Source organism: Camelus dromedarius, chromosome 9, assembly GCF_036321535.1.
Source record: "Camelus dromedarius isolate mCamDro1 chromosome 9, mCamDro1.pat, whole genome shotgun sequence".
NCBI lineage: Eukaryota > Metazoa > Chordata > Mammalia > Artiodactyla > Camelidae > Camelus > Camelus dromedarius.
The window spans coordinates 67314337-67728498 of record NC_087444.1 but is presented as its reverse complement, the minus strand read 5'-3'; the positions used below and the strand labels follow the sequence as shown (position 1 = coordinate 67728498).

Below are 414162 nucleotides of genomic sequence, written 5' to 3'. Positions count from 1 at the left end.
GATGTACATGCTGTATTTTTAATCTGCAGGGGTTCTTAAGCTGGAGTCCTGGGACCTCCAAGGGGCCCAGAGTTCTTGGAGTCTATCACCTTTGGTGGGGAAAAAAATGGCATCTTTGTTTTCACTAACTGCTAACTGACATTAAATATTTCTGTAAATTACGAATGTTGGCAACAAATCACGGTACTGTTGGCAGAACCTAGGACTCTGTCACCAAAATAAATCACAGATGTTTCATAGCACATCACAGTGGTTGCAGATATCTTGAAACACTGGTTTTACTCAGCACTGCTCAGAAATTATGGTAGTTATTGGGTTTGCAGCCAGGTCTTTTTCTTTAAAAAGCACATATATTACTATATCACTTTTTTTTTTTTAACTAGCTTTGGATTAACACAATGAGTTTCCTTTGCAATCCTGTGCATTTTACACCTTTATAAACTTGATTCCGAACAGGGGCCCATGGACTCTGCTGGATGCTTAGGCTCACACTGGTGCCCGGCACACAAAAGCAAACAGCACCCTCTCCCTCTTTGTCTTTAAAACCAATTATTTGTTGAAAAACCTGGGTCATGAGACCCCATGTTGGTCTACTCCAAGGTAACAAAGATTTTTTTTCCTCTATTTCCTTCTAGAAGGTTTATAGTTTTAGGTGTTACATTCAAGTCCAGGATTCATTTTGGGTTAATTTTTATGTTTGATTTGAGTAAGGGTTGATGTTCCTTTTTTTTTTTAAATTCTCATTTTCATATCCAGTTGATCTAGCCCCCTTGGGTAAAAAGACCTTTCCCCTCCACACTTCAGACTTGGCCAAAGAAATTCTTGACTTCTAGGGGAGCAAATGAATCGATTATTTTTTACTTTATTGTTTTTCTTTTGAAAGATTAAAAAAAATTTTTTTTCTCCTGCTCCTAAGTGGCAAGAGTAGGTCACATTTTTTTTTTTCCTATTCACTTTATCAATTTACCTTTCACATGTGGGTCTTTGATGGAGCCGAAGCAGCAAATCTATTTCCCAAAACTGACCGCCCATCCAGTAGAACCCAAGCCCGCTTTTCTGGTTAGAGATACCTCCCAAGGGTTGGACGGGGTGGGCACTGGAGTCAGAGGCTGCTGTTGTGGGGATCATAGACTCTTACATTTTCCACCTGGCTCACCGCTCACTTCTTTTTTGGGGTCAGGGAGAGGAGGTAATTAGGGGTTTTTTTTATTTATTCTTAGGGGAGGTGCTGGGGATTGAACCCCAAACCTCATGCATGCTAAGCACACTCTACCACTTGAGCGATACCCTCCCCCCATCACCACTCACTTCTGACACAATCATCATGTCCAGGTAGATGCTCCTTGGACCACTCGGCCTCTCTTCCAGTGAGCTGGTCCTCCACCGGACTGCAGCCCTCCCTCCACCCCTGATAACTGCAGCCCTTCCAATTTCAGTTTCAAGCTTCTCAGTCTCTATCCACCTTCTCCCTCTCCGCACCCCTCCTTCCAGCATCCCAACTCTGCCGGGACCTACAGTCCCATTAATGAGACTCCCTTTTCACCGTCCTTCAGCCCCACAAGTCTGTGGTTACCCATCAAAATGGCTCCCTCTAGCGGGGAGGGCATAGCCCAAGTGGTAGAGTGCATGCTTAGCATGCATGAGGTCCTGGGTTCAATCCTCAGCACCTTCTCTAACAATAAATAAATAAATAAATAAACCTAATTATCCAGTCATCTGTTGATGGACATTTAGGCTGTTTCCATGTCTTGGCTATTGTAAATAGTGCTGCTATGAACATTGGGGTACAGGTGTCATCCTGAAGTAGGGTTCCTTCTGTATATAAGCCCAGGAGATAAATAAACCTAATTATCTCTCTTCACCAAAAAAACAAAACAAAGCAAAACGGCTCCCTTGGATCCACCTCTAACTCCCTCCCTTGTTATTCTCACTTGGGAAACTCTCAACCTGGTTAAACCAACCTCGGCGTTTACTCCATGCCTGAGCCCTGGTCTGGGAGTGTAGCTGGAGGAAACTCAAATTCTCACTCTGAGCTTCTGACTGGCCCCTCAAGGGGTCCTCGGTGCTGCCAGGCCGCCCTGCCATGTCCCCGCTGTCTGGTCACCCTCTCACGCTCCATCGACTGTTACAGAGTGTCCTCTTTCTTTTCTCCCATCCCCGCTCCCAGCTTATTTTACTGAAGCCATAGAAGAGAACGTTCTCGGTCTCCTGTCTCCTGGCGGCAGCTCTGCCCACGCCTCCTGCTCCTCCTGTCGCCATGATCAGCCCTCCCTGAGGCCCAACCTCCACTGGAGGACTTCCTGCATGTTCTCTTGTCTCCGTCATGGCTCCAGCAATGCTCCTCTGTCCCCTTTCCTTCTCATACCTGATCATTGCCGCTGGCTTACAAACCTATGGTAACTTCTTCCTTCTTCAAACAAAGGACAAAACAAATCTGTCTTGACCTTCTCCAGCTACAGCCGTTTCTCACTAGAGAGGTCTCCAGTTCTCTTTCCCGCCCTTCCCAATCAAATGTTCCCATTCTACCCCCCCTCCATCTCCTGCTCCTCGGATGTGCTCTTGTCAGGGTCTCCCTGGTGCTTATCTAAGTCACATCCCAGGCCTCCTCTGACTTCACCTGTCAGCTGCATTGGGCTGGCAAACATCTCCTGTCCCTGGAAATGCTTTCTTCACTTTGCTCCTGAGACACTGGTCACCTTCTCTGGTCTCCTCCAGGCTCCCTGCTGACTTCCTCCGAGTACCCCTGCAGGTTCCTCCTCATCTTCTGCATCTGTCACTGATGGCCAGTCCCAGGTCTCCACCTTGGTCTGCTTCACTCCCTGGAGCTCATCCAGCCTCACTTTATGCACCCAAATCTCTCTCTCTCTTTTTGGTGTGGGGGGAGGAGGTAATTAGGTTTATTTGTTTATTTTAATGGAGGTACTGGGTATTGAACCCAGGACCTCATGCGTGCTAAGCACACACTACTACTGAGCTATACCCTCCCCCCTCAAATTTCTCTCTTTAACTGAACCTCCAGGCTTACCCAGCAGCCCCACTTGGATGCCTGATGTCCATCTCAAACCCAGCGCTTCCACTTTTGAAGCCAGTCTCCAGGGGTCTCCCCAACCTGCCTCTCCCACTCCAGCCCCTTCTCAGCAATGGTGACTCCATCCCTGCAGTGGCTTGGACCATAGAGGTTGGAATCCTTCTTGACACTCCACACTCTTACCCTGATGCTCCATAAATCATCCAGCCACAAATGCTGCCTGCTCTGCTGTGGTAGGCAGAATCATGGCACCCCAAAGCTACCAGGTCCTCATCCCTTATAAGGAAAAAGAGTCTTTGCAGATGTGATGACGTCAAGGATCTTGAGATGGAGAGAGTATCCTGGACTTCCTAGTGGCCTTAAATACCATCACTTATAAGTCTCCTTCTAAGAGAGAAGCAGAGGAACAGATGCACACACACAGAGGAGGAGGTGACATGAAGAAGGAGCCTTGAAGATTTGAGGGACTCGGCCACAAGCCAAGGAACAGACACTGGAAGAGGCAAGGAACACAGTATCCCCCAGAGCCTCCGGAGGGAGTAGGGCCCAGCCGACACCTCGATTTCAACCCAGTGATACTGATGTCCGACTTCTGGCTTCTAGAGCTCTGAGTGTAGACTTCTGTTAGCTAAGCTGCCAAGTTTGTGGTCCTCAGTTACAGCGGCCACCTTCTGCTGCCTCTCATCATCATCTCAGCCCCACCCTGACCCATCCTCCCACCTGAGCCATCACAGCCTCCTCTCAGGCCTCCCTCCTCCTCCCTTGTCCCCACCATCTGGACCACACTTGCAGCCATGGAGATCTTTCTAGAACAGAATGAGATCATGCTTAAAACCCTCCACTGGCTTCCCTCCACCCTCAGAATTAAACCCAGACTCCTTACCCTAGGTTTTATACCTCATGTGGTCTCACTGGATCCCCCCTCTCAGGATAGCTGTGAGGGTCACACAGGTGTACACGGTTAGTGCGGTGCCTGGCAGAGGTAAGAGGATTCCGTGACCACGACTCCTCCCATAACCACCCCATCCGGGCAGCCGAGAGGTTGCTTGGGTTCAGCACACCTGAGTCCAAGTCCAGACGTCGTGATTTCTTAGTGATCTCCAACCAGAGATTGCCCCTCTCTGGGCTGTTGAGATTATATATACACAACCCTCAGCCTGGGCACAGCACACAGTAGGTTTTCAGCCACAGGAATTTATGATGTGAGGGTCACTGGTGATATTTATTGTGTGCTGAAATGTGCCAAGCACTAAGGGCTTGACGTGAACCCAGAACATCCTTACCACGAACCTGTGTGGCTAGATCCAGTACTCCCATTTTACAGATGAGAAAACTGAAGTGCCAAAGAGTTCCAGCAGAGCCACACAGGACACAGGAAGCCGGCCTGTGGACCCCACGCTCCGCCACTGGCTCCATGGCCTCTGGAGCAAGCCCCTCCCCATCGCCCCTCCCCACCCCAGAGCTTGAGAACCATCCCTGCAACTGCATTTTGTTTTTCCTTCCTGCCTTTGTCCCCAAACACAAACTTTGATTCTCAGGCTTTGGCAGTCATTAGGAAGACTTGGGGGTTGCCTTCTGAGACCTGGGATTCTGGGATCTGCCTTCAGAGACCCTGGATCCCTAGGCCTGGGGGGAGGCATGGGTGGGCCGGGATGGCATTTTCATGGAGGGCCTGAGCAGATTCCCCTCAGAGAATCACAGGGAGATGGCGTAAGGTTTCACTTCTGAGTGAGACCCAGGTTCAAATCCCAGCTCTCCCCACCCCAATGGGTGGGGTTTCTTGGCGAGGGTATTGTCTGTACGAGCCCAAGTCACCTAGTCTGATGCTGAGCTTAGGAGTCCTGCTTGGTCTATGTGATAGTGACGTCAAACCTGTGCAAAGCTCAGTACAGGTCATGACACACAGCAGGAGACAAGTCAATGGGACCTTTATGTATTATTGTTATTATTATTAATTGCTATTGTTATTGTCCTGGTATTGTGTGACCCCCTAGCCTCACCTCCTCTGTACCTCAGTACATTTTGGCAGGAGGCTTCTGAGGGTCATGTCTGAACATCCCAAGGGAAGCTTGGGGAGGGCTGCATCCTCTAAAAATTAGTGAGGAAGAGAGGGATGAGGGGGTTGCAGTATAGTCTCCCTCAGGGGCCCAAGTTGGGCCCCCTGGGTTCTGGGACAGAGGGTCTCTTATTGATTCCACAGGAGCCTTTGCAGGGAGGGGTTCAGGTCCTGGTGACCAGGTCCCAAGTAGGCTGTGAAGCTCAGAGTGGGGGAACCAGTGTCTCCACTGGCTGGCCCCACGGCCCCCAGGATGTCCCTCTCGGATCTGAGGATTTGGGGGCAAACTGTGTGGACAAAGACTGGGGCCACAGTGCCCTCTGGTGGCCAAATCTTTGGGTTCCAAGTTAGGAGAAGTGACCAGAGGTTGAGACTTACAGGAACATTGTTTATTCCCAAGACTTGGTGACAGGAAGATCAGGCATCAGGGTCCTAAGAGGTCAGAACAGGGACTTTCCCTGTGTCTAGAGAGGTCAGAGGGTCAGGAAAAGGCTCCTCTGGGCTCCCACAGCCCCATGCACCTCTTCTATCCTGGCCCTGACCCTCTGCCTGGGCTTCCCCCATCCTTGGCTGTCACTGGATGGTAATAGATCTATTACCCTACTGAACTATGAGCTTCAGGCAGAGCCTAGGGCAGAGCCGTCAGACGCATTGCTGTGTCCTCAGAACGCCGCACAGTGCTGGGAACCAAGATACTCCAGAAATGAGTGAATATGTCTGCTAACCTCTCCCTTTCCTTTGCCTCAGAGCTTTAGCTCCAGGCCCTCTGTTGGGAAGGTTTCCTTAATACAAAACAACAGCCCCCTCCCACCCCCACCCCCAGCCCACTTCAGATTGTCCAGGTGTCCGTGTGTGGGAGGGCACAGCCTGGAGCCCCCCATGACTCTCTCTCCCTCCTGGTCGTGCTCTGCAGAGGTAGGTAGTGGGGAGAAACACGGAGCAGAATGACGAATTGATTCATTGATTTATCCAACAAATAATTGTTGAGCTCCTGCTATTATTCAGGCCGTGTTCTAGGCACTGGGGAGACAGCAGTGGATGGAACAACAATCCCCACCTCACAGAGCTGATATTCGAATGAGTGGAGGCAGACAATAAATCAAATAACTAAATAGGTCTACAACATGATGACAAACTATGGTAAGTATTGGGAGAAAAGAAAGCTCTTAAGAGGACAGATAGTTTACAGAGGTGCTATTTGAGCTGAGATTGTCTCCGAGGAGGTGACATTTATTCAGAAACCTGAATAAAGTGAGGGATGGAGCCAAGCAGGTGTCTGGGGGCGGAGCATTCTAGGCATTGAGAACAAAGGTCCTATGGCTGAAATGGGAACTGGAATGTTCCAGGAACAGGGAGGGAGGAGGCCACTGTGGCTGAAGCAAAGTTAGCCAAGGGAAAGAAAGAAGATAAGGTCAGAAATGGGATGGGGATTGGAGATGGGTTTGAGTAGGGCCTTGAGGGCACAGTGAGAACTTCAAATTTTATTCTAAGTGTGAAAAAAGCCATTGGAGGTTTTAAGCCAGAAAGCGTTGTGATGTTTTAGATAGCTCACTCTAGCTGCCTTGGAGAGAACAGATATAGCTGTCCAGGGGGCAGATGATGGTGGGCAGTACCAGGATGGAGGCCGTGAAGGGAGAAGGGTGAGTGAATTCTGGATCTATTCTGTGAATATAGAGATAACAGGGTTTGCTGATGGACTTGGGGTGCGTGTGAAAAAGGACCGTCAAGGATGATTGATTGCACTTAGAACAAAATTCATTTTGTTTATAATGCCCTACAAGGCCCAACATGATCTGGATCCCTGCTCTCCCTCAGCCTTGTATCCCCCTCACTCACTCACTCTGCTTCAACTACGCTAGCTTTCTTACTGATTTTTGACCTTGCCAAGCTCTTCTCCCCCTCCCCTCCTATCACATGCTTGGCAATTCCTCAGGCCTCAGTTCAAATGTCACCTCAGAGAATCCACTTTCTCTATGGCACTTATCACTCTCTAAAAGGATCTTGTCTATTTGCTTGTTTATCATCTGTTTTTCTCCACCAAAATGTTAGCTCCTTGAGGGCAACGACTTTGTCTGTTGGTCACGCTGAATCCCCAGTGCCTAGAAGAATGCCTGGCAGGCACTTAAGTAAGTGAACAAAGGCTTGATTAACCCCTGTGCTTGTTTACAGGCTGGCTTACACAGAAGAGACACCCAGACAAGGAGGCATGGACAAGAATACCCGACAGATCTTGGGGTCATACACATACCCTGGGGAGACCCAGAAGCCAGAGATAATCTGCTCCTCCGCCCACGGTGCCTGGAGGATGAAGAGCCCCAGCTGGGAATGGAGCACCCCCAGGGAGGAGGAAAGGATGCTCTGGAGCGAGCCCAGCCCCGCCCTGTATCCTCAGTAGCCAATGGGCGCGCGATCCTCCCGACGCCCCCTGGGACGTGTAGTCCGGACAGGGGCACCCTCGGGCGCCGCCGCGCGCCCCTAGACTCCACGTCCCGTCGTGCGCCGGGAGGTGCAGGGATTGGCCGAGCCCCGCCCCCGGCCCGCCCCGCTCTGCTCGCGCCGCAGCCCCAAGAATGAATGAAATCGTAGCGCGCTGGGCGGCAGAGCGGGCGGCGCAGGCCGGGCTGGGCCCGCGCGCGGCGGCAGCGGCGCCCCGGGCCGGAGGCGGCCCAGTCGAGCGGGCCATGGCCACCGCCATTCAGAACCCGCTCAAGTCGTGAGTGTCCCCGCCGTCCACGTCCCTCCATCCCGCCCCTTACCCGAGCCCTTCCCCCGCCCTCGCTGGGGAGGGGGACGCAGGGGACCGATGGTAGTTGAATGGGGGCCCCCAGTGAGGGCCCCCGCCCCTGGGGGCCCGCCACCCCCTGTCACCCCCTGGGGTTGGGGGCGGGAGCCCCTCCAGGGTCGCGGGGGCGCCTCTTCTTTGTCGCTGTCAGTGAAGGAATGTGGCGCGGGCTGGGGGGTGGCGGAGGCCGTTTCCCCACCCAGAGTGGGGGTAGGGGCTTCCCTCTCCTCCTCCTCCCTCTCTCTTCCTCCGAGTCTCTGGGGGCGCTGGGCCTGCCCCTGCATGGGGTTGCGAGCACAAACGCCTAAGTCCAGACCTCAGTTTCCAGGGTCTCCACCATCCTTTCCTCTCACATCAAAGCACCTTCCTCTCTTTCCTCCTCTTTCTCTGGGGACCTCGGTCGCGGGGTGGGAGCTGAGACGTCGGGGGTCCCGGGTTCGATCCCTGCTGTCTCCCCGTTTTCCTTTCTGGGTCTTCAGGACCTTAAGTCCAGACGCCCGGGTCAGCATAGATCGTGGGATCCCTCCCGCTCCCCTGCTCATACACATCTAAGGAAAGCATCTCCCATCCCCTTGGGGACCATATGCCTCGGGAGATGGTGCTGGGAGCGCCCTCAGTCTCCGGGGATTCCCTCCCTTTCTCCCAGTCTGCTTGCCTCCTCTGAGCGTTAGCTTCCTCCTGGGCCCAGTGGCTGGGATTCTGGTCACCTGGGTTCAAACCTAGCTCTCTCCTAGTCCTCCCATCGCCTAACAATCCCTTGCTCTCTCCACTTCTCTTCTTCCCTCTCTTTCTATCTCTCTCGCTCCTTCTTCGGGATCCCGAACTCCTGGGTCCCAGCACTCCCCACCCCCTTCCTCAGGCGGTGACAGCGGGCTGGGAGTGACAGGCGTGCGACCGCTCCCGCCCTCCTTCCCTGGCTGGCGTGCGCGGCACTCCCCTCCCCCTCCTCCCCGGCCTGGGTTGGGATTTGGGGGGAGAAGGAGGGGGGCGAACGCCGGCGGCGCCTCACAAAGGGGCCGGGGCGACCTACCCCACCCTTCCCCCAACCCCTTGCATTCGCCGCCTTGACCTTGAGCAACGTGTGCTGGGGTAGGGGGTGGGATGGGGAGAGGGGCCCGGGAGCGCCCCTCCCCTCGCCGACCCTGCCTTCCAGAAGGCCTGTGCCAGGCAGCTGGACCTAAGGCCCCTAGCTTCTTCTGGTTTCTGGTGAGAAGTTGGGGGAGGAGGGGGGCGGGGGTTATAGGCACACGCCTACACGTGTGGCTTTGCGTGAGCGAAGAGGGCTTGGAGGGCGTGTATGGGGCTGGGGTCTGTATGAGACAGTGAGTAACGGTGACACCTTCTGCTCTCCTCTCCCTCTAAGTGTCCCACACAGACGTGTCTCGCCTAGGAGAGACACCCCCAAAGTGCCTGGGACAGGCTTCCAGTGCAGATTGGTGGATCTATAGGCATCCAGGCCTCCTCACTCTGACCCGGGCCCAGACCTTTTGGCGGAGGTGTGGGGCAGCCATTGCAGGGCCTTGGAGGCATGGGTGTGGGCAAGCCAGCACCCTTCTTTGCTCCTACCTTAAGCGGGGTCTGCAGGGGCAAGAGCAGGGACGCGCTCCTGAGACAATGTGAGAGTCAAATCCTCTGGGGAGTGGGAGGCAGAGGGTGCAGCCCTGAGGACTGCCTGCCTTCAAACCCCAACTTGTGCCTCTAATCCGTGCCCCTCTCTCACCTCAGTGTTACCACCTGTGAGTGGGGGAATCCTATTACCTCATGGGGCTGTTGTGCTGTTTGTAAAGCGCTTAGTACAGAGCCTGACCTGACTAAATGCAGTGATTATTAGTAGTAGCAATATATTGGTTTCACGTTGTGGCCCAGTTTCCACGCTGGGCTCTGCGCTGGGGGATAGGAGGATTATTTGGGTGGGAGGCTCCAGTGTGGGAGAGGTGTCTGTGAAGGGGTAAGGAAAGGAAGAGAGGCCCCTCTCCAAGTGTCAGCTTGTGTCTGTGGGTCAAATCTTGCTGGTGGACCAGGGCCTCCAGGGAGGTGATGGGTCTACTTCAGGCTCCAACCTGATCAAACTGATGCAAGGGTTCTGGGGTGGGGCAGGGGTGAGCTGGGGTGTCTGAGGCTAGGAGTGTGGGGAGCAGGTGTCAGGGTGGATTGGGGTATCTGTGAGGGTGGTGAGAGAGGAAAGTGGTAAGGACATTCTGTGAGATGAGCTGGCAGGTCAGGTGGAGGAGGGCAGAGCTAACTCTGGAGGAGACACGGGGTGGCCACTACAGGGACTTGGAGGCCAGAGTGAGCATGAGGATGGCAGCATCCCCGACTTACTCCCCTTGCCACCTGCTCTAGGTTGGATGTGAAGTAGAGACCCACTCCCTCTTGTTGACGTTGGGGGAGAGGGTGATTGTGGAAGGGATATAGACTAGAGGTGTGTGTGTGTGTGTTTAGAAGTGACCATGGGTGTGGAAAATCTTGAGGGGGGTCTCTCTCACCAGGGGGTAGGGAGGGGGCATCCAGTGACAGAAGTGAAGGCTCCAATTCCTCTTCTGTCTGCTGGAGAGCCCCCTGGTGGACAAGGACACTTATGGGGTGTTTTCATCCACTTGGGGGCTCAAACCTGAACATGAACTTTGGACGGGGGTGGGTGGGGTGGGGGTTGTTCCAGGTGTGTGTGTAGGCCTGGGCATGTGTTGTGACTCAGTAGGTCAGCTCACTCTCTGGGGATCCCTTTGGTAGAGTCAATGTGGGTGACAATGGGAGAAAGAAGGAGGTGACCCATTTGAGTACAGACATCTGGATGAGTGAGTCCGCTTAGTCCTACCTTCAAACAGCCACCAGCGGCTGAGGGCGTGTAAATTCCCCTCTAATCTGGAAAAGACCCCAGAGGGTCTTTATGAGGATCAAATGAGTTAACCCCCGTTAAAGAACTGTGCCTGGCACATGGTGACTCAGTATTTTCATTAGTCAATAAGTATTTATTGAGCATCTATTATGTGCCCAGCACTATTCTTTCTAATAACAGTTAGCTGTCACCATTTTGCATCTCAGTACACATCAGGTCCTCTTTGTGGAAAGAATGAGTTTATTGAACACCTACTATCTGCCAAGTAACTTTTAAAACACTTTATGCATACTTCCTCATTTAATCCTCCCAATACTCGAATGAAGTATCATCCTAATTTTACAGATGAGGAAACTGAGGCCCAGAAAGTTTAAGTCATTTGCCCAAGGTCACATGGCCACCAAGGAGCAGAGCCAGGATTTGAACCCAGGAGGCGTGGCTATAGCTCCTAACTGGCACGGATGCTGTCAGGCCTGGAAGGGGTGGAGCAGGGCAGGCTCACTGTGAGAGCGACAGCCCCAAGGGGGACCCGAGAAGGTTCTCTGAAGCTAGAAGGCACTGGGGGGAGGGGGCGGTGTCAGTGAGTCACGCGTTGGTGGGACTTTTGTGTGGGCACCTGTAAGGTGTCTCTAAGTCTCTTAGCACTGAAGTGAGTGTAAATGTATGTGAGTCTGTGCGAAGGTGTGGGACAGGGAGTGTGCGTGCGTCTGCGTGGGAGCTGTGAGGATACATGTGAATGTGTGTGTAAGCTGCCGTGGGTGGGTGTGTGCGAGTCCAGGTGTACATGTGTGAGTGTAGGCCCAAGTGTGAGACTCAGAGGTGTGCATGAGTGAGCGTGCGTGAGTGGCTGTGCGTGCCCCAGGCCCTACCTCTGACCCCTTTCCCCGAGGGGTCCGGCCAGCCCCAGGCCTGGAACTACCACTCCCAGCATGGCTCGCGCGGGCCCGCCCCGCCGTCCTGATTGGCGGTGGCCCCGGCGCTCCCGCCCCCCGGGAATGAATGGATGGGCGGCCTCAGCGCCCGCCCGAGCGCTGGGAGGACCAGCCCGGCGGGGACCTGCTGGGGGCAGGACCCGGGGAGCAAGATGGCCACGGTCATCCCCGGCCCCCTGAGGTGCTGCGGGCCGGCGGGAGGCGGGGGAGGGCGCTCAGGCGGGTCCTTGCGGGCGTGTGTGTGTGGCGGCTGGGGGTGGGGCCGATGGGGTGTCTGGGGGGCTGTCACCGTGGGCCGGGCTGCACGGGGTTGCGAGTGTGTGTGACTATGGGTATCTGGCAAGAACTGTGTTCGACGCGCTGCTCCAGGGAGGAGTGGAGAGTATGGGGAACTCGGAGTCCTCTTCGGGTCCTCTTCGGAAAAGGGGGTCATGTCCCGCCCTGCGACCCCCGGAGTTGGGGAGAAGGTGAAATGGCCTGGGGGCGCAGGGGCCTCGGTAAACTTGAGTGAAGCCTGTATTACCTTTGTCTTGGGATGTGGAGTCTGTGTCACTTGTTTGGGTCCTGGTTTTGGGTTTTTTGCTTTTTTTTTTTTTTTTTTTTTGGATATGTGTGGATATGTGTTTAATTTCTTTTATTCCACACTAGGTATCTTTGGATATTTGGGTCTTTGAGTGTGTGTGCATGTCCTTTGAAACTGTACATCATTTGTGTTCTGTGTCTTTGGATATGTAGGTATGCATGTATTTTTGTGCAAATTTTTGTGTGAATATGAGTGGATTTGCCTGTTTCTATGTTGTGTATGTGTGTATCTTTGTGTGTTTGAATATGTGGTATTTTAGATGTTGGCTTCTATATTGTGTATCTTTGTGTGTGTCTCCTGTGTTAATCTATGATTTCTTTGTATACTGTATCTGGATAGTGTGTGTGTGTGAGATTTGTGTTCTGCCTTTGGATATATGTGTAAGTGTTTATGTGGGTAGTTTATTTTAACATTTTTTCTCTTTTAACATTTGTGTATCTGTGTGTATCTTTGGACGCGTAAGTGTGTGTAGTGTGTGATCTGTTTGCACGTTGTGTGTCTTTGTTGGGTGATTGTATATTTACGCATGGAAATGTGTGTGATCTGTCTGTTTCTACATTATGGGACTTGAGATATTTGTGTTTTTCAGTAGATATTTGTGTGTGCACATATGTGAGATGTGTCAGTTTCTCCTTTGTGAGTCTTGGGATATGTCTCTCTTTGTGTGTGAATCCAGTGCAACTATGTGCCATTCGTTTGAGTTGTGGATTTGGATATGAGCCTGTACGGATGGGTCTCGGTGTATTTTTGTCTGTTTCTATATTGTGTGTATCCACTCGTTGTTGGCTCGAGGCCTGCTTAAGCCCCAGGTTGGGGGTTCCTGGGTCCAGGGGCGACTGGAGGGGAGAAGCGAGGTTGGAGGAGTCGGCCCACCCATTCCCGACGGGCGGGCTGGGGGAGGGGTGCTGGGCGACCGGGTGCGCCTGCCCTTGCTGACAGCTGCCCGCCCGCTCACCCGCCCCTCGCAGCCTAGGCGAGGACTTCTACCGCGAGGCCATCGAGCACTGCCGCAGCTACAACGCGCGCCTGTGCGCCGAGCGCAGCCTGCGCCTGCCCTTCCTTGACTCGCAGACCGGCGTGGCCCAGAACAACTGCTACATCTGGATGGAGAAGACCCACCGCGGGCCGGGTACCTGCAGGGAGGGCGGGGGTGGGGCGGCGCGGCGGCTTCGCGGCCGCATTCTTACCCGACTTCTCACTCCAGGTTTGGCCCCGGGACAGATCTATACGTACCCCGCCCGCTGCTGGAGAAAGAAACGGAGACTCAACATCCTGGAGGACCCCAGACTCCGGCCCTGCGAGTACAAGATCGGTGGGTGGAGCTTCGTCCTCCATCGGTGCCCCCAGCACAGGCCGTGGAGTGTGTGGTGCTGCTGGTGTGCGTCTGAGCATCTGCCTTTATGTCCCTCCTAGCCAGTGTCTGAGTGGCTGGCTGTGTGTCTGCCCCCGTGTGTCTGGGTGTAGTCCAAAGATTCTCCAAGGTTTCCTTGAGTGACCGAACTTTGGGCTGTATCTTCTCCTCCTTGGGCCCAGGTGAATTCCAGGAGAGTGGTATCTGTCATGTGTCTAGGTTTACCCAGTCTTTGTATCCCTTTCCTTTGAGCTGGGATGTATCAGAGTGTCTGCCTATATTTCTTCCTGTGGGTGCCTGAGTGTCTCTGGGTGTGTCAGAGTGTCCGGTTGTAACTCCTTCCGTTTGTCATAGAGTGGATTTCAGTGTCTGTGTCTCTTGTCAGGTGTTTCTAAGTATATTAGAAGGTTTACTTCCTCTTGGGTGTGTCTGGTCTATCAGAGTGTGCAGCTGTTCCTGAGTGTGGGTGGATCAGGGTGTCCGGCTGTCTCTTTCTTTGAGGGCCAGATGCTTCAGAATGTCGGGGAGAATCTCTTCCTCGAGTGTCTGGTATATGAGGTGTGTTTCGACCCATGTGTGCTGCTCTAACCAAGAGTCTGGCCTTATCACTTCTTGAGTGTGTCCAGTACTATCAGAGTCACTGGCTGTTTCCCTTCCCTTGTCTGGGTATATCCAAGAATCTGTGTGGGTCCACCTGGCTGTGTCTGCTGGGGTGTGTCTGCTTCAGAGGGACTGTCTGTATCCCCTGTGTATATGTGTATCCATCTGAGTGGTTCTCTCTAGGTGTGTCTGTATCTTCTCTAAGTGTGTTCAGGTGTATGGTGGGGTCTGGCTGTGTCTTTCCCATGTGGATCTGGGTGTTTCTGATGGTCTAATAGTCTCTTTCTGAGTGTCTCTGGGTGTATCCAAGGGTCTGGCTGTGTCTCCTCCATGTGTCTGGGTCTGTCTCTTTGTCTAGCTGTCTCAGATGATCTGCCTGTATCTTCCCTGCCTATGTCCGTGTGTATCCTGTTTGAGTGTCTGTTCTCTCCAGATGTAAGTAAGGATCTGGAGGGGGCGGGGCGCGGGTCTCCTACATGTATCTAGGTATATATGAAGGTCTGGCCTTGTCTCCCCCTGAGTGTGTCCAAGTGGCTCTGAGGGTCTGGCTCTGCCTTCCCCAAGGTCTGGGCATCTTTTCCAGGATGTGTGGTTGAATCTTTGAGTTTGTTGCTGGTTGAGGTTGGGAAATCCTCTTCCCTCCAGCACAGAGCATGGTTCCCCAATCTGGGCAGTTTGAAGAGTCCTCCAGGGATGACTTCTCTGCCTGACCCCTTCCCCCATCACGGCCTTGTCCCCAGACTGTGAAGTGCCCTTGAAGAAGGAGGGCGGCCTTCCGGAAGGGCCAGTCCTTGAGGCTCTACTGTGCGCAGAGACAGGGGAGAAGAAGATTGAACTAAAGGAGGAGGAGACCATTATGGACTGTCAGGTAGGACCACCCCCGGGGGCTGCAGCTGCCCTCTCCCTGCAGCCTCCTGCCCTGGTCCACCCTGTTCCCATCCTGAAATCTCCCCTGGCACCCTAGGGCCTTTGGGCAGCCTAAGGCTCCATCCTTCTGCACCTCATCTCTTTTTGGAAGACCTCCTGATTTGCCCTGCCACCCCTAATCTCCACTCTGCCCCCAAACCCCCTACAAAGCAGAAAAGTGCCCCTATTTTCTTGACCTCAGTCTGCCTTCTCTTGATGCCCAGAAACAGCAGCTGCTGGAGTTTCCACATGATCTCGAAGTGGAAGACTTGGAGGATGACATTCCCAGGAGGAAGAACAGGGCCAAAGGAAAGGTATCACTCCTGAGTTTCTCCTCATCACTCCTCTCGTCAGTGCAGACCCACTGATTGGGTATGCACCACGTTCAGTCCCTGCCCCAGTGTGACCTCATTTAATCCCAGGGCAGCCTGAAGGGGTAGGGGATTTTTATGCCCATTTTACAGATGAGGCAGTTGAGGCTCAGGTATATTAAACCATTTGCAAAACAGAGATTGTACAGTGGGTTACGACAGTCTTCACACCTGGGCCATGGATGAGGAAAGTGAATCTCGGAGAGGTCAAGGGAGTTTCTCTAGGCCCACAGCTAGAAAGTGGCAGAGCTGCAATTTGACTTACAGGCCCAAGTGATAAAAATTCTTTTAGTTCCTTCCCTTTCTTAGCCCCTCACTCCTGACTCTTCCCCCAGGCATATGGCATCGGAGGTCTCCGGAAACGCCAGGACACCGCTTCCCTGGAGGACCGAGACAAGCCGTATGTCTGTGATAGTGAGTCCTTCTGAAGAGGGGGGAAGAGAGAGAGAAGGGGGCCCATAGACCTCTCCCCTCCTGGCCCCCTCCCTCCTGTGCTGGATCCTGGTGGGGGGATGCTTAGGCCTCTGGCAGAGTGGGGAGGTGTGATCCTGGAGGCCAGGGTGGAGGCAGCATGGGCTGGGAGGGCTGACTGGCCCTCCCTGCTCACTCTCCAGTCTGTGGGAAACGGTATAAGAACCGGCCAGGGCTCAGCTACCACTACACCCACACCCACCTGGCTGAGGAGGAGGGGGAGGAGAACGCCGAACGCCACGCCCTACCCTTCCACCGGAAAAACAACCATAAACGTGAGCAGGCGGGCAGGGAGTGGGGTGGTGAGGGGCCCTAGGAGTGGGGGCTAAGGAGCCTGGGAGGGAGGGGGGCACGTTAGACATTTCTGGAAAATCTCCAGCTCAGCGGTCCCCTCCCCCCACCAACCAAGGGGATGCTGGCTCTGGGGTTGCCATGGCAACCAACCATCTCTCTCTCTCTCTCTCTCTCTCTCTCTCTCTCTCTCTCTCTCTCTCTCTCCCTCGCTCCCGGCCGGGCGTAATATTTCTGGGTCTGATTTATTGTTTCAATTAGAGCTTGGGGAGGGGGGTGATAGATGACTCCCCTCTCTCCCTGCCTCCCTTTCTCCCTTCTCTAAGCTTTGGCTGAGGGGCAGGGTCCATGGCCTGGGAACCCTTGGCTTCTACCCATGCCAATCCCATGCCAACCCAGACAGCTGAGGGATTGGGGGAGGCTGTGGGGAGCCTCTGCCAGTGGAGAAACCATCTCCCTACCCACCCCTTGGTGGAAGAGGGCAGTCTCTTTATCCCATTCCCACTACACACCCAGGCACCTCTGTGTTCAGAATTTTCCTTCTGAGTGTCTGTTTCCATACCCGATCTTGGCCAGTGGTATCTACCTAATTTTTATTTAGACAGGGCTTCATTGGGGGTGGCAGTGTGGTAGAAGTGTGTATGAGTGGGGAAGCTGGGGGCTCTTCCTAAAGCTGTATCTGCCAAGTTTTCACCTAATAAAGAGGACATATCAGTTGTGCTCAAAGAGTTGGTGGGTTCCTGATGAGAATTATTTGGGTTCCTCCTACTCTCTTTTGCTACTGCCCACATTTTGGGGTAGCTACTCCCTCTCCCCACCCCCTCCACACCTGGACAAGGGGTCCACCCCTGGGGCTGAGACTGGGGGCAGGGTGGAGACCTGCCTATGGTGAGAGCCTTGCCTATGGTGAGAGCCCCTCTCTCTGTCCCCCACTCCCAGAATTTTACAAAGAATTGGCCTGGGTCCCTGAGGCACAGAGGAAACACACAGGTAGGGACGCCTCCCTCCGCCCCTACCTCCACAGCAGCCTTTGACTGAGTACCCTGCCTGCCCACGCCAACCCCCGCCTACTGTCTTGCAGCCAAGAAGGCTCCTGATGGTACTGTCATCCCCAATGGCTACTGTGACTTCTGTCTGGGTGGCTCCAAGAAGACGGGGTGTCCCGAGGACCTCATCTCCTGTGCCGACTGTGGGCGATCAGGTGATGCCTCCACCTGAAGTTTCTGGGGGCCACGGTGGAGAGGATTCCTGGAACCCAGATGTGGAGGATAGGAAGCAGAGGAGTGAGGACTGATGGGGATGCAGAGCATCCCAGGGGACTGAGGATAACCAGACTCAACCGCTGAGTATTGTGGGAAACTGAGTGGGGTCAGGGAGGCTCTGGGAATAATGGGATGTGGTTGGCATGGCATTTCGGGTACTGACATGTGCTTATCACATAGTGGGGACCAGTGAGAGATGGTTGCTAAGACATTGTGCGTAGTGGGTTGTGATAGTGAGTAATAGATTGCCGCTGCCTGGGTGCTGTGGATAACGGTGCTGGCCATGGAGTTGTGGTTAATAGAATGTGGTTTCCCAACGTAGACTTGTGGGCAGTAGACTGTGGTCACCTCAGCATGATGGCTAATGAATTGTGGTTGTCACGGTATTATGTGTAGTGAAACACCGTTGTCATGGAGATTGGGTGTAGCGGAAGGGAGCCCTACTGGCCTGGGGTAATGGCTGGGCGTCTGCACTGGGTGGTGGGCTGACCAGTAGGGTTGGCGCATTGTGCAAACCTGTTGGTAACTGTGGTTGCTGGGGCAGCATGTGTAATAGGCTTGGGTTGCAGGGGGGTGCGGGGACCCCTCGGTGGAAAGTGGCCACCATGGCATCATGGCTGGGAGTCTGTGGTTGCCACGTTACTGCGGTTAACAGAACCGGTTGGCCATTCTGCTGTGGGTAATGGAATGTGGCTGCCTCAGCAAAGCGGTTAACAGAATGTGGCTGCCCGGTGTTGTGGGTGGTAGAAAGTGGTTGCCACAGCACTGTGGGTAATGGAATGCGGTTGCCATGGTGTTCTGGGGAGCAGAGTGCGGTTGCCATGGTGGCTGGGCAGGAGACTGGTGGCCACGGCAGCGCTGCCTGCGGGACGGGTGCTGGGCACTGTGGGCTGGGCAGGGTCAGGCCATGGGCCACAGCAGCTCAGAGGCCTTGTGAGCCAGGGATGGGGGGCTGCGCAGTTTCTTCCCCAGGGGTCAGTAGCCACCAGGGGCACGAAGACCCCTAACCGCATCCCTGCCCCTCGGCCCCCAGGACACCCCTCGTGTTTACAGTTCACGGTGAACATGACGGCGGCCGTGCGGACCTACCGCTGGCAGTGCATCGAGTGCAAGTCCTGCAGCCTGTGTGGCACCTCGGAGAACGACGTGAGTGCCCTCCCCCTCCCTGGGACACGCCCCTAGGTGGATGCCCCACCTGGCACCTCCGCCTTTGCCAGTTGGGCCTAAAGTCTTTCCCTGGAGCCCCTCCCCCCCCGCCCCGTGAACACTAGTCCCTTGTACAGTTAGTATTGCTCGTGTCCATTAACTGAGCCCGGCACTTAATGCTCTTCACTCTCTGGCTCCTCCTGACTGCTCTGAGGTAGGCGCTCTTGTTCCCACTTCACAGAGTAGAAACTGAACTCAGAGAGGGGGATAGACTTGCCTGAGGCCACCCAACTAGGAAAATGGCACAGCTGGGACCCAGACCCATGTTCACTGCTACCAGGCCATCACAGTGTCATTTTAAGGGTCCCACAGAATCTTATTAAACCCAAACTACAAACTGCAAACTGACAGTCTCTCAGGGGGGTTTTGCTCAGCCCAGCAGAGTTTTGCAAAGATGACCTTCTCCGAGCCCTTTGTCTTTGGAAGGGACCACCGCCCCTAGCCCCTTTGACCTGGCCCCTGCCCCCGCCCCCCACCCCGGTTTCTGGTGCCCATGCCCCCAGGGTGCCAGCTGGGCGGGTCTCACCCCCCAGGACCAGCTGCTGTTTTGTGACGACTGCGATCGGGGTTACCACATGTACTGCCTGAGTCCCCCCATGGCCGAGCCCCCGGAAGGTGAGAGGAGAGGAGGGTATGACACAGGGGTGGGGGGTGTTGGAAACTGGTCTTCCTGCTGCAGAAGATTGTGGCCACGGGTGGGAGGGGGTTGAAGCAGCCCTCCCCAGACCTGGGCCTAACTCTCTGTCCCCCGGCCGCCCCACAGGGAGCTGGAGTTGTCACCTCTGTCTTCGGCACCTGAAGGAGAAGGCCTCTGCCTACATCACCCTCACCTAGGCCTGGCTCTGGCTCACCTGGACCTCTGGGGTGGTGCTTGCCTACCTGCCTCTTGGAGCTCCTCCACTCTCTCCTCATCCTTAATGCCCCACAGTGGGAGGGGCGAGGGGGAGCCCAAGAGGGGGCTGGGCCACCCCCTGCCCTCTGTGCAAGTGGAATGTTCGCCCTGTGGGTTGAGGGGCCCGGCAGGGCCCTCTCCCTTCCTCCCTCCTTCCCCACCCCTTGGCAAATGAGCACCAGGGGCTTCTGCTCCCCTCAAAGCCATACCCCGCCTCTGGGCGGGCACGAGGGGTGGTGGATGCCAGCTGGGGGCATAGACACAGCCTTTTTCTAAAGAAAAAATCAAAAAGCTAAAAAAAAAAAGAAATTAATATATACAGAGTCCTATAAGGCCTGGCTGGGTGCGGGGTTGGGGGCACTGCTGAGCGCATCTACTGGGCACCAGTCTGCCAGCTTCCCGCCTGGCGGCCCCTCCCCACCAGTCCCACCTCCCCACCCAAGGTGGGCGCCATGCCCCCGGTGCCCGGGGCAGGTGGGTGTGGTGTCCACCCCTTGACCCCTCTTGGCGCCCACCGTGGATACTGCATGATGTGAACCATGGTTCTGAACTCCGTTCCTGCTCCTTCCCTGAGAGCCCTGCCCGTGCCCACCGTGCCTGCCATGGCCGTCGCCGTCGCCGGTGGGGCAAGGCGGGCCCCTGCCCAGCGCCTGCTGGAATGAGAAGCACAGACTCTGCAAAGGACTAGATTTTCCTCCTCCTCCTGCCCCGATTCCCTACCGGCCAGGCCGGGCTGCCCCCTGCCACCCTTGCTGGCCATTTTCGGGGCAGCGAGGGGGTGTGGTTGTTTCTTGTGGTTGTGTGTGTTTGTTGTTCGGGTTTTAAAAAAAAGGGAAATTGAGACTGCAAGTGGGGGAGGTGGTGGGTTTGGGGGGGTCTCCTCCAATCCAGGCGTGCCCCTCCTTGCAAATGAGTCTCCTTTATTGCCTGCCTCTGCTGTGAATTAACTTGTTCTGTGTATTAAACTGGGCCTGACCCCTCTGCCCACGTCTGCCTCATTCTCTAGGCTGGTTTAGGGTGTCACCAAGAAGGAGAGACAGGGCCTCATTGGGGGAAAAGCAACTGAGGTTAACAGCTGGAGCTGTCCCCTACCTCCATCTCCCTCCAGCTCCCCCTGCACCCCGCCTTTCTCTGGCTTTGTCCCAGCTCCTCCCTGCCTCGCTGGAAAGGAGAAGGGGGGGATGGGGTGGAGGGGGCTCCCACCCAGCCAGCTGTGGTTGCCCTGGCAACGGACTGCTGCAGCTGCAGCGGGAAGCAGTGAGAAGGGAGGCGGGAAGCTGGGGACTGGGGGAAGGGAGGGGATGGAAAGATGAAGACTGAGCTGGCCCCTCCCCTCCTGGGGCTACGGTAGGGAGCAGGGGTGCCAGGAGCTTCATCCTCAGCCCAGACATCTCCTGGAGCTCCCTATACAGGATGTGGGGCCGAGGGCAGAGGGGGGGGGGGTAAAAAGGAGAGAAAGAGATGGGTCCAGGGCGTTAGGAGAAAGCCAGATTGGGGTGAAGTGGGGTGAGGAGTGAAAAACAGGACACAGGAGAGAGACAGATATGAGAGTCCCACATTTACAGAGAATCAGAAAAAGAGAAGCAAGCAGAAGAGGGAAAAGAAATAGATCTGGAGAGAGATGTAGATGAAGAGAGTCAGGAAATATGGGGGAAGAGGGCAGAAGAGATGGAGATTTAGTGGGAGAGGAAATCATAGTAAGAAAAAATAGCAGACACATAGGGGGAGACGGAAGAGGAAGAAACTGACAGCGATTTGGAGATAGAAGCAGAAGAGATTCCATGAGGGGAGGCAGAGAACCAGGGCAAACAACATAGGAGAGAGGAAGAGAGAATTAGAGGGGGGCACATTTGGGGAGAGGGATACAGTTAGGATCCAGGACAGGCAAAGTCCCAGGATAATGACACAGAGCTGAGACTTCAGGGGAGAGGACACAAAGAATTTAGGGAGACAATAGAAAAATCTGGTGAGAGCCAAAGGTATGAAGGGATTCAGAGCCCGGGTGAGGGGCGAGCCAGTGTTGGGGTGGGGGGACAGAGAGAGACATAGGGGAGGAAGGGGACAAGGCAGAGGACGTGGAAAACTGGGGCAAGATGGGGAAGGGACGAGCAGGGCACAGTTCGGGCAAGAGCACAGGCTGGCGTGCGCGGGTTGTAGGGTGTTGGAAGTTGGTGTGTGTCACAGGCGCCAGGAGAGGATGTGAGAACAGCTTGTTCTGCCGTTTCTGTGCTGGTGGGGGGAGGGCAGCAAGGGTTGAAGATGGGGCCTCAAGGAGGGTGGAGACAGGGAGAATGTCTGGAACACTCTAGAATTTTTAGGAGACGTGGAAATAGCTGGTCCACCTCCTCTGGAAAAAGGATATATACCCCTTTTGGAAAAAGCTTTTTTTTTTTGACAGGAGGGGAGGGTCTGGGTCAGAGAAGCATGAGGTTTGAGCTCAGAAACGGTAAACTCAGTCACAGGTAAAATGAGTTGGTGGGTTTGAAAGGCCCAGCCACGGGGTCCTGCTTCCAGGTGGAGCTGGACCTAGACTTCCCACAAGAGGCCAGACCTTGGGATTTTCACATGGAGTTCCACGTGGAATTTTGAGATTTGGAAAGTAAGTTTGACCCTGATCCTCAGGTCAAATGGCAAGTGTTTGCCAGGGCAGCTGCAGACCTGGGGCCAGGAGTTTTAAGACCCTTCCCCAGCGAGGAGAGCCCCAAGAGGAAGGCCTGGCCCAGGGCTGAGGTCCGGATGCGTCAGTATCTTTCCGAGACACCTCCACCTCCCCAGCCCCAGTCTGGAAGCAGGGGCTGCTCTCCACTCCAAACCACCAGTTAGATGACTGGCAGAGGGACGCCTACTCCCATCGAGGAGGAGGGTGTCAATGTGCCAGCGCTGGGGAGGGCGTGGCCTGGGGCACGGCCCACTGGAGGAGGCAGGGGCCCTCAGTTCTGAGTCTTGCTGCAGAGGACAGAGTCACCAAGCTCCCAATCCAGATTTCTTTCTGTACCATCTCCAGATTTTAAAAAGTTGACCATTAATTCTAAAAGTAACACAACTCTGTGGGCCAGGGCCGGCTTTCAGTCCTCCAATGTATGACTTCTGAAGTACAGCTTTCTCTTTCCAACTTAACAAATTCTTCCACTGAGTGCTGGATTTCTGTCATTTGGGTTTCGAGAAAAAGAAGTTTGTGAGGCTGATGTTCCCCGGTTCTTAGGGAAATGTGTGTGTGTGTGTGTGTGTGTGTGTGTGTGTGTGTGTGTGTGTGTGTGTGTTGGCCACGACAGTGTCTGGGACCAGGGGGACAGGAGGAGGGGCTAACGCTGGACCACACCCTCTCGTCAGGGACTCCAGGCAGCTGCTCAGCTAGTGAACACACAAGCCACTTCTATGAAACATTTATTTCCTTTGAAACCTCCAGAAACATGCCAGACAATCTCAAGACAGGGATGAGGGGCGGGGGAGACAATAAAGAATAAAAAAAATCCAAATGAAACAAATCAACATATGAAGAAAAAAAAACCCCTGCTATCTTCAGCCATCAGATAGAACACCAAACTCAAATTAAATAGATTTGCTTTGCTGAGGTCCTTAAAAAAATAACAGAAAACAAAACCAAAAATCATAATTTACACTGGTCCATGTACATGATTAGGTCCCCAAAATGATTTGAATGATCTGAAAAGATGAGGAGACAACTTAAAAAAAAGGGTGGGGGAGGGTGGGCTCCAGGTTAGGGTCTGAGGGAAGGGGGCAGGTTGGTGGTCCTGGAGAACCTTCCAAAAAGGGATCCGGGAAGAGGGGCAGAGACATCACAGTAGTTGGCCAGGGCTGAGGACACGGCAGGCCCCCTCACAGCCACCGCATCACACCACAGTGAGGAAGAGGAGATGGCGGTGGGGAGAGGGGCCAGAGGCTGATGCAGGGAGGCGCGATGAAGGTCCTTTTCTTTTGCTCCCCAAACACCTGGGTTCTGTGAGGTCCCCAGAGTCTCCCTCCCTGAGGTTTCTGGCCGCAGAGAGAAGGCGGAGAAGGTGGCAGGGTCTCTGGACAGAGCTGGCCCCAGCCGAGTGTGCTGCTCTGAGGCCCTCCCTCCCCCAGCCAACTTTGTCCCTCCAAGTCCCCCCACTGAGCTCCGGCCCACAGGGGACGCGCCTCGGTCCTCAGCTTGAGGTCGGGGGAATCCACAGATTGTGGCCACACAGGCTTGTTCTGGCGCAACTCTACATGAAAAAATAAATATATATATATATATACTTTTGTTTGTTTTTAAAGGAAAAAAAGAAACTATTTCCTGGGTGAACAGCATAGTACCACACCGGCTTGGCTGCCTGGAGAGCCGCCCCCTTATTGCCTTTAGAGAACCAGCGTCTTGTGGGGGTTCGCACAGCCAAGTGCTCCCCGGGGAGCACAGTGAGGGTGTCCGATGTCACCGCTGCGGTGGGGCCTGCGGGATGGGCCGAGAGGCTCTTGCAAAGGGAAAAAAGCAGAGAAGTGATGAAGGCTGTTTCTCTCCAGCCCCGGCCTGAGGGCTCCGTGGAGCCCCTCCTGGTGCCTGGAAGAGGCCGGGGCTGTGTGGTCGTGGTCAGGGCTGGCGGAGCCGGGGAGGAGGGGACGGCCTGGCTGGGTCAGTAGCTCGAAGGTGGAGGGGCCCAGGCCCTGAAGCCTCTGGCAGCCAAGGAACTGATAGAAAAGGCGTAGAAATGGTCCCAAGTGTGCAAATAGCTTCCCCTCAAAGAATTTGACTCTGGATGCTGGGGTTTCCTCTCTCCAGACTGGGACCCCCCCCAAGAAAATAACTGAAACTCTAAGAAAGTGCTCCTGGTTGCTTTTTGGAGGATAGGGTTGGGAGGGGACAACGTCCATGCTTTTTGGAGCCAGTGCACCAGGGACCGAGAGCCCTGGCCCGCATCCACACCGGCCCTCAGCTCTCTGGGGTGCGAGGCAATAATGGGCCATCTCCCACTGTGATTTTTCATGCAGGGGTCTTGGCCCCACAAGCCCAGATGCTGTTGTACGTGGTGAAGAAACCTGGTTTGTGAACTCCTGGAGCCATGAGGTTTGGAGACTCACTCCTGCCCTCCACCCCCTTCCTACAGCTTCCTGTAGGACCATGGCTTGGTCCTAGGAAGAGGCTAGACGGGATGGCAGGGTGGCCCCCCTGGGGGGGCGGTGTGGGCATGGCCCAGCCTCCAGGGACCACAGGTGGGCAGCTCAGAGGGAGGCCTGAGAGACTGTGTCGCCTCCTGGGGCTCAAGGACCACGAGCAGACCCCAGCTCGCAGCCCCAGGGAGGCTCCCTCAGGTCCCACTGCCACCCTGGTTTCCGTGTCCTTGGGAGGGCGGTGGGGCCCTGGCTGGATGATCTCAGTCACGCCTGCAACCAGAGGCTGGGCTGAGGGACAGGAGAGCAGGAGCCCACGGCCCGCCCAGGCGGAGGGGTGGGGCAGCGGCCTCTCCCGTCAGAGCTCCTTCTTCTCCCTGCAGAAGATCTCGGCGAACTTGCGCAGCTGCTCGCTGGCAGCCTGTGACTCCTCCTGCAGCCGCTGGTTGTTCTGCCTCAGGCTGGCCACCTCCGACTGCAGCACTGCCTTGTCCTGCTTCTCCTGTGGGGCAGGGGCTGGGCGTCAGCGGGGTGCCCTGCGAATGGCTCCCCGGGGCCTGTGTGCCCTGGCTGGGCCGTGGTGCTGTGTGCCCTGGCTGGGCCGTGGTCCAGAGCCAGGCTGCCAGCGATCAAATCCCAGCTCTGCTTCTCAACAGCTGGGTAACCTCAGGCAAGCCACTTCTACTCTGGGGCCCCAGTTTCCTCTGCTCTAAGGGGGGTGGTAGAGAGGTTTCCCTGAGGTCACACAGGTTGAGCTCTTAGAACGCAGCCTGACGCAGAGTAACCGTGTGACCAACATCACCGTATAACTGGGATCACCTCATTGCTCCCTCACAGCCACCCAGGGCCCTGGGGGCTGCTGTTACCCCCGCTTTCCCAGAAGAGGAGGCCAAGCCTCCCACAGCAAGTCGGGGGCTGGGATGTGGACACAGGGCTGCCTGTCCAGGCACCACTGCCTCCTCCGAGAAGACGCCCTCCCAGGAGAACGCAACACGCCAAGGCAGTGATCTGTGCAAGGCCACAGGGCACTAAGTTGGGGGTGGGATTTGAACCCGGGCCCCTGTGAGTCCTGGGCTTGAGACTCCCACGTTACACTCTGCCACCTTTTGGCCTTTTGCCCTAAAGTATATAAAATAACAAGTGCAACTCTCTTCCAGTCTGACTTTTCCTCACTCTTCCACACCCTGGAGGTAAGTACAAGGGACGATGTGGAATGTTGCCGTCTAGAGATCCCTCTGACCCATGGATGTTAAACATTTCTGAAGCATGACGATGCTCCAGCAAACAGTTCTGCAGTTCTTAGTTTTTCTTCAGTGGGAGTTAGCCTTTATTTATTTATTTTTTATTGAGCTTGCTTAGTTCTTCACTGGAGTTATCAGACTTCTTTTGTATGTTGTAAATACATAGATTTCTGTTCTGACTTTAACCAGCAGCAGAATATTCTGCTGCATGGGTGTCCTGTCATGTACATAACCCTTCTCTTGTGGACGGACAGCTGCACTGGCTCCAGTTTTTTATCGCCAGCAGTAGACATCCTTGCCCACAGACCTCTCAGTATCTGTGCTTGAAATTCTGCTGGACGAGTTCCCACGGTGCAACTGCTGGGTCGTATAGTTTTGATAAATATTGTCTGATTGTTTTCCAAAAAGGTTGGGCCAATTTATTCTCCCTCCAAGAATGTAAGAGAGGTTCTCTGTGTGCTTACCAGCCTTTGCTGCTGTCACCTTTTAATTAATTAATATATTTAGCATTTATTTATTTGTGTTTATGTATTTATGTATGTATTTATTATTTATTTTAGTGGAGGTACTGGGGATTGAACCTAGGACCTTGTGTATGCTAAGCATGCACTCTGCCACTGAGCTCTACCCTCCCCTCTACTGTCACTTTTTACTTTTCACTCATGACTACATTCAAAGCTGGGTGGCCTCCCCTAGACCACACGAGGTGGGGGCGGGGGCAGGTACCGCAGTTTCCCTGGCCCGAGAGGCCAGGAAGTGAAACAGGGAGGCGAGTGCCCTGAGGCAGCTGCCCGGCAGCCCTACCTTCTGCAGGTCCGTGTGCAGCTGTTTCAGCATCACTTCCAGCTGGTACACTTTGCCGGTCAGATCCAGGGGCGGCTCCTCGCTGGGAAGACAGGAGACAGGGTCAGATCAGAGGCCCACCAGACTCCAGGGAGGGCTCTTGGCCCACAGCTGGGAGGAAATTGGGGTACAGGCCCCTCTTGTCCCTGAGGGTCTGGGAAGTCCTCTCCTTGCTGGAGTCCTGAGGGAGGCTTGGAGGGGAAGCTCTGAGGGAAGCCAGCCCTCTTGCTGGCCACGCTCTACCTGGTGAGGGCACACCTGTGGATCTGGATGGGGGTTGTGGGAGCACCAGGCCCATTGAAAGCTGTGTGTGTACCTGCCCTAAAGTGTGCATTCCTCCCGAGGATGGACCACATGTGTGCCAGAAGGAGAAGCCCCTCTCAAGTGTGAGCCCACACTGAGTACCGGCAGACCCAGCTGCTGTTCTAGCTCTTGGGGCACCTAAGTGTGCAGATGAACATGGCCTGACTTGTGGACAGGAATAATGATGACACTGACTGTGATAATAGCCTGCCTGTTACCCACCCTGTACCGTGTGAGGTCTCAGCTTGACGGATCTTCCGGCTCGCTGTGGCCTGTTACCCGCTGGACAGAGGCGAAACCCAGGCTCAGGCAGAGACGCTGCACCCAGGCCCCCAGCCTGTGGCTCCTGCTCTGTGCAGATTCCCCAGCCTGGGGCCCGTCTGGCCCCTGCTGAGGAGAGCGGGCAGCACCTTCCAGCAGAAGGCTCCACTGGGTGCTGTGGGACACATACATCCGGTGGGGGTGCTGGGGAGGGAGGTGGGGGTCTCAGCCCATGGAGGAGAGAGGACTGGGCCCTCCTGCCTTTCCCATCACTTTCCTCCCTGCCTGGTCCTGCATCTTGGGGAGCTGCAGCTGCAGGGTGAGGTAGGAGGGGGTCACCAGTTCAGGGGTGAAAGGAATCCAGGAGTGTCCCTGGAGGTCACGGGTCCCGCCATTTCCACACCCACCCTGTTCCTGCCCTTGCTGTGGCACCCCATCAGTAACTGCCTCATTCTGCTAAGTAAATGGGACCACATCTTTGGTGAAGGTTGAGCTCTAAAGCCAGTGTGTGAAGCAAAAAACAAGAAGAGTCAAAATCACCATTGGAAATCACCTGAACTGCCCACAAAGTACACTGCACGACTGTTGTATGTACACCCCTACATGGTGAAGTGTGTAGATGAGTGTGAAATGCACTATTTAAATCCACAGACATGCAAACATGCCATTTCCATCCTCTCTCCCTCTCAGTCATTCTGCTTTCTGCCAAGCTAGCTCAGTCAAACATGTGGCACTAAATGTGAGATGACAAATGGGAAGTGTCTGCCTCCCTGTCTGCCTCCGCCCCAGAAGCCTTGTGAGGGCAGGGCTTCTGTCACCTCTGGGTCCCCCGACAGCCCAGCGCGGGGCCTGCCAGGGAAGAGGTGAGAGGCAGCTGTCAGGGGAACATGTGCATAATTGAGGAATCTGCAGGGGAGGAGACCCAGGAGCAGACAGCAGGGAGGCTGAAGGCTGGGAGCGGGGACTCAGAGGGGACAGATGTGAGGCAGAGAGCGGGGAATGCGGGGGACTGGCGGGGGGCAGTAGTTAGTGTTTTCCACAGTTGACAGTGAAGTGACTGTGGAAGTACTGATCACAGTGTCCAGGAGGATGGTGCCAACCCTGACTTGGTCCCTGCTGGGCCCCAGCACGTGGATTGGTCCAAAGTCTGTTAGGTGAGAGAGGTGGTCACTCCTCCAGCTACCACTGCGGGGGCAGTGGGGGTGCCCTGCACAGTGGCCTCTTGCCTGGTGACCCTCTTTCACTGCCTGCAGGGACTTGGGTTGCCAGGCCCCTGGGTGCTCCCGGGGAAGCCTCACCTCATGGTAGGGGTGGTCCTGGGGGTCGGGGGCCCCCTCTCCAGGCTCAGGTGGCTGTGGACAGGGCTGTGTGCAGGCGGGATGTCTGGGCTCAGAGCTGGGTCGTTCAGAGAGAAGAGCGAGACGGCTCTTTGCACTGCGGGAGAAAGAGGAAGGGGGTCAGCAGGGCTCCTGGCTCCTCCTCACGCCACCCCCTCTCCCCAAGTGACTAACCCCGCCCCGCAAACCTCCAGGACATTCCCAACCACACTTGGGTGAGATCACACAGGCATTTAGGATGGATTCTTGCCAGAAAACCAAGCCAATTCAGGACACAAATAACAATAACCTGTCCTGATTCCAAGCAAGCCTCCAGACCCAACGACCAGTTTACACAAAATACAAGAGAGAGAGAAAGAACTTAAATGCAGCGTGGGGAAGCAACCACCCGAACTGGGCAGAAATGACCCGGTTTCGTCCATAAATAAATGGTATGGGAAAGATGGCCAGAAGTGGATGGGGCTGACGCCGGGTGATGGGGACGTGGGGGTTCATCACACTCTAGTTCTGAGAATGTCTGTGAAATTTCAAGAGCAAAAAGAAAAGTGAAACAGAGAATATCATGTATCCTGAAGAGAGAAAAGAATCTGTGGGGTGGGGGTGGGGGGTTCCGGGGTCCCTCTCCAGACACGTGACTGGCTCTGCGGGAGGGGCCAAGTGCCTGCACTTTCAAATGGGACTGTGAGGGGATCTTTCTGAAAGGGCAAGAAGTGGGAAGAGCCTGTTGTGCCCCCAAAGCAGCTGGAGCATTGAGCCCTAGGACCGCCAGACAATGGAACATGTAGGGTGTGAACAGCCAGGAGGAGGGGCTGCGTGTGGCCCCTGTAGGGAGAGGGCCCGACCACCTGGCAAAGGCAGGCTCCCGCTCGACTCTCTATCTCTGTGCTGGATGAAGAGCACGGTGAAAGCTCAACGCCCGCCCGGAGACCCACCCACTGTTAACGTCTTGCCACACTTTCCCTCCCCCATCACGTGCGTGGGCACCTGTCCGACTACCCGGCCACTGCAGAGGAAATGGCCGGCATCCTGGTTCACCTCTGCGTACTTCACTATGAACCTCCACAAAGTAAAGGCGCGTTCCTATAGTACACAACCTCGTACTCAGGAAATTTAACATCTATAGGGTATTACTGCCTAATAGATGCTCACCTCGAAATTTCCCCAGTTCTCTGAATAACATCCTTTGTAGCTGTTATTTTCCATCTTGGATTTAGTGTTTATTCTCTTTGAAAATACTTTTATCTAAACTGTTTCAAACAGGCCCCAAAAAAGAGAAAAGAGCACCATGGGTCCTCGTGAACCCATCACCAGGTTCAACAACTTTCGGCAGACCCCAGTTCCCTCTCCTGTGCTCTCGGCTTTTTTTATTCCCCTGATCACTCCTCTCCTTTACTTTTTAAAAACAGCTTACTGTGGTTTCACTGACATACACGTGACCAACTGCACACGCTGAAAGGCATGCAGCCTGGCCAGGTGGCTCTGCGGCAGCCGAGCCTCAGTTGCCTCAACTGTAAATGGGATCCTACTACCTCCCTCAGACCAGAGACTAGAAGAGGTGATGTTTGTAAAGCAACAACCTGCTGGCTCAGAGCAGATGCTCCGTAATGTCATCGTGGCTGCAGAGTCACCTCCTTCAGGAAGTGCCACTGGGCAACCCCCTCCCCCACGGAGCTTGCCGGGCCTCAGTAGCGCTGGACCACTGCCTGGCAGCCTCCCCCCTACAGCTCTGGAGTGTGAAGCTGGGGTAGCCTTGAGGCTGGGCCTCGTATTCTCTGTCGCTCTCCCTCCCACCCTATACACCCTCACCCTGCTGGAGGCTTGACAGCCTTCACCTCGTGGCCAGAGGCCACTGCAGGATGGGATGGAAGCAACCAATGGAAGCCAACGAGGAAGGACGCTTCCTCCGGGGCCACTTGCCAGATGTGGACTGGCTCAGACGTGAAAACAAGAAAGAAGGATGTGTTCTGTATGAGTCTGGGTGAATACATTGTGCTCTGTGCCAGAGCTGTGCTGGGCACCCAGTGGTGACAGGGACAGCCCCAGGTCCTGCCAGGAGACATAACCATCATCAGAGAGCAAAGGCACAGGCAGAGGAGTCAGGGCTACGGGAACCCAGAGGAGGTGCCTGATCTGGACTAAGGGATATCAAGGAGAGCTTCCTGGAGGAGAAACAGTAAAGCTGTGGCTTATAAGATGAAAAATGAGCCAGAAGAGTATATTCGTGTCTGTCAGGGTTTGACGGGTGAGGAAACTGAGATTTAAAAGGTAAAGCCGCTTGCCAAGGTCACATGGGATGGAAATGGCAAAGACTGCCAGCTATCTCTCACAATCTGGGCAACCCCCTCAGTTGGGCAACGTGCTATTTCATGGACTCCTCCCTGTGGCCCCAGGCAGTGGGTCTAGTCACAGAGTAACTGGGGGAACCAGAGAGATGAAGACACCGGCCCAGGACTACACAGTGAGCAAGGCACAGGGCAGGATGTGAACCCTGCTCCCCCTGATTCTGGAACTGGAGCATGCTTCCCCTTCAAAGCTCCAAGGCCCTCTGTGGATCCTTCCAGAACAGAGCAGGGGGTAGGGATCTGGCGGGGTTGAGTGGGCAGCACCTACCTTCGTACGCCTTGGCTGCGTTCACCAGGCTGGACCACTCCAGGCCGGCAGCCGTGTCGGGCAGTGGCATCATCCCTGGGTCGAGGCGTCGCAGTGGCCGGTCCCGCCCATCGGCCAGTGAGAGCTCTGAGGCTGAGATGGTGGCTGGTGGGAAGAGCAGAGCCGGGAGTTCGGTGAGTGACAACGTGAGAGACAGAAAAATCAACACATTGTGTCACACTCTGAATACGATTATATAACACATACACACATTTCTACTTAAATAAATACATTATACTTATTAGATGATACTCGCCCGGGGAAAACATCCAGCAGGGTAAGGGGCTGGGGTGCCGGATACTGAAGTGGGTACACCTTGCAGGATGCTGGGGGGCCTCGCTGAGAAGACGGCTTTTGCACAAAGCTCTGAAGGAAGGGAGGGAGTGAGCAAGGCACCTGAGGGAAGAGCATTCTGGGCAGATGAGACAGTCAGTGAAAAATCCCTGAGGCGGGAAAGTGGTTTAAGCAACACCGAAGAGGCCCTTGTGGCTGTGACAGAGGGAGAGACAGAGAGCAGTGGGAGGGAAAGTCACAGAAACGAGAGGGCTGGATTGTGCGGGGCTCTGCGGGCTGTGATGAGATCTCTGCCTCCTGCCCTGACTGAGATGGAGACACCGCAGGGCTCTGAGCAGGGAGGGACATGACCTGTCGCGGGTGTGCACAGGGTCCCTCTGGCTTCGTGTGGGGCACGATCGTGTGTCTGTGTGGGCGGGGGGAGCAGGGAGCAGGGAGGCAGTGAGGAGGCTGCTGCAATGGTCCAGGAGGGAGATAATGGTGGACAGGGCCAGGTGGGGTCAACAGTATTTCCTGAGAGTGGACATGGGTGTGAGATGGAGAGAAGGGTCCAGGGTGACTTCACGATCGGGGAGCTGGCACTGAGATGGGGTGGGTGGTAGGGAAGACTGGGGGGTGGGATCAGAAAGTAGTTTCTGGAGGTGTGGAGTGTGAGATGCCTCAGACACCTGCAAGGAGACAGCGGTGCGGCACTGGCCACATGAGTCTGGAGTGGAGGGGAGGGGAGGGTGCCAGGCTGAAGCCACAACATGGGTCTTCCGTGTAAGGACGGTGTTGAGAAGGGGCAGGGTCCCTGTGGGGAGACCCGGTCGAGTCAGGCCTGACACGCTGGGCAGAGAAAGAGGCCCCTGAAGTCGCAGGTGCTGATAGTGACAGACATGAGAGTGGCGCCAGCAGTGGCATCTGCTGCACAGACAGGGTGAGTTCGCCGTGCCAGCTCACTCGGCTCACTGAGGGTGACAGGGAAGCACAGAGGTCAGGCGGTGACTCAGGCTGCTCCATGTCCCCTGGTTGCACCCCCTCGCTGGGCACCACGCTGGGTGCTACGGGGGTCATCTCGGCCACACGTCCAATCAGCCAGGAAGGAGATGCTGTCATGACCCCGTGTTATGGGGTGGGGGTGGGGCAGCAACTGAGGCTCAGAGTGGGACGCTGTCCTGCCCACATTGCTGTCACCCGTGGTGGCCCTTGGATGTGACATGCAGGGTCCTATGCTGACCTGCTCTAAGCCCGACCCCACATGGCTTTGGTGTCCAGAAGGTCCCTGCTGACATTCTATTTCAACCCTGCTCTCTAGTCCAGAGGCACAAAGCTGACTTATGACAGATTAAAGTGCCCACTCCTGGTGACGGGGTACTAACAAAAAACTGCGTAAATAGCCAGTGTTCCCTCAGGGCTTACTGCACGGCAAGCACTGAGCTAGTGTTTCCACCTGTTAACTAGTTTGATTCTTGGATGAACCCATTAAGGTAGGTGCTATTTTTGCCCACATTTTACAGGCACGGAGAGGTTATGACTGAGTTCAGGACCTGGGCCGCCCAGCTCTCAGGACGTGTGGTGCTCGTAAGCATTTGCAGAGTGAATGAGCGCTCAGAAGAATAAACAAGGCAGGAAGGATGCCAAGCCCTTGACCTCCGTCCTCTCCAGCCTCCTAGTGCGTCCCCGCTGAGCGGGTGGGGGCCGCGGGAGCAGCTGCCACTGCTGAGCAAGTGCTCAGCAGGCGCTGCTGTGAGAGGCTCCTTGGCAGGAGGGCCCTTCATCAGCGAGGCCCAGGCCCAGCCGAGGGCATCTCTTCACCCCCGATGTGGCTTGGGAAGGGCTCTTGAGCAGGCGTGGAGGGGTGGAGAGGCCTGAGGGCCCCGGCCATACAGAGGCCAGATGGGATTCTCTCTGGTTTAGGGGGACAGGAGTCAGATGGGCAAAGAGATGTGTGTGCTCCGTGAGACAGGAACCCTGGGCTGCTGTCACCCTAGTGACCCAGACCCATTCCCAGAGTGACAGCCCAGGCTGAGTGGGGCCATGATGGAGAAACAGAAGGCAGAGTGAGCAGGATAGGATGCAGCAAGCCAGAAGGCTGCGGGGGCCCAGAGGAGGTGCCTAACTCAGTCTAGTCAGGGAGGACTTCCTGGACGCAGCAGCATCTTAGTTGAGACTGAAAGGATGAGGCAGAGCTAGTCCAGGGCATTCTATCTGCCTTGTCTGGGTCTGTGATCTCCGTGCACACCATCTCTGCCCTGGCCCCTCTCTCGCTTTCTCCTCACAATGTGTCAAACACCTACAATGGGCCAGGCCCTGCCTTTGGCACAGACCGGGCAGCAAAGATGAGAGGCAAAGGAAGGAGACACAGAGAGAACTTAGGGAAGCTAGAGGAACTGCCGTGGAATTTAGCCCTGCCAGGGCAGGGATGCTCTGACATTCTCGCTGCCGTGTGCCCAGTGCCCAGAGCAGAGCCGGCCCCGGAGCAAGTGCTCAGGAAACAGTTGTGGAATGAAGGGGCAAACAGAGGGGCAAACCAGGTGCTCTAGAGTTTAAGATGGGAGAGGTGACCCAGCCCAGAGCTTAAGGGAGACCTCCCGGCAAGAGCAATAACTGAGTAAAGCTCTGAAGAAGCAGCAGGAGTGAATTACCAGGAATAGGGTCAGGGGAAGAGCATGGCGGGAAGAGGGAACAGCCATGTAGAATGCCCTGAGGAGGGAGAGTGGGGGATCGGAGGATGTAAGGGAGGGTACTATGAAGTAGAGGGACTAAGGTGGGGCCCAAGGGTGGAAGCCCCAAAACACCAGGGCAGGGAGTATGGACTCAGACACTAGGGTAATGGGGAGCCATGAAAGAATTTTAAAAGGGGAGATAGAACCCGTCAAAATAGTCCCAGAGCCTCCTCCACCCCATCCCCTGAAGTGTACAAGAGGCTCTGACTAGACGACACAGGGGCACAGCCCCTCGGCTGAAACCCTTGGGGTAGACACATCTCTGAAGTCAAGATGTGTTTGGATTTGAGAAAGCATGATGGGCCGTACTCACAGAACACATGCGGAAAGGTCGGCAGCACCCCCTAATCCCACACGAGCATCCCTCAACGAAGCAACTGATCATCCACACCAAGTGGGGTAAAGAAGGACCACAAACAGCTTCATATCCATGCAGGTGGGGCACTGCTGCCCAGTGAGCTTGGCCCAAACCTCACTGACTTTGGGGTTGTGGATAACGGAGTACAGGGTGGACTGAAGGCACAGCCAACCCCAGCCAAAACATGGCTTTCTGATGGGGACCATGTGCACAGCACCCTCTGCAGTAAATATTTGCTGGATGAATAAAGGGGCACATGGGCCACACCCCCTCCCTTCAAGAGTTGGCCGACCTGGGAGAAGTCAGGTAGGTAAATAAATAATTACGAGGCAGTCTGCTTGGTGCCAGAACAGGGAGCTGAGGCTGGAGGATAGCTAACACAAACCCCTGATCCTCAGGGCCCTGGCGCTGAGCCCTCTAGCCTGCACTTGGAAAGACTAACATTCTCTCTGGTCTCAGGTGGCCCCCATCCTTGGGTGCTCTGGACTCTGAGGTGACCCCGGGGAGACCCCTTCCTCTGTGGGTAACATCCAGTGCACTTCAGTTCCTGCTCTCAGTTGGCTCTGACCCAGATGACCTCCAGCCTTTGACCTCCAGGTGATCCACAAGCTCGCCCACTCTGCTTCCCACCCCCTTGGTGCCTGGGCTCACATTTCTTCTCCGGGAAGCCGTTGCCTGTGGCAGGGATGGCACCGGGGCCGCCGGGCGGGAGGGGGTGCTGGTGCTGGCGGCGGGCGGGCAGCGTGCTGGAGGGGAAGGCGCAGGTGCTGGTGAAGAGCACGTCGCTGGGCAGGCCGGGCTCTAGGCTGGCGGGGCTGGCAAAGCTGGGCTCCCGACGCCCGCTGCACAGACTCTCATCCGATAGCGTCCGCTGAAGACTCTTCTGTGGTGACTGCTGCCAAGACAGGGGACACTGGATGTGGTCACGGCCAGTCCCATGGCTGCTGTCCTCAGTAGTGGCTTCTTCCCGTCTGGGATGTCTGTGGCCCTTACCCACCCAACATCCATTTCTACCCTTTTCTGGTCAACATACCCCAGTTTCCCCCTGGGGGTTCCTCCTCCCCCACAAGCGGCCCACATGGTTCTGTTGGGCTGATCCCAGCCTCCAGCTCCGGGCAAGGTCAGGGAAGGTGGTGTGACCCCAGCTGGAGCACTGGAAGTCAGTCCATGTGGGCACACTAGGGACTGAGTGCTGGCTTCCCCCAGTGCTCATGCTGCTGGGAGAGAACCCCAGACAGACTGCGGCCCCCCAGGTCCCCATGAGAGAGTGCCTGCCTGAGCATGTAGCTGGGGGTAGGCAGGGACAAGAGGGAGGAGGAGCAGTGGAGTGAGGGACTAAGGATGTCTGCTGTTTTGGCCTCCCCCACCCTTGCGTGACAAGGGCCTGGAGGCCCCCGGGGCAGCTCTCCTCCCCTCTTGGTCCCTGCGGTTCGGACTGCTTCCCCTGTGGGCTTCAGGAGGACGACATGAAAGCCAGTAAGAGCTTCCCTTTCCAGTCCCGTGAGGTACTGGTGTGGAATAAGTTCCCCTGTGCCTGCCAAGGCCAGGTTACACTGTACTCTTCTCCCTGACCAACGTGACATCCTGGCCACATACACCCAAAGAGGCTGGCAGGTGCTATGGGCAGAGGCCATGGGCAGGGAGGGCGGGAGTGAACGCAGGGACCAGTCCTCCTCCCGCCTCGCCCTCCCACGGCTCCCTGGCCTGCCTGATTCAGTGAGTGGCGGGGCGGGGGCAGCCTCTACGTACCGCGGCGTCTCTCTCCTGCTCGGGCGCCAGGTTGTCCATGATGATGAGTTTCTTCAGGTCATCTTCGATGGTGGACTTGTAGTTCTTCCGGGGGGAGCGGAGGTCTCGGAGGGACGCCCTCAACCTCGGCTGCCCGAAGACGTTTTTCGTGTTGCCGTCCACCTGCCTGGAATGAGAGGGTCAGGGTCGGAGGGGCCTTGGGAGGCTTGCGCCGCTGCCCAAAGCGGTCCTGACGCAAGAAGGCCGTGCTGCCGCCACTGGGTGAGTGACCACAGGCAGCTTCTCCGCTTCACCGGGAGAAAGTGGGACAGAGAGACCAGGTTTATTCTCTCCACTCACTCATCCTACGGAGACCTCCTGGCACCGACTCTGTGCCATGCGTGTTCTTGGTGGAGGCACAGCCCTGCACGTGGAGCTGACTCCAGTCAGGAAGCCTGGCAACGAATAAGTGAACATAATGGGAGGAGGGGAGGTTTTGAAGAAAAATAAAGCCAGGTAAATGGAGAGGGGCTGACAGGGACGGAGGATGGCTTTTCTGAGGGGATGGAGTCTGAGCTGAACCTTGGAGGAAGGCAGGAATCCACCAGGTAGAAGCGGGCTCTGGGCAGAGGGAACAGCAAGTGTTGGGCTGTGAGGGGGGAACAAGCCGGGTGAGTTTATGGAGTGGGGGGAGGGGCGAGTAGGCGAGGGGGGTGAGGGGTGGGAGGTGAGGCCTGGGAGGGGCTGGGGCAGATGTTTGGGAACCTATGAGCCACAGAGGGGACTTGCATATGGGGAGCCTCTGATCTGGGGAGCTCCACGCCCTGATTTGCATTTTAGAAGGGTCCCGGATGGAAAAGTGACCCTCATGGAAGCAGGGACACAGTGAGCAAGCTCCCACAGTTGTTCAGGTGAGAGATGCGGGTGGCCCAGACCAGGGATTCCAGCCACACAAGAGGGATGGGGTCCCACAGAGGGAGCACCCCCGGGGACCGGTCTCTATGGCAAGTGCTTGGCCACAGGCAGCAGACCTCTGGCCTGAGCGCTCCAGGGCCCGGCACCAGATATCCCTAACTTTGGTTTCCTCATCCCTCACGCTGGGTAAGAGGGCTCACGCATGATGGGGTAACTGGGGGGATCCAGAGATGAGGTCACTGTACAAGGCAGAGCCCCCCGACTGCTGCCATCTTGCTTTTCTACTGATCGTCCAGTTTCAGAAGTCGGTTTGTGAGCCAGCGTCACTCTGACCACCACTCTCTTCTTTGGCATTCCCCAAGCTGACCCAGAGCTGCCTTCCAGAACATTCTGTGGTCTGAAAGTCTTTGAGGCACAGCCTGGGGTTAAGAGCTGGAGCCCTGGAGGCAAACAGGCCTGGGTCTGAGTCCAGGCTCTGCCTGTTCCTGCTGTGGGAACCTGGGCAAGTCACACCACTTCTCTGATCCTTGGTTTGCTCATGTGGGAAACAGGCTGACCTCACAGCATTTTGGGGTTTGCTGCAAAGCGCCTGGCTGGCACCTGACAGAGCAGACACTGGGCAAATGAGTTTCCCTGAGGCAGCCCAGGCCCCTGAGCTGCACACAGCCCTCTTCTGCTGCTCCTAACTCTCTCTGCTGGCTCCACAGACCATCATCCCACCGCCCTTTGGCCCTCTCCTGGCCCAGGCTGACTCCCCTGGGGCTCCAAGTCCTCCACTCCTGGGACTTCCCCTGAGGTTCCCCCTCATCCTCTGATTTTGGCCCAGCCTTTGGAGTCAGGTCTTCTACCATGAAAACTGGGTCCCTCACCTGAGCTGTTGCCACCCCCCAGAAAAGAGGTAAGGACAGCTATCAGGGTGCCCTCAGGGCGCACCAGGCCCTCTCCACCACCTTGTGAAATCTGCAGAGCAGCCCTCCCCCACAGCCACTATTACTAGCACCTCCATGTTGCAGATGGAAAGCCGAGGCACAGAGAGAGAAAGTAACTGTCCAAAGCCCCCCAGCCTGTGAGCAGGGGAGTCAGGGTTCCCGCCAAGGCCACCAGGCTGCAGAGCCCTCAGCTGTCACCACTGTGCTTGACTGTCATGTTTCTATCACAGAGACGGCATATAAAAGATGTATGGTATGTGGAACGTAATCACATTTGGTTAAATAACATGCTTTTATAGGCAGAAAAAAATTCTGGAAGAAATTATGAACAATGATTACCTCTGGGAAGTGAAAATCTTATCAGAAGGTGGAAAAATGACTTTTACTTTTCATCTGATACCCACATCCTTCTGAACTGTCTGAATTTATTTTTACTATAATCATGTGTTATAACAATAATAATAATAAAAACTAGTTTAAAAAGAGCTGATACCTAGACTTCATCATTTTGTAACTCAGGAAAGAAAAAAAGAGTCTTTGAATCCAGGAAGAAATGAGATACCCTGGGCTCCTGAGGGTATTGAAGTCTACATTTTTTCTCATTTTCTCAGCTGCCAGGCTTGGGATTTTAACAAAGGAAGGAAGAGAGGGTGGTGAGCTTTTTCTTGTTAGGTCATATTCCTCCCCAAATGAGAATTCCAGGTCTAGGGTAATTCTGGCTCCATCATTATTAGGGAAGAGTGTTCTCTGCACAAATGAAAAGCTTTCTATCCAAACAAGGGAAACAGAAAGAGGCAGAAAGAGAGAAAGAGACAGACACACCCTAGAGTACATATTGCTCCTGCGGGAGCTGGAAGGGGACTTACCCCACCTTCCCTTTTCAGTTTGCCATTTCCCAGAATCCCCTGCAAGGGGGGGGGGATGCAGTGACTCAGCGTTGGGCCCGCTGTGCGCCCAACAACCCTGGAGCAGGCTGGGCCCTCAGCTCATCTACTGCAATAAAGGGGCACTGTCCACAGGCACCCCTCTGGGAGGGGTGTAAAATGACCTGCTGCAAACTTGAAAACGTGCACTCTCTTGGCCCTAAGAGTTCTACATCTGGGAGTGTTGCCTTCTGAAAGGCCCGCATGAACCCACGTGTGCCAGGGTGCATGGGGAAGCTTCGTGGGGTCCTGTCTGTGGAGCACACAGAACTGGGCAGTGGCGGGCAGGGGAAGGGCGAGGTTCTCCAGGGACCATCTAGCTGCTGAAGAGAAGTGGGGCTGATCCACGGGACACAGAAAGAGGTTCTCCCAGATATGTCATGGGAATAAAGAAGCAGAATGTGCAGTGTGAAATCATTTTTAGAAAATGAAACTCACACACAGCTTAGCTTGCTATACTGAAGTTTACCTAACTCTCAGCTCCAGAGGTGGCTAGGTGGGGAATTCACTTTTTAAAAACGTTCCTCACCACAGCCCATGAAGTCCAAAATGAGCTGTCCTGTTCCGCCTCAGCCCTCATCCCCTCCCACAGGGCTTCTCAGGGTTCCTTAGCACAGCAGGCATGTTCCTGCCTCAGGGCCTTTACACTGGCTATTCTGGCTACCTTCCCCAGCATTCCCTGCAAGTGGCAGCTTCTCATCTGTCCAGGTTGGCTCACTTCCTCATAGAGGCCTCCCCTGACTGCTCGGCCTCCTGGTGCTTGCTCCCTGCCCCGGTGAGCTCCATCACACAGTCCAGTGTTACCTCCTCACTGTATTCATTTCACGATGATCTGTCCTGTGTACTTGTGTTTGCAGCCCCACTCCTCCCACCTGCAGCCTTCTGTGTTCCATGTCTAGTGTCGGGAACAAGGCCTGCCGCATTGCGGGCCCTCAAAATTCGTTGTCAAATGTGTATCACACGGAGCCAACCTTCCTGCCAACCAAGCAGCCAACCTCCCTACCCATCTCCTTCCTTCCCACCTTCCTTATTCTCTTCCTTCCTTTTACAACAAGCTTGACTGACTTTTACAAGACAGAAAAAACTAGAGAGATCCTTTAAACAGTCAAGCCAAAAGAACACAAGCATTCCTTCCCTGCTCTGTTTGTGTTCATTTGCTACAACCACCTTCCCAGCTCCCAGGACCTGCAGGACTCTCGGGGGACACTCCTAATTCTACAGTGCAAGGCTGGCTCACTGGAAGAAATCATGCTAGAACCTTCTCCCCCGGCCCTCAATTCTGCACTTATCCATCCACTGCGGGCTCCACGTGGCCTGACAGTGTTAGTGGGCTGCTGCGACACATCTAACGGGAGGAAGTACGATGAAATTCAGTTTGGAGCATCAAATCGATCACTCTTGCCCTTATTCTCTTTCTTCTGGAAGAATTTTCCAATGTATTTTCTAAACTGAAATTCTAAGCAATCATTTAAGATGCTATTAAATTCCAGGTTGAGAGAAAAACAAAAACAAAACCCCAACTAAACCAAACTGGGCTTGTACTTCTCCGATCTTTTCCCTTTTTCTCAAGATCTCTGGTCTCCATAATTGTTTAAACCTAATGACCTCTGAGGATAGAATGGACTATCCTCTGACCGTTAAGAAGAATGAGATCACTGTGTATGTACTAACAGGGAACTGTCGCTGAACTGAGAAAAGAGCGCGTGAGAAAGGCTGGAGGTGCAGGGACAGGGGGTGACTGCATCGATAAACAAAAAGAGGCCTGAGGGACACACACACACTCACGCGTGCTCCGTCATGTTTGGAACATTTTTGGAAGGATGCAGAAGGAATGAAACAATGTTTTGCTTCTGGGGAGGGGAGCTGGATGGCTGGGGGCCAGGGAAGGGAGAGAGGCCTGGTTTTCAATGCAAAACCCTTTTGTATCAGTTTGGTTTTTATCCTGTGCGTGTTTTATCTTTAAAAACACAAATGAAGAAAACACCCAGAAGGAGGTGTCCTGTCTCAAGGTTCTGACCGACAGCACAAGACAGTCTCTAATTTGCCCAGGTTGTCTGAACTCGCATTTGCCATATTGTAGAATTAAACTGCTTACATTGGAAAAGAAAAAGAAAAAAAAATTACAAAGAAGTCTCTGCGGTCAGGACCCAGACAACAGCAACTTCTTTTTCCTGTGATAACAGGGCCAGAAGTGGACGGCAACCAGGGGCTCCCACTTGGCTGGGCCGATCCTGCTGACTTGGAACTCTGGCCTCCAACTGGGGCAGCTCCCTCGGGGCCGGGTTAATGAAGCTAATTAGCAGGCTGTCGGCCTGCCTGAGCTCGGGGGTTCTGCCATCCTCGCTGGCGAGGACACTCACCAGGTCTGCACCTTAGGCAGCAGGCAGATTTTCCTGGAAGGATGGCTGGGAGAGGCCTGTGGGAGTTGGGGGCAACCGTGCCGTGGGGTGGGGATGTCTGCGAGAGGCTTTCCCCTGCTCCTTCCATGGCTGGGCTGAGCTGGACCCAGGACCCCTAAACTCAAGGAAGGAGCCCAAAGGCCAGATGTTAACCACTAGACACCAGAGCCCATGATGACCGGGCATTTCCCTACGACTCACTGAATCCTCACGCCAACTCTGGGGGGTAGGCACTCCCGTCTTTCCCTTTTGAGGCTGGGGGACGGAGGCACAGTGAGTTGAGGACACTCAGAAAGCAGCGCTCAGTGTGCATGGCACATGGTGATGTGGGCCCTCACCTGGGGCCGGTGCACCTTGTGTGGCTAAGTTCCCTCCTCATGGCCATCATCGCCATTACCTACCATCATCCTGCTCTCCCGGCAAGGGCCCTGATGCTCCAAGGGCTTCCAACAGTGATGGCAGAGCCGCTAGCCTCCAGGGACAGCCTTTCGGTTGGGCTGAGACGAGCCCGCGGGGGAGGACGAGCCCAGGACGGATGGGGAGGCAGGGCTGAGGGCCACTGGTTCTGCCTCCTGCTCCACAGGGATCCAGCCTGACAACCCACTGGCCTAGTCACACCCTCACCTGGTAAGCCCTGGGCAACTCACCCTCGGTGCTGGGGTCCTCACGTGGATTAACTCCATAAATCCTCACGACTGGGAGGTAGGGACAACTGTCAGGCCAGTTTAAAGAGAGGGAAGCTGAGGGGTTAAAGAGCTGATGAGGGAGTCCCGCCCTGACCCCATGCTGTTCTGCCCCTCTGCTGGCTGGGAGAAGGCAGGCCAGTGAGTCCAGTGTCTTGGGACAAAGGAGTCAAAACAGGGCCGTCCGGCCATCTCTGGAGGCAGAGCTGCTGGCCTGCCCTGTAGGATCGACTGGAGCCTGAGACAGAAGGGCTGAGGGCGAGGAACCTGCAGGTGCTCTCGGTCCCCTCCGCATGCAGATTCTCTGTCCTTCACCAGCTCACTCTGTCTTTTCTTCAACAGAGTGTTCGCCTGAGACTATTTCCGCCAAGAAGCTAGTCCTCAGAACACACGAGCCACTGCCCTGGATGCCTGTCCTCCCTGCTCTCTCACGTGATGAGATGCTCTGTTAGTTACCTTGCTGGGAGGAGTCCTGGGCTATGCACTTCTACCTGTGCCTCAGTTTCCCCAACTGGAAAGGAGGTCTCTGGGAGGATCAGTGGGGCCAGGTCTGCACAGCCCTAGCCATGCAGCCTGGCTGAGAGGCAGCGCCCCCATGTCAGCCACAGCCATTCTCATTCCTCTGGGGATGTGTTAGACCAGAACCAAAGACAAAGGAGGCAGACCTGGTAATTACTCCTTTGGGGAAAAGTTGATAATATGTGGTGACAAATTACAAAACCAACAATCGTAATATTTGCAGTGATTAACCTTAACTAACCAAGTGAATCTGGGCAAGGGACTCAACTATTATGTGACCTCAATTTTTCTTACCTGGAAAATGGGATACAAAGTACCTACACCTCATTGTTCTATAGTGCAGATTAAATGAGTTAAAGTAGGTAAAAGGCTTATGACAGTACTTGGCAGGGTAGGTATCAATAAACGTAGGTAAATAAGTTATGCAAATGAGTTTTTGTGCCTTGGGATAAAACATTCAGCAGCAGAATTATACACAGATTTAAAACAAACGTGTTTAGTCTCAAATAATTTAGCTGGAAGTAAAGACAATGTTTTCTGGAAAACTAGGTTAAGTGACTCAGAAGTGTCTCTAACAATGACAAAGACATTATCTCCAAACTGCACAGGGAGAGTCTGAATAAACCAGCTTCCTGAAATGGGAGGGTGTGGACAAAAGGATTAATCCTGTATTAACATATAATCTTATGCATGTGATTTTAAAAATGTATCTATAACTAAATTAATAAATGTAAGAAACTATGAAACTATTTGTGTCCCCCAATATTTTATATATGTAGTTTACGTACGTGTACACACACACACGTATGTAAAAAGACTTCCTTGGATCTTATCACTGAGAACAAGGGGCTGCTGTTTGTTGATGGCTGTCACGTATCCAGGGGTATTTTATTTTCTGAGTGCCTGCTATGTACTGAGCCCTGAGGGGGGCTCAGGTGCTCTGCTCTCCCAGACCCCTCAGTCCAGTGGGGCAACAGGAAGGAAGCAAGTCTCTAGGACGTGACCATCTGATGTGCCCTGGACAGATGCTGAGGGAGGGAAGAAGTGTGGGGTCGGCGGGAGCGGTGAGCCTGGTGTGGGGGCTCGGGGAGCATCTTTGAGGATGGCATGGCTGTGCTGAGACCATAACCCTAATCTTATGACTGGTGTCCTTATAAAAAGGGGAAATGTGGACCCAGAGACCTGCATGCGTGGAGAACGCCACATGACGATACAGGCAGAGACTGGGGCCATGCATCTATAGGCCAAGAAGTCCTGCAGATTGCCAGCAAGTCAACCAGGAGTGGGAGAGTGGCATGGAACAGGTCCCTCCCTCCCTCCCAGCCCTCAGGAGGAACCAACCCTGCCGGCACCCTGACTCGACACCCCGACTCGGCCTTCCAGCCTACAGGACCCCGAGACAATGCATTTCTGCTGCTGAGCCACTTGGTGTAGGGGCTTTGCTGCCACGGCCTAGCCAGCTGCGGGTGGGTGGAAAGGAGTGAGCCAGGTGGGGAGGGGCCCGGGTTGGGAGAGGGAACAGCAGGCACGTTGGGGAGGCAGGGCAGCTGCCCTCATGGAACAACACAGTGGGGTGAGCAGGGCCTGACCCTCTGGCCATCCTGAAAAGTGGGGGCCTTACAGGATCCTATGGGGGTGCAGTTCCATTCACTGACGGGGCACCCACTGATGTCTGGCAGCTATAAGAATCTCGTGACCAAGACAGTGATCCCTGCTTTCCTGTGGGGCAACCAGGCAGTGGAACAGAGAACAGCGACAGAATAATGGCTGGGAAGGCTGAGGAGGGGGCATTGGATGAAGCCCCCCTGGAGCCAGACACAAGATGCAGGGCAAGAGAACTCCAGGGCCGAGAGAGCCACCGCAAAGGCCCTGAGGTCGGCCGTGTGTGGCAGGGCTTAGGCGCGGGAAGAGGCCAGGTGGCTGGAGTGGGATGAATGAGGGGAGCATGGGAGGAGATGAGCGCAGAGGAGTGCGGAGGTGGGTCACGCCGGGTCCGCGTGGGAGTCTGGGCAAAGCATGCAGTGTACTAGTGCCTGGTACAGTGTATGTGCTCAGTAGATATGAGCCTTCATCATTAATCCTGGGAGCAGGGGAAGTCCCTGGAGGTTTTAATCAGGGGAGTGAAGGATCAAAATCTAGTTATCCAGATGCCCCCAGCTGTTAGTGAGGTGCGTGGACAGGATGCTCAGCCTGAGAGCGGCTTGCTCACCCGTGACGTCTCCAGGGATCCCATTTCTCTCTCCTGATGCCTCCTGTCATCCACATGGCCTCACCCAGGTCATGAAAGACAACGTCACAGGATGGAGGAGGGCAGATCCCTGACACCCAGCTGAAGAGGAGCCTGGACCAGGGTTCCTAGGCTCTGATCCAAGCTCCATCCCCTACCGGCTGTGAGATGCTGGGCCTCAGGTGCCTCATTGGGAAAAGTGGGCAAATAATAGGTTCACCTCATGGAGCTATTGTTGAGGATTCAGTGAATTCCTGTACGAGAGCTCAGAACGGAGACTGGCACACAGCGAGTACTCAATACATGTTTGAAATCATCACATTCTCCTCACTTGAAAAAAAAACAAAACCCTTTCTTAACTGACCACTCCTCTCCTTTCTCTTCTGCTTCACAGCAAAATGCCTCAAATCAGCTGCTTCCGACTCTGCCCTACTTTTCTCTCCCGCACCCTTGAGTCCCCTCTGTGAGGCTCAATTGGTCGCTCAGTACCTGGGCTCACCCCACCCTGACCTCTCAGTCATCACCCCTGGGCGCCTCCTTTGCTGGTTCCTCCTTGTATTCTCTGAACACAGAGGGGTCTCAGGCTGAGTTCCACACCTCCCCTCCTCTCCTCTCCTGTGGCCTTTATGCTGACTGACCTCTCCCTGAGCTCCAGACTCCTTACCCGACTGCCTGCTCCATGTCTTCTGCGCGTTGTAATCACAACCCGTCGGGGACTGAGCTCCGGAGCCTGCTCCCCACTCAGCCTCACCTCAGCCCAAGGGGAGTCCACCCTTCAGGCTGCAAGACCTGCTTTCATCTTCAACCTTGCTCTTTCTCTCACGCTACATCCAATCTGCCAGCAAGGCCTGCCTGCTTCCATTTCAGAGAATCTGACCTGGAGCTGCCGCCTTCTCCCCGCTCCCCGCCCCGGCCTCCATTCTGCTCCAGCCCTCTCGTCTCCTGCCTGGACCATTGTGGTAGCGCCTCCCTGGTCCCCTGTCCCCACAGGCTGTGCTCCACACGTAGCTGCAGGGACCCTGTGAGCACCCCGTTTAGATCATGTCCATCCCCTCCCATGGGGGCCCCTGACAGCAGAGGCCACGGCCCTTAGAGGGGCCCACAAGACCCTGTACGATCTGTCCCAGCATCCCTCTGACCTCACGTGCTCACATGGTCCCTCCCGCAGACCAGGCGCACTCCTGCCTCAGGTCTTTGCTGTTGCCGCTCCCTCTGCCTGGAATGCTTTTCATCCAGACACCACAGTGCTCGCTGCCCTCTGACCTACTGCGCTTTCTTCCTAGTTATCCTACTTGTTGTCCACCTTCTCTGCCAGAAAGTCAGCTCCCCAAGGGTGGGGATCACCGTCCGCCTGATCACAGCTGTATCCCAAGGTGTGGACCCGCATGGCGTCCTGCACGAGGGACTGAGCTGTCACCGTCCTCGGTGGTGCCTCACCAGGCATCCAGGCACTTACTTCTTTGGGTCAGTGAAGGGGAGCGGCCGTGGCGGGGGCTCGTCCGTCCTCTTCCATCCCGCCGGGTGCTTGTTGCGCACAGGCTGCTTGGAGAAGAATGACTTGGGGACAGAGGCGGAGAGCTGGAAGACGCTGGACTGGGCCAGCTGGGAGGGTCGTGGGCTCTCTGCGCTGGCCGGCTTGTGAACCTGAGCGGGGTAGCCGGCCCTTGAGCTCATGTCACTGCGGAGTGAAAATGAGAGCAATAAACCACCACTTCCATACCACATTTTGAAAAACTGATCTGTTGAAATTTACTCTTGGGAATCAGTTCCCCGTATGTCCATTAAAAAAATGAATAACCTAATTACTTCCCCCCAAAAAGATGAAAAAATAATAAATAAAAAATAAATTTAAGAAATTTTTTAAAAAAAGAAGAAATTTACTCTTAGCAGACAAAAAAGTTCATTCACACAGGAGAGACACAAGTACATTAGTGCTGTGGAAAATTCCAATACGTAGCCGTCTACGTGGAGAAAAGGTAACTCTCCCTTCACAGCCCAGACAGCCCGGGTCCCACCCCAGGGATGCCCTTTGAGCACAGTCAGTCCCACCGTGGGAATCTAAAAAAGTCACCCCTGCGGGTGGACTCCCCCTTCTCTCCCCAGAGATTCCCTGTCTCTGTGCACAACCCACACAGCAGCTGGAGGAGGGGGTCCTGCCTGCCCATCTCTGGAGGTAACCATGGTTTACAGTTTGCTCTGCTTCCTTCTTAACCTTTTCCTATGATTTAAAAACATCCATGTGTAAACACTCAGAAAACAGGAGCTTTTATTGAGGAGTGGGTAGGAGAATTATGTTTTTATATAACTGGAATCATGCTAATAAATTGTTCTGTAACTTACCATTTTTTTTAACTTAAAATACATCTTGCCATGTAGCCTCTTCATTCAAATATTTTTTGAGCACTACTACACGTCAGACACCAGTCTAGCTCGATATCTCAAATGCTGGGTTCCTGTGGAACTAATGCTACAATGAACCTCATGCTGTTAACTAGGAACCAACTTCTCAGCCCAGTAAGGCGAATCAACCAGTAAAACTTTTTAATAAAATTCCAACGCCATTTCAAGTAAGAGCTCTTTCATGGGAAAATTAATGGTCTTGAAGTGTAAGTCAATACATCCTTATCTAAGGTTGAATTAGCAGTATTAAGGGGTAGGACTTTTGACCACAGCTGAATGAGGAGACTGGCAAACTCTCACCCCCTCAAAGCACAACACTAACAAAAACAACCATTTTAGTACTCTGGAAATTGACCAAAAGCATGCAACAAATCAAGTATCACTTATGCTTGAAAAACTGCCAAACTTCAGGGAAGAGACATTTTGACCTGGGGCTCTTCTTATCCCCTTGCCCAGCTCAATGAACAAGGAAGTTCTGCTGCAGTGGATCCTCTGGGGCGGCATCAGCATTTCAATACATGTTCACTGAGAGTTTCAGAAGGAGAGGGAAAGGGGCAGGAGAAAGGTTTGAAGAAATAATGGCTGAAAACCCCCCAAACTGGACCAAAAAAACACATTCATCTGCACATCTAAGAAGCTCAATAAATCGCCACTTGGATAAATACAGACATTCACACCCAGAAAAATAGGTGAAAGTCAAACCATTAAGATAAAAACCCTGAAAGCACCAAGAGAAAAAGGATTCATCACATACAGAGGTGTCAATACAATTGACTGCTGACTGGTCATTTGAAATGATGGAATGGAATATTTCCAAAGCGCTGAGAGAGAGAGAGGAAAAAAAATTGTCAACCAAGAATTCTATATCCAGCAAAAACTATCCTTCACAAACGAGGGCGAAATAAAGACGTTTCCAGGTAAACAGAGACTGAGAGAATTTGGTGCTAGCATATCTGCCTAATATATAATAAAGTAAGTCCTCAGGCTGAAAGGAAATCACTACAGATAGTGACCTGAATCCATATGGAGAAATGAAGGGTCTGAGATGGTAAATTTGTGGCTTAGAATAAAAGACTCTACGGATCTATGTTTTCTTATTTCTCCTCTAACTTTCTTAAAGTTAAACATAAGTCCGTATAAGGCAATAATACCAACACTACATTGTTGGGTTTATAATGTATATGGATGGAATACATATGACAAAAATAGCACAATGGAGGGGAAAGGGTATGGGGCTATATTAGACAAAAGTTTCTGTATTCTATTGGAATTAAGTTTGTATTAGTCTGAAATACACTGATAGATGCATGCTATAAAAACTAAAAAAAAAAAAAAAATACAGAGGGATCCAGATGGTACACCAAAATACATTTAACACAAAAGGCCGCAGTAAGGAAAGAACAAGGGAGCAAGAAAGACAGTAAACATACAGAAAACAAAGAACAAAACGGCAACTGAAAATCCAATCATTATCAAGAACTTCATTAAACATGAATGTTGAAACACCACAACTGCAAACTGTCAGAAGGGATTAGAAAAAGTAAGCTCTGACTGACTTATATATTATACTTTTTGATAATTTAGCAACATTTATCAATGGGGCCATGGTTGTGCACTGGCGGTGGCATGTCCAGGGAGTCAGGGAGCATGTAATACTGGGATTGGACTCTGCCTGGGGTGGTCAGGAGGGCTTCCCCAAGGAGGCAATGGCGTCTGAGCTGAGAACTGGAGGGTGAGGAGCCTCAATCTAACATGTGACCTCCCAGAAATCCAAGCCAAGGAAAAGCCTGCACACGTACATGCAGGTACATGGAGGGGGTCACTGCAACACTGTGTGTAATCAAGAAAAGTTGGGCATGGCCTGAATGTCTTTTAAAAGGGGATTAACAGATTGTTCGAAGCACATCCACAATATGGAAAACTACACAGCCAGTACAAAGGATGAAGTTGATTCCTGTTTATGGATGAGAAAGGATGTATGAGTTACAGTAAGTGGAAACAAGGCCTTGTGAAGAGCACACACTTTTTTTTGTAAACCTTCATAATTGTGTGACTACTGGACTTTTTTTGGGGGTGGGGGGGTCTTTTCTACAGAAAGGAAATGTACAGTTTTTTTTTTTTTCCAACTGTGGCTTATGAAATCAATTTAATGGATCTTGACCACTATTAAAAGGAAAAAAAAAAAAGAAATAGACTAGAATTAAAAAACCTCAGTGTACCCCACGTAAGGTAAGAGTAAGTGGTTTGTGAAACTATATTCCGGATGTCCATGCTGGGTCGTAATGTAAAAGGCTTTTCCTGTTTTGGGTAATGGTCAAAATGTTTGAAAGACCTGGGCTGGTCGCAGACTGAGAGCAGTCTCTGGGGGAGTGTACACTGACTACCTCTGCAGGTAGTAACGGTGCGGAAATGAGACCATGTAAATGTCACGGGGTAGAAAGGAAGTGCCACCTGACACTTCAGTCTCCTTTCCCAAGGCAACCTTGAACTCCACCCCTTTTTCTTCAACAGACAGTTTGCTGTACACAAGCACGTGTGCACATCCTCCCAACCTTCCTTTATAACATACACGGCAGCCTCCCCCGAGCTTGTTCTGCACCTGGCTTTGACAGTCACAAGACACTCTGTCCATATCTCCATGTCAGCCCACATGGCCCCTCTCCCTTCAATGGCTGCAGGGGGCCCACTCTCTGAATATGTTCTAACTGATTTTAACCCTAACTTTTACTTTCTGCAGTACATATTTCTCTACCTCGTCATCTGGTATGTTCAACTTTTGTGAGCTGAAAAAAACAAGAGATGATTAAAAAAAAAAAAAGTTAAAGGATGAACAACTTCCGTCTCTGCATCTGCTAGCTGACCCAGTCCCCTGCTTCTCCTGGGACAGGTTCACCCCCTCCTCAGGCCTGTGCAGGCACTGGGTGCCATCCTATCCCCTCACCCTATATATGAAGGCTGATTTGACTCACCCGTTGCTTGAGGAAGGTAACCTAGAACCCAGCCCTGGGGGCATATCCTGACTGGCTGATGCCACTTGTCTGGGATGGGTCTGCAGTAGGTCTGAGATCTCCTTCTGGCCAGTGAGACGCTGGGTGTGTGAGTGTGGATTATCTGCTTTGTGACTCGGGGGAAGATTCTGTCACTAGAAAACTAACAAAGACCACTTGCAGAAAGCACCACCGCTTCTTCCACTGGACGCCGCGACTTCCTGCCCTGCTGGAAACCTTGAGGCCTGGGCTCCAGCTCTTCCCCCGTCGTGGCCTTTACCTTCTCTGTGACTGAACCAGGACTCCAGGCCCCTGGATTCACAAACTGCTACCCTGCTGCTATTTCTCCAATATTCTGATGCCAACCTGCCTTCGGGAAATTGTGGAAACGGGCAAATCATGGCCTGTTGTTATTTCCTCTCTGCTTGGGGTCAAGGTACGTGCACTTACGGGCGGCCCCGAGCGCCTGGGTTCTGTGTTTGTGGCAGGGACTTGGGGCTGTGGGGCTGCTTGTGAGGGGTCCCTTGGTCTGCAGTAAAGCTCTGGTGATATTTCTCACTTGTGATCAAAAAACCCCCAAAAACAAAAAAGAAAAAACCAAAACAACAACAACAAACCCCAGCGACGATCTGGTTGAATGACAGCCACTTGGAGACTGAGGGGAGCCAGTCTTTAGGCCGATGGAGGCAGAACAAAGAAAAGGAAAGAACCTGGGTCCTCGAGTCAATAAATTACCCAGTCGTGGGGCCCTCCCTAACTTGGGACTTCTCCTTCTGAGAGATAACAGACTTCCTCCAATTGAGCTGGGATTTCCTGCTACTTGTAGTCAAAGGCGTTCCCACGACTGTGCCGTCATTAGCCTCTCCAAGCCTCAGGAATGGATGGTGTCTGCACACAGTAGGACAACAAAGAACTCTTCCCCTGAATGTGCTGTGCATCTCAACCCACCCCAGCTGAGGCGGGCGCCCGTCCCACATGCCCCAGGGACCACAGGCTGTGCCAGGTGCTGTATACAGGATGTTCTTACCCCACCTACCAGTCAACACACACACTTCCCTTCTGCAGCACCGGTGTGGCCAGGTGCCCTCCCTGGGCCTCAGCTTCGACTTGAAAAGCGAGGCAGCACCACGCAGTGGATGAGAACGTGGGCCGTGCTGCTCATCTGACCCAGGTTCCAACCCAGCTCGACTGATGCCCTGTGATCTTCGCTTGAGTCCCTTCCCCTTAAGGAGCCTCAGTTTCTTCCTCTGAGAAACGAGGCAATGACAGCACCTGCCTCACGAGATCACACACGCGAAGTGCTCAGCACAGGCCCAGGCACCAGGGATGTGCTCCCAGAGCTACAGGTGTAAAGAGACATGGTGTGTCCAGGGGCTAAAAGCCCAGGCCAGGCCCAGCCAGGACTCGGATGCAGCATTCTTCTCTGCACCGCACCGCACCTGCACCCCGAGAGGCTGTGCACTCATTGTACTGTATCTAGGAGAGCGTTTAAGATTTTGCTGGAGGAAAAGGTTCTGTGGCTTATAAAAAAAGCTGAAAAACCCCAGGTGGGATGGAGAAATCATACAGAAGCAGAGGCATGTGTGACGCCCTGGGTTTGTCCAGCCCTGGGACTCTGAAGGGAGGCCAATGGTGGCCCAGAGTCGGCAACAGGCACAAAGGGAGCTGTGCCCCTGCCTTCAGAAGGAAGGGCAGTGGCACAGCAGGTGACGTTGGTGACCACACCGAGCCTGTGAACATGGCCAGGCCCTGCTCTAAGCATCTCACAGGCAGCACTGCATTTAGATGTCCCAGCGACCCTACGAGGCAGGAACTACCACCATCCCCAAGTTTCAGGTGGGGAAGCTGAGGCCCAGAGAAATTAAATAACTTGCTCCAAATGATGCAGCTGGTAGGGGATGGAGCCAGGATACAAACACGGGCAATCTGGCTCAGGAGACACTGCATTTAACCACTGACCTGTGCTCTCATGACAACGGTAGTCACGGTAAACACACAGCACGTGAGAATAGAGCCTAGCAGCAGCTGATGGGTCTGGGCCAGCCGTGCCACGGGCCTCGTGCTAATCACTTCAACACCGGTGTGGGTTCGGCCTTACAGAGAACACAGAGCCTGTCATCACCCCCATTTTCTGGATGAGGAAATCGAGCCTCGGAGGAAGCGAGGAGCCTGATGGAGATCACAGTTGACTAGTGGTTGAGATCGGAAACAGCACTGCTCACCCAGACCACCCCAGGGGCGCCCTGTGGGGCCTTAACCGCTGGACTAATCCTGCCCTCTCTCCCGGGGCACTGGCATGGGCTCGAGAGTCGAGTCAGTCCCTGCACATGGCTGGAATGACCAGGCTCCGGTGCCTGAACGTTCCAGCCTGCGGCCCGGGAGGGAAAACGGCAGGTCTTCAGAAAGTGGAAGCAGAGGATGTGAGGCAAAAACTCCTGGCTCCAAACTGATGCAGAATCCAACCACCGCTTGCTGCCTCCACCAACCACTGTCTACCTGTATCCCCACAGCGGCTGCCTCCTGCCCTCAGCCCCAAATACAGTCAGACGGGGGCCTCCGATCACAGCCCTCTTCTGCTCAGGACTCTCTGGGGCTCCGCCTGATTCCAGGTAAGAGTCAGAGTCCTCCCCTGGGTCCTCCCCAAGGCCCCACACCCCCTGCTCCCCGGCTCTGCCCTCAGCTCCTCCTGCTTTCCCTCCTCTTCCAGCCACGAGGGAGGGGTTCCTCAAACACCAGAACATTTCCACCTCAGGGTCTTTGCACTACTCTCCCCGCTCCTCAGATCCCTGAATGGTCCCCTCCCTCCCGTGAGTTCCTGGAGACGCCTGCCTGGGTTCCTGTTCTGAAGCTGACTGTGACTCTCTGAGTAGGCCTTGGTTGTGTGACCCCAGCTTCCCAGCTGACACAGGCAGGGTGGGCCCCTCACATTACATCTCAGGGCTGTGCCCCCAGAAGGGAGTCCTGGAGACCAGAGCAGTCTGGGGAAGCACCCTACCTGCTCGGGAACGCCCGGTGGTGTCGGCTCCACGTACAGCCGAGAGTCTCTCACTGCCCCTAACCTGCTCTGACAAATTGCCCTGGAAGCCCAGGATGCTCCGGAGCGCGTGCTGCCCTGAGAGAGGGCGGGGGGCAGGAGGCGGCCCGCCTGGGGTCATCGGGCCTGCCACAGGGCCCAGAGCAGGCGCTGGCGCCAGGCACTGTGCCTGGAAGCCGGGCTCCCATGACGCACGTCTGCGGGGAGTCTGTGAAGTCACTGAAATCACTGCTGGGCACAAGCTGCTGCAGGCTGCGGGGCTTCCCCGGCGAGGCCGCAACGTGAGGAGGGAGCAGGCGGGGCTCCCTGGTCGGGCCCAGCAGGGCCCATCCCTTTCCTGGCAGGCCTCGAATTTTGCTGGGAAACTCAATCCCCCCCGAAACAGTCCACTTTCCCTCTAGTCGCCCACAGTGGTCTTCTTAAAACCTAAGTCAGATTATGTGCTCCCATGGCTCCCATGTCCCTCAGAATCAAATCCCAGCATTTGACCATGGTCTGTAAGGCCCCAAGAGCCACGCCCATGTCTACTTTGCAAATCAGAACTCCTGCCACCCTCTCCTTTTCTCCATCTGCCCATGGGAGCATTTCCAGAGCACTGCAAATGAGTTTACCTTCAGGGCCTTGGCATTTGCTATTTCCTCTGCCTGGATCACTCCCATGCTTCCTGCAAAATATCACCTCCTCCGAAAAGCCTTCCTTCTATCTCTTTGGGTTTTGTCCCCAGACCTTATTTCCGCCTGGCATACTAATAGTACATGGTTGCTCAATTGTCTTTCTGCCTTGCTGTCTCTTCAGGAGACTGTCAGCACCACAAGGGAGGGACTTGACTTTGTTCCCTGCTGTACTGCCATGCTTGGAACAGTGCCTGGCACATAGTGGGTGCTTTAGTGTCAGTGAACATACAAACAACATTCCTCTGAGGCCTGCCCAGCTCTGCTCTCATCTTCTCTCTCAAGAATCTCCATGCTCCTTGTCTGCAGCAATCTCCTGACACCAAGTAGTTGGCCCGACGAGCAGAAGGCATGCCGTCTGAGACTGTGTCTCCCTCCCTGCTTCTGTCCTGTCGGTGCCACCTGCTGACATGTCTGCAGTTGCTCTGTCTTCTGGTCCAGGCCCCCTTCCCTCTCACTCACATTTCGGCCTCAGACTCATCACTGAGACGCTTCCAATCCTGCCTCCAGCACCATCTTTCAAAACACACACCTGCCTGCATTATCCTCTCTGCTGAAACCTTTCCTTGCTGCCTATAGCTCTTAGGATCAAATCCAAACTCTAATGTGGCTGGCAGGGCCTTGCGTGGTCTGGCCCCGGCCAACCTCCCCAATCACCTCAATTTCTACACTTAAGCCAAGGAGCCTGTATTCAGTGACCTGATAGCACCCACCCTCCTCCCCATCTCAGGGCCTTTGCATATGCTATTCCCACTCATGAGGACACCCTCCCCACATGTCATCTTTCCTTTCTCCCTTAAAAAAAAACAACTGTAACATAGCCCACATAGAGCAAAGTACACAAAACATATGTATAATTTAACAAATAGTTACAAAGCAAATACCCACATAACTGCATCCTAGGTCAAGAATATATCATTAGTCTCCTGAAACCACTTCACCTGCTCCCTCCTCCTTATCCCTCTCATCCTTGGCAGAAATGACTCCTCCTTAGGGGAAAACTCTCCCACAGGCTAGATTAGATACCCCCTCCAGATCCCTACCACATCCACTCTCAGATCCCAGTGGGTCTTCCTGCAGGCTTTCCCCAAGCATAATTCATTACTTTTGTAATTATTTGCTTGCTGTCTCCCCTGGTGCCCTATCCGAGCCAGGATAGCCGGAGCCCAGTCTGCAGCAGAGGGCTGAGCACACAGCAGGGGTAGGCGCTTGCTGCCGGGATGAACACAAAGTGCTGCGCTACAGAGTGCAGGAGGGAGACGCAGAGCAGCTGGGGAGCCCTTGTGCCTGCCCTGGGCAGCAGGTCATCATTCCAGCTTGGTCCCAGGGAAGGGACTGATGACAGCAGATGCAGAAGGTGGCTGGGCTGCCAGGAACAAGAGGCAGTGAAGCCAGTGGCAGGCAGAGGCACATGTGGGGCCCTTGGGTGCAGGTGCTCAGTGACCACCTGGAAATTTGCACCTATTGGGATGGGAAGGTTGTGGGAGGACCCGCAGGTGAGGTGGGACTTACACATCTTCCCTGTCTGGAACACTCTGTCTTCCTAGTTCCCAGGAGCTTGGCCTCTTTTCTTCAGGACAGCCTCTCCTACACTGGGTCAGGCCCCTCCTTTGGGCTCCCACATCCGGAGTGCATCCCTCACCCTGGCCCTGGCCGCTGTGAGCTATCACTGTCTGGGGACAGGCTGGTCTCCTCCACTGACGCTGAGTCCTGAGAGGGGAGGCCTGGTGCTATCTCAGGCACCATAGTGTCCCCATCACTGCTTGTAAGGTCTGGTCCAGGAGAGATACTCTGACTTACTTAGTCTGAGGCAAGACTTCATCTTTTCTATAATGCCCACCCAACCCTACCCCCTGCCCAAGATTCTAATACAGCCAGGCTTGAGATTCACTGTCAGGTACTGTTCTAAGGCCCCTGCAAACATGAGCTCATTTAACCCTCACCAAACCCATGAGGTAGGTATGTGATTTAGCTCCCATTCCACAGATGAGGAAACTGAGGCCCAAAGAGGTTCAGTCATTTGCCCGAGGCCACAGAGCCAAGACAAGACAGAGAGAGGGCTTAAACCCCGGTGGGCTGACTCTGGAGTACACACTCTCTCGTTTGCCATGAATCAGATTCTTTAAATCAACTTACTTAATTTTCCTTGACTTGTCCAAGGCAATATCTGTAAAATCAGGGGAAGGGCTGATAACACTCTTCTTAATATCCATTTAAGATAAAACATTTTCCTCCGTGTACCACCCAAATCACCTCGAGCACCCCATTTTGGGAAATGCTGTTCCACACTAAAGCCTGGTTGCCTAGGAGAAAACTTCAGGAAGCAGCTTTAATGAGTAGATAAGAATGATTTGCAATTAGCATCAATTGTCTGTATGCAAATTAAAGCTCCCAACCGCAGGGCCCTCTTTTGTAGCGGTTCCTCTCCCATTTTATTTCCTTCATTTCTGGGTTCAGCAAATCCTTCTCTCAGACACAGGGTGATTTTATTCCACCCCTCTCTGCCCCAGACACAGTCTACACCCCAGTACCGCTGCCTTTATATCCAGATTTCAAAACCCTCTAGCTACTCATATCCTCATTACTATCACGGGCCTGTGCCCAGCACAGGGGCTACCACAGCAGAGACCTGGGACGCCGTGGCCCCGAGGACTCTCTCAGCACCAAGTCCCTCTCAGTGGGTGTACTTTGACATTTGTCTCAGTGATGACCTGATTCTAGTCTGTCACACTCAGTTGATGGTGAGTGAGGTGAGGGCTGGGGGCTTCATCTGAATTTGCTCACTCTTTCTCCTCAGCTCCCAGCACAGTGCCCAGGACCTAACAAGTCTCCAAGAAATAGCAGCAAGTGAAATGAATGGATAAATAAATGAATGAAGAAGCTGTTCAAAAGAGTCCATGAGTTCAAATGATTAAGAATGATCTGAGAGGGGAGGGAATAGCTCATACTCAGCATACACAAGGTCCTGGGTTCAATCCCCAGTACCTCCTCTAAAAATAAACAGATTAGTAAACCTAACTACCCTCCCCCCTCCAAAACAAAAACAAAAACAAAAACAAAAAAACCCAAAACGATCTGTCTAGGGAGGCGGGCAGAGACAGAAACTCAACTCACTGGGATGCTCTCTCTCTACCCTCACCTTCCCCAGGCTCCCTGACTCCAGGACAGGGCCAGGGTGGGTCTCATTTATGGTGGTTTCCAAGTCTGTCATCGCATAGGCAGCCCCTTGGTCTCAGAATCTAGTTATACTTTAAACTCTCTAACTCTTACAGTAGCTAAACTCCAGGACCCTTAGGCTTCTGCATATTTTTCCTTTCCAACCAACACTTGTCTCCTGATCAGATACTGGCTTTTGAGCGGCAAGCGGCCGAACTGGACTTTGGTAATGAGGGGACCACTGCCAGATCTTGAGATTGTTGAAGGAGGTAGCGAGCAGCATCCAAACATTCTCAACAGACTGGACTAGATCAAAGTGCTTCCCACACAGTCAGGCTAAGAATCACTAGGGAATTCTTCCTTCACCTTTTTTTTTAAAACCGTTATTTCTGTACAAAGACCCAGGACTCAGGTCCACCGTGTGTGGTAGTCAAGGAGGTCTGAGACCACTGCCCAGGTGCACGTGTCTTGTGCAGGTATGGGGGCTGGTCAAGGTGTCAGGAAGTTGAAGGAGATAAAGACCCTAACGGGGGGTCCTGGACACGGGCTGGCCCCTGCTCAGCTATGGTCAGGGAAGGGAAGGGAAAGAACAGGAAGGGAAGGGAAGGGATGCGGCGGCCCTTGGACCAGGCTGAGCCCTGTGACGGCAGAATGACTTTTCCAGGAGGCAGTTCATGGCTTTCATTAGATTCTCAAAGTGCATGTGGTCCAGACTCCAGGTTGTTGGCTAGACCATGCCTGCTCATTCTCACTTTTTTCCCCGTCTGCCTCTCTACCAGTGGTTCTCAGAGTGTGGTCCCAGGACCAGCAGCATCAGCATCCACGGGGAACTTTGTAAAAATGCATATTCTCAGGCCCCACTCAGGAGGTCAGGGAATCTGTGTTGAAGAGCCCTCCAGGGGACTGTCCGGGGACCACGCTGCCCTTCACTGTGGGGGCTGGAAGGCTAAACCGTGCTCTCCCAGACTTCCCTGTAGCTGAGATGGCCCTGTGACATTGCCTGCTGAGGGGGATCTGGGAAAGCTTTTGCTTTCTCCATAGATGGGGAGCTACACAGATGTTACAATCCTTCCCCTGTTCTCTGCCCCTATGCCTCCCGGGGACACCACAGCCACCTGGAGACCAGGAAGTCACAGTCAGTATGAGGAGGATGATGGAGCTGGAAGACAGAGGGTGCTAGGCCTTGAGGCCCTCCCTGAGCTGCTGCTGCACAAGCCCGGCTCTGCCCTCTCTGGACGTCTCCTCTGGGGACTGTTAAACCTCCATTTGTTTAAGCCACTGTGGGTCGGGTTTCCTATTACTGCCAGCCAAATGTTCTCCTAACAAAAATAGTCTATGACTCCCAGAAAGCATAAAAACTACTGGTCTCAGCAGGGAGGAAAGGAAAGAGAGACTGAGGGTCAGAGTGAACCAGAGAGAGGTCCATGAGCCCCCCAGTTCTGTAAGCAAACTAATATGTAAGCATGTTCCTGGGGAGGGGAACTCCACAGTCAGGACTGTGGGGATGTGGAAGGTGGTCAGAACCCCCTGAAGGACCTGGATTAGATGCAGTGCCTTACCTGGGCTGCCTTGGTGGGTCACGGCTGCCCCCAGCCAGGCCTGTAGGGGTGCTGGAGCCTGAAGAGTACAGCTTCGGTCGGTAGCCCTTGTTCTGGCCAGTGACTGCAGGGGCAGGTGAGACCTCCCGTCGCCGGTCTGCATGGTGGGACCTCCCGGTAGCCTCGTGCCCGCCCCCACAGAGGCCTATACTTCCAGGGGGCTTGTGTGGCTTGGCCGGCCGAGGTGTCTTGGCCAAGGACATGCAGCTGGGGCTGGAGGTGTAGAGGGTGGTGTCAATGCCACTGTCACTGGAGCCACCCTTGGAGAGAGGGTCTTGCTCTGGCTCCAGGGGGTCTAGGGGGTCGAACCATCGATCGTCGCTGTGGCTGCTGGATGCATTGCTGGAGAGGGTATTGCTGCTGGAATGACTGGAGTACTGAGGCTCTCCCTGGAAGGCAAGAGAGGTGTGTCATTCCTAGACTCCAAGGTGGGGCTGGTAAACCTTCCCCTCTGGGACCTCCCCACACTGTGAACCTTGGCTCCCCCACTCACTGGCCTTGTTACCTTGGGCAAGTGAATCAACTTCCCTGTACCTCAGTTTCTACACTTGTAAAATGGGTTGAGAATAACCCTGCCCCATGGGGTTGCTCAGAGGGATAAATGACACTACGTATGTGACGTGCTGCCCACAGCTTAAGCTCAACACGTCTGAAACTGAGCTCCTGGCCTTCCTTCCTGAATCCGCCTCCTCCACCTCATAATGGCACCTCTGTCCTTTCAGCTGCCCCACCTGAAAGCCGTGGAGCCACTCTCGACCCTGCTTTGGTTCTCACACCCATGTCTAGTCCAACAGTAAATCTTGTTGCATCTTCAAAACAGATCCAAACCTGCCACTTTCCCTCCCTCCACGGCTCCACGCTGTCCTGTCCACCACTGCTTCCGGCTGGACCATGGAGAGGCCTCCTCCCTGGTCTCCCAGCTCCTATTCCTGTCCCCCTAACCCCCACCCTCAGTTTGTTCCCTACATGCAGCCAGAGACAGGCTGTGAACATCTGCTTCAGTTCCTATCCCTTCCTGCTCAGAATCCTCCTCACTCAAGGGAAGAGCAAGAGTCCTCACCACGGTCCCTGAGGCCCCATATGATCTGGTCCCAGGTTCCGGTCTCTAACTTCATCTCCCCTCTCCATTTTGATGGCTCTGCTCCAGCCACACTGGCCTCCTGCTGCTCCTTGAGCCTGCCAGGCACTGCCCCCTCGGGGCCTTTGCACCTGCTGTTCTCTCTGCCTGCAGTGCTCTTCCCTCAGGTATTTTCATGGATTGCCCCTTTCTTCCAAGGTTTTGCTGAAAGGTCACCTCCTCAAAGGCCTTCTCTGACCACCTCATCCTAAAGCAGCCGTGCTGGACACTCTTTTCCCTTAACTGTACTTTGTTCTCCTTTCACGGCAAGAATCGGTTCTCGGCATTACATTACGAATCTGTTGCGCTGCTTACTGCTTGTTGCCCCCATCGGGATGTCAGCGTTCTGCCCTCTTCATCACTGTGGTCAGGGCCTGGCACGTTGCAAGTGCTCATCAAACACTCACTGAATGAATGGATGTGAAGAGACTGCCAAGTGCTCACCCAAACTGTCTCCTTCTCCTGGGCACATGGGACTACATTTCCCAGCTCCCTTTGCAGGGAGACGTGGCCAATGCAATAGAAGGGGAAGTGAATTACGCCATTTCCAGGTCTGGGCTACAAAAACGTCCTCTGTTCCTCCAATCCACACCTCATCCACTGGAAAGTGGCAGGGACCCAGCAGAGGGCTCGGGCCCTGAGGGACAGTGGAGCAACAAGAGGGAGGGAGCCTGGGTTCCTGAATCACCATGTGGAAAGCTGCTCACAGAATACCCACAGTGAATTGTTACATGAGAGGAAAAGAAAATTCTGATGTGTGAGGTCACTGAGATCTGGGGACTGTCTGTTATAGCAGTTAACCTATTGCCATAAACTGAATAGTCCGTGTTCCCCCAAATTCATACGCTGAATCCCAATGTGATGGTATTAGGAGGTGGGGCCTCTGGGAGGTGGTTAGGTTATGAGGTAGAGCCCTCATGAATGTGATTATAAAACCCCTATTTATAGTTACCTATTTATCTTATATATGTTTATATATTCCTCTTGAATGGGGTTATAAAATCCATGTTATTTATTTCCTTGTAAAAGACCGCAGAGAGCTCCCTTCACGCATAAGGTGAGGGGAAAGCTATCAACCAGGAAGTGGGTCCTCACCAGACAATGAAGTCTGCCTGAGCCCTGATCTTGGACTCCCCAGCCTCCAGAATCATGAGAAATAAATTTCTGTGGTTTATAAGCCACACAGTCTATGGCATTTTTGTTCTGGCAGCCAGAGCTGGTGAAGACACCTACCATGACTGACGCAATAATGAGGAGACCGGCTAGAAGGGGTGGCTGGCGGGGCTGCAGCCAGGCTGAGCGCCTGGCTGGGTCTAACTGCTGGAGTGGGGGTGCCAGAGGTGGAGAAGGGGCTCACGTGTGGTGTTCCGAGGCCCCACCCAGGGGGAGCAGCCCAGCTCCTGCAGCCCTGGCTCCCGGGGTTGGGAGGCGGGGCCCACACTCACTTTGGAATGCCTGTTGGGGGAATCTTTGCCTGCTGCGTCCTGCCTGGAGGCGTGCTTGCTTCCGCTGCTTCCTGCTATGGCCGAGAGCCGGGCCTGGGCGGGCACGTGCCACAAAGGCTCTGTAGGAAGACGGGAGACACACCAGGTGGTTAGAGGTGACTCAGGCCCTGGCCCAAGTCCACCCAAAGACTCTGGCCCTAAATGTGGTTCCTCGGTCTCACCCTTCTTCCAGCTTCTCTGCTCAGCTCACACAGCCCGTGACCCCACCAGCTCACGTCCTGGGGTATAACAACACTCAGAATGTTTACTGAGCACTTACTGCGTGCCAGGTACCACTCTAGTGCTTTCCGTGGGTTAACTTAGCGAAGCCTTACAACAGTCCTCCATCCTCAAAGGAGGCTGAGCACATTTTCATCCTTGCTGGCCATCTCGATTTTCTATTTGTAAACTACTTGTTCGTATTTTTTACACACTTTTTATGGGATTGACTGTCTTTTATTTTATTGGTGGACAGGATCCTTTATATATACCAGGTAGCACTCCTTTGTTGGTTAAACGTGCACAACTTTTTTTGTTAAATGAAAATAGAATCATAACAGACATCATCTGACAACTTGATTTCTCACTTTACAAATAAATATACTTACACTTGCTTTTTGCTCCATATCTCCATAATGCATCATCACACAACTGAACATGAGGTTATCTTATCTTCAATAGCTGTACAGTATTCCATCATATGAATGGACATTGATTATCTAACCAGGTTCCTATTGAGGGACATTCAGGTTATTTTCAATTTTTCTAAATATTCTGGTGGTCTGCCCTCTACACCCAACTTGGAGCAAGTGTGGACTTGCGTTTGGGACAGAATTCTACATGTGAAATTGCTGGTTCAAAGGTGAAATTGGAGGGGGGAGGGTATAGCTCAAGTGGTAGAGTGCATGCTTAGCATGCATGAGGTCCCGGGTTCAATGCCCAGTACCTCCTCTAAAATAAATAAATAGACTTAATTACTTCCTCCCTCTCCCCCACCAAAAAAAGTTAGAAAAAAAATTTTTTTTTGATAAGGTGAAATGGGTTTAAAATCATGATGGCTGGTATGGGTGTAAATTAGTTTGAACTCCCAAGGCTAGTCAACGTGTCTGAACTGAGCATCGGATCTCAGAAGAACACACAACCCCAGTGGAGGGCTAGTTAACATCTATCAAACTTACAAACATGCTAACAGAGGACCCAAGCCCATGTGGTCTAATCCCAGAGCCCACACTTTTGATCAGTGCTGTATTTAAAATAATCATAATAATGATTATTATTAAGCACATGTTCTGTGTCAGGAACTATTGTAAAGGCTTTGCACGCATCACTGTGCTATGTCCTCCCAGTGATGCTGTGAGGTGGATACTAGTACTAGTTTAATAGATGAAGGAGGACATCAAGACTCAGAGAGGTTAAGTAACTGGTCCAAGGTCACACAGTCAGAAAGGGCTTCAGACCTGTGCTTTCAACCCCTGCAGACTCTCTGTGCTTCCCTAACAATGACAACTCCAGCAACCAGTGAGAGTAAGTGCTTGAGAAGCAGGAGTCATCATTCTCTTAATGATGCGCTGGGTCCTGTGCTGAGGGCTGGGTAGGTGTGATCTCATTGGATCCTGAAACCACCCTGAGAGAGACACTGAGGGCGTCTACCACAGTGGAGGGACCTGAGCCTGGGGGAGATGAGGTCACTGCCAAGGTCATACAGCTGACTCAGAACTTCCAGGCCCATTGGAGCCTGAGCTCACAACCACACACCCTACTGCCCCCAGAGCAGCCCGAGGACACTCTGGGCTCGTGTTCCTGCTGGGGAAGCTGGGCCTGGACGGCCAGGCAGGGCACTCAGGGCCACAGCAGAGTGGCCTGGCTGGACTCAGTTGCAAGAGTCACTGCCTATGTGGCTTTCACTCGGGAACCATGGACACAAGAGCTGGCAGGCTGGCCACTTTGTCCACATACTCTACGTCCGAGGATGCTTTTCCTCCTTGGAAGCATCCCACGTGCCCAGGAGGTTCTGGTCCCCTGGGAGGCGGCCAGACCACACAAGGAGACCACACTTCTACAGAGAGCCAAACTCACTGCATTCCCACCCAGCCTTCACTACCACCTATCACCCCAACGGCTCCCACGTTTCTGTCTCTGGCCTGGATCGCTCCCCATGACTTCAGACTTGTACCTGTGGCTGCCTCACAGCACCTCCACTTGGGTGTCTACTGGGCACCTCCCACCCAACACAGCCGAAGCCAACTCCTCATCTTCCCCTAAACCTGCATCCCTCACCACATTTCTTGCTCAGTCTATGAGGTTCCATCCTTCCAGCTGCTCAGGCCAAAACCTGGTTATCATTTTTGAGCATCAGGAAATTCTAACTTTATCTTCAAAAGACTATACACAGAACCTGTCCATCTCTCTCCCTCCATGGGTCCCACCCCACAAGCATCTGTAGCCAGAGGGACCCTGTGAACACTTGAGTCAGATGTCAACCCTCCTGTGCTCAGGAGAACTGTGGCCCGTGGTTCTGAGTCCCCATCACACTGTCCTTGTCACCTCCCTGGCCTCATCTCCCACCGCTTCTCCAGCCACTCAGCTTTTTCCCTATTCCTCCAAGACTGGACCCCCTGACACCTCAGGGTCTTCAACCAGTGGGTCTCCCTGGAATGTTCTTCTCCCATTTGGCTCCTCTGCATTCTTCCAGCCTTTCCTGAAATGTGATTTGCTCAGAGATTCCCCCAAACCCCATCAGTCTCTCCCTAGACACCCAGTTCATTTCAATTCAAAACTCAGCATTATTGGTGAGTATTTATCACCGGGTATTCCTTTTTACTGTCCGTCTCTCCCACCGACTGTCAGTTCCAAGAAGGCCAGGGACACAACTGTCTGGCTCACACTATGTCCCTGGTGCCCAGTCTGGCCTGTATCATTAGTGATGTGTTGAATGAACGGGGATGAAGGGCTAGGTTCCTGCCCCTCCCGGGCTGCTTTGCCCCTGGCCCTGCCCTTCAGGCCCTGATCCTGGGCCTTTCACCAGCCCCAGTGACCTCTGGCTCTCCTGTTCACCCCTGACATATGGATGGGTCATGTGGCTCTGAGAGTGTGTTGACACCACGGCCAGGCACAGACCTGGGGGAGCTGGTGGCTCTGGGGCCACCTTCGTAACCTGGGTGCCCTGAGGCCCGAGAAACACTCACTCCGTGAACGAGGGATTGCGGTGGTGTCTGTGGGCAGCGGTCCTAGAACCCGACAGGTCTTGCGTCAAATCTCGATCATGCTACTCAGCAGCAGGGACCTCAGACAAATGACAAGCTCTCTGTGCCTCATCTTCCTCATTTCTAAAATGGGGCTGCGGCAGCACGCAGGCTGGTGTCCCTGAGATGGCTGAATGGGAGGGAGCGGAGCACCTGGGACCGTGCTGCTGCCACTGAGCTGGTCATCATCTGATCGGGGCCGGGCCGGTCCCCGCGGCATCTGATCCCCCTGCCCTGGGTCCCGGATACATCCTAGACTTGAGGAAGACTTCTAAGCACACATTGCCCTGGTGTGTGTGTACACGTGCAGGGAGGCGTCAGTCAACTTACAACGATGGCAGTGAGAGGGGAGCCAAGCTCCTGGGGATGGAACAGGGAAGAAAAGGAAGGACAATGGTGAGCTTCTGTGACACCTTACTTGGGGCCCCTGGTGTGAACGCTGGAAAATTTTCCTTCCCTAGGTGATGACATCACCAAGCAACATGCTTCCCTTTTTCTCAACTGGGTGGGAAAAGAAAAGGATTCGAACCTGTCTGAGCTGGAGCAAAGCTCACAGAACTGCAGGCAGGATCCCGTGTGCTGCGGAGAGAAGCCAGCGGTGTCTGCAGGGCCCGGAGGCAGCAGGAGCAGGAAGAGCAGGGTCGGGAGGGCGACCTGCTTGCCTGCAGTCCAACCGCTGTACCTGGTTTAAAAGAACCATGGGGCAGGGGCCGCAGGGCTGAGGAATTCTAGAGGCCACTAATCCTGGAGCACACACCCTCTTCCAGGCCCTGGGGAGCTGGCAATGTGCCGACCTGGTCATCCCTGGGAGCTGGGGATATTCTCAAACATCCCCCGAGTGAGCACCTCCATCTCCTCCCCCTCCAAGGTCAATGCTCCCTCACACTTCATTGATTTTATTTCTTTTGAACCCACTCATCATCTGACAGTTCTCCCACTTCAAAGGGGCTACAAGTTTGTTATGAGAAATTAGGTTTAAAATATTTATCTCAGTAGTATGTGCCTCACAATGAATAATTACACACAAGAGAGTAAACAGACCAGAAGATGTTCAACCTCAGCAGGCATCAGGAAAATGCAAATTAAAAACACAATGTGATACCACGACGTGCCTGCTGGAAAGGCTGAAAAGGTTGGTAAGGATACGGAGCAACTGGAACTCCATCACCGGTTTGTCACTTTGGGAAATGGTCTGGCAGTCTCTCATGAAGTTAGATATATGACCCAGCAATTCCACTCTCAGGGACAGTCCCTAAGAAATGTGAGCAGGTGTTCATCAAAAGACAGGGACGAGAATATTCCTAGCAGCAATATTCTAAGCAGCCCCAAACTGGAAACAACCCAAACGTCCATCAACACTAGAACGGAGTAAGAAATTGTGAGTCACTCATACAATGGAAAGTGCTCAGAAAGTGTGTTGCTAGTCACGTGGCTGTCTCTCACCAACACAGTATTGAGCTACAGAAGGCCCCGACCCCCACACCACACACACAATGCATCCAGTGGGAGCCTATATTCCATCTATGTGAAACTTAAAACCAGGCAAGACCAAGCTTGGCTGCGAGAGCCAGGACAGGGGTGGCTTTGGGGGTACTGACTGGGAGGGGCTGGGGCCTTTCTGGGAGGCTGCCCACGTTCTTGTCTCTTGCCCTGGGCGTGGAACATGGGCATGTTCACTTTGTGATGTGTAATCACACTAGACGCTCAAGATCTGTGCTCGTTTCTCAGCAGAGGCTGTACGCCCCTAATAGTCAGAAACAATACTGGAGAGATTGTGTAATGAATGGCCTCAGCATGCTGCCGCTTCTGCTCCCGAGAACAGCCCTTTTAGTCCTTTTCCACCACTCCCCCTGGTGTCACCACCCTCATGTCACGCAGCTGAGCTCCTGATCGATGGTGCTGGAAGACACTGTCTGCTGATGCCCTGTCTGGATGGAGACGGATCTGGCTTGCCGGTCCTGCCGCTCTCCTGGGTGACCCTCTGTCTTATGCGTGGCACTCTCAGCTTTCTCCTGTTTTACCCCTCACTGACAGCAGGAGAGCTGTCACCTGCCAAACTGTAAGAGGCCCTGCAGGGCGAGGCCGGGGACGCAGCTGGCCTGGGGGCGCCTACCTGGCTTCTGGCGCTCCATGGTGCTCTCCTGGCTGGTCAAGCCACCTGAAGAGGAGTCGCCGCTGGACATCCCATCGTGGCTGAAGTGGGGATCAAAGGACAGCAGTTGGTGCGGGGGGGCGGCGGCGTACCTGTCGGGGAGCGGGAGGAGGCAAGCACAGGGTAAGGGGCTGGTGTGTCAAAAACCACCTGAGCCTGAGCCTCACTCGCTGAGGGGTTTTAAATATACTGGCGGCTCTGCGGAGGGGAGGCTAGATGAGTAAGCCTGGAAATGTGTTATTAACTGGGGGTCAGGAATGAGCTCTGCCCGGGAAGCACGCCAGGGAGCCGGGGTGGCGGGGATGCAGGGCCAGGTGGGGTCCTCAAGGAAGGAGGGGGCAGAAGCCACTTGGGCCAACAGCCCTACCCATCGGCTCCTCAGGGGTCCTGTTTCTTGGCTGTGAAACAGGGGCTGAGGCGTCCTCAGCAGCCCCCGCCCCCAGGCCTGTCTTGGGCTCCCTTTCTCTCTGGCGAAGAGCGCAGGGTAAGGCAGCATCTGTGGGAACAGCAGGCCTGGAACTGGGCAGCTTGGGGATCCAGCCTCACCTCCGCCTCTTGCCCAGCCAGGTACACTCACTTCCTTGCCCTGAGCCTCAGTTTCCCTGGTTGTCAAGAGGCAATCGCAGCAGGTCCTCCCTTGTAGGACTGAGTGCCATCCTGTGTGCCCAGAGCTTAGACTGAGGCTGACACATGACACAGAACTATGCGTGTCTCTCTGCAGGAGGAAGGGCTGCAGGGGAGAAGCTGTGGACCCAGGCTTCAGAATGAGGCAGGGCTGGCCTCAACCCCAGCCCCACGCCCCCTTACTAGCTGCATGACCCTGGTTGGGCAAGTGTTCACCAGTCCGAGCTGTAGAAAATGGGAGACATTTTCTACTTCTCAGGGCGGTGGTGGAATGAAATAACAAAGGTGTCTGCTAGAGATTCTCCTGCAGGCTGGCCCTGCACACCTACAGGCAAGGGCTGAGACCTAACAGGGGAAGCGGCAGCAGGTGCCTTCCGCGGCCTCGGGTCCCGGCAGCATTCCCCACGCCCTGGAGTGAATCCTGTGGGCGCCTCTCACCATCCACTCCACTTCAGATGGGAGCTGTCATTGTAGAAATCCTCTCCCTGTCTGAGGCTGGTCAGGGACAGCGCGTGAGAGGTGAGAGGATGGGAGTTACTAAGCCCCCCATGAACACCCTGGCTCTTCACTTGGCAGGCGCGGCAGGACCGCGCTTCCCAGTCCCTCGAGATTGGCTGGTTGGGCTTGTGTGACTAGTTCTTGCCAGAGAGCTGTGAGGCAGCCTAGGTCCTGAGAAGTCCCCTGGCAACCAGTGGTGGACCTGCAGTGTGAGTGCAAAGTAAACCTTTGCTGATGGAAGTCACTGCCATTTTCAGGTGTTTGTTACCCGGCATAATCTGACTGAGAAGGGTAAGTCGGCTGAGGGGCTTGGGGAAGTCTTCCTGCTCCGAAGGGAGATGATAAGGAAAGATGAAGTCTTCTTCACCAGGTGCTGCCCGGTGACATCAGCAGAGGTAACACTGGGAACTGCCGCTGCCCTCCCTCACCAGCCTGAGGATGAGGCCAAGGCTGAGGGCGGAAGAGGGAAGGCAGAAGGAACCGCGAGGCCCTTGATGGTGTTGTCAAGATGCTGGATTAACCCTCCCTGGAGTCCACTCTGCCTCTGACCCTTCTCTTCTGTGAGATAACAAACTCCTACAGCGTTTGAGCCAGCCAAGTCTTGGTTACCTGCAGTCAGGAACGTCCCACTGACACAAGCCCTGATTGGCTCCTGTGACTATATTTGCAGCTTGATGGGGTGATACACTGGGAATCCCCCCAAAATCCAAAAGAGGAATGAATTGACTTCTCCGGGGTCACCCTGCCAGCCCAGAGCCAGGCTGTCTCTGCAAAGACCAACTCTACAGCTCCGGGCTTCAGCGCCTCCAGGGCAGCAGAGCGGTGCTTCAGAGAGCACTGGACTCCCTGGAAACTCATCTCTGCTCACCTGCCAAGGAAATACATGTTATCACTGCTCCTCCAGACCTTGACCTCTAATGCCTCCAGGAAAGAAAGAGAGTCAAAACAATAAAAAGCATAAGCAGTCTTCACCTTACTGGCTGACTTAGCAGACAGCTAACCTCCTGGTAAAATGTGGCTCCACTATGGCTAGAAATTGAAGTGCTCATGTGCTTATTCCATTTTCTCAAAACGTCCACATCAAGCCCTGAGAACTAAAGGAAAACGTTGGCAGTGGCGGGGGCAGCCAGGGGAGAGCGGAAGGTACGAGTGGCAGACACTGCAGGCGGTTCCCTCATGTCTATTCTCTGCTTCCACCTTGGTAACAGAATCCCAACTGTTTTGGGGGCAGCAATGTGATCAGTTAACAGACTCCATTTCCCAGGCTCCCTTGCAGTTCTGGCCAATGAGATAAAAGTGCTGCACGTGACTTCCAGGCACTCTCTGGAAGTATGTTGTAGGCACCTTTGCCTCGTCAGCTCCTTAAGGCAGAAGCTCCAGCAGGCACCTGAAGACCAGAAAGCCACAGGCCAAGGAAGGCAGAGCATTGGCGAGGAAGAGCCCAAGTCCCAGACAACGTGGGGGGAAGAAACTATCTCATCTGAATCACCATTTTCTACATTATGCAGCTAAGCCGAATCCTAACTGGTGGACTATCTTTAGCTGGACATGTTTTACCACCTTCATCTCTCAGCTGTCCTCAATCAAGACAACCTGTACTTTGTCCAATTGTGTAAGTTTCTTACTAATAAGCTTTATTATCCCAATGCAAACTGACTGACCTATGCTGGCCATTCTTCAGGTGCTGAATATGTCCCATTTGGGGCCATTTCTACTACTGCCACATCCTGGTCAGCCTGGAAATTGGAACATTCCAGCATCTCACCATGCACAGCTCTAGGCAAAACTCCCCAGAAGCAGGTTTATGGGCTGCCAGAATCTTGGCTTTGAACTTCCCACTCTGACACATAGGAAAGTACCAAGACAGATGTGAACTCCTGAGGGCAGGGCCCCAGCCTGCTCTGTCAATCTCCTATACTGCCGGCCGGCACAGTGTGGGGTGAACTAGAGGATGCCTGGGTAAAGATGGACACTATGCAGCCACTGCTGGCAGCCACCCCAATCATCATCTTTTTTGTCCCTGCTGGTGGGGTCCAGACTCCGCTCTGGCAACCATCCATCTGCTACATGACTTGAGTAAATCCTGACAGTTTAAGACAGTCATGGGGGTCCAATGTGACCTTGCCAGAGGTTGGTTCAGGGGTGGGCAAGTGACCTAGTTCTTTTACTCTTAAAAACAAAGAGAAGCCCTCCCCTCTTTTTCCATAGGGTGCTGATTTTGCTTGGGGCCACTGTAGCCCTCGTGGGTCACGAGTGGAGCCAGGTACCTGAGGATGTCCCTGCAGAATTAACCAGCCTTAGAGCCACCCCTCCTCAGGACTTGCTATGTGACCATAAATCCCCATAATGCTTCATGCCTTCTTGAGTTAGATTTTCTGTCACTTCAAGTCAAATGCCTCCTAACTGATATACCACTCTTTATGGAACTGGCAGGGAAATACAAAGGAAAAACGAAAGCTAGCCAGGTAGCCTGATGAGCCAGTGTCTAGGGTCTGGGCCAGCCCTGCAGGCTGCTGAGCCGGGCACGTGATTCTGACCTAAGGCTCAGCACTGAGTTTGGAAGTTTGTTCATCTTGCATGCAATATGGCAAACTCCTGAGGACGGGGTGGCATCCACCAGCCCCTGCACCCCAGCTGCCAGCCCAGGCCCTGCATGCAGCAGTGACAGGCATAACCCTCTCGGAGCACAGACTCTGCACCAGGCACAGTTAAGCATTCTTGAGGGCTTCCCTCCGTGAATGTTCTCAACGCTGCTCAGAGACAGATGTTTCACAAGTGAGCAAACTGAGGTGCTGAGGAGTGAAGTCTTTGCCCACACTCATATGGCAGACAGGGGACAGGCCATCTGGCCCTCTTGTGTTTACTCAGTATGTCTGAGATGGGCCACGGGGCAGGTTTTGTCCATGAAGGCCTCTGCACTGCTAAAAGCTTGATGAACGCAGCAAGTTGCAGGCCCTCTGGAGAAGACGGCAGGAGATGGGAGTGCTGAGGGCGGAAATGTCCGTGGCTAGGCTGGGATATCTAGGTTGGGTCACATAGGCTCCGGGATGTCAAGGGACAACTATGAGTAGGAAAAAGGGCAAGGAGCCGAGGCCACAGGCCACTGGGGCGGCTCCACCTGCTCCTGGGCCTCTTACTGTAGGCTGGTGACCTGTTATGAAAGACATTTCGGGCGGTTTGGGGGCTGAGGTGTGCCAGGAATGTTTGGCAAAACTTGGAACCCAGTTGGTGACAGAGGTAAAAAATGCTGAAACCTGGGCCACAGAGAGTGGAATCAGACTCCACTGCAGCCCTGGGAAGAGAGGGTCAGGCTGGGAAGAACCAGAATGCAAGGAAAAAGTGAGAGTTGTTCATTTGTCAACGCCAGAGAGCCTGAAACACGAAATCACAGCCATCAAGTGTCACTGTGGGGCAGGGACTCCAGCAGGGACCATGCATGTTGACCCTGATTTGGGGATGAGCTTGGAGGCCTGTGGGCAGGCAGGACAGCTCTGGGTCATGGTCAGTCCCCTGGAATCACATAGCCCTGGGTTCCTGGAAGAGCGACCCAAGACAAGTGGATTCACCAGGTTGAGCCTCAGTTTTCTTCTCTCTCTTTGTAAAATGGGACACATTACCCACACCTCATGGAGTTGCTGGGAACACTCACTGAGCGCATGCATACAGCTCCATGGAACAGTCTAGAGAACACAGAAAGAAATAGACCCACACGGATGTGTCCAATTAATTTCCCCTTCCAATGAATTTCTGTTTTAAGCAGCAAAAGCAATCCAGTGGAGAAGGGAGAGCCTTTTCAATAAATGGTGCTGGACATTGGGAGGCAAAAAAAGGGAACCTCAATCTAAACCCTTTCACCTTATGCAAAAATTAGCTGTAAAAAAATACCTCAAAATGGATCAGGGACTTAAATGTAAAACAAAAATAATGAAAACTTCGGGAGAGGGTGTAGCTCAAGTGGTAGAGCGTATGCTTAGCATGCACAAGGTCCTGGGTTCAATCTGTGGCACCTCCTCTGAAAATAAATAAGTAAACTTAATAACCTCCCAGGCCAAAAAAATTAGATAAATAAACAAAACAAAACAAAGTTAAATACGGTGCTTAGTGTGCTTTAAAAAAAAAGAAAACTTCTAGAAAAAAAAAAATCTTTTAGGATCCAAGAATAGGCAAAGAGTTCTCAGATTTTAACATCAAAAGCATGATCCATAAAAGGAAAAAAACCCCAATAATTTGGATCTCATCAAAGTTAAAAACTTTTGTTTTGTGAAAAACCCTGTTAAGAATATGAAAAGACAAACTAATGACTGGGAGAAAATATGTGCAAATCACAAGGCTGACAAAGATCTTGTACCTGGAATGTATGAACACTGAAAAAAAAGATGTTCAACAGCATCACAATCCATCAGACAAAGACAAGTGAACCACAACGAGACAGCATCACACACACCTATGAAAGCGGCTGAAATGAAAAACGGTGAAGACAGCAGAGCGGTGAGGGTGTGGAGACACTGGAGCCCTCAGACCTGGCCAGTGGGGATCACAACAGTACAACCACTCTGGAAAATAGTTTGGTAGTTCTTTTTAAAACTAAAAGTGGACTTACCACACAATAAGCAACTGTATTCTTTTTTTTTTTAAAACACTTTTCTACAGCACTACAGAATGGTCAGCACACTCCTCTGAGATAACGCTCTCAGCTTGCTGAATAAGTGGCACTCTTAGAAACGTCTCCCTCCCACACCCCCAGCTTTACTGAGGTGTAACTGACAAATAAAACTGGAATATATTTAACGTGTACAAGGCAATGATTTGATATACGTGTACATTGTGTAATGATCACCCCAAGCAAGTGAGCACATCTAATATCTCACATTGTTATTGTTTTTTTTTAAGGTGAGAATGCTTAAGATCTACTCTCTTAGCAGATTTTAAGGGTATAATACAGAAGTATTAACTACAGCTACCATGCTGTACATTAAATCCTCAGAACATGTTCATCTTGTAAGCCAAAGTTGGTGCCCTTTGACCAACATCTCTCCCCATCCCCCACCCCCAGGCAACCACTCTCTCTGTTTCTTTGAATTTGACTTTTTCCCCCATTCTGCATATAACTGATACTATGCAGTATTTGTCTTCCTCTGTCTGATGTATTTCACTTAGCATAATGCCTGTGAGGTTCATCCACGTTGTCCCAATGGCAGGATTTCCTCTTTTTATGGCTGAATAATATTCCATTGTGTATGTACACCACATTTCCTTTATCCATTCATCTGTCAACAGACATTTAGGCTGTTCCATATCTTGACCAGCAACTGTGTTCTTGGGCACTTATCCCAGAGAAATGAAAACTTTTGATGAATGTTCAGAGCATGAAAATCTGTAATAGTCCACACTCAGAAACTACCCAAATATCCTTCAATGGATGAATGGTTCTATGAACTATGGTACTGCCACACCATGGAATATGACTCAGCAACAGAAGATATACTGTATGATTCCTTTTATAAAACATTCATGAAGTAAGAGATGCAGAACAAAAAAATGGTTGCCAGAAGTCAGGGATGGGGGATGGGGTGGGTATGGCTATGGAGAAGCAGGAGGAAGGAGTTTGGTGGTGATGGTACAGCTGAGTGACTTAACTGTGGACAAAACTGCATAGAGCTACACACACAGACACAGACACAGACAGACAGACAGACACACACACACACACACACGTAACTGGTGCATTCTGAATAAGCACTATGGATTGTACCAATGTCAATGTCGCGCTTTGACGCTGTATCAGTTACACAAGATGCTGACATTTGGAGAGGGCTGGGTGAAGGGCTCACTGGAGCTGCCTTTACATTTCTTCTTTAACTTCCTGTGAGTCTATAATTATTTCAAATAAAGAGTTTAAAAATAATAATAAAAGGATGGGGACATCAGAATTTGGAAAAAAAAAAAGAGCTCCCTGGAGTACTATCATCCCCTCCACCTCTGTTCCTGGCTAATTGCTCCCTGCCAACTGCCACTTTCAGCCTCAGCCATTATTGCCACCCAGGTACCCCCACACCGCAGACTCATCTCCATTCCTCCTATGTCCCACTCCATTCTGCTTACTCATGTCTGTGGCCTCCATTCTGAAATTACTTTCTCCCCTTTCTATGTGGCAAACTCCTACTAATCTCTCAAAGATCTGTTCAACTGTCACCTCCTCCAGGCAGCCAGCCCAGACTTGGGGCTGGGCTGAGCTCTCTCCTCCAAGGCCTGAGTCTATCAGAGCTCTCACATCAGTGTGCACATCGTTTCTATCCTCTCTCCATCACAGCAGCACTGACAACAGGAGCCCCTGGAGTGAGTGAGTATCTCAAATATTTCTCCTGGCAGCCAGCACACAGAAAGCACTTAGAATCCTCTGCTGATGAAAGCTGAGTAGTGGTTACTAGAAAATGGAAGAGCGTGTGCGTTTCCCCCACTTTTACAACAGAGGCTTGGAATCAAACACTGGTTTAGTGCAGCGGCTCTCGAAGTGTGTTCCCTGGACCAGCAGCCTTGGTATCGCACACTCTACCCAACACCTACCAAGCTGGAAACTTGAGGGTGAGGCCCAGGAATCTATATTTTAACAAGCCCTCCCTCCAGGTGATTCTGAGGCGCACTATTTAAACACACTCACTCACTTGCTCGCTCCATCCTTTCATCAAATATGTACCAAGGATCTACCGTGTGCCAGACCTTGAGCTGTGTGATGGTCACACAAAGACGACCTGGGAAGGTGGTGTATCTCGGAGAGCAGGCTCGTTCATGCACGCATGCATCAGTGTACATGCACACATGTGTACACACACATACACACTTAGCGGGGCTAACAGAATGGAGAGCATGATCAGGAAACACAAAGGGAAGTGAAAGGTAGAGGGGCAGCACGTCATCTAGCATGGGGTGAGGTACAGGGAAGGCTTCCTGGAGGAGGAGCATCCGTGCTCGAGTTGGCAGAATGGTGAGGGGCAGTGAGGAGTGTGAAGAATTTCCAGGCAGAGGGAAGAACATGAGGAGGATTCTGAAATGCACAGACAGCCTACCTAGGAAATCAGAAGTGGCCAGGGCGGCTGATGTGTGGCCTTGCACAAGGCTGGGGAAGTGAGTGGGTCCCTGGTGACCACAGTGAGACATGGATGTTGTGTCCTGAGGACTATGGGACATGTGGGAGAGTTTGGAGCATGGGAAAGACGTGTGCAGATATACAAAGATCCCCCTGGCTACTGAGTGGAAAGTGGACCAGAGGAGGTGGGCCAGAGGATGGGGGCTCAAGGACGTGGCAGGGGCAGGGCACTGGGTTAAGGAGGAGGGGGTGGGGGCAGAGATGCTCAGGGGGTTGAAGGGATGGACTGCAGGGGGGCTGTGGGCAGACATCCAGGATGAAGCCCACGGCAGGGAACCCAGAGGAGGAAGGCTATAGGGCACGGGGGCTGCAAGCAACTGGAGAGCAAGCTAGAGAGTGTGCGTTTATCCTGAGGGCACTGGGGAGCCATGGAGGAGTTGGGAAGGTCCCTCATGCTGCCAGACTGACGAAGGATCCAAGGGGACAGGACTGAAGACTAAAAGGCCATGAAAACTGGGCAAGGCTGGTGGCCTGCTCTTGGGGAGCACCATAGGAGTTAGGTGAATCGCTGAGCCGGAAGGTACATGCTCTTGCTCAGACAAGTCAATCAGGTGTTGAGAAAACCACAACAGAAATACTGTGGCAAAGAAAGGCAACAGCAAGTCCTGCCCAGGCCAGCTTGGCCCTAAATCTTAGACACAGCCCATCCTCCTGGAGGTCCTGTGATGACCTTCAGGGATCCAGAAGCCCCACACAAAAGCAAATACACTTGCAGGGTAAGTGTATTTGCTGAAGAAGAAAGATTCCACCTTTTACCAGATTCCTTAACTGAAAAGAGTGAAGAGACCCTAACCTTTCCGGGGATGGCTTGTATCTTGCGTAGGTGGCCGAGCCGGGGGTGGAGAAGCTCCCAGAAGGCTGTCGGTAGGGAGGGACTTTGTCGGCCCCTGCTGGTGATGCTGTGTAAGGGGTTTCTGGGAAGCTGACAGGCCTGGAAGAGAGACAAGAAGGAAGAAGGAGGTGGGGATGGGCGAGGAGGACACCCCTGCCCCACAGAGCAGGGACAGCCAGACCCTTCCCTTGGGCCAACCACACCACCTCTGCTTCATCTGACATCCTTCCATGGGGATGGAGAGAGAGCAGTGGGCCGGGAGCGGGGGTGGGGGTGGGCAGGATACCCTTTGCTTCCCTCCCACTGTGGCCACACCTGCCCCTCGGGTTCTGTGGCCTGATAGGGCCCGATTGGGCCACCGACCATTCTCGGCCATGCCTGGGACAAGACGCCCCTCTGCAAGCTGGATTCCTTCACTTCTTAGAAATTTTTCTTTACCTTCTAATATACAATATAATCAAAAGCATTTATCTGTAAAGTATACATCATTATAATAAAACAATCCTCCCGAAGCTACCACCAACCCACAAGCTAGAACAGTAGAAATATGTATCCGCTGGTGTGTTCCTCTCCTTCCCCTCTACATTCTCTCAAAAGTAATCACTGTTGTAAATTTTGCACTTATTGGTCCCTTGACCTCTTAAAAAAAATATAGTTTTAATCATATGTGGTATGGTGGATTTCCAGCCTCAGACACTGAGCTCCCCAGCACCATGCCCTCACTCAGGAGGGATATTAAAGGGAGGGAGGGAGGGAAGGAGGGAGGCATAAGGACAAGAAGGGAAGGAGAAAGACTAAGGAGAGGAAGACACTGGACAGAAGGGGGAGAGAGAAAAGGGGAAAGGGCGGCTGCAGACAGGAAGGAGGTGGGGGCCGGGTGGTGCCCCTCGGAGGGGCCTTACCTCTTGCTGTGCAGCGGCTGGGACTCCCGGAAGGGGACCATGGGGGTCTGCTTCGGGGGCCGGCTCAGGGACTGGGCGTGGCCGGGGGTGGTGGGAGCAGCCCACTTGGAGGCTGGCAGGGAGTTGTGGGATGAGGGCCCGCTCCACTGCCACGGAGCATTGCTGCGGTAGGGGGGCCGGCCCCCCGGGGCCATGCTCTCCGGCTCCGTCTTGGGCTCCGAGGTATTCATGTCATAGGTCTCCAGCCACCCCCTGGGAAGGAAAAACTTGGTTACTCAGAGAGGCCCCGGCCACCAGTGCACAGGCCAGCTGCCTGGGGGAGACGTGGGGCTGGTCTTTCCGGGCCCAACCTGAGCTGAGACGGCCTCTTTTAAAGGCCAAGTAGGTACCCTTCAACTTGGTCTGAAACTTAGCACCTCAGCCCGGACAAGGCCCAACACAGGGGCTCTGACTGCTTCGCGCTCTCTACCTCCCCTCCCCCCAGCACCCCTCCCCCCCCACCCCTCCTCTCCCTTCTCCCTGACCCAGGCCTCAAGTCGGCCAGTGTCCTCCATGGACTGGCTCAGCCCCTCTTGGCTGTACTTGGGGCCAGAAAGGCGGATGCCCTCAGAATCAGAGGATAGTATCTGCCTTGTTCCAAAGAAGCTCAAAGGCAGCTGGAAGAGGAGCAGGTGACCTACTTTGCAGTGTGGTTAAAAAAAAAAAAAAAGCCATGAAATCCAGAACCTTGAAATAGATGCAGAATTGCCCGCGACTCCCCCCAGACCAGGCTGGCACACGTACCGCGGCGTTCCCGGCTCAAGGCGGGGAGGCCTGTAGGCTGGGCTGGCATCTCCACCGCGGCTGCAGCGAGCACGGGAGGGGGCCGTGCTCACAGAACCCACCTCCCAGCAGCTGTGGGAGCTGAGACTGGAGGAGCCCACGGCCTGGAAGCTCGCGTGCCTACAATGAGCCGATCCTCTCCGGTTCTCCTGAGTCCCCTGAGGCACTTTCAGGGCCACCCGGTAAAAGACTCGGCAGCTGGGAGGCTGTGGGCCCAGGTCATGCTGCTTAAGGAGTCATCATAAGGTGACCTGAGGATGTGCTCTGGCACCTGGGCCCCTCAGCTGCACTAGGTCAGAGCTGACATTCCAGCAGTCTATCTGGATTAGCAGGTGCCCATGCCTCACCAGGTACCAGGTGAGGAATGACAATGTACAAACGTCTAAAAGAACCCACGGCTATGCCAAGCCCAGTGGAGGTGGAGGGGATACCACTGTGGCCCCAGGCAGCACACGCCTGCTGCTCCTGCCTGCCCAGCTTCTACCCCCCACTTCTTCTGGGAACAGGTCTGTGTGCTCTGGGTGGGGCTGGCTCCATTTCTTGGCTCCAGGTATGAGCATGTGACCCAGGTCTGCCAATCAGAAACTCCTCTCCCTCTGGACACAATGACTGACACAGGGCTGTCATGTGCCCCAAGCTGGGCCAATCAGAGACAGTGAGTATTAACTTTGGAGCCACCAGGGGAAAGATCTATTTTACTTGGGCTGCTGGGCTGGGGAGACCTAAGCCGGAGCTGTAAGGAGGGACAGGTCATTTTTGTTCCCACAAAGTGGGAGATGGTTTGAGAATGACAGCCACGCAGAAAAGGAGACAGGGGAAAGAGATTCCTGATGCAGATGCCCGAGTCCCTGCATACAGTCACACTCGAGCCTTGCCCTATCTCCTGGTCTTATCAGATGCATATGAAAATAAAGTCCCCCTTTTGCTTCACCTCTGTTGCTGGTAACCAGAGTTCTGATCAGTACATCACACTGAAGACAGAAGTAAACTGAGGCACAGAGAAGTTAAGCAACCTGTCCAAGGTCACAGCCAGTAAGAGGCAGAAACTGCATTCAGAGATAGTAAGCTGACTCAAAAGCCCACAGCTTTAACCACTGGCCCAGTGAACAATGGTTTGGGAGGTGGTGGTAGATTTCTTGGGTCCCTGACTTCTATTCCAGTTACTCACAGCTTCACCTTTGGCCAGTAGCCCCTGGGCATGATCTCAAAGAAGGAAATGTTACGCAATCACCCTGAAGGCAGCATAGAGTGATGGAGAGCCAGGGCTCCTGGGCCAGAGGGCCAGTTCAGAGCCCAGCTCTGCCACGAATGGCCTGTGTGGTCTTGGGAGGAATTTCCTTCTCAGGGCCTCTGTTTCCAAACCTGTAAGCTGGAGTGGTGGTGAGCATCCTCTGAGCATTAATAGAAAGGCTGGTGCAGGCCAAGCGCCTCATGAATAAGGGCTGCTGCCGTAACCTGCTCCACCAGGTCCGTGGACAGTCCACCTGCCATTCCCACTTCCGCTTTCTGAAGTCCAATCACACCCACCTAGGGGCTTGGGAACAAATTCCTTCCCGGCCGTCTGAGAACTACCAGCATCAAAATCACCCTGGGCACTCAGGAAAGAACACGGATTCCTGTGCCCCATCTTGGCTCATCTGACTCAGAGTCCTCCTGGAGGTGGGACCTAGGAAGTGGCATTTTACTGAGCTGCCAGGGACGATTCTGACACAAGAAGCTTAAGAAGCCCATTGCACTGATTTCATTTCTGAATTGTTTTTATACACTGACATGGTATAAAAGGGCATCCCTGTCCCCTATCTCTGCTCCCCGGTTACACTCACCAGAAGCACCCACAGCTTCCAAGCTTTCATATATTCTTACAAAAATATCTCATGTAGATAAGTAAATATGACTTAAAATAGAAATAAAAAGACTACTACACTTAATCCCAGATCCCATCTTGAGTTTTTTTTTTTTTCCTTCCCAATTAACAATATTTCTTATCAGGCCCTCTCAGCACAGACCCACTGCATTTTCTTTAAACAATCAATGACTATTCCATCACATGGATGACCTGGGGTCTACTCAGCTGGTCCCCTACAGTTGGATATTTAGGTTTCTTCTAGTCTTTTGCTTGGCCAATAAGGCTTTACTAAATACTCCCTTTGCAACCTCTCAGCCGCATGCGGGAGCGGTCTGAGGGTGGACGCCCCTGGTTCGCAGACCACTTTTCCTCCTGCCTCCGTGTCCTTGAGCCCTGACAGCCTAGTTTCTGGGGGCCGTGGGGACTCCTTTCTTATCTCTCCTACTCACTCACTTGTGGGGTTTTGATTTCCCTCCTCAGGAAGGAATTTCCAGCACCCTGCTTCCATCAGATGTCTTGAGTCCAACTGAAGGGGACAAAGGCATCCAGGATCAGGCAGTGACAGGGGCAGTGAGATTGAGAACATTCCTCCTGGGCCTGTGCAAGCACGCGAGGGCATGACGACACACCTCCTCAGGGGCTCTGGGGTGCCCTCCTGGCTACCTGGCCTGGCCCAGCAGGGCAGCGCTCACTTGAGAACCCCAGCCTCGTGGCCTGGGGGTACAGAGATGATCCTCTGTACTCTACTCAGTGCCCAAAGGGCACGGAGTTGAGACACGCTGTGCAGAGCCTGGCTGGCGGCAGGCGGAACACCTCTGCTCATCCCAGCATGCTTCCCCTCAGGGCTTATTGTGACACTTAGGCCAGGAGACCAGGGCTGCAGCGAGAGGCTGCGGGGAGCCCAGGGCCGGGGCTATCAGATCTGCAAGTGAGGCCAGCCAGACACCACTGCGCCTGGAGAGCAACAAAGCCCACGCAAGTCCCAACCCACACCCGCTCCTGCAAACAGGAGATCCTGTTTCGGTGGCCACCTTGTAAAGGCAGCAGGGTGATAGTTTTTCTTCTAAATAGGGCAGGGCTCGGAGCCCGTCCGTCTGGTCACACCCTGCCTGGCCTCGTCTCCCCAAAGCCAGAGAAGGGAGCCCGCAGACGTTTCCTTTCTCTTCAGCTGGTCCCTACCTGCAGATATGAGGAAACCTTTGTGGTCTCTGGCACTCCCAAGTTTTCGAGTCACTCAACAGGTGGCCTGGCTTATGGTGTGCGGGCCTGTTGAGTGTGGAGCGGGGCGGCGGGCTCTGCCGGGAGCTCGCCTGGGGGTTACCTCAGCTTGACTTGCCCCTGCAGAGCTCAGAGCGGGTGTGGCTGCGCCTTGGCTCCGTGCAGGGGTGGAGGAAGCCTCAAGAGAGGGCTGGGAGAAGGGGACGCCTGGGGCCTGACTGGAGACCTGAGGCTGAAAGACCTGGGTGGGGGTGGCCAAGCCTTTGGCTGCAGCAGGGTTAAGCCTGCCCAGAACTGTTCCCCACCAAGTTCAGAGCAAACAGGACTCAGGAAAGTGGGGATGGCTCAACCAGAACTCCCAAGCCCACAGCTCGCAACAGCTTTTAGAGGCAGCAGGGTATATGGAGTTGGGAAACCTGGACTGAGCTTTGCTCTGCTCTCAGTAGCTCCACGACTGTGCACAGGTGACTGGTCCACTCTGGGCATCAGTTTTCTCCTCTGTAAAGTGGGGACCATACCAGCCCAGCGAGGTCATGTGTAGAAGCACTCAGTGTTTCATCTCGTGCCCCCTTCTTGGCTCACTCTGCTCCAGCCACACTACCCTCTTTCTAGTCTGTCAACCAACTGAGGGCCTCTGTCCTCACATTTGTGATGGCTCCTCCCTCCCTACAAAGCCCTTCTTCTGGTTCTTTCTCACCTTCAGGCCTTTCCTGACCACCCGGTCCAACGTCAGGTCACATGCTTTATTTTCCTCACACCCGTACCTCAGAGCTGGGGTCTTCAGAGGGCTGGTGCCTCCTACAGGCCAGTGCTGTGCTATGTGCTCCACAAGCCTCATCTCCTCGGACCTCCCAACCTCCTCCGGGGAAAGGATCTATTATCATCCCTATTTTACAAATGAGGAAACTGCAGCACAGGGCGGTGAGGCCACTTGCCCAGGGTCACAGTAGGAGGAGCAGCTTGGATTCAAACACAGGTAACCTCACTCTGCAGCCCGCCTTCCCACTATGCTCGGCTGCTTCCCCTTTTGCCGTATGAACCATCTTATCTGCTTACTCCTTTACTGTTTGTCTCTCCCGATTTATTCATCAGCTCCGTGAGGGCCCAGGCCTTGACCTTCCTCTGTGCAGCTGAGTTTCCAGTGCTTGGAATGTAGTGATTCTAGAATCACTGTCTCTGGGCACCTGTGGAGGCTGCCAGGGTACCAACCCATTATTCTAAAAACTGCATCTAGCCTGCCTTCCCTGTATAAATCACACCTCAGAAGAACCCAATAGTTGCTGAAGGAAAGTTCTTTTTAGAAGACCTCCAGCCAACAAATGAAGGAATGACAGAACTGAGACCGTCACTTCAAGGTGACCCGTAATGACACAGGGGATCTAGGCAATGATCAGAAATGGCTGCTGAGAGTTGAGGGCAAATGTATGGTGACAGGTCACGCTGCCACCATCCGAACCCTCTGACTGCCCTCAGTTTCACTCGCACAGAACGATCAGACACGAGATGTCTCCTGGTGGGTGCACACCTGGGAAGAGTTGTTACCAAAAGAATTTAACCAGAATCCCAGAGTCTGATCAAGCTTCTATGCCAAACCTCGGTTTATGGGAAATTCGCGCGCTGGAAGAACAGGTTAAAGGACACCAGGGGGATGTGAGCAGCTAAATCCAGGAAGTGGGAGGCTCTAAAGGACCAGTGACCTGGTTTCCTCCCAAAATCAACTGTAAGAAAAAAATAAGCTGGTGGAGAAACTTACAGAAGAACCTGAAGTGATACATCAACCAAATGCCACAGGAGGAGCTTGATAAACAAAACAACTGTCTTTTAAAAATATCTCTCTGATACAACAGAAAGCTAAAGACAGAATAGATAGTTGATACCGACTTACTATTAAATTTTTTAAGTGTAATAATAACTTTTTAAAGGTCCTGACTGGGTAGGGGTACATTCCAAGGAGTGGGATTGTTCCAAATAATCCAAGGTGGGGAAGTATGGATTTAAAAACAGAAACAAAACACCATATGATAAATGCTGAAACAGGGGCTTGGCTCAGTATACTTTTAATGTGTTTGAAATATTCCATTAAAAAAAGTAAACTAAACAAAATGAAAAGAAACAAACCCTGCACTGCCTTCCCAGTGAACAAAACCCAAGCTCGTTACCATGTCCAGAAAGGCACCCCCGTCTGCCCTGTCCCCTCTGTCCCTTTCTTCCACCTCTCATCCCGCTCACTCTGCTCCAGCCACACTGGCCTCACTGTGCTGCGGGAAAGCGCCACACACACTGGCACTTTGGAGACTCTGCCCTGGCTTGTTCTCTGCTTGCCCAGAAACCCACATGGTGGCCTCCGCCCTGGAGCCTTCCCTGACCACCCATAAGCCACGCCCTCGCCACGCTGCAGACCTTGTCACTGGCTGATCCTGTATCATGCAAGTATTTAATTACTGCCTGTCCTTCCCTCAGGACACAAACTCCAGGAGAACAGGCACTTTTGTTTGCTGTCAAGTCCTGAGCACTCTGCACAGTAAGCATGTGCTGAATGAATGAACAAGGTGCAGTGTGCCCTAGGACGGGTGTGCTGGCTAGGAGCCTGGGCTAAGGAGGGTGCCGGCCTCACAGGGCTGCTTGGAGACTGGGGCCCACAACTGGCCCACAGTGAAGACCCCGTCATCACTGTCACTCTTTCTGCCAAGGAAGGGCCTCAAGTGCCAGCCCTCGGGAAGCTGCCAACCCCCACCCAGCCCCAGCCAGGGCAGATGGCCTTACCTCCTGGGCGTGCCGTCCTCAAAAGGCGGGATGATGACCACCTTGACGGTGACGGAGGTTCGCAGCAGGTCGATCATCTGGTCGTGGGTCAGCGTGACCACGGCCACCTTGCAGATCTCCACCAGCCGGCTGCCCTGCCGGAGGCCAGCCTGCCAGGCAAACCCGTAGTCCTCCACCTCGGCCACGGTGCCGTCGTACTTCACGTGGAAGCCCAGCTGGCCGAGCCCGTTCCGCCGCAGGGTCATGTCCACCGTCTCCCAGCCGTTGGTCATCACCTGCAGGCAACACGCGGGGTCTAGCCTCAGGAGCTCTCGTGGAAGGGTCTTGGTCGGATTCTACCCTTTGGGGCCAAAGAGCCCACTGACCCCATCTACCCTCCCAGGCGAGGCCAGGGTCCAGGAGAGCGACGTCCACCTAGTCTCAGCTCTGGCTCCTGACCTCTGGAGCAACGCGGATGCCTCCCACAGAGGCAAGGTGGTGTTCTCCGAGTGCCCTGCCTCCCCTCACGCTTCCTGGCCCCCCGGGGTCGCCCTTCTCTTCCCCCCACTTACAGCGGGATCGCCCTCCTTAGCCCCACTGTGGTTGGTGGGCTCTGGGATTTGTTTTGGCCAATGAGTTGTGAACGGAACCAGTATATCATCTGGGCTGGGGCATTTAATTGCCAACCCGAGACTCTCTGCAGGCCTTTCCCCTATGCCACGGCCACTGGGAGTATTCCAGATAGAGGCTGCTGGGTGGGCAAGGGTCCCAAAATCAGAAGAATGTGGAGCATAGACTCCGGCTGAACCTAAGACGCACATGTGGTGTGAGTGAGATAAATCTGTGTTGTTTTTAGCCACTAATGCTGTATTCTGACTGATACAGTGACTACAACCAGAGTAAGCTGGAGAAACAAGAGACCAGACGCCCTGGGATCTTTTCTAGGCTGGGGGCTTGGGCCATATTCTCTACTTCATGACTTCATTCTTAGAGGCACAAACCTCTTCCCAGTCTCCTCCTCAGACTGTCCCCCAACCTGGAACCTACCAGGCAGCACAGGGCCTTGCCTCCCTCTCTCCAATTTACTCCGTTTCATTTGTGTGAGATTTCTGCCATGATAACATACTACGATAGATATAAGGACCCCCTGAACAGAACCCTTAGTTCTTCAGCACTTCCTTAGGGATTCCCTCCTCTTCTCGGGGTGAGAAGATTAACTTAAGGAGCCATGGCTGTTAAGCAAGTTACATCAAGATTTGTCTGCCATTGCCTGAAACTGCATTAAGAGATCATGTAATGGTCCACGTTTCCCATGGAAGGTCACTCCCTGGCTAGAAATGATGCTTTGTGATATACCTATGAGAGCAGCAGCTTCCAGACTTTTCTGACCACTATGCACAGTAAAAAGGAGTTTTAGGTCACAAGCCACGTTATTCATTTACACATTTACACGTGCATCCATACACATAAAAATACTCCCTGCAACCCACACGGATCACATTCCCGAGTGTGGGTAGCAAAAAAGGACACTTTGAATGGCAGAGGACTTACCTGAAAATGTAAACACATCTGTTCCTGGTCTGCATAGTGAGAAACTGTGAAGTGGGGAACCATGTAAAACCGGAACAAAGCTCCATGAAACAAAGTCCTTCCTTGCTGGGACACATTCTGATATGGCTCATTCTTTTCTACTCTGTTCTTGAAAAGTTGATTGAGATGCACTAACTGATTTCATAGCCCGACTTGTTTATATGACAATAAGGAGTTATTGTCAATTACTTAATGTATGATAGTGGCAAAATACTTAATTTTTAAATCTATATATTTTAGAGATAAATACTGAAATGATAGGATGTCTAGGATTTGTTTCAAAATAATCAGGGGAAGGTAAGGGAGAGAAGAGAGAAGCAAGATTGGCCCATGGGGCTGATAACTGTGGAAGCCGGGCTAGGAATTTACTATGCAAGTCCCTCTACTTTTGCATATGTTTGAAATTTTCCATGATTAAAACATTTAAAAAGAGTTGGTTTGAAAGGAAAGCCTACTGTTTAGTGCCTCAAAAGAGAAAGTTGTGAGTGGCTTCATCCTAGACCATTATATCTGCTTTGGGAATCAAAATTCTTCTTCCCTTTGAAGCCGCCACCCTTGTGTCCAAAGGACTTGGCTGTGGGTTACGGAGGAAGGTCCTGTGAGCCTGTGCAATTAGACACACCAGCCCCAGGAGTCCCACAGAGCTCCTGCCACCCTCCACCCTCCTCTTCTTCCTTTGAGTAGGAAGAACCCCCTGCCCACTGCAAATCAGAATTTTGATGTGTGTGTGGCCACCTGGGTGGGGACCACACTTCTCTGCTTCCCTGGCAGCTGGCTGTGGACATGACTTGGTTTTGGCCAACGGGATAGGAGTACAAGTGCTGGAGCTGCTACCTCGTGTTCTTAAAAATAGAACTGCTTGCCCTCCACGCATACGATGTCTCCCTTCCTGAAGATGGGAACGTGGATATGGAGTGACTCCATGCTGACCATGCAGGTAAGTACAATATCGAAGGGAAAGAAGGAGCCACAAGACAAAAGGGACCTGAGTCTCTGAGCCATCTCACCAGCCTTGAGCAGCCTGAGCGCTACCTACAGAAGAAAGAAACTCCCATCTTATTTCAGCAGCTGGATTTCTCAGTCTCTCTCCCTTTCTCTCTCTCCTGTCCCCCTCTCTCTATTTCTCTCTCCCTCCTTCCTTCTCCCTCCCTCTCTCTGTCTGGACAGGGGGAGAGACAGTCTGCAGAGGAAGCTTGAAACATCAGCAGGGGTGCTCTTCTTCAGGCGAGGCTTCCTTTGGGTTGTTACAAAACCCAAGGTGACAGAAGATTTGGGACACTAGGCCAGAGCAGCCCGAGGCCCTGATGGCACAGGGAACACCTTATGAGATCAAACACACAATCAGTTCAGAGGAACCCCTGCTGCGTCACGTGGCCACCCAGCCCCCCTTTAAAGCTCATTTTCCTGGGGGGCTGATCTTTGTGTGCCAGGCACTGGTTAAGCCCTTTAAATGCCCAAGTTCCCTAGTATCTCACTTATGAGGCACATATACTAATCTGCTTAACATTAGTTAAATTTATTGTGAAATAAAGAGATGGCGAAACTGAAGTGTGTCAGTCGCCCAAGGTCACAGAGAACGTCTTCCTCGACTCCTGCTTTTAGCCACTGTGCCATTTTCCCTGTTGCTATGTTGCTCCCGCTGTTGTTTTTCTTACTTATTCCCCCTACCCTCACCCCTCACCAAGATGACTCCTACTTACTGCTCTAGTCTCAGTTTAAGTCATTCCCTCAGGGAAGTCCCCCCAACCCGGGGCCCAGCCCACAAGGCTGGGGTGCTTGGTGGGTAACGTAAATGAGATGTAGGCGGGTGAGACCTACGGCCAAATTGTACACTCCTGTCCCATCTAAAGGGCGTATCCATCACCTTGCTCAGCTGACCCCTATCCTGTGCAAACGTAGGTCTCGGATAGCCAGATACCCCCGTTTTTCAAAAGAAGCCAGAAAGCGAGGTTTGTATGAAATCCTATGAATGTTAAGCTTTGGTAAGCAGCTCAGTTATGTCTGGCGGCTGCATCCCATCTGCAGGTTTGAGACCGCCCCCCATGATAGGGTCCCCTGGCATCCTCAGCACTGCTCCTTTTACCCTATTGGCATTTGTAATTCTTGTTCAGTATCTGCCTTGGATGGGAGCCCCAGGAGGGCAGGCTTGGGCCCACTGTGGTCACTGTTGTGTCCTGGAACTGCCTGGCCCAGGGCTGGCACACCAGAAAACTTTTTGACTTAATGAAGGATGTCTGAATCCCAGCTGTGTTGGGGAGGGTGCGGACTCCTGACCCTGAAGGGCTTCACAAAGACAGACTGGCCTCGTAAGCCGTTTAAAATGGGCCTGCTCCTTCACAGAAGATGGCTTCTGTCAACGCTTCCTTGTGCCTGGTTTCTCAGCGGGCTTCGGGGCACTGAGATTGGGAAGAAGGCTGTAGAAACGTGCTGTAAAAGCACTGCACCAACAGTAGGCACGGGGGTGGGTGTGGGATGGCTGCACAGAGAGGATGCAGGGATGAGGGTACCACGTGGCACAGTGCGTGGCATGGTCACTGCTCAAGAAACGCGATTTTTGGGGAGGAAGAACTCCCTCATGTTTAACTCATTCTGGGCCCTAGGCAAGTTGCTTTACCTCTCTGAGCCTCAGTTTCCTCATCTGTGAATTGGGGATGATAATGGTATCTCCCTCACTGGGCTTTTGGGAAGAAATGCAAGGTCATGCAAGGCTCCAAGCAGTCTGACAGCCAGCCCTCCAAGGACGGTCTGTGCTATTACAGGGCAGCACGCACGTGTGCATTTAGTCCATGTTCATGGAGTGCCTGCTGCACACCAGACGCTGACCTAGGTGCTGAGGACACAGCGGGAAACATCAAATATGTAAAAATACATGTCAGAGGGTGGTAGGTGCTATGGAGAAAATTAAGGCAGGGAAAGTGGGTGGAATAAGCTCAGGGCCAAATTGGAGAGGGGGGTTGGCAATTTTGGATAATGAGACCTCAGTGACAGCTGACATCTGACTAAAGGCATGTAGAAGGGGACTGAGCTACGTGGGGATCAGGGACAGTGCTCTAGCGCAAGGGCACAGGCAGTGCAAAGGGCCTGAGGCTGGATGCCTGACTAGCACACTCTGGAAACAGCAGAGGTATGTGTGCCTGGAGCAGAGAGTGTAAGGGGGAGAGGAGGTCAGAGAGGCTGACAGAGTCAGACCACTCAGGGCCTCACGGACCACCACGAGGACTTGAGCTTTTATCCAAGAGAGCTGAGAAGTCTGAGCAGAGCAGTGATGTCATCAGATCCCTCTAGTGACCATACTGAGAACAGGCCACAGGGAAGCAAGTGTGGAAGCAAGGGATACCAGCAAGGAGGCTGCTGGAGAGTCCTGGAGGGGCTGTGGAAGGGGGAGGAGTAGAGAGTCGGCCTCTTGGAGGCGGAGCTGACAGATTGGATGTGGGTGTGAGAGAAAGAGGAGTGAGGCTGATGCCAAGGCTTCTGACTCCACAAATGAGAGATGGACTTGTCCTGTACTGCGACAGGAAAACTCTCTCTGAGAGGCAGTTGGGGGGAAACCAGGAGCTTGTTCTTAGACATGCTAAGTTTCAGGGGTTGAATGGAGATGCCGAGTAAGCAGTTAGCTATCAAGCCTCGAGTTTGGGCACAAACAGGTTTTGGAGTCAGAAAAAAAAAAATCTAGATTCAGACCCCAGTCTGCCACCTACTGGCTGTGTGACTTTATGTGAGTATCTATACCTCTCTGAGCTTCACTTTCCTCATCTGTCAAGTGGGGATAAAAACACTGCCTACACCCCTCCAGGGTGGGTGGAGGACTGTGAGATCATGCATGTAAACTGCTTATTAGCACAGAGTCAGGGTTCAAGAATCTCATTCAACTAACCAAATGTGCCAGCTCTGAACTACGCATATGTGACAAGTAAGTGAGCAAAACAGTCAGAAGCCCTTGTTCAAGGATCTCACATCCTAATGGGAAGCCTACACACTAGCTATTGCTACTGCCTAAAATGGGACATGAATTTTGGAGTCAGGGAGGCTGGGAGCAGGGCTTTACCAATCCAACCTAAACTTAATGAGCAAGTTTAAGGGTCAGAAAGCTGAGGACAGCCGGCTGTCACAGTGGCCTCTGGAGGTCACAGCCTACCAAGTCAAGCCAGCATGCCTGGACAATGTAACTCATCCAATCCTTAAAACTTGCACATGATACAGGGTGATTATTGTTCCTATGTTTCAGATGGGGAAACAGAGTCACCCAGCAGTTAAGTAACTGGCTCAAGGTCTCAGCTGGTAAGTGGCAGTGCTGGGACTCGAAACCAGGCCTTCCAACTTGAGAACCTGTGTTGTTAATTCCCGTGCTAAACTGCCTTCTCTATTTCAGGCATGACACGCCATTCTGCTAAACCCACTGACAGCCCATCACTGACCATCGCATTCCTTTGCACAGGGCTCAGATGTGGCCTGAGTACTCTGAGCACAACGTTTCAAACAGCCACTACCAACTAGGATGTCATCTGACTTGAAACCACTCCACCACCCTTGGTTTGGCCAACAGTCTGAGCCTGAGCTGTCCATCAAGAGCTGAGGGTGAGATTTTTATCTAGACTGTAAGTCTTTGACTTTAACATAAATGTTAAACCATTCATAATTATCGTGATTACTGATGTGGAATTATTCCTGCCATATAATTTTTCTTTCTTTTATCATGGTTTCTTATACTTCCTCCCCACTACCTCCCCTCATCCCCAAACACCCTGCTTCTGCACTATCCTTTAATGATCTGAAAGCTTTTCAATCTATTTTATTTCTTCTAGAAAGTATCCTTACATTTTTAACATAAGCTTAAACTTATCTTTTCTATCAACATCTAGAGTGAGTAAAGCTGCCTTTTGTCTTCCCAAGGTGATGGCATGGGAGCCTCAGATCCCTGGCCCAAGCCTTCCCCAGAAGGAACCCAGGCTGCAGGACCCACTAGACCTGTGGTGTGTAAGTCACAATTCTGATTCTTTTGGGGCCGATGAGTGTCCTGGCCCAACTGACTGGGCTCAGGGAGGCATCTCAGTGGTTCCTAAGGCCTCTGCCAGACCACAGAGCTGAGCCCTCTCCCTTACCTTCAGCCTCTGGACGATTTCCCTTATGTCCTCCACAGAGCCCTCGGAGGCCTGAAGGAAGATGTGGTCCCCTCGCCCATAGAAGATTTTAAGTGTCGAGGAGTCTGGGGTCCAGCCAATGACATCCCCGCAGTAGCAGTTAAATACCACCTCCTTGGTGCGTAGGTCCAGGAGCACCACAAACTCATTGGAAATCCCCAAAATGCAGTCAATTTCTACTCCCTGGGCGTAGTCCTGAGCCGCCACCCTCCAGGCGATGGCCCCTGCGCTGTGCTGCTCAGCGCCTGCCCGGGCTTTGGTCTTCTCCTTTTTCTTGGAGGTCAGGGAGATGAGGTTAAACTTGCCCGTGGAGTCAATGGGTGTGTTGGAGACACAGTTCTCAGCCAGGTCCTTGAGGTACTCCTGGCGGGTCCTGGTGGCCATGGTGTGGAACTTGTCGGACTTGTGCGCGGCGTTCTCAGCGTTAATCACCTTGGCCAGCAAGAAGTCTCTGAAGACGTCAGATTTGCGGAATGTGGTTCCACTGGGGATAGGGGGGCCGAAAGGAGGAGCGTCTTTGGATCGGGTCACAGCCATACTGAGGAGGGAGAAATCGTTTAGATGGTAGAAAGAAACACACCTGAGAGTCCTTTCAGAAAGAAAATACACACTCAGAAAGAGGAGTTTCCTTTATAAGAATGGAGGTGTACGTCTAATTAGTCAGTTGCTGGCTAACTAGATTGGAAACTTGATAAAGTCTCAGAGTACATACAGGTATTTTTACTTCCTACAGAGCAGAACGTTACAACATCCACTGATGTTATTCAAAGGATAACTGTCCCAGCACTGCTCAACTCTAGCTGTTCTTGTTTGACACACATATGGTGTGGTACATTACAGTTTGGCAAAATTTACCCCTTCCCGTCTACCTTCACGGGCAGGTACATCCTCACTCCACTGAGCCTGGTCATGTGACTTGATCTGGCCAATGCAGAGTAAAAGCATGAAATGTGTGTAGGGGTCAGGCCTGCCTCCTGTGTGCCTGCGTCACCATGAGACTCACATGCTCTGGGGTCTACTGGTCCCAGGATGATGAGGGACACCTGGAGCAGACCTGGGCCCGACGTGGCCTGGAGCCAAGGCCGGCCAGACCTCAGCTGACCTGCAGATATGTGAGCCAAGACAATGATGTTTGTGAGCCACTGAGTTTTGGGGTAGTTTGGAAAGTGGGATTATTGTAGGAACACCTGATGGATATGGAACAATTATGTGATTTCTTTCAAACACTTGTAGAGTACTAATACACTTTGTAAATCATTTCAACAAAGGTTATTTTGAAGTCATGGTAAGGAGAAGTTAGAATAGGACTTTTTCCACTTCAGTTTTTTAAAAAATTTTATTAAAAAAATATTTTTTGAATTTTTTTTGAGGGGTAGGTAATTAGGTTTACTTATTTATTTTTTGGAGGAGGTACCAGGGATTGAACCCAGGGCCTCATACATGCTAAGCATGCACTCTACCACTTGAACTATACCCTGCCCCCCACTTCAGTTTTGACTAGGTGCCATTATGACAGAAATCAGATAGCAACTGAGTGAGAAGGTAAAAAGGAAATGATCTAAAACCCGTTCCCCCAAACTCCTGAACCTCCTCACCCACTGTGCAAATCAGAGAGAGGGAGGATCTTATTAGGAGGGAAATCTTTGGAGAGAGTGGGCAGTGAGGTGTCCCCCTCCCTGAACAGGGGCCTCCTAGGTCACCCTCCTCGTTGGGAGGAGGCTGAGGTCTATTCCTGACTGGGAGACCTAGAGGGTGGGCAGGGAGCCCCCGAGAGCCCAGAGAGCCTGCAGTCAGCTGTGACCAGAGCCCCAGCGACACTTTCCTGCCTCCAGTTTCCTCCTTGTGCTCTACTCCTTGACAGGTCAGAAACTGGCAGTCACCAGGCCAGGGGCCGGGGGAGGGGGGGTGCATGGAGGACAAATGGAGGAGGGGTAAGCAGGCTCCCCATTTACCCACCAAGGCTTCAGGCGGAAGCAGCCTGAGCTGGGAAGTGGGAGGTTTGCTGGTAAGTCAAGTTTAGAGAGTGGATAAATCTCGGATGTGATGATCTAATGACCCAATCAAGACTCAGTGGCTACAGGGCAGACAATTTCTAAAATCAGGCAGAAAGGCCACGGCACCCGCCCAAGTGAACACCCCAGGGGCAGGGAAAGACATTTAAGGGGGCTGCAGGGACACCGTGAGTTTTGCTGTTTATATGATGATGATTAAAAAAAGGGTATGAGTTGCTATGAGAGAGGTTTTTCTCAAAGAATACTGTATTCACCTTCCAGAAAAACCTCAGCTTGTGAGTATGGTGTTGGGAGAGCCTTCCAGTATACTGTAGGACAATTTTTTAAATAACAGGATTCTTGGGTAAAACGTATTTCACGAAACCCAACCACAATGTAAGGCTCAGGTTCTGACTCCCGACCCCACCATTCAACTTGACAAGGGGACAAGGTGACATTCATGCATTTGTTTGACCAGTGCTTACAGGACACCCTCTCTCTTGGGCCTTGGGGATTTGGTGTTCTGGGAGTGCCTCTATGAGGAAGAGAAATTAAGTGGGACCGGAGGCTGAGTAGGAGCCAGAGGAAGAGCTGAGGGGAGGGCGCCGCAGGCAGTGGGCACAGCCCAGTGAGGAAAGAGTGTGTGCAGGGTGAGACGAGGCCAGGGTCCCCAGAGCTCTCGGAGGGGAGGGCGGAAGGCTGATGAGGTCAGCAGGGCCCTGGCCATGCAGGGCCTTGATGGTGAGTTAGCACCTTCCATCCTGGTCATGAGAGCAAGCAACCAGGCAACCACCTGGGCTGGCTCTTCACCGTCTGCGCCCCTGGCCCCAGTCTCTGCCGTTTTCTGCCCCGTTCAGTGCCTTGGAAAGTGAGTTTCTATGTGCTGTCGCCTTCACCTGGGTTCCGCCGCACCCGCAGGCTACGGGAAGGGGAGAGGAGAGAGGGTGGAGGGTTTATTTCTCTTCACTGCCTCCCTGCTGGGATGGGGCCTGGGCTGTTGCTGTAGTCCTCGGTCCTTTGCTCAACACCACACCTCCTGCCAGGTTGCCGCTCTCCTAGAGCCATAGTTCTCCATTTCCAGAAACTTCTCCCATCCCCCTCTGACCTCATCCAGCTGAGGGCGTGGGGTAATGGCTCCCTGCTGTTGCTGGTCCCTGGATGCCTCACCGGTCTGTACTGGTCCCCTTAGCTTACCCACACCTACTAGTAGTCTGTTCATTAATCCTTCAGTTAAAATCCTGAAGGAGGGGGTACCTGCTTCTTGCAGGTGCCTGTCAAATGCAGGTGCCAGACTGACAATCTGCAAAGACCACTATGGCTGCCCCATGAAGAAAGGGATGGAAGGGACCAGAGGATGTGCAGGAAGCCATCGAGGGAGCTGCTGCAGACCCCAGGGTCAGGCCGGACTCTTGCTCTCCATCTGCAGGTTCACTGTCCAGGGAAGCCTTCTCCACAGGCTGGGAGTGTGTAGGGGCAGGCGCCACCCTGGGTTGAGCTGACGCCTCAGTGCCAGCACAGGTGTTTGATACTGACTAAAGGAATGATCTAAACGTGAATAGACAGACCGAGAAGAAATGGTTTTCTGACAAAGTGTGGGTTTGACAGAAAAGGGCATTTCCCTCTGGAGAGGCCCTTCAAAGCCACACAAATCAGGCAGGTTTCTTCTGCGGGAAACCCTGTGGGCGCGGTGCTGCCCTGGGGCAGGGGGATGGACAAGATGACCTCACCAGTCTCTCTATTCTAATTAACTGTGTGTTCAGACTGCGCTTTATAGACCGAAGAACTTTGCAACTTCTTCATTCAGGACTTGGTTGCATATAGTGACAGGTTTTGGCTTTTCCCATAGTCCTGATTCATGGTTTTAAGAATCATGAAACTACAAGCTGCTGAGGTTTCTGGACAATCAGCACAGCTGGTCCCTCACTTCCCCAGCAGGAGGGATGGGGTTTTCACAGCCCACAGGCGGCAGGGATGCTGGTGTGCCGTTCAGAAAGTGCACACTTGAAGCGGGGAAGGATGGCACCTTGTTACACGACCAGGAGGTGGTGCGACCACCAGGTCACCTGGTCAGGAAGCATTCCTGGAACACTCACAATTATTTATTCAACAACTATTTTCTCAGGGCCTACACCCTGGGCCAGACACCGGTCTAGTCAGCAAAAGGGTCTTGAGGGCTGTGTACACAGCAAGTGCCACCCCAGGACAGATGTCTGAAGGGAGTACGACCTGGGGTGACCTTCAAGGGAGGCAAGAGTCACATCAACAGCTTGTTCCTACAGTGTGACGAATTCTGTAACAAAGGTGTCTGGGGACACGGGAAGACAGGGGTAGGTCTGTCCAGAGAGCAGCTGCCGGTGGGGAAAGAGAGAAGGGGAGGAGAGGGGTTGCGAGAGGGGGCAGCTTGGGTTGTCTCTCTAACATTTTCTTTCTTCAAAAATAAAGAGAGAGCTGAAGCAAGTATGGCAAAATGTTAACATCTGTTAGATCTGGTGGTAGGCACATGGCTGTCTGTTATATTATTCTCTGTACTTTTCAGAATGTTTAAAATGTTGCATAATAAAAATCTTTCAAATTAAATTGCAAAAAACAAGAAAGCTCTGTGTGTCGGGAGAAAAATCCTTCTGGAAGCCATGAAAGGGCTGGCCTGGGAAGGTGGGAGGTGGGCCGCAGGCTCCTGTGACAACCCCGGGAGGAGAGGGGAGCTCACAGTTAGGAGAAAGGGGAGAAGAGCCCAGCCAGCAGCTCCCTACCTCTGATGTGCTATGAGAGGGCGGCCTCCTGTGTGTGTGTGTATGTGCGCACGTGCTTCGGAACAACTCCACCTCTGTTCACCAGGGCGACCTTTGAGCGGTTGAGGAACACTGGACATCATCAAAGTAACCTCAGGCCCACAGAGAGCCTGGAGGTGCAGCCCCTTGCAGCTGCTGCCATGTCTCAGGAACAAATGGGTGTGCGGAGGGGACCTCAGGCCGGGGCCTGTGCTGCAGTGTGCTGGCTCCCAGGGGCCCCTGGGCAGCACATCCAGCCTGGTGGTCAACAGCAAGGGCTGCACATTGGAATCCCCCTCCCTTCTCTCACAGTCCTGGCTGAGAGAATAAACTGGCAGACTCTGGCAAAGCCATCAAGACCACCCAGTACACCTAGGCACATACCCTTTGACCCAGTAACTCCATGTCTGGGAATTTACTTTTCCCAGCTGTATAGTTGGACAAGTGTATAAACTAGTCACTCACTGCTGGGGGGACTGGAAGAGCAAGAGACAGGAAACCACCTAAACACACCTGGATAGGGGATGGGGGTAGATTCTCATGCAGCCACATGATGGAATAGTACGCAGTCATAAAGAGGGAAAAAGCACTTTACGGACTGGTATGCAAAGTTCTCAAAGGCTGCTGAGTGAAAAAATACAGGATGCAGGAGAGTGTGTGGGATATGCCAACATGTGTACTAAAAAGGTGAAGAAGGAATACTTGTAAGTAATTGCCTAAGGTCTCAGGATACATAAGAAACTGCTAAGAGTAGTTGCCTCTGTGAGGCACCTGGGTAGTTGGGGGTCACAGGTGAGAGAGGGATTTTGATTTTTAATAATTTTACCTTTTGTATCTCTTAAATTTGAAACTATTTTTTTTAATGGAAAATAACCCTCCGGAGCCCATTCCCCAGTCTGTGGTGCTGCTCCAGGGACGAGTGCTGACTTGGACCTGGGCCTGGGTTACTGATGGGCTGGTTCTCAACGACCACAGAGCTGTGCTCACCCCACACCCAGAGAGCCTCCCATTTGTTCTCTGGGGTGGGCCATGCCCTGGGTGAGAACTGGTCCTTGGGGAGGATGCTGAACGAGTCTGAGGCTTATGTCACTTACTGATCTGTGAACTGAGAACCCTCAGCTCTGCCTCTGAAGGTGGGGGTCCCTGCCCGCCCTGCCTCCATCTTTTCATCTTCCTGTAGCCTCTCAACCCTCGCACCCCGGGCCCAGGCACACCTGGTGGTCTTGTTCTAGGATGGGTGTATCATCCCAACCAGGTCAATGAGCCCCAATTCTGGGGCTGCTTTTTCTGGGAAAGGAAAGCTCTCTTTTTGCTAGATTTGCAGCGGGAAGATGTTAAGCTCAGAGCTGCTAGCAAACGAGGCAACATACAGGAAAGCGGGGCACATCCAGCTGCGTTTGCCCTGGTCATTTATGAGAGAACAGAGACAACTGCCTTTTCATATGGGTTTTCTGTTGCTTGCAACCAAAAGATTCCAGGCAAATACAAATCCCTGATGGTTCCCTTATCAAAACTGGGGTGACATGCCCCTTTCTGGTTAAGAATCACCCTCTTAGACAGTGTGGGAATGTGTGAACAGAGCTCCCCTACTGAAGCACAAACAAGAAATGCAGGAGGCAGCCCACCTGGGCCAGCTGTCCCCCTTCCCTCTGCCCCAACGCTGCCTGGATGCTGGCAACCAGCTTTTGTGATTTCCTGTGCACGCAGGAGTGGGCTGGGGCGGGGGGGGGGGGGGGCAGTGCCCCGGGGCGCTCCCCGCAGCTGCGGTGGAGGCGCCTACCTGTAGCAGACGCTCTCAGTGCAGGGGCTGTGCGCTCGGACAATGATGAAGACGTGCTGAAAGTGGGAGCGGATGTTCTTGGGGGTGAAAGGCAGCGCCCCGGGCTCCTGGAAGATGATCGTCACGATATCGTTTCCTATGTGCCTCTTTCTTAGGAGCTGGTGAACGGGAAACCGAGGGGGAGAGGGAAGCGTCATGGGTCAGCTCGAGGCTCACGACCTGCCCCTTCGGCTCTCTGACATCTCCTTCCGCGCAGCCCCCCGCCTCGCCCACTCTGCTCCAGCCACGCTGGCCTCCTGCTGCTCCTCAAACCCACCTGAAACATCTCCTCCTCAAGGCCCCTGCATAGACTGTTCCCTCTGCCTAAAACTTTCTTCCCCCAGATCTCACAAGGCTTCCCCCTTCCCTCCCTCCTTCAGGTCTTGGCTGAAATGTCACCACTGTCTTACCCATGACATCACCCCCTCAACCTCCCCCCTCTGCTCCTCTGCCCCCATTACTTAACACTTGTCAACACCTAGCACACAGCAACCTTTCCCCCTTCCTTTGGTTTCCTATCTGTCTTTTCCTACTGAAGTGTCAGCTCCAGGAGAACACGGGTTTTGTCTGTTTTGTTCGCTGCCCACTGCTGTGCCCTCAGTGCCGAAAGCAGTGCCCGGCACACAGCAGGCACTCAACAAATGTCTGTTGGAGAAGAGCACGGGCTGGCAGCCTGCTACCTGCTCAAGGCCATGCTTGTGGACAACAGCGGAGTTGGACCCAAGACCGTGGGCAGGGCCCCTTCCCCGGACATCTGTGTTGAGAACGTTGGGGCAGTGGCTTCAGATGAGCTCATGGGAGCCCTGTCCCTTCTCCCCTGCTTGTCACAGTTCTTGAGAAAGACTCTGTCATCTTTGCAGGCGATGATGCATTCATGGCGCTTTATTTACTTGCTGAAATTACACTGCTCTTATTTACATAAGTTTAGTTTTCAAGTAACTATTAGGAATCTCTGTTGGTGACATAAGGTCCACAGACACGAGTCACATGGAGTCCATGTGAGGTGGCCCACAGTGTGAAATCCAGCCACGCTCAGTTAGCTCTTTCTGTGTGTTTTACACTGGATTAAGTTAAACTGCAGGATAAAGTACCCATTTACTGTGGCCGGCCCTGGACGAGGCATTTTACATCCACATCTGAAAGCTGCAACCACATTTTAGCTTCACAACAAGCCTGAGGCATTAACTCATCCCACCCACTGTGATGAGAAACCTCAGGCTCTCAGGGTCCTAAGTTACTCCGCCATGGAGGGAAAGAGCCAGGATCTGAACCCACTTCTGCTTGACTCTACAACCCAAGCTTTTCCCACCACGCCGCCCAAATACCCAGGGGCAGGTTCTACTCGCTTCCTGTGTGCCTCCTGTGTCGGGCCCTGCCTCGTGCTCGGGTTCATGAGTGCAGGGTCCTCTCCCAGTGACCCTGAGACATGGGTGCCAGCATCCCATCCGTTTTATAGAGGAGGGCCCTGAGGCTCAGAAAGGTAAGACCACACAGCTAGGAAGTGGCAGAGAAAAGAACTCCAACTCAGGCCTAACGAGACCACGGCTCCTACAGCAGGTTATTAAGTGAACCTTCTGAAATCACTGATATTTGATCATTTTTGGCCTATAAAATCTACAATGTCACCTGTACCAATGGAAAAAGATATATACTCCCTAAACCATCAAACGTCTGTAGGGTTTCTGTTCATTAGAAACCACTCTCAGACAGAGTAGGCATGGTGTGTCCAGAGGAGCTCCCGGCAGTGAGCAGCAGCTGTTGTGGCCCACCCAGCACCCTCTCCTCCTGGAAGCCGTGCCCATGCCCTTTGGGAAAGCATCTCCCTGATATCTGTCAACATTTCCCGTTGAGCTGACCCCACTCACCCTCTCTAGGGGTGAGCATGGGCTTCCAGCTTGACCAGTCAGCCCATTCTATCCCCACCTTAGTTCTGGCAAGTGAGTGGTCTAATGAGATTCAGCCCCAAAACACTTCTGGGACACCTGGAAGGCACAGCTCTCTTTCCCCTTGGGTAGTTACGGTGGTGGGATGTAAGGTGAGGGTTGCTAGCGGGCATCTTTGCCACTACTTGGGAAGACCTGTGAATAAGGCCACAATGAAGAAAAGCAGAGGTGAGAAATGGGAAGAATTCCTAATGCTGTTTGAGCCCCTGGATCCAGCCATACCTAAAGCTACCCCTCTCCTAGTACTTGTAAGTTACATAATCCAGTAGATCCCATTTTTCACTTCTGCTAATTTAATTTATGCTTCTGTCACTTGCAGTCGAACTAATGTTGACTGATTTACCTTTTTTACCCCCACAGGACCCCTGATGACTCAAGAGACCCTTGAGGGGAGCTGGGGTAGCAGGGTGGCCAAGAAACAGCTAGAAAAAAGCTAACATCAAATGACACTTGATCTAGTCTCCAACCCCCAGGTGATTGGCTGTGGTGCAGAGGGTCTCCAGGGCCAAAGGCCCCCACCTGCTGCACAGGATGGTCCCAGGAGAGCCAATGCTGGGCAGGCAGCCAGCTAACTGCAGTGCGGAAGGAGAATGTCTCAGGGCTCAGCCATGCATCAGCTGGAAATCATTTGGGGCCCCCCACCCTGGGCCCCACTGACCTGTTGCCTGTTGTTGGGGGTGTAAGGGAGCAGGGTGGAGACGTGGAACATGATCTCGTAGTCCTGATATGTCGTGTAGAGGGAGTGGGTTCCCGTGGAGTCGGCTGAAACAGATACACCAGTTAGCACCACGTTTCCAAAACCTCTGAGCTTTTGCCATATCCCACATGCCATCTGTGTTAGTTTTTAACTTGACGTTTTCACTTAACTCCACCCTTTAAAATTAAATAAATTTAGATAAAAAAGGAAACCTTACGTTAAGCACTCACCAGACTGGTCAACATTTAAAACTCTGACAGTGTCCAGGGCTGGTAAGGATGTGGAGCGGTTGGAATCCTTTATGTGGCTGGTTAGGTGTGTAAATTGGTACAACCACTTTGGAAAACTTTTTAGTACTATCTACTGAACCTAAAGGTAGGCTTAAGTGATGGACCAACAAACACTTCATCTCCTAGGATCACAGCCCAGAGAAATCGTACACAGGTGCCCCGAGATACGAGTGCCAGTATTTTCAAATGTCAGTCCAAGGAGAGAATAAACAGGTATATTCACACCGTGGAGAAATGCACCACCATGAAAAGGAATGAGTCACGGCCACAACACAGGCGAATCCCACAGATACAATGCTGAATGAAATTCGCCAGACACAAAGGAGCACAGACTGTATGATTCCATTCACATTATGTTCCCAGACAGGCAAATTCTATTATTTAGAAACGCATATACAGGTAGCAAAACTATGAAGAAAAGAAGGAAACAATAATCATGACAGTCAGGACACTGTTCATCTCTAATGGGAGGCACATCTCAGGGAGAAGCATACCTGCTCGTGGGCACCATGTTTCAGAGGGGGAAACTGAGGCACAGGGAGTGGGCAACCTGCCCAAGGTTACACATACTGCAGTGAGCAGTGGAGTCTGGACTGAAACTCAGGCTGTCTGACTCCAGAGTGTTTTCTTAACTGTATTCGATGCTGCCTCTTGTGGGTTTCGAACTTCTCATAGGAAACAGATCGGAATCTCTAATCTTCAGCCCTAAAGGCCCTGCAGAGAACCCCGCCTGCCTCCGTCACTTCATGCTTCATGTTAATTCCCTGAACAACAGCCTTTAGACCTCAAGGCTTTTTGCCCGGGCTGTTTTTTGTTTTGCCTGGAATGCTTTTCCCTCGTTGCCTATTTTATTCCCACTCACCCTTCTCAGGTCACATGCCATGTTCTCAAGGCCTAGCCCCAACATGGGGTCAGGTGCCTGCATCATTGTGAACAGCCCCTTCCTGCCCAGGGAAGGCAGCCAGGAGGCTGTCTCTGCTGGATGCACGAGCCAACCCATAAACTCGGCCGTAAACAACTCCAGAATGTCACACGCACCCCTGGAAATCACTTCTTGGCCCTTTGGGGCACTGACGTCCACCCGCTTCATTTAATTGTACGTGCTGGGGAAACAGTGAAATAGACAGAGGAGTCCCTGGTCTTGGGGGCTTATGTGCTAGTGGAGAAGCTGTGATGGGTGAGGTCACTGCAGCCATGGTTGGCCAGTGCCAGAGCCCGGTGTGCTCCAGGTGGCCGTGAAGCCGGGGCACCCCTGCCTGTTAGCTGGGGAGACTGGCCGGGAGCACAGTTCCCTGGGGCCCTTGGAGAAAATCTGCTTCCCATACGGGCCACACAGCAGTGGCTGATGTTCATGTGAGCACTAGTTCTCTGTGAGGTGCTACACTGGGCGCCTGACCCTCACAGCAACCCAGTGAAGGGGCAAGATTTTGTGGGGAGCAGACGCCTGTCTGAGAAGGGGGATAACAGGTCTCCCACTCCTGTGCTGAGTGTACTGCCCACCCGAGCGCAGGAAGGAACACCACCTACAGTGTTAGTGCTCATACTCGCTGTGGCTCCTGTGCACTGGGCGTGGAGCGAGCAGCCCCCTACCCTGTCGGCACCCTGCCCACAGCACCCACCCTCAGAGCTCTGGGGGGCTGCACAGACCCGGCTGGGCTCCACACCGTGCTCCCAGGGGAAACATTACAGAGGAGGAAACCAGGGCGGGGAGAGGCGGAGGCTCTCCTACCCAAGACCACAAAGCCAGCAATGGGCAAAACAACATGCTTATTCCTCCTACTGCCTCCTTCAGCCATGGAGGTGAAGATGATGAGGACGACAGCCACTGGCACGTGCTCAGCATGTCACCCATCTCTCTAGGCCGGTCTCTCACCTGCGCCTCCACTTTCCGGATAAGGACACTGAGGCTTGGCCAGGCAACATAAAGAGCGAGCGATCGTGAGCAAGCCAGGACGACTGATCAGGGCTTTCCAACTCAGCCTGAGCAACTAACCCAACGGGAGTCCACCCCCCAGGACAATGGGCAGTCCTCTCCCCAGGGGGGCTGTGCCACCAGTTCACAGGGTCACCCATCCATCTCCCCAAAACCTCTCATCACAAAACATTTCAATGCCATATATCACACACAAACAACATACATGTATGCATACAAAGAACATGCTGTACCTGCCACCTGCCTTAAGAAACAGCCCGCCACCAATACTGTAACCTGAGTATCATTTTCTAGTTACATCTGCCTTCTCCCTGGAGAGGTAACCGCTACCCTGAACACTGTGTCTGTCACTGCCTGGTTTTCCTTTAGTTTCACTGTATGAGAACAAATCTCCATACAATATGTTGTTGAGTGTGCTTTTAAAATAATTGCTGTGTGAAAGGCGTGATTCATTCAGCACCCGCTCCTTGGAGACCCACTGTCCATGCTCAGCATCCAGCCCGTGGCGCTCCTCCAGGCTGCCCGCCACAGGGCACTGTGCCGTGGGACCTGCCATGGCTCTGCCCACGTGCTGGGCCCCATGCCGGACACTCAGGACGTTTCCCGGTGAGCACGGGCAGGTGACCTCGGAGGATATGTCTGGGAGGGCGGGTGCTGAGACCCAGAGTGGGTGAATCTCCAGCTTTACTAGCATATGCTGCTCCGTTCTCCAAAGTGGCTACACTCCCTGTACTCCCACCAGCGGAGTCCTCGAGCTCCCGCTGTCCCATGTCCTGGCCCGGGTGTGACCAGGCCTCTTGACCTCTGCCCACAAGATGAGAGCGCAGTTGGGGCTCCCGTGACCTGACCGGCTGCACCGCGAGGCCACTTACTCTTGACATCCAGCTGCGCTGCGTACTTGGTGAAGCCCTTTAGGCAGACCTTCTCCCCGATCAGGGAGAGGAACTCCTCGAAGGCCGGGCCGGCCTCCTCGTTGTTGTACATCTCCTCCTCCGAGCTCTGGCCGGCCTTGCAGTACAGGATGCCCACTTTGTGTTTCCGGCAGAGCTGCAGGGGCGAGAGCGGCTTTGTGGAGCAGGCCAGGCAGAGACGGCGGAGGGAATGGAACAAAGGGGGCTTTCTCGGGCGCAGGGCCCGGGGAGCTGCTGGGGTCCCTCAGGAATTCAGTACCACAGCCAGAGGGAGGAAACAGGTGTAGGGGCAACTGTCCGTCTGTCCCAACTGTCCCTCTCCCTCCCTGCCATTCCAGAGGTACCACAAGGTGCCCATGCCACTGTTCTCGCGCTTTCCACACAAAGCGGAGGGCGGCCGGCCATCCACTCTCTCGAGTGAAAGAGACTGTCACCTTGGCCAGCTTCCTGCAAGAGGTGGACTGGAACTGGCTAAGGTCCCGCAAGAGGAAATTCTGGAGAGCTCTGTATAGTCCATGTTGTCTTTTACAGGATGGGCCCCTGGTAAGTGTTTATTTTGTGTATCCCTGATTCCTGTGGTCATTGGTGATTAGACCACGGACAGTCATTTGATCTAAGCGCGGGCCAGTCAGAGGGGCTCCGGGACCGAGAGTCAGCTAGCTGGGGTCTGCGTGTGGCTGTAACCCTAACACCAAGTCGAGCTGTGGGAGGGCGAGAGAAGCGGAGGGAGGCAGTATGCAGAGAGGGAGAGGTAACACACACTCACACACACACGAACCTGGGGGCTGTCTCATGCCTAGACTATCTCCCTGCTGGGACCCAGTCCCATTCCTGCTCTTGGCACCCCAGAATTTGATAGTAGATCCTTGCTTTTACTGAAACTAGCTTGCGTGGGTTTCTGTTCTCTGGAGAAAAAAAAAAAGTGCCCAAGACAGAAGGAGCTGCTGGAAGGGGGCTGTAGGCGGCTGGCCCAGTGCCCCTTGCCCCCACCTGGCCCCCAGCTCACCCCTTGTTCGTCGAGCTTCAGCAGCTGCTCCGTCACCTTGGGCGTGCTGAGAGCCAGCCGAAGGCAGTGAATGTTAAGCTCGGGGATGACGTACTCCAGGGCGTCCTTCAGGGGCAGGCCCCGCCCGGTCCCGTGCTTCGTGGCCGTGGGTGTGGCGTCCTCCAGGATGGAGCCCCGCAGGGTGATGAGCTGTTCGAGGGAGAGAAGGAAGGTGAAGAGGCTCCCAGGACCCAGGAAGGGATCAGAACACAAGAGGCTGTCCTGCTCTCAAAGTGACATGTGTGATGGTCAGTAGCTGGGGGTTCTCGGGCTGGAAAGCACCGGGTCTGGATCAGGACTTGAACTTGCTGCCTCCTGGTTGTGTGAGCTCGACCACGTGACTTGCTATCCCCAGCCTCAGCTTCGTCTTTTGTGAAATGGGTACAGTGACATTATCACAGCCCCCAAGGAGTGATGGGAGGACTAAACGAGACAGGGGATGGAACAGCCTTCTTTGTTCAACAAGTACTGACTGAGTGCCTCCTAAGTGCAGTGAGTAAAACAAAGACCCCCGTCCTCCTGAAGCTGACACGCAGGTGGGGAGATGAGTCTGTCAGGTAATAAGAGGTAGAATGAATAAAACAGGCCCCACGAGGTGGGCACTCAAACACACATGCTTACTGTCATATCATAATAATATTACATGTATACTAATTACCATAAGTTCTTATGTAGAATACGGGCCTGTCTCGGACATCGGGTACCATCATGGATCTTGATTTGTGGCACTGGTTTTCAACCTGGTTTTCTGACAAAATCACCACTGGTGATTCTGATTTGGTTGGTCTGTGGTGAGGCCCTGGCATGTATGTCTGTATACGTACACTTACATATTTGTATACGTATATATTTACACACACACCCCCATTATACACTCTCCTTCTCTCCCCACTCCCCACCTCGTCGCCCTTTTAATACTACGCAGATGATCCTGATGTGCAGCCAGGGATGGAAACCTTTAGTCAAGCCAGTCACAGCCATCTCATTCCCTTTTCCCAGATGTTGCTTTCCAAGTTTACCCACAGCAGCCACATGACTAATTCCAGGCAACGAGATGTGAGGGGAATCCAGCTTGGGAGGACATCTAGGGGCAGATTTTCTTCCCTGGTCAAAGGAAAGCCCCTTTCCACCTGCCCGTTTTTTTCTAAGGACATTGGTGTGAGGGTGAGATGTTTGGAGCTGTGGCAGCCATCTCGTGATCATAAGGAGAGACAACAAGAGCAACAAATCTCACAGAAGTCAATCCTCACAGCTGCCTACCTCCAGACTTCTTGTTAGATAAATAAAATAACCTCGTATTTGTTTTAGCTATAATTAGTCAGGTTTTCTGTTACTTTGCAGACAAAGCAATTTCTGACTGATCCATGTTAATAACAAAGTCACATTTACGAAGACATAGTTCACTGTGCTGTATTTCAGACAGTAAGTTCTCAAACTATATGTACAGGTCTGCTCAGGGGAGATTTTACTATCTCCATTTTACAGACAAGAAAACTGAAGCTCCGAGAGGTCATGTGCCTTATGCGAGATCACCACAGCTAAGTGGCTGAACCAGGATTCCAACCCAGGTCTGACTTCTCCAAAGCTATGATTTTTCTCTTTGACATTTTTTTTAAAACTGTGAAATATAATCCACATACAGAAAAGTACATGACACATAAGGACAGTTCAAGGAATTATCAGAGTGACCACCTAGGTAATCACCACCCAGCTGAAGAAATACAGTTATTTCCAGCCTCCAGAAACACTTTTGTGCCCCTTGCCACCTCCACCAAAGGCAATGCTGTCCTGACTTTTAACACCATAATTTATTTCCGCCTGTTTCTGAGCTTCGTGCCTTTTGTGTTCTTTTATATCTGGCTTCTTTCTCGTAACACTATGGATATGAGATTCGACCATGCTGCTGCAGGAGGCTGACGTTTTTACCATGATGGATCAAATCCATTCTACTGTGGATAAGCACGGAAACTGTTTCCAGTGTTTGACAACTGTGAACAGTGCTGTTAGGAACATTCATGGAAGCACCTCTCGGAGCACACCAACACATTTCCTTCTGGGTTTATACCTAGGAGAGAAACTGCTGAATCGCCAGGCATGTTCATCTTCCGTTTTACTGAACTGCCAAATAGTTTTCCAAGCGGCTGTACCAATTAACACCCTGCTAGCCCTGTCTGAGAGCCCCACTGCTTTCCGTCCTCAGTCCCACTGGCTCACTCTTTCATCCACGAGGTGCTGCAGGCACCAGGCTCTGCCACGCTCCGGGCAAGGCCCTGTGGCTCCAGCATCACAGGGAGATGGCACAGCAGGGTGTCTGGGCAGGACCAGGGAAAAGACTCCCTCCACGGGATTGTTGGAAGTACCCAAAATGCACTCGGGGCTACGGTTTAAAGACGAAGCAGGATCAGTGTTAACTGGAAAAACATGCTCACCCTAAGTCAAAACACAGGAGACGGCAAAAGTAACGCGTCATGACACTGCCTCTAAGCACACAGCCCACCCTTGCCAAACAGGACCTGGGCAAGAGGCACGGGTGGAAGGAATGAAATGATCTCATGGTTGGGTGTTCCCAGTTCTGGCCTTGGTAACTAATAAACTCTTTTATCACATCTTTTTTATCACAAGTAGGGTAGTCTTGAAACATCATGAAAAGCAAGGATATCGGATATTGTTTTGCCCTGCCAATTTGGGTGGCCGTGGGATTATGGATTTTGATTAATGCACCGACAGGATCGGCGTCTTTGTATCCCGCTGACACTGCCCCACAGCGCCCTCTGCTGGGGCAAAGGGACAGCGTGGACCAGAAATCCTCATTCTCTTCCACACTGGGGACAGGTGGCCTACCATCACTTTTTTGGCTTGACTTGACCAAAGACTTGACCAAAAGCCATTACTTGAAAAGCTCCCAGCTTTCCCTTCCCTGCTGGGGATAATAAGTAGGGCACCGCTACCCTCCACCTGGTCCCGTCCACTGTCATGTCCTACGTGGACTGGGACAGCAGCCTTCTCCTGGTCTCCCCGCACCTACCCCAACCCTACCCTACTCCAGTCCATTCTTTTCCTAGCAGCATGGGTCAGATCATATCTCTCTTCTGCACAGAACTGGCTGACAGCTTTCCATCTCTCTCCCAATAAAATCTAGACTCACTGCTCAGCCTGCAAGACCCTGTGTGCTCTGACCTTTGATGACCCGCATCATGTCACTGAGCCGAGAAAGGGCCTCCAGGCCAATGTCAGCAGGGAGGTTCCCATTTACACAGGTTGCTCTCCACCGGCTCCTGACTCAGATGCACCCCTGTCTTTCCCTGCGCTGGGTGTGGGGTGCACTCCCCCCAAAGAGCTCTTCCTGGGAGGTCACTTAGGAGTCAGTGTGTCTTGGTTCGAATCCCAGCTCTATTTCATCTCTAGCTGTGTGACCCTGGGCAAGTTGCTTAACTTCTCTGTGCTTGATCCTCGTTTATGACATGGTGGGGGGTAACAGTGCCTGCTGCGAACGGTTGCAAAGACTCGGTAAAATAATCCACGTAGTGTCTATTACCACTGTGCCTGGTACACAGGGAGAGCCCAATGTGTGTGAGCCACTGTTACAGGCACACATGTGTCAAATGTATTTATACACAGCCATATATGTAGTTAAGAATTTTAAAAAATCTTAACCTTGACTAAGAAGCTACTTTTTTTCCCACTTAACAGTATGCTTTAGAGATTATATGACACAATCAGAGGTACCTATTGAACATAAATGAAGTTCCAAATGAGATTCACTATTACACTTGCTTTTTTCACTTAACACAAGATTCTCCCTTTTCTACTTTGTACACTTACATACTGTTTAAATTCTTAAGTGACTTAGTTTTTCAATTAAAAAAAATTCGAACCTCTAATCCTAACAAAACTAAGGCTGTCAGAAAGTCACGTTTGGGACCAAAGGGAACCCACTGTCCCTGGCTAGATGGCGTCCCCTATGTCCTGGAAGAGACAGTCTCAGCAAGGGGCTGAGGACAGAGCAGCCCTGGTCTGGGGCTCATTTAGGCATGTGGTGCTGAAGCCCAGCTCCAAGTCTGTTCCCGCCCCGGCGGGAAGCTCAGCGCTGCCAACGCTCACATCCCATCTGCTGGGAGATGTGGGCCCATGACTGTCTGCTTGGCGGCTGGGGGCGGCCATCTGGGGTGGGCCAGCCGGCTGGCTTGGAAAACAGCCTGGGGCCTCGTTCTAGCCCCCATGCTATGGTTTATGGGGGCTTGAGAAATGTGCATGTGGCCAGAAGGACAGAACTCTGTCCGTGAACTCAACCCTCGCTTGCCAGCACGGCTCTCTGACCTCTCAGGAGAGAGTGACGGCCACAACATCAGTGTCATCACAGTATCTGCCACTCCGAGCACTCACCACCCTGCACTTATCACCTCATGTGTGCCAGTTCGGGAGAACCTTCCCACTTTCCCAGTAGATAGGGGACAAACAGCACAAGCCTATTTTACAAAGAAACTGAGGTGCCTAGTGGTAAAGCCACTTGCCAAATGTCATATGGCTATTGAGCAGCAGAGCCAGACCGAACCCCAGGCTGTCTGTTCCCAGAGCCAGAATTCCAACTCAACCCAACAGGTGAGTGCTTAAGAGCATGGGCTGGGGACCCAGGAAGTCCGGGTCCACATCCTGGCCCTGCCCCTGGAGGACCCTGACAAGTGATGATCTCCCTAGGCCTCAAAGTCCTCATCTGTAGAATGGGGATGATAATGGGACCCACATCATGGGACAACTGAGAGGATTCAAAGGGTCCGTGCATGTAAAACTTAGAACAGGGCCTGGCACGAATGCGTGCTAGAAGTGTCAGCTCTTCTTACTACTGTCATTACTGCTTGTGAGCCATGGGACCTCTGCTCTGCCTCCACGGCAGGAAGGGCCTTAGGAAGGCCCTCCCTCCAGCCAGATGATGAGGCCTCAGGCCTGAGTGCCCCACAGGCAGCACTGCAAGGGGTTGGGCCCAGGACTGAGTATGTGTGTGGCCTGCATGTGTGTGAGGGTAGAGAAAGACCTGCTTGTGGCTGTGAACCTCACAGTGGGCCACAATTCACAGGGCTGACTGGAGTGTGACAAGGGGAGAGTAGACTGAGACCCCTCTCAAAGGCTAACCTCACTGGGCTGGCCCCAAGCGCCAGGCCCAGCAAGGCTTACTTTTTATGGGCAACCTCCCCACGGCCACACCACGGTCCTGGGAGACTGGGATTCCCGTGGGGAAAACTGAGCCTCTGAGGGAAGCCACATGCCCAAGGTTTCATAGCTGTTGAGTGGCTGTGCCAGGCATGGTCCTGCCTCGGGACCTTTGCGCTGGCTATTCCCACACCCTGGGACATCCTTCCAGATGTTCACATGGCTCCTTCTCTCATCTCCTTCAGGTCTTTTACTCCAATGTTCTCTTCCCAGTGACACCTCCCTTGACCATCCTGTCTGAAAATCTTACCACCCCCACACTTACCTCTCTTCTTTGCTTTACTTTCCACTTGGCCATCATGTACCGTGTTGTACAATTTACTAAGGTATCTGCGTACTGTCTGCCTCCCCCATGAGAATGCAGTCCCAGGAGCATCTTTCCTGCCTTATTCACTACTGTTCTCTCAGTGCCCAGCACAGGGCTGGCCGGTGGTGGTGCTGAGTGAATCTCTGTGGCATGGATGAATGCCAGAACTGTGCCCTTGGGCTGCGAGGGCCCCATGCCCAGCCTGGGGTGGGTCAGAGCTAGTTTTGTGGGTGCTGGGGGTGCGAAGTGGACGGAAGCAGTCACAAGCCAGGAATGGCACCAAGTCAGTCTCAAACCTACTGAATAGGAATCACAGCAAAAATGTTACCCCCTGACCCAGCATCTCCACACCAGTCTCACAATGCTCAGTATGTACAACGTAGTCTGGTATTAAAAGAAAAATTCATTCTAAATATTCTGTTTCTGTTAAAAAAAGGAAAAACCCAGTAACATAAAACACTGGCACTAAGTTGAGTTCGTAACTCATGAATGGGTCTGATGGACAGTCCGAGCTGAGTCAGTGGAACCCCAGAGGCGGCCAGGCAGTGGCTGGAGTGGAGGCCAACACCTTGCACTTACTCGGGGTGCTCTAGGCAGGTCCTTTACCCTCTCTGTGCCTGCTTCATCATCTGTGAATGAGGAGAGCAGTGCCATCATCGTAGAACTGTCATGACATTTAAGTGAGCGAATATACAGAACAGGCACAGGAAACGCCTGACACACAGCATTAAGCAAACCAGCTGCAACATCACTTGTTAGTATATGACTGCCATTGTCATTTCACCTGGCAGCTGTCACCTCACAGCCTGCCCTGGTGCTCATCTGGCCAGAGCGGCGAGGAGAGGGAGGAGGGCGCTGGGGAGACAAGGGGCCAGTGACCACCTGTGGTCTGGGGCACCAAGTTTCGGGGGCTGCCTCCCTGAGGCAGCCACAGAGCCTCTGTGTCATCCCGCTCCCTCTCAGCGGGAAGGCCTGCATGAGGGGATGGGGCTGCGGCCCTTGGTGCAGCATCTGCCGGTCTGGATGAGGTCCAGGCTTGGCTGGCCCCATATCCAAAATCCCTGGCAACAGCTGCCTGCCCTGCTGGGTTCCTGTGTCTGCGCAAAGGCCAGGCCCAAGGGGGATGGGGCAACGCAGGGCTGAGGGAGATGTATCTTGGGGGCCTGTCCAGCTGATGACTGCCCCATTCTGGAAGGGTCTTCCTTTTGGGTCTTTGGAAGTCTCCATCATTGCTGCTGGCTGAGCTCCCCTCCTTTTGCTAGGAACTGCCTCACCACCACCTCCAGGTGGCTCTGACAGAACTGTCAATCACAGTGCCCTGCCCAGCTGCCGGACCCAGGGTAGAGCACATGACCTAGATCTAGCCAGTTTCCTCTGTCATCCCTGATGACTAGCCCAGGGTGTGGGCTTGTGATCCAAGCAGAGCCAATCAGAGTCCTTCCCAGAGATTGAGGAGGTAAGAGTCTAGTGGAGAAAGTATAAAGACGGAGAAGATCTGAGCAGCCAGTCTCTATTTTCCCATGACATAGAGAGAGCATATTGGTGGCAGAATAGTGTGACATTAACAATGCAAAAAAAAGCAGCAGAGCCAGCTGATCAAGAGCGATAAGGCGGCAGAGTTCTGGTGACGTCATTTCAGTGCCTGGGTCCAGCTATGCCTGAAGCTATCCCTACCCCTGGATTTGCAGTTACGTGAACCAAGGAATTCTATTTCTGGCTTAAACCAGACAGAAGTAGATTTCCGCCACTTACAAGTTAGAGTCATTTTCGAGCAGGGTGCCCCCAACAGGCCTTGTTCCCTAGCCACACTGACATTCATTCCAGGGGAAGACGTCTCCCCAAGCCAGAAGGAAAGAATTAGTGCAGGGAGTGTTCTGAGCTGATCAATATCAACAGCAGTGCCTGCTGCTGAGATTCCCCAATTCCTGCCCTGCCAGAGACTTGTTGCCTTAATTCTCCTTACTGTTCTGCAGGACCCCTCAGGATCCTGAAAGAAGCCCCTACATCTCTCCCTTTATTTCTTATGCTAACCCTACTTAATCTTTTGCAAATGAAAGACTCTTGGGCTCTGCAGTCAGGCACACTGGATTCCAATCCTGGCCTGGCCACTTACTCACTGATGTCTTTGAGTCTTAGTATTCTCTTCTGCAAAATGGGGGGACTCACAGGATTGCTCTCTTGAGGTTGTTGGAAGGCTTATAAGAGGTGAAGCAGGGGAAGCACTTGTCCACAGAACCTGGCAAGTATAAGGGCTTACAGATGCAAGTGGCTCTTATTTACATAATAATAATGGAAGTGATGGGGACCTACCTCACGGGTCCGAAAGATGATCCTGTACTGGTACTGAGGCCCATGGTCCTTGTGGTCCTCCAGCTTCTCCCGCTTGATGCTCACGGCCACGGGCCCCAGCTTCTCGTCCACACCAAAGTAATTGGCATGCTCTGAGAGGGAAGAGCAGGGAAGTTCAGAGTCAGCTCTCCAGGAAGGAGGGGTGATGTCCCATGGCTGGCCTGCTGAGGGGACAGCTGGGGAAGGCTCTGGTGCAACTCGTGGGGTCCTGGTCACACAAACCTCATGCCTGGTCATGGCCACACTCAGTGGAGAGGTCAGAAGAGGTAAAGCCCACCTCACTACACCACCTCTGCCAGTCACAGACGAAGTTTCCTGAGTCTCAGTGCTCTCATCTGGGACATGGGAAGCCCACATGCAACCCACAATTCACAGAGCTGATGTGAGGGTGAAATGAAGGGAAAAATAAAAAATGCTTAATGCAGCGCATACCATGTAATAAAAGTAGCCTTATTGTGGTTATCCCACATTTGCAGGTGTTCATCAGCTTAGTTGCCAATTAGCCTGTGAAGTGGCTAGATTCTAGTCTAGAGAGCCTCCTGCCTGGCTGAAGTCCAGACTCTCGACTCATTAGGTGTATGGCCCAAGTCACTTGGTAACATTCTCATCAGTACAATGGGATCAGGAAGGAGGGACCCAGCTCTCAGCCCTGTTGTGAGGATTAAATAGGTTAATTCGCATGGAGCACTTAGCACAGAGCCGGGCACACAGTAAGGACATGGCTATTACTACCCCCAGGGCATGATGTTTGTCACAGAAAAGGACCATAACTCAAGTCCCTAAGCATCACCCTTGTCTAACCATGTTTCTAGAGCCATAGGAAACTTAAACACTGTTTTTTCCCTTTGGTGACAGAGTCTTTAACAAGTCACAGAGGAAGTCTCTTCTCTCCCCAAAATGACAGCTGTCTCTCCTTCAAAAAAAAAAAATACTGCTGTCTTATAATTGTTCCAGGCAAACAATTCTTCCTGATGGATAACCCAAGTTATCTCCTGCTTGTGGTGGATGCCCACCAGCAGTCTGTCTCGACTTCAGTTCCTGAAGTCACCATCTACCCACTGCCAGAAATTCCTTCCCATCCCAGTGCTCTGAATAGTTAAATGATGCTTCCTATTCTCAGGAGATGCTGTTGGGACTCAAAGGCTTATCTAAGACTCAAATAATGTGTGTTAATTACTGGCCCCAATCAGAACAGCACCTGCAGTGGGGTAAACAATCTCCCCAGCTTGTCAGGGAACAGATACCAGTTCATTCCTGAAACAGGTGCAGGGGCTGTTTATTTTGTTTTGTTTTGTTTTCCACCACTGCGTACCCGGTACTTGCTGCCGGGGCAGGGCCTGGCACAGAGGGAATGAATGAGCAGTGAGTCTCAGAGACACGCTGGGGCCCGCCCGCGCCCCACATCACCTTTGCCCACGAAGTAATCCTGGTAGTAGCGGGCGCCCAGGTCCACGTGCTCGATGCTGTACTGCCGCGGGCGACTCTGCGTTCTCTGCTGCTCCTTGGGCACCTCCAGCACCGAGATGCTGGCGTTGGTGCGGTAGGCGCTCAGGGCTGGCTCCGGCGGGCGGCCCTCGCCCGGGGAGCCCGTGGCCGCCCGGGAGAAGCTCACGTTGCGCTCGCACTCGCCGCCGATCTCGTTGCGGAAGTGCGGGCAGCTGAGCAGCAGGTCGTTGCTGTTGTCGTCGCCGAGGTCCTGCTCCAGGTTCTCCTTGCAGTTCAAGTCCTCCGTGCTGGTGAAGGCGGGGTCCAGGCCGCCGAGGCCGTGCGCCCGCGACGCCGTGAGGGAGGCCATGGCAGAGGCGGCCGAGGCCCCTGTGGTCGTGTTCCGCCGCTGGGCCGTGGACGCCCGGTTGGCGGCCGCCTCATTGAGGTCGAACAGCATGCTCTGCACGTCGAAGTGGGCGAAGCTCTTCTGGCAGACCCACGGCCTGCTGGCCTCCGGGGGGCTCCGGCCGTCCTCAGCCTCCCCTGGGCACCGAGCCGCTTCGCCCTCCGCTTTGCTGCTCCGCAGCTTCCGGAAGATGGACGAGTCCACCGTGTCCCCGCCGCCCAGGCCCCGCACCGGCTTCTTCCGGGCCTTCTCCTTCTCCTTCACCGGCTGCAGTGGCAGAAGGCCGTCCTTGGCGGGCTGCCCGTTGCGGGCGTCCCCCTTGGCTCCGCTGCCGCCCCCAGCGAGGTGTGGGCCAGGATCAGGCCGCAGGAGCTCGGAGAGGTTTTGGGCGCCCCGGGCCTCGGGCTGCTCGTTGCGGAACTCATTGAGGATGTCGAAGAAGCTCTGCTCGGGCACGCCCTGCACGTCGATGGAGGACGTGCTCCCGTACTCGCGGAACAGGGGCAGTGCCCCGGTGTGCCGGGCCCCGCGGGGCTCTGCTGCGTCCTCCATATCGCACTCGCTGAGGGTGATCTCGCTGCTGCTGCGGTGCCGCAGCGGGAGGAAAGCCCTTCCGGGGGACCGGGGCCACCCGTCTTGGAATTCCACATCTTTCGACCTCCTCCTGGAGAGTCGGTGGAAGGCTTTGGACCCTGAGGAAGTGGGTGTGCCGGTGGGGGGCTGTCCGTTCTGAATGTTCCTCACTGAATGGGCCACTTTTGTGGCTTTTGGGCCGTCTGTGTCCTGTGAGGGGCTGGGGTTGCTCTGCTCTCTCAGGGCCTCCCGCTTGGGCGGCCAGTCGGCCACTCTTGCGCGCACACCCATCTTGGGCACCGCGGGGGTGGTGGGACTGGGGCGGGTTGTGGCATTGGCGGGGCTCTCGCCCACAGGTTGGGGCATGCTGCCGTTCTGGACCCAGAATCCCATGGGAGTGAAGTCCCCTGTGTGCGGCCCAGGGAGGACATCGGCGGCCCTGGCCCCACAGCTGGCTGCCAGGTCCACACCATCGCTGGGAATGGGCCGATAGGTGGTCATAGTCCACGGGTTCTGGAGTGCTACTGGCCCCTGTTAAGCCGAAGACTAACTTTATGGGGTCCCCTGTCCCTCAGCCATTGTTCAGGGCCACCAGTCCCAGGATGAAGGATGCTGGTCCCTGAAGCCTGACGGGAAGGTTGTGAGACTGTGAAGTCCAGTTCTCCACCATCGCTGTGGAAAACTGAGCCAGGACAACCTCGCGAGGCAGGCGCTGTCCCGCGGGCTCCAGACTGAGTGGCTCAGCAGGACAGAGCAAGCAGCAGATGTGCGCCAAGGCCAGCAGGCTGCAGGGGTGCCTTCCCCGCCATGCTGAAAAGGGAGAAAAGGCAAAGGTGAGATGTGACGTTACTGCTCCCAGAGAATGACCTTTTTTGGGTATTTTTTTGGACAGTTTTACTCATTGAAAAAAAAACAAACCTTTTTATTATGGAAATTTGCAAACATACCCAAAAGCAGAAATTTTCAAACATACCCAAAACCCATCAGTTTCAACACCACCGACTATTTGCCATTCTTGTTTCATCTGTCTCCCCACTCCTCTGCTTTGTTTCTGACAGAATATTTTAGAATAAATCCAAGACATCAGGCCATTTCACCTATAAATACTTTAGCCTGTATCTTGAGCAGATAAGGCCTTCAAAAAAAAAAAAAAAAACAAACCCACAATACTTTTCTCATACCCACATAGTTAAATAAGAATTCTTTAATGTCATGTGTTACCTCGTCTGAATACATTTCCCCCCTGTTGTCTCAAAGGTGTCTTTTTAAGAGTTGTTTTGTTCAAATCAGGATCCAAGTTAAGACCTGTATTCTGCTTAAGTCTTCTCTACTCTACAGCCCCTCCTCCTCCCATTTTGACGCTATTTACTTGTGGAAGGAAAGGGTCACTTGTCCTGTGGAGCTTCCCACTTTTGAGGACCTGGCTGACTTTTCCCTGTGGTGTCAATGAACATGTTCCTCTGCCCCTATGAGTCCTGTCTACTGGTGGCTGTACGCAGAGGCTGCACTGTTGTCTACCTGACCAGCCACCCTGCCAGAAAGGAAGCAAAAACATTGGAGGAATCACCATGAGCACTGGTGGACTTGGGGGAGGGAATGTCTCCAGAAATCTACGTGATTAATAGATACTATGAGGGCTGAGAGATCAGCTCCTGTCACTACTTTGCTGAGATGTCCCCAGTGGCTTCTTATTGCAGTAGAATAAAATCTTAATTCCCTCTGCTGGCCTACGAGCCGCACAGGACTGGCCAGTCTCCCTGATGCCTCTCCCCAGCCCAGACTAAGATCCTATCACACTGGCCTTCTTCTCTGTTCGTCTGACATATGAAGCCCCATCTGGGATATGTGGGTGTCCCTCCTCGGTTCTTCACCAGGCTGGTTCCCTCGCCTGATGCCCACTCTTCAGGGAAACCTTCCCGAACCACTCTAAGTCCTATCTCCTCAAAGCCTTTCTCTGACACACACTCTGCTTTCTTCTTTTTCCTTAGCAGTTAACCACTAACTGAAATTAGTTTCTTCATCATCTATTTACTATCTCCATCACTAAACAATATTCCAGAATGGCAGGGGGGTCTGTGTTGTTCAATGACGTAGCCCCCAGCCCCAGGAATAGTGTCCAGGATACTTGCTCACTATTTAGTGTACGAATGAGTGAACAGACAGCCCATTCCTAACCTGATGTGTAAGCAATCCTGACGTGCAGACCTCTGGGGAGGGGAGGTCATTCTGCCCAGCAACGTACTCTGCAAGGTCCTTTCCCTTTGTCTCTACCTTGAGCTTCTGGAAGATGAAACCCTTGGCGGGGAAGGAAGAGGAAAGTGGATCATGGCCTGTGGCAGAACCTGTCCCACCAGCTGTGCCCCTTTCTCCTGCCAACAGAGCAGATTCTGTTCAGGGCAGTGGAGTGCTGGGCTGGGCTAGGCTGGGCTGGGCGTCTGACTCAAGATGACCAACAACTTTTCTTCCCCTTGGATGGTGGAGCTGGACATGGTCATTGTGGTCAGTGACTGTTGGTACTTTCTGAGTGAGGAGTGGACACGTCCTGTGTGTGAGTGTGTGTGTACGTGTATGCACATTTCATATCTCGTGCCCACAGGTATGAAGTTAGCTGGCAGAGAGGGACCGAGGTGAAGCATGAAGAAGATTCATGGAGCCAAACAGAGAGGGGGGCCTACAGCCTCAGAGAAAATGAGAACCAGGTGAGGGGAGAAGTGGGGGTGGGGAGCAATAGCACACCCTCTTCCTGGTTCCCCATCAGCACAGGAGCACAGAAATATTCCTGAAGACACTGCGGGGAAGGGGTGGAGAAGGGGCAGAAAGTTGCAAGTCCCCAGGGCTGGGGTGGTTAAGGGAGACAGGCCTGGGGCCAGGTGAGGCTGCTTCTGAAAAGCGCACTGGGCCTCAGCTCCTGCAACCGAGCCCTGCAGGAATGGGGACGCCTAGTGATGGGATCTTTCAAGAGGAACCAGAAATCCAGAGTTATATGCAACATCTCCCAATTTGAGAAACAAAACAGCTAAAACAACAGCAAACTAACATGCAGAGATGATTTCTAAGAGGATTTTCAAGAAACTGCTCAGAGCGGTTGCCTCTGGGGAGAGAAACTGGGTGTCTTTCCCCTCCACTCCCAGCCCCCCTCCCCTGCTTCATTTTTCCCCCTTGGTACTTATGTATAAACTCACTTATTTCTCTGATTTTTTTCCTGGCTTCCCACCCAATAAGAACGTGAGCTACTGTATATTCCCAGAATGTATGTTTCTGAAGAGGAAGGAGCTTTATCTGGTATTGCATACCACTGGCTCCTGTTTGCGTTACTTGCCCGTATTTCTAGTCAACAGATAAATACCTCTTAACAACATTACCAACAAACACCACAATGAGGGTCAACAAAGGATGTGGGCCAGACTGCGGCCAGGGCTGCTGGTCTGCGACCTTTGGTGACCAGCGTACAGCTTCAGCTTCACCAGAGATGAGGGCCTGAGGGGCCCTGGATCTGAGGCCAGGCTGGGGTATCCAGGCTGGCTGAGGGCGCTTGACAGCCCAGCTGTATCCTTGGGTCAGCCTGGCAGAGTTCGGAGGATTAGACCTTTCAGGCCACGTTTGGGCTGGTTGGGAAAAGTGCTGGCCCTGACGTGACCCTGACTTATGCAAACACCTTGGACAGATGGACTTCGCTGATGGCATTTTGTTTCTAGCTCAGTCAGAAACCCCCAATTCGTTTTGCTGCCTTCTGTGAAAACACACAGATGTTCGGGAGGCCCCGGTCTCTTTGCACAAATCCCTTCCCTGAGCAGGTGCAGCCAAGTCTACCCGTGACGCTCACAGACTGAGGGTGTGACACCCACAGCCTCTCTGGGATTCAGGGACTGGCACACACTGGTCCCTTTCCAGCTGTCTCTGTAGAGCTCTGATCTTCCTGATGGGGAACCCCTGTTAGGAGAGCCAGCCTGCCTGGGTTCAGACACTGGTGTGCCACGGACTGGTTTCTGAAACTGTGACTCAATTTCAATCTGTAAAATGGGGATAATACCATCTCCCTCACGGTCAGTGCTGTTATCACCATTCCTTCGTGTATCTTTGGCAGGAGTTCTCCCTACTCGCCCCAGTTACAGAAGCACAGCAGGGGACCTCAGCTGAGAGCATGAAAGACTGGAGGGTGTCCTGCAGTGGTTGGGGATGTCGACCTGTCTTTTCCTGCAGTGTGACTTGCTAGGCATGCTTGGGTTCCTTCCTTCCAGTGTTCTTGACTCCTGCCTGCTTGCTACAATTGCTCCTCTGGCCTCCTGTTGATTCTGTAAGCCACTGATGAATCTGCTTCCATCCAAGGCTGTCAAGCATGGCTCTGCTGCTGGCATTTGAGGACCCTGACTAATACTCGGTGCTGTGTGCAAGGAAGGCAGCTGGGGATGGTGGATGGGAACAAGTAGGGCCCAGGCAGCAGCACCATGAGAAAGAAGCAAGTGGCAGTGGGAGGGGAAGGTGGGATGCATTCCTGGCTGCAAGGAACAATACCATCCAGTGGTGTCTCGGGCAATGAAGACCTTTCATTCTCTCATGTGACAAGGAGGCCAGATACCAAGCCCCACGATTGGTACCGTGGAATGACATCAAGCATTTTCTCTTTCTCCCCCACCTGCCTTCCCTCACTGTGCTGCTGGCTTACATCTTTGGCGTGTGGCCTCACGGTCACAGCTGGCAGCCACAGCCGTGCATCTCACTGAACCATCGGCAAGGGTTAAAGAAAGGGATGATGTAAGAGTGTTCTTCTTAGAGATCTGACCCTAATCAGGAAGGAGGGTATTTGCCAGAACATTTACCCTACATACACAGACTTTCTTTTATGTCTCACTGGCCAGGTGTTGTCACTTATGGCCACTCCATTTGCCAGAGAAGATGGTTAAGCCAGAAGCTGTGGCCATCCTGATTGCCCTTGGGCCACTGAGGACTTATCCCCGGGGCTGGCCACACTGGTTCCCTGAAAACATCAGGGTCTGTTATAAGAGCAGGCAACTAATGGTGTATCTGTGTAAATGCTCCAAGACTGTCATTTGTGAAGCTGCGGGACTCTGAGCTGAGAGGATGCTCTCTTATCAGCTTCCAAAGCCTGGAAGCTAGACTAGCGGACAAATAGGTAAGCACCATGGCCCAGTGTCCTGGCTCTAAAGAGCCCTGCTGTCTGGGGCCACAATGTCTGCCGGAACCTCACAGGGCAGAGAAGGAGGGAAAAGCACGGGCCTTCCATCGGGAGACACTTCTAGTTTGCTTCCCCAGCCGCCATGACTGCTTCTTCCAACAACAGCCCAGATTTCCCTCTGAGAACCTGCCCTCTCTGACTCCCATCCAATGGGCTAGTCAGGAGCAAATCACATGACCCAACCAGAACCAGGGACCCAGTGATGTCTTCGCTAGGAGTGCTGGAGCTGAAGACTGCTTTTCCCTCTTACCCCGAGTTGGAGAGGATGTGAAGGATGGAATCATCGTAGGCATTCTGTGACCATGAGGGGAGAACTGTCTGTAAAAGGGGCTGAGAGTTAGAGACAGTCTGGGGGCTGTTGTCATCATTTGAGTCTCTGCATTAAGCCTGGACCTGAAGCCAACCTGATTCCACTGCCTACCACTGGACATTTTTGTTACATGACAAAACAACATCTGTAACAACAGCTACCATGCATATGACACTTCTGTGGCCCAGGCCCTTGTCTACAGCAGCTGACATTTATTATCTCTCTTAACGCTCACAGCAATTCCATGAGGTAGGTATCATCATTATCTCCACTTTACACATAAAGAAACTGAGGAATGAAGTAATGTGTCCAAGACCATATGATTATGAGGTCATAGAGTTGGGACTGACCCCAGCTGCTTCATTCCTGAAGTCAGGCAGTCCTGAGTTCAAGCACCAGCCCTCCCAGTGATCATGGACAGAGTCTTCATGTTCTCATTTTCCTCATGGTGACACACAGTAAAATATCTCTAGATCCAACTGCTCTTCTGAGTTTCAAACTTAGGTATTCCCCTGCTTACGTGACATCACCATGTATATATCTCACAGGCATTGCACACTGAACATTCCCAGCCTGAACTCTTGATCTCTCCCTATCCACAAAACTTGCTCCTTCTCGGGATAGTCAGGATGGGCTGAGCTATGCTGCACTAACAAAGATTCCAAGTGCTCAGAGGCTTACACAACAGAAGTTTGCTTCTTGTTCATACTGCATGTCCATCATGGATTGGCCAAGGGCCCCAGTCGTGCCAGCTTCGCTGCCAGTTGAGGAAGCAGCCTTTCACCTGAGACCCCACACATCTCAGGGGAGAGACATGGTTGAACCATGCGATGGCCCTGAAAGTTCCTGCTCAGGTATGACATGTGTCACTTCTGCTCACATTTCATTCACCAAATCAGGTCATACATCCAAGAGATGTCAACAGGATGGTACACCAGAATATTTGTCAGAGCAGGAATGCAACTGGTCATCTGCTTCTTCTCACTGAAAGGCACTTACTTCCATGCAAGGGCTCAAACTGGAAACATCAATGTCATGTTTCATGCTTCCTCTCCCTCACTCTACATGTCCAATCCACCACTCCACGTCCTGTTGACTCTCCCCATAGCAGATCTGAGTCCATCCTTCTCTCCCACCAGCCCTCTGGTCTAAGCCACCATGCTTCACAGATTCACTACACCACAGCCTCACTGGTGCCTCTGCTTCTGTTCCCCTCTCTCGTAAAGGCCCTTTACCACACAGCAAGCAGACTGATCTTAGGATAAAATTCAAAACCATCCTCTCAGTCCTCCAGGCTCACTCCCCTTCCCTCTGCTCTTGGAGCGCAGGCCACAAGGTCCCTCTTTCAGTTTCCCTCACACCCATCCTCCCTGCTGCCTCAGGACCTTTGCATATGCCATTCCTGCTCCCCTTCTGTTACCCAGGTAATTCTTTCTCAAGACTCGAGATAAATGCCACTTTCTCCACATGAATTTCCCTTCTCAACAACCTAGTCAATCCCCTACCCTGAGCTCTCTGCATTTCTCTTTGGTGGTACCTGCATCAATATGTGCAAGCAATTTACCATGGAATTGATGGTCTGCTGTTTGTGAGGCAATGAGTGATGCCTCACTGCCTGTATCCCTAGCACAGGCCTGACACACTGGAGGCCATTAATAAAATGTCTGCTAAATAAATGAATGGATGGATCACAACCTCATTCTGGACCAGGGAGCACTGTCTCCGCTGGGGTCTGTGACCTGAGGGTAGGAAGGACGTGTGTGGTGCCCAAGTGTGTCTGCCACTGGGAAGAAGCTGAAAGCAATGTGCAGAGTAGGTGTGTGTGTGTGTGTGTGTGTGTGTGTGTGTGTGTGTGTGTGTGTGTGTACACTGCCCTGTCACAGGCCTTTGGATGAGAGGGGGCAGGCAGGTATCTAGGGTCTCCTTAGAGACACAGCCTTCTGTGTCCAGGGCCGCCCTGAGCTACTCCAGGTGTTTCTCCTTCATGGAAACATGATCTACTCATTGCGATGGGGGCTCAGTGGGACCCCAGAGCTCTGGGTAGCTCAGGGTTGTGGCACCAAGTCTAAGGGCTCCTCTCAGAGGCCCACGGTGGGGGTGACGGCTCCCCAGAAACGCACTGGCAATTCAGCAGTTTCCAGGCACATATGTGTCATTCATCTGTCCAGTAAAAGCTAGTTAGTCCTTAAAACTCATTCATTCACTCACTCACCCATACAACAGACACCCACCACATTCTTAGAAATCGTTCAGTCCAAAAAACTCATTCAGTCCCAAAAGTACTAAAAGCTTATTCACTTACTCAACATTAACCAGGCATGTAGAACTCATTCATTCATTCCACCAACACTAAGCACTCACAATCCATTCAATTATTCAATAAATTTCTTAACGCATCTACTATGCACTCCTGTTGCAGGTGCTGAAGATACAGCCCTGAGCGGGACAGACCACGCCCAGGCTCTTAAGAACTTACTTCCGGTAGAAGGAAGCCAGAGAAATAAGTAAACAGAGACAGAAAACAAGGGCACTTCAAAGGGTAGTCAGCCAGAGGAAGAAAATGCAGTGCTGTGACAGGGTGGGGCTGAGGCTACCTGAGATGGGAGGAGGTGGGGAGGGCTCAGAGAAGGGGTGCCCCTGACTGGGGTCTGCATTGAAGAGGGGGTGCCTGCCAAGCCCAGGTGCGCTGATGAGCGCGGCTGACGTGCTCGGGCAGGAAAGCTGGGCGTGGCCAGCGGACGGGGCCTCTGGGGTTGTCCGGGGTTCTCCCCCCGCTGCCCAGGAGAGGCACCAGGGGAGCTCGGGAAAAATACAGGTGTTCACACCCCACCCCCAGAGAGTCTGAATCAGCTGGCCTGGGCCTGAGTGTCTTTTAAAAGCTCTGCAGCTGATTCTAATATGCAGCTGGGGCTGAGGACAGAAAACAGAGAGCAAAGGGAGGAGGCCCCGACACTGAGCCTTGAGAGGCTGGAAATGCCAGAGGAAGTGAGCATGCCCACCAGAGGCAGGAGAATGGCTGTGACAGAGGCCCTGGAGGGGAGTCTGGGGAGGGCCACGTGGTCCCCAGGGTTGGATGCGGCTGAGAGGGTCACCTTTGGTGACAATGATTGGTCCGAAGGGCACTGGTGACCACTGCAGGGGGATTTCAGGGGACTGCTGCTCCAGGGAGCCTTGTCCACGCCTCTCAGCCCCTAGTGCTGCTGTCCTACCATGACTTCTCCGCCACCCACTCTGCACCCCGGGCTCCCAGGGGTCTGGTTTGCATACTCTTGACTACAAGAGTTATTAGTCCACTGGACTTTAAAGCCTCTGAGTATCTTTTGTGCTCCTTAGACCTTGAACAGCTCCAAGTCTGTGGTGGACTGGGGTCCAACATATGTGTTCTTGCTGCGTGGGTCATGGAGAGCGGAGGGTGGTGATGTTTAAAACAGTAAGGCTAACTCCTTATGAGTTCTCTCCATGTGCCAGGGGCAGGGCCGCACATGTTGGGTGTATTAATGTGTGTGTTATAAGAGCTTTATAAAGCCGGGATTTCTAGCACGTCCATTCCACAGATCAGGCAAAGGTAACATGGCCAAGTCACAAGGCTGGTAGGTGGAGCGGCTGTGACTCCAACCCCGACAGTCTGGCTCCCACACCTTCACCACTACGCTCTAAGTAAGAGACGAGGCAGGTCTAATGAATGTGTTGTGTGAATACACAAATGATGCAAGTTATCTTCAAAGTCAATTCATGAGGACAAAACTCTAGAAAGTCAGCAACAGCTCAGCAGATTTTAGGTAAAGAATTTGTTTTCTGTCCCACTTCCTTGTATCTTTCCCCACTTTATTGGAAATTTGAGCATACACAGGACCACTTTAGAGCTCCCCCAGGAAGCAAGATGGATGGAAATCTCAGAAATCTCATTAGAAAGTATCATCGCTGAGTCTCTGCTCCATCAGCCTAAAAAACAGTGAGCAGGGCCTTGACCATGGCCATAAACTACTATGATCTGTTCTGAACTCTCAACAATTCTGACACCAAATGTGTGGGTTATCTATACCAAGCAATTCTTCAATTGGGTGTCCTACAGTTTAATTCAATCATGATACCAACTACCCCACAGACTCCACAGGTAAAGGCTCAGTCCCAAAAGACTGTCCCCACTTCAGACCTCAATTGCAAGTGGTGAGTCCCCAGGTTACCCACACTTCTGCCTGACTTGGCTATAAATCAGAAGTTCCCACGACCCACTCCTCAAGTTCAACAGTTTGCTATAACAGCTCACAGAATTCAAGGAAACACGTGACTTACTATTACTGGTTTATTATGAAGGATACGAATGAACAGCCAGAAGAGATATACAGGACCAGGTCCAGAAGGGTCCCAAGTACGGAAGCTTCTGTTCCTGTGGAGGTGCAGTGCGTCACCCTCCCAGCACATGGATGTGCTCACCAACCTAGAAGCTCTCCAAACCCTGCTGTTTATGGTATCATGAAGGTCCCTTTATGAAGGCACGGTTGATCAAATCACTGGTTATTGGTGATTAACTCAACCTGCAGCCCCTCTTCCCTTCCCAGAGGTCGGAGGGGTGGGGCTCAAAAGTTCCAACCCTCTGATCATGTGGTTGGTTCCTCTGGCAACCAGCGCCCCTCCAGAAGCTATTTAGGGGTCCACCAAGAGTCATCTCTTTAGCATAAACTCAGGTACAGTTGAAAGGAGCTTATTTTGAATAACAAAAGACAGTATCAACCATATCTCTCAGGAAATTCCAAGGGTTTTAGGAAGCTCTTGCGCTGGGAACCTGGATGAAAACCAAAATATTTTTCTTATTATACCACAACATCGTGCTGTGAGAACCTGCACTTTCATATTTAATGTCAAAGAACACAACGGATGGGTGTTTCTAACTTAAACCTTCCCGGGCATCCAGGAGGGGTCCACATTCCTACCCAGGAGTCGAGGGCAGCTGTGTACAGCTTCCACACTCAAACTGGCCAGGCTCCCACACAGGCCAGAACTCTGGAGCAGTCTGTCCTGTTTCTAAGAATGTAAATCGGTATAATTTTTTTTCCCTTGGGGGAACTGGAAGAATGAATTGGAATTAACACACTGAAATTTGAGGTGTGCATATTGTTTTAGTTGAATCCAGCAATTTCCCTTCTAGGAATCTGTGCCTCAGATACTCACCCCAGTGCACACTGAGAGACGGACGGCGCCCACGCTTGCCGCACTGCTGTGACCGGAAGAGCTGGGGACAGCATAGATGCCCGATCTGGGAGCCTCGATTCCAGGGCAGGTACGGCCACCGTAATAAAGCGTGAGGCAGCTGTGTCACCATGCAGATTGCCCAGCTGGCACCCAGGGAACGTGCAGAGCTCACACCGACTGAGTGCTTATGTGTAGCAGGCACAATGCTTTCCACACACTCACCCACTGCATCCTCATGACAAGCCCGTGAGGGAGGGCTGACTGAGGGACCGTACTCAGTTCAAAGCCCATGCAACCGAGTCCAGAGAGGCTGAGTAACTTGCCTTGGGTTGCTCAGCTACAGAGCAGGGCACTGGGATTTGAAGCCGGGCGATCTGGCTTCCTAGCTCATACTCTCATTCCATGCTGCCACTTGAGAAGGGAAAGCGGCCAGCTGTGGGATACTTTGTATTGCATGACCCCATTTGGTTTAAATAAAGGGGGGCAGATTTTGTTAGTGTGAGTGTGTACATAAATTCTATAAAATGTACAAGAAATGGTCTAGGAAGACATCCATCAAACTGCTAACAGTGGTTACTTCTAAGGAGTAAAGTGGGATGCAGACAAAGGAAAACTTAAAAAAACAAAAACAAAAACACAACTCCTCCATGTCTGTGTATGAATTTTCACAAGCATGTAAGTTCCAGGTCCTCTTCCGGACCCCTGTGAGGCCCTGCCTGGGATCTAAACCCTGGAGAGAAGCCCTGTCAACAGGTTTTCCGTGTCTTCTTCCAGACCTTTCTCTGTAAATCTACAAGGAAATGCTCACAACTGCAGAGGGGAGGGGCGCCTCAGGCTAGGGGAAGTGGGGTGTGGGGGAAGGCTGGGGACCGAGCGAAAGACCTGCCGCACCGCCCCCTGGGTTGAGCACCAGTCCCCACACCAACCTTGCCCCTAGGGCCATGGAGGCCGAAAAATACGCGTCTTTCCAAGCGGAGATTCCTCTGCGGCCTGGCAAGATGCTCACACCCAGACCCACGGATGGAAGGGGCATCCCACCTCATGCTCACGTGCTCCTCAGCAAAACGGAAGCCGTACTTTTATCCCAAATGCCTAAACTGCAGTAAATGCTTATATAGAAAGATAATTTTTTTAAAAAATAAAAGGGTTAATATCTTCATAGTTGCTTTTCTTACTTATTACCAGATCTTGGAGATGTTTCCTGATAGGATAGCTATAGCACAGTGGTTAAAAGCAAAGACCACTTGGTTTAATTCCCACCTCTGCCACTTAGTTAGACCTTGGGCAGGTGACTTAGCCTCCTTACACCTCAGTTTTCCCATCTGTAAAATGGAGATAATGAGGCTTAACTCTTAGGGATATTATGAGTGAACGAACGTAGAGACTTAGAATATCCCTGGCACAAAGTGACATGTAAGTATTAGCTATAATCATTTTCACTTATGCTATAGTAGTAGCAGTAGTAGCAGTAATAGCAGCAGCAGCAGTAGTAGTAGTAGTAATAATAATAATGATGATAATAATAATAATAATAAAACCTTAAGCAAACAAAAAGGACGAAACATGGCCTGGGAATGAACCCTGGTTCCTCTGGGCTCAGGAGCCAGGCAGCCTGTGGTGGGCCACCTTGAACAAGAGGAGGGGTCAGCCCCTCCTTCCTGGTGGCCCCAGAGCCAGGGCCAGGGGAAGTACCCACTTTCGAGTCCCTGTGGGGTCGGGTGGGTTAGGCAAGGGTGTCACTACCTCCTGTGAAGCACATGTGGAGTGAGCATCTTGTTCCAATTCTGGGCAGTCCCACTCAGTTCAAATGAGACTTTGAACTTCAAAATTAAAAAAGGATACTTCCTGGAGCATGGCACAGGCGCCAGGCCCACCCAGGAGCTGCAGCCATGCTTGGGGAGTAAGGATAAAGTGGCAGAGTGGGGCTGGGGGCCTCTGTGGTCAGGGGACCCCCTTCTAGGGAGACCTAATCAGGGGCACAACCACGGCTCCAGGCAGCCAGGCAGCCAGGCAGCCAGGCAGCCAGGCAGCCAGACAGCCCTTGAGGATCTCCTGGCTCTAGCCAGGCCCAGAGTCAAGCCACATGTGCTGGCGTGGCCGTGCCATTTATTTCGATACTGAAGGTTTTCAGTAAACGGCTGCAGCCTTGAACCCAGAGTGTTCCCACCATCACTGTGTGGGGCAGCACTGGGCCCCACCAGGGCTTCAAAGATCCAGCTTCTGAGTCTACTGTCACAGCTGCTGCTGTCCAGGTCAGACGGGTGGTTAAACATTTAGTACGTCCCCCTATAGGGCTCACTCCCGTGGCTGGGCCAAGCTGCCTTTAGAAGATGGTGTCCTGTCAGCATGGAGCCTGACTTGCTAACTAATCCCAGCTAATTGCCACTGAAACCTGCTAAGATCACATCTGTTGGGCCTGGAGATTAAATCAATATTTGACAGTCTTGATTAAACAGAGCCAGGGAATCCTTGTCAAAGAACATCTGCTAAAGCCCTGTTCTTTCCATCCTGCTCTTGGGGGTCCAGGCCGGAGGCGTCTCGGGTGCTGCTTGTCCTCACCTGAGGACAGCCCCGGGGTGGGGTGAGGGGGGCAGTGGAGCCCGTGAGGAAAACCGTGGCCAAGAAGGCTCCCGTGGTGGAGGGGAGGTGGGGAGCGGGACACACAGAGCTGGGCCTTGTTACCCTGGATGGTGCCCAGCTGCCAGCAGGAATCACCCTAACAGAGCGCCAGGCCCCCTGCAAAGCTCTTAGGACAAAACACTGAACTTAAGCTTCCTAATGATATTCAGAGACAGTGTTCTCATCACCTCCATTTCAAAATGGGGAAACCAAGGCTCCGATACAATACTTGCCCAAAGTTGGAGGAGTAGGGGTCTGAACCTGGCTGTCCTGTGACCACTCACGGGGTCACTGCATATAAGAGGACAAGCTGTCAAGCTTATGGAGCCTGTAGCCCAGGCTGGAGGCTCCAATGGTCCAGTTCCCTAAGCTACACGTTAACAACGGCAGCCCCGCTAAGAAGCGCTGGCCTCCCACCTGGCCCTACTCCACCAGTGCAGCACCCCGGGGGAGGGCCCCGCTCTTCTCTCCACTTTACAGAAAGGAACACTGAGGCTCAGAGCGGCAAGTTACGTGCTTAAGATCACCTGGTCAGGTAAAAGGCAGAGCTTGGGCTTGAACCCAGGTGGGTGACCCTATGGCCACTGTCACTATTGTCACCTCTAAAAAAGGAGGGATAGAGCTGTGAACACGGTGGGTGCTTGATAAATGTAGGCCCTCTGTCCTGGGATGACTTTAAGGCAGAAATTAGGCTCATGCCCTGGAGTCAGATTGCCTGGGATCAAATCCTGGCCCCGGCATGGACCAGAGAGGAGAGCAGCCCCCCCCCCACTGTGGGACTGTAGGAGGAGCCTGAGATGAGCCCCACGAGGACCTCCCCCCACAGCAATGACACGTAATCAGCACTCCAACATCCTCATCCAGGGCTTAAAAACAGTACTAATAATGAAGACAAAGCAGCTGCACTCTTAGTGCCTTCATGGCAAGAGGGGTGGTCAGACACCTAAATGCCTGCAGCCACTACTGAGAGCTCTGTCCCCAGACACACGGCGAATTGGGAGAGTCCTCCAGAAGTATTTCCTGAGTCCATAAAAACACCCCAAAAAACAAAACCAACCAGGCAACCAGTCAGCTACCCAGCCAGAAAACCAATGAGCCAGCCAACCACGTAACCAACTAACCAAGCAGCAAGTTAACCAGACAACTGGTCTCATGTTTCTGTGTCCCTGTCCCTATCTGTTACATTTCTGTCCCCTGTTTCTGTGTCTCTGCTCTACCTCTCTGTGTCCCTGTTTCCACTGCTCCATGTCATCCCTTGTCCTCATCCCTGTCTCTCACACATGTGCACATGCAGATGGCCACGCCACAACTCTGCACATTTCAGGACCCTGAGTCACAATTCCATGTTAACCTACTACTAAGGATGCATCCCAGGCCGGCAGCCTCTGCTTGGTCTCTGTCAATTCCCTTCCAGATTCCAAGTTCCCACCATCTACAGGCCAAGACCATATATATATCCAGTCTTACCCTGCCCTTGAAGTGCAATCTTATAAGGAAACTGGCTGCTTTAATTAGAGAACAAACTCAGAAACCAGGAAGAAGTAATTTAGGAGAATGGCATACTCTCTTAACAACAAAAAGTACTAAAAAAAAAAAAAAATCCCAGCTACCTACTTTATATCTATATTATAGCCACCTAGGTCAACAGAGCTAAGATCTGGAAGGCTGACCTCCAGCTGTAAGCAGTCACCCCAGGGAGGGGAGTGGCGGTATGTGTATACTTGTCATCATCTTGTCCTAGACCTTGAAGTTCCCAAACTTCTCAAAGTCATGCACCCCCACTGACACACCGGCAGAGCACCTGTACTATTATTTACTTAGCAGACCACCTGTACTATTATTTACTTAAGATGATCCTTTCAACTCACTTATTAAAGCCTTAAAAACATCAGTGTTAAAGTCATTTTTTTCCCTAATGCTCATCAAACAAAAGGCACAAATAAGAAAATTTGTAAAACTTGTCGGTACATCAGTGAAAACGAGCTTTAATAGCAGAAATGCGCTAACATCAAAGCCAGGACTATCTCGCAGACATGATCCTGAGCAAAAAAAAACCAGACACAGAACAACATATATGGGTTATGATTCCCTTTATATGAAGTTCAAAAACAGGCAAAATGGAACCATGTTATGCAGAGCTGCTCACATAGATGACCCAGCTTCCAAAGCAAGAAATGGTGACCATGGAAGTCCCGAGAGGAATGGCTTCTGGGAGAGGGAGAGGGTTCTGACAGGGAAGGGACACAGAGGCTCCTCGGAGGCTGGCAAAATTCTTTCTTGATCTGGGGGTTAGAGGAGTGCTTGCTTTATAATTGTTCACCGAACCGTACATTTACATCTTACGTACTTCTCAGTGTGTATGTTTTCCAACATCAAAGTTTTTAAGATCTTTTGCATTGTATGAATTTTTTCTAAACAATGAGATGCTACTGTTGGATTACATATGTAAGTTTTAAAAATAGGTAAATATATTTCAAAGTCTTAGCTATTTGACTTTTGCAGACCCTCTTTGAAGACTTGAGGATCAGTTTCATGCCTTTGTGTGTTGTGCGTACAAACACACACAGTTACCCCAGTCACTCTCACTCTCCTGGCTCACTTTCTCTCCTATAAAAGGCTTCCACTTCCCAGAACCGGCAGGGCCACTTCACCTGCAGAACACAAACATCCTGGGGGAATGTGCACTTCCTCACAGCCCCGCCCCAGGGAGGCAGGAGGCAGAGAGAGCAAGGCTACCTCACAGCAGTTTTGGGACAACTCATCAAGTGACAGATGGGGACAGAGTGGGAGCGTCTAGTGCCCACCTGAGAAATACAGGAGGGCTTCCAGGGGGTGGGGGCTCTGGGGCCAGGCTACTGTTGGGAGTGAGCATCCCAGCCCCGTCCCTGTGGTGATATCACAGTGAGCTCTAGAAGGGCTCTTGACCCCAGACTGGGTGCAAAGCCTCCTCTTGGGCCCACGGACCAGCTGACAGGTGGCGAAGGCCTGCAGCTCTGTTTGAACAACACTGTAATCAAACATCCTTCCCCAGGACTGCACTCAGGCCAAGGCCAAGGCCAAGGCAGAGGAAAACAGGCTGGAAGGGGACACTGGGCCCTCAGGCAACTAGGGCAGGGGCTCTCCAGGAGATCAAATGAACCCAGGATGCTAGGAAATCAGCCACTCACCTCCAGGACAACAAACTTTTTTTTTTTTAAATGATCCTAGTTGATGGAATCTTCCTAGAGGCAATCTGGCAACAGCTTTTAAAAATGTTCTTACCCTCTGAACCAGTGATGCTACTTCAAAGAATTAGAGATGAAGAAAAAAAAAAAATTCACGGCATTGGTTGTAAAGCAAAAAAAAAAAAGGACCAACCTCAATATCCAACAACAGGAGAATGGTTAAATGAATTAGTGCATATCCTTATGACTTCTGACATTTATATACATATAAACGTCATAGAAACAAGATTGGAAAAAATATTCTGAAAAGTTAATTGGGGTTAGGTTTTGGTGCTGGGCCTACCAGTGATTTCTGAAAACGTGCTGTTTATGCCTTCCTATATTTTCCCAAATTACCTTCCTTTAATGAACCTGTTTTCAAAATCAGGGGAACAAAGCAGTAAGTTTTCACTCATTTAACTGATTTCCATTCACTAGATGAATGCTTCCTGAGATCTCACTCTGTAATAAAAGCACTGAAGGAGGGAGACCTCTCTCTGCCTTTGGCTGGAGGGGGACACGCACATGGATTTAGTGCATTTACCAAATATCCATGTCAGTATAAGCGAGACGAAAGAAAGGCTAAACTGGTGGAGAACAGGAAAAGGGTGCTGCAGAGTGGGTGGTCCAGGAGGGCTTCGTGGAAAAGGTGGTGGTTAAGCCCTGAAGAAAGTGAAGTTAACCAGGAAAGGGGTAGAAGTAGATGAAGGACCAAATGGACAGCAGGTGCAAAGACCCCGGAGTGTTCAGGAGTAGGGAGATGACCTCCACTGGAGTTTTAGGAGGCAGTGACCCAGTCTGGCTGCCATGTAGGCAATGAGCCCGATAAGCCGCAGAGTCAGTCCCATTAGGAGTCAGGGCAGCTGTCCCCGCCGGGGGCAGGAGTGGCCTGGCCCGGAACAGGGGTGGTGCTGACGTAGAGAGGGGGACGGACTGCTTCCTCACAGGAAGATGAGGTCAGGGCATTCAATCCTAAACTGAGTACCAGGTGGGTCCAGGCCAGATCTGGTCACAGAGAGGTGGGTCACTACTCCTGCTCCCGCCCCCACACTGTTCAGAAAAGAAGGGGACAGAAATGAACAGATGAGTCATTTCAGAGAAGATGTCTGGGCTGACAGTCAGCTGGGAGGGCTGGGTTCAGCTTTAAGAAATCTGACAGTTCTCGGAACAGAAGCCAGCTAGCCCCAGCCCTCTTGTGGGGTGGGATGCATTTAAAAAATCCTTCCCAGCCACGTTTTCACAGTGCTGCTCAGGACACTCTAAGGCGAGGAGCGTCGCTCCCAAAGGGCAGGTAAGGAAACAGCACAAAGTGGTGGTGCTTCCTGATCACAAGAACAAGAACTCAGGCCCTCGGGTGTGAGAACACTGTGACCCTTCACCAGGGCCTGCTTCCAGGCTGGGCACCAGGCTGAATGCTTCGGATTCGTGGCTGCACAGACTCCACTGAGGGCTGCCGAACCCAAACCTGCTCTCCTTCTCTTCCTTGAGAGGCCCGAATTTGTTTGGAGCAGCAGGATGCCCATCCAAGAAGCTTGCTTTCTCAGGTTCCCTTGCAGCTACGGCTAAATGTTTGTCCCATTCTGGTCAACGAGAGTTAAGAGGAAGTCTGCTGGGGGTGGGGGAAGGGGCCTTCTGGCAAAGCTATTGCTTTCCAATAAAAGGAGCACACCCCTCCCATCCTTCTCCTTCCTGGAATGTGGATACCTATCTGGAGGAGTGGCAGCCATCTTGCGACTGTGAGGCTGAAAGCCACATGCTGAGGATGGCAGCACAAGGAGTCAGGAGCCCTCTCTCCCAGTCAACGGCCTTCCCCAGTCTACCTACACTCTCTTTCCTTCCCATGTGCAAGAAAGAATATGTTGCCTTATTTAAGCTGCTGCCCACTGGTTTTCTGTTACTTGTAGCGGAGCGCAATGTTGACTGACAGAGGTCCTACCCAGATCCTCATTTTACAGATAAGGAAATCAAAGCTAGAGGAGGTCACTAGCCCAAGGTCACATGGAGTCAGGAAGAGATAAGGCTGGAATGTGAGCCTGTATTCCTAACAACTTTATAGTAGCATCTTGATTCTTAGTGATGAGTACTGGCTTTGGAGAAAATGTAGCTTCAACTCGCTTCTCCATTCAGTGGTTTGCCTGTCCATCCCTAGACCAGAAGCATGAGCTCCCTCTGCTCTGCTCACTCCCAAACCTAGAATAGCACTGGGCTGGTAGCAGGTGCTCAACCACCCCCTGCCCCCCACCCCACCAAAGGAGCAATGACCAAATACATGGGAAGGTGAAGTGACTCTTCTGGACAATGGGAACGTCACCACTGGCTTCACAGGAGGCTGCAAGGGTTCAGTGACGGATGAACAGAAAGCCCTGGGCATGGTGTCCAGTAAGTGCCCATCATTGGTTCCATTATTATCATCCCGGAGGCTGTGGATCTCCTCTTCTAAAGACCTCTCCTTGTGACCAAAAAGGTTTACCATCTCTAGACAATTCTTTTTTAAAACTTGGTTTCAAAGATGATTTCTCTATACAAACCAACTGTAATTCACAGACCGAACAATCCCAGGATTCCCAACTAATTCCCAACCGCCCTGTGATCAGAGAAGCTTCATCTCCCTCTTGGCCTTGGCCTCGCGTTCTGCCTGCAGTAACTGCCATGCTCTTTGTGCACCAGTCTTTCCTTTTCCTTAGGCCTACTTCCCAAGCCACCTCCTGGGTGAGGCCTTCCCTGATTTCCCCAGCCCTTCTGGCTCTCCAAGGAGCCACTGGGGCCCTCCCTGTCCGGCCTACCCGCTGCCTGATGTGGTGTCTGGAAAGGCCGTCTACCTGGCGTCCCTGTTGGGTGCTGCATGTACATGCTTCAGCCCCCTCACAGGACCGGCTCCCGTGGCCAGGGGCCACCCCAACTCTCCTGTCTCCCTGGAAGTGCTGGCACCTGGAAGAGATGCTCAGATGTCCATCTGATGAACGGGAGAGTAAATAATCACATTGCCTAACATTTCTACAGGGCCTATTATGTACCTGTCATTGTTCTAAGCACTTTATGTGTATTTAGTATTAGTTCATTTGATCCACACAACAATTATGAACCCCATTTCACACACAAGGAAACTGAGGCACAGAATGAAGTAACTTGAACCAGTGCACTGCTGGTAAATGATAAAGCTGGGTTCAAGCCTGCAGACTGACTCCAGATTGCATGCTCTTAACCTCTAGGTTCTCTTCCCTTGTTCCATGAATAAATGTACAAATGTCCATGGCATGAAGAGAGCCACCTGGGGCCAGGCTTGAGTGGAAGACAAAGCTCCCTTTTTTTCCCCTAAGGCAGAACAAACATTCTCAACTGGCCTCCCCACATTCCAACCCCTTTCTCCTTTGCTAACCTGCCAATATGAAGACAGAAAAAGCCAGACTCACTTTTCCAGCTGAAAAACCTGCTGAAAGGCAGGGGAGCTTCCTGATAAAAGAGCAGTACACCATGGTCCTAGCTGCTCCCTGCTTCCTGCCTCATGGCTGTGAGAGAATATGTTACCTGGAGCCACAGCAACCATCTTGCAACCAAGAGGAAAAGCCGAGATGATTTCAGGAGCACACACTTGGGGCCCTGATGTGTGGAGCTGTTGAATCAACCCCAGAACTGCATTTTTTTCCTGGACTTCTAGCTAAATAAGCCACTGTAAGTTGAGCTTCGGTTACTTATATTTCAGGTTGAGATATAAAATATTTAGAAACCAGTACAGTGCAGGCAACAGGCAATCAGAATGGATGGCAGCTGGTGAACATCAGCCTTGCTCGTATCCAATTACTTGAATGTGACCCCCTGAGGGCTAGGAGCAACGCCAGTGCTGTTCACTGCTGTCTCTCCACACCAGCACGGGGCCTGGCACCGCAGGCACACGGGCAACACTTGCTGAACGATCCTCTTGGTGACTGATGTCCTCAGAGACAGCATACAGGCAATACAGCCTGAGTGCCAGCTATACCAGCTCCCAGCTCCGAACCAGGTCGCTTCACCTCTCCGAGCTTCCGTTTTCTTATCTGGGAGAGTCCACCTCGCAAAGTTCTGGAGGATACAGCAGTAACCACATGTGCAGGGCATGTAGCACAGGACCTGGTGTAATGCCAGGGATGTGTGTTAGCTGCCATCGCCATCAGCCTCTTTCACCCTGTTTTCCTTGCCTATCAAATGGCTACCATGATCTGCCTCTACTTTAATGAGATAAAATCAGACACAGTACAATATAAAGCATCTTGCAAGCAAATGTTAAGTCTTCTCATTGATTTAGTGCAGTGGAGCAGTTAAGAGCATGGATCTGAATCCCTGCTCTGCTGTGTGACCTTGGGCAAGTCACTTAACCTCTCTGTGCCTCAGCTACCTCATCTATAAAATGGAAATAACAAAGGGACCTCCCTCACAGGGTTGATGTGAAGATTAAGGGAGTTAACATATAAAGCTCTTACAGCAGGGCCTGGCCAGGTAACCACCAGGAAGTGTTAGCTGCTGGAGTCCTAACCCCCAGTACCTCAGGGTGTGACTGTATTTGGAGATAAGGCCAAAGGGGTCACTACACACAGAGACACCAAGGCACACGTGCACCCAGGGATGACCACGTGCAGCAGCAGCAACAGGACGGCCACCTGCAAGCCAAGGAGAGAGGCCCTGGAGGAAACCAACTCTGCTAGCACCTTGATCTTGGACTTCCAGCCCCTAGAGCTGGAAAAAAACTTCTGTTTAAACCACCCAGTCTGTGGTTTTATGTTATAGCAGCAAGAGCAACTAATACAACTTGGTCACAGAGCCAGCTGGTGTTGGAAACAGGATTTGAGCCTTGACTGGGGGTTCCAGAGTCCACACCCTTAACAACACAGTCAACACAGCAAATGGTTTATGATAGGTGTTTTAACCCCAGAAAGTGAGACTGGGGATGGGGTGAGGGAAAGGAGGAGTGAGACTTCAAATTTTTACTTTCTATGCTCTCGTGATGTTTTACAAAATTTTTCAATTAATATATCACATTTTTAAAAATTAAAAATAAAACCACATACGTGGAAATGAACATATACCACCCAACCCAAACACAGGGGAAAGGAGTTGAGCTAGACCTGATTTGTCTTTTACAAGTTTCACTATATTGTCTCTCTGCTTTCTAAGGAGCCATCAGAAAGAATCCAGAAATGCCTGCACCAGCACATATTCTGATGTGAATGCAAAGAAGAGACAATAAAAATATTTGCGTTTTTAGAAACTTTAAAACACCCAATAAATGATGATGTTAGTGATAATATTTGCTGATATTTTCCTATCATATATATGCTAGATACTGTCCTAAGCATGTTATTATTTATGTATTTATTTATATCATCTCATTAATTCCTCAAAATATTTTAGGATATAGATCTGATTACCACTCCCATTTTCTGTTTAAGGAAATTCTGAGGCTGAGAGAGGTTAAGTAACTTGCCAGGTTAAAGGGGAGGGCAAAGATTCGAACCCAGGCCACCAGGCTCCGGAATTTGCCTCTCATGACTGTGCCCCCGCTGCCTCACTTCATCTCTGAACAGGCCACTCACAGAAACGGAAGCCTGACTCAAGGTAACAGGTGCAGGAAGAGGTATGAAGAGGCATCTAGACAGACTAGTAATCAGAGTGTTAGAGCCAGTGACCCCACTTTGTTGATGTGATGCAAATCAGGAAGCAGGGTAGTAACAGCCAGCAGTGATGAGCCAGTGGGAAAGCTGGACCCTCCCACACTCTGAGGGAGCGTCGGCCAGAGCAGCCTCCCAGAGAGCACGCTCATCATCCCCAAAGCAAGAGACAACGCTGGTCTCCAGCCACAGTGTGATCCCGGATGTAAACCCCAGGGGTTCAGAACGACACAGGTATGTGGATGCTCGCTGAAGCGTCGTCTTTGCTGGTGTGGAGCTAGGGGTGACCTGAATACCAGGGGACTAGAAATGTGAGGAGTGGCGGGTGCACATCATATACAACTGTTCGGCAGGCAGACATTCATGCATTGGAGTGCACACAGCAACATATGCGGTTAGGGCTCAAAAATAGTGTTCAGTGAAAATTGGAAGAAAAAGGAAGATGAGATAGGGAGCCCAAAACCATTTCTGGAAGCGGACTCTCTCCTCAAACCTCAGTACAGATACTGTAATACATATGTACCTAGCTACAGACACACCACAAACGCCTCAGAATTGGAGAGAGGGTAGAAGGAGGGCTAGGGATGAAGAAGGAAAAACTAACGGCAAAACCTACTCAGCACTGCGGGAGGCAACACATACACTGTTTCCACCAACAGGCAAGTGATCTACGGGAGCCAGACTCCACCTGTCCCCCATGTGTGGGGTTCTGGGGAGGCAGAAGAAGAGGCAGAAGGCAGAAACGACACAAACCACCACACTTCTTAAAAGAAAACCACGCTTCTTATTCTCAAATGCCACAATCCGCTGGGCCTGACACAATTTGTTAACTTAGTGAGCCTCGGTCAGGGACCCAGGCTGGAGGTCTTTCTCAGCTGTGGCAGGCATCTGACTGTCTACTCAAAACCTGCTCCTCTTCCCCTGGAAGATGGACCCCAAATGGTCAAAGGCAATCTGGGTGTGGCATTCCTCTGCTGATGTGACTGGCCTGCTGAGGGGGAACATGATCAAGGCTAGACCAATCGCAGACTAAAGGGAAGTATTTATAACCCATGAGGGAGTGCGCTGGTTTTTCCTCTCTCTCCTGATGTCTGTGGACAAGAAAGCAAGCGGCCCTGACTGTCACTGGCAGCCATCTTGGGACCAAGAGGCACTATGTATCTACAGAGAGAAAGACTGTAGGGTGAAGTGCACACTGAGAACCTGAGTCCTTGACGGCAGACATTTGAGTGGCTGATCCCACCCTGCCTGACGCCCACCCACTTCTAGACTTCTGAGACATATTAAATGTCTTTACCGTTTTGCCAGATGATGTCGGGGGTCTTGTTACTTGCAGCTAAAAGCATCCTAACTGAGAGCCACAAACCAGGCAGCCATTTTTTGGTTGTTAAACAAAGGGAAATCCCTGCAAGAGGGAAAAGTGGCATCTGAGACACCAAGAGGAAAGACGATGAATCCCAACGTGCGAAGAGTGTTTACAAATCTGAAGTTGCAGGTCCCCTGCCTGTCCAGACAACACCACAAACGTGATGCTGCAGGAACAGGCAATTGCACTGTCCGGCGTGCGCAAGGGCTGCGGAAACCTTCCGCAGTGGGTAACTTCGTCTCCTCCTTCTTCACAAGAGCTGAGCTGTAGACAGTTTCCTATGTTCTCTTTCTCCTGATAACGGTAGGGGGTTAATCCCCAGCTAGCTGGAGGTGAGCATGAGAGACAGGACAAGAAAGCCCAGCCCGGATCTCCTGCAGCGCCTCTGTTCCCCAATCAAAGGTTGGACTTCCAGATCTGGGGACCCGGAGATCTGACTACAGCTCAGCTCTATGAAATGGCACATGGCCCGAAGACCTCAGTGAGGAGACCCCACCGGCAGTGATGTACCATCACTCCATCAGAATCAAGGGAAAGGCCCGAGTACGACGAAGGGGAAGTCAAAGAGACCTGCACTCTGGAGCCAGCCTGCCCTGGTGCCAATTCCTGCTCTGCCACGAGGCAGCCCTGTGACCCCGGACCAGTGATTTCAACCTGAGCTGCCTTGCCTATAAACTAAGAACAGAAGCACCCATCTTGCACAGTTGTTGTGTGGTAAAATGAATTAACACACGTAAAGTGCTTAGCATAGAGCCTGGCACAGAGAAAAGCTCAATAAATGTGACCTATTATTATCATTATGATTTGATGTATCTATCGATCTAATTATTGAAGTGTAATTACATACAGTAAAATATACCTGTTTGAGTGTCCAGTTTGATGAATTTTGACACGTGTCTACACCTGTATAACCTACACCCCAAAGAAGACACAGAGGCCAGCTGATAACACATATTAACCGAGTGCCTCGTTCCAGGAGTATTCCCTGACCCTCTCCTTCAGAGGCTGGTCTGCTACAGAACCTAACTGGTTCTCCAGCCAGTTCGCTTTTCTCCATATTCAGGTCCCCTCACCGTAGCCCTCCTCTGTCTCTGACCCCAATCTCAGTGCGGCAGCCAGAGTTATCACTTAAAAGTGTAGATCTGGTCAGGTCCCTCTCCTGCCTGAAACCCCTCTGACGCTGACCTCAGGGTAAACTCTAAACTCCTACGGTGGCCTGTGAGGCCGTGTGCTCTGCCTGCCCACCTGCCCCGCCTCTCCACGCAGCACCACCCTCTACTTCCCCCTTCTCTCCTCCAGTCTCACTGCCAATTTTCATTAATAGCCATTTTTATTGAGATAATTGGAGGCTCACATACACTTGTAAGATACTACATACAGAGAGACACTATATACATTTTACCCAGTCTGGCAAATGGTAACATTTTACAAAAATGAGGAACAATACTATAATCAAGATACGGATATTGACACAATCTACGGATTTTATTCAGATTTCCTATACCCGGGTGCGTGTGTGTATTCAGTTCTACACAGTTTCATTGCATGTGTATGTTTGTGTGTCCACCATTACAATCAAGATATAGGGGGAAGGGTATAGCTCAAGTGGTAGAGTGCATACTCAGCACCCAAGAGGTCAGGGGTTCAACCCCCAGTACCTCCTCCAAGCGGAAATCAATGAAGAAACCTAATTACCTCCCCCTCATAAAACAAACAATACAAGCCAAAAACAGTGCTTTAATTTGGTCCACAACCAAGATACGAACACTTCTATTACCACAAAGATCCCTAATGTCACCTTTTATAACCACACCCACTCCCCCATAAGCCCCTGTCCCCTGACAACCACCAACACGTTCTCCATTTGTATGATTTTGCCATAAATGAAACCATCCTGTATGTAACCATTCGGGACCGGCCTTTTTCACTCAGCACAATTTCCTTAAGTTCATCCAAGTTGGCGCGTGTATCAGTAGTTTGTTCCCTTTGATTGCTGATGAGTATATCATGGCATGGATGTACCACAATTTAACCATTCACCTGCTGAAGGACAGACATCTCGGCTATTTTCCAGCTTGGGACTATAATGAATAAGCTGCTGTGAACAACTGTGTATAGGTTGTTGTGTGCACACTGGTCTTACTTCTCCGGGATAAGTGTCCAAGAGCGCAAGACTGGGGTCATACGAGAGTTGCACACTTAGTTTTTAAGAAATCACTGATTTGTTTTCCAGAGTGGCTGTACCACTTGACACCCCCACCAGCAAAGTATGAGAGATCCAGTTTCTCCACATACTTGTCACTGGCAACTTGGGATCATTCACTCAACAGATACTCACTGAGCAGCTCCTGTGTGCCAGGTACTGTTCCAGAGGTTGGGTTTACACTAACAAACAAGACACATAATTCGTATTATCAAACAGGAGCTTGCCTACTAAAGGATGTACATAGGCAACATACACGTCAACAAACTGAGTATGAGTAAGCACTAAGAAGAAAATAAACAGGGTGATGTGATAAGGAGAGTGGGCAGGCAGGAGGCACAGCACAGTGATTAAGAAGCCAAACAGCCTGGGTTCAAATCCTGACTCCGCCACTTCCCAGCTGTGGGGCTTAGGCAAGTGACCTGACTTCTCTGTGCCCTGGTTCCCTCATCTGCTCCCTATGAGAGTTGTTGGGAAGACTGAGCAAGATCCTAGCAGCAAGGACCAGGCCTGGATGGGGAACCCAACTGTTTAAAAGGCTCTGTAAGACCCTCTCTATTACGCAGGCAGCACTGTTGAGAAGTCACAGTTAGAAGTTCTGTGGGTTTCCTGAGACAGGATGCACCCAAGTGATCAGAAGAGAGGCCTCCCTGTTCCCCATGGGGTCAGAGCCCCCCTCTGGGAGCTCTGGGGATGAGTGGCCATGGGCACGATGGAAGAAGGGCCAGCAAGGCCCTCCACTTACCCAGCAACCGACAGAGGCCACCCCAGAAGGGGAGACACCAGGGCAGGAATGCAGGTGCTGCTCAGGGAACCTGGGCCTCTCCACACCCTGGGAATCTGATACCATCCGGTCTGGAGGACTCATCTGGGCCCTCGCTGAGGGGCTGGGGCACAGGGCTGCCCAGAACTCTTGGCCCACGAAACAGCCATTTCCTGTGCAGAGCTGAGGAGACAAAGGTAATTGGGAAATTCCCCTCCCTACCCAGTCCCACCTCTCTCCAGGGCTGGCCACAACGGGGAACTGAGAGAAGCATATTGGTTGGCATCTTACAAAAAAAATATAGGGAAACGGGTGGGGGTGGGGCCACTGGCAGCTCTGGTCCCGGGAGGAAACGAGGCCACCTTTGTTGGGAGCCAGCTGGGGTCCCTTCTCTGAGAAGAAGGGATCGTGAGTCAGCGAGGCCCTGAGCCTTTCAGAGAAGGAGGCGGTGCTGCGGTGACCTGTTTTGCAGGCCTCCCAGTGGCCTGGGATGCATTAGCCAGGTGCTTCTTTCCTAAGGACTGATGAGTCTGGAACCAGGGCAGCTTCTCCTTACGTAAAGCTCCTTTCAGCCCTGCAGACTGAGTGGACAGAGGACAGCAGAGCACTTCAAGGTGCCACATTGTGGGGGTGGGCTGGAGTCTCCGACCTTGACCCTGGCTTGCACCCAATGGCACAAACTGTCCTGGGGGAGGAAGGGAGTCAGGACACCAAGTCTTGAAAGTGCACAGAGGAGTTAAAAAAAACAAACCAAACCAACAGTGTCACTGCTCTCCTTAAAACCCTTCCATGGCTCTTGGGGGCCATGGGAAGAAAGTCCAGGTCTTTACAGACAGCTCCCCTAGTCCAGTGTGACCTGGGGTGTGACCTTTCCCCCCATCACTCTGCTCAGGGCACCCCAGCCTCTGTTCCTTCAACACATCTCAGGGCCTTTGCATAGGTGATTCTTTCTGCCCCAAACACCCAGCCGCCCCTGAGCAAGTTTCTACTCATCTTTCAAGCCTAGTTTTATAGGTCACTTCCTCAGAAAAGCCTTCTTAGACTCGACTCCAGCCTCAAATAAGACCCCACCTCCAGCCCTGTTACCTGCTCTCAAGGCATTCTGGATTTTTCTCTAGAGTCTAATTATCAATTAAATTACGTGGTTGGAGACATTATCTGATATCTATCTCCCCCACTAGATGGTGAGTGCCATGAAGTCAGAATAATGGCAATGGTATTATTACTTTTAACAGCTCACGCTTATTAAACACCTACAGTGTTTTACAGCATTATCTCACTGCCTCCTTACAACAGCTCTATGAGGTCAATACTATTATTATTCCATTTCATAGATGGGGAAGCCATATTGGAACTGAGCAGAACCCTGCAGGGGCCCCCCTCCAAGTACAAAGGCCCCGCCATGTCCTCTGCCTCTTGTCCCTAGAAAAGCTGAAGTCCCTCAGGCCTCCTTGAGTCACAAAAGAGCAGGCTCAAGCAGTTAATGATTAGGACAATAGAGCCACAGAATCTTTCAGTGTCTAATGTTTTACAGACACTGTAATTGCCACCAGAGGGAAAAAGCGAACTGCATGATGACCAGGCTGCAGCCATGACATCAGCTGCTCCATCTTAAGCAGTGCTGAATCTATGGCCAGCACAATTCCAGAACTGGCCTCAAGAGAATGGGATTAACGCTATTGCTCATAATGATCTGTATCTTCATGGGCATCAAAATAATTGTAGTTTGCTCTGCTCATATATGTAAGCGGGGAACTAAAATTGTCAGCAAAGAGATGCTTCAAACACATGTTGATGTCTTTCACCCTAAGACTGCAACACCCTTTCTCAGCATGAATAAGTTACAGAAGACAGATGTTGGTCCCTAATCCCATAGAAATGGACTGACACCTGATGGGGGTGGGGGGGGGTGGGATTTATAAGCAGCTCTCTGCAGGAAACTGCCCTCAGCAGGAAACCCCTTTTGCCTGGTCACTTTAGCAAAGAGACATTGTAACTAACTTTTAAACCAGGCGCCCTGATGCTCTATTTATCTCTGGCCCTATCGTGCCTTTCAGATCTTTTGATCATACAATACCTTGCCTAACCTGCTGGTTCTCTCTGTAGATCAAAGTAGAAATGAAGAGTAAGTAATTAACAGATAACCAGATCTCTTCCTGAGCCTCCCCTTCAGTGATCTTGAGAACAGACTGTGTGAACAAGTTAGCATGTAAAGAAAGATCAGGAGAAGTTGACAAGCCCACAGGCAATGGGAGATGGCGCTAAATCTGATTCCCCACCTCAGGGATCAACTGAGATTATTTCTCCTTCTCCCTTTAAAACTTTCATGGCTGAGCATACTGTTTGGAGTTGGTTTTGGAGGACAAGAGTCCACCTTCTCCCCAGACTCCTGGCACTCCGACAGAAGGCAACTTTCCTTTCTACCAACAATTGCCTCTTGATATTGATTTTCAAGCGGTGAGCAGCTGGACCTGAATTCGGTAACAGTATCAGTCCTGTCCCCGGGGAGCAGGCACTCAGTAAATGGTTAGTCTGGGGACACCCAGACGTCTGGGTTACATTTCCGATTATTCCTTCCCCCTAATACCCGTGGTGTATATGTGGAAGCCCACTAGAGACAGATGCCCAGGTCCATAGGACACATTTCTGTCACACTCTGGAGTAACAGCCTCTGATTCTAAGGTTCTAATCCCTTCCTAACCCAAGAAGACACTAACAACATATTTTCATTGTGCAGCTACCGTGTGTCAGATGTTACCTGAGCACTACAGACACGGTAACAAACAAAACACGTGGGGCCACACCTTCACAGGCTCATGTCTGCCAGGGAGATGGAGGCAAAGCCCTGTCGTTCTTCAGTAAAAAGACCGGTTGCGGGGTTAGGGGGCCATCTCTGTGGGGCACAGGGCTGTGCAGCTGCTCGATATGGTATTGTCGTGGTGAATACGTATCACCCTGTGGCAAAACCCACAGCCTGCAGAACAAAAGCATGAACCCTAAGGTAAACCATGGACTTTAGTTAGTAACGATGTATCAGTATGAATTTATCAACTGCAAAAAATGTACCACACTAATACGAACGGAAATAAAAGGTGAAACTGCAGTGGGGAGAGGGAGTTTGTGGGGAGAGGGAGTTTGTGAGAACTCTCTGTCCTTTAAGATCAATTTTCTGTACACCTTTTAAAACTCTTCTTGGAAAAAAAAAAAAAAAAGCCTTGTTTCTCTTGAATCCACTCCCATCAGCAATACCCTTGATTCTTCCAACACCTTCACTTTGTCCTTGTAAATCTCCTCGACTTGACGCCTTCGCTATTCACTTGGTGTTCAAACCAAAACCTCTGTGCCATCCTCCACCCTTCTCCTTCTCTCACCCTACATTCAGTCCACTCATAGTTACTACTGGCTCTATCTTCAAATCAGGTTAGGATCTGCCTACTTCTCCCCCACTTAACCTCCCACCCCTCCTGCCTGGACCGTGGACCAGAGCAGGCGCTCCCTCCCTGATTTCCTGGCTCCCATCTCTGCTCCCACACATAGCCAGAGGGATCCTGCTAACTTGAGTCAGAACATATCCCTCCTCTGCTCAGAACCCTCCCACTGTACATTCAGGAAAAAGCCTCAGTCCCTATAAGGCCTCACATGTAAGTCTCTGACCTCATCTCCTCCCATGTTGTCTTTTTATTTCACCTATTGAGGTGGGTGTGTAATGGCATCTCACTGTGGTTATCATTTGCATTTCCATGATGATGATTAAGGACGGTGAGCTAGGCACTTTAAATAATAATAATAATGATAAATGGTTACCATTTACATAGGATTTATTATGTGCCAGGCACTATGCTAAGCGTTTTATATATACAGCTGCATGATCCCTTTCCAAACTTCTTAGGCCAGATGTGTTTTGGAATTCTGGATGATTTAGATTTTAGAGAAGCAATGAGAGCTTTTAACCAGCAGGGTCCCAGAAGATTATCTAGCACATGGATATTTCTACAGTGATGATAATCTGTCCCTTTGGACCACACTCCACCTGGGATTGTGGATCTGAATCAAGCCCCTGAATCTCCATAACCACTTTATGAGGGAGGTAGTGTTATCTCTAATTTATAGGCGGGGAAAATGAGGCACAGGAAGGTAAATGCCTTGGCCACACTCACACAGGCAGAAGTGGAAGGCTGGGACTCCAATACAGGCCTTTGGTACCACTGTCCTCTGTACTGGTTCTTAGAGTAGCTGACAGGAAATTAATCAATGCTGAAAGAACGAACGAATGAATGACTGACATTAGGCTGGGAGAGTCAGAGAACTCAGGCTTTCCAACCAGTTATTGCTCATGGCAGTAAGGTCAAACACCACTAAGCTAACTGCATGTGTTTAACCTAACTAATCTATCTTGAATATAAGATTTACCAAACTCAAATTGGGAGTTCGAGATTTGCAGATACTAACTACTATTTGTAAAATGGATAAACAACAAGTTTCTACTGTATAGCACAGGGAATTATATTCAGTATCTTCAATATACAGTTAGTAACCTATAATGAAAAAGAATATGAAAAGGAACATATGTATGTACATGTATGATTGAAACATGATGCTGTGCACCAGAAATTGACACAAGACTGTAAACTGACCAAAAAAAAAAAAAGTCTACCCAAATATAAAAGTAAGATAGCCCCCTAAAAAATAATCCTCAGAAATAAGAGTTGTTTCAGAGTTTTCATATCATTTTATTTTGAACAAAGTGCTGTCTGGGAAAGCCACATTAGCATCTAATGACTTAAGCAATGCTAGTTTTGGCAACAATAAAAAAAAGGGAGGCATATGACATAACAGGCTCAGGAACTGTTCCCACAAGCTTAACCTCACAATTCCCAGTGCTGTAAATCACTTAAACAGGTCCTCTAAAGATAAAAAGCAAGACAGGGACAAGTAATCGAAAGCAACAGTCATTTAACTTAAACAAAATACTTGATGTAAAAAATCTTACTGTATAGAGAGGGGCATTTAAACTAGAATTTGGGGAACTGAAAGAAAGTCTGTGTCAGGTAGTACTGAAAATTGTCTTGAGGCAAAGTGCAGCTGTGTGGGATGAAATTGAATTTTCCTAAACTGTCATTTATTATTCATATTGGAATCATTAGTCTGATTGACTCAAAAACGAGTGCTTATGTAACCACTTTTACATGTTCACATTTTTTTCATTTATTCATTTTCAGTAAATGTCTTAAAAAAACCTCAAAGTGTTTTTTTCCTTAATCTAACATAGTAAAAGTTATTGGCTACACTTTAGAGATCATCAATGTACAACTAAAAGGGGAATTAAAAAAAGAATTGTCTAAAAAATAACAGCAAGGACACAAATGAACTAATTATTATTTTGATCTCTTGAATATGTATAAGCACATTTGACTGTCCTTTATGATTGGATTACCGCATTCTGTTGTTTCTTATTTTGTAGTTGGCTTTATTCCTTTGATAACTATGTAAGTTTAAAAAGCTAAAGATTTAATCTGTTCTTAGAAATAATAACAAGCATATATATGACAACTAAAAAAATGTGCAGTATACTGTTTATATGTATTTACATGCAATATAATGTGCATGTGCAGTAGAATTGTAATAATTCTACATAATAAAACTGGGGAAAAAAAAAGAATTATCTTATGACACATGATTACTTGGGATCAAATTTCCCACAATAACTTAATACACAGATTCAAGAAGTGCCACATCATCAGCAGTTCAGATGGCGGTGGAGACAATGTATTCCAGAGATCTGTGCAGATGACTCAAAAAAGGGACTCTAATGATGATAAGGAGGCCTGTTAAGAGTGTGAGTAATATTGTTTTATGATGTGAGAGGATCTAAATGTGTCACAAAATAAATTAAAAGATATAAATAGGCAGCTGACTATGTCATCTATATCCCTAAACACTTCAAAGTGTTAAAACTTAAAAAAAAAATCTTCTCTTTGGAAACATGGGGAATCACCTTGTTCTGGGATACATATAGTATATATTTTTTTATTACAAGTATTTTTCAAAACTCTGGAAGGAACACACCAGGGTTGAAAAAGTGATTATCTTGGCAGAGTCTGGGGCCTTTGATTGATTTATTTTTTAAACTCTAAGTAAATATTCTCTTGATAATCAGACACACAAATAAACAACATAGCTTTCTAATGTGAAGCTCACCCAAGGACACAATAAAGTAATAGTTCTCACCCTTGGTCACACCCTAGAAACATCTGGGGAGTTAAAAAAAAAAACCATCCCACGCCTGGTCCTACCCTCTGTGATTCTAACGAAATGTTCTGGGGTGGGGCCCAAGGCTTGTGATTTCTTGAAGCTCCCCATGTGACTCTAATGTGCAGCAAAGATGAGAATCATTATTAAAGCAAAAAATTTCAAATCTTTCTGCAGAACATGTGACTAAATGGCTTTTAGAAAATAAAAAGGCTCCACAGTCAAATAAGCAAGTTTCTTTCCTGCAAGATTTATCGGAGCCTGTAATATGCAAATGTGCACCGTGACTTTTACAAGAGGAAGACACAATACAAAGAGGACATCTGTGCGTGTGTGCAGGTGTGTGTGTGCTGTGTGTGCGTGTGCTCAGCATCCCTTCTCTCCAGCAGCCATGCTGTTAACAAGCCCTGTCTATTCTATCTCCTGACCTGTCCCTTCTCACCCCCGTTCCCCCTACCCTGCTCCTGTCCTCCATCATCTCCCGTCTGGACCGCGGCAGCAGCTTCCTCCCAGCTCTCCCACAATTCATGCCCGCAGAGGTGGGCTAGTGGAGTTTGAAAGAGCTTCTGTTCCCATCCGTGAGACTGCCTGCAATGTCCCAACTGCCACCCAATGATCATGGAAGGGACTATCTTAAGGTGAAGGTGCATTACGGACAGTCCGCTGCGGGCTTGAGCTGCTGAGTCATCAGTCCCGAAGGCAGCTCCACAAACCCTTGGACTTGGAGTTGGGGAGCTCACACATTTCCTGATAGTTTAAGCCAGCACAAACAGGGTTTTCTGTTACTTCTGGCGAAGCATCCAAACAAAATGCTCTCTATTAAATTATCCTATGTCATTGGCTACACATTTTTTTCATCAGGTAAAATTATATTATTTGTTTTCCTTATTTATTGTTTGTCTCCCCTTCAAGAATACCAGCTCCACAAGGGCAGGGACAGTTGTCCATGTTGTTCACTGCTACGTCCCTTGGACCAGAAACATTGCCTGCCAAAGAGTAGGAACTCAGCAAGTGCTGAAGGAGTACTGAGCTCATTTAATTCTTTCAACAGCTCCGAAAGGTAGGTGTTACAAATCCCAAACTCCTCCCCACAGCCACGCAGACCCTGCACGTTCTGCCCCCACCTTCCTCTCCCCGATGCATGATCCTGAGGTTACGCTGGCCGCCTCCCAGCTCCTTCCCACGTCCAGAACTCCGTTGATGCTGTTCCCTCTGTTGGGAATGCTCCCCCCCATTCCATTAAGGTCTACACATCTTCCAGGCCTCCCCTCAAGTGGCAGCCCTTATGCAGACATCTCCTGACCTCTCCACACATGCCAGGTCCCCCTCGGATAGGCTCTTGGGGCTCCTCCATGTAATGACACAGCTGCTTCTGGAATTACTTACCGAGTTCTATTTCCTCCACTGAACCATGAGTGCCCGGAAGGCAGGGACCCCTTTGTACTTCCAGACCCCCCTTAGAAGACCTGGCACATGGTGGACACTTAATACATACCACACCTGCCTACTGCCTACTGTGGCCGGGATATTTACTGCTTACTGAATACCCACGTGCTCCCACATTCCAGCCCCTTGAAGTTAGGCAGGGCCACGTGGCTAGTTTTGGGTGTGAGCAGAGGTGAACTGTGTCACTCTGGCCCTGTCACCTAAGTGCTGCTGTGTGACCCTCTAGTGCCTTTATCCTGCCTGGGTGACCCTGCAAACTGTGTTCCAGGTGTGGTGCTTCAAGACCAGGGAGCCCTTGTCATTCTGCATCCCTGAGGTTCAAGGTAAAGCCTCGCACCTGATCTGACTTGTGTCATGAGAAAAAGTCGACATTTGTTGTGCCCAACCTCTAGGATTTCAGGGTTAATTTGTTACCGCAGCAGAACCCTGCCTATCACTGGTATTCTCCGTAAATGAACAAAAGCAGCCAGAGGCAGCGACAACTGTGACTACAGACTGGGAGGTAGTCAGAAAGCAGTGGCCCCCAGTCGCCACTACTGAACCTCAGGGAAAGGATGACGGGGACAAAACAAAGATTCCCTGGGGAATCGCCACTCTTCGTGCCTGATGCGCAGATGAAAGGACCTGGAGCCCCCACTCCCTTCAAACAGAGCCTGCCTCAGGGCCTCATCAAACACAGCTCCTCAGGGATCACAGCCAAGTCTCAGCCCCTGGGGATGGGAGGAGGCAGCTCAGAAGCCAGCAACACCCTGGAAAACCCTATTAGTTAGAGGAAGCTGAAACAGCAAGGCTGCATGAAGGGCCTGGGCTAATTCGGGCTGACAACCTTCCCTCGGAATCACCCACTGGGGCTCTGCCCTCCCGTCTCCATCCCAGAGAATAAATCACACTGTCAGGTCTAATTTGGAACTCGGCTGATGGGTTGAGCAGAGCATCCATGCGTTCTGGCCACAGAGGTCAAGGGCGGCCCACGCGCTAGAGGCCAGTGCTGAGAGGCCTGGGGACTGGATGGGAAGGGGACTGGGAGACCGAAAGCGATGGGTTTCCAATACACACCAAAGAAACTCCTCTCTTCTCCCACAGAATATCTGGCCCAGGCCTCAGCTGTACAAGCCGTGTTTCCAGAGCACAGTCTGGCTATATCCAGGCACCATGCTAGCTCGGGGCTGGGCACTCATTCTTGGTGCATAAATAATCCCAACAGCAGCAGTGAATGCCTACTATTTCACAGGCTGGTGACCAGGCTGCCTAACTTCTGACGTGCAGTTAAAGGCTAATGAACGTAAATGACCACTGTCACCACTGCCGCCGCCACCACCACCACATCTGTGATGTGACGACTTGTGCCAGGCACTGTTCTAAGTACTTGAGATTCGTACTCACCTTTTAATTCTCAGAGCATCCTTAGGAGAAAATTAGCCCCAGAGTTAGGCCCCCAACTTGGGGCTCGTCAGTGGTCAGGCGAAGACTAGAACCCAGGGCAGCTGGGCTCTGGAACCTGTGCTCTCCACTCCCACGTCAACTCATGTTTGATTTTACCTCCTTCAAGAAGCTGGCCCTGAAACCCCAAGTCAGCGTTAGGTGTCTCCGCAGAGTTTCCACAGCCCCATGGCTTCCCTGTTACAACTCTCATCGCTCTGGGCTGTTGACTGACAGAGCTCTCCCCAAATACTCTATCCAAGAGGGTACCCCTGTAAGCCTAGTGCCCAGAGTGGGTATGTTTGCTGCATGGATACATGGATGGATGGATGGATGGAAACCCAAGTCCAAATCCTTCATTTTCCAGAGGAAGGGAGTGGAGATTCAGCCAAGAGAACTGTAGTGAGAGCGTTTCCCTGAAGAAAGGGGAGGTGGGGAAGAACATGAACATTGCTCCTTGATGAATCTCTATTCCTCCTTCAAGGCCTAAAGCTGCTTCCAGGAGATCTCTCTGAACCCCAGGCTAGCCTGGGCACTTCCTTTGGGTGCCCATCAGCCCCTGGGTTTCCCCCATATAGCCCTGCCCACCCTGGACTCTCACTGCCTAAGAGCCTGCCTCCCTCACCTGCCAGGAGCCCCTGAGTACGAGGCCCACTCAGCCCTGAGGCTGTCTCCCCCACTCACTACATTACAGGGATGGGCACAGAGGAGGCGAATATTAAATGTGTGCTGAATCAACCAACCAGCAGAACCCCAAGAAAGGAAAGAAGGTTGGAAGCATCATTCTGGGAAGAAGAGTTAAAAGCACAGGTAGAGTTTGCTTGGAAAAGAAGCACAGAGAAGACTTAGCCATCCGCAAGCCACAAAGGGCCAGCAGGAGGAAGATGCGTGGCTAGTGCCCAGCACCAGGACCAGACCAGAACCAGTGAGAGGTAGGTACACGGAGCGGATGTGAGAGAGCTCTTTAACGATCAAAACTTCCCCAAAGCAAAATATGCTGCCCTGTTCCTCCCTTCCTAGAAGAATTTACACTGGTTGGATAGCTAGCAGTCTGGGATCCCGGGACTTCTTAAGAAGCAACAAAGTGTAGTGGCCAAGAGTGAAGGCTTTGGAGACAGTGCAAAGGTTCCCACCTCGGCTCCTCTACTTAGTCAAGAAAGGGTTTCACTACACTGTGCCTCAGTTTCCATGTCATTACCACTGGGAGCGGCAGCATCACAGGGTGGGTGTAAGGAATGAATGAGATCAGACACGTGAAGGGCTTACAGCAGGGCTTGGCACAGAGTCGGCACTCATTACTGCTAATTACTGCTGTTTTTCTTCCCCTGTAGAGCCAGGCTGCTAATCCAACTGAAACCCTCAATCCTCTCTTTCTCTGGCTTCCACCTCAGGAGAGGCTGAAAAGCTAAAAAAAATTTCTCACTCTCCTTACAGCTGAGGGAGGCCATGTGACCCACCTCTGGCCAATGAGATGTAAGTGGAATCTTCGAGGTGAGGGGCAGGGAGGTGGATTCTGAGTGTTGAATTGGTACAGAACTGAAAAAAACATGCTGCTGGAGTTGACCCCCTCTTTCTTGTTCTGGCTGGAACTGCAGCAGCAACCTTGCAACCATGAGGGAAAGATCAAGTGAATCAAGGAGGCCCCAGCCCGGGCATCACTCAGCCTCTGAACTAACATTGGCAGCCAAGTTCCTCTAGGTTTGTGGTTATGGGGGAGAAATCAGTCCTCATTTGTTTAAGCTGTTGTGAGCTGGGTTTTCTGTTCTTGCAGCTGAAAGCACTCCTCCTGATGCCCCCACCATGACACAAACAGCTCAGGGCCCATGCCCATGGTAATCGCTTGCCAGCCCCAGTTCAGGTGCCCGGCTGAGAACCCCTGATCCAGAGGAGAAAGAGAGGAAGGCTGAGACAGGACAGCATTTACCAAACCTGTCACTGCGTCCTGCCCTTCCTTTCAGCTGCATCTGTGTCCCATCTGTACAATTAGTTACCTAATAGTTCCTGTAAATCCACTCACTTTTTTTGTTTGTATATATATATATATATAAATACGTGTATATTTATATGTATTTTTTTTTTCTATGGAGATACTGGGGATTGAACCCAGGACCTTGCTCATGCTAAGTATGTGCTCTACAACTGAGCTATACTCACCCACCAAGTCAACTCACATTTAAACTTGGGTATATATACATATATTTAAAACAGAATCTACATTGAAAAGTGAAAAATTGGTATCTTTGGCTACAAAGGTAACTTAAATACAATGAAAATGAACAAAACACATTCATTCATGGACCTCTAAAAATTAGCTGATGTAGCATAATTTGGGTTCAAAGAACTATCAAGGATGCATCATTTTTGTCTTCTTTTGGGGAAAAATTATAGAAAATCTGGCAAGACCTGGTATTTCCAGAGGGTGACAAATGGGCCAGAGCTAAGCAGGGGCTGCCTCTCACAGAGGGAACACATTTTCCCGTTGGCTGCAATTCCCAAAGCCTTGTTTAGAAGTGAGATAATGTGTTTGGATCTCCTGGCTGGCAGGTGGAAGAATTAGGCCAGAACCCACTTTGTTCCTTCCCTTCAGCACCTCCTCAGAGAGGCCTTCCTTGATTACCTCATTTACAACTGCCTCCTGTTCCTCCCCATCAACCCCCTTTCTTGCTTTTCTCATCCTTGCCGCATGTAGCCCTACATTCACTTGTTAATCTGTTTATTATTTTATCTTCCAGCAGAGTGTCAGTTCCTGGAGGGAAAGGATTTTGTCTGTTCTGTTCATTCCTGAATCCCCAGTGCCTGGAACACAACAGTAGGTGCTGAAATGTATATTTGTTGAGTGAAGGAAAGAAATGAATGAACAAATGAAACCCTGTCTCCTGCTGTCCAGTCCCCCAGGTGCAAATTATCACGTAGGAACAATGAATCCTACCCACGTAGTTCCTGCAGTCTGAGAGGCAACACAAGAAATTCACTCGGAAACTGGAACCTTTTAAGACATTAAAAAGGTATGTGTTAGAATAAAACGGGTTATCTATGAGGCCACAAAGACATTATGTTAATAACTGAATCATTAAAATAAATGAGGGAGAAGGGACAGGTCTTTCTTACAGAACTAATTATGTGGGCAATTAATAAATGTAGCAGGAATGAGGGACATACAAAAGTCACCATTAGGGACATCCCACAGTAATGACAGTTGCAGGCAAGATTCACCCGACCAATGCACGCCAAAATTAGCAGGTGCAAGTTTGAGGAAAAATGAGTAGAGTCTCAAAGCAGCTCTCCCAAGATATCTATCGATTATAAAAGGAAAAACAGTTACTCGACACTGGGGAAAGCCAGCAGACAGACAGCACCCTAACCGAGTGATGCGGGTTAACAACACCAGTGATAAGACACGTGGACTCGCAGGTGCGATGCAGAGGCAGGGGGCGCACCATCTCTGTGGTGTTCTGCCAAATGATGGAGAAGCTCAGTGTAGTCATAAGGAAACATCAGACAAACCCAAATGCAGACAGTCTACAAAGTAACAAGAGCTGCTCTCTTCCAGAGTCTCATGGTCATTAAAGACAGGGTGAAGACTGAGCAACTGTCACAGACTGGAGGCGATTAAGGAGACGAGACAAGTAAATGCAATAAGGGATCCTGGATAGGCTCTTGGAACAGAAAAAGGACATCAGTGAAAAAACTAGTGAAATCTGACCGAAGCCTGCACTTGGCTCACAGTACTGGCCCGGTGTTCACTTTCTGGTGTGGACAGTTGTGCTACAGCTGAATAAGATGGTAATACTAGGAGGTGCTGGGTGACTGTAGATATGTAAACTCTCTGTGCTATTTTTGCAACTTTTTGTCAGTCTAAAATTCCTTCAAAATAAAAAAGTCAATAAAGAATTGTGCTAAAAAGCATCTGTTAATGGAAATCTGGCCCCAGGTGACTGTCCCACAAACAAGCTCCAGGTACCTGGGCAGAGCCTTAGGCCAAAAGTAAGGAATAGGAAGAGACCTAATAAACAGCCAAGGGAGAAGACACTGTCTAGATCCACTCACTTCCCAGACTCGACTCACTGGTCCCGGCAACTCAGCCAACACCACTACCTGTGTCCAGAGTTGGATGCCAGAATCTCTGTTCTCCCACTTCCCACACTATCAGAGTCTCCTGGTGCTCCAAGGATCAGACAGCACCCCATCTCCGGGCCCCTTCTTGCATCCTGCCAACAAAGGCTGGTGTCCCCACTACCACCTGGAAAGCCACACAGCCCGAGGCCCCCTCGCTGCTTGATCCAGGCCAAAGAAACCAAAGAGGATGCTCACTAGCAAGAACCCCAGAAACTTAATTATAACATTCAGAATCTTTTATTACAGGTCAGAACTTTGGTGTGTACAGCTTTTAATTACGTGGAACTACCTATACTATATTTTCAGCCTACAGGCAACTAACACATCCATACGGGGGTTGACAGGGACATCCAGTATCTTAAGTGCGGTGGCAGTTACACAACAGCATGCATTTGCCTAAACTCAAAGAACCATATACCAAACAGCGAATTTCACTCTGTAAATTTTCAAAATGGAAATTAAAAAGTTAAAAAAAAAAAAGAATGTGATACACTGATGTCTGCCATGAACAAAGACCTCCAAAACACACTACCACTGGGGACAGTGGGAAACAGGCTGCAGAAATGTCCTGCTGCTTTTTCCTTTATACAGCAAATTAAAACAACAAGCGTGTATATGCGTAAGTAGGAATGTTCATGAACAGGGAGAGGTCTGGCAGGACACCCATCCAACTACTGACCACAATCACCTCGGAGGGAAGAAGCCAGACTGCGGGGGTTGGGAGGGACAGTGAAGGAGATTTCCATGTTTCCCTTGACATTTGTAGGTAGGTAGGTAGATAGACAGACAGACAGACAGATAGGTATTTTTAAAAAAATAATAAAGCATCTCACATGTACTAGCTATAAAACTTAAGCAAACAAAAGTCAAACAGCCATACTGCACTCACCCTTTGTATGTTCTGGACACTAGTGCTCCTTGTGGGTCCCAGGAGAGCCGAGGTCAAAGACTGTGCATCTACGGAGAGGAAAAAAAACGAGATTATGTGAACTTGAGGCTTCCTGCTGAAGTATCCATCTGTCATTCACGAATTCACTCCCTCAATAAATATTTATTGAACGCCGGCTCTGTGCCAGGTACCCCAGTGACCAAGACGAAGTAGCTATCCTCGGGGAGCTGACACTCCAGCAGGGGAGGAAGACGGGAAACAAACACAGCCCACAGTCAGGGAGCAGCCAGCACCTAGCTGGGGGACCAGGCAGGGTGAGGGGAGAGACGGGGCTGCGACTTCCCAGAGTGAGGGCCTGAGGAAAGGACAGAGACGTGAATACAGGTGACTGCCAGCAGTGTGACTACCTGGGAAAGAGCCGTCCAGGCCGCGGGCAGGACCAGGCACAGGACCTGGGGTTGAGGGTGGGGAGGGTGGGGGGTCAGAAGCAGCAGGAGGCCCGTGTCCCTGATGCAGGGTGAGAGAGAGGGGTGAGGGCAGGGAGGTGACGGGGGTAGAGGGACAGTCATTATAAGGATGTTTCCTTCAGACCATCGTGAGCAGAGGGGTGGAAGAGAAAGAGCACTTGTCCTGACTTGTAACTTTGTATTATTAATTGATGTTTTTGAATATTTAGCATGGTGGTTCATATCTGAATGAGTACTTCATGGATGAATGAATGTCTCCAGGCCGAGAAGCCACTGTCTGTATTGTTCACCATCACATCTTGGTTTAGGTCAGGCACTTACTAAACCAGGGAGATGAAATCTGAGAGGACAACCTAGAACCTTCCTACGGAATGGCCGTGAAATAATGACTCTCACTCCCTGTGTGTGAGGCTCTGTCCCAGCAGAATAGGCCGACTTGCTTCATTCTCCCAAGAACCCTAAGACCTAGGCACACCATTACATCCCTGCTACAGATGAGGGCCCTGAGACACAGAGTGGGTCAAGAACCCCCTAGCTGAGGCTGCCCAGCCAGTCCAAAGTTTTAGAGGTGGGATGAACCCAGGCAGCCTGGCTCCAGTCTGTTCTCGACCTCTTGGCCAGGCCACATGGTCATGGAGGTCAATGAAGAGAGGGCTGACTGCAGGTTGACAATACCTCTCCCACCTTCCCTACTGCTGCCGTAACCACCTGCCACCCACACACCAAGACCGACCTCAAATGCCAGCCAGCTCCTCCAGGGGGCCTCCCAGGAAGGAAACCTACCAGGCAGCTGGCCCACTTTTCAGAGTCAAGAAACAGGATGGCTTCAATAATCTAGCCCCTCTGGGGATTCTGCAGAAGCCAAAAGGGGTCTTAGTTCTTAACCTTTCTCAGGCCAGGGACACCTGTTGGCAGCCTGGGGAAGAAGGGTGTGGACGTTTTCTCAGAATCACATCTTTAAATGTATAAAACACTATACACTAGACCACAAAGGAAATCTATTATATTCAGATACCAAAATATCTGTAAGACAAAACCTAATCCGAGATACAGTAGTATTTGTGCTTCTTTATGAATGCTTTAAATTATGAGATCTTAGTGATGGGTCCAATAACTATAATAATTTAGAAACGGATGAGTGTAAACGATATTTTGTAATATCTGCAACAACTGTAATGTGATATGGAAATATTTTTTATTTCTAGCGGCAACAGTCACGGGTGTTGTTAATATGATTGTAGCTCGTGGTCCTTGTTCAGAAGACATGAAAATGCTAAATTTCAGTTAGATGGTAAAGAAAATAAAGATGTAATTTCTTCCCTAGCCAACTTCATGATCCTCTAAATTCCATCCAAGGACCCTTCAACGGTCCATGGACCCAGATTAAGAAGCCCTAAGCCCACCCTGAGATAGGGTAAAGGTGGAGCGTGTACCCAGGGAAGGTAACAACTGGGGGGTGTGGGGAAGATTCAGATCCTTGTGAACTTCGTAGGGGAAGAAGGGGTCCTGAGCACTGGGGATTTTGGCCCAACCTACATTCGTTTCCCTTTCTCAGTTAGCTCCCTGAACCTCACCTTTCCCACCCAGCTCACAGAATTCCCGTGGGAATGTCCCACCCATAGGTTGGTAGGGAAGGGGAGGGTGTCATAAAACCCAGGCTTGGCCAATAAAGCAATTGCACCCCCTCTTCCCGCCCTGACCTCAGATATGGCTCAAGGAGGCCCTGGCACCAAAGCCAGGCTGATTAGGTCCACTAAACAAGTCTAGGGACACGTGCTGGGATTATGGGGAAATCCCTGGGGCTGCTAAGCTGGCTGGATACGTATGTGGAGCTGACTCAGAGCCTACCCAACAATAAAACCAAGAGGACTGCAGAGCCAGGGGATGGAAGGAAATAGGGTCCTGGCAACCCCATGTGAGGCCCTGGATCCACCCACCCTTGAAGCCATTACACATAGACTGTCGCAGGCTATGAGTTCAAACATTTCCTTTTATATTTGAGCAGGCTGACCTGAATTTCTATTCACGCAATCGAATGACTCTCAACTAACACAGAAGGGAAGAAGTGAGTACAGCTCTTGACAATTCCCAGAGCTCACTACCAAGCCACTTAGGAAAGCACAAAATAAAATTAGAAACAGTTACTATACACAGAATCAGCATATGCAGAAAAACACACACCCTTTAAAAATTCAGAACTAACCTCTTGGGTAGTTGCTATCCCTAAAGCTGGTTTATGAAAGGCTAACAATTTCGGTTTTCAAGATGCTCAGCAGAGCAGGAGGGAAACAGAAGCACCCAGAACATTTTCCCTTATCACCAAATTTCCCATTAAAAAAAATTCCTGGGATGATCAGGAAGCCCCTGAAATAAAGCTCCTATAAAATTGTAATCACTGCCTTTTAAATTGCATCGGAAATTGCTTTTCTGCCACTCTCATTTCCTCCCCCCCTTCTTTCTCTAGAGTGACGTATATGGCTCTTTAAAGGTACATCAGCAGTGACGTGCAGGGGTGCCACAGCTCTCTGAGCTGGGAATCTACTTCCTGCCCTGTGGAGGAAGCCATGACGTCTGTCAGTCTGGGGTCCCTGATACACAGGAGGGGCCGCAGCAGAGAGGAAGATGCCAAAGAGTTGTGGAAATAGCAGCACAGGTAGGCTACAGGGCCAGGAATTCAGCCAGGACCCCAGACATCCCAGAGTCCCTCTTATACTACCCGGAAGGGAGGATGGCCTTGGAGTTGCCTTGCAATCCCAGCACCCACCAGAGCAACGGCTCTGGCTCATCTGCTGAATAGGTTCCAGCCTTAGGGCTGCACACCTTGCCTCCCAGGGTTTATACCAAGAAACAGAAGCCTAGATTAGAGGACTTGGGGGTGAGAGGGTGCCCTGGCTTGACTCCTAGCCTGATGGGTCCTCCCCTCAGCCACAGTGATTGGTGAGAGGCAGAACGGATTCCTGACAAGAATACCCGAGCACAGACTCCAGACAGGCCAGCTCTGGGATTTTCAGGTCCTGGAGCCATTAACTTCCCTTCGCAGTCTGAGCCAGTGTGAATTGGGGAGAGTCTGTCATTCACAACAAAAATAACTGACTGATAGAACTGAGAGGGACCTCAGAGATCAACACAGTGCTCCTTCATGTTTGGGGGAACATAATCCTTCTAAGGAGCTGACAAAAGTAAACTATGTCATGTCTCTCCAGGAAAACACGCAGAAAACCGTCTCAAGGATGTCAGACCTCTGAAGCCTCGGTTCACAGGAAATGAGTGAAGAACTCTTCAATCTAGTCTGATCTGCCCACTTGATGGATAAGGAAACTGAGGTTCAGAATGCTGAGATGACTTGCTTGGGGCCAAGGTAGCTAGAGGCAGAGCCAGGCCTCCCTAGGGCCCCAGGCAGTTCAGTTTGAATTCCCCTGAGCATGGTCCTTGGGGAGTCCGCAGAGGGTAAAGGACGGAGCGTAAGGCTCCGGGCCTCTGCACCCCCATTCACCTACAGCAGCTCCACTTTTCTCTGTTTTATAAAATGGCCTTTCAGGGAAGTGTCTGACAAAAGTTCTATTATCCCGCAATCAACATCCTGAAAACCAATCTCTTGTATCGCATTTCAAGGTATTTACATGTTAATGACCTTGGTTTTGATCCTCACTGAAATCCTGTCAAGCCTGGCTCTGTGAGAGGTGCTTCTGCAGGGCCCAGGAGACCAGGGTGCTGCTCCCCCGACCCCAAGGCAGCCTGTGCACCTGGCCCTTCTGTTCCTGCACATCTGCCCCCATATTTCCATCAACTCACTCACACCTCTCCACGAAGACCAAGTAAGGAAGAGGTGTGGCTGGTCTGACCAGTCGGAGCCTGTGACTGTTGCTGGCACCCGCTTTCCCAGGGGGCAGGGTTACCAGCCCCAGAGCTGCGACCAGACCTACCAGCTCTTCTCTCCCTGAGCCCAGAGATGGCTGCTTCCTCTTCCACTTTCTGTCTTGGAACAGGACACATATCCTGGGCACCCAACCTCTAAGGTGACCTGGTCACACGCACCCCTCCTGACCAGGCGGTGATGGGGGCAGCCAGTTGTGGAAGCGGCTGATCTGGGCATTTAGATTTGAGGTGAAGGAGGATCAAGCCCACTGGGGCCTTTGCTATAGCTGCATTCTCCTTTCTAGGCTTTACCACAGCTTCATACTGGGGCATCAGGGACCTACTCACCTACTAATAAAGTGGTTCAATCATCCTTCATTTAGAGACGATTCCCATTATTCCCATCTCATCCGGTCTTTGAAAGAGTAACTTAGGAAAATACCTGTTCATTCAACTGCCTCTACCCACCTGCTGACAAAGAAAAGCTGCTTATGTGAAGAAAGGACTTCGCTTTGGGAAAATCTAGGCCCTCAACTGCTATACCGTATGACAGCCTCAGGGGTCATCTTGTAATGAATCACGTTTTCTTTTATGACCTATATTCCATTAATAGCATACACCAGCAAGTCAGCACTGGGTCTCTCACCGATTGATTCAGTCCACAAATATGACTAAGGCTGGATCACTGACTTCAAGGGTCTCATATCATCATCTTCTGTCCTTTCCTCAGGCTCTCCCTTGCCCCCTAACAAGATAAGCATCATGGTACTGGGCTCTGAACACAGAGCTCTGAGGACTCCTCTGTGAAGGGGGCCTAATGGCTGTCCTGCCCTCAGTGTAGCACAGGTAACTCTGTGGTAGAGGGGCACGTGACAGACCCCTGCAGGGAAACTGCTCGGGGAAGCATCAATACGTGACCATTTGGTGCCCAGCAGATTGGCCAAAACGTAAGTCTGACACCACCAAATGTACCGAAGTTGTAGAATAAGGGGAAGTCACTGTAGGTGAGAGTGTACACTGGGACAGACATTTTGAGAGAATGGTTTGGCAATTTCTTATAAAGAAAAAGAGACAGTGATCTCAGTGACACACTTTACCTCCCCCACTGACTGCCAAGTTCCCAGACTCATGTGGCCTTGCAAATTCTCATTTTGGCTTGAAGCGTGAGGCTTTTGCTTTGATTTTACTATGTGCCAGGCACTGTTTTCAAGTTAACTATCAACTCATTTAACCATGATAACAACCTTGTGAAGTCGGGTCTACTAGCATCCCCATTTTTAACAGACCGGAAAACTGATGCACAGAGAAGTAACCTGCCCAAGATCACACAGCCAGGACGGACGAGAACCCAGTGGGTCTGGCTCCAGGACTACCAGCAATGCCACTTCCCAAGCACAGAGTTAGGAGTAAAGGTTCGGCCTTGAACCCAATCTCATTCCACACTCAGACATTGTTTTCAGGTGGATCCAAGACCTAAACACAAAAGGAAAACACGAGCATGGCTAGAGGGTAACACAGAAGCACGCCTTCACTTTGGGGTAAGTGATGGGTTCTCATCCAGGGATTCCAGGAAAGTGTTTGCCCTCCTCACAGAGTCACATCCACACAGTCCTCTGCCCCTTTGCCAGCCTATCTTTTTCTAGCTTGGAATGTGGATGTGATGCCTGGATTTGAGAGGTTCTCCCTTGTCCCCAGAACACTACTCTGCTGGAACAGGAGGGCTGAACCCTGGGGTGCCCCAGCCTCTTGGGGAGAGGGTTACAGCAGCCATCCTGTGGCCACCAGGGGGCAAGAGAATCAGAGTAGCACTGGCGTTGACCCTGCCAAGCCTCTGAGTCCCATCCTCTCCGTCCAGATGTTATAGGACATAGACTGTGACGTGTTGAAGTGACAGTGCCCCCTGTATAGTCCAATACTTGCAGCCAGATGCATCCCTAATGAGAATCTTGCTATGGACAGGCTGGGCTGTCACCCCAGAGAGTCTGTGACCAGCCACTTTAGGGACCTGAAGGTGTCTCCAAAACCCTCAACTCAGAGATGAACTTTGGGAATCAAAGGTTTCTACCAAGCATGCTGATCAGAGGCATCAAACAGATGACCTGGTGCCTGAATTAATTCTCAGGACCTAAATGAGGACCAGCCTTCTTTCTCCCCACAGACCTCGAAGAGCAGTCAGGGAGACCAAGATTTTAAAGGCCAGGCCCAGCCCACGGGCACAACTGCTTTGTGGTCTGCTGGCTGCAGGCTCACGGGCTGGGGAAATCCTGCAGAGCTTGTGAATCCTTTTTCCTCCTGTCACCAGGCATTTGCTGGATGTGCCAAGAGCTAAGCCCCTTCCTGCACTCCTATGAAAACAGCTTGTCAATGCGCTTTCGACTGCTGAGTGCTCTTCCACAAAGCACTCTCTAGACCTCAGCTCATCAGATGAGAGACAGAACACTGGCCAATCTACCAAAATAGGTCAGGCTTTATTTTTAATCCTCTTATTCATTATACATATTGAAAGGGAAGAATGAAAACACCATCATTAGCAGTGGGAATGTCTGCAGTTACCTAATCTCTCTGTGCCTCGGTCTCCTCATCTGTAAAATGGGGATGAGGAGGAAGGAAATTACTCCATGAAAAGTATGTAGAGCAGGATCTGTCATGTATTAAGTGTTCAGTAAAGGTGAGTTATCATTAGTCTAATTGTTGGTGATTGGTCAGTTTTTTGAACTGAAGGCCATTGAGAAGCTTCAAAATCTCACCTTCTGGTCAACCAGAGAGAAAGGCACTGCTCTGATTCTGGCCACTCAGGGAAAGAGGGAGGCTTGAAGGTCCAGGCCAGTGGGCAGAAGCTGGCTGCCATGGCCCAGGGTACTAGGGGCAGGAGGTGGACTTGCTGGTGCTCACTGACCACCTAGTAGCCATTCTTCCCTTTCTTCTTGGGATGCTCAGCTAAGACTACATCTCCCAGCCTGCCTTGCGTGGTCAACAAGAGGTAGGCAGATGTTGCTGTGAGACTTCAAGGAAAATTCCTGACCAGGAATAAAGAGCTGGACGACACTTTTGTGTCCCTTCCCTACCCCGAGTCCCACCTGGACTACAGACTCACTGGCTTGACTCCAGCAGTCACAGTGGACGACGAAGCCACCTCACAGATGAAAGCTTTGTGCTAGGAGTGGTTAAGTAGAAAGATAGAAGGATCTTGCTTTACCTGAGGACAGTGGAGCTGCCACCCCAGCCCCAGATGGCCAATCCCAGGACATTCTACTCATAAGAGAAACTACCTTCCACTGAGTTTACAGCACTGTTACTTCTGACCTCTGCTACTGGCAGCCACATGTGCTTTCAGACGATACTGTGGCTTACAAAGCAGATGACCAATGGGCAGTGTTCTCCAATACAGAAATCCTTCTAGCAACCTCCACTGTTTAAAGTATCCTCATGCCTTAGGACCAGACTCCTGCTCTCTCTTCAACAGCAGGTAGAAAGCCAGCTGCAGAATTTCCCACAGAACGGGCTTACAGTCATTGTGGTTTAGGAGGACAGAATATGAGAACTAGATGAGCGAGACTGAGTCTTTCATCCAGCAACTGTTCAGCACCACCCAGCGCTGGGCTCTGTGCGAGGCAAGGTGCTGGACACGGTGAACAAAAGCAGAGAAACTGCCCTTACAAAGCTTACAGTCCAGGACAGGGGACCGGAGATAAACAGGCAAGCAAATACACAGAAGTACAGACGGTGAGAAGTGCCACGATGAACAACACATGGCACATCCACGCAGTGGGGTGGTGCACAGCTCTCAACAGAACGAGTACTGATTCACATAGAATATGGCTGAACACTGAGTGAAAGAAGCCAGTCACAGAAGACCACACATATGATTCCCTTTATATGAAACGTCCAGAATAGGCAAATCCGAAGAGACAGACAGCAGGCTAGTGGTTGCCAGGGGCTGGGAGGAGGCAGAAATGGAAGGAGAGTAACCGCTAATGGGGACAGGGTGTCTTTTGGGGCTGATGAAGCTGTACTAGAATTAGATCCAGGTGATGGTTGCACAGCCTTATGAATACACTAAAAACCACTGAACAGTACACTTTCAAAGGATGAACTTTATGGTATGCAAATTATATCTCAAAAGACACTCAAAGGGCTATCCAGACTGAATTACTGGATTGGTAATAAAGTCTCTAATGAAAGTTAAAAAAAAAAAGAATATTCCTGGAGATGGAGGAGGATGGAGGAACATGTAAAAGAAACTCAGGGAAGCCTGCCTGCCCAGATCACTGCGGCGAGGGAGGGAGGAAGTGTTAGGAGACGTAGCAGAAGCTCGCGGGGCTGGTGAGCCACCATCCGCCATATGCTTTTTATTCTAAGTATGATGAGAAGGAGGAGAATGATGCGCTCTGATGACACTGTTGAAAGACCCCCTTGGCAGTTGCCTAGAGATTGTCGGGGTGGAAGAGAAGCGGGGAGAACAGTGAGGTGGCTGCTGTGATAGCCGGGAGAGACAGTGGGGGCTGGGACCAAGGTAACGGCAGAGGAATGGAAAGGAGGAGGCTGGTGAAGGTCTGTTTCAGGTCAAGGAAGAACACACCTTGCTGATGGACTGGCCACGGGTTGGGGGCAGTAGCGGGAGTGAAGCAGAGAAGGAAGATTTGAGACTGCTCTTTACATGGTCTCATGAGTCTTTCCAAAGTGGTTTTCTGCCAGATTCAAGTCATGCACAGCACAGTGAGAGCAGATCACCAAATGCCTGTTACAAGAATTTAATACATGAACAATCACTGCTTATTTTTTGGTAGGGCATATTTTTGTATTTTCAATAAAGATATGAATTCTCTCTCTCTCTCCCTCTGTGTGTGTGTGCGTGTGTGTGTGTGTGTATACACACACATACATATAGACGTAATATCCTTGCCTGTACCTGTTTTTCTCCCATCCACTGGTACATAGTGGTCCACCAGACACCATCAACTACCCAAACCAGAAATCTGAGAATACTCTTTTATATACATACACATACCCTAAGCAAGATAAAGCCTCAGAGTCAGTAATAACCAGGTCCTTCCTTCTCTGAGGGGGTCAGAGGAACAGACAAGCCAGTGAGAAGTGAGCTCTCACTCCTGATGAATGACGAGCAGGGGAGGAAACAGAGGAAGAGATGCTGCTCCAGAGACAGGAAGTACTCTCTTTCTTTTCAGTGGTGGCAGGAGGGTAAGGGACACAGTCAAGAGAGGGGAGACAGCACTGTGAATAAATGTAGTCTAGTCGAGGTGGGGAGCCTCAGTTTGAGAACAGCCACAGCAAGTGAAGCCTAGCGGAAGATAAAAGACAGGTTATGACCCAAAAGGGTCATAAGCCCCAACCCACTGACAGCCACATGCATCCTGAGGGGAACACCAGAACCTGGAGGAATGCATCCTTCTCCTGGGATGAGGAGCAGGAAAGGGGAAGGGGTGCAGAGTGCCACAGAGAACAACTCCAGGGCTACCACGATCACAGACCACGGAGCAAACAGAGCCCCCAGAGTGGCACAACCCAACAGTGCTGTGGGGATGTGTCCACCCAGAGCCTTCCCGCGTGTCCACTAGCCCAGTAGTAGGGCTCGTCTATTTTAAGAGTAGGGGGTGAGACTTCACTGTACATGTTTTTTTGTGTGTCATTTGAATCCTTTATCACGTGCATGTACTGCTCATTCAAAAATAAGTAAGATTTCTTTTTTAGGCTGTCTTCTAAAAAGGTTGCAATGATTCACATGTCCTCCAGCAGCTTGGAAGAATACTTGGTTGAGCTCATTAATGCCCTGTATTTTCTCCTTCAAGGCTATCCCTCCACCCTGCTTTTTTTGACCTAGTACAAGCTCAAACTTCAAATTTTACCTGCTCTTGATATCCACGATTCCTCCAATTATGCAGCCCTTGAGCAGGCAGAAAGCAAACTCCCAGATACTAATTTGGTAAGTCAGCCTGGCCAGCACTTCCCAACAGCACCAGAGGGACACCCAAGCCGAGGTGGGAGTCAGGTCTTCAGGGACCCAAGGGCACTGACGGCAGAGAGACAGAAGCAGGGCCCTCTCTCCTTCCATGCTTGTTTTAACTCATGCTGGCTGAGCTGCCTCACTACCCCAGAGTCCTCCAAATGCTCAAAGCCTCTCAGAAAGGGCGAGGGAGGCCTGTGGCAGCAGCTGCGACCCATCACACCTGCGCTCTCGAGAACAAGTCCAGATATGAGAAACAGGAGGGAACAGGGGATGAAGAACACGGAAGAACCAAGCTCAGAGAAACAAGAGGCCTTGTCGTTCACTTCCTACAGGCCAGTCGGCCTCCAGGGCTGGCCCAGAACCAGAGGCCTCACCAAGCCACTGCTTTTAAGCCCTGCTGTGACTCATGTCACAGGACAACAAAGCTGACCCCAGGCAGAGAGCAAGGGCCTCACACAACACACACCTGCTGCGGCAACACTGGCTGAAGCTCTGGACTAACCTGTGCAGGGAGGGGCCTGGACGGAGCCAGATGAGAAAGTGACTGTGGGGAAGGGGAGAGGATGGGAGAGCATGAAAATATTTCAAAATTGGCAGCAAGTCCACACAATACAGGGGGTGGATTTAGGTCATTCTGCAGCCCACACTTGGGCCTGAGCTGAGCAAGGGAATGGGTAGAAAAGGGACTTCTGGGGGCTAAAAATACTAGTTTTTACAGCTGGTTACATGAGTGTGTCATTTGTTAAAGTTCATCTAGCCTCACACACTTTTAGTATGTGCCCCTGTCTTTTTCTAGATGCATAGTATGGTTTAATAAAAAGTTTAAAGAATTAAACCATTTTGGCTACCCAGAATCTTTCCAATGATTTGGGAATTTCCCATCTATGATCCTTTGTGGGAGGCTGGGCCTGCCTCCCATGGAACAATATTACAAAGGCTGGGGACAGGCTCTCACAGCCTCCCTTGCAGCCAGGGCACGGGGGCAGGATCTGGGCTCTCCTCAGCAGGTGCACCTTCCTCCACAGCTTAAATCTACTTGGAGAGCTGGGGCTTCTTCCCCTTGGTGTCTGGAGCCCAGAGCTGCAGCCTGGCACATGCGAAGGTCTCACTGCGACCTGATGAGCAAAACTAACCCCCCCCACCTCCTCCCGCAGCACAAAAATGACAGGATCAAACCATTCTGCACTTGGGGATGCATTTATTTCAAGAAATGTTTGCCGAGTGTCTACTTGGAACCAGGCACTGTCGTGGGCACCAGGGATCCGGATGAACAGGACATCAGAGCTGGCGACTCTGTACGGAAGGTGAACAATAAACAAAGTAACTAAAAGCTACAGTGGGTCAGGTAAGTGCTATAGAGAAAAGCAGAGAAAGGAGATGGGGACCTCCCTGAGAAGACATCATATGCACAAAGGCTTGAAGGACGTGAGGGGCGAAACATGTGGTAATGAGAGCAGTCTTCCTTCCTAGTCTTCCTTCACTGGCAGGAAGAGCCCGTGCAAGGGTCCCGGGGCAGATGCATAACCTGGTGTCTATGGAGCACTAAGGAGGTCCATGGAAGGAGCAAAGCAAGTGAGGAGAAGAGAAGGAGGAGATGAAGTCATAGGTAACGGGGGCAGATCGTGTAGGGTCTGGTTGGGGATGGTGAGGACTCAGGCTTTTACTCTGGGTAGCAAGGAGCCACAGAAGGGTTCTCAGCAGAGAGGGACAGATCTAACTGGGTGATAACAGGGTTCCTCTGGCTGTTATCCAACCCTCTCCCCTGACCAAGATGGAAACCAATCTCGAGGAGAAACAGAAGTCTGGTCATTTGTGTGCCAAATGTCTATGAGAAATAAACAAGCAGGCGCTCTCCACCCACTTCCTCCATCCATCAAGGCCTCATGCTGGCCAGCAGCACTTTGTAACATGATTAACAAACCACATTACACTGTAGGAAACCAGACCCTCCTCCACTAGCCACTGGGAGAATCCCCAAAGCAGATGGGGATGCAGTCAGGCCATGTGGCCGGAACAGCGCCTTCTTGGTGGTCAGTGAGAGCCAGAATCAAATCCCAGCTCTGTATCTCAGCAGCTGTGTGACCCATGACTCATTACTAGACCTTTCTGAGTCCAAGCTTCCTTATCAGTAAAGGGGGGATGGTGGTGTAATTTCTACCCCTGAACAGGCTTGCTGGGAGGGTTAAATGAGGGAACATGGATCAAGTGACCGGCAAAGTACCTGGAGCCCCAAAGGATGTTAGCGAAACTGTTATAAGTAAAACACCACAGAAATAACAAGCGGCATTCTCAACTCCTCAGGTCTGAGGACGGCTCTTGGGCAAACCGGACTCTGATAATATTAAGCACAAGACTGAGGTGAGGAGTCCTTCAGCGGAGGGAGGCCTTCAGAATGGAAGTGTCTTTCCCCTTCTAGCTATCCTCCATGGGATCACTGCCCAGAACAAGCATCATCGAAGCCAGAGAGGAGAGACGGGCCACAGATGGCCGGGGGAGTGGGCATCAGATGCGAACATCACAGCCACTTTTCTCAGTGCTTCATGGGCAGAGATCCCCTCAGAAGAGACCTGGCCTGCATCTGAATCTTCCAAGGTGACTGAAAAGGAAATGTGAGCAAGGGGAGAGTTTTAGCTGCATAAGAGGCAGTCTTGGGAGAGTTCCCGCCTCCTGCCCCAGTCAGAAGAGAAGCGGGCGCTCAGTTTGTTCCATGCCGGGGGCGGGGGGTAGGGGGGGGAGCAAGGCCTCTGGGAGCCTCACGTCCACATCCCACACAGGGGTAAGTTTCACTGCTCAGGCTCATTCACGTCCACTCAGCACGTACTTATTAAACAACTACTACGGGCCAGGCACTGCTCTAGACGCTGAGATACACTGAGGAAGGAAACAGAGATCACTGCCCTCAGAGCTGAGGAGAAAGGGGCAAACAAACATGTGACATCAGAAGATGACAAGTGCTCTGATGGAAAACAAAGCAGGGGACAGACAGTGCCAAGGGAGGGCCATGTTAGACATGATGCTCAGGAAGGCCTCTGTGAGGTAGGGTCCCAGCCATTCAAACTGAGACCTGAAATGAAATCACACACACACACACACACACACACACACACGTGAGTGATTTGGGACATGCCTGTCTGTCCATCTGTACAACATATACATGTGCACAGAGCCAAGAACATGGCGCCTGCTGCAGACACCCGAGGTGAGCTGGTCTGATGGGACGCGTGCACTAGGGCGGCTTGGGACTGGAATCCTCATGAAATCTACACTCTTCCCCCAGGTTCCAGCATGCCCTTCCCAACTGAGAATTACTAATAAAAGGTGTTCCCTTTCCTTCCCTTTTTCCTACTCGGCAGGGAACCACGGAAGGCGCTCCCTGCAGGACCCCATCCCCCTGCAAGCAGCACAGAGCACCACTGTCTAGATGAACCTAACTGACCCTCCAGTCCCCGGGGAGTCATGGACATGTAGGTCAGTCCCGAACATCTGCTCTCCCAAACAGTGCTGTACTGAACCACCCTGGACAGAGATCACTTCTCACACTTGGGAATACCTGCAGGCAAAAATTCCTCGAAGTGGGACTGCTGGGCAAAGGCAGGATGTGTGCAAGGGCCGTGCTGACCTTGGAGTCCCTTCAAAGCAATAGTCCTGCCTTCCCTCTCCCAGCTGTGGACAAGCCCGCCTGCTTCCCGGCAGCAGCCCTGCTCACCTTCTGGGCCCGCCCTCCTGAGACGTGAGAACTCTTATCTCAGCGTGATTTTCATTGGCATTTGCCTAATTATGTACAATGTTGAAATATACAGAATATGAGTATATAATGTATAGAAATACATACTGTGGTATTGGGATTTATAGTAAGAAATTCCTACTTGGTCTTTGTCTCTGGCAGAGTTCCTAAAACCCTGGGAATTTCCTAAGTGATGAGAGCAAAGTGAGCATCTTTTGGTTTGCATGATTTGGCTTTTTGTCTTCAGTTCCTAAAGCAGTTTCAAAGTGATAAAGGTGAAAGGAGTGTCCTGTTATTCAGAACACACCCCTTTCAACCACACCTGAGTTTGTTAATGGAGTGACTTGTGGAAAGCCCCTGTGATAACCTGAGGATGGGGGAGGGCTGGCTGCCAGGGGAACCAACCTCGATTAGTGGGTTGGCACTTTCAGCCCCAACCCTGACCTCTAGGAAGGGGAGAAGGGCTTGAAATTGAGTTCAATTGGCATAATCAACTATGTTTCTGTAATGAAGCCTCTGTAAACCCTCAAAAGCATGGGGCTGGGAGAGCTTCCGGGCTGGCGGACCCATGGAGGTGCAGGGAGGGTAGCCCCCTCGAGAGGGCATGAAGTGCCACGCCCCTCCCCGTGTCTTCCCCTCCGCATCTTCTCCTGGCTGTTCCTGAGTGTTGTCCTTTTTAATAAACAGGCAATCTAGTAAGTAAATGTTTTCCCGAGCTCTGTGAGCTGCTGTAGCAAATTAACTGAACCCAAGGGAGGGGGCTGTGGGAAACTCCGATGTAGAGCTGGTGGGTCAGAAGCAAGGTGGGGAGGTTGGGGGTGAGGGACACCTTGTAGGACTGAGCCCTTAACCTGTGGGACCTGATGCTACTTCCACGTAGTGAGTATCAGAATTGAGTTAATCACTTGATGGGGAAAAGCCACATATCTGGTGTCAGCAGGGAAGTAATGCTGCAGTACAGTGCATGAGTAAAGAAGACACAGGAGAAGTGTGTATTTCCTTTACACACATATACGCGGGAAGCTGGTGTGCAACTCGATCCCACCAAAAATGGCTGACAGGTAAACCATGGGTTCTTACTACCTCCTACCTGTGTGGCCTTGGTCAAATGACCAGAGCTCTCTAGGACGGTGTCACTGCACATGCAGGGAGACAGGATAGCAAGTACTTGGTCAGGGCTGGAATCCCAGCTTTGCCACCTCCTAGCTGAGTGATGTGGGCAGGGTCACTGTGCACCACTTCCCTCAACTGTGAAGTCAGGATGATGACAATGCTGGTCTCAGGGAACTGTTGTCAGGATTTGATGAGATGACACAGGTAAAGGACTCAGGACAATCTCTGACACTCACTGCTCCATAAATTACTACCATCATTATTATATTCTGTTAAATGGGAGTAACCATTTAAAGGTTTACATACAAAAAGTGCTTAGTACAGTGCCTATTAAGCAGCCATTCAAAAGACAGCTACTGTTAATTATATTACTATTATCACCTCATTCATTTCCTCAGCAAAACTCAGGAAGGCGTACCTTTGGTGGAAGGGGTCACACCTTTAACAAAACAGATTTGCCCTCTGCCTTTAAGGAGCAGACATCACTGAGGATGAAAACGCCCTAAATGCATAAGCTGAGTAGTTCAGGGAAGAAGGGTGGAGTGTGCAGTCTGGTTGCTGCAGTGATGCTCTGGGGAGATCTGAATGGTACGGGTAGGCCAGAATAGGGGTGCGGAGGTGGGGAACAAGACAGGGGAGAATAGGAAGCACCCCAGGGATAGGGAACAAGTGCCATGTGCGAAAGGAACCGAAAGAAGGCCAGGTGGCTGGAGGGCAGAGCGTAGAGGGACCTGCGGGATGAGGCTGGGGCGGGGACCACAGCACGCGCCTGGTGGGCTATGCTGAAGAGTTGGCCTTTCCGCAGGGGGCTGCTCTGGAATGTGGAAGATGGAAGGGACATCCCTCATCCTCCAGTGGCTTGGGAGTAAAATGAGGTTTTAGTGTCCTGACAGTGAGTGCAGCCCAACTGCTGTCCTCAGGGGTCCTGTTTAAATGACTCCTGGCTCAGAGGTCCTGGGAAAAGAACACAGAAGGCATGTAGGAGGGGACAGAGGGAACAGTGATGCTATTTCTGCCTACAGCTGACTGGCTCAGAAAGAGCACCTGACCTCAACTGGGCCTGTCTCAAGAACCCCTTCCCTGGCCCTGGTTAATGAGTCCAAAGGGAGACATCTTCCCTTCTTTGGGTTGTTCTGGGCTTTTTGGGAGCCTGTACTGCAAGGTGTACAGCTTGGTCTGTGGATGGTCGGGTTTCTCACCCAGCAGCAGGAAAGGCAGAGAGATGACAACTATGAGAGAACGAATAAAGCAGACAGGGGCGGGGGGCGAGCAATGAGGAAGAGGATCCTGAGAGTTGCACTGGTGCCCTAGCTCCAGTCCACAGGGTGGCTGCTTCCCAGCACCCACTCCACCCTTCCCCACGAGTGGTTTTGGTGGGAGCAACCAGCCTGTTAGTGTGACCCCACCCCCTTGCCACAGTGACTGGTTCAGGGAGGGTCACATGACCTGTCCTAGTCCAACTAGATAGGAGCTTTGAAGCTTTGCACTATGGTTGGAGGACAAGATACTATCTCTCTCGGGCCAGGGATGAGAAGACAAAAACCTGGACCAATGCTGACAGCCAGACTGACAGGGAAGCCAGGTTTGAGTTGGTGTTTCTGTTACTTATAACCAAGTTAACTGGTATACTTGCTTTGGTTCTCTGGGCCATCCCAGCAGCCTCTGGTTAAATCTTCCCCTTTTTTGCCTAAAATGGCAGGGTTTAAGGAGCTCTAAGAGAGAAGTATGGCAATTTGACCAACAATATAACTTGCCCTCTGCCACAGCTTACCCAGCTGTAAAATGGGGATAATAGTAATAAGCACTTCACTGGGTTAAGAGGATTACATTTGGATTTAGAGTATACTTAGCACACTGTAAATTCTCAACACGTTAGCAATGATTATTCGAAAGCACTGAAGGGTAGCTGAGAGGTCTCAATGCCAGAGAGCAATTAGCTACACCCCTCCTCCATCTTGTTTGCTGTTCCTTTGTTTAGACCAACAAGTCCTTTATTCACAAACAGTCCCAAAGAGCAAACAGCCAGCCCAGTTTCTGTCACAGGGGTGGCAAATCTAGCCTCAGTCGGGGATCTGAATGAAAGAGATTTGATTCAACTTCTCCAGTACCTGGGTGGTGGAGGAAGCCCTCATGAGCTCATTTCTCCATCAAATACAAGCTGGGGTCTAAAGTTTCAAAACACAGGCCGGGACGTGCTGGCACAGTCCCACAAGAGGACAAAGGAAAGAGAGCCCGGGTCCAAGAGAAACCACGGCGGGGCAGGTTCCACAACTAACTCTGTCGGGAGGAGGCTCCCGGGTTGGCTCCTAGCCACATCCGCTCTCCGCACAGTTACAAGGCAGCAGGAAGAAGGGACCCCGCCACGTCTGTATTTACAGCTGGGAACTGGCATGGGCACGGGAAACTTGGAAATAAACTCAGTCAGGAAGTGAGAACTGGAAGATGCTTCCATGGCAACGCCCATCTGGAGATCCCTGCCCACAGCTGGAAACATTCAGAAGCGAGGCTTATCAAAAGATGTACACCAGGTTCATTTTTTCCCTTTGCACCCGGAATATGTAACTTAAACTTCACTTTCTTGGGGGGCCTCTGGGGAGACCCTGTTCTATGGCTCAAAAGAAAAAAATCTTACCCTTCTGAACGTTTAGAACCTGGGACCTAGCTGTGTGGCCGTGTGTTTCTTGTGTCTTCCCTCTCTGTCTGTAGGCGGGCAAGCTATGTCTGCCTTGCTCAATGGTACCGGGCCCAGAACAGATCTTCAATCAATGTTTATAAATAAATCAACTGCTCTGTTCCCTATTTATCGTTATTCGTAACTTCAGCTAACATGTAAGCAGTGAGCTGAGCTGCATGACACCTCATGAGGTACTTATTCCTGCCTTGCCCATTTCAAAAATGAGGCTCTTTCTCCAGGTCAGAACCACAAAAAAAATGGGAGTTCTTTCATCTCAAGAGAAGGATGAAAGAGAGCGTGAATACCTAGAGCAAGGCTGAGCAGATGGAGGATGGACGGTGAGGAATTGGCTTTGATAGCAAGGATTTCCTGAGTAGAAATTTTATAGGGCTGGAGGACACCTCACCAAGAAAGGTCAAGACACAGGCTTCTCGGGACATGCAAAACGTGAAACAGACAGCTGCATTCTGGGAGAATTCCACCCAACTTCCCCAGAAGCCAGCTCTCATGATTTCTTTTTAAAATATTCTTCCTGTTTACAAAACTGGTAGGTGCCTGTGTACACATATAAAAAACTTGGAAAGTAAAGGAATGTGCAAAGAATATAAAGTTACCCATAATCTCCCCACCAAAGAAAAACCACTAGAGTGTTTGCTTCATTTCCTTCTAGTCTTTTCTTTCTCCCCAGTGTGAGGAGTACCTGTATAGAGAAGTGGAGAGATTCTTCCCCTTTGAAGCCTTTCACTCTGCTCTTCTAGATTTTAAACATCAAGTGAAAAATATTTTTAAATGGCGAAATGAAGTCTATTTCCCCAAACTACAGACTTGGGAAGGAAGGAGGCTTCCTCTCCTCCAATTTCTGCTTCCATCTGAACTGCTATTATAGACGAGCGGTTTTCAGTCCTACCTGTGCATGACTGTAACAGTAGGCTACAATCACTGCCACGGCTGTTATTAACTGAGCAACTACTACAGAAAAGGCCATTTTAAACATTTTACCAATAGTCTCTCATTTAATCCTTATAATCCTATGAAGCAAGTATTATCATCACTTTATAGAAAAGGAAACTGAGGTAGGGGGTTAAGTGACTTTCCCGAGATCACATGGCCACTAAGTGGTGGTACTGGGATTCGAACCCAGGTCCCCTTTCCCCTGGTCCACAGTGCTCAAAACGCTGGCAACAATGACACCACCTATGAGCTTCAGGGCAAGGTTCCCAATGTCCCTATTGCCAAGTCTGTCATCATGATTATTCATACTTCTCTCCAGACTCATTTCGTTTCCTACAGGAAATGAGAAATTGCTGAAATTCAGCAAAAGTGAGATAGCCGGAAGCTACAGCTGACCACACACACACATGGGTCTCTGCTGGGCTGCCTAAGACACATTCTTAAATGATGAGCTTTCTGGAGGGGTCCAGGGGTCAGTTCCTGGGTGGAACACCCTCCACTGACTGAGACCCCACCCAGTGCCAGACAGGATGTGAAAGCCCCTCCTTAACTTCACCTCACAGCGGGATGGAGAGTAGGCTTGGAAATTCACAGCCCACCACCTAATGACACGTGCGTCTGCAGAAAGGGCTGGGGCCACCGCTGCTTGACAGGGATGGGCAAGGACTGCTCTTGCCTGTTCAGAGGATTTGTGGGGCTAGAGTCAATATTTAGTCACTGTGGAATACCAGTCAGTTATGTTTCTGCCATCATCACACAGATCTTTGGGGGAAAGCAGCTCATGACTGCCCCCACCCCGTGGCAAAACCAGACCCATCACTGAGCGAGGTTTTCCCAGGAGTTAATCACCAGGGAGCTTGTCTCCCCTCCAGGTTGGGATGGGAAAACTTTATTGGGATTGCCTGGTTCAAGGAAGGAGATGAGAAATCGTGGCTTGGAGTCCAAAAGCTACTATCCTTCCAGGTGCTGAGCCAAAAGGGTCTCTCCACAAAGGAGATTCATGCAGAGAAGGACTCAGGGAAAGGAGGGCTGCAAGGATGCCATTTATCGAACACCACCTGGGCCTGGGACCTCCAAAATGCCCGTGAGCAGCAGAGGCTCCACTGCTCAATCTTTAGGCTGTGTGTGTGTGTGTGTGTGTGTGTGTGTGTGTGTGTTAGGGGAGCTGGGGTTCTTTTGTTGGTTGGTTGGTTTGGGTTTTTTTCTTTTTTGGTTTTGTTAACATTCTAAAAAAGTAGAGAGAGTAGAGAAAGAACTCCTGATGTATTCAAATCCAGATTCAGTCATTACCAAGATTCTGCCACATTAGCTTCATCCATTCCTTATCTATTCCTCCCCTCTCCCCTTTTCCTCCCCCCCAAAGTATCTTAAAGTAAATCCTAGACATCATTTTACCATTACCTGCTTCAGTTTGCAGGTCTGTAGTATACAGACATGTTCTTATGTGTCCATAATATTAAGCTGGTTTCTTTACTGATCAAAATAACAATACATTTTTCCTAGACGGTAAGATCCAGTGTTGACTAAGAAGTAGGGAAATGTGTCATCTCAGCTTCTAGCCTTTCTGGAGAGCCTCTTTGGCAATACAAATCCAAAAAGGTTTAACAACCTGTGTGTATCTTCTGACTCAGTCTTTCCATTCATGTACTCATCAATCTCAAAATATTTACTGATGTCTGCCATGTACCCAGCAGTGTCCTAAGCACTTTCCTCCCTGGTATAGATGTGGACATTGAGGCACAGAGACCTAAAGCCATTTGTCCAGCGTTACACAGCTCTTACGTGCCAGAGCCAATAGTTGTACCCAAGCAACCAAGGTTTAAATGGCAATACTAGGTCCCAGCAAGGTGGGATTCTGGGGCTCCCACCTGGGAGGCCCTTGCTCTAGGTTCCAAAGAGCGCTCCCTACCCACAGTGCTGAATACTCACTATGTGGAATCTGCCCCAGACCCTACGTATGAGGTTGGATGATTACATTAGCCCCACTTTTCAGAGGCGGAAACTTATGCACATAAGATGAAGGCACCTACTCCAGCTCACACTCCACCATCCCAGCGAGGCTATGGCTCACTGTGCTCATCCTTCATCCGACCCTCAGACACCACCTTCAGGGATGGGCCCATGACCTTCTGCTGTAAAGTGTATGTCTGTGTTCCCCCCGAAATTGTTACATTGAAACTTAATCTCCAATGTGATGGCATTAAAACTTCAGGAAGTAATGAGGCCTTGAGGGCAGAGCCCTCATGAGTGGTATTAGTGCCCTTATAAGGGAGGTCCCAGGGAGTTCTCTTGCCCCTTCTGCCATGTGAGGACATGGCAAAAAGATGGTCATCTATGAACCAGGAAGTGGATCCTCATCAGACACCGTATCCACTGGCACCTTGACCTTGGACTTCCCAGGCTCCAGAATTGTGAGAAAGAAATTTCTGTTGTTTATAGTTACCCAATCTCTGGTATTTTTATTATAGCAGATTTAAAGAAGCTGAGGACAAGGACTCCTGTTTCCACTGGGTTGATAAAGTGGGAAGATTTGCCCTTGGATCCAGCCTGTCTGCAGTGAAGCCAAGCAAAGCAAGAATGAGAGACGAAGGCCCCTAACTGGGCTAGGTCTGAAGCTCCCTGCTCCAGACTTCCCAGTGATGTAAGACAAGTTCATCTTACGACCAAAAGAGCCTTGATTAACCTCCGCACTGTGCACTGTCCCATCCCCCACTTTTGTTCATGCTGTGTCCTCTGCCTAGGGCCCACCCTCCTCCTGCCGTATCCCTGCGCACCTGGCAGAACCCTTACGCACCTCTCAGAGGCCAGCCCAGTCCCTGACCGTGACTCTCTACACCCTTCTCCCTTCTCTCCAGCTTGCTCTCCCTGACCACGTGGAGCAGAAGTTCTCTTTCTTCTCTGTTCTCCCAGCACTTGGTGTTCACCACTCATTACCCTGCACTAAGGCCACTGGGGTGTCCTCTGCTGGGAAGGCAGTATCATAGGGGTTAAGACTGTAGGCTCTGCAGAAGGAAAGATGTGAGTTCAAGTCCTTGCTCCACCACCACAAGCTCTATGAGATCCCGGGCGAGCCATCTCCTCATCTCTCTGGTCCTTGATTTTTCTCATCTTTGGAGGAGGCAGTAAAAGTACGCAGCAAACACTTGGTTGTGTGGCTTACGGTAATTCCCAACCCCCACTTCTCCTGCTGCCTCCCACTGTACAGACAACCTCTTTCCTGGGGTCCCTTGTGTCCCTTGCAGCTAGGGGCAGCCACTGGCTCCTTTATAACTAATGAGAGATAAAGAGAAGTCTGTTGGGGGTAGGGGTGTTTATGGGCAATATACATACTCCTTTTTAGGAAGGAAAGGCATAGGAAGAGAAAGCCTTCTCCCCACCTTTTCTCCCTGCTTGGGATACTGTGTGTGAGGATGTGACCATCAGGCGGCAGTAGCCATCCCATGGCCATACAACATCAGTATGAAACACATGTACACAGAGGGCTGTGAAACAGAAAGACAGAAAGCACCCAGTTCTCAAGGTGCCACTGAGCCTCTGCACCAACTGTGGCACTTGTACCCTCCATACTTTGCAGGGAGAGAATCACTCATCTCCACCGCTCAGCCAAGATTCACCTTGTTACCTGCAGCCCGACGTATCCTAACCAACATATCACCTCACAGAGCGATGGTTCAATGCCACCATGCATGTAAAGTGCTTAGCATGTTGTTGGCACTCACTTAATGTTAATAATGAAGATTATCACCATTATCACAATTAGCTGCTCGAGGCCACACGGCAGCTTTCACATCCTATGGCAGAGCAAGGACGTGCCAGCTGCAAACACTTAGTACATTTCAGCACCTGCCCTGCGCCTCTGACAGAGGGAAATGCAGCCGCCTCGCTCCGAGGTGGCTGCAACCCCACCTTCATTGGCATCAAAGAGCCAAGGAGAAGAGGGGCAAAGGGGGCCCAACAGCTCAGCAACCTCCTGAGGGAGCTGCAGCCTTTCCACAGCTGAAATACATGACTGAAACCCAGCTCGGACCCGTTTCTCCTAGTGCCCATGTCCTGACTGCCGGGATCTGCACACACTGGCACCGTTTCTGCGATGTCTGCTGATCACCTGTTCTAGGACTTCCTTTGCACTTTTCTCTGACTGTACTCACTTTTATTTTGGCTTGCATACCACCATCAGCCTCACCCAAAGCAGAAATAGCCATGAAATACTGGGTTTGATGTGCAATTGAAATTCTTTTCGGGTTACATATTAAAATAAAAGTACAACTATTAAAATGCCTAAAGTGTTTATGCATACACCACCTCAAATTATCTAGTGGAATGAGCTGACCTTGGGAAACCTGTCCCTGTGGCAGTAAGACATCATTCCTTGTGCTCTACACTGGAAATTGACACAACATTGTAAACCGACTATAACTCAATTAAAAAAAAAAAAAAGACATCATTCCTAGTCAGCACACTCCTACCCTCCCCTTCCCCTGCACACTCTCCCTCTGCTTACATCCTAGAAACACAAAAGCTCGAACGCTAGCTCTAAACAACCCCTCCAGAGGCTGAGATCTCTCCCAAACTCCCTCATTAGGTCTCTGCCCCACTGGAATGGATGCGTGGTTCATGCTTTTCACTTACACTGTCTTCCAGGATGGGAGGATGATAATGATGGTGGTAATAGCAAAGCCAGTGTGCACGAAGGCCCTTCCCTGCTGGGTCCTGCTTTCAGGACTTCATAAAGATGAACTCACATCCTCACACGGCCCCATGTAAAGCAGCTTTACCCTCACTTCACAGATGAGGAAACAGGCTCAGGAGGGACGAAGTCACTTGATCAAGGTCCCACAGCATGGACGTGATACAGCCAGGGCTAAATCCTGGGGACTAACCCCGGGGCCCACCCTCTTAACCTCCTCACTACACTGCTGCCCCCAGAACAGCCAGCAGCCAAGCTCTGTGCTGACTGAACACTGATACTGAGGGACTTGATGGAAGTCCCGTGGCTGGGAGCTGGGATCCTGGGCTCAGCTCCGCACAGCTGACCTCAGGCTCCTCCACTCCTTGGCTCCCTCATCGTCCCTTTTTAAAGCTCAATATACTCAGCCCTGAGGCCAACTGTCCTCTGAAAGGAGGAAAAGAGTCTGCCACAACCAAACAGGGCCTCACGTTACCATCCCTCATGCCCAGAGGGGAGCTGGCTGACCAAAGTGGAGTTTCTAAAACCAGCCCATTCATAACATTATTCTGTGCAAGGTTTCTCCTCAGCTGGTTGCTAGGCCTCAGGCCCACATTCCTCATTGATAATTATAATCATGCCAGCTAATGGTCACAGGGCGGACCGTAAGCACCAGGCCCTGTGCTAACTGCTTCACAGGGCCTGACTCACCCAATGCTCGCAGCATCCTTATGTAGAGACTAGCATTACCCTGGTTTTAGGAGGAGGAAATGCAGCCATACGGAGGCTAAAGCCACTGGCCCGAAGCCATGGAGCCGGGAGTGGTGGTTCCAGAGGCCCTGCCTCAACCACTCAGTAACACTGCCTCCCACGACATAATCTCCCTGCACACTGAGCACTCGTGGGGTGCCAGGCTCCAGACGAGACACTTTCCATAAGATGACCTCAGTGACTTACCACCCTCACCCTCCATATACACACACCTCAATGAGGTACACAGTTTAAAAAAGCAGAGCCTGAAGCTCAGAGAAGTGAAGTCACCTGCCCAAGGACACACAGCTAGGACAGGGTAGAGCCAGGACACAGGCGCCTAAGGTGTGACCCTAAAGCCATTAGCTGCAAGGCTCCACAGCCTCACACCCAAACTCCAAACGTCCCAAATCTCCACCCTGTTCCCAGCAAACCCTAAGAGAAAGCGGTCTCTAGCTCTAAGAAACCTGGGTGGACCATCATCTCTGTAACAGGGCATCACAGTGACAGGAAGCCTTGGCCAATTCCAAGGGCAGGATACGGCTTGGCAGCTGCACACCCCCTAGTAACTGCAGCTCCGCACAGTCCCCCTTCTAAGGAACGAGCCCACTGAACTCCTGTGCAGGTGGGGTCCAGAAGCCAGGCCAGGGCTCCCAGGATGATGGTGACTGGCCAGTGACACTGCTCTCTCCCCAGCTCTGCCCTTAGGTTTTTTTCTCCATGGCCTTTGTCCTGGGGACATGGCAAGCTGTTTCTTTCCTGAAGTTTGAAGTTGGGACTGCTCCCTTCTGCACTGGCAGGGCCTTCCTCACATCCCCAGACAGATCAATCAGTGAATAGTCTTGGTCCTGTCCAACTTCCCTCTGTGTCCACAGAGTGCTTAAGAGTGAGGACTCTGAAAACAGATGGCCCAGGTTCAAAAATCCCAGCTTTGCCACTTACTAGCTGTGGAACCTCAGACAAGTTACCTCCTCTCTCTGGGCCTCAGTTCCCTCATCTGGAAAAGGGCGATAATACAGTACCAGTGTCATAGGATTGTTGCGGGGATTTACAAACACTTAGCATACGGCCTGGCGCTTAGAGCCATACAAGTGTTTGCTGCGGTATGAGTGACCCAGTTACACACATTCACACCCCCTGGGTGGGCAGAGATCTCCCCTGGACCTCTAAGACCCTGCAGTCACCCACCAAGCAAACACTCTCAAAGGAGCCCACTGGCCTGCTGGTGGCAAAGGGCACAGGAGCCTAGAGTCGGGGCCAGGTTCTTGGCTCCCGCTGACCAGCTGTGAGACAGCAGTTATTACAGTCCTCTTGTAATTATTTGGCTTGTTTGGTGGTTTGTGTGTTTATTCTTCATCCCTACCCCCAGCCAGAACAGACAGCTCCATGAAGGCAAGGTTAGTGTTCCAAATTCCACTAGACCTGGCACAAGCTGGAGTTTAATAAATGCTCACCCCGTGACCAGGGTCCTTGGTGAAGAGACTCCCCCAGCTCTCTCATTTGCTGCTTTCCCCTACGTGTCGAAGGCGGTGCCTGACAAGCAAGAGGGCCCCCCAAAATATTTAGTGACTGAGTGAATCAGACTTTGGATCTATTTAACAAGAGCACATACCACCTGCCAGGATTAAAAGAGACCAAAGAAAAGATGCCTCCATCCCTGCCCCCATGCATCTGGTGATCCAGTTCATCTGGTGGCAGAGATCAAGATCTGGTATAAAATGACTTAGAAACATTCCAAGGGCGGTTCAGCGACCAGGAAAGTGGAGGGGCAGGGAGGACAGAAACAGGAGCCGACATCACTCCAGAACTTTGCAGGGCACACATGAGAGGTGGTCCCTCCCTGCCCTGCCATATAAACCCTAGGTAAACAAGTGAGCTCCACTCATGCAAACAGACTGTAAACCAGGCCAAACAAAAGACCAGGTGAGGGGCCCACCCTACACCCTCTGTGCAACATCAACAAACACAGCAGGGAACCCCAAAGCCTGTCCTCCCCAAGGCTGGCTCGGCAGACCCCAGCCCCTGCACCAGGAGTGGGGGTTTGGGGTGGGGTGGGGGGTGGAAACCAACACACAGACTGGATGTGCCACCCCAGCAGGCAGTGGGAGTTAAAGAAGGCATCTCGGACAGGAGTGCCCAGTATGAGTTCTGACCCCTAACAGAACTAAAGCAGTCATGACCTCTGCTGTGGGGCCTGGACATCTGTGCGCCCAGCTGGCCTGGAGATTCCCAGGCATGGTTAAGCTTGAGGGCTTTAGGCCACCGGTTTGCTTCTGACAGCAACTTTGTCACCCCCACCCCATGGATTTTTGCAGACATTTTTAAATGTCATGCCTGGGGGTAAGGGGCTATGACTGGCATCTCACGAGGGGACAGCCCCATGACAAAGAATGATCTGGCCCCAAAGGTCAATAGTGTTGAGGCTGAGCAACCCTGGGACTAGGTTCTCAAACTGTAAAGGATGTTGAATTATCAAGGGCTTTGGTACAAATGCAGATTGGGACTCAATGTGGGGGTCTGAGATTCTGCAGTCTGTGAAGCCAGCTTCTACACCCCTGATCCTCAAAGTTGTAATCTGGAAAGCAGTGGGATCAGTAGCACCTGGGACCTCCTTTGAAAACCAGACCCTCACTCTCCTCCAGACCTGATGAATCAGAATCCACATTTTAACAAGATTCCCCAGCTACATTCAGTGACTGGAAATCCTGGTGGCACATCAAGGATCTTTGAAAAAAATGTTCCATGCTTGGGCCTCAGGTCCTTTACATAAGAAGGCAGGTGGTGGGGTGGGGAGGCCTGGGCAGGTTTTAACAGTCCAGTGCCCCTTCCACCCCCACCCCCCACCAAATTCAACACCAATTCAACTTCAGGGTTGACAAACACAGAAGCAATGTCCTGAAGGAAGCAGTCTCATCTCTCTGGCAGGCAGAAGCAGTCACCACTGCAGAGACTCCACATAGTCCCTGACCTCTGGAGACAAATATCCTATCAACTCTCAGCTTTTCGGCATTGAGTAACCTGCCCCCCAGAGCAGGGGTGCTTTTGGCACCCAAAGTCTGGCTATCTGCCAGATGCCAAGCTATCTGAACAAGAACCAAACTGATGTGGAGAAACAGGAGTAAATCCAAGGCGTTTTAACTGTTCATAAGAAACTAGAGGAAAGAGGAACTTACCTCACTGTGACATTAAAGCGGAACGTGAGGATAATAATAGGCAGCACTTTCTGTGTGTGCTAGTGCTAAGCATAGGAACCACTGTCCCCATTCTACAGATGAGAAAGTGGAGGCCAGGCACAGGTAAGTTATCTGCCCGAGGTCACATGCCTGGTAGGTAGGGAAGCCAGAGCCGAAACCCAGAGCTAAGCGCCTGACTCTGCTCTGCTCTATTTCACTGAGACCTGGGGCTTTAATATCTTTCTCACTTTCCACACAGAGAATCCCCCACATCCCCAAGATGCAGGCTCAGTTTGGCCAGGCTGCTTCCTGGCATTTCTTCAAGGCAGTGAGCTTTCAGCTGTCCTACTTTGGGGAAGAAGAAAGTGGGCTTTGGACACAGAGCATCAAGGCTTTGCTTTGCATGACAGCACAGCTAGGCCATCTTTGGGACAAAAAAAAAAGGAACCCACATTCTTGGCTGGGAGGTCAGAGAACCCAGCCGTGGGGCAAAGGGTCTCTTCCTCGTGGCCTGGAGTCCCTGGGTAAAGGCCTTTGAGAAGGTCAGTAAGAATGAAGCAGGGGCCAGGCCTCTGGTCCCCCCAATGCCTCTTTCTAGGTACCAAAGTCAGCTCCCCGTAGTCCTTCTCTTCAAACTCCCCCAGGGATGGAAGAAAGCAGAAGCTTTAGGGAGCAAACTCAGGGCTTACAAATCCCTCTCAAACATTCTCACCCTTGTTCACCCAACTCAAGCCATACCAGCCTCCTTTCCTCCAGCTTGCCAAGCTTGTTCCTACCTCAGGGCTTTTGCACGTGCTGTTCTCTCTGCCAGGCACCTTCCTTCCTCACCTCTTTACACGGTTGGTGCCTTTTCATCCTTCAAGTCTCAGATCAAAAGACCCCTTCCTGACCCCGTTCTCTCAGGTACCCTTCTCACCAGTGCTCACATCACAGTATCCCACTTATGCTTCTTTGTGGCACTGCCGATCGTCTCTGATACACATGGTTTATTTCCAGTTTGTCTCCTCCTCCAGACCTTGCACACCAGGAGGGCAGGGACTGGGTCTGTCTTGTCCACTGTGTAACTGGGGCCACAACAGTGCCTGACATAGAGTGGACACCGTATGTGTGTGTGTGTGTGTGTGTGTGTGTGTGTGTGTGTGTGTGTGCGTGCGTGCGTGCGCGCGCATATTTCTATTCAACTTAATGAAATAAATAAGTATTATCTTTTTGAGAGTTCACCAAGACCACACGCTCTGGGCTGTTACAGAGTTGCCTGTCTAAGACATCCTTGTGGAACAGCAGACCAGCCACATTCCACAGCTAACATTTAATGCACACTTACTATGTGTCAAACTTTACTAGCTCTTCAACAGGCCTGTGATGTAGTAATCTTTTTCTTTTTTTCATTTTGCAGAGATGGACACTGAAGCTTGGAAAGGCTGTCACTTGCCCCAGATCACACTTTAGCAAGGACTGAATACAGTGCAGGGCCGTTAAGCACTGCCCAGCCCCATCCAGCACAGAGGGAGACTGAAACAGCAGGCCGTCTGGGAAAGTGACTGGCTGTTCTCAGGAGATTCAGCCAGGCTGTGTCTTTCTCCCAGCTTCTCCCACGAAGAACACATAATTCCTCACAACTCCGAAAATTCCAACTCTAATCATACCTGTACTTAGCAAGCTTATCAATCAGGGCTGCAGATTTGTAACTCCACATCAGTGCCAAGCAGCCATTTTGGGCTGAAGTCACTGGTTTTCAGGCTCATGGGTGAACTTCATTTTCCCTGGAATTGAGTTTGTCTCTCCATATATGTGAAGCTAAGATTCACTCACTCTTCACAGTCAAAACTACCCCATAACACCTAACAGCAGTAGATAACTCTCACACATGTGCCTGTGTGCCACTTTAAAATTCCAATTTATCTAATCCTCATAACCACCTCATAGGGGAGGTTCTATCATTATCTCCACTTCACAAAAGAGAAAGCTGAGGTCCTGAGAGGTGCAGTTCCTTGTTCAAGGTCACCCAGCAAATAAGCAGCAGAGCCAGACTTGGGAACACCAGTCCGGCACTCCAGACTCTGTTGTCAACCGCTTCCCTCCACTGCCTCTCTAACTGATTGACATCTGCTCAGAAGATACTGCAAGTAAGTTCTCTTTAGCTGTTCATTGTGCTACACGAGTCATTTGTTCACTCATTCATTGACATGTGTTTAAAACTGATTCGATGGTCAGGATTCGGCAAAGGGAAGTAGATGCAAGGACCCTACCCTCCAAAGGTTTGGCTTAGAGGAACTAATGAGAGAAAAGTAAATTCTGTAACACCATACTTAATAGTGAGAAACTCAGTTTTTCCATTAAGATCAGAAGCAAGGTAAGGCTATTTCCTCTCACCACTGCTTTTCAACATTGTACTGGAAGTCCTAGCTAATGCAGTAAGACGAAATTAAAGAAATACAGATTGGGAAGGAAGAAATAAAACTGCCCCTTTTTTCTGAAGATGACATGTTCATTTATGTCAAAAATCCTAAAGAACTGAGGCAGGTAAAAAAAAAACAAAAAAACCCCTCCTGGAACTAAGTGATTATAGCAAGGTTGGAGGACACAAGGTTAATATATAAAAGTCAATCACTTTTCTCTGTACCAGCAATGAACAGGTGGAATCTGAAATTAAAAACACAGCTTTCATTTACATTAGCACCCCCCAACAAAGTGAAATACTTAGGCAAGGTAAAGATCTAACAAAATATGTACAAGAGCTATATGAGGAAAACTACAAAATTCTGATGAAAGATATCAAAGAACTAAATAAGTGGAGATCGTTCATGTTCATAAATAGTACACTTCAATGTGTTCAAGATGTCAGTTCTTCCCAACTTGATCTATAGATTCTACACAGTCTCAGGAAATTATTTTGTAGGTATTGACAAACTGATTCTAAAGTTTATATGGAGAGGCAAAAGACCCAGGATAAAACCAAGCATGAACCCTAATGTAAACTATGAACTTTAGGTGATAACAATGCTTCAATGTAGGTTCATCAATTATAAGAAATGTACCACTCTGGTGGGGGATGGTGATAACAGAGGAGGCTCTGCATGAGTGAAGTAGGGGTTCATAGGAAATCTCTGTACCTTCCCCTTAATTTTGCTATAAATCTAAAACCACTGTAAAAGGTAAAGTCTTTTTTTTAAAAAAAAGAATCAGTCTAAGATGAATAAATAAAGAAGATGTGATCTATCTACCTATCTATACACACACACACACACATATACACACAATGGAATATTACTTGGCCATAAAAAAGAATGAAATAATGCCATTTGCAGCAACATGAATGGACCTAGAGATTATCATATTAAGTGAAATAAGTCAGACAGAGAAAGACAAATATCACGATATCATTTATATGTGTAATATAAAAAATGATACAAATGAACTTATTTGCAAACCAGAAATAGACTCACAGACATAGGAAACAAACTATGGTTACCAAAGAGCAAAGGGGTTGGGGGAGGGATAAACTAGGAGTGTGGGATTAACATAGACAAACTACTATATATAAAATAGATAAACAACAAGGACCTACGATATAGCACATGGAACCATAACCTTGTAGTAACCTATAGTGGAAAAGAATCTGAAAAAAAAATATATGTATATGTATAACTGAATCACTCTGCTGTACACCTGAAACTAATACAACATTGTAAATCAACTATACTTCAATTAAAAGAAGAAAAAAAATCAGTCTAGCAAAATAAGCTTCTGTTATTCTACAATAATAAATATTCATAATTTAAAAATATTTAGTATTACATAAAATAAGGGTTTCAAATTAAGATTTTATTTAGGATCTTCTGCAATACATACAAATATCAAAACATTATACTGTACACCTGAAACTAATGTTATGTCAACTATACCTCAATTTGAAAAAACACAAACTTTATTTTTTACACTTCTGTAATGGGCTTAAACACAAGACCTACCTCATGGGGTTCCTGAGAAAATTAAATGAGTTAACCCAAGCACCTGCAATGTCTGGCCTATGTGGGCACCCAATAAATGCTACCTATTATTTTATCTCCAGCACCTCGGACAGCACCAGACACACAGTAGGCACTCCCTGGCCCCAGGGGGCTCAGTCATCTGCAAAGAGAGGCCCAGCCCCAGGGAAGAGATGACCTGGAAGGCCTCTGGGAGCCAATGGGATTGTCCACTAGGCATCAGCCAAGCAGGTAAACAGACCTGCCCCAAGAAACCAGTTTGGCAGGCTTTCTCTGGCTGTTCTGGGCCCAGTTCCCAGAGCCTGCCCCTCGACTTTGATCTAGGAGGTATAATTATTTCCCTGATTAGTTAGATACAACTCAAGAGGCTTTAGAACTGTGTCCCTCACAACCTTCCTTCAAGCACTTTAGTTTGGGGGCCAGATGTTTAGCCACATTCCATGGGTCACTTTCTGCAAACTGGCCACAACACGGACATGTGTAAACTGCTGGGATGCCTCAAGATAACTAGCTTGGTAAATGAACTCACGTGCTTGCGAATATTTACTGAGCATGTCTAAGGGTTATGCTATTTGTATTCTACTGGGAGAGATAATTAGGAAACTATTTCCCAGCCTTCCTTGCAGTTAAGAGTGGTCATGTGACTTCACACAGACAGCGACTCAAAGGGAAGTCTGGTGGAATTATCATTCCTGACTAAACAGGTAATCTTTTCCCCCAGGTATTTGTAGGAAGATGTTCTTTGGAAAAGGTGAGATGTGACTACAAATGAAGGGCACTGCTCTCCTGAAATGGTGGTGGCACTGCCACCCCTGACATCAAGTTCCCCTGAGTCTACCGTACAGACCTCTGGACGGAAAGCAGAAGGTATACAGTACATAATAGTAATAGCTGGCATCCCCTGATGTCACTACTTGCTGTGCACCATTTTAAGTACAATACCAATAGTAACTCATTTCATCCTTAGCACAGAACCGAAAGGCAGGTATTATCATCTCCACTTACAGATGACCAAAGTCAAGTACAAAGAGATGAAGTAACTTGCCCAATGTAGACAGTAAGTGGCAGAGGGGATATTAGAACCCAGGTTCCTCATCAAATGTCTTCACTGTGAGCTACACTAACAGAGTCTGAGCCTGAGAGGCAGCCCTGTAAAAATAATCGAAGCCATGACTACCACGGATTGAGCACTTATGTGGCAACTGTGGAACCAAGCATGGTGTGTTACCCTCCAAACGCCCCCTGTGCTTGGTACCGGGACTGTACTGGTGACGGGACCCAACCTGTGTCACATGATGGGTAAGGACCACGGAGGCCAGAGGTACAGGTCTGTAAACTCCCAGACACCAGGTCATACCTTGTGGGAACAGCTCTCAGGAGACATTTTCTTTCATTATTAACCACATTCAATAACCTATTCTCAAGGACATTCTTGGCCTCTCCTTGGCCACATGTGATAAAGGCCACGTGTACTTGGCCACAGAGAAAAGCAGGGCATAGAAGGAAAGAGCAGAACCCTACTCCCAGGTGCTCCTGGAGTCAAGGCCATGATCCTGGCCCTGACTATCAGGCCCCTGCAGTCAGAGCAGGCCCCTCCTCCCTTGCTTCAGCTGCACAGGCCTCCTCTCTGCTCTGGAGAAAGCCACGCTCCCCAGGATATCGACACATGCTGTTCACTTGGCCAAGAATGCTCTTCTTCATGCTCCCCGTGCCCTGATACACATCTTTCCCTCACCCTTAATTAACTCCTACCCATCTTTCAGGGTGCAGCCTCTGGGTTGGATAAAGAGAGATCTCCAGGGTGTGCTGGTAAGTTAAAAAAAAAAAAGAGAGAAAAAAAAAAAAAAGAAAAATGCAGGACAGGGTGTGGAGTAGGCTGCATTTTGTATAAGAAAGGAGGGAAAGATAAAAATAGATATTCACATCTGCATAAAGAAACCTTAGAAGGATAGACAAGAGATTAATACAAATGATTACTGAAGGGATGGAGGGACAAGGCAGGCAGGGAAGGATAGCTCTGGGTGTGGACGTCTACACTCGCACACAGGCATGCACACAGAGTAGACTTTTGAAGCATACAGATGTATGACCTACTTTTTAAAAAGCGTTGCAAATAAAAACAAAGCAGGGGTGATGGGTAGAGTGTCAGAGAAGGCCAGTGAACACAGACCTGAACACATCCCTCCATGGGACTGCCTGGTAACGCCCGACTCCCCAGCTGGCCTGTGGATTCCCGAGGGCAGGCCTGGACCTGCTCTGGCGGCCAGCCAGGGGCCTGCCATGCAGCTGGTGCCCGAGAAATGCTTAGAGTGAGTGTGAGTGGACGCACCAACCCACCCCGCTCCAGCCACACACCTGGGCTTGGCCCACCGCGGGCAGCCGGTGCTGCCTGTTCCCATGAAATAAATTATTGGGAGAGGGGGACGCGAATACGGTCACTGTGCGAGGAAAGGGCTCTAAGACATCCTGGCGAGAGAAAACATGGTGTAAGAAGCAGCACAACTCTACTCTGGGACACTGAAACCCAAAGTTCATCTAACTTTATGTGTCACAAAATAGTCTTTTCATTTTTTTTTTAATCATTAAAAATCATAAAAACCATTCTTGGCTCCTGGGCCATACAGAAAAAAAGGCAGCTCATGGGCTGCAGTCCGCAACCTTGGTGTAGAGCATGGCCACCGCGTTTATGCTGGCTGCACACACACAGAATTTCTGAAAGGAGACAGGTTCTATGGAGGGTTTAGAGTTGGGAAGGAAGTTCATTTAAAAAAAAATAATGTACCATGTGCAAATTAACAAAATATTGTTTTAAAGTTAGCACTTAAGAGAAAAAGGAGGCTGTGTATGTACGGGGTTAAGAGCCCAGGCTCTGGATTAAGAGACCGTGGCTGGAATCCCAGATCTCTTCCTCACTTGCTGTAAACCCGACAGGCAAGTTATTTTCCCTTTCTGAGCCTCAGCACCCTGGTTTCACTGGCTATTGTGAGGATTTTGCACAGTGTCAAGCACCTGGAAAGTGCTGGATATTATTATCTGTCTTATTAAGAGTCATTCATGGGGAAAAGCCCTTCTCCAAAGGGAAGCCTGAAACATAACTGCGGCTATAAAATTCCCCCTGGGGAGCCCGCCCAGTCCCACAGCGAGTCATCCAACTGTCCACATAATGGATGCCTTGTGACGTGAGGAAGCTGATTTGTATTAGCAACCACATTCCAGAGATGCATCCTGGAGCCACGTCTGCACATCCTGTTCAGCAGAGAAGGCAGCCAGCGTCCCAACCCAGGGTCTGTCCCCGACCATCACACTGGGTGGATTGCAGGGCCATGTATCCATGAGAACACTCAGTGTCCATTTATTAAATGCTTAGTGTGTGCAAGGACATGCCGGTAGACACCCCTCTGCACCGTGCCCTGGAGGCTGCAGGTGCAAACAAGGGCTTCTGAAATAACTGGTGGGACCAGAGGGCAGATGCATTGGTTGTGTGTTCCCATAAACCTCTTGCATCTCCCTGTGTGTTTATTCATTCAACAAATATATACTGACCTCCTAAGAGCCAGGCATTGTGTTTACCAGGACCCTTATTTTCCAGTCTTTTCTCTCTGAACTCTGAGTACAGCCAAGAAAAGATCTTGCAAATCATTGTCCCTTTTGTGTCCTCTGCGCTTAGCACAGGCCAGTGTACAAAATAACCAATATTTATTGGGTCAAATTACTGAGCAAGGAGGACATCTGGGGTCTGGGCCTGCCTGGTATCTCTGCCGCATCTTTGGGTGACAGCAGCCCACTTTTCCTAGGACGATTCCTCCCCAGTTCCTCCTAGCTTGGGGAGGAGGGGGCTGCCAATCAGGGGGCCCCACACACCCACATGATACAAGCCAATCAGCTGCCCTGGCTCAGGAATTTGGACTTCAATAAAAATGATAACGGTAACAACAGCAATAAAATAGAAGCAGCAGCAGCTAATATTTATCTAGTCACATACTCTGCACTAGGCACTATTCTAAACCTGTCTCAAGTGTCAACTGATTATATCTTCTGTTCTTATCCCTGTCTTACAGCTCACAAACTGAGGCACAGAGAAGTTGGGGAACTTGTGAGTACGTGGCGAGGCTGGGACTCATGCCCAGGAGGCCAGCTCCAGGGCCAGAACTCTTCATTGCTACCCTCCACTGCTCCTCTACTCCCACGATGGCCTTGAACACCCACCTCAAGGTGCCCCAGAGCTGCTTGACCCCAGTTTCACTTTTACTGCAGGTGGCCCAAGCTGGTTTCTGATGCCTGCAACCCAAGAACCCTGACTGATAAACCAGGACCACTTATTTGGTTTCACACTTTCTGTCAGATGGGCATTTAGTGCTTCCAAGTGCTACAGGGCAGGGGCAGCTTAAAAACACTTCAGGAGGTGGAATTGGTGGTCAGGGCATTTGGGGCAGCCTGCAGCAGCAAGAGTAGCTTCTTTCCATGGGTGGGGAGCTGCAGGGAGAGCCCAACAGGAAGCAGAGAGCAGGGGAGAATCAAGGAGGCACATTTGGGAGAGCTCTCCCCAGGGGCCTGCTGCTGGCACTCTGGGTGGAATGATCCTTTGTTACTAGACAGATCCTCTGCATTGTAGGAAATTTAGCATCCTTGGCCCCCAGGTCCTAAATGCCTGTGGTGCCCCCGTCCCTTCACTGTGAGACCAAAACCACCTAGCACATTTCTGAATGCCACCTGTGAATGGTATCCAGTGGCTGCAGCCCTGACTCCCACAACAAGTCCCCACGCTGGGCAGCCTCCATCCAGCTCTTTCCTAGCTTGGATTCTGGACATAGGCTGGGTTCTTTGATTTTCTATTCACTGTTTTAAGTCCCACAACATACAAGTTTTAATCCAATAGAGCCCCTGCTACAGGCCAGGAGCTGTTCTAAACTTGTTACACATAGCAACTCATTTAATCCTCACAGCCACCAATGAAATGGGCACCATGACCAAGGTCACTGCCATTACACATGAGGAAATTGGACAGACTGCAGGACTTGCTCGTAGGTGGGGGAGCCTCATTTGGAGGCAGTCTCCTCGGGGTCCAGTGGGAGTGGGGTTATGACTGGTATCCGGGGTTTTCCAGCTTACCCTGGAGGGGGTCTGCTTCCCCTCTGCCCGGATGCTGCCCTCACCACCCTTCAGCTTCAGGCCTTGGCGCAGGCAGACATGTGCCTCCTCAGGAAGCCCTCCCCATCCTCACCACCCCTACCCGACCCCCAGGGCAGGACCTGTGCTCCACATATTCCCATGCGTTCCAGCTCCCTGTTTTTCCTTTATAGCATTTGTCACAGCGGCAATCAGTGCTGGTGAAGTTACTTGCTGAGCACCTTAGTCATCCACCTCCTCTCCAGACTATCAATTCCACAAGGGCAAGGGCTTGCTTGATGAAGTACCTGTGTCTGATCCAGGTACTGGTGGCCCAGGTCTGATCCCCGGAAATACTAGCTGAGTAACAAATCAACCACTTTTTAAAAATTCATATTTAAAACTAGGACAGCAAAACATCAGCTCTTAAAACCAAAACCAGGGTGAAAAGCTGACCGAGATCGAGGGAGACAAAAAGATGGGCAGCATCCCCGGAGCATCTGGACGGCGGAGCTGCAGGAGGGGGAGTGCACCGCTCGATGCTAGAACAGAGGGAGGGGGGTCTGGGATGGCACCATCGCGGAAACACAAAAGTCAGCACTAGAGATAAATACTGGGGAAACAAAAGCATGAAAGTAAACACACAGTCCTCTGTCCAGACTTTTAAGTCTTCTTCTCCTGCCTTTCACCTCCCACCTTTCATGACAGTGGGGTTAATCAAGACCACAGGCCAGAACGGGCCCCTCTGTGTTCAGATCCCATCTCTGCCACAAATAAAAGGCTATATAATCTTGGGCAGGTCAATTAACCCCCATGCATCAGGAAAAGGGGGACACAGCAGGATCTGGCTTATGGCTATTGTAAAACCAGTTCACCCGTGAACACTGTCAGGCGCCCAGGAAGTGCTCAATAAAGTCTAGCTGTTCCCATTTTGATCAGCATTGCTGCTCTTCACCCCTACAACCAAAACAATGGGACATATGTGTCCTGTGATGTTCTGCCCCTGATGCCTAAGTTTTCCGCTCTCTTTGTTACTGATCTTCTTGGATGAGGAGCCAACAAATCAGTGCCTCCTCTGCCCTGGGTGATCTGAGTTCTGACACTTAAAATCAAGCATTTCAGCACAACATCGACACCTAGCCATTGGCGAAGCCAACCACACATCTACGGCATGGTGAAAAGGTACCAGGAGGTCACATCAAATGTTTACCTCACACATACTCAAAAATGCACATGGTCCCCCTGTGCCCCCCACCCCAAAAGGACAAGTAATTAAGGTGGAACAGACGTCCAGTGTTCCACTTCATGCACATTTGCTCTGCTGTGAATGTGAGAGGGGAGCCGAGCATATGCCATCCCCTCGGGCAGGCTCAGCTCTTCACCGTGGAGCAGCTCACCATTCCCAGCAGCATTCTAGTGTTTCAAGACACACTTTTCATAAGACATGGCCTGTTAAGGCAAACTAACTCCCGTGGCAGGTGCTTGTCAGAAGGACATGTGTTCCAAACCTGGGGGAGAAGCTGGCTGTATGGAGTATAGTGTAATACTGACTTCTTCTTGTCCCCCGATACATGTTCTCTCTTTTTCCTTTAATAATTGATCTCTTACGTCTTAGTTGGATGCATGGCTGATGTAAACGAAAACTACATTTCCCTGCCTCCCTTGCAGCTAGGTGTGGTCATGTGACTAAATTCAGACCCACAGGATAGGAGTGGAGGAGGTGTACGCCACTTCTGGGTCACCCATTTGAAATGTGATAGACTTCAGGAACTCCTGAACTTAGAGGGGGGAAATTACCTTTTTATTTTCACTAGCTTCTAGCTGAAATTCAGCATTTCCTTCAATTATGAACCCAGGCAAACCATAGTTGTTTTCACAAAACCTATGAATCTGTCCCCAACAATACAAATCAATCTTTTAAAAAAAATCACACAACAATTCTTAGAAACATCTCAAAATAGTATGATGCCCTTTCGTACTTTGAAATTATGAAGTTATTAGGTCTGTTACTAGGTTTTGCCATACTATATCACAATTTATTACATTCATATTGCAAAAACTAGATTTCAACAGAATTGGTTTATGTTATTTTATGAATTTAAAAAGATGATTGTAAGAAGTAGCTGTCAAAGAGTCCATGGCACACAAATGTTCAGAATCTCTGCCTTGTTCTTCAAAAAAAATTATAGTTACTACATGACCCAGCAATTCCACTCTTAGTTATATATTCAAGAAAATTGACAAATATGTTCATGCAAAAACTTGCACTTGACCATTCATAACAGCATTATTTATTCATAATAACCAAAAAGTTAAAACAATCCAAATGTCCATTGACTGATAAACAGAATGTGGTATAACTGTACAATGAACAATTATTCAGCCACAGAAAGGAGTGAAGTATTGCCACATGCCACAACGTGAACCTTCAAAACATCATGCTAAGTGGGAGAAGCCAGACACAAAAGGACATACATAGCATTATTCAGTTTATGTGAAATGTTCTGAATGGGTAAATCCACAGGGACAGAAAGTAGATTAGCAGTTGCCAGGGGCTGAGAGGAGTGGGAAACGGGGAGTGGATGGGCTCAGGGTTTCCTTCTGGGGTGATGAAAATGTTTTGCAACCAGATTAGATAACTGCACAACCTTGTGAATACATTAAAAAACCACTGAACTGTACACTTTAAAGGAGTAAATTTTATGGTATGTGAATTCTCTCTCAAAACAAAAAGAACTCCCACTTTAATAAGAAGGGGGAGGTGCAGTCTTCTCTCACAGCCTCCCTTCCTGTGGGCTGGAGGGCACACATGGTGTTGGCGGGGAGTCATGCAGATGAGGGCAACGTCCCAGAAATGGGGAGTGACAAGATGGCATGACCCTGGGTCCCCAGCACTGTGGAGCAGCCTCGTCAGCCCTGGGCCGCTCACTCACAAACGTTCAGGAGAGAGATTTCAACTCTGCTCTCACTGATGCCACTGCTATCCTGGGTCTGTTACTGCAGGCAAACTCATATTCAACTGATACCTGACATCCTAAGAGAAAGTTAAAGGTGATCTGACTCTGTAGCAGTCTGGCTTTCCCGGATGACTGCTGAAGCTAACGCCTGCATGAGATGCAACCCCGGTGTCCCCACCCCTGTCTCTGGCAGGAGGAGGGTTCAGCCACCGTGGCTGCAGAGCCAGTTTGGTGACCTCTCCACTCTGCACTGAGAGGCTGACTGTGGCTTCAGAAGAGAACAGAGCCACCTAGAAAAAGGCTTCCACCTGCAGGAGCCTGATGGACCACAGATACTCAGGTTGGGGACACTGTCAGCAGTATGAGATAGGTCCTTTGAGGTATTTGAATAAGCAAGTGTTAAAATGCCTGACCTTAGCTTCCCACTCCCTGGCCTCCTCAGATGCAAGATGACTAACAGGCTAATTAAAATTGTGTGTTCAACGTCTTCTCTAGTTAACATGGTGAAGTTTTTACTGTTAGATGTACCATCTCGACTGGCCCCAAGACTCCGAAAGGAAGGTCACCTTGGGTATCATTAATATCAGCAGGCCTATGAAAATTTGGCCAAAGCAGGCATTTCATTTAATCTACCAGTAAAACTTTCACTTTGAAATTTCACTGCCAGGGTTTTAAAAACTTCCAGTCAGTCATTGTTTCCTGCTGTGGTTCAATGACAGGCTAATCATAATTCTAAATGAGTAAACCTTTCCACTTCAACCACATTCATTTAATCAAGGTTTTTGTTTTGTTTTTTTAAAAAAAACACCTAGTATGTACTGGGGATGCAATGGGAGGAAATAAAAACAGGCCTGGGCTTGACCTCCTGGGACTTACAGCCCAGTGGAGAAGACAGACATTAAACATGTGAAGGCAAACATAACGTATAATTAAATATTATGAAAACTGCTCTGAAGGTTTGCCAGGTGAGAATAACAGGGGGCCTAGTTTAGAGTCAAGATGGTCCAGACGGGCCTCTTAGAAGACTTGCTATTTAAACTGCAATTTGAGAGATAAAAAAAGAGAAGGCTAGGAGAAAAGCCATCAGGAAAAGCATTTCAAGGACAAGGAAGAGCACATACAAAGGCTCTGAGGTAGGAAGAGCTTGGCTTGTTTGAGAAACGAAAGACTGGCTGATGTGCAGTGAGTGAGGCTGGCAGGGGCTGCTTCCTAGGCACCCTGCAGGCCACGATAAAGATGTTGAAGGTTATTTTAAGTACAAGAGTAAAGTAGTAGGTAACTGTTCTTTGTTCCCCACTGGCATCCATTGTCTCATTTCCCACAAAGCCCCTCATCGGCACTTGGAGCCCCGGTGGCCCCCACTTTCAGGCCAGGAGGTGACAGTGGGGCTCCAGCCCTGACCCAGGCCTGACCAAGCCCATCAAGACGTCCCACCTTCCCCTGCTCATAGTGAGGGTAATACTTGTGCACGTGACCCTAACTGGCTCATGGTGAACTTCAGAACTTTTGAAGAAATTCCCACACATTGAAAAAAAAAAAAAAAAAAGATCAAGAAAGCTCTTTTTCCATTGGACTTGAGCCTCATAATTTGAGGCTAGAGTTTATGCAATCGTAACTATCAGAGAACAACCAATTTAGGACTGGAACTGTGATAAATATATATTTAGTCTTTGTCCCCGGTTGCTGACACAGAACTTTGAAAACCCCTGGAATTTCCTGAATGACAGGGGTGATAAGAACATCCTGTGCTACGTGGAACTATACCTGAGTTCATGCTAATAAAGTGACTCCTGACTGAGAGGCCCCTAGACAGCTTCAGGATGGGGGCTGGTCACTAGACAGACCAAGGCGTGATTAAAGGGCTGGAACTGTCAGCCTTGCCCTCTGACCTAGAGGAAGGGAGAGGGGCTGGAGGTCGACATAATCACCAAATGCAAATGATTTAATCAACAACTCCTACTGACTAAGATCTCCATAAAACCCTAAACAGTGGGTTTAGGGTGCATCCAGGTTGGTGAAGAGGTCGAGGTGCCAGGAGTGTGGTGCCCAGAGAGGTTGTGGAAGCTTGGTGCCTGTCCTCCCATACCTTGTTCTATGCATCACTTCCATTTGGCCATTCCTACATTGCATCCTTCACATAAACCAATAAATCTAAATCAAGTGTTTTCCTGATTTCCATGAGCTCTTCTAGCAAATTATCAAACCTGAGGAGAGAGTCACTGGAACCCCCAATTTATAACCAGTTGGTCAGTGGTCCAGGTGGCAACCCAGGACTTGCACTTGGTTGTATCTGAAGTGCATGCTGTCTTGTGGAACTGAGCCCTTAACCTGTGGGGTCTGCGCCAATTCCAAGTAGCTATTTTCAGAACTAGATTGAATTGTAGGACATCCAGTTAGTATCCAGAGAGTTGAAGAACTGGTTGGTATGAGGAAAACACCCACACATTTGGTGTCAGAAGTGTTATGAGTAAAAACAGCTCCGAGCGACCAACTGAGAGATCAAGGAGAAAAACTCAGTATCGGTAATAACATTATTTGAGCTCTGGATCAAGCTGCATCTAAAACTAGATTACCTTTGACTTCAATTATGTTAAGCCAACAATTTCTCAATTTCCTTAAGCCAGTTTGGATTGGGTTTTCTGTTACTTGTGACCTTAATTTCCTGATCGCTAGAAATGGGAAACCACTGAAGGGTTTACACATGTGGTATAATATGACTTTATTTCCATATTTGGACGAAGGACGTAAGAGTAGAAGCAGTGAGCCAATTAGGAGGCTACTTCAATACCGTCACTGAGAGATGAGGTCATCAGAACCCATTAAAAAGACTAACATTTACTGAGCACTTACTATGTGACAGGAACTGAGCTAAGTGCTTTACTTGTATGAATTAATAACCTAACAACCCTAGAGCATGGGTAGTATTATTACTGCTTTTTCCTGGTATGGGTTGAATTGTGTCCCTCCAAAATTCATGCGCTGAATTCCTAATCTTCAGTACCTCAGAATGTGATCTTATTTGGAGATAGAGTTAAGTTAGAATGAAGTTATACTGGAACAGGGTGGGCTCCGATCCAGTGTAACTGGTGTCCTTATAAGAAGGGGAAATCTGGACACAGACATACACGCAGGGAGAACACTACATGAAGATGAAGACAGATCAAAGTGACGCAGCAGAAGCCAATGAATGCCAAAGATTGCCAGCAAGCCGCCAAGAGCTAGGAGGGAAGTAAGGAACAGACACTTCCTCGTGGCCCTCAGGAAAAGTCAACCCTGACAACACCTTGATCTTGGACTTCTAGCCTCTAGAACTGTGGGATGATGTATTTTAGTTGTTTAAGCCATGGGGTGTTCGTGGTACTTGGTTATGACAGCTGTGCAAACTAATACTGTGAAAAGGAACCAGAGGCCTAGAGGGGTATGGTCACCTGTACCAAATTCCCCAGCCAGTAGCTGTCTACCTTGGGAGGCCATGTTTCCACCTACCGTACTGTTTTTCCAGCCTTGTGGGAACTGCTCTGCACCCCATCCTGGGTTCTAGAAAAGTCCTGGGTCCTCTATGTGCCCCAGTTCTCCATCTGCACGACTGACATCTGCCCCCCACTGCCCCAGTGCCTGGGCAGGTGAGGAGAACGAGAGACCGGGTGTAGAGGTGCAGGCCTTTGGACGCGGCACAGAAGTGGGACAATCCTGGACCATAATCTGAGCAGAAGAAAACACCAGAGAAAAGGGTGGAGGCGGATCAAAGTCACCGCCCCACCCCAGATGGCTGGCATGACATGATCATGATCCAGCCTCTTCCGCAGCAGACTGGAGAACAGAGCCAGCCCAGATGGGCGACACGGAAGGAGGTGGGCCTCTGGCAGGAGTTGTCCAGAAGACACAGGAACGCTCTTGGATCCCAGATCCAGAGTCCACGACCGCCACTTCAAGCTGGTCGAATGACATTCCTCCAGCCCTGATGAACCAAGGCCTGGTCGCTCTCCACACGTGAGGAAAAGGCGCTCTGTCTAAACCTGTCCTTGCCATTGTGAACATGTCTCTGCATAACATCCCTTGCTGAGCCCAAGCAGGGGGGCACATGTGTCTGGCAGAGGCCCATGGCCACTGTGGTAAGCTGAGAATGGCAAAGCCTGCCAGCTCCCTGCAATGCTGATTCCTCCAAATAAGGAGCATTTCTTCAAATAGATCCATGTTTTTGGACCAAGGCTGGAGTGGGCAGCATTAAAGTCCAAGTGGAATTGAAAACCAATTAGCACTTATTTCGGGAAAAACAGTGAGCCATGGATCACACAGCAGGGGAGTTGGGGGGGGGGCTCTGTGTCTAGACCAAATGGTACTAACAGAGCAGGTGGAGAGCTAGCCCAGCACACCCGGGCTGTGCAAAATCAGGTGTTCAATCACAGCTTGCTGTTTCCAATGTGCACATTTCCCCAAAGTGCCAACCATGCACAACGATCAGAAACTCAGCAGGTGCTTTGAGGTGGGTAGGAGTGGGCAATGTCCAGACATACTGAGACACAGTCGAAGGCTGGGTCCCTCACATGAACCTTGGAGAGACAGGGCCCATTACAGAATGGCATTTATGGTCACCACACACATTTGATGATATCAGAAAACATTCCAACTACAATTAAGGATCTAGGAATGCAGGAACTGGGGGGTGGGTAGGAGACAGTATGTTGTTGTTTTCCTCAACTTTTCACGGCAAAAAGTTATGAGGGAAATGTGAATCTAAATGTTAAGATAATAACCTTTAGAAATACAAGAACTGACAAAATAATAATCACTGTGGGAAATACACACACACTTCTTTCAGGAGAGCAACAACTGATAAAGTGGCCCAAAAAAAGGCTAGAGAGAATTTGAGTAACACAAATTAGCAACTTGGTTTTAAAGGTTTATATAACACTCTTTACAGAAAACATGAGATTCATTCTTTATAAAATATCCATTGAATATTCATAAAAACTGATCCTGTGCTAAGAAAATTCTCAAATTCCTCCAAAGAGAACTTCCTATCACAATGTGCTGACCTTAGTGCATTTAAATCAGAAATGAACACAATTTTGGAAAAGGACAGAGAAATCTAACTCAAGGGTTCTCAACGTCAGGGGCATGTCACAATTCCCTGAGGGGCTTAATACTATCTCTGGATGCCCAGACCTCACCCCCAGGGAGTCTGATTTCATTGGACTGGGCATCTTATTTTTCAAAGTTCCCCAAGTCTATTTGACAATACTAAGCAATCACTAATAATTATTTTAGCTGTACTAATGATATTGTGATTATGTTTTTTTAAAGTGATCTTCTCCTGTTAGAACTAGGTACTGAAATATCTGTGGGTGAAGGATATGATGCTTCAAAATAATGGGTCGGGGGAGGCAAAATCAGAACGAGACAAGATGGGTCATGACGAGACAATACACACTCCACTTCTACATGTTTGCAATTGTTCATAATAAAAAGTAAAATGTAGAAAACAATTTTAAAAGTTCTCCAGTGGATCAGAATGTATAGTCAGGGTTACATAATTGGAATTTGCAAATTTGTAAATACTTCTGGGTATGTCTTAAGTTAAAGAGGAAATCAGAAGCCAAAAGTGCCAACCAAACTTCTAAAGTGGTGAAATGAGGAGCTCAGAAAAACTCTCTCCCAAAAAACAATGGAAAAAACTGGACAAAACTGTCAAACACAAACCATCTGAGGACACTGGAAATCAACAAAAGGCATACAATAACCTGAGAAGCATTTATTCAAGAAAAATTACTGAATTTTGAGTAAGAACAGTGGCAGCATGTGCTGTTTGACTTGGGTTGCTCCCATTGCATGCTCCATCTGTGCTACAGTTTAACCAAAGCAGAGTGAGCCATGAAAACCTGGCTGCCGGCAGGGCTGACTGAACTGCGGCGGGGCAAGGAAAAACCCCACACCCCTGGGCATTGTTGAGACGGCAGCGGTCTCAGGGGCAAACGAATGGGAAAGACCACCATCCCAGCTGGATCGTGGTTACACTCTGGTTGGAGGAAGTGACAGACCTGCACGCGATCCAGGAAGTCCACAGGAAGATCCAGAGGCTGAGACAGCCCTACTGGGCCTGGGTAAGCTCCCGTGTATCCCCAATGGTCTGGAAGAATGGATGTATATACAAGGCTGTACATGAGCTCCAGAGAGACGGGAGAGAGCCTTAGCTATCCACACATCCCTGACTGAACATGAGGCTTTCAGAGTGTGCAAACAAGACACCAGACAGCCAGGCACAAAGCAGTAACTGGGGCAGATTCACAGACTGCTCGAATTCTGAAAATATTCCCCAACCCACACACGGATGGGCCAAGGATGGAAGCCTTACTGGCTCAGGGGCAACCCCTAATAACTAATGCTTAAAATCAAGACAAGACTTTTTTCTTTTCTCTCTCTCTCTCTTTTTTTTTTTTAAAGAGCAGAGACATGTGTCTTTGTGCCACAGGCAAGAGACTCCAAAGAATTAGTCCAGGAAAGTCATTAAACAAACAAAACAAAAAAATAACAACAATGGCCTGTGGAAGGAGAAATCAGAATCCAGAATTGCTACAATATATGTTCTAAAATGTGCAGCTCTCAACAAAAAAATTTTCACACATAAAGAAATTGTACGTGTGACCCATACTCAGGAAAAGAAGCAGTTAATTGAAAATTGACAAAGACGTCAAATAGCTACTATAAACATGTTAATAAACCAAAGGAAATTATATTTAAAGAATAAAAGTAGAGACAACAAAGAAAAAAAGTTTTTTAATAAGGAACTTCTAAAGTTGAAACTCATAACTGCAATGAAAAATTCACTTGAGGGCAGCGACAGATTTGAAATGGCAGAAGAAATAACCAGTGAGCTTAAATATGGATCACAAAACTTATACAATCTGAAACAACAATAAAAGGGAAAAAATGAATAAAACTAAACGGAATCTCAGAGACATGTGGAATACCATTAAGGAAATTAACATAGACATAATGGAAGCCCCAGAAGAGCCTGGGAAACAGCAAGGGAAAAAAATCTAAGTAACATCTCAGATTTGATGAAAAACATTAGTCTACATATCCAACAAGTCCAACAAACTCTACACAGGATAAAAAGACAGCCACATCTAGACGCACATAAGCTGGTGAAAGACAAAGACGAGAAAATCTTTAAAGTAGGAAGAGAAAAACAGGTCATCATGCACAGCAAGCATCAACACAATCAACAGCTCATTTTCCACCAAAAATAATGAAGGCCAAAAGGCATCAGGATAACAGTTTCAAAATGCTGAAAAAAAGAAAATCCTCTCAAATAAGAATTCTATATCCAGCAAAACTATCCTTCAAAAAATCAAGGTGAAATAAAAGGAATTCCCAGACAAAGAGAATTCACTGCTACTAGATTCGATTTGTAAGAAATACTACAGGACGCCCTTTATGGTGAAAGGAAAAGACACCATATGGTAACACAGACAAGAAGAAACAAAGAATACCAGAAAAGGTAAATCGTAAATATAAAAGACCAAATGAATATTTTTTCTTCTCTTCCCTTGACTGATTTAAAAGATGTTAAGATTTCATAAAATAATTATGAAACTGTACCATGGAGTTTATAACATATAGAAATCTATATGACAATAATAACACAAAAAAGGGAAGAGGAAATGGTTCTGTATTAGAGCCAAGTTTCTATATTTAACTGGAACTACGCTTTAGTATTAATCTAAGTAGACTGTGATAAATTAAGATGCATCTTGTAAACCCTAGAGACCTACTAAAGAAATAACAAGGAAAAGCATTTTTAAAAACCCAAAGGAATTAAAATAAAACACCAGGAAATAAATACTTAACAGAAAGAAGGCAGTAAAGGAGGAACAGAGGGTAAAAGTAAGACATAAGACATACAGAAAACAAATAGCAAAAAGACAGATGTTAATTCAAATATACCAATAATTACATCAAATGTGAATGAATGAATTTCACTGTTATGAACAATTCAATGGTTTTTAGTACATTCAGAGTTGTGCAACCCATCACCACAACCTAAGCTTAGAAAATTTTCATCAACTCAAAAATAAAAGCAGTGACTTCTCATTCCACCCTCCTACCATTTCCAGCCTAGGCAAACACTAATCTACCTTCAGTCTACAGATTTGCTTACTCTGAACATTTCATGTAAATGGAATCATACAATATGTGGTTTTCTGTGCTGGTTTTCTTCATTTGCCATAATGTTTCCAATTCATCCATACTGTGGTATTTATCATACTTCAATCCTTTCTATGACAGAATAATATACTGTTGTGTTTATATGTCACATTTTGTTTAACCTGTCACCAGTTAACGGACATTTGGGGTTGTTTCTACTTTCTGGCTATTAAAAATAATGCTGCTATGAACATCTGCGCGTTACTGTGTAGACATATGTTTGTATTTATCTTGGGTATATACTTAGGAGTGGAATTGTTGGGTCATACAGTAAATTGGCATAACTTTTTAAGGAACTACCAAACTGTTTTCCAAATGGGCTACACCGTTTTACAATCCCACCAACCATATATGAGGGTTCCAGTTTCCCCACATCCTTGCCAACACTTGTTATTGCCCATCTTTTTTGTTACAGCCATTCTAGTGAAGTGGAATCTCATGGTGGTTTTGATTAGAATTACCCTAATGACTAATGATATTGAGCATCTTTTCATGTGTTTATAGGCCATTTGTATATCTTTAGGGGAGAAATATCCATTCAAATCTTTTGCCCATTTTTAATTTGGGTTGTTCATTTTTATGTTGTCAAGTTGTAAGAGTTCTTTGTAAATTCTGGACACAAGTCCCTTATGAGATATGAGTTGCAAATATCTTCTTCCATTCTATGGTCTGTGGTTTTACATTCTTGATTATGTCCTTTGAATCATACACAAAATATTATTTTGATGAAGTCCAATATGTATATTTTTTCCTTTGTTGCTTATACTTTGGGTGTCACAGTATCTAAGAAACCACTACCTATCCCAAGGTCATGAAGACATACTCTTATGTTTTCTCCTAAAAGTTTTATAGTTTTAGCTCTTACACTTAGGCCCATAATCTATTCTGAGGAAATTTTGTATATGGTGTGAGGTGAGGATCTAACTTCATTCTTCTGCATGTAGATATCCATTTGTCCCACCCATGGTATTTTTCATTTTCTCATGACACTTAAATTATTTTTTTCCAAAATAAAAAAATTTTTAAAGGACTGAAATGATACAAAGAATATTATTCCATCACAGTGGAATTAAACTGAAAATCAACAACAGAAAGAAAATTTGGTTAACCTCCAAATATTTAGATTAAACAAGATACTTTTAAATAATTCACAAGTCAAAGAAGAAATCACAAGGGAAATAAAAAAATATTTTGAACTGAATGTAACAGAAACACAACATACCAACATTTACAGGATGCAGTTACTCCTAAAGCAGTATTTAAAAGAAAATTTATAGCTTTAAATGCCTGCATTAGAAAAGAAGAGTTCAAATCAATAACTTAAGCTTTCACCTGAAGAAACCAGAAACAGAAGAGCAAACTAAAGTTGATGCATCCAGAAAAAAAAAAAAAAAACATTAGAGGACAAAGAAGAGATCAATGAAACTGAGAGTATGATAGTTTCTCAAAAAATTAAAAATAGAACTACCATAAGATCCAGCAACTCCATTTCTGGGTATTTATCCAAAGAAACAAAAATACTAACTCCAAAAGATGTATCCACTGCCATGTTCACTGCAGCATTATTTACATAGCCAAGATATGGAAACAACCTAAGTGTCCATGAATGAATGAATGGATGAGAAAATTGTGGTATGTGGCTCCACTGGTGAAGTCTATGAAAGGCTTACAGAAGATATAATACCAATCCCTCACAAATCTTCAACAAACATATAGGAGGGGACACTTCCAACTCATGCTTATGAAGCCAGTATTACCTTGATACCAAAGCCAGATAAAGACATCATAAAAATAACAAACCAACTATATACCAATATGACTCGTGAATATACACACCAAAACCCTCAACAAATGTTAGCAAACTAAATCCAGTAACATGACCAAGAGGAATTTATCCCAGGAATGCAAGGTTGGTTTAACATCTGTAAATATAAATTTAGATTAATGGATCAGAACTGAGAGCCCAGAAATATACCCTTACATGAGCAGTCAACTGATTTTCAACAGAAGTGCCACCCCAATTCAATGGGGTAACATACTTTTTTCCCAGCAAATAGTGCTGCGACAAGTGGATAGTCATATGCAAAAAGATAAATTTAGACCCTTTCCTCACATAATGCACAAAAATGATGTCAAAATGGATTACAGATCTAAAAGTAAGATTACACTAAAAGTATGAAACTTCTAGGAAAAAAAATTTAAAAAATCTTTGTGATACTAGATTAGGTAAAGAGTTCTTTGACATGACACAAAAGCAGGTTCCATAAAAGAACAAGTTGATAAACTTGATTCTACCAAAATTTAAAAGTTCTGCACTTCAAAAGACATCATTAGGAAAATGAAAAGACCAATCACAGTTTGGAAGAAATTATTTGCAAATTATATATCTGGTGAGTAACTGTTATCCAGAACACAAAAAGAACTCTTACAACCCAATTAAGAAAAGATTAAGAAATAAGCAAAAGAATTGAAGATACATTTCACCCAAGGAGATAAGCACAGAAAAAGATGATCACCCTAAGCCATTAGGGAAATGTGAATCAAAACCACAATGAGGTACCACTGCCCATCCACTAGGATGGCTATAAGAACAAATGTTGGTGAGAATATGGAAAAACTGTAATTCTCAACACATCACTGGTGGGACTGTAAAATGGTGTAGTCACTTTGGAAAATAATTTGGCAGTGTCTTATGAAGTTAAACAGAGTTATCCAGTGACCCAGAAATTCCACTCCTGGGTAGAAGGGAAAACATATATCCACACAAAGACTTGTATGCATATGTTCCTAAAAGCATTAGTCGTAATAGCCCAACACTGGGAACAATCCAAATATCCATCAACCAGTGAATGGATAAACAAAATGTGGTGGCATATCCATACAACAGAATACTATTCAGCAACAAAAGGAGTGACATATACTATATAATATGAAGAATATAAAAATAAATTGCTAAATGAAAGAAGCCAGGTACAAAAAGTTATACCTTGATAAAAATATTTAAAAATTGCCAATCATTTAGAAAGGAATGATTCATGAGAAATGACACATCAAAACTTGTAGTGTATGGGTAGAGCAAATAGGAGTAAAGAGGCAGGAAAGAACTGGATACCTAATCTTAAACTGATTCTCTGCAGGATAATTCAAGGCCAGCTAATGAAACTACACTGGTGACAACAACAGTAACCAACAACTTTTGTTTCTGTCCAACACAGGCTCTGGACTGATCCCTTCCATTCATGAACTTCAAATCTCCCTGTCCCCAGGAGATTACTACTATAACCACTCTTCAATAACAGGGTTAGCAAGTAGGGGAACTGCCTTTGGAACCCAAGCCAGCACCTTAGTCACCAAGCTCACCCACCAGACTCCACTGCATTTTGCAGGATGAGAATAATAATCACTTATTCTCCCATCATCATCAACCACAACAAAATAGCACTGACAGTTCCTACTTAAAATCTGACAGAGTGCTAAATGCTTCACAAATTTATCTTAATTAAACCTCTTGGCAATTGTATTAGTTTTGATTCACCTTTCAGGCACAGAGTAGGACTGCACTTCCCCACCATCCTCAAGTTAGCTATGGCCATAAGACTTGCAGTGGCCAATGAAATATGAGCAGAAGCAATGTGGGTCAGTTTCATGTGGGATCATCTGAGAGCTGATGTACAACCTCCTACTCTCTGCTTCCTACATGAGTGAACATGTTCCAGATGATGGAACCTGGGTCCCTGAATGAGAATGAGGTAGAACAGAGAACACCACCAACCCATGAGGAAAATGTGACATTAATGAGAAATCAATCCCTGTCTTTTAAGCCACTGAGATATTAGGGTTATTTGTTACAGCAGCATAACCTAGCCTATCCTTACTGATTCAGTACCTGTTGAGTTAATCCTGTTTTTACTAGGAAATTAACTAAGGCTCAGATAACCTGATTTTGTTCAAAAACACACAGCTAAAAGATGGCAGAGGTGGGATCAGAATTTAGGTCTAATTCCAGAGCTATTAAATACTGTCAGTTCAATCACTACCCTGTGCTTCCCCTTAATTCACTCAACAAACATTTTCTTAATGGCTACTTTATAAGCCATTGTTACTTTAGGGGACGAGGGGTAGTACAGATTTTAACAAATACCCAACCAGTATGACAACTAACATTAATTGAAGGCTTATTAAGAGCCAGGTACCACTGCAAAGAATGTCTTCCAGGTTAGCATTTTTTCCCCAGTAAAATATCTCTTTGGTTGTTAATACTCAAACCTCATGGAGTGTATATAGTTCTTGATGTGTTTCCACCTAATTTTTAAAACCCATTACAACATTTTTAACAAAAAGATGAGCAGGAAAAGTCTCAAGGTTACACTTTAATACAATCGGAAGGTCAGAACCTCGTGTGGACATAAAACAGCTGATCAAGGACAACACAGCTGATGCAAGTTTCGATGTTGTTGACTAGAGAGGAATCATGGTGTGAAGGCACATAACAGCTGTGTTCTAGCCACCATATTGTTTAGTGATCAAGAAGTGATGTTTTGAGCTTTTACATACTAACATGATAGTTTGTTACTTATCTCGAGGAGATAGGCTGGCCTAAGTTGAGGCAACAAGAAGCAAGAAGAGACTGGCTGGGGGGTTTCTGGAGATAGGTGCCTGGCTTCCTTCTCTTTTACCCACTATCCTATCTGGCCAGGATGCCCAGGGTTGTGGAAGTACTCCCTGGACCAGGCTGGGGCTGTGCACAAGAGGAAGAAGCATGTAGAGCCAGGAGACAAGATAAACTGGATCTGCAATGATAATGGTCGTGGTGGTGGTGAACCAGTCAACCATCTCTGTAACCTACCCACCTCCAGACTTTCTGCTGAGATTAGAAACAGCCAGATTCTTGAGGGAGGGTATAGCTCAAGTGGCAGAGTGCATATTTAGCATGCATGAGGTCCTGGGTTCAATCCCCAGTACCTCCTCCAAAAATAAATCAACCTAATCCTCCCTCCGCCCCCCCCCCAAAGATGATCTATCTCTCTAAATTTGAAATAAAATTTATATATATAAAAAAAGAAACAGCCAGATTCTTTCAGCTGAGTCTTCAGGCTTGGGAGTGTGTATTCCCGAGGGGTTTATGGAGACTTTCAATGGATCCAAGAGCACAAATGTCTCTAAGGGAAGCAATGCTCAGATTCTCAACTGCCACAGGTTTCCTTTCCTAAAATTGATCTGACTGCGAATCAGCCCGCCTTCTCAGTTGTCCATCCCTCAGTGTACAACCGCCCACCACTTCCCAAAGGACACTGCCCAGGGGGTATATAAATCTCCAGGGCTCCAAACAACAAAAAGCATCAAAATACGGGTTTCAAGGAAGTAGTCTTTAATGAATAATAAAGTTCCTTAAGCTCCTAGACTTGCCTGTCTTTCCCTGGCTTATACACATTTCTGTTAAATATGAAACATGGCTTTAAAAACAGGATATTTTGGCCCATGCTGGGATCTCCTAAATTCCAAACAGTCAAAGCAGGTCAGTGGCCTTGATTCATTTAAATGGAATGTTTTTGCAGGACCACCAAACTTTTTGAAATCCACCAAAAAAAAATTCCCAGGGAAAAATTTGATTTCTTCTAGATTCTGCCTGCTTTATTTCATAAAGTAGTGAAAACCTACTTTATCTAACCCTATCATAGAATATTTATTTCAATTACAGTCAATCTTTATCTTATCTCATCTTACAAAATATGTGCTATTTTCTTTCTCCCACAAAGAAGAAAAATCTACGTTACCATAAAACTATTTTAGATGTTAGCTTTATAATGTACAAGGAGGCATGGCTTATCAAAATTCTCTTGAGGGGATGCAAACAAAAATACCTGAAGATGATCAGTCTAAATCTGAATAATTCTGGCCAACCCATGCCCTGATCATGGTGGCTGAGCTACAGGAACGCAGCACGGGGTACAAATCCTGGGGGGAAAAAAGACTTCAGACAATGGCAAAGTCACACGTGCCTGGGGTTAGAGCCAACAGGGCACGTCAGTCAGGCTCCACACCCCTTTTCCCCCAGCGCTCAGGGGCCTCAAAAGCAAAGCTGCTACAAGACAGTATTTGAAAAGGGATTTTCTGGCCCAATGGGTCAACTCAAAAGATTCCCTTTCACCCACGTGAAAGGGCTGTGGCCCTTCCTTCACCTCCAAGTAAGTGTGGGTACACATATACACACATACACACACGTGAGGGAAGCAGTCACCATAAATTACCACAGACTGAATCAGTGAGTAATTACCCTCTTGAATACTTTCCACTACTACCAAAATTTTTCTTCAGGAGCAGACTTTGTTCTGAATCTTAAGCAACATTTCAGCACACACAATATCCAAACTTACTGGAGGGGTTCCACACCGGTTAAACCTTTATACTAATAAAACTCACATACCTAACTATATTTCTTTTGGTCAGTTTTTTTTTTTTAATTAAAGTATAGTCAGTTACAATGTGTCAATTCCTGGTGTACAGCATAACGTTTAGATTTTTTTAAAAAAACATGATGTAGTGTGCAAGGCTGGGTAACAGGCAGGAAAAAGAATGACTTTCCAAAGATCTAGACTCAAACTCTTCATTTCATTCATCTGAGAAAGACCCTGGGCCCCCTCTATGGGTAAAGCCTTAGGGTGGGCACCATCCCTATACTTTATCAGAGGGGTTCTCAAACTCTGATGGGCATCCAATCACCCAGAATGTTGCTCAGAACTCAGATATCCGGGCCCCAGATTAGAATCTCCAGCAGTTTGGAGCAGAGGCTCTGTATTTTTAACAATTCCCCCAGGCAAATCTGCTGCTCACTTAAGTCTGAGAATCACTACTCAGAAAACGCTAGTAAACTGGTTCTCAAAACATCTGATTCATACAAATCATTTGTGGAGAATTTTTAAGATACAGATTCTACGGCCCACTAAGATAACTGTCTTACTCACAGGACTTTTTTAGTTGCAAATGGCAGAGACCCAATTCAAATTGGCTCGAGATTAAAAAAAAAAAGCAACTTTTTGGCTCACCCCACTGAAAATGCAGGGGCTATTCCAACTTCAGTTACCCAAAGAGTTTATCAGGAACCAATCATTTCCATCTCCTTTCTATCTGACCCTTTGGGAAAGATGGCCCCCAGCAGCATTAGGTTTCTGCCCCATAACTTAGGACCCCACCAGAAAGCAAGCCCCTCTTTGCTGGTAGCTCCAGCAAAAGAGGCATATTAATTCTGAGTGGTCTGACATGAATGGCCAATGCCTGCTCCTGAGATGGTTCCACAACCAAACTACAGGGACCAGAACATTCCATGGAGGGGAGGGGGGAGCTTTTTATTTAGGTTGTTTTTTACTCCTGTTTCTAAAAGTTCCTTTTGGAAAATGTGAAAAATACATAAAAGTGTAAAGAATGAAAAGAAAATAATCTATAAACTTCCTACATACTAAAGTTTTAAGAACCTTTAAACTCAGAAATTGTGCATATAAGCATTGATTTCCTGAACAGAAATCTATTCTGTACAATAAGGCATTTAGTTACAACTAAGTCTTCATGACAATACCCCCAAACTGAAAAAAGATACATATTTTAGTCATTTTTATGACTGTTCAGCCAGTTTGGGTTTTCCTCCCTTTTTCCAAGAATTTGTTCTTGTTCTTAACCTCTACAGAAGTCAGTGGGTATTTCCTAAGAACAATTATATTCTCCTAATCAGTATAATTATTGAAATCAGAAAGTGACAGTGATATGAAATCAGAAAGTGACTTATCGAAAGTACAGTTAATCTAACGTATAACTTGTAATTTATAATTTACAAGATATTATCATCTCATTCCATTTTCAATGGCAGGGCTGTCTGTGATTCACTGCCTTGTCCCCAGTGCCTAGAGTAAGCAGCGCTGTACATACAGCCGGGCTCTGTACATGAATGGACTGGATGGTGGAAGAGCCGTTCCCCAAGGAAAACCCCAAAAGAATGGTGAACGGTTGTTGGGTTGCCAAACCAGCAGATGGTCACCTACACCTGCCCAAACAGAAGCTCCAGGAGGAAAGCCAGAGAAGCCCAACTGTTAAGAAGATTCCCAGGTGAGGCCAATTCCCAGCCAGCTTTCAGAACCACCGTCTGGGGAGTGGGTACGACCAGACACACACACTTCCTGAAGCTGTTTTCCAGATCTACCTTTCACCAGAGAAAAGCCTGATGAAGGGGAACATTCTGTGCTCCCACTAGGCGCTGCATGCTGGGGGACTGGGAACGGGGCGGGTCACAAAGCTCAGTCTAGGAGCGGCCGATGGGCTTCCAGGGAACAGGCGCAGTGTCACACTGTGTATAGGAGGACCCTGCACAAGCCTTTGTGAAGGAGGCCAGGCAGGTCCTAACAACACTCTAGCCATCAGCTCGTGCTTGTGGGCTGTGATTGGGAGCCCGGGCTGCACTGAACCCAGACACCTGGGAACTCCTGAATTTCCACAATCACCCCAAACCTCAGACAACACACATACATCCAGGTAATGAGCCCTGTCAACTTGTTGTTCTCCCTACTTTGCAGATGAAGAATCCAAGTCTCCTTGAGAAGTTACTCACTTGGCCAAGGTCACAGAGCTAGTCAGTGGTGGAGCTGGGATCAATTCCTGACTCTTTATTCCCAAGTCCTAGCTTGAACTATAGAATGCTTTCCAGTCTCAAGAAGAAAAACTAAGGATGATGGTGGTGATGATAATTAATACTTCCTGAGTGCTTACAACGTATCAGGCTCAGACTAACTACTTTACAGAAAGTTATTTAATATTCTTAATAGCCCCTGGAAGTAGAAGCCTTTATCATCCACATTTTACAGGTGAGGAATCTGAGGCCCTGAGAGATGAAGTGATAAATGCAAGGTCACACAGCTATCAAGTGGTTGAGATTTGAATCCAGGCCATTTGGTTCATGTTCTTAACCACAGAGTGATGACGTTTCATATGTAAGAAGAGGAAGAATGATGCCCTAGGCCAGGAGGACAAAGAAGTAGGTCTGCTGGGCTTCTGAAAGTCCTCATTTTATGAGACGTGTGTGTGTCATGCCTACTGCTTCTCCACAGCTCACTGGATGAGAGGCAGCCATCTGACCAAAGCTGGGCCAATCAGACCCCTGCCCTGGGATGGAGACAGCCAGTCAAGTCTCTGCCGGTGGCTGAGAACTGGAGACAGAAGGAGCTATGGAACAGCCAAATGCCTGGAGAAACCCAGAGAGAGAAGGAAGCAAATAGAAAGAGCCAGAGGTGGGAAGTGGAGAGAGAAAACTGTCTGGGCCCTGGGCCTCCTGATCATGACACCAGCAGACAATGCCTGCCTAGGCTTCAGGAAGCATCTCAGAGTTCTTTTAGGCTTGAGTAGATATGATCTGGGTTTCTGTTATTTTCAACCAGAAGAACCTAGGCTAAGAACCTCCCACCTGGCTCTCTCTCTGACCTCAACTCCTTTACATTCTCTTCCCTCACTGCCCTCTGGCCACACTGGCCTCCTTGTACTTCTGAGAACAGGCTCTGCAAGCTCCTGCCTCAGGGCCTTTACATTTGCTGTGCTATCTGGGATGCTCTCTCCCAGATGTCTCTGTGGCTGGCTCCTTTTCTTTCACGTCATTTGTTTGTTTTTGTTTTTTTTAAAGGAGATACTGGGGAGTGAACCCGGGACCTCATGCATGCTAAGAATGCGCTCTACCACTGAGGTGTACCCACCTCTGTCTTTCATGTCTTGACCAAGCATTCAGAGGTCTGCCCTGCTCACCTCTGCTAAAACAGTAGCTTCAGATACTCTCTAGCCTTTTCCTTGATCTACTTTCTTTTTAGCAGAGAAGAACAAATGACTAACATTATTTGAGTGTTTACTATGTGCCAGCCACAGTTCTAAGCACTTACATGGATCATTTAATCCTCACAAAAACCTAGGGTAAGAGCTACTATCACTCCATTTCACAGAAGGTGAAGCTGAGGCACAGAGAGGGTAAGCTACCTGCCCAAGGCCATCCGTCAGGAAGGGGCGAAGCTGAAATATGACACTAGCAGTCTGATGTCAGGCCTCAAGGGATCCAGGTGGGCAACCAGTCCCAACTCTGAGCCTGCCCTCTCCATGTGTGGGTTCACTGTGCTAGCTCCTTGCTGGGCTCCACGGAGCCCACCTGCTGGATTGTCTTTCTTTTCTTTTTTTTCTTTCATGTTAATCAAGGCCCCAGAATGCTGCCCATTGCTGCTTGTACTCAAGTTATAACCTTTGATGCCAGCTTCTTCCCTGGTTTGGCACAGCCATGGGGACAGATGAGCCCTTCATTGCCACTTAAAGGTACTCAGGAAAACTCTAGTCCCTGACTAACTAGGACCCTATGGAGGTTGTGGGGGAGGGGGCAGCCTGCAGGCACGTCTGCCTGCAACCTCCACTGCCGTTTAACATCATCAGGGAAGCCCCGGCCAGGGCAGCGGGGCAGGGAACAGCAAAGGAGCAATCAAAATGGCTATTACCAATGGACAAAAGGAAGGTTTGCCAAGAACTTCAGGAAAAGCTACTGAAAATATATTAGAAATAAGGAAGCTTATTGTTGAATAAATCCACAATATTGCAAGCCCAACTCTGCCTCATCCAAGTCGTGAGACATTAAGTGAGCAAGGTCACCTCTTTGTGCTTCAGTCTCCTCACTGTGAACGGGGATATTATAGCCTGCTTCACTGAGTTATGGCAGAGGACTGAAAGGTCAATATTAAAACACTGAGACCAGGGCCTGGCTCATAAGCTTTTCAACTCAGTGGGAAAGGATGGACTACTCAAACAGTACTGTGAGGACAACTAGTTAACTACTGGTAGGGGGTGAAGGAAGGGTGGATTTAAGAACTTTATCCCACACCTAGCACCAGGAAAAAAAAAATTCACATACTGGATGTAAAAAAATGAAGCCATAAATTAATCAGGAAGAAAATCTATCTCAAATTAGAAGCTAGACCTTAAAATAAATTCCAGTATGATACTTAATAACACAAAAAAAATTAAAAGGTAAACTAATGAGGAATACAAACTTACAACATATATAAAAAGATTCATACCTTCAATAATGGAAAGATACCCTGCAAATCAGTAAGAAATAATCCCCTGCCCCCCAAAAAAGAGCAACTAACAAGGAATACATAGGGTTAATGAACAGATCCCAGAAGACAAGTTAGCAATAAATACCTCAAGTCTTTAAACAGATTTATACACTTTGTTGCAATAACTGCAACTCCAGGACTTTGTCCTAAGAAAAATCTAAGAAGCAAACAAAGGTTTTTGTGTGTGAGATGTCCAGAGTTATAACAATGATGGCTGGAAACAACCAGTATATTCAACAACAGGGCACTGACAGGATGGAACACTGAAGTCATAAAAAAGAATGTGGCCAACCTTGACATGAGAGGCTCTCCAACATAGACTGTTTATATACATTTTTTTTAAATTGAAGTATAATCAGTGTACAATGTTGTGCCCCACAGACTGCTCAAGGAAAATGCAACCTGCAGAACATTATACCCAGAAAAATTATGTCTGTAAAACAATCTATGCATATACGTGTGTAATAAAAAGACCTAACATGTGAGTGCTTGTCACTTACAAGGTGCCACTCTGTTCCGTACTTAACGCAATGAATCCTCACAAGCCAAAAGGTTGGACTCATCACCACCATCTTACAGATGGGGAAACTGAGGCACAGAGCAATTAAGTAAAGGCCAAAGTCGGTACACAGCAAAACTGGGATTTGAACCCAAGTACTGTGTCTCCAGAGCCTGAGCTCTCAACAAACACAACCGACCCACAGTAGACTCAGCAAGGAAGGGCGCATTTAACCTCTGGGCTGGCAGGGAGGCTGAGGGGAAGGGCGGTGCCAGGGTCGCAAAGGGAATGCGGAACTTCCAGGCTTTACACACTGCTCTACACTTTGAACTGTTTTATAACCGGCATGTGCCTTCTGTAAGTTGTAAATCAATAAAGATTTTTTTAAACAGAATTTTAAAAAATTGAGCAGTATGAAATTTGGGCTGCACACCCTAAATGCAGGCAAGAGCAGATGATCAGCATCTATCAGCGCCATTAAAGGGTAAGCGGTGAGCAGGACCGAGCTCACCACCACCTGTTCCAGGAGCCACATTGCGGTGGGGAGGTGTCCACCTCTCTCCTGGAGGACACCGAGGACACACCCCATGGGGAGTGAGCTCCCTTTACATGAGGAGCATTGGAGGAGGAGATAAAAAGGATCTGATGGTTGGGGAGACTTTCGGCCCCATCAGTTAAGCAGGCTCAAGAGCTCAAAGTCTGGGGCCTACAGCCACCTTATCTGGCCCGAGTATCAGCTTACAAACGTCAAGTTATGTATATGCCAGCAGCCAGAAAGTCCCTGTTTTCTGCCCTGTAGTAAATACTGCATTGAAAGGCGTGTCAGGATCCTGTCAGATTAGCAGGATGGTGTAAGGGAAACTGATGTGAACTTGATCTACCCCCTCCAAACCCTGCCGATTTCATAAATGTAGGACACTGACCTTCAGCTCCTCCTGGGCACAGGTTGCGTCAACATCATGAATTAACAGTTGTGGTTGGAGTGAGAGAAAGGGGAGCAAGGTTGGACTGTGGGTCAGGCCGCCCAGGTCCCAAGCCCAGTGCCACGTGGCTATATGACAAGGATCAAGGGCTTCAGGTCCCTGGGCCTCAGTTTCCTCAGGTACAGAACGGGGAATAAGAGTTTACTGTAATGAGGATTAAATGAGATGTGTGTGAGTGGGACCTTCGGCCCACATTAAAGGGTGACTGAGACTGTCATCGCTGCCACCCAAACCTGGAGACCCAAGCCCAAACTCCCCGGAAGAGCTTTCACCCCACTTACCACACACTCTGACCAATCCCTTGGCAAATTCTGTCTGGCCGTGCACTTCTCTCAGGCGCCAACACCACCATTCAGGTCTGGCGCCACACCCCTCTGCTCACTCCAGTCTGGGCCACCTCCCTCCTTGCCCAACTTCCACTCCCACCTCTTCCATCTGTGCTCCTTACAGTAGCCAGAGGGAAGGAGAGAGATGACACTCAGAATAAGACCCAAACTCTCCCCAGGCTCTCACCCCTGCCCACCCCTCAAACCCATTCTCTGAGCGTCCCAGCTGCACCAGCTCCTCCTCTGATCCCTGACACACCAAGCTCACTCCCACCTCTGCACCTGCTGCTCCTTCTGCCAGGAGGGCTCTTCCCCCAGGTCTTTCACAAGGCTGCACCTCGGTACCACCCGAGTCTCAGCCGACATGTCACTACCCGAGCCAAGCTCTCCCCCAAGCACCCCAGTCACCCAGCCTCCCACAGCCCCCTCCACTTTCCAGATGTGTCCTCGCACATTCTGCTTTAATGACTTCATAGCATTATTCATCCCCACCTGAAATTACCTGATCAATGCGTTCACTACTTTATCATCTGTGTCCTGCTACGTGAACACCAACTCCAGGATGGGCCTTCCCAGGCTCAGACCCCAGCACTTGGGACACGTGAGGCTCAATAAATATTTGCCAAGTGAACAAGTCAGTGAATGAATTCTGCATCATCCACATGGAATCATCTCTCCCCGTCCAGAGGGAATAAATGTGTTGTAATCTTGGGAAGGAAAGAAAGCCCTCAGGTATATAACGCGTAACTGATCCCAAGGCATCCAAGTGATTTCAAGCGTGCTAGTGCTCTAGAGAATTTACGACCCAGACGACAGTGCCTGGGGTCAGAGCTCACCCCTGGCCAGGATACTGGAAGGACTAGCCTTTCTAATGGAGCAGAGGCCTTAACTGTTCTTTTGTCCAGGAATGGAGTTTCAGATCAGAAGAAATTCAAATGCTCGAAAACCTCTTGCCCCCAGCATAAAGGTTTAATCCCCTGGCACAGAACAAGAACTCTCCAGAAGCTATATAGGTTTGAAAATACATGGCCTGGGAAAGAGGGAAGAAAACGAAAATGTCAACAGTCTGAAGTCATCTCTCCCTGGTTACACTGACTGACAAGCACACAGGGCTCCACCCAGTCAAAGGTCAGGCCTGAGGCAGCCGTGTCTATGCAGTGAGATGACTGTGACCGCAGCTCAGCTGTTTGTTCCCAAATTCGAGACATGCGCGGGAAGCAGCAGAGACCAGTAAGTATCACAAATGAACGCAAAAGCAAAGGCGGAAGGTTGGATTCAATCAAGGACCAAATCAGCCGATTAGAAACCAGCAGCCCAATTGTTCACTCACTACTCAGTTCTCTTGTAAACAAAAATTCAAAAGAGTCAGTACCCTGAGGATAACTGAATAATAGATGAGGGAGGTTTCTCTCTAGAGGAATATTCCAGATAATAAATGGAGAGGAGGGTAGAATTACAATGTCACGATTTTTGCAAACCCCAAGTGAAAGCATGTGACTGACCAAGAGAAGGCAACAGTGATTTACAGCTGTTAACTCCACAGAACATCACAGAAAGCGACAACAGGCTTTACATACCCTAATGGGTATACATATGCAGCAATACCTAGCAGAATGTCCTGACCATAAGTGTGCATGTGCATACATCTCAATTATGAATCTGATCCAGTCTCTAAATCCAACTACCCATTCACAGGAAACACAGGGACAGAAGAACTCATAAACCACCAGCACACGGATACAATTAGTCAGATCTAGCCTGTGCAAAATCTACAGGACAAATGACATGGCTTGTTTCAACAAACTATAAAAGAGAAAAACAAAAAAAAGGAGGGAGGGGGAATCCAGAGATTAAATGACACTTAACAGGCACACGAACCAAATCTGCCAGTGGACCAGTTGGATCTTGACTGGAACAAATCAACTCTAAAAAGATATTTATGAGAAGATCTGAAAGGTTAACACTAACTGGACGCTGGATGAGGCCAAGCAATTATCCTTAAGTTATTTTAACCATGGCAATAATATTGTCGTCATGTCCTTAAAGAATCCTTATCTTTCACAGGTCAACACTGAAATATTTAGCTTTAAAATAATCCAGTGGGAGAGGGTAGCGGCAGATATATATATATAAAACCAGAGTGGTCATAGGTTAATAAGATGTAACACCACTTACTTTCTCAAAAGGTGTCTGGAGTTGAAAACCGTAGGGTGACTCTGAGAAGACAGCTCATGATTACTTTCACTACCAAGTGCTAATGATAGACCACATCTTCCTCCTGGTCAGAACCCTTCTGCAGCTCCACGTCACCCTGGGTAAAGCCCTAAGTCCTCATTGTGGCCCATCAAGCCCCACACGAGATGCCCCACTACTTCTATCCTCTTATTTCCCACCATTCTCCCTCCCCTGTTTTCAAGCCCTGCAGACCACTCCCAAGTTCCTGAAGCAGGCAGGCCACTGTGGCCCTGATTTTGCCCCAAATACTCTTCCCATAGACACCCACATGGCTCTCCCACTCCCCTCCCTCACCTCAGCTTCAACGTCATCTCATGAAGGCCTCCCCTGACCACTCTTTCTACAAAAGTACCACACGCTATTTACTCTTATCCCGCACATCCTCCAATATTTCTTTTTCACATCTGTTATCTCTTTCTGACTAGTATACTATAAACTCTTTGCTTGTTTACGATCTATCTTCCTTTTTATAAATGTAAGCTCCATGAGGGTGGGGACTTCATATGTTTCATTCTTTACTGGTTCCCCAGAATAATGGCCATTACAAAACAGATTGTCAACAAATATTTGGGTAATGAATCCAAGAATCAAAAGGGGCACTATCTAGGTACCATCCTGCTGTCTGGCAACTCCTTTAAGAGCCATTTTTAGGGAACACTTCAGAACTAATAATGTCACTGGCTGCCTAATCCAATATTTATCCTCCCTTTTTAACTTAGTAAATAGAATCTGAGTTTTAGCTAAGACAAAGACCATGTGAAATACATTTCCAGACCCCCTTACAGCTATACGTGGTGCTGTGACTAAGTTCTGGCCAAGAGTCTATAAGCAGAATTATTACATGCAACTTCCATTCAGTTTTTTTTTTTTTAAAGAGACAGGGGTGCCCATCTTCAACCCTTCTTTCCTGCTTGCTGGGATATAATGGCTGGAGCTTGAGCAGACGTCTTGAACCACGAGGCGACTGGAGAAGGATGGTGGAGCAAAAAGGTAGAAAGAACTGCAGTCCCTGATTAGAGTGCAACCCTGGCCTGCTTATCACTGGGCTCCTTTACATTGAGAGAGAAATAAGTTTCTACCTTGTATAGACCACTGTCATTTTGTTTTATATGCAGTTTTCTATTATACACAGTTGAATCTAATCCAGATACACCTGGGATCACAAACCTATGGGAGAGTGGGTGGAATGAGTATAGTCATCTATCTATACAAATGTATAAAAAGCCCATAATTTGAGAACTGTTTCAAAGAAGAGGGAGAATCACTGTGAGCTGGGAGTACACAAAGCAGAATCATGGAGTTGGGTGGAGAGCAAATAGAGAAGACAACCAAGTCAATGATGATGCGAAAATCATAAAACTTTCATTAGGTTAAACAGGCTGTAGCCTCAGGGTGAGTAGCCAGAGTATACAGAACACCTACAAATCAGTAAGAAAAAGAAAAGAAGCAAGAAGCATGAAAAAGCTATATCCAAAAGAAGAAACATACAAGATTCTGTGCCTCAGTAGTCTTCAGGGGACTATAAATTAGAACCACAATGAGATTTCATTTCATATCCATCAGTCTGGCAAAAATAAGAAAGCTTTACAAAACCAAGTGTGACAAACACCGAACAATGGGAACCCTTATACATACATCATTGGTGGGAATGTTTAGAGAACAGTTTGACAATATTTGGCAGAGTTAAAGATGCTCACATCCTACACCCACCAATCTCATACCTAGTACATACTTCAAAGAAATTCTTGCCCACATACACCAGGAAATACGTGTAACAACATTCATAGGAGCCCATGAATTACAAAAAACCTAGAAACTAAGGAAACATCCATTGGCATGGAAATGACTAAAACAAAAATGTATATTCAGCCAGTGGAATATTACAAAGCAGTAAAAAATTAATGAACTAAAGCTATATCAAACAGTCTGGATCAATCACAACATTAAGTGAAGAATGCAAGTCCCAGAAAACTAGATACACACACACACACACACACATATATACATATATACACATACATATACTATAATATCATTTGTAAAAGTTCAAAAATAATTCTTAAGACGAAGAATGATAAACAAAAAATTCAAGTTTGTGGTCGGTCCTGGGAAAATAGATTGGGGATTGAATGGGAAATACCACACAGTTTCATGTAAGTTACTGGTAAGTAATGTTCTAGTTCTTGGGCAGGTAGTGGGCTATTGGCTATTCACTGTAATAGACGTTTTCACACAGAACAAAAATACCAGTGTATCGTGCACTAAGGGTTATGATTAATCTGATTCTGTGTGCCCAAAGGCCATCTTTTAAAAACAGAAAGCATTCAGAAAGAGGTGAGAAAGGACATACACTAAGTTACTGACAGGTGAGACCCATGAGGCAGGAAGTAGCAGGTGGAGGGATAGAGTAGTAAGTGGTTTCTGTCTCGTGTTTTGTTCTGCTGTCACTTATAGGTTCACTGCAACAAGAAATGTTTCTTATAAAAAGTAAACAAACAGTATAGTGCAGTGGTCCAGGACCCAGACTCCGGAGCCTGACCACCAGAGACTGCAAGTCGGCTCCATGACTTCTTAGCCGTAGGGCCTATGGCAAGTTATTTAACCTCTCTGTGCCTCTGTTTCTGCATCTGAAAGGGGGGTGATGACAATAGTGCCTACTTCATAGGGCCATTAGATTAAATGAGGTGGTTCATAGTTCCTCTTCACAAATTAAACACTGAGTGAGATTGGCTGTTATTATGATCATCAGTCTAATTCCAAACACCTACATGAGGGACATGAGCTGAGTGATTATCTGGTCAGGCTCAGATGTGTTCACCTCTTGGATCCTTGTAACCTTTATGAGCAGCCCATTGCCTCGCCAATTCCAGGTACTCATGAGACAGCTCGTAAATGAATGCATGCTGCCTCAGTTTACCCACCACATCTCTGGCTGCCTGAAGAGACCACTCCTAGATGCAGACCCAGCATGTCCATTCTCCCTGCTTCTTCTCTACTGACGCTTTGTCCAGGGTGGTAATAACACAGCTTAAAAACTGCACTTCTGAGACTTCCTTTTGGCAAGGGGTGGTTCCTGTCACAAAGTTCTAGCCAAAGAGACAGAAGCAGAAGTCTGCTGAGGATTTCAGGGAAGGTTTTGATTTCCTGACAGAGGTGCTATTTCTTTTCCTTAGAGCTTTGCTTCTTCCTACCTGTAACAAGGATGTGGGGCTGGAGACCGAACAGCCTTCTTATCACTACGGGGCTATGGGCAGCAATGCAGATAAACAGGAGGCTGGGGCACTGGAGGTGGTAAACAGCAGCACTATCTTGTCCTGATCACCTCTGCACTTTTCCTTATGGAAGAAAATGAAGGCTGTGGTGGTCCGCAAAGATGGTCCCCCACGGGCCACTCCTCCCAGAACCCAAGTCTTCCATCATCCCTCCAACACTGAATCTGGGCTGATGCTGGGCCAGTTCTGGACCTAAGCCTTAAGAAGGTTTCGGAAGCCCTGGAATGTCTGTTATAAGTTTAGCTCCTGGCTGGCGAGACCACATGGAAGAAGAAGTTCTGAGACTACACAGAGAGAGGGGTCCAGACATCTCCAAGGCACCATGTCAGCAAAACCATCCTGAGTATTCCAGCCCCATTCATCCTCTGACTGTAACCACGTAAGAGACCCCACTCAGAACCAGCAGAAGAGCCAGCCAGATGAGCCTCAGTCAACCAGAGATTCACGAGAAATAAAAAACTGTTGTCAGTTTAAGGCTTTACGTTTTGGGGTGGCCTGTTATATAGCAACAGAGAACTGAAACAAACCACCATGTGTTTACACTGCTGTCCAAGTTTCATGAAGCCAAATATATTCCTTATCTAAAGCAGCACCTAGAGGGTAGGGGAACAGCTCAGTGGCAGAACATGTGCTGAGCATGCACGAGGTCCTGGGTTCAATTCCCAATACCCTCATTAAATAAATAAGTAAAGTATCACCTAAAAAAAGATCACAGACTCCAGTAAGATCTTGCTCATGTTCTGATTTCCAACAAAGATTGTTAATATGAAAAAATACGAACTTTCTGTCTCTTATTTGACAATAAGTACTCATTAAGCACACCTGATCTGTATTAAGAGTGATGAATCTATTAATCATTTTTATAATTAAAAAGCATTTAAAGTAGACAGTTCAACATTGTGCTGGGCCTGGTGGGAACCCTCAGAAAATACATCTCCTGTCTGGGCAAGAGGCATCATTATATTAATGCTACTTCCTATTCATTCTCAAAGGCTTAGAGCTTAACAAGGTGGCTAAGCAGGTTGGACGTCTGCATTCTAATTAAAGAAAGCTATCAATAAAAATAATAATTTGGAGGGAAAAACCAACTAGAAACAAAGGGAATGCACATCAGTGACGGCCAGGCCAAATAAATTATGGTCCACTCACACCTCCATGTGTTACGTAGCCATTAAAAAGAGCAAATTTAAGCACTACCTGAGAACTTGGAGGCATTTTCACACAGTACTGCCATGTAAGAAAAGCAAAGTGCAGGAAAATGAGGGTAATATCCTTTATAGGGAAATATTTCCCCCTATAGGCTGATATAACAATGGAGAAGCATGTGGAAAGACACATACAATATGCGATTGTTCCCAGGGGTAAAGGACTGTGGGAGGAGGCTGACGTAGGGGTGGGTAGAGAGGAGGGGAAGAGAGTCCAGCCCACAAGAAGAGGGGCTGGAAAGAATTTTAAGGGGGCTTGAAATCAATTCATAAAAATAATTATCATCCCCATTAAGTGAGTGCTCTCCACATACTAGACACAGGGCTGACTAGGTCACCTGATCTCCCTTTAACGTCTCATTTAATGCAGATGCTGTAAATTACTCCCATTTTTCCAGACAAGGAAACTGAGGCCTGGAGAAGCTAAGTGCTGTGCTGAGAGCTTGGGCAGTGCTGGGACTTGAGCATTATGTGCAATGGCCTCCCAAAAGGGTCCCTGACCCAGCTCCAAAATCATCGCACTTGGAGCTCAAAGGACACAGCTGGATGTTGGAGGAGCAGCTCCTCTGACACCTTGCACATCCTTGAAATAGCAGCAGGCCCCAAGGTGTGATGATGTGTGTTAAGGCAACACATACCTCGGTCCGTCAGTGCCTTGTGCTGTTGGGAGAAATCTGAGAGGGCCACTGACCTTGCTTTACAGAGCCTGGGGAAGCCCTGCTCTGGATATTTTTTACAGACTCAACTGCTGACACCCAAAGCCAGAAAACAGATTAGGAGGTGTCAGCTATTACACAGTCAGACTCTTGAAGCTCACAGTTTAATTAAAACCTGTTCGGTCCCAGAACAAGAATTATTGCCTGTTAAAGCAGGGGAGACTGATAAACTCTGTCTGGCAGGTTAATTCCTATTTCCAAGGCACTCCCTGACCCCCACTACTGCAGGAACACCCAAGAGGGCCTGACAATAAAGGCAGGTTTCCATATACCCAGGGATGCATGTGTGCAGGTGGCGTCTTTCACAAAGCCTTCCCCACCTGAGTTAACGTGCATACATCCTCTAAACTCACTAGGCCTGAGGCCATCTGTTCCAGGCCACGTGCGCCAGGCTGCCTGGATGAGCCACTGCCAGGGCTGGGGCTGCACAGACTGGTGGGGCTGAGGGGCAGGAGGCTGGAGGGCTGGACGCTGCAGGCAGGCCCGAGGACCACTGAGTGACCATGGCGAGGGTGTGTGCATGCCGCCTCCACCGCAGCCACAGATCTGCGGATATGCTGACGTTCTCCCCCCACACCCAAATGGGGACAGCCACCCTTCCTCAGACAACATCGTAAATTCACTCATAAAATAGTTTATCCCACACCTACCACACGCCGGGGACAGTTCTACAAGGACAGACAGAAGCACCTGTGCTTCCATGGCGCCCACAGTCAGGGAGGAGGGTATAATAAACATGCCAAGTGGCCACACTTTGGAGAAAAATAAAGCAAAGGGCCAGACTGTGATGGAGCAGGTGCTGTTTTATAAGGAGGGAGGCCTCACTGAGAAGGTGACATTTGAGCAGAGACCCGAAGCGGGTAGAAGCTTTGGGGATAGCAGGGAAGTGTCCCATGCAGAGGGAAGAGCAGGGGCAAAGGCCCTGAGGGAGGAAGAGCAGGAGGCCAGTGTAGCTGGAGAACAGCCAGCAGCAGTTGAGAGGTCAGAGATAAGGTCAGACAGGGAACTGGGGAGGCGGGGGGAGAGCTGACACTGGGCACCACTCCACACACAGGCTGTGGGCGCTTTACATGTATATGATTCCTTGGAAAGAGGCTGGGATGCCCCACTGGTACACAAGTTTGCATTCCCAGGGAGCTCAACATTCTCTGATGGCTACTCCAGGGAGAAATAGCCCCCGTTTCCTTCTCACTCCCTCAACACTCCGCCCACCCTTTCTTCACAGTTAGGAGCAGACAGGTAAACACTTCATGGGAGCAGAGGAAAAAAAGAAAACAAAAAAAAAGCCACCAGTTTAATTCCCAAAAAGAGGAAACCTGGTATGAACTTTCTCTGCTCTACAAGTCACTACCAAACTAAACATTGCTCACCTGAATGACGTCCGGAGCACAAACTGAGCAGGCAGGTGACCGTGAGGGGAGCTCCAGGCTCTCAGCTCCGGTCCCGGGTCTTCTCCAGGCCAAGGCCACCTGCCTGCGCTCCACAGGCTGCCCTCGCCCTCGCCCTGGCCCTCAGGTGGGCGGTGCCTCCCCCAGCCGCTGTGGGTGTCTGGAATGCGGAAACGGGAACCTGCCGTGCCAGCTTCTAACAGCGACTTATTCAACAGCCACAAGAACACGCCAGCCACCGGAGTTCCCCAAGAGATGGCTGGTTTTCACCAACAGGCGCGTTCCCAGAGAGGGCTGTTTTGCCAACGGTCCCTTTCGGGGAGGGAAATAAAAGAACTCCTTACTCATCAGACACGTGGTCTGAGGAGCCTGAATGGGCTTAAATGAAAGCTTAAAGGTAACAAAGGCAGCTTGCCGGTTACCTCTGATCCAGGGATGGGACACCTGTTTGCTGATCGAGCCAGGGTTGGATCTGTGCCCAAAGCATCCCCTGCTCTGGGCTGGCGCCCGGCCTCTTCATTCGCAACCACGCAACCCAAAGGTGGGCTCTTTTCCCCCCATGCAGACAGGGAGGCAGCGCAGCTTAAGGCTAAAGCGCTGCTTCTGGGCTCCTCCCGCCTGCTTGGAAAGCACAGCGGAACGGGTTTGCGAGACAAAAACCACCACCAGAACCCCCGTGCTCACTCTGCACAAGGTACTGTGCTGAGCACTTCGTGTGAATTATCTCCTCTGGCCCGTACAGCCACTCTCTAAATAAGCACTATTAGCATTCCTATTTTACATATGAGAAAGTTCAGGAACAGAGAAGTCGCAGGCAGCAGGAAAGTGGTGGGGCGGAGAGCCAAGCCACGCTGAGCGATTCTGGGTTTCCAGTTCTTAACCACTGCACTAGATCTCCTCTCAAAGAGAAAGACAGCCTCCGTCCCCAGCTGGGCCTCAGTTTCCTCATCCATAAAATGGGGGTGCATGTGAGGAGTTGGTGAGATCTTTATAGTAAGCACTTAGCCCTAACCCACAAAAATGCTCAATAACCATCAGCTGCAGTTATCACATGCCACCCTCAGATTCAATCAGGTTCAGCTTATGGCTTCAAAACATCGGGTAATCATAGTCATGGAGTTTAAATTCCAGACAGCTGAAGGGAAAAAAAAAAGAACAACTATCACTGCCCTTCTTTTCATCCACAAAATAAATATCTACTCTGAGTCCTGCACAAGGACACAGTGGTAAACAAAAAGCACAAAAACCCTGCCCTCAGGGAGCTTACAGTCCCCTGTGAATAAACCGGCACAAAATATTGAAAGAACGGCAGATAACCGCGTGTGTATTAAGTGCACACTGTGGGCCAGGCACTGCAGCGCTCTGAACGCTTTATGTGCTTGAATGCACTGAATTCTCCCAACAACGGAAGACAGTACCATTACCACCTTACATATATGGAAACTGAGACACTGCAAGGCTAGTGGCTTGCCCAAGGTCACCCGGGAGCCCAACACAGAGCCAGGACTTGGGGCAGGTGGTCTGGCTCCACAGCCCTTGTTTCCCTCAGTCCCTCAGCAATCCTGCGGGGCAATGGCTTTATGCTGGGTCCACAAGCAGTAGTAACAGGCACCTGTGGGAAATTTCAGTCTGCAAAATGAATGGTCACCTTCATAGGCTGTTAGGAGGAGAGGGCTAGATTATTAAATTATAATTATTCAATTAATAAGTCACAATTAACATGTTAACAGCAGGGACCCCAGTACCGAGCACTTACCAGGAGCCAGCTATGGGGGTGAACACCTGACTTGCATCCTCTCCCTTCACCCACACCACCGCCCTAGCAGGCAGTCCTCAAAGGGGGAAACTGAGCCTCTTCAAGGAGTCCCTTGAAGAGGAATTGGTCAGAAGCAGAGAGAGGAGTGAGATCCAGGTTTTTGTGAGCAAAGCGAGCGTGCTCACGGACCACACTGCCCCTCAGACTGCTGCCCCGTCAACCAGCCAGGGTTTCCCTGAATGTTCGGATCAAAAGACCGCGAACCCCTACAATACAGAGACTCTGCGCACATTCTTGAAGGTGGCAATGATTAGAGAACAAAAAGCTCAGTCCTGACTCAGGTAATTACAAAATGAAGTTGGTAAGGACAATGACACAAAAATGTACTGGTACTGTGATTCCACTTTGTTGCACTACCTTCTGCAGCAGATCCAATTGTTTGCCTACCCAGTATCCATCCCCCACCCCACCCCCAGTCTTTTCCAATTTTATTTCTGTAGCCGCACTCCTCCCAGCAGTCCTGTGCTTCAGGTGAGGATGTTTCTAGCCCCAGCCCTGAGAGTAAATCCTGATTGGCCCCCACCTGTGATTGGCCCTGGGTATGGTCAGGTGTCACAATGCCAGCCAATGAGACACAAGGGGAATCTGAGAGGCGGGGCATCTAGGAAAGGTTTCCTCACTCTTAAGAGACACACAGTGAAAAGGTGCCCTCTTTCTGCTGCTAGATATAGTCTTGTCAGGGTGTGATGACTACAGCTGCGACAGTCATCCTGTAGCCACGAGAGGAGCCTGAAGACACAGAAGACACACCAAGAATGGTGGAGAGGGCTGGGCTCCTTATAGACATGGTGGAACTGCTTAATTATTCAACCCTGGTGCTGCCTCTCTATGGGCTTCTTTGTTATATGAGATCACAAATCACCTGATTCCAGGCCAATTTCAGTAGAGTTTCCTAATCCAGTGGATCAGTGGATCTCAAAATAAGCTCCCGGGCCCAGGAGCACCAATATCACCTGCGGACTTGTCAGAAATGCAAATTCTCCAGTCAGACCTACTGAATTAAATGTTGGATGGGGCCCAGCAATGTGTTTTAATAAGACCCGCAGGGGACTCTGGGCCTGCTCAGGTTTGAGAACCACTGCAGTAGCATAAGACAATTAAGAGTTCAGAGTGTGGCCTCTGGAGTCAGGTTCCCCGGATCCAAATCATGTCACCACCATTTTCTAGCTGTTCGACAAGTTATTTAAATTCAGTTGCCTCATCTGCAAAAGGGGAATGATGGGTGTACTTATCTTACAAGGTTGTTGGGAGGCTTAAGTGAGTCACTTTGTGGGAAGCGCCTAGCACAGTGCCTAGCATATAGCAGACATTGTCTTTATTACCTGTTTGCTGTGGTTTGTAGCCATAGGTGTACCAACGGACTCAGCTTTCTGACTGAGCTCCCCTAAAGCTGGACCCGTAACTCCTCTTACCCCCGGGACCCAGCCCAGTGCCCTGGGGTTCTGTATGTATGACGCTCTGGTCGGCACAGGACTGTGACACACAGGAGGGGCCAAAAGCCTTTTTCCCAAGTCCAGACCATCGCTTCTCAGACCTCCTCCAGCAGCTACCACCATGAACTCTCCAGGCTGGGCACTCTGCCAGCTACTCTGGCCAGTTACTGATGCAGAGTGCCCACAGGCTGTGCCTAGCCCCAGAAAGCGCCTCCGCCAGGTGAGTCATGCCAAACATCTGGCAAGAGTGCAGGGGTGCCCTTCCCTCTGGGAGCTATCTGTGATTTCAAAACTGGTGGCACCAAGATACAGAGAGCCAAAAAATGACTAACACCACTGCCAGGTGAGGCCCCGGCAGGAAGAGGCAGCTTCTTGTCAGGCTTGACAGCAAGACTGGGTACTGGGCTCTGGGTGGGGCAGGCGTTTTACACTCACTGGTGTCACTGACCAGTCAATGTTGTTGGGCCAGTCAGTGAAAGAGAAATGTGGGCGCAGAAAGGGGGTCCGACCTCTGACCACCAACCCCTGGGGCAAGAAAGGATTAGTCAAATTCCTTCGGCTCTGGAAAGGTGCTATTAAGCTACACCTCATAAAATTGCCAATATTCAACCATTCTTGACCCAGAAAAAGGCAATTTCATACGGTTCAACCTAATATAAGCCAAGAAACTCACTCAAATAATGCAGAGTCAAGTAACTGGCCCCCAACAAGCACCTGGCATGGTGGTAGCCTCTGGGGAAGAGAACTGGGTGCATTATTTTTGTTCCTTTGTTTCCATGCATGTGTGGTCATCACCCAAAATGTAAGGGAATTTAGTAATTCAATCAACCCTGCAACATCGTCCCATCTCAGTCAGAGAAAAGACAAAGCTGCACTAGATCAAGAGATCTGCAAACCCAACACTTCTCTGCCCTCATGCCCTCCCCTAGCTCCTCCTCCACTCTGCTCCAACTGCTGTCTCAGGACCTTTGCACTGGCTGCTCCCTCTGCCCAGAAACTCCCACTGCTCGTACTGCCTCACCGCTGTTAGGCCTGTACTCATCCCTGGCCACCCTGTCTAAAATTTCAACACCCTCCACCCTAATATCTCACATCCCCTTTCTTAATTTCTCCCGTTTAGTACTTATTACCATCTAACACAGTCTATCTCTTATCTCTCTGTTTACTGTCTGAATCACCCACTTGAACAAGAGCCCCAGAAGGGAAGAAGCCTTGTCTGTCTGGCTCACCACTATACCCCTACTACCTAGAAGAGTGCTCAGGTGGGTGAATACCTGTCAAATGAGTAAGTTTAAAAATCAGATCCATTGTCAGTGTTTGGAGTCTGCCTCCCTCAGATCTAACACCTGCAGGCCTACCCTGGGAAACAGAGAGAAATCAAGCTGCCCAAACTGGTGACAGTACTCCTAGTGTTCCCTCTGCGCTGGACTCACCTCAGAGCCTGTGAAGGAAGAGAAAGGGCAGAATGGAAGAGGTGCTTAGGGGAGATGCTTGAGGAAGCTGCAGAGGCCACAGGATTACCCTGCCTCCTTCCCCACAAACCAACAGCAGTGGGTCAAGAAACGGGGCGGTGGGGAAGATCTAATCATCAGATGGACCAATGGCGCCAGGCTCAAGCAGCAACAGACCAGAGCACCTGTGCACCTCAACCATCTCTACCCACCTAAAGGCAAACACAGAAACCCTCAAATGAGGGTGCCCTCTTTTCTTACCACTTCCACACAAGGATTTCTACCACGCGCTGACTCGCTGTTAACTTAGGGACCCCAAAAGAACAAAGACAATCTGATGTGAAGGACGGGGGCGGGGAGAGGGTGTTGTAAAGGAGTTCTGACTGCTGGTGTGATGAAAAATATCATCAGGTCCGAGGCACTGTCACAAGCTGCATCTTGCAGCTCTGTCAAAAGTCAGAACTGAAAGGGGGCAGGTTCCCTGCCTCCCACTGCAGTGCTGGAGGCAAATCAAATGCTGGATTCTGGTTCCATGTGGGGCCCTAACAAAGACACATGAGAGGAAGGATCTGTGTACGTCTCTCCCGAGGGGAGGATGGGGGGAGGATCTGAGGCCTCCTGCTCGAACATGTCTTGGGAAAAAATGTGGGAGGGGCCCCACCATCAGATGCTGGAGGGAATCAGATCTCAGGGAAGAGGGGCCTCTGCAAACTGACTAAGGGAACCAGTGCCATTGTGTTCAGTACTCAGAGCAGCGGGGGGAAGCACGTGGCTGCTGGAGCCTCGCCGGTGTCTTCACTGTGGCTGGATGCTGTTTTACCAAAGGGGTTTCCAAAGCCTTGAGCCAAGTATTGACTCGTATAATGAAAAGAAAAAAAAAAAACTGACTTTTTATAAGTGGAGTATGCAGAGGCAGGGAATTCCTCCACACACACAAGCTTGAAACACAAACGCTCAGTGAAATTGGTTGTACTTGCTTCTAACTTTTCATGGTGAGACGTTTCAAACACACAGAGGTGAAAAGAGTATAATAACCCCCCACCAGCCAGCTTCCACAGAACCACCTGGTGGCCAATGTTACCTCAGCTCTTTACTCAACCCAGACACTTGGCCCCCTCCACTCCCTGGCAGCCGTGTTATTTTAAAGCAAATCCCAGACATCTTTAACAGTTCCCAGGTATTTCAGAATATAAGTCTTAAAAATAAGGACTTTTTCTTGAACAGAACCACAGTATCATTATCACACCTAAAAACTTATCACACCTAAAACATCTAAAAACAAGAATTCCTTAATAATGTCAAATATCCAGTTCGTTTTTATTTTAAATAAAGGGGAAGTGCAGGTTCCAGAATCACAGAAAAACCCCACACCCAGAGCAATGGTCAAGTCTTCAGGCCCACAGGGACCTGGGACCTGATGCAGGGCTACCCTGAAACAGGAGACCTATATGTGGAGCGGAGAGGCTGTAACTAGTTAGTATGGCCCTGCAAGCCCACCCCACTGTGCCATCTGTCATCCAGAGAGACTACGGAATGAGCATTTAAGAGCCTGGGCTTGGCTTGGGTTTGAATCCTGACTTTGACACTCACCAATTTTGTGATTTGCAATTCTCGGGACCTGAGTTTCTTTACATGAAAAATGGGAATAAAAACAGTACCTATGCTATGGAGTAGATACGAGGATTAAAAGAGATATCACATGAAGAGTACTCAGAGTGGTGCTTTGTACACAGTAAGAGCTCAATGAGCGTTAGCTACTATCATGAATTTGGCCAACAGATGCATATTGAGCATCTTTTACATGCCAGGCACTGTCCAGCAGCAGGAGATAAGAGTGATGAAGAGGTTAAACCCCTCACCAATCACCACCTGGAAACAGGGGCTGGCACTAGGGCACCACCTGGGAACATGAACAGACTCAGAATCTCCAGCACCTGCCTTGTTTGGGGAGGAAGCCCAGACACTCCCTCCACCTGAGATGGGGAACCCTGAACCAAGAGAGCAACTAAAGGTCTAGAACAATGACTCCCATGAAAGAGTCCCCTCTCTGCTATTGCCCCCACCCAGTAATGCCTCTGGATCAGAGCAAGGGCAAGTGTCACACACTGGGTAAACTCTGCTTTTCCTAAGGTCAAAGGAAGATGCCATATGGCTCCCACAGAAGGCCCAGCCAAGTGGGACAGAGCTAGGAGATGAAAGAGAAAGAGGCTTCACACCCAAAGAAGCTGCTTAGAATGGGCTTTCAATAGTATGGGCCCTTTTCTTGTTTCCTTCACTCACTCTGCCCGCCTTTCTCAGGTCCTGAAGACCCTTCTCTTTCCTGGAAGGTAAAGACCTGTTTCCACCAAAGTGGAGTTCAAACTGGAGGGGATCAGCGGGTCACTGAGGTCTAAGCCAGCACCCCAGTACTCAGCACAACATAACTTGAGGAGCGAAGCTAACAAACTCTGGAACTCCATTTTGTGTGATGAATCCCTCCTGTGGTTTTTACTGCTCAAAGCTTGGACCCCATTCCCCCTCAAACATGAACACAGCACATGTAACAGAGATTTAAGAGTATGGGCTCTGGGCCTGAGTTCATATTCTGCCTCCATCACTTCCTAACCATAAGCAAGTGGCCTCTCATTGCCAGACCTCAGCTCCTTTATCTGCAGAGCGAGGATGATCAGAGTCCCTGCCACCTCGGAACACAGGTCACACACGCCAAGCACTAAGCACAGTGCCAGGCCCAGAAGGTGCCTGTGATGTATGAGAGCTGTGAGTTTAGCTACCCCTGCCTATGATAACCACGCTTTCCATCCCTCATCCACCCTTACTCACTAAGATACAGCAGGGGCGGCATCTTTGATCTATCACTGTGGACCTTGCTCTACACGTGAGTCTCAAACCCTAGGCCCACACTGTCCAATCCATGTGGCTACTGAGCACCTGAAATGTGGCCAGTGCAAATGGAGACATGCTGAAGGTATAAAATACACACAGTATTTTGAGGACTTAATGTGAAAAAAAAGAATGTAAAAATCTCAATAATTTTTACACTGAGTACATGTTGAAATGGTAATATTTTGGACCAAACAAAATATATTATTAAAATCAATTTTCTCTGTTTCTTTTTACTCTTTAAAATGTGACCCCTATAAAATCTTAAATTACATATATGGCCCACATTAGTGGCTCGCATTATATTTTTAATGGACACTACTGGTGCAGACCCTTGAAAAGCATAGTCTTCTTCCTTATTTGACTTCATACAGTTAGTGTCTAGCATGGTGCCTGCCACCTAGGCTGGGTAGAAAAAAAATATTTCCTAGATGGCTGGGTGAAAGATGCTCTCTATACTGTTCCTGGTCTGAAAAGCACCCACTACCACCCTCACATCTAACCAGGCCTGCTCTTCTTTCAAAATATTGAGCAACCCTTAAGGCTCAGGCTACACCAAATCAAAATGGGCACAGTCATGGTGGCTGGAACAGGGTCCTGGGGCCCCTGCAGGGCCATGCATCACCACTTTAATTGCTGGACTGCATTTTAATACTTTAACAGTCCTCAGTGCTGGCCTGGTGCTTAGAAACACTCTTTCCCCAGCTGGCCAAGTCCCAAGTCCTCTTGCAAAGCTCACCCAAATGGGACATTTATCTTGTTCATGTTCCTTCCACACCACGTCTCATTTGTGGCTAACTCGTGTCTGGTGTGGCAGCCCCGTGGTCATGTTTTGAAACAATTAACTAAATATCCTAACAGAAAGTGACCCCATCGTGTCTTATTCTCAGCAGACATGATGCCACATCCCCAGACCACTCCTGCGGCCACATGAAGGAGGTACTAAATATAGCCTGCAATGCTTTGCATGTCAAACAACATGGAAAGGAAATGCTGCATCCACTTCTTAAACTGGCCTCCGCCTAGTAAAGAGGGCCTGGGAAGAGAAGGAGTTTGGCATATGGGCGAAGAGCCTGGAGTCTGGAGTCAGCGTCCTCATCTGTGAAGTGAGTTCCATAAATGTCTCTACTTCACTGGACTCTTGTGAGGATTAATTGAGCAAAAGTGTGAAATGCTTAGAAAAGCACCTAGTACAGAGTCAAGTACTAGAAAATGTCAGTTACCATTATTATTATTTTGCAAAAATTAGAATAGCGTGAACTTGAAAAATGGGAATTCATCCTTCTCCAGCCACAATAATACTGTTTTTGTATCACACTCATTCCTACATCTGGGCCTTTGTACTTGCTGTTCCCTCTTCCTGGAATGTTCTTCCCTACTTTTGGCACAGCTGGTGCCTCTTGCTCATTCAGGTCTCAGCTCATGTGACTCCCCTTCAGCGAGGCCTGGGAGGCCTTCCCCGACCATCCAAGACAAAGTAACCACCCATTCCCCACCGCCAGGCTGCCCCATCGGCCACTCCCCATCCCCTCACCCTGTTATTTCCTCCAAGATGCTGAAAACCATCTGAAAGTACCTTGTTTATTGCATATCCCCTCAGCTAGAATGTAAACCCTACGAGAACAAGGATCTTGTCTGGCTCATTCACTAGCCAGAGTTCATGCTTTTGGCCCCTATGCTAGACTGCCTATGTACCAGAATGCTTACTGGCTGTGCGTCACGAATGTAAAAGAAATCCCAGAAACAAACTGCAATGTCCAGCAACAGGGAAATGGTGGAATAAAGCATGGTCTCTCCACACTGCAGCATGTGGGTCTAGCTGTTAAAAAGACTGAGTCAGATCTGTACATAATGACTTGAAGGGATATGCTGTAGCATTAATTGAAAAATTCAAGTTACAAATATGTGTGGCTTGATCCCTACTCCTCCCTTTTTGGGGAGTGGTGAGGAAGAAGGAAGAAAGCAGTCGATATATGCATATATGCATCCATATAAGCACAGAAAAAGGTAAGTGAGAGCATCTCCCCTAAAATCCAAGGGCAGAGAACATATCTATTTTGTTTTCTCAGACATCTCCAAAACCTGCCACTGGATACTCAGTAAATACTCACTGTCTGAATAAACAGCTGTCTTCTTGGGGGACGGGATTTTGGAGTGAAAGGTGGCACCCATTATTTTCCTTACATATCTCCATATTGTCTGACGTGTTACAATGAGCATGTATTTCTCTGCATAACTTCTTTTTTTAGGTGGAATAAGGATTTTTTTAAATTGAAGTACAGGCAGTTACAATGGATCAATTTCTGGTGTACAGCACAGTGTCCCAGTCATGCATATACATACATATATTCATTTTCATGTTCTTTTTCATTATAAGTTATTACAAGATATTGAATATAGTTCCCTGTGCTATACAGAAGAAACTTGTTTTCTTTTAATTCCTTTGCATAACTTTTTAAAAGGTAAATTCAACCCATTCCCATATACACAAATTAAGGCCATGACCAGAGCAGTCCTAAGAAACAGAAGGAGTGTCAGTCTTAAAGAAAGCACAACGCACAAACTGGTCCAATAGCCTCTCATTCTAACAGCTAAAAGGAAACACTTTAAAGGAAATGACTGTTCAATTCTTTTACTAAAACATACCTACATTTAATTTAGAGTTTGCAAGTTAAACACATAACAAGGTTAAGCTGTCACTATAACCTGTGTCATTTTTTTAAACCGAAGTTTGAAATACATCAGCAAAATACATTTTACAGGGAAAAAAAGGCGCCAATCACTGCACATGCTAAACTCCATTTTTGATTTACCGCCTAACAACTGCAATGTCTGAAAAACAGGCTCACGTTTAACTCTGACCATTCCATACAGACTGCTAAAAAAAAAAAAAAAAGCCATGTGCTGTTGTCACTAACAACTAAGACCAAGATTTTTTTTAAGTCATATTTCCTCAGATTAAAAAAAAAAAATCCTTCGGTAAATTTAGTGGCCATTACAAATTTGAAACCATGGGTTCCCATTATCAAATGAAATTACAATGATAGATCCGCTCTGACAACAGACTCACCCTAAATGGAGAGCTAATGAATTCCCTGCCCAGCCTCCTCCCAGGAGTGTGGCACCTCCCAAAATGCTCAGGATGGCCCTGCCTACAGAGGATATTCTAACCCGTGGACACCATGTAGCTTTTCAGAGAAAAAATTAGCGACTTAGGGAGCCTCATCAGGCTGAAACTGTAGAAATGGGTCTCCTGAAAGCCAGGCCTTTATTCCATACTTGTGGTCAGTGCAATCTGGCCAAGTCCATATTGTCTTATCTGTCCCTTACTAATGTTTCACATACATTAATTCTTGGAGACTTGAAAGAAGCAATTCAAACCTTGTTGGAAAAGTTCAGTGGCCAAGGGGGACTTCCAGGGCCCATGAGACAGGAGACCAAGCTGGGCGAATGAAACGGTGTTGCTATGAAATGACAGCTCCATCTTTGTTGTCAATCAACTGGACCTGGGAAGGCTGGGGGAGAAGAGCAGCTCCCAAGTTTCTGGCCTGGCCCATTTGCCAAGGTGATGACTACCAGGTCTGGGAGGAGGAGTCAGGCTGAACATTTTGAGTTCATGGTGCCCAAGGGACAGTCACCAGAGGACATCAAGGAGCACAGGCTCCACATCTGGAGCTGGAGCTCAGGGGGCTAATATGGCTTTGGGACAGAGTCAAGAGCTGACAGCATTGGTACAGTACATAAAGCACGAGAAGCGTGCGGTGCAGGGGCAGATAGCTCAGTGGTAGAGCACGTGCCTAGCATGCACGAGGTCCTAGGTTCAACCCCCAGTACCTCCATCAAAAAATTAAAATTAAAATTAAAAAAATCAAGGATTTGAATGGAGGGTATAGTTCAGTGATAGAGCGCATGCTTAGCACGCACAAAGTCCTGAGTTCAATCCCCAGTACCTCCATTAAAAAATAAATAAACCTAATTACTGCCTCCCCCCACCAAAAAAACCTAAAAACTATAAAGCACTAGAGTGAATGTATTGGCTGATGAGGGTAGCGCATGAGAGACGAGCAGAGGGCTGCTGATAGCAAGTCAGTGCCATCTTTTCTCAGGCCCTTATACTGCAGTATGTTCCACAACTTAACCTTCGGTGAATAAAAATTAGAGGTAGGGGGACACTAACCTTGTCCCTGTTCTGCCCTGTAAATACAAACATAAGCAGCAAAGGCCTATCAAGAAAAACAAGGCATGTTTATTAAGTGCTTATTATGCATCCAGCCCCGTGCTAAAAATTAAACATGAATTATCTCCTGGAATCATCAAAACAACCCTGGCACAAATGTCCTATGACTACCATTTCGCAGATGGGACACTGAGGCTAGGACTGAACATGTGGGGGAACTCTGGGCTGTCATGTCACAGCCCACCACAGTTAGGCAGTCTCTGGGCCAGATGGAGAACACAGAACAATAATTAAAATATATAAGAGCTGCTACTTAGTGAGAGATGACTCTGGACTAGGAATACAATCTCAGCAAATTCTTATAACCCTGTGGGGCTGATACTGTTAACCCATTTTACAAAGATGGAACCTGAGGCTGCAGGAGAGGAAATCAACCGGACCAGTTTTGAGTCTGGCCCACTGGAAGATCAAGACTATAGCTAGAGCCTCACCCTCAGGGGGTCTCTGAGAAACTGAGAAAACGCTGAATAACTGGTACCATTTATTGAACGCTGACTGTGTTCCAGCTGCTGCTCTAAGCACTTCACAAATGATAGTCTCATTGCAACCTCAAAACAACTCTATGAGGTGGTTGCTATTAAATCACACATTTCATATACAGGGAAACCAAGGCACAGGGCAGTGAAGTCAGTTACCCAAGGTCACACAGCTGGTAGAGCCAAAATTTGAACCTGTCTCTGCCTCCCAAACCAAAGCTCCTAACAAAACAATTTTAGTTAACAGCAGCCACTCTGCATTGAGTGCTAATTGTGCCCTCGGCTCACCCTCAACTTACCACATGCAGTCGATAATACCTTCACCCCATTTCTCAGGAACTGACAATAACGCAAACACGTAATAAGTGCCTTCTATGTGCCAAATGCTTTATTCACCAGATCTCAGCATCTCAACAGAATTCCCGACAAAAGACAGATACTCTTCTTCCCCGGTTTGACCGAAAGGAGAAACTGAGGTTCGGCGCGGTTTCCCTAGATCGCAGCTCCGGAGCGGCTGAGCCAGGACACGAACTCCTGGCTACCCGACTACCAAACCACGCTCCTCCGCAACAGCTCGTCTGGAAAGTTGAGCCATGCGGGCACGAGTCCGGCCAGGTCCGGAGGGCGAGAGTCCCACCGCCGCCGCCGCCCCCAACAATCGGTGCCCACACCCGGCCGTCCGCCCAGTCGCCCGCCGCGCTGACCCTCAGGGTCCGAGTGGACACCGATTCCCCGCCACCTTTGCGCGAGGCCACCCCAGTACCCAGAGCCACATACCTGGGCGTCTGGGCTGCCCGCCCGGCGGGCCCCACGACCGCGGCGTCCAGACCCGCGCCGCTAGCTGGAGACGCCGCCAGCTCCGGTGGCCCGAGTGACTTCCAGGCTGCCCACTTCCAAGCCGCTTTGCGCGAGGCCTCCTGGGAACTGTAGTTTCGCACCAGGTGGCAGAGGACTGAAAGAGGCCTGGCGCGCGAGTGCTGCCGGGAGCTGTAGGCGCGGCGCCACACCGCCTTCTGGGAATGGTAGTCCACCTGTCGCCTCCGTGCCTCCCGAGTCTCCAGAGTACTTCCGCAGCCCCGAGGGGTGTGAGGGATGGAGGCGTGTCTTCTGCAGACTCCAACCCGTTGGCCGCTCTCCTCGCTTTGCGAGGGCGGTTTTTCCCTTTTTCCAAGCCCTGTCCGCCCCCTCCCTTCCTTCCGTGGACCCTCTTCCTCCCTCTCCGCCAGGCGCGAGGTACTTACCCCGAGGGTGCGAGCCTCGGGAGAGGCGGGAACAGCGGAGCAGTGCGCTAGACCCCCAACAGAGGGGAGCTGTGGAGGAGGACGTCTATGCGCGCTCGCGCACGCGCGCTCGCCGGCCAACTCCGGCCTAAATTGCCGCGGGCTCCCGCGAGGGGCACTTTTTTTTCCTTTCGAACGCGCGCGCGCCGGGTCTCGCGCTGAGCTTTTTCCTGCCGGGCGCGCGCCAGTGCGCACGCGCGCTCACTCTCCTCGTCTCGGTCAGTCTGCCGGGCGCGGGGTTGGGGAGGTAACCGTTAAGTTGGCCGAGTCCTCCCGCAGCATCCCCAAGGTCGCTCCTCAGGCTCTCCTGTGCTAGATCTGGTCCTTCACATAGGAGCTTCTGAGTGCCGCCACACACACCATACCCGTCCCTTGTCGGGAGTCCAGTCGTTGCAGGTAACAGGCGCGGCCCCAGCCTTTACGAGGCGGACACGCCCTCCTTCCCTCCTACGCGAGGGCCGGGAGGCCCGAACGTGTTGGGATTCAGGTCTGGTCGCCTTTCCCCGAACTAGGCGGCTCCAGAGCTCTGCCTTCGACGGAAGTCACCGAGGGGGTTGCCTTGGAGACCCAGTTATCAACCATTCATTTGTTGATCGCACATACTGAGGGTACCCAGTGTTAGTTGAGTACCTGAGCCTGAGAAATTTTGTTCAAATTTAGTCCAGCTGCTGACATAATCAAGGAGCCGACCCTTTTTTCAAAAAATGGATGTTGCCACTCCTACTCCAATAGGGATTACCAAGAGAACTGGCTAGAACTGCAAGGTTCTCTGGTCAAGAAAACCTAGGCAATACCCTTTCCACCTCATCCTCTCAAGAGAATGCCCAGTAAGACTGAGTTGGGAAGCATATATTTCTTCTTCCTGAGAGAGGACAGAAGTCATTCTTTGCTCATTCATTCAACAAAAATGTATTAAGCACCCGTTTCTTGCCAGGTTGGGTGACCATGGGGACAAAGGAGAAATCAAGACAGACTGGGTTCCTACTCTCAAAGAGCTAAGTCCAGACCACCACCGGGCAGTGACAGCCTAAAGCAGTACTACCTAGTAGAAATATAATGCAAGCCAAATATGCAATTTGAAGCTTTACATTAAAAAATTTTAAAAACAGATGAAATTAATTTTAATAATTTAACCCAGCATATCTAAAATAAGTTATGCTTGATGAAAAAATATTTACATTGTTTCAACTTTAAAATTTAATAAAACTCTGAGGCATTAACATTCATTTAATTAATTAATTATTCATTTGCAGTGTGAGTTGTAGCAAAGGGTTAGAAACTGCCCAATGTCCATTAATAGAAGTTTGGATAAATAAATGATAGTTCAGCCACAGCATGGAATACCATGCAGCTGACAACTGTTGAAAAATGAGACAGAGCCATATGTTTTAATGTCAGCTAATCCCTAAATTATGTAGAAAAATGTGTAAACAATGTATATAGCATACTGCCATTTGTATAAGAAAAATATATTTTACCTATATGCTTGTGTATGTACAGAACACCTGTAGAAAGACACAACCAGGGTTACCTTTCTGATGAGGAAACAGAACAGGTGTCTTTCTTTTCAGTATATGCTCCTTAGTTTGTTTTGAATATTTTTACCATGTCCACTTTATAAAGTTGTTTAATTAATGGAGGATGATAGCTAAGTCATAGAATCATTGTGTAAAAATTAAATGAAACACCGAATTAAAAACTAGCCCATCCTAGTAATGTACGTTTGTCAGCCTGGAAAATGATTTATTTCTGTAAAGAAAGTGCATTCCAGTCCCAGCCCTAGCTGTGAATTCATCTGTAAGGCCAGAGTAGCATTCCCAGGCCCTGGGGACAGACTTGGGCTCCTTATCAGTAATGTCATTCAAAAAAAAAAAAAAACAGAGTAAGTCAGTAAGTCAAGATTGCCTTCTGGTTTTACAGTTCCTCTGATTTTACAGTCAACTAATTAGGCCTTTCTGATGCCAGCTGGGCCTTCTGCATCACTGTCCCCAAATGTGAGAGCTATCTGCAAGGCTGTGGGATCCATACAGGGCTTTACCTCAAATTGTGGAGCACACATCACCCTTCTTTTGGGTGGTCAGGTCAGGTCTCCTTGTTGTATGTACTCACAGTACTTTTCCTTCTTCAGACTGAATCAGTAGCATAATTTAATTTATTTTAACTTTAGGAAAATTAAGTTGCAGGCAAGTTAAAAGAATATAACCCATCACCCAGAATTTCCTATTATAATGACTGTTATGACTATTCTTTGATGTCTGCCTTCTCTGCTAAACTGCAAGCTCTATGGGGCAAGAATTTTATACCCTTACACGCCTACAATATAGTATATGAAGTCGATGAGTGACCCAAAAGGAGCCCAGGGGCCCAATGGTATCATGGAGTGCAGTGCCCCCTAGAGCCAATTCTCTTTGTTACAAAGGCAAGGCTCATAGAATGCTGGCCTTCCATCCCACCACCACCACCATAGTGCCTTGGAATGGACTGCAGCTAAGAAAAAGTATGTAGTGCCAGGGTCAATGCCCAATGACAGACCTGGTTTATCTCTATAGTCAGCAGGACATACCATATCTCAGCCCCCAAATACTGACTTCCCTAAGTTGGCTGCAGGACTTGAATTCTCCCATTAGATCATCTTTGGGTTATCAAGAGATTAAAGTTAAAAGCACTGGGATTAAGGCATCTGGAGCTCACTCCAGACTTGTTTTAAGGATAGATAATGGAATTGGGGAATCAAATGTGGGGAATTTTCCACAAATTTTGATATTTTGTGCTAAAATATTTTGTATGACTAATTTCCTTTATGATTTTTGTGACCCATGGGTTACTTTAAGTTTGTTGCTTGATTTTCAAGTGTTTGAGAATTTTCTATCAATATTATCACTATTAATTTCTAACTTAATTCCATTGTGGCTGGAAATATACATTTTAAATTTCAGTCTTCAAAATGTATTCAGACTTGTTTTATGGCCCTGATATGGTCTATCTTGGTGAATATTCCATGTGCACCTCAAATTAATGTATTTCTGCCTTTTGGGGGTATACTATTTTATGATTATCAGTTAGATCATGTTGATCAATGATGCTGTTCTAATTTATCTTTACAGATTTTTAAAATCTGGCTCTTTTATCAATTACTGACAGAACTATTAAAATCTAACTACAGTTGTGAAAAAAAAATGTGGGAGATTTTAGGAGAGGTTTCCTCTAAGGTAACCTGAGCAAACTGGTGAATGGGATAAGAGAGTGGCAAAAAATAAACAGAGATTTAGGGTTTGAAGGCCTTCTTTCTCACTTACCCTCAAGGAATAAGCCCCCAAAGGGTCCCAAAAACTTGGTTTTTATAGGCTGGTCAAGAGAAGTTGGACCTCAGTGGTAGAGTGCGTGCTTAGCATACATGAGGTCCTGGGTTCAATCCCCAGTACTTCCATTAAGAAAAGCGCATGCGAGAGAGAAGCTGGATCCAGAGGAGACATGAGGAAGAATGAAAACTGATGGCAGTGACTACAAATTTGTTGACTACAAATGACTACTCTCTCAGCAGATCTGGGGCCTCAAGAAGGAGCTGGTGGGGTAAATCTGAGCTGTGGGGCCCTGGCCCACAGGGCCATCCAGTGATCTATTTCAGCAGATCACAGTGGCTCCTGAAAGGTGGTCCAAAAGAGCAGCAAGTGCAGGGTTACAGGGGGATAGAATGGGAAAAGATACGGCAGGAGGGCAGCATGCAGTCTTGGGGAGAGTGGAAAGAGACACAGGGGACACTGATGTCTGAAAGTCAGTCCCTAGTTCCCAGTAGTGGGTCTGTGGGGCAGAGAGCAACCTTAGCATCAGCTGGGAGAACCTCTTCCTCCTCTGAAATGATAGAAGAATCCTGAACTGTGGGTTGGATTTTAGTTTTGAATCTCCTGTGTGTATCTTTGAACACATCTCTTTTCCTCTCTGAATTCACACTCCTCATATGTACAATGGAGATGATACTGTCTGCCTTTCCAAATTCTTTTAAGAACTAAGGAAGTGACTGATGTGAAAGCTTTTGTTGTGGGCTCTAATCCACTCTACACATGAGATGATGATAGTAAGTTTTGTCTGCTTCTTCCCCCAAATCCAGCCATCAAGTCTCTGTGGCAGCACAGAGCCTAGGCTTAGCCATACCAGAGGGTGAGTTCTGCTGACCCTGCCTTAGGAGGCCCAGGCCAAATGACCTGGAACTCCAGTAGCTCTCCAAACCAGTGGTTCTCAGACCAGGTGAATAAGACCAGCTGGAGAGCTTGTTAAAACTCAGATTTTCAGGTCCTTTATGATTGGATTACCACATTCTGTTGATTCTTATTTTGTAGTTGGCTTTATTCCTTTGATAACTATGTAAGTTTAAAAAGCCAAAGATCTAATCTGTTCTTAGAAACAATAATTAGTACATATATGTAAACTAAAAAAAGTGCCATATACTGTATATATGTATTTACATGTAATATAATGTATATGTAGATTTGAAATGTAATAAAAAAAAAACAACTAACTTACAGAATGTTCCAAGTAAGAGGAATTTAAAAGACAAGTATAATTTTGAAAAATCAAGAAATAGTAGTTAACATTTTACTTAAAAAATGGAAACAGTAACCAGAAAACTTGGCTAAGAGTTAAAAATGATTGTCACTGGAAATGATGAAATGGGTGAGGTAGAGTTACTAGTAGTTTTTTATTGTGAGCATTTATATGCTACCTGAGTTTTTAAAGTAAATGTGTACACACACACACACACAAATATATATATAGTATATACAAAAATAAAAAACACCTCAGATTTCCAGGCCCTACCCTCAAAGTCTCCAATTCAGTAGCTAGGATGGGGCTTGATAATTCACATTTCTAACAAATACCCAGGTGATGCTGATGCTGCTTCCTGAGGACTGCACTTTGGGGACACTTCTTTAAACTGAAAGTTCATTAGTTTTCCTGAAGGGCTTCACAAGGATGGCTTCCATTGCCCTCTGCTGGCCAGACTATAAATTTAGCTGTCCTGTTTCCAGAGCAACTGGAAAATATGACGTGTGGATTAGGGGAAATAAATACTTCTGGGAGAACCAAACCAGCCTAAAAACAGTAATCATAATTGTTTGTTGCTTCAGAGTATACTTAAAAAGGTATTCACAGAAATTATTTTATCTGCAACAATCCTGTGAAGTAGGCAAGGCTGGTATTTGCATTTTACAAATAAGGAAAACAAGCCTATCATGGGATCAGTAATGACAGAGTCCCTGGCAGAGGGTACATGTTAAAAGTAGGATTCATTCACCATCCTACCAGGAAAAGTAGAGGTTTGTCATCTTGAAGGCCAAAGAGAATGGAATGGGAAAGGATGATAAACAGCAAATGTATCACATTAAAGAGAGCTACTTTATTCCGCAAGCCTGGGAAAGCCTGCAAGACCAGATGGCTGGATCCTTTCTCCAGCTGTGCAACTTGGGGCTGACTCTTAGTCCTGGGCGCCCTTTATCTCAATTTCCTATTTCAGTAGTCAGACTTGAATGTCCACAGAATCACCTAGGGAGCTTGTGAAGGTCTCAGGGTCCCACCTCCATGGCTCTGCTTCCGTAGATCTAGGGCAGTACGTAAGGTTCTGCATTTTAAGACGTACCTCAACCGATTCACAGACATGGTTACCGGGGGAAAGGGGGTGGGAAGGGATAAACTGGAAGTTCGAGATCTGCAAATATTAACTACTATATTTAAAATAGATGAACAAGTTTCTACTGTATAGCACAGGGAACTATGTTCAGTATCTTGCAGTAACCTATAATGAAAAAGAATATGGAAACAAATATATGTATGTATACGTATGGCTGAAATATTATGCTGTACACCAGAAACTGACACAACATTGTAAACTGACTATACTTCAATTAAAAAAAAAAAGGCACACCTCTTTCCCAGGAATCCTGGTGCAGGAGGTCCAGGAACCATATTTGGGAACCACTGGTCCTTGCAAAAAGCTCTCTTGACACACCACAACCATCAAAGAACCACAATTTGCTTACGACAGTATTCCCTTCCATTCCTCTCTAGGGTTTCTCTGCTTCCCTCACCCAAAATATCCTACTAGATTTGACAGCCAACGCTAAGGTTCAAACCCCAACTCCTTTATTTACCCTCTCCAAGCCTCAGTTTTCTCACTGATAAAATGGGGTAATACCTACCTCCCTGGGCTATAGTGAGGATTAAATTAGAAGGTATGCCTTATGCATAGTTCCTGACATTCAAAGAGTGTCCAATAAGCAGGCGTTCTTGGATCTTGGCTTCTGATTTCCAGCTCCTCAAACAGTAGCAGTGCTAAGCTGGCCTCTTTTGGATTCCCACAGGTTTTTAAACAACAGTCCTGAGGAGGACCAGGGGATAATCAAGGTGATGTCTTCCCCCAGACTCATTCCCCTGTGGAAAGATTTTAAATACCTTATAAATGACATGATACAGAAAAGCAAGGTAAGTTATATGTAGAACATAAATGTGTTATTGGCTTCTATCTTAATAGTGTTGAGCACTTCAGAGGAGCACAGATCTTCTGTGGAAGCAGGAAGCAGGCAGGGTAGATCATAAAGACAATTTTCACCTTAGTAGGAAGTGGGCCATCAACTTACAAATGAGTCTAGAGATCTCTTGCAAGGACTTTTTGGTAGTGATGGAGGAGGCCTTTGAAGCACTGTCAGAAGAACCAACCCTCTGGAAAGAGGGATTCTTCTAAAAGAGAAGGGAGAAGGCACCAAAGAGAACATCTGCCAACCTCAGTTTTGCTACAGCTGGCACTACGTAAAAGGATTCCATGCGCATGTGTCATAGCACATGCTCTATCAGCGTGGAATAATATATATTGAATATATACTATCTTCCTCTGTCAAATTTAAAGGCCAAGTAGGGTATCCTAAAAGTCTTACTTAGTGCAGTTTTAGGCTTTAATAACTTAAAGCTGCACTGACTTTTGGAACACTGTTACATTACATCTGGGTATATGGCAGTGCACTTGCCTCAATAATCTGTTAAATGTATCTTTTATGACATGTGTACCTTTTAGACAGAAGAGAGGATGTTAGAGGACAGGTATACTAACTTCATGTCGGGAAGAACAGTTTTCCCCTGTGCTCACACCATAAAATTTGCCTATATACACCCTTGGTGTGGTTTGGTTCTCTCTTGTGTTGGGGGCTTTGTTACGCGCTTGTGAAGTGTAGGGGTCCCACAGGTGGTAAATTGTGCATGTCTGGGTGTCACAGAAGTGGTCCTTGGGGCTGAGGCATTTGTGAACTGCTTCAAGTGTGACTTAGGTGAGAATATATTTTAGTGCATTCCTGGTCTCTCAGTTTATGCCATGCCTCTCCCCAGCAAACTTCAGATGACCCAAAGACTGATGTAGTTGTGCTGAGTGACCGGTCCCAGATTCTGTTCAGAGAGTCTCGCTATCCTCAAAATATGCCGCTTATATGCTATTACATCAGTGATGCCAACTTCTTTGCCTCCCTCTCTTGGGTGACAACAAGCACAAAAGAAATCCAGGTAAAACTACCTAGCCTTTCTTCTTCTTCTTAGCCCATTCTACAGGGGCCATGCCCATGTAAGTTCTGACCCTAGGTTAACCCAGGAAGAAATACCACTTGAATGAAAGTGACCTGGATCCAGGGTTCCCACCTCATCCTTTCTCTAATTACAGTCTCCATACTGAATAGATTTTATGGTTCTCCTAAAGTAGGCCAAGGGTAGGGAAAGAGTCTTAGGTTTCCTGCTTCTACAATATTTCCAACTCCCAAAACCAGGGGGTTAAATCACTCTGGAGTCTTCCAATTTCTCCTTAGCACAAGAACAGGGGAAAAGAGCTGAATATTTTGCTCTTTCCTCTTCTACTATCTTTTCTAGGCAGTTTCCGTCTTACTCTCTTCTAGGCAGTAGTATGGATGCAGAGCAAAACCGAGGACATGGTGGAGAAGAGAACATTCTCCATGACCGAACGACTGCCGCCCATCCAGTCCATGGTGCACACAGGCTCCTTTCATATCCTCGTGGTCTACTGTGGTGACCTGCTCCTGCGGCTCTTTGGGGACCACTTTCGGTCATTCAAATCCTTGGCTGTAGTACCCTGCCGCTTTAACATCAACTGCCTCTGCTATGACCCAGAAATGAAGATGCTTCTGTCAGGCATCCCGGGGGCAGTGGTCACCTGGACCATTGAGCGGACTGGCAAGGGCCTCCAAATAGCCTACATGGCTTCCATGCCTGGTGATGAGCTTGTCCACGACATCGTGCTGAACGGCCCCAATGGCTCCATCCTAGCCCTGTGTGGGACTGTGGTCAGAGTCCTTGAGCGCCAGGGCCACGGCCAGCTGGGAGAGGTGAAGAGGTTCACTTCCACCACCAGTGGCTCCTCTATCACCTGCTGCTTCACCTGTTTTGATCAGGGCTTTCTTTATGCTGGCAACAAGACTGGGGAAATCCAAGTATGGAACCTCAGCTGGGGCCACTCTCTCCACAGTTTCAAGGCCCATTTCTCATCAGTGGTATGTATCCACAGCCGGCCAGAAGCCCACACCCTGCTAACGGCTGGCAAGGAAGGCTTAATCAAGGAGTGGAACCTGACCTCAGGGGGCCTGCTGCGGCGGCTAGAAGTTGGCGAGGAACTGTATCAACTCCAGTTTATCAACAGCACTACTTTCTTCTGCCAGACCACCCATTCTTTCTTCTTGCGCAGTTTGCCCTGCTTCTACAACCTCTTCAATGTCTGTGGCTCTGCTCCCCAGCAGGTGCGTCGGATCCGTTGTGGTGATAACTGGTTCCGGATCCTCTGCACTACGGAGGATGGCTTGTTGCACTTTGTGTCCCCACTAACAGGGAATCTTCTGGTTCTCACCTGGCCCTTCTCAATCCTGGACCAGGCTGTGGACTGGGCCTATGACCCAGATAAAGAGGAACTCTTTGTAGCAACAGGCAGGTCAGAGGTACTGGTATTTGACACAACCCGCTGCCCTTGCCCAGCCAAGTATCTCTTATGCACCTCACCCGATTCTCAGGACTTGGTACAATGCCTGGCTTATGGGCATTTCCACCTGGGTCGGGGTCTACAAGGACTCATGTTCTCTGGACACCAGAGTGGTGTGATCAGGGTGCTTTCCCAGCACAGCTGCGCCCGAGTAGAGAAATTCATGCACTTTGGGGCTGTGTTAGCACTCTCTACACTGCCTGGAGGGCTTTCTGGCAGCCGAGAAAACTCTTTGCTCTGTTCCTATGGAATGGATGACTATATACACCTATCAGAAGCTGTGCTTGAGGGGATCAGAGTACTTCTGCGGCCCCTCGCCAGCATTCTCAGCAGCTGTCACCTAACACATCTGATGCTTTTGCCCGAGTCTGTGGGTGCTATCACGGAGACTAACTGCCTACGTCTCTGGAAGTTCCATGATTTTCTGTCCTCTGGGTCACAGGAAGGCTTGACATTCATAGAGACATTGCCACTGCACCAGTGTGCCATCGTATCTTTTGATGTCTGCTTATCCTTGAGTCTTTTTGTCACAGGTGGCAGTGATGGCTCTGTCCGGATCTGGAACTTCCATGGTAGACTTGTAGCCATGCTGGACTCATCACTGCACTTTGGCCCACTCTGCTTTGCAAACGACCGGGGTGACCTGCTTCTAACTTTCAACCAAAGTCTTTATCTGGTGTCCTGTTTAAAACTGCTTCCACCAACCCTGCTGGCTCGCCTTTCCCTTATGGGTATGACAGATGAAGTGTTGGAAGTTCCTAAGCCTTTCATACCAAGCTTCTTCTTCTCCTTTGAGACTATGTTTGTGCCCAAGTATGTTTACTCTGGACAAGGGCAGCAGCAGTTAGTGGGTCTGGAGAGCCTTGTCAATAAGCGAGCTATTGCCTTTGATCATAATGTGCCACATGTTATAGAAGAAGATGAGCAAGGGAGCCCTGTGTTACTGTCTTCCTTCAGACGCGATGCCTCGGACAAGGAGGAAACTGATTGGAAGCAGGTGAGAAAACTTCCTCATTCCCATTACGTCATTCCTCCCCAACTGCAGCTGACTACCTGGAATGGACTCAACCCCTATCAGATACTGCGATGCTACTTTGGCCATGGGAGGAAATGGCTCTTGGCTCCTGATTGCTACATCCCTAACTCAGTGATTCGTGCCCGTCTTTGGCCAGAGGGCAGCCCGATATACCTACAGTGCAACCTGCACTCACCCATGCGGGAATTGGAATGGGACAAGTCTCAACAATTCTTTTTCTGGCACAGTAAGGCAAGAACTATAAGTGATGTAGGAGAATATTCATATGAAAAGGAGGAAGAAGACTTCCTAGAAACAAGAGTGACCAAGGATGTAACCTACAGTGTCCTTACAGACTCAGCAAACCGCAGTTGGCTGGGAAGAAAGATGAGTGAAATAGCTATCAATAGCCTGATAGAGACAATTCTCAGTATTATGATCCATGCTTCTCCACTGAAGTACCAGTGCTGCATTGGTGCACTAGGGCAAATCTTTGCCTCTTACCAGGTGTCTCCACCCCTGCGCTCCGAAACAGCCCATCGTCTGTTGGATGATACAACCAATTCCAACCCACTGATCCGAGAGCTAGCCTGGGAAGGGCTGAAGCGTCTAGGAATGATTACTCATCTCTTTGCCCTGCCTCTGGCCCAAGGACTAATGGACAAAGATGAAAGAGTGAGGAATAAGGCCCTGAATCTTGTGCCTGAGACTGGAATCCACACTAAGACCTCACTCTTAAACTTGATCCAGAACCGAGATACTTTCCAGGAGATGCAGTAAGTTCTTTGTGCCTTCTTCAGTTCTTTACCAGTTTCTGATTTTCTTCTTCCCCCTCCCCATTTCCCCCCCCTTCCTTCATTATCTGTTCATCAGTGTTCATTAACTTTTCCTGTCCTTTTTTCTTGTTCATAGTCTTTTTCCATTCTTAGGCTATCCTGACGATCCCCTGACTGCTCACTCCTTTCTCCATTTCTTCTCCTATTCTTGTTTGTCCCCTTCCTCCTCAAGTGCCCTTTTTCACCCTTTTCTCCTATCCCTGAAGCCCCCATATACAGATCACTCCATTCACTGCCATCTCAGCTTCCTAGACTTTTTCTTTCTTCTCGGCCATCCTTTACCTCTACATACACTTTCTGTTGGTCACTTTGCCAAGTCACCTGCCTGTTCCACAGCAGTTCTTTCCTTCTCATTCTCCCTCTTGTCCCTGATTCAGCACAGTCCTTCCTCTCCTTTGACTTTCATAGGCAAGAAATGGTTGGGGAGGAAACCCTGGACCATCTGCTGGGAATGCGGGCCACAGATCTCCAAATCCTTCATACTCAAGTGGAGCAGCGATTGAATGAAAACCTGACCTTATCACAGAGAGATGAAAAGCCTACTTTTTCTTTATATATCACAGAGGCTTCTGAACTTAGCTCCTTTTCCAAGCCACCTGATATAGTTTCTGAAGAACCTGAAGTTGCCGTCAAGCCCAGCAAAGGCCAGAGACGGAGCCGAGCAGAAAGCAGAAAGCATAGTATGTATGGAGTGATCTGGTTCATGCCTCAGGGTCCCCAAGAGGCAGGGGAGTTAGGGCTAAAGTGAGTCAAGATGTATCAGGTAGGAACAGAGATAAGTGGAAAGATCCTTTCACAGAAAAGAACCTTCCTAGGAAGAATCCGCCCAAGTTCAGAAAGACTCCAAGACCTACCTCTCTAGGATTTGGCAGGGGTTGGGTGGCTGGTGATGAGGGGAGGGAAGGCACTGGGAATAATGCAAGGGGAATGCTTTTTTTTATAAAGGCCTCAGCCCCCTCTGTTGGCTACTTCTTTTATGGCAGTTCCTCTTAGCTCATACCAGATACTGGGAAGGATGTTGTTTAAACCTCCCATGCTTTCCTTATCTCCATCTTTTTATTTTCCCTACAGCTCAAAAATTTTTGCGAAGCCTCAAGAAGATGAAAGACACTGACACAGAGCCAGGTCCCTTAGAGGATCAAGGTGATCAGAGTGAAGCTACACCAACTCAGGGGGAGGGTTCTAGGTCTTCAGCCTCCAGTATAGCAGAGATTTCAAAAGAAGATGAACAAGAACATCCAGAGAAAGATGCCGCAAAGGATTATGTTGCATTGACCCTGAAGATGCTGAGGAAGATGCGTGACAAAAGAGGGAGGAAAGCAACAATTCAGAAACCCATAAAGAGGCGCAAGAGGAAGGCAATAGACGCTGAAGTTACAGCTGAGGAATCTCCATTTCCTGCAAGGGAACAGAAAGTTGTGAAGATGGTGGAAGCCATAGGGCGGGGTGCCTCTGGAGCCCCTGGCCACAGGATTACCCCTGGAGATGGCTCATCATGGCGGGATGATCTGTGTCGTCTTATGACCCTGAGGATATCTGGTTCCCAGACAAAAATGTCAGAAGATCTAAACATGGAGCTAGTGACCACGGCTCAGGAGATGCTGGCAGATCGACAGCCCAGCTGGGAGCTCTTTCAGGAGATCTGCCCCCTGTTGAAGAGAGAAAGTGAGACACGGCTTGAGGACCTTGACTGGGATGTAGCCTGGCCAGAGGAGAAACCAGTTTTTATTCATGGAGAAGCAATTAGAGAGGACATGGTGATCAAAGACATGGAAGAGGAGCAAGTGCAAAAGGAAGAAAGGGACAGGAAGGCCTTGCAGGAAACCCAGGTGCTTCCCAAAAAGGCCAAGAAAAAGAAAGTAATTTTTTTAGAACCAAGAGATCTAACCAAAGGAAAACAATTATCAACAAAGGAAGAGAGGAAACCCTCTAAGAAGCCCTCTAAGCACGAGAGGAAAGCAGTCCAGCAGGAAACAAAAGTGGATAAAAAAGAGAGGAAAATAACCAAGAGGGATGTGAGTCAGGAAGTGGGAAAAATGGCCAAATTAGAGGGGGAAATGGTTGAGCAAGAAGGAAGACCAGTTAAGGAAGAGCCAAAGGTGCCTTGGCAGGAGTGGAAGAAGTCCTGGGATGAGTGGAAACAAACTTATGGTGAGTCAAGGATATCTTGGGATGAATGGAGGAAATCTTTGGACAAAAAGTGTCTTGAGGAAGAGGAGAAATTACAAAAGGATGAAGAAAAGCTACTCCCAGATGAAAAAAGGCTGGATAAGGACATGAGCAAGCTGATATGGGATGAATGGGAACAGATCTGGGAAAAGATGTCAGGCAGGTCCAGGGAGCAACCATTGGAGGATGAAGAAGAAGTGACCCTGGAGGAAGAACTGTCTCCAGAGTGGGAAGAAGAAGAAGAGGTGATTACAGAAGAGCAGAGACAGATCCACAAAGAATATAAACAGGCACAGGTTGAGAGGAAACGGGCCAAAGAAGAGAGGAAGCTGGCACAAGAAGAAAAGAAGCTAGCACAGGAAGAGAAAATACTGGCGCAGGAAGAGAGAAAACTGGCCAGAGACTATGAGCAGCTGGCCCAGAAAGACAGGAAAACAGTCCAGGCAGAGAGTAAGTTTGTCCAGAATGAGGAAAAACTAGCCCAAAGACGGGGGATGCTCAGCCAGGAAGCAGAGAAATTGGCCCAGCAAAGGAAGAAATTGGCCACGAAATTGGAGAAACTGGCTCGAGAAGAAGAGAAAACAGTAAAGAAAGGAGGGAAGCTAGTTGAGGTAAAAAATATATTGATCCAGAAACTGGAAAAGCTGGCCCAGAAGGAGCAAGATCTAACATGGCAAGAAAAGGAACTAGCCCAGGAACTGGAGGACCTCACATGGGAAGAGGCGGAACTGGCTTTGAAAGAAGAGGAACTGAATCAGGAAGAAGAGAGACTGGCTAAGGGAGAGGAGGGACTGGCTCAGGAGGAAAAGGCACTGGCCTTGCAAGAGGAGAAACTGGATATAGAAGAGAAAAAAGCGGTCCAGGAAGAAGAGCTGCTGATCCAGGAAGAGAAGAAACTGGCCCAGGACAAGGGAAAATTGTCTGAGGAAAAGGAAAGACTTGCCCAGAAAAGGGAGCAATTGATGAAGAATAAGCAAAAACTGGCCCAGGAAGAAGAGCTGCTGATCCAGGAAGAGAAGAAAGTGGCCCAGGACGAGGGAAAACTGTCTGAAGAAAAGGAAAGACTTGCCCAGAAAAGGGAGCAATTGATGAAGAATAAGCAAAAACTGGCCCAGGAAGAAGAACTGCTGATCCAGGAAGAGAAGAAAGTGGCCCAGCACGAGGGAAAACTGTCTGAGGAAAAGGAAAGACTTGCCCAGAAAAGGGAGCAGTTGATAAAGAATAACCAAAAACTGGCCTGGGAAAGGAAAAAATTGGTCCAGAACAAGGAAGAACTCACCAAACACAAGGAGATACTAGCCTGGAGGCAGAAGACTATGCCTCTGGAGAAGGAGAATCTGGCTCAGGAGAAGGTGAAATTGGCTCAGAGGAAAGAACAGTTAATGCAGCACAAAGCAAGCCTCACCCAGAACAGAAAGAAATTAATCCAAGACAAGGAGAAACTGGACATGTTCAAGAAGAGACTGGCTCAGATGGTGAAGAAGCAGTTGGAGGAAAAGGAGAAACTTTTCCAGAAGAAGGAGAAACTGGATAATGTAGAAAAACACCTGACCCATTTAGAGGAAAGCCTGGCTGAGAAACAGCACAAACTAGCCCAGGACAAAATGAAATTAGCTAAGGAGAAGAGGGTGATATTCCAAGAACTGAAACAGCTCAGAGGTGACTGGTCTATTAGTAAGGAAGAAAAGGCACTGGGTATGGAAATGAAGAAACTGGCCCAGGAGAAGATGACACTGGCTGAGGGTCAGGAAGCTCTCTTCAAGGAAGAGACTCAAGAAACTTCAAGACAGAAGAAACTAATCAAGGATGAGCGAGAACTAATTAAGAGGAAATTGTCACTAGAGGAGAAGGTACTGGTCTATGAAGATAGGATACTGGCCACAGAGGAAATGGACATTGCCAAAGGAAAATTGGAGTTTATTAGAGAAGGGAGAGTATATGCCCAGGAACAAAGGAAGCTAGCCAAAGCAATAAGGAAGTTAGCTAGAGAAAGCAAGGGCATTTCTAAGGAACCATCAAAAGTGAGCAGCAAAACCTTAAAGGTACTTCAAGACCTTATCAAAGAAGAAAGGATGATAACCCAGAGAGAAATAGAGATGACAAAGTTAAGGAGGGCATTCTTCATTAAGGAAAGGGAACTGAGCAAGACACAGAGTGAACTTGATGCCAAAGAGTGGGATTTTTCTGAGGAACAACCAGAAATTACCACAGATGAGAAGAAACTGGCTAAGAGGCAGAGAAAACTGGCCAAAGAAATGAGAAGAATGATAAAGAAAGAGAAAAAAATGACTGAGGAAGAAAGGAGATTGGCCAGGCAACAGAGAGAAGTCATACAGGAAGAAGAGGAGGAAGGAATAACAGAGGAAGAAGAAGAGGCAAAGCCATTCCTTAAACAAAGGTCAAGAGAGAGAGAAAAGCTAAAGAGAGTTGAAATGCAACAGGAAGAGTTTCCCACTCAAGGGGATACAGTGAAAAGTGAAGAGAGCCTCTCTGAAGAAATGGAAAGCCTGTTAAATGAAATAGAGCAAGAGAGTTTGTCTGACGAGGAGGAAGAAGAGGAGGAGGAGCAAGAGGAGGAAGAGGAAGAGGAAGAGGTAGAAGAGGAGGAGATGGGAGACGAGAAGGTAGAAGAGGAGGAGAGGGAAGAGCAGGAAGAGGAAGGGGAGGAGGAGGAAGAGGAGAAGTTGCAGCAGGAGGAGGAAGAGGAGGAGAAGGAGGAGGAAGTGTCTGAGAAGGAAAGCACGCGTGAGGAAGAGATGGAAAGTTTGAGTGAGAGAGAGGAGGAAGAGGAGAGAAGCTTGTTGGAAGAAGAGGTGGGCAAGAAAAAAGAGATCTTAAAAAAAGAAAAACGATTTAAATTACTAGAAGAAAGGAAAAAAGACCTAAGAGGAAGAGAAGCAGTACCTTCTATTCGAAAAAGAATCCCTGAGGTCAAAGGCAGTGCTATAAAACTGGGAGTTCTGAAAAGCCCATCCAAGCAACTGATCTCAACAGTTCTGGGGAGGGCAGAGAAGTTACCCATGCTAGAACCAACTAAACAAATATCCTGGGAGGATAAGGCTACAGTACTTGAGAAATCCAGGATATTCCCAGGGACAGGGTTTATAGATAAACAAGAAGAATTGTTGAAGAAATACAAGCCTCTACATGTTTTGGATACAACTTCAGAGTCTGAAGAGTCTGACTTAAAGACCCCATATTTATCCCAAATATTGAAGAAGAATGTGGAAGCTCATAAACTCCAAGGCAAACCACTCGGGGCCAAGTGGCAGTGGATTTTGCAGCGTCATCCATCTCTGAAGGTACAGACTGAGGTACAATTACCTGTGTCCAAAATCCTGGCTGAGGAAATATATGGAGATGTAAGCCTCTCAGATGTAGAGTGGATCCACCATATCCTAGAACGGATGGAGGCAGGAGAACAGCTTTCCAGGGGTAATTTCCACAGATTGTGCCAGCTTCTCAAAGACCTCACTGCAAAGGGAAACTTAAAGTGGATGCATCTGGCCAAACTTGAAGCCCTTGGGTACCATCACAAGCGGTTCCTGGAATCACGAAGCACGTGTATCTCAAAACCCAGTAAAGAACCCATGGGCCCAAAACACCTGAAAGTGATCCCTCCTATAAAAAGAAAGGAAAAGGAAAGCTGGCTAAAATCTTTGGCTGTCTCCACACCAAAGTCCCCATTAGCTACCAGAAGGATTCCAGACCCAAAGGCTATAAACTGGTATCTTCTAGGAGAGCCTTACAGGAGTGCGCGGGCGGAAGAGATATCCACTGCTCTCAAGGAGATGAAAATGCAACACTATTATCCTGCCACAAGAGACATTTTCACAGGTGCCCATGCCTCTGTGGAAAAACAAACCCTAGCACTGATGTTTCAAAAGAACTTCTGGGCTTTTAAGGATAAGGGCAGGTTTCCCAAATTGCCCAAGCTGGAAAAGAAAGCACAGCCCAGCTCTAAAAAAAAGGAAGAGGTGCCTCTATGGGAGACGTTTGTGGCACTGTACCATGTTTTGCGGATGTTGAAGGAGCGATATGCGAAAGACACTGCTGCTTGGATGGAACAGTTCTACCGCCTCATGGACCTGTACCAACTTAAGTCCCCTCGAATCCAGAGGCTGCTACAGGAACTGCTAATGAGAGAGGAGCCCCGATCCCAAGAGATCATTTACAAAGAGGCCCTAAAGACCATGGACCTAGTTCCTGGAGAGCGGTTGTTCTACCATCTGTTTTGTGGTAGTTCTCACACCCCTAAAGGTCCTCTGGAGTTCCAGGAGGTGGTGTCCCTCCCAGAGCAGAACAATGTCCGCACCATACTCCCTATGGGCATTGCCCAGTATGGGATCTTAGAACTCGCCTGGAAGAGTCTGCCCCAAGCTGATTTACACCTCACCCAGGAATTGCCCTACATTGTGGCTCCTACTCCTTAATTTGGGACTGGAGGGGCAGGACTTTTCATTCCCACCTGGGGAAAGGCCTTGTCACCAGAATCTAGACCTTTATCCTTAGGGCCCACACAGAAGTAGGATTATGCTAAAAGCCTTTCCCTACCCAGCTCCAGAAACCAGCTTTTATATGTGGAATAAAAAGGAGGTTCTCATTTACATCAAACACTGTGATGTGTCCCTTTTCCTCAAACATTGCTTCTCCAGAAAGGTAGCTGGGGAGACCAGATACTCTCATACTCCTGAGAGTGGGAAAACTTCCCAAAAGCCAGTGGTGCTCACCCTTTGGAGGCCTTCAGGCAAAAGAGTCTGTCCTTATCTTCTCCCTTCCTTGCCTCCCATCAATTCTCCCCTAAAGACCATAGGAAGGAAAACAACTGGCACAAAAATGGATGTATATTTAGCATTAATATAAGAAGCATTGATATAATGGAAAGAAAACGGATTTTAAAATCAGAAGACCCAGCATTTCCCTCTTGGTTTTTGAGGGTATACAGTGGAGGCAGACTCTACTTCCCTGATCGTAGCCCTGCATGCTGATGACTTGAGTCTAAAACAGCGGGTACGGTGGGTATTGAAGAGATCCTCAGAGTACAGGAAAAAGCTTCAGTAAGTTCTAGCCAGTACCATCTGGTGACCTCATTACTGGATGGCATTAAGGAATGAGGCCGTTTGTGGGTAAAGCAGAAAGAAAAGGAGGGAAGCCTATATCTTTCACTTCCTTTGCCAAGACCTGGATGTGGGGTTTGGGAAGGATGATAGAATGCAAATTTGGGAAATTAGGTGTACGTTCAAATAAGCCTCCAAGACAAGAGTTAAAGGGGAAGGGATAGTAAAATGAAGGAAGTTGATGCTGCCAGCAATCGTATTCCTTCCCTGATGTCCTCTCCTCACCTTGGAGACTACAGAACTGCCTCTTTCCAGGTAAGCTGAGCCTTCCAACAGATTCTAGCAAGTAGCCCATCTATGCCATTTGCCACTCTCCCTCCCAACCTCTCCTTTGTTATTCTGCTCCCTCTACCTGGAATAGAGGGCAAAAGAACATTTTGAGAAGTTGGAACCACCTTCAAGGCCAAGGGCAGTGAGAACCCTGAGTGTGTAGTTGGGCTCTTCCAGGTCAGACTATGTATATCAGGCCCCATGGAGTATATGAAAGCTGTAGGCTGGGGACAGAGAGCCTCAAAAATGATGATTGATGCAACAGCTAGGCAAGGCAGCAGAAATAAGGATGGCCCAGCTGACTCTGCAGCCTTGACCTGAATCATTTCTCCTTTTTGACCTCTGTTTACTTGTGTCAGAAAGAGGACAGTGCACAAATTGCAAATACAAGGCATGAAAGAGGAGACATCACTACAGATCCTAAAGACATTAAATGGATAAAGACTACTATACACAACTCTATGCCCATAAATTTGACAACATAGGTGAAATGAACAAATACTTTGAAAGATCCAGAAAGAGAATAGTAATACCTATCAAATTTGTTCTGCAGGATATCAGTGGATCCTCTGGTCAAAAAACAAACAAACAACACAGTGACAAAAAATAGTCTTAACTGTTGTGGTCCCAGAGTCAGGAAGTCTATGAATGGCTCTTAGGGAACCTCAAAACCTTGGTACTGGCTGTGACAACCTGGATATTGTTTTGCCTTTGTCAGGATGGCAGAGACCAGGGCTTGTTTGTATTTTCCCTTTATTACAAAAATTTTCAGTCACAAAAGTGGAAGAGAGTATTATAATGACCCCCTAGATCCCCATTACCTAGATTTAGTTGTAAACATCTTGCAAAAATTGCTTCATCTATCTTTCCTTTGTTGAAGTATTTTAAAATAAATCCAGATATCATGATATTCCAACTCTAAATACTTTGATATCCATCTCTAAAAAATAAAATTTTCTTCCATAATAATTTTCATATCTAACATAATTTTCACATCTTAATAATAATTCCTTAATATCATCAAATATTCTAATACAAATTTCCCTGGTTGTACCTCAAAATGTCCTTTTTTTTTCTTTTTCAGTTTTATTAGGTAGAATTATTACAGATTGATTGCACATACACATTATATTGCATGTAAATACATATATAAGTATACTGTGCTTTTTTAAAGTTTACATATATGTACTAATTATTGTTTCTAAGAATAGATTAGAGCTTTAGCTTTTTTAACTTACATAGTTATGAAAGGAATAAAGCCAACTACAAAATAAGAATCAACAGAATGTGATAATCCAATCATAAAGGATAGTCAAATGTGCTTACCTATATTCAAGAAATCAATCATCTTAGTTATAAATAATAAGTAGTTCATTTGTGCCCTTATTATTATTGTTATTATTTTTTAGATTCCTCATATAAATGATGTCATATAACATTTTTCTTTCTCTTTCTGGCCCACTTCACTTAGAATGACAATCTTCAGGTCCATCCATATTGCTGAAAATGGCATTTATTCTTTTTTATGGCTGAGTAGTATTCCATTGTGTATGTGTATATGTATGTATACCACAACGTCTTTATCCAGTCACCTGTCTTGACAGGTATAGGGACCTATAGCCAAGGAGCAGGGTAGGGGGTCTGTGAATGGAAAATTACTAAGTGGAAGCATTAAGGGTGAGGGGATTCTGGCAAAACTGATCAAACAGGACTCTTCCTGAAGACAGGTCAGGGTGATCAGACATCACTTGGGGGCTGGCAGAGGATAAGCAATCCAATTAGGTATGAAGGGTGATCAGATATCAAAGGATGAGGGTTCTTGCTTAACTGACTTAGCAGGGTTCTTGCTAAAACTGGATTTCACAAGGAAGTGCACAGATGGACGCAGGAGGAGGTTCAGGAGCCTGACTGAAGTTTGGTCAAGCAAAGAATCTTTGTCAGAGCTCCCACCTAATACATTCTCTTTTCTGAGTAAAGTAAAAAGTTATTTGCTGGGAGTGTGCAGGGGAAGAGAAAAGACTTGAGTTTGTAGGGCATCAATCTCTGTGGATGTACAATATTTCTCCAGGAGCACTTAGAAGCCTGGGTGCAAGAGCAGTGAAAGTTGTCAAATAAAAAGAAATTCAGAATTGGATAAGGAAAGACTATTCAAAAAAGACTATTGCAACATAGAGAATGCTGCAATCTCAGGCTCTGCAAGTGTCTCAAAACCAAAGTGTCTCATCTTTTAAAGGGAAGGCTAACAGGAAATTTTAAGGGGAAACTGGGCAAGTGAGGAGGTGGGCAGACACCATCATTGGGGTTCACCTGACGGGAAATATTTCTCCCTGTTATCAGCCAATAACTGATTCTCAGAAGAATTGTTAAGAGAGGATGTTCTGCATTTTAGTGCTTGTTCAGACCTGTGGTCAAGCTAAATTTCAGAGGTATTAGGGCAGGAGAGAAGCTTGACTAAAGTGTGGTCAAGCCAAGGCAGAGGGGTGAAAAAATGGGCAACTGGGAACACTTGGTGAATGTGGACAGCTGGACTGGATCTACTGTGGGAGGTTTTGCTAAGTGTGAGGAAAAAGAGGCAAAGAAGATTAAGGGTACTGGCAAAGGAATGAACATAAATGCTCATGGTATCCAGCCTGGATAGAGAAGGAAATAAAGTCAGCAGGAAGCTGATCTATAGGGAGAAAGGTCAATAATTGAAGACTTTGATGTAGCTGAAGACTAGGTATGGTAGTAATAATGGAGAGAGTAAACAAAAGAATAGGAAGCGATATTCCTCTCGCTAAATTATCCCAGGGCCAGGCGCTAGGCAACTAGGGAGCACCCCTATGTCCAAAACCTGCTGAAATTATTCAAACCAACTTATCCTAAATTGTTCACCTGCTCTGCCCTGCCCTTCCCACAGAAGCCATGACCTAAGGCTTCTCCCGTCATTCCTGTCTTTTGCCTCCTAACCACCCTGGTGTCTTTCTCATGTGATCCTGTGTGGTGCACCTGTCTCTAGGTCTCTAGGACTTGTGAGTATAATAAGCTGATTTCCTGAAACTCTCCTCTGTCTTTTCTCATGGCTGTACCTGACTGACCATCTCGTAAGTAATAAAAAATACAGAGTAACAAAAAAGTCACAATTCCCTATGATCTCTTGTGATTCAGAACATACGCTCAATGTAAGTCAGTTATTGGGGGATTTGGAGGAATATTAATAACACTACCTGTATCAGGGAACAGAAGCAGAGAGATTAATGAGGAGGCTACTACAATAATTCAGAGAAAAGAGGATAGTGGGCTTGAACCAGGGATAAAGAAGCAATAGAAGTGAGGAGTATTGGGCAGATCTGGATCTAGCTACAAACAAGCAACAAAATTTCAATGATTTAATAAAATTAAAGCTTATTTTTCATTTGCATACATGGCAGATGCAGCACCCTTCCGTGCAGTGGTTCAAAGACCCTGGCTTCTTCCATCTTGTGGTTCTGCCATTTGGTAGGGCCTTGGAGTCCTCTGCATGCAGGAAAGAGATGGTGAAGAAGGTAAATTTGTCCCTTCACTGACTTGGCCCAAAAGCAACACTTACCATTTGTTGACATTCCATTGGCAGGAATGATCGATGGCTTCACCAAAGTGCAAGGGGTTGAGCAGCCCTGGCTGGGCAGCCACCTCCCAGCCTTAGTTATATGCTATATTAGGGGAAACTTGAATTTTGATGGACAATCAATTTATGAGGATTAAATGAAATAAATATATGCTCAAAAAACCTAGAAATTTCAGCACCCCAATGCTGCCTCTCCCTAAGGGTTTAAAGGTGAAACTCTGATCAGAGAAGTTTCCTAGTGCAACGGCAGCAAATAGGAGTGATCAGTAGTGGTTATTTGGGGCCTGTGGCACTTTACTCTGGGTCTCATTCCTTCCCTTTCCTAAGACTCACCAGAACTGCCAATGAACATACCCTGGTTTTCAGCCCTTTCTCAGCACTTTCTCTAGATAGGGTAGCTGATTCCCCTAAGAGAACATGAGCTCACAGGCCAAAATAACCACACACCTGAGGAGCACAGATTCTTTAAAAGAAAGAACATGATGGAAAAATTTATATACCATCTGAAGCAGAACTATATGAACAAAGAATATTAAATAATCAAAATAAATATTCTAAAGGAAATCAGGGAAGATATCTGCAATATAAAACACAGAATAATATAAATTTAAGTACCAAGTGGAAATTCTAGGTATTCAAACTGTAACAAATGAAATAAGGAACAAAATAGATGAGATAGATAGTTGGTTAGATATAGGTCAGAAATGAGTATGTTTAAAGAGCAGCTTGAGGGCTCTCCCAGGAAGCAGCCAAAAATAGATAATGAAAAAATATAAAATAAAGGTTAAGAGATGTGAAGGATAGAAGTAAAAGTGCCCACATCCAGACAACAGGAGTTTCAGGAGCACAAAATAAAAATGGAGATAAACATTTGAAGAAATAATTGTGACAATTTCCAAGAATTAAAGATAAAAGAACCCTAATTGAAAAGGATTACAGAGTACAAAATGGAAGAAAAATGCAACTCTAGACACATAGTGAAATTTAGGAAAATCAAAGCAAACTCCAAAGGTCAGGCTGTCTACAAAAGAACAAGGTTCATATTGACATCAGATTTCTTTGTAGCAACCCTGGGTCCAAGATGATTGTGGTGTGAAATACTGAAGGGAAAGAACCTATAAATTTATATCCAGCCAAAAAATAACTTCAGGCTCACAAGGCCTCACAAATTTTGTTACAAAAAGGCCCACTTTGAAAACAGTTTTGGAAGAAGGACTGAAAAAAGAAAAGAAAAATCCTAGAGATGCTGTAAGATAAATGGGAAGAAAGGACCAATAAAGAGAACATACATAACACAGAAATAAAATTCTAGACAATATCAACATGAATGGAGGGAGCAAAGATGGGAGAAGTCCTAAGGGATATATATGAAAGCATGTTAAAGTATTTGTCTTGTTAGGGAGACACTGCTGTCAATTTACTGCCTCTCAGCTCCAAATTATCTCTTCAATATATACTCTACTATATGGACAGAATTGCTTCAAGCACCTCTCCTTTGCAGTGAGCACAACATTGAGCTTTCTCAGTGGAGGGATCTGGAGGGACACTGTAGGAGGACAGGGCTCTCTTGCTGTTTCTGGCTGCTGCATGGTGGGTCAGCAGTGTAAAAATGAGGACATCCAATAGAGCTCTGCCACATTCAGGTGCCTGAACATGCAGTCTCTTGTTGACATTGCAGCTTTGGCCTGACCTTCCAATTACCTTCTTGCATTGATCTGGAAACCAGGGCCCCAAAGACCTCTTACTTGCAAACGTGCCTCAATCTGTGGACCATTTCCTGCACTGACGGCCTGTGGCATAGAGGGTTACCAGCAAGCCTCTGCTTCCTCTACACACCCATGCCACTGGCTGCTGGTCATTTGTGCCCCACCTGCACTCTGAAGGGTTGGTTCCTGTTTGCCCAGAGACTGCAGATCAGCTCCAGCCTGGGCAAACCAACAACATTTTTGCTATCCAGTGGCCTGAACTGTATCTTCTCAAATGAGGTCGAAACCCCAGCCTTGGAGAGAGCATCCTTCAAAGTTTGTTCTTCTTTGGGTACTCTCTCTCAGTTTTAGGTTACCATATACATTTTCCTTATATCTTATAATGGCTTTGGGACCATTTTAAGGCCTTTGGCTTCTATTCTGCATGAGATGGAAACCATAGGAGGGTTCTGAGCAGAGAAGTAATAAAATCTAATTTACATATTCAAAAAGCACCCTGATGGCTGTGTAGAGAATAGACTGTGGTAAGGGAGTCAGATATTGGGAGCAGGAATGAAAGCAGGGAGATGAATGAGGAGGTTACTACAATAATTCAGAGGAAAGAGGACAGTGGGTTTGAACCAGGAAGAAAGCAGTAGAAGTGAGGAGTATTGGACAGATCTGGATCTGTTTGGAGGCAGAGCCATAGGGATTTGCTGATATACTGAATGTGAATGTGAGAGAAAGAAGGAGTCAAAGATGACTCCAAGGTTTTTGGCTTGACCAGGTGGAAGGCTGGAGACAGCATCAAGTTAGCTGGGGAAGATTAACAAGGGAGTTGGTACTAGGAGGAAGATTAGGAGTTTATGAGTTCAGTTTTGGATAAATTCAGACTGAGGTGCCTATCAGACATTTAAGAGAAGATGTCTGTTAGGCAATTGGATATATGTCTCTAGAGTTCAGGAGACAGGTTTGTACTGGGGTTATAAATTTGGCAATCACTGATATATAGATGATAATTAAAGCCAAAAGATTGGACAAAATGACCAAAAGAGTGAGAGGGGATAAGGTACAGGAACAAGGATTGTAGCCTGAGGAGTTCTAACATTAAGAGGTCAGGGAGAGGTCAGCAAAAGAACTGAGGAGCACTAATGGGTAGAAGGAAAATCAAAAAAAAAAAAAAAAAAGTATAGTGTCATAGAAATTAAGTAAAGAAAGTGTACCAAGGAAGAGGGAGTGATCGGTTGTGTCACGTGCTAATAAGTGAAGGGGAAAAAGAATTGAAAGTCAACCACTGGATTTAGCATGAAGATTATTAGTAACCTTGACCAGAGTAGTTTTGGTAGAGTGATGGGTGCAAAAGTCTGATTAGACTGCTTTCAAGAGAGAACAAGAAAAAAGAATTTGGAAGCAGGAAATATAGATAATATTTTCTAGGAGTTTTGCTAGAAATGGGCCAGTAGCTGATGGGAAAGGGGAAATAAAGAAGAGCTGTGTGCGTGTGTTTGTTTTCAAGGTGAGGGAGTTGGAGTCAAGTTGAATTGTTGGAGTCAAGAACTTGATAGACAAAAGAAGGTGAGATCTAGTGCCCAAGTGGAGGGAGTAGGTTTAGATAAGAATACAGTTGGTTTAAGTTGACAGATGAGAGCAAAAGCGGTATACATATATAGGCACATATGTAGATAGGTAGATATGTGGGCTAGTCTGTGAGGATGCTCTTTTGATAGCTTCAGTTTTCTCAGTGAACTGAGAAGCAGGGTCACTATTTGAGGGAAAGACTATGAACATATGTGTTGTAAGGTTTGAAAAGCTATGTATGGCAGTGAATGGACTTAGAAAAACAGAAAACAGTGTTTGCTGGGAAGCATTAAGAATGATTTGAGGATCGGGCCCAAACGCAGTTAGGTTACTTATGGGCCGCGCGGCGCCTGCTAGGAAAGCTCCCTCTCTCCCTAGGATCTCCTGAGAGCTGTGATCCACCTGCTGCCTGCACCTTTTCTCCTCACAGTTCCTGAGGAGGTGAGAGAGACGAAACACAGGGAGCTACTAAGCACAATGGGAATTAAAGTCCCCCAACATCGCGCATGTTAGGGGCTATAGTTTCTGTCCACTCCCCAATACTGCCACCACCGCTATCTACCAGTCGCAGGCAACACCGAGGAAGCGGTCTGGCCTGATGAGGAGGTGAAGCCCAGGAAGCTTCCCCGTAAGCATCCTGCGAATTGAAGTCCCCAAGGAGAGGTTTACTGGGCGCTTCAGTTCCCTGATCTCTCCCTTCTCTACTATGGCCTGAGGACTCTGGGAAACAGGCTAGACTGGAGGGAAAGCCGGACTTACGAACTTGGGAGGGATGACTGGAAAACTGCAGTTTCCCCAACGCAGAGCAGTGCTGCCCACTGTAAAATCCAATCCTCTAGTCGTCACGTCTGCAGGAGATGGAGAAAGGCCTGGCCTAGGGAGCGCTGCGTGGACGCTGGGAGATGTAGTCCCGCCTCCGCCGCCCAAACTGGGAGTCCTGGTCCACTTGTCCTCGTAGCCTGTCGTTCCGAGCCCCCTGCCGGGGGTGGGGGTGGGGCGGAAATTCTCTTGCCCTGAAGGAGACCCCTTATTACTAGCCATCTTTTCACGTGGCTCTCCCCGTCCCTCCCTTCTGGTGTCTCCGAACTGGAGAACGGGAGAGCCGCGAGACCCGTGGAGAAAGAAGGCAGGAGAGAGCGTGAGAGGTCAAAGAAGGCCAAGGAAGGCAGCCGTCTAGCGGATGGAGGCGATGCGAATCTCGCGGGGCTTCTGGTGAGCGAAGCCGGGTGTGGGGTGGGGCAGGGTCCTTGAGTCGTCGCTTCCCGCCGTAGCCCGCGGGTCGGTGCCCCCCCCTCGCCCTTGGTCTCCGCGCGCGTCCTAGCCCCGCCCCCGCTCCCGCACGCACGCGTAGTCGGTGGGTCTCCCGTCCTTTCCCGCCAAAATGCGGCGGTGGCGCTTCCCAGCCCCAGCAAGGCGGGAGTGAGGCCCTCTCTGAGGGCCGGGCTGGCGCGGCAGGGAGCGATTGCTTCCCCTCTGACGCGCGTCGCTCCTCCCGACCAACCTTCTCCACACGTCGGATTCCTCAGGTCCTCTACTCCGAATACAGAGAGAGGAGGGAGAGGGCCGGGGCGGCCCAGACACACTCTCTCAGGTTCGCTTTCCAGTGGCTGCGCTGCCAGCCTGGTGTCTGTGAAGTGTGGTGCGGAGAGAAGCCAGAGAAATGTTTGGGTACTCTCTGTTTCCCACAACTGGTGTTTTTATAAAAGGCTTTGCTTTGTGTCTTCATCCGGCCTGGTGGGGCTCGGGCACTGGCATCGTGCAGGGCGCAAGGGGACCCTTTATAACCACAAAGGGGCGGCTGCGCACGCGGGCCACTGATGCACGGCCTCTGTCATAAAGGCCAGAGCCTCACATGCACGTCCCTGCAGATCCCGTGACAATGGCATAGTAGCCAAGGGCATGCCCGGTGTCTGACTCTCTGGCCCGGCCACGTTCTAGCTGTGCGGCTGGGGAAGGGCGTAAAAGTACCTTAAAATAGGGCTGCCACATTCCGCAAATGAAAATGTGGGGCATCCAGTTGAGTTTGAATTTCCGTTAAAAGCCGGATAATTTTTTTTAGCATAAGTATGTCCCAAATATTACTTATCTGAAATTCAATTTTAACTGGGAATGAAGTTCAAATTTAATTGTATTTTATCTGGCAACCCTAACAAGGCATTTTAGGAGCAGTGCACGAACAGTCCTTAGAACAGCACCTGGCAGGTGTATATATGCAATAAAGTTTATATGAAAGAGCCAAACTCCTCCAACCACACCACATCCCAACACAGTAGTGTCTGTAGTCATCCGGCTGGACTGGCCAGCCCTCTGTCACACAAAGTCAGTTTACATGCCCTCTCCATCCCCCTCCACTATCACAAAAGGCCAGATTCTCCCTGCCTCCCAGCGCTCCGCATGTTCATGTGGGGATTTTGAGGTTCTTAGTAATGTCGGTGCTGTGTCACTGGGCACAAGTGGGAGGAGTTTGGGGGAGTCTGAACCATTATGATGTTGGAACCAGTGACACTCTTTCTTTAGGAAGCTGGGACTAGAGTCTGTCTCTTCCAGAATTAGGGGCATGTTATCTTCTGCAGAAGGTGTGTGAGCTAGGAGAGAATGGAGATGAAGTGGGGAAGCCTGTGATGTTGTATGATGTTAGTAACAGAGTCCCAACTTGGAGACTGTATATTGAGTGGCTTTGGTCTCACTGAGCTCATTAAGGCATCTGACATTTGTGAGGCAAGACTTTGTTCAGTCTGAGAAGACTAAAGGACAAAAGAAAACATTGAAGTGGCAGAACCTAGGATTATAAATGTAAGTCTATTTGATTCTCAAGTTTCATCTCTTCTATTCTCCCTCAATGTCAGCATGCCTACATCTCTCACAATAATAGCACCCTGAATTTATATTCTACTTTTTCGTTATAAAAACTTTTGATTTCTTTATCTCACTTTATTTTTTAAAGTCTTTTGTACAGAAAAAGAGAGGGGCATTCCTCTCTGAGGCCAAGAGTGGTTAAAATGAAATGCCTGACTCTGCAAACCTGGTGAAATGGAGTGTTAGCCCACGATTTAGACAGAAGTGTCCAGCATATTCCATTTTCCCAGTCAGAGCTCCAAGTCTTAAATTACCGGAGGAAATTTTAGGGAGCCTCTGCGATCGTGGGATCTCATCCTCCATTTCTCTTCACATCAGGTTGGTGCAGCAGCTCATTCTCTCTTTTCTGTATTTGCCCTCTCCCTCCTTTATGGCTTCTCCCTCCTGACATTTAAACATGTTTACTTACCTCAATTTTAAAAATCCTTCTCTCCAGGGGCCAATCATTTTGCCTTCCTATGCATGTCCTTGAGAGTCATATGCAGGATTTTAGAAGGTTTAAAGTTTACTCATGGTAGAAATGCAGTGAGGTAGTAACTGTTGCTAGGTAAAAGAAATGCTTGGAATTGTTCAGCTAGGGATAAGTATCCCTAAGGCAGTCCTCCTTAGCACTCTGGTGCCAGACGGAAGCTATTTGACCTGGTCTTCAACAAGATAAGCACAGAAATTCAGAGTAAGCATTTAAAAACTTTTACAGCAGTTTAACAGAGTAATGTCTATCAAACTTCATCATGAAAAATCCAGAGCGAAAAAAAAATCTTTCCTTGACCCTATGTAGTCTCCTATCTCTCTCCCTCTCTCTCGCTTTCTCCCCTTCTCCCTCTTTCCCCTTCATCCCCAAGCTTTTGAAAAGCTGTACTTCAGTTTCTCACTTTTCATTTACTCCTCAGCTCCCTCCAGTCTGACTTCAAGAATCACTCTTCTTGAACAGTGATACTGTTCTCATTTTAAGGATACCAGTACTATTTACCAGATCCACTCTTTGGTTCATCTTACTTGACCTCTCTGTTACAGTTGATCTACCTGCATGAAACGCACCTCCTCTGGTTTCCGGGAGAACAGCCTACCTTCCTATAGTTGTTCTTTCTCAGTGTACTTCTCAATAATTATCTGATTATCAAGTCTCCTTCTCATGCTGCATACTCCTCTACGGGCATAGTCCTCCAGATGCCTGGTTTCAGCTGTCCCTATAGGTTGGTCATTTTCGTATTTGTTTCCAATCCAGACTTTTTCCCTGATCTCCAGACCCACATAGCCAGTTGTCTTCATTTAGATATTCCATAACCACCTCATCAAATCCAAAGTCGAACTGATCTTCTCTCCTCCATACCTGCTCGTACTCTTCTTTGGTTCATCTGAATGCACCAAATTTCATTCATAGCCTAGCTTAGAAACCCATGAACAATTATAGATTTCTCTTTTCCTGACTCTCCATATCCAACTGATCTTCAAGACTCAAAGGTTCTCACCCCTAAATATTTCATATTGCTCTCATCATTTTCTTTTCCTTTCCCACTGCTCTGAATCAGATTATATAAATTGTTTCCAGTGATTAACACCTACTTGAGATAAAAATTGGACTCCTTAGTATGACACTTAACACTGATTCCCACTTATCTAGCCATTTTTCTTCTACTGCCCTCTTGAAATTGTGCTGTAAAAATATTTAACTCCTACGTAGTTTTTGTCACAAATCGTGCTTTTAAGTGTCTGTGCCATTCTCTTCTCCTGGAATGCGTTAGTAAGCCTTCTCTCCCTGGCCTTCTCTCCCTCTTGCTCCTCCTGTGCTGAGTACCTGCGTTTCCTCCCTGGAGTATTCTGTGGTGTCCCATGCACCTTCAAGTGCTCCATTACAGCAATTACCAAATTTTAACAATTGAAGTTCCTTGAGGACAGTGACAGCTTTTGATCTTAGGATATCCACTGGATAACAAAAGACATATTACAAAGTAGAATCTCAACAAATACAACAAATATTTGTTGACTGTTTTGGGATTAGTATTTTTGAAACTAGGCAAACCTGGCCTCATGATTGAGCTCAGCTAATCAGGTGCCTTTTCACTTTGGACACACTTAATATAAGCTCTGTGAGTTCCATCAACTCTAGGAAGGCTGTATAACTCAGTAGTTCAAAAGATGCATCTTTTTTTTTAAACATTTTTTTTATTGAGTTATAGTCGTTTTACAATGTTGTGTCAAATTCCAGTGTAGAGCACAATTTTTCAGTTATACATGAACATACATATATTCATTGTCACATTTTTTTCGCTGTGAGCTACCACAAGATCTTGTATATGTTTCCCTGTGCTATACAGTATAATCTTGTTTATCTATTCTACATTTTGAAATCTCAGTCTGTCCCTTCCCACCCCCCACCCCCTTTGCAACCACAAGTTTGTATTCTATGTCTATGAGTCTGTTTCTGTTTTGTATTTATGTTTTTGTTTTTTTTAGATTCCACATATGAGCGATCTCATATGGTATTTTTCTTTCTCTTTCTGGCTTACTTCACTTAAAATGACATTCTCCAGGGACATCCATGTTGCTGCAAATGGCATTATGTTGTCATTTTTATGGCTGAATAGTATTCCATTATGTAAATATACCACTTCTTCTTTATCCAGTCATCTGTTGCTGGACATTTAGGCTGTTTCCATGTCTTGGCTATTGTAAATACTGCTGCTATGAACATTGGGGTGTAGGTGTCACTTTGAAGTAGGGTTCCTTCTGGATATTTGCCCAGGAGCGGGATTCCTGGGTCATATGGTAAGTCTATTCCTAGTCTTTTGAGGAATCCATACTGTTTTCCACAATGGCTGCACCAAACTGCATTCCCACCAGCAGTGTAGGAGGGTTCCCTTTTCTCCACAGCCTCTCCAGCATTTGTCATTTGTGGACTTTTGAGTGATGGCCATCCTGACTGGTGTGAGGTGATACCTCATTGTAGTTTTGATTTGCGTTTCTCTGATAATTAGTGGTATTGAGCATTTTTTCATGTGCCTATTGATCATTTGTATTTCTTCCTTGGAGAATTGCTTGTTTAGGTCTTTTGCCCATTTTTGGATTGGGCTGTTTGTTTCTTATTAAGATGTATGAGCTGCTTATATATTCTGGAGATCAAGCCTTTGTCAGTTTCATTTGCAAAAATTTTCTCCCATTCTGTAGGTTGTCATTTTGTTTTACTTATGGTTTCCTTTGCCGTGCAGAAGCTTGTAAGTTTCATTAGGTCCCATTTGCTTATTCTTGCTTTTATTTCTATTTCTTGGGTAGACTGCCCTAGGAGAACATTTTTGAGATGTATGTCAGATAATGTTTTGCCTATCTTTTCTTCTAGGAGGTTTATTTTATTTTGTCTTATGTTTAAGCCTTTGATCCATTTTGAGTTTATTTTAGTGTATGGTGTAAGGGAGTGTTCTAGCTTCGTTGATTTACATGCTGCTGTCCAGTTTTCCCAACACCATTTTCTGAAGAGACTGTCTTTATTCCAAAAGATGCATCTTACAGTTGTGCTTCCTGGGTTTGAATCCTGGCTTTGCCGCTTACTAGCTGTGCAACTGTAGTTAAGCTAATTAACTTCTTTTGCAGAATTGGAATAAAGCTAGCTGTTACTTCAGAAGGTTGTTTGTATTAAATGAGATAACACACAGAAAGCACTTGCTGCATAAGTACATTTTCAAAAAAATGTTAGTGCCTATGTTAATTCTCTATTGCTGCTGTAATAAATTACCATGAACTTAGCTGCTTTGAGCAACATTTACTTTCTCATAGTTCTGTAAGTGAGAAGTCCAGTAGGCTTGACTGGTTTCTCTGCTCTGAGTTTCACAAAGCTGAAATTAAAGGGTTCACTTCCTGGATTCATATATAAAGACTCTGGAAAGAATCTGCTTCCAAGCTCATTCAGGGTGTTGGTAAAACTCAGTTTCATGTGATTGTAGGACTGAAGTCTTTCACTGGAGATTGCCCTTAGCTCCTAGAACTTTCTCTTTAGTCCTTGTGCTTGGGCCCCTACATCTCAGAGCCAGTAATGGCACATCAAATTCTTCTTACTTGGAATATCTCTGACTTCTCTTTCTGCCACCTCTCCCTTCTACTCTCTACTGTGCCACATCTCTCTGATTCCAGCTGAAGAAAGTTTTTTTGCTTTTGATGATTTATATGAGATTGCCCTCCTACAATAATCCAGGATAATCTCCCTGTTTAAAGTTCCATGATCTTAATTACATCTTCAAAGTCCCTTTTGCCATGTAATTTAATATACTCACAGGTTCCAGGGATTATTAGGTAATGGGCATCTTTGTGGGGTCATTCTGCCTATTACAATGCCCTTCTCATAGGTTAAGTATTAAATGAAGATATATATGTCTTCTCTCTCTCTCTCTCTCTGAAAGGTTTTAGAGTTTTAGCTCTTATATTTAGGTATTTGATCCATGTTGAGCTAATATTTGTATATGGGGTGAGATAGGGATATAGATAAATGTGTAACACTTTACATGTGGTAGGCCCTTAGTATATATTGATTTCCTTTACCCTTGGAGAAACTTTTTCACCCCAGCCCTTCTAATCACATGTAATCTGCCTTGTAAAGCATTCCTCCTTGTGAGGAAAACAAAAACAAAAAAACACTGATGTGCCAGGAAAGCTGCATGTCCTCTAAAGTTTCCTTTTGTAAGTGTGAAGAATTCACATTTCTCTCTCTCTTCAGAGCTTTGGAGTAGGTCTCATTGTTACATATCCTTATTATATATTATCCTTAACATTTACTACAGCTGTAATTTGCTTTCAATTTAGAAAATTTGCAGAAAAGTATAAATAATAGAGCAAATACTCATGTCCCCAAAGCTCAGAGTTTCACATTTGAAATTCATTGTAATTAGTTTTTTGTATAATTATCCAGTGTTTGGATGCTTTTATCCACACATAATATAATATTTTAGCATGATATAATATTTTCAAGGTTCATCCATGTTGTAGCATGTACCAGTTCTCATTCATTTTTATGGATGAATAATTTTTTATTCATTGATCAGTTGATAGACATTTAGAGTGTTTGGGCTGTTAAGAATAATGCTACTGTAAACATTCATATACAAGTTTTTGAGTGAAGTTTTTTTTAAAAATACCTAATTTTTTTTAGAGCACTTTCAGTTTTGCAACAAAATTGAGAGGAGGGTACAGAGATTTCCCATATATTCCCTTTCCCCACATATGCATTATCTCTCTCTCAGTATCATCACTCACCACAATGGTACATTTTTAACCAGGGATGAACCTACATTGATGTATCATAATCACCCAAAGTCCATAGTTTGCCTTAGGGTTCAATCTTAGTGTACATCCTACAGGTTTAGAAAAGCATAATGATATATATACATCACTTTTAATATCATAGAGTATTTTTACTGCCATAAAAATCCTTTCTGCTCTGCCCATTCATCTCTGCCCCCTAGCCCTGACAACCATTGATCTTTTTATTGTCTCCATTGCTTTGCCTTTTCAAGAATGTCATATAGTTGGAATTACACTGTCACCTTTTCATATTGGCTTCCTTCACTTAGTAATAAACATTTAAAATTCCTTCATGTCTTCTCATGGCTTAATAGCTCATTTTTTTTAGACCTAAATATTCCATTGTCTGGATATACTGTAGTTTATTTATCCATTTATCTATTGAAGGATGTCTCAGTTCCAAGTTTTGACAATTTGATTCCAATTTCTCCACATCCTTGCCAACACTTGTTTTCCATTTAAAAAAACATGCCCATTCTAGTGAATGTTAAGTGGTATATCACTGTGGTTTTAATTTGCATTTCCCTAATGACTAATGATGTCGAGCATCTTTTCATGTGGGTATTGGCCACTTGTATTTCTTCTTTGGAGAAATATCTTTTCAAATCCTTAGCCTATTTTTAATTTGGGTTATTTGTCTTTTTATTTGGTTGTAACAGTTCTTTATATAGTCTAGATATTATACCCTCATCAGATAGATGATTTGCAAATCTTTTCTCCCATTCTGTGTGCTGTCTTTTTACTTTTTGATAGTGTCCTTTGATGTACAAGAGGTTTTGATGAAGTTCAATTTATCTTTTTTTTCCCCTTTGGTTGCTTGTGGTTTAGATGTCACATCTACAAAACCGTTGTCTACTCCAAGGTCAGAATTATTTATATCTATGTTTTCTTCTAAAAGGTTTTAGAGTTTTAGCTCTTATATTTAGGTATTTGATCCATGTTGAGCTAATATTTGTATATGGGGTGAGATAGGGGTCCAAATTCATTAATTTGCATGTGTCAGTTGTCCCAGTACCATCTGTTGAAAAAATTTATTATTTTCTAAATAATTCTTTCTATTTTTGTTTCTTTTTTCCCATTTTTATTCTCTGTTTCTTACTGACTTTTTCCCCTTGTGTTTCTTCAAGTTTTGCCCTTATGTTTGTGATACTTGATTATTCTTCCATTTTGCCTGCTCACATTTATCTTACTCTGTTGTTTGACCATCTCTTCCCTGAGTTCTTACATTTTTGCTTTGTGGTCTTCCTTCACAGAGGCAATTAGATTATTACTTTTTCTTCATTCATGCAAAATATTTAGTTATAATTTTTGTCTGATCCATTGTAGCAGTTTTCTAGTAAATGACCTTCTTCTTCTTTTTTTAACTCTTTTTCTTCATAGTTCTTTTTATAACTTTGGATTAATGACTTACTCGTTCTTTTTTTCTCACACTACATCAGAGTTGGGCTTTCCCGGACTATTTCTTTGTAAGAGGTTCCTGGGTGTGTTGAAGGGGTCGGTAGAGTTCTAGGCCAGCCGGTTTTCACAACATTAAAGCTCACTCCTTGTCTTCCATTGCATATATGGCTTTTCAAAGGGATTGAGCAGCCTCTTTCCTCTTCTTCTGCTTCCCAGTTTCTTGCAGTTGTAGTTACAAGTAGGGGGTATAGATTCTCACCTGATGGTCAGACCCTCACCTTTAGGAAATTTAATTTTCATCATTTTTTTTTTTATCTTTCTCTGTCCTTCTTTGTTCTCAAATTTCTCTCCATAAGTTTCTTGTTCCCAACTCCTATTCCTAAGTGTCCCTGATTTCAGCTCTTACATGTAATTTGTTATCTACAGATTATACTTATCTCCTTGTTTTGCTGAATGTGGAGTTAGCAAAGATCTTTTCATTCTCTTTATTGCTTTTAGATGATTTTCAGAACAGAAGACATGGTAATAATGATACTTTAAATCTTCCATGTTTTGCATTTTAGATTTTTCTCTCATTAACAGCATACAACTATACTTTATTCATTTTTTAAAACCTATCTGATAATTTCTTTTATCTAATGAGGTTAGCCTGTCCTTATTACATTAATGACACATTTAGACTTGTTTCTATCACCTTATTTCTTTCTATTTATATTACTTCTTTTTTCTCTCCTGTTTTGTCTTACGTTTCTTCTACTGGGTTGATTCTTATTTTCTTATTTCGTATCCCTTTTCCCTTGGTTAAAGCATACATTCAACCTGTTTCTTTCTTTTTGGTGGTTTCCTTAGAATTTTTAATATTACACATATAACAAGATGTTAAATGTGGCTTTCAATGTTCTGGGAATTTCATCTGAGAACAATAGATATCAGATAACCTATGCAGAGCCTGCTAAGAGATTGTGAAGAAGACTTTTGTGACACCCCCACCACCACCCCAGCTCATTACCCTCTCAGGTGTAGATTTAAAATCATTTCTTTAGAATTGTTGGTATGCTCTATGGTATTTCTTCTCCCCTTTTTCTTCTCTTCCTTGTGAGGTATGTGTCAGAGAATCATTTGGAGAACTTGATGATACCCGTTCAGGTATCCCCTGAATCTGGAGATGTGTAGGGTCCTGACTCATGCCTGGAAAAATGTTTAAAGTTGTGTAAGCTTTCAGGAAGCTGGTCATGAGCCAGCTCTATGTATGGAAGTAGCTCTTTCCAAGGTAATGGAGGAGTCTCAGTTCCGGCTCCCTATCTCTTATGGGCCCAAGCCCCTTCTCTTCCCTTAGCCAGGGCAGTACTACCCTAGCTCCTAGCCATTATGATCAGTTTGGGACTCTGATAACTACACCTCTTCAGGACCATCACAGAAGCAGTTTGCACTTACTGCTGTATCTTCCCCCTGCACCCCCATCCCCTGCCATCTTCATTTCTGGCTCCTGGAATTCAGCCACTTGTTATTTTACTCAGAATTTCTAGGAGTTTGTAGTGGGAGGCTTTCAGGTTATTTTAGTCTGGCATCTTGCCAGAACTGGACATCTATTTTAACTGTTCATTGTCTGCCTTCCATATTGGATAGTAAACTCCATGCAGGCAGATAATCATTCTTGTTCAGTGCTTTATCACCAGCTCTCAGCACAGAGCCTGGCATATAATGAACACTGAGTAAATCTTTGATGAACAGGTGAGTTACTTTCACATATTTGAAGGCTTCAGTAGTGAAGAGAATAAATATAATTATGTCTACAAAAATGAGCATCCCAAAGAAGAGAGTCACAGGAGGTCTGGAACGCCAGGCTCCTGTATTATTTAAATAGCTACACTACAACTGACTCACCGAAGCTCACCTAGCAGCTTACTTTTGCTGAATTTTTTCCTGTTTTAGACTTCATAAGACTCCCACTTCACTCCTGTCCTCTTTTAAACACCATATTTATTTAGATATAATTTACATGTACTAAAGTGTACCCATTTTTAATATGCCCATGCAACAACTACCAAAGTCAAGATATAGAACGTTTTCATCACTCAAGATGTTCCCTTTTACCCCTGCCTAGGCAATCTCCCAAACTCTTAGTCCCAGTTAACAACTGATCTGTCCTCTGTCCCTAGGGGTTAAATTACTCTTTTCTGGAATTCCATGTGGTAAATGGAATCAAATAGATGCTCTTTGGCATTTGGCTTCTACTCATTATAATGTATTGAGATTCATCCATGTTGTTGCAAGTATCATTAGTTCATTCTGACTCCTATCTTTTGAAATAAGAGTTTCTCCTGTTTCTAAAGGAATACTTTTGCTTCTCTCCTTCTCTCACTGTCCCTGTTACTCTTCCCTCTCCCAATTCCCTTAATTTCCAGTCTAACATCAGATGTTGTGATTAAGTCACTTTTGCCTTCCACAGGTTCTGTAATCCAAGATGTCTGTTAAGTGCTGGAGTATCACAAGGATGTTGCCTTCACCCAGACTTATTCCTGAGTGGAAGGACTTGAAAGTCCTCATAAAAAATATCCTGAAGGATATAAAGGTGATGTGTATGAGTGATATGCACATGGTGGTGGCTTGGACTAATTATCCAAGGCAGCCTGTGGCATGGGCAACGTGGGAGCAGACTTGGAAGGGCCCTCCCATACCCCTGAACAACTTCCACTTCTAGACTAAGAAAACATTAGTTATAATTAGAACATGCTCTGCAAAACAAACAAACAAAAAACCCAGAAAAACAGAAAATGGTCTTAAATGGATTAAACAAGCAGGAGGCATTTTTGTCTTACATGATGTCAAGGAACCATGTTCCTTTTCTCTCTTTCCACCTGCTCAATATTTAACTTATTATCATAAGTTTGCAAGATAGTTGCTACACTTCCAGGTGTCAGCTTTAAATTGAAAGTAGGTAGAAGAGTGAAGATCAGAGAGCACAGAACCGTGCCAGTCTTGGCGTACCATAGTATCACTCTATGGTATTGCCAGAATTTCTGAGTCGATCCGTCACCCTAAATAAGATCTGAGTTTTATTGGGATGGAAGGAGGGGAGAGAGGATAGAACGGGGATTGATATAGAGTATGTAACAGTAGTGCCAGGCACAGATGCATTTCTTGGAGTCCTCTGTAGACACGCATTGATATTGCTGAATGAGTGAATGAATTATTTGTACATGAAGTCTGGAAAGGAGGAGAGGAATGGTGATTAACTATTCAATCAGTGGTGAAATAAGGGGTATGTAAATGAGCTTTCTGGTTCAATGAAGAGGGGTGGGCAATTAGCAGCTCAGATACCAGGATCCTCTCAACTCTGATGTTGTCCCTGAATTAGCAATGACAGGGAGTGCTAGAAGCTCTCCATCTCTCTGTATTCTCTCAAAATACTCAAAGACCTGAAAATGAGAAATAGAGGGAGAAGAGAGATTCTAAGTTGTGGATAATGGCCTCGGTATAGTCTCAAATCCTTTGTGAAGGAAGCAGGCATGATGGGCATTGTGAATAAAAAAGTATTAACACTTTAGTTCAATTGAGTATTATACTTTCCAGCTTAGGTGGTCATACTACAAATTCTAAGGTAGAGAAACTCGGAGAATTAGATTCATGGAGCATTGTTCAAGAGGCAAGTACATAGCACAAGTATCTTCTGAGAAGAGATTACTTTAAAAGTAGACTTCATGAACCTCAGTTTTGGCTGGTCAGAATGAGGAGTTCATGTACCTACATCCTAGGTACATGCTACAGTGCCTGGAAGGTAGTGTATATTGTACACATTCTACTGTGTAACTTGTTAAAAGGTAACATATTTCCCTTGATAGATGCGCGCACACACACACACACACACTCCACTGGGTTAGAATTCAGCTAACTCCATGTTGTGAAAAGCACATGTTTCCTTGGATGCACATGAAGAATAGTGAGGGAGGTGCATGACACTGGGTCTAATTGTCACACATGGTGAGCTTTCCATGTCTGTGAAGTATGAGTTTCCCATAGGCTGTATACCATGACTATAATGGTGACAGGAGTGGGCCTTCTGGTGTAGGCAGGAACTCTGAAGAGTTGTTCCAACCATGACAGGTAGACATACTTGTCAAGGTGGGGTTCCTTTGTCACATTCACATAGAATTGTATCTTGTTCTTTTGAAGGCTTTGCCTGTTTTGTATAGTCACTTGTTAGTTGTCTATTTAATGTATTTTCTACTGGACTCTTATCTTTTGAGAGCTAAGATCATATCTCTTTTGCTCATTATTGTATTGCCAGTGTTTGTCACAGAACATAACAGGCTTTCTTAAATGTGGTTCCTCATCTGACCCATAGAACACAGAAAATGGTTTGAGGGGCTATTTTCTCAGTTCCCTTAAGGATGGTCCATAACTAGTAGTATTCCAGATAAATAGAGAAGAATTAATTTATTATGTAGAATGGATACTTTGGGATATTAGGTCTTACTTCTCTTAAGGAACTTTGGTTCAGAAAGGCTGGAAGGTACTTTGATGAATTAGGATGCATTCTGAGGGTGAAGGAGGGATAACCCCCCCAACCGTGCTTTCTAGTGGCAGGGTGAACAAATGTTGATTAGCTAAATAACAATGAATTTCCACTAATCCCTCAGTAAACCTTTATTAAATGAATGAGTGAGTGAGGACTCAGTCCTCTTAGCTCAGCCCACTCTTCTCTCTCAGGCTGACGAAAAACCAAAGGATGATGTGGTTGTACTGAGAGACTGGCCTGAGACTCTATACCAAGAGCTTTACCAGCCCCAGAGCAAGCCTTTCATCTGCTTCTACTCCAACGAGGTCAACTATTTTGTCTCCTTAAACTGGGCAGAACTGTCTTCAAAACAAATGGAGGTAAATCTAGCTCATCTTTTTTTCCCGCCTTGTTCTGAATCCACTTTATATGCATCATACCTAAACTGCCTTCATCTCAGAATGATGAGGGTGATTCTGAGTTAGCTCACTGTAATTCCCATTTCCATACGCCAGTCTAACCTGGATGCAGTGATGCTTCTTCCCCTCTGGTCATCAGGGTCACAGAATTCATATCCCCTGTAAAACAGGCTAAAGGCCAAGGAAAGAGCCTTAAGCATGGTCCTTCTATCACATACCTGATTCCTAGCACCAGGAAACTCCCAAAGTCAAGCTGTCCAGTCTTTTCTTAGACCCACAAGAGGGAACAGGGAACATTCAACCCTCTTCTATCCCTCACTTTTGAGAGGTAACCTGCCTCCATGGTCAGGCTTTCATCTCTCATCCTCTTCTAGACAGTACTTTGGATACAGAAAAAAGATACAGAAATGAAAGGAATGATAGAGAAGATAAAGTTTCATCTGTTGGATCATGTGCCACCCATCCAAGCAATGGTCCACACAGGCTCCTACCATATGTTAATTGCTTACTGTGGTGACATGCGCCTGTGGCTCTTTGGAGATCACCATCGAGAATTCACATCTCTCGGTACAGTACTCTGTCGTTTCTCCATCAGCTGCCTCTGCTACGACTCAGAAGCTGAGATGCTGCTCTCTGGCACCTTGGGGGCTGTGGTTACCTGGTTTATCTTGCCGAATGGCAGGGGCCTCCAAATGGCACAAACTATACCAATGGCTGGAGGTGAGCTTGTGCAGGGCTTTTCCCTGAATGGCCCCCAAGGCTCCCTCATGGCTCTTTGTGAGAATAAGGTGATACTCTTTACCCACCAGGGTCAGGGCCAGCTGGAAGAGGTAAAGAAGTTCACTCCCATCACCAGTGGTTCCTCCATCACCTGCTCCTTCACTTGTGTCTCTCAGGGCTATTTCTATGCTGGAAACAGGGATGGAGAAATCTATGCTTGGGGTCTAGACCGAGGTAACTTCCTCCACAGCTTCCAGGCCGACTCCTCATCAGTGATATGTATCCAAAGCCGGCCAGAGACCCACACCTTACTAACAGCAGGCAGTGAAGGTGTAGTGAAAGAATGGAACCTTGCCTTTGGGAACTTGCTGTGGCAGCTGGATATTGATGAGGATCTGCAGAAACTGCAGTTTATTGATAACACCTCTTTTTTCTGCCAGACTACCTACACTTTCTCATTGTACCACCTGCCCTACTTTTATAGCCTCTTCAGTATCTGCGGTTCTGCTCCCCTGAAGGTGCAGCAGGTCTGCTGCGGCCATAATTGGATTCGGATCCTGTGTGTCACTAAGGATGGTTTGTTGCGCTTCTTGTCTCCAGCAACAGGAGATCTCCTGGTTATCACCTGGCCTCTACTTATCACGGATAAGGCTGTGGTTTGGGCCTATGATTCAGACAAAGAGGAGCTCTTTGTGGCAACAGACAGTTCAGAGGTGCTGGTGTTTGATGCAACACGCTTCCCTTGCACAGCCAAGTATCTTGTGTGCACTTCAGTAAACCCTGTGGATAGAGTAAGGTGCCTGGCTTATGGGCAGTCCCATTTGGGTAAGGGCCTGGCAGGGTTGATGTTCTGTGGGCATGAGAGTGGCATTGTGAGAATTCTCTCCCACTATAGCTGTGCCCGAATAGAGAAGACTATTCACTCTGGGGCAGTACTGGCATTGTCTATCCTGGAAGGTCCCCAGAAGTACTCATTGCTCTGTTCCTATGGCATGGATAATATTGTACACGTGACAGAAGCTGTGCTTCAGGAGAACAAGGTAATCCTGCAGACCGTCAGCAAAATTCTCTGTAGTTGCCTCCTAAAACACGTGATACTCTTACCAGGTTCTGTGGGTGCCATCACTGAGAACCACTGTTGGCATCTCTGGCACTACGAAAATTTTCTGACATCTTCAGAATCAGAGAAAAGTTCTGTGTCTAACGAGACAAAATGCCTGCACCAGTGTGCCATCACTTCATTTGATGTCTGCCTTTCCCTGAAACTTTTTGTCGCAGGGGACATTGATGGTTCAGTCCGGATCTGGGACTTCCATGGTAAACTCATAACTGAGTTGGACTCAGCATTACATTTTGGCCCAGTCTGCTTTGCCAATAATTGGGGTGACCTGCTTTTGACTTTCAACCAGAGTCTTTACCTGGTATCCTGCTTAAAATTGCTCCCTCCAGCTCAGCTGATTCACCTAGCTATTGTAAACAATGCAGATGAAATACTAGAAGGCCCTAAACCCTTCTTGCCTAGCTTCTTCTTTTCATATGAAAGAGTATTTGTACCCAGATTTGTCTACTGTGGTCAAGGGCTGCAGGAATTACAGGGGCTAGAAGCCCTTGTCAACAAACAGGCCATTGCCTTTGACAACACTGTGCCCCATGTTGTAGAGGAAGAGAGACATAAGTCCTCTGTGATTCAAGAGGGAGCAAAATTGCATTTTTTGGAGGATAAGGATATTAATTTTTCTACTCTTAATTCCAAGCATGATCGTCCTCTACACAAGGTTCCTGCTCGATTGCGGCTGGCTGGCTGGGATGGGTTGAAACCCTACCATATTTTACGGCGCTTCTTTGGTCGAGGGCGGCAATGGCCCTTTCCTCCTGATGGCTACATCCCCAACTCAGTGATCCGTGCCCGCCTTTGGCCTGAGGGCACCCCAATCTTCCTATGCTATGATCTGCCCCCATCCTACCAAGATAAGGACTGGGACATGACTGAACTCAGCAGACGCCAGGCACAGTCACCTAGGACTCCAGTAAAAGAGAAAATCTCAGAGAGTAAACAGGGTTATAAATCCAAGCAGCAGAAACAAACTTTCTTTGATGGTCTTGTGAACATGATCAACCAAAATTGTATGGGAAGAAAATTTGATGAAGGACTTATTAATATTTTAATTGAGGCCATCCTCAACCTCACAGTTTGCTGTTCTATAGAGCAATACAAGACATATATTAGTGTCCTGGCACAAATTTTTGCCTTCTATGAAGTATCTTCAAGGTTGCAGTCTGAGGCTGCCAGTCGCCTCCTGGAAGATACAATTCATTCCAATCCACAGGTCCGTGAGATAGCCTGGGAGGGGCTAGAGAGGCTGGGCCTCATATGCCATCTCTTTGCTGTTCCACTGGCTATGGGATTGATGGACAGTGATGAAAATGTGTGGGCTAAGGCCTTATACCTTATGATGAGAGTCACAGGCATCCAAACTAAGAGTATGCTGGTAGGCCTGCTGAAGAGACAAGAAACTTTCCAGGAAATGCAGTAAGTTGGGTGGCAGCCTTCTTCGCTTCTGTTCCTTCTAGCTCCTAACCTCCAAAATCTGACTGCTGCTTCTCCTCCACAACCCCTTTTCTGTTCTTTTCATCTGCCTATGTTCTTTGTATTCTATTTGTTTTTCACCCAAGTGCCTATCCCTCTTCTTCTGTCCATTGACTAGCCTGCCCTTCCATCATTTTCTCACTTCCTTAAGATTCCTCAAGACTCAAGTCCCCAAATCTCCTAAATGAAGAAGCATCATGGGTCACCCTGACTACTCTATTCCGTGCTATTTTAGATTATTTCTTCTTTATCCATCCTTTACTTCGAAGTACTCTGTCCTAGTTGGCTACCTTATCCCTGCTTCTTCCATTGTTTTTGAATCTCCTCGTCCTGTACTTTCCCCTCCTCCTCCTCTTCTAATTTTGTTTTATTGCTGGCTCAGTATTATCCTTCTTTTCCCTTGACTTTTGTAGACAGGACTTTATTGGAGAAGCCACTCTGGACCGGCTGCTGGGAATTCAAGCTAATGATATCCAGTACCTGCTTACTCAGGTGGAGCAGCGGCTAAATGAGAACCTGACCTTATCACACAGAGACAAGCAATTTCCCTTTTCTCTAGATATTGCAAGGGCTGGTGAACCTGCGGCCCTTACTGAAAAAACACTCAAACCTTTGTCAGCACCTATAAGGATCACCAAACCGGAGGGAGGAAAGACACATCTTGAAGCAAAGAGTAGAAATCTTAGTACGTATGGGGTGATATATGGGGCATATTTGGGCCCTACCTTAGAGCACCAGAAGGCGGGGTGAATAAGGCCCAGGTATATAAAAAGATATCAGTGGTAACAGAGTTAAGTAAGGAAAATCTTTTTCACAGAAAGTAATCTTCCTGGGAAAGACCTACCCCACAACAGATACCAAGTCTTATTTCTTTAGGTTATGGAAATTGTGATAAAACAGCAGGAATTTCTGTACATAAAGCTTCAGCCCCCTTTTGTATCTCTTATGGTAGTTCATTGAACTAGATATTACAAAGGATCTCACTCAGGACTTCTGTGGGTTTTGGGGTGGGGGGAGTGTTTGTTTTATTTCTTATTTTTTTTAATTCAAGTATATTTGGCTTACAATGTTGCATTAGTTTCTGGTGTACAGCAAAGTGATTCAGTTATATGTATATATATTCTTTTTCATATTATTTTTCATTCTAGGTTATTACAAGATCTTGAATATAGTTCCCTGTGCTATACAGTAGAACCTTGTTGTTTATCTATTTTATGTGTAGTACTTTGTGTCTGCTAATCCCAAACTCCTAATTCATCCCTCCCCCTCTATTTCCCCTTTGGTAATGGTAAGTTTGTTTTCTATGTCTGTGAGTATGTTTCTGTTTTGTAAATAAATTCATTTGTATCATTTTTTAGATTCTACATATAAGTGATATCACTATATTTGTCTTCCTCTGCTGACTTAATTCACTTAGTATGATCATCTCTAGGTCCATCCATGTTGCTGCTGAAGAATTATTTCATTCTTTTTTATGGCTGAGCAGTATTCTATTGTGTATATATACACCATATCTTCTTTATCCATTCATCTGTCAATGGACATTTAGGTTGCTTCCATGTCTTGGCTATTGTAACCTCTGTGTTTTTCTTAATTACTTTTCTCCTGATACCTGTGCAGTTAAAAGGGACCTGAGTGTTTCCAGGAAGCAGAGAGAGACAGAATTGTTACAGTTTAGCCCTGTGCTAGTGACTTCAGAGGATGAAGGTGAAGAAAGAGAAGCTGGGAAATCAGGGCAAATTGACATCCAGGGTGTTGCCTTAGAGCCAGAGCTGCCACCAGTCATATCCCAAGAGGATGCTGAATCAAAAGAGGTCATGTTGGAGGCCAGAAAAGCCAGGGAAGCCTCAGAAGCCTTGGAAGTCACAGAGGCAGCAGAGGCCACAGGATTTATGAAGACCATAGATCAACATAGCATGAAAGATTATGGAGAAGTGATCCCTAAGCTGGAAAGACAAGAACGCTTGAAAAGGCTTTGGGAAAGAGCGTTGAAAAAAAGCCATGAAAAAGCAGATGCAAAGTTGGAAGAGATTAAAAAAATGAAGGATATTCCAGAGACATCTGCAGAAGAGTCCATGAAAGAAGTCATACAGGTTACCAAGCAAGAAGAAGATGCAACGAAGAAACGTGTAAAGAGTGGTCATGGTTTGTCTGGGATTCCTGGACGCACAACTAGATCAGACATCAGATCATGGCAGGATGACATTTGCGATCTTGTCACCTCAAGAATAGCAAGTTCCTATCCAGGAATGTTAAGGGATCTGGGTCAAGAATTGGTGGACTTGGCTCAGGCAACGCTTGCTCCTGAAGAGCCCAGCTGGGATCTTTTCCAAGAGATCTGTCCTCTTTTAGAGGACTCATCAGAACTGGGTGACAGATTGATGGAAGAAACACCTGTTATAACAGAAAAAGTGGATAAGGAGGTTATCAAAGAAGAAGAAACAGTAGAATTGAGAGAACAACAGGGTGAAAAAGTATTAAAGAAAGGCAAGGCATTTTCTCAAACCAAGAAGAAGAAAGTTACTCTATTAGAAAATGACAAAGTATTAGAGAAAAGGAAATTTAAAAAAGTAAAGAAACTAGCCATGCAAAAAGGGAAAATAACTGAGGGGAAAAGGAAACTGGATAAGCAAGAGAAGAAATTCATGCAGGGAAAGGAGAAGCTGGCTAAGGATAAGAAACTGACCTATCAAAGAGAAAAAATAGGTTGGGAAGAAGAAATACTGGCTTCCTCACAAAAGAAATTAACCAAGGAAGAGCAGAAGTTAGTCCTAGGAGAAAAGAGGAGGACTGGAAAAAAGGAGAAACTCCTGAGGAAAAGAAAGAGGGTGAACTGGAAAGAGGGGAAGGCAACCCCAGAAATGAGGAAGTTGGGCTGGGGGAAGGCTATGCCGGCCCACAAAGAAGGCATGTGGGCCCAGGAAGAGGGGTTCTTGGAAGACAAGTTGTCCCATGAAGCGGAGGAGCTGGGCGAGGAAGAGGAGGAGCTGGGCGAGGAAGTGGAGGAGCTGAGTGAGAAAGAGGAGCTGCTGAGTGAGGAAGGGGAGGAGCTGGATGAGGAAGAGAAAAAGCTGAGTGAGGAAGAGTTGGAGCTGCCTTGGAACAAGGAGGAACTAATCCTGAAACTAGAGAAACAAATTAAAAAAAAGATGAAAAATTACCACAAAAAGAAGAAACACATCTGGGGTATGGAGAAACATGTTGAGGAAGAGTCCTGGAAAAGGGGGAAATTGGCTCAGGAAGGAGAACATTTATCTAAACGAGAGGAAGGGCTGTTTGGGGAAGAGGGAAAACAGACATTAGAAAGAGGCAGCTTGGCAGAGCAAGAGGGTAAACTGACCCAAGAAAAGAGGAAATCATTAGTAAAGGAGAAAAAAGCAGCCCGTAAAAAGAAACAAATCCAAGAAAGAAAAAAACAAGTCAAGAAACAAGAGAAAGATGACCAGAAGGAGAGGGAGGCTAAGAAAGAAGAGAAAGAGGCTAAAGACAAACAATTAGCCTGGAAAAGAAAGAAACTGGGTCCAGAAGAGAAGGAAAAGTTTGGAGAAATGGAGAAATTGTCACAACAAGAAGATAAACAGACCCAGAAAAAGGCGAGCAAATCTTGGAGAAAGAAGAGAAGGGCTCAGAAAGAGGAGAAAATAACCAAGAAAAAGACACAACAGGCCTGGGGGGAAAAGAAAGTGGACCTAGAAGAGAGGGAGCAGGCTGGGGAAATGGAAATACAGTCATTGAAAGAAGAGAAACAGCCGTAGAAAGGAAAGAGATGGGGTCATAAAGAGGAGAAATTGCCTCAAAAACAGGAAAAAGAAGCTGAGGGGGAAAAGCAACGGGCCAGAGAACAAATGAAACTGGTCCCGAAAGAGGAGAAAAAGATAGAGAAAATTGAGAAGGTATCCCCAAAAGAAAAGAAAGAGGTCATGGAAAAAGAGAAGAAACCTAAGAAAGAGGAGAAATGGGTTGGGAAAGATAAGAAAGCCATTGAGAAAAAAAAAAACAATGGGCCCATGAAAAAGAACTACTAGCCCTACAAGAGAAACAGGCCCAGAAAGAGAGAACATGGAGTCAGAAAGAAGAGAGAGAGAGTGATCAAAAAACACAATGGGCCTGGGGAAAAAAGAAATTCCCCCTAGAAGAGAAGGAACAAGCTGAGGAAATGGAGAAAAAGCCCCAGGAAAAAGAAGAAAGGGCACTGGAGAAAAGACTAATTCAGAAAGACAATAAACTGGCCAAGGAAGAGAGGCACACTGCTGAGAAAGAAAAGGCAATAGCCAGGGAAGGAATTGGCATAACTATGAGAAAGGAAAAAATTACCCAAGAAGAGAAGGAAATTATGGAAGAAGAAGGTGAACTGCCTGAGGAAGAGAGGAAGTTGGCCTATGACATTAGGAGCGAGGGGACGGGTATTGCCAGGGACGAAAAAAAGAGAATCAAAGTGGAGAGGATACAGACGACGAGGAAACTGGATATGGGGAAAGGGATTAGTTCTGAAGAAAAAGAGGCTAGTTCCAGGGAAAAATATATAAGGAAGAAAGAGAGTCAACTGTTGATCCTGACAAAAATAATTAGAGAAACTAGTACAGAGCCATTGAAAGAAATAGGAATATCTGAGGAAGAGCAGTCATTCATTATGGGAAAGAGTGGAATTGATGGCCAGAGGTGGGAATTTTTTAAGGAACAGGAGGAAATAACCAAAGAAGAGAAGGATCAGTTTCAGGAAGAAAGAAAACTAGAAGATGATAGACTGGCTGCCAAAGAGAGAACACTGATGGATGAAGAGAGCTTGGAGGAGGGCCAAAGATTCTTAGAGAAGGTCCAGGAAAACATATTATTAGATAAAATCCAGGTAGAGAGCATGTTGAAGGAGGTCCAGCAGCAAAATCTGTTAGGGAAAAAGCAGCTGAAGAAGCTTCTGAAGAGAATTGAGGAGAATAAACCAGAAAAGAGCCAGCTAAAGTGGTTATTAGAGAATATCAAAGACATACTGTTTGAAGACTTACCTGAAAGTTTGGTTGAGAAGGAAATGGAAGTTCCAGCTAAGAAGGGGATAGAGGAGGAGAGTCTCACTGAGGAAGGACAAGAGGAGGAGATTCTGCCCAAGAAAGAGAAAGGGAAATACCTGATTAAGAAGAAAAAGAAAGTAAGCCTGAGTGAAGAGGAATTGGAGGAGAACTTGGCTACGAAGCATAAGAAAAAGAGTTCAAAGAAGGAAAAGAGACTGACTCCGGAGGAAGAGAAGCTGAGTAAGAAGGAAAAAGAGGGCCTACATGAAGAAGGGAAGGAGCCCCTCAGCAAGGAGGAAGGGGGGCACCTGAACATGCGGGAGGAGGAGGAGACTCTGAGTGAGGAGGAGGAGGGGGAGAGCCTGGGTGAGGAGGAGAAGGAGGACGAAGAAATGGAGAAGAAAGAGGAAAAAGAGGAGGAAAGGGCGACAAGGCAGAAGGATGAGGAGAGCATGAGTAAGAAGGAACAGGAGAGCAGACTTACAGAGGCGATGCTCTCAGAGGAGGAAGGAATACTGAAAACAGAGATCTCAAAAGAAGAAGTGAACTTATCAAAGCTAGTGATAGAAGGTGAGGCTCTTGCTGAGGAAAGGGAGGGTACAGCTAGAAGGAAAATGGCTCCTGAGAAAGAGAGATTGCTTGGTGGAAGGAGAGCTCCCACACTTATGGATAAGGCTACATGGCCAACAATTATGAGGAGCCCCTTCAAAATACAACTCCCAGGAGCCCTGGAAAAAGAAAAGGGAGTGCCCCTGAAACTGTTAGGGGATCAATTGGATTTGGAAGGACAGGAAAGTCAACTTCTTGGAACACATCACATGAAAAGTTTATGGAGAAGACAAGAGGATATATTCTTGGAGAAAGCCAGGGACATGTTTTTACAAGTCATGGAAACAGGCTTAGAGACTCAGCCCCGAGAAGACCTCCACAGGCCAAAGCCCCACTTACCTGATATCATTAAACAACAGAAACCTGTATGTAGGCCCAAAGGTGGCAAGTGGAAGTGGTTCATGAAGTATCAGGATTCCCAGGTGGGCAAAACTGAGGACCAGACCCCAGCCCCAGCCCCGGCCCCAACCCCAGCCCCCACCCCAGTCCCCGCCCCAGCCCTTACCTCTATGCCAGCTAAAAGGCCATAGCACTCAGAAGAAAGATTCTCAGATGAGGACTGGATTAGTAATGCCTTAATAAGGCTGGAAGCAGGAGAACAACTTTCAAGGGACAGTTTCCATAGACTGAACCAACTCCTCAGACACTTCTCTTCAAAGGGATATTTGAAATGCCTGCATCTGTCCAATCTTAAAGCCATTGCTAAACACCTCCAGCAGAACACACAGATAAGTCCTCTAGATATATCACAACCCTATAAAGATGTTTTGAGTCCAGTACACTTAAAAGTAATCCCTCCAATTGGAAGAAAAGAAATGGAGAGCTGTCTGGAGCCATTCTCTATTCCTGTACCAGTGTTCTCCGCTACTAAGAGGACTCAGTCCCCACCAGCTCTCAGTTGGCATCTCTCAGCTGAGTCCTACAGGAAGAAGCAGGTACAACAGTTATCCACGGCTGTCAAGGAGTTAAAGCACATTTATCCGATCAGAAAGGATGGTCCTACGGCTGTCTATCCCTCTGTGGATAAAAAATCCCTGTCCTTGGACTTCTGGACCTTGAGGGGAAGGGGTGAGCTCCCCATATTTCACAAGACAAAGAAGAAAGCCCTGCCTATCCCTACACCAGTGTTACCATCACCTACCAAGAGGATTCAAGACCCAAAGGCTATAAATTGGCATCTTTTAGGAGAACCTTACAGGAATGCACAGGCACAGTGGTTATCCAGTGTTCTCAAAGAGATAGAAATGCAATATTTTTATCCTGCCACAAGAGACATTTTCACAGGTGCCCATACTTCCGTGGAAAAACAAACTCTAGCACTGATGTTTCAGAAGAATCTCAGGGCTTTTAAGGGTAGAGGCAGGGCCCTCAAGTTGCCCCAACTGGAGAAAAAGGCACAGCCCAACTCTAAAGAAAAGGAAGGGGTGCCTCGATGGGAGACGTTTGTGGCACTGTACCATGTTTTGCGGATGTTGCAGCAGCGATATGCAAGAGACACTGCTGCTTGGATGGAACAGTTCTATCGCCTCATGGACGTGTACCAACTTAAGTCCCCCCGAATCCAGAAGCTGCTGCTAGAGTTACTGCAGAGAAGGAAACTCCAACCTCAAGAGACCATCTACAAAAAGGCCCTGAAAACCGAGGAGCTGGTACTTGGTGAACGCTTATTCTATGGCCTGTTTTGTGGTAGTTCTCATGCCCCTGCAGGTCCCCTTGAGTTCCAGGGAGTTGTACCCTTGCCTGGGCAGAACAGGGTGTATACTATCCAACCTGTGGATATTGCCCACTATGCGTTCCTAGAACTTGCTTGGAAAGGCCTACCACAAGTCAGTCCTTACCGTACCGAGAAGCTGCCCAACATCCCTACTCCTACTCTCTGATATGGCCTAATATTAGCACCTTGAGATCTTATTGGAAAATATGCCTGGGCCACAGATTTTAAGCCTCTTTACCTGTTCCCCACTTTAAGGTGGGGCTAGACAAAGACCCATTTTCATTCAGTTCCAGAAATCTATTACTGTGTACTGAATAAAATGACATTTCTCATTTGTAACAAATATTCTGGTTTATTTCTCTTCCTCCCAGAGCACTAGAATACCCTAGAAAGTAGCCAAAGAAAACATAGCCTTTATCCTAAGAGGTTAGTAGACTTATTGTGGTGACCATTTCGTAATGTATGCAAATATCAAATCACTATGTACTACACCTGAAACTAATATAATATTGTATGTCAACTGTATTTCAATTAAAAATATAACATAAAGTCCTATAAGGGTGGGGAGAAGAGACACCAGGGAGTTCATTTTCTCTGCCATGGGAGGACACAGTGAGAAGGTGGCTGTCTGCAACCCAAGGAGAGAGTTCTTACCAGAAACAGAATTGGCTGACACCTTGATCATGGACTTCTAGTCTCCAGAACTGTGAGAAAATAAATTCCTGTTGTTTTAAGCCACACAGTCTATGGTTTTATTATGGTAGCCAAGCAGACTAATACAATTAGGAACATTTATTTTCTGTCATGAGACTTCCTACCTAGGATTGTTCCACAAAGTAACCAGTGGCTCCAACCAGGTCATAGTGTATTTCCCTGTCATGCAAAAAGCCTGGAAGAACTATAGAAATATGGCAAATTTGTGATGTCCTCAGGGGTGATAAATATATTATATATCAGATACACACACACACACACACACACACACACACACACACACACACACACACACACACACACACACAGTAATAGCTTGGAGAAGAAAAACAGTAAAGGACTTGAGCAAGATGCCCTTAAGAAGGGTACTCAGAAACTGCTACAAAATTCCAGTGGCAGCCCATTGATTATAATTTGTTCTACAGCCATACCTAGCAGCAGTAAATGTGGTTCTCAATCTGACTAGTAACAACCCCAATTAACAACATTAGGGTCTGTTACCTCAGCAAAGGGCTATAATGAATTTTGCATAGGTTACAAATAAGACTGTCCACTAGGGAAGCGAAAGATATAGTGTAAATTTGACTAAATGCAAGCGGAAATCAAAGATACAGTTTAAATTTAAGTAAATGCAACTAAGCACAGTGGGACTCAGTGATTTCCTGGAGACTGTTACTGGTTCAAAGACTTACAGAACTTTACTGAGATCTTGGAATTAAGGACATACAGGTTCACTACCCGAGTATCCGAGAATACTCTAGTGATCTTCCACTTCCCTCCTCAATTTCACATCCTATCAGACAACACTCAAACTTTGGTCTCTAATGTTGTCCTTTAATCTAAGGAGGAAGGCTGATTCCCTATCTCAGGGCAAAATTAAAAGCAAACAAAAAGGACAGGTCTAAACATCCTTCTATGTTCAGAAAAATGTTATGCTCTCCAGGAAATCATGGACAGTGCTAAAGAGAAGGGAGTGTAGTGAGACTGCTATGGGTGAAGCTGTTCCATTTAAGTATAAAATGACAATGACAATATCATTAAATGATAGGCATAAAATGATGGGAATCATTAAAATAAGACAAAATGGTTGGAAAAATGTGACTATAAAATGTACAAAAGTAGTTATATAAATATGGATGACATAAGATTTGTGCATTGTACTGTTGATACCAATAAGAGTGTTTTTACAAACAAGTATTTCTTCTCAGTATCTATAACTTTGTTAATCTGTGTAAATAGGGAGGGAAATAATTCAAATATGAAATCCAAGCAGGCATGAAAGAAATAAAGATTGTACTAAGAAAAGGAAAAATGGATAAACACTGATGGTCACTGAGAATAATCACACAGAAGGGGGTCCAACAGGACATCAGCACCAGGTATGTCACAAACAATAGCCAAACAGTTGGAGGATTCAGTGGCATTTCAAAAATAAAATTGCCAAATGTCCTAAAGAGAAAATCTAACAACAGATCAAATCAGTTATTTCCTAGGAGTTGAAATATCTATCAATTATTTTTAAAAGAACTAACAGTTTTAATAAGAAGCAAAGTACATATTTTAAAAAAGCAAACTGAAATGTTTAATATATTCTAATGATGGAAAAACTTCACATCGATAAAACTTTAATTCATGAGGACAGATTTTGACTTAAATATCCTACAACTTAATTTGTTAATTTTTATTATTAAAAAAGACTCAAAAGTTAAGCTGTATAAATTCAAATTGGAGTGTTATGTTAGGATGTTAAATGTAACCCCCATGGTAACTACAAAGAAAATAGCTATAGAATATATATGAAAGGAAATGAGAAAGGAATCAAAACATTTCACTGCAAAAAATCAGTTAAACACAAAAGAAGACAGTAATACAGGAAATGGGGGACAAAGAAAGCTGTAAGACAGATAGAAGACAAATAGTAAAATGATACAAGTAATTCTCTGTTTACCAGTAATAAAAGTAAATGGATTAAATTCTGGAATTAAAAGACAGAGGCTGGCAGAATGCATAAAAATCATTGGACTATATGTTGTTGACAAGAGACTCACTTTAGATGTAGAAGGTGAAAGGATGCAAAAATATATTCCACGCAAATACTAACCAAAAGAGAGAAGAGATTCTACAAATAAACTAGTCACAAAAAGACAAATAGCATATGACTCTATTTACATAAGGTACTTAGAACAGTCAAAATCAGAGACAGAAAGTATAATGGTGGTTGCCAGGTCGAGTGGAGGAGGAATGGGGAGCTACTGTTTGATAGGTATAGAGTTTCAGTTTTGGAAGATGAAAAGAGTTCTAGAGATGGATGGTGGTGATGGCTGCACAGCAATATGAATATACTTAATACCACTGAACTGTATACTTAAAATAGTTCAAAATAGTAAATTTTATATTATATTTACCGTAATTCTTTAAATGTGTTATTAAATTAAAAAAAGAAAAAAGACTTAAAGGAGTTCAGGATCACATCGACTCTGACCAGCCCCAGTGATCTGATCAAGAAACAACTGCTTGATCACTCAGATCCTGCCGTCTTATCTGTAGGGTGAGAATATTGAAACCATAAATTATAAAACTTCTCCCAAGGGGGAAAAAAGGCCAAAGAAGAAAAACTGGGAAGAAATTAAAATATAAATTTAAAAAAGCATAAGAATAGAGAAAAAAGAATTGAATCTATAGTAATATGTTTTTTAAAAATTACTCCAAGTTTACTGGTAAGTTTTATGAACATTTCAATCTTTTGTGAATGTTGCCTCTATACAGATTTTAGGTGATTTTAAAGAAACATTAAATTTCCAATTTTCAGATGTTCAAAGAGCTTACATTTGCAACTGATCACTAATCTTTAAAGATTAGGTTTACTAGTTGTCTAAGTAGAGCAAGTATTTAGAGAAATGTTGATTAATGTTTAATGAAATGCTAATAGATTAAAAGGTTAGAAAATGGCTTTAAACAAAGGCAAATATTAATGAGTACTTTGAAATGCTAGATAGTCCTAACTTAGCAAGATTTTCTAATTAATGACTATAAAGTAGTATTTCTAATATTTCTAATTAGTGAATATTTCTATATATTAGCTCTATAGAAACTCAGACATGAAAGAATCTATCGATCCAAATGTGGTTGCTGAGAAGTATGTAAATATTTTTAAGGAGCCAAACTGCATTTTATATCTTTCCAGAGGGGCTTTGGTGTCCCAATTAGCATTGCCCAAAACACATGACACTTGACTTTTACTGAGAGTCTCATGTAAAATATGCTTCTTTTAAGGAGATTAAAGATCTAACGTTAAAAATAAATCAACAGATATAAAAAGCTCCATAACTTTTCAAAGACAAATCCTATCTTTTAAACTTTTTAAGCTTTTAAACTTTAAAAATCTGGTAAGTGCAATATTAAACATTAAAAACATAATACAAAAGGAAATTAGAATACAATCTCACATATAAATACAAACATTCTAAGTCAGGTACAATACAGATTATTTACCCATAGCCAAAAGCAAACAATAGATTAACCACAAAATGTTGATACAATTTGCATTAAATCAGAGGAAACGACTGAAAGCCTGAAAGATTGAGACTCAAGTTATTTTTCCTTTTGTATATTTAATTCAAAAATGTAAACTTGTATGGGACAATGGTGTTAACTATCAGATGGTGAATGAGTAAATAGAATATCAGATTCTCCATCTGAAACAAATGGACATAGACTTGTAGGTTACATCATAGCTGACATCATAGCTACCAATATATAATATCGCTGACATCATTACCAATATACAATACAGTCAAAGCTATTTTAAGAAAAGTAAAGAAATAATCCATATTTTTTAAATATATTTTTTGAAGTACAGTCAGTTACAATGTGTCGATTTCTGGTGTACAGCATAACGTCTCAGTTATGCATATATGTGTATATATTTGTTTTCATATTTTTTTCATTAAAGGTTATTACAAGATATTGAATATAGTTCCTTGTGCTATACTAAAGAAATTCATTTTTTAACCTATTTTTATATATAGTGTTTATCATTTTCAAATTTCAATCTCCCAAATTGATCCCTTCCCACCTCCTCTCCTCTGGTAACCATAAGATTGTTTACTATGTCTGCGAGTCTGTTCCTGTGTTGTAGGTGATTTCATTAGTGTCCTCTTTTTTCCTTTCTTTCCTTTTTTTTTTAGATTCCAAGTATGAGTGATGTCATATGTTATTTTTCTTTCTCTTTCTGGCTTACTTCACTTAGGATGACGGTCTCCAGGTCCATCCATGTCACGGCAAACGGCATTATTTTCTGAGGAGACTGCAGAGCTCTTCTTTTCCGAGGCCTCAGGCTGTGTGTGAGTCCACTGTTGAGTCAGTGATGTGACCCCCGGGGTCACTGAGTGCTTGACTGGTGTGAGCTCTTGAACTTGGGTTCCTAATCTAACCATACCTTACGTTTGTGTGTGTATTTGTGTGTCTATGCATGTTGGTGTGTATGTATCTCTTTCCTAAAATGCCGCTGACACCTGAAACATCACAGGTGTTTACTACATATATTTCCATTTTAGAATTGAAACTTCTGAGATCAAAAGACGTACAAAGTTACACTGTTTAGCGGCAAAGCTGTGTTTCCACGTTGAGATAAGCTGGATAAAGTGAGACAGTACTGTATGTTTTCTTACTGTAGAAAAGGAGAGAGTGAGTTTGGGTCCTTGTTAATTAAGGTCACTGAATTTTGAGCCTGAAATTTACAGGAAAAAATATTTTTCACATTGCACAATATTATGCCCACCAGAAACCTTTGTCACAGCAAAAATTTTCATCCCTCTCTTTTGTATTATGCATGGGGTGGGCTTCACTGCATAAAAGTTGTATTGAATCCCATTTAATACTGGAGTTTTGCATGACACTGTAGTAGGATTATGTGCAAAATAATATATATTTACTGTGTATTATATTTACTGAAGAAGGGGATAAGTGTGACTACATTTATTGAACATCTATTGTGTACCTAACACTGTTCTACTTTTCATTTATTCTCTGATTCAATGTGCAAATGCCACTTACATGTTGTTTTGTGCCGGTCCCAGCTTTTCACCAACCAATGTCATGAGACCAGCCCTTGTGGTTCTTATGACTGCAAGATACCCTTCAGCATTAAGCATCAGGAAACTTTGAAAAAATAGAAATTTACTACTTATAAGTCCTAGATACTATACAGCACACCTGGGGCCACACAGCAAGGTTGTAGGAAGAGAGCAGGAGAGAGAGTAAGAGAGCAGGCCTGGGATTCTGCTTTTATCTGAGTCAAGGGCGGGCTCACTCTTTACTGGTGAATTTAAAACATAAGAGCAGGAATTTAAAATGAAGGAAAAGAAAATGCAAGTAGCCCAAATGGTCACTTATTGAAGTCAACCAAGATCTCCAAAACAAAGAAGTTTCAGTGGAGGGGGGAGGTATTTTCAATAGAATCTTGCAGTGAAAGTAATAGTTTTGTAGAGATTTGGACATCAAGGACTGTAGGTCATAATTTGTTTCAATTGTACTTATTTCTAAAGCCAGACATAAGATTCAATTTTCATAATTGTTGGAATGAATCACCTCTTCAGTAACATTTTTTTTTCCTCTACAACATCTTTAGTATATTTTAAAATGTATTTTCTGGTAATGCAAATCATGTTGGTGTTGCAAAAATTCAGTATCCTAAGGAACTTATGAAAAATAAAGTTAAATATTCCCTCCATCCTGATACACTCTTGGTACTTTCCCTGTTTTTCCCCTTTAAGTATATGTTCATTGTTTTGTTTGTGCAGAGTGAAATCACGTTAATTAATTTTTTAAACTTTTTTTATTGATTTATAATCATTTTACAATGTTGTATCAAATTCCAGTGTAGAGCACAATTTTTCAGTTATACATGAACATATATATATTCATTGTCACATTTTTTTCTCCATGAGCTACCATTAGATCTTGTATATATTTCCCAAAATCATGTTAATTTAAAATATAAGGAGACAGATTTCTCAAAAGACTAGGAATAGACTTACCATATGACCCAGGAATCCCGCTCCTGGGAATATATATAGAAGGAATCCTACTTCAAAAAGACACCTGCACCCCAATGTTCATAGCAGCACTATTTACAATGGCCAAGATATGGAAACAGCCTAAATGTCTATCGACAGATGACTGGATAAAGAAGAAGCGGTATATTTATACAATGGAATACTATTCAGCCATAAAAATGACAACAGAATGCCATTTGCAGCAACATGGATGTCCCTGAAGAATGTCATTCTAAGTGAAGTAAGCCAGAAAGAGAAAGAAAAACACCATATGAAATTGCTTATATGTGGAATCTAAAAACAAAACAAAACAAAACAAAACATAAATACAAAACAGAAACAAACTCATAGACATAGAATACAAACTTGCAGTTGCCAAAGGGGAGGGAGGTGGGAAGGGACAGACCGCGAGTTCGAAATTTGTAGATACTGACAGGCATATGCATAATAGATAAACAAGATTATACTGTATAGTACAGGGAAATATATACAAGATCTTGTGGTAGCTCACAGTGAAAAAGAATGTGACAATGAATATATGTATGTTCATGTATAACTCAAAAATTGTGCTCGATGCTGGAAATTGACACAACATTGTAAACTGACTATAAGTCAACTCAAAAAATATGTTAAAAAATAAAATACAAGGAGACAAAGGATCAGGAATCATTCTGGGTTTGCAAAAGGAATCCATGAATTTCATTATGTAACTGTGTATGTGACTAGAAAAGGGAAGCGAGAATCAATTTCTTGTCTGAAAAACCTTCCAGATATTTATACATTTTAAAGGGCAGAAATACCATTAATTTAATTAACAGAGCACCGAATTATCAAATAAGACAAAAATGTTTCAGAGCCTTTTGAATAAAAATTTCAAAAAGAGATTTATTGTTGGTTCTACAAAACTTTACAACAGTCTCAGGTTTTTCAGTATCCTCCAAATAAAATTTACAGAAATAGTATATAATGAAAGAACAGAGAATAAGTAATAATTATATTTACACACATCTTATTGTACAACATAAGGGTATTTGGCCTCTTGTTAATGTTCTCAATTTGACATTGATCAGATTCCTTGAGCATTTATGATTCATAAATGTTTTTCTCTCCTGCTAATGAAGTTAGGGGAACATCTTCTCCTCAACTTTCCTAAAAACTCATTTGCTGATTTTAAAAAATTTTTAATAAGAAGAAATAAATGTATTTTCAAACCTAGCTACTGAATTTTTTTTTGAGGAGGGGGAGTGTTAGCATTATAAATAGCAGGCAAGAGAAACATGAATTTTAGTATAGTAACAGGAATAGCACCATTAAGATTCTTTTATAATAATCAATTTGGGCACATGTAATGTTCTTCACATCAGTAAACCAGGTAACTTAACGTTAATACACGGCCATGCTTCATCAGACCGACCAGTCCTGAACTTAAGTGTGCCTCCCCAAAATTCATATATTGAAATCCTAACCCCCAGTTCCTTAGAATGCGACTGTGTTTGGAGACAGGAACTTAAAGAGGTAATTAAGTTAAAATGAGGCCACTTAGGTGGACCCTAATCCAGTCTTACTAATGTCCCTATAACAAGACTAGGACTTACAGAGACCCCAGAGATGCACACACACGGAGAAAAGGCCATGTGCAGACACAGTGAGAAGGCAGCCATCTGCAAGTCAAAGAGAGGCCTCAAGAAACCACACCTGATATCTTTACTTTCCAGTCTCCAGAACTATGAGAAAATAAACTTAAACTATTCAGTCCATGGATTGTTCTAAAATACACAGAATATAAAATTTACCATCTGAACCATTTTTAAGTATATCCTTCAGTAGTATTCAATATACAGATGCAGTATGTAGTCATCACCACCATTCAACCCCATAACTCTTCATTCTGTAACATTAAAACGCTATACCTATTAAACAATAACTCCCTATTCTTGCCTCCTCCCAGCCACTGGCAACCACTTGACAAGTTCCATAATTTCTGACTACTCTACGTATCTCACATAAGTGGAATATTTGCCTTTTGTGACCGTTTATTCCATTTACCAAAATGTCTTCAAGGTTCATTTATGTGCAGCATATTGCTGAATTTCCTTCTTTTTAAAGGCTGAATAGCATTCTATTGTATGAATTTACAACATTTGCTATGAATATGAGTGTAGAACTAGCTCTTAGAGACCTTGACCTCAATTATTTTAGGTATATACCCAGAAGTGGAATTGCTGGATCATATGTAATTCTGTATTTAGTCTTTTGAGGTATCTACATACTGTTTTCTATGGTCGTACCATTTTACATTCCCACCAATAGTGCAGAAGGGTTCCAATTTCTCTACATCCTTTCCTATACTTTTTTTTTTTAATAGTAGCCATCTTAATAGATGTGAGGTGGTATTTCATTGTAGTTTGGATTTGCATTTCCTTAATGATTGGTGATGTTAAGTATGTTTTCATATGCTTATTCCTCATTCATACTATCTTCTTTGGAAAAATGTCTAATCAAGTCCATTGCCCATTTCTATAAAATCAATCATAATGTCCTCCCACTTTCACTTTTGATTTTAGTAATTTGACTCTCCTCCCTTTTTTCTTACTTCATCTAGCTAAAGGTTTGCCAATTCTGTTGACCTTTTTTGAAGACCCAGCTTTTGGTTTCATGATTTTCTCTGTTGCTACTCTATTCTCTCATTTCATTTATCACTGCTCCAAACTTTACTGTTTCCTTCCTTCTGCTACTTTGTGTTGTTTATTATTTTTCTAGTTCCTTAAACTATAAAATTAGGCTGTTAAAGTTTGAAACTTTTCTTTTTTTAATATAAACATTTATAGCTATAAATTTCCCCTTTAGCACCACTTATATGCCTTAAATTTATAGTTTTACTGGTCAATTATACTTCAGTAAAGCTGGTGGGAAAAAAAGAATGGGACCTGTTGGGCCTGTAATACTTCTTTACTAAAAAATAAAGATCCTTCACAACCTCTACTGGGGTTGCTGCTTTGTATATGAATAGCTATCTCTGTGTCAGACTCAATGTGTACTCCTTTGCTGTGTTTAATCACAGATGTCAGTGGCACACAGGCAAGCCCCCGGTTTTCGGGATGTCAGACCCTATGGGGAAGGAGTTCGTGTCCTGCCACTGCAGAACAAAGTGGGCTGTGTGCAGCTAAGTCATGCTTGTCAGATGTGGAGGTGATCTCCTGGCCATGGGTCGCTAACACACTGCAAGGCATACATCTTGTGCATTCTGTCTCCTCTCTTGCTATAAGTAATCACTGTGCTACTTAATCCTGGTATGTATTTTTTTCTGCTCTCAATGACTTCAAATCATTCACTAGTCTTTTCCTTAAGTGGCACTTATCTGCCTTATAACCTTGGCCACAGAGCCTGGCCACCCAGTGAGTGGTAAAACAAAGAGGAATGCCATAAAAGACTTTCTAATATAAAGTACAATACAAATTCTCTGAAGGTGAATAGTACTTGAGTCATAATCGAAAAACTTCAAACACTTTAGATTCCAAGGAGTTCTTGCCAGTGTAAATTATGTGATGCCTTAAAAGAACTAAACCATGTAAAAACTTCTCATACTCTCTTCATTTAAATTTTTTCTTAAGTGTTACATTCCATTGTCTACTATACATATATCCCATATAATCTCTCTCCAGTATGAATTCTGTGGTGTACCTTAAGCATTGAACTAAGTCTAAAGGACTTCCCACATTTGCAGCATTCAAAGGGTTTTTCACCAGTATGAATACTCTGATGTACTTTAAGGCTTGAACTCAGCCTAAAGGACTTCCCGCATTTGTTACATTCAAATGGTTTCTTACCACTGTGAATACTCTGATGGCGAGTAAGTCGTCCATATACACTAAAGGATTTCCCACATTCCTTACATTCATAGGGTTTCTCACCAGTATGAAATCTATGGTGGATAGTAAGTTGATGGCTACTCCTAAAAGCCTTCCCACACTCTTTACATTCATAGGGTTTCTCACCAGTATGAATCCTCTCATGCCTAACAAGATGTGAAGCATGACTAAAGGCCTTCCCACAATCTTTACACTCATAGGGTTTTTCACCAGTATGAATCCTGTCATGTTGTATAAGGTTTGAGGCTTGGCTGAAGGCCTTCCCACACTCCTTACATTCATAGGGTTTCTCACCAGTATGAATTCTCTGATGTATTCTAAGTGTTCCAACATCACTAAAAGCCTTCCCACATTCCTTACATCCATAGGATTTCTCACCAGTATGAACTCTTCCATGTTGAGCAAGATTTGAGGTACGACTAAAGGCCTTCCCACACTCTTCACATTCATAGGGTTTCTCACCAGTATGAATTCTCTTATGTACTTTAAGGTCTGTAAGACGACTAAAGGCCTTGCCACATTCCCTGCAGTCATACGGTCTCTCACCAGTATGAATTACTTGATGTACTCTAAGATCTGTATGACGACTAAAGGCCTTCCCACATTCCTTACATTCATACGGTTTCTCTCCATTATCAATTCTGTGATGCAGAGTAAGAGATGAACGTTTCGTATAAATGTACATTTTTCCATAGCTGATTATTTCATATCTTGATTTCAAATCTAAAACAAATAAGAAAAAAGTTTCCTTCACTACAAAACATTTTATAACAGAATTAAGAGAAAATTTAAAATCTCACCCATTAGAGACAGTTTAAAGAACTTTAAAATACAGTTATAAAACTTGAAAATGTAAAAGGAGGGTTCAGAAAAAGTAAGTTTATGCAGCAGAGTGCTGGTAAATGTTTAACAACCAGTTCTACAAAGACACACACAGAACATATCCAGCCCTGATTTGTGTATGCCAATATCTATCCAGGCAATTTCAAGTTATCGATGTAACATAATTTAGCCTAGACTTAGGATGAAATGTAAAATCTTGTCTCTAGGGAGCCAGTACCAGCCAGCTCTAACATACCACTTCCATCTAAAATATAAATATATACATATATAAAATTTTAAAAGGCAATTATTTACTTGATCATTCTTCAATTACAATTCCCCTAAAAATGCACACTTCCACCACTGCGACTCATTCCCTCCTATGCAAAGCCATGTGCGCTTTTCTCTGTTCTTCATAACAATTAAGATATTGAGGGTCTTTACTTAGTTATTCCTCCCGACACTTTATTATTTATGATCCTTACCTATGTTCAATCTGTTTTATTCCTTCATATCTCTTCTCAGCTTTCCCTTTTCCTCTCCAGCTTTTCTTTTTAACCGAGGCCAACCATTCTAATCATGCCCAGAAAAGTATGTCATTCAATTCTCTGACATACACCAGGTACACCCACCAGTTGTATGATAGTTTGAACATTTAGGGACTTTAGGCAAAAAAAGGGGACTTGAATTATATAAGAATCCAAAAGTAGAGTGCCAAGAATTATATGAAAAAGAACTGGCACTTGTGAGCTGAAGGAGAAAAGTCAGTACAAAGTATCTTGAGCAAAATTGAAAGTGTTTAGTGAGGGGGCTATGACTTGAGGGCAAAAAATATCTTCTTATAACTAGAATATGGTATGTGTACAAAATGTTTAAATAATATCAACAACACTCTCGAAAATTGAGTAACAATAGAAAGTAAGACTAAATATTAGAAAACAAAGAGGCCTCTCATGTGGAAATGGAAATGCCCTCTCCAAAAATGCTGGATCACTATGGGAAGAAAAAAACCGAAATGAAAAAATTCTAGTAAATGACTACACTGAAAATAAGCACCTATCAGAATCTTGGGCATTCAATTTCCCCACTCAGAGAACTCAAAACTTAAAATAATCATCTCTATTTAAAAAAAGTGAGTTGAGAAGCAAAGCCTAGTATATAGAAAATAAACAACAAAGTAGAGGAAAGCAGGAAAAAGATAAAAGCAGAACCTAATGAGTTAGAAAACAGTAGCATTAAAAAAGAGCTGGTGCTTTAAAAAAATCATTATAGGAAATACTAGATAAACCAATTGAAAAGATAGTTAAAAATAAAAATACAAAAAGAGGAAAACAAGAACCACAGAGTAATTTAAATTATAAGAGTACTATATGAATCTTTTGAAAATATGGATAACTTTCTAAGAAAATTTATCAAAGCTGACCACAGAAAAGAAAGTGTAAACCAGCCAGATGCTACAGAAGAAACAGAAAAAAAGCTGCCAAGAAAAAAAACTTGTTATAAGCATATTTCAATACCTACATTATAACTGCTCAATATTTAGATCTAAATATGGTTATAGCATAGTTGGACAAAGGGAAAATCTAAGAAGTGAACAGGCATAAGCCTAGAAATCATATGTCAAAAAGGAAGAATTCAAAGACTTAGAGAGCTATGACTGGCCAAAACTACAAAAATAGTAGCAAAAAATGACTGTGACAGATTTAAATCATGCAATAAAAAGCAATGAATCAGCAGTGATACAAGAGAAAAAATTATTTCTCATCATTAAATAACTTCCTAATTGAAGATGTTCTAGTTCCAGTATGGTGACACAAAGTTCCTACGGCCCATCCTCCTCTCTGACTGATTTCAACCACAAACACTTGACAAAGTAGAAAAATTAACTACATACGGACTGTAAATAAAAACAGGAGGGTTTTGGAAAGGAGTCAGACTTTACAAAGCAACCCAGACTCAGCTGAATTTCTTGCTAAACTCACTCTCCTGCCCTTGTTTCAAGGGCAGGTCCCAATAATTGTGACGCAAGCATGGGCTACAAAAATTCCAAAAAGAACTACAAAATATTTCTGGCTATAAGAACAATGAGAGGGAGCACTGCCAAACTGCAAAGTGAGGGGGGAATGCTGGTACAAAAACAACTAGAGATTTCCTAATTTGGGATTTAGGTATGAATCACTACAACATTCAGTCTTACCAACAACGATACATGCATGAGAAGGATCTAAATCAGTGTGGCAACAGTATATCTAGTAAACAATGGGAAAACCTTCCTACAAAGAAAATTCCAAGCACAGCAGTTTCACTGGTGAATTGTTTCAAATATTTAATGAAGAAGTAGTGCCAATTCTAAACAAACTCTTTCAGAAAATTGAGGAGTGAATTACTCTATGCTAGTAGTTACTCTGATACCAAACAGCAGAAAAAGAGTACAAGAAGTGAAAATTACACACTAGAAAACCTTGTAATCATATATGTAAAATACTAAACACTATTTAACAAACAGAATCCATCAATATGTAAAAAAGATAATATATCATGTTTGTCTTCATTTTTGGGCTACTATAATAAAAAATATAGACTGGGTAGCTTATAAACAACAGAAATTTATTTCACAGTTCCAGAGGGTGGCAGTCCAACATCAAGGCACTTGTATGGTCGTATTTAGGTGAAGGCCTTCTTCCTGGTTCACAGCCAGTGACTTCTCAATGTCTCCTCAAATGGTGTAAGAGGGTAGGGATCTCTGTGGGGTCTCTTTATAAGAACACTAATTCCACTAATGAGGGCTCACCTTCATTATCTAAGCAACTTCCAAAGGCTCTTCCTCATAATACCATCTTTTAGGGGTTACGATTTCAACATACGAATGCTAGGAGACAGAAACACTCAGACCACAGCAATGATCAATCCCAGGAATACAAGACTGGTTTAATATTTTAAAATTCCATCAATATAATTCACTATACTAACAAAATAAAAAGGAAAAAACCCACATGGGTCATATTTAAAAGAAAAAAAAAGCATTTACTAAAAGCCTAAAAACCATATTCATCCCTCATAAAAACTCACAGCAAACTAGGAAAAAGAACTTAACCTAATAAAGATCATCTGTAAAAAACCCACAGCTAACACCATATCCAATGGTGAGAGAATTACGCTCACCACGTATGATCAGGAACAACAAAAGGTTATGCCTTCACCACTGCTACTCAACACTGGACTAGAGATTCCAGGCAGTGCAGTAAAGCAAGAAAATGAATAAAGGCATGTGGGAGAAAAGATTAAGAAACAAAAATGTCTTTAATCACAGATTATTTAATCATGTGTGTAAAGTCATATGTAACCTACAAACCAGCTACTGGAAAATAATTGAGTTTAGCAAGGCTGATGCATATACAACCAATATGTAAATATCAGAGAAAACTCAGGAATTCAAATTTTAAAAATCAACTTAAAGTAGTATCAAAAATAGGACACATTGAGGGATACATCCCACAAAAGATGTACACTGTAAACTACAAAACACTGCTGAGAAAAGTTAAAGATATAAATAAATGGAGAGAGAGATCACATTCATGAAAATGTAAAACTTGATACTGTTAAGATGTCAATAATTATTGCTGAATTGATTTATAGATTCAGTGTAATTCCAATAAAAATTCCAGCAGACTTTTTTTGTTGTCTATGATGAAACTGACAAGCTAATCCTAAAATTTATAGGGAAATGCAAAGGACCTAGAATAGTCAAAACAACTTTGAAAAGATTATAGCAGGGGGACTAACACTACTTAATTATAAGATTTATGAAGATATAGTAATCAGCAAGATCTCAAGACACACCAGTAAATGGAACAGGTTATCCGAAATCGATCCATACATATATGGAAAACTTACTTTCATCATTTCAAAGGCAATAGAAGGAAGAAAGGATAGTCTTTTTAAGAAATGATACAATTGGGGTATCTATATGCAAAAAACTCCCCTATATTTGATCAACAAAAATGAACGAAAAAAATGGATCACCAACCTAAATGTAAAACATAAAACTAAAACTTCTAGAAGAAAATAGGAAAGATGTGTGACCTTGGGCCAGGCAAAGAATTCTTAGATATAACACCTAAAACTGTGATTCATAAAGAATAGATTGATAAACTCAATTTTGTCAAAGTTAAAAACTTCTTTTCTCCCAAAGACACTGCTACACGAATGAAAGGAAAAATCACAGTAAACAAGAGAACAGTCAAAAAGGATATCTTTTAATATAGAATATAAAAAATAACTTACAAGTTCAATAAGAAAACAAACAACCTAATAGAACAGACAAAACATTTTTAAAGATTCTGCACCAAAAAAGACAGCAAGTAAAAGATACTCAACATCATTAGTCACTGTGGAGAAACAAGTTAAAACCACAACAAAATGTCACTATATACTTATTTGAAAGGCTAAGATTAAGAAGACTGACCATACCAATTGTTCCTAAGATATGGAGGATCCAGATCTTTCTTAAAGCTGGTGAAAATGTGAAACAGTGTAACAACACTATAAAACAGTTTCTTACAAACTTAAATTTATAACCTCATTTATCTAAATCTAAATTTAAAATCTTACAAATTTAAACATACACCTACAATGCAATTCAGGCATTCAACTCCTAGGTATTTGGCCAAAAGAAATGGAAGAATTATATTCATTCAGAAACTTATAAACAAATGTCCAAAACATCCTTATCTGTTATCACTAAAAGCCAAAAATGTCCATCAACAGATGAATGAATAAATTGTGGTATAACCAAATACTGGTATAGTATTGAGTAATAAAAAGTAAAATACACATAACAACATGGATGAACTTCAGTATAATTATGCTGAGTGAAGGAAGCAAGATGAAAAACTTCACACTATCATTCTATTTATATAAAACTGTACATGTAATCAACTCTATAGTGACAGAAAGTACAAATTAGATCAGTGCTTACCTAAGGAGGTCGGAGGGAGATTGAGGGGGAAGGATTATGAAGGGACACAAGGAATGTAAAGTTTTGAGAAATAATCATTTTAATAGATTCAGATAAAGCATTTGACAAAATTGAACACTCACTCATAGCAAAAAAAAAAAAAAAAAAAAAATCAGTCAACTAGGAACAAAAGAAAACTACCTCAATTCAATAAGGGTAACAAATGAAAAAACCTCCCACAAGACTTTCATTTTCCATGCCAATGTGAAAAACACAAGAGACCAGAAACAGACACACATACATACAATGATTTCACGTTTGACAAAGGTGCTTACACAATCCAAATGGGGAAAGGAAATTCTTTTTTTTTTTAATGGTGCTGGAATAACTGGATATCCAAAGGGAGAACATGAGTCCTGAACCCAACTCACACCACAATAAAAAATTAACTCACAATGGATATAGATCTAAACATAAAAGCAAAAATTATAAAAAGGTCAAGAAAAAAATAGGCAAAAAACTTTGCTACCTTGGGGCAGGCAAAGATTTCTTGGATAGTATACCCCAAAAAAATCATTAAAGAGGAATTTGATAAATTAGAATACAAAAAATTTAAAAACTCCTTGTAAGATATTGTTAATAAAATTAATAGGTAAGTCGCATTGTGGGGAAAAATGTTTAATGTTCCATAAGGACTTGTATCCAAAATAAAGAACAGTTACCCCTGAAACGTAAGAAAATACAATGTAAAATAATTACTGATAAAACTTATGGCTAAAATTTGTTACACATTTTCTATATGTCTTAGGTATTTCTTCTCCTTCTAATTCTTAATTATTACCTTCTTTTGTGTTAAATAGATATGTTCTAGGATGCCACTGGATTTCCTTTATTTTTTCTTTTGCTATATATTTTTTAGTTATTTTCTTAATGGTTTTGCTGGGAATTACAATTAAAATCTTAGTCTGTAACAATCTAAATCTGATCACTACCATTTCAATTATAATAGTATAAAAAAACTATAGCTCCCTCCATTCATTCCCCAAGCCATGATAATATGAATGCTTTAAAAAAAATAAACAGAAGCAGCAGCTCTAAAATCACAAATTTAGAAAAGGTATCCAGATTTTGATTCCTTTCTCAAAACTGACGAAAACTAATCTCACATATAAATGATTCCCCCCACCTCATATGCCCAAAGTCAAGTTCTATACAAGAAATTTTATGAATAAAGGTAATGACAGTTATAGAGACAATATACATACCTCTAAAACAAATGCCCTGAAAACAGGGGGAAAAAAACTACACCATATTATTCAAAAACATGCTAAAAGACATGAAAAGACTTTTAGATATGAAAAATCATAAATGAGAATTAGAAAAACTCAGAATTAGGTAATACAGCTCACAAGCGTATTTCAAATAAATGAAAAATGATGAAAGAATACCAACCTAGAAAGAATATGAGAATAAATCCAACAGATCAATGTTAACACAAATAAGAATAAAGAAATATTTGGAAAGGATATGAAAATGAATTACAGTAACCTATAGTTGTATTATCTAGGTATCTGTGTAAGTCATGATTAATGAAAAGGTGAAAATCTTATTTAAAAAAACAAAGAGAAAAAACCTAAATCAGATTAGGGATCCTAATTACTCTGAGAAAACAATTCTGATTCTTCATAATGATCCAGAAAATCTCACAGGATCTGTTCCTTCCTAACATAGTAGTTTCACGCCTGTTAGTCACCATCCACTAACTGGTCTCCATGCTACTCCTCAAACACACAAACCTCACACCCCCTTGAGGGCCTTTGCATGTGTGGTTCACTCTCCCTGGCATGCTCCTTCTCACAGTCAAAAAGCCCACGTCCTTACTGTGTCTGCACAAATGTTAGCTCCTCAGAAGAGGGTTCCTGATCATGTGACCCTACCTAAATCTGCTATGTTCCGGGTTAGTGTCCTTCACAATATATTTCACTACCTTATATTATTTATCTATTTGTTTTCATGTTTATCTCTTCCTTAACATGGTATAATCTCCATTACTGCAGAAACATTATCTGCCCTATTCAATAATGCTGGATTGATTGTGCCAAGTACAGTGCCAACTAAGACTATTCAAATATTTGCCAGATACTTTTAGGAATGAATGTATTTTTAGACAATAGAGTCACATTGAAAAAGAGGATCTGGAAAGAATCTGGGTGGAAAATACAGGTAAATGGCTACACTGTGGAAGGAGAGTGTCAAGCATGAAAATGGGAGGGAAATATGAGAAAAACAATATGGTGAATGGTTAATGAGGCTATGAAGTTGAGATATTTCCTCTCCACATTGCAAGCCTTTCCTTCACTGAGAAGGAGGCTTTCCAACAAGTGTTTCAAGGATGTGTTTACCAAGTGTATTTACCACCTGGGCTATCATATTACACAAATGACTTTGGCCTGACTTGCTCTTACTTACCTGTACACCAATTTCTCTTTTCTTCCATCACAACCATCCAGGGATCTTTTCCTTGTTCCAGTAAGGTAATTATATCTGGCTTAGAAATGGAATGGCCTGCTTAAAGAAAAAAGAATGGCCACAGGATGGAGAAATAAATTGTGACTAGTCAAGATTAAAATTATATCTATGACAATAAAAGGTCATAATGATATTGATTATTTTAGAGAAGAATGAGAGAATTAAAGAACAAGAGATTAGTTAGGTAAGGTAAAGCTTTTGTTTTGTTGTTTGTTTAAAATTTAAACTCATATGTCCTCTAACTCTAGAGAGCAAGCATAATGTGGTTAAAAATACACTCTGGGGGTATGGTGAGTATAGCGCATGCCTAGCATGCACGAAGTCCTGGGTTCAGTTCCCAGTACCTCCATTAAACAAAACAAAACAAACACATACACACACACTCTGAAGCCTGCGATCAATTCCTGCCTTTCTACCTTCCAGTTGGGTATGACCTCGGACAATTCACTTCAACCCACTATACTTCAGTATTTTCATTTATAAAATGGGGATAATAATAGCACTGTTGGGGGAATTAAATCAGCTAATACTCCCAGTTATTTTAATCAGTTAAATCACATAATGTGCTGAGAAAAATGACTCCTACACAGTCATCAAAATGTTAGCTATTAACATTATTTTAATGTTCTTATGTCACTAGAGGACACAAGAAAATATAGCTATGATATTCCATTTTGAACGTAATTTTCATAGATTACAACTTTCAACCACAGATCAGATGAAATGTGTTTTAGGAAATGAACTGCTTCTGATACAATTTTAAATAAATTCCAATTACCCAATCTATCACCATATAAATTGTAGGCTTTTTTGATAGTGAGAGCAATTCAGGATCCTCTGTCAAGCTGATATCCCTGAAACTGGTTCAGATCATAAAATGGAGTATTACAGCAATTTAGAACACAAATGAATAAAAAAAAAAAAAAACTTGGATCCTTTGACAACGGTATACAATATATGCCACAAATTTCTAATTTAGCTGCTTGGTCATTATGGAAGAGAGGCAAAAACAAGCAAAGAACACATGGAGATATGAAAATTATTGAAGGATAGGGAAGATGAAGTTGTTTATTGGAGCTACCATTTCTAACCTGACAAAGTTCAAACCACTTTTAGAAGGAAAACAAATTTAACTAGTTCCTTGAAAGGCAGCCCTGAAAGTTGCAGTGGAAAAAACATATAGCCTACAGAGCAGATTCTAAATTATTTATTATTTATTTATTATTAATCTAAATTATTTGAGGCTGATGAACATACCCAGTGAGACCAAATTATCATAGTTCTCCATCATTACATCCCGGTACAAAGTCTTCTGAACAGGGTCAAGACATTCCCACTCCTGCTGAGAGAAGCCTATGGCCACGTCACTGAATGTCAATGATCCCTGAAACAGTAAAAAATATATGTATCACTGGGGAAATTAAAGAAAATACTTTGAAAGTAGGAGCAGAAGAGATGATGGATTTCTCTGCAGGAAAAGAGAAAATGAAAGCATGCAGGCTGGCAATCTATGATGCAGAAGGAGGCTGAAGGAGAATGTTTACATATTTTTGAAGAAGCCTGCCAACACAGATCAAATGTCTTCCATACTTTGGGATACTTCTAAATATCTGAACCATTTGGAAATGGACAAAATAATAATGTTTCCCTCCTAAATTAAAAAGTGTATACAAGAATAATGTCCAAATGGTATCTGCTTCATATATTCTCAATAAATAAATATTTGTCCAAATTTTAGAAAACTGAGTTGCATAAAATTAAGCCTTTCTTCAAGCATCAAGTACTTTATTATGTCAGATCATATCATAAGCATTTTTGCTTGGTTCAATAAATCTGTGTATCATTTTGGCACATGATTTTGTATTTTATAAATAAATCAGATTTAGTAATTTATACAATTAGGTAGCACAACATCTGGAAGGTCTTCCACAATTCTAAGGTCCTATTTTCACCAACTGTATATAATGATATGCATTTTCATAGCCAGGTACCATTTCTCACTGAACACTTTCCTTATTTTGAGTGTGGTGGGTAATTTCATTGATTACCAATGATCTCCATTTCCTGGTATTTATGTCCTCATGTCATCCTCTCCCTTTGAGAGTGAATTATTTCTAACAAATAGAATATAAAAAAGTGATGGAATGTCACTTCCAACATAAGGTTATAAAAAACAATGGGCCACATTGCTTATTCTCTCTTGCTGTCTCACTTGCTCCCCCTGATGAATCCAGCTACCATGTTGTGAGCTGCCCTGGGAAAGGTCCATATAGCAAAAAACCAAGAGCAGTCGCCAGCCAACAGCTACTGAGGAAGTGAGGCCCTCAGTCCAACAGCCATGAAGATCTGGATCCTGTCAACAACTACTTCAGCGAACTTCGATGGAGATGCACTCAAAGTTGAGCTTTATGATGACTGCAACCCTGACCAACACACTGATAACCCTGACCAACAAACTGATTACCCTACAAGAGACTCAGAGCAGGAGAGCCAAGCTAAACCACATCCAGTTAGCAGACTCACTGAAACTATGAGATAACTGTTTGCTGCTTTAAGATACTATGTTTCAGAGTAATTAATTATGCGGTAAAACATTGATTTAAATGATACTGAAGAAGGCTGGTTAATTATACAGATGTTACACAAACTTAGTGTGTCTCATTCACCAACAAAATAGCTTTAATATTTATGTCTCATGGCTTTCCTACCAAATACATGATCTTCATGTTAAAAGCCCCAATCATATTCTAATCCATACAAAGCATGACATTTCACATCATATTAAGATCATTCAGTGATAAATTCCACCTCATCTACCTAGAAATCTCAGATCTGTGGAAAACTTCAAAGCCTTATCATGGATAGCTAAATAGAACCATAGTCTCCGTCTCCAAACTACAGATCTGACCTGCACAGCACAAACCCTAACTTCAAAGCACTTATTGTCCTTAATTAAAGAATGGGCACCTAAAATATGCTGAATAATTTGGTCAATAATTACATGAATACTACTTAGTTTAGAATAGGCCACATATTTCTCTGAAATAATAACTAGGAAACAGGTCATTTGAGGAAACTTTCTCTTAGGAAACTTGAAGAAAATTACTGAAAATACTTACATGACCTAAAAAAACACACACATGTTTCAACAAGGAGAGAAACATCAACTTACATGGGCCATGGTTTTAGGCCTGCAAGAGCTGATCAAACTTCCGGGTTCCTCTACCAGAAAAGCAGAGTCCAGAAAACCCAGACCTGGGAGAAGAGAAAGACCCTGAGACCAGATGTGCTTTAGTGTTTCCCCACTGGACTCAAGTTAATATTATCACTTATGCTCTTCCATTCCAGACTCTGAATCACCTCGCATCACACACAACTTGGATAAGTTAGGATTCCAGACAGATCCATTTCCTCACTCAATTCCCAGGGACCTCAGCTGCAGTCATTTCTGCATTGAAGCCAGATCCAAATATTCCAGTAGAAAATTTTCTGGCCAATGTACCATTGTGATGAGGCTGAGAAGAACCTGAGATTGGGCAGTTCTGTCCTGCTCTGAGCAGAACTTCCTCTTTCCATTCTCAACCTCAAGAGAGAAAAAAGACCACATCATCCAAACCAGAACCTCTTTTGTGGCCTTGAAAGTGGGTGAAGTTGATCAAAATATTAGAGATGGACAAGGAATGTTCAGCAGTCTGAGTCCAGCAAGCTTACTAGTTAAATACGAGATAGACCAACATTATACTAGAATACAAAGTAGTTATTAAATGCTGAATTGGGAAGAATATTTAAGGATGTGGAAGAATATTTAAGGATACAGAGAGAAGAATGGCAGACATTCATAAAACAGAAGACAGAGAAGTCTGGAAATTTATATGGCCATATATTAACAGCTCTATATTTTTGGTTGTTTTGTATTATTCTGGTTTTTGGGTGGTGTCTTTAGAAATGAGTCACTGTGCATTTAGTTGGTTTTAGTCCATACATGAAACAATCAAATAAGACTAGTGAAGACATAAAATATGCCTTTGTCATGATCAGAACATGGCATCAGCAATCCCTATCTTTTTGCTTAGATCTTGTTTTTTTTTTCAAGTTTCCTTTATAATCATTGTAACAACTGACATAGGAACTTGAAATATGTGTGTGTTTTTTTATAATTTGTGAAGGTGAAGACTTCCACAAAGTTCTCTGTTCTATAAATTCAGATCATTTTACTAAATGGCTTATATCTTGTTTCTTTGGATTCCAATACCCGAACTTATTTTATCATTTCTTCTCAGTTATGTTGGAAGTTTGGCTATAAAAAAACTGGAGAACAGTCCGTTAATAATCTCTTTTGTGAAGTGATGACAGTGTCAATACAGCTTTATTTCAGGTCTTTTTGACAGAAGAATTTATTTTGTTTCTAAACTTGCCAGTTCTGTCATGACATCATCTAGATAGCTGAATTATCTCACCTATTAATTTAGCCATGCATCTAATATTATTAGAATGAAATCTCCAAGATATAAAAGTTATACTAAAAATCTACTTGCTGCCATACAGATTCCATGTGCTCAGTGTTTGTTTATATGCTTACTGTCACTATAGTCACACTGATGTCTGTTTTAGGCAGGTCACCTAAATCTCAGTAGTGGCCTTTATCACACACTATTTTATAATTATTCCTATTCAGATTTAAAGTTCATTCACAGATTATAAGTATTATGAAGGAAGTAACTGCATCTTTTTAGTGATTGCATTACTTCAAATATTACACTTTCCAGGTCTGGCATATTTTAAACAATTAACAGAAGTATTACTATTTTTTTTTACTACAAAATACCACTATTAGAAAGATTTTAATGGAAATAACTATAGACATTCACAAGGTATCTGCATAAGGATGTCCATCATAGAATAATTTTTGATAGTCCAAAATTAAAAACATAAAAATCTCACAGCAGGCAAATAGGTTAAATGTATTACAGTCTGCTATATTGTGACATACTATGCCATTCTTAATAAGGATGATATTAAAATTTTTTATATCCATAAAATTGATGGAAAACAGTATTAAAAGAATTGCCCTGGGAAGAAGGCAAGTTAAAAAGGTATGCATAATTTAAGAGGTGGCATCCCATTGAAATTAAGAAAAAGGCACTGTTTTCAGACTTTTAGGAAGTGATATTGAGCTTTGAGCTGTGAGAGTTAATAATATTTCAGTGCAGATTTTCTCATCAGCAAAGCAGGTATAAGAGTATCACATATGACATATGACTATTTTGAAGACTAGGCAAGGTAATCCATATAAATACTAAGTTGTATATCATGTTGATTAATGTAAATTATCTGTCATTACTGAAGAAGAAAATCATTCTATGTTCCTTAATCTTTTATTATAAAAGGAAGTTAATTCTGGTGCTTCCTGTTTTTGTTATATTAAAACTTATGCTTCTTGGACATTCTCTTATAATTCTAATATTTAAAATTTTAGGTGCTACATTTGATAAAATAGATTTCTGCTTAATAAAATCATTAATTAAAAAGAGAGAGAGACTGGGAGATTATCAGACAGGAAAAGAGAAAATGACCCCTTCCTCAGGCCCCAGGAGCTATTGAGAGCAAGAAAAACTGTTCAGAATCATAAACTTGTTCAAAGAACAGTATGATGAAACTGAGACTACTAACTAAAGAATGAATCTCATTCTCTGCACAATATAGAGATTAATGTGACTATAAATATAGTCTTTATTTTCTAGTATAATAACTATGTTTGGAAATATAGTTTGCACTTGCAAGACACCTGGAAATCAGAGATTAGTCTTATTTTTTCTGAAAATAATCTTAAATCTCTAAATTATTAACTCTGAAAGAATGTCTTACTTAGTAATATGGTGCCCTGGTAATTAAGTTTTAAATAACATTTGGAATAACTAAAAGGTATAACTACTTATGATGCTTTTCAAACAAGATTCTCTGCCTGTCCCTCTTCTCCCTACATATACAGAGGTATAAAGAAACCTATCATTGGATTAGATTTCTTTTTTGAACTAAGAGCTGGACTCTTTGTCTCCTTTATTTGATCAATTTTATTCTGCTCCCACCAAAAAAAAAAAAAAAAAAAAAACCCACATGAAAATGGAAAAATATATACCAAATTCTTAAAGTTATTATCTCCAGGCAGGGAGATTATGGGTAATTTTTGTTTTTTTTTTTTTTCAATATATTCCTTAAGGAAATGAAATTTTTTTTTGCAGTAAGCCTGCATTAATTCCATCATCATAAATAAAATATAAAGATATTTCAAAGTATTATAAACATTTATAGACATCACTTTGGGAAGAGGCTATGTTTTCCTCATTTAAAAAATTTAAAAGTTAAAAAAATTGTAAATACTCGGCCTACAATGAAAAAAATCAACGTGATTAAAATAAATACCACTTATCTGTTCTTGAATATCCGTTAGCTGTACGGCACTGATAGAGACATTACACTATAAATACTCTAATGGAAAGGGAAATTGCCTTTGTAAATTAATGTGAATATGCATGCCAAATAGGTCCAAAAGTTCTGGGTACGCAGAAAATAAAATGCTCAATAAAAGTGGCTAAATGCCTTCATTCTTCTCTGAAAAACCAAAACTATCATTTTGGATATAACCATTGCAAAAGTTTTTACAAAATTTTCTTTTTAAAATAAACTGCACATACAATTTCAAATTTTCTTGATTACTATTATTTACAATATGAAGATTGTTTAACATAGGATCATAGCCATTTTTCCTTGTAATGACTAGTTCTCATAAACAGAAATATTATTTTCTACATAATATTCTATCTCATGGATGTCATGTGATTTTCTTAACCATTCCAATTAGTATAATCATGAATTTTGTGCAAAACCATCCCAAGGTACAACAATCTCTGACTGCAGATCAATTACCCAGGTTTAATCTTTTCAGTTATGCACACCTTTGAAAAATATATTTTTACAAATATATGCAGTAATTCTATACAATTACAAGGGGTTTGTGGTCACCTGTAAGCTCCAAAATACAAAGGACTCCTGATTCAAAACTCTTATTCTGAATAACTAGAGTCCACCTAGTCCTCTAACATTCAAGCACTCATCACATTAACTTCACATGTTCAATACTGATTTAATGAAATCTGAAGGGTGAATGATATAGAATAAAGACAGTATTGAGCACTTATTATGTTCCACCCTTCAGGGCTACTACACCCGCTGTGACTATATATATATATATATCCAGAATTAAGTAAAACTGTGTAATCTGTGTTAGGGTTCACAGCAGCGTTCTGCCATCAGAGCTCAAGAAATGCTTTCATTCTCAAGTACATTCAAGTACATAAATGAACCCGAGAGAACTTCCAGAGAGAGTTATCCGAGGAAGGAATACTATTCTTGGAGTCTATCCATAGGTTCCTAGGAGCCTGTCTCAGGGGCAATTCTTTATTTAAAATTCCAATCTCAGCAGCTGGTATGTACTTTTTTGCCGGAAGGTGTCCTGCAGGACTCAAGACCAGATTACAAAATTGCGCCCGTATCTTTTGGGCAGGCGAACACGTTTGAGAGAAGCCTAGAAGCAGCAGCGCCAACAAAGAGCTGTATGTCACACGACAGCTCTGAGCGGCTGTGATCCACGCTCACAAAAGAGGACATGCACCCGGTGTCTCCGTCACAAGAGAACGAACACACATTCTCAGTCTCACAATCGCACCCACCCTAAGATAGATAAAACCACCCTCCCGCGCTGCTCAAGCGCCCACCGACCCGAGGGGGCGGGAGGACACCCGCAGCGGCGCTCGGGGCTTCCAGGCTTTAAGCGCCTCCCGCGAAACTCCTCTCACCGCCACTCACCGTCCCTCGAAGGCTCCTGCTCCGCCTTCACAGTCGTTTCCGCCGCCACCCAGGCAGCTTTTTTCCTGGGACGGGTGCTACTCACGCGCAGTTCGCAACAACGGACACAAAAAAAAAGGAGCTCGAGGTAGAACTCACCTCGCGGACTACAGGACGTTGGGTCCCGAGTCGTAAAAGTCCCCGACCAAAGCGGCCGCCCCGGAGACTTCTGGGAGTGGCCGCTGCGCTGCGCGTGCGCGGTGCGGATCTCTGAAGCGCTGAAGGCCGTACCTGAGGTGTTTCTCAAGGCCAGGAGGAGGAGAGTCCGGTGACCCTGCACCAGCGAATTCTGAGAAGGGGACTGCGGAGCTATTGTTTTCTGAGGTCTCAGGCCTGCCTGCGTGTGAGCGGTCCGCCCGGTTAAATCAGCAATGTGACGCCGAGGGCCATCGAATGCGAACTCCTGAAGGTGAGTTCATAACCCAGTCAAACTGTGTGTGTGTGTGTGTGTGTGTGTGTGTGTGTGTGTGTGTGTGTGTGTGTGTGTGTGTGTGTGTGTGTGTGTGAGTGTGTGTGTGCGCGTGACTGTGGAGCTCTTCTTTTCAGAAGCCTCAGGCCTGTGTGTGAAGTGTCCGCCCTGTTGAATCAGTGGTATGACTCCTTGGCCATCACGTCCTGTCCTTGGTGTGAGCACTTGAACATGGAATACTGGATCTTTTATGTCCCCTGCAGTAATGACAACCTATTCAGTAATACATGAGAATGATAACTTTTAGCACCCTGGTAAAGGCCTTGGTTGTCCAATAAAGTGTTAAGTTGACTAACATCGTACATGGGTGAAGTCATATTACATTTTTGTTACATTACATTCTTCGTACTTAGACAAATGAAAAATTGACTGGATAATTAAAACTGGCAATATTGAAGATCCAGGGTATATGTGTGTATTCTATAAATCATTAAATTGAGAAAACAGACAAAAGAAATAAATAGGAAAGTCAAGTCACAGCAAGTAACATGTTTGGCCAATAAATACAAGATACTTAATGGGCTAGTTAAAAAAATAAATAAATTTTTAAGTGGACAAGTGGAGTTACAGTCCCTACATTGCCAGTTGATCAGATTTTAAATTACAACAGTAAAGAGCACTATCTAGTAAAGAAAGGTCCAATTGTATAAAAGCCATGACTGCAGTTATAGACTGTTTACAAATTACATCTGAAACTCACACTATTCAAGCTAGAGTTTGACTTGAGTGAAAAATTGTTGTTAGCCTAAATACTTATCAATTGAGTTTTGAAACATTTAGAAATATTCCACACACCTTCGGCTGGAAGTAACAGTAGTATGTGTTCAGAAAAAGCCTACTAATTACATATCATGTGAGGTGACTGCTGTCCCACTGGGGCTTAATCACATGACACAGTGAAATTGACCGTAAGTCTGTGCCTTTTTTTCTGGGCTCTCTATTCTCTTCCATTGATCCATATGTCTGTTTCTGTGCCAATATCACACTGTTTTGATTACTGTAGCACTGTAGTGTTGTCTGAAGTCTAAGAGGGTTATTTCTCTGGCTTCATTCTTTTGCTTCAGTATTGCCTTGGCAATTCTGGGTCTTTTGTGATTCCATATAAATTTTAGGATTATTTGTCCTAGTTCTGTGAAAAATGTCCTGGGTAATTTGATAGGGATTGCAGTAAATCTGTAGATTGCTTTGGGTAGTGGGATCATTTTAACAATATTAATTCTTCCAATCCAAGAGCATGGGATGTCTTTCCATTTCTTTAATTCCCTTAATCAATGTTTTGTAGTTTTCCACATAAGCCTTTCACCTGCTTGGTCAGATTTATTCCTAAGTATTTTATTTTTTTTTTTGGATGTGATTTTAAAAGGGATTGTTTCTTTACTTTCTTTTTCTGATATTTCATTGTTAGTGTAAAGAAATGCTACTGATTTCTGTATATTAATCTTGTATCCTGTTACATTGCCGAATTCTTTTATCAGCTCTTGTAGTTTTTGTGCAGAGCTTTTAGGGATTTCTATATATAGTATCATGTCATATCTGCATATAGTGACAATTTTACCTCTTCTCTTCCAACTTAGATCCCTTCTGTTTCTTTTTCTTGCCTGATTTCTGTGGCTAGAACTTCCACTACTATGTTCAATAGAAGTGACAAGAGTGGGCATCCTTGTCTTATTCCAGATTTTAGCAGGAAGGCTTTCAACTTTTCATCGTTGAGTATTATGCTGGCTGTGGGTTTGTCATAAATAGGTCTCATTATGTAGAGATATGTTCCCTCTATACCCACTTTGGTAAGAGTTTTTATCATAAATGGGTGTTAAATTTTATCAAATGCTTTTATTAAACATGTAACCATGGATGGAAACTTTTATTAGGAAGAAAATCCTTCTTGATGTTTTAACTGAAGAGTGGTTAGTTTGACTGTACATTTTAAGAACAGAGATCGTATTTTCAGTTGTCTTTTGACAATTCAGATATCCTGCATCGTACAGGGTCATGTTTGATAAACAACATTCTTTACAAATATAATTCATTCTAAAGATGTATCAGATTTGTAAGCATTTTGGTATAAACATGAGCTAAGTTAACGTTAAATGTCTTCATATCTCTATCAATCCCTGTTGTTATTCATGATTCTACAATAGTGTCATCATTTAGTTTCCTGACTTTATTTACTGATTTAGTTCATGTTCCACAGAAAGGGCAGGGGCAGAGGGGCCTGAATAAACACATTTTTACTCCCTAATCATTAATCTCTTTATCTAGTTTTATTGATTTATTAATATCGATACAGAGTTTATTTTGCTTAGTTCCAGCCTCATAAGTTAACTATTGCTTCTGTCCAAAGCTTTATCTAGCCTTTAACAGGCATTGTATAGGTGCCACAGATAGAGAGATAAAGAAAACAACAAAATTTTGTCTCAATGCTCGTTTTCTGCATGCATTCTGTTTTCAAATGAATGTATCAATACAATATGAATCAAGTTTTTAAAACCTGACATTTGTGCTTTCAGAAGTATGCCGAATAAGTCATGAAATGTTCTTGCCAAATATTTTTAATCTCAACCGAATGAATTTTCTGGACATACTTTCTAATTTATAGGAAAAATGAGATACAGATCAGTAAGTTAAATTATGCTATGAAGAAACAAATCAAGAATGTGGGACTCTTTGGACATATTATGAAAAAAATCAAAGACATAAAAAAGTGGGGTTACAACTTTGGAGAAGAAAAAACCAAATGCAGTGTATTAACCTAGAATAGACAGTGTTGAGAAAATAAATACTTACGTTACAAATTTAGGAAAAATTTCCAAGAGGACAATTTGGTTTTTTACTATTCGGTTAGTAACTCCTACTTAAATTATGAACAGAGAATATGAACTTTTGCTATTATCACAGTCTTTACACACACTAAACCATATACTTACTTCCCAAATTATGTAAAATTTAGTAACAGATAAGTGGCTTTAAGGGGCTAAATTAATTAAACCATTAGAAACTTACTCATAAAAATTAACTATTAACACAAATAATGATGATGATACCAATAGCTCATGTTTACTGAACACAGTCTCCATGCCAGATACTCTTAGTTTTACAAGCATTACTTTAATCAGTCCCCATAGTGTGACCAGCGTGTGGGTTCCTGATTAGCGTTTTACAAATGATGCCTGTAGATGATAATTATCTCTGCCAGTGACACACAGGGAGTAAGATGGTAGAATGGCAGTGACAGGTAAAGTATGTACTGTGGTTACAAGCATTTCTGCGTACATCACAATAGCAAGTTTGTTTATTACTAATTTTTGAGAGTACAACAATCACTGAGTGGTCTTGGAAGGTGTGGTGATTTGAAGTATGTCTGCAAATGTTTTGACATTTCTCCCTTCAAAAGGTGAAGCTGAATTCCTCTCCTATTGAATATGGGTTACACTAAGTGACCTGCTGCTAATGAAAATAATGTGGCAAAAGTGACTGCCACAGCTGGATGATAACAAGGATCCCTTCTTCTGAGAAAAGCTAAGTATCGTGTCCCAAGGACATTCAGGCGGCATATGGAGAGGTCCCTGTTGGAGAGGAAATAACTTGCTAGTATGAACTTACCAGCCACATGACTAAGCCATCTTTGAAAGCAGACCCTCCAGCCGCAGTCAGTCCTTTAGGTAACTGCAGTCTCATGAGACCCCCGACACCAGAAGCACCCAGCTTAGCTGCCCCAAATTCATGACCCACAGAAACAAAGGAAAATACACATTCATTCAAGATTTTAAGCCACTGAGTTTTGGAGGAATGCAGCAAGAGATAACTAACACAGATTTTGGTACCTAAATGAGGTTGCTACTGAAACAGTGCTAAAAATATCAGAGCAGCTCTGTGTTCACAAAGTGAATGGAAACTGGATGGGCCTTGAAGATACTGTTAGCAGGTATCTTGAGGCTTTTGAAGAGCCTACTAGTGAAGGTTTACCAAAAAATGAGGAAAATGTCACTGGAGATTGGAAGAAGGGGAATTCTTGTTATGTAGTAGTAGACAGTTTTTTTATTTTAATAGACTTTATTTTTTAGAGCAGTTTCAGGTTTCCAGCAGAATTGAGCAGAAAATACAGAGTTTGCACATAGCCCTCCCCACCCACAGATATATACTCCCCTCCTCTCAACTCCTTCATCAGTGTGGCATATTTGGCACAATCAATGAACCAACATGGACACAATTATCAACCAAAGCCCACAGTTTACATTAGGGTTCACTCTTGATGTTGTACATTCTATGGGTTTTGACAAATGCATAATGACATGTAGCCACCACTATAGTATCATACAGAGTAATTTCATTGCCCTAAAAACCCCTTGTGCTCCATCTATTCATTCCTCCCTCCCTCCCTTTCCACAAACCCCTGGAAACCACGATCTTTTTATTGTTTCTGTATCTGTGCCTTTTCCAGAATGTCATTTGGTTGGAATTGTACAGTTTGTAGCCTTTTCGGACAGGCTTCTTCCATTTACTAATATGTCTTTTAAGTTTCTTCCATGTCTTTCATGGCTTGATAGCTCTTTTTTTTTTCACTGCACATATATTTTTTAATTTACATATATGTACTGTTCATTGTTTCTAAGAACATTTAGAGCTTCAGCTTTTTAAAATTATACAGTTATCAGAGAAATAAAACCAACTGCAAAATAAAAATTAATTCAAAAAGATACGTACACCCTGCTATTAACAGCAACATTATTTATAATTTTCAAGACATGGAAGCATCCCAAGTGCACATCAACAGTTGAATAGATAGTGAGGACGCAGCATACATAAATGTAATGGAATACAACTCACCCATAAGAAAGAAGGATATTTTGCCATTTGTGGCCCTTCATTCACTTTTTTTTCCACTTCAAAAACCAGAATTTTATTATTCTGGCATAAACATTTCATTTACATCAAAAACAAAATACCTAGGAATAAACTTCATCACGGAGGTTACATATACCCCAAAAGCCAAAATGACACAAAGAAATGGAAAGATACCTTGTGCTCTTGGATTGGAAAAATCAACACTATCAAAATGGCCACACTACCCAAAGCAATCCACAGATCCAATGCAACCCCCATCAAAATACTCTCAACATTCTTCACAGAACTAGAACAAACAATTCCAAAATTTATAAGGAACCACAAAAGACCCAGAACACCCAAAGCAATCTTTTGTAGGTTTTTTTTTTCTTCTTTTTGTTCTCTTTTCTTATGGTTTGATTTCTCCCTCAAATCTGAATGAGAGCCTTGCTGGATAGATTATTCTTGGTTGTAAGTTTCCCCCTTTCATCACTTTAAATATATCATGCCACTCCCTTCTGGCCTGTAGAGCTTCTGCTGAAAAATCAGCTGATAATCTTATGAGAGTTCCCTTATATGTTATTTGTTGCTTCTCTCTTGCTAATTTTAATATTTTTTTCCTTATCCTTAATTGCTGTCAATTGGATGACTATGTGCCTTAGTGTATTCCTCTTTGGGTTGACCCTGTGTGTTATCCTCTGTGCTTCCTGGACTTGGGTGACTGTTTCCTTTCCCAAGTTGGGGAAGTTTTCAGTGATTACGTCTCCAAAATTTTCTCAGGTCTTTTCACTCTCTCTTCTTTTTCTGGGACCCCTATAATGTGAATATTAGTGTGCTTCATGTTGTCCCAGAGTTCTCTTAAACTATCCTCATTCCTTTTTATTCCTTTTTGTTTTCTGTTCTGAAGTAGTGATTTCCACTAATCTGTCTTCTAGCTCACTGATCTGTTCTTCTGCCTCATTTAGTCTATTCTTGGTTCCTTCTAGTGTGTTATTCATTTCAGTGATTTTGTTCTTCACCTCTGGGTATTCTTTATATTTTCCAACTCTTTGCTAAAAACTTCACTCTGTGCATCTATCCTCCTCTTGAGTTCTCTGAACATCTTCACCATCATTACTGTAAACTCTTTCTCAGATAAACTGCATATCTCATTACTTATTTCTTCTTCTGGGATTTTACCTTGTGCCTTGGCCTGGGAGATATTCCTTAGCCACCCCATATCATCTATCTTTCTATGTGTTTGTGGATTCCTTCCACAGGCTTTGGGATTTTTGTTTTCTTGTTTCTAGTATCTGCCCTTGGTGGATGAGGCTGGACTAGAGGCTTATGCAGGTTTCCTGGCAGGAGGAGCCGGTGCCTGCCCACTGGTGGGTGAAGCTTGGTCCTGGACCTCTGGTGGGTAGGGCTGTGTCTAGAGGCCTTTGTGGCTTAGCAAGTCTGCTGATGGGTGTGGCTGTGTTCCCACCCTGTAGGTTGTTTGGCCTGAGGCTTCCCTACAGGCTGTTGGGAGGGGCTAGGTCTTGGTGCTAATGATCCAATCAAGATGTCAGCCTCCAGGAAAGCTCATGTAGATTAACATTACTGGAATGTCTGCCACCAGCTTCTATGTCCCCTGGGTGAGCCACAGTCCTCTCCTATGTCCCCAGAAGACCCTCCAAATCTAGCAGGCAGGCCTGGCCCAGGTTCCTATGAAATCACTACCTCTGCCCTTGGACCTGGCGCACATGAGATTCCTTGTACACTTCCCAAATGAATGAAGTCTCTGTGTCCACCAGTCCCATGGGGCACCCAGCACCAAGCCCCACTGGCCTTCAAAACCAGATGTCCTGGGGTCTCTTTCTCTTCCCAATGCCAGAACCCAAGCTGGGAAGCCTGACGTGGGACTTAGAGCTCTCACTCCTGTGGGAGGGCCTCTGTGACTTAACAAATCTTCAGCTTGTGGGTCGCCCACCTGAGGGGTATGGGGCCCAATTATATCGTGAGGACACCCCTCCTACTGTCCCACTGGGGCTCCCTCTTTATGTTTCCAGTTGCAGAAGATCTTTTTTGCTAGGTTCCAGTCTTATTTCGATGGTTGTTCAGCATTCAGTTGTGGTTTCATTGTAGTCGCGAGGAGAGGCAAGCTTGTGGTCCTGTAGTAGTAGACAGTTTATTCTATATCATTGCACGTGATAACGTGGACAGTGAAAAATATACCTAATGAACTGGGCAGTTTAGCCAAGGAGACTTGCAGGTAGAGTGCGGCAGTGCCACCTACCTTCTTACTGCTTCAAGTGCAAGAAGTGAGATAAGTTGAAGAAGGGCTGTTAAACAGGACTTGCTGGCTTTGAAATCCCCAGCCTCTCCAGTATGCAAATATACTGAACTTTTGAAATGGCCTCTGGACAAAGTTCAAATCCAGAGCGCTGTTAGGAAAATACAATCTAAAGGTAAGTAGAAGGTGTGTGTTCATCTCAAACTTTTGAAAAGCAAGTAACAACAAAGAATCAGATACATTAAGGATATTGAGGAAACTACCTATAAAGGAAAAAGCGGGGAGCCAGGGAGGGTAGTTAGAGTCTACAGGCTGGGATGCAAGTCTGACAATTCTGAAGGAGAGAGGGTGAAAAAAGATAGTGTGGCAAAACTATTGTGTAGTATGTAAAGGGAAGTGAAGTTCTAAGACAGGGTTCAGGCCAGGCAAATTGAGGAGTTCTTGATTCAGTTGCCCACTTGAGAAGGTCCAGGACTCACAAAAACTGACCTGCATTAATACTCTCATTGTGCTCAGAAAACTGGCTGGGGCAGCCCATGGGAAGCATGGCCCCAGCATTAACGTGGTGGTTATTTACAAAGGGAGCAGGTCAATTATATCAGTTATTTTCCTCCCAGAAGGTTATTTTCCTCCCAGAAGGTAATCGGGCCTCCACAGAGTACGAGGATAAAATACCCTTGGTTAAGATGTTAGAAAGAAAAAAAAAAAAAAAGATGTTAGAAAGATCTAAGATGATATCTAAAAGAATGGCCATTCAGTGAAGTTCCCATAAAGGGGCCTGTCAGTAGCCTCAGCTGAAGCCCAAGGTAGAGAAGAGCTGATATGACCGACAGAGAATGAGCAGCAGCCCCGGGAGGAAGCTGTCTTGCACATTCTGTCTTGCTTCTGGTTAGAAGCAAGTGACTAGGTTCAGCCCACATGTAAACAGAAAAGAATCAGGCTTCAGTTTTGAAGGGTGCAGTTTCAAATAATTTGTGGATATATTTTAAAAACATGCCCATTGGCCCTGTGAGGACAAACTACATTCCTACCACATGGAAGGTATGCACAGGAAGCCTCAAAAGTCTCACCCATTCACAGCATCAACTTCAAGTCCAGGATTTCATCTACATCAGGCCCACTGTGGATGAGGATGGTTTTCTCCTGACACTCTCACTCTCTAGGCCAGCATCCACTATGAGTGAACCACCGTGGGGCAGGTCCTTCAGCCCCAGCCACACCTTCAGAGGACTGCAATCTCATGAAAAACCTAATATAGAAGCACTCAGCCAAATCACTCCTGACTTTCTGACCCGTAGAAACTGTGAGGTTTGCTTATTGTTGTGATAAGCTAGGAAGATTGGGGGTAATTTGTAACATAGCCATTGATAATTAACATGGAAGGTTTTTTTTTTTTTTTTAAACCATTAAATTAACAAATTTAATTAAAAATCCATGCCATGCAAATGTCAACTGAAAAAAATGCACAACATGAGAGTTGTGAGTAAAGTTTTATTTGGGGCATAATGAGGACTATAGCCCAGGAGACAGCATTTCAGAGAGCACTGAGGGACTGCTCCCATGGGGCAGGGGAGAACGTCAGTATTATATATGATTGTAGTGAACGTGGGGTATATGCAGCCAAGCACACATTTTGGCAGAGGCTTGCTGCTAGTCACAAGGAGCGGTTGTCACCATTAGTGATTTTAGTGCTTTTCTAGATATAAGGAGATGCAAGAATTTGGACTTACAAAATCTTCTCCTGAAAGTATCTAACTATCTGAAGGCCTGTTCCACCAGTTTTCCCCGAGCGCAGAGCGCCACATTCTTGATCTCCACCCAGAACTCCTTTCAAGGTGTTTGAGGGTCAGTGGCTACAGCAGCTCATGATTCCATCCTTGCAGAGACAGATGGCAAGTGCCAGTTTTTAGTTGGCACAAGTTACAGGCATGAAGAAAATTGGGATTCCCTTTTCTTAATTTGCCATTGTTTAAACAGACATTCCATTAAAACAAGAGTGACACTGAAGGCTTTCTAAAGTGGCATGAGCTGTACTATGAATTCTCTTGTTTGGTAAAGACATACCTACAAACATATTCAGTCATTTCTTACCAGTAGCGTGAACTGTCTGATGTTTAAAAAGTCCAAGCCATACCTAAAGGCATTCCCCTATTGCTCATGTCCTCAGGGTTTCACATCTGTATGAATTCCCTGATGTGCTTTAAGGGCTGAACCATATCTGAAGGCCTTCCCACACTTCTTACACACATAGGGTTTTTCGCCAGTATGAATTCTCTCATGTTGAACAAGGTTTGAAGCACGACTAAAGGCCTTCCCACATCCCTTACACTCATAGGGTTTCCCACCAGTATGTATCTTCCGATGTTGTGTAAGGTATCCGTACATTTTAAAGGCCTTTCCACATTCCTGACATTTATACGGTTTTTTATCAGAGTGAATACTCTGATATGCCGTAAAGTGTGAACTGCGTATAAAGGTCTTCCCACATTCCTGACATTCAAAAGGTTTCTTATCAGTATGAATACTCTGATGTAGAGTAAGATTTCTACAGAAAGTAAAGGTTTTCCTACATACCTTAACACTCATAGGGCTTCACACTACTGTGAATTTTCTGATGTTGATTAAGGTACCTGTGCAAGCTGAAGGCCTTCCCACAGTCCTTACCTACATAGGGCTCCTCACCAGTGTGAGTTTTCTGATGTTGGGAAAGTTTCGAGCCAGCAGTGTAGGCCTTTCCACACTGCCTACATTCAAAAACTTTCTCCCCAGTATGAATACTCTGATGCTGAGTAAGATTTCTATACAAAGTAAAAGTTTTCCTACATTCCTTACATTCATATGGTTTCCCACCTTTATGAATTCTCTGATGTAAAGTTAGGTATGAGGCAGTGGTGTACCCCTTCCCACATTCTTTACATTCATATGGTTTTTTACCCGTATGAACAGTCTGATGGATAGTAAATTGATGACCCCTTCTAAAGGCCTTCCCACATTTCTCACATATGTATAGTTTCTCATCAGTGTGAATTTGTCCATGTTCTACAAGGCTTGAGCACCTACTAAAACCCTTCCCACATTCCTGACATTTATAGGGTTTCTTGCCAGTATGAATTCTTTGATGAATTCGAAGGTGTCCACCTTGACTAAAGGCCTTCCCACATTCCTGACATTCATAAGGCTTCCCTCCAGTGTGAATTCTCTCATACTGAACAATGTGTGAAGCATAAATAAAGGCCTTCCCACATTCCCTACATTCATAGGTTTTCTCGCCAGTATGAAATCTCTGATGTACAGTAAGTTGATAACCACTTTTGAAGTTCTTCCCACATTCTGTACATTCGTAGGCTGTCCCACCAGCATGAAATTTTTGATGTAGAGTAAGCTGATAGCCACTACGAAAGTTCATCCCACATTCTTTGCATTCATAGGGTCTTTCAACAACATGAAACCTGGGATGTGGAATCAGTTGATAGCCACCACCAAACTTCTTCTGACATTTCTTGCATTCATAGTGTTTCTCTCTGTTATATATGCTCTGATGTTGTGTGGGAGATACGTCTTTTTCATAAGTGGGCATTTCCACATAGCTGTTTACCTCACACTGTAAATCCAAATCTGAAACAAAAGAAGAAAACAAAAAATATCTGTATTTCTTATCCCAGAGAAGATGAACCTTCTATGAAAGAAATAAGAACCAACACTCTCAATAAGTGAAGTGCTTCCAGAATCCTAAAATATGGTAATGAAATTTTAAAAAGCCCAAAAAGAGTTCATAGATATATGAGAAGTTATGTAACATGGTGAAGTTACTGAAATTTAGGTGTGAATCGGAAGTTTAGCAAAATTGTTAGAAATTTGCTATCTTGGCACAGTCACAGACTAACCAGATGAGAAGTAAGAAGAGAAGAACCCTTTATTCTGAAATTTTCTATCATTGATTTAGATGCAGATCAAACTTTAAGAATTCATCCCAAGTTTCTCTAGTGATTTCTCTTTGCTCTTCTCATACAATCCAAACTCCCATGGACGGCAGGGCTTCTGCTTCCCTACATGGTGTCATGTCAAAACCCTGACCCCTCTGCTATCCCCCATCACTTAGGATCTGGTACAACCTTCCCTATCACTTAATGCTTTCCACAGACTATTTCATCCAGTCGAAACCCTTGGACCTGGGCACTCTGTAGGCCGGATCCTTCTCATCCTTTATGTATCAGGATGAATGTCCTGTCCCTCAGGAAGACTGTACTTGCTAACGCTAAGTATGTGCATGTCTTTTTTGTTTTCGTTTTAGCACTTAATTTTTTCCACCATACCTCTGATTTCAACTATCATATCATTAATTTCCTTATGATACTCTCTTTCTTCATTTCCCTATACTTCCCTAAGACATAGTCCTTCATTACTTTATCACTGAATGACAAGGTTCTGATGTATCATAGGTGCTGAATAATTTATTCTTACTGATCTTCAGTTGGGTTTTTATTCCTCATCTATTCTAAATGTGCTAAATATGTGTTGGTACCTATTCTTTCCCACGTGTCCTCTCCTCCTTTCCCTTACTGTCAAGGCCAACCATTCTTATACTTCCCAGATAAGCATTCCAATGCTTTTTTAGACAATTCACAGATACATATTCAAAAGGAAACCTTAAAAAAGTCTTTCCATTTGGAAGGGCTGGAAAGAATAAGTAAAGTATAAAATGGGGGAGGTGTGGGGGTACCAGAGTGCTTGGAACTGTACATAAAAGGAAGTATTAGCTACAAGCTGGAAGATGGCAATCGAGATTTAGGGAAAGACTAAGGAATATCAGTGCAGAATGAGGGGCGCACGAGTCAAGGGCGAAGAGTATTTTTCTGTGAATCCATTGTGGGATGTGTAAAACAGGTGAAGTGACACCTTCTCTAACCTCAAAGAATAACACTGAAAATAATAGCAACATCAGAAAAAAAGTGCTCTCTGTCTACCTAGAAAAATCATTTTCTTTTAACTAAATGTAGTGGAGCAGAGGAAGGATGCATACCCACACCAAATTGGACTTGGGAGTCAAGACTGAGAATGCCACACACATACACCAAGAAGGTGTGAAAAGATTTGTTACTCGTATAGTAAGGCTTCCCAGAGAGAGCAGGATTGTTCCCAAGTTGGTCTGAAGATGACTTGAGAGATCTGGAAAAGAGACTGACTTAGGGATTTTTTTATGGTGGTGAGGGTGTGGTGCAGGGCTGAGGGTTCCTGCAGTGGGACATGGTTTGCATGGTTTGAATTGCCTACTGGCACTGAAGTAGGGAGCACTCAGGCTTTTTTATCAGCTTTCCCAAAAGTGGGGCAGGAGAAGTGGAGCCCGAAAGCTGTCTGCAGTCAAAATTCAAATAGAGTCACAATCTTTATCATACTAGGAAATAAACAGTGAAACTAGAGGCATGGACACACCAAACAATGAAAATACTACATTTCAGAAGGTACAACTTCCAACTATACTGCTCAGAGAAAAGTTGTCACTTCAACACAAATTTAATATACAATTTATTATAAATTTAGAAAAAAAATCAAAGTAAACTGAAGGAAAGCAGAAAGAATAAGGATAAGAACCAGAATGAAATGAGCTTGGGAAAAGAAAAGAATCAACACATAAATTGTAAAAGGTACCTCCTTGATAAGAAAAATCAATGTGCAATGATACACTAGGTAAACTAATTGAGAAAAGAGTGGATTATAAAATATTAAGCAATTATAAAAGTAAATATGAAAATGAATATATGTATGCATGTGCATAACTGGGACATTATGCTGTACACCAGAGATTGACACATTGTAATTGACTGTACTTAAATTAAAAAAAGAAATTGTAAAAGTAAAAGACATAAACATAATTTATCAAAACCAACTCTACAAAAGACAAAAATCTTAAACAGATCAGTCTCCACAGAATAGAAAAACTGTCAAAAAGGCTAGAAGGATAAGCACAGTGATCATTTACTCTGTCATCTCTAAATATTTAGTACTATTATGGATCAGAAAATCCTTAAAGAAATGTTTAATTCAAAGAATGGGGCAGGGAGGATACAAGATAAGTCTCATAAAACTTAGGCCAAAAAAGGAAAATTTTACAGATTTATGACTGTTAAAAAACCATGTGTCTGAGTATTAAGCTGTGTATGACCAATACTGTGAAAGAGCAGAAAAATTATGTTGGATTAAGCACATTAAATAAATAAAAGATAAAAATATAATGATTCTTTAGAAAACAGAAACCATTTTCAGTTATTTTTTCATTAAATAGTATATTACTAAAAACTTTATAATTATCAGTATTAAGTAAAATATATTTTCCTGCCCCCTCCCATCAATTTATATTTCAAAGTAACCAAATATGAAACTATATCATAATAACCTTTAATGAAAAAGAATATATGTATATATATGCATGACTGGGACATTATGCTGTACATCAGAAAAGTGACACATTGTAACTGACTACACTTCAATAAAAAAAAAAAAAAGTAACCAGAGCCCCAGTTGATCATGTCAATAAAAAAACTAGAAATCATGATAGAATTTTTTTAAAAACCACCTAACAATTCCCAATCTTATTAAGATAAGTATAAAGGATGTTGCTAAAACTAGGAGGAGAGGAACTGCTTATAGAACTGATGGCTGCTGTGATGCCAAAGCAAGATAATCCAGACTTCTTTTCAGTTACAACAGGAAGAATGTAACTGAACAATGGAGGAAGCCAACTGTTACCCTAACTGAGTGGTCACGTTACAAAACCAGTGCTGCGACCCCACACACATTGTGTCTTTTAGTGGAGTACACATGCCACCTGTGATGTACTTCAGCCGCAAATGTTTGACATAAATCCCTCAAGACTGAAAATAATTTCCAATTTACTGAAATACAAAGGATAGAAACTAAGTTAAATTATACCATGGACAGTATCCACACAAGTACAGAAGATGACAGATTTTGAAATATAAGTGGCCTTGTCTCTTCAAAATGTCAGTGTCACAAATAAAGGGAATGTGTTAGATTAAGAGAGATGTCAGTGATAGGATAACCAGCTGGAATGCATAGTCTGGCATTGGATACTGATCTGAACAAGTCAAACTGGACCTATCCTACGAATAGGATTTGGGTTTTGAAGATGCAATAAAATCAAAATATAATAGAAATAGAAAAATCAATGACAAGGACAGTCAGGTTATAAAACAGTAAGAAGACGATGTCACATTGGTAAAAAGAAAAACATGTATATGCATGTGTGTATGTAAATCCACTAAAGTGTTAAAGTGGTAGGAATATGAGATTTTAATGTTTTGAAAATAAATTTTATGTCTCTATTTTCTACAATGCATGCAGAGGATTTCCTAATAAGGGTTATTAATTTTGTATTCATCTGTTAACATGGCATGTTAACAAATAAGCCAAATATTGACACAGTCCAGAGTCTGAGCGGATCATCAATAAGGATCTGGAAATCTATGGAAATAAGCTAAATATTACAGAATTCAGTTCCTATTCAGGCAAAGACAAATTACTTATAAAAAGAGATCACAGTGGGGTGGGTATAACTCTCACTGGTAGAGTAAAGGTCCTGGGTTCAATCCCCGGTACCTCCATCAACAACAGCAACAAAAAGAGATCATATACTTGGCAGCAGATTTCAAAGGATCAAAATCACAGAGTATGTCATCTGATCACAAAAACTATGCTAGAAATCAATATTACAAAGACAACTAGACAATCAACATACATTTGGAAATTAAAAAGTTGAGCAATATACCAAACTGTGCCTTATGATAATAATTACCGACTTTGGAAAACAGTATTTTGACTGAAAAATATAAGGCAAAAGGAAGTGTACATAAACACTGCTGGAGTTAGTGAATTTGTTTCTCATGGGGGTGCAGGTTAACATTTCTCAAACTATGTTACATGTACACTGGGGCTGAACAAATAAGTGAATGGATGATGGATGGTGAGAGTCAGTTTTCTGTCAGAGAAATACCATTACAGATAAACAAGACAGGAAGGGTAGAAGGCACCCTGTGGCACTGGATGGCAGTCAGAAACACCAGTATGGACTCAAGTTTAACTTAATGTAGATAGAGATGGATGGATAATAAAAGTCACAGGTATACGTAAGTATCCATGAGTGAGTGTGCATACATCTGTTACCTAGATAGGTCTTTGGGGGGCATAGAGGCAATGACACAGTAGCAATGAGTATACCCAGCACCCAGATCTTGGTTTCTCAACACCATCCTCTGATAAAAGGGCTCCTAGGAGAAATGGCTGATTCTAGGACCAGGGAAGGAAGAAAACAAAACGAGTCTGAAAGCAGTACTAGGGAAGAAATCCTCAAAAAAACAGAAGGATGGGGATATTAAATGAACATAAGAACCAATCTAAAAGAGCTACCAATAGCCAAAGCAAAAGAAATAATGTAACATGATTATAACTCAAAGTATGAAATAAATATGTGTGAGCCCACACTGAAATAAACAAGGAAGAGAAATCTTTCATATAGAATAATTCTAGATAAAATACAGATTTTCTACTCTGCAGAAAGACGACTTTTAATTCCCAATCCTGCACCTTCGCCCACGGGGTGTGCTACCTTAGTGAGTTGCTTCTAAAGAACAGTATGAAAAAGGAAAAATACTAACTTTAGAGTGGAGAAACTTGACAGACACCACCTTAGCCAAAAGACTGAGGTTAACATCACCAGTGACATCACATGGATATCCTGTATCCCTGATGTGATCTGATAGAAGGACATTTCACCTCTATTGTAGTTTTTCTAAAAACCCGTATCTCCAGTCATGAGAACAACAGACCAAGATTAGGAGATATTCTACTGGATACTTGGCAGGGTCTGTCAAGACAGTTAAAATCCTGAAAGACAAAGAAAGATGGAAAAACTCACAGACAGTGACATTAATGATCCTGAAACAGACCAATGATATTAATGGAAAAACTGATGAAATACAAGTCTAACACACAGAAAACTTTAACAATTCTACAAGCATTACATAATTTGAATATGTAAAAAAATTTACAGTGGAAACTCAAGACCCACATGGTTTTTCTGGCACATTCCTTCAAACATTCCAAGATGGAGGAAAAGGGTACATCCTCTTCAATACATTTATGAAGCTAATGCAATGTTTACATTAAACCTTAAAAAGGATAATAAAAAGGAATGTTATAGACCCATCTCATTCGTGAAACCTAAAGGAAATATTAAAAATTCAAATCTAACTATATTGAAAAGGAATAATGTGTCAACACATCATGACCACACTGGATTCCAGAATGGTTAGTCAATAAACAGAATTCAACATAGTGACATAACAATGGAGAAATAAATGATTATGTCAGTAAATGCAGAAAGAATGATTTCTGAGAAAAATTTTGGCTGTTATGTGGAAGGACAGAACCTCCTCTGTGTGAAAAACATTTCCGTAAACTTGAAATTATACCCTTATTTGTAGAAACATCCTTATTCTTAGGAGATGCTTGCTGGATGATTAAGGGGTCAAGTTATGATGTTTAAGACATACTTTCAAATAGCAGTAAATATAATATAGACAGAAATAAAGTAGATATGGAAAGTTTATCAATTGGTGAATCCAGATAAAAGTCATTTTCATTGCAGTGTTCTTTTGATACTAATTAATTTTATCATTAAATATCAAGGAGAACTGTCTTCACTAGGGGAGTATGTCCTGGGATTTGTGACTTTAGTATTTTTTTACATATGTCTGCAACTTTTGGTATCCTGCTTTTAAATTATGCTAAGGATGCGGATTTTGTCTCATTTTACTACCTTTCCATTCCTTTGTTTAGTATGCTTTTAGGAGAAAATACTGGGAGACAGGTAGCAGAAAGCCACGATTGCTTTCAGCTGTAGTGCTAATGCTCTATAAATTGTTCCAGGGCCCTGAAAATGAAGGAAAACTTACTTAATTCCCTTTGTAATTTTTATGAAAAAATATAGCTAAACCTGGTAAGAGACATTAAATGAAAATATGGGCCAAAATAACTTATAAATAGCGATGGAAAATATATAAAATCTTAGCAAAGAAAAATGCAAGCAAAGAGGTGCTGAGGGATACTTGATAACATAACACCTGTATACACACACACACACCCTTTATTTCTATGGCTATATCTTATTTAGTGGGGATAAACTATGGGCATTTCTGCTAAGATCAAGAACAAATCAAGGATGCCTACTATCTCTGCAACTATTCAAGAATGTGCTAAAGATAATGGACAATTTGATTAGAAAAGATAAATCAATTAGAGGTAGAAAAAGTAAAGAAGTTTAAATAAAACTATTACTATTTGCAGATGATATGACAGTATACCAGGATGTAAAATCATCTTAACTAAAATCAAGATTATCAATCCAAAAACAAAATTAAGAAAGAAATTCCACTTATAATAGTAACAAAAAATGTGTAGGAATAAATTTAACAAAAGAGGCTGAGATATATAAACTGACAACTAAAAAATACTGTTGAAAGAAATTAAATAACTAAATAAAAGGGAAGACCTCACAGGTTCATGGAAGACAATACTCCACAAAATGATCTACAGGTACAATGCAATCCATATCAAAATGTCAGCTACCTTTTGTCCAGAAAATGACAAGGGGATCATTTGGAAGTAGAAGAGACTCCGAATAGACAGAGTAATCTTGCTGGGGGGGGGGGGGGTGTTGAAGAACCAAGTAACACTACTCACACTTCCCAGTCTCAAAATACACTCCAATGCTACAGTAAATCAAGACAGTTTGGTACTGGCATAAAGACAGATGTAGAGATGTATGGAATAGAATTCACAATCCAGAAATAAAATTTAAAATATCTCAAATTTATGGTCAATTCATTATCAAAAAAATGGTGCCAGCAAAACTCAATTAAGTACTTTTAGCAACAGTGCTGGGACAACTGGATATTCACACATGAAAGAATGAAGTTGGAACTCTAAAAACACTAAAATGTACTATAACACAAACCATATGAATAGCAATTTGGTACTGATCCATGGTTACACAAATAAAACTAGAACAGATTAGGAAGCCCAAGAAATAGACTCAAGAACACAAGGAAATCAAAGAAGCAGAGATGGACATTTGAATAAGTGGTGTTGGGACAACTGGGATAGTCATGTAGAAAAAAATTTAACTAGATCTGTATATTACTCCACATGTAAAAATAAACTGCAAATGGATTAGGGATTTAAATGTAAAAGTAAAACCATACAAGTAATAGAAGAAAATATGGATATTTATCTTTAACTTTTAGTTTCTGTGACACAAAAGTCAGAGGTAATAAAAAGATTGATGAATTTGACTACATTTTTTTTAAAAAAGCAAAATTGCCATAACCTAAGTCACAAAACAACTAAGAAACGAGGAGAAAATATTTGCAACATAACTTCAGACAAAGGGCTAATAATACTCCTAATATGTAAAAACACTCTTAAAAATTGAGAGACAAAGGATTAAAAAAAAGATAGAAAAATGGAAGAAGGACACAAACCCAACAATTCACAAAATATAGAGAAATGGCTTTTAAACGTGAAAAAATGTTCACTTTCACTCATGAAGAAAATGCAAACTAGAACAATGAGCTAACCATTTTTCACCTATCAGATTGGTGAAAATTAAAGGGTATAACAGCACATTCTGTTTGAGTCTTTTATTGGAGAATGGTATTTCTCTAAGATCTGAAAGGGATGACAGGGCTACTCCCATACCCTGCTGGAGAAATGCAAACTGTTCCAACCCTTCTGGAGCAGGAGCCTGACAACATCATACAAAAATACATACGCAATTACGTTTTGAACCAGCATCCATACTTCTAGGAGTCAACTTTGAAGCTATACTTCCAACAGTAGAAAAATACTTATAGACAAGGATTATTCTGTGTTATTCATAATTGAAAAATATTGAAAACAACCTAAAAGCCCATATACAGGAGTCAATGAATAAAATACAGTACATCCACACACAGGAGTACTAATGATAATAAGGTAATCATAACAACAATAAGGAAGATCTGTGTGAACTGTTTTAAGTAATTTCCAGGATTAACTATTAAGTGAAAACAGCAAAGTGCAATTCAGAACGTAAGGTGTGCAGAAGTTCATATAGAATGCTATTTCATGTACAAGTATTTGCTTGTGTAAACTGAATCAAGAGGAATAAACCAGAAACTGATGAGATCACATATCTAGAAGGATTGAGCGAAAATGGGGTAGAAAGAATAGGAGCAGAGTATTTAAACTGAGGTGAGAACAACACTTCACTGAGAATTCTTTTCTGTTTGCTCTCACTCTTAGAATCATAGTAATAGTTCACATATTTTAGAAATAAATAAATATCAAGCAGGATGTATAGGAGAAGGAGTTCCTAAAATAACAAAAGAAGCTAATTGTACTAAAGATGAATAAAATAATCACACTGAAGAGAATGAAGAAGGAAAAAATTAACAATCTTAGAAACCATTATTTTGACTGGACACTGTAATGCTAAAGGCAAAAGAACTGTACAAATATACTGTAGATAGCAAATTTATTTCTCACAGAGAAACTGGTTGGGAATTTTCAAACAATTTTATGTGTTTATTAGGACTGAACATGTAAGTAATTAAGTAAGTAATGAGTTAAGTATATAGAAAGAGAGGGAGGTCTTTGATTGTCAGAGAAAGTACAAATAAGAAGTGAGGAAAGGCTAGATTGAAGCCTGTGCAGGTAGGTTGGAATTGGAGATAACAGTATAATAAATTCATGGTTTTTAATATGTATAAAATGTATACACACATGTTACATTAATACAGCTGTGTACATGCATTTTAGCATTCCAGCAAAGATGCCCCAGTAGCAATGAGCTCACCTACACCCAGATCTTGGTTTCTAAAAATCATTCTCCAATCAAGGAACCAGAGCTTCTTGGAAAGATGGTTGATTCTAGGACTAGAAGCAGGGAAAACGAAAGATGAGCCTGGAACCTAAAAGGAAGAAAATCCTCAAAGAATGATGGATACATATGAAAAGGACACAAAAGCCTACCCTGTCAAGTGGCCAAAGCTGAGACAATTTGAGCAACAAAGTAAATACCTTGTCAATAGTATCGTTGCTAATATTTTCTCCCCGTCCATAAGTTGTCTTTTCATTTTGTCTATGGTTTCTATTGCTGTGCAAAAGCTTTTAAGTTTAATTAGGTCCCATTAGTTTGTTTTTGTTTCCATTACTCTAGGAGATGGGTCCAAAAAATAATTGCTGCAATTTATGTCAGAGTGTTCTGCTTATGTTTTCCTCCAGGAGTTTTATAGTACCCAGTCTTAACATTTAGGTCTATAATCCATTTTGAGTTTACTTTTATATATGGTGTTAGAGAAAGTTCTAGTTTCACTCTTTCATATGTAAGCTGTCCACTTTCCCCAGCACCACTTGTTGAAGAGACTGTCTTCTCTCCATTGTATATTCTTGTCTCCTTTGTTGTAGACAAACTGACCATAAGTGCATGGGTTTATTTTTGGGCTTTCTATCCTGTTCCATTGAACTATGTATCTGTTTTTGTGCCAGTACCATACTGCTTTGATTACTGTAGTTTTGTGATATAGTCTGAAGTCACGGAGTATGATTCCTCCAGTTCCATTCTTCTTTCTCAAGATTGTTTTGGCTATTTGGGGTCTTTTCCATTCAAATTTTAAAATGTCTTCCAGTTCTATGAAAATGTCATTGGTAACTTGATAGGGGTTGCACTGAATCTGTAATTGCCTTAGGTAGTATGGTCATTTTAACAATATTCTTCTAATCCAAGAACATGGTATATCTTTCCATCTGTTTGTGTCCTCTTCAATTTCTTTCATCAGCGTCTCAAAGTTTTTGGAGTACAGGTCTTTTACCTACTTAAGTAGGTTTATTCCTAAGTATTTTATTCTTTTTGATGCAATGGTAAATGGGATTGCTTCCTTATGGTTGGATTCAGTTTGCTAATGTTTTGTTGAGGATTGTTGTGTCTATATTTATCAGTGATATTGGGCTGTAATTTTCTTTTTGTGTATGTGGTATCTTTGTCTGGTTTTGGTATCAGGGTGATGGTGTTCTCATGGAATGAACTCAGAAGCATTCCTTCTTCTGCTATTTTTTGGAATAGTTTCAGGAACAATAACACCCAAACTCCCCATGCACTGAGTCCACTGAACACACACTTGCACAATAAAAGATTCTAAATGCTTATTTCCATTTGTGAACTGGTTTTTAAAAAGTTAGCTTTTGGAGTACAGGTCTTTTGCCTCTTTAAGTAGGTTCATCCCTAGGTATTTCATTGTTTTTGATGTGATGGTAAATAGGATTACTTCCTTAATCTCTTTCTAATATTTCATTGTTAGTGTATAGAAATGCCACAGATTTCTGGGTATTCATTTAATATCCAGTAACTGTAACCGAAAAGTTTGTAAAAAAAAATTTAATAAAAGTTTTAAGGCTAATTTTTTAAATCATTATTATGATTTTTCAAATTATTTTTTAAATTTATAGTTTAAGTTAGAGTTGGTAAAAATTAAATTTAATGATGGCAAAACTATCTTCACTGGTCTTTGGTCATTTTCACTGCAAATGGATAAATGTTTAGATATTACTGCTAGTGTAGCAACTGCATTAGTTTATATTTAATTTGAACATAATGAAATGAAGAAAATATTTTCTCTTAGTATCAGTGATGAGAAATGCAATTGACTTTAGTCTCTTTAAAACTATGAAGGCTGAAATTGTCCAAACATGTGATTTAGAGTTTTAAGATTTGTGTGAAGCATGTTTTGGTGTTCCAGCTTTGAAATAACAGGAAAATATCCTGGAGTGGCAAGCCATATTGGCACACATTCATACACATTTTCCGGCTCTGTCAGCTAACAAGGCCTGGCAGCCATGACATCCCAGGAACAATGACTACACCTAGTGCCCAAATTTGGATTTCTAAATGCCATCCTCTAATAGAAAAGAACCAGGGCACCTTAGAGAGGTAGGTGAGTCCAGAACTAGAGCAAAGAAAATATAAGATGACCCTGGAGTACCCTGCAGTGCCAGAAAGTAAGAGATGCTCACTAAAGGATAGGGACATGTCAACAGACCACAGGCACCAACCCCAAAAAGCTCCCAAAAGCAAAAGCTGAACAAAAATTAGTGTTTATACTATTAGATTAAAACCTAAGGAATAAAATAAACTATAAATCCACACTGATATAAATAAATGAATAAATAAATAAAAAGGGAGAAGAGAGAATTAGAATTCTTCCTTACATAAGAATTCCAATTAATAAATGTAGAAGGAGGGACAAAATCACCATCAGGCAAACATTGCAGTAAGAATTAGTCCAAGCGAAATCCACTGATGGATGCTAAAAATCAATGGGTGAAAACTGCAGGAGAAATAGGTTATCTGCATTGTCTCAAAGTATCTCCCCCAAGATATTTATCAATTATAAAGGAAAAATAAGTCCCTTTACAGTGGAGAAGCCTGGCAGAAAGCACCTTAACCAAATTATCAAGGTTAATAGCTCCAGTAATAATATATGTCCACAATCTGACCCTCTGATAGAATGCCCTGAGAAGGACATACCATCTCTTCTGTGGAATTGTTACCAAAAGTGATCAATCTCATCTACTTTTGAGCAAGGTATCAGACCAATCCAAACTGAGGAATAGTCTATGTAATAATAACTGTACTCTTAAAAAGTATCAAGGACAGGAAAGACATGAAAGTCCATGAAATTGCCATAGATTTGAAAAGACTAGAGAAACATGACTGCACACAAAATGGCATTCCAGATTTGACACAAGAACAGAAAAAGTGGGTGCCTCCAGCATGCAGATTGTGGTCTTTCTTGAAAGATCACTTTCCACTAAATGAAACCAAAAATTCTCAGACTTATGGCTCATTAAAAGCCATAACTTGGGACAACAAGTTCATACTGTATAGCATAAGGAACTATATTCAGTATCTTGTAGTAACTTATGGTGAAAAAAATATGAAAACGAATATATGTATGTTCATGTATGACTGAAGCATTGTGCTTACGCCAGAAATTGACACAACATTGTAAACTGACTATACTTCAATAAATATATATACATATATACAAAAAAAAAGCTTGGGACAAAAAATATACAAGGTAAACCCCAAACATCTTGTCATAACAGACAGTAAATAAGCTATTGAAGGCTAATAGGATCTAAAGGACTTGAAGGGCAACATTATGAGGTCCAGTAACCCAGGAAGCAGAAATTTGAGCAATAATCAGGATTATAATGACAATGGACTGAGATACAATCAATATGCCTAAATCCATAAATGTATAATGACAATAAAATAACTGTCTGGTCACCTGGGAAGGATGCTAAGATAACACAACTGTTTAGCTGTTCTAAAGATAAAGGGAAAGAATCCAGTATTTATTTAGCTGTTATCATAAAAACTCTCAGTATATTATCAAGTAGTAGATGATGTAAAAATTGTACATTATTTCTACCAACAAGTGAAAATGAATGTTGGAATGAAAATATGATCATTTTGGAGTGTCTAATGAATTACTGTACCTAGGCACCCAGAATCAATGCCAGCTAAAATCCCAGAAAGACAACCAGACAGCATGTGCTAAGAACTTACACCAGCTACTGCCCGACTCAGCCTGGACACCGAGAACTGGGACAGTTAATCCCTGAATGTGCCTGCCTGTCTACCTTCATGTGACATTACTCTCCCGCTGCCTTCATTAGCACAATTTTACCTTCCTGGAGTTTCTTGTGCAGGCAAATGGCTTGACTGTTCATTACAGGAAGTTCCTGAAAATCTATCAACTCCTCAGTGGAAAACAACAGAGTTTGTGCTCTAGGATTCTTTGACTCTCGAGTCAAAATTCTTACCTAGTCATTTCCACTAATTTTCCACTGTTGTATTTTGATCTTCACCCAATTCCTAATCCAGTCTCCACACTGAAAGACTGGCCTTAAAACCAAACTTCCAATTGCCAATAACATCCAACCTCGCCCTTCCCCTGTGAGACACTACCAAAGCAGAGGTGGTAAGTGAGCAGTAAGCTCAGTTCTGTCTGGTATGTGGGGAGCCAGCATTCAGTAGTGCTGGCATATCATGTGTGCAACACTGCCCAGGTAGTCGTCTTGTAAAAATAAAAAAAAAAAGAATCTAAATCTCATTAAGCTTCTAGATCCCAAAACTTATTTAGAGGATACAGAGAGGTCAGAGAATGTGCTTGAGTAAATCTCAGAATGGCATCAGCAAAGAACAGAATGGAAGACACTGTTTCTTCAGCAATTAGATGGTTAGGAATAAAAAGAGATGAGGAAACGTAGAGATTAAAAAAGACTTAAAAGACATAAAGGAATGGGAGGGAGAAAGAAGGGAAGGAACTTATTCCCATTAAAATCAGAAGAGCAGTTATACTTGGCAGGAGGGAAAAGATTGTGACCTGAGTAGAGACATGTGGAGGGCCTCAGTTTCACTAGAAAAGCTCCTTTCCTCATTTGGAAAGACTGGCTGAAAGGTATACAAGAATCATTTGTATTACTATTACAACCTTTCTGTGACTCTGAAATTATTTCAAAATAAAAAGTTTTTTAAATATGTTATCGCCTGACTTAAGTGTAGTGATGTCTGCCCTACACAACTCATTATGCTAAACTTTTGTTTTATGTGGTTCTCAGTATCTATTATTTTTTAATAATGGTTTAGAAAATTAAAAATTAGAAAAACAGATTACATGATTGATTCAAATACTTATTATCCTGAACAACTCAAATACAATAAAACTTAATATGATCTGATTCCTCCTAACAGTGTGACCTCATTTCTTATTACTCTCCCCTAAGGACCTCTATTCTGGTCTACACTGGTGATTCTTGAACTCACAAAGCTCTCTCCAGTGCCCCGGCTCCAGGCTCCACATCCCTTTCCACTACTGCCCCAACCATCTCCTGAGCCTTCCAATCTGTTCGTTCATTCAGCTTGCAGTGTACCTCCCAGATAGACACATGGCCTGGGCCCTTATGTCATGTCTCTTCTCAAACATTACCACCTCAGAAAAGGCATCCACAACCACTGTAAGTGGTCCAACCTCTCTTTACATTCTACAGCCTAACATTATTTATCTATTTGTATTCCTGCTCACTCTAGTAAGATGTAAATTCCATGAAAGCAAGGACCTTATAAGTCTTGCTCACTATCATTGCATTGATGTGTGTGTGTGTGTGTGTTCACACAAAAGGGGAACTGGAGAGCAGCTGAATCCAACATACAGATTAAATATTGTACTAATGAAAAATGAGATTCCCCATCACTGCGAATGGGTTTGAGATATAAGAGAAATAAGGTGATTTTTAAATGGAGTAACGTTTAAGTTTCTTCTATAGCTCACGCTGAGGTCTTTAGTTCTTCCCCAGGTCACAAGCCCATGCTCCACAAGTCCTGGTGCGTAGCGCAGGGGTGGGGGTGGGGGTGGGGCGCTTTACAAACAACACAGAGACGTATCTCCTCTCCCTCACCACGCAGCCTGCTACCAGCCCTGATGGCTTCCTTTTTCCTTCCTTACCTGTGTACTGGCTTTGTGTTCCTTCCCTCAAAGTCATCCAAGGGTCTTCTCCTTGCTCCAGTAAGTCAGCCACATCTGGCTTAGAAGTGGAATGTCCTGCTTCGAAGAAAAAAAAATGCCACATGGCATAAAAATGAAAACAAAATCTTTAGCTTTGGTTAAATTTGTAATGAAATAAAGGTTAACTGTTATCAATAAAGACTTCAGATAATAGAAAGATGAGATGATTTAAGAAACCAGGCAGGTCTGGTGAAACTTTATCTTAAACTCAGGTAGACTCTGCCTCTTAAGAGAGTTTAACAAAGTGACCAAAAAGTTAACAATGTTTGAGAACACTCCGGAACCAGAGGGTCTGAGCACAAATTCTTCCTCTAATACCTATCAACCCCACGACTTTAAGCAAGTCATTTCACCTCACTGTTCCACAATGTTGGCAAGTAAAATGGGTATGACAATGTTATTATCATATGGTTGATGATTAAATGTATAGATACACCCCCTAGGAAGAGTTCTGGGACTTAATACTAATTATAATGATTCCATTTCTGTAAAAGGAAGATAAGAAGCATTCCGATTCATTTACAGAATATTAATTCAATCATAAATGCAATTTCATGAACTGTAACTTTCAAACACAAATCATATAAAATTGATTGCAGGAAATGAAATGTGGGCTCCAGTTTTAAATGAATACTGCTCATCAAATTCACCACTATGTAAGTCATAGAGGCTCTTCTGCTACAGCCAATCATGAATCTACATCTAACTTTTGTCCCTGCAGATGGATCAGAGGATGACACAGCCCCTTGGCCATTAAGAAGGGGAGGCAGGTACAAGAAGGGCCACAGTCACAAGACATGTGAATGTCACTAAAAGAGAAGATGATGATGGTTAATGACAGGGGCATTGCCAAATTGACACACCTCAAAGCTTCCTCTGGGAATAAGAAAAAGAATTCAGCTCATGTCTTAAAAGACAGCTTTGAAATTCACTGTGTTGAAATTAACACACCACAGAGAACATTCTAAATTTCTAGTGGCAAATAAACTTACCCAGTGCGACCAAGTTTCTGTAGTTCTCCATCACATCCCTGTAAAAGTCCCTCTGAATAGGCTCCAGGTATTCCCACTCCTGCCAAGAGAAGTCTACAGCCACATCCCTGAATGTCACTAATTCCTGAAACTGCAAATCCAGGTAGTATGAAATTTAAAAAACATTTTCAAAACAGAAAGACAGGAGATCATAGGAGTGCCTTAGAGGAAGGGAGTGATACAGTACAAGTGGGCCAGAAGATTAAAGGAGATTGTCTACACATTCCTGAAGAATCCTATTGCTACAGACAAATCTTTCTGTAGCTTGTAGGCTATCACAGTAACTCGGACCTGCAGGGGGACTGGATAAAATTAAACTTTCCCTATTCAATAAAATATAAGATGTAACCACATAGTCAGCTAGTTGCACAGTATATTAATTCTCAATAAATGTGAGGTTCTAAATTATTTTCCCTTTAGAGTTTAAAAAAAAAAGATGAGATTTCCCTCCCACTCTCCCAATTTGAATATAAAAATTTCCATATTAAAAAAAGCTTTTGAAAAAAAGTATTTCTACAAGCCTCAAATTCATCCTTTGTCAGAGCATACTATAAGCATTTTTTCTTTGTTTTGACAAATTTTGCCTACATAACAATCCACTTTATTTTGGATATCTCACACTTAATCCATCCTTCACATTTACATGCTTGGTTTTAAACACACAAAATTCTGAAAGTCTTCATCAATTCTAGAAATCAATGCATTTATCCCTTAGGATGATATTCTCATTCATTGCCATCTTCCATCACTCACTCAACATTTTTCTTGTTCCTAAATGTATAATGTATCATGAGTCATAATCAAATAGTTGTCAGTCAAATTTAAGAGATCACATTCAACCACATCTTCCTCTTCATAATTCTTTGGTAAGATGCATTACATAAATGTTTCTAACCAGTCTAAAATTCTCAAAGAATATGAGATCTCATCACATACTAAGACTGAAACCAACTGATACCAATTTATATCTTATCTGTCTGGAAAACTTGGGTCTGTGGAGAATTTCAGAGTTTACCAATGGTAATTAATAGGACTAACATCTCTAATTCATCAAACCTCAAACCTATCAAGGAAACTCAAATACTTCCCTCATGGGAGTTCACTCCTTTACTGCTCCATTATAGACTTTGAAGAATAAGCACATAAATGGACTGAGAACACTGGAAAATAAATACACAAACACTGGATAGCAAACACGCATAAGGAGGAAACGAGCTATTTGCTGTCATTTTTTCTGATTTTAGGACAAAGTGGGGAGTAGATAATTGAATGAGGCCCTTTTAAGAGTAGGAAGCTTTAGATTAATTAATGAAAAAATCCACATAACCTGAAATCATAATACTGCAAGGAGACAGGAATAATCAACTTACACAGGTCATGGTTTTAGAAGGTAAGACCTGATCAGTTCTCCTCGGTCTTCCTCCATTGAGAACAATTCAGACTCCTGCAAATCCAGAACTGAGAGAGGAAAAAAGGTTTCAGTGTCCCCATATATGACTTAATTTAATAAAATCTTTTTGTTCTTCAATTTCTTCTTCCAAAATTAACCCACACAATTTAAGGAAAAACAGAAGATGGATCTAAGCTCTCCCCAAAGTCCCAGGACACCCTGCTATGCAAAAGTAGTTGTAGCATAAGCCACTTCTGCATTGAAGCCAGATCCAAACACAGGAGCAGGAGATTTCCTGGACAAGCTCCCATATTGGGGAGGCTAATTTAGACCTGAGATGGGGCTGCTCAGTCTTCCCATGAGTAGATCCACCTGCCTTCACTCCCACCTTTCAAGAGACCACATCATCCAAACTAGAGGTTCTTTTATGGCCTCAGGGTCAACTGAAGATGGTCAATATATGGAAAATGAACATAACATAGAAGGAAGTGCTTAGCCCTGGTTCTGTGTTTTGAGTCCAACTAAGCTGATTAGTTAAATACCGAATATACCTGCAACAGAATACAAAGCAGCCTCTAAGTGCTAAGTACGAAAACACATTTAAAGACATGGATAATATTCCAGATACACTCTCAACAGAAAAATAAGATTAAAAAACAGGATGTACAGTATGATAAGATCATTAATAAGGGACAAACAAGCATTGGGAGACAGGGCACAGGACATCAGTAGACCAAAAGGTATGGAAATTTATCCATTTTGTTATGTTATACAAGCCTACATTACTATGCAAAATTTCCACACAAATGTTTATAGCAGCTTTTTCATAATTGCCAAAACCTAGTAACAACCAAGATGTCCTACAGTAGTTGAATGGATAAACTGTGGTACACCCAGACAATGGAATATTATTCAGCGCTAGAAAAAATGAGCTATCAAACCATGAAAAGACATGGAGGAACCTTAACTGCATTTACTAAATGAAAGAAGTCAACCTGAAAAGGCTATGTACTATATGATTCCAAGTATTTCTCATTCTGGAAAAGGCAGAACTAGGGAGATGATCAAAAGATCAGTGGTTACCAGCGGATTGGAGAGAAAAGGATGAATAGGAGAAGCATAGAAGAGTTTTAGGGCAGTGAAATGACTTTGTATGACACCATAATGGTGGGTACATATCATATATTTATCCAGCCCACAGAATGCCAACAGTGAACCGTCATGTAAACTGTGGACTTTGGGTGATAATAATATGTCAGTGTAGGTTCATCAGTTGTGACAGATGCACCACTTTGGTGTGGAATGTTGATACCACAGGAGGCTGTGTCAGTGCCAAAGCAGAGAGTATATGGGAACTGTATTTTTTTTCTCAATTTTGAACCTCAAACAGCTCTAAGAAACAGTCTCTTTAGAAGGAAAAAGAAGAGGGAGAGTGGTAAAGTGCATGCCTAGCATTCATGAGGTCTTGGGTTCATTCCCCATAACCTCCATCAAATAAGTAAACCTAATTACTCCCCCCAAAATAAACAAACAACAAACAAACAAAAAGAAAAAATTCAGTTATGTTCCATATTGATTTTCTTCCATCTTTCTTTTTCATTCATGTTTCTCAGTATATATTTTCTAATTTTTAAAAAACATTTCTTTATGTTTGTGTCTCTAGGCAATATAATTTCAAAACTGTAAAAATATCCAGTGTCTTTCAGCTGTTGAGTGATTCATAAATTTTGTTATTTTTATATTAAGCATATTTCTACCTTTTAATTTCATATTTCACTTCATTCTTTCTTCCTTCTAGTTTTCCATTTTGCAGACCAAGTTTTCTCCTACTGATAATTCTTCTAGTACGATAAACTGAGGATCAGCAAACTTTTTAATAAAGAGCCACGTGATATTTTTGCTCTATTAAGTTCTGCTGTTATAGTGGAAGGTAGCCATTGACAGTATGTAAATGAATGGGCATGGATGAATTCCAATGAAACTGTATTTCCTCTTGGTATAAAATAATAGAAAAAAAGCAGTTCTGGGAGCTCCCCTTAGGTTATGTCTGCCAGGTATAAGAATTTTGGATGGGAAGTGATGAAAGAGTGAATTTTTAAAATTTCTTTAAAAGAGGATTAAATGTGTAAAGCAGAAATAATAACAGTGCATTGTAAGATCTATAATATAAGCAGAAGTGCAATATATGATCAAAAACAACACAAAGGATAAGAGGGGGAATGGTAAATATGCTGTTTGATATTCTTATATATTAGGTTATTCAACATTATTTGAAGATAGACTGTGATAAACAACATACATACTGGAAATCCTAGAATAATCATTTAAAAGTCAAAGTGGAAATGCAAAAAAAAAATATTTTAAGACAAGGCAAGAAAGTGGGAAAAGGAAACAAGCAATAGAGGCAGATGGAAAACAATGCACCAATGATCCATTCAAATGTAAATACACAGACAAGTGGTTATTAGACCAGCATTATAAAGACCTGTGAGCTTGGTAGAATTATGGCTTCATGGGCCCCACCCAAAAATGTTGGGGATGGGGCCCAGGAGAGTATGGTTTAACAAGCTTTCCAAGTGAATCATACATGTTAGAGTTTTAGAACCACTGATATAATTACATCAAGTATAAATTATTTAATGATTACAATTTAAAAGGATTGTCAAGCAGTCTTTAAAAAAAAAAGAGGAAGACAATACTACACACTATAAGAAACTCATATATATGTGTGTGTGTGTGTGTATGTATATATATACATGTATATATATATACACACATGATAGATCAAAAGTAAAAGGATAGACAAGAGAATATTATGGAAACACTAATCCAAAGAAAGCTGTAGTGGCTCTGATAATATCAAAACAGACTTCAAAACAAGGGATATTACCAGGATTAGAAGGTTGTTTCATAATGATAAAGTAGCCAGCTCCTTAAGCCCACATAACAAGTGTGACTGTACATAATAACAACTTTAAAACATAGGAAACAAAACTAACAACTGAAAAGAAAAAGAAAAAAAATTATACTCGGGAGACTTCAACACATCTCAGTAAATGGATAGCAAATCAGTAAAGACAGAGAATACAGCCCTACCAAGGAGACCTAATTGACAATTATAGAAAACTCCACCCAACAGAGCAGAATACCTATTCTTTTAGGTGCATGTGGAATACTCACCAGGATAGACCATATGTTGGGAAATAAAACTGTATTCTCAATACATTAGAAATACCCAATCACACAAAATAGATTCTCAGACCACAACTGAATTATTAAAAACCTAATAACAAATATTTGGAAAATGTTTGGAAATTAAGCAATACATATTTACATGAGACAAGGAATAAATTTCAAGTGGAACTTCAAATGTATTTACCTGAATAACGAATATAGAACACATCAAAATTTGTGACATTTGGCTAAAAAAGGATTTAGAGGGAATGGCTAAAATTCAAAAGACTGAAAATAAGGGTGGCAGCGATGTGGAATCATTGAAACTGTCATTACATTACTAGTGGGAAAGTAAAATAGTTTTAAAAACTGGAAGACAGCCTGGCAGTTCATTCAAAGTCAAACATACAAGCAGACAACCATTCTACGTAGCGACACCTAGCTGTTTACCCAGAGACTTTCACAGGAATGTTCACAGCACTTTATTCATAGTAGCCCAGAACTGGGACAACCCAAGTGGCTGTTGACAGCAGAGGATAAGTAAATTATGATATATCCATATAATGGAATACTACTCAACTATATATTGGATTGAACTGATATGCAGCAACATGGATGAATTTCAGTTATGCTGAGTGGAAGAAATTAGAGTATGAACTGTTTGATTACATTTATATGCATACAGTTCTAGAAAGTGCAGACTAATTTCTTTGAACACAAAGTTGATCAGTCATTGCCTGGAGACAGAGTAGGAGGAGGCAGGGAGGGTTGGGAAGGTTTACAAAGGCTTTGAGGGTGGTAGGTTTGTTTATTATCTTGACTATAGCAATGGTTTCATGGATGATACACATTTCAGAATGAATCCATTTGTAACTATGTGTGGTGATGGATGTAAACAGAAATTCCTTACCAAGAACCATGATCCATATATTTGCAAGTTCTGAATCATATTGCTATTCAGTTCTAAATGCCTCATAAAACATTACATCTCAACCTGCACTAAGAGAGCATTCAATATCAGGCTTTATCACATGTACCTAGAAAACTCATGTCTGTGAGAACATCAGAGTCCTTCCACATTTGGCCAAATGGGATCCTCACATCTAATGCATCTAATTCGTCCTGACATGGGAAGCTAATGATTTCTTTATAGGACTTGATTTCTTCATTCCTCCATCACTGCTCTTGATATAAGTTGGGCACATAAGAGATAATGAATAGTCTGGACAGTGAGTATATAAATACTGGTTAAAGGAGACTGAGCCATGTAAGGACATTTGAAACCCTTGTTTACTGGTATAGGAGGAACTCGGAAGGAGATAATTGACTGGGTTCTTTTGGGTGGAAAACTTCAGAACAATTAATGAAAACAGTTACATCACATTGTTTCAGTGAGAAGGAAACACCAACTTACATATGCCATGGATTGACATCTGCAAAGACTGATCAGTCCTCCTCAGATCTGCACATCAGAGAATACAGAGCTGGGAAAGGAAAAGGAGACCATAAGAGCAGGCATGCTTTAGTGCTACCACGTAACAAACTAAATGTTTTGCTCCTTCATTCCATGTTACATGATACCTCCTACCACACAAACACACACAATGTGAAAAGATTAGGGTTTTAGACAAACTCAAACTCTTTCCGCCAATTCTCAGAAAATTCAGACACTTCAGTTTTCTGGCCAGTCCTCCACTTTGGGGAAGCTGCTCTGCACATGAGATTAGGCTGTTCAGTCCTGCCCTAAACAGGTCCTCCTCCCTTCATTCACACCTTCCAGGATTGAAAAGGAGACACACCAAAAAACCCCACACCTTACTTCACAGCCTTGATCAGGTGAGGTTGAACAGGTTAGAAAGGGTATACAGGTCAGAAAGGACAATTAGGCAGAGTTCAACATTCCAATTCCAGGAAAAACTGACTGCTTAAATACACCACAAAATATCCAAGTAATAAATGTGAAGTCAGGGAAAATAATTAAGTCATGGAAAAATACTCCAGAAATACTGTCAGTAGATAAATCAGATTTAAGAGACCATATTTACACCATGATACTATCTGTGAAATGTTTGCATATCTCAGTATTGAAAGACTGACAGATCATCTTACTTAAGTAGAAAAGAAAAACTTTGGAAAAGTTATAAACTCATATATTAACAGTGCTTATCTTTTTCTTTTGATTTTTTTTTCTTGGAAAGTAGCAACAATTGCCTACATAGGGGAGAAAGATTTCTGTTTCAATGACAGACATTTGAAAAAAAGATTTCCTTTGACATAAGCATTTCATAGTACTGATGAAAAAAGAAAGGTGATGCTCAAAGAGCTAGTCTTGTCCAAAGCTTGTGCATATTTTTTTAATTCATTCATTAATTTATCCCAGGATATTGTTATGTTATCTGACAGTAATTAAATCTCAAAACTTCACCTTAGGGATCAAATAGAAAACACAGCTGAAAAAACATACTGGAAACAACCTCAAGAAGGTCATGCTTCAATATCTAGTTTAAGTTTGAGATATTGTTGCATTAGACTTAGACCTGAAACTTACAAGTTAAAAAAATTGAGATATATAATTGACATATTTCAAATGTACAACAGTGATTCCATATTTGAATAAATTGTGAAATAATCACCATGTGTCTAGTTGACATTCATCACATACATAATTTTTTTCTTGTGATGAGAACTTTTAAGAGCTTTCTCAGTAACTTTCAACTATACAATATTTACTATAGTTACCATACTGTACATTACATCCACATCACTTATAATTGGAAATTTGTACCTTTAAGTACCTTCATCTGTTTCACCACCGCCCCCACCCCTTGTCTCTGGAAACCACCAATCTTCTCTGCATCTGTGAGTTCAGTTGTTTATTTTTTAAGATTTCACATAAGGGTGTCTTTCTCTGACTTATTTCACTTACCATAATGCCCTCAAGTTCCATCTGTGTTGTCACAAACAGCAAAGATTTCCTGCTTTTTTATGGGTGAATATTTCACTGGGTGTATGTATACCATGTATTTTTCTTTTGATCTTGATGAGTTTTTCTTCAAATATAAAATTTTTGAGTCAGTGGCTATGTCTTAAAATATATGTACAAATATACATTATTTGTTATTTGTTAAGTAGAAGCTGTATTCCAAAATGTGGAAAGTTCATTCTTTTAAAGTGTTTATTTGGTCTTGGAGAAACACACTAAATTTGGACTATTTTACTAAATGATTTTTGTTTCCTCCAGTTAGCAGTAAGAGAGCTTCCTCTGCCTGTGAATGCTCATTGTTGGCTTACTGTCTAGAAAGATGGGTGAAGCCTGTGAATATAGTCTAACACATATTGATCTGGTTTCACTGCTACATCCTTTGCAAGTTTTCTTTACAGAACTATTTCCCACCCTGTTATTCACATTCCCCAGAAAGCTGCTGAATTATCTTATCCTTTTAGTGTCACTTAGCATCTAACGTCATCAGAGTAAAAGATGTAATGTAGGAGTTACCTTGTGACCCAGCAATTCTGCCCTTAGGTAAATACCCAATAGAACAGAAAAAAACACATTTCACACAAAAAGTTGTACACAAATGTCCATATTTGTAACAGCCAAAAGTGGGAGCAACCAAACTGTCCATCGGCTGATGGATACAGACAATGTAGTGTATGTAGGTTACTTTGCAGGCTACACATGGATAAACCTTGAAGACATTTATGCTAAGTGTAATAAGCTGTTCATGAAAGGACCCATATTGTGTAATTCCTCTTATACGAGATTCTTAGAGTAGTCAAATTGATAAAGACAGAAAGTAGATGCCAGACTGGGGTGGGAGACAGGAATGGGAAGTTAATGTTTAATGGGTATAGTCTCAGTATAGGAAGATGAAGACATTCTGGAGATGGATGGTAGTGATGGATGCCATGAATATACTTAACGCCACAGTACAGTTTAAAATGTTGTTTTATATTATGTATACTTTTTAAAAAAGAATGAAGTACTTACACATCTACAACATGGAGGAACTTAAAAACATCATGCTAAGTGAAAGAAGCAAGACATGAAAGGGAACACTGCATGGAATTTCAAGAATAAGCAAATCCATAGAAATAGAAGGTCCATCACTGGTTGTCAGAGTATGGGAGGAGAGAATAGGAAGTGGCAGCTAATGAGTATGGGGTTTTTCTTTAGGGCGATTAAAATGTTTTGGAAATAGATAGTGGTGCTGATCACACAACCTTGTGACTAAATTAAAAACTACTGAATTATATACTTTTCAAAAGGTAAATTTTATGGTAGTGAACTGTATCAATTTAAAAAAGGTTAAAAAAAAGTATGGTGACTACAGTAAGTATTGTATAGTTGAAAATTTACAGCAGAAATTCCTTCCTCAGTGCTTTCATATGTCAGCATAATTTAGTCATAACCCAACAGGAGTGGCTACAGTCAGAATGATGTCACTGCTGTATAAAACCCCAGCTCACATTCCCTAAATTTCCTTAATGGCCTTTGATGCATTTATTCCTATTCAGGGTTTACCTAACTTACTAGAAGGAACATAAAAGTATCAGCTATGTCATTTGTGACATAAATACTAAGATTATATGGGCTGGCATTTCGTAAGTACGTAGTAAAAACCTGATTGTTTTATCCCAATTTCAAATCCTAGGAATTTATATTAATTAAATATCTATAGAAATACCAAAAAATGCATGTATAAGGATGTTCACATAATTTTTGATAACCGCAAATTATGAACATAAAAATCTAACTGTACGTAACAGGTTAATTAATTTGATTCTGCTGTATGGTGGGGTATGTGCACCATTATTAATCATGATATTGGTCCAGGCTTAAAATAATAATTTAGGAGTGGTATCCTGTTGAAATTTAAAACATACAGTCTGTTGTCAGATATTAGAATTGCAAAACTGCTCAGAGTTCATGACATCTTAGTGTCTTTGTTTTTCCAGTAAAATCAAGAATATGAAGACCTGCTAAATATAACTATCTTGGAGAAAGATAATCTATATAAAAACTTAGTGTCCAATACTATATGTTAGCTGTTTTTATTAAAGATTTCATGTGTCCTAATTATTATAAAAGAAACAATTCCAGTATCTTCTTTTTAGAGTAAAATTGTGCTTCTCAGCACTGCTCTTGTAACACTCACCAAAAAAAAAAAGAAAGAAAGAAAGAAAGGAGACTTGGTTTGAGAATGCATTTCTTATTAATAAGAGTTTCTAAGGGAAAAAAAAAGTTTCTAAGAAAGAAGAGGAGGACTTTTCGCTTTCCCCCAACCCCAGCAGCAAAAGAGGCAGTTTTTTGAATTACAACTTTTTCAAAGAACTTGATCTGATCAAGTAGCTCATAAAGTGGAAACATTAATAAGAAGCTTAATACACTTTATCTGTAAAAGAAAGGAATCTGAATAAAATTATTAGTTCTTTTCTTTTATTACAATCTGTAATTGGAAATGTTATTTGGAAGACATCTAAAAATCAGTTGTTATTGCAGAGTTTTATACAACTAACTCTAGATCTCTTTTTAAAACTCTAATTCTGAATGATTGTCTTATTTGATACTTGCTGCCCTGGTAACTAATATTAATGATATTTCTATTATCTAAAAGATGTAAATATCTGAAAGGTTTTTCAAACAAATTGTTGCTTCCTTCTTCCCCTTACATTCACAAATATATAATGAAACTCATGGATTCCTTTTACAAACTTAAAATTGATTCTTGTTTTTTTATGGTTTGACTCTTAATATTCACTTAATGTGATCTTATGATTCAACAACAAAACAATGCATATGTACTTGATGGGAAAAAATAAAAAAAATTAATACTGTATCTCTGGGTGGTGGGAGTAAGAATACTTTATATTTCTTTATTATAAATTCCTTAGGATGTTGCATTTTTGCAACAAGCCTTCATTAATCCCATCACCAGGATATAATATATTCCAAAACATTTCAAAGGGCATTTCAATATATGACAAATGTAATTCAAAAATACCATAAAGAAAAAAATATAGAACAAGGTGCTCGTTCTGTATTTATGAAATTTATGCATGACATGAGGAAACAAAAGTGAAAGAAATTACATGTACAGTGTATCCTTTAATTATATTTCCTCAATATAAATATTTTAAATATTCTTTAGTTATATCTCCCCAATATAAACACTTTCATTGCCAAGATTCTACTGGGAACACAGTACAGGTAAGTGGCATTTACACTGAATGAGAGAATGTATGAAAGGTAGAAAAGTGTTTGGAACACAATAAATGCTCAATAAATGTAGCAGTACCACTGCCTTTCTTCAATAAACAAAATATTTTGTACACAAAATTTATAAATTTATAAAATTCTCAAAATATGACCCTAGGTTGGATTAATATATAATTCAATTTTTTCCTGGATATATTACTGTTGATTAATATTGCTTAACAGGACATAGTGTACATTTTCTTTCTTAGGTCTAACTCTGTATAACCTTATTAGCTGCATAATATTCAGCCATATGGATTAATCACTTAAACATTTCCATAATCTTGAACACTAACTTTTCACATGGAAAATTGTTGTCCTTGATTCTAGACCAAAGGACCTAAATCTTTTGGGGTTCTGTTTACAATAAGAGAATACATAGGATTTGAATGATATACCCAATGAATATAAGAATCCATGATTCACCTCAATGGCACTCAACACCTACTGGAAAGAAAACAAATTACGGTTAGGACACTGCAGAGGAAGGAAAATATGCCCTTAAACCAATAATGTTATGAAAGAAAAAAAACTAGCACAAATATTGATTTTTGGTTGTAAAATAATTCTTTCCTCCTCATCAGGGTCCTCCTTTTGGGGAATGACAGCACCAAGTAGGGAGTCACAGGACGCCAGACTTTTCCTGGCGCACATAATGACTTTGTTATACAACGCTCTCCAAGTCCACACAAGTCCTGCTCACACACAAAACAGACGGAAAATAGGGTGGAACCTGGACTCTGAGTTTACGGTTAAGTTCCTGGGGTCAGAGCTTTGGGAAAGACCAGGTTTTAAAACCTGTAGCTGCCCCTTAGAGCTCCCAAGAACTTTTCAGGCGTTCCCAACCTCCGACTCTTTGTCTTCCAACTATTTCTATGTGGTAACCGCAAGTAACTGTGAGGAAAGAAGACGAAGGAAGCATGAGAGGACCTAGAGTTTCCCTGACACCACGGTGACACTACAGAGCCAGAGCAATTGCAGCACAGGTTAAGGATCTGCAACAAAATCCTCGTCACACCAGCACAGCCACACATCTGTCACAGCCTCACAACAGCAACTACCCGCACGAAGGCACATCCCAGCCCGCCGGCTCTCAAAGTGTCACACAAGCACACTCCCACCCACTCCCCATCTGTCCGTGCACAGAGAACCCTCCTCTGCGGCTTAGGAACCCACAAGCCTGAGATTCCGGTAACAAGTGGCTGATTATATCAAAAAGCTTCCATGCTGTAAGCACTTCCTCCACCACCCCTATTGGTTCAGGCCGGATTCCGATTAATTCCGTTGCCCAGATTCCAGTCTGCGGTCTCCCTGTGCCTGTTACATCCGGAGATGAGTTCAACTCACCTTGCAAAGCGCGAGAGCCGCGCTCTAAAACGGAAAGGAACACAAGGATCCTGTGTGACCGCTGCCCTCTGGGAAATGTAGTTCGAGCTTGAATGCCCGCGGCCGCGGTGGCTTGTGGGAAAAGTAGCCGGAAACTCAGAAGCCCTGCTAGAAGGAGAAACGCCTGGGGATAATCCTGGGCTCGATGGAGAGTTTAACTCGTTACCAGGAGTCACAAGGCAAGGACGTATATCGCTGGCAGGGAAACTGCGAAGAGGATATCTTGCGCACATCCTGGTGGTCTAGAGGAGGCCACTGTGCCAAGACTTCTGAGAAGGGCAATCCGAAAGTCGGGGCTGCCCGAAGCCTCAGGCCTGTGAGTGCGTCATACTGTGAAGTGCCCAAGTACAAGCCCCGAGGCTGGATGTGAGCTTCTGAGGGCAGGGGTTCCAGGGTAGTGTCCTCAAAGGTAGCTGCTGCCTGTTGATAATGTACGTGAAAAGTAAGTTTTACTGCCGGGAATGGACTGATTTCGTCAATAAATCCTGTTAAGGTACGTTTAGTAACTGTAGGAGTGAAGTAAAATCAACTTAATACTTCACGTGAAGACGTATTCAATACGGACTGAATTTTTTTTTCATTTAAAAAAAGGTATTTTTTGTTGTTGTTTTTAAATGTTTCAGTTACTCCACAGAAGAGGAGTTTACTTTAATCCAGTTTAGCCTCATCCAAATAAGTACAAAAATATCTGAATATTTACAATGAGTCTGTTCTTTTTTTTTTTTTTAATTGAGGCATAGTCAGTTTACTATGTTGTGTCAATTTCTGGTGTACAGCACAATGCTTCAGTCATACATGAACATACATATATTCATTTTCATATTCTTTTTCACTATAAGCTACTACAAGATACTGAATATAGTTCCCTGTGCTATACAGTATAAACTTGTTTATCTATTTTATATATACCAGTCAGTATCTGCAAATCTTGAACTCCCAGTTTATCCCTTCCCACCCTCCCTACCCGCTGGTAACCATAAGTTTGTTTTCTATGTCTGTGAGTCTGTTTCCATTTTATATATGTTAATTTGTCTTTTTTTTAAGATTCCACATATGAGTGATATATTTTTCTTTGTGTTTCTGGTTTACTTCACTTAGAATGACATTCTCCAGAGCTATCCGTGTTGCTGGAAATGGCATTTTATCATTTTTATGGCAGAGTAGTATTCCATTGTATAAATATACCACAACTTCTTTATCCAGTCATCTGTGGGTAGACATTTAGGTTGTTTCCATGTTTTGTCTATTGTAAATAGTGCTGCAATGAACACTGGGGTGTAGGTGTCTCTTTGAATTAAGGCTCCCTGTGGATATATGCTCAGGAGTGGGATTGTTGGATCATATGGTAAGTCTGTTTTTAATCTTTTGAGGAATCTCCATACTGTTTTCCACAATGGCTGCACCAAACTACATTCGCACCAACAGTGTAGGAGGCTTCCCTTTTCTCCACACCCTCTCCAGCATTTATTGATTGTGGACTTTTGAATGATGGCCATTCTAACTGGTGTGAAGTAATACCTCATTGTAGTTTTGATTTGCATTTCTCTGATGATTAGTGATACTCAGCATTTTTTCATGTGCCTATAGGCCATTCGTATGTCTTCACTGGAGAATTGCTTGTTTAGCTCTGCCCATTTTTGGATTGGGTTGTTTGTTCTTTTCTTATTGAGTTGTATGAGCTGTTTATATATTCTGGAAATCAAATCCTTGTCAGTCTCATCTTTTACAAATATTTTCTCCCATCCTGGTAGGTTGTTGTTTTGTTTTGCTTATGGTTTCCTTTGCTGTGCAAAAGCTTCTAAGTTTAATTAGATCCTATTGTTTATTTTTGCTTTTATTTCTATTGCTTGCATAGACTGCTCTAGGAGAACATTGCTGAGATGTATGTGAAATAATATTTTGCATATGTTTTCTTCTAGGAGATTTATTGTGTCTTGTCTTATGTTTAAGTCTTTAAGCCATTTTGAATTTATTTTTGTGTATGGTATGAGAGAATATTCTAACTTCATTAACCTACATGCAGCTGTCCAGTTGGACATTATTAAATGTAAAAATGAGCTGGTGAAAATCATGCATATGTTTTGTAATATTGATTTAGGGACAAATTTTCCAAGGATAACCAGAGAGAGTAGAGTTATTATAGTATTAAGATTTGACTGGATAATCATCTGTAAACATCCTAATCACCGGAATGGCAATTAATATACATAAGTACTAGACAAAAATTTAACAGGCCTGTATTTAATATATATAATTAGCACACAAATAATTCAAATTTTTCTGAATAAGATAATAATCTAAGTGGAAAAAAACAATGAGTATTGATTTCCTATTTAGAACACTACAAATGTAAATTATCAACATATATATCGGTGTTACAGTCACTTGCTCTTTTAGAGATTCATCATACTGTTTGTAATGAGTAGCCTCTGAAATGTTAATCAATTTCCTTTTTTCTCTACTTAATGACCCTGAATCTGCAGATGCATTTTAATACTTTCTTTATTTTTCATAATTACTGTAGCTTCATTTTCCTCAGCTAAGACATCAAGTATATTCACTTTACACTTGTTCACAGGTCACCCCAATCTCTTCATTACCGCCATTGGTGAATTTCATGTGATGGAAGAAATTGTCACATATTGAGGTATGGGAAGGACATTCTGGCTTATGCAGGATCTAACTTAAACTTTATGCTAACTAGAACAGCCTGTTCGTTGGCATATTAAACATGTATTATACATCTACTTCAACCATTAAAGAAAAGAATGCATTTAAAAATCAAAGGGGAGTGACTGTGGTTCAGGCATCCAAAATGGAGCCAGATGACCATTGTGAATGTAGTTTCAGACACATCCCTGTGTCACCGAGAACTTGAATTTCCTGAACGCTGTCAGACTCAGAGACACCGTCAGCTGTTCTCAAGATAATATCTGCTAAAAGCTGCCAACTGCAACCCTATGGTCTCAAGGTCTCCCCTGTAACTATGCAACAATTTTGGACACCAATCAGTCTTTCCTTAACAAGCACTCCTACTCCCTGCCAGCTCCAATCCTAATTCTTGACAAGCAGTTTATGTAATTTTGCAGTTTTTGCCTTTATAAGCTTCCCCCATTGTAGCCTGGTGGTACACAATTCAAGTGCTTTTTGAATCTTTGTCTCCCCAGCTGTAGTCCTCATTATAGGTTCTTTATTGATTATTTCTGTACATGTATATGATGATAATATAATAAATTACCAGTGAGGTTTCCCTTCAGCTTGGTCCATTTTTCAGGTAACTCTTGCATTTAAAATTAAGCCAGAAGATATCCATGATATTTTAGGTTAAATAGAAAGAAGGAAACAAAACTTGAACTCTCTCAGCATTCAAATACAAGATACGGGAAAGACAGCAAATAATTTGGAAGGACCCAGCCCATGATTAGGCATAGTGAGGATTTGTGCTCCCTCAGGAGTACTTGAGGTTGCTTAATCATTTGGAGGAAAGAACGTATCTTAAAGGAGAGCAAGAGGGTTGGACTCTGTGTGGTCCCTGAGGAGTAGCACTGTGCCCTGACCACACCATTGGCTTGTGTGCTTGAAATAATAAGTAAAATGGAAGATGTGTATGCCTTACAAACTTTTATGTAGGAATCCAGAAACAAATGTTATATTTGAACCCCTGCTCCATTTATACATCTTGGCTTGGGGCAGAACTAAAGAGAAACTAACATTACAATCACCACCACACACACCAGAAGACTCAGATTAAATATCTGACAATATTAACTGTCAATAAGTATATGAATTTATAGGAACATTGTGGGACTGTCAATGATTTATTAAATTTATGGGGAAAATGGCAATATATAATAAAGTTGAAGATATTAAGCATACCCTTTCTTCTAACGTTTCTACTCCTTGGTTTGTATTGTACATAAATGCACACTAATTATAACAAGGATACACACACAAGAATGTCACAGCAGAATTTTTTTTATTGAAGTATTGTTGAATTTTTTTTGTGACTTCCAAAAATGGAAACAACTCAAATGTCTACCAACAATAGAAGACATAAATGCTGTACTAATAGAGAGGGATAATTTAGAACTCTGAACATGAATCTTAAGTGCTTAATATTGAGGGAAACAAGATGGATGCAACAGAATACATACTGTGTTTCTAATTATATAGCAGAAAAAAATCAGGCAAAGTCAGTCTATACTTCAGGTATGTAAAAAGATGTAATAAATGGATAAAGACAAGGAAGTGATCCCAGGACAGGCATATCTCAGAGATACTGTGGGTTCAGTTCCAGACCTCCACAGTAAAGTCAGTATCACAATAAAGTGTGTCACAAGAATTTTCTGGTTTCCCAGTGTCTGTAAAAGTTGACTGGTTTATTAAATGTGCAGTAACATTATGTCTAAAAAAAAGTACATGCCTTAATTTAAAAATACTGTATTGCTAAAAAGTGCTATCATCTAAGCCTTTAGTGAGTCATAATCTTTCTGCTAGTGGAGAGTCTTGCCTTGATGTTGATGGCTACTGACTGATCAAGGTGGTGGCTGTGTCAATTTCTTAAAAGAAAATAACAGTGAAGTTTGCTGCATCGTTTGACTCTTCCTTTCATGAACAATTTCTCTGTAGCACACAATGCTGCTTAATAGGATTTTACCTACACTACAGTAAAACTTCTTTCAAAACTCTGCCACTGTCACTGCCTTATCAACTAAGTTTATGTGATATTCTAAATCCTTTGTTGTCACTTCAAAAATCTTCACTGCATCTTCAGCAGGAGTAGATCTCATCTCAAGAAACCACTTTCTTTGCTCATCTGTAAGAAACAACTTCTTGCCCATTAGAGTTTTATCTTAATGCAGCAATTGAGTCACACCTTTAGGATCCACTTCTGATTCTAGTTCTCTTGCTGTTTCAACCCTTTGAGCAGGTACCTACTGCAGTGAAGTCTTGAATCCCTCAAAGTCATCTGTGAGGGTTGGAATCAACTTCCAGATGCCTGTTAATGTTGATATTTTGACCTCTTTCCATGAATTACAAATGTCCTTAATGGTATCTAGAATGGTGAATCCTTTTCAGAGGTTTTTAATTGACTTTGCCCAGATCCATCAGAGGAATCACTATCTGTGGCAGCTACAGCCTTATGAATTATATTTTTGAAATAATAAGACTTGAAAATCAAAATTATTCCTTGATCCCTGGGCAGCAGAATGGATGTTGTGTTAGCAGTCATGAAAATAACATTAATCTCATTGCAGATCTCCATTAGAGCTCTTGAGTGACCAGGTGTATTGTCAAAGAGCAGTAATATTTTGAAAGGGATTTTGTTTCTGAGCAGTAGATCTTAACAATGCACTTAAAATATTGAGTAAACCATGTTATAAATAGATGTGCTGTCATCCAGGCTTTGTTCCTTTTACAGACCACAGGCAGAGTGGAATTAGCATAATTCTTAAGGGCTCTACAATTTGGGGAATGGTAAGTGAGCATTTGGCTTTAACTTAAAGTCACCAGCTGCATTAGCCCCAAGCAAGAGAATCAGCCTGTCGTTACAAGCTGTTAGCCAGGCATTCACTTCTTTCTAGCTATGAAAGTCTTAGATGGCATCTTCTCCCAATATAAGGCTGTTTCATCTACATTGAAAATCTGTGGTTTAGTGTAGCCACCTTCATTAATTATCTTAGCTCTGTCTTCTGGATAACTTGTTGCAGCTTCTGCGTTAGCACTTGCTACTTCACCACTTTTATATTATTGATGGAAGAAATTTCCACAGATTGAAGTATGGGGAAGTCATTCCATTTTATCTATGATTTAACTTGAATTTTATGCTAACTAGAACAGCCCTTTTGTGGCCTGTCAAACATGCATTGTACATTTCTGCTTTAATCACTGTAGAAAAGAGTACATTGTCCAGAAGTAAAGGATGTCCATTTTGAAAATAGAAATAAATGCCTCCCTTCCTGGGATATCCCTGCGAGCACTCCCTCAGTGATAAGCCTCCCTTCCCAAGCACCACGGCCGTACTGACTCACTGTGTATGTGCTGATGTGTCTTTTTGAAACCTCGGAAGGATGTACCCCTGTCACGTTTGATGTTCTTTGCTCTGACAATATACAAAACTGCTGAAAAGTATGGAACTATTTTGGACCCCAAACAGTCCTTGCTTAACAAGCACCCTTATTCTTGCCAACTTTAATCCTAATTCTTAACAATTTATGTGATTTGTGGGGTTTTACCTTTATAAGTCTCCCCCATTTTGTAGTCTGGTGGAACATGATTCAGTTGCTTCTTGAGTCTGTGTCTCCCTGGCTATAGTCTCAGTTTGGCTTAAATAAAACTCTTTTCTATTCCTTTTATAGATTACTTATTGATTATTTCTGTTGACATTACGGAGACACCTTCTTTTCTTAAACCTCATGAAACAACCTCTGCTAGCTTCAAACTTTTCTTATGTAGCTGCTTTACCTGTCTCAGCCTTCATAGAATTGAAGAGAAGCCCTTATTCTGGATTGGGCTTTGGCTTAAGGGAATATTGTGGCTGGTTTGATCATCTCTCCAGACCACTAAAATTTTCTCCACATCCCCAATAAGTCTGTCTCTCTTTACTGTCATTCATGTGTTCACTGGAGCAGCACTATTAATTTCCTTCAAGGGGTTTTCTTCTTTTGCATTCACAACTTGGCTAACTTTGGTGCAGGAAGCCTAGCTTTCGGCCTACTTCAGATTTTGGCATGGCTTCCTCACCAAGCATAATCACGTCTAGCTTCTGATTTAAAGTCAGACTCTTCCTTTCACTTGGACGCTTAAAAGGCCATTATAGGGTTATTAATTGGCCTCTTAATTTTAATATTGTGTCTTAGGGAATAGGGAGTCTCAAGGAGAGGGAGAGAGATGGGGGAGCGGCCAGTCGGTGGAGCAGTCAGAACACACACAGCGTTTATTGGTTAAGTTTGCTGTCTTACGTGGGTATGGTATATGGCACCACAAAACAATTGCAGTGGTAACGTTAAAGAACATTGATCACAGATCACCATAACAAATACAATAAAATGTTTGAAATATTGAGAGAATTAACAAAATGTGAACAGAGACCCAAAGTGAACAAAGGCTTTTGGGAAAATGGCACCAATAGGTGCAGGGTTGCCATAAATATTCAATTTGTGAAAAATGCAATATCTGTGAAGTGCAATAAAGCAAAGTGTAATCAAATAAAATAAAATATTTCTGTAATAACAAGGATGTTGGTACCACTGGGGGAAAGGAGTTGTTTAGCATCAGTATAGACATGCAGGGGACTCCTGGGAGGTGGTAATAACAGTTCATTTACATTATATCCATATTTTGTATTTGTTTCATTGTAAAAATGCAATAGAAGAAAAGTATATTTCACAATTAAAATGCAATAGAAGAAAAAAGAAACATTTTTCTACTCATTGATTTTTAAGGTACTTTTTAAAATGTAAATGACCAGCTCATTACTTCTGAGTCCATAAATTACAATCTGATTTTCTCAGTGTAAGTTTGACTGCATACTTTTCATGATTATTTTGACAGAGCTTAAGGTCATTTAGGCTCTTTGCTGGTCTCAGAACAGAAATTGTACAGAGCAAAGCTAATACTTATTACTCATCTTTTGGAGAAGAAAGAAAAAATTATCAAGTTTATTAATATCATTCATAACATTTGAATGTGAAGGCATGTTTTGAATTATATTCAAAGAAGCATGCCTGTTTTTACAATAATGAAGGAACATAAGCTTATTGACTTCCCAGTATTTGGTGTCTGGGTTCCTTCCTATGTGTAGATAGACTTCTTCTATTCCTTATTTTTTTTCTTTACGTTACAGTAATTCAGTCCACTTTGCTCTTCCTGATTGCTGGCACATCACTGGATGTTTCTCTCACCCCAGGGTAACCGTGTAGTCTCTCTAGCCCCCAAGTTCCTCATCAGCACAACAGTACACCAACTGATAGCTTGAAACCTTTCATTTCCCAGGCTTCTATTTCCTTATTTCAGAAGTTTTCTTAGTCCACCTACTACTAACATTGTGTCATCTTTTTCCCAAGAACAGTATTTAATGAAAGGAACTCTTTTCAAACAAAACATGAAATCCAGTTGGAACAGCATGATTCTCTTTATTTTATGTAGGAAATCTACATCTATAAGACTCTTCGGATAGGGCTAGCCCTTCACCCATCCATAATCCTATTAAGTACTTTCATCTCACCAGTTAGAAAATATATAAGAAGTCCATAGGAAACAATTATTCCTATAATGAATTTATACAGGAATGTCTAGAAATGCTGACGAGGACAACTTCATCTAAATCCTTGAGGGAAAGAAGAGAGATTGTATTATTTCATACCTTGTGAACAACCTCTTGATAGCACCTGTGGCTCTGACTGATCCCCAGAAGTGTCCATTTTTTCCCTCCAATGCCAAAAGTTGGAAGCAAAACACTTGCAGATGCTCTAATGTATAGATGTGTAACTCACTGCAAAAACTCTATAGTCTTGAAGGAAATTCAAACTTGACCAGGTGGAGAAAAAGGTTTTTCTGTCCCATGCATCCTGAGGTTATGATTAATAAAAAAGGAATGTCTGAGCCCTGGCCTCAGTTGCTAACTGGCCCATGTGCATCAACTGAGCTTGATGTGGTTGACCTGGAGATCTCCGTCCAACAGCTGTAGACACATGCAAGATACAACTTTCAGGGTTTTGTTTTGTTTTGTTTTGTTTTGTTTTTAATGTTTTTACTATGAAAGGGTGTTGAATTTTGTCAGATATTTTTTCTGATCAGTCGAGATGACACTTTTTTTTCCCAGCTATAATCCTCTTTTTCTACAGGAGCTTTGTTGATGTGGTGGAAGTGTAGGGGTGGGGAAGCATTTTAGCCTAGTATGATTAGGTGTTAGTCTTTCAGTTTGCCTGTGACCCTGGCCTATGGCCTGCACCAGTTCTTCTCAGGTCCCCTCTCACCACTAGCTTTAGGTGACACAGGAGGGCTAGAGGGGGTTGGGTGTTTTCCTTCCTTCACATTGATTACTCTCTGGTAAGTTAGTTTCCCCTTGAGGGCAGGTGGACAACGGTATATCTGGAAATATATCAAAATGGTTACTTTCTCTTCTCCCTGCTAGAAGCATGAGGGGACTTTTCTCTGATCTCACTCTGAGAGAGTGGTAGTGCTCTTCGAGGTAAAACTGAAGAAAGTGTGGAAGCCCTGAGAAGTTCTTAACTCTCAAGCTAGTCCTTACTCAGTTTCCATTTCACCAGTTCCTGCCAGTTCCGGGCTCTAGCAGCTTCTGCTTTATGTAACCTATGACTCTCTTTGCCTGTCTCTCCAAGTTTTTAGACCATGGGTCTGCTCTGTGACCTCAATTCTCTGAGGGATATAAGAAGACTTGTTTTCAGTTGTTTAGCGTTTTTCTTGCTGTGAGGACAGGAGTGATGACTTACAAGTCCTTTACATTTTGGAGCAGAAAAGCAGAAGTCCTCCTAACTTTGTAAAAATAACCTCTTTGATGTATAATATGCACACCTAAAAGCACATATAGCCTACATGTACTGCTGGATAAATATTCAGAATCTGGACACATCTATTTATTTAATTAGTACCCAAAAGAAGAAATAGGACATCACTAGCATCCCAACTTGCATCGTCAGGCTCTCTTCACTTCTCTTTCTCACTCACCAAGGATGATCATTCTCCAAATTTCTAACAGCAAAGATTGGTTTGGCAATCTTTTTTATTTTATATTAATGCAATCATACAGTGTATACTCTTTTGCATCTGAATTCTCTTGCTTAATATTGTTTGTGTGATTCACCCATTGCATGTTGTTGCATGCAATTCTAGATTATTATCCATTTATGTGTCTTATTGCCACATTTACTTTTCCTTGTATAAACATGGTACATTTACTTTTCCATTTCTATCAGAGAGACAGAGAGAAAACAACTCAGGGATGAAAGTTGAGTCACTATAAATCCTGCAGACATTAAAAAGATAATAAAAGGATTTCATGTGAAATTTAGAAACTTGAAAATTTAGATGAAACAAATTCTTAGTAACATACAATTTACCAACTTTGCCAGGGAAATAATAGGCATTCTGAAGGGCTCTGAATCTAGTAAATAAATTGAACCCATTATTACAAACCTTTCCAATAGACAACTGGATGCCTCTCTGTGTTCTATCAGCTATTTAAGGGGAAGAAAAAACAATCTTATACAAAATCTTCAGAAAACAGATAAAGGTTGGAACAATTTACTTTATGAAGTAAGCAAAAATAGATACTGAAACTCTACAAGGACATTAAAGAGAGAGGAATTTTATAGGTTACTCTCACTGATAAACACATACGTAGAAATATAAAAATTAGTAATAAATCCTGTAATCTATGAAAAGAATAACATATCACGTAAATGGGATTATCCCCAGAATGCAGGGTAGTTTTAACATTTGAAAAGCAACATAATTTAGCACCTTAACAGAATGAAGTAGAATCACCATATATTATCACCTCATGGACAGAGGAAAGACATTTCATATAATTCACCCATTCAGCAAAGACAAATAAGGAACTTATGGGGAAGAAAAGAAAAAAGAAGGGAAATTTCTTAGTCACATGAAGGTATCCATGAAATTCTTAGAGAAAACATCCTTCTTAATGGTAAAAGCTTTCCCTTGGAGTCTAAGAATAAGACAAAGATACTTGCTATCTTGCTTTCTATTTAATGTACTTGAGATTCTAAACAATTCAAGAAAAATAGTCACAGTGATTTGAAAGATAAAGGTGTCAGGATTTACAGATGTGATTGTGTTCATAGAAAATCTTAAAGAACCTACTTATAATAAATTATCAATTAATTCATTTTTTCTCAATCTTTCATTATTCCTCCAGAAGTCTCCTTAGCTATTTCCCCTCAATTCTCACCCTTATCTCCATGAAATTTTAATAGTACAGATATGTACCTGTTAATGTACTGTGGTCCTTTGGAGGGCCACAAACCACAAGCCATCTAAAATACATATTTTTTTACACCCCAAGAACCAATTTCTGCCCCTTTCAGGGTATCCTCACCTAGTTGATGAATGCATGAAATAATTAACAATTATCAGACAATATTGCTTGGTATTCTAAAATTAAATAATTACCTTTTTGCCTCAGGGAAGGTCCCAGGCAGTGCCACACAGGACAACTAAACCGCAATTATAACTGGCTTGAAGAACCAGAGGCTTGTCGGGGGCCTACAGCAACTGGAAAATAGAGGGGAGGAAAGGAAAAAGGAGAATTTCACAAAGGGGAGAGTTGGGATGGGGGCAAATCTTTGCATAAACCATATTCAGCTCTCTGGGTGACTCCGGAACTGTGCATGTGTGGGGCAGACTCCGTGCAGTCCTGCTTAAGCTAAAGAATTGAATAGAGATTTCAGTTTTTGATACCAAAATAGAGACAGTTTTGAGTTCACATCTAACAAAGTTCTACCAAAAAACTAAAAACTCAACATCTTTTGTGAATATAAGAAAATCCAGAGTCTTTACAACTATCATTAACATTGTCAGGGATATAATACAAAATTACTCGATAAAGGTAAAAACAAGAAATTACTGCTCGTACTTAAAAGGCAGTTGAAAAGGCAGTGGAAATCTACCCCAGAAGAGCCCATCTGCCAGAATTAGCAGATAAGGCTTTTGAAAACACTTATTATAATTATGCTCAAGGTTGTGAAATTTAATGAACGAACAAATAAGAGAGAAAGAAAATATTAAAAAGAACCAAATGAAATTATAGAATTAAAGCTGCCATCTCTGAAAAAAATACTACTGAATGGGCTTGCCATCACATTGGAAATGACAAAAGAGTCAATACATCAATAGAAATTGTCCAAACTGAAGCAGAGAGAAAAAAAGATTTTTAAAAAACTTAACAGCTCCTCCTCAGTTACCTGTGGGGTAATATTAAATTTTTTTGTATTACGAATGGGGGAAATTTTACAAATCTGTGTGAAAATTATTAATAGGTGAAAGACATAAATTTAAAGACATAAGACCCCATGTGAAAAAATAAAGAAAACCTCTTTAAGGAGCCTGTTTAAGTTTACACCATTCATAAGGAAGCCTAGAGCAGATTCAGTCTGCTAATTTATTGCAGTTTTCTCCAGGCCACAGTGCATTTTGAATGTAATAAAGCATATTTCTTCTCTCGGAGATCCTTTCTGTAACAGAAGTTAATTTGCATTTACATTTATATGATAAGAATACTAAAAAAAACTTGAGTACTAAATTAAGAAATGAAAATCTGAAGACATATAAAAGACAACCAACTGAAAGATTTAATGAAAGAAAATATGATTTGCAGTAAGCAACCAGTAAGATAAAATGCCTTGAAATAAGTGTAAGAAATGTGCAAAACATGAGGATATTACCACTGAAGGACATAAAAGAAGATTTCAACAAATGGAAAGATGTGCCATAATCTTGGAAGCGAAAATTCAGTTCATAAAAATCCTCCATAACTCATTTTATTAATTTAATGAGGATCACATAAAAATACCAGCAGCTTTTTTTTTTTAAATTAAGATGACTTTGAAATTCATGTGGAAAAGTAGAAATGTAAGAATAGGCAGTGAACTGAACTCTGGAAAAGAAAAAGAAAGTCAATGAGGCAATGCTAGCCCTACTTAAAACGATGTTATACAACAAAACACAACAAAAAGCAGCAGAAGACATTTCAACAATAAATTTCTACAGTAAAAGAAGGGGAGAAGAGATGGTGGGTGATGGTGGGAGGTAGGAATGGGGAGACAGCCTTGTTCTACTGCCTCACACTATGTTCATCCTAAAGTCCCACCTCAGGGTCACCGGGCAGTCTCCTTCTGGTATAGCTCCGGGCACAACCTCCTGGCTGACCTAAGGGAGGAATATCACCACTAGGCTCTTGATCCTGCCTGGTTCAGCTTGGCCAGGCCCCGCCTTCCTCAGCTCTTGGGAGCCTCAACTACACATCCATCCATCCTTTCTTCCATCTGAACATTCAGCCAGCCAGTCATGTATCTGTTGTTTCATCCATCCATCCGTCTGTCCATCCATCCATCCATCCATGCAAAGGACCATCTGGAGGACCTAGGCTAAGCCCTTAGTGGAGAAATGACTACCGGCAGAGGGCAAAAGAGCTACCCAGGACCCCAGGGAGAAATCCTTTAGCCACAGTGGTGGGAAATGGGAAGGCCGGAGCTCTCCCTGGGCCCCACTGGGCAGTTGGAGTGCAGGCATCAACTCTGGCAAGGTAGGTTGTCAGAAGATCAAGGGGAGAAGAGGACCAATGGGAGATGGTGGGAGGTAGGAATGGGGTAGTTCTCCTGCCTCACATTATGGACATCCTAGATCTCTGGGTGCCTGCTGCCATGTTTGCCTGTGTTTGCTGAACCTGGCTGGTGGCTAGACAGACATGTGGGGCACCTCTGTGGACCCAAATCTGGATCAGGGTGGGTGGGAATGGTGTCATATGGGACGAAGGATGTGACCTGATGAAGTTGGGGTGCTGAACATCCCAGAGTCCCTGCCCAAACTATGGTCATGTCACCCGAAAATCCACTGACCCAGACAGCAGAAGAGGCTTATGCCCTGTTGCCACACTGGGTGGGGTGTCCTTGCCTCTCCCAGTGCATTGCAGTAATCTATTGAAGTCCCTTTCTCATCTCGGTTCTTCCTCCCTAGCCCCCGACTTCTCCCCACTGTGCTCCACCCCAATCCTGCTTGGTAACCCTGTGCTGGCAGGGCTTGCCTCCACTTTTGGTAACCCCAACAAGCCACCCATCTATTCACCCATCAATCCATCTTTCCTTTTATCCATACATCCATCTGTCGACGGAAATCATCACTAAACTATCTATACTTGGAATAGAAAAGAGTCATTTGAGCCAAACTGAGAACTATAGCCTAGCAGATAGCCTCTCAGGTATCTCTGTGGAGCTACTCTGGAGAAGCATGATTTTCAGCAGTTTTCTATCTTGTCAGAACACAGAACATCAAATACGACAGGGGTGTATTCCTTCAAGGTTTCCAAAAAGACTAGCACCTAGACAGTCAGTATGGCCTTGGCACCTGGTTAGGGAGCTTTGTCATCGAAGGAGTACTAGTCCTGGTGTCCCAGTAACGGAGGGAGGCATTTATCTGGAGCTTTAAAACGGACTTCTTTTTTTTTTTTGCTGGTGGACAACGCACCCACCCTTTTCTTTATTGAACAGAGCAGATGTACAATGTCTGTTTAATAGGCCACCAAACAGGCTGTTCTGGCTAGCTTCCAAATCATGTATGAGCCAGAAGGACTACGCCATACCTCAGTGTGAAAATTTCTTTCATCCCATCCCTCCCTCCCTCCCTCCACTGAACCACTGGAAGTCACAAGCCACAGACCCTTCCTGGAGTGCGAGACACAGCCTTCACCCGTACCTGCCAACCGCCAAAGGCCGCTCCCGACCCCCAGAACCTAATGGACCTAACCCTCAGCAATCCTGCAGGTCATTGTGAAGTCAACCCGACCCCGCCCACAGATCTCGTCTCGCGCATGCGCAGTTGGAGCACGGGCTTTAACTGGCAGCTGTGCTGTCGGAGGAAAGGCAGACGAGGACAGAGGCTGATGGTGGGACGGACAGAGGCTGATGGTGGGACATACAGAGGCAGCGCCAGTCTTCCTCTCCTCGGGTTCCTGACAACCCATTATCTTAGAGTCTGTGTTGCCATCTTGGACCCACTGCCGCCCCCGGTGATGTCTGCACCTAGTGGCGGGACGAAAAGAGGACCTCAATCCGGATCAAGGTGTGTGAAGCTAGTGCCAACTGTGGGGAGAGGGAGCATAATATGCAGTGCGGTGAGCGGCAATGAAGATCCCTGAATCCCCGCTCGAAATGATCGTTGTGTCGGTTGAACATCACTGCCCCACCCAGCTCCTTCTCCCTGCTTCCCTCCATCCTCCTCGAGAGCCATACCTCCCCTAGACCTGGGCAGAGGCCGCCCATGCCCTGGTGCCACGTTGGGCGGGTTCTCTGCCTAGCCCAGTGCCTTCCAGGAGTCGGTTGAAAGCCCCTTCTCCCCGCCATTCTTTCACTCGAGGCCCTTAACCTGCCCCTGGCCTCCCGTTGCCGGCTCCTCACATCCTGCTTGGGAAGCCTGGCCTGGAAGCCTGGCAGGGCTTTCCTGCACTCTTGAGAGCCCGACCAATCCATCCGTGTATTCATCCATCCTTTTATGTATCTGCTGGACCACTGGAAGACGCAGGCCACAAGCCCTTCCCACAGCACGGGACCCAACCGTCATCCGCACCTGCCAACCACCAAGGTCTCTCCTGCTCCCCAGAGCCTAGGGGACCTGTCACTTAGCAGCCGGCGGTGTGGTGAAGACAGCCTTGAGCGCACGGTCGCCAGCGTTGTCAGAGGGGACGGGAGGAGAGGAAAAACAGCACGTGCGTTGAGAGGGAGTCTTACCGAATTGGTCCTACGGATCCGCCTTTTGGGCCCTAGCGCAGCCGGAGCCCCCTGCCTTGGCAGTAAGGAAATCGATCCCGAGGGAGTCAGAGCACAAGCTGTAGTCAACGGCCAGAGAATGGAGAAGCGGAAAGTGCCTTGGCCAATCAGCTTCTCCTCTGAAACACTGCAAGGTAAGAACTGGAAATGTAGGGTTAATGATGGGAAGGCTTTGGTATTGGTTTTCTGGGAAAAGGCGGGGTTCTCCCAGGAACTGGGGTCCCACCTCGTTTTTCATCCTTCTCTGTTGTCAGGTGTTTCCTGTTAGGGCCGCTGATAGGTGTGTCACTGAGCCCGCTAATGTATTCCAGGGAGCCTATGAGACAGGTTCACCAGAGATCAAGACGGTGACTTCAAGTTACAGCCGCATCTTCCTTTTCTGTTTGGTTTCCTCCTTTTGAGGTTTGGTTCTGCAACAGAAGCCTGCTGAGGTAGCTTCCATTCACGGGAGGGGCAGGGGTATGGTTCTGGACAACCATCTCAATAACAGTAGGGAGGGTCCGCCAGCCTTCCTTTTTATAGATTGCTGACGTCCCAGTTCTTGGAATCTGTCTCACCATCTTGGACCAACTGCCCTCCTAGTGATGGCTCAACCTAATGACAAGAGCTAAAGTGGACCCAAATCCGGATATAATTCATTTTTTTTAAAAAAAGGAATTTGATTTGGACATTAAGGGCAAAAATTAGAAATAAACTTTAAACAACTACAATTACTTTATGAGAGATCAGAGATTATACTGCACATGTAAAAAGAACAGAAATCTATGAAAAAGGAAAACTTAGACACAACTCATAAGCCCTTTTCTGAAATACACATTCCTGGAAGAAAACAAAAAAAACCTGAAATACTGAAGACTGTCAAGAAACAAAAATATAAGAGAAATTCTCAGACCTAGATCCTATAGACTGAAAGTGCTTACCTATATGTAGCATAAAAAATATTTTAAAATCCACAAGATAAATAATGACATTTCAGTACATTGGTGCTATAAATAGTAAGTATTGGGGGTGAATGGGAGGAAGACATAAGATTACATACAAAGGTACAGAAAACAATGGGCACTAACTTGATATCATTAGCAGAAAACTTTGAAGTGATGTTTCTAAATTCTGAATATTAGCAAAATATGAGGTAGAAGAAAGACATTTCCAAATATGAAAAGAGTCAGAAATTTATCTCTAACACATGCATCTTAAGGAAGCTGTTGGAAAAAGATCCTGAGCAATATTGAAAAATTAGCAAAAATTAACTTAATTCCAGGAAACAGAAATCCAATTCAGGAAAACAATGAAAGTAAGCTTCATGGTAAGTGTACAGTCTAACTGGAGCCACATAACGGAGGACTGAGAGATTCTAATTGGGTATTTGAATCACTGGGGAAAAAGACACCAGTGGACATTGAACATATCTTTTGGAACATCTCTAAAAAGTAGAGAAAGTTACAAGAAAACTAATTAAATAAATCCTTAATAAAATATATCTAAGAAAAAAATGAACTTAGTTTTAAATGAAAAGTTTACATAATTAGTATATAAGTACCATATATTTACATAACCAATAATTGAGATGTAACCATATTTGGTGGTGGTCAAGGAGGAAGAAGGTAGAAATGTGCTTTTTTTTTTTTTTTTTTGCTTCAAATGAAGTATTGATAATTACACTGCACATTTTTCTTGCTAATGTGAACAAAAATATGTTGCCTGCCATTTCAGTAAACAAATGTTTCCCACCATCAATCCACTTCTCACTGTATCCACCCCTGAATGTGTGCCCTGAGGAGAATTCAGGATGAAGAAAAAACAGGATACTGGCCTTAGAAAGTTAAGATGCATATCTAAGGAATAATTTCCATGAGCCCAGAGTCTTGCATCTTCCCATGCACAGAAAAGCACTAAAATCATTAACTTGAGATGTCTCGTTTTTGTGATTAGCAGTAATCCTTCGATGTTTGACTACATGTCTACATGCTTATTTTTTTTCTTCCAGCAAAAACCCTTATACATCTTGTCTCCTCCTTTACCTTTTTGCAACAGTTGCTCAGAGCTATCTGAGAGGCTATATTCCTCAGTAATGCCCTGAATAAAACAGTTCTCAATTTCTAGGCTCTGTGTATTTTTTTCAGTGGACACTGAAGATATTTTTAACTACTAAAATGAGACTAATTTTAACTTTAAAGTGTTCAAAGTATCTTGTATTATAAAGAGTGATTGAAGACACTGAATTCATCTAACATTTCATCTAGGGTTGGGGGAAAAAACCCTCATCCACAGAAAAATATTGCAATTGCATTTATGGAAGAAAATAAAATGCCCCTCTCTTTTGTTTTATGAAGTCCTATTAATTTCAACTTTCTGATTACATTGTCCACAGAAATAATCAATAAACAATCTATAATAGGAATAGGAAATAGTTTTGTTTGAGCGAAACGTAGAATTATATTCCAGGAGACAGCCCTAGATAGATCCAAGGAACTGCTCTGGAGAAGCATGATTTTCAGCAGAGTTTTATAACTTGTCAGAACACAGAACATCAAAAAAGTCAGGGATACATTCTTTCAAGGTTTCAAAACAACAACAACAACAAATCAGCATGTACATAGTGAGTCAGTATGGCCTTGGCACCTGGGAGGGGAGTCTTATCATTGAAGAAGAAGGAGTACCAGAATCAGCATCCCAGGAAGGGATTAAAATCTTTATTTTTATTTAATTCTTTACTTCTGTATCATTACCCCCTTTCCTTTAATAATTAAAGTAGATGTACAACGTATATTTGATAGGCCCCAAACAGGCTGTTTTAGTTAGCATATAATTTGAGTTAAATCATGTATATTCCAGAATGACTTCCCTATACTTCAATATGTGAAAATTTCATCAGAATGAGATGGGAAAGGGGCAGGGCACAGCCATCCAAGGAATAATACAACAATTAACACCAGAATGGCAAAAGATTCAACACCTAGAAGGCCTTGAGGCTCAAGATGGTGGGAGATTTGACTTCTAGTAGACCTTGAGTTTCACTATACACCAATTGTAATACATTAACATGGTGAATAACATGCCCACAGGAGCTATGACAGTCCCGAGGCTAGCCACAAAAGGGCAAAGAGTGGAAAATGGCCAACTTCCTGAGAATCCCAGCCCCTTCCCCAGGTTAGTTAGACTGGTCTTTCCACTTACTAGCATATGAAACCACTGAGCCCATAAAAACTGGCAACATGGCCCCTCGTGGTCACCCCCTCTCTCTCCTTCCTCGGAGACGGCTCACACTCTGTCTATGGAGTGTGTACCTACTTTTACTCTAATCTAAGCACCCAACCCCTACACCTCGTGGCCTTTCTCTTGCCTTTTGATGTATCTCTAAATAAATCTATCTTTACTCAACGGTGGCTGGCTCTTGAATTCTCCTGCACGAAGCCAAGGACCCACACTTGGCAGGGCACGTCCCAGGGGCTCAACCGAAACCTGGGACACGGCCCTCCTCACACCCGACATCTGATTTTCCTGCATCAAAAATACTCAGACAATTCTATGACTCAGTAATAATGGTAACTTGCCTCTTCCTTTCTAATGTTGTTTTGCCTGTAATTACTCATCCAACAGCCACAGTGTTACCGAATTTGTAAGCTGGACTCATGCCAGGGTCCTAGCCCAGGCCAAGACTCGACTAGGGACGTTCTTTTTCCAGTCAGATTAGTGCAGCCAATAATGAAAACAATGCTGAGACTGGAAAAGCACAAGCTTTATTCAGTGGCCAAAGAATGGAGAAGTGGGAACCCGGTTTCCAAATCAACTTCTCAACCCAAATCCAGTGGAGACACCAAATATATAGGAGGGTGGAGGTAAAGGGCAAGGAACTGGAAAGAGTGGGGGAAATATTTATGTTATCTGAGGACATGTTTGTAGTTTGGACCTGGAACTGATGCTTTCCTTTTCAGTCCTTTTATGGGCTTTTTCAGTAGTTGTCACGACAATTTCCACTGTCATGGCACTGGTGGTTGTGTTATTGAGCATGCTAATGTATTACAATGAGTGTATAATTATGCTTAATGTCTACTGGAAGTCAAATCTTCCACCATCTTGGGCCTAGTTCTTTCTAATTTGTTCTTTTTTTTTTTCTTTTTGCAGCTTTCCTCCTGAGATAAGAGTAATTGGTTTCTATTTGAGGAGGGAGCAGGGGTATGATTCTGGGGGACAGCCTTGGTAACAACAGCACCACATATCTGAGGGCACACTTAATGGCCAAGATGCTGATCATCAAAATCTCAACACCCAGTAACACAGTGACCCACAAACACTGTGCCGCTGGAAAGCAAGAACTAGAAGTGCTGGCCTATCAAAACCATCCCAGAAGTAACACACAATAAGGCTGTAAGAGAGGAAAACTCTTACCTCTAGCCATCTTAGTCTCTTAGCGGGGGGCTAAGACAGTAGGGAAGGGGGCAGGACATAACCATTAAAAGAATGACAGCCATTGAGAATAGGACAAATACTGGTTACCACCGACTAGGCTTAATATAATGGAAGATTCAACTTCCAGTAGTCTTTGAGCCTCATCATACACTCATTGTAATATAATAGATGCTAAATGACAGCCACAGGTGCCACGACAGTTCCAAGGCTGTCCACAAAAGGTCCAAAAGTGGGCAATGGCCTAATTCCTGGAAATCCCTGCCCCTTCCCCAAAATAGTTGGAATAATCCTCCCAGTTGTTAGCATATGAAATTACCTAGCCCATAAAAACAACCCTTTGTTGCACCCCAGGGCTGCTCTCCCTTCTGAGGTGGACCACATTCAGTCTATGGAATATATATTTCTCTAAATAAACTTGCTTTCCCTTTATTTGGCTCACTCTTGAATTCTTTCCTGCTGGAAGCCAAGGACCCTCACTTGGCAGCATGTGCCAGAGACTCACACAAGACCTGGGACGTGACCATCCTCTCCTGTAATGCGGCTCTTTAACAGATTAATAGGAGAAAAACAATTTATTAACTTGTGTGCGCATGTTATATGGGAGAAATCTTAACGAGAGTAATGCAAACTGGTGGCCTTGAACTCCACCTTATATAGCATCTTCGACAAGGAACATGAATTTATAGAGAAATGATAGGGTAAAGAAAAACAATTTTAGGACTCCAGGGTTGGCAAGTTGGAGGAAACTAAAGGAGTGTTTATTTGCAGATTCCTTAGGGGCTATATATGGGCTAAAAGTCTAGAGTTGTCCTCCAGTAAAATGTTGGGGCACACAACAGGCCAGTGTCATGGGCTGTAAAAGAACTTAACAAAGACAAAGGAAAGTTTGAGAAACAAAGGAAAAGTTTAATAGATAGCTGCTACAGGAAACAGCCGGTCACAGAGGAGAGGCGCCTGTGTGAGCACTGAGGGTGAACATGCAGGGTCTTTTATTGAGGAAGGAGCTGTGCACACAAAGGGATAGGGGAACAGATTATTGATTGGCTATAAGTGAGAAGGTGCTTTGGTATACGGCAAGGTGGTGGCATTTACAACTCATAAGGAGGAAATAGCGTAGACAAGTCAGCCTGAGCTATGGGGAGGTTAGCCACTTCCCAGGACTATTTAACTCTGCTAGGGCAAATACAAGTCAGAAAAGGGTGTACTTTGTTTTTTGAGGGATTGCAGGCAGACATCTGAGAGCCCAGGAATGGGGGTCACAGGGCCTCTGCAGGCAGCAGTTGGCACCACATAAAGGAGAATTTATATCCTGCATTCACGCAGAAATGGGAGAGGGTAGAGAGCTTTTCTTGCCTTTGATGCTTCTAAATTGCCCTCAGCTCAAAGACGCACGTTTTGGGTGACATACTCTGGTTTCCTTCAGGGCACAGCCACCTTCATGATATACACGGTCTCCGGCACTTCACAAAGGAAGCCACTGTAGGGGAGCAAAATTTGCCCCCCAAAGTGTGTCTTTTTGGCATGAGGATTAACTTAGGATGATTATTATTTTTTATGTATGTATTATTTTTGTCATTTCAGTGTTACAACGTTGTGTCAATTTCTGGAGTACAGCATAATTGTTGTCATACATATAGATACATATATTCATTTTTATATTCTTTTTCATTGTAGGTTACTGCAAGATATTGAATAAAGTTCCCTGTACTTTACAGTATAAACTAGTTAGGCTGATTATTTTGAAGAAACATAAGACTCAGGAAGTCTTTCTTTTTACCTCCCACTTAGCTGCCTAGATTTTAGATAAAGGGCTGTTCCAGGAATAGAGCTATCAATAGAGACATCTGCAAAGAATATGGGCTAAGTGTGATGGGGAAACTCTTAGTGGGGCCTGGAATGGAAATTATTCTGTGTCTCATTGTTTCTGTGTAGCTTAGCAAACATTTGTTCACCAAACACTTGCTTTTCATCTCCATGTGGATTGCTTTCCTCCCCTTTGAAGTCCCAAACCACTACCCCCAACATCCTCTTTGGTCTTTAGCTGACAGGCTTCAGCCATTTTGGTGAGTTACTCAGTTTTCCTGGGTCTCTCCTATGTGACCAGTTTATTAAATTTTTGTTTGACTTTCTTTTAATCAGTCTCATGTCGACTTATTTTGTAGATCAGCCAGAAGACCTAAGAAGGGTAGAAGAAAATTTCTTCCTCTTCAACATCCCGGGACACCCCTAAATCTAGTGTCACAGTCCAGCATAATAGCAGGCAATCTTCTCTGTGGCGTCCTTTCAGTCCAGCACCCAAAGGAGTGGCACACATTCCAGAAACACCACCATCCAAACACAATCCTGTCCACACACACCAGTCCATCAGCAAACGCCACAGGGACCCTCCTCGGGGCACTAGGATATCACAGTCAGGGTCATCATTAAGTCTAAAGATCTGGACACTTCAGACCAACTTGGAATTCTGGCTCCAATCTCTTTATACCAACCCCCTTACTCCTCTTGAGACAGGAGGGAAGGGGGCAGGGCACAACCATTAAAAGAATGACACAGAAATTGATGATAGTACATAAACTCGTTACAGCCAAGATGGTGGAAGATTTGACTTCCAGTGGACCCTTACTGTAATATATTAGCATACTAAATAACACACCCGCAGGCACCATGACAGTTTCCCGGCTGGCCATAAAAGATCAAAAAGTGGGTGGTGGCTCAATTCCCCCCAAATCCCCACCCCTCCACAAAATAGTTGGAATAACCCTCCCACTTATTAGCATATGAAATTACCCGGCCCATAAAAACTAACAACCCAGTCCCTCTCAGGGCTTCCCCTCTCTCTCTCTCCCTTTTTCCTTTTGAAGTGGCCCAAACTCTGTCTGTGGAGTGTGTATCTCCCTGAATAAATCTACTTTCACTCTACTATGGCTCACTCTTGAATTCTTCCCTGCAGGAAGCTAAGGATCCTTACTCAGCAGGGTGCACCCCAGAAACTTGCCGGAAGCCTAGGGCACGATCTCGGGCTCCATTTTCTTGCAACACTCCCACCCCGCAGCCCTCAGGGTGCGTGGCCCCAAGAGCCTTTCTTCAGCTCGCTGGAGAACCCCAGGTTCTACGCCCTCCACCTGAGCGCTTGGGCACTGGGGACAGAAACAATACCTCCCAGGACCCTGAGCGCTGGGTTGGGGGAGGGGATCGGTGCTCCGAGCTTACGCCGGTTGCGGAGCCAAGAACCCAAATGAGAAAAGCTGGTGTCTATAGCTTGTCTGATTTTGGATTACAATTCCAACAGAGGAGCAGCCTGGATTATCCTCCATAGCGCCAATTAGTCAGGGGGCCACCTTTACAGGCGAGGATCCGGCCTGCTAGGGAGCGTTGCTTCTCTGCCCGCCCCGTCCCGCGGGGCTCTAGCTCCCCTTCGCGTCTCCAAGCCCTTCCTGAGGAGCCGAGGGACTTGCCCCTCCCCCCCAACCTCCCCTTGCGCGCCTGCGCACTTGGGACCTAAAAGGCGCTCTGCGGAATTTCGGCGGCTTACACTTAGCGCCGGGGGTCCTTGGAGCCTGGAGACTGAGGGCTGTGAGGGAAGCTCCGTGGTGGCCGCTGCTCTTTTGAAGGAATCGAGCGCGGGTCGGGCCAGGTTTTGCGGACCAGGTCGAGGGTGAGTCTTCTGTCCCAGGTCACTAGGCGTTTGGTCCGGAGTGAGGGCCTGCAGTTCTGAGCCCGGGTGGCGCGGGGATTAAGCTCGTGCGGCCGTAACTGGGCGCCGCCCCGGCCTATTCTGTAATGCGAGACGCTGAGGTCCGGCGTACCACCTTCCTGGCCTCAGCCGCTGAGGCCCGGCCTTGGAGAAAAGGCCTAAGGGGGAAGTCATAGGTGGAGCCTCGGAACGAAAGTCTCCTGCAGAGACGCGGTGGGCCGCCCCGGGGGTGGGCGCTTGTGGTGTCCGAATTACCGCGTACGCAGAGCTGCAGACCCGGACACGGGTGACCGCGGCCCGTATCCCCGCCTCCTCGTTTCCATTTGTGGCTGCAGGTGGTGGGTAGCGAGTCAAGGGGGCGTGGAGGGTGGGTTTTGACGGAGTCACGAAAAGCCTGCGTTGTAATGAACCCTGTTTCCTTCCCCAGCCCTGCCGGTCTCCACAGAAGGTGTAAGAAGTGAAACGAATCGCCGCTGCGCCTCCAAAAGCCAGGTTCTTTGTGAGTTTGTGCTGCTGCTTTGTTTCTGTGAAATGCTTTGATTTTCGGACCCGAGATTTTTTTTTTTTAATTTCTTCCTTTGGAATGTCTGGCCTAAGGAATGATCTATTTATTGATTTGGGCCTTAGGATTTTCCTCCCTTATTTATAGATTCCACTTTCTAGTGCCCACTTAATGCAGTTCTACAGTTAACCATGTGCTATAGATTCAGTTGCTCTGTGATCAGTTTTTCTTAAGGATTCTAACGGTGGAAATGGCCTTGTTGGAGGTTAATGTTCATGCTTTGTTTTCGGCTGTGACTTGTTAAGGAGTTGTTAAAGGTTTTAGGCAGCTTTAATTACGCCAGAGTATGAATGGGGATTTTTTTTTTTCTCCAAGGGAATCCATTGGTGGAAATTTGGGGGACCAGTCCAATGTGGCTAGAGGTTTGGCAGCATGAGTTTATTTTGTTTATTTTTGACAAATGAACATTTTGATACTGGTATACATTGTGTAATGGAATGCTTACCACATCGACTAATTAACATATCCATCACCTCCCTTGACAAGAATACTTAAGGTATACTCTCCAGAAATTTCAAGTATATAATTTATTATTATTATTATTATTATTATTATTATTATTATTATTATTATTATTATTATTATTAATCATCTATACTAACCATGCTGTATATTAGGTCTTCGGAACTTATTTATCTTATAACTGAAAATTTGTAATATACAGATCATGAGTTTATTTAGGGTATGTCTTTGGATAGACTGAGAGGGGTGTATGTTGTGGTTAAGAATTTTGAACCTAAATTAAGGGGATTTGAATCTTGACTCCACTTAAATCTGAGTGAGTTTGGTCAGTCTTTCTGTGCTGCACTTTCTTCATATGTAAAATCGGAATTATAATAGTATATACTTTACAGGGTTGTTTTGAAGATTACCTTAATATTTGTTAAAGCCCTTAGACGATTACCTGGCACATTAGAAGAGTGCTTAATTAATATTAACTCTTGCTATTAATGATGATTCTTAGTCATTCCCTGTTAACTCACTGTGTTCCCAAGAATAATGAAAATATGGAGTTAATTATGGATGCTTGCAAGCAGGAAGATGAATCAGATGCTTAAGTGGATCAGAATACGGATTCTTAACATAAAATCTTTGGACTCTGTCCATGGGTTTTCAGGACAAGAAAAATCTCAAGATATATACAGAAGTATTGTGTATATTTATCAGTGGGTAGTTTGGGGGAGGAAGTCTATCATTTCATGATATGATCAGTTGTTTAAGACCCAACAGGATTGATTCTCACTGATCTAGAATCCAAGTCTGGAATAACTGGGAGTGACTTTCAGGATAATCTTAAAAAATTAGTATCTAGCAATTTGGAAATGGTTGAGTAACTCATACTCTAGCCATGTGATGGAATGTTATGCGATAATAAAGATTATGTTTATAAACAGTCATAAGAAAAAAGTATATAATGTAATGTTGAGAAGTATTTTTTGTTCTCAATAAAAAAATTTAAGAAATTGTTACATATGTATCCTGAACACTAAGGTAAGGATTAATAAGATATTTTGCAAGAATTTAATAATTGGTTATTCATTGGAGTGCAGGAGGGATTAACGCAAGTTATTGAGGAGCTGCTGTGAAATAAGCATTTTTTTTTCTTTCTGCTGTGCATACTGTCTCTTAATCACTTTGGAAATATCATGAACCAGCATTGTGATCTCTGGGTATTAATGAAATACAATATTCAAGAATTGGTAAGAATTATTTTTTCAGTCACATTGACTTCCCCGTTGTTACCACTTGTGCAGGCCTATTTTCTTAATAACTGTAAGGTACCCTATCTCCCCAACTCATTAAAAAATTCTTTTTCATGGGAATAGCTTTTGTAAAAACATATTTCTGACGATGGAGTTAATGCAGGCTTGTGACATATTTAGTAACTGAGGAACCCAAAAGAGAAGAAAATTAAAATTATTTATAGTCCCAACATCCAGAAATAATCACTATTAATATTTAGAGCATATTTTCTCAAAATATTTTTACAGCATTTGTGGTTTTATATATGGCTTTATTTCAGAATAGGATAGGAATAACTGAAAATTTGAAAGAAACCAAGACCTCTAGTTCTTAATTTAAGAGAGGAATTCAGTACTCTTGATTTTGTAATACTCTCATGGATGTATGGAGAAAGGTGAAGTCCCAGTGATCCCCTTTTGGTTTTACAGATCTTCCAAGTATTTATAATTCTTTAGATAGAAATGGCAATTAAATTGACAGATTTAATTATAATTTAAAATTAGTTTTAAAATCTCAGAAGAAATATTAAGATATTTTTCTCCCCCATCTGTTGATCTATTTAATTTTAATCGGTTAAAAATCTAAAAAAAAAACAATTAAAAAAAAGTTGGGGGTGGGGAATTAGGTTTGTTTTCTTGTTTATTAATGGAGGTACTGGGGATTGAGCCCAGGACTTTGTGCATGCTAAGCACGTGCTCTATGAGTGAGCTATACCCTCCCCTCTCAAAAAACAATTATTTTAACTTCATAGAAGTAGACCTGGGCAAGGAAGGCAAAATAATGTGATTATACTATATAACTCAGTTGGTAATGGTATTTACCTAGTCATAATAATAGAAACTGAATATCTGTTTACCCTGAAGTAGAACAAAACCACATTGGAAGGATAGGGAGATGCAACTATGTACATGTGAGGTGGAAGATGGGTGGATAAAAGTTAGCTAAAACTATGCCTTCCATAGTAGGAAGTCACTAGATAATGATTGCAACTGAAAATTCAGAAGTAGCAGTATTAGCATGTTATTTGAATATATGGTGTTAAAATACCAAAAGGAATAGCTAAAAGAAGTGAAAATTATTGCCTCTTGATTTGGAGGACAGGGGAAAAGATAGCAGGGATGGAATTGTTGGGGCTTTTTGTGGTATTCCTTGCAGAGCTGTTTTTAATTTATGTGCAGGTGTAAGTGATACAAATAAGTTTTTGATTAAAAAATTAGGAGACGCCAGAGAAGATCAAACTAAAGAACACCTGGGATACCATCCAGTAGCGGTAACACAATAAAACTTTATTCCAAGCCCATTCAGACTCTTTTATGCACATGCATATATATGTCTATGTAGTTTTCCTGCCAAAAACAGAATCTCATTACAATACTATGTTCTAACCTATGTTTTCCTCCCAGCAATATGTAGTGACCATCTTTCCATGACATCAAATAAGAATTTTACCTTTATTTTTAGTGAGTGTTTACTTTTCTGTTGTTTGAATGCATGATAATTTATTTAACCTTGTTAAAGGATATTTAGATTCTTTCTGGCTTTATTTGTCCTATTATAAACATTTTCCACAAATCATTTCATTCTTTCTGCATCATACCCGGAGTGTCCATTTCCCCACAGCCTTAGTAATATGAGGTATCATCAGTTTTTTAAATCTGCTAATCCAATTTCTTTAAATGTATCTCCTTAGTTACTAGTGAGTTTTAACTAGTGGGTTATTCCTACTTTCTAGAGAATTATCCGTGCTCAGGTTTTACAAATTGACCTTTCCCAAGCCCGGATACCAAGAGAATTGGGTTGGTAAATGAGGCCATGTAGGCAGTATTGATGATTCTTAACTAGAAAATGATGAACAGTGAGCTCTGAGGATTCTGGGAAGGATAGTTCAGCCTGGAGGAAGGGGTCCCAGTGTACAAGCACAGTTTTGCTATTATAAAGACTGCTAGGCATGGTCTGTGCAGGTGGTTCTCCAATTGTCGCATTTGGACCAGCAGCATCAGCATCACCTGAGAACATTTTCAAAAAGCAAATTCTCAAGCCCAACCCCAAACCTAGTAAATGCCAAACTTTAGGAGTAGGGCCCTGCAAACTGAATTGTAATAAGCCTTCCAGGTGTGATTCTGATGGATACAAAAGTTTGATTACCAGACTTGCCCGTTACGATCACCTGGGGGGGAGGTTTAAAAATCCTGATTCCTGGGTCATGCTGTATGCTAATTAAATCAGAATGTTTGGGGGATTTTAGGCATCAGAATATCTTAAAGATCTGCTGATGATTCCAGTGTGTGGCAATGTTTGGGAAATTCTTGTCTATACTATTTCCTATGTTCAGGGTTAGGGAGGCAAGCCAGATTCTTGTGTCTCAAGGAAGTTCTGGTTTAGATGGTATAACCACTTCTCAGTTGGAAAGGTGGGAATTGGGGGAGATGGATCCGCACAGGACAGATCTGGATAGCCTCTTAGGGCCAGATCAGCCTCCCTGTGGTGGGCGGCTAAAATGTCTGCTAGATGTCTGGACATGTGTTTCCGTGTAGGAGAGTCTGCTCTGTGTCTATCCTTGTGCAATGATTTTCTTGTGGTTTGGGGAAGGACATGTATTTGTCTAAACTACCTCTTACCTCTTCATAACTTGTCTGTGTGTTATGGGGTGGAGGGGTGTTGCATGTAGGAATGGAGAAGTGGTGTGGTTTTTAAAATCTGGGGACTCTTAGATAATTTTGTCCTCATGACTTCATGCTCTTCCCCCAGCTCTGGCTTCTGTGGACTCTGCTACTCCAGTAAATGACCCTTGAGGAAAACTGACAGTTCTTGCAACTCTGAAATCATGGCACATGTGAGTTGATGTTTCTCTGTATTTGAAATGCTATAATTTTTTTTCAGGTTATGTGAACATTCTCATTAGTTGTCCTGAAACTTCCTAACAGAACCCTGTCCCATAGCTTCTTCCTAGTTGCTCCCATTCTAGTGAAGGACAGAGCCAGACAGCCTGGCCCCTCCTGTGCATCCTCTTCTCCATCCATGTCCATATGTGAATTGACCAAATTATTCAATGTCTCCTGTGTGTTAGTCTTTGCCTAGAGCAGAGATAAAGCGGAAATGAAGTCTCTAGAGGGAAATGACTGATATTAGGCTCTCAGGACCAGAAAACATTTTAGAACAGCACTGTCCACTATTAAAAATATAAAATTAATGTCTTCTTATCACAGTAGGCCTCATGTCAGTCTCATAAAAAGTACAGAATAATATGCAAGGCACATGGATAATCTTAAACATTTTAATAGTCACATTTTGAAAAGTAAAAAGAAACGTGCAATTAATTTTAATGTTTTATTTAACCCAATATAGCCAAAATATTATTTCAAAATGTAATCAATATAAAAATTGAGATTTTTACATTCTTTTTTCTTTCTAAAATCTTCAATATTTGGCGTGTATTTTATATTTACAGCACATCTAAATTTGTACTAGCCACAATTCAAGTGGTTAGTAACCACAGGTGTCTCAGGTAGCATATCGTACATTACGGCTTTAGAAATTTTGTGTAAATTGTCAGTATAATTTAATACGTTTTAAAGTATAGAAATATGTAAATATTGTCATTATTAAGTCCAACATATCTATGCAATGGACTATTTTGTAAGTTTAAATATTAAGAAGGATTTGTTATAAGGGAAAATGCTAATGATACATATAGTGATGAGCTTGGAAGAATTTTTTAATTTTATGCAAACTCTACTTTTTAAAAACAGATTTTGTGGTTCATTTGGGGAAGAAATTCCATCTTTAATTTTTTTTCTAATCCTTAAAGGAACAGAGGTTAGAGTAAATCACATTTATTGAGAATGTTTTTAGGCCCATGCAAGCAGTAGTGTTACGAACACCATTTCAATTAATTATGGGGTTCTTTTTTTTTCTCCTTTATGTTATTGTGTTAGTTTCAGGTGTACAACAAAGTGATTCAGTTTTTTTTCAAATTATATTCCATTATAGGTTACTACAAGATTTTTTTTTTGCTACAAGATTTTGAATATAATTTCTTGTGCTATATAGTATATCCTTGCTACTTATCTATTTTATGTACAGTAATTTGTATCTGTTAATCCTAATCTGTTAATATTTGTAATTTGTCCCTCCTTCCCTCTCCCTTTAATAACTTTAGTTCCTTTTGTTTCCTTTTCTTTTTTCTTTTTTTTGGTATACTTTTTTTTATTGAAGTATAGTCAGTTTACAATGTGTCAATTTCTGGTGTACAGCATAATGCTTCAGTCATACATGAACATACATATATTTGTTTTCATACTCTTTTTCACTGTAAGTTACTACAAGATATTGAATATAGTTCCCTGTGCTATACAATATGAACTTGTTATTTATCTATTTTATATATATTAGTATCTGCAAATCTCGAACTCCCAATTTATCCCTTCCCACCCCTTTCCCCCAACCCTGTAACCATAAGTTCATTTTCTAAGTCTGTGAGTTTGTTTCTGTTTTGTGTATAGATTCATTTGTATTATTTTTTTAGATTCCACATACTAGTGACATCATATTGGATTTGTCTTTCTCTGACTTACTTCACTTAGTATGATATTCTCTAGATCCATCTATGTTGCTGCAAATGTTAATATTTCAGTCTTTTATGACTGAATAATATTCCTTTGTATATATATTACCACATCTTAAGCCAGTCTCCTGTGATGGCGACTTGAGTTGTTCCTCTGTCTTGGCTATTGTAAGTAGTGCTGCTATGAACATTGGGGTGCATGTATCTTTTCGATTATTCGAGTTTTCATTTTCTCCAGAAATATATCCAGGAGTGGGATTTCTGGTACATATGGTAGCTCTATTTTTAGTTTTTTAAGGAACCTCCATACTGGTTTCCATAGCAGCTGCACCAATTTACATTCCCACCAACTGTGTAGGAGGGTTCCCTGTTCTCTACACCCTCTCCAGCACTTATGATTTGTAGACTTTTTGAAGATAGCCATTCTCGCTGGTGGGAGGTGATGCTGCATTGTAGTTTTGATTTGCACATCTCTAATAATTAGTGATGTTGAGCATCTTTTCATGTGCTTGTTAGCCATCTGTGTATCCTCTTTGGAGAAATGTGTATTTAGATCTTCTGCCCAGTTTTTGATTGGATTGTTTATTTCTTCGGTATTGAGTTGTATGAGCTGTTTGTATATTTTGGATATTAATCTCTTGTTGGCTGCATCATTTGCAGATATTTTCTCCCATCTGTAGGCTATCTTCGTTCTGTTGATGGTTTCCTTTGCTGTGCAAAAGCTTTTAAGTTTGATTAGGTCCTGTTTGTTTATTTTTGCTTTTGTTTCTTTTGCTTTGGGAGAATGGCCTAAGAAAATATTGTTAACGATTTAGTGAAACTCAAATTCCCCAAACATATCTGGAAATAAGTAAAATTAGGTATCCTATAGTATATAGGAAGTTTTGTCTATAGCAGTGGGGGGCAAACTACAGCTTGTGAGCCATACTCAACCTATGGTCTGTTTCTGTACAGCCTATGAATTAATTACTTTTTGAAAGAATTGTTTAAAAAAAGAAGGAAAAGGGGAAGGGTATGCAGAGCCTAAATATTGGCCTTTTCAGAAATAATTTTACAAATAATTTGTGGGTCTGTCATTTCAGGATTTGGTGATGTTCAGAGATGTGACTGTAGACTTCTCCCAGGAAGAGTGGGAATGCCTGAACTCAAATCAGAGGAATTTGTACAGAGATGTGATATTAGAGAACTATAGCAACTTCGTGTCACTGGGTAAGTTTATCTGTGTCAAATAATTTATAAATTCACACAACTAAATTTCAGGGTTATCTTTCTAAAAACTAGCTGAGTATCTGTTATATAGTTTGGGAATAGGCATCTTCAGCTACTAAACTATTAAATAGCACTTTTAATTTCCCCCAAAATTCAGTGAGCTTTACATTTTCCTTTGCCTTTTCTGTAATTGCTTCTCTTTAATGACAGTTTGATATAAATTCTTTCACACTCAGACAAAACCATTTTCAAAGAAATCTGGTTTCATTCTGCTATGGATGGTCTATTATCTATTAACTTAACCTTCAATGTGAGTAGAAAGACAGAGCTTATTCAGTGTATATGTTACTGTGATAAATCAACAGTTTGTTAAAACTCAAATGGACACATTCAGTTTAATAGAACAGATATATTATTTTTTAATTGATTTATGATTACGAGTTTAAAATATATGAACTTTGCATTTAACACTGGATGAATATACTGACAAACTAATTATTTTCCTCTTAGCAAAATATAAATAGCAAAAATTGTACCCAGTAAACATGTATAGTGCGTACCGTGTACCTGGCACTCATCCAAGCGCTTTGTTTAAGTCAAACCTCAACAATCCTATGGGTATACATTATTTTTCCTTTCTTCCCACTGAGAGAACTAAGGCCATAGTGACTCAGGTGACAGAGAGGCAGGGTTTAAATCAGTGCTCTCAATGATTACTTCCTCAAGAGACAGAGCCTGTATGAGTTGGCAATTAAAATAAGACAATATTCTTACCTCCCTGTTCTTGTGAGTCCTTGTGATCCTGAAGCCACTTTAATGTGGATGTTTTTCAGTCCTATTACTCTTCTGAAGGCTTGGTCAAGTATATCCTTCCTTTATTATTTTCTATTATGTTTTTTCAAGGCGGTTGTTCCATTTCTAAGCCAGATGTGATCACTCTATTAGAGCAAGGGAAAGAACCCTGGAAGGTTGTGAGGGATGAGAAAAGAAGATGGAGCCTAGGTGAGTAAGTGCTAATCAGGGCAAGGTAAGCTGTTATGACATGGCATGTCCCTGCTGCTGGGAAGGGAACACACCCCTGAGATGTTGGTTTTAGAGGAAAGACCTGAAACTTGGGAAGAAAACTTAGATCTTGCCAGGAAACACCAAAGAAATTTCATCTGTACTTCCACTTACCACTTGTTTCTTCAATCTTGTGTTTCCTTCTCATTTCCATGAGGGAAGGCTTTCTTCCCCAATGACCACATTTTACCTGTACTTTGAATCTAATTCCTTTCTAGCTCATCTTTTGTATTTTGCCTTTTGTGTATTTATTTCTTCTTCGCCCTCTTCTCATGGAGTTTACACTGTAGTAGGGAAATCATACAACAAACAAATAGTAACAAATAAATGAATGGATTACTAAGTATCGTGAAGTGATTTAAGTATGATGAAAAAAGTGAGTAGGATAAGAATATGGAGGATTATGATGGGTGAATGGGGTAATTTTAGATAGGGTGGTCAGGGAAGAGGAACTAGGTGGAAGAGGCGCCAGTGTGTCAAAGATGGAATAATTTGAGCACATATATACATAACTGCAATGTATTGCAGCACATAAAACATTCTTAATTCTGTAAATTCATAATGATGCTAACAGTAGATTGTTCACCGTTGGAAACTACTAGAGAACTAACTTATTTGGAAAGCATACATTTAAAGCAAAGGAAGCGTTTATCCGCCTTCCTTGTAAGAACTGTCCCAATAGGTAGTAGATGGGGTGGTATTTTTCTTAATAAAAGTATTCAGTGAATAAATGAAGAATGATACAGAGGATTACCATTTTGGAACCCACAGTAAGCTACTGGATCTAGGCACTGAACATCAATGCAGATAGCATCACAGAAATAGAGACGATCAGACATACAGTAGGAGGTAACTGCCAACAAAATTGGGCCTAAGTCTAATGGGGCTTCTAAAGCCAACTACCAGTTTATTGGAGAAAGAGGAACATGTTCTACTATACCTTGGAAATGTAGTCAGCAAAATTCAGAGTATGAAAAATGCTATATGGTCAAAAACAGTTATTCAACAAATTATAAGGTGGAAGTCAAAAAATAGTAGGAGACTCTATAGGTTTTAGACATGTAGAAGACATGTCTACCACTTGTACATTATAGACTTTGTTTAGATCAATTATTATGGTTTTTAAATTGTTTAAAATTTTATGTGTGAGATAGCTGGAAGTGTGAACACTGATTTTTGATATTCTTGAAGAATTACTGTTCATTTTTTTCAGGTCTGGATAATGGTATTATGGTTAACTTTTAAATACTTTTAGAGATAAATACTGAAGTGATTACAAAAAATAATATATGGGATTTGCTTCAAAAACTGTGAGGAGAGTGGATTAGGGTCTGCAGAGGCCAGCATTGGGCTTGGTTGATGGTCATTGAGGCTGGTTCATAGATACATGGACATTTATTATTACTCTTCTACTTTTGTGCATGTTAGAAATGCTCTGCAATAAAATTTTGTTTTCTTTTAAAGTAATTAGGAGACAAGGAAAAGAAAGAGATGAGACATTGGTGAAAAATTTATATAACTTTTTGGAGGAATAAAAGCAGACACATGGGGTACAGGGAAAGTATCTTAAGATGTGAGGTATTAGAATATATTTGTAGGCTGAAGGGAATGATTTCAAAGAGGAAGATTAAGATTGATGGAGTAGAGAGAGAGGATAGTTTGAAAGCAATGACCTTCAGTAAAAGGGAAGGACTAGGAGCCAATATATGAAAGAAAACCAATGCATATGATAAGGTTGGTTGGATAACATACTGAGGGGAGAATAACATTTTTCTTTCAGTTGTTCTGATTCCTTGATGAAAGTAAGCAGTAAAATTATCAGTAGAATGTGAGAATTATTTGGAATTCAGTATGGACTATTCGGTATTTGATCAGTTTTGATTCACACGAGTGTAATTCTGTGTGATAGAGTTTTAACACTTAACAGATCTTTTGATACATTAACCCTGGTGTTAATGTGACTAAACTGCCTCTGTCATAAATACTCTGTATCCATATCATCTTGTATATCGAAGGTATGATATCTTAGGAAACAGATTAACTTTGTGACCAGGTAATTTGCTCCTTATTTTCTTTTTAAGTGAAGCCGATATCCTGAAAATGGAAATAACATTTCTCCTTTTACATTGCTCTGAGATGGGCTAATTTACGTTAGTATTATTCTTCTTATTAGCATTATTCACATTAGCATAAAGCTTTGGTTCAATAGAATACAGCTAGTATCATACATTAAGAGACAATCTTTAAAGTTAGAACATTAAAATTTCCTACCTAGGCCAATCTTTTGGTGTTTAGTGTGGCCTTTTGTTTTAGAGTAGGTCTAGCCAGTGTTTCTTGATTAAATCACATGTATATTGCTTAGCTATTATTTCAGTTTCTTTTTATTTAAAGTAGACCAAGAACCTAGATACTTGTAAAGGAGTCTACTTGCAGAATCCTTCATGAATTTTTATGTTTCCCATCAATCTTTACTAGTATCTCACTCATGCCTTTGACAACAGTGCAATGTGCATGTATAGCCAGAACTTCCAAAGCATTGAACTTAGTTTTCATAAATAGAAATGGTTGTCTTGGAGGGAAAAGAACTGTCATAAACAAATCTGGGAACAACCATGGCTGACTTTTTACACAAATCATAAGATTACAGTTCACTTGTTTATACAGTTGACCCTTGAACAACATGGGTTTAAACTGTGGGTCCATTTATACATGAGTTTTAAAAAATAAATACATACTACAGTTCTACATGATCCGAGGTTGACTGAATCTCTGGATGCAGAACTGCAGATATGGAGGGCCAACTGGAAAGTTACACGTGGATTTTCAGTATTGGGGAGAGGGTATTGGCTCCTCTAATCCTCATGTTCAAGGGTCAGCTGTACTATAGAGTAGTCTCCTAAATGGGAATGTTCAATATGCCAAGGTTTTTTTTTTTCTTTTTTACTTGGGGGAGGTAATTAGGTTTATTTATTTTTAGAGTGCTGAGGATTGAACCCAGGACCTTGTGCATGCTAAGCATGTGCTCTACCACTTGAGCTATACAGGGTATATATACCCACTTTGTATGCCAAGGTCTTAATCTGGCATGTTGTTTAGGTGGGAAGCCGTATAGAAGAGTCTCAGTTTCACTGTATCAACACTGGGAATTTGGGGGGTGGGGTGGGGGTGGTAATTAGCTTTATTCATTTATTTCTGTTTGGAGGAGGTGCTGGGGCTGGAACCTGGGACCTCATGCATGTCAAGCATGCTCTCTACCACTTGAGCTAACCCCCTCCCCCTGCCTTTTTTTTAAACACCTGGAATGTTTTGTTTGTTCTTTAAATTAAAATCTTCAAATTTTATGGGATAAGTTTTATAACTTGTTGCACTTTATTTTTTATGAGTGAATTTGGACATTTTGCCCTAAGTTTGTTTATACTTTTGTTCAATGCTCACTTCTTTTATTTCATTACTTTTTCTATTGTTCAGTGTTTCTTATACCAGTTTGTATGGGCTTTTATGCTGTGTATGCTTTCTCATTTTTCTTACAAATGTTTGGGCCTCTGATTTTGATTTTGACTACAGCTTTCCTTTACATCACTGGTTTTTAATTTTTAATTTGCAAGTAAATCTTTGAAATTAACACCTTAATAATAGTTGTCATACCTTTGTAAGCTGCCTACTTATTTATACTGTTACGACTAGCTAATTACCTTCCATTTTATATATCATTTATGTCTGATTTGTCTTAATGAGGGCTTAAATTATTTTTTTCCCAAAAATGTTTATAAAATTGCCATAGCTTTACATTTCTTTCTTGAATGAGGAGATGGAGATAGACAGGAAGAGAGAGAGAGAGACAGAGGGGAGGGAGAGACCAGGAAAGAGAGGAAGTAAGGAAGAGAGGAAGGGACAGACGGAGGAGAGAGGGAAGGAGGAAGACACAGATTTCGTAGTATTTTCTGTCCCATTGATTTGTCTCTGTTCACAAATTATCCACACTATTTGAATTGTTGCCTTTTAACGTCTTCTTACTATATCCTTTTTGAAATAAACTTAATGAAGTATAAACAGATACAGAAAAATACAGAAATCATAATGTGCAGCTCACTGAATTTTCACAAAGTGATTACACCCGTCTAATCAGCACACTGATTGAGAAATCGATCTTTACTAGGATGTCAGCTCCCTCCTAACTTTTTCCAGTCATTCCTCCCTGCCAGAGTTAACTGCTAGCCTGACTTTTAAGAAGTCCATAGATTAGTTTTACTCTTTTTGAACTTTATAAAAATGAAATAATATAGTATGTATTCTTTTATGGTTGGTTTTGTTTACTCACCATTATGTTTGTGCGGGTGATCCATATTGCTATATGTGTAGATTATTGTTTCTCGCTGGTCTTACTGTGTTGTATCAGTGTATTGTCATTTACGTAGCCATTCTTCTGTTGATGCACACTTGGATTCTTTTCAGTTTGAGCATATTAAAAATGATGTTGCTATGTTGTAGATTTTTTTAAATTGGGGGCTATATTGTTGACTTTTAAAGAATACCTTTTCCTTTTTGAAAAGTATTGAACTCTTATTTCAGAAATTTCAAGAAAAACACATCTTTGCTTAGAATTTTATTAGCAGGTTACTATTTTATCAACCTGCTGCTGTGCCTGAAAAGTTACTAATATGCTTTGTAGGAAGTACCCAAATGGCACTGGCTATGAAGACTTTAGGGAGAATATAGAAAAGAGTATAAAGGAACAAAACAGGTTGAGTATTTGTGACATAAATGTGTGTAGATAAACTCAAATGGGGATAAATAAGTAGATCCCTTCACTACCTTGATTGTGAAAGCAGAGCTCACTCAACTATGCAAAGCAGAAAATGAGCTGAAGTGGAGATATCTGCACACGAAAGTAGAGTAATTGGAGAGAGAAAGATAGCAGTTGGAAGGATGATCAGGTGTAAAGAAAATTTTCCATTTACATATTTGATTGAGATAGCCTAGATGTGCTTTTGTTTCCCATTTCTATAGGAAGTGATAAAAAAGAATATTTAATAAGGTATAAGATTAGAGGCAAGGCAATGTACACATTTTTACTGTTAACTAATTATGGGAATTTAATAAACAGTTTACTACACTGGGTTTGTTATTCAGTGATAAGTGAAAGATTGTTTCTGTCTTTGGTGAAGTTTAATGTAAGAAAATAAAGAGACGAAAATTAAGGAATATATAACAACAGAAGTTGAAAAGTGTTCAGAAGCAAGGAAGATGTTACTGGGGTAGAAAATAAATGATATAAATTAGATGAAGTCAGCACAGATAGTTTTTCTGATTTTTATCATGATACATAAAGATGAAAGGAACCCAACCATTTGGAGAACCCAGGTCAGCATACCTGGGAGATTAAATAACCAGTAAAAAGCTCTAAGAAATGAAAAGATTGTAACATATTCTGGGAGCTGAAAGGAGGTGACTGTGACTGGGGCAAAGGGGACAGTGGCTTGAGATGATATCTTTTGGTAAACAAATGTCATGTTATTCATAATAAGGTCTTTGTACTTTATTCTTTTTTTAAAAATTTTTTCAAAATTATTTTCATTGAAGTATAGTCAGCGTACAATGTTGTGTCAATTTCTGGTGTACAGCATAATGTTTCAGTCACACAAATAACATACATATATCCTTTTCATATTCTTTTTCATTATAGGTTACAAGATACTGAATATAATTCCTTGTGCTATACAGTAAAAGCTTCTTTATCTAACATTATCTAACGTCTTTATGTAACTTTTCTTTATCTAACTTTCTCTAACTTTGATCTGCTTCCAAATTAATCTGATTTTAACTTATTTTCTCCATTCCTCTTAGCTTTTAAAAAATTTATGTGATTATTTTAGAGCTTTTTAGCACATTTACTTTACTTCATCTGGGCTGTATTTTCTATATTTTTTCCTATTATAATGTTTTTATTTGCTTATTTGTTTACTTTTTCTAGAATAAGAAAATAGCGTATACTTATCTTACTTTCTTTCAGATTTGGAATCCAGATACGACACTAAAAAGTTATCACAAGTAAAGGATATTTGTGAAATGAATTTATCTCAGTGGGAGATAATGGAAAGAATTAGAAGTTGTGGCCTTGAAGACTCCTTTTTCAGGGAAGATTGTGAATATAAAATGTTTGAGGGACAAGAGGGTCTTCAAGAGGCATATTTTAGGCAAGTGAAAAAAACCACCTCTGAAAAAATACCCCAGAACAGAAAATACACATCTCTTACCCTCAACCAGAGAATTCACAATAGAGACAAACCCTATGAATGTGGTGATTGTGGGAAGGCCTTTAGAGTACGCCAACAACTTACTTTCCATCAGAGGATTCACACTGGTGAGAAACCCTATGAATGTAAGGAATGTGGAAAAGCCTTTAGACAGTGTGCCCACCTTAGTCGACATCAGAGAATTCATGTTTGTGACAAACTCCTTGAATGTAAAAGATGCGGAAAGATCTTTACATGTGTTGCAGATCTTCGTGTACATCAGAGAACTCATGTTGGTGAGAAGCCCTATGACTGTAAGGAATGTGGGAAGGCCTTTAAAGTGCGAGGACAACTTAATCTTCATCAAAGGATTCATACTGGCGAGAAACCCTACGAATGTAAAGAATGTGGGAAGACCTTTAGACAATATGCTCATCTTTGTCGACATCAAAGACTTAATATTGCTGAGAAAAGCTATGAATGTAAGGAATGTGGGCAGGCCTTTCTGTGTAGTACAGGCCTTAGAGTGCATCACAAACTTCACACTGGTGAAAAACCCTATGACTGTAAGGAATGTGGGAAGGCTTTTAGAGTGCGGCAGCAACTTACTCTTCATCAGAGAACTCATACTGGTGAGAAACCCTATGATTGTAAGGAATGTGGGAAGACCTTTAGTCGTGCCTACCATCTGACTCTCCATCAGAGAATTCATACTGGTGAGAAACCTTATGAATGTAAGGAATGTCAGAAGTTCTTTCGTCGTTACTCAGAGCTTATTTCCCATCAGGGCATTCATATTGGAGAGAAACCTTATGATTGTAAGGAGTGTGGGAAGGCCTTCAGACTGTTCTCACAACTTACTCAACATCAGAGTATTCATTTTGGTGAGAAACCTTATAAGTGTAAGGAATGTGAGAAGACTTTTAGACTGCTCTCCCAACTTACTCAACATCAGAGTATTCATACTGGTGAGAAACCCTATGACTGTAAGGAATGTGGAAAGGCCTTTAGACTTCATTCATCACTTACTCAGCATCAGAGAATTCATTCTGGTGAGAAACCATACAAATGTAAGGAATGTAAGAAGGCATTTAGACAACATTCACATCTTACTTACCATCAGCGAGTTCATAATGTAACTAAATAATTATAAGAAAGCCATCCATCGTGAATTTTGTGTTAAGGATCATTAGAAAATAGATTCTGGAGGAAAAGTGTTTGATTGTAGGGATCCCTTTTGCTTCATGCTTAGAATTAAAATGAGAGATTTTATTTAAAAGAACATGTTAACTTAATACATAGAAATCTTTCGTCACCACTCAAATCATGTTAAACTTTAGGAAATTCCTTCTTCAGAGAAACTCTTAAAGGAGTGAATGTGGAAAAGCTTTTGATCCTAACCTATTATCACTTCTTTTTTCATCTGTACAGTATACCTATGGAGGCTGCCAAGGCACCAGCTCATTCTGGAAATTGATAGATAAAAGGAAAGAAAAGTCAGTTAGCCTGCATTTCCTTCCATTTCAAGGCAACTAGAAGTTGATGAGTTAAAGTTCTTTATTAGAGAATTTTCCAACATATAATGACCTAATGAATCTAGGCATGATTCTCTGTAGAGTTGTTAAGACCATTAGGTGAGGTTGATACAAACTTCTTAGTGAACAGATCAGGTTGACAACATCTGAACCCACTGATTAATTTTAATCTCATAAAAAATAAGACAAAACATTTTGTGCCTCCTAAAAAGATACAATAAGACAACATTGCCTAAAAATATTGAACCTGAACCTAATTATCTATCAAGATCTAACTCCCAGTTTGGAGAAAATGCAGTAAACAGGAACAAATTACGTGGCACAACAAGAAGCAGACAAATCTAAATTGTGGGTAATTCTACAATAATGACCTAATTTCTCAACCAATAAAATGGCACTGGAAAAAGGGGAGATGGAACTCTTAGATATTAAAAGAGTTTGAAGAGATATATCAATCAAATGCAATGAATGAGTGGTTTTTTAGACCACAAATTGAACAAACATAAGACTTTTTTATAACAATTGGGGAAATGGGAATATTGACAGTATTAGATAATATTAAGAAATTATGTTCTTGTAAGATGTGATAATAGCATTGTGTTTATGTAAAAGTGTCTTAGAGGTGAATTAGGAAGTTTATACACGTAAGATGGTATGTCTAGAACTACCTTTAAAATGCTCGTGTAAAAGAAGTGTGGATGGATAACTTGTTCATCAGAATCATGGTAAGATAAGCCTTGGGTACATGGTTTTTGCTTGTTTATTTTGTTTTTGCTGTTTTCATGTATTTGACATTTTCCATAATGTTTTCTTAAAGATAAAATATGAAATTACAACCAGCTTGAAGTGAATGGTTTTTATAAATGGCTGCATATCAGAACATATGGACTTTGCCAAAGCTCTGCACACAGGGATATTAAGTGTGCTATAATGTATTTGGGAAATTAAGGTTGAAAATCCAGATTTTATCTAGTTCACCTATTGCTACATCTGTGTAGTGCTTGTCCCATATTACTTCATATATTTAAAGAGTAAAAAGAGCAGTTACAACAATTTATTGAAATTAATGGAATTAATATCATATTGTCTAATAAGGTAGATGGGAGCAACATGTAGAGCTCTTGAGAACCTGAATTGTGGCTAGTATAAATTAAAATGGTGTTTTATACATGTAAAGTATACATGAGGTTTTGAATACTTCGTTCTGAAGAAAGAATATAACATCTCAGTTTCTCTGCTGTGGCGGGAAGCTGGAATATTCAGTGGGTTGTATTACTGCATAATACAGACCCAATTTAAACGTGTGTCTGCTCCTAAGTAGCATGTTTACATACTGAGGTCTCCTCGGTTCTACCCTGACTCATGCTGGATTATTTTTTTTCCTTCTCTCCGTAAAATGTAGCCCATGTGTACAGCTGAGTAGTTTTCTCAGACTGTTTTTAGCCTGTGGATGTTTAAAGATCCAAAGGCCCTTTTTCACTTTGTAATGTTTCTGTCCCATTAAATTCAAGCTTGCGGCACTTCAAGGAGTACAGTTCTCTTAAACACTGTATTTTCTATTATCTTTATTTTATTAGGGTTCATGTAATTAGACAGAAGGTCAATGGGCTGTTCTCTGTATTGGGTACCCTGTGAGGCTACTGTGGAAAAATGACTTTAAAATTCTTAGAAGCCCTGCTGTTTCACAGAAAGGATGAAAGTTGGCTTCATCTTTACGTTGAGGCTGCATTTTCATGACAGCACCATATGTTTGATTTTTCCTCCCTGAGCTCTCAGGCCCTTTATAACTTTGAGAACCCTTTGCTACCTATAAAAACTGTCATGAACCCTCTCTATTTCCTTGAAATTCTACTTAAAATATGCATCAGTTGATACAATGAGTATGATGTGATTTTTTAAATACACTTAATATGATGGATTACCTTTATGGATTTTCAAATATTGACTAAGCTTTGCATCACTGGGATAAACTCCATTTGTAGTGTATACTTGAAAATATATATTTTAGTGGGTTTGCTGTGACTTACTAATTTGTTGAGGATTTTTGCATCTATATTCATGAAAGTCTACAGTTTTGTTGTATTCTTTTGTCTCATTTTGGTGTCAGATTGATGGTGGTCTCATAACATGAGTTTGGAAGTGTTGCCTCCTTTTGATTACTGGAAAAGGTAGTGTAGAATTGGTGTTAATTATTCTTCAAGTGTTTGGTAGAATTTTCCAGTAATACCATTTAGGCCTTGCAATGGAGTGAATGTGTCTCCTCAAAGTTCATGTGTTGGCATCCTAACCCCCAATGTGATGGTATTAGGAGATGGGGCCTCTCAGAGGTAACTAGGTCATGAGGGTGGAGCCCTCCTGAATGGGATTAGTGCCCTTATAAAAGGGACTGCAGAGCGTTCTCTCACCCTCTTCTGCCATGTGAGTATATAACAAGAAAATGGCAGTCTTTAATCTGGAAGGTGTTTCTCACCAGAAACTGACCACTCTGGCACCTTAACGTCAGACTTTCAGCCTCTAACCTTGTGAGAAATAAATTTGTCTATAAGCCACCCAGTCTATGGTACTGTGATATAGAGCTGATTAAGACAAATTGGTACCAGAAGTGGGGTGCTAATGTAACAAATATCTAAAAATGAGGAAGCAGCTTTGGAGCTGAATAGTGAGTGGATAAAGGCTGAAAAACTTTTTACATGCATGCAAAAAATACGAATGTTAAGGCTCATTCTGGTGAAATCTCAGAGAAGAGGAGAGCTGAAGAAAAAAACTTCAATCTTCTTAGAGGATAGGTAATTATGAATGGCAGTAAAGACCAGTCTGATGTGGAAATGAGGAACATGTTAATGGAAACTGAAGGAAAGGTCATTCTTTTTATAAAGTGGCAAAGAACTTTGTTAAATTGTGTTTGTGTTTTAGTCTTTTGTGGAAAGTAGAACTTCTGAGCAATGAAATTGAGGGTGTAGCTTGGCTCCTTCTGGCTGATTATAATAAAATGCAAGAAGTGTGAAATGACTTAAGGTAAATGACTTACAATGACAGCATTAATTGGGAAAGAATAGGATTCTATAAATTGGCATGGGGACATGTGGGAAGACTCCTATGAAGCTGGAGACATTGAGCTCCTAAGTTCAGAGTCTTTACCAATGGAAGTGGCATCCCTACACAGTGGCTTCAGCATTTCCACCTCCACCTGAGGAGATTAACCCTGCACTGCCTGAAGAAACCATGAAGACCTCTCCTGAAGCAGTTACCATGCAGAACAATGCTGATTCTCCTCAGAAACCATGCCCACCACCCCTCTTTATTTCTGAGCCTGTGGAGGTGTGCTACACTCCAAAAGAACTACTTGATTTTCTAATTTATACAGACAAAAATCCAGGGAATAAGTATGGGAATGGATACTAAGGATGTAGGATAATGATGAAAGGAACATGTTTGGAAATTTGGTGACAATGAAATCTGGGGAAGAGATGTGTGGATAGACCACTCTGAGAAATTTTTGAAGATATTTGTGTCCTGTATAAATACTCACTAAAGGGTGATCTCAGTGGAGGATTTTAATAATTGAGTGGATAAGATGTTCTATTCTGTGGATAACAGTTTCTTTCCCCAGCCATCCCCGTTAATACCCAAAGTGGTCATGGTGAAAAAGATGGACTTTATGCATAAGCTCAGCAACATGGACTTCCACTCACTAGGGCTCACCTGACTGGCCACTGCTGTGTGCTCATTCTGCCAGCACCAGAGAAACACTGAACCCCCAGTATAACAGCATTCCCCGAGGGGTGTTCAACCAGATACCTGGTGGCAGGTTGATTAAATTGAATAACTTCCATCATGGAAAGAGCAGCATTTTGTCCTAACTAGAATAGAGACTTACTCTGGATATGGATTGGCCCTCCCTCCATGCAATGCTTCTGCCAAAACTACCACCCATGGACTAACATAATGCCTTATCCACTGTCATGGTACTCCACACAGCATTGCTTCTGATCAAGGAACTCACTTCACAGTAAAATAAGTGCAGCAATGGGCCCATGCTCATGGAGTTCACTGGTCTTACCATGCTTCCCACCATCCTGAAGCAGCTGGCTTGACAGAGTGATGGGATGACCTTTTGAAGACTCGGTTACACAATCAGCTGTTGGCAATACCTTGCAGGCTGAGGCTATGTTCTCCAGAAGGCTGCATATGCGCTGAATCAGCACCCAATATATGGCAATTTCTCCAATTGCCAGGATTCATGGATACAGGAGTCAAGGAGTGGTGTAAGACAACAGAAAATTGTGTTGACCCTTGAACAGTTTGGGAATTAGGGGTGCCAGCACCCCATGCAGTCGAAAATCTGCATACAGCTTTACAGTCGGCCCTCCATAACTGCGTTTCCACATCCATGGATTCAACTAGACTTGGATTGTGTAGTACTCATAGTGTTTATTGAAAAAAATCCATGCATAAGTGGACCCTCACAGTTCAAGCCCATTCAAGGGTCAACTGTATATATATACACATAGGTTTCTGCCTCTAGTTCCTGCTCAGCTATGAAAACCTTTGTAATTTCCTAAAAGATAAGAGCACTAGCAGCATATCTTATTCTAATATTTGGTCTTTGACCTGGCTCCTGACAAAGGGCTTTTGAAACCCTTGTAGTTTCCTGGGTGATAGGGGTATCTTCTGTTCTAATAGGGCAACTCTAGGTGGGCTCCTTGATGGTTCCTGGATGAGGGCTGGTCTCTGAAAGACTAAGGCATGATCAGAACCTTGAAATTTTCAGCCCTGCCCACCCTTCTCAAGAGAAGGGAGAAGGATTGGAAGTGGAATTAATGATCCATCTTGCCTCCATGATGAAGCCTCCATAAAAATTCCAAAAGTACAGGATTCAAGAATTTCAAAGTTGGTGAACACATCCACACCGGAAGGGTGACATATAAATTCCATGAGGACAGAAGCTCCTGTGTTTGGGGTTCTCCCAGGTCTCACCCTATGTGTCTTCATTTGGCTGTTCATCTGTATCCTTTATCATATTCTACAGCAAACAGGTAAATGCAAGTGCTTCCCTGAGTTCCATGAACTGCTCTAGCAGATTACTTGAACCTGAGGAAGGAGGCATGGGAACCATGAGTTTGTAGCCAAATTCAAAATAGAAGCTGTAAACGTGGAGACCTACTACTTGAAATTGGCATCTGAAGTGGGGAGTAGTCTTGGGGACTGAGCCCTTAACCTGTGTGTCTGATACTATTTCTAGGCAAATGGTGTTAGAACTGAGTTGAATTGTAGGACACCCAGCTGGTGTTGCACAGGATTACTTGGTGGGGGTGCAGGGTCCCCACACACACATTTGGTGAGCAGAAGTCTCAGAGGACACACATGGAAGAAGCACCCAGGGAAAAACTAGGTTTTCCTTTACAGCTGGAAATGGGAGTGGTATCACTGTTACCCCTAGTGACCCACTATCAAAATTTATGCTTCTTGTTCCCATGACTTTATGCCCTGCTGGGTTAGAGGTCTTGGTTCCAGAGGGAAGACTTCTTCCACCAGGTGACACAACAATGATTCCAGTGAACTGGAACTTCAGGCTCCCACCTGCCACTTTGGCCTCACACCTCTGAATCAACGGGCAAAGAAGAGTTTACAGCGTTGGTTCGGTGACTGATCCTGACTACCAAGGAGAAACTGGACTACTGTTCCACAGTGGAGGTAAGGAAGAGTACGTCTGGAATACAGGCGATCACAGAGCATCTCTTATTACCTGTGACTAAGGTCAGTGGAAAACAGCTCAATCCAGGCAGGACTACTAAAGACCCAGACCTTTCAGGAATGAAAATCTGGTAAAGAAGCACGATCAAGTGACTAGTTATAGAAATAAGGGCTGTAATTGTCATAAGTATGCCTCCTGATTTTGTTATGAATGTGTGTTTATCCTGGACTTCTTTTCTTTCTTGTATCCTTATCATGTAACTTTACATCCAAGTCTTCAAGGATTGACTTCATACCATAGTATCTAGTATTGTTAATTTTACATCATAGTATTTAGGTTATAGTGTACCTAGGAGAAAAGTAAAAGATCACCCAAGTACTTTTCATCCTCTTCTGGGGAAAAAGTGAGTTGTACCCAGGAGAGCTGTATCATATTAGGTGAAATTATGGCCTTGTTATTGTTTTTGTTTGGAGATTAAGTATGATTTATGGAGAACACTATTGAGTGCCAAACTGACATGGGGTGGATATGTGATAGTTAAATTTTTGTGTCAACTTGAGTGGATCAGAGGACGCCCAGATATCTGGCTAAACATTATTTCTGGGTATGTCTGTGAGGGTGTTTCTGAATGAGATTAGCATCTGAGTCAGTGGACTCTGTAAAGCAAGTTGCCCTCTCCAATGTGGGTGGGCATTATCCAGTCCATTGAGGGCCTGAATAGAACAAATAGAGGGAGGAGAAATTCTCACCTCATCTGTTTTTGTACCCATTGCTTGAGCTGGGACATCTCACCTCATCTCCTCCTGTCCTCAGATTGGGATCTACATCATTGGCTCCACTGATTCTCAGGTCTCTGGACTCTGAATTATACCACTGGCTTTTCTGCATCTCCATTTTGCACATGGCAGATCAGGGGATTTCTCAGCCTCCATAATCACATAAGGCAAGGCCTCATTACAAATCTCCTTTTATATCCTATTGGTACTGTTTTTCTCTGAAAAACCCTGACTATATACAGGCCTGGAGATGTCTTCTTCTGAAGGTTGTAATTTATGAATTTAATTACTTTAACAAGTATCAGACTATTCATCTTGGATGAGTTTTTGTAGTTAAAAATCCATGTCAAAAAAAATCCATGTCAGATAATTCCAATATCTGTATCAACTTCTTGTTGACATCTGTTATTTCTTTGTCATTTGCTTTGAGATTTCCCCAAGTTTTTGATGTGTGTGTGTATATAATTATTGTGTCCTCAATATTTTGGGTTTTATATTATGACTCTGTGGTTCCCATTTAAATCAAGTTCCTAGTTACTGCAAGGTGAGGATGGTAGACAGGCTTCATGTACACAGAGCATCTGAAGTTGTCCACCAGCTGGGAGGAAAACATAGGCAGGTTATTCCTGGGGTATCTTGGTAGTCAGGACTCTGCTCAAAACACACAGCCTGAGCAGATTTCCAGATACAGTGTGATGGAGCTGCCTTATTGCTGGCACAGGATGATGACAGTTTTAGCTCTCTGGCACATCTTCCACAAATGCTAGCCAGCATCTGTTTATCTCAGAAAGTGCAAAAGGTCTTTATCTTGTATGCTGTGATTCTTTTTGGCTAGGAATGGAAACTGAGAATTTAAATTTTATCAGAATACAAGTAAGATCTCTAAACTAGCATAACCCAATATTGTAGTGATGGGAAGCAAAAATTGTGGTAAGATACAAGAATATCTAGGCTGACTTCCTTCCACTCTTGGTTCCTGAACCCATCTGTATATATAAGTTTACTGGAGAAATAGTACAATGTACTCATCTCTGGTTTAAGGTAAATATGTTTTACAGGACAGTGTCCCCAACATTACATGATATTCCTCTTAGCTGATAACATAATGGATTCTTCAATAGGTCTTTCCACCGTTGTATAGTGTCAGTTAATTCTGGAGATGTGTACCTAAACCTAGTGAATCCATGGTATTAGCTCTTGATTCATTTCTTCTGCTGTATAATGAGTTCCATAGTCAAAATCAGTGCTGAGTGTGATAATATGGTGATGAACAGCACATTCAGTATTGTGGAGTTATATCCAGGTAAGGCAGACCCATTTCAAGAATAAGTGCCCAGTCCACTTCTTTGAGGGCTGTTTTTATGTGGTATAGAATTCTGGTCTGACATTTATTTCAGATGATGAAAAGATCACTTCATTATTATGGCTTTAGTTTTGTTATTTTGGAGAGGCAGCTCTCAGTTTTGTTACTTCTCACTACTTTTTGTCATTTCCATTTTCTTTGATTTTCAGCAGAATTTTCTGTGTATTTATTCTTCTTGGGGTTTTGAGAGCTTCTTTGAACCATGGCCTGATGGATTTAGTTTGGGGAATTTTCCAGCTAATATCTTTTCAAATATTATTCTGCCCCATTCTCTATTTTTTTCTTCTGGGGCTTCAATTGTATGTTTTCAAAATCTGTTCATTGTATTTTACTTAGCCCTAAGTTATTATCACCATTTTAAAATAAGATGATGAAACTGTCCCCCAAAACTAACTTGTCCAAGAGCATGATGGTTAGTTATTGTGATAGCTGAGATTCACATCTAGGAAGTTTGACAAAGCCCATTTAAAAAGTATGACTGAATATCACCTCCCACTGTCAAGCATTTTTTTTTTCAAGCATTTTTTTAATGACTTCCATCTCAGTAATTCATCAGGAATAATTGTTCTTAACAGGTTTGTGGGCTATGCCATCATTATTGATTACCTTATTGGTGATCAATATATCACCTTATTGTGATCATAATTTATTTACCTTTTATTAGGTATTTGTTTCTAACTTTTGCTTATTATACATTATTTCTTGATATATATCCATGTGCACATATCATTGTACATTTTATAGCTCTTTCCCAATGATTGAATACATTGAATTTCTCCATAAATATCAGATATTTATTAATTACAATATGCCAGGCCCTGTGCTAGGGTTTGGAGATTAGCATTAAAAATATAGTTGTTATCCTTTGGATCTTTATAATTAAGCAGGAAAAATGTAATCCTTAAAAGAATAAATCTAAAGCAGGGGGTGATAAAGGCCTCTAGAAGAAGTCAGATGATGTACCTCTGAAGATGTAGATGGAAGGCATGCTAGCAAGCTCCAAATTGTTTTAAAGCCATGGGACCTCTGGAAATGAATGAATTCATGCAGTAAACTACATGTCTTTTACATTTTTTATTACACTGATGTTAGACACAAAGTGAGATTATTAGGATAAGATGTTTCAACAGCTTTTGAAGAACATTATGGCTAGAAGTTCAGGAAGACATGAAGGAAAACAGCAATGAGACTTAACTGATACATTCATCACTCAGGAACTGCTAGCCATACTTTTCTAAGCAGTAATGCAATGTACGTAGTTACCCTTAGAGAACATAGATTTGTTCAGGTAGGTATTGGGAACACAAATGATTAAAGAAAAGTCATTCAGCATAAACACACTAGCTCTTATAATATAAGAGTATCTTTATCTTTTCTACAAAACTGAGAGAAAGATATACTATCCTATGACCCTCAATGCCACCTCTAAGTATATATCCAAGGATAAAAGTAATATTCTGTTCTGTTTATTATTTATGTTTATTGCTATTTCTTATGTACAGACATATTTTCCACAATTGTTTGCTTATATGTGTACATTGGCTGCTCAGGTCCTTTACCTGTTTTTGCTGTTATTGTCTTTAATATGCCTCTTGTCAATATGAATACACTTGTATACTATGAAACATTAACACTATCTCGTTGTAAAAATTTTCACTGTTTCTTTTGATCTTGAATCTTAGTTTAGATCAAAGCTTTTACTAACTATACAGTTATATCCTTGGAAATTACCTTTATTTCTGATCTTAAATTTATGAGACATATACAACTTTCATAGCTCTTTGCTTCTAATGTTATGACTAATTTGCTGGTAGATTTGATATGTAATTTTCTATCATCCCAATTTGTGGAGGGGTGTAATTAACTGAGGCTCTAATGTGACCTTTTTAATCAACTTTTTACACTGTACTAGTTAGTGAATAATTCTTCCTCCATCATTGTTTCCTACTGCCTTTTCCAAAATATGTATGTACATATATATTTATATATATGTTCATAAATATATACATGTACACATTATAGTATGTAGACACAGGAAAATGCATAAAATACCACACTATTATAATTACTATTGCTATTTTAATATCCTTTAATATATGACAGTATTAAATCTTTCTAAACACTTTTAACACTTGCTTTTTATAAATTTTTCTAAAAACTGAGAAGATACACAGAAGCACAATGAAAAAACTCAAGATCATCCATATATGCCTATTTGCCAAAGGAATTCTGTTAAACTGCAACAAGAGGTTTCATTATAATCTAGGCAGCCAGCATGCTTAAAGGGAAAAATAAAATGGACGTTTTTTATAATATTGAGTCTTCCATCATTAATACTAGTTTCTCTCTTTAAGCAGGTGTTCATCTGTGTCTTGTTAAGTCTTTACACTTTTAGATAAAGAGCTTGCTATTCCTTGCTTGGTTAATCCATAGATAGTAGATATGTTATAAATTTTGTTGATTTCATGATTGGGACTATTTGATTACACTGTCTATTAATCATTACTAGTATCCAAGAAAGGTATTGATTTTTGCATGAAGATAGCAACCATGATGAAAAATATTTTTTGAAGTTTTCCAGGAAATTGTCTTATTTACTAAGATGACCAGGTTGTTTGAAAATGATAGTTTATACCTCCTACCCATTTTTTACATTCAAATTTTATTTATTGCTTTGACTCAGAGTGCCAGTATAATCTGAATGGTAGAAGAATTATTTTCTTCTCTTGGTTCTTGATTTAATGGGAGTGTTTCTAATGTTCCTCTTTAAGTATGATGTTTGCTATAGGTTTATGGTTACCTTAAATGAAAACAAAACTCCAAAACCTTTAATTAAGGAATTCTGTGAAATCCCCACTAAAGCCATCTAGCCTTCTCCTGAGTAAGAACCACGACACTCTTACTACTTTCTGATCCCCCTTTCCTCATCTCTATATTCTATTTTAATATCATGTAGAATTTTATTTCCAAACTGTTACTTGGCATTTTTATAATCAGTGCTAGTTTAGGCATTATTTTTTTTTAAGCAGTCTTTTTTTTGGGGGGGGGGAGGTAATTAGGTTTATTTATTTATTTATTTTCAGAGGAGGTACTAGGGATCGAACCCAGGACCTTGTGCATGCTAAGCATGCAAGCTACCGCTTGAACTATACCCTCCCCGCCCCAGTCATCTTTTATTGGGTGTTAATTCTCTATTAGGATCTGAGGGGTCCCAAGCAAAGAAGGTCATGGTCAGTGATGGAGTGCACCCTCCACATGGGGCCCTCTTCACTGGTACTTGCATAGCCACTCACACTTGAGTTACCTGTCCTAAAAGCAGTAGCTGAAAAGCAGGTAAATCACCAGCCCCATAGAAACTCCAGGTGCTAAGTTTTTTTTACATTGACATACTTCTTGTAATGCAGGCAGTAACCTCTTTGAAATGCTTCACCAGTGCCTTTAAGGGTGAAATCCTGCATCAGTATACAGTGTGGCAGCTCCCTTATTTTGACATCCATGAGTTTCTTCTTCACTGGAGGATGAGCCATCTTGGTGCCCAAGGTGTCATCTGCGTGCGCTGCGAGGACTGCTGGGTAGGGAGCATATGCCCCTCCCCACTCAGACAATTTTTAAAAACCAGTTTATCACTGTATGATATCACTTATATGTGGAATCTAAAAAAAGGACACATCCTAACTTATTTCAAAACAGAAACAGACTCACAGACAGAAAACAAACCTATGGTTACCAGAGGGGAAGGTGGTGCAAAGAGAGAAACTAGGAATTTGAGACTTGAAGATACTAACTACTATATATAAAATAGATAAACAACAAATTTATACTGTGTAGCACAGAAAACTATATTCAGTATCTTGTAGTAATCTATAATGAAACAGAATATGAAAAGGAATATATGTATACTTATGACTGAAACATTATGCTGTACACCAGAAATGGATGCAACATGGTAAACTGACTATAATAAAAAAACCTATTTAACAACTCTTGTTTATGTCACCTCATTTCTGTTGTTTTGTTATTTTGTCTTTTTGTTGAATTACAGCTTCCAGGAATACATTCAGAGAGGCTTTCTGAAGTAGGTAATTTATTTTACTGACGCTTAAATTTGGCGCATCTGGAAGTATAAGTACAAAATTGCTTTCTTATCTCTGAATTTGAAGAGTTACTCCACTCTCTTCTTACATGAGTATAATTGTGAAAGTACATATAATGTTAAGCGATTTCTTATTCCTATGTAAGTAAACTTTTACAAATCTTTCTCGAAACTTTCAGTGTTTTATCTTTTTATTTTTGGAAATTTTGCTAAAATGTGCCTAAGTGTAGATATTTTTAACTTAATTTTTTCAAAGACATCATATTTAGGACCACAGTTGTTTTATGTACCATTGAAAAGGAAAGAAAACATCGAATTAAACTATGACATGTCACTGTTATAAAGATGCATTTCAGTTTCATAGACGTTAAAATGAAAAATATGTCATAGTTAAATAGATTTTTATTAACTTCGTGGGCCTCTTTTAAATTGAGGGCTTACATCATTCTTTATTTTGAGGTAATTTTCATTGATTACTACTTCAAACATTCTCTCTCCTCAATTATCTGTTGCCTTCTGGGACATATTAAATGGATGGTGGAAAATCGATACCATCTTTTATGTCAAGTTTTGTTCCATACTGCATCTCTGTCATATTAGGTTTCTTCTGGACTGTATTGCAATTTAATCTTCTGGCTTTCTAATTCATAATTCAGCTGTGTACATTCCCCTTTTCAGCCCATTTATTGAAGTTTTTTTTTTTTTTACTTTTAAATTTTGAAATAGTTATAGATATACAGGGAGTTGCAAAGATAGTACAAAGATAGTCCTGATTATACTTCAATCAGTATCTATCAATGGTTACATCTTATGTAATTATGGTACAATATCAAACCATGGAATTAGACATTGAGACAACATGTATATATAGTTGTGTCATTTTATCATGTACATAGATTCATGTAATCACCACTGCAGTCAAGATACAGAACTATTTCACCCCACAAAGATCTTTCTCACGCTACCCCTTTATAAATCACACCTGCACCCCTCTCCACCATCCCTAATCCCTGGAAACCATTCACCTATTTCACATCTCTGTAATTTTGTCATTTCAAGGATGTTATATAAATGGAATTGTACAGTATGTGACCTTTTGAGGTTGGCTTTCAGAACTCAGCATAATATTCTTGAGATCTATCTAAATTGTTAACTTGTATCCATAGTTCATTCCTTTTTTTAATGCTAAGTGTTATTACAGGGTATGGAGGACCATTTTTGTTGTTTCCATTTTTGATTACTACAGATAAAGCTGCTGTGAACAATTACGGAACAACTCTATGTGGGCTAAATCCTTCATTTCTCTGGGATGTCCAGGAGTACAACTGCTGAGTTAAATGGTAGGTTTTCATTTGTTTTTAAAGAACTGCCAAACTATTTTTCCAGAGTGGCTGTACCATTTTACATTCCCACCAGGAATATATAAGAGATTGAGTTTCTCCACATCCTTGCCAGAATTTATGGTATTGTTATTTCTTAGATTTTCTGATAGGCACGTGGTGGTTTCTCATCATAGTTTCATGTTTGCTTTTTGCTAATGGCTGTGACATTGAATATCACTTCATGCACTTATTTGCCATCCATAAACTCTCTGGGTTTTTTTTGGGGGGGGGGCAGGGAGATAATTAGGCTTATTTGTCTTAATGGAGGTACTGGGGATTGAACCCAGGACCTCATACATGCTAAGCAGGCACCCTAACCACTGGACTATAACCTCTTCCATAAATTCTCTTTGGTGAAATACCTCTTCATGCCTTTTGTCCATTTTCTAAATATACTGTTTATTTGTTTTTAAAAATCTTTTTGAGTTTTGGGGGCTTTATATATTTATGGGTCCTTCTGTTGGATTATCTGGGTTTGTTGGAGTTCTGGTTGGTATGCAAATTTTTCTCCCAATCTATAGCTTGTCTTTTCATCTACTTAACAAGGTTTTAGCGGAGCAGTTTTATATTTTGATGAAGTCCAATCATCCATTATTTCTTTTATGATCATGCTTTTGGTGTTATGTGTACTGTCATGTTGCTACCAGTAAATAGATCAGAAGTATCTTCTCATGTTTTATCTTCTAAAAATTTGACACTTTTACAGTTTACAGTTTAAGCCTATTATCCATTACAAGTTAAATTTTGTTTGTAGTGTGAGGTTTAGATAGATTATTTTGCCTATGGGTATTTAGTTACTCCAGCACCATTTGTAGAAAAGACTATCCATCTTTTATTGTATTAAGTTACATCTTTGTCACAAATCCATTTGCCATACTTGTGTGGGGCTATTTCTTTATCCTTTCTTTTCTTCCATCAAATATATATCTAACCCCTGACAATATCATACTGTAGATTATTATAGCTATGTAATTAGTCTTAAAATTGCGTAGAGGGAGTCCTACCATTTAACTCTTCTTTTTCAGAATTGTATTAGCTATTCTAGTTTGTTTCTCAAAATAAGTTTTAGCATATTGTATAAAAAATTTATTAAGATTTTTATAGTAATTACATTAAAATTGTTTATCAGTTTGGGGAGAACTGACATTTTTACTGTGCTGAATTTCCAGTCTCTGAACAAGGACTGTCAACTTATTCAGACCTTAGATTTCTTTTGTCAGTGTTTTGTGTTTATCTGCATACGAGTCCTATACTTGTTTTGTTTGATTTGCACCTAGGTATTTAATTCTTGAGGTGATTGTAAATGCTATTGTACTTTTGTTTCCATGTGTTCATTGCTAGTAATAAAAATATAATTAATTTTGCAAGTTGATCTAGTATCTTGTGACCTTGCTAAAATTACTCGTTACTTCTAGAAGTTTCTTATGTAGTAGATTCCTTGAGATTTTCTACATAAACCATTTCATCATCTGCAAAAAGGAAGAGTTTTAGGCACTCCTTTCTGAGCTGTATGCATTTTTTATCTCTGTTGTGCTTTATTTCACTGGGCAGAATGTGTAGAGCTATGTTGAGTAGTAGTGGTGAGAGTGAATGTCCTTGCCTTGTACCCAATCTTAGGGATAAAGAAAGCACTCAGGTCATTCACCATTACATCTGATGTTAACTGTAGGCTTGTTGTAGATATTCTTTACAGGTTGAGGAAGTTCTCCCATTTATTCCTAGTTTCCAAGAGTTTTTTTAAAAAATGATGAATGGGTTATGAATTTGTCAAGTACATTTTCAGAATAATTGATATGATCAAGTAATATTCTTTTTTGGTCTGTTAAAATGGTAGATTACATTGATTGATTTTCAAATACTGAACCAGTCTTGCATACACAGAATAAACCCTACTTGGCGTGGTGAATATAATTCTTTACATGCTGCTAAATTCTATTAGTATTTTGCTATGGAGTTTGCAACTATATTCATGAGAAATATTGGTCTGTAGTTTTCTTCTTTTTGGAATGTCTGGTTTTGGTATCACGTCAATACTGGCTTCATAAGTGATCCTGTGCTTCTGGAAGAGACTGTCTAGAATTGGAGTTAATTCTTTAAATCTTTGGCAGTTCAACTGCTGATCACATGGAAACTTAAAAAAAAAAAAGTTTAGTAGAATTCTCCAGGGAAACTGAGCCTGGTGATTAATTTCTTTGGGAGATATAAAATTATGAATTCAAGTTCCTTAATAGTTATATAGGGTTATTCAAATTATCTATTTCATAATGAGTAGTAATTGTTTTTTTGTTAAATTGATTCATTTAATCTGATTTTTTTATGTAGAGCTATTTATTATGCTTTTGTTATTTATTTATGATTGATTTGCAAAATTGTATTAGTTTCAGGCATACAGTGTAGTGGTTAAGTATTTTTACAAAGTATACTTCATTAAAGGTTATTAAAAGATAAGTGGCTCTAATTCCCTGTACTATACAATATACCCTTTTTACTTATCCATTTTATACATAGTTTATATCTCTTAATCCCATACTCCTAATTGGCCCCTCCCCCTTCTCTCTCCCCTTTGGTAATCACTAGTTTGTTTTTTACATCTGTCAGTTTCTGTTTTGCATATACATTCATTTGTATTATTTTTTAGATTCCACATATAAATAACATATATTATTTGTCTTTATCTGACTTCTTTCACTAACCATAATATTCTCTAGGTCCATCCATGTTGCTGCAAATGGCAGAATTTTCATTCATTTTTATGACTAATATTCCATTGTGCATATGTACCACATCTTCTCTATCCATTCACCGTTTCATGGTCATGATGGGCATTTGGGTTGTTTCTATAGTTTCAACATTGTAAAAAGTGCTGCTATGAACATTGGGGTGCATGTATCTTTTCTGATTATAGTGTTTTCATTTTTTTCTGAATATATACCCAGGAGTGAAATTGCTGGATCTGATGGTAGTTCTGTTTTTCGCTTTTTGAGGAACCTCCATACCCTTTTCCATAGTGGCTGCACCAATCTACATTCCCACCAGTAGTGTAGGAAGGTTTCCTTTTCTCCACAGTCTCTAGCATTTATTATTTATAAACTCCTGGATGATAACCATTCTGACCAGTGTGAGGTGATTGTGGTCTGGATTTACATTTCTCTAATAATGAGTGATGTTGAACATCTCTTCATGTGCCTGTTGGCCATCTGTATGTCTTCTCTGGAAAAATGTCTATTGAGGTCTTGTGCACATTTTTTGATTGGGTTCTTTGTTCTTTTGATATTGAGTTGTACAAGCTGTTGATATATTCTGAGTATTAATCCCTTGTTGGTCATATCATTTGCAAATATTTCCTCCTATTCTGTAGGCTGTTTTTGTTTTGATGGCTTCCTTTGCTGTGCAAAAACTTTTAAGTTTGATTAGGTCCCATTTGTCTATTTTTGCTTTTATTACTTTTTTTTTTGGCTTGGGAGACAGATCAAAACAATTACTACAATTTATGTCAAGGAGTGTTCTGCCTATGTTCTCTTCTAGGATTTTTATGGTTTCTGGTCTTATATTGAGGTCCTTCACATCTCTCATTTGCAATGAGAAGTCAGCTGTTATTGTTATTGGGGATCCCTTGCATGTGACTATTTGCATCTTTACTGTTATTCTCAAGATTGTCTCTGTCTTTTAACAGTTTAATTATAACATGTTTCAATGTAAATCTTTGAGTTTATCCTATTTGGGGTTCACTGAGTTTCTTCAGTATGTATATTCACGTTCTTTGATAAACGGGAAAATTTCAGCCATCATTTCGTCAAATAGTCTTTATGCCTCTTTCTGCCTGAGAGACCTTTGGGTTCCCACTATGCATCTACAATTAGGCTCTGTGGTACCTTACAGGTCTCTAAAGGGCCATTCATTTTTCTTCATTTTTTCCCCTCTGCTCCTCAAATTGGATAATCTTAACTGACCTATCCATCTATCTTCAGGTTTGCTGATTCATTCTTTTGCCTGCTCAGATCTGCTGTTGAACACCTCTAGAGAATTTTTCATTTCAGATATTGTACTTTTCAAATCCAGAATTTCTATTTGGTTCCTTTTAATAATTTCTCTTGATTAATCTTATCTATTTGGTGAGACATTATTTTCATAGTGTCCTTCAGTTTTTGTACATGATTTACTTAGCTCATTGAGCAAATTTAAGATAGTTGGTTTTAAATATTTGTCTAATTAGTCCCAATAATGGGTTTTCTCAGGGACAGTTTCTATTTTTTCCTGCTGTATGGGCCAGTTTCTTATTTGTTTGTAAGCCTAATTTTTTGAAAATTGGACATTTTGAATTATAATCTAGCAATTCTAGAAATCAGATTTTCTACTTTCTAGGGTTTGTTGTAGCTGTGACTTTCCTGAATTAACTTTGTAAAGTTTGTATTCCTTCTCATACATGATCACTGAATCTCTGCTACATTAGCTTAGCAGTCAAAGAGGGATTCCTTAAATGCTTGACATAATAATGGAAAAAATAACTCCCAATCTTTGCAGTTGGTCTTTGTGTGCTGGGCACACTTTCAGTACTCAGCCAGGCAATTTATAATTCTAACTTAAACTTCACCTCCTGCTTATGAAGTTCAGCCAGAGATAAGGGCTTCAGGCCTCAGATTTTATCTGAGCATGTGTTCAGCCTTCTAAATTCCCAGGAATATAGGGGAGATTTTAGAAGTCCTTTATTCCCCAAAGTATCTAATTTCACCAGCATTTCCTCTCAGGTCTTTTTAGTCTGTTGTTTGCCCAAAGGTTATTTCTTGTCCCAGGCGGCAATGACTGATGTATTTTCATTTCAGGATTTTCTACCTCTGCCCTGGAAAAGTTCTAAGTCAGGTAAAAATAAAGGCAAGCCTTTGAGCAATGCTTCAGGAAGTCATCAGATAGATTTAAAAAAACAACCAGCTAGAAAACCAGTTCTTTGAGACTCAGGTCAGTTCTGCTCCTCTAGGACTAGGTGGTAGTACTGGGAAAGTGGGCGGCTGCAGTCCAGACTGCTGCTGAGCTGGGGGGCGGGGGATGGGACCAGGATAAATTAAAATACCACAAAGCTCTAGATTCACTTGTTTTTTTCCTTGACTGAGCATTTCTCTGAATACTGTAAGCTTTTGATTAGTTTCTAGATTTTTGAAAAAGTTGATTCTATCAGTTTTGCCAGCCTATTATTTACTTCCGTGGATGGATAGACTGCTGTAATTTCCCACTCTGCTATTTTTCAGTGTACAGTATTTTGGGGTGTATATCTTGTATTTTGCAGTATTGCTTTAGGCATTAAGTAATGTATACAGTTGTCCCTTGGTATCCACAGGGTATTGGTGCCAAGACCCCCTGCATATATCAAAAATCCATGGATGCTCAAGTCCCTACTTATATAAAGTGGTACTTGCATATAACCTACATATGCAAGTCCTGTTATGTTAAATTATCTCTAGGTTACTTATGATACTTAATACATTGTAAATGCTGTGTAAATAGTTGTGAATATAATGTAAAATCTTTGCAAATAGTTGACAGTATGAGGCAAATTCAGGTTTAACTGTTTGGAACTTTCTGGAGTTTTTTCTCAAATATTTTCAATCTAAGTTTGGTTGAATCTGCAGATGTGGAACCCATCGATATGGGTCAACTGTACCTAACTTATTGAAGTATAATAGTTCATTATTTATCCAGTTTAAGTGTAGAAACCTTACCTTCCTTTATACTGCCCCATTTATAACCGACTTGACTGTTTCTTCTATATACTGAAAACCACATTGGACAGTGTTACTGATTTCTGCTTCAACTGTCAAACATAACTAAGGAAAGTCAGCTGTTGTACACACAATGTTGCTCTTATGGGGTTCTTTCTACCTTCCTAGTTTTCCATGATTCTTTGTTTAAGGTTTCATTTTTGTTTAAGGCATTTCTTTACACATTCTTTGGGGGGTAGGTGTGTTGGTAAAGAGCCTTTCCTTTATCTGAGGAAGTTCTTGATTTCTTATTCCCTGAACAATATTTTCACTGGTTACAGAAGGCCAGGCTCCACATTTTGACACTGTACTGATATCCGAGGGGCCCGTTACTGCCTGGTGGAGATGAAAAAGTTAGGCTTCATACTATGGTTTTTCTGACACAATCTGGTGGGGATGTTGGGATACTTTGTTACAGTCCAATGAGGGTCAGAGGGCTAGCGTCTGCATTTGGCCTCAGTGGTGGGGATAGGGCCACAGATGCCTCAGTGATCAAAGCTTAAGTCAGGCACTTGCATTACAAAAAAAGAAAAACCA

General features: G+C 45.1%; 6 protein-coding genes across 18 annotated transcripts; 4 read left to right on the top strand and 2 right to left on the bottom strand.

Annotated features, from left to right (window-relative positions):
• Positions 1-7664: 7664 nt before the first annotated feature.
• On the top strand, positions 7665-19858 carry DPF1 (double PHD fingers 1). 6 transcript variants are annotated; one of them, XM_031458615.2, is made up of 12 exons: positions 7665-7797; positions 13186-13346; positions 13422-13529; positions 14909-15036; positions 15299-15388; positions 15781-15859; positions 16060-16191; positions 17147-17197; positions 17289-17408; positions 18503-18615; positions 19209-19290; positions 19439-19858. In XM_031458615.2, the coding sequence occupies exons 1-12, from the start codon at positions 7766-7768 to the stop codon at positions 19507-19509; spliced, it is 1167 nt and encodes a 388-aa protein (XP_031314475.1). In that variant the 5' UTR covers positions 7665-7765; the 3' UTR covers positions 19510-19858. The 6 variants fall into 6 exon arrangements, with proteins under 6 accessions (XP_031314475.1, XP_031314473.1, XP_031314476.1 ...); XM_031458613.2 differs by having other exon boundaries at positions 7754-7797; positions 19179-19290; XM_031458611.2 differs by lacking the exon at positions 7665-7797 and adding an exon at positions 11723-11815.
• A 3080-nt stretch (positions 19859-22938) lies between these two features.
• On the bottom strand, positions 22939-237431 carry SIPA1L3 (signal induced proliferation associated 1 like 3). 7 transcript variants are annotated; one of them, XR_010382352.1, is made up of 23 exons: positions 236853-237431; positions 154441-154508; positions 112835-114644; positions 111389-111519; positions 103528-103716; positions 102483-102657; positions 99349-99452; positions 96709-96866; positions 90131-90707; positions 83463-83737; positions 76814-77065; positions 75873-76010; positions 66775-66905; positions 61381-61499; positions 58780-59207; positions 46429-46650; positions 36399-36564; positions 35301-35544; positions 31251-31394; positions 28602-28737; positions 26701-26782; positions 23872-25157; positions 22939-23775 (listed from the first exon to the last, which is right to left on the bottom strand). XR_010382352.1 is itself a non-coding variant. In XM_064489288.1 (22 exons), exons 3-22 carry the CDS (start codon positions 114333-114335, stop codon positions 25014-25016), a joined length of 5316 nt encoding a protein of 1771 aa, XP_064345358.1. In that variant the 5' UTR covers positions 114336-114644; positions 154441-154508; positions 236853-237431; the 3' UTR covers positions 22939-25013. The 7 variants fall into 7 exon arrangements, 6 of the variants coding, with proteins under 6 accessions (XP_064345358.1, XP_064345363.1, XP_064345360.1 ...); XM_064489288.1 differs by having other exon boundaries at positions 22939-25157; XM_064489293.1 differs by having other exon boundaries at positions 22939-25157; positions 35301-35541.
• Positions 237432-243754: 6323 nt separating this feature from the next.
• Positions 243755-254821, top strand: LOC105096954 (WD repeat-containing protein 87). The gene is made up of 6 exons (XM_010989402.3): positions 243755-243829; positions 244724-244894; positions 245278-248159; positions 248628-248899; positions 249291-251245; positions 251489-254821. The coding sequence occupies exons 1-6, from the start codon at positions 243755-243757 to the stop codon at positions 254819-254821; spliced, it is 8688 nt and encodes a 2895-aa protein (XP_010987704.2).
• A 22676-nt stretch (positions 254822-277497) lies between these two features.
• On the top strand, positions 277498-287880 carry LOC105096955 (WD repeat-containing protein 87-like). Its single transcript, XM_064490004.1, is given in 6 exon segments — positions 277498-280331; positions 280802-281073; positions 282009-284095; positions 284192-284347; positions 284431-286826; positions 287097-287880. Coding segments are annotated over 6 exon segments (8529 nt in total).
• Positions 287881-295342: 7462 nt separating this feature from the next.
• Positions 295343-348151, bottom strand: LOC105096956 (zinc finger protein 729). The gene is given in 12 exon segments (XM_064490002.1): positions 295343-299076; positions 306602-306700; positions 307919-308045; positions 309834-309916; positions 314525-314966; positions 318633-318739; positions 324273-324684; positions 324686-325722; positions 340731-340829; positions 341783-341912; positions 343192-343279; positions 347800-348151. Coding segments are annotated over 11 exon segments (3507 nt in total). The 5' UTR covers positions 343201-343279; positions 347800-348151; the 3' UTR covers positions 295343-298114.
• Positions 348152-377447: 29296 nt separating this feature from the next.
• On the top strand, positions 377448-397299 carry ZFP30 (ZFP30 zinc finger protein). 2 transcript variants are annotated; one of them, XM_031456880.2, is made up of 6 exons: positions 377448-377619; positions 378086-378150; positions 382712-382796; positions 385610-385736; positions 386640-386738; positions 392809-397299. In XM_031456880.2, the coding sequence occupies exons 3-6, from the start codon at positions 382788-382790 to the stop codon at positions 394176-394178; spliced, it is 1605 nt and encodes a 534-aa protein (XP_031312740.1). In that variant the 5' UTR covers positions 377448-377619; positions 378086-378150; positions 382712-382787; the 3' UTR covers positions 394179-397299. The 2 variants fall into 2 exon arrangements, with proteins under 2 accessions (XP_031312740.1, XP_010987667.1); XM_010989365.3 differs by having other exon boundaries at positions 378086-378157.
• The last annotated feature ends 16863 nt before the right edge of the window (positions 397300-414162 follow it).

Bases quoted from the DNA above. Each gene is read 5' to 3' on its own strand.
- ZFP30 (XM_031456880.2), top strand. The intron at 385,737-386,639 runs GTAAGTTTATCT...TGTTTTTTCAAG, and splicing joins TAGCAACTTCGTGTCACTGG to GCGGTTGTTCCATTTCTAAG. The intron at 386,739-392,808 runs GTGAGTAAGTGC...ACTTTCTTTCAG, and splicing joins GAAAAGAAGATGGAGCCTAG to ATTTGGAATCCAGATACGAC.
- SIPA1L3 (XM_064489288.1), bottom strand. From the start codon at position 114,335: ATGACCACCTATCGGCCCATTCCCAGCGATGGTGTGGACCTGGCAGCC. The intron at 61,500-66,774 runs GTAGGCGCCCCC...GTCTTCCTACAG, and splicing joins CATGGAGCGCCAGAAGCCAG to AGCCTTTGTGGCACGTGCCC. The intron at 36,565-46,428 runs GTAAGTGCCTGG...CTCTCATTCCAG, and splicing joins CCCTTCACTGACCCAAAGAA to GCAGGTGGACGGCAACACGA.
- DPF1 (XM_031458613.2), top strand. From the start codon at position 7,766: ATGGCCACCGCCATTCAGAACCCGCTCAAGTC. The intron at 16,192-17,146 runs GTGAGCAGGCGG...CCCCACTCCCAG, and splicing joins CCGGAAAAACAACCATAAAC to AATTTTACAAAGAATTGGCC. The intron at 18,616-19,178 runs GTGAGTGCCCTC...CCATGCCCCCAG, and splicing joins GTGGCACCTCGGAGAACGAC to GGTGCCAGCTGGGCGGGTCT.
- LOC105096954 (XM_010989402.3), top strand. From the start codon at position 243,755: ATGTCTTCCCCCAGACTCATTCCCCTGTGGAAAGATTTTAAATACCTT. The intron at 243,830-244,723 runs GTAAGTTATATG...GCCTCTCCCCAG, and splicing joins ACATGATACAGAAAAGCAAG to CAAACTTCAGATGACCCAAA. The intron at 244,895-245,277 runs GTAAAACTACCT...ACTCTCTTCTAG, and splicing joins CAAGCACAAAAGAAATCCAG to GCAGTAGTATGGATGCAGAG.